Raw genomic sequence first — 548095 nt, forward strand, 5'->3', positions numbered from 1 at the left:
ATCAAATCCACGTGACTCTGCTGTGTGGTGGAGAGGGAGGCAGGGCACCTGAAAGCTCAGCACCTCGCACAGCAGGCAGGTGGAAAAGCCACCTACCGTGCTGTCCTCCAAGGGCGGTGGGATCCCCCTGAGATAACATGTGCAGGGGGCAGCATGTAGCTGAGGGAGGCAGCGGTAGGTTGGATGCCCATAGACTCAGGGAGATAAATGAGCACTCCATTAAGTCTTTTTCTGGGTCTTCTCTCCCTTAAGGGACTGATGGAGTAAAGCCTAGTGTGCTTTGGGAAAGGGACATGTTTGTCGTGTAATGAGGAGCTGGGTAGCCTGTAGGAGGAGTGAGGAGCACGTGGAACCAGAGATCCTTCAGGCAGCTTGCAGAGGGCTCCCAGCAGCTCACAGGGTATGATGGCAGCTTTCAGCCAGCCGCATGCATATGTCGTTGAGCAGAACATCAGTGCAAGCGATTGTGTGCTGGGATTAACTGATGATAAGTGCAATTATGAGGCGTTTTGAAATGTCAGTTGCACTGAACCAACACCAAAAAAAAGAAAAAGTATTCTTGGTCTGTCAGGCTGTATCTAGGTACCCTGGCTCTTTGCTGTCTCTTTGGGCTGGTTGAGAATATCTTGCTCAAAAAAAAATTATTTTCCAGTCTTCTAACTGAAGTGATTTCTTCTCTTGGGCAGAGAACCCTGAACTCAGTGAAAGCCAGTGAGAAAGGAGGTTCATCCCAGCAAACCCTGCAAGCTTGTGCTGTTGTAAGCACTGAAGTATTTCAGAGGCAGGTTCCTCTGAAAATGGGTGATATGCATGTTTTGACACTCCTGTTATTTCTCTTTTGGGGGTAATGTCATGCCTCTTTCTCAGAAGACATCAGCTTGGAGGTATATCTAATTGTTTTGACTGGTATAAAATGTGGAAGAGCTGCCCTGGAAAGCCAGTCTGACCATGCCTTGATGTGAAAGCTTGTAGAATTCACAAAATTTCTATATTAATCACAATAACTGGTTGCAGACTCTTAATTCCTCTTGGCACCTGTCTCTCGTTAGGAAAGGAGAAGCCCCTCCACTGGAGCTTTTCGATGCTCTGTCTATTGCTGATTGCTTCTCCACAGTGATACATACTTTCCTGATGCAGTGGCCACATCACATGTAACATGGGGTTAGCGTTGTTCCACATTTTGCTCTCTCTTCCTATGAGTTGCACATTGGCCCTGTTCCATTCTGCCTGCTATTGAAAAACTCAGTGTACTTGATTTACTGTGTGCAACACGCATGTTGGTAGTCTCTTTCCTTTCCTGCAGCAGCACGTGTACTTCAGCTTCACAATAAAGGGTCTGTACAACACACAGCGGGATAATGGGATGGATATTGGCAGGGCATCTCATCAGTGCCAAGCCAATTAAACCATTAAACCTGATACAGTAAGCTTGATTGCAACTGGCTGTCTGAGGTCCTCCCCAAATATGCTCCTGAGAAGGGGGATATGAACAGAATGTACAGAAGGGGACCCTGCAGGAGGAGCTGGGAATCTTTGACATCCATGCTTTTGAGTAATTACATTGGTTTGGACCATAATGCAGAAAAGATTTTGTTTTAGTGTGCACATTAGAAAACAACTCGAATTCTTTATGATATGAGATTAAATGATTTCATCCCAGATAAAACTTAAGACCAGCAAAAATCCTAATGCTTGATTGCGCTTGAGGTCATATTTCAAGACTTGAATCATTCTGTTTTAAAATACCTCAAGTTTACAATGATAAATCTACAAAGCACTAAAAATCCTACTCAATCAACTTTGGTTCTTGAAATGGCATCTGCCTTTGAGCTATAAAAATAACAGATGATTTTTTGATAGCTTATCAGTTAACAGACTGCTTAGTTAGGATAGCACATTTTTATGCTAATCTTAGGGCTGTGATGAGCGAGAGAGAAAGAAAACTATAGTATTATTTTGTATCTACTTTAAGTTCAGCCTAGCTTTTGGAAAAGATCTGTCCTCTTCTAGGAATTGCCAGCCACACGGGGGTTTCAACACTCATCTGAATGGAGGTGGAATTGATTTAAACGTGTTAAAGTGGTAATATATGTGGCTGTTTAATGGTGTCTCTTCTGCACCACAGAGCAGACACAAGGCAAGCGAAACAGGCGCTGAGCGCTTCCCAGCATGGCTGCCCCAGTGTCTCCCTCAGCCCCAGAGAGCAGGCAGCATCACGGCCTCACTGAGGTTTCAGGCGCCCTTGTCTCTGAGAGCTGGTGAGGCAGAGGGCAGAAGCAGAGGTTTGCCAAGCCCACGGTCCTGCTCTCTGCCCTGGCTCCTGCTCCTCTCTGTGTCCCCTGAGAGGAATGGGAGGAGGCATGCACTCTGCGCTGGTGGGATGCTTTTGGGGAAGGAAGCAGAGGGGATGGCACAGTGGGGAAGCACCTGGGCTTCTCTGTCTGATGCATCAGATGTGCATGCTGTGTCATGGGTTTGCAATGGAGAAAAAGTTCCTTCCATTTATCCACATTCTTGATTCCCTAAGACTGTGATTAGTTTGGCAACAAAATTACATTGTGACAAATTTGAGGCTGATTTGGCATTTTGCTGGCGTGGGATAGAAGTGATGGTGTTCTCAGTGGCCAGGCAGGGACAGGATTTGTATCCTCTTTTTGTTCACTCTGAGGAATTCTCACATTCTTCAAACAGAAGTGATACAAACTTGCCTTGGTATCCACTACCTGCTTCTCCAGGAGATGAAGGTCCAGCCTAAATGGACCTTGATTTGACCTACAGTGTCATTTTTACATTCTTGTGTCTTTGATCTCTCACTTTGGCCGTATTATTTTTCCAGTTTCTCCTTCATGAAAAGCTTGGGGTGTTTTGAATTCAAGGTAGGCAGGGGAAAGGTAATAGGTGGCTTGTATCTGGTGCTCCTTACTGAGATTGTTTCCTACCCGCTTCTGTATCTCTGGAGGGTAGAAGACTATTTTAACTGAAAATCAGTATGAGCAGTAAACAAATGTCCCATACAGTCAGATTTCCTTATGTCTGTTCTCTGCTATGCTGACTGTGACTTCTTTCTCTTTTGTCTCATGAAAAAGAATTTAAAAACTGTATAAAAGTGTCTCACGAAGCACAAGAGCTGCCCATGGAGGTAAAGCTGATTCCTTTTCTCTGACACAAACATGCTGGCACGATTCACAGAATCACAGAATGGTCAGGGTTGGAAGGGACTGCTGGAAATCATCTAGTCAATCTCATTGATCTCTCAGAAAAGGACAAGTAGAAGGTTAAGACTAAATGAGGTGGCATGTGAGATCTTTGTCTGCAGGTGATTCCGCCAGAGATTTGTACTTTAGAGCTGGGGCCATCAAAGTGGCGCTCAGATCTCAACTGGACAGGAGCAAGTTTGTTCTTAGTCAAGTTGTCCTGACAGATCCAGTGAGGAATTTTGTCACCTGTGTGCCAGAAATGGGTCCTTTTGCTCTGGATTTGATCTAAAGGCAAAACTGTAGAAGATACCTAGATATAAAAACTGAAACCTGAAGATATGCAAGGCTGTTAATTAGCAGGTATAGACCACAAAATTAGGGGTTTTTTCCCCCTTCAGGGTCAAAGCCAAAGAAATATACTTGGTCCCCTAAGCTAGAATGCATGCAGGAAGGAAAAAGGAGTGAGACTGGCTCTGCCTTCCCTGCCGTTTGGAGACTTCCCCAGGCTCTGAGCTCCCTGCCCAAGGGTGGCTCCCATTTTCCCTTCAGACATGGCACTCGGCTCTGAGCATGAGACAGAGGAGAGATGCTGCCTTGGTCTGCTGCAGATCTTTGTGCTGAGGAAATCAGCCATGGTGCATTTGTAGGGAAGCAAGCCAACCCATTCCTCCTTTACCCACCTGAGTAGGTTGGAGTTTGTACACACAGTGTCTGTAATACAGAATGACTTGAATTGTTGATTCAATGCAGCATCTTGAATCTTGAAAGAGAGCTTTCATGGGGCGGCCTCTCTTAAACTTGGGTGTTTCTTTGCGGGAAACTTTTGTTGAAGATTACCTTACACAGAAAGTGCCCTTATCAGTGACAAAGATTCAATGTAGCCAGATTCAATTCAACTGATTCAATTGAATCAATTAGCAAGATTCAATGTAGCCGAAATCGGCAAACAGTGCTGTGCTCCCACAGACCCCCAAAATCTGGGTAGGAACATAAAAAGAAAATATGCTTCCTGTGACTCTTCCAGATTTTTATACTCTTAGGCTAAGCCAAAAGCCTGGAGAGATCAACCTTTCAGTTGCCTGCATCTTCATCCAGACATACTTATCAGATAAAAATACTACTAAGGACAGGAAAGTTAAATGGCTTTTTCCCTGTATAAACAAAAGTTCTGATGAAGCTGGAGCTCATGGTTGGACAAGGCAGGGAAAAGGTTTCCTTGAGTAGTCTAGTCACCATGCTTGCTAACTTGCTAGTGGATTTCCATGCAGGTTAATCCTATTCCTCTGTTCTTCCGCACATTGCCTATTACTTGATGTAGCACTACAATGGCAGATTGGCTCATCTGTATGCTCCCATCCTCTCTACTTCCAGAGCAAGGTGCTGCTTTACTTATACACACAGAAATTTACTTAGCCCTCTCTACCAACAGGAGGACCTTGAGATGGGGTGAAATTTTAAAAAGAGCCTGCTCTTTAAAAGCATTTGCTGAATGGTGTGTGAAAAAGAGTAATAGAAAATCTTTGTTTAAAACTGTAAACTCTGAAAGTGTTCAAGTGAATAGAAACTGAAGACAGAGGAAGGAGTTTCTTCAGTTTTATTTCGGGAAGGAAGGAATTCACTCAGGTTTCAAAATGCCTATAATGAGTGAGTCTGTATGGCAGAGACAAGTGCTCTCATTAAAATGAATTTACTACAAGAGTGTACAGAACTTTATATAGATTTCATGAAATCTTGTGCTGAAAATTTATGATAGCAAATAACAAAGCTTTGATTAGACTGATGGGAATGAAAGGCCTTGCAGAGATTGGATTCAGATTAAATGCAAAGTAGCGGTACCTGCTAGAGAGACCTGAGATAAGTATCATGATTGAGGGCTTGTGGTGACTGTCACAGGTGGCTTGTTAGTTACTCGAGCTAGGTAATTTAAATGCATGCTGGCCTAAGCTGCCCTCACAAAGTTTCCTGGCATGGTTAGACCTAGATGTTTTAAGATTGCCGTACATCATTCTGGTTTATCATTTCCTTCTTTCTAATGTTTCTTTGACTTAAATTCCCTCCCTGGACTGTGCAATATTGTGCAAAAGAGGCTGTGTGGGCTTGGGTTTTGTCCATGTGTGAGTGAGAGGGAAGAGAGAAGCTTAACAGTGACCAATGTGGCTCCTACCTCTGCCGTGCACTAAGCTCTGATGTTTACGGACAAACTGGCTGCACTGGGGCCTTGGTTAGGGTTGTGATCTCCAGCTAGCTCAGCTTTTCAAGCAAGTTCATTTAATCAGGTGCAAATTCTCTGTGGAGGTGGGAGAGATGCGCAAATTAAATCAGCTTACAGGAGGCTATGGATGGGTGTGGACAAGAAGAGAACTACTCTCCTCTTCATTCTGTACTGAGTGTGTAAAAAATATCCCAGGGAAGGAAAGCAACTTGACCTCATTACCTGTTCTACGCTTTTCCGAGCATGCTCAGCTGAACTGTTGTGACTGATGGTGTTTTGGGAAGCATCAGTGGGCTGGAAGGAGGAGTGGTGGGAGGGTGCGGAGCTCACTCCTGACCAAAAACTCTCAGCACCTGGAAAACTGAGCTTTGTTTCCCTTCCCTTCTTTGCTGGCTGGGTGCACGCTCCCTCAGTGGATGGAGCAGATCCCCATCACCGTCACTGCTGTTCTGGAGGGTCTTGGGTGCTGTTTCTATTCAGTGCAGAGACTAGGCAATTCCTGTTCTTGTTTTGGCAAATACTTAATTCACTGACAAAAGATGTTTCAGAAGGACTGAAATTGTTCACAGATTTCACTTGAATTTCCTGACTGGATTCAATTTTGAGAAATGATGGGATAATGTTCACAGGATTGAACACAAAAATCAGTTCTCATTTCTACCTCCCTTGCCTGCCCCTTGTTTAGAGGACACCCCCCGGGGACATGCAACCTTCCCATTTATGCAAAGAAAATATGAATACTCAGGCCACTGCCCAAAGATGGTCATTCATATTGGCATGAATGGCTTTTAGTTTTTTCCTGTTTAAACCCTTCTGTTTTCTGTGGCTTAGATCTTAATGATGTCAGGCAGATTAATTTTAAATGTGCAAGACTTACATTATTAGAGCAGCATCCTCAGCCCCAGTCTCTTGCCTGCCTGGAAAGTGCTCCATGCTCTGTGGTACGGGACACCTAGAGTAGATGTTTCTGTCTTTCCCATGCTGAAATTATCCTCTTCATATGTAACACTTTCACCTCAAATAGTTTTCAAGGACAATGGTAAAGTTATTACTGGGTGATCTGTCATTCTCCTCTCTTTTGCTCCGATGAAGACTGAAATATTTTATAGAAAGCAGAACAATTCAAAAAGGATTGAGCACCAGCAGTATGTCTGGGATACCCATATCTTCTTCGTTAGGAAACATCCCTGGACTTCACATCTGTGTAGGGGGATGGACTCTGCTTGGACATCGCTCAGCCTCACAGCAATCCGGGAATCGGTACTTTAGAAAAATGAAAAAATTAGAAGTTTCCGGGGGCTTTTTTTGGCACAGTAAGTGAAGTTTAAGAAAATGACTTCCACATCAGTGTGAATCTTTTTTGCCTTTTTTTTTTCCTGGTGTTGTAAGTTGAACCACAGAACTAATAAATGTGTTATTTGTGTGGTGGTGTTCAAAGCCTTGTGATTTTGGGGCCAGGCCATGGCTGTGGTATTTAGCCTAGATGTCAAGGTGTGGATCGTACTGAGGTGATGGCCAAATGCTTTGCACTGAGACATTTTGAGAACAGCAACATTTCGCTCTGCAGAAAGGCAAAAAAACCAGCCATTTCCCTCTCCCCCTGCTGCAATGGTTTTTATTTTACACCACCAAGAGATGACATACAATTTGATGAATTTCATCCCTTTTTTTTTTATACCCACTTGAACTACTATATAAATATTAATAGCTAAACACATTGCAAACAGGTGGGACCCGTTCTGCCTCTGGAGAGCTGCCACCGCTAAGTGATATCTCAGATGGGGTGACAGAACTTTCCCATGTGGGCGCTGTCTCTCCCTGCCAGCCCCTCGGACACGCCTGGAGCTGAGAGCTCTTTGTTTTTTTGGGCTTTTTCTTTTTATGGTATCGCTATAACAGTTTTTCTTGGTCTTTTAACAGCTCATTCAGAAGGGGAAGGACAGGGAATTAAAAGGCATTTTTGCATTACCTTTTCTAGTTAGTGGGATATTTTAAAAGAGGGTTTGCTCCTGATGGCAACAACAGACCCCCCATTTTGTATCTGTGCCTGAGAGCAGCATCTCCAAAACCGTAATAAAGATCTGTAGGCTGTATGGTAAATTGAGTTTTCTACCACCTTGCCTCTTCCTCTGACCCACTTTGCAGTTACTGTAAAGGGAGTGTTTCTGTGGGTCTGCCCTGTGTGTGCAGCTGTGCAGGCTGTGTCTGCATCTGTGGTTTGTTCCAGGGCCCCTGTGAGCTGGGCTCTTCTGGGCAGGACTTTGGGCAGCAAAGGGAAAGGAGCAGTTACAAGAAGCTGCAGGTCTGGAAGGAAGCCTGAGAGGTAACAGGAGTAGCATGCTCATGGGGACTGCCCAGTTACACTTAATTATTCTGTGATTGTTTCCTCCACCCCTTCCTGATTATAGCATTCATCCCTCCTTCACTGTAAAATCTTCAAGAAGAAATAATGCATAGAGTTTCTGTCATGGACAGTGTTGGGGGTCAGCAGGCTGCGGTGGCTGCCTCCAGCCTGATGGTGTTGGAGCTGTTACTGCTGCCTCCCCAAGGCATGCAGAACTTGCTTGTTTTCACTGAGAAAGCAGTGGCCTTTTTCCTGAGCAAAATGACGTGCAGAGTTCAAAGGGGTTGTTTGGGTTTTGGGCTTTCGCTCAAAATGGTGTTTCCACAGAAGCCATTGCTGCATTTTGACTTTCAAACAATCACAAGTCCAAAACTGTTAGGTTGTTTAAAAAGCAAATTTCTTCCTAAAATATTTTTCAGTGAAAAATGTACTATGTTCCTCATGCCATTTACTTCCTTCTTTCCCATTAGAACTAGAGAGACGTAATGTAGCCCCAGCCAAATTTGGGCTTCTGGGAATCTGAGACTTGCAGAATACATTGTACGCAAAATAGTTTCAAGTGAGATATTTCAATAATTTTTAATTTCTCTTTTTTCAAGAATCCAGAACAGAAGAGAAGGTTATTTTGGTTGTTGGTGGGTGGGGTTTTTTGTTGTTGTTGTTGGTTTTTTTTCTTCCAAAAGCCCATACAAAAACTAAGGATTCAGATTTTCCCCAGGGGCAAGAATAGAAATATCAGTGATGTGCCACTTGCTTGGTGGCACCGTGGAGGGAACGGTACAGGCATGAAATCAGGGACTGCTGGCAGAGTCACTTTCCAATATGTGCAAATAAAAATGCAGACCACATTACATCTGGGGTCTGAAGATTTACCAAGTTGCCATAAGGCCATAAGTTTGGTTGTTTGCAGTTTTGGGTTTTTTGAACCATCTAAACAGGCTGCATGAAATGATGCCTCCATTTCTTTATTAATACATTTTTAGAACTGTTTCTAGCTGAGGAGACTCCAGCATTCCTATTTAATGTTCTTATTAATGAGTGTAAACAATGTTTTTAAGACATTTTTTACCTGTGTATAATCAAGCCATCTAGCCACCAGTAACTGCAAATGTCACAGATTTCAATGGTCTCTTTGGGACTTTTAATCTGTTTGCTTTTATAAAGGAGGTGATTTTATTTTTGCATTAAGGAAGCATTAACATCATTAAATGGGCTCCCACTTTATGATAACTGCAAATGTCACATTGATCCAGAAAGATAAGAAAATGTGCTCGTCTTTGGAACAATATCCAAGGCAAGAGCAGGCAACCCACACTATTTGCATTAAAAAACAAATTGTATAAATGCAGAAGATTGATGTGCCATCTGTTCATGTCCTTCATTTTTCTGGCTCTTCTGTGTTGAGATATTTTTATGGAATAGTTACGTTTATTATTTTGAAAATGAATCACAGGTTAAAAAAGTTTACGATGGGCAATATAAGTTGAAGACACTCATTTACAGTATCTCAGGTATAAAAACTGGCATTAAAATTAACTTCCATGCCCACAAACAAGCTACAGTATTCTGTAGTCTGTATACCTAGATCCTAGGATCAGAGAGAAAGACTTTACCAGCAACGCTAGCAGGTTATGAGGTGAATCCAAAATATCTAACATGTGCATCGTATTTCTCAAATAATGAAAAGGCACCCAAGTATCTAGAAAAAGCTACTGGCTAGGCTTTGCAACAGGAAGGTAAAATATGGGGTGGAACTTTTTTAAGATTGGGCTGTACACTTTTCTTGAAATACTGGTATTAGCCGGGGAGCGGGGGGATGTGATGAGCAGAGTGCTGAATTGTCAGAATTTTTGTCAGAATGCTAAGCCCAGATCCCAGGGAGTGACTGCTGATAAAACCTGCAAGCTCCAGAAAGATACACAAAGGAAACCTATGCATCTCACCCCGATACCTTGCTGTCGCTTTCCTACCCCTCTGCCTGCCACACCAAGCCTCCTGTTGTCAGGAGTGATGCCCATTGATGCAGTCCCCTGAAGTTCCAGTTTGGTTTGTTTTGTACCAAGCTCCATTTGGAAATGATCCTTATCCCTGAGTCCTCCCAAGCTGAGGACAAGACAGTGGAAGGGCAGGGGAAAGCAGGAGCATTGCTCCATCATCCAAAGGCTGCGAGCAGGAACACAGGTGCTGCACGTGGGATGGAGTTTGAGGATCCCAAAGGTGAGCGACAGCTGGGAGGGAGGGAGTGAAGGAGTGAAAGAATCTGGCTGCAGGGGCTGTTGGAGGCATCAGGTCTCCATATCTCCTGACAATGGTGCCCGTACAAACCTTCAGAAGAGCAGGCAGGAAATGGTGGCTGGGAGAAGGGGGCTGATACTCTTTATACAGGGTCAGAGAAACCACCAGCCCCACAAGGCCCTCTGCTTTTAGCAGGAGGAACTTTAGCAGAGAGGAGAGGATTTACTGTCATTAAATCCAGCCCATTGCACGTCTCCAAATGTGAACTTTCTGGCAAAACGTTTTGACATTCCTCATTATTCAAGTTTTCATTATTCTTCTTACTATTATTTTGCCAGTGCCCTGCTTCTTCTTGGGTCACTTCTAGTCTGATGCAAGTAGAGCCCCCAAGTGACTGCACAATATTGCAGTAGATGTTACAAATGTTCATGTGGGTCAAGAGAAGTCCTTGTTTATCTGCTTTAAATCACCAAACACAATTGAAAGAAGGGATTTCCACCCAAAAGTTGAGATGAACAATAATTAAAAGGTATCGCAACTCCTGTATCAGAATTTCCCAACATGCTTTTGTTACAGTAATGGATTCAGATACTGTTCTGTAAATCATGTGAATGACTTGCTGAAAGAGGGTAAAAACAACTACTTCAGATTTAGATACATTATTTTGTTCCAGACTGCTTTTGCGTGTCACCAAGGGACAACATGGATTTGATTTCCTGATGAGGATTGCTTTCCTTCCTGTCCCCTGTTCTTTTCCGACTACCTCAGAGAGGGAAAACTGTGTGTGGCGATCTGTACCCTTTGCAGAGATGAGACGGGGACTGTGCCAGACTCAGACCTGGCAAACCAAGACAAAAACCCCTGGGAATGCTTACACTGGGTTGCTGCTCACAATAGCGTTGGAAGAGGATAAAAATGGGGCAGGAGGATGTGATCCTGGCCCAGCCTCCAGCGCTGCATGGCTCAGAGGCTTCCTAAATAAGGAGGGTCTCGCAAGTCAACAGAATTGTCCGATCATTTTCTGAACCTGTTTAAATTTTAACTTCCACAGCATCCTGCAGTGAGGAGTTCCCAGGTTAGCTATGCTTTGTGTGCAGACATACTGTTGCTGCTTTGCCTGCTTCGACCCTGCCACCCATTTGGCTTGTTGGGTACTTTTTCCATCTCCAGTTCTTGCTTTGGAAGAAACAGCGAGCCACTGGTTTCCTTGAATGATTTATGTTATTCATGTTCCCATAGGTTAATCAATGGCTGATAATCTGTTAGTCATTAGTGGGAGCAGGCTTTGTATCAGAAAAACATGTTATGAGTTAGACTCCCATTTTTTAAACCCAAATGAAAATTTTGTCTTGGCATTGGTGGTGTGCTTGATAGCTCCAGCTGAAACGACGATGTTGTCCTACAGCACATGTTGGTGGAGCCTGGAGTTTCATGGTCTTTTCTGAGAGTCATGGAGGATGAAATTAAGAAGAGCAGATCTAGTTTTGAATGGCATAAATTCCTAATAAGCAAGCCTGCTTCTTCTCTACTGAACTTGTTCCAGTATTGGCTGATTGAAGTACTTGAAAATCCTTTCAGTGAAATACCAAGACATGGTAAAAGTATTTCAGCCCAGAGGCGTGCAGTCAAAACACGGCAAAGCAGGAAGCAGGAGCACAGGCAAAAGAAGTGATTGAATGTGTCCAGAAATAAAGAGAATAGCTAATGACCCATACTCAGCATGGGTTTATAACCTATGTTCAGAGCCTGACCCATCACGCCACCTAATCATACCCATGGGACAGGACTTGGTGAGTGCAAAGTTCTTCCTGCATTTTCAAGGTGTCTGCACTACCCTTTAAGCCAAACAGTTTTGCTGCTGCCTCAGAAAATGCTGCATTTCTACCTAGCAGTCCAGTCACATAGATCCCACGCTAGCTGTGGTTCTGGCTGTTATGTGATTGTTGTTTGAGTTTTTGTCTGTTTGTGTTAATTAGTGTAACTTCTGTCATGTAGCCACGCATAGATAGGACCATGGCTGGAGTCGCAGGGTGGCCACAGTCATATCTAAATGAGTACTGGATCCCCATTTTGGTTGTGACGTTTTTTGGTTCTATAATGGATCTTAAAGTCCTTATTCCTGAGTCTAATATTCCAGTCTGCCTCACTGGAGGCTACAGAAATTGAAGATGGGGCAAAAGAAACCATGCTAGTTCAAGAACAAAGTGAATTTTAGTTTTGCTGTTGGAATATCTTTCACCTTCTTTAAATCTTTTCTAGGAATGCCCATCTAAAAACTTGAGTAAATAAGATTGTGTCTTAAGGGAATATACAGCGCAGCTGGTACCTAGAAATGACACATGTTTTTCTTAAGTAGGTAAGCCCTGTCCTTAAAATTTGACATGTTGTCCTTTAATAAAGAAGGTCATTTTTAAACTGGAGAAGACAAAAGTCCATTTTCCTCTTTGGAGAATCTGATGATGCTGCTCTCAGGTCTACTGTCAGGAGGGTCACAAGTATTTTTCAGAGTGAAGGACCGTTTCAAATAACTTATGTGCCGCATAAGTTCACCTCAAAAAAGACCCAGCATTTACTTTTCACCTCGAGAGGGAGGCCAGCTTTGATGGAGTCTACATGTCTTAAACTTTTCAAACAATCTTTATCACATTGTTCCAGCTGACAATCTGCACAAAGTGAATCCTACCCTACAGATCAGTATGCTGTACAGCTAGCTACAAAGAAAATAACATTAAAAAGCTCCAGATGTTTCAACTGATGAAACGAAAGAGAACAGCTCAGCACTGTACACACCAGTCTTCACTTATAATTTTCTGTGCTCCCTCTTTCTGGGCTTGTTTTTATCTTTCACTGAAGATTTACATCATAAATGGTCCAAAGCAAGGACAAGCTGCTGTGATGTTTCCTGGTGCAGACACCAGTGGGTCTTGACTTGCAGACGAAGCTCTAGAGATGCTACTGCAGTTTAAACAAGAGCTATTAATTCCAGGTGCTCCAAAACCAGCCCTAGAATATCATGATAAAATGGGGAGCGTCCTGTTAAGGAAAGCTTTACTGTTGTTATCCATAATCTAAAATGCCACCACCATAACTCGAACCTTTCCTGGTTTGATGGAATGGATTACTCTGTTTTCATCTGAGTCTCCTGTAAACCTGGGAGTCACTGGTGCTAGCAAAACCAGAAGCCATGTATTTGTACAGAATGAAAGCAGTGACCTCGGTTCTGTACAAGTCCTTTCTCATCTGAGATGGACACTGCATGGGTGTAACAGAGTAGGACTGCCCACAGTCAGTGCCATTCAGCTGCCGTCACCGTGGGTAGCTGCAGGTGGCAAGTCTGATACCTTATGTGGCCAAGGCACTTGGGTACCTGCCTCCTCTTTGGTTTCAGTGGGGTTAGAACACCTGACTCCTTTTGTTTTGTGGATCGACGCTGACAAAAACCACACCAGGAAATCACAGAAAATTAACAAAAGCCCAGATAAATAACAGAAGCTATTGACTGTTTTGTAGGCTGTCCTCTGCAACCTTGTAAAATGCTCTGGGGTTGACTGTGCATCTTGCCAGATGTCAGATACAAAGTCTGTGACAAATTGCAGATAGTTTTACTCAAAGATTGTTAGTGTAATTTTTACACTTCTTCAGGAGTTTTGGGGGGAAGAAGCATATACTTCTGCACCTGTGGAAGTTGGAGAACAAGTTGTTGTACGGTGATTTGGGAGCCCGGTTTTACGCAAGGCTGAATTCCCAGGTTGGTTTGGTCAGCTCTCCTTTTTCTTCTCTGCCTTGGCTTCTGGGCCTGTAGAAAGGCTGTACTTACACTGTCTCAAGCTGTGAAATGCTTGGCCTTTTGTATCTTATATCCCTCTGACTGCTATTGTTATAACTGTTGTGGTTTAACCCCAGCCAGTGAGTAAGTACCATGCAGGCAGTGGCTTGCTCATGCCTCTCCACGCCCCCACCCCCCCCAACCCCACTCCCCCCTGCCCCATGGTGGGATGGGGAGGAGAATCAGAAAAAGGTAAAACCTGTTGGTTGAGGTAAGAACAGTTTGATAATTCAAATAAAGTATAATATATTACTACCAATAATAATTGTAATGAAAAGGGAGATAACAAAAAGAGAAAGAGAAGAAAAAGTCAAGGAAAAAAACCCCAAGTGATGCACAATACAATTGCCCACCACCCGCTGACCAATGCCCAGCCAGTCCCCAATCAGTGATTTCCCCCCAGTTCCCCTAGTTTAAATACTGATCATGACATCATATGGTATGGAATACCCCTTTGGCAAGTTCGGACTGGCTGCGTCCCCTCCCAGCTTCTTGTACCCCCCCAGCCCTCTCACTCGCAGGGCCTGAGAAGCTGAAAAGTCCTTGACTTAGTGTAAACATTACCTAGCAACAACTGAAACCAGCGGTGTGTTATCGGCATTGTTCTCATCCTAAATCTAAACCACAGCACCGCACCAGCTTCTGAGAAGAAAATTAACTCTATCCCAGCCAGACCAGGACAATAACTCATAGCTCAGTTGTGCATGTTTTGTTTCCTTTCGAAAACCTGCTTGCAAGTTATCCTCAGTATGTCCCTGGCAGAAGCGTCATGGCTGTATGGAATTGCATCCGAGCGTTTGTCGGTGTGATCTGCACATCCTTCTGCACATGTGCTCCTCATTGCTATCAAAGGTGTGACAGCGCAGCTCAGGACTAGGCAGGCAGGACTCGGGCCTTGCTGCTTTATGTGTAAGAAGATGCAGACAGAAATAGAGAGATTTATATCGCTGTAAGAATGGCTTGAATTGCCACTCAGCAGCTTTGGTAGATGACCTTCACACTAGAGAAGAGGCTGGTCTACGCTGGGTGCATTTTACTCCTGTTCATAGAAAAACCACATAACGTTTTAGCTGCTTTTTGTCACAAAAAATAGGTTCCAGAAAGAAAGAGGGCATTAAACTAACTGCCTTAGAGAGAGGGAAAGGGGAGAAATTCAGCACTGGTTATATATTTGTCTGTGGGAAACCTCTAGAGCTTTGCTTTTTGAGGTGGCCAGGGTGTGGTGGTACAGTGTTTTTTGTAATGGAAACCATTATTTGTGCGACACTTAGACCACAATGCTCATTTCACTCATTAACTCAGCAACATTAAGACTGCTCTCCAGACAATGGGAGTTAGATATTCAGTGTATTGTTATTGCCATTCCTATGCTGTTTATGCAATGGAAGATGTTTGCATATTACATTTGTCACAGACAAGTACGAGGTATCAGATGTAGTGGTATTATTTTAAAATAGAACTGTAAAATGCAACTAAATATGCTCAGCTACAGAATGCTTTGGATTTTCTAAACTGAAAATTCCCATAATCTTATAAGAATGTGGTGCAATGTGGAAGTTAATGGCTCAGGGGACTGGTGAAGGGAAACAAAGTTTCTTAACTCTTGATAAATAACACAAATCAAACCCAGCTTGATCATCTCTGAAAGTCACTATTATTCTCAGATTTATTTGTATTTTGTTTTGTTTTGGTTGTGGTTGGACTATAGGAATTTATGATCCAGTTTCCCAAATAAAAAGGTGACTCATTCTGATTTAAAAAAGGAATCAGAGTTGAAACTGAAGAGCAAACATTTTTTATGTACTAACAAAATGAGGACTTGCTTACTCCCCCTCTTGGAATGAATGCTCCTAAATGTATTGTGCCCGAGGGAAACCTTTCTGATCCCCAGGATGAAGTGCATGTGCTGGAAGTCAAGTCTGCACTCATTTGCAGCTTGCGTGTGTTCACAAAATGTTTACTGCACCTTTGGTATGAGAGGGAGCGTCGCTGACCTGTGGGGAATAGCTCAATGGGAACCTGGAGGGATGGGGAGCAGTGAGTCAATGATCCTGGGCTGCTCCACGTAGCAAAAACTGAGCTAGTTCAGCCTTGGGGCCACATTGTGCTTCGAGGAGGTAGATTTTGAGAAATTATATTTTATATGTCTTAACGAAGAGGATGGTGAATTAAAAAAACAACTGAGGAGGAGCAGTGGAAGGTTATCTAAAAATCCCCAAGTCTGGAAAAGGAGCAGGTAATGCTAAAAGGCAGTAAGGTTGAGGTAAAATATACTGCAATTTGGTTCTGCTATGTAAAATAAGCTTTTGATTTATGGAGTGTCAAAAATGTAGATCTCTACGCCTTTCATGATGATTTTTTTTGGCAAATTTTTGGATGAAAATGATTATGGGAAAAATGTTCAGAATATAATTATGGCTTTGCTGAAGAATTGAGGGCTTTTTAAAGATGTTTTCTGCTTGTATCTGCCTTGCTGCTGCCAGAGTGCCTTGCTGAACTACTGGGTGGCCCCAGCTGTTCCGTGTATTTTACCCCCACCCCTCCTCCAGGGAGTAAAAGCACAATTTGGCCCAATACTTGCTAGAAATGAATTGATTCCACTGCAGACTCCATGCAGTACATGCTGAGATGATTAAATAAGGACTGTAAACTGTTGTAATAAACTATCATGATTTGAAGAAGAGATAACCATCTTCGTTTTGTGGTAGGACAGCACCTATGGGGTCCTGGCCCATGACACCAATAAAAGTGATGATACAGAACATCCTTCATGCCCCTTTGCTTCTTTTGGGAGTCAAAGTCCATCTGAAAGCATTTTGAATGCTGGTTATTTGAATGAAAGTATTTTTATTTCCAGCTTCTGCAATTAGAACAGTGAAATTTGAGTGGGAACATCTTTCTACATCTTAGCCTACAATTTATTCTCAATTTATTTGGTTAGAAGAGCTGAACAACAAGATTTTGGGGGCATCCACGGGTTTGTAACCTCATGGTGAGCCATTTGTGGTGCATGTATTTTTTTAGCATTTGGCATCCCTCTTGGGGGGGTGTCTGTGGACCCCCTCAAAGGACTTGCTGTTGCCTCCTCTGCTTTGGACACCAAGGGAGGAGGAACCCCACCCTGCTCATGAAACTGGTGCCAGCCTCACCTGACAGCCTCATGCTGGTCCTTCCCCCTGAGGACCCAGATTTGGTATCGGTGTATCTCTGAGCACTAGGTGAATCCCTCCTCTTCAAATCTGACCTTGCTTACTACTTTGAGTATTGTGTACCCTTCATTATTAGCAATGGCCTGTTTAAAACAACCATTTCTCCATTGTCAGAAGTTTGTAGTTTTTACAGAGGCCAAGGATGAATTAATACAAGCCACAAATGCATTAAGTTCTGCATGCTTAACTCTTCCTGGAGAGTATTGTGAAAGCCAATCCCAGGCTGAACAGGAACCGTCACTATTGCCTCTGCGAGGTGTGGGAGTGGGCAATGGCTCTAACTGAGTTTGCATGCAGTGTCTGGAAAGATTTTATGTCCAGCAAGCCAATTACTCTTACCTTGCTGTAGTATGTAACAATTAAAGATATTAATTAATGCTTCCCTCAGCACTACGTAAGGTCTGCATTATGGCGTGCATCTACAGCATGGGCTTCTGAGGGAAAAGGCATTAGTGCCAGGATGCTCCTTGATAACCTACAGGGAGAGTACCTAGTCTTCATTCCTTGTCAGCCAGCACTTTATATAGCCTCTGCAGGTATGGGTCAGACCCTGATCTGGTAAAAATGCGTGCAGCATGATGCCAGTGAACCCATTCCAGCTTACAGAAGCCGAGGAGCTGGTCCTGTACGCTCTCTAGCTGCTCTGAGCTAATGCTGCTGGCTGTCTTCAGCACTGTATTCTCTTCCTGCCATTAGTGGTGCTATAATTAAGCCTCTGCCATCGTTTGCTGCCCTTTTCTACACACACAGCCTCCTACATCTTTTGGAGGAATGTTCCCTTAGCAAAACAGTTTGCATGTCAATTGCTGATACAACATTGTGTTCTCGATGCCATGAGGTTATATTAGCACTTATATTTGTGTTCACAAGGGTTGCTTGCATACATAAAGCCTGTGAGCATTTCGGAATTGGGGCCATAGTATGCAGTGTTACTGGGCAATAATCTCATGATGTAACCATAAACCTCGATTGTCTGTTTAATATCTCAGATGTTTTAATTTGCATTTCGTTAGAACTTGGCAAAAGGTTATCAGCTCAGATCCAAAATTCTCACAAAAAATTGTTCTAATATGTAAAGTAAGTTTTGATTTATGGAGTGACAAAAATGTAAATTTCTAAGCATTTCAGTTTATTTTTTTGCCAAACTTTAGACTAAAATGACTTTTTTAAAGTGAGATGATTCTGGATGTAGTTATTTTCATGATTGTGGAGTAAAAGCAGTTGAAGATGTTAATTTAACTGCATATACAAATAATTCTTATAAAGAGCGTTTCTTACCAGGAAGTGAATAAGGCATCTCTACTAAGCTTATTAAGAGGAAGATCCATAGACAGAATATGCTATTATTTTTGCAGGGAACCTGAGTTTAAAATAATCTAGAATTACACTTAATGTTGTTTAAAATACATATTCTTTTTGATCTCCTCATGAAAGCTGTTTACTTGCTTCAGAGGAGTTCTGCATTATAAACCAACAAATTATTGTTGCGCTACACTTGTAAAAGAGCACAGTAAAAATATGTAATATTTCAGAGGGGACTTGTTTTACTATAGGAATACCTTTGACCACTGAGGAAAAGATTCATTTCATGTTGTATTTACTGCTGGAATATCACTGAAATTAACACAGACTTCCAGTGTATATACATAGATTTTATAGAAGAAGTATGTAACAGCAGATTGCCTTTGATAGCATAAAATTTGAACATTGGGCTAGTCTCAGGTTTGTACTAGCAGTTTGGAGAAGGAAAGAATATCAGCAGCTCACATAAAGATCCTCAATTTAAATTCAATTCTCAGCTTTTCCTTTAAGATACACAGAAATACAATATTTCTTTCATAAATCCCTACTTTGTTGTTGTTTTATACGTGAAACAGGCAATGGGGTCTCTTGTGTTTAATGATTTTAATTGAAAGTGTGAATTTTGCCAGTTGCATCAGCTGGTCTACATTTTCTACGGAAGGATTTCTGCTGTGAAATTGGTTTTAAATCTGGTTACCTTTTAATATTTGAAATCCCTGAAAAGTGTTTGGATTCAAAGAGAAAAATATAACCATTAACTTTGTTTTTAATATTGGAAGGTTAATATTTAAATTTGATATTTTCCAACAAGTCTTCTAAAATACTCGTGGGGTGGGGTGTAAGGAAGCAAGCCTTACTCAGTGTACTTGTAGGCACAACTTCTCTAGATAAAGCTGGAAATATCTCATGCAAGAAATGTCAGCATTTCCAAATTATTTTCCCCCAGTGAAACACAAAAAATAAAAAAATAAAAAAAAAAAAATCAGAAAAGGAACATTTTCACACAGCAGGGAAAGGATTCTGAGGAGTTTTGAATGGGAAATGTCAAAACAGAAAGCGTAACTGTTTCAGTTTTCCATTTCTTTTCATTTTGATTTAAGATGAGATTTTTCATTTTGATTATCTCCATCACAGAATGAAAGGCCTTTGTCAAAACTGCCATTTTCACATGAAAAAGTTTCAAGTTCTAAAAATCACCTTTTTCCGGTGAGAAATCTTGTTGACTGAGGCAGCTGGACCAGCTCTAACGAGATGCTGGGCTGCAGCCAGCAGCTGCCCTGGCTCAGGCCAGGGCCCCCGGGGGTGGGGGGGTGGCTCCGCTCGGCTGGGGCAGCCTCCCACGGGAGGTCTAGTCGGAGCCCATCGGGTTGAAGAGACCAGCTGGCTTCGGGTAGGTGTCACGCAATGTTAGGTGGCAATGTGGCCCTGCCGCATTCTGGGGGAGGACACGGCCACGGAGAGGTGCGAGGCAAGGGAAGATGTGGCCCCGAGGTGGCCGCTTCATTGGGTCCTCCCAGAGGCGATGGGCGAGCAAGGCTTGATGTGCCAGATGTGCTCTCCATCCTGCATCCACAAGCCGTCTCATTTGAAGGGATCCAGGACTGAAGACTCCCTGGAGGCAGTCGATCAGAGAGTTTCTCACAGCCGTGTATGTCTGAAATGTCAGGCGCTCTGCTGACGTTTTTGGGTTTTGACGCTTTCATATATTTCAGCCACAGAGCAGTCAGGAATGAAGGACAAATCTGTGGGTTCCTCCCTCGCTCCCTCTGTCCCTCGCCTGCTTGCACCCACGTGGGCCGCAGGACTGTCTCCTCACTGTGTTGTATGGCATTTCTGGCAGAACCAGGGCAGGCAGAGAAGCCTTGGGACAGACCGTCACCTTCATCCCCAGTGGGAAGGCTGGCATCCCTGCATGTTCCCCAGCCCAGCTCTGCCCATCTTGTCCCCATCTGCCTGGGGAGGTCTCATGATGAGGGGCATCAGTCCTCTGTGTGGGGACAGCTGTGTGATGCTCCTTTGCAGATGCCGGCTGTATTTGGTGGTCTGAAGGGCTACTGTCATGGTGACAACAGGACACCCTGGGTTGCTTTTACCGAAAAGACTTGTTCCTTCTTCAAGGCTTTTAAAGTGCATGCATGCGTGAGGTGCATCTCCCTGAGAGAGGGAAGATATGTCATAAGGAAACCAGTTCCTGTGCTGTACAAGAACAGGATATAGGGTCTTATAAACTCCGAAGGCACAGAAGGTACTACAATAAATAAGGCATGTGGGCTCCTGATCCTTTAGTTATTGATGTTTTTAATGCCTCGTTGGTCTTATCAGGATGAGTGACATGATTTTAGTAAAATATGTGAGTGCAATTTGCAGGATGCTTTATAGAAGTGAAATTCAAGTTCTGGTGACAGAAACCACAGCTAAAATATATATATATATATATATATATATATGTATATATATATATATATATATTTTTTTTTTTGGTAGGCAAGAGAAAAAAAAATCACACTTAACCTCTCTCTGTCTCAAATTCCGTTCAATCTTTCCCCCATATAAATGGACCATTTTTAACTTTTCCTTATTGCTTTCCTGATACTGCAGGCAAACCTGTTACTGTATGTACTTTGTCACTGTGATCTGCTTAGGCAAGTAGTATATATTTTTAATATATATATTTTATGTCTGTATGTATATTATTTAAATTTGTATATACATATTTAAAAGTAAAAATCTGCTGTTTTTTTCAATTGCCTTTAGTTATGGCAGTGACAAAACAGAACTTTGATTTTTAAATGCTTATAAGCCGTGCTTTTAGATCTCACGTTAAAGCTTCTTTCTCGGTTGGAGTATACATGTCTGAAATGTAATGCTAGTTGCTAATTTTGCAGACTTTTCATCCTGAAAGAGTTCTAGTGTTTGGCAGGTCTCAGGAGTGTTCACCTAGGCTGTATTTACATGATTTTGAATATACCTAGGAAATCTCAGTCTAAATCATATCATCCTCATCGTTTAGCCCCCAAGCCTTTCCCTATTAACAATCTGTGAGCCTTGCCACCTCTTTAATATATTGATTACATTTGACAATGCTCCTACTTAGAACTGTCCAACCTGATAACCTCTGAGTAGACATCTTTGCATAATATTCAGCCATGCCTTTATCAGTCCCCTGCACGTGTGGCGCACCAAATTATTCTTTGCATTAGCATAAACAAAATACAGTTTAAGAAACGTCAGTACGTTTTCCCTATATTTGCATTAATTATAAGTACACCATACCCAAGTACTGATATAACTTTATTGTATAGAAGCCTTCAAGTAAAACAGTATTTATTGTGAAAGATGATTGCAGTTTCAATGACAACTCCTTCTTATTACTTAAAACCCATATATTTAGCCAGATACCATGAACACTAAGTTTAGATCACTTGGCAGCACTTTAACCAGCGCTTTTATAATCTTTGTATTTAAAATACCAAATAAGCCATAATTCACTGGCCGTGCTGAGTAGTGACTGTATGCACCCTATGTTTTAGAATAAAAGTATAAAATTACAGAGATATGATCAATTATTTAAAAAAATGTAAATGTAGTGAAATGGTGTAGAAGAGAACCACATTGGTCTTCATTATTCTGAAAACAGAAATTGCTGGGAAGCAGGGAAAAAAGCGATCTGAAAAGAAATGATTCCTGGGGGGAAACAGCTTTTCTACAAATGGAAGTGAGCGAATTCAAAAGAAAGTGGCTAACAAGACATTTCCTAATAACAAGCCAAGGGTGTTGCATACCTCTTCATCTTTAAAGTTACAAATGTAAAGTAAATGTGCTCTGTCTTATCACAGGATTACTCACTGGAGCCCATGTTTTTCTTTGGGACTGAGACTAGTGAATAGTATGTATGTTGTGTGAGAATCCCTCATTGCTGCAAGTGGCCATCTCTTCTGAATGACACAAGGGAACAACAGGCATCCGCTTGCATGAGAGATCTTCTTTCACCCTCATCTAAAATGTTCTCCTACAGCCAAGAGTTGGGAGGAGTTTGGGAAAACATGCAGCACACTTGTTAAATGCAACCTTGAATTTTTCGGTTTCTCTCTTCTTAAAGGAAGGAAAGGCCCTTTGAAGGAGCCCTTCTTCTTTGAGTCCACATAAAAAAGGGGATTTCACATGCTGTGCTTGCAGGGTGGCAGGATGGCTCATTGGATTCCAGTGGGATGTGGGACAGTCTGTCTTGTGCTGGCAGTGCCCCACTCATGCTGCTGGCCAGGGGCTGGTGAGAAGGGAGCAGAGCCAGGTCCTTTAAAGCATCTCTTCCAAGTTGTCCTGCTCAGTGAAATCCATTCTGGAGCAGAACAGAGAAAGGTCCTTCCTCCACTGCGGAGGGATAAACTCCCCTTGGTTAAACACTTAATAGGGTAGAGTCTCCCACAGAACATTTAATCTGGATTTGTATATCCTAACAACAGAGTGGATGAGTGAAAATTTTCAACTTACCTTGCTACAATTTTAAATCATTCATTCAGAAATGTGCCCATGTGGAATAAACCAAAGCTTTCCTTTAAAAGGAAATACTCTAACAACGGCCAAATGATAAGAGATGCGTGTGCAGTCACCTGGTAAACGTAGGGCTTCATAAAACCATAACATTTTGAAATGTTGGTTAACTTGGTGAGAATTAGGAACAATGTGAAAAATTGCAGGTGATCTTTTGAGGCTTGGATATAGGAATGAGCTAATATTTCAATAGTTTGGGTTTATGATGTGGTTTTTTTCCAGATTTCGAAGATTGACAACATAGAAATAACTAAAAAGAAGTGGCGCTACCTAGTGGGTAAGGAAACAAATGCGACCCTCTACTGGTCGCTGAAGTTGCAGGGTGTCTTCCACCTTTCTTCTTCAGCTTCGCACCTATACAGCAATATAAAATTGCTGACCTCCAAAAGAGCTGGGGACCTCTTAGAGGGAAGTGACCACTCAAGACAAAGGCATTTTGGAAACAGTGCCCCAGGGATGGTCTTCTAAATACATTTCCCCTGAAGCTTAGTTTTGACGGTTAGGGTTTTTTCGCATTGTTTTGGTTCTTCTGTTGGATGATTTGTTAAGGCTATGGGATTGCTTAGTAATGGTGCTTTGTGTATTTTTTAACACATTCAAAGGTGGTGGAAGCTGTTGGCTGTCCTCAACCAAGCTGATTGAAGCAGTAAAGGCCTCAAGATAATTAATTTCTGCAAGTTTCAGGAATATATGTAGTTGGTTAGAGCAGAAAGGCTCTAACTGTCAGTTTTGACAGATGGAAAGGATGTGTCATGAACATGTGTGTTACCAGGCATCAGGGGGTGCGTGTGCCTGGAGAAGCTGTGCTGTATGGCCCAGGTACCACAACACTCGACTAGCAGCTCACAGCCCAGGGCCTCTGCGAGCTCAGTATTTCTAGTGCTATTGGAAATACATGGTAATTTTACTCAGGTTGCACATTTGCTGTCACTTTTCTGTCAAAAATTCTAGTCCTACTGTTCATCCCAGTCCTCTCTTCCCGGTCCCACCGCAGTTATTTGTGACAGCACCAGTATGCCCACTGTGGAGCAGCCAAGTTACTTGCTCTGTCCAAAACTGGATGGTTTTTTGGCCAGATCAGTCTGTAGCTAGATGAGATCCTTGATCTAGTCCCTGAGTCAGTTGTGTCAGTGTTGGTGGTGGCACAAGGGATGAGCAGGAGCCTGTACGAGGGGTGGGGCTGCCCCTTTTCGTACCTTCAGCTGATCATGACACTGAACCCTGGGGCTCCCAGTGAGTTATTTGTTTGTTATGTGGTTGCCCTGGCTTGTTTTCTGCTCCCGTTTCAGGCAAACCATTGTGAGTTCTCAGGAAAGTTGCCCTGCATCTTTGTTGCAAGCCTTTTGGGTGAACAGCAGCAGCTTTGCACTTGTGAATTTTCTTCTGTTCCTCCTAACCGTATTCTAATTTGGAGTTTCTCATCTTTCTGTTTAACAGGAAAGATGCCTGCTCTAAAAATACAGAATATGGCTCCAGATCCCTGTTCTGAGAACAGCTGGTCACGTTCAAAATGAATGCCTAAAGAAAATAGCAAATTTGAAAAGAAATGTGAATTTCTGAATTCTGGCAAGTGAAAGGCTGGCCTGAGGTAAGCCAGCCAATTCCTGGATGACTCCAGCACCAGTGTGAGCGCCAGCACTTTTGCCTTCTCTCTTTCGCTGCAGAGCTGGTGCTAAGGTTTCAGTTTCATGTAAACCATTTCCCAAATGGTTAGTTCTGGAAATAACAGCCCAGTTCCAATGATGACACAGGTGACATTTTCAAAATCAAAAAGTGGGACAGTTCTGTAGTGACATTTTTAGGGTCTCAAAATATCCCTGCAAAAGACGAACGTATGCTTTAAAAAACATGCTGATGTCACTACTGCCAGTGTCTGCTTCAATAGTGATACATACATACTTCCCTGAGCAAAAGGTTTTTTCCAGTTGCTTTAGTTTGAAGTAAATTGTGTCATGAAACACTAAAAGTGCTGCTAACATTCATTCTGGCCCTGTCTGAATCATGAGGCTGAACCAATTTACCTTAAATTAGTTCAGTAAACCAGTGGGACAAGTATGTCGAGTCTCCTGGATTGTTTAAACTCATTATCTTTTAGCCCATACGTTTGATTGGTATATGATAGCTGGCCACAGCTTGGGTTTTAAATGTCATGTAGGCATTTGCGCGCAAGGCTGCCTGGGGTATGCAATCATACGACTGTACAAGCCTCCACAAGCAGGAGAGCGCCCACCTCGTGAGGGGCTGGGTGGGGGGCTGCACTCAGCAGGCTGCCCTGCCCGCCCCGGCTCCTGGCACAAGCTGCGCTCAAGTCTTTGCAAATGTGCAGTAACTTTTGCTCATTTCGGAGGAATATCTTGACCATGTGTTTTGCAGTTAGGAAGAAATCAAATATTTTTCAGTGTACATTGAAAGTGGGAAAACCTGTGCATGTCTGAGGTGCTGAAAGAAGCTCCTGGGTTGCTGAGACATCCTACAGGGTAAGGACAGTTTTGCTAAAATAAGTGTCAACCATCCTTTTATTTTAACAATTGGCGAGTTAAATAGTTTTTCACACAGTGTCACAAGTTCCACTGATTAGAAATAGAGCTTTCCTTTCTGTCATCAAAATGCAGTAAATTCTGGACATCCTGTGAGGTGTACCATGTTTGGGAAGACGTGTTGGAGATAACTCTGCTAATGAAGTGCAGAATGTGTTCCCCTCGGGGACTGCAAGGCACTCGATAATTGAATTGTTGTAACAGCTTTGTGAAAAATGTGGGTTTGCCCCAACTTTTAGATAACCTCTGAGCTCAAGATTCTTGCCCCATGTGGCATGAGGTGTGTGGCAGGGATGGGAGCCAGCCCCAGTGCCCTGCCAAAACCTCAGCCCTCCTTCTTTGGCAGGGCCGAGCACATGGGGGGACCAGGGAGTAAGCAGCCAAGCAAGACCCCACACCGCTCAGCAGTGTGCTGGGAGGAGCTGCGGGGCTCCCAGGCATCTGCAAATGTACCAAACTCACTTGTCCGGACCCCTTAGCTTAAGGACAACTGCTTTAAGTACTTTACAATGTCAAGTGTACACAGCAAAAGGTGACAGGTACACAGAAGTAAATTGTAAGCGTCTTAAACATACCAGCTCTACCCCCCACTACAAAATGGCTTTTCTGCTGATGGGTATTTCCTACAGTGTTTGTCAAACAGTAGGTTCATGGCTTAGTCAGGGACAAAGTTATTAAGGACATAAAATGCCATCTGGTTGATGCTAATAAACATAAAACCTAACCTTCAGATACACTGCTGCAGTGACCAGACTGCGCTAGACCAGATTACCCTTTGTGTTAAAATCTGAGCCCTGTACTAACCCTCTTGGCTGTTCAACCTCATAGATTTTCCTCTGAAAACCTAAAATGTGGTTATTCTAATGAGACAACCAAGTGACCTGTCCCTGACATCTTACTGGAACACTGTCTTAAAAGGGCTGATTTCCTAGTAGAGTTTCTTTTTCAGTTTCTAAACAGTTGGTGGTTGGTTTTAAACTTTTATTTAGGATTTCTGCTTCTCAGTTTAGTTGGCAGTTCATGTGGCAAGAAAAAAAAAATTAAAACCCTCTTGCAAGCTGAAAAAAACCAAACCTATCCTATAAATGCTTTTTGACTTGTTTATACAAGAAAATGATGGGATTTTCCATTCAAAATGTATTCTCTGCTGTAGGAATGACCTAGTTATCACTTTATCCCCGTTACCTCTCACAGAGTATATGGCTGTAAGTGAGAGAGAAGGCTACACAGGCCTAACCCTGAGCTATCTAGCATTAAAGGCTGGTTTTCCTCTGCGGGAAGGGTTTGGTTTTCTTTCTGTGACAGGACATGATTTGTCAAATGAATTTGTGTGTATCACTAGCACTTCCATTGAAAGCCAGTACTTGCTGACAAACATTACGTAGCCATTGTGGTTTATTTTTCTAAATACAACTGCTTTGCAGATAGCAGGTGGGAAGTGCTAGCAAAGGGCAGCCATTCCAGTTGCCCCCAACAGCGCTGGCCCCTACAAGGCCTGAAGATGAGGGCTGGCATTGGCTCTGCCTGAGCAGTGCCTTGCTCTGCACGGGCTTGCACTGGAACCAACAGCTCAGCTTGCAGTCAGGTACCATACACCCTGCACCAAGCCATCAGGATCTCACCCCTGTTGGCAGCAGTGTAAATAAATAACTGCCTCCTCACCCACCCAGGCTGAACTGAGCAGACCTGTAGACAAATGCAGCTTCATGTGTTATTCAGTGCTATGAGACTGCGAGGAAGATGCACACATTAAGGTGTCCAAATCTGATGCCAGAACTAGTCAGATGCTTCCCAAATGAGCATGCACATGTGTGAGAATGAAAATGTTACACTTAAAAAGGACAGAAAGTGAAGTTTGCTGTCTAATCAGAGGCTTCTCGATGCTGCCAGGCTAATTTGCAGCTTTGTGTATGGCATGTTAAAGTAGCCAAGACAATTGTCAGGTACCCATAAGCCTAGCCTAAGCTTCCAACACAACCCAGCAGCAGTGTGGTTAAATAGGTTTGCCACTGTCACTTGGTACTTGTCAAATAGTGTCATTTTTTGAGATAATAAATCATGAAATACTATGAGCCATGCCATGTAAGTTGCCGTGCAAACAGCAGCAGAGGCTTGACCACTTGGCAGCATCAGTACGTGCTTACAGGCCTGGGTGGTAAGCCTGGCATGGGGAAATTGCAGCTATAGCCACATGTATCTTCTTCTCCTGTCTCTATATAGACTCAATATTAGAAAAATGTTTTCTACAGGAGTGGAAGATATTTCTACTGTGCCTGCATGACTCATTGTAGGGATAGTTCTGGGAGCAGGAGCGTAAGCAGCTGACTCTCACTCTTCGAAATGGTGTCCATATTAATTATTCCTCTGCGCTATTACACCTCTGTCGTAATATGACCATCGTTTAATTCTCACTGTAGATGATACTTTTGTTCTGTGACTTTGAAAGTATTCCCTTCCTTTCCCCCCAAAGAATTCAGCCAGTAGAGGTCTGTTCTCTATCTGTCTCTTTGCTAGTAACACCGCTGAGATATGAGCACCTCTCATCTCCGTGGAGTAGATGGGCACAGATGAAGCTCTTGTGAGGCCTTGGTCATTTTTTTGGGTCTCACACAAATGCACAGGGAGGAGTTGCTGCCCCCAGCAGTGTCCAGTCTCAAAGGAAAGAAGAAGTGGGAGAGTTTTAAGCAGGCGCGGTGAGGGAAAGTTAGTGGTTTAGTGCAGGACATGGGTTTCCACCTGGGCATGTGTTCTTGGCTACCCTCCACCACCCAGCGCATGCCATGCAGCAGCTGGGGACTCTCCCAGGCAGTGACCCGTGCATAGGGAGATCTTGGTTTCTGCTCTCCAGACTTCTCTTCTCTGCCCCCTACACTCTGCATTTGGTATATGGGCTTTTTGCATATTTCTGGTCAGAGACACAGGTGTAAATAAAGTGAAAATGCTTGGTCAGTGGCGCATGCTCAACGGAACAAGTTTCTACTCATGAACTTTTAATACCAGTAAGACATTTGGTAAAAATCTTCATTTGTCTGAAGCCGTTATGGGTGTATGACACTCAAGCAAAAGTAGCATTTCTGGTTTTCATCTGATTTATACTGTGGCTGGAATCTTATGTTCCTTTTCAGGAATATATTGCCTCCAGTTGTCTCCATGCGTAGTGGATTTAGCTTCAGGAGGAAGAAAGTAGCAATTTTTGCAAACAAAAAAATTCATCCTTATGAAAATCAGTTGCAATTTAATAATTCATAGAGTAATATTCAGAACAAGAAACATCAGAATAGAACTGAACTAAATATTCACAGTTTGGGAATATCCATGTTTACTTGCTAACGCTTTTTGCAAAATATAAGCCCAAATATAGGAAATCTGTGCTATTATTCATTACAATTAAATGGGCTTTGGTTCTCAGAGACTCCTGCTAAAATCTGCACTCTGGTGAACAAGTCTGTGCTAGATTATTTAGTGTCTGCTATTAATAAATATTTCATTGTGGTGATGGAAAATATTTCTTTTGCTTTGTGATACAAGCCCATTTTTTGTATCCTGAAGAACATTTAAGGCCCTTTTCCCCCCTCTTTTTTTCTTTTTTCCCTGGGACAGCACTTTCATGCACAGGCAGTGGCTGATCTGATTTAGTGGCTTGTATTCGGGCTGGCTGGCTGGGTGCTTGAGACGATGTGGTAGGCTGGGGAAGGCAAATGGAAGAAGTGACAAGGAGCCCAAATGACCCTTGGGAAACTGTCCCCTCCTTCAGTGATACTGAGATGCTGCTGAATTCAGACAAGGCTCCTGACCTTAAACCAGGATTTCAAATGGAGAGGCATTTTCAGTCAATGGTCTTTTTGTCAATGGTCTTTTTAAGGCCAATGAAAAACAAGTGAGTTTTCCAAAAAACATTTTTTCAATGGAAATGTTCCTTTGCCAGACATACCATGAGTAATCACTTTCTGCCACCAGAATGGGACTCTTGTGTGTCAAAGTAGTAAGTTGAAGGAGGAAACCTGGCCAAAAAATTTTGTCTTTGTGTTTCACCGTACAGCCTTGGGAAGCCAAGGAAATTTCTGACAAAACCATCTTTTTTTTCCTCTTTTTTATCAAAACATACATAGGAAGATAAAGGGGCCAGAGGGAAGACTCTGGGAAAGAAGGGGCAGGCTGTGGTTTTCCTGACCAGGTCAGCTTCCTTGGCAAGAGAACCAGAAGGTCTGTCCCACGGGACTTGCTGACTTTCCCTTTTCTTGGTTGACAAATTCAGTGGGCCGCAGTGACCGTACAGACCCAGGTATTCTCTCTGTGCCACAAGCATTGACTTCCTCAGGTATTTATGCACAGTTTTTTCTGGTCTTGGCAAGGTAACTCCTTAGGAAGGTTTCTTTGACTGTGCAGCCCCCTCCACTGGTATCTTTATATAGGGGCTGTACACTGGCTAGCGTTACTTTAATGTGTGAGTCAGATTCATCCCTGGATGATAATCCAACACTCATTGAAACTGTTGGAAATTGTCTCTTCTCCTCAATAGGAACAAGAGCAAGCCCACCTCAGGTAGCTGGCTGACATTCCCACTCTCTTTGGCTGCCCTTAGAGTCATGAGTTTTCATGTTGAAATTGGTTGGTTGGGTTTTTTTAAAGATCACTGCTAGTCAAAGGAGCAGCTGCAAGGTAGCAGTGCTCAGAGCGCAGTGAAGGTGCACGTACAGGCTCTGCGCTTCACATGCCTGCTCGCGGGCTGGCTGTGAGTCAGGTCCTTGCTGCAAGCCCCGTGACCGGGCACTCTTACAGATCCAACAGAAGATATGGAGGAGGAAAGCACAGATGCAGAGAAACAAAATGCCTCCTCCTGCTTCTCACAGCAGAGCTGGCCAAAGCAGCATTGCCTCTTGCTTCCTGGTCCATTCTCCTTCTTGGGCTGTGTTGCTTCTTCAGTGTTGAAGTTTCCAGCATAGACTGAATCTCAGTATTTATCTGTGTACGATGCATGCTGTGTGTTTACGGTCTGTGTTGGGGGCCTATGGGCACTTTAGTTATTTCAGTATGGGGGTTTGTGGAAGAGATGGCAGTAGTTCGTACAATCTACCCCCTTGCTTTTTAGGCAGTAACATAATGTTTTTTCCAACATCCAAGTCTAATAGCCGCTTAGGAATCCAAAACATAAAGTTTGACGGTGTTTTCTAATTCCTCTGTCACTTCAGAAAATTGATGACATTTTCTAGCTGAAGAAGTTGGCTTTTTATGTTGAATGAACCATGTTCGAATGTCCTTTCATTATTTATGTTCGTTAATGAACCATCCCTCCTCCCACCCTACCACCTCCCATTTGCCCGTAATGTAGTAGCCATTATGTCCCTATACCAAAATCACACACCCTTAACTGTTTTTAATAATCTGCGTGTGGTCTGTCTGGCTGTTCATCTGTCTGGCACAAGTTTCCAAGGCTATTAAAAAGGGAAAATAGCATTGGCTCCTGTCAATGAGACTGGGGAAGATTTTCAAGGTCAAATCCTGCAGCAAACTGCTTTCTTTCACAAATGTGAGAGACTTGTAAGGACCCCATTCACGTGATAAATATTTATGATTCAGGAGGAGGAATTCAAGAGTAAGCGAAATCTTCTGACATTGACTATCGTGGGAATTTTGGGGAGAGAAGGACGGGAACAAAATTAAGGGGAAAACCTTCAGCAATTTTAATCACTTCAATTGCATTTTCTCAGCAATTTACTTTTCACTTGGGAAAAATCCTTCTCCATTGGATATAGTGAATGGGAGGGGAATTTTTTTTCCTTTCCAGCCTAAGTTCCTTATATTAAGCCTGTAACTCCTCAAGTGGGACTCTCAGTGTGTAACACTATTGCAGTAATGGATTTGTTGGCATCCCTCAAAGCTGAGGGACTACATGAATTTGCCAATGTATGGATCTGCTTTCCTTCATACCAAGTTTCTCAGCTGACTTGTAATTACATTACATGGAAGGCATATATGTTTTCTTGGGGTAAACTGAGATTTTTACCCAGGGGAGGAGTAAATTCCTCTTCTTTTTTCCTTTCTTCATGTAGAAGCCTAAAGACATGGAGACCACTCCCTTTAGACTCGAACATGTTTCTTTGCCAAGAGCATTATCTTGGTTTAAGGGATGAAGTGTGTTGAGTAAATATCCCTTACCCATTATCGGAGAGTCTGAACCCTAAGTATCCTAGAAGAGACTGGCCAGATGTTCTCATTAGTGGCTGGAGATTTCTAGGAAAGTCTGGAAGCACGAGACAGCATGATTCCTGTACAATCTGATTTATCTGTGGGATTCTGATTTCTTTTTTGCTTCCCCCATAAAAACTGTTCCAGCTCTCTTTAGTGGGTCCTTGTGTCACTTGGACTTTTCCTTAAGAAATGAAATTCAATTAAATTTTAAAATCTGAAGCTTTGAGTACAAAACATTGTCCCCCTAACAGAGACATTCCTTTGGGGATGCTGGAGCATCCACTCAGCCATGTCTGATGGAAACAGATGGGGAAACTTCATATTCCCAAATAGTAACGTTTTCATTCTAGCTGAGTTTGACTTTATGCTCTATTTGTGCATAATCCAAATATACTCCTGCATGGATTTAGGTTGTTAGTCTGGCTACATCCTCCAAGATGCACCTTTTGCAAAGTTTTCTGCGGGTTTTAGCAGTTCTCATAGTAAGCACAGGTGTTTGTGCTCCTGTGACAGATGAAACTTTCTTTGAGCTGATGAGGGAAACAAAAGAAAAAAAATAGTTTATACACAGAGATAAAAGCTTTAAAATATTTTTGTATGTAAAATTAAAAATATAACCCTGCTACCTTAGGAAATCTAGCCAGAAATTAATATATTAAAGTCCAGGTATTTCAGTTCTAGGTCAACATGTAAAAGGAAAACATTTTTGAACAGTTTGAGTAGCCCACCAACAAAATCATCATGTTCCTCTGGCAAGTCCAGAAGGACCCAGGGGACAGGGCATGCAGGACAACGTGCACCAGTACCAGCAGGCTCCACAGATCCCCTTCCTCTGCGCACCTCAGACCTCCACGCCTACCCCTCCTTTCTTTCATCTGCCTTCTCAAGCTGTGCTTCTTTTAAACCTTGTTCTTCGTCTTGCTGCCTTCCTGGCCTCCTCAAACACCCCTCCCTCATGCCTTGGGTTTTGGCCATGGTCTCCAGCACCTGGAGGACCTGCATCTTCTTCCAAAGACCTGAGAGCAGGGCCAATCAAAGAGACAGTAAAATCCCCAAGACAACAGAGCATTTGTATTCAGCCTCATCCCCTCCAGTTTTGTAGTATATTCATGCCAAACTATGGCAAATCTCTTGTGCTGAGACTCCAGAAGGTTCATCTGAGCATGATGTGTGGCATTTAGGAACCGCAGAGTACCACTGCTGACAACTTCTACCCAGGGGAAAACATAAAATACACGTTACTTGTGTATAAGCTTAAATAAATAAATAAATAAATCTATATAAAAATATTCAAGTCGCCAAAAATCTAAAGGAAAAATTATGTCTTCTACTTAATTTATTTAACAATTTGTAAACAAATGGACTGCTGTATTGAGAATCACAGCTTCAAATCTGAGAATCTTAGAATAAAGGATTTGAAATGGGACCTGCAGTCTATCCTAGTGACAAAGCTGCAGCCCCTCTCTTCTTGATGCTGACTGCAAGAAAGCTTTATAAGCCTTGGTGTGTTCCTCCTGAGTGGACGAGAGGTGTTTTATCAGTTACAAATAACGTTTGGCAACTCTAAGGTAAATGCAGTTCAACTTTGAGCAGAGATTTACACAGTGACAAGGTCAATGTTACTTTACATTGACATGTGCTTAATATCACTATTTACTCGATTACTGCTTGCCTGTGTATCCTGGGTAGAAGAAAAATGGTAAATACCTGCCAGTGATAGGTAAATGCTACATGAGTTGAGGAAAAGAGGGAGCGGTGTGCCGGTGCTGATGCACTGCCCTGCCGCTCTGCTCTGCTCCCCAGAGGGGCTGGCTTCAGATGCGTCACCTTCTCCTGGCTTCTTCAAACCTGCTGTGTGCAGCATTCTCTCTCTACATCATTGCTTTCTAAAGAAATATGGCAAGAAGCAGGGGAACAATTTGTGAATCAGATGGACCTTTTCAAATCATTTAATATTAAGTGGATTTTTAACTTCTCCATTTTTTTTTTTTTGAGATTTTCTTTCTTTTAGGCCTGAGGAAAAGTGAACTTGTAGATGGCAAAGATTTCTCATGCTTCCTATTGTAAAACAATTTAGTATATCTTGGGGAAATCATGGCTGTAAAACCAAGGTGCTGCAATTGCTCTTGGAATGGCTCTTCTTAGCCTCTTGTTCGATTCAGAAAAATAACTGAAATGGGTTAGTATTCCCTGCAAATGGCAGCTGTGCTCTGTGCCCAGCTGGATTCTTGCTCTGCTGGGCGATGGTCAGGCTGCGGGTGAAGTGGAGTCCTGCTCTCGCTGGGCACTGGGGGCTCCCCAGGCCAGGAGGCAGCTGGCGGAGGGTGCTGGAGCCCCCCTGAGCTGTGGCTTCGGGAGCTTCCTTGTGGAAGTGCCTCTGGTTGTGCACACAGGGCCCAGACCCAAGCAGGGGAAAGGCATGGGGACTGCGTGGCGGTACATAGCCCTGACTGCCTTCGGTGACTGTCAGCTTCCTTCTGCTCCCAGCACCTTCTCAGCTTTGCTCCTGTCTCCTCAGGGCACGTCCTGCCGCTGGCAGCAGGAGATGGTGGTACATCCCATCTGCATGTGGTGGCACCACACAGCATTGCACTTTGCACTGTGGGCTTTGTTTTTCAGTGCTTAGGGACCAGAGCACACACCCAGGCAATCTGGTGTCCACTTACTGTTTATCCTGAGACAGATGGAAAGCCTCTTTCAGTCCAGCTCTCCTAATGATTTTCCTCCACCTCTGTTTCTGCATGATGTAAGTCCTAGGGATGAAGCCTGCAACCTGAAGCTCTGCTTTTGGGTCAGCAGTGTTGCATGAGGGCGTTAGAGTCTCACCGCAGCCCAGCCATCCTGGTCTCACCTGACTTCAGGTCCATGGTTAGAAAAGCTGTGTCATTGGCTTTGTTGTTCACCATCCACGTTGTTTGGGTGATTGTTCACACGTGAAATGATTAACCTGACAGTACTGGTGGCTGCCTGACATCGAGCGAAACAAACACGTGGGCAGTTTATGATACTTGGGGTGCCAGCAGCCAGGTTCACAGTTTGCAGAAGTTAAAATATCTCACTTTGCAAATACTTTTTTCCATTAATTTGTGTATCACACTGAAATAAAAACAACCTTTTCTACTTTCTATTCCCTCTGAGGGAAACTGTGCTAATAATTAAGCTGTGTGCCAGGACATTTAAGGAAGAGCAGATACCGAGCTGAATTCTACACAAAAATGTAATGGAAAGAAAAACTGTGTTTTCTGTCTAATTTTCTCAGATGTTAGGGCCTATTTATGATCTCCCTCATGCCTCAGAAACCTCTCTGAAATCAACACATATGTGCTGTCATGCAACCTGGTTAAATTTAGCAGGGGATGAATTTTCATTTAGGACAACTGTTTGCTCAAAGCTGATATTGTTTCAGTTTGAGGAGGAGCTCTGGGTTTAGTCGTTACTAATCTGCCGCCTGGAGAGCTGCGTGATCATCCAGATAATGTGTTCTGTTCGTACGCACTGGCACAGAGGGTTTCTGCTGCCCCATAACCATGGCATCAGGGGCCGGATCCTCAGGTGGGGTGTCGAGACTGACCCCTCCCCAGGGCCAATATGGCTATGCCAGTTTGCACCCACTCGGGTATGATTCTGCCTGCAAACAGCACCAGCCAGTTAAACCAGGAAGTGACCGATTTTGTTTGAGTGGCCAAAACGTGGGGTGGGTGTAAGACAGCCAAAGCGCATCAGGGACAGGCTTTTCCTAACTTCACCACTACTGAGTGACTCCCTGTTTTCTAGAGAACAGAAGTTACATGGCCCGTCCTGCAAAGTCTGCAGGCTAAAGCAGCCTTAAAGCTGCCTCTTCAGCCTGCACATGAAGAGAGGGTTCAAAAGGAGCTGAAGCAAGTGTTGCAGAGCACTGACACACAGCTTTCACCTCTCGTGCTGGTTCTGTGGTGCTGGATCCATCCTCTGAGCTGACAGCTTTTCCTTGCTGTGAAATCCTCTGTTGCCTGCATTTAATCCTGAGAAAAAGGGGCTAATGAGCACAGCCAAAGGGGCAGACTTCCACCAGACGCGAGAGAGCAGCCTCACGCCTCCCGATGGTGCTGTGCTGGTGTACGTACCTAAGAGACTAGTCTGTTATTTTTCTAATTTTGCATTAGGCAGTACTGATTTCACAGCTTTCATTTATGTTGGAAAACAGTACTTAATAAGCTGGCTATTAGATGGGCAACCCTAACACTACTACCTTTTAATGAACATAGCTGTTTTGGTGTATGTGGATGTGTACGCACGAGAGAGAGCGCATATGAATAGTTGGTAACAGCTGGAATTTAATTTAATAAATGAATATAGAAAATGCAGGGCTGACTAGTGATGTGAATTATTGGCTTTTTCATCACTGAGATCATAAGCCACATCCAGTCCAGACCAGAGGAAAAAAACCCCAACCCTTTTGATTAAATGTAAGGAATCGTAAAGGAAATGTGAGCACGAGCAGGCCAGTTCTGTTTCACGGTTGCCACGCAGAGGCTGCGGGAGGTCCCAGCTCTGCTGCTAGCTGCTGGCAAAACATCAGGGACCTGTGGCAATAGACTAACACAGTCTGGACCCCACCTTTAAGGATGCTGTCTCAGTACACTGTAGCAGAAACCAGAATCCAAGAAAACTTTCTCAAGCTATTTCTCTTGCCCAGACTTACACAGCAGCAACTCCAGGAAACTGGGGGTGGGGGGAATTGTGGGGGTTTGGGGTTTGTTTTTTTTAAACCTAAAGTATCAGCAGACTCCTAACCAAGGGGATTGTTTTTTTGTAAGTTTGACATTAAACAGAGATGGCAGTTTGGACGTGCTAAGGAATTTTTTTTAAATAAGGACATTTTCATTGTTTGCCATCATTGCTTCCCCCTAAGAGAGGATGGTGGTACAATATGTGAGAATGACTTGGTCTAGAAAACTAGCATCTGTTTTATCTACTTGCTCTTGCTGTGAGCTAGTGTGTTTGATTAAAGTTTTTAAGCTGTATGCTTACTGTTGGAGCTTTTCTGTTTGAAGTGTTAGGAGTCTGAAAACTTCATTGGCTACTTCAAACCTTATGTACTTAAAACTTGCAAGGAAGTTATTTTTGTTGGCCATCTCTCAAGTACCAGCAACGTGCTCAGTGATGTGTGAAACACTAATATCAGGAAACTTTTCTTTCTTAAATAATTTACGCTAGAGAAGGAACAGATTCAGTGAGACAGGTTGAATCCCCTAGGCCCATTGTCATGAAGTCAATAGATGTTTTCCTCCTCCATAAGCCACGGTGCTTTTTTTATTTCATATTAAGGAATTTTGGAAGAAGTGATCTTCCAAAACATCAGGCTTGTACAGGGCATTGCGTGTATTTTAGTATCTCTGTGATGGAAGGGAGAGCAGCTAGCAGACAAGAGAGAGCCTGGCTCGGTGTGGTCTGGGGGCTCAGAAGACCAAAGCCTCGGTAGCCCCAGCTCTGTGTTGTCCTTGTGCTGCGTGGGAGCTGAGCACCGCCCCTGCAGCGAGGTACCATTTGCACTAACTCTGCAGTGGCGTCTGCAGCTACTCACGGCACAGATGACAGGTTAGATCTGCTTCAAGTGTCCCAGAAGTCCCGGACTTGTCATTTCTCCAAGTTTAAAGATATACTTGAGGACTCTAAAAATACTGTGTCTTCCCACAAAAAAGTAATAAATTGAAAACTGTTAAGATTCGTTAAGGGCACTCGCCCTGACCATGCCTAAAATCAAGAGAGTGTCCACTTAAGAGAGTACACATTCTTCCTATTTTAACCCACACAAATCGCACTTATAACTTCCCCTGACAGACACTGTCTCTATAAATAAGTCCCCGTCACCTCCCCCGGGTACAATAACACAGTATACTAGAGGTGTCAAACATACGGCCCATAGGCCAGATCAGCCCACATATGTACTCAGAACTGACAGAATCTAATCTTTCATCTGAAGAAAACGAAGTCTCTAGACCTCAGAATTTGAAAAAAAAAAAAAAAAAAAAAAAAAAAAGAAAGAAAAAGAAAAAAGTCTTCAGCAAGGAGTTGAAACTAAGGAGTTCAGTAACATCTGCTTGAATTCGTGGGCAGCCAGACATGGGGATGGAGGGCAGGAATTTGTTGTTGACTTCATCAGGATGTCAGTGCTCTGGGAGGATTATCAAGCCTCACATTTTTTCTCTGAGAGACCATAGTTCAATTTAACACCCTGAAGAAAACATCAATGTTCATTTATGGGTTAATTGCTTGTCATATATCTTTCGCCAACACGATTATTGAAAAGAATTTCCCTCTGGTGCTTATTCCTCCTTTTGCTTTTGTGCTGTCATGAATCTGCAGCCACCATCATGGTCCGCTTTTGGCTTCATTTTGCTGGGTTGAACTGGCCAAGATCCTCAGGATCTGTGCCTCCCTGCTCACCCTAATAGCCTTTCTCTCTACCCATTTCATCTTTCCTGAACGTGGGTGGTGACAAGAGTTTGCCACACTCCTGGTGAGGTCACCTGGCCTCAAACAGGGTTGTTAAATGCTGCCTTATCTCTGGGGGAATTACCTTGCCTCACCTGCCACAGCAGACTCCTGCTTTTCTCACACTGGGCTGTGCTGGTGACTCGCACTTGTCCTCTGACCAGCCAGTACCTCCAGGCCCCTCGCAGCCGCCAGGGCACAGCAGTGATGCTGCTTCAGCTCCTTACAGCTGGGCACATTGTGTTATTGAACCCTACCCCACTTCTGCTGCTCCAGTCACCCAGCTCTTCCAGTTTTCCTCCTCCAGACCAGAAATATCCCTCTTTTCTCCAGCTTTGTTGTGTTCATCTACACATCTAAACTATTAAGAAAATAAAAGCACGTGTTAAAAAAGAATGTTTAGGACTTTCTAATGTCAAATTTTTAAATATAGGGTTTTGATTAATTTATTTTTTTAAAAAACAAACAAACAAACAAACAAAACCCCCAAAACCCCCAACCCAATAGTGGACAGGGGGATTGTGTTCTCTTGCAAAGCTTTTTTGGGTTTGTTATTTTGAAGGATTGCCATTTTGACCTGGAAAAGTACAATATTGATAGTTCTTTGATAAAATGCAGTAGTTCCTCTGTTGTCTCAGCTAAGTGGAGAGAAATCCTTTTATTTGGGGACCGAGACACCGCTGACGTGCACTGCCCCAAAGCACATTCATCTTAAGTGGTAGCACTACCAAGAAGCCAGAGTATTAAGTTCTGTTCCTTGCCCCAATCAAGTCTTGGTTTTCCCTGACTTGTTCACAGAAAATTTGGGTCTAAAGAACACTGTTGGCCTCTGGTGATGCAGGGCTTTACCTGTAATTTTGTAAAAGCACTGAGATATTTGTGAGACTGTGGAAATCTGTAATTTTTTCTTGATCAGATCCCAAACCCGGTTAAAGAGACTCCTTCTGCCTTCTTCCTTTCATGTACCAAATGGTTTCAGCTGCTCAGTGCTCTCAGTTCCTTATTCAGGAATGAGGGAGTCATGCCATGCTCCATTAGCTATCTTGAGGGGGTTTTATGGCATTTAAGCACTGCTTCTGTTTATGTAAGTGGTACATTCCCAGGCCTGTCCATTTTGGGCCTGTATAAACTTTTCAGCCATAAACCAGGAGAATCCTACTGGGGTGAAACTGGAAACCATCACACCCACACTAGAAACACCATCATAAAGTTATTGACAGGAAAGTGAAGGTTGAGGGTCTCGCTGTTCATTCTCATTTAGGAGACAGAGGCATTCAGCATTGCCTCACTCAAAACTTTACTAGGGGAAAAATCATCAAGATAGATCTGTTTTCAACCACAATACTCAAGTTGGTTTTCATTTTTTAAGTCAGGTTATTTCTACAGTGAGACTTCCACATGAGGCGTAGAGCGCGGGCCAATATACCATATTCAATGGGGCTGGGAAAACCAAAACGACTTTATTTTTGACCTTTGAAAGTTTCTGATATCTCCATTTGGTTTGGATTTTCCCGATCTCCAACATGATGCTGTAGCCGAGTAGAGCATATGGTCCTAATAGATATTCAGTCCAGATGTTAGTTGTCTAATATGTATCCTGAACGGCTGTGCTGAGCAGCACATAAGAAAAGCTGGTGGAGCAGTTAAATAAGGAACATGCACATTCCCGTATTCTCACCAGTTTATGAAAGTTAAGAGTTCCAGATTGCGATACCTCCGGTTCTGTCACTTTGAATTTCTGGGAAATGTTAAGAGCATGAAGCTTGCAGTACATGCTAGGAGCAGGTGGGGAACAGGCCCACCTGAAACCCAAGCAGTGTGAGGCGGGATCCGCGGCGCCCGGGCTCATGCGGGCGGCGAGCGCTGCCCACGGCTCCACGCTAGGGGTGAGAAGTGCTCAGGCGTTCGTGGTGTCCTGGCGCAAGCGATGGTTGAACAGCAGCTTGCCATCCGGATGGTCTTGGAAAAGGGGGTAGTGTGAGAGAAAACTTCACGCTTAGTGAGGGAGGGGAAAATTTCCCCCTCCACCTTTTGAGCCTGGTCTGCTGGGCCGGTCTCTGCTAAGCTTGGGCAGCAGCTCTGAATGGTAAAGATTTTGATTCTGACAGACTGCACAGAACTGGTGATGGACAAAGAGAAAGAGCATTAATCCTGCTGCCAGGGGAAGGGCTGCTCTCCGAGCAGCAGCCTCAATGCCCCCCACCAGTGGGAAGAGCTTCAGTCAGAGCTTGCATACTGCTCAGCACAAGAAAATCCCACCACAAATTACAAAGCCAAGGAAGCCTTCATGTTTTCCCTGCTGCTCAGAGAGCTATTTATATTTTAGTGTTTGTCATAGCGTGTAAGCTGAGAACAGACCCGTTTTTCTTCTCCCATACTGCGTCCTCTTCTTGCTGAGGTGATACTGGGGCTTCTGGGGAGTCCCGCGCTGCTGGTTACTCGCATGAGTAAGAGGAGTTTTGTGATCAGGGCTTGTGCATGGCTGAATGCGTCCAAACTGGTTCACAGCAACTTGAAGTAGTCTGAGACATCTGGCATGTCCTTCATTCTCTTTTCTTTGGCTAGAGCTGAGGAATGATACATCTGTGTGATGCTTCTTCTTTAGCTCTCTGGGTTAGATTTTAATTCAAGAATAAGGACAGGACTACATCCACTGGGCTTCTTAACAGGAAAAAGAAAAAGAAAAAGAAGAAAAAGAAAAAGAAAAAGAAAAGGAAAAAGAAAAAGAAAAAGAAAAAGAAAAAGGTCACAACTCAAAACCTCCGCCTCTCTCATCCTTTCTGTTAGTCAAGAAGATTCACTCCCTGTAACAGCCCCCTGCAAACTGTGACCGGATGAAGGTCCTGACCTTACTCCCCGAGTCCTCTCAGTTCAAGCCTTGTTCTGATTTCTGTGGAAGCAGGACACTATGTCAGGAGATAAAGCAAAATGCTTTATAGTTTTAACCTGTGAGCGCAATTTAGCAGGGAAATTAGCAGCTTCAAACACATGCCACAGGTACACACAAACCCTCCTTACTCAAGGAAACCTGAAAGTAGTTTCAGAGCTACAAGTTTATTGACTGGGAAGTCAATAAAAAGGATTAGCTTTTAAGATTAACAGTAAAACTTGATTGCTGCTTTCAGCAGCTAACCTAATAATTTCAGGAACAGAGGCCCTGGGAGCTGCAGATCACATACAAAAACTTGGTGAACATCTTTGAAAAGGAATGGTTTTTACGCATGGATGGAAATAATTTAAGCCACATAAAGCAGTCTAGATATGCTCTGTTTTTTTTTCTCTCCTTGTCAAATAGAGAGAAGAAGACTTTGACCTTTTTAGAAACAAAAGAAGGTTTTCTTTATGAGAAGTACTCTTTAGTGATCAAGTGTCCCATCGTGTTAATTCTCAGGGTATATGCTTATTAATGTTCAGTTGTTGATTAAAGGCACTGTCTGCAATTAGCCTGTCACTGATGCTTACACCTGATATTTCATCAGAGAAGGTAATACTGTTAATAAATTGCAGTCCTGAGAAATAAGCAGAAGGGTAAGTGCCACACAGAGGCCATCAATCATATACGCATGCTATTGAGTACTAAGCTGGGCTCTTGCGTATCATCGCTGTGCTTGCTCAGAAGGGCTTCACCTGCTCTGCAGGTACTCAGGCTTTTGGATTAGCCCAGGGAGGTGATGGAAGGGATGCAAGGGGGAACATGACAACAGAGCCGACTGAGTCTCAATGGCAATCTTCTGGTGCTAGGACTCCTGGGGTGGGCACCTTGGGTGCCTGCGCTGAAAAACACGAGCAGCATTCTGAATCCTTTCCAGTGGCCTTTAGAAGACTGTATTTGACTTTTCTTCCAGGCTTTCACAACTCTGCCTCGCCACCTTTGAAAGACTTTTTAAGATATGTGATACTTTGGGGTAGTACTGTCCGTGTGCATGCTTGTGTTTCAGCCTGTAGCAGAGCTGTGCGTCTTTCCTGTACCGTGTTAACAACCCAACTGTGAGTCCCTGAATGCTGAAGGGAATTTGCACTTTTCAGCTCCCTCAGCCTCAAGCAAAATCATGGGTTTGAGGTGAAGCTCTCTAAAAACCTCCCATAAGAGTGATGAAAAAGAGGGTTTGAGTTCTCTCTTCTGAGCTGCCACTTGGCTGGATGAGATGCAAGAAACGTCTACTTTACCAACTGTCAAAGCAGTTAGAGTCAAAGGCAGAAAGTGCATATTCAGCAGAACAGAGACTTTTCTTCAACATTTCCTTGGAGGAAAAGTGTTTAAAAGAAAATAAAAAAGGCAAAAATAGAAAAGAAATTGTAACTGAGGGAAAATAATTCCCATGCCTATATCTTAAGTGCATGTATTGTATTTTTCTATTAGTTTGTTACTCAAGTCATACCTGAAACAAATCCTGACTTTAACAGAGCTAAGTAATTCCAGTGACCTGGCCCTAGTTCCCAGGCTTAAAATTATGCCTGGACTAATCCCTGGCAGTTCAGATAGGTCTGCCTGGTTCCCTGTCTGGGGATCAGGTCGTTCCCTTTTAAGGCTAAACTCCAGTACTGGTCCTATGTGGAGTACGGAGCTGATCAGAAACCTACAAAAGTAATGTGTTCTTCCCAAAGGAGGTTTGAGCTCTGCACAGCATTTGTAGGAAGAAGCAAAGCAGATCCCTCCTTTTAACTCTGGAATCCACTTTCACTTCTCTAAGTTCTGCAAACAAGTAATCATGCAAGAGTTAGTGGGCAAGGAGATCCCCCCAAACAACTGGAAAGGCCAAGGAGAACCAATGGTAAGTGTGACAGGAGAGAGAGCCTGGGCACAAGCTGAGCATTTGTTGCATTAGATGGAGCTGCTCCACTGTGAATTTTGGGTGGCCTTGCACGGGAGTAGTTAAAGGGGCTGAAGACAGAGCAAACCGCTAGTGGAACAGAACCTCTGTCCCTTTGAAGAACCTTCTCATCTACCTGCACAGGCTCTCTGTGGAGGAATCACTTCTCTCTGAGAAGACTTTAATATCCAAAGCTTGTGGCTGCCTGAAAGTAGACTTTGAAAGGTCCACTGCAAGGTGGAGCTCTCTCCCATGGTGGAAAAGGATCCTTGAAAAACAATACTGAAAGTATAGCGCTTTTTCAGTTAGTCCCCAATCCAGGTTCCCCAATAACGGTTGCTCTCACATCTCTGGGTCAGATTTTTCCAACCACAGATAAGTTTAAATGCTCCAGGATTTGAGTGTTTAGATAATGTTAGAATGTTGCAAGCTCTCCAGGACAACTTAGCCTGTACATATGGAAAGTTTGATGCCATACTTTCACCCAGAAAAATAAAAGGTTTCGGCCTCCTGCCACCCAAGTTGCCAACATAGCACTCTGCACAAAGCTATGGCCAGCTCTGTGCTGTTACAGGTGGGCTCCACAAAAGTTTTCTGCCTTCATTTTTAATAGGTTTGCAGGAGAAAGAAAGCAAATAGTTTCCAACAGCTTTCACTTTTGCTTCTCCAGAACTTACCACTCAGATTCCAATAAAAGGTACTTTTGAGAGTTACAAGTATTAAACCCTCATTTCTCACTGGGTGACAAATGGATGTTTCCATCCTCACATTGGTAGATCAGTCGTGCTCAATACAAACAGAGCTCTGCTTTCCGGGGCAACCCGTGCCAAAAGAAGTAGGACACCATCAGCCTCTTGTCTTTAGAAGTCTCGCCGTGTTTAGATATTCTTATGTATCAAGTTTGGCTTTGAGGTCACGCTTCCAGTGCCTCTGTTTTCTTTGATTTGACTCACCTCATTTGTGGTGTTCTGGACTCGGTCAGGTCTCTAGTTAACTGACCGGAAGGTGCTCTTTGGAGGCTTCATCCACAGCTCAGCTCAGTCAGTAATAGGGCCCTTGTTAACTTCAGTAGATGCTGGATGAGATCTTGAGTGTCTTTTGCTCCATTATCTTTGGCGTCTACTGCATAGGGAGCACAGCTTGCAGGCATTCCAGAGCTTCTGAATTTGCCCAGCATCTGCATTCCAGATAACCAAGATTCTTACTTCTTAAAAAAAAAAATAATAAAAAAATGGTGCCTATAAACCATCCTGGAAGTCTTACATCAAAGTTCAGAAGAATTCATAACCATTTCATTCTGCTTCCAGTCCTTTGTGCACAGTTCTAGGTTATCCCTTCTATTTTAGGAAAACCTTTAAACATTATTTGGGGTGACATAAAGCAACCTCGATGACAGTGTGACAAAGATAGTGCGCCCCTTCAGAAAAATCGTTGTGTCTATTTAAATATTAGGCTTCAGCTTGTTAGTGAAAAACGTGTCACACACAGTTTTTTGGGTTTGGGCTTTGTTTTGGGTTTGTTTTTTGGGGGTTTTTTTGGTGTGTGTGGGAAAATACAGTACAGATTTTGAAGTTTAAAAAAGTCTGGCAAATTACAAATTAGGATAATAATTCATGGGAGTAATAAAATATCAGACTTTTATTGCACTATTGAGAAGGGCATTAAAAAGCATCTGGTAACTTGAGGTTTGGAAAGTTGGGCTTTGAAAGACTTGGTGGGTTAAATATTAATGTAGAAAATATGGCATCTGTAAATGCCTGGAACTATGCTAATAGGGCTTGATTCAGTCAAGGATCAAGCATTCCTTTTGGGTGCTGAGTGCCTCCAGGAGCTCCTGCTGACAAATGGAGCTGAGGGACCGCAAACAATATCTCCTGAAAGCCTACAGTGCCTGGGAGTGCTCATAGTGAACATCCAGTGGCATTTGGTGTCAGCTGGCCAGCCGAGGAGGACATGGCAGTGAGTCACCCACACAGCTGCGGTGCCCCAGCGCAGCATCTCCCAGGCCAGCCTAGGCCCCAGGTGGCCAGGAGCAAGCAGCGGGGCCACCCCACGCAGCACCAGCTGGCACAGAGCTGTGGGGCAGGTTGCTCAGGAACCTGGGCTGAGGGAGGAAGCAAAGGCTGTGCATCTCCCAGCACCCATGTTCTGGCACCCTGCACCGCCAGGCTGGAGGCAATACCACCCCGTTACTGCCAGCAAGTTGCAGGAACACTGGCCAGAAAAGCTGCTGTCCCCCAGCATGGTGGGAGTATGAGATGTTTTCTTCTGGGGCCAGCAGCGCTGGAGAAGGAGACCCCCACATTCTCCCTATGTCCTCTAACTCTGGGTAGCAGCTACTGTTATCTTCCCATAAAGTCTCATTCTCTTTTTACCTTAATTCTAGTCATATTTTTTAGTCTATTTTTTGTTTAGATGCAATGGTCTCAGGGGAACTGAAGTCCTCACTCATCAGCCTTTTACTGTTTGTGCTGAGGAAACCAGACCTTGAGCAGTGGAAACCTCCAGAGGCATGTGCTTTTAGTGCTGTTTTTCAACATGGAGAACCAGTTTGTGTGTCTTACTGTCCTTTTGAAGATGCTGTGGGTGCGAGGCAGACTGGTGAACTGGGACAAGCAATCTTTCTGTATCAGCCACAACTTCCTACCTGCAATAGGCTGCCCTCACTTCTTGCCTCACTCCAGCAGCAGCAGGTTGCCCATCCAGCAACGAGGGCTGCACTCTGATCTTGAAGCACCTTGGGTTTATTTACATTGCTATTTTTAATATCTTTCTCCCCACACACACTCCAACACAGTCTTTCAGTTGCTGGAGGAGTTACGGTACCATGTGCTCATCACCTACATGCAGCAGCAGAGCTGTGATGGTGCACAGGGGTGATGGGTCCTCTGGCTCCGCTGGCCACCAAGGAGCTGCCAGGGAGTGCAGTGCCATCCAGGGGCACCAGCAGCCCTGCTGCAAGGTGCTGGGGAAGCCTTGGCAGTACCGTGGGTCTTTGTTAGCACTTGTCATGGAGTGGAGCTGCAAGGGGGCTGCTGATTGAGTTTCCTGAGACAACAAATACGTCTCAGCTTTCTGGCATTGATTTTTGACAAAGGATTCAAGAAACTGCAGCTGTGCTGGCTTCCTCATCCCCTCCCCCGCTTTATTACAATGCATGTTGTCCTGAAATACTCAATTCAGCTATAAACAATCTACTCTATCAACAACATGCTTTTGCACTTTTTGAAATGGTGCTTTGAGGCAGATAAATGAAAGTAAGTATGGCAGCTTGCCAGTAAAAATTCTGCAAACTGTATCATCACAGGGGCACTGACTAACACAGCACATTATTTTATTTACTGTGGAAACTGAAAATCCATTTCTGCCCATACAATAGCTGTTTATTTCATCTTTGCTTGATGTTTGTTCTAATCTTTCTTGACACTTCTAGATAGTAATGGTTCACAAGCTGTTCATATCAGCGCTCGCAGGGCTCCATCCCCCAGCACTTTCTGGTTTTAGAAGTCCAGCACCCTCTTCCCTGGCAGGTGCCCTCTGGACAACAGCAAGGGAACCTACCCAAGCCCTGGGCATGGACTAAATGCTGGAGAGGTTCTGCAGGTCCCTACGTACATCCCGTGCGTTAAATTAGCAATTCACCTCTGCCAGCCAAGTACATGGAAGCCCATATTGTGAATGTATTGCAGTGGGCTGACCCAGACAAAGGAGCTCCTCAGGTTTTGAGTTTTTCTTCCTTGATGCCCAGCCTGTCAGATGTTTACATTGTTAGCTGACTAAATTCTATCATGCATTCCACACTAGATAAAACTAATTTTGAAATGCAGAAATGTGAGGTGACAGGGTGTCCAGTGCATTCCTGCTAAGACCTGCTAGATTCATCCTGGCCCTGGTGATTTCTTAATCCAGGCAATGTGTCCTCTGACAGCACGATGGCCTGTTCCCCAGCTCCTGCTCTGGTGGAGCGGCTCCTCCGGCACCACTCATCACAATGGCTTGGAGACAGGAGAAAAGCAGGCTGCGGAAGAATGTTGAAACCATTTCAAAAACCTCTGGAGAGAAAATGAGTAATATTTTGTTTTCCTGAATAGTTTCACTGAAATTTAGGGAAAATAATTGCAGTTGAAAGATCTTGGGTTTTGTTCTTTCTTTATTCCTTGTTTTTGCATGCTTCTTTTTCAATATACTTCCTCCTACTCCTCTCCAGCCTCTCCTTTGTTACCCCTTATCCCATACCCCACCACAGAAAGGTGCAGAGATGGTGGAAGAGAAAAACAAACAAACAAACAAGAAAACATAAAGAACATTTCCAAATTTTGTTTTCCAGATCCAATGAAAACAGGGTTTTTTTTTAACTTTCAGATCTTAATGATGGTCTTTTATGACCAAAAATCAGTGGAAAATGATTCCAAGCAGCTGTGTTTAACTCATGTTTGGTTACCTAGCTATTTCTGGGGAATCCCGTTTTATCCTTTGACATAGCCAGAGGTTCTACCACATTCATTTTGCTTTGGGGAGTTCTCCACTCTGCTTATCCATTATAACCCATCATGCTGAATGGTCAGGAAACTCATGAAGAGTCTTTTGATACTGTTTCATTGCCCATCTTACGCTGAACTCACCCCTTTCACAAGCTTATCCAGAGTACAGTCCTATTCTTGACTTTGAGGGTGTTTGTTAAACTAGAACGGTGTTTCATGCATGAATATGTTCTTTTTGTCTACTGCATGATGCTGTATATTTTACATTTGTGGTTACGTAAGGAAAAAGATGCATCGGAGGTCAAAAAGCAGCCAAAGCATCTCTGTAAATTTGTCATACCTGGAAAATCTACTGAATAAACAAAATACTTTTAAAGCCACCATCCATGGCCCACAGATGGAACTTCCTTGACACTTAAAGTAGAGAAGGTGATTGCAGAAGACAGCCGAGATTCACAAGCAGAGAGGCTGGTAACAGTCCTGTTGTGCAAAGCACTGGCCCCTGGGGCAGCAGTCGTGAGTAATCGGCAGTGGCAAGGCAAAAAAGCTGTGTATGGCATGAGACTGGGTAGCGGGGCCAGTGAGAAGACAGCCTCTAGCAGAAGAGGGGTGGCTGAAGTTGAGTTAGTAAGAATTACACTGTTTGGAGGGAGGGGTTCCTTTAAATCTGTGGATTCAGCTCTGCTTTTACCTGTTTCTTCTAAGTACTGAACAAAAATTGCTAGTGCTATTTTCCGTTTGAGAATAACCTGCAAGCTGAACATGTAGGGTTGCTGGGCACTTTCAAATGGGTGTCAGGAAGATAGGTGGGCAGTGTTCTTCATTCTGCCAAATTCTGGATGTACCTGAGTACTTGCATTTTTGTCTGTTTTATCTTACTTTGACTCTATTCAAAATAAACTAAATCTGACAATTACACACATGCATTGTACATTTGAGACCCACAGGCAAACTTGCAAATCAGCCTAGGGGACCAAAGTGCATGTCTTTGATCAATTTTAGTGGTAAAGTGTCCAAATCCCTGATTCAGCCTTGCAGTGCTCACCTATAATTACCAGCCATACTCCACACTGATGGCCCTTCTCATTTCTATTTACACAGCATTTATTAATCTTTGTTCTCAGCTCATCGCGCTTCAGAGCTAAAAGAAATGGCCCTTCCTTTCTGCACAAACATTTTCCTGGAATATCCCTGGTGGCAAAAAGTATGTGCAATATTTTGGGTATACTTATTTCTGAAAAGTTGTGAATCACTGAAACATCCCCCAAGCAAACTCCAGGCACTGAAGGGCTGTGTTTCAGACTAGAGGGGCAGCTCTTGAGCTAATGCAGCGCAGTAGGCTGCACAGGAAAGTCTGGAGAGAGTCTGCCCATCTGGGGTGCTTGCTGGCGGGCGGTGGCAGCAAAGGAGTGCAAAAAATTTCAGCAAATGGGGGAGTTCACTTTTAATATCAGTTGGAACAAGAAACCCAGCAGAAAGGGGAGAAAGGAGGTTTTTTTGCATGATACAACACTTAACAATTCCCCTCTCATAACTGTAATGGGGGGGAAGAAGTGAAGCCAAACCGTGCTAGGAAGGCGCTGCCAGCAGCTGCCTTCGTGCCGTGGTGCTGCACTGTGCTGGGCGGCGGAGGCGGCCCCCAGCAGAGGCATAAAAAACTAAACTCCTAGAGGGTCTGCTTCCTCCTGTGCAGGAGACTGGGATATCAGCAAATTTACAGCAGACGAGATAGAGTGGGGTCTTCACAGTTTTAACGGAATGTGTAGTTTTAAATCAGTATATCCTTTGCAGATAAACACAGGCTTATCCCTTGGAAACCCATGCTGCTTGAAATGCAGCGTAGGCAGCATTACTGTCTTAAGACTTGCCCTAGTAGCCCAGGGCCTAGTCATTACATGAGTTTATTCTAAAATGACTGGTAGTGTTTTGACCACTGCAGAGCTGGGGTAAAGCTATTGTGTGCACACAACAGTTTTGACAGTAAATAGAAAATAATGGCTTGAAAGTGTCTTGGTGAGTACAGCTTCTTTCACTCCAGAAAGCAGTACAAGCTATGCCAGGCAAATAAATGCTTGGAAGGAGTTGTCATCCTTGGAGCAGCTCCCACCTAGACAAGGTTCATGCTTTTCTGGCATGGGAATGATTGTTTCCAACCTGTGTGACACACAGGTGGATTCAGAGCTGGGAGAAAGCAGACAGGAGGGGACAGCAAAAAAGTATTAAGGAAATGCCACTAAAAATACCCCTGGGCCAGGAATGCCTTTGCTTGTTTTCTTACTGAAAAGCAAATGTTTTAGAAGATGTTTCCTCTGGCCTCATATATCAGATATAACCACATTTGATCCTCCCAAGTACTGACAGGATTCCCAGCTCCTTCCAAAGGCTCAGAGAGCTTCCACAGCAATGTGATCCTTAAAGGGACACAGAAATAGCAAAAACGCAGTGGACATTGCAAGGTGTCAGTGTGAGCAGCAAATCAACATCACCTCTGCTCTTGCAGAGTATTCCATGTCCCTTTGGTTCAGGGCTGGTGAGCAGCTACTGCCCATTTTTCTCTGTTCAAATATGCTGCAAACCACTGTCAGAAATGCCCATCATGAAATGTCGGTTTGATCCTGCTCCCTTTCTTTTCTGTTTGCTTTCCATTTTCCTATTGTGTCTTGTCTGTAATGCTCAGTCCTTATTAAGCAGCATTAACCCTACCAAACGGTGTATCCTGCATCTCTCAATTCCTGCACCCTGTAAGAAGTGCTGTTGTGTTGCGTGTTTTGGCACAGCCATCCTGATGCAGGTGGAGGGACCCCTTTCACATCTCCCTTCAGCCCTTCACCTCTCAGGAGGGATTCAAGCCCCTGCTGGTACCAGTTCTGCCCTAAAACCTGTCAGTGCTGGTTTATGAGGGAGGTGAGGCCTCGGTGCAGGCAGGCAGGAGGGGCAGAGCATCATACGCAGTGTGCACTCCACCAGAGCCTCCCTCCTCGCAGCCAGCCCAAGGGAAGTGCAGGGGACTGACTGTCCTGGTCTAACCCCGGCCACAGCCAAGCCCCACGCAGCCGCTCGCTCATCCCCCCTTGGTGGGGCGGGGGAGAGGATCGGAGGGGTCAGAGCGAGGGAACTCCTGGGCTGAGATGAAGACAGTTTAACAGGTAAAGCGAAAGCCGCGCGCGCCAGCAAAGCAAAACGCGGAATTCGTTGCCCACTCCCCACGGGCAGGCAGGTGCTCAGCCATCCCCAGCACAGCAGGGCTCCGTCACGCCCGTGGCTTGGGAAGACAAACGCCGTCACTCCCCCCTTCCTCCTCCTTCCCCCAGCTCCTGTGCTGAGCATGGCGTTCTGTGGTCTGGAATATCCCTTTGGCCAGTTGGGGCCAGCTGTCCTGGCAGTGTCCGCCCACCCCCCGACTAACTCCCTGTGCCCCCCCACCCCCCCAACTAACTCCCTGTGCCCCCCAGCCCTCTCACTGGCAGGGCCTGAGAAGCTGAGGAGCCCTTGGCTTAGTGTAAACATCGCCCAGCAACAACTGAAACCAGCAGTGTGTTACCAGCATTCTCACACCAAATCCAAACGCAGCAGGGCAGCAGCTACTGAGAAGAAAGTTAACTCTATCCCAGCCAAAAGCAGGACAGGGACACTTCTGCCCTGACCCATGCCAGCAGTGCTCCCCTTCAGCACAGCCACCTGCACGTACCCAGGGGAGCGGGGCTCAAAGTGCTCCTGCTCCAGAGCACTCCCTCTCAGCCAGGAGGTGCCTGCTCACCCTGCCTGCTTGTAAGGTGAGACCTTCTCCCTGTACAAGAAGATGCATTTGGCCTTGCAGCAATCCGAGAGACTTGGGATGAGAGCTGCAGGTTCACTATGTGGGCATGCTCTTAGGAGACCTATCACCTACCAATGGGCTGACATAAGGGGTGTGCTCCAGGTGCCCTTGTACCTGAAAGAGTACATCTGACATCTGTTTGAGAGAATGCCAGTCAATCGTACTAGTTAATATTAATCAGGGGGCCAGGAAGAAATTTTCTTGGGGAAAACAAAGTAAATTTAACCCAGCTGGCCCCCATTCCTCCAAAGAGTGATAGCTTCCTCAGCCTGCAGTGGGAATTTGCTACTAAAAAAAAAGGAGTAGGATTTTCCGTGCAACGGATACAAAACGTAACTGCTAAGGGAGAAGGCAGGTGGAGAGATTAGACATGCCTGATGCTGACAGAAAGCATGTTTGTGCCTAATACATCAGAGAAAATGTTCAGGAACAATTCAGCCATGTGAAAACGCGACCCTTGTAATATTGCCAAGGTCAGAAAAACCAAAGGGAATCTGCTTAGTAAGTGCTGGGCCTGCAAGGAAAAGCCATCTCGAGGCAGCAGTTGTGTTGCTGAGGCAGTTTTCCAGCAGGGTCCCATAAGGGCAGAGGCAGGGGGCAGGGGAGTTCCTGCCGCTTTTGTCTTTTCTTGCTGCTCACATTGAAGACTCCCATATTGAGATCCAAACCTGCTCAAGCCCACGTGACTGTTGGCTCTTCAATCACTTCCAAGCCAAGTCTAAAAAATCACACTGCTCCGGAAAGGTTCACAAAACCTGTGAGAGGGAGTTGAGGCTCCTGTGGGTCCTCTTTCCATGCTGTCTTCTTTTCCTTTTGCTCTGTTCTGAACCATTAGTGAGGTTTAATAATCTGTTTCCTTTCTTCTCATCAGGGCCAGCTTGGGGAAGAGAGGGAACATGACTCTTCATGTGTCCCTGCCTGCAAAGTCCCTCTGCAGACCCGTAGGAGGTGCATGAACAGTTTGGGGCAATGCTGGAGCATACCAGGTGCAGGGAAGAGGACAGATGCTTTTACAGAAAAATGACAGATATGCAGGCAGGAATATTGCTCCTTGGAAGTCATCTCTTTCACTTCCCTAAAGGTTTGATATAAAAGACCAGGCTCATATCCACTAGAGTATTTGGGCTGAAGCAAAGTAATAGCCAGGTGCTCTTCCCAGGTAACTAAGAAACGCCGTGGGTTAGATCTCTGTCATGCCCTGGCCGTGTCAGCTGTGCACAGACAGGCAACTGGCCTCAGGCCTCCAGCAGGGAGGCATGAAAGAAGCAGATAGTTTTGGGGTGGTGCAGACAATTTTCACGGTGCCAGCTTGGCACTCCTTCACTCTCTTGGTAGCATCCGAGATGTTTGCAGGGAGAGCAGCTCTGGAGATTGTCTGAGGCTCTGTGAAGGAGGGGAAAAAAAGATGAACTGGCAAAAAGTTAATTAAAACTCTTCTGATTATGAGGTGGAATTTAATACTTTAAAAAATGCAGTGTGACACAGTGCAGCAATGCAGCTGAATTAATCATGAATGAGGATAGTAATTTTTAATTTTTGTGTGCTTGAGAAAAACACTCAACAGATTTGACAATTAGAGCAGGGTAACAGCATCGCATGGCACAAAGTGAAGTAGTTTTTCCCAGTGGTTTTTGAGAGGGAGCTAAACAGATGTGCTCAAATATTTACAAGTGCACAATATTCACATGCTTTTCAAATGCTGACCCTGCTGATTCGCAAAAGTCTGCTTCAATCTGGAGACCAGCTACTGTGGTGACACAGGCTATTTATCATAGGTAACACAGTAGCATTACTGCCAGCTCCTGGTGTACTTGTGTGCACAGGTATCTCCTACTCTACTGACAGTTTTACACCACCTCAGCAACTCACCTGTACCACCAATTTGTCCCACCACAGTCCTGGCAGCAAACTGGGCCCTGCTGGCTCAGCCCCAGCCTGTGGGGCAGGAGGGCTTCCCCTGCCACACCACACCAAAGAGAAACAGGTCTGATTTTAGCCACAGCAATAAAAATGAGAGCAGTTCAGCTGGGTAAAGCAGTCCTGTAGGGTCTAATATTATGCGTTCACACTGTGTACAGGGTGAGCCATCAATTATCTGCACCCAAGTGACCCCAGAGACCCAGTGTATTTGGCCTTGTTTGTCACTTAACTGTCCCCTGTCATGCTTCGATTAAGAGCTGAGAATGCCAGCTAACACTGTCCATATCACCAGCAGTGCAGGATGTTTCATTGCCTTGTTTTCCTCAAAAGGAGCCCAAAGAAAAGTCAGGTTTGTTCAGCACAAGCTGTAGCTGGGGAGGATTCAGGTAAGCCAGATGGCAGTGTCAGTGATGGATGGTGCAGGTACCGTGGGGCTATGCCTGAATATCCTAACTGGGAAAGCTGAGCTGCGCTGTACCTCACTGAAATATTGACTATTGCAGCAGTTGCTTTACACTGTTCAATTGACTGTGTAATTGCTTTCACAAATTAAACAAAAACAATGGTGAAAATATGTAAAATGTCACCTGGACTGAATTGTGGTTCAGATCCCCAGTGAAAATGAGTTTGGCAGGCTCCCTTCACTTCTTCTCTGCTTGATTTCAGTCTGAATGCCTCTCTGCTCACAAGCCCAGGTTGGTGTTGCAGGTCAGGCTTTAGATGTGGTTATGGGTGCTGGTGTGTGAGAAGCTCTGCTTACCTGGCTTAAGCCAGACTAATCAGCACCCCCTTTTTCCAAGCCATCTCACTCATTCCGTGCTTTGTATACTCTTTGCTTTGCTGTGCCTGCTTTCCTGGGTTTCCTCACTTTGAAGGGCAAACATGCAATGCTGCACTTCTCTCTTGAACTCACATTTGTTTTCCTTTAGCATTTAGCCCTGTAAATGTGATAGCTAATCATTCTGTGAAGACAACTGAGGGAATGAGAAGGGGCCAGATCATCCAATTGCAAGTTTACAAGTCAACAGATCCCGTCCATGCTGACCTCTCCTCTACAAACTCAGCTACAAACACAGTGGTGAATCAGACAAGGTGGACAGCATGACCAGTTCCTTCTCTTCCCTCTCCCTCGTGCTCCTCAGGCAGCAGATCAGGGGGATTAGCCAGCTGGGGTTCTCCTCATGCCAAGGGGTCTCAGGCAACCAAGCAAACCTGCATTTCAGTTTCTTTCCACTGCACATTATTGAGGACTGCACTTTGTCTCATTCTCTTTCATTTCTTTTCCAGCCTGATTTGTTACCGATGCAGTACCCTGCATTTAGGAGCAGTGTGGAGCTGCTGCATTCAAAGAAGTGCATCAAGAGACACTGCTGTGGACCTGCAGACACTAACTGCAACTGCTGTGATGCATCTTACAAGTTTTCAGGAACAGAGGTTAGTTCATTCCCTCTTGAGTGAGTAGACTGGTAAACTCTGCACTCCTGAGTCCCCTTGGAAATTATGATTATTCTCACATTTCCTTTACCAATGGGCATGAAGACCTCTAGCCAATGTTAACTGCTGCCTGGTTCTGGAGCCACGGAATGCCTTGGATTTCTCTTCTTCAAGCAGTTTATGTGGGAGAGCTTTTTTAAAGTATCAAATGAAAGATGGCTCTGTTTCAGCCACACTCTTGAAAGCCAACATGCTTTTAAATGCCAGTTACTGTGTATCCTGAAAAGGATGGGCAGTTGTGAGTTAGTTAGCTGTCTTGGTTTTGGTTGACAGTACCCCATCTAGAAAAGAAAATGAGATCTCTGCATTCAGCCTGAGGAGCTGAGTAACCCAGGTAGCAATAATACGACTGTATTATTCAACCTCAGTGAAACTTGGGAGGTTTCTGTACCAGTGAGAAGATGGATTGCCACAGCTGGAATCACCATCAGCCAGTCACAGAGATACAGTGTTTTCTATCAGGCAGGCTGGAGGAGCCCATGTTTCTCATCAGATAGATGTAGTAGTGCTTTTTAATACTTTTTAATAGTTTGCAAAATTATGATAAGCTCTGCAAGGCCATTTAAAATGGATAATCTTCAAGTGGTATTAAGGATTAAAATGGGTCTGCCTTGTATGCCTTAATGGGCCCCTCACAGGCTGTTCAACGTTATCAAAAGGTGATTTTAAGAGTTTGTAATAAATATGTTCCTTTGGGGAAGATTAGGAAACAGGGTGGGATTTTGCCATCCTTCTGCTACCTCCAAATTGCTGTGCATCAACTGAATTAATTACAGTGGATCTATCTTGAACTCCACAGTGCCAGCTCACTTCTGATCTATAAGAGGTTTGTCCTTAGTGGGAAATGTTTGCTCCAAGAGCCAGGGCTATTTAGTATTTGATTATCAGCCTAGGAGAAATTAGTCAAGACTCCAGCTTCTCGAACACTTACGTGCATGTTTAACCTTCCATTCCTGAAGAGTCCTTTAGATTTCAAAGTGCAATAAAATAAAGTGTGCCTGCAGAAATCTTATGGGGACCAGGGACTATGGGAGCTATTCATTCTCAAACCAGAAGTGAATGACTTCATTCAGAAAGTTTTCTTTAAGCAAGCTATGCTTACACTCTTGTAGTGTCCAGCTTCTTGTCTTTGTTGCTAGCCTGACCCTGTCCATGCCACTGTCAAGGGTGGGGCCTGAAATTACCCAGGCGATTTGAGTGCATGAGCAAAACTGGATAAAATTACTGAAAGTAGCATTAGTTTGTCATTTCACACATTTCCATATTGACAAAGTCCATGTCCCTTGGGCAACCAAGTTGTCAGAGTGGTACAAAACCCACAATAATAATCCTCTGTGAACCTTCTGAAGTTGCTCTTAATATATAAATTCCATTGTACGTCAGTTAAAGGCTTTAAAGTACAGTTATGAAATTTTCACATTTCATAAAATGTTGAAAGTTGAATGATTTCTTGTGGAGCCCAGCAGAAACCTACTGCCAGTGTCCTGCCATCAATGTGCTTACTGCTATTTTTGTCTGCCTAAAATCAACTTGAACACACTAGAATTTACTGATTTGTTGAAAATTAACAGTTTTGGAGGAGAATGTGGTTTCTTTTGGCTTGACCAAATCTGTTTGATCTTTACTGTTTCTGAAGCAGGCTTCTACCCCCTTGACTTCCCAGCCCCCTAAGCTTTGTTCTTTGGAGCCAGCATTTCCAGAGCTTTCATATTGACTGACTTTCAATTATTCTTCTTGGTGAGATACTGAGAACGCATTAGGACTGAGATGGTCCGTGTTTTCATGGAACTTGAGTGTGGTTTGGAGACCTCAGTTTAGGCAGAGAGCCTTCGAAAGTCACAATAATATTTGTACATCACCAAAGGACTTTGTATAACTGCAAGCTTCCTGCAGTGATATGTATTTGAACCCAGAAAACTCCACACTTAGCTCTAGCCATCTTTCTCAACTGACAGGTTGTTTCATAGTATTGTCACCCAAATAGATCTTGCGCACAGGATGTTCAGTTTCTTAATTTGCTTAACCATATTATTGTGAAATAACAAGATGTAAAACAAGAGCAGAGAACATTTATATAATAATTTGTATTAACCACATAATATGATGACATGAGTAATTGTCATCTGTCTATCCAGCTCACACTGATTTTGTCTAAAAAGTATCATTGCTAGAGGTCAGTGGCTAGAAAATGTGTTGAATTGGGCTGGTAATGATTAATTTCAAGGAATAACTGAGGGAGGGAGGCTGTTTATGGGGCTGCAGACTGGCTAGCCTCATGCTGTCAGTGTTCCCCGTTCATATGACAAGAGGAGCACATAGGCTGGGCAACACCCCTGCCCCAGCTATGGCTACATCGGCTCCTTTTATTGTGACTGCCTCCAGGTATGTAGTTCCAGTTTAACTCAGCCTGAAGATACACACTTCCTAAATTTCAGATTGTAGTTTTCAAGTCTGTGATTAGTGCTTAAACTCTGATTCTGGGGTTAAACTCTGACTCAAGACATTGAAGTGAGCAAATGGTCCTGTTGCCTTCTGCATTTCACACCCTTAATCCCATTTTTAGGCATCTTGGTGAATCAGCCTAACATCCTACTGATGAAAATGCTAAAGCAGATATTTACTTTGAGCACATGAATAATCCTTCACTGATATTTGAAGGCCGGCACCTTTGAGATCTGAAATAAACTGGAAAATAAACTCAAATGAGGTATGTCTTGCTTTTATTTTTACCCTACAGAACAGTAGTATTCATGTATTTTTGCTTGCAGGACCATGCTGGGCAACTGAAAGCATGTGTGGAATCTGGAACATTTGTGGTGCAAACATCATTTCAGCATTCTCCTACGCAAGAGATGATGAAACTTCCTAAGATGAGAGCCTATGTAAATATGTGTTATGCATCAGCTAGGCAAACAGATGAGGGAATGTTGTTTTTAGAAGCTCCAGATGATGGCCATGATCCTGTAATGTGATTATTGTGAGCAGAGACACACATCCATCTGCAGTCCAATTAATTCACCCTCTGCAGATCCACTGCAGGACCAGGGTCTAACTCTGTACAGCCACCAATGCCAGCTGTGATTCAGGAGAACTGAGCAAAGCGAAAAAGGCTGAACCTGTCACCTGGCAGAGGTGAAGAGGCATTGGAAGACCAGGCGCACTGCCATCCGTGCTGAGAAAATACTTGTTCAATTAAGCGTCTTCTGACTGCATGGCAATAGCCTGTATCTCAATGTGCAAAATCTGTGGCTCGCTGCTAGCCTCTGCACATAGCAGCTGCCTTAAAACCTCTCAGACTGAGAGGTGGCAGTTCCACTGGGGAGAGTAGGATCCCTCCCTCCTGACCACTGAAGGTCACTTCAGCAATCCTTTCGGAGTTTTCTTTGCAGAAGACAAGGAGAGCAGCGGGGCATTTGCCAATGCCAAGCGTGGTACCATGGTCACAGAAAAGGTAGTGCCCTACTCCTGCACGGTAAACCTTCCCCCTGGCCCAGGTGAAAAAAATTTTAAGGCTGCCACTCTCAGCTAGCTATCAACAAACTTGTTCTTTTGCAGAAGTAGTATGTGTATGTATATGTGTGTATATATATATTTAGATAAAAGAATAGAAAAAAGACTACCCTCCATTAATTGCGATTGCTGTATTCTTCTGTGTTCTTTTTAATGCTTAATTTAAACCTTGATGTCTTAACTCTTCTTAAGCCTTCCTGACTAGAGTAATTAATTTATAGTTTGTTCTAAAAGCATATCAGCAAATGGGCATCAATGCAGATAGCCATTCATTGATCCAGCAGTGAGGTTAAGCAGCTTGTGCTTTTAACTGCATGGGACAAAAGACACAAAACTGTTTGCTTGAGATATTAATCCAGAATGACCAGATATAATGTGACAGTAAAAGTGCTTTTCCCAAAGAGGAGAAATATGTCCTCTGCTCAGTACCTCCTGCTGACTCTCCGCACCGGGTGAATGAACACACAGCTGAATTCTCCCAGTCAGATGTGATCCAGGAACAAACTGGCAGCACACCTTTATGCCTGCTAATGTCAATCCTAACTCACAGAAGTGGCCCACTACCAGCTCTGCGGTCAAAATGCTTGCTCTGTTTTCTCAAGAATCAACACTGAATAGGCCAGAAGCACAGAAAAATCACCTGGTTTGAATCTCTAAAGAATGCAGAACTGTGGTTTGTACTGATATACAATGAAGTATCACATGCAAGAGTGGTGTTTCAGGACTCAGCCAGCAAGATGAAATGCAAGCAAAAAGGGAAATCTTGCATGAAGAAGACAATAAATAATCTTAAAGACAACTTACAAAGTCTAGTCTCTGCAGAAGCCTCATCTGTAGTGATCTGACTGGGAAGAGCCTATGTTGGAACACCTCATCTGAAATAATCTGCTCCTCAGAACATGGGAGCCACAATCCCTCAGCCTGCAGCTGCTCAGCTGTCCAGAAGATTGGCCAAGGAAATCGCATGCTGAGTTTGAACATTTGTCTTCTTGTTCTAGGTCCCAGGTTTAGCTCTGTGCCTTCATCTCTGCTCAGAAAGAACAGGAAACACAGCTAAACTCAGCTCAACAGTTCATTTTAGGCTGCCCCTAAGAGCATGTTAGCTCTTGACTGTAAAATGCGCACCCGGGTTTGAATAAGTCAGCCTTGTCTTGGTATGGTAATAAGGAAAAAGAGGGTTAACGAAAGATATGGTCATATACCTAAAGATAAGAGAAGCTGGGCGATAGGTACCACAGAATAGAGGAAGAATCAAGCAACCTCACGGTTAATTATTGTAATGGGATACTGATAGTTGCCATTGGCTGAGAAAGAATTCACACATTTGGGATCCTCTTATTCACTGTGATCCTTTAGATGTTAAGCTCTGGAGCAGTGCTGAGTTTGGCAAAGCAAGGACAAAACCCTATTCCTATTCTAAGCATGCTACTTTAGCTACTAGCTTTTCATTCAAGAAAGGGATTTGTTGACAGCAAAATTATTTTCTTAGAAAAACACTAAATGAGAAGATGACAAATGCTGTTGTGAATGTTCACACAACTCCAGGAGCAATCAACCATGATTATTCAGACAGGGCTCCTGCAGGAATGGATAGAGCTAAAATCTTGAAATTTGGCAAGAATAAGGTCCTCAGTCAGGAGTAGCACTTACAGTTGCTCTGGAGAAAATCTAGTTTCATTAGCCACATTCATGCTCATTTGGAATTGACCATGTGCAGTAGAACATCTTGTCTGTATGGATGCAATTAAGAGATGCACAGTGAATAGTTGCCCTGCAGTTAGCATAACATATGCTCCAGTACTTCCAGACGTAAGTACTGAAGTCGGTAGCAAAATCCTCATGTCTTCAACGAGGCCCCAATGTTAGTCATATAAAAAACGCTACGTGTGAAAGCAGCTGGGGATCTCTCCCTTCCCTGGAAAAATGTGAGAAAGAGAAGAGGAATCTATGCTGAGGAACTGACTGAAAGGCTGGAGAGGCCAGCAGGTAAAACCCTGGCTTGTAGTGTTCAGGAGACAGAATGGTACTGCTACCCAGTCTGTGACCTGCTGTTTGCCTTCTGGCTGATGCTTTAATACCGCTTACACTTTGTCTTGTGCATGTCAATAAGAAATCCTCAGTCCCACCCCTGCTAAAGAAATCAGAACGTTCCTCTTCTGCCTCCATAAGTATCAATGTAACGTGCTTAACATTTAAATCCTATGGCCATATGTACTGTACTCTTGAAGAAGAAGAAAGGCTCCATCCCTGCACTGGACCACTGTCACAGCATCTTGGTACTGAAGCCCATTTGGTGGCATCAAAGCCTGTTTAATATGGGACAGTATGAGGCTGCACACTGAGGAGATGGTGATGTGAGGAGAAGCAATCTTAGTCCCAGCAGCAGCGGTGGATCTGAAGGCTCCTTAGGTCTGTGGTGCCAAAATCCAGGGCTAAGCCCATGTGTTTCCCCAGTGACCTATCCTGAATGCTGGCTCCAAGCAACCCCCACTGGAACTGTGTATGGTTCCCCACTTGAACTGGCTGATGTGAGCCCATCTCTCATCATGACAAGCCCAGTGGGTGATGCAGAGGCTCATCTGGTGCTCTAGCTCGTGACCAACTCTAGCTCTGCAGACAGCAGGACTGTGCTGAAGTTTTAGACAGGGCAAACAATTTCAGGCAAGATAAGGACAGACTAGACCTTTACCCAACCAGAACTTTATTGTGTGAGGTTTCTAAAATTTTAGTAGTTTTTCCGCCACTTTTGTGTGCTTTACTGCTGTTTTCTGGATCAGGAGAGGAAGTAACAAATTAACACACGGGAAAGTGTTCTTGCAGCAACACCACGGTGGGAAAAAAGTCATGAACTGCTGGAAATCCACCCCAAAATATTTCTCTGATCTTCCAAGATTTTTTTAATCTCTGTTCCAGATCCCAGAGCTCTATAATACAAAAATTTTTGGATAGGCCTGCACAATTCTGATGCCAAACTTGAAATTGGATTTTTGATGCTCTCTCCTGACTAGTTTCCTTTTCACAAGTCCAGGGGCTGGAACGTTTCCCTCCTCACTCTGCACTTGGTGTCTCCTGCTTTTAGCAAACCCTCAGGAGCTGGGCTGTGGTGGGGACATTGGTTGGGCACCAGCCAGACACCGCACTCAGGAAAGCCATCCACTGCAGCGAGGAGCTCTGCGAACTGTAGAGGCTGCTGCCTCCACTCCCCAGGCTCCCCAAGCTCTTTCCCTTTGCTGCACGAATGTCATCCAAGACAGCAGGTCTGGCCACCGGCTCTTTAGCTCTGCCTTTAACTCCAGGACCAAATTGCCTGCTCTGGAGCCAGAGCTGGATTCTTGAGAGCTAATTTAAACATCTGCGTTTGAAAGACGCAAGTTACATTGTTTAAAAGCAGGTCAGGCCCTGTTCAACTACAATAGCCAGCAGGTAATTCAAATGTGAATCCACAGCCTAGGCCATGGATTTGTATGGATCACAAAAACTAATGTAAACACCCCCTCCTCCTCACCCCAAGGAAGGTTATGGAGAGCACTGACTGGCTTCTTTTCCACACAGCAGTTGTTAAAACATCGCTACAAGGTCATGGACAACATTCCAGCTCATCAAAACTGCAGATAAACAGACTTCCTTCCCAAAGAGCGTATGAAAACAGCTGTTTGGCATTATAGTGTCTTGCAAATGATTTCTTGTCTCTTCAAAGGCAGTTGTTCTTCAATATTCCAAAGGTAGTAGCCTGAGGAGCACCTATCACCTCCACTGGGCTGTGCTGGTTGGAGAGGAAGCTGGAGCAGAGGAAAGCAATGGTGTGGGTTTGCATCCCACATTTATTAATATGCTTTTGTGAATTAAGGGGAGGGACAAATCAAGTCTTTAATGACCAGACTTCTGAGACAGGCAGCGTGTCAAACATTTCTCCTATGGTCTTGCAGTAACACTCGTTTCACTTTCCTTGCTTCAAATGTGTAGGCAGGGCTAAGCCTCATGAGACTCAGGGCAACGCAGGTCCGTGCAGCAAGGCACCCCACGAGCTGGGGTGCAGGAAGGGTCTGTGGGGAGCACACCAGTAACGAGCAGGAACGGGAGCATCGCACGTGGAGGAAGTGACTCAGGGGTAGGCTCCCACACCATGGAAAACTAGACCTGCTTGCATGGAGACAGAGAATGGGCTAGGACCGAGGACTTGGCCTGGGCAGGCAAAGAGCTGGGGGCAGCCAGGGTCCCAGCTGGAGCACCAGAGGTGGGCTGCGAGGTGTGGGCGCTCCAATTGCTCTGAAGCAGCCTGGAAAGCTGACGGCTCTGCATTTCTCCTGTCTCGTGGTCAAAAACATACAGACAAGGCAATGCACACTGCGCACGCCTGCTGAGGAGGCAGCCCATCAGGTCCTGCAGGGCTCCCTGACAGGAGGTAGGAAAATATATAGGAAAAACTGTGTTCTAATACTGTCCTTGTGCTTTCTTTAGTTTTAAAGCTACCAAGGATAGTGCTTGTTGATCATTCTAGGCTTGCATGTGTGAATGGAGTGCTGACTCGCTGTTTAAAAGCCCCCGCTGTAGGCAAGCTTTCTAAGGCCAAATTAAAACCATTAGTTTGCAGCATGATCAGCTGGGACAACTGACAATTGATGAAAATGCTTTAGAACAGACAGAACCTTCAGAAATAAATAACTCGGTTCTTCCAAACTGAAGGCAGCCCTCCGTCCCCCAAAAACCATTTCTGTTAAGATACTGTTTACACAGATTTAATCAGTTGTGTCACAGCAATGTGACCTGCTGAGATTTAGCACCAGATTGCGATTTACAATCAAGGCACCAGGAGTCACTGAAGTGCGCAGCTTCTGCCCCAATTACTAATTAATCAGACCCAAAGAAGTGTCCATAAAAGGTTGTAGCCATCATCTGTGAGCCTATAAATTCAGAGGGCTTCTCTATCTTTTATGTAGGAAAGGTGACCTGGGAAGCTTTGCATACTGCGGTTAGGAGCTGGTTGCAGGAGAAAGCAAACTTGTTAAGTTTTTTTGATTTTTGTTGGGTTCCCCCCCCCCCCCCCCCCCTTAATAAGAATGCAGCTGGCTTGTTTGCAGTAAAGTTTTGTTAAAAAGGCAGTGTGAAATGCTGGGATGAAATGAGTTGGCTAACTCGCTTTCTTGAAAGTGTGTGAATAATCATATCCTTTTGGTTGGTTTGGTTATTTGTTTGTTTGTTTTTAAATTTGCTTAAAAGCATTAAAAAGTGGCAATAGCTGTATTGGTTTCTAGGGGGGAGATGGTAACACAGTGGCTCAGAGGGGGCAAACCGCAGCCCTGCGCGTCCCAGGTGCTGCAGGCAGCCAGGCCCTGGCACCGCGCTGGTGCGCAGGGCTTCACAGCCAGGCACGTGTCCCAGCCGCAGGTGCACGTGGCGGGACACCGCAGTGACCCGTCCCAGACGGAGGTGCCATGTGGCAGGACACCGCAGTGACCTGTGGGCCATGTGGGTGGCAGGTCCCAGCGGGTCTCGCTGGGACGTGTGTGCCGGGAGGAGGCCCTGCTGCTGGCACACGGGCACGGTGCTGGTGTCGCTGAGTTCAGGGGTGCTGCCGCAGCAAGGCCAGAGGGGATTTGGCTGAGAATGCCCAGCTAAATAAATGTGCTGGTTGGACCCTTGCTGGGTTTACAGGACCTGAGGCTTTAAAAGCCGCGCTGCGGGTACCCAGCTGGGCTGGAGGGGGACAGTGTGCTCCCCAGGGGCTGACGGAGGTGCCTCAGCACCCATTCCCCAGCAATCTCCAGCTCCTTTCTAGGGGTTAGAGAGTTTTCCACTGCCTTTGGCTCCACTGGACTGGTGTCTGTTGGTCTCAATAGACTCTGAAAAACATCTTCAAAGAGTACCTCAATCATTCCGCAACATATCTTTTCATTATTTCAAGGCAAGAGAGGTAGTTCTGACACTTATATTTCCTTCTCTATTTTTTAAAAACTATGAACTAGATCCTCCCATCTGATGTTTTTGCTCACTTTATTGCAAGTCGTCTCATCAGTTTTATGGTCAGGCTGATCCTTCCTGTTGCTGATAGTCCAAAATAGAAACCCAAAGTTTTCATATAAAAATAATACATGCTTTAAGATGAAACCACAAGATATTACGAAATCAGCAAGTCCAGTGTGTCATTAAAGTGGGTTATTTAAGTATAAATATTCTGTTTTCTTTCTTTTTTTTTTTTTTTTGAGAGGCCTGTCTGTATTTTAGGAGATGATATAAATTTATTTTTTGAATGCTAGAAATAACAAGGTATTATATAACATGCTGGTGGTATTTTTCTAGTCACTTTGTCAAATGTACGACTGTGCGTATTACATGGGGGAAAGAAAAAGCCTTCCCTCTTCTCACCCCTCGGCAACATAAGAGGGAACAGAACTGCACATCTGTAAATAAATGCATCATTAGATTCTCATCAATTTGTAAGCTTCACTTGATGTATGGCTAAAATAATCCCGCAAGGATAACTAAAGCAGTGTTTGCTTTCAAACACACACAACGCAGGCCAGCGGAAACACTATTTCAGTTGAGCAGGGTTGGTTTTTGGGTTTTTTTGGTTGTTGGCTATATTAATTTTTTTTCTTACAACAGTCCACATTGAAGAATTATTTTAGATGCATTGCTACCAATATATTTATTATCTGAGGATCTCTGGACATATTAAAAGAACACAGTAGAACAACTAATGATGCACTTGAGCAGTAACAGGTTGTCATTAGAGCAGCATCTGCTCTCATCAGAGTTAATTATTCAGTTGCTTTGTTTTCCAAGTAGGTGTCTGGTAGAATTTAGCAGAATCTTAATTAAAACACATTTTCAAACTCCATGGATGCTCATCTCATCTAAAGAAATCAAGACAATTTCCACCATAAACATCAAGCTTCAGTTGAGCCATCAAACAGCAGAAGGATCTCAGCCAAGTCAAGTTTTAGGCATTAACCATTACAGTGCCAGTGGGACACAGGTTGGTGTGAACTGGTGTCCCAATGAACTCTGCTGATAAACTGCCCTGTGCACATACCAGTAACCAAAATGGGCACATGGTAAGTAACAAGAACATTCATACTGTGTAATTACTTTCACTGTACAAACTTCCAGATGCTGCACGTTGACTCTGAGCTGCAGAGGGGCAGCGTGTGCTCCCCAAAACCATGAATCGCTCCATGTGCAGGTGCAGACCTGCCCTTCCGTCCATTTCTGCTGTTCTGAACACCACCCCCCTTGGCAGGTTCCCCGAGCTGACCTCGCAGCAGGTGCTGGTCATTTGGAAACTTTTTGTTTCCATGTACTCTTCCCCAGTGCTGGAAAAAAAGATGGTTTTCCTCTTTTAAAAACTTCCCCCCTGGAAAGCCAAATGGAAGTATTCTGTCTCGACATAAAAAGACTGATTACTGTGAGGCTGCACTGACTCTTAGAAACTTACTGCTAATCCAGTAGCCACAGACATGCCAGAGAACTTTTCCCATCGGATGTGGTAAACCCAGCATGCTCCCAGTGAGGATGCTTGCAGGGAGGGAGTAGGGAACTGGACAAATCCATGGCTGTGTGTTCCCACTCAGCTCAAAACTCTCTGTAAGGGACACAATCCTCTGAGGCAAACAAACTTAGGTTCAACCTGCTTCACTCAAATGCCATTACCTACGGTTTCTTTCCAGGGTCTCCTATTTATTAGATTCCAGCAAGTGCATACCAAAAAAGTTCAGTCTATGAGTAAAAACTTTATTTCCCAATGGCCAGCACAACATATGAGAACCTGAATCTTAAGCTTGGACTTGTCTGCTGCAGTGTATTGACTTACGCTTGGAGCTGGTCGGGAATGTTCTGTCGTAAAAATGCTGTTTCATGAAAATAGAGTATTATAAGCAGGCTGAGACAGCTGGATTCAGCCTTGTGGATGGGGATGGGAATGTTCTGATTTTTCACATTAAACTGTTTTTATAAAAACATTTTTGTTAGTAATCTTTTAAACAGTTTTTTGAAAGCTGTAGATGAAAGAAAAAAATCAAAATTGTCAGGACACATTTCAGGTTTACTACAATGCAGGATCTATTTCAATCCTGTTTTACAGTGCTTTTTAAAGCTTTTTGGGTTGGTGATGTTTGGGAACTGAGTTCCACCTGGAGAAGTTTACTTTTGTCTTTGCTTTTCTGATCCCTTTTAAAATAAAAGCTGTTCTAATAGAGAGTATCTGTCATGAAAGGGAAAAATTGAAATCTATAACTCAGTAATCATATTTTAATGGCTTGTACAAATTTTTTCAGTTTTTTTTGAGGAGCTGAGCAAGCAAACTCTCTGCAGAGCAGGAGTAGTGCCGGGCTCTGCAGTATCACAGGTCTTCTGACTTGGCTGATGGAAATGCCGTCTGGTTTGGGCTCCTTAAGGGAAAACACGCCTCTGAAGAACCCCACAGCTATTCTTCATATGTATTCTCTTCCTCCTCCTCCTTGCTGCTGCTTCTCACCTCAGAGCAGCTGTAAGAGGCTGCCCATCAAAGTCAAATTGGATTTGGAAAGAAGGTCCCCGGGTGTTGTTTCCCCACCACCATCTTCCCACCAGAAGTGACTCAGAATGAAACCACCAGCTTTTCTCTCCTGCCCGGGTGACTTGACAGATCTCATGCCCAACAAATGGTGCACTGCAGGGGCACAGTGGTCCTGGTAAGGGCAGATGCATATCTCCATGTGTCCTGAGGGGCTTGAAAGTATACATGTTCATTTTTCATCCCAGGTCTGAGCAGTTGGGCTCACTCCTTCCGGCACGCTGGCTCTAAGGGCAACAGTGCTCAAAACACAAATGAGCTGATAACCATAGCGCTACCACCACCTCCAACACCATGAGCTTTTCCCCAGAATAATCAGTTTTGCATTGGAATTGTTCTGAAAACTGGCTCAGGCTGAACACCTGATGGTCCACGTTTCTGTGAGCACACACGAGAGATGACCTGAATAACTCACTTGTGGCTTTATCCCTCAGGAACAATCCAGGCTGCCCAGACTCACACTTAGGAACTGCACCATGGGTGTTTGCACGCTGCTCTGCTGACTAACAGGTAAAGCAGGCAGGTGGATCAATAAAGCTGTGGGCTGGTTCGGGTGGTGTTTTCATGCCATGGCGCTGGTGGATGCCACGGAGCATTGCCATGTTTGAGCTGTGGGCTCTTGCTTCAGCGGGCATGGAGCAGCTGCTGGGGGGTGGCTGCTGCTGCGGTGACCGCCCATGTCCAGGGAGCTTTGCTGCTGTGCTTCCTTTTAAAGCTTCCGTTTGCATAGAAAAGGAACATATTTAGGGATCCCCTCAGTGTCGAAGGATGCTCGTGCGTGATCACTTACAGCTTTCAAATCCCTCAGAATGCTGGCATTTGTTGCTTGTAGGGAACAGATGGCGCCTGGGCTGTAGTCCCTGCTGTGGGACGTGGTGCCCTGTCCTGAGGGAAGGTGATGTTTTGGAAAGGAAAGGCTTGATGGTGGTCCTGCTGCTGTCACCAGAGCATTTATTATGCAGAGTGAAAATAAATAAATGAAAGCAGTACTTTGGTCTTCACAAAAGCATCTTTTGAAACCTTCTTGTTTCTCCTGAAGAGCAGCTGCTGCCCAGGAGAGGCAGGCACTGAAGCCTGCGAGCAGCACACACGCGTGATCTTCATGTGGCATCTTCTGATGAAAGGCAATCATGATGAGCCAGTGGCACCTGGGCCAGGGCAGAGGAGAGGGCCGCTGTTCGTGCCATTGTGGTGTAGTCACCATGACTGGGCCAGGCTGCAGGTCTTGCATGTGGCCCTCACGTTTGGGAGGAGTGTGCCACCAGCAGAAAGATCTACCTGGTGCTATCCAGTCTAATCAGAGCTGGGATCAAACAGTTGCTTAGCTGAATTTCACACGCACACCTCTGTAAGTAAGTGTCTACACACGAGCTTACATTTAAGCATGTGACTTGCAGCCGACATCTGTGTTGTGTGGAGCTCAGCACCCCGGGGCTCTGCCACTGAGCTGTGCAGGCTGGGCTGGGGCTGGCAAAGGACCAGAAGGGGCAAGTCGTGTCACCCCACTGGGACACCCCCCTTGCCCCATTCAAGCTGCAGGCGAGAGCTCTGCCTTTTTGCTTTGAAGACTTCTGTGCCTGCAGAAGTGCGTTTTTCCACCCTAAGCGAGATCAGATGGGTTGTAATAGTGGAGCAGGCAGAGAAGGGGGTGCGTAGCAAGCCCAAAACTGTAAGTGGGGAGCTACAGTGATGCAAATAGCTCATTCCCAGAACTCACACTTTCCGCTCAGCGATATGATCTGATCAAATTTGTCAAATTCTTTGACAGTTAAAAAAAAAAAAAAGAAAATGAGGACTTCATTTGGATAAATGGATTTTTATTAAAACCTTTATAGCATATTTTATTTCACTCAGAACTTAACTTGAATCAACATGCCAAAGACCGAGTTTCTGGTGAAACTGTTTCCTTTCCCTATTGCCCAGGCCTGACCACAGGATCAGGCACCAGCACTCACATCACCGCCGCGGTCCTGCCCAGTGGTTTCAGTGTGGCAGAGGACTAGCCAAGCACCTGGGGATCTTTACACACACAAACAGATGTACTGAGCAGATTTGATGTGCCTGCCCCAAGCTGGGCACCAGGTGCTCTGAGTTAACCTCTGAGTGAGCTTATTTTTTTGCATTGATTACAGCTGGGGCCCAGAGGAACAAGGCTGAGGCTGACAGTGGGGCTGACCTGCGGAGGAGATGCAGTGGTGAGGATTCATCCCTTCCACCCAGCCCTGGTGGGGAGATGTGCAGCAAAGGCTTCCTGGCTGTTTCCCTGCCAGTCTGGGGCCCCTGCAGCGGAGACCAGGCTCCGCCTGCCCCAGGCTCCCCGTTGCCCACCTGGCATCGCTGCAGAAGGAGCAGAAGTGCTGTGTGGAGGCTGTGGAGTGGTTTGGACTCTGCCACGTGTGTCTGTGGCTGGGCAGTTTGTTTTGTGGTGCTCTCGTGGGTTGTTACACCTGGCTTCCTGGCAGTGATGCAACTTGTTGCCTTTTGTGCCGTCTGAACCCAGCTCTGCTGGTTTTGCTGTGGTGGTGCCTGAGTGAAGTATTGCAGAGACTGCTTCTTGCTGGCCTCGTGAAAACAGGGATGAGAGCAAGTAGTTTAATGTTAATGGGAGGGAAAGGGGAAGCTACGCACTTGGGTGTAAAAATCCATTTTTAAAACCAAGATGCTCGCCGAGCTCTGAAGTGCGTTGTTGCTGCCAGGGTTTGACCTAGTTCTCTGTTCAGCTGGGCCGGCTGGTTCTGGGAAAATCTACCTACTTCCAATGCAAATATGACACCAGCTCAATTAATCAGGCTGCACACAGTAAAGGCATTGAAAGCCAAAAAGTCCTCTGTGACATTTATCTCTGTCTTCGTTCCTGGGGGCAAAAAACACAGGCACACAAACCCCTCCTAATGAAAATCAGACAGTGTGAGCAAGTGGCTCTGAAGCAAAGTTTTTTCTGCTCCTAAACTGTACTTCAAGTCATTACAAGCTTTGCTTGCCAACGTTACAGTAGCTGAAGCAGTATGTACAGCCTGTGATACGCAGACTGGAGTAAAACCTTCTTCGTGACATTTTGTTGTATGGGAAAGCTTGAGTTTTTGGAAGACGCTCTGATAACACAATATGGAAAGCATGCTATCTTAGCATTTCCTACGCCGACTTGGAATGCCTTCTGTTTGGAGAAGATCCACTGGCAAGTGAGGGAAGGTCTGAACAGTCAATTTAGATTTTTCTTTTAAATGTATTCTGTATGCATATACTGTGGTTATTTTGAGATTTTTGCCTTCTGGAATGATTACTGTCTGATACCAGATAGAAAAGTCATTATGCATAAAACATAGGTATACACGAGTTCAATAGCTTAGGGAAGCTGTGGATGGAACCAATTAAGTCTCATTAAGGGGTGTGGATCTTATTTGTCTTTAAACCCTATTCCACACCTGCAAAGCTGTTACTGTTAGATTAAAAGCAGTTGTAGAGGTAGCTTCTTTTTTTTTCTCTGAAGTATTGTTTTGCTAAGGACAACTAGACACCCTAAGAAAGGAGTGATGTGTAGCTGCTGTCCCTGGATCAAATGCATGATCTTGCTGTGTCTTGGTCTCTTCTGCGGTTATGCCCTTCCGTGCCCAGCTCAGATGGGCTTGACATAATTTTGGGGGGAAGCTGGAGTACTTAACCTTTTTGAGTTGGACTGGCATCGGTCCCCTCTAGGCTGCACCCCACACGTTTGGCATCACGACTTGCCCAGAGGGGAAGGGCAGTGCCTTCCATCCCTGTTTGAGCATGCAGGGCCAGCTTGTGCCCGGCAGTACAGATGCGTTGTGCAACAGAAGCATCCGTCTTTCTTTTCCTAAGACCTTACAACTTGCAGGGGAATGTAAGCGAGTGGGATGTTACTAGAATATGTAAAAGTGTTTTGTGTATTATATCTGTATTGCCTAAATGCCTTTGAGATGGCTGTGAGTGGTGGGAGGATTGGTGTAGTTGACTGGGACAGTTGGCTGGCTAGTCTGTGTTGCTGGAGAAGAGGGAAGGATCTGCAGGAGGAGTGGCAGCAGCTGTGTTGCGTGGCGTGGCACAGCAGAAAGGACAAAGATGGCTGTAAGGGAGATGCCACAGTGGCTGGGTAACCCTGCTCATCCGCAGCATTAGAGGAAACAGCTGTGGGGCAGGAAAGTGGAGGGTTCCCCCAGCTAAGGGTTCCTCATTGCCCTTGCGCTAGCCGTCTGTACAGGGCAAAGACAAAACAATAATGCTTTCTTCTTGTTCCCCTCTGAAGGAAACCCATCAGAGAGGACACTGTTACTGAACACGGCAGACAGTTCCCACTGCGTGCCCACAGCTTCTGCTTGTTGCCTTTGCTGCCCTGCTCGGAGCACAGCACAGCTCTGGGCTGGAGCATGACCTACTGAACAGCTGCCCACCCCCAGGACCTGCTGTTGGGGAGCATGGGGAGCTCCACAGGCTCTTTGCCCCCTTCATGTGATAAATGGGGCTTGGGTGACGTGCCTGGGTGCAGCAGGGTCAGAATGTGGCCTTATCCAAAACCTGGTCCAGTAAGCCCTGAAGCTGCTGAGCTGTAGTTCTAGCAGTCTGATCTAGCTCTCTGCGCATCTGGGCAACGCGTCAAAAACGTGGGATGCTCAGCTCTGTCACGGCTTTGTGGAGCCCTTAGTCACAGCATGCGTGGGAAAGGGAGGCAGTGAGCTGCTGGTGTGTGCTCCTTTCCCATGGGAGCACAGCTGGCACCAGCCTCTGGTTGCTCTTGTCCAGTGACTACTCTTCATCCCTAGCCAGAAAAGACATTTGCTTGCCACACTGCTGATACCTGCGCGTTGTCGCCCTGTTGAGGACATACCGGTTGCAGGCTGCCCATCAGTGCTGGGGAGTGCCCGTCACAGGTGGGGAAAGTGTCCAGGCCTCTTGCTGAGCTCCTGGTTCACACCTGGCTATTTGTAAGCAGCATAAGCTAAAATCTGAGGCTATGAGCTAGCAGGGACAGCAGCTCTTCCTCCTTTCCTCTCTCCTCTTGAAGGATGCAGCTGTGTGCAGTTGCCAAAGTATCTGCTGATGTCGGCTCAGCCCTGGGTTCTCATGGATGCTGTGCAGTATAAAACCAGTAACTTCTGTGCTGTGTGCAAGCAGCTAGAGAAAGGCAATCCATAAAGAGCACGTGAACAGAAGGCTAGAAAAAGAGCCACTTGATTATTCAGTTCTTAAGGGGGGGGGCGGGAAATATTGTTGCAAGAGCAGCAGAACCTAAGAATCCTGGTTTTTTTCTTTGGTGCGCTCTCCCGTTGGTTGATTATCTTATGTTCATCCTGATTAAAGTTATTCCTGTGGCTGGACTATTCATAGCATTGCTTTCCTGTGTAGGATCTCTGGTATCTAATAGCATGGGTAATTTCACATGGCAGTTTTGTTCTTCAGAGGGGACAGCAGTTCAAGTTTTTCTACGTATTTTCTTGAGACTCATAAGAATTGGGTATATCTGGGATCCCTCTGCGGCATTAAACTTGGCTGAAATCAGCCATCAGAGCGCAATAGTACCAGGAAGGGCTGGGAAGTAACAGTGCAGTTGCATAAATCTTGCCCCCTTAAGAAACCAGACTGGGGAAAGAAAAGTGTTAACAACATGCCACTGAATACCAGAGTCGCTTGTCTCCCACATCCCCGGGCAAAGGTGTATGGGGCTTGCTCGTGTGGTGCTTTGAGTGTACCTAGTTCTCTTATTAGGCTCTGATCCTACAAACGCTTAGTTTTTCTGCCTTAATCAGTGCCCTGGAAGCTGCAGAGCTCTTGCAGGACTGACTTGAGGCATATGCATGCAGCTTGTGAGGCCAGGACATTGGGCTGGTTCATGGTGAAGGGGAAACTGCTTACGCTCCTGAATCTGGCTGAGGCTTCCGAAAGCGCTGCTGTCGAGTGGCTGAATGTGTTGCAACACTGTTCCCAGGGGTGGAAGGATCTGCTGGCCCAGCCTGGGCAAAGGCTGCAGTGCAGGATTCCCTCCTGGCAGGTGGCACCATGTCCCTGTCCCTCATGGGTGGTGAGGGCAGGGTCCCTTACCAGACGGTGCTGGGGGTGCTGCTGGTGTTGGTGTCCTGGCTGTGGCACAAGCACTGGGGCTGGCAGGGGTCTCTGGCTCCTGGGCTGGGGCAGGGGGCTGTGTTTGTGCCAGGAAGAAAAATGTTTTTTGTGGAGCTGTGGCCTTTGGTGTGAGCTGATGTAGAAAACTAGGTGCTCATGGGAGGCATTGAATCCCAGCTTTGTTTGTGGAGGGAGGAACTCAAAGTTTAGCAAAACATTCCTAATCCCAGAAAAATACTTTGCTTCAAAATGCTTTTCCCAGCGGGATATGAGAGGCTTGACGCGCTTTTAGTGCTGACCTGGCTCAAGCTGCGAAATCCGACGTGAAGCCCGTTTCCCGAGCCTCTGTCGATCAGCGCCTTGGCGTGGGCATGGCCAAGTGCTGCTGGCAGTCACTCCACTCGGCTGCGCAGCGCTCGGCGCTGGCACCAGCCAGAAACAAACAGGCAAAGTGCCACGCCAAAGAAAAGGGAAACATCTTATTTAATCAATATCAACAGACGTATTAACAATCGCGTATCAACATGTGCAATTATTTGTAACCCACCAGTAAACATGCTCGTTAGGCCAAATCTGGTGGCCCCCTGCAGAGAGCAGAAGGCAGGAGTGTGTTTGGGAGCGCACTGTCTCCCCTGGGATGCGGGTGGGCTGGGTGCGGGGTGCCGCTGGCAGGGAGCTGCCTAGGAGGAGTGCTGGAATTCCAGGAGTGATGCACGTTCCTGGGCTGCTGTGTGTGGGTCTTGAGGGCAAAGCCACCTCCTCTGCCCTGTCCAAAACCAACTGTGGTGGGCTGACCCTGGCTGGATGCCAGGTGCCCGCTCTGTCACTGCCCTCATCAGGGGGAGACAAAACACAGTGAAAGGCTCATGGGTGAAGATGAGGATGAGGAGGTCACCCAGCAATTAGCATCACAGGCAAAGCAGACTCAGCTTGGTGAAATTGGCTTAATTTATTACCAATCAAATCGGAGTAGGATAATGACAAATAAACACTAGATTTTAAAACACCTTCCTCCCGTCTCCCCCTTCTTCCCAGGCTTCACTTTGCTCCCGATCTTCTCTACCTCCTCCCGCTGGGTGGCACAGGGGGATGGGGAACGGGGGCTGTGGTCAGCTCCTCACACGGTGTCTCAGTCGCTCCTTCCTCCTCAGTGGGAGGACTCCTCGCACTCTCCCCCGGCTCCAGCGTGGGATCCCTCCCACGGGACACAGTCCTCCACGAACTGCTCCGATGTGAGCCCTCCCCGTGGGCTACAGTTCTTCACTAACTGCTCCAGCGTGGGTCCCTTCCACGGGGCCACAGGCCCTGCCAGGAGCCGGCTCCAGCGACCTCCTTTGGGCATCCCCCTGCTCCGATGTGGGGTCCTCCACCGGCTGCGGGTGGGGATCTGCTCCACTGGTAACCTCCAGGTCACTGCCTGCAGCGACTACCATGCCCGCTCTGGGCTCCGTGTGTTGAACCTTGTGCAAACTTGGCACAAAAGCCTGGACCTCCTTCTTCGCGGCTGCCTGTGGTGGGCAATGCTACACCTACATGTTGTGGGCTAGACGAAAAGGCGGTGGCTAACAAGTAGAGCCAAGGTCCAGCCTCCAGCAGGGTGATGGTGGCCTCGGTGCTTGGGCCCTGCTGTGGCCTCTGGCAGTGGCAGGACAGCTTGCACCAGGGATAGTGTGAGCCAGTGGTTTGTAGCCTGCTGTGGAAGGGGAAGCACTCCTGCAGCGGGTCCAAGGGGTACCTGTAGGAAGGTTGATGGTGGCGAGTGAGCCAGAGCACAGCTGGGGCTTTGGGTCCTCCCCTGTGCAGAGCAGGGGAATGGTGCTGCTGTTAGGGCATCGGTTTGAGAATGCACTAAGCCTCAGTCCTCCTTATCCACGTGAATTGCATCTCTAGCAAGTGAAATGCAGAAAACGCCCAGTGCCTGCTGGACTACTCATTTCTTCCCTGGAACTAGTGAAGTTTTGAGAGTCCCACTGGCTGCAGTGAGGGTATGTCTGTAAAGAGAGGCAAAAATAGACTTCTGCTTTAATGTCAGGAATGCAAGTCTTTCTCTAGTGGTTAAAGCCCCCCGCAGGTGAACGTGCTGTTGATACAAGTGTGTGTGGGGAGGAGAGGCAGTGCAGCTGGTTTGGGTGGTGGGTTGGTGGGAGAGATGCAGCCTCCCCTCTCCTGGGGCCAAGGGGAAGCACGGCCACCCTGCACAGGGAACACCAAAGCTGGGGTGTGGGCTGCCTTTCCTGAGCCCTTTCTGGGCATCAGCTCAAAGACCATCAGCTCCCTGCAATATTTACAAATATATCTGCCTCTAAAATCTGCCCAAGTTTATCAATGAGATGGGGATAGCATTACAGAGCTGTGTGCACACATGTTATACATTCCCCCAGCAGTAATTCCTTCCTCCAGTTATGCTATGTATTTAGTGCATTCCTCCAGTATGATAATCATAAACATGCCTTAAAAAAAAAAAAAAAAAAAAAAGGCTAATGAGGTTGAAACAAAACATAGAAACCGGCCAGATAGTGGGAAGAGGCTGCTGCAGCCCCTGAGGCTGGGACTTCTGCAGCCTGACAGCCTCTGCCCTCTCGGAGGGCAGTGGAGCTGCTGCCCGCTGCAGGAGCGGTGTGCCGGGTGGGTCGGTGGCAGCAGCCAGCCCTGCTCGCCGCCTGCCAGGCACACGGCAGGCGCAGAGCGGAAAGGAAGGCTAAAACATAACAGAAGTAATAGGAAGCAGGTTGGAAACCTTTTCTCTATTTATGTATCGACCCACAGAGGTAGGGGGGAAGGCTTGTGGTGCGTTCAGCTGTTGTTAGCTGCCTGCCCTGTGCCAAGGGTGAGGGAGCTGCCATGGGGCCACAGCCAGGCCCGGGTCCCTTGGGCAAGGAGTGTGCCATTCCTTCCCAAAGCGGCTGCGTCGTTTTCAGGCTCAAAACCTGCTTTCCCACAGTTTGCATGTGAAGCAGTGAACTGTGCAAGGCTGTTAGCTGTGTCACAGGTTCTTGTTTGGTTGGTTTTAAAATTGATTTGAGGGTTCTGGGTCTGCTGATGCTCAGCTAATGATGAGACGTGCTCGGATTTCTGTGGCCAGTCTCTCCCCTTTGGCTTGTCCTGAGCAGAAAGCTGCTTCTCAGGTTTCCCCTGGCATGAAGCAGTCACTGCTCCTTTCTCTTCATTCTGCTTGTTCAGGGATGAGCACCCTGTGAGCACCAACTGCTCCTGAGCGGGTGAAGATGCAGGCAGCTGTTGGAGCTATTTCCTGCCCTTGCCGTCATCAGTCGGTGCCAGGTTTGGCCCCAGATTTGTCCTCTGTTGGCCCCTGCAGTACCCTGGCCTGCAACGTTGCTGGGAATGCTTTGGGCAGCATCTGGCTAAGGAAAGCCTTGGGAGGGCTGATGGATGGGGTCTTCTGGGGATGAGAAAGACAGAGAGGAGTTGCCTCTCTCTGTGGGGCACGCAAAGTTGTCAGCCTGGTGGTAGCCATTAGCCTGGGAGGTCTGGGCAGGAACTACCAGTTGGTGAAGTGCTTTTCCCCTGCACCCTGCTCCCTTGCTTTGTGGGAGCTGTTAGCTTTCCTGGTGAAGCAGGTGCTCGAGCATCCCCATGGCAGCACGCTCCCTTCAGCCAGAATACATTATCTGCTGGCCAGTAAGCAGGTGAAGAAGGGCTAACTGTGACTGGTGGTGGCATGTGCCAAAGATGGCCCTTACCAGAAGGGCTTGCCTGGCTTCAGGTATGGCACCAGCTGCCCAGTGCTCGCCACAGGCCTCCCCACACAGGGGTACCCCACTCCACCACTGCAGTCAACCTCCCCGTGGGGCCATGGGGCATGCAGGCATCTCAGGAGACAGCTGTGGGCATCCGAGGGACCTGGTGACAAACTGGGTGGTGTTTCTGGAGGGTTGGGGCAGCTGAGATGCTCCACCTATGCTGCCTCCCAGCCTGCCGCCGGGCTGTGTCAGCTCCGGCCCCTGCAGCCTCTGCCCCACTGATGGATGCTGTGTCCCACTGTGCTGCCAGGGTGAGGGCTGCTGGGTTTGGGGAAAGAACCTAGCCTTCCCAGGATGTGGCAGTGCTGAACACTTCCCCAGACTCCCCCCCACCCCACCAAAGGCGACAGAGATATGTTTGGGAAAGGCACAGCTCTCTGCTTTTACCTCTTTCTGGTACATGGGCACTGTTGTTCTTTTTCCTTATTTTCCATCCCCAGGACAATTTGATTGTAGTATTTCAGCTGGGCAGCCTATGTAAGCCCTGCTTCCCAGGGCTGCTGCAGCAAAGCAAACCTCCGCGGTGTCTGACGGTGAGAAGCACACCAAGTGGGGTCGCACAGGGGTCCAGGGGGGTGTGTGTGGAGGAGGCGGCTTGGGTTTAATGCCTGAAGTGCAAATACTTGGCTGGGAGCACACATTGAAGCACTACTGTGTGTGCCTCTCTGCCTGCGTTCGTCTTTCAGGCAACAAGCGGCAGCACATTATCGGGTGTGTGAATACATATTTACTATGGTAGGCCCAGAAGGGCTTTTCAACAACTTTCCCTGCATGTGTTGCTAACAAGTCACTCTACAGATTTACCAAGTGAGCAGAATCGCAAATGTTTCTCTTTACAATGAGAAGTAATCAGAGAAGGTCTAAATGGCAAACAGTGATCCAATATATACATTTGTCACAGATATAATGTAAAGTCAGCTCAGCCTCTTTGATGTCACATAAACATGTCATTTTGAAGCGACTCAGTTTTGCTGGCATTTCATCAGCGAGCGCACAACAAACAGTGCCAATTACGCTCCATTGCTGTTTAACATTTGCCTCCTTTAAAATGCCCATCCATTACCAGCAGAGTGGTTTGCAGTGTTTAGTCTCTGGTGGGGATGGTATTCCACAGCCCTCAGCCCCAAGGCAGATTCTCTCTTTTGCTGTTTAACCCGATGGTTTAATTACTGTGTGGGTTCAGAGGGGAAAAAAAAAAAAAGCTACCCCTAAAAAACTTTGAATTCTGTATTCCAAACCTATGTAATATTTAGACAGCCTCTGAAGAAAGAGACGCTGTGGAGAGATGCGCTGGGAGTAGGATTTCTGTTTGAGGAGGGAGGGAAGGACATGTTTGCATTTCCTCGATGTCCCTGTCATTTGTCTGGTTCCCTTCTGCCAAGGGGGAAGCCAGGCGTTTTGGGAGGGGGCATGGATCTCGTGGCTGGGACGTGCCAGCATGGCACAAGCGTAGCAGCCAGAGCACAACCCCGCTGGCTTGGCTGTGTTGGGTCCTGCTGCAACCAGGCTGGTGAGTGGAGAACCTCTGAATTCACAACTGAGCGTGTGAATCCCAGCGCGTGTGCTCTGAAATGGATTGCTGGTTAATTAAAGGAGGCTGTGGTGCAATCCATTGTGTATTAGCAAATGCACTGTTTGCAATGTACATCAACCCACACACATACATGTGTATGACGTAGTCATCAGATCCTCTGTTGGTGTTATTTCAAAGAGTTTGGGAGATGGGATACTATAAACGTGCTGCTTGAAATACTAATACTACCAGCTGCTGAACTCACCGAAAATAATGCAGTTATTCCATTTGCTTCCCTGTTAGTAGTTAGAAAGTAATGAGTCCTTTTATGCTTTCTTTACATAATAGGCTCCAGCCAGAAAACTGGATGTTTTCTTGTCAATAAAATAAAAAAGAAATTCCCAATATTATAGGAACAAAGATAAAATTGAGCAAGTCTTATGTTATTGTGGTTAACAGTCAATAAGGAAAACCAGAGTTTTGTTCTGCTGACTTAAAAAACCATCAAGCTGTAAATATCTAACTCCATTCTATTTTAGTGTTGTGTGTTTTGGGGTATTTTTTTCCTTTAATTCATTAAAAAATTCCCTCGTAAAGTTTTGGTGTTGGTTTGCTTCCCACCCTTCTCTTCTCAAAGCATCAACCAAATTACATACAAGGGCCTTGTCTTCCTAAAATCTACAAAGTTTCATGGAAGCAGATAATGAAAAAATAGATCTGGGAATGCTGCACAGTGGAAATGGGATTTCAGCATTCATGGAAACCCAGTCAAAGAACAGGGGTGAAATGCCTGAGGTTCGGGCTTGGGTGGGCCGTGGGGAGGGGTATGGCTGCAGGGAGGGTGGCGTGGCTGCAGCTTTCCTGGGCAGCCCTGGGGTTCAGATGTGGTGATGGGACAAATACTTCTGAGCACGCTGAAGGAACCTGAGCCACCATAAAATGTGGCCGCTCTCTGCTGACTTATTAGCAAGCAGTGTTTTTGAGGAGTTTTTTCATGTGTCCGAAGAATTTCTATGATAAATGCTCACCTTGGGCAGGAGACCCCAGGAATCCTTGCCTGGCACACAGGAACCCAGCTCCTCCACAATTTTACTTCTAGGCAAGGATAGGTCCAGGCGCACAAGCTGGAGCTACACGTCCAGCATGGCAGAGGTAAAATGTTAGGAAGAACAATATATCTGAGTAACTGCTAGCAGTTTACAGGCAAGCAAAGTTGGGCACGTGTGTAAACTGTCGAGTAAGTCTACAGGTCATGCAGCTGTACTGTAAAGTGTGTGCACACAAATCTGCTCTCTATATTTTAAATGCTCCCCAAAAGGCTTTGGTTGGAGTATTTGGAGGAGAAAAAGGTTGTCTTTCCCCTGAGCCCAAACTGTTTCCAATGAATAGTTTGTCCAGTTCTAATGTATTATTAACATCGGAAGGCAGAGGCTGCTCTCGCCTATAAACGTCACCATATTTCCGTATTCCTGTTCTGCAAGTCACCAGTTTTAAAAAGGACAGTGCCCACAGCCAGGAGCGAAGCAGGGCTGTGCCCTGGCAACAGCAGGTGCCACTGGTGGGAGCGAGGCCACCAGAGCCCCTCGCACCGTGGCCTTTCATTGTGATGGCCTGCCGGCCTGCCCTTCGCTGCCAACAGCCCCCTTCCAGGCTGGGCGTGCTTGCCTCAAAGGCATATTTAAAGGACAGGGCTTGCGGCATGCTGTGGGTTGTCACAGGTAGGAAAAACTGGGGGACTGCGCCGCTGCTGCGGACCTGCATCCCTGGCGTGGCCGTGGTGGGACTGACGTGAATGCAGCTGCCAATCCCTCCCTGCGCGCTGCTGATGGGGGTTAATTGCTGCCTGCTGAAAACTTCTCAAGGATTCATCCACAAAAACTATGGGCAAGTTTTAGATCATCTACAGAAACTGTTTGTTTTTGGGGTCAAACTGTGAGTTTAGCACTTCTTTTCCTCCTCTTTAATGTAGTTCGCTTAACAGTCCTAGGAACTTTCTTCCCTGACTTCCTGGGCTTTTACCATCTGCTAGCATTAATCACTCGATGCCAAACGGTGTCTATCATCCAGGAGAGGCACATTAGAGAGGCTCAGCCTTCTCTGAAGTGGGACCAGAGATGAGATGTGTGATGCTCTACCCAGCAGGGCAGTGGCTCGGCAGCTGCCAGCCAGCGTGGCTGTGTTGAGGTCCGTACAGCCGTTAACCAGAGGCGAGGCAGGGAAATCGCTGCTCTTGGGAGCAGACTCCTGTGCTCCAGACATCAGCCTGACGAGAGAGAAGGCACAGCGCTGTTCTGGGCCGAGGGAGGAGATGAGTAGTGTGAGCACAGGTAGCCAAGCCATGCCAGCACACCTAGTAGATGGGCTGTTACGAAGGAATTCACCTGTATCGCCCAGGGTCCCGTCGGCTGCTTCAGAAAAAGTCTTTTCGTTGCCTTTTGTCCTCAGAGTCATTTTAAGGAGGCAAGCGGCAGCACCCTCGCCGGCCGGAGCTTTGCATGGGGGAAGGGTGCAACAGCCGGGGGTTGCAGCACTGCTCTCCAGAGCGCGGCTGCGGCCCCAAGCCGTCATGCGTCTCTGCACGTGTGTGGGACGGAGGGGCCCGCCGGTGGTCCAGCCTGCATGCGCCCAAACTGCACCTCGCCTCCGTCCTCGTGCACCGCGAGGCTCTGGCTTGGCGCAGCTGTCGGCCGGGGCTGTGGGGTCTCTGTGCTGTGCTGCAGTAACTCTCCTTGCTCTGCAGCATGTAGCACATGGGAGCATATGGCTCTGTCTGGTTTGTTTGTTTGTTTTAGGTTTTTTGTTTCTTTCTATTTTGGTTTACTGTCACAAATAATTTAATTATCCCATGACTTGCCATTTCAGTTATGCATTGTCTCTGTTCCTGTTTGACTTGGGGGCAGCTGTTGAGCTCTCCAGATTTAGGGCTCAAATCTGCTTATCGTTATGTATGAGCACAACACAGCCCATCTTGTAAAATCGGCAACTTTGCACAAGGTAGGCATGTGTGAGGGCTGATGTGCTGGGATGCAGCTCACATCCTGCACTGGGAGTTGAGACCAGCCCTCAGCCCCAGCGAGTGCCCTGTGGGACCCTGAGAGGCCTGAGCACGTGGTGGCCGTTCGATAGCAGCCAACAAAAGACGACCCACCTGAAGCACTCATGGATTGTGCAGTAGGCTGCAAAAATCAGCTTGGATTTTTAATAATGTTGTTCTCAACGAATCCAGCAGTGAACCTTTCTTAATTTGGCCTTTTATGTCCAGAGCCTCAAGTTTACAGTCCCTCCTGTTCTTGAAGTTGTTCCTTACAGCTCTGATACCAAGTAGTTTAAAAGCAATCCCCCCTCATGCCACCTGTACAACTGGAGGGTCACTGAGTGAGCCAGAGATGTTCAAGGAATCCCTTGAATCCAGCAGCTTGGGGCTTGAAGAAAAATGCCTTGTGATAAAATGCCAAGAGTGGGCTGTAATTAGTGTTGTGCTGATGACTGATAAATTAGGTGTGGCAGCCCTTGCTCAGAAAATTGAATCGACTTGTGTGTTGGTCCATCACTTCTTATCAAACAATCAGTGTTCGTATTTACATCCCATAAATCCCAAAAAGTAGCTGTAAACACTCTGCTGGAGATGGATGGATGACTTGTGCCTACAAGCATGCACCCAGAGGGGAACATTTGTTTGGCTTTTACCTATGTTTTTCTCTCGTGCAGTGGATTTAGGAGGCATGTCCTGTGGGAAGATAGGGAAGCAAACAATTCAACAGTATCTCGCTGGAGCTCTGCAGACGTTTATAAGACATACAGCTGTTTCTCTTTTTAATTTGGAGGAATACAGGCCTCACAAACAGGGTGGTTGGTTGTTCCTACAAATAAAAGCCCACAGCTCAAAGGCAAAATATTTTGAAGACAATGTACAATAAGAGCCCTTTTTTTTAGCCATGTAAAAGCTGTTTTATGAAATTAAGCTGGAAATATCATAAGTGGGAAATGACCACAGAATAAATAGGAACCTTTTAGAAAGGCAGCAAACATGTGTTATTTATTTTCCTAGTAAATGGAAGTGGCAGATTCAATCAGCAAGAAACATCAGATAGTTATGACCATTTTAATCACATAAAAAAACCCCAGTTCCTAAGTTTTGTTTATGGTACATTTAACAACATTTTCAGTTTAGTATGGGGGGAAGCAAGTAACTCGTATTTATTAGTGAACTAGAGATAAGGTGGGACTATTTCTTCTAATATAGGCAGAAAGGGGGTGGGAGGTAGAACACTGAAGGGTCTGCACCGTTACCTTTTGCACTCCATGTACACATCTGGAAAACATTATGACCCGTTGCATCAGAAATACTTTACAACTATCAAACAGTTCCAAAGCATGCACTGTACCCCATGAAGAGAGACAGCCTTCATGCCTGCCATTTCAAAAGGCTTGTCCACATGCCAAGGAAACCTATTTTATATGGCTCTATCTCTGCTTATATTTGCTTGAAGGCTTTAAAGTCACGTTCAAAAATGTTAATGTTAGATGTTAATTTCGGAGATGGGACAAAGCGAGGGTTATAAAATAGCCAGCTGAGATTAAATCCTACATAATGACAAGCTGCTGATATGCCATCAGTAGCTGCAAGAGGAACATGAAAGGAGGGGCCAGGACGTGTGGCGTGTGTCTTGGCCCTGGGGTTGCGTGAGTGCCAATGCCGACCAAAGCCAACACAGCGTTTGTTCAGTCTGGAAGCCGTGCATCTCAAGTTGAAACCTGCTGCATGGGTTCGTGCGTTATAAAGAAAATAGTCACAAGCAGATGTGTTGAGAACTTGGTCTTCCAAGATCTTGATCTTCAAGGTGGTTTTGTACCTGACACATGTCACTTTGTCAACCTTTGCTTACCCCAGCGTGCTGTCCTCACTCAGTGCGTGTGTATGGTCTGGGAGAGCTGGACAACTCCAACTGCTCCACGAGAAATGTTGATTTTCTTCTTGGTAAATGTTCCATTGCAGTAAGAGGGGAAGGCTTGTATTTGAGGGACACAGAAGGAAAACATACAAGCAACATAAATAGAAGGGGGTGTTAACTGTGTGCAGAATAGGCTGATTTATAAGGAGACTATGCGCTTTTGTGGATGCCACATGTGGTATTAGTGTCATCTTGCTTTGGGTTGTAATATTGTAGTAGTCATACTATAGATTAAAATTGTATACTTAGGATGAAATGTGTGTACTGTAAGAGGTATCCCTGACATTATGTGCTAAATAAAAGCAAGCGATGCTACAAGTATGAGTGAAATTTCTACTTTCTTTCTGATACCTTTGCTTTCTGGTCAAACATGAGTGTTTTCCTTAGAGCCAGCAGTAGATACAGAGTAAGCTCATATTCTTGGGATATCAGCTGTATTGACTTCTACAGAGCAGTGAACCCAAAGAAGGTTAGCAGACAAAAGCTCCGGAAAGTCTTTATTTGGGGTAAGAGAGAGCAGTTAGCAGTGGGACAGCAGAGAAGAAAAAAAAACCCTAGGAAAGATATGGGTGGAAACATGCTCAGTCAAGGAGCAGTGACATTCCTTGAGCGCCTTAACTGTTTGGGCAGCACAGTTGCTGCCTCCCTGCTCTCCTTCATCTCAGTTGCTTTCAGCTGAAGAATAAAAAAAAAATGTTAGATTTGGTCTGAGAATCCAGGAACTGGCCAGCAGTACAAGAGATGACTGAGGCTTGATGATGCTGCATTGTGCCTGGTGCGCCCTGAGCTCTTGCTTCTGTTGCACAAGCAACTGGATGTCCTGGGAAACTGGCTGGAGGACATGGCATAGTGCTGCTCACCTCTTGTGATCTTGTGATCACCTCTTGTGATCACCTCCAGCAAGCGGAAGTGTGCAGCAGATATGTTAAAATAAGAGTCAATTGCTTCTAATGACGTGTCTTCACAACATAAAAATACCCTGTTGCTGAATTGCCCCATGTCTATCTATGCCATAGATAGACATGGAGTCAGTGTAATACACAGGGAGCAAGCGAAGACGCTGATTCAATGGCGACAATAAAACTTTCCCTTCATGGGGAGCTGTTGATGTGGCAAAGAGCCCGTCCAGGTGGAGGTGCCTCCACTCATCTGCTGAGATTTGTCTGTCCCATAGCTTTGTTTCTGATGTATGGGCCCCGTTTCAGCCCTGGTTAGCTTGAACAGCCTCTGGCCAGTGTTAAACGCATTCAGCTTTGCGCAGCGCTGGGTTAAGGCATGTTCCCAGGACGCCTGCCACCAGAACAGGAGGGGGGCTCAGGTTGGAGGTGAGGGCTAGGGTCGGGTGAGTGGTCTGCAGCATGGGCAGATATCATTGGCTCTATATGTGTATCCATACAGCAATCACAGAATCTGTAAAATGCTGGTGTATGCCATTAAAAAAGGGAAGGAAAAAAAGTAGGAGTTATTGTCATGGATCTTCTCAGATTCAGTCCCATCGTGAAACCCAAGTATCTTTGACAGAAATAAACATCTACATAACAGAAGTGGGTCAGCGCACTAATACTAAGGGCTGCCTGGATGAAGGGTAAATTCTAGCTGGTTTACAACCAATGTTCTAGCAGCCTTGTAGTGTGGCTTCAGGTACGTGTCAAGCAAGTTGATTTTAGGCAGAGACTTGGAGGGGGAATGGTTCTAAGGGAGACCTTGTGCTGTTGAGTTTGGTCCTAGGCTGAAGGCTGGATGATGTTCCCAGGGAGCAGGTGTGGGAGCGTGTCTTCACTGTTTATCCTGAAAAGAACTTCTGTAATCAAATGAAATGCAATTTCTTGCTTTCACTTTCTAGCTGAGCATGGGTGAAGGGGTTATAAGATCCTCTGGTGCTCAGATCCTGGGAAGACCTTGGGGATGGAAGGGGTAAAGGAATTTTCTCGTGGTTAAAGTCCCCAGACGCACAGCACTCAGTTCTACTTGTATGAGGGCAAGATAGAGCCATAAATTTTTCAAATAAACATACAACGTATGTTTTGGCCTTTAGAAATCTGTGCAACTTCATACCACTCCATTTGCCTTTGCTTTTAAATAGTGTCTGTGAACAAAGTCACAGAAGATGCTAACGACTGAGTAAAACTGCAAAACCTCTTTGTTTCGTTTGGGCTGCGTGTCCCTAAATGTGTATTTATAGCATGGAAAAAAGCTGCTGTCAAAAGCAGAGTAGCTGTGACTCAGGTTTGAGACTGTCGCTTAAGTTCTGACTGTCCCTTGATGAGGGTGTGTGTTTGCATTATCAAAGCTGACGGATGGGCTCTCTTGCAGACTGGTCGGAAGACGGCTGCTGGCCATTGGGGTTTTATTGGGTTTGTGTGTATCTGATACTGGTTTCGTGTATATGTGGTGCCATGTCAATGAGTGATGACAGCCACGTTGCATTAGGTGTGACACTCAGAAGGTAGATGTCTGGTTAGCAAGCAAAGAAACACGGGGGAGCAGTGGCTGCCATGTCCCTGGGCTCCACCACCAGTCTGCAGCATCAGCCTGCTCTGAGTGAAAGGGGTGCAAGGTCCTCTGCTTCACCTGTCACCTCGATTTCTCCTTGGTGGGAAAGCATAGATGTTCCTCTCTGGCCCCTTGGCAGGTTCAGTGCTACATCCATCAGAGATCTGGGGGTTTCTGGATCCCCAGAAGTCACTCTTGTTCATCAGCAAAAAGAATGTGGTACAGCTCTCCTGTCAGAGGAAACCTCGTGTCACCTAAGAAACGTGATGGGCACATCGCTGTATTTTCACAGAGCAAATACAGGCAACAGTGAAGTGACCACCGGGGTTCGGTGGCTTGGCTTTGCAGCAGGCATGTGAAGGAGCCCAGGAAGGCGCAAAACAGTTGAGAGAAACCAATTCTGCACAGGGCTTGGGGACTGAGCGCTCAGCGTGTCGCTGCCAGGGCTTGCCTCAGTCGGAGATTTCTTCCATGTCCTTCAAAGCATGAGGTCTGAGGAAGGAGATGGCTCCTTTCCCAAAGGGCTGGTTTTGGTGGACAGACTTTCTCAGAGGCTTGTGACTTCCACTGCTTTGGCAGGGACCCAGAGTCAGCCCCCCAGGAGGAGATGGAGAGAAAGCAGAGCAAGATTTTTTTATATTCTAGGAAAAAGCATGTTTCCACTCTGCTGAAACACTAAAACACGGGCACATCTCGGCCACTTCAGCCACAGCATCCTCAACGTTGGTGCTTAGGACAGGGCTGCTGACTCTCCCAGGTCTTTTACATGTTTGCATGCTCTATAGATATATATATGTACACATACATATATAGCTTAAAATAAACAATGCCACACAGCTGCTGAGTCAGAGACTGGGCTCCATCCAGGAGCCTGCAGCTTGGCATTACCTCTGTTCCCTCGGGGATTTCCAGCATAATTTAGCCTTGAGCTTGATTAAGACCTTGGGTTGCAGCAGCCAAATAAAGGCTTATAATAATCTAGAAGATTTAAAACAAAAAAGAAAAAAAAAAAAGCCATAGTGCTGTGTATGAGAAAAGCAAAAAACAAAGGTCATGTGGCAGAAGGAATAGCCACTGCTACATAGTGGTACAGCCTTGCACATGGCGCTGCAGCCCGTCCTGGGCACAGTGCTGCTGCTTCCAGTGCAATGAGCATGTAACAGCAAAGTCATGCAACAGATGATGCCCTTTTCCTCTGACCCTTGATGTTTTGTAGAAAAGAGGAGCGTCCATGACACAACAGGCATTATTAGTTCAAGTTATGCTGTGAAAACATTGCAGCACACCAATGAGCAACCTCAGGGCAGGGTATGTTGCCTGCCAGCTGCGCCTGGCTGGGGAGCGCAGTCCTGCCTGGCACGTGGAGCCCAGCCATGGGCTGGAGCTGGCCCTTGGAGGATGCTTTTTATGTTGACTTTTGGTCAGGAAAACAGCACGCTTAGCCCATAAGGAGATGAAAAATTGGCTACTCCTGACCCGCGTGCAGGCAGTGTTTCTGCATGAAAGCATGAGTGACACTGCTTGGCTCAGACGTGTCAGTGGCAAGGTGCAAGCGTGAGTGCACGCACAGGGGAAGAGCCCCCCAGTGAAGTTTGGTGACCAGTGCTGGACTTGGCAGTGCAGATTAATGTCTGTTCTACATTCGGGCTCGCCTCTCTCTGCCCCAAACACACACAACTGGGTAATTAAAGTCACCAAAATGTTCTAACGCAGGAAGGTAGTCTGTGTTTTGTCAGGAGGAAAAAAACCCAACTGCTGGCTGCTATGCAATGCTGCGGACAATAGCTGGAAGAAGCCGAGCTCTTTTCTCTTTCAGAAACAGATCTCCCTCACTAAAATAGACCTTGGCTGTTGCATTCTCCCTACAGGGTTAAGAGACATTTCTTTTTTTTTTTTTTTTTTTTTTAAATAATTATGTCCCAGGACACGATGCTAATTCTCCTTTGCCTCTTGGGGGTCATTTATCCCAGCTGCCCTGTGTCAGCAGCATCTTTGGGCTGTCATGGCAGGGGGACAGGTGTCATGCTGCAGGCTGTCCTCGTGGCAGCAAAGCGGGATGCTTTGCTGCCAGGCTGAGCTGGTGCTGGGTACAACATCCATGGCAGCAACCAAGCCTCTTCCCTTGTAAAACTAAGCCCTAACCCTTGTACATGTGATGAGTGGCAGAGGACTGGTTACCATCTGCGGGGAGCAGGAAGGCTAATGGCAACCCTCCACCATGTGGGAGTGATTAAAGAAAGAATTGCGCTGGATAGATCCCAGATGAGTTAACTTAATAAAGTTGTGGCCTAATTAAACCACATCCCTTGCATCTTATCTGTCTTCCTGCACATCCAGAGCAGTGCCCAAAGACTGCGCCACTACCCAGTGTTCACCTTGCACTGCGACCCAATAACTGCTACCTGCGCCCCAGTTGCTGGGCAGCACGCAAATGAAATTGCTGGGGAGGGGGGGAGATACAGTCTGCTTTCAAGTTCTCCCTACCTGGAGTCACTATGCGCTGGTCAAGCACGTGGCGGTTATCCTGCCCTATAAATAGGGAGGCAGATGCACGCAGCTCTTTCAAACGTGGCCATTTCTATGACTAACATCCAATTAACCTGGAGCGGTAGGGAGATCTGAGAGCTGGGAACAAAACTCGTATTGCAAAAGGCACGTGGAGCCTTCAGTAACGAAGTAAACCGCCTGTGGGTTTAGAGGCAGGGAAGCGGGGCAGCCGTGCCAGGAGCGGTGCTCTTGGCATGTCCGCTGCCGCCCGTGTGTGCTGGCCCTGGGAAGGGCTGCCTGCGCGCTACTGCTCAGCGTTGAGCTGCACCGGTCATCTGGAGGGACTGCTGGTGTACAGGTGTTGGGGGGGGGAAGAAAACCCTTTGCCCTACTGGTTTTTTAGGGAAACTAACTAACGGTGACCAGTGGAATGCTATCACCGACACACATGGAAATCCTCTCATGGGGATTCGTGACTGACCTGTAAGAAAACAAATAAAAGCTTCTCTGGAGCGGGAGCGCGGGAGGTGCCTGCAGCCGGGACCAGGCAGGTTGTTGCCTCTTGCTCAGCGCCACGGTCATGTCTGTGTTTCCAGCTCCTATCTCACTGCACAGCCAGAAAGCTGATCCCCAAAATGACATGCCACTGAATGGCTTGGAAGGAAAAAAAAGTATACTAGTGAATCCTAATAGGGAGGTTTATATTCTGCATATCTGGTCTACGTCTCGCTGCAGAAATAAACAGCCCTTAACTGAGAAGTCTCTGTGGACAGAAGCATAATTGATGAAGGAGAGATGGTTGTATCATTTTGCTCAGTTGGTCATTACATGGAATTATAACTGTATTATCAATAAGCCTCAATGTCATTACCTTGCTATACTTGGCAAATGCATGCATGCACTCAAACAAACATTCTCCGTTAGAAATACTGCAGCCCACGAGCCAACTCTAGCTGCCCGCAGCCCCGCTGGCAGCTCCCTGCTGCTCACCTGGCCCCTGTGCTGCTCCTGCAGCAGCGCCAGGGCCCCGCGCGGCCCTCCCCGCGTCACCCTCCCCGCATCGCTCGGGCAGGCTTCGCCAGGGCATGGGCACCAGCAGCCAGCCTTGCCATAACGTTCTGCTGAGTCTGGAAGTCCTTCTTCAAAGGAAAAGGTATTTTAGCGCTCACATACCCATACCAGCATCCACAGCCCGTGCAGTAAATCTCGTTGCGGGTTTCAGGATATTTATTTTTAAAGACAGAATTAATAATAATTGTTTCCTCCCTAATGAAGATGTGTCACGGGAGACTCGAGCTATCGTGTATTTCATGTATATGGTCTCAAATTCTTCTGTATCCCTCTGCAATTTATTTTCACTCAATTAATTTTATTTTATGATAAAGTAAATGGCCCACAGTGCTGATGGGCATTAGCTGTGGAGCTATCACATTATAATACAACCAGGTTAACTCCTAACACTATGAGTTAACATTCCCATCTGCTACACATGTCCCAAAAATTATTCTTTTTCTTGAAAAAATGCATCTCTAAGTCTGCTAGTAACCTGCAGCTGAGTTACGGTCACAGGCCGAAGGAGCATGACGCTGCCGGGGGGCTGCAGTGCGGGACCTGTATTGCCTCTGAAAAGCACCAGAGCAGGTCAGATTAGTTTGTTATTCTTCATGGGATTTTTTTGTTTGTTTTAATTGCACTGTTCTCAGTGTGTTATACTTCTGGTTTAGGCAGCAATAGGAAAAGCCGGGTTTCAAAATATCGCAGGCTTTCAAAACCAAAGCTGATACTGATACTTTCTAAAGTTGCCTTGAAAAAAACTGTAACAAACATTTCCAGGCAAGTAATGTGTTGGTTTTGAGGGAGGAAAATGTGAGATAATTCTTTTGCTGTAAATGCTGTGTAACATATCTATAGTCTGTAGAAACCCGGTTTTGTTTAGGAGGTCATGGGTGCCTGCCAGCCACCAGGGTGCTTTTCCCAGCCCCTCTGCCCAGTGCCCGTGTCACGGTGGTGCTGAGGGCATCCTCAGCGTGCAGGCAGGATGGGCAGGACTGCTTTGAGGCAGCGGGTGCTACAGGCGGGTTGGGGGGTGAAAAGATGCGTTTTGGTTTGGATGTGGTCAGTAGTGAGCACATCAAGGGTGATCAGACAGAGCTGAACACCATGAAGTCTTGCTGACTGGTGACGTAGGGAGGCATTTGTTTTATCGCCCCATACGTACCTGTAGACTGCAAGCCTTTCCTTGCACTCAGTACAACTGGAAGCTTTTTTTCCCTTAAAGTTGGCTATAATGCCCCAGCTCTGGGAGGTGAAGCTTGAGGGAATAATTCCTTAATGGTAGTGATAAAAATGATTTAGTCAATAATAACATACTCCCAGAGTCTGTGCCGCTGGTTTTTCCTCCCAGAGGAAACACTTGCAGCCTAGAGCAGTTTGCTGTGTAGAGAATGTGCAGCCTGCTGATTAAAAAAAAAATAATATCTAAAAATCTACTCAAATTTAAAATACTAAATTCACAGCAAAGGCTGGCTCTCTTTGGGCTTGCCTGCTCAGCATGGGACTTTCTGAGCAGCACCTCTCAGGTGGCTGGGAACAGAGCCTCGGGGCAGGCTTGTCCTGGGTGAGACTGGGTTTAGCCCAAGGGAGACCTTTTCCTGCGCTGCAGTGCCAGGGCAGCATCCCAGCCTCCCTCAGCATCCATGCCCGCAGCGCAGGCGGATGCTGCGGCCGCCCCGGAGGGGCATGGGCCTGCAGGGACCTGTGCAGGGGGCTTCAGGCTGGCTGAAACAGCAGTTTTACAGCTTACGTGCAAACAACTAAAACCGTTTTCTCAACAAGCACCCAATAAAACCGTATTATTACATCCTGTGAACAGCTCTGAAATCCTTAACTCGAGGATATCAGCAGCTCCTCTGTGAAACTAAGCTAATAAACAAGTAGGTAATTAACAAAGGCAAACATGAATCTCGGTACCAGTGACTTCATATTAAGAAACCTTCTGGTTTTAATATTTGTCATGTATGCATGAAATAATTTATTGCTGTTTCAAAGCAATTTCAACTGTTAAACATTCATTGGTTTGCTGAAGGAAATAGTAAAAAAAATTCTTTCATGTGAACATTAGTTCTTAATTTTAACATTTCCTTATTTTCTATAATGGGATTTGATGTGGCAATAAGCTTTAGGAACAGATCTAAGTGGAAAAATATTGTTAGCAGGTGAAGGTTTTCTTACCGGATCCCTTAGCTATCTGCTGAGGCAGGATGGTTTCGTCAGCGAGCACCGCTGAACTGCGATGGGTGGCGGGGAGGGTGGCCTGGGTGGCGGGGAGGGTGGCCTCCCTGCCGTGCCAGAGCTGAGGAGCAGCCCTCAGGACAGCCGAACAAACCCTCCAGGCAGAGGCACTCCGTGCTCCCTCTGCTGCTGCCACCCAGATTTTGGGAAGCAGCGATTTTCTGAAGGTGCGTGTGAATACAGTGCATCGTGGTGACTGTGCGAGCAGCCGGGGGACCTGCGCGTGGGCAAGTGCCGCTCAGCCACTGCCGTGGCTCTGCCAAAGCCTGGCAGCCGGTGAGCCCTGGCTCGCCTCCGGCACTGCAAGAATCGCTCCGCTTTTACCATGGCTGCTGCTAGTGGTAACTTTCAGGTTGTTGCAAATTGAGTAGAGTGTAGAAATCGGGCGTTCCTGCACACAAACTCTGTGCCCTGTTCTATCTGGTCTGCGTTTATGCACTGATTGAAGAAAGAAGATGTTTTGCTTGACAGCACTGCGCAGTTGAGAGAGAATATACAGAAACGCCTCCAAAATACTTCCAATCTATTTTTATTTTTAAGCAGTCCTGGATAATGTCATGGCACAGCACACCTTTAACTTTCTCTGGAAAAGAAAGCCTGTGCTGGGAGGACCCATTGCCCGCCCGGTACTGCGTGCCAGAGCGGCCTGGCGCTGCTCCTGCTCAGTGCCTGTGCTGGCACCGGCTGCGGCCACCGCAACGTACTGTGTGGCGGGGCGGTGGCTGCACTGGGGTTAGAGGAGCTTTGGCTGGGAGCAAAATCATTAGATTCCAGAATAATTCCTACACAGCTAATGCAATGACAGCCACAACTGGGATAGGGTGTGCTGTGCTCTCAGCTTACAAACGCCTTGCCAAGTCCCGCGCTCTGCTAAGCACCAGCCTGCGGCCGCCATCCCTTCTCATGCCGGGCACCCTGCAAGCAACGTGCGTGGCGGAGGCTCGCTGTCCTCACCACAGCTCTGTGCCGCCTGCATCAGGAAGGTTTTATTTAATGGAGGCATGGGAAAATGATGATACAGTTTTCTTTCCCAACCTTATTTTACTATTAGTGCTGTGGGATAGAGAGAGGTACGAATAGGCAGGAAAGCTGCGGCATCCATTTGAATAAGGAATCTAGCAATTTCTTTGTGGTGAATTTAACCTCCTGCATTTTTCCCAGCTTGGTTTTTCACTATTATTAGGCACAATTAAAAATTAGTAAAGCTGAGGTAAGAATTAAAGTTTGTAATTAAATTTTCTCTCCCTCCTGCGGTTAGCATGAGTTTGATGTCGATTTACAAGGAAGAGTCCTTTTTGCAGCAATTAGGTTTCAAAGAAGTAGGCAGTAATGGAAAGCATTTGCTAAATTAAAAAGACTATGGTAAACCATGGCTATTTACAGTTAAGGGGCACTTTCTGCTGGCTGTGGGGCCAGACTCCAACGTGCTCTGCTCCAGCTCTGGCCCAGTGGCCACCAGGCAGTGCCCTGCTCAGCATCCATCCCTGCACTTGGGTGCACGCCTGCAGGCAGCAGCAGCCAGGTCGTGGGGAGGAGCTGCCGAGCCCTGTGCGTTTATCCAGCGGCCTTTGCGTTGAAGTTGGAGGTGCTCTGGCTCTGCTTGCCGCTGCTCTTCCCCGCACCACGAAAGTGGGGAGGTAGGAGCTGCCCGCCTGCACGGCGGCTGCCCTACATAAAGCGAGTTCCCAGGCTTGCATCTCATTTCAGTGCAAAAGTCAAACTGAATGACTCATGCCAAATCTTTTTATCTTGTCGCTGCGACTGTCAGCGTAGCTGAACTCCAATATGACTATACTTATTGGAAGGGTTATTTTTAAGTACTGAGCATATATTTATATGTGTGGCAATACTTCATCATTTTCAGCTGATTTGATCTACCGGAGCAGAATAGTCCCTTTTTATAATAATCTCCAACATGTTAACTCATTCATCTGGGTAAGGCAAGAAGTTCAAGTGAGGCCTCCAATATGTTAATTATTCATGCACGAATCTTTTATTCCATCTAGGCTCATCCACACCAGACTGCCTTTTCTAGGAAAGCTCTCTGTTGAGAAGAAAGCAACAAATACTGTACGGTGATTTGAGGAGGGGGAAAAAAAAAATCAGCTGCATATTCCAAACTATAAATTGTCTAGTCTCAGCCTTTTTTCTCTACTGCCATCTATTGTGCAGCAAAAAATGCATAGTTCACCAGCACAAAATCGTGAGTTCTGGTTTAAATGAGGAGGTGATGGCTCCTGGGTGCTTCTGCTCATCAGAGAACCTATTAAGTTAATAAGGAGAAGTAAAAACAACCAGGAAGCAATAATTAGGAGGCCTTAGGAGCACCTAATAAGAATATAGACAGGATCTGGCATTGGAAAGTACAAAATGGGCTGCCGGGGCTTTTCTTGTAAAAATTCCTTGTAAAGGGGAAGCGGTCCCTGGCCCCCCGGACAGCCAGCACCTGGATGCTCCCCCCCTCGGTGCCTGTCTCCCGCCCCAGGGGAGCCAGGCAAGGGGTGGCACAGGGGCCCCTTGCCCCTACGTCTCTGGTCCCCCTCCGGCCGCTCAGCCGCAGCCCCTCTGAAGGGCAGTTGCAGCCAGCACCTGTGCAACAGCAGGCGGTGCTGGGGAGGGAGGTGGAGATGTTCTCCTCCACTTGCTGCCTCCTCTCTCTGGAGAGGCACTGTATTTCTGCAGAACAGGTCATGCCGCTCGTACAGAGAGCTAAGAGACACTGTTTGCCATCTGTAGTGACAGTAACTGGGCAAAAATGCCTTCAGAAAGGCACGTGCTATGGGCCAAGTGGGGTTTTTTGACCTGTAGGTTCAGTTCAGGTATATCCATAGGTGTCTTGTTTCCTGCTCGTACTGGTTTTACACTACTCACTGGAACAGGGTTACTCCTGGTTTGCACCGACACGGTGGGAGAGCTTGTGCTCAAGGCCATCCCCGGAGAGCCTGGGTTTTCAGAAATGTCAGCTGGCTTCAAAACTCGGACAATGTGAGTTTCCCCCACGGGTCTTGCTCCCGCTCCTGGTGGCCAAACAAGCAGGACCCATTGCAGCAGAAAGCAGCAGGCAGCCCTTGCCCTCCCTCCTGGTGCTGCTGATGGGGTGCTGTGCTCCTGGCCCAAGTGCTGCAGGTTACTGGTGACCACTGGTTTTTAGGGATACCTACTCCACATAGGCAACTATGAGTGGGAACTCAGGGCGAGCCCCTTGGTGGTGCACAGGGGATGCATGGCAGACGCTCTAGCAGCTGCCTGTCACACTGGAGGGACAAGATCCTCACCCCTAGATGAGTCTGTTTGCTTCTAATTTTGTCAACTGTTTCCTGGGCAGTAAAATAAATTGCCCGACAATAAAGATAAAGCCAGTCAAGCCCTCGCCCGCTTAGGCTGCCTCTCAGGACGTACCTGTGAAGACACAGTGTCTCCCATCATCAGTGGCACACAAAAGAGAATGATGTGGTCACGTCCCAGTCACCAATTTAAACGCACTTGTATGGCATCAAAAGCAGTAAATCCACAAACTAGAGGGGACTCAGCAGCAAAATCAAATGCAGGATGACAGCAGCAGTGATGATGCGTGCTTGCAAAAAAAAAATATCCTAAAAGGATATAATATTTTCAGGGGAAAGAAAGTTTAAAGTAATGAAAAATAGGATCAAAGTATCCTATGAAAATAAAGCACCATCCTTAATACATCTTGCATGGAAGACAGCTGAAAGGATGTATGACAGGGTATTGAATTGGTTTTGAGCATGTGAATGGTGTACTGCGCCGTGGCCCTAGGGCAGAAAGGAATACAGCTACCACACCAAGTGTTGCTCCTTCCGCTGAATGCCATGACAGTACCTGTTCTACAACTTTACAAATACTAAAAAGTCATCCATCTATATCTAAACCAAAATGACATTATGTATTTTCTCTGATTTATTAGTAAACTACTAAGTAGTAACATTAAGCTTTTAGGAAAAGATTAACAACACTGTGCAGTGGTAACCTGTCATCTTAATTTAAGGGAAAGCCACTGAAAATGCTCACTCTGTGAGGGAACATGCAAAATCCTTTGCCTAATGGATGTGGAAATGGTATTAGAGCCCTCTTGCATCAGGACATTAAAAGCATGTTATTTGTTCTTTATTTGTTTGGTTTTAAGTTTTGCTCCATTTTTATTTGGGTTTAGTTTTATGGTCAAGGAGAAACCATGGGGGTCCTTCCTTGCTGGGTGTGCATTCCCTGTCCCCTCCCCAGCCCCTTCGCCCACCCGGCTGGAACACGGCGTCCTGCTGCCGCCCCGTGCTGGGGCTGTTCTGCGGGTCCTGCACGCCATGGCCGTGCCAGGGCATCCCCTGGATCCCCTGTGCCTCAGCTGGCCCCTGCCCCGTGCTCCAGGGGCAATCCCAAACGTGGCTGACGGGCACCGCTGCCAGCCCACGTCTGGACTTCAGGTTGAATTTTGTGTCATTAAAGACTATTTTGGAGATGTTGGTAGAAGCCAAACCCTTCGAAGAAGTTAGAAGCACAGACGTGAACAACTACATGTACTTATCAATATTACAACAAACATTCATTTTTCCTCTTTGGCCAGGAGGGATAATATCAACAAATATTTTTGTCTTGTTTGCATCTCTCGAGCACGTTAAATGGGAGCCGCTGCAGTCTGGGTGCATGAAAGCCGTCCCAGCTCCTGGGACTGGGGTGATGCTGCGTGGCCCCGCCAAGCCCGCTTCTCGCGGCTATCTGCTGCTCTGCCGAAGCCAGCAGGTTTCGGTGACACGGGGGTTGTGCTGCGCACCTGTGCTAGCACACCTGCTGGGCTCTGCCCGGTGCCCGCCAGACCCCGGGGACACGGTGCCGGGAACGGCCCCGGCCAGCCCGGCGGTGCCTGCGGTGCCTGCAGTGCCTGCCCGCTGCCCGGCGGGAGCTGTGGGGCGAGGGCCGCCAGGCTCAGCTTCGCTTGGGCGGTGCCAGCTGAAACGTGATGACGGTGTTAAAAACGGTAAATCTGAACCGTAGCCCAGAATTAATTTGTATTAATGTAGGAGATTGAAATGCTGCTGTTGCAACCTCGTAGCGTTGTTTGTTGCTATGTGCTGGTGTGAACGAAATGGAAGATGCCAAACGAAGGCAAACCAAACCTGTACAATCTGTAAAAGCTTTTGAGTCCATTTGAACACAGAGACAGGCTAAAGAGAAGTTTATGTATTAAGGCTGGACAATTCCTGTTCCCTTCCCAGAGAAGCAATCATCAACATGTGCCGGTGAAACCGCATGTGCGCAGACAGTGTGTTTGGCACAAAACTCCAAGCCCACTCGTACCTGCAATTATTGCCCTAAAACCTCTTAGAAAACCAGGTGAGGGGAGAGAGTGTGCAAAAAAAAAAAAAAAAAAAAGTGTTGCTCATGATTCAACAATAAAACAGGTACTGAATCGATATTGCCTCCCAATCTGAAGCCCATTCGGGTCAAAGCAAAATTCCAATAGACTGGGATACAGATTGGATCAGCCCTTAATGAGGTGTCGCAAAAGAATTGCCAGTAAAATATACAGGCCAGCATATATTTTATGGGGAAGATAGTCTGAAGTCAACATTGCAATTTACTAATTCAGTAGAACAGCTGGAAAAATAAATTTGTTTAGCTAGAATAGCACATCTATTTATTGGGCCTCCTTCCAAAGCTGTGCACATATCAACAGTAGGATTGGTCTCTAAAACACGGGGGAGGAGAGGAGGGGGATGATGGTGAATTCAAATTGATGCGCTACTTATTCCACACTAGTAATTCAATTAATGATTTTATAGACCCTGTGCTGTCTCACATTCTCTGTCATTCTCAGGCAAATGAGATGGGGAAGCAAGCAATTAGCTGGGGTTGGCAATGCAGCGGGTTCAGCCTGAGCAAAATGCCACACAAAAGCCACCTCTTGCTGCCTGCTGGCGTGCGGGGTGGCAGGGAGCTCGCCTTCGGCTTTTGGAGAGGAGCCTGGGGTGGCTGCTTTCACACTCCTGCCAGCAGAAACTTTGGTCTGTTGATCTCACCACCAGCAACGAACTCGCCAGCGCTGATGCAAAACGCTTTCACCTCGTCACTCCTTTCCGTAACTTTTTTGGTGGGGAAAAAACCCGAACTGAGGTTTTCCATACTTGGTCTTTGCTGAGGGCTGATGACATAAGGAAATAGTTGTGTGTGATTTCTGAGCTATGATCAAACTTTTGGTCAAAGCTACAGCAAACCCCGTGCTGGAAACCTGAGCTGAATGTGAACTTGATCCAGGAAATTGTTTAGGTACCTGCCTAATTTTAAGCAGTGAAATAGTCCTACTGTATTCACCTGAATTACTAAAGTGCTTGAAGATAAACATTTGCTGACATCCGGCCCTGAGACCCCCTGATCTGTGCTTCTCCCGGACCTGGATGAAGCCGGAGCTGGGCAAACAAAGCAAGGGTCTCCCATAAATCATGCTTTGAGTACTTCATTTTGTCCGGGTGCTCCGTAGCAGTATTTGCTGAATGCATCAGCAGATACACCGAACTGCCATTGAGAAGGTATTTTTGTGTGCGTGTGTCTATGTACAGCGCAGGCACCAGTGGGCACCATGCCCCATAAGAGGCTGTCCCCTATCCTGCTGGCGTGGGTGGCTGGGCGTGTGGGTCCCTGACAAGCCGGTGCCCTGGCTTAGTCTGGGGTAACAGCCTCCCTGGAGAGGCAGCAGGCGCGTGGCATCGAGGCGCTCTTCTCTCGGCCTTTTTCTCCCACATTCATGCCATTAGACATTGCTTTGTTTGCAAATGAGCGTCTCTCCAAAGACTTCAAACTGCAGTTTTGCTGAGATCCCCATATCTTTTACCCCAAGGTAATCTCCAGGATCCTCGGCAGCTGGGTGACAGGCCGTGGGCAGGAATGCCAGCCAGCCGCGCCGCCAGCGATACCCTCGCTTGGGGCACACGGGGCATGGCCTCAGCGCTGACGCCGGCTGCTAAGGCACACTTGGTTATTTTCTTCCTATGCAGCAAAACTACCTTTTTTCAGGAGGCCAGCGGAGGTCTCTATGTTTTATTCACATAATCCAGACCTTCAGTGTCAGTGCCTGAAACGAATTACTGTTTATATTAGAAACTTAGTTTAATAAATTAAGTCTGGTCTATGAACTGTCAAAGTTCCTATAGTCTGCAATTCATATAGAACAGATGCCTTTTCCATGACTCTTAACTAGAAGTGGCCAACTTGATTGCTTCCTTTTTGCCATTACTACATTCTGTAGGTTTAGTTATCTACTGCCTACAGAGAATTCAAAACAATTTAAAAGGGCATCTGGTATAAAGCACTCTCCAGGAAGAAAAGAAAAAAAATCTTTCCATATACAATAACTTTCTGTTTAGGTCAGAGAATTATTCAATAATTGGCACTTGTTTAACTAGACCATTCAGAATCAGTTTGGTTTGGGTTTTCCAACTGTAGGTAGAGTTACAGGGTTTTTTTGCTTTCCAGACAAGCAGGTTTGTGAGTCCTAATTTCCAACATATTTGTGGCACTGCTGTGATTAAGACCTAACAACTAATTTTTGTACAAGTAACAAACACATATTTCAAAAGTGCCATAAATAATTCAGTGATTTTTTTTTTCCCAGATTGTTTATAAATTATAAATTTTCATTTACTCTGTCCTAGTTTTATATAATACTGATAAAAACGAATAGCTAAAAGCCATGGTTTAATTGAAGAACAGAAAACTAGGGAAGGATGGTCAGAACAGACCTCTGACTTGCGTTCCAGTTTCCTAGTCACCAGCATTTAAAAGGCTGGACCTGCTAATACAGGCTGTTAGAAGTCCTCGCTTCCAATATTTATGTTTTGTGAAGCACTTTTAATGCACAAACAGTTGTCACATGAAAAGTTAATAACAAAGCACATCTACGAGGATGAAAAGAGAGCGGGGCTGATGCTCGTGGTGTCAGGAGTTGCACGTCCAGGCGTTTCCAGGTAGTATTTTTTGCATGTTGTACATTAAAATGCTTCATTGCAGGACCTGGACCTGCTGGTGTGGACAGGGGGAGGCTGCAGGACTGGGACAAGTCCCTGCAATGCCCGCGGGGTGCAGCTGCCCAATTAAATTTTCATCGCGCTCCCTGCTAACATGTTAAGCTTTCGGGACGTGGTTGGAAGTGAGAAACATTTTTCCGTGTTCCTGTGTCTGTACAGCTTGTGAGATGAAACAGCCATGGGACAGCCTGAGCTGTGGCTGCCGCTGCTGTAGATGCGGTGTCCGTTTGGCAGAGGTTGTTTCTGTAACGGCAGGGGCTGCGGGCAGCGGGGACTGTGCAGCAGCTCTGCACCCCTCGCCCTGGCATGGCTGGGCTCTGCTCCACTGCTGGCTGGAATGTGCATCTGGAGGCAGGATTAGCTGCGTTGCAAATTGCTGTCCAGGGCAGGGAGGGCTATGGCCTGTGAGTTCCCCAGCTATACCCAGAGGATGTTTACTGGAAGTGGTTTGTGCTGCCTTCGGTGACGATTTTCACAGCTCAGGCTAGCTGCGCCCTGCCACTGAACACAGGTTGCTCTCGTCTAAAGTAGCACCCGTGCTGCTGTGCTGCCACGTGCACAGTCAGACGTCTGCATGGGGTGCCAGCCTGGGGAGAAGTTCATTGCTTTGCTGGTCTCCTCCTTTTGGGGCAGAAAATGAGAGTAAGGCTAGAGGAAGGGAGAAATCTCCAAGCTGGAGGGACCATCGGCCTGCCTGATCTCACAGCCTGCCCCCCCTGCCCCCACCCCCACCCCCCGCAAGCACAGCCTGATTTAGAGGGAAGTTTGTAATGCCAAGTTTGAAATAAAAGTTAGTGAAGCTTTGCAAACAAGCAGCTTTCCTGGATCCGGAGGCATGAGAGGGCCCTACCTGCAGAAATGCACTCTGCCTGCTGCAATTGTGAATGAACACTGTCTGTCCGGACTTGCAATTTTTTTTATAAATCCTCCTTTTTTTTTTTTTTTCCTCTTCCTACTGTGAAGGTTAATACTAGTAAATAAAACTCTTGTGGCAGTGGTGCCAGTTGTCAGGGAGGCTGACATAAGGAGGAACATGGAGACATCCCCCTCTGCAATATCTGTGTCAGCCAGCGAGCAAAACCAACCTGCAAGGCACCAAGTTTGCCTGCGATGTGGTAGGGATGCTGCTCCATCCCAGTTCAGCTGTGTCAGCTTACAACAGCCAAGGGTCAGGCCCACAAGCCCTAAAAAAAATGTACCGGTCACCCAGTAGGAGCACAGAGAAGGGAACATGTTGGTGGCAGATCACAGGGGACAAGAAGCTGTGCCCATCAGACGATGGGCAGCTCGTGGGCAGCCCTCCCTGCTCGGGGCTGCAGGGGTGTGGGGTGAGCTGGAAACACCACCCGCTCCCGCAGCCCCAGCGCCACCCCTGGCTCGCGGAGCCGGGCACAGTCATGGGCTCAAAAACGCTTCATCGTTCCTGCTGTGTAAGTGGTCGCCACGCCATGGATGATGAGTCGCTTGTTAGTCGTAAAAGTGGTTTCCTCTGTGGGAAACAGAACTGCACGATGATGGTTATACATACATCTATGTGTTTATAGTTAAGAATACCTATGAATTGTGTATGCGTGCGTAAGTAACACGTAGAAGCATAGTTCTGCTTGTGCAGGAGAGAAATGTCTCTGTTACCGTGTTTGTGTAGACCCAAACTCTTATGCAAACACATTTTGTTGGATATTTTATCACAAAAATAATATCAAGCAGAAATCGGGATTTCAGAACTGCAGTGTGAATGGCAGTCACGTCCCAGAGCTGCGGGCGAGCCCGCTGTGTACAGGAGCACAGTGAGGATGCAAGCTCTGCTTTTGTACAGGGGGACGAGCAACTCCGGAGCTGGGGAACACCGGGAGGGTGTCGTCACTGCACCAGTTTTAGCACGGCGTCTATTTTTTATAAGATAGATGCCTGCAGAACTCATCCCATTGTAGTTGCTGGCAAAATTCCTGTTGGCCTGGGTGTTTTACAACATACAGTCATCTCAGGTTTCCAGTAACGAGGGATGTGGTACTAGGCAGGGCTTGTAAGAGTGTAATTGTAGGGGTTGGTGGGTCTGCACCGTGCATGTGTTTGGGCGTGGATTCAAGCACCTGGCTGCACAGGGCTCAGGCTTGCTAACGGTGACTAAGGTGCTGCTGCTCCAGCCGAAGGTTTCTCAGTTTATGTAACTGATTTTTTTTATTACTTGGCTTGTCCTACTCCCAGTCAGGCCAAACGCCAAGGATCAACTCAAAATGTTACTTCCAAAAGTAGAGACTTTCTTCTCTCATGCTTCCTTGTTGATTTCTAACTTAAAACCACTCAGAAACCCTATGTAACTCCCCGCTGTGTCTTCTTGATGCTTTTAAATCCATTTATTAATCTCATTGGAGATTGGTCTTTTTTTACTTGTGCTTGTCCTTTTCCTCTTGTACAAATGACACGGCTCAAATCTGGTGGGTAAGCCCTTCTCCTTCAATTATTCTGTTCTGAAACTTTCTTCGTGCCTGTAATTCTTTTTTTATTGGTTTGCCTTTTTTTGTCTTCCACCCTTTATTTTGCTGTCTCTCCTCTCCACAATGCTCTAATTATCTTGACTTTCCACAGCCATTTTGCAAGCCACTAGCCAAGGCAATTTCAATATATTTGAGCTTGCCAAAGTATTCTTGGATGGACCTTGCAACAGAATTATATACTGTACTGAACCTAAATCCGACCCGCTGCTGCTCTGATTATAGCCCTGCCTGGTCTGCACTGAAAAACCCCAGCACATTTAAAGAGACAGGTTTCCTATTATCTTAAGAGGCAGCTGTCATTCTCCCGCATTCTTCCTTTTTCTAATTAGTTTAGTGAAATGGTGTCTGTCAAACCCACTCTCGACGGTGATCTTTGCACTCCGTTTCTTAAGCTGAAATGCCATTGTCCCATAAAACCTCAAGGTCCATTGCCATCAAGGGCTTGCTGCAAGCGATTCTGTTATGCAGTGCTATAAAATAAAACATCTTTTCAGGCGAATCTACATGTGACTGGTTCGTAGACCACTGGAATTAGAGGGATGCTTTCCACTGGCTTCAAGCTTTTGCATTCTACTGTATTTTCATTTGCCCTAAAAAGCGTAAGCTTTCGGCTAACGCCCCACGGCGTCGTCCTCCGAGCCACAGCTTTGCCTCTCACATCTTCCACTCCAAATAAAAAAAGCCTCTGTGCAGCCGCCAACCCTAGACGACCTCCTGGGGTTGTTCTCCGCTCCATTGCAGGGCGACTCCTACCTTTTTTTAGGGGTTTCGACCCAGCTGGACTCACACATGCAAGGGGCTCAACAGGAGAAACTCAGAGAAGCATTTTTATGTGACAAGCTAGAGGAAACAGGAAGCTTTCATGATGATGCCACGGACCCAAACGCAGCAGTTCCCATAGTTTATGTCTGTATCCATACGGATACCACGTGCCCCTTGCAGCCAGCACGGGCAGGCACCAGGAGCTGACCGAGGCAGGGCCCAGGGCCACTCTTGCAGATGCGGCAAGGCATCGCCCGTGCCAGCCGAGGCGGGGGCATGCCATGTGCTGCACCGTGTGCGGAGCTGTCAGCCAGCGCCCTGCAGCTCCGTGCCCTGCTCAGCATCCTTGTACGAGATCCATGTAACTGACAGAGCTCTGCTGAACTGCTGTTGCACTTCTTTTATTCCAAAAGTCATTTATTTCATGAAGAAAAAAAAAAATATCCCAAAATGCACTGAGCGAGGGAAATAAGCCTGCTCCCATCTTCATTTTATTTTTATTTTCTCTCACTTTACTTCGCCTTGCCTTCCTCTCAGCCTCGCTGTGCATATCAGCAAGCTCATCATCGTGTTTTGCAGCCATGTACTTGCCCCTTGAGGTTTTTCCAGTCTGCAGAGTTTGGTCCAAGGGCCAAATTTCACATAAGGGAAGATTAATCCAGCGATACCTGCTGAGGAGCTCTAGTTAGGTTTGAGTGACTCTGAATATCTGAGACGTACCTGAAAGCATTTGGCAATGAGCCGTGGGAGTCCCGAGGCTGGCGCAATGGTGCTGTTTAGTGCTGCCTAGTCAAATGCCCATCGAGGTCAGTGGGAATGAATTTAGGGTAAAATGAGCAGCTTTGAGAGCCCACAGCCTGGGTGTGCTAGAAATTACCTGTATGAGGTTGGAGATGGAGAGCTTTTGGCTTCAGAGCCTTGGAGAGCTTGGTGTAGGCACCCAGGCGTGCAGGCGTGCTGCGGGGCAGTGGAGGCAGGAGTAGCTTTGGTTGTCTTGCCTACATGATGGTCTCTGACAGTTCATCTGTTCAGAAACATCTCTGGGACAGCTTGTTGGGATGGCAAACCAGTACCAGGGTGATATTTAAACATCACCAACTAACTAGTCATAAAAAGCGGAATCATTTTAGCACTACCTATGCACATGCCCCTCCACTTTTAGGGATGCTATTTCCTTCAAACTTAGAAAGTCTGTCGGTTCCTTTTTGACACTCCCTCCTTCCTCTTGGGACAAACCCTTTTTTCCTGAAGCTCCCTCACCGACACCTCTTCTTTACTCTCTTTTTTTAGAGGCTCTGAGGATTAACCCTGAGCTTCCCAGCCATCTTCCTACAGGTTTACATTATGCAGACCCACCAGGAGCGTTTGGCTGGGGTTATCCAGTCTACCTGATGAGCTCTCTACAGCTTTGAAGCTGTCTTCCTCCCTCTGATGCCTCAGCTGCTCTCCTCCCTCTCGGCTGTGAGGATGGCAGGCAGCTGCTCTGTGCTACACATGGCTGCTGTCTGCCCTCCACCTATTTCGGCTTGTCCCCAGCTCCTTGCCGATAAGCCCAGGAGCCAAAGCCGTAGGGAAGCCCCTGGCCCCACTCCAGCCCCACAGGCTGGGAGGGACAGACCCCTCAGTCCCTCTCGATTATTTCCCACCTGCTGTGAAGCTTTTCCAGGCATTGTCTTGGTGATCAATGGTACCTCAGTGTTTTGCAAAAGGATTCTGCATCCCTCACTGGTGGTGTTGTGCTCTACATATTCACTTCAAGGTCTCCAGAGTCGGCAGAGCGGTGCCTTCAGCAGATTGCAGGTGGTTTGGGTCCTTGGGTCCCTTTCTTTATCCTTGGAAGCCTTGAAAGTTTTCCCTAGGTGAGAGGTGAAGGGTCTATTAATTTTGCTCTTCAAAATAATCTTTGCCCTCTCTTTCTCATTCTTAAATACAATTGTGTTATCCAGGGAGATGTTTTAGGGGCTTGGGAATAATGTGGGGCTTCTCCAGCTTTCTCATCCAGTGCAATGGAAACATAAGCATTGTGTTTATGTTTCCACTGACTCGAAGCACTTCTTGCCATTGACAAAAGCCGACCACAATGCCCCACAGGCTGCTGTCCCTCCAGCTCTGCTCTTGGAGGCGACCAGCCAGGCAAGCTGGCAGCAAATACCTAAGTGCAGTGCTGAGATAAATTGTTTTCCCCTGTGCTGCAGAGGGTAGGGGTGCAGAGTGCCTTGGCATGTTTCTGGTGACCTGCACTGCCAAACACCAGGAAAGCAGGAGGAAGGAGGCAGCCCCTGCCCACTGGGCACCGGTGCCCCACCAGGGGGGCCGAGCACCTGGGCACGAGCCTAGCCCGCTAGCATCTCTGCTCTTCGCCCCAACCCTTTTGTCCAGAGGGAAATGGATGGAGAGGGTAGGCAACCTGGGATTTACCTGCTGCTCTGGCCATTGGTCCTTGCTGCAGCATGGTGCCATCGGCACAGCTCTGTGCCTGCCCACAGCTCTGCACCACCGGCCCAGTGCCACCTCCACGCCGTGGTGGTCCTCTGGCACTTCTGTCCTCAGGTGCAGGAAGGACCTGGTTTTGCTCGGAGGCCCTGGTGATACAAAGAAATCAAAGCATATGAGCATTTGTAGCGTGCTGGTCTATGTCACCAGCCTAGTTAGATCTTCTCCTACAGATATGGTTGATTTTCAACCAGCTAAATCTCCTGCCCTCGGCTTGTCTCATACTGCAGGTCTTGTGCACAGCAACTGGAAAAAACCTGAACTCGCTGAGTTCCAGCACATATTTACTGGTGTGGATGGAATTTTTCCAAGTGAAACTTGAAATATTTTAAAATCAGAATTTTTCCACAGAAGTGTCCAAGAGGTGCTGTGGTGAAGTATCCACACGTGAACAAGAAATGAGGACAAAATGGCAGGCTGAGCTTTGCTGGAAAATGATGAGGTTGAGGAAGTGCTGGGCTAACGGACGTGTTTGTGCTGCTTGCGGTGCCCGGCACTGGTGGGGCACAATGGGCTGGTCCGGGGAGGGGGCTTGCAGCAGACTGGGGAAACAACAGGATGTTTTAATATTTTCCTGCGAAGCTTTGCACAGGAACTGGTGTTATGTTTGGCTGCGTAGAGGGGTCCTGTCTTAAAGCTGGTTTTCTTCTTGCCTGAGGGGGCAGGAATGATATCAACCAGATTTGTTGAATGCTAGCAGTTCTACATGTCGTTGGTATTGTAAACACTTTGGGTCATCAGATCTCTCCTCTTCTGAGGCCTTTGCCCGGGTCCCACCCGAGAAGCCCCTTGTCCCTGTTTCAGCCACAGATGCTGCCAAGACACTGCTAAAAAATCACAGCGGCATTTCTCATCTGCCCCAAAGTGCTTGCAGCTGTAAAGGCTCCCCTGGCCCCAGGAGCTGCTGCCATGCTGCCCTCAGCAGCACCCCTGGCTTTTGGGGCTAGCCCCTTCCCAATTCCTGCTCCCCCTGGTCACGGCCAGGTGCATCGCCAGCACGTTTTGGGGCAGGCATCTGCTGCACAGGCTGTCCCGTGCCCTCCTCGGTGGTGGCCGGTCCTTGTCCCCAGGCTGCGGCAGCCACGCAAGGGCGCGCGTCCCCACACAGACGCCCGTTTGCGGAGCAGACACCTCCTCCTGAACACTCGGGCAGATAAAAACCATGTGTGCTTTGGGATAGCTTTCCCCAGCTGTTTTGCAGCTCACATTTTCCCTCAAGCTGAAGGGGGGGATGTTGTTTATGCACTGCCCATGTTCCCTGGCACCGTCCCCCCTGTGATGCCCCAGTGCGTGCCACCTGTGCCCTGGGACAGTGGGTCTAGTCCCCAAGGGACTTCATAAAGCACCACAGACTCAAGCCTCCCAAACCACCCATCACTCCAGAAAGCTCTGGGTCCTGACACCCTACAGCACTGGCCATGCCCTCCCATCTCTCACACAGCGATGCAGGTGGGGCCACATCCAGCTGGTCCAGTGGGGTTTTGTCTTCAGCTCTGCCTTCATCTCACATTCCCCTGCTGCTCTGCACCCAAAACGCTTGGTCCATGGCCCCGCTGAGCCTGGTCTAGCAGCTGGATCCCCAGTTACCCCAGCACAGACCAAGCTGCACATGGCAGAACATGTTTTTGGGGTGGGCTGTGCCCAGTGGGCCAATCCAGCCATTCCCAGCTGTAGGAGCAGCCCATGTGCCATACAGGGAATTGCACGGGTCTAGTTACCAGCTTGGAAACTGATGATCCCCACATCAAAGGGAAGGAGACCATGGCGAGAGTGTGGGTTTTCAGAAACGCGCTGGCAGCAGGACTGACCTGACCTGCAGGCTCGCCTTCCAGCAGGAGCCACTTAGCAAGTCAGGTCGAGTCCCTGCCTTCAGACAGCAAAACCTTCCCACAAGCCAGTAACCTAGTTTGTATTTTGACTTTTAAAATGTTTATTTGCCTCTATCTTTGTGAGAGTTGCTTTTGCAAAATTAAGTGATGGAGCAAAGAAAGCACGGTACCTTCAATTTGGTATCTTTGGGTTTACCAATTAAATGAAGGCTGCAGTAGTTTGTAACATAGTGATTTGTGCTATGTGGTGGCAACTGCGTGAACTGGGGGACAGGTGACCCTTGCTGAAGAGCCCACCTGGATCCACGCTAGCTTTGTCGATGGGAGGTTAAGTGCTCTCCAGCGCTGACAATCATGGCGTGAGAGGCTCTCAGGAAGCGGCAGCCACGGCAGTGCCTGTGTGGGAGGGAGCGGAGCCGCCTTTCGTAAAACTGAGCACCAGAGGCAGCTGATTGTCTCTGCTTGGGAAGCAATTGCTCATACTTGTGTCCCTCGTCGTGCTTAGGGAGAGCCTCTTTCCTTCAGCCCAGGGGCCATGCTGCCCCAAAACCCTGCTCTGGTTGCAGGGAGAGTGGGAGCAAAGCCTCCCACGGGTGCAGGAATCCCTCCCCGGTTCCTGGCGTGCACAGGACCCGTGCTCGGGCAACACCAACGCATTGTTTATACCTTAACTCCATTAATTACAGAGCAAAAGTTTGAAATGCAGAGAGGAAAGCATACAACCAGGGAGGCAGCACTACTCTCCCAACAGCACCGAGGGCTACCTGCCCTCAATTCCTGCTTCAGCGTCCGAGCCCCTGGTCTCAGTTTCAGTGAGGAAAGGCCACCCCGTGCGGTGCACTGGTGTCAGGAGAGCCAAGGCTCATCGTCGAACAGGGCTTATTAACGCAAAACCTGCATGTTTAGTCTTCTCTTCCCCAGGGTTTGGAAAAAAAAAAAAAGTTTTCCAAATATTGTTGCGTGCCATAAGGTCTTTCCTCTACTGCCAGTCGCTTTTCTGGTGCTTGGATGGGAGTCACGAATTCGCTGGCAGGCTGTGCCGCAAACCGCCACTTCTGTCTCTTGCCACCCATCAGCTGGCCCCTATTAGAAAAGAAATGGCAAGTGGTTTATTTGCCACCCGTATGGCAGCCCTTATGGGGCAGGCAGCACCAGCCCCCCCGCCGACACCCCCTCCCCAGCAGAACCCTGCCTCTGCCGAGACCACCATTTCCCCCGCACCTCCCTGCTGCCCTCCCTTGTCTTTGGCATAAAAACGGGGACCTGGGGTAAATGCCATCAAAATCAAGATGTGCCCGGGTTCTACTCCCGACAGGTTTCCCCATCCGCAAAGCATTGCTGTTAACCTGCCACCGGCACGGTCCCTCCGTAACCCCCTTCTCCTGGCTTGTTTTCTTTGGAAAGGCCGCCACTCCTGCGGCTGCTGACAAAGTTTCTTTGTAAGTGTCCCGCGGGCTGTCAGTGCCTCCTTCCCTGGCCTGGCCAGCAAGGAAGGCTATCACTAATATGTGTCATTCATCAAAGCAAAATTACATGTGTCCCAAAAAAAGGACAGCACGCAGACAAATTACAGCATGCAGCAAATTGCTTACTTGCGGAGGGGAAAAAAATACAGCAGGCTGTTTTCCTCCCCTCCCAGAGGTAGGTGTTTAATTCAACATATTAAGACTGTGAAATCTGATTATAGCTGCAGGATGGGGGAAACCCAGTTGCAGTGAGGCACAGCTCTTGCCCCAGCCAGCGGGTGCAGTGTGGCCAAGCTGTGCCACATCCCAGCGGGGTCAGCCCAGGGCCCGTGCTGGGGTGGGGGGGGGGGGCTCCTGCGGCACCAGCCAGGCGAGCCCCATGTGCTGCACCAGGGAGCTAGCACGGGGGGCAGCCCCGACGCCGCTCTATGTTGCACCAAAGCACTGGCCACAGGGGAATGGAGATACCTGTGCCGAGGGCATGCTCAGGGAGATTTCTTTAAAATTTCTTTTTAAGGGTTAGAGGTTTAGATTGTGTTTTTTAAGCACAATCCTGCATTGAGGGACGCTTCATTTCTCTGTGGCCACAGCTGTGCTGCTCCGGTGTGAGCTGGGGCTGAGGATGGGGAGAAGAGCTGTTGGTGAGCAGCTGATGCTGGGGAAGGGGGGGGCTAGAAGGGGACCCCGTAGCCAGGCGTCAGGCACATGCCCCACAGTCAGAGGTCCCCTCGGGGCAGGGCATGAGCCTGGCAGGTCCCTGGCACAGCAGCCAGTGCGGCTCCTCCATCCGCAGAGGGATGGGCAAGAGTGGGCCCGGCCCCCAGCCTCCCTCGCTTCCCACCTGGCTGCCCCACCAAGAGCACCCTGGCAGAGCTCTGCTCCCCGGGGTTTATCTTTCAGCTTGCAAAAGTCCCTCTTACATAGTTAATTGATTTTCATTAATCACAGTCTTCTCATCTACTTGTTTATGTTCTTCGCGACTTCACAAATCTGATCTGACATCTGATTTACAGATTTCAGAAATTAACCTTCTCCAGTGTTTCGGTTTCAATGTATATTTATTTACGTTCCCATCAAGTGCCTTTCAATAGGAATGATTTCTGCTCTTGGCAAGCGGAGGAGCCTGTTGTTTTCCATGGAAATGTGCAGTTTTGCCAATGGGGCAGAACCAAGGGGACAGTTGCGGGCGAGCTGTGACGCCCCCTCCGCAGCGCAGCAGCACCAGGCTGTTGGGCACCCTGGCTGGGGGCTGCCCGCCGCCCCGCTGGCCCCGCCGCCACAGAGGCAGCTGGTGGCAGATCCCCCATGCGGGCTGGGGCTGGCCGGAGGTGGGCTGCCCTCCACACCGTCACAGCTCTCCGGCAAAGCTGCAGCCCCGCACTTTAATTTGGTTTGCCACAGCAACCTGTGTGCTCCCCGATCAAACTGAGAGCAGCTGCTCCCAGGAACAGAGATGCTGTATTTCTAAAGCAACAGTTAACCTGGCATTGACATTATTTTCTTATTTGCAGAGGATGGTGTGTGCATTATTACTGAAGCACTGCAGAAAGAAGCTCTTTGGCTCACTCCGCATTTGAGAGCTATTGTTTTTTATGAAGCATCATGTAAAGAGCAAGAGTAGCTTCTCCTCAGTGGCTGCAGTAGACCTTGCAAAGAAAATTAAAACAAACCGTGAACAATTCTTTATCAGAACAAAGAAGAAAACAAAGGAGGGTGGGGAGTGAGGGCACAACGTGCCAAGGATTAAAGATGATTTTGGAATGGCCCTGAAATAATTGCCCTGGAGATAGTGGTGCTGCAGGCAGGAGGGGAGAGCTAACGGGTGACACTGCACAAAGGCAGCGATCCCCACATCCGCGCTGGCAGCAGCGGCACACATGCTTAGCAGCGCTCAGCCTCCATGCTGGGCGGCAGAGGGCAAAACCACCATGCCTGAATAACGCAAACATGTTTTTTCAGAAATCATATTGAAGGGTAAATGGTAAATGGCATAAAATGAGGCATGGGTTTACCAAAGGTGGTTGGTATCATACCGATCCCATTTCCTCATTTAGTGAATGACTTCTCCAAAGCAATGTCATCCATTGCCTTTCATACAACGCCCTGTGGGAAACTGAGCTAAACAGGTGATGATGGAAACCCACGTGATAGCTGCCTGGTGGCGAGGGCAGTGAGCAGAGTGGAGACAACAGCTTCACACGCTTCAAGAGGATGTGTGTGTGAGAGGGCAGTTACTTCTCCAGTTTCTCAGGCATCCTTCCGGGGACCAGACCGCTTCTATACTTTAACTGTTTACCTCAATGTAAACAAGGTAATGTGCCATTGAAACTTGCTGGGGAGGGCAGAGCGGGATGTGGTACTGGGGCAGCTGGATGGCCACAGGTAGGGTGCTGCCTGGAAGGAAGAGCAGCAGTCATAGAATCACAGAATTATTTAGGTTAAAAAAGACCTTCAAGATCATCAAGTCCAACTGTTAACCCAGCGCTGCCCAGCCCACCACTAAACCATGGCCCTAAGCGCTGCACCTATGTGTTTTCTAAACCCCTCCAGGGATGGTGACTCCACCACCTCCATGGGCAGCCTGTTCCAGCGCTTGACCACTCTTTCAGTGAAGAAATTTTTCCAATATTCAGTTTAAACCTCCCCAGCACAGCTTGAGGCCTCTTCCCCTTGTCCTGTCGCTCGTTCCCTGGGAGAAGGGACCGACCCCCCCTGCCCACAGCCCCCGTCAGGCAGCTGCAAGGAGTGACCAGGGCCCCCTGAGCTGCCTCCTCTCCAGGCTGAACCCCCCCAGTGCCCCCAGCCCCACCATCAGCCTTGTGCCCCAGCCCCTTCCCCAGCTCTGTTGCCCTAAAGTCACACGCTTGGGAATTCATCATTACTTCTGTCATTAGCTGAGAGCGCAGCAGTTGGGAAGCTTGTAGGGGCTGAAAGACCTGGCTGAGTTAATGAAGCCCTGGGAAAACCATACGTCTCTGCTGGGAGGTGGCCATGGAAGCCATCAGCAAGGTGTATCACTCCAGGCAGCCCCAGCAGGAGCAGCCATTCAGTTTGATGTCAAGATGGTAGATAATTATCCACCTTCCCGGTGAAATTGTGGGTGGCTCCACCACCACCAATGAGCCTGACCCCGGAGAAACCTCGCAGCCCTTCTTCACCCTTGGCTGCTCTCACCCTCAGACCATGTTAGAGCCAAACGACAGAGGGGTGAAAAAGCCATAACCTGCAATAACCAACCTGAAATAGCCCAGGGGCCGCTTCCTGACCTCGCCAGCTTCCTGTGAGTGTCTCCCGCCTGACGTCCCGCGGGCAGCAGCCCGTGCCGACAGCCCTCTGTGTGACCTGTGCCGTGCCAGCAGGGCCGCGGAGAGCAGTGTGCCCGAAATGCCCGCTGTGCCGGGGTGCCGGGGGGCTGCCAGCCGAGCCCCTCTGCCCCCAAAGGCCAGGGCAGCACTTGGCTGCCTGTGGTTGCAGGCCCAGCCCGTGCCCTTCCTTCCATCTGCTGTCCGGCCTCGCGGTAACGCAGGGGTTTCTATTCTTGCTGTGCTGAGTCCACTGGCACTTACCCATCCTGTAAACAAAACCAGCCCTCTGGAAGCCAGCGGACACCAAGGATATAATTTAGTTTCTTAATAGCCTTGCTGAGGCTATTTCGGCATGCCCGCCGCAGTGGTGGCACAGCTCCCTGCCACCGCGGCCAGGGCGAGGGACAGTGCGCCCAGAGCCCAGCAGCACGAGCTGATGGCCAGACCTTCAGCTGCAGGAGCGCTGCTACTTTGTTAGCCTTGCTTGTTACACTGGTGTCACTCAGGTGGTCTTACTTCCCTTCGCCATTGCCGTGAGTTATCATCCCTGGTATTTTGTTTCCTTCTGAAACGCGAGGGCAGGAGGTAGAAAGCCCAGTGTCCCCCTCAGCCAGGTGGTCCCCCACAGCAGCGACTTGTCAACGCTTATCCTCCAGCCCAAGCCCTACATTTATTTTGACACTGGCTGTACTTTTGCCATGGCGTTACTACACAGCATGCCCTTAGCCTCAGTAATAGTGCACTGTAAATCACTACTTATAAATGTAAAATAAAGTGCATCCCATTTGAAGGCATTTGCATTAGCTTGATTTTGGTCTATAGAGTGATGCACGACTGTCGGAGCAGTCGGGCGGAAGAACATAATCAGAAATGTATCCTATCTGGGTACCTTTTAAAAGCAGCCAGGTGACTGCAAAGGGAATCTTTCCTCTTCATAAAATATTAGAGACAACAATTAATACCTTGTCGGAATTTTGGATTTCTGTTGCTCCCTCTTTTTTTTTTTTCCACCAACCACGAACTGCACAGCTTATTCACCCGCAGCCGCTGCGATTTCAGTGGTGCAGGCACCCTTCAGGAAAGCGTTCATTGCCATAAGGATTTCAAGCACTGGAACAGGCTGCCCAGGAAGGTGGCAGAGCCACCATCCCTGGAGCAGTTTAAAAAACACATAGATGCAGCGCTTAGGGCCATGGGTTAGCGGTGGGCTGGGCAGCGCTGGGTTAACAGTTGGACTTGATGATCTTAAAGGTCTTTTCCAACCTAACTGATTCTATGATTCCATGGTTCTATCAAACGGCTCTGACAAAGGGTTCCCGTAACCAGATGAAATGACATCGCCAGTGTCCCAGCCCCGGCGTGCGGCGCAGCCCGTGCCGAGCCAAGGCAGGTGAGCCGGAGGCTGGGCTTTGGCCAGGGCACAAGCAGCATGCCCCTCAGCTCTCCTCCCCTCACCGACATGCCACCTGCTGGCACCAGCCCGGCCACCAAAGGCACATGTGTTGAATCCCCCCCGAGCTGAGCATGGGCAGCCTGCACGAGCCCGCCGCCTCAAAAATCAGGTGAAAATTCACAGTCCTCGCAGCAAGGCTGCCCGGAGGAATTGTTGCCTGGGCGCTGGTGTTAGCTTTGCCTTTGAACGTGCAGCACGCTAAAGGTAAACAGCGTGTTTTGTCCACTGAGCCCTTGCCCCCTGGTTCCTCCCCCAGCCCGGCATCTGCAGGGATGACTGTCAAGGCGCGGCTGCTCCCCTGCAGTGACCTGGGTCTTGCCAGCAGCCAGGTACATCCATGCAGTTTGTTAAAACTTCAGCCCTCTGAAATGCTCCTTCGTTAGAAACAAAGCCATTTCCCTTGGCACTTGCAGCTCTCCATACATGTGCAAACTCATTCAAAACCCAAATTCCTTCTTTGAATTAAATTGTCAGCCTCCCACTCAGGCAGATACATTAGCACTGACTGTAACATCAGCTTGGCGCTCTGTATAACGTATGAATAAGCCTTTAAAATTGTACAGTCTGCCCTGCAGCGTTTATCTCATATTTTGATCCTGATTTTTCTCCGCCGAAATGCCTGCTGGTCTATTCAAGTGCCTTGATGGTTTGCGCGCTTCTCATTTAGGGTTCATTTGGGACTTGCCAGTTCTGTGCTCGTTCGGTAACAGTTTGCTCACTTACTAATACATTCTCAAGCCATGTATTATAATGGATTTCTGAAATTGTTACAGGCGGTGACAAAAGATTTTTTCACATTTCATCATGTGTAGATGTAGCAGCATATACTTCCGAAAGAGACCTTAATCACCATTTTCTTTCTGTTTTTAAAAGAAGATGATGTTATTTATCTTTAGAAATGAAGACAGGGTTCAGGGCTAATTTTGAGAGTAGGGTATAATCAGACACTTGAATTAATTAAAATAAAAAATCATATTGGCTAGAAAAATTTGTGTTGATACAATACTCCAAAATTAGCAGAGAATTGATGCCTGCCACAGGGCAGTAGGTTGAAACACGGTGGTTAAAAATAATGCCTCTTATTTTCAGTCAATCACCTAATATATTGCCTTCGCAAAATTCCTCGCAAGCAGTTTGAGCTCCCAGCGAACCTTAAAGGCCAAGAAATACCGTCTTGGAGGCCGGGAGGGGAAGGGAGCTCCACTAGCCCCGGGGCCCCGGCTGAGCCCCGGCCAGGAGGCTGCGGTGCTGGGCAGTGCTGCTGTGCGGGGCCACTGTGAACTGCGTGCCTCTACCCCGGAAAGGGGCAGATCCCACTAGATTAAAATAAATGGCAAACTTCCCATCGACTTTGAGCGAGAAAAATAATCCCATCTTTTCGTGTGCAGTGTGAGTAATAATTAAAAGAAACATATGGGTTTTCAGCTGATGTACAGCCACATGAAGATTATCGATGGCGTCTTTCTCCCTGTCCATGTCTCTGCCCTGTGCATTGATTTGCGTATCCCCAACGGCATCGAACCTCGGCAAAAACAAGGCGCCACACTTCTATTGTGTGCTTATGGCTGCGGCACTACCTTTTTCTTTTCTCAGAAAGAAAACGCAGACCGCCCTGCAATTAGCAGCGAAACCATGAATACTTTCTTCGTTAACCACAAATGGTTCTTTTCGCAATGAGCGGGCTCACATATGTTCTAAATATGTTCAGTTTCATTAGGCGGCGAAGCACTGTGGATCTGCTATTTTATTCAGGAAGGCAAACAAGAGCTGCATATGTGCAACATAAGTTGAGGAGAATGGGAAAACTTGAGGCACTTGCCGAGTGCCCGAGATGCTCGGACGTGCTGGTTGAATGCAGGGCAGCTCCCAGCTCATTTCCATCAGCCCTGGTGCTGGCAGAGATCGGTGTGCTCGGGCCGGTGACGCTCCAGCCCTCTGCCAGCCTGGAAGTCCTTCAGAAAGGTGGCTTTGGTGCTGCAGGAGGCCGGCTCTGACGGGGTGGCTGGCCGGGTTGCTGGGGTTTGTCTCCACTGCCCAGCAGCCACCCCTTGTGCCGGGATCCAGCTGATCCCCAAAACGCAGCGACTCTTTCTCTGCAACTTTTAGAAAGGGATGTGGCCCTGACTGCTGCTGCCCGTGGGCCAAGGGGTGCAGCCACCCTGAACCCAAGCCCCAGCACTGGGGGCAGCTGGACCTTGGGGTGCCGCGGCAGCCCACAGGCTGAGAGGGACGGCTGGGGACTCCCCCAGGATTTCTCCCGTTCAGAGAAATCTTGGAAAAATCTCTCCCAAGTTTTTTCATTTGTAGTTTTCAGGGATTTCTTGCTTATTGCTTCTGTGTTTCTCTGGTTAGCTGGTCAAAATGTCGCAAGTATTGGAAATGCAGACTTTTAAATATTATTTTAATAGTTTAAAAATATTATTTTATTTCATTTTTTTAACTCAGAAGCACAAAAATTCACTTTTTCTTATTTTCTTCAAACCATTTTGGACACCGGAGCCAAAGCGGCACGGCAGGCTGTGTGTGAGCAGCCCCCCAGCATCCGCCCCAGCACGCTGCCCACCGAATGGGTGCACAGCCCCTAAAACCAAACCTCTGATGTCAACACTTTTCCTCTTAAGGCTGGATCCACACCCCAACATCACCTAAACACCCACAGTTTGTTCTGGCATAGAAGCCGGTGGAAATCATTTCTCAGACTTTTTTTGTCTCTCCCCTGAAAGCATGACGGACTGTTTTTAATCCATGTAGCAAGTTTATGCAGCATAGAAAGTGAAGACTTGTGTAAATAACATTTTTAATGTAAACACGTATGGTGTTAAAAACAGTCACACCCCTAAGTGTTTCCCACCACATGAGTGCTCATGAGTGGACTATGAAATTTGTTGTCTGTATCTTCCACTTGGTCCTTCTGAGCGGCCTTCTCCCACCAGGGCACCCAGAGGAGGCTGGAGGTGCCCGCAGGCAGGGAAGCATTATGAGAAGGTTTTAGAAAGTGTGCTGTGCCCTTGATCCTTGCCAAGAGCTGGGGGTACCGTGTCAATGATGCCGTGTCACGGGACTTTGCATTCATCAAGGGAAAAGCCATCTCCTATGAAATTGCCACCCATGTGTCTCGGGTTGACCTGCAGAAGGCGATGCTGGGGGGGGGGGGCGCACCCAGTGCCTGCACACCCAGTGCCTGCAGCCAGGCAGTGCCCTTGCTTCCATTGCATGTGCAGAGTGACGTTCCTCAGAAATAAAGGCAACAAAATATAAACATAGAGTATTTCTCAGAGGGCCCCAGGAAAGGATTTGTAAGAAATTAATCTGTTATTGTTTGCTGATGGGATAAGAGGTATGTTCTAAATGCCTGATCTGTGGCAGAGAAGCAGTCGTGAAGCACCAAAACAAATAAACTAGGGAGAGCTGCCTAGGTAGGAGCAACCAGTGATCAGTATCATAGAATCATGGAACAGCCTGGGTTGGAAGGGACCTTAAAGATCACCTGGTTCCAGCCCCCCTGCCACAGGCCAGAACACCTTCCGCTCCACCAGGTTGCTCAAAGCCCCAGTATCTGCGCTGACTCAATTCATTTTTCTTCCCCCTAAACCCAGGCATTATATTAATAACGTCTTTAGCTGTGCATGGGTTGCTCCGTAATCTTTGTGCAGTGCTGCCGAGCGATCTTCACCTCAGCACACTGCGTGCCTGCTGCCAGGAGCTCAGGAAGCATGGAGTTAAATAAGTTTGCCTTTTCCTCCATCCGAACAATTGGAATCAGCAGTTTGCATTATTTTAAAAATGAATGCTCAGAATCAGCAATTTTCTTTTTCCCTTTTTTATTTTTTTTTTTAAGATCTTGAGGGGTTTTTTTATTTAAAGTGGAAAACTACATTAAGTGCAAGGCACTCAACAAAGAAACAGTCATAAAGCCTAAGTATTCTTAGAGTTATAAAATATGTCCGTGGTGGCAATTCTACTGCCAACAATGAAGTTTTAAGCATTAATATGCCTTCATTGCAGTTTTAATGCCTTAATATTGACTCTATAGCTCTTTTGGGTAATTTTGCTTTCTCTGGTACTTGAAAGGTGATGATGTCAGCGTTCTTCATACTGATTCATATGCAGGTTGATGAAGCTGAGTTATTTATTGAGTTCCATTATATTTTCTATAAACATTAGTTCTCAATAAACAGAGACATTTAGCCGAGGGTTTATTTATTAAATAGGTACTGTACAGATGGTTTTGCCACACATGATGTGCTGCAGAGGATATTACTCAGGAATAATCAGCTGTGTTATAGCTTGGCTAAATTAATAAGATGATAATGATGAAATTGATGCTTTTGAGCTAGGCTTGGTAAATGGTTTTTGCATAAACAAACTGATAAATTTGAGAAGCAATTACTTGCTTGTCAAAGATAAAAACACAACAGGGCCCATTTATAGTTAGGTCCTATTTATTTTTAAAGATTGTACCAGATTTTATGTTTAATACGCTGCAATTAAAAAATAATACTTAAATGAAGAATAATAAAAAACTAACTTTCTGAGCTCTCCTTCAAATTTGAAGATGCAGCATTGCTTGGTTAGACATCAAGTAAACTTTTTCAAGGCTTTCACTACATCTAGAAAAAAAATATAATTGTTTTATGAAAGATGCTGTCTGGAGTTGTGCAACGTGGGCTCTGGCAGCGCTTTCTGTAGCGGCGTTTGCTCTAAAATCAAGCTGGATTTCATATAGAGAAACACAGTCTCCAGTTCTCTGTTTAACATGGATTTTGCTGCAGTAATCACGCAAGCGAACAAAACACATGTGTACCCTCCACACACACCAACTTCATGTAACTCTGCAATAGAATAGTGAATTGCACATGTACAGATGTATACATGTGTACATTTAGATATACACAACAAAGACTATCCCTTGCCTTGTCTACTAATGAATGTGTGTGTGTTACGTGGTTTTATATACCGGCAAGAGTAGCTTACTTATATTTATTTAGAAAAAACAAACGGACAAGTGATGTGCGGCCCCCCAGGTGGCTCTGCTGGAGAGGACCTCACAAGCTTCTCTCTATCAGAGAATCATCAGAGAATTATTCCAGTTGGAAAAGACCTTTGAGATCATCAAGTCCAACCATTACCCCAGCACTGCCCAGCCCACCACTAAACCATGTTCTTAGAATGGCAGCAGTACTTTAGTGACTGGGTTGGTTGTTTCCATCTGAGGGTCTGAAGGCACCTCACAAACATACATTTAGCTTTGTGACATCCCTGAGAGGCAGGTGTTACCACACAGCTCACCACTGTCTCCTCAGCGTGAGCAGGCAGCTCCTGTTGGCACCAGGAGGGCAATGGTGCTCCTAATGGTTTGTTGTACTGATGCTGTTGTGCACTGAAGGGCTCAGGCCTTCAACTAATTCCTTCTTTCCCTGGAAACTGCCATATCCCAGGGGGGGCACCCATGTCTTCTAGACCTAAATACTCCTATGGGAGTGTCCTAAGTGGATTATACCTGAAAAGGGGTACCACATGGCCAAACATAGCAAGCTGCATAGGCACATCCTAATTCACAAGCATGTGTTTTCCACCCCGACACAAAAGGCTGTTACTTCGAGCCTTAAAGAGAGCTTTTGCTTTCCTCTGTCAGGACCTAAAGGCAGTGGCAGCGTGTGGGAGGTGTCCAGCCCAGGGCTGCAGCCCTGCAGCAGCTTGTGCCAACATGGCCGCGGGCAGGAGGTCCTGCTGATCCAGAAGGACTTCCCACCTGGAACTGGTGCGGCACTATCAGGGGGAGGGGGGTTGCAAAGGGAGCAGGCGAGGAGCCCTTCCCTTTGCTATTCAAAATGTCTCACGATAAGCAAGAACAGATTTCTAACAGTCCTTCTTGGCTGTAACTTTCAGGAAAGAAATCAGGTACTGAACTGCCACTGTATTGCATCCGATGCTGTCACAAGTTATGTTACTGAGTCCTTCGTAAGTTTTTCTTGCAGCTGTTCAAAAAGAATGTGAGGTCTTAGGCTGAGCTGAAACTCTCGGCAGAGACAAGCCATTCTCTGCGATGTAATGCCAACTGTGACTACGTAAAAGAAAAATCATAATGTGTTGCAACAGCAGCAATATATATAAAATACTCCACCGCAAGACATGGGTTTTGCTGTTAGTTCAGGTTGATTACCTAAATTATAACTATTAATTATAATGAAATGAAACAAGGTCATTGGATTTGCCTTAAATTGGATTTACCTTAAAAACCTGAAATGGAGTTGTCTACAGTGCCCGTGTCAAAGGTATGAAACTCACTGATGAGCTTTGCACTGGATTCAAGGCCATAGGGAGACGCAGAGAGAGCAGCTGTGGTTTTCTGCTGGTTTTGCCAGGAAGGCAGAGCTGTGAAGCCACCTCAGTACTTAGCGATCAGTTTTAGCGTGCAAATAACCCCCTTGACTCTCCATAGAAAAGACCCGCAGCCACCCAGCAACGCCCTGGCCCTGCCTGCAGCCAGCCCTGCCACGCAGCATGGGTCTCAGTGCTGGCCTGCTGGCAGCGCAGCCGTCACCTGCCGGGGTCGGCTGGGAACAGCACAGCTCCCTGCTGCAAAACCGACCGCGCAAACCAGCAAACCACGGTGGCAGCCGCAGCTGCAGCCTGGCCATGCCCGGTCCTGCCACCCCGCAGGGAGAGGGGCCCCTTTGGTGCCCAAACCCAAATGGCACGTCGCCCTTTTGCAGCCTCATCGTGCAAAAGGCTGCGCTTGCAGGATACAGAGGTGTAGCTCTGAATTCACAAAACTCCTACTTGTGTTGTTATACCAATTTATAGGCTTTCACAAATGTTTGTAAAATGTGCTCAGTGGTCCACGGGAGATTTGAAATGATGCGACTCTATGAAAATCCAGAAACACTGAGCAGATTTACCTGCTTAGCTGGCACAGGGACTTCCCTGCACTGCCTCTCCAGGAATGAATTTAAGGCAGACGTCAGTGTGAATTGACACCCCTGCTGCCAAACTGAAATGCTTTCAGCAAGGAGGTCTTGTGCAGGGAAAGGCAAAGCCATTTCCATGCTGTGGTGTCACGCTTACTTACCCAGGCTGGGGGTCAGTGTGGAATGGAGCTGATGCCTTTCAGTTGCAGGGCACGAGGTAGCTTAAACGTGGGTCTTGGCAAAAGATCTGGGCGACACCTTTCCTGGAGAAAAAGAAGTGTCTGTATTCTTTCAGGTATTGCCAAGTTTCTTGTGCTAAAGAAAAAGAATGAGAAGAGTCAAAGTCATTTCATTGCTTTCAAAATAAAATTACTCTTGAAATATTCCTGGGAGTTTTATGTAAAAAATTATAAGGTGGTTTGATTTTGTTTTTTTTTTAGAAAGTGCCACATTCAAAGAAAATATTTACTTTTAAGTAAAACAAGATTGCTGTCAGTGAAGATTTTCTCCTCCTGCACAGCTTTACAGTACCCAAAGATATTGTTGATCAACAAAATTTGAGACAGACTTTTCCTAAAACATTGTTAAAGATTTTTCTTGGTTTAGTAGAGAAGGTCAGTACTGAACTTTGGTTTCAGTAGAAGAGTCAGCCCTGAGCTGCCATTGCAAAAAAATTTACTCTGAATATAGAGAGATCTGGAGCTGCAGCTCCTCAGGATGCCCAGCCTTAGGGCTGCTGGCCACAAGCGCGCCGTGTTGTGCCGGCGCAGCGCTGTGCCTGGCCTCTGCCAGTGCAGCTGGTGCCCATCAGCAGCTGAACATCACTTTCTTGCATGTTTCTCAATCAAGCCACTTCAGCATCCTTTGATGTAAGTCTTAAAAGTCTGCCTTAAAAACAGCTTTTTAAAGCACCAGTACAGCAGTGCTGTAAAATAGAATCATTCATTATTAATTAGGTCACAACAAAAAAAATCCTATGGATGCATTCGTGACGCCAAATGAGCCAATCCCAAATAATGCGATTGTAATGAATTCCAAAGGAATAATGACTGGACCATTAGCATAAAGTGCCAGCCGCGCTCTGTGCTGCCCGCCGGCTCCCAGCCGCCTGGCACTGCTTCCAAACCCACCCTGCTGGTCACTGGCCCAGGTGCGGGGGTCCCTGGCCGCAGGCTGCCATAGGGGTGGCAGGGTCTGCCCTGCCATGGGGGGATGCTGCAGGGGGTCAGACTACTGCGGAGGCTGCCGCCATGGCTTGCAGTGCCATCACCCCCAGGATGGCCACCCCAAAGCCCCTTTGGAGGCGAGAAGCAGGGTAACCTGAAAGCATGTGGGAGGATATTTTTGCACCTCTTGCTCTAATATATAATTACAGCTTTTGTTCTGTGGCTTGCACAAGCAAATTAATTAGAAATTTATCTGACCAGAAGTTCCGTTCGGCATGCGTTTAAGGCAGAGGCCATCCCTGTGCACGTATTTGCTCTCTTCATCATGGAACAATTATCTGCCCATTTAGGAAACACAAAATTTGTTTCTATTTTAATAGATGCTCCTAACCATAAAAAAAACATCAGACTGCTGCTGATTGTAGCGAGCTTAAAAACCTCTAAGAGGAAAACATCATTTGTGACCCCCCTCCTCCTACCCAGAGCATCCAGTGGGGCAGGCAGCAGTGCCAGCCGGCACTGGCAGCGGCACAGACCAGCACAACTGCCCAGGTGAGCGCCGGGCTGAGGAGGCATGAAAATTAAACATGATGAGGCCGGAGGGAGGGAGGCATGGGAAGGGACGCAGTGGTGGTGGGGTCCTGGGAAGGCGAGTGGCTGCTCCCAAGCTGTGCAGCCGGTGCCAGGCCACAGCCGTGTGGCGAATGCTGCAGGCAAATAAAGAGGTAGGACAGGTAGTGAGGGATGGTGGTGGGACCTGTTTTGTCAGCGTCCCCTTCCCTCCCAGCAGCCGAGCAGACAGGCGCGTCAGGTGCCTGTGCCCCTCTTATGTCTGCTGTTAAAAAACCCAGCCAGGGAATGTCATTAGAAACAGCCACACCATCTGCCTTTTCCTCCCCTCCCCTTTAAATAAGGAAACACCTTGTCAAACACATCCCACTAAATATCCCTAACACCCTCCCGCGCGCTTCGCGCTCAGCGGTTCGCGGGATCGTGCACCATCTGGACCCTCGCGCTACGTCTCAGCGGCGAGGCCTGGCTTGGACCCACCGCGGCCACCAGCAGGGCTGTGATGGTCGGCGGCAGGTCCACGCTGCCTGTGCCTGTGCGTGGCAGCAGGAGGGCACAGGGGGAAGCAAAAGCAATGAGTTCACGGGGCAGGGAGTGGAAAAAGCCCAGTGATTCCACTTCATATTATTTTTAAATATGAAAAAGAAGAAATTAACCAAGGAGGACCTTAAACACAGACATTTATTAACATGTAAATGGTCTGAGTCAGCAATTAGTCAACAGTCAGCCTAATCGAGTAGAATATAGTATTAAGGTGCTATTTAATTATTCCTGTTTTGTTCAAGGTAAGTATTTACTGCAACCATAGGTTTTCCGTTGTCTTTCGCATGGAAAACCAGTATCTGTGTGAGGGTCTGTGTCAAAGTTTCTCAAGAACTTTAAGAAGACAGGCTGTGTCTTCCTGCCCTGGCGTGCCCCCGATGCTGCGGGGGAGCGCAGCTGAGGAGCATTGCCCGCTCTCCTGCGCCTGGGCCGAGCTCTGTGGGAGCCCATGGGCAGCACCTCCAGGCTCTGAGCCATGCGAGGTGGGATCTGCACGGGCTTGGGGCTGGCCCGGCTCAGCTGCCTCCCGCCTGCAGCCCCACAACCCAGGGGGTGTCTCCAGCGCGCGCGCGCACACACACACACACACACACACGCGCGCGCACACCCCCCACGCACACCCTGCTTGCTGCCCCTGCAGATGAGTCTTTGTTCTTGGTGATTACTGTGCAGACAACACACTCACCCGGCTGCATCGAGACACTGCGTACAAACCCAGCGATGTGCTGGTAAGTGAAATAGTGTCGAGAAGAGCCTTAGGAGATAGAAGAACATTATTTTAAATTATCTTGAACATAAAAAAACAAAGTAAGGATTTGGCAACCTTGGAGCAAAAACCTCAAAACCAGTTATTCCTTTTAAATAAAAACAAAAATGAGAAACAGTAACTATTAGAAATCCCACCTGGTGCTTTCTCTGTGTTAATGATGCTTCTTAAATTGCATGTGGGTAAATGGTAATTTTGTCTCACACCATTAAAAACTAATGGAACCCTTGATGATAAGAAATGCCATAGCTAGCTTGTTGGAAAACGTTTAATTAATAAAGTAATAAAATTATTGTAAACTAGTGCAGTTTCACAGAGGATTCAATGGGATATAAAACAGATAAAACATCCTTGAGAGTTGGTACAAGAAATAAATGCTCCTCTATAAAAAACCAGCACTATAAAGTTAAGCTGGTCTGTGTTACACTGAGTTAAGACAAGCCATGGTGATAGCGAAGGTACTCAGGCGAGCCTTTCGTGGGACGTGGTGGGAAAAACCTCACGAGTGCGGGTGGGTGTATTTTCAGAGGAGCAGAAAGACAGCACGCCTTCCCCTGTGCTGGCGTGGGGCCAAAGGTGGCTGCTGGTGGGTGCTGCAGCCCGGAGAGCCCACGGGAATATTTTGGCGGTGTTATTGCTGTTACTGTAGTGTCACTGCGTCATTTTTGTGAAACTAGTGGCTGGCAGAGAGCAGAGAAGAGGTGTCGGACACTTTGCCCCCACCAACCCTGGTGCCAGGGAGTGAGCCCCTGTGCTCCGTGCAGCCAGGTTGCAGCTCTGCACAGGTGGCCAGCTGGTGGCATGGGCAGTGGCACTGCTCCCATGGCGGTGAGGCATTTACATATGGGTAGCTGGGTACATGTGCACGATGGCATCCTATGTGCTCCATGAGTGAGAAAGGGCTGGAGAGGGCCAAGCATGGGGAAAAACATGCTGGCAGTGAAGGCTGGGTACCGCTCCTCACCCTGCTGCTGACCCCAGTCCGTGTGTCACGTCCTCCTGGGGATGTTTCCTTGCAGTGCTTTGGGGATGAGTCTCCTGTAATTGGGAGCTTTTGCATTGCATGAGCTGCACCAGGTGCCACTAGTTTGAGCACACACGCATGCACAGGAGCTCTTACAGCTCCTGTACAGTTGCATCTTAAATATTTGCAGATGTTTAGATTCAGGATGGGTGTAATCTGCCAGGTGCTCAAACTTTCGTTTAGTCCTAAGACCCAATCTGTGCATCCCACTGACAAGCACTGCCAGCTCGTTTTTTCAGGAGCACTCAGCCCCCGGTGAGGCTGGAGGAAGCCATGGTTGGGAGAAAAGCACACACAGGCACATCCCAGATTTTGGAGTGCTGTGACAGCCAGTTGCAGCCCCTGGCACTGGGCAGTCCCCATGCAGAGCCAGGGCAGCAATGCCAAGCGACACCAGCACTCTGTGATGAGCCACAGACAGACCTAAAAAGGTTTGGGGCTGACTTTGGCCAGTATTTTTCCAAACCTCCAACGACATTTTTTATAACAAGCTGGAAGTGTCTCTGTCACGGGGTGGCATGCTTTCTTTCCTCCCACATCAGCATAGTTGATGCTTATACTGGGAAATGAAGGATGCTCCACTGTGCTCCCCGTGTGGGTGGTTTCTTTAACCGGGGCTTTGTACAAACCCCATTACAGCTGTAGCCTCTGTCCTTCATCTAACTGAAAAAAATGATATTGCAGTATATACAACTTGTAGATTGTATATAGATTGTATATAGATTGTGTAGCACCACAAAGGTTAATGCTTGTTCATTAGCTTGATTGTAACAAGAGGATGGTCAGACCTTAGTCATAAAAAATCCGCTCTCCTCACCAAGTCACTGCAGACATTGCTGTGCCCGCTGATGCAGCAACGACGCCTGCTTACTGCTTGCAGCATCATCTACTTTTGAGTGCCTCTAGTTTCCTCTGCAGTCTCCACCTTGATCCTTGCTTAGAAGCCATCCTGCTAGATCTCTGGTTTTAAAATGAAGTGAGGTTTGTTGTTTTTTTAAAGCACGTGAGCATGAATAACTCTGCCAACAAGAACAGTGGCCCAGCTCCCCATACAGCCATCTCGTACAGATGTTTTTCTATTATCTGAACCATCATTTCTGGGTTGGACATAAGTTGTTGTTGCATCTGTCTTTGTAACTCTGAAAAGTTTGATGCGTTTAAGCCCAGGCTACTCAGGCACAGCTGCAGTGTTCAATGGCACACCAAGGGGCTCTGTACTTTGGCCTCGGGGCACGGACAGGCTGGCAGCATGAGACCTTTTCCCCACCCAAAGCACCAGCTGCCTCTGGGAAAATTCTGTGGTTTCATCTAGTAGGCAGATTTATTTTTGAGGTAGCCTCAAAAATGTGGGCATGGGGAGAAGGCTGCCACTCTTTACCGAGGCAATGTGAAAATGTTTATGGGGCTCCATATTTCAGCCCCACTGGCAATACCAGCAATGACTTCTTTTTTTTTATCTCATCGGCACGTGAGAAATGAAAGCATTGAGTGGGAGTTCAGTAAAGGTCTGGCATGGCCACATCTGGGGTATTTGTTCCCTGGCAAACTGTGGTTGCTCTTGATTTAGCCACAGTTTTCCCAGCTGATGTTTTGCAAACCCAGAAGAAGATTCAGCTCTCTAGGCTCTGGAAGGGAACGCAGGGCTGGAAGCCACCCCTGTGCTCACCAGCAGCGTCAGGCTGAGCCTCCTCCCTCCTAAAGATGTTGCTGGTCCCAGGACCGCGCGCCTGCGGGGGCAGTTCGGGGGTGGAGATTTAATCTTTTATTTTTCCCATATGCCACAAGTATGTCATAAGATGATGACACAGTAATAACAACTTGGTGGCTGCTTGAAACTTCTTTTTTTTTTAGCAGCTGTGTTTTTAGAATATTATAATTAACCATCCTTTTGCCTTAATCACTTTAAGATTTCTAAAATAACTAGGAGCTTACTGTACCTTCCACGACATGAAGCTTCCCCATGTGAGGACCATGACTTTCTTTTCAGGCAGGGAAGGCAGAGGAAGCAGGCAGGGCTGGGAACACACAGCCAGGTTTATCAGTGGAAATTACAGCATAAATTTCTGAAATTACGGTAATAATTTTAACTTGCAGCCATTGTACTACAAGCAGGAAAAGAGGTGACATTGTATTTAATCTGCACAATGACTGAGTCACTTCGCCTGGGCTCATTTTTGCAAAAATTTAAATGAAGTAAGCGCCGTATTTGTCAGAAAAAGAAAGGGTGAACTGTGAGTAAAGGGGAAAATATTTGTCAGCTTGCCAGGGAGAAGCGCGATTAAAAACTGACTGTTAATAAAGCATGTGGGTGACAGGGCTGTCTCACCACGCGGTGCCGGCGCCTGGCTCAGGTAAAAGCATAGGGCTTTAGCTCAACAACGCACTCCTGTCTGTCAATGTTAGATATTTTTTTTTTTAAATGACATGTTTTCTTTTGGCAGATGGGAACAAGCCTTGAAGAATAAATTTTTTGGAGGCAGACAAATTGGCTGCCTGGAAATATATGTATTTAGGAACCTGTCGGGTGGCTGTTGAGTGTCAGCACCACCCCAGCTGAGCTGGCCAGCACCACTCCGCATCTTGCCTGCTCCAATCTCCCGGCCGACCCCACAAATCCCCAGCCAGCCACTGCCGGGCTAGAGCAAAAATGACAACTCTGATATAAGATTTGCTCTGGATATTGCTGATATTGCTTTGTGCCTGCCTTATAAAACTTCCCCGTTGGCTATTTCTCCAGCCAGGGGATTTTACCCAGATGAATGCTCTTGCCTTCCTCTCACCGGCTGCCAAAATCCAACTTATCTGTAAGTGGAAATAATGCTGTGGCCCCCGGTCGATCGGAGCCGCAATGCTCTTTACGAGAGGAGGCGAAATAAAACCGTTCCCCATGTTAACAGCTGTGAAAGCTGCCGTGCTGAGAGGTTAAGTGATTTGCCGGGTGTAAGGAGGATGGCGCCTGGCTCTCAGGAGCGCCGTATATCCAGCAGTGGGGGCAGCATGGGGTGGGTGGCCAGCCCCATGGGGGGACCACAGACCCCAGGCATCGCCACCTGCCCCAGCCCCACAAGGGCAGCTGGTGCAGGGGATCACCTGCAGTGCACCTGCCCCCCAGACTGGGCGTAAGAAAAGTTTCACCAGCAAAAAAATACATTCTTTAAATATCCCCCAAAAACCATCAGGTACTGAAAGCGGGTGTTGGGTTTTGCAAGCCAGCATCAGAAATAGGCGGCAGCTGGAAAGATTTTTTAACATCTCAGCAGCGCCTAAATGTTGGAGGGAAGTGCAGGCAAAGGCAGGTTAAGCCAAAATCCAGATGCCTTGAAGCCCACACCAGTGCACATGGCCAGCACAGCCTCTTGTCTGCCTCAGGACATTTAGGCCTGTTTGCTTAACCAGCAGAAATGGGCAGCTTTTAAGAGCAGTTCAGGATGCCCAAATCAGAGGCTACGTATCTATCTAGTCCTTCAGTATAGGTGGTGCAGCATATGTTAATACAGCAGAACAGTTAATTTCTACAAATGTAATATTTATTGCTACTTTATTAGAGGAATGTGCTGGACATGAAGTGGCTGTATATATGCAGGTGGGCAATAAAAAAGGTACATAAAAGGCATGTTCAAAAATAGGCAGTGTTGTTCCCTGGTTTTGTAGGGTCGGTAAAACTGGTAGCAGCTCCCTAGCAGTGGCTTCATCTCCACACTCACAGTGTGTGTTCTTAACACCTTCCTTCACTGCAAAACTGAAGTATTTAACCCAAAACATACAAACAAATCTGTTATTCTCCTCCTTTATTAACCTTCCGAGCCCTCTGAAATCTCACATGAGGAGAAAGCTCTTCCCTTTTCCTTTGTCTAAGCGAAGAGGTTTAAACTTTATATACAAATAAACTCTCACGGACATGTAAAGATACCTGTGCCATTATATACATGCAGCACGCCCCTTGTCCTTCTCTATAAATATATATATGCATATGTATATCCACAGATTATACAGGCATGTGTGCGTATATGTGTGTACAAAGAGAGAGAAAAAGACTTAGAAAATGAAAGACAAATGTTAGAGAATTATATTCCCAAGCCCTCAAATCCCTAATCATGAGTTTGATGCAATATTTGCCCTAATGGGAAATGATAACTGGCACTATTCCAAAGCAAACCTCGAAGAAAGGAGCAATAAAAAAGGAAAATGCTAGCTTGGCAGTTAAAGAAAGAGGAGCCGAAGCGAGAACTGCTGTCGGAGATAATAAAGAATTAACCACAAACCCCTTTTCTATTAAGCACAAAAAGGGATATTAAAATAACATGCCCCCTCCCTAAATGTTTCAAGGCTTGTGTCATGCTTTTCTGCACAGCTTCCCCAGAATGTTCTGAGCCACAGGGCTGCAGCCCGGTGCAACCCGCCTCCCCTCTCGTGCGAGGAAGGCTGCTCCACTCCAACGCACTTACAATCACACTCCCTTTTTTTTTTTTTTTGTTTTAAACTTACTCAGTATGTTCCAAATCTTGCCCTTTCTAAGGAGAAGGAGTATGATTACAGTCCATGACCATGTTGACCTTCAGGAGCTGGCTGTGGTAGAGCCATTCTGATGGGCTCCCACTCCCCTTCGAAGCCTACATGTTGTGAAGCCAGCTGTATAATGTGGCTTTGCTATATTATCTATACAATCCATAGGCACAATGACATCCATTAATTATAGAGTGAGTCTTAGTGCTCCATTTCCTGGTTACAGTGGCAAAGATCAGTGCTTTTACCTTCATGTTCTTACTCTGATTTTTACATTTGGGACATTTTCGCACTTTAAAAATTACATGTGATAAATTGGACAGCACAGATCTAGGACAAAAAAACTGGTGCAAAAAATTTGAATCAACAGCTGCTAGATACTGGAAAGAAGAAAAGAGAAGAGAGGTTTATGAGTCAGGAGGCACTTGGACAAAATGTTACCAGGAAACAGAGACACTGCTATCTGCTGAGTTTTGTTTGACTGAGGTTCACAGGTGCTGCAGGAGAACTGGGCTGACTCCCAGCGCGTGTGTGCTTCAGCACTGGAGATGCCCTCATGAAGTGCTCCATGGCTGGGGGTGCACTGGAGGGCCCCAAATGAACACCATTTCTGTCTGGTGTCATTATGGGCATGGTTTCAGTAACCCATTTTGCCCATTTTGTGACTGCCCGAATCATTTTAACAGCAAGATCCAGCATGAACTTCCCTTGAAATTTCCACCTCAACTACATAGCAGATTTTACTATGGCAATTCTAAATTTGTAAAAGAAGTGGTACTTGGTGAACTACAGACCCAAGAGGCTGAACTTACCCCTTTATATCAATGGAACCCTCGATAACCTTATATTGCAAAGCCATTATGACCTAACTTTGGTTCATTAGCACATACGGAGGTATTAATCACACAGAGTAATGAAACATTACAACCCCTTTGGTACTTTCTTATTGTCTGGGTCTTTAATATGCAGTTTGACAAGAGCTAGACTGTGGCAGCTCTAACAGGATTTTGTAGAGACGGTGCTCGCTTGCACACTAGGAGTGCTCCAAACCCAAAACGACACAAGCCAAAAAGATGAAGATGCAGTGAAGAATTGCATAAATGTTAAATGAAGTACATCTTCCAGTAAGAGCTTATTTAAAAAAACAATGAGTATATTGCATTGATCTTAGCCACTAAGAGGGTAAGGCTTTAGAAGGAAAAAAAAAAAAATGCCAGCCTACCTGTACAAGACATTTTTTAAACCTAAACTTCTTGTTCTTTTAGACTTTTAAAACTCTACGTGAAGAAGCTATAATCCACAACTCAGGAAACTTCTAATGCAATCTATCTTTCAGAGCCAAAAATCAAAACTCCCTCCTGAGCTATGTTAGTGCAGAAAAGCAGAGTTAAACATCAGCTGCTTTTATCTGAGTGCCTAAATTTAAAAATACTTAACCAGAACTATACCAACTCGTATACAAAAGCTGCTCGTTTTTATGCCAGTACCAGTCTAGGTCAATTTCTAAGCTGAGTTTTAGAGAAAAAAACAAACAAAAACCAACAATAAAGGTGTAGGTGGAGAGGTTTAAAAAAATAACTACTGGAAATGGTGAGCCAAGAGCTTCAGAACAACTTGTCTCTGCCTGAGGTACAGGCAGGCTGGTTTTTAGATCAGTTACCTACAACTGTGGTGTCATGAAGTGGAAAAATACCACCGAGAGTCATTTTTAGCAAAGAACACCAACAGCTCCTCTCACATTCACATCCAGTGAAACTCCATTCGGGTTAGATTCATTGCCAGATTGTAAATTCTTATTTGATTTATCGATCACAATTTTGTATTGTTAATTCATATGTTCATTAGACAAATCTATCCCTCCAAGGTAATGACTTAAGGTACTGCTGGCATGCAAACATGCACAAATGGATAATTCTTAATGACCTTCCAAGCTGACATATTTTTGGCATTGGTTTCCTGTATCCTAATTTCAAGCTGCCTCTCTGGTGTTATCATAGGGCTGACTTCACTCAAGAAGGAGGACTTGCAATTGGAGGTTGCTGCTGAGATTGCTCCCATCAGATATCAGCAGAGCAACGCACAATTAAAGTTATCTGTCTCCTTGGATGAAACCCCTGTGTTTCCAGCTGGGGAGGTTGGTAAGGAGTCATCTATTTCAGCAGTCTTGGAGAAGAAAACATTCCCATCATACAATTTGACCAGTTTTGTGACTTTTTCAGTATTTCCATAGTAAATAATTCCTAGCTTGTGGAAGCTTGGTGATAAAAAAAGTAAAATTTGGTAAATACAGGTCAGCCAGGCTACTGTTCTGCCAGCTGGTCCACATGTTGCCCTCCCACGAGGTCAGGCCAATACCACAGATCTTCTACTGGAGGTGACTGTGGTGCAGGTGGGTCACAGCCTGATGTGCATATGGCACAGCCATCTATTCCAGATGTCCAACGGAGGAGCTCACGCTCCTTAGACCTGTAGATGGGTCCATCACTGGCTGTGGATGCCAGGTTTGCAGCATTACAGAGGGATTAGGCCAACCACTGGAAAATGCAGGAATTTTTTCCATCTTCTTAATTTGATAGATGGGATTTTCCCGGCTGAATGACCATTTTTCACAGTGATAGCCAGACTCCACGAGACCAGCTCTCTCCCAACAGGCGTTATCCCCTCTGGGGCTGCATCAGGTCTTCATCCCCAGCCTCACACCATTAACAGCCGCTCATCCAATGCCATGAGAAGGGGGGGTCAGGGGGAAAGGCAGTGTCTTAAACACAAGGTTTCCAGGGCTTCCAGTGTTTCCACTGTGCTTCCCAGAGCAGATCTGGGCAAGGGAAGAGTGATTTCTGGCATTTCCCAGAGGCTACAAGGGACAGGAGGAAGAATTGTGGGGGGAAAAGCCTGGGTAGACACAGTGCCGCCGTCCACTGAGGTTTGGCAATCGGCTTTTATGGGTTGGGAACCAGGTGGGGAAGGGGGTGGGAAAAGCGCCAGGAAAGAGCCTTTCCCCAGGTGGTGGCCCAGTACCTCGAGAGGGACCGCTGGGGTGAGAGGCAGCGGGTGGCAGAAGAAGCTGGCAGCGTGCAGCGTGCGGCCCCTGCGTGTGGCAGGCTTCAGGCAGCACCCAACTGCTTCCGAAAAGTGGAAGAAAAGAGTTTGCATCCCTTCCTCAAAAGCACAGCTCGGGTTGCAATTCCAAATGTATGGAAGAAATGTAAATGCATTGTGACAAGCTGTACGGAGAATCAAAACAAGGAACAAGGAGCGTATGTTTCTTTTAGAGAAATGTCCTTTATCTCACAGGCAGAGCGAAGCGTGTGGCATTCAAATGTTAAGATTTTTACACCACTTTCATGAAATACTAAAGAGAGACCCAAAAAAAACCAAACCCAAAAAGAAAAAAACCCAACAAGAAAATAACCCAAGTCCGTGTCACTTCTCAGCTAGTTTGGTTATTGCTGCTCCTGAGTACTGTAACATATGCACTTTCCCTTTTGAAAATGTATCAAAGTTGTTATTTTGGGGGTGGGATAAACTCTTACCCATGCATATCTTATGTTTCAAAGCCAAGAATGCTTAGGAACCTGCTCTGGATCCGCACATCAGATGCATAAGTGATTAGTGACAAGTGACACAGAAACAGAGAATGTGCTGTGTTACGATGAATAATAAACACGCACAATTTATGCAGGCAGAGTGAGTGGGGAGATGGCATCCTGCACTTTTTCCATATAAATAATGTGAATCTCTCAGCAATGGAGCCAGGCCGGCCAGGGAGTTTCTCCAGCCCACCAGCCGCACAAGCCAACAGGGAGCAAAGCGGGGACAGGCAAGGAGGGGTCACCCATGCACAGGGCTGCTTCTGGTTTCCTATGGGTCATTACTGAATGAACTGATGGCAATTAATTGTCTCCGAACTAGAATCAACAGAGGAAAAAGATCCGCAGTGGGCAAAATTTTTCACTTTCTGGGAGAAAAGAGCTTTTAGATAAATGAAAAATCACTGAAATGTCACATTTTCTGCTTCCTGGGTTTATGGAGAGCATCACCACAGTGTCCAGTGTGAAAAAATTGCCCTGCAATAGGATTGGTAGTGCCTATCTGAAATAAAAACCCCACAATTTTTGAATGAAAAAACCCAGGTTTTAGATTAAGTTTCTGCAGGAAAGGTGAGCACAGACCCCAGGTGGCTGGCAGGGTTGCGGAGAGCTGGCAGCAGGGTTTCCCCAAGGGCCATGGTGTACCTGGCAGGCGCCTTGCCACTCTTGCATTTTCCGTTAGTAAAACCACACATAATCCCTAAAAAACAAACAACCAGCAAATGCAGGCAGACATTCACCTTAACCCAGCTCTTGCACTTTTCGTCCTCTGTGCATGTGTCACCCCACGCACAACCAGAGCTGTGGGGTGATACACACATGTCCCCCTTGGCCCTGCATCCCTCAGCCTCGTGCTCAGCTGGGGGGACAGTCCTGGGCTGGACATGGGGGCTCCCACAATGTCCCCGTTTTGCTGCTTGCTTCCCTCTGTCCATTAGTGCCTTCCCACAAATGAGCCCTCCTCTGGGGAAAAGAGAAAGATATATTTTTTTTAATTAAAAAAATATCCCAAAGGCACCTGCTACTTAACTCTGCACATTTTTTCCTGGTTGCCCTGGCCTGCCAACTCTGAGCAAGCTTCTCTCTCTCATTTTTACACTCTCTCTACACTTCCAGAAATGTACGCACTTGGATAAAAGTAGAACTGAGAGGGGAAAATGCATATTCTGTTAAATAAAAAAAATAATTAAAAAAAAAGTTGTCTAAAAGATGGTTGCGTAAAGAAATCATACCCATACTTTAACTGTGGGTTTGAGTTATATAAACTGAACTGTGGTAATTACCAACCTTCTCCAGATTAATAAACAATTACCATAGTAACTACACCATCATATGAAACCTATGCTCATGAATTTTTAAAACATAAATGGAAATACATGCCGGTTGAAAAAGTCTTCTATTTATTTTGTTCCTGGAAGACAAGGGAGACAGATCCATTAAAGGATCTCATCACGTTATGTCTTCCTCCACTGGTTCCTGCAGCCACACTTCGGACAAGTGCCATATATTATGTACTAACTAGGAAAGTCCATTACATGGCATGGGGCCGTGGGCTGGTGAGGGGCAGGGCTGGCCTTGCACCCCGCTCCCCCAGTGGCCCCAGGCTCCCACACCTCATTTCCCCAGAGGGCTTTAGGTAACATGATGCACCTCTTTATTTGCCAAAATGTAAGGGGTTAGTGGGCACAGCAAGTTGTCCCCATTTGCCCAATGGGCTCTTTTTATTTTTTTTATGGATAACGTGTGAGAGAAGATTTCAGGTTACTGTTGCATGACCACAGACAGGAAAGGTCCCTTCATCAAATATTTGGCAAGCAGACTACCGTGAGACAATGTACACATCCAAGTCTAGCCTTCCATTGCATGACGTGATTAAGCCTTATTTCCAGCACATCCACCCACATCCCACTGGGCTGACCCTACTGCAGGGCACATCACAGCCTATTTTCCACAAGTGGAAAAAATCCAGCATGAGCTAGACTCACACCTTGCACCTGGGGCCATGCTGGGCATGTGCATTTAGCCACCAGGAAAGAGCTTTGGTGCAGCCCCTGTGCCTTCGCGTGGTCTGACCCCGCTGCGACAGAGGCGGCAAGGCTGGGCAAATGCTCCGGGCAGAGCAGCACCAGACCAGGTGTGGACTCCTCTAATGTGCGAGCCCGCAACATGGACTGCCCTGCAACCCGGCAGGAGGGGTGTCTCAGCTTAGCGCTGCCTTTCCCCCCTGGGAGCCTGGGCAGAGCAGCCCCTTGGCACTGCCCCACGCTCCTCCTGCTTCTGAGCCATTCCTGCCAAAACCTGCCTCACTTGCTCACAGGAGGCATCAATGATTCAACGCAGTCTATGAGATATGCCCGAGGTCAAGAAAAAAATAAAAGGCTTTCTCCTCCATCAATGTCAACTCTTCTATTTTACTATTCTAGGCAAAAATCTGGTTTGAAAGCATGCACCCTTATTTTGAAGCTTTAACACAGCTGAGCCTGGCTTTACGGTGCTTTGCGGTTTGTAACGTAAAAAGGAACTTCTCAAAATGCCAAATAACAAGATTATATATCAACCTGTTGATAATTCCGACAGGAAAGCTGAAAAGCAACACTGAGTTAAAAAATAGTATTCAGGACTTGCACTAATAGTCTAAAATGTGAGGTTAGACCTCCATGCTTCAAGTTTGAGCTTACTTTTGATAATTTTGATGAGCTGAAATAATATTCCCCTTTTGCAAGACTGTATTTCTTCAGACACTCTGAGAGTTAGGAAAGCCATTAAATCCTTGTGGACTGAAGGTAGAAAAATAAATTGTATGTATTTTAGACTTTGAATCATCTTCCTATAGCAATTTTCGGGAAAAAAACCTATGAAGAATTCGGCAATTTTAATCTCCTCAGTAGCTTCCCATTACTAAACAAGCAGAATGCCACAGTACAAATGTGGATGTTACATGTCATCTTGATCTGCTGCTTTTTTCTTTCATTAAAGCTTTAATGCAGCAATTATGGCTACGTTGCCCTATAAAAAAAGGAAAAGGCAGTTTACTTTAAAAAGTGAAATTGCATAGCCTACTATTTAATTATACACAAATGTAAATGGCCTATTTTTCCATAACTGGTTATTACAGCACTGTTTTACTTTCTGAGTTTTCACAATTTCTAAAACCTACAACGCTTCCTGCTATATAATTGTTTTGCTACATTATTGTTTTCATCTTATTTTTTCTTTTAATGTGAGTGCAGCGGGATAAATCTTGGTTTTAAGCCAGCCAGTACTTCATCTACTTAAGCTTTTATAGATGAAGATTGCTGTAATTATCAGAATACCCGCTTATTTCTGAAGTATTATCTTGGCAACCTGCTGGCATTTACAACCAATTAACAAGCTTTGCCCATTAGTTGCATAAGGGGTATCACAGAGTAAAGCCATTGTGTGCTAATTTTCTATTTTAGATAATCAGTTTGGCCATCCAAAATGGAAAGGGGAAGAAAAGAAAGGTTTGACACCCAGTGGCAGACATGTAAAAATGACTACATGCCTCCCAGAGACAAAGGTATCCAGCAACTGCATGATTGCTTCACTGTCGTCACCACTGGGTTTTAAGTATTTATTCCCTTTGTCTCTTTTGGAAGAGAAAATAGAAAGTACGGCTTTAGCAAAGTAATCATGTCCTCTTTTTATTTTTTAAACAGACTGGCTTCTCTCTCTGTCCTCTCAGGCTTGTAATTTCACCAAATTGTACAAGTGTTAAACACAATTTCCCGCCCCCCCCCCCCCCCCAAAAAAAAAAAGAAAAAAAAAGGGGGAAGAAGAAGAAGAAGAAGAAGAAGAAGAAGAGAAAGCGAGCAACAGAAGGAAACCTGACCGCCTCTGAAAACCACAGCTTTCCTCCCCTAATCGGGGGGCCGAGCAGAGCCCTCACACGGAAGGCAGCCCCTCTCACTTGCCTTGCCAGCACTGTGCTTGGTTAAAGCCATGTACCAGCTGGGGGTTTTAACCAGGCACCATTAGCAAATGGGCTCCTGGCCACCCTTCAGCAGCTGAGCCGTGTGCCAGCCCCGGTTGTCTCCTCCTTGCCCTGGAGGGTTTGGGGCATGGGGACCACCGGCACGATGCTGGCTCAGGCAGTGATGCTGGGCACCACTTCCCTCTGGGGAGAAGGAAGTAAAAAGCTGTGAGTTTGGGGGACTTTTTTTAAGCATTAACCTTTGGATAAGGCACAGTGTGCTTTCCCTGTTGCCTGGTGCAGAGCAGGGAAGATGCACAGCCATGTGGGTGCCCTGGGCAGGAGAGTGCTCCTGCTTGTGGCCACACTGCTGCATCCTCACGGCATCCCCTGAAGTGCTCGGCCCCACCAGACCCATCTCCAGAGCTGCCTCACAAGCACCCCAGCCCCACATTGCTGCCCTGTCCATACAGCCTTCAGGCGGGTCCTGCCTCGAGCACAGGCACCATTCCCCAGCGCCGGCACAACAGGGACATGGGCACAGCCTGCTCCGGCATCCCAAATCAGCACTTCTCTGCCCCTGCCCACCCACCAACTCCGCACCACACCAGCCGCTGCCTCCACCTTCCCACCATCCCTGCTAACCAGCTGGCGTAAGGCTTGGCCTTCCCCGATCTCCCACTGACTCCGGGCCATGAGCTTGGGTTTCTCTGCATCTCCGTCCCATCCTGCCCATGGCAGCCAGGACCCTAAGGGCCGCCTCCGCACCAAGGCTTGTGCTGCACTGGGTGGCAATGGGCAAAACGGGGCTCTGAGCCTGCCCGGGCAGCCACAAGGTAAATAACAGCAATGAAATGGTTATGCTGGAGGCAGCAGGGCTTGCCCGTTTAATTGTATATAAAATTAGATGTTAGACCTGGTATAGATGCCTGCATTTTGTAATAAGGATATAAACTAATCAGCTTAAAGATGAGCGCAGTCCTTAAAGCATGGTTAGATCCCATTTACTCCATTGAACAGAACGGGTGGATGGTTCATGTTGTAAAATGGTTTTATAAAATGTAGCAAACTGTACAATGACGTGTTTTATTTGCCTCCTGTGGTTTAGATCCATATTTTGCTTTAGCATAAGTTAAGCAAAATTAAGACTATGATTATGCTAAGAGGATGCAGCCAGTAAAGTAAAGATAGAAAACACTGAACTCCTCAAAGTCATAAAGAATTATCAACTGTGCAATTAGTAAAGACTGAACATATACACTGAAGTCTATTAAGTCATAAATGAATGAGAAAAATATTGTGCTTGGCAATTTGATGTGTATATTTATCTTAATTATTTTAAATTAATTGCTATTGGCTACAATCATTAGAAAATATAAGATTTAAGTAAGGTATGCCATAAAACCCCTCCTATAAAATGATTCTAGTTATATAGCCAAACCCTTCTTTTAATTATTTAGGCTACTGTAAAGGAAGAAGTAAGACGGGTCAATGAGCAGAGTGCTGGGGATGGCTCTGAGCCTCTCGCAGCCTGCCTCCGGCGATGCTGCCCCAGGCTTGAGCACCCTGAAGCCCCTCCACTGCCGCCACAGACCCTCCAGGCAGCCCTCTCTCCCACCAGCTCCAGCAGCATGAGACCTCACATGTCGCCTTTCTGGGCACCTCTGGACACTTTCCCCCTAGACCTCGCCTGGCCACAGGGCTGCTCGCAGCCCCCGCAGTGGGGCAGCATGCCATCAGCAGAAGGCTCTTAACAACTCTACTCTGCAAGGTCAAAGAATATTATTGTTGAAATAAGTGTTAAAAATAATACAAAAGTTGATTTCTCCAGCCCTTCACTCCTGAAGGACCCTTGAGAGCTGAAGCTTATCCCAAGCTAAAGGAAAACGTTTTTGTGAATAGCCCTTCTATGATATAGGTACCATACCAGTGCAGCAGTTTACCCAGAGGCGACCAAGGCGTGCCGCATGTCCAGCCTCTGTGGGTGGCAGGGAGCAATGCCCCGCAGAGGTGCCCCCCCATCCCACTGGAGGAGCCCTCCCTGGATGCCCGGCAGGCACCACGGCACAGCTCCTGGCACCAAAGGGCCAGCGGGCACTGCAGCAGGGTGGTCTCAAGATGCTACATCTAGCCAAGGGTAGGAACTGAATGAAGCAACAGGTATTGTCCAAAACCAAGCACTTCAGAAAAGCCACAAAAAGTGTGGTGGGTTTTTTCTGATACTTTGTAAATTAGAAGTTTCTGTTTCCTGTTCTGAAATGTGACTTGGAGAATGCTTGAAGTGACATTTAATTTCCTTTTCAGAATTAGGATGGCTGAAATGGTAAGACAGTATGCCCTCTTCCCCAGTTTTCCATTTTGCTAACAAGAAAAAAAGGAAATCTGTATTTTATGGGAGTTTTTTTCAAAGCCTCAGGTGAAAAAGCAGTTATTTGCCCGGTTCTATTTAAGCCTTTCCTGGTCAAGATTAGTGTGTCCTGATAACCTTACCGAGATGATGACAGGGACAACTGGAAAACTGATGAGCTCACCAGGGAAATAAAACAAACAAAAAGCTCCACTGTATGTTCTGCATCTGCGAAGAAGGAGACACGCTCCTCCAGGACTCTAATCTCCATCACTAATATTATTATTAAATATTTACATACCACCCCAAGTTTGCATGACACTTTATAGAGATAAAAGATGCTCTCTTTGCACTGAAGATCTTAAGCTACGTCAGACAAAGCAAGCAAAGTGCGCAGAAAGAAGACATGAAGATTAAGAAATAGATCTAACACTGGTGACCCAAAAGCATTTTTTAATTGTAAAGAGCATGGGACTAGGGCTGAAGGAAGCTAGCACCCATTTCGCTTTTAGTAGCCAGCCAACCACCTCTCATACTCACAGTGGTTGTGTGGATCTATTTCCCCACAGCTTTGACCCAAACAAACAAAACAAATGGCAGCTTCTAACCCCTAGAAAAATACTTTTTTTTATCATCTGACTTGTCTAAGGAAAAGAGCAGTCGGGCTGCAACAGTTCAGCAGAGCATTCTCCCAGGCTGCACAACTGGGAGAAAGGTTGGTACACTGTGCCCCTGGGCTGAACACAGAAATAAGAGGTGCTCAGTCCTTCAGCTTGGGCTTCCTGCATTTTGCTTCGTTCCCTCACTTAATTTCATTTCTGACAGTGCAACTAGAGAGCCACAATGAAGTCAGCCTTCCCTGTCAGACACACAGCTGGCAACTCTGGCCTCCAGCTGTGGAGTGAAGTACCACAGCAGCAGGAAAACAAAGCAGTGAAGGTGGAGAAATGGAGATACCCAGCACAACTCTACCTGCTCAGGGTGTGGGGCAGTCTCCTCTCTGGCACAGTACAGGCAATATACCTCTGCAGGGTTGATGTTAAAAGGATAGCACCCTTTCTATAAAGGCTGTAAAGTAATTTAACATATTTTAATGTGGAAGTTGTTAACATCTTGGCTAGCCAAGCCAAACCCAACGTTAAGCTGCTGTAGGAGAATGCCCCACGCCGGCAGCCCCAGGGGAAGCCAACCTGCTCTACAGCTCTCCCCCCTGCAGTGCCGCCTCCAAAATCCCCTGGGATGGGGAGACTGTGGAGGCAGCAGCAGCAACGGCTAGGCCACCAGGCTTGGAGACAGCACGAGGGGGACAAAGAGGGGAGCCTGGGCACCCCAGCTCAGGGAACAGAGTCCCCTTCTGGATCCTCACCACCCACCTGTTATTTTCCTTCACAAACCGGTGATCAAGAAAAGAACATTTCTGCTTTTTAAAAGTAACCCTTGCCTAATCAATGATGATGAGAGAATTCCCCAGGTTTCCTAGAAGAAATACATTTTTAGAAGGACCTGAGGCGTCATGCAGAAAGAAGCAGCAGCACTCATTGTATCACCTGAGACAACAATGGGCAGGACATGAAGGGCAGATGCATGGTAGTCTAAGGCATATAGCAATGCATAGATCTGCAAACACGTGTGCACATGTGCGTGCACACACACACACATACATACACACATACACATGCTCCTAGCAATTCAGTTAGATTAATTTGCTTTGGCTATTCCATTCTTTTACTGTAGTCCTTGTATAGTACTTAAAGAATCAGGTTAAGAATTCTGCATTAGATACACAAACAATGCTTCTTTACCTCCACATGGGTGTTGTGAGACTTTAATTAATGTTTGTAAAGTGCTTTCAGATCCCCAGAAGAAAGGCACTATAGAAGTGCGAAGTCTGATTATTTCACAGCATACAAAAGTAGAGGTGAAAAGAAATATTCTCTTCCTTACACATAAAACTACTGATCTCAACTCCTGCATTTAAAAAAACAAGATGTTAAGAAAGAAAAGAATTCTGACCATGAACCTACTTCAGGCTTCCCCTTTGCCTTTTTCATCTGATTTCTGGTTGAGTGAAATAATAAACTATTGTATTGCTGTAAACTCTTTGTAAGTAGATTTGACTAAGACAACAGAGTTCAGTGCCAGCAGCTACTCTGATCATTCTTTTAAATGGAAATTTACCGTCTGCTGCATCACATGGAAAAAATATAGAACTATTTTTCACAGCTTGTTCACTGAACAGATTATTGGAGGGAAGAAAAAATAAAAAGGCTTCATTTTCTACAGATCCCAAATCTCAGCATAGAAAGTCTTGGCAATTTCCTTTTGAGAGGAGACAGATTTCACTTTCACATTGATTTAACAATGAGAAGTGCGTCCAAAATGAGGGCCTGATTCTGAACATTTAAATGGTTAGCCATGGTTGATTCAATAGCTTATCTATGGGAGCAAAATTACTCACATCCATAAGTCGATGTAGGATCTGCTCCTAATATAGAAACAGTTCTTGATGTCATAAAATCTTTTTTAACAGCATCTTGTGTTACATTTAATTTATTTCACATGGCCTCATAAAATAAGATAAAAGCTTGTAAGTCTAAAAGTCATATAAAGAGGATGGAAAAAAAAAAAGTCCTACCATGTATTCGTGTTTATTAAGTATTATCTTCATGCAACTTATAGAGTTTTAACTCCAGAATTTCTGATTTTTTTTCTAATCCTGATAGCAGTCAGCAAGAGCTGCCAGTGCATAACATAAACACATTACAACACGCACAGTTTTTGGAGAAGAAAGTCCCTCTCTCCCAGGCAGGTCCTCCCTTTTAGCTCGTGCTAGCAGCACAGAGCCTTACAAAGGCCCAGTATCAGCTTGCCTCTCACCTGGGCAGGGCACAGGCAGCAATATCCCTGCCCTGCCTGGCATCTGGCAGTACAGCCCTGTGGGCTAACCTCCAAAGTTAGCTCAGGAAGCTCCAGCGTGAAAGGTGCAAGAAACACCACTTGCATCAAACAGGGTTTAATCTGATGGAGGCCTAAAGAGCACACAAGCAACTCTCCAGTTCACCTATTCTTAAATACAGAGAAAGGCTACAAACAGAAAAATCCACAGCAGAAAAAACATCCTCACAGCAAAAGGCAGCCTCACCCTTCTTTAAACGGAGGCTATGGAGTGCCTCCCCTCCGCCAGTGAAAACATGCTTTCTTCCCAGGAGGGGAAGGAAAGGACTGCAGCCATGTAGTCCAGGATTTAGGGTGAGCTCACCACCAGCCAGGGGCACAGGGCCAGGAGGTCCCAGGAGGCATGCATGGTCACGTCTGGGGTATGAGAAGGAAAGCAGATCTATGGGTATACCTTGGCTCCTTTTCTGATCTTTGAGGGATGACATTTCTGGGTGCTGGAAAGTAAGCGGATTCAGGGATGCAAGTCAGGAGGCAAATCCTGTACTGTCCTTAGGGCATCCAGAGGTGTGTCGGCATCTGAATGGTGGGGTGCTCCTCCAAGGTTGGGGCAACCAAATGCCAAATAGGACAACTTTCTATTCATAGTGTGGGTCCTTTACTTGTGCAAGTGCATAATAGAAATCATTATAAAAGTGCCTTGAAATCACTGACATGCTCTGACATGCCAGAGGGCTACTGGTATGAGCACTTGTTTGCCAAGAAAAAAACCCTAAACCAAACCTCCAAAGAAACATGAAAAACCCAGCGCCTTGGTTCTGATGCCCGGGAAGTGGGCATCATAACAAGCTAAGGGAAAGTCACATCAAAAAAAACCCCAAACAAACAAAAAAAGAAAACAGTTGCCCTTTTTTTTTTTAGCTAACATTTCCTTAGTTTACCAATAATAACCATTACCATAGGAAAATGAGGTCTTACCTGCTGCTGCTACTACTAAAATGTTTTTACTACTAGAAAGCCATCACAGACTGCCACTGTTTAAGGAACCAGCAGCAGACCCATCCCCTTTCCTCCAAGAATTTCAAGCCAGAGGCAAACCCAGGGCTAATATGGTAAGCAAACACTGTGCGTCCAAACTAAGACATGGAAAAGAAAAGTTACTTTTGGTGAAGTAAAAGGATTCCTGAGGACAATTTTCAGTAACGATAAACTTTAACCACAATCTGACTTGACAGTCAATAAATAGCTTCAAGATAATCACACATACCTCTTTCGTACACAGTGGTCTAACCCAGGCAGAGATGCTTTTAGAACATGGCTGTTCTCACCAGCCCTTGGTATTTTTCTTGTGATCCAGGCAACATCCACATCGAAAAACCTACGCCACAGCTGTCAGGGCTCCTCTCCAGCAGATAATTAAATTCCAACTCTATTGCCATTGTGACAAGTGAGCTCAAGTTTAGTGATGCCAACCCTGCCAACCGAACAAGAATGAGAGCCATCAGCTGCATAGTTGTTAATCACTTTGCTCAAAGAAGAGGTGCCTGCAGTACTTACCAGCATCCTCCCAGGGTAGGTGTTCAGCCTCCAGGAGATATCTGACAATAACAGGAGTACATCTCAAGGAATGAACGCATTTGGATCAGCGTGCTTACACAGGAAAGCCTGGCAAAAGAGGAGAAAAGTCAACAAGTTTAAAGGACTTTCAAGATCTCTTCCAAACAAGAGAAAGGCAGGGTTTAGCTTGCACAGCCGCATGGTAAGGTTTTGCTAAACACAAACTATGAAGCCATTGGCGTTTTCGCCTATGGATTGCCCTCTCAAGTTGCTCTTTTAGGTAAACAGTTTATTTTTTTTCTCTCCATTTGACTACAACACACACATCCCGTATTTTTGCAGATAGTTCTAGTTTCCTTAGAATATAGCTTTTAAACTGAGCCTATCCATCAAAAATCAGACTGCACATTAGCTAGGATCTGTTTAACTCCCTAATAACTACTTTTTCATAGCTATTTTGCTTCATATGTAAATCTGTTAATTCTAGCCCAACTATTGAACTATCCAATTTTAAGTACAGCTAAAGGAAAACTGCATGTTTTTTCTCACAAGATAAGAACACTGCTTCACTGCTAGCATCCCGGAGTGACTCCCCAGTTAATAAAGAGTGACCAGGTCTCACATTTGAGAACCACACGAGCCATATCTGTTCCCTTGCTTTGCCCACTGCTTGAGGGTTTAAAGCTAGCATTCCTGCTGCAGTAGCTCCACAGAGGCCACCATGGAGATCGCAGAGGCATACGTCTGCCTCTGATCTGACGTGCCAGCCAAAGAACAGCTCAGACCCCACACAGCCTCCAAGCTCTCACCCGGTACACAGGAGGAGGTATATGTGGCCACCAGGGAAGCAATCCAGGAGCCTACTGCTAAGCCAACGGCCAGAAAATGCAGCACATTTGAGCAGGAAATTAAACCTGACTCTCCCATTGCCTCAACAAATGGCTCAACCAGCCTGCTATAAAGTCAGCTTCTTGGAAGTCTCTCCATCTCCTCTTAAAACCGAACACTAGCAGACACTTTCTGAATCAAACTCTGCTGCCCCAGTCCATGGGACGTCAGCATCGGCAGCTGGGTGGGGAGGTCTGAAGCTTGACAGCACCTAAATGCTGGGTGTAGAGACTTAAAATTGTGACTAAATAGGTTGGCCCCTTTCTAGATCTCATCTTAGGCTCCCAAAGGCTGAGTTTATTCATCACCCTGTGTGCTTTGCTTGCAGCATTGGCTTCCCTGCTTGTCAACACGCCGATTTCTGAATTCTCAGTGCAAAGGAAGCCTTTCATGGTTTGGCATCCTCTTATATGTTTATGCTTCTCAAGATATATTCTCTAGCCAAGTCTTTAAGTTCTTACATTAGTCCCCAAGCCCAGACATCAATCTGTTGCTGATCAGGTCTTTTCACATCATGCTGCTTTTATCTGGAACGCTGTTTTTGATGCTTCCAGGGAAGCTCTGGCTGATGTTTTAAAGAATGTGGTTAATTATTTTTTTTCCTTTTTGTTTAAAATGACACTTGAGCACAACTATTTCTTTTAACCTTTTGCTTTTACTGTAAGACTTTAGCAAGACATTTGCCTTATAAATGCTTTTATACTGGGGAGGTCCTGATTTGCATCTTTGTCCTTGGATAGTGTAGAGGCAGCACAGGGGTCCACAGAGAGAGATTGATTATTTCATTCCCCCCCCCGCCCCCTTTTATAGTCTACAATAAAAAGTTTCTTTAAAGGGGAAGAAAAGAGAGGCACATGCTTAATATTGAAGAAAAGCCTGCTTGTGCTTGATACATGGGAGAAACAGTTCAAGAACACTTCATCCTCCTGCAACTATTTCCCGCACTTCTGCCAAGGTTAGGGAAACCTTGGGTTAGCTGCTGTCTGAATACCGCAGGCTGGTATCGGTCTGAACAAGTTCAGCTGACTGCTTAGATTTCCATCTTTATTCTTCCTCCTGTTGTCTCCCCACTTTGGCAAATAGAAAATGCCTTCATCTTTGGGGGAGGCCTCAGCCTGAAAGCACCCAACAAAGAGAATTCCCCGAGAGATGCTGGCTGGGGGGTCAAGGTCCTTCCATTGAGTCCCCCAACTCGGCTATGCTGGTGATCAGCCAGCTGTCATGAAAACTGAGACTCTGCAGATGAGTGTGATCTGGGACCAGGAGGGTCAGAAAACACAACAGCATAGTCTGAGAAATGACTGAAAAATTAGACCAACAAAAACAAAAAATGCAAGAAAGACCCACACACCCCCATCCCCCCGTATGTAAACTCCCATTTTTTCACACCAGTGAAGGAAAGAAATAAAGTGGCAGAAAGCAAAAGCATCAGGCAAGTATGACAAACTTAACGTCATTTTTCATTTGACCTTAAATGAAAACCACTGCTGATCAAAACAATCCTTGGATGCCAATTGACTTTGCGCACAGCTCCTCTGACGTACAAACCAGAAGAAGAGTAGCACTGGGATGGAGGGCAGATGACCGAGGGATCCCTGCTCTGAACAGCTGTGGGACACCCAGGCCAGCACGACTACAAAGGGAGGATGCAGCCCTACTCCCCATGCTTGCTTCACGTTGCCCCTTACACTGGGAACCAGCCTGTACATTGTCCTCTTGCACTGCTTTAGGTCTAAGGTCTAGATCAACCAAGGAGCTGAAAACAGTATTTTGTGCCTAATGCACTGGATGATTAACCAGAGCCAAAACCTGAAGCGTTAGCTTAAATTTATTATTTAAAAAAAAAAAAAAACTAACAAATATGTCTGGAACACCTCATGCAGAAATGGCTTGGGTCAAATCATTACATCATGGAGTATAAGCTCGTATGGGCTTTGACAGAGTTACAACTGTTCTTATCACCATGGAGCTGCCCCAGCATTGTGCGGGGACAATAATACTCTCCTGAACTCATTCTGTGAATCTTACAGTGAGAGCCACCTGGGTAAATGTCATCTGCTGGTTCATGGAAAATAAGACAAAAATACAGCAAATTCCTCCTCTAATGGCTGTCATCTTTGTAGCAAGGATCACACTAATCACTGCATTCTCTCACAGGACCATGGTTGGGGCCTAATTGTAAGAGCTACAGTCATTTAGAAATGGGAAATGGAGAACATGGGGATGGGGAAGAGCTTGAGTGCTTCAGCAAATAGAGGAGAGCAACTCCTTCTGTAGGCTCCCTTGGGGAAACTGCTGAAGACACATTACCATGGCTACCTACTTCAGCAGACAACTCTTTCCCACTCCTCCGCCCCCCCCCCCCCCCCAGTATTTTGTGGCAGCAGAAGGGACCCCAGTGAAGGTTTTCTCCTCCTCTCTTCCACAAGGAGATGCCAGCAGCAAGGGAGAGCTCAGGGGTGGGAAACAGTGGGAGAAGGACTAGGGGGAACAGGGGAAGAGCATGGGTTTACTGGGGATGAGGCATGCAGAGGGAACAGAGTGCACTTCATGATTGTCAAACTATTTTATGATACCTCTTTTTTTTTTTCCTTTCTGAACAACTGTGGTTAGAAATATACTAATTGGCAGTAATGCAGTTAATGATTAGTAACTGGCAACTATGCAGGCAGCTGGCCAGGCCTGTGAGGGGCAGAAGCAGTCGAGGAGACATGGTGGTGCCCCTCACCCTGCCTGCTGCAGGGTGCACCCCATGCTGCGCAGTGGGTGGCTTTGCCCAAACACCCTTTTTGCTGGGCAGCAGCAGGGCCCAAACAGGGACTAGCCACCAACAGTTTCAGTCACCCACAGCCCCGTCCCAGAGCTCCTAACCCCTCCCTGCGTCGATGCGGGAGGAGAGCCCCACTGCACACCTCCGCCAGTGGGTCCGCCAGCAGCCCCAGCCTTGCCATGCTCACACTTCACCCCACCAGCCAAAAGACTTCATCAAACACATCCTCATTTAAGGACTACTCTGACGTTGCTCATTTATAGGTCAATTACTGGCTTGAATCATGTTCAAGTTTAACATAAAGATGCTACTGTATCACCTGTACATATATTAAGATAATTATAAGGTTACAAATTGTTTTAAAATACAGGGGGAAAAGTAGCTACTACTGGAAAATAAAGGCTCACAGACTGCTCTGAAGCCCATGCAAAGAAATGCGAAGATTCCCGTCACCTTTGTCTCAGCTTCCTACAGAATAATCAATTTAGATTATTAAACACACCTACAAATTCACTACTCTCTTGTTAAAATCTCTGTATCCCAAAGATGTTTTGTCTAACCTTATCAGAGAGGAAAGGGGTGGGGGGTAGAGGGTGAGCAGAAAAAGGAAAGGCATCATATCATAAGCAGCTTGTAAAGCTACAAATAACATGAGAATAATCTGGGGGGGAAAAAAAAAAGGCACTGCTAACTTTTTCACATTTTAGCAAACTTTTCAATTAGGATTTCTTCCTGACTATTTAAATATGCTTAAAGTAATGATTTTCTGTAATTTGTCTTTTTCCTTTGGAAACATACCGTGCTATTGTCAGCTTTAAAAAAGAAGCAATTTTCTGACTTTTGAGATTGAGCAGGTCATGGGAAAATTACTACTGTGAGAACCTATAATTAAATAGAAAATGCAGCTGCACTTTTATAAAAAACTAAAATTAAGTTTATTCTATTAATACTTGATTCTAGAATTGTATTTGACTCTTCAGACACAGGTCTTAGCTGAAACTGTACCTTACCTGCAGAACATCACTAGCTGCACAGCATCTTGCAAAAGCAGACATGATATAATACATACAAACATATTGTCAATTATTTGCCGTTCATCTGCACTAGATTCAGTATAGCATGATAATCACTTGCACACGTATCCCTTTCTTTCCTCTTTTCCTAGTATTGGCACTATGTCTTTGGGTGTTTTGTTTGTTTTTTTTTTTTTAAGGAACTGAATTAAAATAAATCAACATAAAATCAGTAATGTTTATTATAAAATTAATTAGAAAAAAGAAGTACAGAAAAGGATTTTTGAACAAAATTATGTAGCACTTCTGAACTGAATAGAGGTGTCTTCTCAGCATCTGACTAGTCATGAAATGGAGACAAGATTCTACACAATACCGTGATACAAAACCAGGCTTTGTGTATATATAAAGAAAATTTATCATAGTTCCTGACTGAATGTTTACACACTACCAAATACAGGCTTTGAATTAAATTCTAAATGAAAATATTAAAAAAATAATAATATTTGGTGACCAACAATAGATTTTGAAACACCTAAAATGTATATACAAGATTAACAAAATTCTCAACGAGAAAATAAGCTACAGACAGGTTGACCAACAATTCATGATACTTATTTCTGATGTCTGATGATAAAAAATACTCGCACAAACATCTTAAAAAAAATCAGAAGAAGGCCAAAGCAGTCTAAAGTAACAGTATTAATTTTATTTAATAATTCTAATTAAAATAGCATTTTTAAAATAATTGTGTTTAGGATTTCATGATTTTCTAGAGTTATAGTAAGTGAGATTCTACAACCTGTCCTTATTGCAGGATGCTATACAAATTACTAAATACATATGTTCTTTTATATACTATGCAATAATTTGTAAAACTGTATTTCCTTTAAACCTCCACTAATTCACTAAGTTTGAGGGTTGGGTTTTTTTTGTAATAAATAGGAAGGAAATTTTCCATCTTCTTTTCATCAATCATTTTCACATATCCAGCTTTCTGTGCTATTATAAAGAATGTAACTAAACCCATACTGTTTATATAAATGCCTATACCCTATTTATTACATATAAGAAGCTGAAATCCTTTCTTCTCGTGCAAACTCAGCTTCACTATTTTTAATACATTTACATATTATACCTAATATAGTTATCCACAACTGCTGTGAAAATGAAACCAGCATAGCAGAAATGGTTAAAAACCCAAAAGATTTGTGAAGAAACATATACAACCCGGGGAAGATCCCCCCCACTCCTTTCAGAAACGACTTGTGAGCGGCACTGTTGTCGCCCACAAAACCTGTATCATTGCACGCACTGCTTGATTAAGACACCCAGAAGTGATCCTAAGAACCAGTAGTATAATTATTTCGATTTCACATCCACGGCTTGCTTTCTCTCAGCTGCCTGTTTGGTCAGTGGCATGGCTTTTTTTTTTTTCACTTCATGCCGTGGAGCTGGATTTCTATTTTCCAGCTGCATATATTCCATGGAGGAAAGGAAAACTGATCCATGAAGTTCCTATTTGCATAAAGTGCAGAAACATCTGTCACAAGATTCCTGTTGGTGGATTGAAGCATCAGGAGATACTGCTGCTGATCATCTGCCCTTAATAACATTGAATTCTTTTTCTGTCAATAGGAGCTCTGAGTGAGGGTATTTAAGGAGGCACAGAAAAGAGAGAATTTGATCAGAGAAGACACGTTCTGTTAATTGAAATGAGTGCTCTGTTACATAATGTTGTCTCACACAAATGCTCAGAAATGAGCTCTGCCCCAGGATCAGCAAATGCCCTGTTCCATCTGATATCAGTTCTTTGCAAATACAGATCTTATAAAGGTATATGATGATTTAATCGGTGTCCTGCAGTTGCCTACAATGCACAGCAGCTTTTTCTGTTAAACTTTACGCAATGCCTGATCCGTGGTAGCAGGGCTAACATTAGAAAGTGCTCAATCTGCAGTGCTGTTTTGAGTTTTGATTTCAGTTTAGGGAATCAAACAAAAAATCTTGAGGAAGACTTATTTGTGTCTCAGATCCAGAACATTTTCATTCCTTTTCTGTATGTATATATAATGCACGTCTACAATCAAAAATATCAGGTGCAGCAGCCAATTCCTTCATACAGAATACATAAATAGAATAGAAACTTGGTGAAATATAATAGCAACTATTTTAAAAAAAACAGAATGATGATGTTAGGTCAAGTATTATTTCTAAAATCACTAGAAGTACTTTTGGTAATATACAACATTCATATTTCTGCATTACATTTTGCTCTTTTTCATTACAGACTTTTTAAAATCTGCTAGCTCTGTTGATGTAACTGTACAAACAGATTTTAGGTTGGCCTCCTCACACCACTGAGAGTCAAAAATCAGTCCAACCTACGGTATGCAGTGCAAAGTGCCCTTCTCAGCTCATGTGTTTTGAGGAGTTTAACAGCTAAACTGTGAGGAAAATAAAGTTTCTTCACATTTACTGTCTACTTGTGTCAGAAGTAGCACAAAGGTGATCGATACAGCACTCAGTTTTCTGCCAACAGCTCCAAGACAGCCGACTTCTTAAACTAGGTCAGCAGAGATTAGTATCACATTAGTAACATCTCATTCATCATTGTCATTGTAAAACAAAAAGGCTTTAAACATTTCTTATTCATAGCTGATCTCTAACTTGTATGCATGCCTCACCCCCCCCCCACCCCCTTCACACATTCACAGATACCTCGATTCAACTGTAAATGTCTGGGTGCAGGAAATACCTGCTCGGGAGAGCAGCACAACAGGGTCACGGCATATTGTGAAACAATTGTAAAAATAATATCCAAAAAAAACCTGCAGCGGGAGTGATCTTTGCTCCCATGCACATATTTGTATAAAAAGTTTCTCTGGCAGTGGTTCATCAGCAGGCAGTAATCAGCTAAGATACTTCTTTGTAATTTTTCTGTTTCATAAATAATACAGGAGTTTACTAACAGGAAGTTTGTGGGAAGCAACAGTAAACAGTCTAGCAATCCATCTGTTATTGTGGAATGCAAGAAAGCTGAATCAGACTCTCTGCAAGTGGACTATTTTCGTTGTTTGTGCTAGGAAAGATGTGTGGGAAATGGGCATTTAGAGTCATTATTAGCGTGAACTCTAGCAGACCTCCTTTCTCCCTCGCCCTGTAGAAGGGCATGCATGGCTGGGTGCGATTTCAGCAAGAAGCTCGAGTTCTTCAGTGGCTACAAGGCAGCTTGTAATAAACCAGACCAAAAAAGACCAGGCAGTTGTATCAGATGTGAAATAGTCAGGTGACAGTTACAAAGAGACTTTCGATTCCCTGAATCAATCTCAGAAAGAATGACTTCTAAATTAAAACGCACACAAACTCCTGTTAGCACCTTCCTCAGCGTCAAGATATTTATCAGGAAGAAGTTGAAGGGTTGGAGGGAGCTGGAGTAGGAGGAAACGAAACAAGGAAAAATAAGGTAACGATGGAGGTTGTACTGACAGGCTTTCTGTGCCAGCGCAAGAAGAGAGTCAAAGAAGGGTGAAAAAAAAGCTAGTATCTTTCCCGAAGACAGGCTGTTCTGCTGGCATTCGTCCACCCTTGATACGTTGCTTATGAATAGAAGGCTAGAAAGAGAGCGGGGGCAGGCGTGTAAATTAGTCACTACTACTACAAAACTAAGGTTTCTTTGCCAGCGGCAATGCGGTGTCTCACCTCAAAGATTAATTTGTAGCACTGAAGGTGTGTGTCCAAGATAAAAAGTTGTGGTGCCAAATAAAAGAGAGTCAGAAGCCTAAATATAGGATTATATCCTGTGCTAACTAGGAATCATTTCATTTTAACGTGCTAACAAATTCTGCTTATTCACAATATGTCTGAATGTTACACACAGTGCTTGGTTTAGAAGAGAATAAATACACAGAAAACCTTTGTCCAAAACAAAACCTACTAAAAAGATGTAGGAAGTCATCAAGAAACAAAATGTTAAATTACTGAGCACGGTATCAGCCGATTGTTATGCATTTAATAAACTAGGGACAATAGTGTGAAACTGCCCTGCCATAAGGAGTTTTCAGTGGGATCCGCTCAACGTCAGAGTTTTAATCTTCACAAAGTCTTTACAGCGGCAGTATAACCTGTCTGCAGCCGGCCGAAACCGTGCACGTTGGCAGCCTGATAGCGATGCTGGCCCGCCTAGGGCCACCAAGGTGAGGCGGTGGCTGAGGCCGGCGGGGTCCCGTGCCCAAGCGGGAGGGCCCGCGGGAGAGCCGCTGCAGCCCGCTCCCTGCTCGCCCCGGGCCCGCTCCCGGCCCGCCCCGGGCCCGCTCCCGCTCCCTGCCCCAGACGCGGCTGCCATCTTGTGGCTCCCCTCTCCACACCCGCTCCCCCGGGAGGGAAGCGGGCTCTCCGCAGCTGCCTGGCAGGGGGCCGTGGGCAGGTGGGGGTCGGTCCCTTCGCCCAGGTAACAAGCGGAAGGACAAGAGGAAACGGCCTCAAGTTGCGCCAGAGAGGTTTAAATTGGATATCAGGGAAAATTTCTTCACAAAAAGGGTGCTGAAGCGCTAGAACAGGCAGCCCAGAGAGGCGGCGGAGTCACCACCTCTGGAGGCGCTCAACAACCGCCTGGCTGTGGCACCGAGGGGCATGGCTCAGCCGCGGGCTGGGCAGTGCTGGGGGGCAACGGCTGGGCCCGATGATTTTAAAGGTTTTTCCGAGTATAAACGACCCTCTGATTCTAAGGCCTCACACTAGGAAAGCCGCCATTCCCTGTGGGACAGTGGGCCACGGCCGGTTCCAGGGGCGGGGAGGGTCCGGCGCGGTGCAGAGCCCGCCGCGGCCTGCCGGACCCCGGGAAATGGAGGCGCAGCCATTCACGTACCTGTCCTCTGGCCGCCCCCAGCCCTCGGCCGCAGCGCTGCCGCGTCCTGGTCGGCAAAGCCCCGCCACAAACACTTCCCCGGGTAAGGGTCTCGCTAGCACAACAGCAACGCTTTTTCCCTCGGAGGAAGGAGGGCCGCGGCGGCTGCCTGGCCTGCCCTGCCCGGAGGGCGAGGGGCACCGCCGGCCCTGGGCTGAGGGGGCTGCCCCCGCCCGCACAGTGTGGGCAGCCGAGGCTGGGGCCGGAGTTCGTGGGAGCCGTGGGGCGCACAGGACAGCAGCCGGGGGTCCCGAGGGCTGAGGCGGTACCGGAGCGGCTCGCACCCCCGCGCCCGGCCCGCCGCGCTCCTGAAGGGCTTTGCTGCCCCCTGCCGGCCCGCCGTGCGCACTGCGGCCTGCCGCGCCGCCGCCACCCGCGCTGCGGAGACCGGTACCCGCGCTGCGGAGGCCGCTCAGGGGAACCTGATACCCACTCTGTGGAGGCTGTTACCTGCTCTGTGGAGGCTGTCTCCCATGCTGTGGAGGCCGATACCTGCTCTGTGGAGGCTGTCTCCCATGCTGTGGAGGCTGATACCCGCGCTGTGGAGGCCGATACCCACTCTGGGGAAGGTGATACCCACGCTGTGGAGGCCAATACCCGCCCTGTAGAAGCCGATACCCGCTCTGTGGAGGCTGTACTGGCTCCTCAGCCTGCAGGGCTGGGAGAGGCCTGCTTCCCACTGCTGCCTCAGTGTGAGGGACGGCCCGTGCTGGGCAGCATGATTTTCCAACAAAACCATGAACTACCTGAATGCCTACAGCCACCTGATGAGCCACTGACACACAACACAGAGAACCTCCACAGAGTGGCCCTCACATGCAAGCTGTTCCATCTCACCAGATTTACCTCAGTCTGGATAAGAAAAATTAGGAGTGTAAGTGACGTTTTCAAAGCTTCACTGTGCATAAATCTACTGGAGCACTCACATTAACAAACATATTTTTACAGGACAACATTGCACCTTTGCAACTGCAGCAGATACTGACAATTTCATTATTATTCCTTGAAATAGTGTAAGATGTTACCAAATAACTATGCGGTATAGTTGAAAACATCAGCATCATCTATGCCAATTACACCTGGACAACAGGCAGAGCTGCCAAAAATAAAAGACTAGGTTCCTGATTATTTTCATTCAAACTGAAAAGCCTGGAAATCCTTCTTTTGAAACACCAGTACCTGAATCTATAATGTCAATGATTGCACAGGACCCATCCTTTCGTCATATAAACCTGCCAGAAGTGAATCACACCACACTGCCCCTCTGCTGCGGGTTTCCTGTATGGCTGCACAATGGGCTTGCACCACTGACACAGGCAGTAGAAATGAAATGGTCAAAATGTGGTTTAGTAAAGCTGTGGCATTACTTTATATGACTGTCTTCAGCTGTAGCCCAGCACTGGAAACATCAAATGTTTCTAAATATTTTTTAAATTTTTTTTTTAATATGGTAAAACTTGCTACTGCTTCTAAGTAGGCTAATGCCTACTCCTACGCTGTGAGCATTCACCTCCAAGTGACAAAGCACAGCTGTATGATTTTATTGCTTTAAAGCCTAGAAGGACACCTTATATCTTAGCTTCTAAACCTCATCCACTTCTGCACAGTTCAAGAGACATACCATGGAGACAGGTCTACGCCAAGAAAACGTCGCACAGTAAGAATTGGTGCTGGGTTTTTTACAACTTTTTTGTCCTGGCTATATTTCACTCATTTGGTTAGAGTAGAGCTTGAGGGCGTTCTGTTTATTTTTGCATCATGATGGGGTTGATTTCAACACTAACCAGTGTACCAGCAGAGTCCAGGTACTAAGAGTGAGATAGTGATGATGGTCTGGGGCTCCACCTAGGCACACACAGCCTCTCTACAGCAGCAGCTCACTTGAGCATGGCATGCACTGATGCATAGTTGGGGGGGGGGGGGCGGTATCCCTGATTTCACCTGAGATAGAGTTAATTTTCTTCTCAGTCGCTGGTGCAGTGCTGCGTTTTGGATTTGGTGTGAGAATGCTGGTAACACACTGCTGGTTTCAGTTGTTGCTGGGTGATATTTACACTAAGCCAAGGGCTCCTCAGCTTCTCAGGCCCTGCCAGCGAGAGGGCTGGGGGGGGTACAAGAAACTGGGAGAGAACACAGCCAGGACAGCTGACCCAAACTAATTAAAGGGTAATTCATACCATAGAACTTCATGCTCCATGTATAAGCTGGGGGAAGAAGGAGAAGGAGGAGGAAGGGGGGATGTTTGGAGTGATGGTGCTTGTCTTCCCAAGCCACGGGCGTGACGGAGCCCTGCTGTGCTGGGGATGGCTGAGCACCTGCCTGCCCGTGGGGAGTGGGCAACGAATTCCGCGTTTTGCTTTGCTGGCGCGCGCGGCTTTCGCTTTACCTGTTAAACTGTCTTCATCTCAGCCCAGGAGTTCCCTCGCTCTGACCCCTCCGATCCTCTCCCGCGCCCCACCAAGGGGGGATGAGCGAGCGGCTGCGTGGGGCTTGGCTGTGGCCAGAGTTAAGCTGTTTCTGTAATCAAAATGAGTCACAGCAAGCTAAGGAATCTCTGTCGCAGCAAACTGCCATGGTGAAAGGTCCTGACAGTACTTCTGGGTATCCACTAATACGTATGCTTCTGCAACTCTTGCTTTTCTGCTCCGGGTACCCAGCAAAAACTCATCAAGTGAGTGTTTGATGTTATGGATATTTGTGCGCCACAGGAATTATAAACGTACACTAATTGCAGGCTGGCAAAATGGTCCCAACACTGACCAGTCTGGACGCAAAGCCCTCCGTTCTGGGAAGAGCAAGACAAATGAACTTGTTATGTATGCATGGAATAAAATCCCTTCCACTGGGAGCCTGAGTCACTTTAACACTTTGTCAGTTTACCGTTTAGCACATCAACAAATTAGGTGCAAGACTCCACCTAGCTTTACTGCTACAACCTAGTACAGATCAAACACCTCAACACAAACTCTCTGAGCTGTGATCCTTGCCATGCGTGTGAGGTACTGCCAGTGTCTCCCTGAGCAACTTGCCATCACTGAAGGCATCTAAACTGTTAATGGCCTCTCCACGGATTGCAGTTTGGAGTCAGGCTCTTTCAACTCACTTCCAACCAGCCTTGCCAGACACCTTGGCTCCAGTCTGCTGACAGGAGTCTAGCATTGGGTGCAACCTGTGCAACCTGGATTTCCTGGTAGAGGGCTACTAGAAGTACTCTCCAATGCATCCAATGGATCCAACAGATCCAGTAGGTCTCTCTTTTCCAAGGCTCTAAGGGAGAAAGTGACATCTCCACAAGCATGCTCACCCTTCGTCTCCAAAATGCTGAGCCCTTGGTTCGCACTGGCTGCAATGAGGTGTTACACACCAAAGAATCATGTCACATTAGGAAGGGGGGGTTTCCTCAAACCCTTTATATTTGATCAGCCTATCAGTTTTCCAAGAAAAACAAGACCCTTGTGTCTGACCAGCACATCCGCTACCTGTGTTTTAACAGCCTACTGTATTGGAGGGTGATTTGACTAACCTATTCAGGGACCTCCGCTGACAGCATCACTGAGTTAAAGCCCTTATAACAACTACTCAAATCTCTGTAGGGTTGTACAAAATGAACTTCAGATGAAGTTTTTTATTATACAAAATACAAGTTCATGACAGAGTAAGGTTTGAGGATTGCCATTGATAATACACTGACTGCAAAACAAGCTTAAAACACACCTAATAACAGCTAGCATGAGTTAATCGTAACGTTCTTACCTGATAGGCATCCCTATGGGGGAGAAGACAGGTTCAGCCCATCAGCTGATCCCAGAAGTTTTTCACTAACTACATGTGCTCTCCAAGTCCTTTTTCAGGGGTGGGGGGTGTGGGGGGTAGGGGGGGGTGGGGTGCTGTTTGAATTGGAGGTCATGATCTCCCGCTACCACAATTACCTTTGTCCTACTTTCAACTATCTTTCTGTGGATTTTAACACCTTATCAGCTTGTCTTCTCTTGCAGCCAGAACTTCATCACTTGGAGGCTTCTTTCTGTGTAACTTTAGATAACAGTGTTCTTTTCACCATCCCTTGCTTCCCGTCCTGCCCAAGGCTGACTCCCTTGATTAGAAGTCCCTTCATTCATAACAGCTTTAGAGAAACACTGAGTCAGTGTGTGATAATTCAGGAGTTCAGACAACAATTCCCCCCTACACCCTTTGGACTTATTCCAGTCCAGGACTAGTCCTTTAGGTGAAGCTTGAGTGACTCTAGTCATACATATTTTTGTTACTGATTGGTATCATGTGCCCAGTGAGGCATAGTAGTACCTTGGAGGCAGGTAACTTTGGGGTGGAGGTGTGTGTTAGTATTATAATGAGATTATTTCATCTGAGGAAAGTAATTTCACCACAATGGTTGGCTCAGCAGTGGACATCTTCTCATATATTTTTCATGTGACAACTGCTATGCAGCTTATCAGCTGTGTGGTACCATCAAGTTCCCATTCCTGCAGGGAGTACAACAGAGCCTGGCCGTGGGGTTTCCACTCCCCTCCCCTCTCCATTACTCCTATCAGCAGTGCTGAGATGGCAGGGTGTGTGCCTAAGGGAGCTGTGGTAGATTCCGTGCATGCCAGCCACCCTGAAAGTGATAACTGTATTTTACCCTAAAAAGCTTTCTAGAATACTATGCTTCTGTTAGGTCCCAGTTTTCTCTAATTCCCCCTCAGAGTAATTTTCCCACAACTCACAGTGTAGTAATTGGTAGGCAACTCCGATTCTGACGACTTTTGGGGAGCCTGCCTTAACCACCCTGTTGGGTCTTTCCCTAGGCCTCATCTCCAGGTAGCAACAAAGAGACTACTTCCTATTCTCCTTTTACATGCTAATCCTCTCTTTCAGACACGTTGGCTCAAGGTGCCATTCCCCGTGAAAGTCTCTGCTCAGATACAGGTTTATGTTCCTGTGGTGAGCTCTCGGGATGCCTCCTGTCTGTCTGCCTCTCACACCTTCCACTGCAGTCAGTGCTCCTCTCAGCTGCAATTCCTGCAGTACCTGAAAGCAAGGACTTCCCACAGGGGCCAGAAGCTGTATTCAGAGCTTTGATGGAGCCTGTGAGAGCCGGGTATCTCTCCTTAGGCATTCAGAAGACACAAATGGAGCAGATTTGATTCCCTGAGGCAGGGTTAGTCTGTCATCATAATTATGGAAATAAACGGTCAAACTCCTCCTTGCCAGAATTTCTCCATCTAATGGAGCTGCACTACAGGAGACATCTTTTCCTACAGAGATAAAGTCTTTGATTTCAAAGTCCAGTTGCCCCTTTTGGATGAATCAATCTGTATTTTATTCCCCTGCTGTTCCTGCTATTTCTCTTGTGTTTGGAAGTGAACTCATGCTGAAGACCACCAGCACCATTATGTTAGCCCATCAATTAACATTCATATAGACAGGGACCTTAGAAATTGATCCCACACTGGAACTTTTGCCCAGATTTATTGAGTAATGATGGAAATTTATGTCCTCTTCACCAGGGGAAATCCTGTCTCTATAGTTACCTTTTCTCTTCACTCCAGTTTTGTGCCCATCTCAGTTACCTTATTCTTTCTGTTTTCTCTTCTCTTTTTCATGGTGATACTTTATCTGTGGAATAGTAGATCATATTAATATAAGAATTACTTACTTTATAAAAGAGAGGGAAAACCAAAAAAGTAAATATATACAGTGAAAAACGAGAAAGAATTTGAAAAACAGAGGATGTTAATTAAATTCTTACAAACAGTTAACAAAACATGGCTTTGGGAGAAGGAACAGACATCATAAATATGCTAAGCTGGGGCACAGCAAGATAACCTGGAGGAGAACCAAGTGGTTAATGAGACTAAACAGAAAATTACTGAACTATGTGTGAATTATCCTAATGAGCATACTAAAAGATCCACCTCGAGCGAAGAGAGCCTGCTACTAACAAAGCCCCCTTCCCACAGAACATGCACAGTGGAAAAAAAAGAACACTGTACCTTTAAATGGAGACAGACTTGTAAGAACCAGTAAGAATTAAGCACGACTAAGCGTAATTGTAAACAATCGTTCAAAGTGTATAGAAAGTTCTGATATGCATTGAGGGGTGCTAGCTTTGTGCACAGACATGCAATAAACAAATATCTTGATCCATCTATGTGTGGATCAGCTCTTGAACACCGTGTGAAGAGCCCAGATCTGGGATAACATTATGGTTTTAAAGCTAGTGAGACTGATTTAAAACACACATGCATGCGTCCTTACACGTGCCTGTGCACACACACACACGTGCACACACATAATTACAATTCAGTCTGGGAATAAAACTCTGTAAACAGGAAAACACAAGTGTTGCCCATTGCCAGGAATCATGACAGCAGGTAGCAAAGCAAAGCCTTGCCATAAATAGCCAGAAAAACAGATGTTGAGAGGGGTGAGCCAGAGACTGGGAATCACACAGCTCTCCTTTACCTTAAACAACATAATTCCAGCCAACCCTGGGCAAAACTGGCCATAGAAAGTTACAACATGGGGAGAAGCAGAAAAATCTACTATGGTCTACCAGACAGACTGCAGGCCCAGTGAGAACTCCTCCCAGGAGGGAGTTTCTCCCATGGTAATGGAAATCTGAATTAATGTCAAGTGAATCATAAAAGGAAGATCGTCTCCCTGGTCATGTCCATGGAACAAATGCAGTAGCTCTTGTTGTCACGTGCCCTTGAAAAACACATGCTGCTTTGCTGGGGGAGAAACTGAGGGATCACATACTGTCTTCAAATGAGGACTTGTCTGGGGTCTGAGCCCCAACATTTCTGACAACCTGAAAATCTCAGAGATGCCAATAGAATTCAAAGGTGTTCAGCATATTATTAGAGGTGCACAGAACCCCACAGCACCAGGTTAGAAGACAACTGTTCATTGCTTGACATCAGCACTGATCAGAGAACGAGTAAAATACAGAAACAGAAGTGCTTTTGTGCCTACAAAGGAAGATCTGGAGAACAGCATTAGTGGCTTGCAGGGTTAGGAGTGGAAAATTCTTGGTGAACTGTTAAGGACCTTGGACCCTTGCATGACACTCCCACTTCAAGGTGCCCCATGGAGTGAAGCCACGCTCTGGAGCCTTACCAACTCCAAAAGGCTGTCCAAATCTGCCTACATTCAGAACACTCTGAAAGCCACATTAGCACCACGCAGCCTGAATGAACCCACCACGTACTTGCTGGAGCACAGCCCTTCTGTTCTCTTTTGTCCCCTGAGAGAAAGCCAGGCCATTTAGATTCTCTGTCTGGTAATCTGTCCTCTTGGGTAAAACATGAACTGAAAGAACAGAAATGCTTAAAACCAACCAACCAAACAAATGTAAAAAAGTTAGTTAAATAGCTTAAATTCAAGATAAGTATCTGAAGATCTAGTATACAGTAGCAAACAGCAGAGACCAGCAAAATAGATTTTCCCAAACATTGATCATTCTTGATTCTTAAAGGCACCAGGAAATGTTTGATGCCTCTGTGTCCCTTGTAAAATTAAGATCAGTACTGATTTAGACAGTCCTAACATAGCCAGACCTTAATCCCACCGACCAGCCCTCCAGCTCTTGAGAACTTCCTGCCATCCCATGCCAAGGAGTATTAGCCCAAAGCACTTCTTTGGCAGGCAGCTTTTGGGAAGAGGTTCACCAAAGCAGAGGCCCTGTGGCCTAGAGATCAGCTCTTCCTTGTTCAGCTTGCTGTCCATCCTCTCTGAGGTCAGCTCTTCCCTGCCAGCTCTGCCCAAATTTCTTTGCTAGAGATCTAAAATAATTGGAAATTTTTAAGACATCCAAGACAAACAGTCACAGAAAAAGGCAAACTGTTGGCATACTTGCTGGCAGAAATGACATTTTCTTCAGAATAAGAAATATATTGCTTCCAGTTTGGTTACTCACACAATGTGCTGCTGGGAATACCAAAAAAAATGCATACCTACATATTCTTTACTATCAAATAATGACAAATATGACTAGCACTAGAGATGCTGAGCACACATCATGGTAGTATCACATGCTAGCAACACAAAGATGCTGAGACGTGTGTTTTCTCCTGCTGGTGGTATAGCTCTAAAACAGGAAAAATAATGGTGAAAATCCAAGACATCTACATAGGGCGTAGTGCTTACAGACTGTGTTTTATTAGTGACAAACAAATAGGCACACTCCTAAAGAACAAATTTAGATCATCAATGTAGTATCTCTACGTGTGGTCTTAATAATGCCGTTAACACAGGACAGGGTTAAGGACCTACAATGCGCATGCCTGGAATGTGCAATATCTGCCTACAGTCTTCATGAAATATAGTCACCAAAAAACTGTGTGTTCTGAAACAAAGAAATAATCAATCATCTGGAAAACTGAAACACAGTAGCAATAGTTTTAAATGTTAATCTAAGCAATGTTTAAAATTAATTTTGTTTTAAAGTGTTCTGACGTTCCCAATATGATAGTTCCATACAGAGCCTCAGAGTTAAAAAAAAAAATAAATTTCTGCCAGATCTTCCCAGCTCTGAATTCTATCAAAGGCCATCAACGAGGTCAGTCTTTGTGGCGTTCTCCCAGGAGATTTTTGTCTGCCCTAGCTCTCTGGGTATATTTTTCTGTCTTTGGTCAGTTTGTCTTCCCAGCCCTTCTCATTATATGCAGTAATACATCTTCTGTTTCAGTTCGGGGCTGCTGGGTAATGTTTTCCAAGTCACATCTAGGAACTAGAGTGCTCAGTTTTCTTCTTATGCTCTTTTTTTTTTTCTTTCTCCAGCTTTTTTTTCTCTTCAATGCATCTCCCCTTGCCTGCAGTTGCAGACATGTTTACCACTAGTGCTGTTCTTTCTCTTTCTTGAAATATTTCTGTTTTCCATCCATTTCGCATCTCCTCTGTGTACACGGTAGCGGCAACACCTGAGTGCTGCCCCTCTGCAGCCGCCTTTGGCACGTTCTCAGATCTTACTTCTGCTGCCCGCCGACTCTGCGAGCTGCGAGGCGCCTGCCCTGCGGTAACGCTGGGTGCCTTCGCGGCACCGAGCGCGGCGGTGGGAGCACCCGTGCCCATCCGGGAAGCGCAGCCAACCCTCCCGCACGTGTCCGGGGAGCCGCCGGGCTCCCCCGCTCCTGTCTCGCCGAGACGCGAGCGGCGCCCCCGAGCCCCCTGCAGGGCGCAGCTGGGTTCCCCCCCGCGCCGCAGGACCCGGCAGCACGGCCGCCTGCCCGCCCGGCCGGGGCCCCCACCGCGGCACCGGCGCATGGAGCGCCGGCCGCGGGCTCCCCGGCCTGGCCGCTGCGCCGCCCGGCGCCGCCAGGGGGCAGCCGAGGCCAGCGCCGCGCCCCGCCGCACGGTACCGCCTTCGGCCGGGGCTGCCGAGCGCAGTCGCGCGGAGAAGGGGCGCGAGTGCCAGTGCGGGGCGTCCGCCGCAGAACGGGCGCTGTAGGGTGTCCGGGGGGAAACGAGCCCATAAACCCGGGTGGAGAAGCAGGTGTGCTTCAGCTAAATAAGAGGAAAGATGCACGTCATGGTGAGCCAAAGCTCTGCGGCGGCACCTGTAGCGTGCCTCTTGCAGGACCCAGCAGCAGGGCTGGGGTGTACTCTGCGGAACACAAAGGTAGCATCCAGCACGAGTGAAGCCGAAATGACCACACCTCAACTCTGTATTCCGGGATTTCAACCGACATGCAAATGCAACAAGATGGCATTCTTCACGTTGTTCCTACACAGTCCTTGAAAATTCCTGAACTGCAAGATTTCTTTTAAGAGAGGGCTGCAAGTTTTAAACAAGTCAGCATCATTACTTGCAATCCAAAAAGCTCCTTTTTATTATATATGTGGAATCTGAGTATATATTTTCTCATTGCTTCAACATAAAAGGATGCACAGGACAATTGTTACTGATTCTGACATTAAAGCTTTATTCATTCATGGACTCAGCAACAATCTATAAACCTCAAGTCAATAGCTGTGAGCCACACAATTTTCTCACAGTACATTTAATTAAGCTCTCAAAAAGTTTCAATTTTAAAAGACTTTTAAAAAATTTTATATTCTTCTGTTTCTTTCATAATATATATAACAAGAGTTCTTTGCATGGTCTGATGGAAATATCTTCCAGAAAGCATTAGAAATGGCATTTCCAGATACTTTCCTTTCCCATCTCAGTTACCAAAATCCATTTGGATTTCCTTCATTGGTGCTCAACCAGCCGCAAACCCTGAGAAGTATCTAACTGCATTTTCAGCATGAAAATTGTCATCTGTATGCGTAAGAATGTTCATTGATAATTTGAGGCAACTTAGACAAGGAAAACTAGACAAGAAAGAATTCAGCAGCTCGTCAAGCTTCCCAACCATCTCACTAACTGTTCCCAAGGCTCAGGCTACTGGGAACAGAGGAAACCAGTATACACGGCATATAATGGTACCCACCCAACTCTGTTTAGTCCTGTAATCAGTCAGATAATCAGACCATGGTTACACCAATTTTTGATGAGCAGCACATTTTCCTTCCCCAGGGAGCTCCTCAGCAGAGGGGACTGAAGCTGCCCATGCTCCCTCATTAGAGTCTCCAGGTCCCAGGCTGTAGACAGGGCGAGTGAGACAACCCCACTACAAGGTGTAACACAAGCACAACGTTCCTCATTGGGAAACTGCTCCAGTCAGGAGATTTCAAAACAGCTACAAACATCCACTACTTTCTTTAGGCTAGATTTTCCCAAGGTCATCATAACTGGTGATTGGCATATTAGGTTGAAATTTCCTTGAGAAAATATATATTTTGCAAAAGGCAAAGTTAGCTGTTATTGTTACAGTGATACAGAGTGTCATTTCCAAGCTCTAATTATTTTGGAATATTTTTTCTGTCAGTGAAAAGCAGCCAGAATGCATGGAATTAGGCTCCACTGATAAAAGTAGCGAACATTTTTTGTTTGCTTTACGTTCCACTTTTGCAGGGGGTGGGGGAAACAAACTCATTTTGAAAAGGTCAGCATTTACAGGGGGAAAAGGTAGGCTTAAATCCCCAAAATGCAGCAGGCTTACCTCTGTCCCTTTTAACCACCTGGTCTGTAGCAGCTTGGCTGATGCCAAATTAAGGAAAACTGAAAACAGATGGTGTAGTTACAAAAGTTTTCTATACTGATTTTTAAAGCAGCACTGACACCTGAAGAGCTGGTAAAGCGTAGTTATGTAAAGAAAGCACCAACATACTGCAGCCTCTAAGCGAGAAGTTTCAAAGCATTGAGATCTTTGATGGCCGCATAACAACAGTAACTGGCAAACACAATGCACAGTGAAAATACATTCCTTTCTCCATTAAATTATCCCTGGACTTTTTCACTCTCTTCCCCTTTCCACCAGCAGGAGTCCCACAGGCATTAGGGCACAGTAAGAACTGAAAAAAGAAATACACGGTAGGTTGTTTTTCATTTTCTAATCAGAGTTAATGAAAAGTCTTCCACTGCAAGACATCAGAAAGCTATTTCAGAGATATTCCTCTATCAATAGCAAGTTGGCTCTATTTAATGGAAGCTTGGAAAGTACACTGTCAAATTTGTACCAACATAAAAAAAACAGATTATAAACCCGTAAAACTAGTAGGAATGTTTAGGCAATTTAAAAACATTCCAGCAAGGACTGTAGCTATTAAACAAATCAGCATGTCCCAGAGTGTCTGAAGCCCAAACACAGAAACATTAAGTACCCAGGAATATAATTTTCCTTCTAACGCTTTTTTTAAAAAAGATGTTCTTCATTGTCAACAAAAGTTCCACTAAAAAAAAAGGTAGGGTTAAAGCAGTCTCAGGGGTGAGTACTGAGCGTGGTACAGACAGAGGGTTACAGGTTTGCAGGGCTAGATCCTAAGCAGGAGTGGTGCTGGTTGTCATGTCAACTGAGGACTGTGATTATGATTTATAAATTTGCAGTAGCCCTTTGAAGAGCACTTTAGGCCTTCAGAATACGGATCTGGTGAAGAACCGTGACTCCAGAGGAGTCAATAGCAAAAATTCTTCAGTGCACACAAAGCAACCCTGCTGCTTTTGTTTCAGAGACTGCCAGTACTCATATGCAAAGACTCTACTAAATTGCTTGCATAGTACAGCCAAAATGTGTTCTAATAGGTGATGAATTCACCTTTTTTTGGCAAAGCCCCTTTTGGGGAGCATGGCAACTCAAAACTGGCATGTGTCAGCTCACAGCCAGTGCATCCCCTTTCTGAATGACACCACTATGTATCCCTTAGCTGCAGGCCACAAAATCCCTCAATATAGGGCTGAAGATGAGGCACTGCTTTGAAAAGTGTCTCTCATGCAGTGTCCCTTTCTTCCTAGTGAAGGCAGCAGGAAGGCTTCCTTCCTAATGGTCAGCCCACTGGAGCCTGGAAGTCAAACCATATCTTTTTTTCAGCCCTACTGCAGAATTAGCCATTTTACAAGGAAAATGTGATACCAGTTCCGTTAATGATACACTAGTAGGAAGAGAATACACCTCAGCTTCTCCTAGTGCTGTTATTAGATTTATGAACTAGGGCCTTTAAAAACTTGATTATCTGTGTTGCCACTTTAGTCAGCAACCGCGCCTCAACGTACATCAGAATGTTGAGAAAGACAACGACAGTGCCATCTTTAGAAGGACTTTTATTATCTATCTTAATCATAATCTGCACAGCAAAAATTTTCTTTACCATCTTTCCCATCACAGTGCAGTCCAGAAGGCAGAGAATCATTTCTGCATCCATTTCTGTTATCAGCTCACATCAATGTAGTTACCTGACGTAATGATCTGTTTTCTGGCTCTTCACAGCTGTGTTCTTCAGGGGACAGGGCTTCCATCCAGCTGAATTCGATAAACACATGTGTAGTATGGATGACTCTCAGGTTTAGGTGTGGAAAATTCTTTCCATTTGCCTCCTGAGAAAAAGGAGGATGAAAACATGAAAAAGACAATTAATTTATTGTCTAAGGATACTCTTCACTGAGTTCCCTTCACTCCCCTTTCTCTGAGTCCAGGAGTGGACATGTTTGTGCTGAAGAAAGCATCATATAGGAGCTCCTTGTCTTTCTGTCCCTGTGTGCCCTGTTAAACTGCCCCTCCTGTTCCATACTCCACACCACATATAGGAAGAACATCAGCACAAATGTGAATGTGCCCTGTAGTAATTTACAATTACAAGTGCCGGTGTATGTTAAATAATAAATGCTATGTATTGGTTAGATTAACGCATGCTTGTCATATTAATTTATTTTCCTAAAGGCCTGTGTGGGGCTCACGCAGGGCCACAGTACTTCCTCCTGATCCCTTGTGGATACTTCAGAGTAGCTCCAGAGGAGCTAGCATTTGGAGAGTGTACTTGGGATTGGGTGCACAGGCCACAGGAGTGTACCTAATTCTAAAACCATGGCAGAGATTGCAAACACCATGAATGTAGCACACAAAACAAAATGTTCTCCTCCCCAAGGGAATTCCAGAGCATACCTCCAACCTGAAAGTCTGCATGGGGGACCCATCCTGGTTGTACGTGAATCTTCCCAAGCAGTAAATTCTTTCCTTTGGAATAATCTTTCATATCCTTATAAAATAAAAGTGGGAAAGGATGACATTTCCACCATTCCAGAGAGAAAAACAACAGCCCCAATGGCTGTTGCAGCCCCAGACATAAGTTTCGGGACTGTGACTGGGCATGCAAGCAAAAGGAACCAGCAGTCTAACTAAAGAGGACCAAAAAAGGAGCCTTTCAAAGTGACTCACTCCAAAGGATAAAAAAAGGAACTTGCATACATAGCTAAGTTCTTTGGAGCACTCATGATCTCCTCCGTCTGCAACTTTTCTTTGAAAATGTGAGCCAGGATCACAGCATGTGGGCAGATGACTCTAAATGGCTTTCTCATGACATATCCCTGCAATCCATCCATGGCTCAGCAGTTTCCTTGGTCATTATCCCACTGAAAGAAGACACAATGGGGGACATTGAACCATGCTCCAGATAACAAGATCCAGACTGTATGCAAACTGATCTTGTGGCATAGAAATCCCAGATCCAAGGCCACCAACAAAACAGGGGAAAGACAGACTGATTTTTTGGCAAGCAGATCTTGTCCGGTTTTTGATATGGAAGATAAAAATCAGATTAAACATGTTTCCTTGCTGTTTAAGACAGTTATGGAACAGTACTAGGCATGCTGCTCAATGTCCACATAAGAACCTCCACAATGGCTGTATTTGACAGCAGATTAGCAACATGGGGATTTTTTCAACAGTTTTGCTCCTTAGCGGAGAGAGAGCCCAATAGGATGCATACAGGTCTTTAACATTCCACACAGATCGTTTCAGATCTCCCACACATCTGGTGAGCATAGCAGCTTCTGCCTTTCTTACATGGGATCTCCAGGTGGAAGCACAGCCACGTATAGCCCACAGCCTTGCAGGTATGAATGGAGACAAAGTAGTTATTACAATTCCAGACTCGAGTTAGCTTGAGTCTTCACTCAAGCTTGCTCCATCTGCCTTTGCAACAAAGATGCATGCATTTGTAGGTAACTCAAGCACACACACGATGTGCAGGTGTGCAATGTGAATGAAATCAAACAGGCCTGTACGAGAGCTAATATTAGCTGAGTCTCAACTACTCAATACTTTAATAATAAACCATTTAAAAAGCAGTGTTTTCATTTAAACATGCAACATAAATAAAACATCAGCTAATGTTACTAAAAGACAAAAATGTGATTTCTGCAACTTCAAAAATCTCAAGCACTTAAAAGCTATAAAATGCATGTCTAAAGACAACAACTCTCACAAAACCCACATTTTAAAAAAGCTATTAAAAGCACATATTTCATCACAACAGTAATGGTATTTGCACACATTTTTATCAAAACTCAACACTACATACTTTCTTTGCTGTGGAACACAAGCAAACTTTCTCAAGAAGCAGCAATTATTAGCACTTCCTAAAAAATAATTGGTCAGAGGATATCACATCTCTAAAAGCAACTTGTTAAATCCACTGATCAGAACTGAAATTGTAAGTCAACAGTAAGGATCTTATGTCTGAAGGATATGTTTAAGCTGCATGAAGTTAGAAGTCTTGCACTTAATCTCCCATGTTTGTTTTCTGTAAGTGACATAATAGGGACCACCAGCACTTCAGCAGCTCTAATTGTTTGTTTTGGAATTATTAACCTACCACAACTTTGTTCCAGTTCAAAGCTGTTCTGGAATTTGTTTCAGCTTTCCTTTTTGTCCCCCAAAGGAGGGACATTTCCTCTTTGCACCTAGCTGCCAAGATCCAAATCTGTAGTTTCTGTGTTTCCCTGGTAACAGCTGGTGATGTCATAAATTTACTAAGTGGTAGAGGGGGACACTATGCTCTGTGCAGCAGTGAAAGTCTGGAAGAGAACAGCTAACTGGCACTCCTCCCCAGCTGCCAACACCATTCACCTTCTCTGTCTGCCCAGCTCTGTATCTAGATCAATTCAGAGAGTTTCCCACAAGGCTTGAATCCTTCTTGGCAGTGGGAGTGGAAGGTATAGAAACTATTTCTACTGTCTCAACCTTGAGTGTTTTGTGAGCTCAGAATGCTGAGAATTGTTTTTTTTGGAAGGTTCGTATCTAAAATGACAGAGTTTTTTGTCACCAGTATTGCTGTCAACCTGCTTAGAACTGGCAGCAAGCTCTGCTTCCACACACATCACTGCTGCTAACAGAGACTGCTGAGCTCCTCTGAAGGTCCATGCCCATAGAAGTGTTTTGAAACTGGTTCCTGATCAGTCTGGGTTACTCTGACCAGTGCTATGTCATACAGGAATATGTTGGGGAATGGGGGAACAAAGAGAGCAGGTATAACACCCTGATTTCTTACCTGGAGATACGATGACATCTAGAAAATATGCATATTCCCATCTGAATCCAAACATACACAAGTGTGCTACTGCACTGGAAGCTTCACTCTATTTCACAACAGTCACCTGCAAACATAGCATATGCATGAGGAAAAAAAACCTTCTCCATCATTAAATTCTAGGAGATAAAAGGATTAATCACAGAATTAGATGCATACAAATTCTATTGTTTGTGTGCTGCAGTCATTTCTTAGTGTATACAGGCAATGGAACTGGTGTTCCAGTCCTGAGATACAGCCCACAATTACTCTGAAAAGAATCAGGCCTGCGTATTATTCTTCCAGATAAAGCAAAAAGCTATATATCCTGATTCAGGGCATTTGCCTTTGAGGAAGAGGCCAAGGGAAGAGAAAGAGGTATCAGAGCTGTCAGCGGGATTTGAATCTGATTTATCTAATGATTTCAAAGCAAGATTCTTCTTGACACAGACCCTTGTCATGCTTCAACTGGATACTTCAAAGAAGATAGAAAGGAAGGGAATTCTGTACATCATGAACTCAGGAGGCAGTTGGACGAATGTATTTCCCCAGAACTGAGAGACAAGAGAGTTTTTATGGTGTTCAAGGTCTGTACTCCTGGTAGGTTAAAAGCAAGTCTACCACAAGCAGATACAGAATTTCTGCAGAAGTTTCATCAGCACTCTACAGAGATAACTTGCCTCTCTAGTTTTATGCCTGCTTTGTATTTCTGATATATCTAGAATGAGGAAACACCTGTGCACTACACTGCAGTGCCATGTGGCTCAGATACCATAAGCTAACCCAGCTCAGGTGTCTGTGCATAGCTGTGTGACCTTTAAGTTATCCCTGTCATCCGGGGCTTTACTATGGGAGATCGTCATTTGGATATTTGTCCCTGACGTCATTTTCAGAGTCAATGCAATTAACAACACAGAACCCATTGCCCATCTCCAGACCTTGGACAGGAGTTTCACTGATGACCCCAGCTCAGCCAGACCACAAGAATCAAAGGAAAAAGAAAGAGATGTAGATGAGCAGCAAGATAATGAGAGCTTTTCCCTTTCCATTTCATCGTTCAGAGGCAGTTTTGACAACTGATGGCAGACTAGTTTCTCACAGACTCCTGTCATAGGGGACATCTCAAGACAAATCAAAGAACTGCACCTACTGAGAAATACTGTTCTTGTCTACATGGCTATTCCTTTAAGTTTGGTCTAAAGCTTTTTGGAAAGGCACTCCAACTGACAGCTGGTGCCCCTCTACCTCTTTCTTCTTCCCCTCAACTGATCAAATAAAGGGTTTGCTTGGGATTCCATCAGCACCAAAAATTAATAAAGTAAAATTACATTGAGAAATAAGACGCCTGTAGTTTCCTTTTTTTTTTTTTATATGACTTTAGCCTAGAGCTAAGGTCTTGCATGAACCAAAAGAAAAACAAAACAAACCAAAAAAACCCTCACAAAACCCAAAGTCCCTAGACAAATAAGAGAAATTCAGAGCACAGCAATGAACTCTACAGCACTCCCTAGAAAAGATGCCTAGGAAGAATATTACTGCTAGAAAAGCAATCAACTTCACTACTGGTGCACAGTGAGGAAAAGAAAGCCCTAGGCTGAAATTGGTATCAGGCTTGTTTTATTAATTTCTGTTACTAAATCATAAAACCTTTGAAATCATTAAGAGGCCAAACTGGGCAGCTGAGACCAATTATACAGGAAAACTTACTATGGGAGAGAAGACCTCTCCTGAATATTAGCAAGAAACATGGGGAACTGCCCAGCTTCAGTCTCACTGGGGATATGGAAGCATGGTTGGTATTTTAGCATTTTCATCAATAATGGCTAATGGACATCTCTAAATAGAAAGCAATTAAGGTTTTAAGGGCCCACCAAAACGTTTTGTTAGTTTCTATAACAAACATCAGAGTACCTGGACCTTAGACCCAAGAGTCAAATAAATATATAATGATTTCATTTACTATAAGAAGGGGTGAATTGTATCGGCTAATAGAGCATTAAGAGCAACAAACCATGAAGTGCATCACCATGTTAGGCTTAGAACTAGGTAATAGTATATTTTAACATCAAGTGTCCTTACAAGAGGTTAATGAAGTTAGGTTCTGTTTTTCAAAATAACTGTCAAGTTGATCTTTAACAGTCTGACAGAGGTGACATTGGAATGCAAGAATAAGGGGTCACAGAACATTAAATAGCTGACTAAGGCCTATTAGTTGTAGGATAAGATGAATAAACAATGCATAAAATCTACAAACACGTATGTGTATTTTATGTTTTAAAGATGGTGCTGGCATGCCTAAAGGTTTACAGGGAAGACAAGCTAATTTGCAACCAGTTTATCTTCCTGCTGCCACCAACCTCAGGAGTTTTTAATTATAAGACAGTTAAGAGTGTTATCATTCAGAAGATGATGCAGAATACTTCCATGATGTTAATATAAACTGAAACCCGTGGCTTTTCTTGTGCAAACAACAAGATTTCCAATAATAATTGTAATTGATGTCTTGTGGCTTTTTAGAAGGACAAGTCCATCTGAAAACACCATCTGAAAACTGTGCTCTCTTCCCCTTTACATAACAGGGCTAGATAGGGCTGAAAAAACGTAGTCTATCTTCCTCATCAGCTGCAGTATTTGCAGAATATGCAGAACACAGATATGTTCCCAAATGGCCAAAGAGCTGCCAATAATATTTTTACCTTGGTAACCACTTATTTTTTACTGTTCTGAATGAGGGAGATTTTAAAGCTTCTTTGGTACTCAACAAAAAGGAGAACATTCTTGTGTCTCAAATAATGGTGAGAAACGGACGAAAGCCCACTGAAAAACACAATCTTGGAGATGTTCTGAATGAATCTTTTGAGGTTTCTGAAGCTGAGAGATGCTTCAGATACACTAAACCGAAGTGTAAGTGCCAGATGTACTTAAAGTTTGAGTTTCCTTTTTTTTTTTTTCTTTCTTTAAAAAGCAGTGCCTCTGTCTTTGTAATCCAGAGCTTAACTCTTTGCTTTGCTAGCATAAATTGATTTCCTTTATACATTGTGCCTGGTATGAAGACTGATACCAGCACAACATATTCTGCTCTCCAGAATCAGCTATTCCATACAAAAAGGTGCCATTGGCAGAGCCAAATGCTAGGATATGAATGGAAATCTGCTCCTGAAGAGGTAGTGGTGGAAGTGACACTATCCCTGTTGTGAGCCTCATATCATCACAAGATCTTTACTCAAAAGAGACTTTGTTGTCACTCTCTTATGGGATTGTCTCCATTTTTCCTCTCTCCCATCTTTCATTTCTGTCATGTATCACAATTCTTGACACTTCGAGACTGTTCTGTCAGGCTTAAAATTACCCCCTTGTCTATGGGCATGCACGTGCATTTGACCGCTTAAAGAATTACAAAGCACTTGCCTTACCTTGCAAGGAACCCCAGGTCCTGCTGCTATGTCGATCGATAGCCAAGTTCACACAGGCAGGGTGAGGCTCTCCATTCTTCAGTGATCTACAAAGAAGAAAGGACCTTTGCTGTAGGTCCCATTCATACCCTCTCTCTCTTAAAATGGCTTTAGCCATTTAGCCAGAGGGGCAACTCTAAGTGCCTTGTAATGTTTTGACTCACTGCTGCAATGCCAATCCACTCATGAGCTCGTGCAGTGATGGAGCAAGTTCTAGTTCATGAGGTAGTTAGAAAGAGATGCTGACTAAAGACAGCATAATTCCTAACACAAATATTTCTTCTTTATTGTGCTCCCAGCAATGGTATCCACATCCAGCAGAGAAACTTCGAGAGCATTTGACAGCTGGATCTCTGAATAAGCAAATTTCTCACTTCTGTCCAATTCTCATTTCAGTATGATCACATTGTATAAACTCTGCTGGGATTTGAGATCAACACTGTAAACCCCTCAAAATGAAACTAAGCCAACCACATTAAAAAACACATCTCGTTTCATATACACCTGTCAATGAAAGCCACGCAACTGCAGGTACCTGTGCTCCAAAGCGGTAGATACACACCAAAGAGGGCCAGGGGCTCTAGAGTCACTGGCACCAGAGAGCAGATTCAGTTGCTTTCCGTGCTGCATCGCACAAGCTAACCTTGAAGAACATCTGATACTTGTAATGAAGAGATTAGTCAGGAAAATTTTTAAACAACCCAAAATCAAAATGCAGTTAAGCCCCACTAATTCCCATTTGTGTCTGGGAAACTTAGTTTTGTTAATTAGCAAATAACATCTGAGTTGTGACGGGAGCCTGTACTGTGTACTAATAAATGATTTTTATAAGGTCATATTACATCTTCCTGTATCATCAGCATTCACAGGTACCAGAATATTAATAAAAGATGAGTTTGTGTTATATATGTATATATTTTTCTATGTGTATGTGTGTGTATTGATATACACACTAACATACATACAGTTCTTTAGAACTCTGTGCTCTTAGCTTAGAAAAGCTTCACTCTGAAACTCAGGAGTTGAAGAGGAAAAGATTTTTGCACAGAGTAGAAGACACTAGCAGTTGTCTGCTGTAGTGTCATTCAGACACTTGACAAACCCAAACAGGTAAATGTCAGTAAAGACAAAGTAAAGCAGGCCATCGTCGCTGCTTGGGGAAACAGTGGCTTTCACAACCATTTGTCACTAAGTTCCAGTCTTAAGTCTCCTCAAGCAGGAACCAACTCTCAACTATTTAATTTTTAAGTGTTGGTATACATTTTCTCTGGGGTTGTTGGCCAGGGTTCTTGTCCTTCTCTCATGTCTGCCACCATGAAAGTGGATTTACTCCACCTCAAGCAAAACCAGGGAGAAGAAACACAGGCCTTCCATTTGTTTTTCATGAAGAACATTTGCAGTGACTCTACCCTTCTGTGATGACAAAGCAATTTCAGAATTTAACTTCATCAGCTCCTTCACCTTCTTCACATAGTGACATTTGACATGATTACCATAAGGAAGTTTAATCAAGACCAACAGCAGCAAAAACAACCATATTCTGAACTTGCCTCTTCTGATCAGGACAATGTCCTGTAGCTGTCAATGGCTAAGAGTATCCTGTAGATTTAACAGTTCTCTTAACTGGAGACCTGAAAAGGCCACATACACAACAAAATTATTCACAGACACTTCTGGTAGCCAGGGGCTAGCACCACTACTCTTGAGTGCAACAAAATAACCCTGAGGAGCCAACAGCGGTATTATGCATCAAGAACATGACTGTGCTGAACGAGATGCAGTCAAGATCACAAGGCTATTTTGAAGTAGACATGGTTTTGTAGAAACAGCAATGTTATTCAGTTCTGTTTTCCATTTAATCTTAAACATTATATTACTTTTCTCACAACAATCAAATATTACTGTGATAAAGCTCTAATACTGGCTAAATGCAATAAATAGATCATATATTCATTGTTGACCCTTGCATAACAACTTGCTTTATTTTTAGGTTGCTGGTACTACTGTACCAAGAGCTTATTTAAAATAAGAAATAAAACTTCTGAGCAACAACGTATTGGGACTGTAATGGGAAAAAAAACATAGAAAAGCAAAAGATTGCAAAGTGATAGCTTTGATCAGATCGCCAGCAATTTGACACGAATATATTCTTAACTATAATATAAAAACCCTTATCAAACACACCACAAAACATCTTACAAGACACATGTCTTTTTTTAACGGCATGCAGTGTCTGACAGAGGCAAATTTCGTCCTCACCTTTCACATACAATGAGGATGAGGAGTAAAAGCAAGACAAAAGAAGAAAAGCAGCAGATACATTTAGTGTTCCCTTTACCAAAATAAAGCTTAGCTTATTTGTTGCTTTTGGCTTTCAGCCTTTCCTGCTAAGCTGATGATTGAATTCTTCAGGAAATGATGCATGAGGGGGGGGCAGTTTCCAGCCAGTTCTGTTGAGGAACTGAAGATTCCCAGGAGAGTGATGATAAGATGAAATGATGGGTATGATAGGAGGTATTGCAGATATAGATAGGACGAACAAACCAGCTTCAGCTAAATGCATCCAAAATGCACAAGCCTGAAAGCACATTTAGAAACTATCAGCCTGGAAAGATGCCTGCTTCAGCAGAAATGTCTCGTCAGGGGCAAGCAGCCACTTTAGGACTTCTTAATCAGTATTTCCCAACTGCTGCACTGTAGGCATTCCTCCTGGCAGCACTATTCACTTGGCTGCCCATATGCCTGATCGTAACGGTTGTCTCTTGGCCATATTACTTATTACTTTTACAAGGCAGCAGCCTTCCAGCTGCATGACATATGGAGCCCACAGGCATATTCTTTTAACATATGCTGCATCTTGTCCTTTACACTGTTCCTATTAAGCCAACACAAAACTAAGATATTGGGGCTTCTCTGTCCTGTAAGTAGTCAGTACGTCCAGGAGCAAAAACGGAAAAGCTCCCAGCGTGGGAAGCCTGGCCTGCAGGATTAGTAACAGTAAGGATTAAACACTGCCACGTGTCTAACCAGGCTCTCATGCTGAGTGTTCTTGCCTTGACTTTTCCTTGTAAATTACCTTTCTTTTAACCTACCTTCTCCTTTCAAATAGAGAAGTGCTCTAGAGTACTCTTGTAAAACTTATTCTGAATAAATACTCAATGACAGTTTAAATTAGATCACATCACTGTTGAGCCCATGAGACCTACCAGAAGGCAAAGCACAGATGTAAGATTTACATGAGATATTCCTGATTTATACCCATTTATGTGACAATTGAATCGAAGCAGCATTTTTACCACAGACCGGGACCAAAGACCTGGGTGTTTTACCTGGCTAGCTAAAGAAATTTTATCATCCCCTTGGTCATTCATAGTCTGTTTTGAATTTGCAGTTCAGCTAGGAGACTTGCATTCTTCTGGGTACCAGAAATAAGCATTTGGTTGCACAAAACCTCTTTGTCACTTCCCCAATGGGCTGTGTAGAAAGCTCCCAATTCCACCATCCAGTATTTACTGCATTCTTAGCGTCAGGTAAAGCAACTATAAAGATGTCTAGTTTGTAGACAAGAGACGTGGAAGTAGTTAGATAGTCAACCCTAGCTTTTTCTCACTGATATATACACCACGTATGTACCCACACAACAGAATCTGCTACATTCAAAACACAGATGACCCAGTGAGTCATAATCATGTACTGAAAGTTTTAATATAGAATTATCCTTTCCTGAAACAGCAGGTCATGAAGCATTCCTTTGTGTTAGGCATTAAGTGGGACCTGAGCAACCTGCCTTTCACGCTATGTGTTTTAAAACAGTTTGGGCTCATGGAGTTGGTGGTTCTCTATGCATAGTCTGCACATGGAAGGAAGCAATATATAGAAAGGAAAATCAGAGATGACAGACTGCTCTAAAAAAGCTTTAAAAGAAAATTAGTTGCTCCCCTATCTCTCCAACTGTCTTCCCCAGAAAGGTGTATGCTGTGATTCTCCATTTCATGATAAGCTGCAGTTTCATTCCTGATAGAGCAGTGTACCTAGGCTCAGCATTGCTTACAAGAGTCTGTCTTGGCAAAAGGGGAGAAAACCCCCAGGCTTTCAATAACTGGCATTTTTTTAGCAACTTCAGAAGTGCTGGGAACAAAAGATCCTGCCTGGCCATGCAATTGTAAAACTGGAAAGCAGTTTATGAAATTCTGCTCTCATCAGGAGGTCAAATCTCCTCTTGAAGAGCTAAAGACCTCTAAGTGCTGGTGGCAAGCAGCTCTTTTTCTTTTTCCAATGTCTCTTGGCACTCTTTGCTTCCTATTTGAACCTGGGATTAATGCCAGGCTGTTCCTGAAGCTTTCAGACCTGCAGACCATTTTTCAAACCTCTAAACTAGACTATGGCCACAGTGCAGAGAAGCAGGGTAAATTTAGCCCATGCTGAGTCCCATGGCTAGATTCCTCTGTGATGTCCAACACACTTCACTTAAAATTGACTGAGGAACTTCTTTACTCCACTGCAACACAGACACGCTCCACAGGCTTTGTACCCAAGACATGATGCCTATTTAAAAAGGGAGTCTTATGCTCTTGGTGAAAAATCATTAAGCAGGAATCAGAAAAGTCCTCTGTGTTCCCCTTTAGCCTAAGGCTTGTGGATTAATCTTTCCTAGCAGCTGAAATGCTGAAAGGGGTCTTACAGTGGACTGGACACCGCATGTGTCAGGGCACTGCGCCAGGAGCTGCGGGGGACCCCCCCGGGGCTGGCAGGGCATTACAGCCAGGGCCTGTCCTACCACCCCAGCCAGGGCCCAGGGAAGCCTGGGGGCAGCCCCGGCCATCAGGCAACTCCCTGGGCATGGTAGTGCCCTATGGCAATAGACAGCATGGAAGTAACACCGTGTGCTCCTGGGGCTGTCACAGAGGAAGGACCATGTAGCTGCCTGACACTAGACTGTATCCATGTTTGAAAGTTTTAAAACACAATGAAGAAAAAACTATATATAACTTTCCAGCAGGAAATGAAGAGGCATTTTGTTTGGTTTTTTTGCATGTGGCAGGCAGAGGGCATGCTCAGCCTAGACCTAAATATAGCCTTCTGCCTGCTTAGGGCCTGTTTATTTTTTCTGTCTCCTGACAGAGGTACACACAAAATTTATTTAACATTAAGCAGATGCAGTACTCGTACGAAACCATACAATCTGTTCTGGAGAAATCTGCAGTAATTTTAAGAAGCCATCAGTTTGCTGGGGGCAGAGGACCACCCACCTCAGCAACACCATGACGGTCATCCATTTCCCAGCAAGGAACCACCATTCTCCCCCCAAACACCTGAAACTGGTACTGGGAGTTGGGAAATAAGATGGTCGGATCCAATTGAGGCAATGCTAGGGCATGACTGATCAAGAGTTTTCCACCTGACTGATTTTTCCAATAAAAAGTCACAGACTGTGCTTCCTTCCGAAGTCAGGGTTTTTTTTCTGTCAGCAAAGTCAGACCCACAGTGCTCTGCCCAGCAGCCTTTAAAGCTTTTCCAGTTTCATTTCTGCCTCCAGGAAAATGGCCTTTTTTGGATCCCTGCATGTATAATAACCTCATGGGAAAATTAGCAGCAGTGAAAGTTTCAATGCAAAAGCACTATTTTCCATACACAGAGACTCTGCTGTCAGTGATTACATTAGCAGTCTTAATCTCAGCTCACATCGTCATCGAAAGAGTTTCATTATATATTAAATACTGCAGTGCATATATCCTTGCCTAATTCAATAACGGTTCATCTGATGGAAACATGACAGATCTTTAACTATTAGAACTGAACTATTTCACATAGAAGATTTTTGTCCATTTGCTGGCAAAACTTGTTACTGAATGCAGTGAGTCAATTGAAATATATACTGTATGAGGCACACAGAAACATTCTTCAACTCAGTATTTACTAATATCCCTTTTTTTCTTTGCAATATCAAGTTTTTTCTATAAAAAGATACACTGTGAAAAATGAGCTGCACAAATCCAGGGGTGGAACGGGTGCCCCCAGATGACTGGGTCCCTGGGCTGTGCACAGGTCGGTGGGTCTCTTAGACACCTGGTTCCCTGTGGGTTCATGGGTGCCCCAGATGGTGGGGTCCCTGGCATTCCCAAATGCCTCCGTCCTGGGAGTCTCCATGAGTCAGCAGTACCCCAGTTGCCCGGGTCCTCAGCCTTTCTAGACACTAGGGTCCTTGACTCTAGGACGGGGTGGTGATATGGAGGTGCTGACCCAGCTGTGACTGCACTCACTGCTGTGGGTGATGAGCCCAGCCTCAATATCACCTTTGCATGGCTGAGAGTGGCACAGGGACTTGGTGGGATTGGGGGACCCGGGTGATGCTGCAGCAGTGGCTAGAGCATGTCAGGAAGAAGTAGTAGGCAGGATGCAGGAAGGACTGGGACAGATGGGAGAGAGGGTGTCATGGGAAGACACTGGGGACATGGGGAGGAAGGGACAGTGACACAGGGACACATGGTATCTGTAGGACCCCTGAGTGCTTTGGTCCTTCCCAAAGCATCCCAACCCTAAAAAGTAGTGTTCCAGGATAGGTGAGGAGTGAGTGCCCAGAAGTTTCAAGGGCCTGCCAAATATCCATGGTAATGGAAGAGGAAAAGAAAGATCAGCACGAGCACAGCTGCAGGAGAGTGTCCCAGGGACAACTTGTTTCTCTAACAGAAAATTGTCTTTTGTAATGCTTGGTGCCAAAGGAGGCACCATTCCAAGTTAAAACAGAGAAATCTGCCAGGCTCACTGACACCAGTGGCCAGGGCTCAGGGCCAACACCCTCCAAAGCAAGGAGCCATCATGGGCACTAGGCACGTCTCAGAGGTGAAATGGTACCCACTCACTGAAAGAACAAATCTCAGCAAAGCCTTGAGGGTAGGCTTTCCAGACCAAGTGCCCCCAACTTTAAAGGCTGTACTGGGAAGCTGGAGACAGTCTATTAAAAAAAGCCTACCAGCCGCCACAGGATGTTCCTGCCAGTTCCTCACTGCTCATCCACAGGAGTCCAGAGATGGAAAAGGCACAGCTGTCATGACATGAAGTTGTACTTCTTTAGAAAAAAACCTGCAGAGAAGATAGACATATAAACCTGAAGCTTGAAGTGGTAACAAGAGTTTGGGCAACTCAGAATTACACAACCTGTTTATCAAGCTAACATCTAAAAATCCCAACACAGCAGGGGTAAACCTCACTGTCACTGAAGACTGGGAGCCCATTGTTGATTTTAGCAAAGCCAGGATCTCTCACAAGGCGTCAAACACCATTGAAAGAAAATAAAAAGGCTACTGAAAATCCTATGGAGATTTTTTTCTTCTGTGAAGAGCAAAATCTCCATAGGATTTTCAGCAGTCTTTTTAATTTATGTTTCATTTAATGCTTGGGAAGATAAAACCACCAAAGCCTTAACCTCTCATTTTAAAGAATATGAATGTGAGCCTAATTCTCATGAAACACCTATATGAATAACTTCCTCTGTATAAACCTGTGTTTCCTGCAGAGATTCAGAGCACAGATCCAATTCAGAGCACAAAGAGAATAGGCAAGGCAGGTACTTTGACAAAAAATTAGACAAAGAAATGTGAATGCATATTGTGGAGAAAACAGTAAAACTCTTAAACTCTTAGCACATCAATACACCTGTTAAGAAAAGAATCATGGCTATTCACTCGAGCACTTGTTCAATGCCTGAAAACATATCTAAAGATGCACAGGTCTCACTCTCAGAGAAAATTTTTTTATTCTAAGAAAATCAGCTATAAACATGGTTACAAAAGAGCACTAAGCACTGAAAAACGCAGTGCTACTGGGAAAACTGTAGTAATGTATACACCTCTGATGGTCTAGCCAGCTGGATAAACCTCCTTGCAGTCAGGTTTACAAGCAATTCTTCAAGACCCCTACTACCTATGCTATCCCTCAGGTGTCTGCCTTTTGCCAGCCAAGAAATAAAATTCCCAGCTATCTACTTGCCCCATCAGCACTTGAATCTGGAGATGGTTTGGAAAGTGCACATGCACTTCTCTTCCACCCAAGTTTCAAGATGATCCTCTTCCAGGAAAAAAGTTCTGTCCCTCTGAACAGAATTATGAATAAGCAGAGGAAATTCAGATGCGCTGTTTCATTTTACATATTTGTGCTCTCCATTTCAGCTGCAGCACACGCTGAGTCTGATTCCAGGTGTTTGACCGGAGCCTGCTCCCAGCACAGTACTGTCACGGAAGGGCTGTGCACGTTGCTGCTGAGCAGCAGGTCCGCTGAGCCCTGATTCCTGAGCTGTGTTCACCGCCAGCTGGCACTCACAAAGCATGTTCAGCCAGTCCTTCTTTGCTGTTTGTCCATGTTCTTTCCGTCCATGCAGCAGACAAGTCTGGACTTCACGTTGCTGGGTCTGGGTCTAACTGGCTACAGCAGTCTGAAGCGACTGCTGTCTAAACGCACAGACTGCGCCATGGCATGTGCCTTCTCATCCACTTCCCCTTCCATTCAAGATCACAACACATATCCATGGCAACTGCAGCTACTGCTTACAAGAAAACAGAGACATTAGGAAACATCTAGAATCTCCTTCCACAGTTTGGCATCAAAACATAGGATGCAGATCTAATGCCTCTCAGTTCCCTGGGAGCCATGACCATCTCCTTCCATGGTCTCCTCCAGAGATCCCAGGCCACTAGAGCATCATAGTTACCCTAAACACACAGCAGCAATCAAGAACAGCACTTGGCTTAAAGATAGCCATTTCCGCTTGGATCACAGCAGCGCAGAAAAGATGTGACAGTAGAAGAAAGACAGCGTAGGAAGAGAATTAGTTCATTATACAGGAGCAAGATATGAAATAGCAAGCAGCTTGCATTTCATATGGGCAGAAAGGTGAGGTCTAGGAGAAAAAAAAATTGACGTGATGGAACAGTCTGTTCCAGCAAAGCTCAAAGCTAAATGTGGTACAGAGACACGCTATTCACCCACAAATTCTAAACCTACAGAGGAAGCATAACGCCTGTCAACGTTTTGAATTACAATAGAATTAGCTTAACATTACAGCAAAACCAAAAAAGGCTTAAAAAGAGGACCCTGAAATGGAAGAGAAAAATGAATGTAATGAAAGGGCTTGTTATACTCTGTTGATTCTGGCTGACAGGCAATGAGAACAAAGAGGTTAGAGGGGCTGTATATTGCAAGAGAGTCTGCCACTCCCCGATATTTGTGTACATTTACAAACCCAACTGATCCTTTGGGGTGACAGCAGAGTGAGACTAGAATGACACATACCTGGCAAGACAGACTCTTTTGGATTTGTTGTTTGACTAGCCATCAAAGTATGCACTGTACCTTTTACATGCACTGTACCTTTTTTCTTTTTTTAACTGTTGCTCAGACACTTCATCAATGACTATTTTGTAAATGAAGGTCAGGCTTTTTCATTCCCAGGGATACTGCATATAAACAAAGGAACAGGAAATTCTAGTTCTGGAAAGAAATGCAAGAAGGGATGTTCCAAGACATCCTTCTGGAACATGTGTCTTGTTCTGTAAGGTTGCGGTGATTATAGTCAAGACAGGTTTTGGAGAAGTTACACCTCTCATTAAACCAGCTGATATAACGGGGAAGAAACAGAATTTTCTCAGCCTTCCTGTGTACTTGAAAGCCCCTGTTTTCTTTTTCCCAAGACTATGCAATTTTGTCTTTTTATTACATCTCTTTACAAAGCTAACTAGATCATGCTAGTTATAAGGATGCTACTAAATCATTGCAAATTCTCTGTGAAAAGACACCACAGGCATTAAAATAAAGAAAAAGTTTTCAAAAAATATTTTATCACTTTGTGCTGATTTTGAATCAAGCTGTAAGGACTCTGCACAGATGCTGTAAGTTCAGCTGAGAAGATGGAGTCAACAACAAAAATGTAATCCTTACGTGTGTGAGTTCAGGTAGGAGACAAAAAAAATACAATTAGATCCCACACAGCTATAAAATAGCTATAAAATCATGATGTGTGTCCCCCCCGCCCTGCGCCCCCCCCCCCGCCCCGCCCCCCCCCCCCCCCCCCCCCCAGTTGGAATATTTAGCTTGGTATCATCACTCTTGTCAGATCTTAGCCTCACACTTCTGTCTGACAAGATTGAACAACACATATAGCCCATGATCTGGCAAGCTTCAAATTGCACTCTCCACGCTGCTGGGAGTTAGTCGTTACAAAAGGTCTTGTTATCTTGGGCACAAGTAGAAGTTAGACGTTCAGCAGTTACTGGCATTCAACATATGTTGCATGTGCATAACCATCAAAAAAGCAATTTATGAATACATTTCTGTTGATTGTAACCCATTCATCTACATTATCACTATTGCATTGGCTATCATAACAGTTATCTCTATTTCATATTGCGTATGAAATACCGACTGGGTGTGCTTTTCACAGCTGCTGAAATCTTTTGCCTTCACTGAACATGAAAGTGGTATGTTCTGCTTGGTGGTGGCTCTAAAACTTTTTGCTGATGGGGAGTAAAAACTGCTGTACAAGGGAGTTAAAACTTCAGTGTTATGTCACTACTGCATCTTGCTATTCAGAGGGAATAATAAAGGGAACAACAAACTATCAGCAAGGCTTGTGGAGTCTTGATGGGGATGAACTCCACTTTAGCCCAATTAAGTAAGGCAGACCCCCAAGTATTCATCACCAGAAGCATGCAAAATACCAAAACAACTCTTGCATTGTACTTTCCCATCATGGCTTCACATTTCAAGACAGTGAGCAATGCACTTTCTTGGAGTCTGCAACAAGAGGGTCTCTGGTGTCTGTTTTCAAACAACACGGTAGCAGGTTAGGACTTATGCTCATACAGAATCTAGAAGCAAAGCCAGACAATCACACCACAACAAACACATTTAAAACCTTTTGTTTAACTGTGACTTCCAGTAAGAACATTTATGGCTATTGCAGTGGCATCCTTGGGTCTAGGATCCCTTTATGTTTAGTGAGGCATAAGCAGAACTAAAGACCATTCCTGCTTGAAAGTGCTTGCAATTTCAGTGTAAGTAAGAGACAACAGGTGGATGGAGACAAATGGGCAAGCAGAAAAAAACGTGTGCCTACAGAAACAGGGCAATGCTACGGAGAGCGGATCATACTAGCTCCCAGTGCACTAGCTAAGGTGCCCAAACAAGGGCAGTCACTTGGTGTGATCAGCCCCCAGCTACAGCTTCTAATGCTTGAGCTGCTCTCCTCAGAGCTATCCTGGACATCTCCCTCACGTCCTGCAGGCAAAGCCAAGAAGTATTAGATAGTGTGATGGGTAATACTGGTCAGCACTGCTTGTCTAATCATTGTCAGGCTTATCTGAGCTACAACACTCTTCCCTGCTCTTCCACCACGTTTAGCAGCCAAACTTATTATGATACAGCAGGCCAGGCCCAGGAGGGACCTGTGCCAGGGGCTTTAATTTTTTAATCTACAATGGGGTGGGCAGAGCTAAAAAATACAGAAGTAATACAGTTTTAGTAATTAAACAGTTGTTCTGTGTCACAGAAAACCTTGCACTGTTGATATTAGAGAGACAGAGATGAAACACTGTATGGAACGGACTGTAAGTGTGTGTGTGTACATCTGTCTTTCTCAATCTGTTGTTGGGCAGTGGGTGTGAGGAGAAAAAGATGTTCTTCCTGCTTCCTGATTTTAAAATATGCATAGAAAATACTTACAGAAGTCACATATACGGACTTACCTAGAGACAACTGATCTTGAACATCACATTTCCAAATGAGCAGATCAAAGATGCACAGCAACAAATTCCCTTGAGGAAGGCAAAGCGAATAGTCTTCAGTTTTCTGGTAAAAAAATCTCCACGAAAGACATAATAGAGTCATTGGCCAGTTGTGCAGGGTGTTTACACTTACATTCACTACCAGGAGTTCAGTGTGTCCAGCTGGTCACAGACTGACATTGTCATATCATAATAAAGTGGGCTTCACCACCTTGGCCCAGCTGGTGACTCCCTGAGCTGTTTGTCACACAGCACAGGTAGCCACAGGTGGGCCACACCGGTGCCCGCTGGCCAACAGGGCTCTCTTGCCCAGCTGAACTGAAAGGCTTGCAGAGCCGAACCATCCCGCTGTCACACCTGCAGCCCCGCACACCACACAGGTCTGTCCCTGCCTCAGCCAAACGCCAGCTCACTTTTACTTGGGAGCATGCAAATATTTACTGCACTGAGAACTAGTTCCTGGGCAAACTCCTTATAAGGTGTGGAGACGTTTATCTCAGGCTGATAAAAAGAAAGCAAGAATGCCTCCTAAAGCAAATTTTGAGAATATTTACATCATTAAACAGGGCTTTCTATCAAGGCTTCCCCTTCCATAGAGATGCATTGCCATGTCGCAGCTCAGCTTTATCTCCAACCATGTGATTCTTTATTATGAAGCCAGTAATAACCGGGCAATAGCTGGCATAGAACAGCAATTGTATCATGCATAGGAATCAAGTATTTCTGCTAAGCTTTAAGGGAAGTGCAGAGCATAAACCCTTGGTATTAACCTTTAGATTGTGATTAAAGACCTTGTCATGTGATTTTACTTATAATTCACTTCACGGAAATGAGAAACAGCAGGTAAGGGAGGCCCAGACATGGCTGCTTTTCCAAGTGCTATATCACTTCTGGAAGATTAAGAAAAAAACTTCTGTTCAAGAAAAATGTATTACAGAACAAATCAGAAAAGCATCTGGGATCATTCCTTCTCTAAAATTAGATGTCTAGTGTTTATTAGATTGGCATGAAAGGTTGTTTGGAATAAGCTGAAAGAAGAGCCAAGGACCAGGAGTAGGAGGCCAAACACAAAGCAGGACACACAAGGCCTCCCAGCAGCAGACTGCAAGAGCAAGCGGAGAAGAGGGAAGGAAAATAAGGAATGCTTGAAAGGTACTGAAGGGTTTTTCCGCAGCGCCATATTGGCACAAGCTGTTTGCAATGAGCAGTTCCCAGCTGCAGTGCTGCTATCGCCAAGCCATCGTTTCCAGCCCTGTTTTTCATTACCAAGCAGAGAAGCAGGACTCAGAAGAGCTCAGTGAGACTCAGCTATCCCAATCCCAAATGGAAAAGTGAGCAACATTCTCTTTCCCACCTCCTCTCATTCTTTGGTATCTCTTTCTGTCTCTCTGAAAAATTTTATATTTAATGAAGGTGAACATTTTCTAGTTTTTGCAGGGGACATTAAAAAATTGGAATCAGTGTGTAGTAAAGTACCACCACTGAGGTGCACCAGGAGAATTTCCAGTGATCTTTCTGTTCCTCAGGAGACTGGGGCCTTGATTTTCAGACCAGAAATGGGAAGGAAAGAGCAAGAAATGGCAACTACTTTCCAGGTTTTATAGACCTTCTGCTCCTGTTGAGTGCTGAGACATGATTTTGCCCTTCACACGTCCTGCTCTAACCAGTTCAGAGCCCAATGGGAATTTGTTGAAGAGTCTCTGTTTAACTTGGAATTCCTTCAAGTTAGTCTGGCTTTTTACCAGCTACATTTGCCCATCAGACCTCCTCTCTGGGTGTGCCCTAACACTGTGAAAGCACTATACAGCTGCTTTACAGCTAGCTTTTTTTAGGCTTAAAGAAAAGAGGAAGAGTGGAGGATCTGAGCAATGAAAATGTAACTGTTACATCAAGTTCTGAGAAAGCAAGAAACTAGAGTGCACATATATAAGCTATCATACATGAAAAAATAACAGAAGGTGAGACTATAGTTTTCCTCTCTTGTTTTCCAGACATAACAGAACTCTTTCAAGTGCCTGGTGAAACCAAACCTGTTTTCTTAGAAAGGACCTACAGCCCACCTGTATTTACATCAGGAGTGCAGGGAAGGTGAGCAGTGTGAACCCCTGTGGGAAGTTCCAAATAGATACACACGCACACACATGCACACACACACACTGCCTGTACAAAGGCTGCAAGCATGGTGGGAAAACACTGCAGGACTACAAAGATTATGCAGGAGCAACAGCCTGTGCATGGCTCCATTTCAAACCAAACAGGGACAGTATTTTTTGTTCTTAGCTAGTTTCTTAGCACTCAGGAAACCAAATGCCACATTGTTCTTCCCTTTATGCTTGGAATAGGACCCTAGTGGTCATCAGAGTGCTATCTGTTAGGAAATTTTAGGGGGGTTTCTTTTCTTAACAAATTTTATCTTTTCCAAGAAATAATTTCAATAATTTAGAATCAGTTGTTGTAAAAGTGTATCTGCTTGATAAAAAATTTGCAAAGTTGACTAGACCCTGGAAAGCTGACAAGCCCATGGAAGCCTTTACACTGGTTACAGTGGGAACAAGCTCTGATCCTACGCAGACTGCCAGATTTCACACAAGACAGCTAAGACTGGATTGAAAAACAGAAGTAAAAGAAAAAACCTTTCAATGAAAATAATCGGCTGTTCGTAACATACAGATGAAAATTGTTTTTACCCCTGATCTGCCCTTGCCCCTTTAAACTCTTAAATCACAACTAAAATTACTGTTGTCTTCCTGTAACCCTTCCATATGTCATTCAGGTCCATTGACTCTGCTCTATTTATTTAAGCCTACTTTGGCATGTCCATTCCTCTGACACCATTTTTACTGAGTGAGCCCAGCACAGTGGGAATTTTGATCTCCTCCTGCCACTTACACAACTCCTCCCCCTCTAATGAGAATCTGGGGCACAAACACACACTGCCACAGATCCACCTCATGAAGCAGCAGCTTGATTCCCTATAGAATGGTGAAAAAACCCCCAGTCTTATTGAAGTTAAAACATGCAGATAGTTCTATTCTTCTAAGAATACTTGGCTGGCATATTTAAAGCCCCATTATTTCACAACATGTGATTAAAATAGACTGTTCAGAGGGGAGCAGGTTTCTTTCCTACCCACTCCCTTTCATGACCTCTACTGAGTTGTGGTTAGACTTGCCTCACAAAATTTTATCTAGAGAATTTGCACAAATCTTTGAGATAGAGCTAAGAAAAGATGTTGCCTCTGAAGAACCAGCCTCATACTCAAATTCCAGTGGCCTAAAAACTCAAACTCCTCAGCCCTGCACTGAGTGGGGAGGCAGGTATATGTCCTTTGCAAATGTGGAGTGATGCCTTGTATGTATGCTCTGGGATGAAAAGCAATCTCAAGAGCATATTTGAGCTCACCAAGCCTTAGAGCCTGCCTGATTTCTGCCCACACCAATGGCTAGTAGCCCAGCTCTGCTGCGGCTGTGAAGGCACACCCCATTTAGCAAGAGCTGAGCTGAGAATACTTACTAGCAGATGGGGCTGCCCAGGTCACATCTCTGCCCAGCCACAGACAAAAGCAAACCTGGATGAGGTCAAATACACTTAGGCCTCCAGACAGGTCTAGACACCTGGGCAAGACCTCTTTACTCTGGAAAGGCAGTGAGCAAACCTGCCTGAGAGAGCAGGCTTAGACATCGCAGTGACCCAACTGACAGCAGGACAATGCCTAATGACAAACGTGAAGACTTTACAGATCATTGTAGTTGAAACAGGTTCATTTTTAGGCACCTCATTCCAATATCCCTTTAGAAACTGTGACAACCCAAAGACCTCAGCTTTTGGGGCTAGGTCATACCTCAAGGTCACCAACACCTTGCCCCAGTCTTCTGGGAAACAAGCACTGAGCAGAGATTCTGAAACAGCACTACAGTCTGTACTCATGTGATGGACAACCAGCTGCCAGGGGCACAGAGTGCTCAGAAAAACCTTGTTTCTGACTCAGTGAGTCAGGAGGAATATTGTAAGTAATTATGTCCAAAAAATACCTTTGATCCAAATTCTTGTCCCTTTTTTTTGTTGCAGAAGACAGATTATTGTTACAATCTGCATTTGAATACATCTTGGGGCATAAAACATCGTGTACAAAGGGTGCATTTAACATCAGTGCTGAGCCTTGCACACCCGGTCACACAAACCTTTCTACTCACCAGATAATCCCTTTGAACTTTGTGGGATCCTCCACGAGACAGAACCACCACATCTTTGTGCACGAAGGCAGCACAACTTACGTTACTGCTCAGAGTATGGCCCAATCTTTTATTAAAGATATTTCAGTGAGGCTCCTGTGGAATTTCTGCAAAGCAGGCTTTTGCCATATAGCTTGAACATGATGGCCGATGGGATCTGGCAGCAAGTTCAGAGGAAGCGAAGCATCCAAGTTCTGTTCCAGTTTGCCTGCAAAACATGATACATTAAATGTTTGTTTGTGATGATCTGCTTTATTTGGCAGGCAAGACAAAAGGATTCAGTCGTCCAGTAAAGCTTTCAAGCAGGAATAGCCAGGAAATCAATGCAAGAAGAAACAAACAAGCAAAAAAAACCCCAGGATCCTCCAACCCTAAAGCAAGGCAGAATTTATGCTTAAAATGCAACTTTTTTTCGCAAATAATATCTTTACAAGAAGAAATGGAAATTCAGAAGCACCTTTGGCTTCACTCAGATGATTTCCATCGAGGCCACCATAATCTTCCTTTGTATACTTGGTTACTGATGATGTGTTAATATGAGACATACTCATCTTGTTTGCTTTCTGAACTGTTTCTGGCAGAACCAGACACTGTGCATACTCATTCAGCCAGGGTAACGGTACCACAGACAGCTGTGCCAGGCCATATCCATAAGCACCATGAGGTGGGGGCAATGAAGATACCGCAGGCATGAATAACTGTGCAACCTGCAAAGGCAAGGTCACCACCAGTTTCCCAAAACAAGCCCTCGAGAAGCCGGTGCTCAGCCTGCCCCAGCGGCTCGCCTAGTGCTTATGGTGAGCCAAGTGAATAGGCAGCTCCTCTGGCACAGTGGCATAAGAAAGCAGTGAAAAATTCAGTGTCTGCTTCAGACGCAGATGCACACAGACTTTCACGTGTTCAGACTGGTTTTCCCCTTAGGACTGGGGCTGTGCTGGCCGCCTGTGCTCCTTGCTGCTGCCCTGCAGCTTATTTCAGAATACTCTGGGAGAAGAAACACAGATATATCTCTAGAAACTACGCAGTGATCGGTACAGCTGGAACATCCTTCACCCAGCCAGCAGAGTTGCTGGCTTCAGCCACTGCAGTTTTATTTCAGCTCCAGCAACACTGTTCAGCAGAGCTGTAACAGTATTAAACCTGTCACTCCCCACCCTGGTGCTGCTAGAGCAGCCGGTGCACCGGGTGCCAGACGGGCTGCTTGAGCCGCTGGCTGCTTCCGCCGGGTACCAGGTTGATTGCGCTGGAGGGGATGTGCACCGTGCAGCTGTTACGACGATGAATGCATGCAAGGCTCCAGTTCTGGGGGAAACAGATCCACACCTGGGTTATCTCAAAGCTGTTATCTGTTTGATCTATTTTCTCGAGTCATCATGGGGAGAAAGTAGTAACGTTTTTTTTAGTATTTCATAGTTATAATCCCAATGGCTCAGAAGTGCTGCTGGGAGAGTTTTGAGGCCTAAAACTCATCCATCAGCCACAAGACAGGCTGCAATCTTCCAAAGCAGTAAGAGCCTGAAATTCAGAGGTAGTGTCATTGGCACACGGCTGAATGACCTTGGCCCACAATCCGATGTACTGAAGAGTAATCTGATGACAGAAGCCGTTTTTATATGAACTAGTTTTGTACCTTCCACATCCTGCATTTCAATTTTTATAGCTATCCTTCAGTCGGAGCAAAAAGGCTCCAAACAAGATCAGGATCCTGTGGTGGCTGGACATCGAACATACAGTATTGCCACTGCCAGGAACTGTTTTGGACCCGAACAGCCTAGCCTCGCTGTATCAGTCACACTGTAAAGAGGTAAAGAAGGATTAGGCACTTTCCCAAAACAGGATGTCTCAAACTCAGCTTTAGGCTTCAGAGGGCCAAGCCAGTGCCCTTGCTACAGGCAATTCTTCCTCTTCTGAATGACAGAGGCAGGTTTTACAAAATTGCAGCAAAATTTTCTTTGGGTTCTGACTGATTGGTAAGATTGCCTGCTAGTGGACGCTCAGTAGGAAAGCAAATGCTCCAAGTGGGCTGTTCTCCATCCCTTCACATCTTTTAACATTTTAGTAGTGGTGTCAGTAGGGAGCACGAAACCTCAGAACTATTGAAAATAAAACCCCTGCAGTTCCTTTATTGCAATACACAACTCTCCATCATCAGCAGAGTTTGCTCTCAGCTCTGAGTTTTCCCATTAAAATAAGTCCACTGAAGCCAGCTGTGACCAGGTCTTTGTCCTGCACCTGATTTACCCTGTCAAAGCATCTCTTCCATCTGAGACTCAGCAGGGAAAATAGAATCATCTGTCTGTGATTCTACCTCTAGTCAAATCCCTTGTGCCCTAATGAAGGTGACAAAGGTAGTATTTTCTGTAACATCCAACAGTTTACTGGTACGGCACATTAGGGGTATCACTTAGTTCATAATCTCCTCCCTGTATTCCAGTTTAGGTGGAAGCAGGACAGGTTTTATCTTGCAGTGTTTAAGAAACTGTTCAGATACACTCCCTTCTCTGTACTTTTTAAAGTTCTCTGCTGTTCTGTTCATTTTTGCCATAGAAAGACACAACTTTTCCTCTAAATGTCTGCAAACATGGGAGGAAAATACAGGTTCCTCAAGTACCTCTGTCTTCATCTCATCAAATGTAGTCTCTCAGTTTGGAGTGGATGTGTTGCTATTTCTACTGCACTTCAAAAGAACGAAGCTTCTCTTTTGTCAGAAATTCTTCTTAGGAAAGCGTAAAGCAAAATTAATATTTTGCATACTGCATTCCCAGCAGCCAAGCCTTTGAACAGTAAAAATTCTAAGTTTTCTGAATAGTCCAACTGCTCAAATGACTTCTATTAATAATTTGTCAGAAGGATTTAGGACAAGTTTCTTGAAGGCATATTGATCATTTTGAATCAACGTACAGGATAATAACTCTGGAACAGCATGTACAAAGCTGCCAAGTAAAAGTCATCCTTTCAGATAATCATATTCATGAGGTCAGCAGAGGACACTAACTCTCAGCACTTTGCTAAGTTTCCACATGACCTCTTCCCCCTGGGGTGTGAGATTAGATGGGCAGAAAAACTAGTTACCGCATCTCCCAGCCAGTCATCGGCACTGAATCTCTCAGTACTGCTACTGAGTCAGCTACGGATCGCAGCAATCTAAAGTCACGGCCAGGGCACAGAGGGAAGGAAATGAAAGGACTGGCTGTGGTGACGTCCCTTACCTCTTCTTTGTCCACCTGCCTCTCTCCTACACATCCCACCCAGGTGAGCAGGGGTTTGCGGCACTGTTCATAGGCACTGGCATTCTCACTGCTCTGGCCATTGTACCCAAGGAGGACCAGGGTCCCTGGCAGCTTGAAGGTGGAAGGTGGATTGAGATTTAGGGGCAGAGATCTGGGAAGGGCCAGCTGGATCATCGCATCCCGTCGTGCCATGGGGCTACTTCGAGATTCAGTATCCTCCACTGCTGTGCACAGATCAGTGGGACTTACTGGGAGCCTGAAGCACAACATAATGGCTCAGCCATCCGTCCCAGGACGGGAGTACGCAGTTGGACAGCCTGCTCATACGGCGGGGAGCAAAGTAGGCTGGTGCATTTGGGATGATGCAGCTGGCTCAGCCAGCCAAACTACAGAGGGAGGCCTTTCACACAGGGAGAGAAAAGCAGAGGTAGAGATAAGGCTCTGTTATCTCTATGGCAACTGCCAGGGAGCTGCACCATGCTCGCCAGGGGAGAAGGGAAGAAGGGAGGAAAGGCAGAGGGGAGAATAAAACCCAGAAAGTATGGCCAAGAAAACACTTAGCAGGGAGAAACCCACAACAAAGGGAAAAAACAGAGGTGGGAGAGGAGCAGCACAGCCCACTGCTGCTGAAGGGGAAAAGCAAAGGGCTCATGACTGGCATCCAAGGAGGAGGCTCTTGAGCTGCCAACATGGGGGCAGCTCCGCCACCCTCCCCGTCTGCACCCTGCAGCACACAGTCCGCTGCAGCCAGGCACCTCTCTCAGGCAGGGCAGTGAAACTTCTGTCATTTTCTAGGAGACACCAAAAAATGTGTGAGACTCAAATAACTGCGCAAAGGTCTTTAAGCCCGAAATGCCAGCAGTACTGCAGTGCATACATAATTTAAGGTCTGAAATATTCATTTTACTCAAGCCACAGATGAATATTAAGCTCAGATGAAGATGCCAGATGGGTGGTGAATATATTATATCCACTGAAATCCATCTGAAACAATGCAAAACAAATATTGAAAAACAGCAGGCCAAGGATCATGCCAAAGCTGTACAACTTGTTTCGTGTTTGCATCAGGGTACAACGAAAAAGCAGCTTTGACTCAAAGTAGCCACATTTGTTCAGCTTTCCCTCATCCATTCTGTCCAATCTGGAAGTCAAGGTGAAAAACTCACTCCTTTCTTTCCACACAGCCACAGCACAAGAAGTTATTCCCCCCTGCCAAGTGGAAGTGTAGTGTGCTTCTCCAGGCCTCCAGGAGACTTCTGTCCCTACTCATCTCCCCTCAGTTAGTCAGCAGTCATTCATATGCCCGAATGATTTCAGAGGAAGGGTGGAAGATGATTCCTAGGGACTTCCCTTTACATAGATAATAGAAAGTGGTTTGCACCACTGACCTCTGGGACTCAGAAGAAAACACGAGTGCAGAAGCCTTGCCAAGCAGAGGAATTAACAGCACAGCCCCTTCCAGGCTGGGAGGACATTCACTTAGCACAGAAAATCTCTCAGCTGCTCATGCAAGCAGAGGACAGGCTGCCAGCTCAGCAGCAGGTCAGAGACTTACTCCAGGCTGAGCATCACATGAAACCTAGAAACACCAGGCTGAATGACACGCTTCCTCACAAAACCTAGAGTGAGGCTTCCCAGGCTGAAGTGCATCTACACTACCCCCAACTTCTCTCCAAGGCAAAGGCACGAAAAGCTTTTCCCCAGTGGCAATGGGAAGCAGCCAGGTTCATCTGACATAGGTATGGGAGATATTGCCCTCGCCTTGGCGCCAAGGAGACGGAGGGACCAAGGTAGTCACATCCCTCAACACGACCATGGGCTGGCTCAGATCCCCAAGCTATGTCCTTGCTGCTACAACCTCCTCAGTAGCTGCCTTTTTGCGAGGGAGAGATGCTGCCCTTCGATGAGGGCCAGGTTTGGGCAGGGTGTCCTCAGCTCCTCCAGGGGACGGGAGTAGGGAAGGTGGTGAACGCTGAGAGAACCTCAACCACCAGGCAGTACCTCTGAGCTCCTCTCTTCCTTTTGGCAAGACAAGAGCAATGAAAGCACGGTACCACATGGACTGCTGAGGAGTAACTGTGCAGTAATCTGCTGCAGCTCACATTGCCATCCAATTTATCAATGCACCAGCCAATTTACAAGTGGGAGATTGGCATCACCTGTGCCCCAGGGATGAGCTGTGAAAGGGACTACCGCCATATGGCTCATACAGAGCACGAGGGATTATAATGACAAAGCATGGCCTCACAGACTGCGGTTCCTTTACTTCAGAGCCTTTTGGTTACCTGCCCTGTTCTCTCACCTTGCTGCCAGTTTTTGATCACTGAGCAGCAGCCATGAATCAACCCGCTGGGAGCTGCCCCGTATCCACAGGTAGTTCTTCAGTTCAGTGCTTGTCAAACAAGAAGTTTAGGCTCCATTAGTTAAAGGTATGAATTTAAGGCAAGTCTTTTGAACTGCATCAAACACTGTTGGGGATACTCACATTCATAACTACTTTAGCCTTAATTAGGTAGATCTTAATTAACTTTCAAATCCAGGCCATTTTAACTGTCCACATATGTTTAACACCATTCAATCACTGGGAGAATGAACTCGGGTTTTTTTCTTGGGGTACAGACGGACAACCAAGTTACAACGTACCAGCTGAGTCACAGCATTTGCTTGCGCTCGCACTGTAACCCTTCACAAACGTGACATCTGACACATCAACACAAACGTCTCCTTGAGGTTTAAACGAAAGCTTTGCCTCACGGCTGCTGCAGGACAGGAGAACCTGCAGCATTACCTCAGCTCTTGGAAGCAGGAGAATTGATCAAGCCTGTAGGATGAAGAGAGAAATGGCCCCAGTAAATGCCTGTGGGATAAAATGATGCGTGTGCTCTGTGGAAAGGACACTCTTGCCTCGGCCAGGTCAGCTGGGGATCACTTTATGTACACTGAAACAAACCTCTTTTCCACAAAGCAAGTGTCTACACAGCACCAGGCTTTAGCTCTCCTCCTCTCCCTGGGAAGGGGGACACGATGACGAAGGCTGCTCTGCACTGTCCCCACAGGCTCACACACGGGACCTCTCACACGTGTATCACATGGAGACAGCCTCAGCTGTGGCAGCTTGTAATTGGTCTTCCCCCCACACACACTTAGGGGTGCCCAAGGCATTAGCGAAAAGCCTCCTTATCTTCTCAGGCACGCTGGCCCTGCCTGCCAGGGCAGGCGCAGCCTCTCTATCCTCTTCTCATGCCGTGCAGCCCAAAGGAGCACTTTTAGCACAAACTTGCATGAAAAGGACAGACCAGCAAAGCAAAAGGCTTCGAGGCAATTATCTTCTAAACAATTCAGTTGTCCTGCTGCAGCACCTGAAGTTGTTACAGAAAAGCCTTTGTTTTCCACTTCATACAGCATTTTAAAGGATTTTTAACCCCATGACAAGGTGCAGTGCAGTGCCTGTAGTTAATGGTGATACAGAAGAGACTTAAAGTGCCTTTGGCTCTCCAAGCCAAAGCACAAGCAGGGATGGAGAAGCCCTCTGAAGAGACCTGACATGCTCATTGGAAACCTTCCCGTGATGACTTCCCTCAGCATTTGCTGATGTCCTGGGCCCCACCAGGAGTACACAGCTCAGTGGGAACCTTTCACCAGCAGAAAGCCAGAGATACGGTAGAGGACTGTGGCACAGCAGCAATAACAAGCATGAGGCTCCTCGGGGAGGCCAAAACAAACAGCTGAGGACAAGCCTGCACCAACATGGCCAAAAAAGGTGTGTTTGCTCAAAAACCATTGCAAACCATGAGCTGGAAGAAGGTGGATAAACAAAACCAGCAGAGATGGTGAGATGCAGCCTCACAGCAAGGACTGTGCTGTGTATCTTGCAGCTGGGCACGCAGCACAGAGACCTCTCAACCTGTGTCAGGGTGCGAATGCAGCTGGTGTAGCCCAGCTCGCAGTGCACTGCTGCCGATGCAGAACCCTTCGTATGGATGTCCTGCCTGTAGTGGGAGATGGAAACCCTGGGGTTTCGGTTGCAGGAAACCTGGGATTTTCTGTGCTCCCTTTCAGTACAAAACTCTCACCGTCAGGGTGATACATGGGTAGTTTCACTGAAGCAAAGGGGATTGCTCGGCCGCCATAGATTTTGCTGAATTGTAGCCTGTGCTCATGTTATTCAGATCAGGGTTTCCAGGTAGAACAATCTCCGGGGAAAAAAAAAGTACCCATGATCTCTTGTCCTAAATGGTGAGTTCAGATACCATAATATGAAGGGACCAGTAAAATTCTGTAACTGAAGTATTTTGGGCAACTGTTCATACCAGCATCAGCACAGAACAAGAGAAGATGTCTTTGTGGCTTCCTCTAAGGGGACAGCATAGGCTCCTTTAAATGCTGGAAGCAGTTCAGGTGCTGGAAACCCTTTCACATGACAAGTGAAAGCCCTGAACTCTCTTGTATAACCTATATATTTTTTTTCTTTTTACAAGAAGATTCATTGACCTGAAAGGAGGATTACTGACTAAAAGACACGAGATTCAGGCTACCAGGCAGAAATCCTTACTAATCTTTGCTAATCTTATGCCTGCTTAAACTCTGCTTTCAAAAATATCTGTGCAATCACTTACAAAACAACCTAAAGGCAGACCAATGCCATTAATTACCTTTATCCCTCAGCATATCTCTCTCATCTGCCTCAAAAGAAAAGCTTAACCTCCCAGTTAAAAGTTTTCCTTGGACTTAGAGGTTCATGGAGGACAGGGAGCTGTGGGCTGCGTGGGGAAGGCAAGGTCTGCATTGCATTCCCGGGGAGAAGTTTGGCTCCTGCTCTGCCACAGACCTTGGGTCCCCATTAGCCGATCCCCTGCGCTTTCTGTCTCCACGTCCCTCACGCATCCAGTGAGGGCACGCCACCTTGGCAGACGGATGCAGGAAGCAGAAATACTGCATAGCGCAATAGCATTAAAATAATGACAGTCCCAGCCATGGGAGTCCGGAAGACTCATGGGAGCCCTTCCAGGAAAAGAGGACAAACCTCTCCATTCCTTGAATAGGTGTCACAAAAAAATGGTGATTTCTTCACCTGTTTCCCTGCCACCTGGCACAAACCAACCACTTGGCAGGGACCTCACAGGAATGAGGTGCCTTCTCCAAGAGGAAGACACTCACTTGCTAAAATACAGCATGAGACCAGAGGCTGCACGCCTTCCTCCCTGCCACCCTGTGTCCTTGCAGCCCTCCCGCGCCTGTGCCCCATCCCGCAGTGCCGAGCAGGGCACGCGTCAGGCCCCACTTGCCCGCTCGCCCACGCACAAGGGCTGACCCTCTGCCACGGCAGGAGGCAGAAGCGCAGCTGTGCTTCGCACCGAGTCTCTCTGGCAGACACAACCACACAGGCAACAGTACTAAATCCCTGCCTGACGTCTCAGCCACCCTGGATGCCGTTAGAGGCAATTTTCTGTCCAGCTGCCCGTTTTAATGGGATGTGCAGTTAAACAGATTCATCCTTTCAGCTTTGCTCTGCAGAGCCTTCACTCTCCAGCCACTGCTGCTCCCATCCCAGGGAATGACACAGTGCTCTCCGTGTCTCTCTCTTGCAGGCAGGCACATTGCTCAGAGAAGTAGCTCTTGCCAAGTATACAACCTAGAAAGCCACCTGCTCCACTTTTGTTCTTTGAACTCCCTGCAATCAATTTGGCTTTCCCAGGAGAAGGTGCAACTGTTTTCAGTGCAGGAGGAAACAGAGGATTCACGATGTGCTATAAAAGCACAGCCAGTCCCAGGGAAAAGGTTCATTTGCCTCACTGAGGGGGCTGAAACCGTTTATGTGGGAGCAGCAGACACACCCTAGGATCCCTGATGCTGACCTTCCAAACTTCATGACACTGTCCTTGGGCCTGCTTCAGTCTCCTGAAGATTATCTTCATGTTCCCATCAGGCCAGGTTGCAATGTTAGTACCATACAAAAGAAGATGTGGCACATTACCTTCCTGATAGGTCTCCGTTTCCTCCCTGTGGCTTTGCTCCTGCCAGAAATGCCGCTCTGCTCGGGACTGCGGTGTCTGGCATTTGCTACAGGGAACTCTCGGCTGCCCACCCCACGGCAGGGCCACAGTCCACCTCAGGCCACAATGCACAAGGCAGCGAGCACACAGTCCGTGGAGCTGAGAGCCACCCTTTCTCCTTGTTTTGCAGATGTGAGGGTTCAAACCGTTTAGTACCACAAAACCGCTCTTAGTGAACAACAGCAGCATCTGCCCCGATGCCTTTACAGGGTAACCTGGATCCCCACAACCCCACCACCATCTTTATTGGGCTCTCTTGGCCAAAGTATGAAATGACTGAAGAGATATATCACTTGGCCTTGTACAAGTGCGCACCTTGTGACGAGCTGTATTTTATGCAGATAAGGGCTTTGTTTCTCTCCAAGGGTTTCTACTACAAATACTTTTAAGGTATGGCATGAAGGAGGCACTGTTAGGATAAACCTGATCCTCTCCTAAAGGATACAGTTAAAACAGGTGGGACAAACCACGACCCAAAAATACCTGATTCAGCACTGATAGTAAGGTTTAGCTGCCCAGGAAAACCTCCCTGGCACAGGATGGCTGGCAGCCCCATGCACAGGGCTGCTGCCACAGGCAGTGACCGCCACCGCTGACCCCAGGAGCCCACCCCAGTCTCCCCGTTGGGCTGAGATGCTGCAATTGTGCGGCTTCTCTCAGCAGGAGCCCCTTGGCCCTGGCTTGGGGAGCTCCCAGGGGCGGGAGGGTACTGCGCAGGGATCACCAAGCCTCTTGCAGCACCGAGCCTTTCCAGGATATGGCTCAGCGTACCTTCTGCGTCCTGCGTAACTTCTAGGAAAAGCCAGGTCTTACAGCTTCCTGCTTCTTTGGGTACCAGGGGCACATAGGCTGTTTTTTCTTGCTGGATAGCTGGGATCCATAGGCCCCAGCACGCAAGGCTATCCAATAAAAATTCCTCACCAGGCCTAGGGATGTTTCCCATGTACATCATTACTAAATAGTATTTAGTCAGTTTTCACATCCCATTCATATAAATAATTGGAAAAATCAAAACTGGTGCCATTCTATCTTCATTAATGCTGTCGTCGTCTGACTCTACCTCAGAGACTTTCAGCTGTCCTTAATTTGATGCCTGGTAGAAACATTTTTCCTGTGGACATTCATGTTCATTTGATGTTAATTATGACCTTTAAGCAGTAACAAAAAAAAAAATAATCCCCTGGCAACAGCCTCTATGCACAAAGAGAGTACGTCAGACCACAGTGTCAGTTTTCACATAACATCTCTCCTCAAGACCTGGGAGAGACAATTCTAACTGAATCACAGATACAGGTTTATTGCAATCACCTTGCTAGGAAATATCAAGTTAGAATCAATTAAAAAAAATAATTGTATTCTATCAACTGACACACCCCAGCACAAGCAGAAGTGCTTCGTAGTATCGTTCAATGGCATTAATTCTCAGTACTCATTGTAGGTCTTCTAACACATCCCATGATAGGAGAACATTGCCGAAATAAAAAGTCGCAATGTGTTTAAAGCGCCCAGTGGCAGGGGCCAAGCAGGCCATGACGAGCAATGCAAGTATCAAAAGACAAACAATCTAGGCGCAAGTCCATGTGTGGTTTTCTGTATCTCAGCAAAGAGGTCAGCTGTGCCAACAGCCGTGTCTTGCTCACCGACAAATAGCTCGAGGTAACACCTCCGTCCCAGCACGCTGGCTGGCAGACGGAGCAGTGCCGGCGAGACGCAAAGGCTGCTCCCGGAGGGCTCTCCCCAGTCAGCCCTGCCAGGCTGCCCCAGGGGCTGAGCTCTGCAGACAGCCTCCACCCAGGGAAAAGCTTTCCTTTGCAAAATGGTTGATATGGCACAGGACTGAAACACCAGAGAGGAGCAGGCCACGGCAACGCTGGAAGTTTTCACGACTCCTGACCCACAGGTACACCTGGGTTTGCTGATCCCCCCAGCCTGCTGGATTGCAGGCGGTTACTCGCACACATCCTGCCTCCACTCAGACCCTAAACAGCACAGCAGAAACATGGGATCAGCTCCCGCTTGCCTTGCAGCAAGTCCTAGCCAACCTCAAACACAGTTTGCAAACCTGAGCCAATCTCATGGAGCTGGTGTTTTGGGTTTACTCAGATGACAGCTCTTCAGCTCTGCGCTCACTCACTTCCAAAACGTTTTGGCTGATCTGACAAGGGGCTATCCAACCACCTCATCCGCTGCCCATTGCCGTATACCTCTATAAACTGTTTTCTTTGCCAGCGCATCAAATACCTCAGAATAATTCTGTTTCCAAAGCACAGTCTAATGGCAGTCCTGAGGCTGGGACAGGCCTCAGCAGAAATTAATGGACCAGTCTGTGTGGGCGCCCAGCTACTTACAGACAAGATCCTGGTGAAATGTAGTCACAGCATTAGCACGCGAAGTTACAGTTTGGCTCTGGTGGGAGCCGAGCCCACTCATGCTGCAGTTGGTCTGAGCCTCCTAAAACCGGCACTGCCAGGTGGTCTCTGAGTGAGCAGCCCCACAGCAGCTGCCGCCGGCCAGGGGCAGCCCCACACATCCCAGAGACGGCTCCCTGTGGCCTTGGGCCAGGTGCCCACCAGTCCTGCACAAATTATTTCCTTCTTACTGCTCGGACTGCGTAAAACCTAGAGACAACGGAGGAACACAAAGGAAAGGAGTGAATCAGATGTCTGCTGGTGCCGAGGGGGAGCCGGTGACGCAGCTCAGCCGTAGCCGTGCTGCCCTGGCTTCGGGAACACCTTGCGCAGGAAGGCTGCTGCAAACCAGCAAAGCAGGGCTGAGCTGCGGCCCCTGAATCCCAAAGGCAAAGGTAGGAAGGACAGTACATCACCAGCAAGCAATGGACTTGCCAGTATCAGTACGTTCTTCAGTACTTTGTTTCAGCCTCTCTGGCACAGTCTATTTCTTAATTTTTCATTTTGGGAGACCCCAGCAGCAACCAATACTTTGGTCTATTTGCTTTGCACAGGAGGGAGCCGCAGCACCACTCGCCCTCTCCCCTGCACATGGCACACATGCTGCAATTGCAAAGCTGCAAAACCCCTGCCGTGCTTTGCTGCCAGTACTCTTTTCCATCCATCAGCATCACAAATAATCATAGCAGCTCCTGCTGTCTGAATCATAATTTGTATCTCCTTTCTAATTGTATTATGTGCAGCTGGTCCACCAGACCCTATCTGAGGAAGCATACAAGTAATTTATCTGTATTCCTCTGTTCTCCCCATATGTGTTTCCAGACAAGTCAGATTAATACTGGTCTTTGCATACTTCTAATCTCATCTCCATCTTGTATACCTAGCGTCTTATTTAGCTGCATTTTCAGCTGCCATCCGAAATTAATGCTTCATCTGCCATATTCAATCTCTTCCCGTATTCTAAACTCTTGATTAAATATACCTCAGAGACTGAGGATGAACTATAGGCATTCAGTCAGGTTGACTTTGAGGACTAATACTTTTGGGTCAAAAAAGTCTATCGGTTTTGTCTTAAAAAGACCCACAACCTGATACATTACAGCAAGCAGCGATATCTACGATGCTCTTGGTGGCACATATATCACTGAAGCAAAGCAATTTTGTGATTTTGCATGCCAAAGTCAAATGAGGTAATTTAATGAGATGTCACTTAAACTGATTGACACCTGCAGCCAGAAACCAGGCTGAACAGTGCTCCTACCCACCTGGCCACAGCGACGAGCTGCTCACCCCGCGCCATCAGCACTGCAGCCCCCACCACCGTGAACCTGCCCAGCTCCAGGAGGACTCTGCTGGTGGGAATGCTGCTGGGTCGCGGGGCCACGGCCATAGACTCTCCCATCCACTGAGGGTTTCTCCCACAGCCACCCCGTTACCACACTAATCATGGGTCAAGGATAAGGCCAATCGCCACCGTGCCCCCAGCTCTCATGGAGGTCTGTGCAAACTTCTGCTGGTGGAAACCAACCCCACCGGTCACCAAGCGCTCCCTGCCCAAACAGCCCTTCACTGCCACTGCAGGGAGGCTGACGGCTTCTGCTGGGGGCTCTTGGGCAGCACTCACTCACACAGGCCCCCCCCCCAACCCAGTATCCCTCCCCACATGTGACATGTTGAAAGGCCACCTCTGCTCCATGCTGATTTACTTTTGGCCTCAAGTATCACTTTTGCTTCCCAACCCTACAATACTCATATCTTAATAAATTAATGAGTCCCTGCTGTGCAGTTAAACAGGAAAAATACTTCTAACACCACCAATAACTCAAACTTGCCTTTGGAATCATTCATTTTTCTTCCAGTTTCCAGAGCAGGGTGGTGTGGACTGTGGACAGCAAACAGCTGTCAAATGTAACACTGCATTCTGCTCATGCGCTGTCTGCTGAGATGTTGATTTCTGCGCTTTTTCTTGAAATTACTCCATGAGTATTTTCTGCAAAAGCAATTTATTCATAAACTGTTTCAAACAATCAGAGCAGAAAATCCGCATTTAAAACATGACCCACTTGATCAGGGACATGTTCACACAGTACTCTGTTGCAGACAAACAGCTGGTGGGACGGCACTTGCATCACACTTCTGGCCCGGTCGTTCACATTTTGATTACTGAACTCACATATTCCTCAACATTACCTTAAAAAGGAAACATATTTTTAGGCACCTGCTGTGGAAAGTGAATGCAAGACTGCTCAGCCCGAGTCTGTGCACAGGCAACCCGAAAGGACCATGCCTGAAGAGTCTCGAACAGCAGTCATGCTTCAGACCGGGAAACGCTCCCTGGCCGTCCTCACCAGTGCCCGGGGAGACATGCCACCTCGGGTGCGGCGTGGCAATTTGTAGACAATTTTACAGGTACCATATTATGGGAACCTTTGGATTTTCACGCCTGCCCAGGGAGGTGAGAGGGGCTGCCAAGGGAGGGCATTCGGGTGCTGGTGGTCGCTCTGTTCCCAAGCACACGTTCACTGCGCCCAGACGCTTTCAGCCTTCACAGTCACCTTCCTCCTGCTAAGCACCGCACTTTACAAGAAAAGCTCAGATTTATTGAACACGTACATCGTCATCTACTGCTCCTGCAACATGATCCGGGGGCCACCACACCCAGCCCCACAGCAAGCGGTGGCAGCAAGAAGAGATTGCTCCTGTGACCCCCTCACCTTCTTTCCTGAAGCTTCCCCTGTGTGAGGCTGCTATTGCTATAGCAGGGGGACAGAGGCCAAGGAGGCTACGACCTGATGTTTTAGTCTGAACAGACAGGGGAGATGGATTGTTATACAGGAAAGCTGTTTCTTGTGCATGCCATTAGCTGATAACAATGTACTTTGGGAGGTGAATCTCAGGAGGAGGAACATGGAAAACTCTCACCTTGTTTGCACTGGGAAGCTGCATTATCCCTTTAAAAATGGGGAATAAAAGGCATGAAAAATTATACAGAAAGCAGCAGAACAGCATAGTGCTTGAACTCGTGCTGGGCTCAGGAAAGGGAGGGGGAAGGGGTCGCTCCTGCCAGTCGTACCAGCACATGAAATTTGGTAAAAACTATTCCTGCTGATTTAAGATTAACCAGGTCTGTGAACAGCCGGACTAATTCAGCTTCTCCCCATGCCTCACGACTGGATTCCTTCATGTACATAAGAAGCAAAATTCAAGTGAAACCTCTGCATCCAGCTTTCTCCCTGGCCCCAGAGCCCCACACACAGCTAGGGGTCACGCTGCAGCCTCCTGCCCCAGGGCAGCCGCTGCTGGGGTCTCTCTGAGCCACCTGCCCTGTCCTTGCTTGGGAAACGTGCAGGAACTCGACACCTCTGCGGTGGCTGCCCCTCTGCCACACTTGGCTGAAGGTGCAGCTTGGTAGGGGCCAGACACACAAGCAGGTGGCCAAGGGACCCCTGGGCACTGGAGGCACCGGTGCCCTCAGGAGAGGGCAGCAGGTCGCGGCTCAGCGCTCCTTGCACACACTGGCTCACCTGCACTCACTGGCGGCAGGGCTCGGCAGGCACTGGTGTTACTGGACAGCCCAAACACCGTGCCTGGGTGTTCTCCCAGAGCACCAGCACGCTCAGAGGGGTTTCCAAAACGCGTAACCTAATCTGGCCATGGGAAGTAAAACAAAATCGTATAATCACTTAGGTTGGAAAAGACCTTGGAGATCATAAGTCTAACCATCAACCAGCGCTGCCCAGCCCACCACTCGGCCATGTCCCCAAGCACCGCATTTATGTGTTTTTTAAATACCTCTAAGGATGGTGACTCCACGTCCCTGGGCAGCCTGTTCCAGTGCTGGACAACTGTCTCAGTGAAGAAATTTTCCCTAACATCCAACCTAAACCTCCCCTGGTGCAACCTGAAGCTCTTTCCTCTTGTCCTGTCGCTTGTTACCTGGGAGAAGAGACCGACACACACCCACCCCCCCCCCGCAGCCCCCGTCAGGCAGCTGTAGAGAGCGAGAAGGTCCCCCCTGAGCTTCCTCCTCTCCAGGCTGAACCCCCCAGCTCCCTCAGGCGCTCCTCACAGGATTTGTGCTCCAGCCCCCCCAGTGGCTTGGCTGCCCGTCTCTGGACACGTTCCAGCCTCTCAACATCCCTCTTGCAGTGAGGGGCCCGAAACTGAACCCAGGATTTGAGGTGCAGCCTCACCAGTGCCGAGTACAGGGGGACAATCACTTATCATCATCAGTCTTATCTATAGATAAGAGAGCGATACAGGGACAATGAATGCTGTGAAGATGCAGGACACTGGCAGAGCTGGAATGAGAACCCAGGCAGATTCACTCCTGTACTCCTGGCAGCCACCACCACACGCCAGTCCCCAAGAGCTTCTCTGATTTCCAGTTGTTAAAACACACTGTAAACAACTGCAAATACCCGTGACACTTTCCAGACATCACTTCCCCAGAAGCGATACAGATAATATCCACCCATTCAGGTGCAACATCAGGCAAATCGTACCAGCACGGGGCCCACAGAAGGTTCCTGTGCCGCTGCAAGAAGCCAGGCACACCATGGGACACTTCCCCGAAGGCCGGGCCGTCAGCCCCCCCTGTGTTGCTGCTGTTGATGCTACGTAAGTTTTTTCCATGTGTTCTCCTTCAAGGCTAAGTTTTTATCACACCAATTGCCGCTTTAACATGCGCTTCCACTCCCAGTGACTTCAAAGGGGCATGGAGGAAGGTGAGACGAGCTTTTGCTGCCAGCCCTCCCCGTGCCCGAGGGAAGGTGGAGCTGCTCCTTCAGCCGCGGGGCACCAGTGCCAGGAGTGGCCCTGGCTGCTCCAGGCAATCCGGAGTGCCCGAGGTTTTCTGCTCCCTGTATTTTGGCACAGAAAGCCACGCAGCACGACCCTGGCCCAGGTAAACATGGCATGAAAGGTGTGTGCGTGCATGCTGTGGGATTTCTGTCCGGCCACGATCTTCTGGGTCTGCAAATAGCTACAGCGCGAGAGCTATGTGGTACCCCCTTCCATGTGAGCACAGAAAGCGAGCCCTTCGCCATGCAACTTTATGTTCACTTGTTTACAACACCGGGGAAGGAAGGAGGACTAGAAGGTGTTTTGCCAGCGGTTCCTGTACAGACATTAGGGTAGCCTTTTAAATGGAGAAAATCAAGCTGTTTCTAGTTTAAATGAAGCAAGAGATAAAGCATTCACCCTTCCTGAAGTACCTCCCCCTTCCAAGAAAGGTGCTTTCTGAAGGCTGGTCCTTCACAACCGGTGCTGCTAGCTGAACCGCTTCCATCCTCCCTGACTGTACATACTGAAGGCCAAGTGCTGTTTTTCCTATAAACACAAGCCGTGATGCAACCAGGAAGGTAACCCAGGAGGGCAAAAGGTGAACATGCACATTAGACGATTGATCTGGGCTTCATGCCTTGCCTGAAACCCCAAACCCACCCCTCTCCAGACCTTAGCTGAATACACACTCGTAATCTAATGGAGAGATTAAGGACTGAGGGCTGGATCTTAACCAGTATGGCAAGTTTTATGGAAATAGTATTTAAAGCACCTGAGTCATAACCTTTACAATAATACACTTCTTACCGAGCAGAACCTTCTCTCAAGCAACTTACCCACTCTAACCCACCTGTACCCAGGTCTCACCGGTTACCTTCTGTGTTAAATCACTTTAAAAACATGGGTCAAAGTTGTTTCATAGCTTTACTCTCTCAGTAATGTGCAACATGAACATAATAGTGTTATTAAGAAGTCAAAAATAACTTAACACAATAGCTATATAAGATTCTCCAATGGTCAAACTTTCAGCAATTACCTTTTGTTAAGTTCAGAAAATTAGCATATTTGTTAATCAAATTAATTTAAAAAGTAGCTTTTCAAAATAAAAGCAATGCTTTAAATAAATATAGTCTTTTTTATAACCATAAAACACTTAGTCCTGTTAAAGGTAACACAAATACTACACTCAAGCACAGTACTTAAACGATTGAAATGTTGTGAGCATACATGAGCTGGACACTGGGAGGGACGAGGATGCGTTGCTTTGTGACATTCTCCGTCTCCTTCCTACAGCGGCATGAAGAGGCATCCAATTCTCAGAACTGCCCTGAACATACGACACATGTCAGGGTATTTGTAACTGCTGCACAAAAATGCTGGCACCCTGGTTTTCCCCCAAGCTGTGTCTCTACCCTACATGTGCAGCAGTTCCACTGCCTTGCTTCAAATTTCTAGCAGAGCATGATTCTTAACCACAGCGACGTCAAGGTCAGATCCTGCTTGCCTCATCCTACTGACTTCAACACGCAGGCAGAAGGCGGCAAGGCAGTTTGGCCTCTCACACCTCTCGCGCTAGAGCTCACAGCTTGTGAAATCCGTAACACCTGCCTCCCAATAATGCACCACTGAGCAATCCAGAGCAGCCTGAAGCTCACCTTCGGGGTTCACGAAGGATATTCACAGCTCTCCTCGTAACTACGGGGCTGACTAGCTATGCTGGTCACTAGACGGGTTAATGCCTACCAGCAAAGGCTGCTGCTGTCCTGTGGATCTACAAGGGGGCAATGATTTACTGGAATGAAATAAATGAGCCAGTTTTCCTGTTAGTACGTGCTATATGGGTGTACCCTGAAGAGCGGTTTGCTAAAATTCAGTGAAATACACACCTCGGATCTAATCATGATCTATCCAGCAACGCTGACCATTAAATATCTCGTTTACGTGGTTTGAATTGTTTGTTAAGAATCACGTTCAGGGTCTGCGTGAACCACTGGTTTTGCCCTCGCAGAAACAGCTGTTGGTGGCATTTATTGTTGTGTTTTGTTTAAACAGTGTAACAGTAATGCAACCTATAAGTTAAATGATAAAAGCTGGAAAGCAAAATAAAGCACAAAACTGATACAAGTACTCTATTTGTTCTGATCTTCAGAATGAACAGGCCTACTCAAAGATGACAAAGGAATAAATTAGCAAACGGCTAATGTAATGCATGAAAGGGCATCTACGGGATTTGCATGTGTGCGCACACACGCACTTGCGTACAGACAGCTTGGCTTCATTAGAAATTTCACTACCAGAGTTTAACTTAGATAAATTAACTGCATTAAAATACTGACATTGTGAGGATTTTAATACTATCAACACCCTGTAGAGGGCATTCCTGTGTGAATTTTTAAATGCTTTAAAAAAATAGTTTAGAGTTATTGAAATCTGTGACAAATGCGACAGCTCTGCCTCCCCTCACAGCCTCCCGTTCTCATCTCCGGTATCCTTCTCCTGTATCGCCTCCAGACACCGTTTTGACTTGGCGTCTGCATGTCCGCTTCCAGTTTTGCTCAGTCCGCATGACAGGCACGCCAGTTGGATCTGCTTCATGTTCTCCAGGGCTTCGTTCTTGGCGTTCTTCAGGAGATCTCCTTGGCCCTGAGGATGTACAGACACACATGCAGGAGAGAGTCAGGGGTCGCACACATCGCTCGGGACAAGAGCGGCAATGCTGCTCTCGTGCCTCTGCCACACTGTTCAGCGCTGTGGGACAGCTCTCAGGTCCTGCCTCAAATCCCCTCTGCCCCCCACGGACGCCAGCCCCCGGGGCAGGGGCTGAAGCCCCTCCGGCAGCCTGGCACCCAGCCCGGTGAGGAAGGCAGCAGCCAGCACAGCGGGCAGGGTGAGCAGGCCAGGCACCCACCTGCCCCCACTTTGGGTCCCCCCCGGGAGGTGATTCGGGCCTGGCTTTACGGAGCCCGCAGGGGGAAGGCGTCCCCTCCCCCACAGCCAGCAGCAAGGATCTGCCAGGGACAGGGCAGTGATGGCACGTGGTACCCCTCTCCCCGTGCCACTGCTCTGTCCTCGCGCCCTGGCGTCAGATCCCACACGGTGACGGCTGCGTGTCCCCGGTGAGCTGCCAGACCCCCGCTACCCAGCCCTCCTTGCACTCGGGTTTGCTACCCGGCCTCGGGCTCTCCTTCAGCGCGGGCGGGCCGAGCTGCATGTCTTCATGAAACAACAGCTGAACCATTCCTTTGGGACCTTTGAGCAGATGAATGGGGATGAGAGAGTTCCTGAGCAAAGGCCTGCTTCCGCAGCTTCTCAAAGCACGTAAAGGTGTCGTGACTAACAGGGGGTCAGCCCCATTTGTCACTACCAGGAGAAACGTGTTACAGGAAATTTGTATTATGGAGCTGGTGTTCAGAAATGCCAAGATGGATATTTATGCAATATTGATATCTCGAGTGCTGTGAAGTGACAAGATTTTGGTCCTAGCAAATACAAATAAATAAAAGCCAGGAGATGCATCTGGTTATTACATTTCAGTATCCCTAAGAACTTGAGCTGTTCACCCCACACCACCCAAAGCACAGCCTGAAGTACACCACCCGCTGCAGCTGGTTATACACGCGTTCAGAAGGAATACCTCCACTGAGTGAAACGTCACACGCGCATCCCTGCAACCCAGCCTGATCTCCTGCGAACCACAGATGCTCCGCGGGCTCTCGGAGGAAACAACAGATATTACAGCAGGACCTGTGGCACACTGGGGGGGTGACTGATCACCAACCCCCCTTCAGTTTTCCAAACAAACCAGATGTGTTGGATGAGTCGCAGCACACCACCTTCCAGCTGTGGGAGCATCTCTCTGCTCTCCCTTTCCCCAGAGCTAAGAGGAAGGGTTTATCTCACACCGATGAGTGCAGCTCCCTTTTCACCAGTGCCTGGCACTGGGCTTGCACCACCTCAGCCCCTGTAAACAACGTTCACAACCCAAGAAACAATGGTGGCTTGCAAGTCCCGCTGCCCTGGTAAACACCACGTGGGAAACCACGTCAGCCAGGGCCAGCGGCCCGCACCCGAGAACGGGATTGCCTCATCTCCTGGTGGCATGAGTTTGTCCCTGCTGAACAATGCAAATCACCACCCAGACGCTGGGAACCCAACTCAATGCGAGAATTAACAAAAACCACTGGGACCACGCGAGTGGCTCTGTACTGTTTGGTAGGAAGCTCTTTTGAAGAGATCGGTATCTCGGCAGCATGACAGTTATGGGAATACAGAGACAAATAACTTGGGATCCAGTGAGCAGACATGGCTTGAAAAAACAAAACAAGAATAATTTACATAGCACATATTTCACATAGCTGTGATCTTGCTTTCAGGACAAAGGTTGAGCTTATGGTTAAAGGCAGCAGGCAGGACTCCAAGAGCCCCGTAGCTGCCCTGAGCACCCGGCACGCCCCGGTCTCCCTCCCTGTCTGCAAGTGGCACAGGAACCGTGTTGGTGCTGCAGTGACAAGGACACCCACTGCAGCATAAGCAAAGAGATCCAACAGCAGTATCGTTAACGACATGGCAATGGTATAAAAAGGGGTGGTAGGCTCCTCAGTATACAGGAGCAGTTTTAAATAGTTTGGTTTTAGGGTGAAATAGACCTGGCTGCAGCAGGGCTGCTGCTTTTTCTTGTCATGGACCCAGCACTGAAGACACCAAAGGCTGCACCAACGAGCAGACAAAATTGGTGTGATGATGCTTTGCGGCCTTAGACTTCTCTAAGTCAAAACCTGGTGCTATGTATTGATGTGCAAGAACAGAAAACCCCTCTTAGCACAAGGAGCGGCTCCAAGTAACCATTCCTGCAGCACCAAGACCAGCTAAGCCCAAAACCTGGGAGAGCCAGTGCAACAGAGGTAAAGTGAGGATGATGAAGGCCCGCTGCCCCGAAGCGCCCGCTGCCCCTCGGCTGGGGTGCCTGCAGGAAGGCTGCTAGAAGCCAGCCCCCTGCTGCGGCACGGCTGGCGTGTCCCCGCGGCGGGAGCGCTTGCCCACACCGTGCACGGAGGAGTGCCCGTCATGCAGCAGCACAAGGTGGTACAGCTCGTTAAGCTGGCACAAAAAGAGCTTCAGCTGAATCCGCGTCGCCACCTTCACATCTCTTCCTCCTCAGGGTGAGGGCAAAGCATGGAAATCTTCTCCCGAGGGTGGCCCACCAGCTGTGTCTTCGCCGAGGGACTCTAAGACGCTCCTTTAAGGGAGCTGCCTGGGATGTGGTACACCCCCGCCTGGAGGATGACAGCCCAAGTCCGCCCTGCCAAGACTCGTCTCAAGTCCGCGGAAGCCAAGGGACTTCACACCCCGCGTGAGGGTGCCGAGCCACCCGCTCCCCCTTATGCATATTCTGATTTCACATTTCAGTATCCAGGCAATTCAGATTACAGATTTCGTCTGAGGCAATGCACAACATGTCTTTGGGTTCCAGGAAGAGAAACATTCCTCCTCAGCATACTTCAAATACTTTATGAAGGCATTCTTATTTTACAGTGATCTAAAACCAGAAATGGACTTATCAAAATACTGCAATTCCATTCATGTACAGGCCAACTGATTTATGTCTTAAGTCTCCTTGTATTTTTTATTTCTAAACAGCTGGTTCATTTGAACATGCTGAAGGAGCAAAAATGATTTTGAATCATCTGTCACAAGAAAATTAATGAGAAACCAGCCCCCTCTGACAGAGCTGTCATAATTCTAGAGGCACCGTAAAAAAAATAAAAAAAATAAATCTGTGGGCATGCTCTGTTTGAAAAGCCATCTGTTTGCTTTGAAAAACTGGCTGTGAGCATAATCCACTTAAGAAAAATGTCAGCAAAATTGTGTCAACACCTTAATGAACTAAATACTGGATAGAAGCTGGAGAAAACTTTAGAATTATGATTGCATTGAAACACCCTTCATAAATCAGTCATTGTGATCACCTCTGCGCACGGCCCAGCCCCCTCTGCCCTTACAAACAAAGCATCCCTCTTCCAGACAGAGAGATCACGACGGTCCGCTTCAGCATCTATCCATCTATCTCCCTTCTGCTATTGATATTATCAGCCTTCCTGAAAATAAACGCTTGTGAGAAAGGTTAAACTCAGCGTTTGGCAGGACACTAAATTAAGCCAGAAGAGATTAATTGAGTGTTCTACTTGAAAAACCGATCAAGGGGCCTGCTTTTATTTAGAGCTAGGGAACATTACATGTCAGGTTTCATACACCTAACCACAACTAACTGCGGAGCCTCAGCACAAATTAACATTACAGAACGAATAATGCAGATTGTCAAGCAACTGTAAGATTATAAGCCTTTACCTTGACAGGTTAATAATACTTAGAAAATGGGGATAATCTGACATGGCTTTAAATATTGCTCCGTTTCAGCGACAATGCATGAAAGGCTTCAAAGAGCCCAAGTTGTTCTAGACAGACACTGGCAATGGCCACAGATGGGATGGATTCTGTAGGTTGTTTCTTATTATTTACTTTTTTTGCCAAATCAAACTCCTAAGTTTTTTATGGGCCAAGATGACAGCTCATTTTGTCCAACAACAACCCAGTCCCTGAGGTTGGGGAAATGAAAGGAGAAGGTGGGTGAGGTAAGCGGCACCATTTTGTGTTCAACTCTGCAATATATGTATTTTTTTAATACACTGCATGCATATTTCTACAGAGATATAAATATATGGGCATGGGTTTGTATATTAATAATTACTATTTCTATTCCTTTGCTTTCTAGAAAAGTCTGTGACATGCAGGTCACGAAGCAGCGCCAGTTCTGGGCACCCACCCACACGGGGGACCCCGGCTGCCACCCAGGCGGGACCCACACCAGCAGCAGGGGCTGTGGGAGGACCCTGAAGGCCACCACGTGGCCCGTGCAGAAGCGAACGGCGCCCACAGGCTGCCCCGCACCAGCACCGTGCTCTGCTACCAGCCAAGCTGAAAACCCCGCGCTGAGCAATGGGGCCTGCCCCGCACCGGAGACCGGCTGTGTGCTCAGGCAGGCTGCAGCAGGGGCCGCGAGGGACATTTGGTGACCTGCTGCTCACCAAAGCATCGCCATCGCCACCGCTTGGCTCCTGGCAGTCGCCTTCTCCGGCAGCGCGTTGCCGGAGCTTTCCTCTCCGCTCCTTCAGGGCTGAGTAAACAAAAAATAAATAACAGAGGTCTTACCGCCCATGCCACACCACGCTCATAGTATTACTGTTATTTTTAAACTTTTTCTCAAAGAAATAGGCTCTTACATTATTATTTAATCACAAAATAAAATCTCCAGAGGCTGCCAGCGGTTGGCTGAAAAAGCCAGACATGGCCAAACAAAACCACAAGCACTGCGTCGCTCCACGTTTCAGAGGTAACACGGGTAAGGTAATGGCACCGGTACGCTCCGCCACGGGACCTGGGAAGCAGAAATGCTGGAGAGCTGCTGTGATACTGGGATACCCTGCGTGGAGGCGGCACTTACCGCAAGGGGTGCATTTTCAAAGTGCACTTTTTCATAGTGGGACTTTAACTGTGTTTAATATTAATAAGGAGGCACACAATTAAATGATCACACGTGACTTTGAAAATGTAACCCTGAAGAGGAAATCATTAATGAAACGATTAGACAGCTGTGTTAAAATTATTAGAAAAAGCAGATATTTTTCTATGCCTCCTTCCAACTTAAATATGGAAACAAATGACATGAATTTGATTATGATACACCCACTCTTCAGAACAGAGTACTCAGAAAACATACCGAGTATTGCTGTACCAGTGCAGCCTTTAAAAACCCACCCTCTTCATTATTACTGCGTATAGTTTGTCAAGAGCTTTGCTTTACTCTCTGCGCTAGAGATCATAATGCGCACATTGGCATGAAAAATTACTGTACACAAGGATTATACACAAAGCGTATAATCACTTCTCGCACACTGAAGAACAAAGGACTGCAAAAATGAGTTACCCCACAGGAAAGGCAGGGGCCAAGCACTACTTGCCAAGTTACTTTAAACCCTCGCATAGCAGAATTTTTCTTCCTGTCAGGAAAATAAAAAGGCCACTGATATAAAAGATGGCACTGAAATGGCACTCCACTGAAATGGCGTACCATCTAAGGTCTGGGGGTTGGGGTTTTACCCAATTCTGAACCAAAGCAAGAACTTCTTTCTACCTGGCTGAAACCAGCAACAGCTTTGCCCCTGAGTAAATTGGGCGATCTGACAAAGTCCTCGCTGAGGTCGGTCACCGTGTTCCTCAGTGTTCGCTAGTAATTTCAGACATCAAAATGAGCATCTCCTTTTGGTGTATCAGCATGTTACTGACAGTCAGAGACCTCCTCTCCCATTTCCCAAACCAGGGTCTAGCAAAAATTTGCAAGAAGGAAACACAGCTGAGAATCAATTACATCACATAGAGAACAGATCTGAGATGTATGAAGAAGAACATACCCACCCAGGGAAAGGCAGCCACCACTATATAAAGTGTTAAATCTCTGTAAGCAAGAGCAGGAAAAAGAAACTGTTGTGGAAACAGACTGCCGTGTGCAGCTGTGACACAAGGTTCTGTGACAAAACCCAAGGTGAATACGAGTGTTTTGATGAGCGTTAAAGGTGAATCAAAGGTTGTGCCAAGCAATGAGGTCAGAAGCTCTAGGGCTGATTGCTCAATGTATTGTAGCCAGCAGCTGGGACACCTGACAGCAAGGATGAGGAAGATGACGGAGAGGAGGAGGAATAGTTAACAGGAACAACTCCTAGTACTTCTGCTTCTAAACCAAATTGCTCCTCACTTCATCCTTTCTCCATTTATTTCATGGACCAGCCATAGGGATGCTGGCTCCACACTTTCCTGCCTGTCTCTTGCTACACAGGGTTCTTGTTACACAGACTGAGCAGGCTCAGAAAGCAGAAAGAAACTCAAGCTCATCTCCAAGAAAAGCACTGGGAGCGCAGAACCGGCCTTGGTTGCACTGTATTTCCCAACTGTTTTACTACTTAACGCAGGGGAAAAAAGTCCTGTTCACACCTGATATTTATGCACGTCTCAGAAGTGAACCCACATGTGCAAGCAACACGGGCAGCCCCGAAGGCACTCACCAGCTGGCCAAGCCACGCAGCCTTGAGGTGGTACGTCGCAGCCAGCAGCCTCCTGCGCAGGAGCACCGAACTGAAGGACAACTGCTGGGTGAAGAGCTAAGGAGTAACCATCTCTGCGATTACCATTTACAAAGAACGGTCACTTTTCCAGTGCAGCAGTTTTAAGAGTGAGAGAACCACGCCAGCATCTCTCCAGGTGGTTGGTAAAAATCACGTGGCGACCCCAAAGCAACCTGGATCACAGCTGCCCACAGAGCCTGTTCGGCCCTGGCCTGCCCTGAGCACCCAGCAGGTCCTGTACACTGGTCCAGCACTCTCCGAGGCACAGACCTCTGCAAGCGTAGCAGGTGATCAGATACCATAGCGAAGGGCCACAGAAGAGATTAATACAAACAATTACATGAATGACAATAAATACATCATGAAAGTAGCATTCAGAATGGCCCTAACTTGTAATACAGATCAAATCTTAACCTCACGCGTGGCTCCAGTGTGACTACTCACATCGCAGCCACGGGCTGGACTACTCTGATAACACGCTTGATGGTGGTGTGATTGCAGACAGGTACTCCGACCCGGGGATGGAGCCTGATGCTAAAATTGTATGTGTGCTGTGTTAAGAACAATATCCAGGTTACCTGAAAACCAGTTCCATCTGATTTTAACTACTCATATTTAAACTCCAAAACTAGCTCAGTCTGCCAGTTGTTCATCATTAGGCTGTCCCACACAAACCCCAAAACTTTAAACTGATTTTATTTGCCATTTGGGTCTGCGTTGGAGAGGATGATTAAACAGGGATCGACAGAGGTGTTCTGCACAAGCCTGGTTACTTCTCTAGGAGGCTAGTGACCGTGCATTGCACAGCCGAGCCATCGGTCCCAGAGCACAAGGCAGTGACACGAGCCGCTGCCTCTGCTGCTGTGGCACTCCCTTGAAAAACACCCGTGGCATTTTCTGCCTTCTTTTCTAGCTCTTGCAAAGGCGTAGTTAGAATCTAAATGGCCATGCTGGATACTGGAGTCAGCCCCCTCGGCACCGCACCAGGCAAGGCTCCCCGGTTACTACAAAACTGCCAGCCCACCGCTTGTATATTCCCAAATCACGTGACACAGCCAAAGGCAGACCTGGAGGGCAGCCTGGGAGGTGGAAATGAACGAAACGCTTCCGTTGTAGAAGGAGAACCTCACAGACGGTCATGCAATCAACCAAGAAGCAAATACTTAGAAATAACTTCTGATTCTGGCTGCTGGCCTTGCCAGCAAGAGTACTGCTGCCTCGTGCAGCCATGGCAACTTCAGAAAGGGGGTCTGTGCTTATAATTCTCTTACAGGATTTGCCTAACGCAATAAAGGCGAAGGACACAGACAGCCAGCTTGCTCTCTGAAACATGGTCAAGTGCCCTCCCAAACCGTACTGGCCCTGGACCAAAGCCTGAGAAGGAATTAACGTCAAGCGTTTGCTTGAATAGCTAAGCGGCAAAAGCACTCTTGCTGTAGCGTTCTCTATTGATCTTTAAACAGAGCCCTCCACTGAAATCCATGGGCTCTTGCAAATCAATTGCACTGTACGGCTACTAATCTATTCCTTTCAAGCAGGCATTTTATGTATAAAAAGAGTGGGCTTTTATTTTCATTTTTTTCTAAAAATGCCTCTTGCTTCTCTCTCATCTAGGCGTTTAAATTAAATTACCTTATATCAGGCTGTCAAAAGCAATGAATGTGAACATCGACTGTCTGTTAACTGTGTTGCAGCAGGAATGTGCTTTCAGAAATAATGCTTATTAATTTGATGTTAGCCATGTGCTGAGCAGCTCAGCTGCTTGCGTGTCTCTCAGGCACTACATCTAGCAGACAGTTTGCAAGCACAGCCACAAATGTATGGATGCTCGCAGTCAACCCCTCCATGCTAGGTGCCTGCCTCTCTTCTGGTGACAGGTTTGAAATCAAAGGTTTGGCGGGGAGCCCAGGAGTGTACAATCAATACTAAGAAAACCCCACATCATTGAAGAAAGTGGGGCACTATTTATTTTTGATACATAGCCATCAGATGGAAATCAAAGCTATGTGTCCAGGCATTTATTTCTTAGCCCTCCTTTGGTCACAAAACCCAGTTCCCCACGTGTACCAGCACCAGCCGGTCACTCCAGTAAAGTCCATAGAGTCCCAGAAAAACAAAGCAAGGGCAAGAACAACGAAGGAGAAAGTACACAATTTTCTTGCATTTCATTTTTCTGAGTAAAAGAACCAGCTGCGGGCAAAGATACATTTTGCAGCTAACAAAACAGCCGTGCAAAGCAACCCCTGAGCAACGCTCCTGGCTGGGAATAGCTGGCACCCCCCCCACCCTTGTGCCCTCTGCCCTGACTCACAGCCGCCCAGGCTGCGAGGCAGAGGGTTAACACCAAATTCATGTCCTTTGTCGCAAGTATTGACAACAAAACATCCCTTAAGTTCGTCAGAACCGGGAAAGGGTTTGCTGACCAGCTCCGGGCTGATCCTGTTTTGGCACCTGCGGTGGTCTGGGGTTATTTTTGCAGGGGGTGGGGGGAGTGTTACAGGAGATGCAGCACAAACACTCACTGCTCTCCTTAGACTACTGCTTAGGGCAGTAGCTAAAAAAAAACCCCCAACACTTGCAGCTTGTGCTTAATGCTAACTGAAATAACGTAATTAAGATGAAATTAAATGATGCCAGTCAGAGTGCGGTGTTTCTGGACAGGTAACAGAGCATACTCACGCAGTGCTCGCTCCTGTGTAACAGCTCCTTACTCTCCTTGTCGCTGAGTAACTGCCTGGCACTAACACCTATTCTTGGCACCGATGTGGTCTGCAATCCCTCCTGCTGCAGCGGCGGCTGGTGAACGCTGGCAGCTGGTTGGGCCGCGGGAAGCTGCAGAACTACCTGCGCTCCCCACTGTTGCTCCCCCGCGGGGACCTGACGCCCCACTGCCCCCGCTGCTCTCCTCCCTTCACACGAGGTGCCAGCAGTCAGTTTCTAACCTGTTCACAAGCAGCACAGACCACAAACAACTTCATGCTAAAGCAGAAAGCTTTTAAGCCAAGTCCCAAAAACTCCAAATCACATAAAAGGTTAAGTGAAGAAAGAAAAAAATAAAACAAAACGCTGTCTAACGGCTAGGAGGGAACAGGTTTTTAGAAGACCCCTCAGCAAATGCTCTGATCCAGTTCATCCCTGTTAGCTGGGACGTTGGAGACAAAAAGCAAACCAAGTGAGCCAAGCAGAAAAATAAGCGGTGCAGGACAAGGACTGTAGTACTCATTTACCCATTCATTATCCCAAAATGTCAACATAATTTCCAACCCCTTACAGTGCCATGCTGCGGAAAATAAAGAGACCTTTTGGCAAAATTGAACTCAATTTTTAAGCCTGATACAGAGGGCTGTAGTAATACCTCCACAGTTACTGGTGTGGGTCAGAGAGGACGAATTTAGACAGCCCAGCTTCAGATCACCAGGCCACCTTCTCAAGGAAACAGTCCTGAGGCTGCCGGCAGCCTCCAGCCTCAGCTCATCCACCCCAAGCTGCAACATTAGGCCCCTCTGGCTGACCTCTGCAACTCCCACCACCTTTGTCACTGCTTGAAAATGTAAAAAAAACCTTCGGGTGCTTTGCAGTGCCTTCACGAGGCTCCCCAGCTGCCTGCCGCTAGGTGCCCCGGCACTGCCAGGTCACTGGTGCAACAGGGCAGGAGCCCGGGTGACACCGGGTGAGAACACGCAGAGCACTTACCTGCAGCTATCGTCACTCCCTGCTCCGACAGCTCAGAGCAGTCAGTAAGGCTCCTCCTGCCGATACGGGACCTGTGTCTGGTCTGTAACACAGAGGACGCTGGAGAAGACGACCTACCATACGGGCCTTTTCAACCCACTGCTCTGCCTGCTGCGTCCTTTTAGCCGCTCTCTCACATACATAGCCCGTCTTTCTCTTCTTGTGATCTAAGAATAAACAGCAGCTGCCACAGCAATGGGATTACTGGTTTTGTCTCAGCTTTGCTCCCCAAATGGATCCCACCTGTACCTGGGGAAATGCCCCCTAGGAGAGGTCCCCTCCGCTCCCGCAGGGTGCGTCCCCATGCATTTATTTCACCTGACCCCGTAAGAGATGGCTGCAGCTGCCGGCGGTACGAGCTTCCCAGCCTGCTGCTCCCACAGCAAAGCTCGCTTCCACCCACGGGCGCCCGCGCCTCCCTGTTCCCTAGCTCCTGCGCGAGTGTTAGGGAGCGCCTGCCATGCAGGGCTCACCGGGCCCACGCGGGCTGCTGGGGAAGAGTCACTGCAAGGCGAAGTTAAAAAAAAAGTTAAAAAAAAAGGTCTGACCGGCACCTACAGCGTTCACTGAACGCAGCGGTGGCATTTGACTCGCTGCCCAAGCCCTCCCCGCGGATCCATACCGCGCACAATCACACACGTTCACGCAGAGGGCTTTACTCCGCGGCCCTCTGCTGCCACTGGCTCCATTCTACAAACCCGGATCGATACTGCCACTGAGTTAAGCACATTTTACTTTAGCTGCAGCCCCTGGAAGGTGTCAGCGGCACGGAGGAACGTTTTCTCTTTTCAGCGTTGGGGGCAGCAACGAAAGCCGGAGCGGTAAAAGGGAACGGGGAAGGTCACACCAGCAGATTGCTGCCCGCTGGGTTCCGAGTTGGGCTCCCCCGAGTCCTGTACTCACACAAGTGCAGACAAGCCAACGGTCCAGGCTGGCAAGGGTATTTTCTGTGCGCCCCAGCACGTGGAGAGAGGATTGCTACCTATGCTGGGGAGGGACAGGGGGAGCACTCGGCATACAAGGAGTCACACGGATCAGACGAGGCACGACAGGTACGAGTTACTGCCAGGGAAATTCTGACCGAGAGAAAAGGAAAGTTTTCACAATAAGAACAATCTCCCCAGGGACGTGGTGCATTCCCTGACATCGTGAACTTTTAAGATTCAACAGGACAGGGTGCTGGGCATCTTGTCAAGACCGTGCCTTCGCCAGGAAAGGCTGGACCAGATGATCCTTGAGGTCCCACCAACCTGGTATCGTGTGATTCACAGAGACAGGCTCGCCCCTCGCTTCAGAGAGCACAAGGGCCAGGTATCGCTGGGTTATAAAGTGCAGTACTGGATCTGGCCGAGGCCACCGACAGTGCCAGGGAAAACGCACCCGCCACCTCACAGCCACAGAGGAGGAAGTTTCAAGGGAGCAACCAGCAGCTTTCACTCCTCCCGAGCTCCCCCAGGGAATTAGCTTAAATTAGACACCCAATTCCCCCCAAGGGAGCGGGATTTTGTAGACGCTGGCATGAGCTCACATAACAAAAGGGCAGTCAACTTCTCATCATTTAAGTGCTGGGAAACTGTCTGTGATCTGCTGACAGTAGCTGTAACGAGCTCAAAACGTATCACAAAGGTAATTTTTAGAAGACGTTAAACCTCTTGGCAGACACCAAAGCTTACATCCAGATGTAACCATTTCAGGCTAGCACCAGCTTATGGCTCCCAGAGAGCGGCGCAACTCAGACCTAACAGGCAGCAAACGCTGGAGAGAAAACAACATACAAGTGAATCCTCTCGGTGTTCCCACCACGCACAAACCAGTCCCCCGGCCTCCCCTGGCCCTGAACGGCCCTACACGAACTCCGGAAAAATGCCCGTGGGTGGAGGCTTCAGGCAGCAAATCCCCCTTGCTCTGTCCTGCCACCGGCCACCTAGAAACGGAGCTCCTCTGGCACGCACGCTCCCTCGTACAACAGCAGTGCGTGGGCTGCTGGAAGGACAAGCTCCTTGGGGCCACAGAGACCCGTGTCCAAATGAACCTGGGAATTCAGCACAACTGCTTTGGGTAAAAACCCTCCCAGCGCCTGTGGGTTACCCCGACGGGCAGGGTGCTGAGCTGACCCCCAGGAGCTCTACGTTCGGACGAAAACAAAGGGAGTTTTCTCCCCCTGTATCCTGTTAGCCCTGAAGCAACCACAGCTCCGCCAGATCCTTACCAGGACACAAGGACACAGACGCTGATTCACAATGGCACCCGACCATTTAAAACACAAGGAAGACAAAACACCCTGGCAGGCACCATCAGTATCACTGCTACGCAGGCCAGACGTGGCAACACGCGCTAGCTGGGGAGGGACGAGATCAACAGCAAAGGCAGATTCCAGGTTGTAAAGCGAGTTTGCTAAATAATGGAGATCAAAATACAACTGAAATTATTTAAAAATGTAACGTGTCTTCAATAACATGTAACCATGCAACTGAATCTCTTTTCTCATATATTGTTTAAGGGACAATTTAAGGAATCGTTCAAGTTGCATAAAGAGGTAACTGAAGTTTTCTAAGCAATAATCCATCCCTGAGTCCAAGAAAAAACCATCCATTTCGCTGAAGTGATGGCCCTGAAGCAACATCAATAGTGAATGTAAGGCAGCAAAGATGACCACCGAGGTCTTTGGAGTCATGAACGACCATCCAGGGCAGGCACCACCGGGCTGCCAACCCAGGGCAGAAGAGGTCCCTCCGAGCCCCTCACCGGTGGCAGGCGTCGGGGCAGGCGCACTGCCCGGGACGCACAGCCGGTGCCACCCCACGGGCCGCGAAAGGACACGGAGGGAAGGCTCCTGCCCCTCCGGCACGCTGCCTCGCTGCTTGAGCTGCGTGTGGCGGGGCTGGCGCCTTGCCTTGGGTTACAACACAACCTCTAACACCTCACGGAGACAGCTGCTAATTTTCTTTCTTTGTTTGATATTACAGCCATCGACAGATAAAAGCAAGAAATGTGTGGATTCCTGCTGAAACCTACACTTTGATTACAGCCCTTTTAATTCCTCTGAATGAGGTCATGTTGTCAGATGGGCACAAACAAGATTCGCAACTTCCATGTCTTCCAGGCTGTGTTAATTAACTCCACGGCCAGGTATGGCAGTCTTTGAGCTCCACGTCTCCAATGAAAATGTCACTGTTGCAGGGGAGGGGACGGTGGCAGAAGTTGCCAAAGCTCCTACGCCACTTGCCGTTTCTGCTTTCGCTGGGATGGGAGACGACACCGACCCAGCTTTTCCACTCAAGAAATCCTCCTTTAGTGGGGAACCATCTACAAACAGATTCCACTCAGTCATCGTTGCGCCTGCCTCCCCTCCCGGCCCCCCAGTACTACCCATTTTCCAGCTCAGTTCTCTCGCACACACGTATGTGCAGGAGTAACTCCTTCTCCTCAAAAGATGAGTACTTTCAAGGAACTTGTAATCCTCCCTGCTGATTTTTCAAATAACCCCCTTATAGGCGATAAACTTGTTATTGCTCAGAACAGCATTTGGGGAACAAACTCTCTTTGTATTCACACCCCATCACCTGAACGTTGCTAATCACTTTTCCAGTTGCACAGTCCGGACCGGCTGACACACGCCCTCGCAAGAAGCTGGCCTGCGCACCCAGGCGCCAACAGCCCTGCCGGGCTGGCAGAGACGAGAGGACAGCAGTCAGCTGGGGCTCAGGCTGCGACGGGGCCGCCCCACCAGCGCCACATCCCACACAGCCACCCCAGGGTGAAGCTGGCACAAATGCGGAACGATGAACTCACGCGAACCGCATGGCAGGTGGGGACAGCTTTGGAGTCACGAGAAGTTTAGTCCAGATCAAGGATGGAGGAGAGTCAGACACGTGAGTAAGACAGAGCATGGTGGTTCTCCCACTGCTCTGACATGATTCAGGTGATACGCGCCCTTGGGGCGATGCGCAGGGAAGGGGGATATTTGAGGCTGGGGAGAAGAGACAGGAAAGACCAAGATAATGGTGAGGCACGGAGGGGTAACAGGACAGCTGGCCGAGCAGGGGCCTCCACCGAACCTGTAGATGTCTAACCTGAGGAGCCAGGTACCTGTTTTTGGAGACTAGCACTATCTGAGCATCTTGACAAGCCTCCATTTGTGAGGTGACGCTAAAATTTGTTTTCCACACACAGCACCACAGTGTGCCAGCCCTCCACGGGGCTCAAAGCCCGGGTTGCTGAGGTGGCCTTGGCACAAGGGGCACCAGCCACAGCGACATGCCCCTGGCCCTGGCTCCCACCACCATCGCTGCACTGTGATGCACCTCGCCCTGTGGGCGCAGCCAGCAGCCTGGCGTCAGAGCCATGCCTTTGGGCAATCTGGCACATCACTCAAAAGAAAAGGCACATCACAAGATTGCTTGCCATCCATCTCTGGCTTATTTTGGCCAAACACAAGGAAAATGGGCTAAGCAAGATACCGCTTGAGGCTTTTCATACTATCTTTCACTTCTCTAATCTGTTCTTTTTGTCCCAAAGTTACTGTTGCTCTGCATATATATTTGATGGCCTGCCTCACCTCCTGTATACATACATGCATGTGTGTCTGCACACATACAGTGGAACAGAAGGAATAATATTTACATCTGAAATGCAGAACTCTGGATTGCAGTAAAATAAACAAACAAACAAACGGTTTACATCACAGGAAGGCAGCTCACAGTACTTTCACCCCGTTTTCTGGATGAACTTTGGTGACCCTCCATTTTTGGTCTGTCCTGCGCTTGGGTCCCACGCTGACTGTAAGGGAATCTTGCCCCCAGACCCACTGTCACGGAACACCTGCGGGAGCAGAGCCCTGGCACTGGAGGAGCAGGAAGGAAGTGAGAGAAATGACAGAGACCCACATTTCTGCTCAGATGACTCTGGCCATCAGCTCTTTCCCCAAGTGCCAAGTGACTCAGGATCCCTGGGCACGGGGTGTCACCCTGGAGAACACCACAGCCTCATACCAAGCAGCTTCTATGCCAAGTATTTGCACAGGGCTTAGATCCACAGCAGCTAAATATTCATTTTGATCCTGCAGCGGGGCAGCAGGAGGAGCAACGTAGCCTCTCAAAGGCCCTTCCGATCCTATTTTCTATGCACCAAATAGCTGTTTAAAAGCTGCAGAAACAGCAGAAAATGGGGTGTGCTCCCTGAATGAACAGAAACTATTAACTGGGCTTGGTTCTGCGGGGGACACGGGGTAGGACGGTGAGTGCTGCTCAGCACAAGCACCAGCACTGCAGGCAGGCGGACAGGCGCCCGTGCAGCCCGGTGCCCGCTCAGTTAACCACCGACTCTTCCCGAGCCGCGTGTCCAGACAACTGCTGCTTACCAGTCAGTGAAACACTCCTGTTGTGACATTAATGGACAAACCCTCAGGAATAACTGACTAATACGGGACAAATCTCTTTGTAAAGCCAAGCTGGGACTCCATGCCCTAACACTTCTCCAGAAACTCACAGTATCATGAAGAAGCAAGAGCTGTGAACCCTGGTGATGGTTGCTCTCCTTCCCCCACTAGTCCCTGCTGCTGCCAGCATTTGGTACTTGCAGATTTCAGATTGCCTGGGTGGCCTTCATTTATATTTTAAACACCCATGAATATTTGATTTGCTCTAAATCCAATTCATGTCTTGAAATTTTCCTTGGCCAGGAAAACAGAGACCTTGTCAGAAACACCATTAGGGCTTCAGAAACTTGCAGGGAGCAGCCAGGTACCCGGAGAGGCCGTGCTGCACTCGTTTGAGATGCTCACTGCATCCTCCCCAGATGCGTCGCTCCAGCAGCGTGGCTGGTGGCCAGGAACAACAGGATATTCCAGCTGATTAACTAGCGCTGCTGAGAGACTGGGAGAACGCTCTTTCGCCCCCATCCACACTGCTGAGGTAACTTGAGAATTTCCACGGCCAGATACAAACGACAAAATCCACCAAGACTAAGTGCCCTTCAGAGAGTGCTGGTTCCTGCCTCTGGGCTCGGGCAAGAAAGGCAAAGGCCAGTGCCGTGAGTGGTACGCGGGCAGCTCCAGGAGGCATTTAGCACCCCAGCCAGCGCAGAACACGCTCCGATGCCTACAAGGAGGATCCACCTACCTAATTATTATGCCATTTGGTTCTGTCTGTTTACAAAACACAGCTTTGCATGTGAACCACATACTTTCACCTCCTTATCTTGTACCTCAGTATCATTTAAAGGACTCTAAATCCCCCTATCTCAGAAAAATCTTGGAACACCTCCCCATAGATGGCTTGAGGGCCAGGAGCTCAGGCTCTGCCCTCGGAGGGAGCTGGGAAGCTGGGAGCCTCCACCACACTCACCGCTGCGGTCAGGGCACACGAAAGGCCTGGGAGGTAGCTGTGCTCTGTGCTGCTCCTCCAGACTCTTCACACGCTCAGTAAGAAACAACCTCGAACAACCTCCATCCCCACCTTTCCCCCTACTTTTAAATAAACTGTTTCAAGCAAAGCAGGTCAGTAATTACAAAACTAAACACATGTTGACCTTGCTGGACCTTTTCACCTTCTCTTCAGCACCTCCCAGAAAGCCAGCTGTTTCACGTTTTTTTTTTCTTTTTTGTCCTTCAGCTCATGTGTAAGAAACCAACCTGATCTAGTAACTATGTGAATCGGATCAGTTTGTATTTCCTCATACCTTTTTAAAAGCTGTCACTCAATCACAGACCGATCAGCTCAGCCAGCCTCGGCTGAGCTGGTCTTGGAGTAAGGCAGCAGATCCATCAAAAGTAGTCAGGGCACACAGTCTGGAGAGGTTTAAAAGGTTAGAAACACCACCCTGAACTGCACCAACAAAGGAAATGCAAACAATGTGGCGACTAGATAGCTGGAGAGACATTGAGCCTCTCTGGAAAAAGAGCCTTTGGGGTAACCACATTCAAAACACATTTATCTAGTGAGATCTGGAGACAAGCAGGCATGGAGTAATACAATGAGCCCTGCATTTAAAGGCAAGCATGAAGTCTCCACGCCACGCAAACCACTCCTGCCTACTGCTCTTGCTGAACTATCACTGTCACAAGATGACAGCAAATCACAAGAATTTATGGCTAAGACACTATGGCTTATATTTAATCTATTTTTGCAGTTTCACAAATTGAGCACTGATGTGCTTCCGTCCACAGAGACGTGATGGCAAAAGGAGGGACATAAGATATGAGGAATTTTTCATAGGGAAGGCTAACTGACATTTACAGGGAAAGAAATAGATGGTACATGGAACACAGCAGCTTTATGGGGGCTCCCAAATTCACCATGCTCTGACTTAAGATCTCGATAGCGGAAATTGTCGTGCAAATCCTTTGGCAGCAATTCTATGCCACGCAGTGGAATAGCACGTTACCGTTGTACTTAATTACATGAAACGTCTCTAAGATTCTGCCATGCTGCTCTGTTGTCCACTTTGTAGCATGCCAAGGAGTGAAGCCATGGCTCTTGCCTAACTTCAGGAAAAGGAACTGATGTGAAAAGACCCAAATAAATCTTTCTTACAAGACAGTTTTTGTGTACTGCAGAATATCCATTAAAAAACACTCCCATAGTGCACTATAATAAGCCTTGAATTAAGGCTGTGATGGACCTAGTTCTTCCAAACACCAGCAGAAACTCTGTGTGGCACCGTTGTGCATAAGGTGCTTTAGAATAACAGCTGCTGTCTGATACAGAACCATAGAATATCTCAGGTTGGAAGGGACTCGTAAGGATCATTGAGATACGTTGCGTTTCTTCCTAAAGAAAACTGTTACCTTGCAGCGACGATAAATTCATCTCAGTTTAGGTGAAGCCAGACAGTCTGTACATACATCTTCCAGAAATCTGGCTTTTATCCCTCTAAGTAGCCTCAGCGTGAGCCTTTGAGGCTCTGCCACCCAAGTGAGAAGTCTGGATGCTGCAGGTCTCCCAGGAAACTGAAGGCTGACTGTCAAAAATGACTGTGATGAAGAAACGGGTCATTTGTGAACACCCTCCTCCAAAAGTGCTATTTGTGCGCAGTTTTGCTGCGTAAATCCACTTACACCAGAGCTAACATCGATCACAACTACATTATAAAATTGTGGATTTCTCCCCCGAAGAGTGAACTGCATTAGCAATTTGATAATTGTATGCCTTCCGCATTCAGCAACCTCTCTCTTTACACATCTAATCAGTGTTAATTTAAAAGCAGGATAATTAGCAGACACACTTGTGGATGGGTGCTGAAATCATCCCTGAAAATTTAACCACTTGGTGTCCTGTGGTATGCACTAACAGTTGGAGTCCTAGTAAGACAGACCGCACTTAGGGCAGCAGAGGTGAAATCTTGGCACTGGCAACAAAAAAGACTGAAGAGAACACGAATGCATTTTGGAGCAGACTAGATTCAAACACGTGGGTGTTTCCCCCTTCTGTGTAAGACCAAAATAGTAAATGCCACTTTATCTTTGTCTCCCCGTGTTTCGTCTGTAAGTCAGTCAGTATGTCGGGACATTAACTACCTAGATACTTACCAGCAGCATGCAGGCAAGTACCTGGGAGTGCTGTCCCTAGCCCCGGTATGCACTGGCCACCAAAGCGTGGTAGCCCAGGAAAACATGTCTGCAGGCACACGAAGCACGTCCACGTGAGAGCAATAGATCCGAACCACAGCTGACACACTTGAACTTTGCATGTCTTACCTGCCAGGCTCCTGGGACTCGGGCAGATCCCAACTTCTTTGCCCGAGTAACCACTGCCTGGTCTTGCCTCAGTAAGGAGAGCAGTCTTGCAGGATACAATTTTTTTTTTCCCCAAACACCCAGACACTTCTAAAGCAGTCATTAAATCAGCGGTTCGCACCAGTGGCGGATGCTGAGGGTGCCTCGGCTACTGGCGAGTGCTGAGCGCAGACCCCGCAGGAGGGCAGATGGCCCCGGGGAGGCATGGCCGGCGCTGCCCCGTGCCAAGGGCTGGCGGCACACCCGAGCTGGCCTGTGGGCACGGCGCTCGTGCATCCCTGAGCGTACCTGACCCAGAGCCACCTTGTTAGTTCAAGGCCAGAACTGCCCTAATGAGGGTTCTCAGCTTCTGCCTTACAGAGCCCGGTGCCCCCCGCCCCGAGCACAGGCAGGAGGAGCTTGTGCCCACCTGCCCAGTTGGCCACACGTGCTGGAGGAGATGGCCTCACCGGGGGACGGCGGGAGGAACACCAGCATCGGGGGAGAAACAAGCATGAGCCCACGCACCCGGGTGAAACCCTCCACTCAGTGAAACGGGTAGTCATCTATTTTAAAACCAAGAAACATCTCATGAAAATTAATAGTGAGTTTTTCAGCAAAAGAGGAGGTCAGACCAGAATGGTTACCTCAGCCGAGGCGAGCGGCTTTGCATGCCTGTTAGGGTGCAACAAAGGGTCCCTAGCACTGTGGTCCCCATAAGGTGGCAAACGCAAAACTTCTTTTGCTACTTTTGCATTTCACCAGCACGTAACCAAATACAGGAAGGAAAGCAGAGGCAACGAGACGGTGCTGCATGGAAATAAAAACAAAAGCGAGACTGAATCTAGGATCATCGCCATTCCTGTAATGCTGCTGTGAGAACGTGGTTCTTCAGCCCAGCGTGCTTACACAATATGGCTCTCAGCATTACTGACTGTGAGCCTGACGGCATTCTGCATGACACGGGACCAAACAGGAAGACATGACATTTTAAAAATATGCATCAATGTCAAGGTGACAGTCTGGCAAGTCAACTAAGTTATAACGTCCATGCCCTTACTAACATGTTTATGTTCTGGCACCGTTTGCCCTTACAGTGGATATTACTAATACATAATTAAGTTTATATAAACTAAGGAAGAAAATTACATATTATTTTGATTCATTCTCACCAAGTTCCTCTTAAAAGTACCTCAGGGAATTTTTAAACATGAAGAATGCCCACAATTAAGATTTTTGTAAAATATACTTTAATCTTGTGCTCTGTAACCATGTAATGGTTTTGCCAGTAGCAATTTCTTATTGCCACCCCTCTTTGTATTCAAAGCTTGCCTATTGCAATGAGTCTTTATAAAGAAATACATTAATTAAATACGCCTTGACTTCACTAGCCAAGGAAAAGACAATTAATCATCTCGCAGGCACAAGCACAACATAATACCTGCTATTGCTCATGGGCACCTCACACAGACTCACCACTGCTGCGTGATGTCATTGCCTCCGAGCACACAAAGAGGCTCTCTCCCGTCAGCACCGTGCCACTCACTCACCTCACCCAGTGTAAAGCAGCTGATGTATGGGCGAGATGTTATGGGCTACATTTTTTTTCTTTTCTTACACCACTACACCGACATCTAGTTAAATCTGTTTGCAGTGGCCACCCTGACACTAGATGTACGGAGGGCACCGATGGCTTGAGTGGGGCAGGGCTGTCGGTCTCTCCTCACCAAATCCTCCTGGGGAGCTCTTGCCAGCACAGAGGGGAGAGTCCGTGCCAACCCTGAGATGCAGCTCTAACCAGCAAATAGGTTTGTTATGGGCAGGGTCACTGAAGCACCGTATTCTTTAAGGAAAAAAAAAAAAAAAAGTTGAAAAATGAGAACAATGGCTGATGGCCTCAATCAGACACCTGAGTTACCACCACATTCCCAGTTATCTAATGTCAATGCTGAGCCGGTCTTCACTCAGAATGAAAAGGTATTTCATGGGCATTTATACCCATGGGTAGTTGCTATAAACTCTGCTAATATTTTATTCTGTGAGAAAGGTGAAAAAGAAGTTGTGACTTAGAAATGAAACATGTAAAATATTCCTTGACCTTGGCCAGATGTTTGAAGTGCTCTTCAATATGTTGACAGTATGTACTAGGCAGCAATTATTTTTGGTGGAAAAATGTTTCTCTGATACCCTACTTATACCTTCATTAATCACAGGTCAGCCTTGGAGGTGTGAACTCCTTGTTTGACAAACATCTAAAAATGGAAAAGTTTAGAGTAAACCTAACTGTGTTTAGAGTGACTCTGCGCACAAGGCATTTATTTTACCTCACACAGCTAAAGGTATTCAGATTAATGAATTCAAATTAAAGAACTGCCTAGTGCTTTTTGTCCCGTCCCCGTGTCCCCCCCCCGATATGTAGCTCCTTGCCTCAGCTATGCTGTGTGGAACGGGTCAAGTCCCTTCCATCAAGTTTGAACTGGCTGCCTTTCCTCCTCCGAGGGGCTGGGAACTGAGCCCACGCTGCCTCCGTTACTCACCTTCCCTCTCTCACGGTGAATCCAGGCATGCGAGGAACCACAGGTAACCCCCAGGTCTTCTCGAACCCTTCCCTATTACCAGCAGCCTCTCCCACCCATCCCATTTCTCCCCCTCAGTCTCTCTGTTCTCAACCTCTTTTTCCCTCTCCTGCTCAAGACGTGTTAGTGCTCTTTCCAGCTCCATGACACTGACACATGAACCTCCTGCTGCTCTTGCATGTTACCTTTAGGTGCCTGTTTGATGAAGTACATGGTAAAAATTTCTTCTCATCAGCTGGCTTGCCCTGGGATGCTAGCGGAAGGAAAGGCACTGGGGGTCACAGGGAGACTCTATCAGAGAGAGCAACCTGCTTCATGGGAGCTGGAGGGAGGGAACAGCAGGGAGAGAGCGAGGGGAAGTCAAAGTGTGATCTGTCAGAGCAAGGGAAACGAGGCTGTGAAAGACAGTGCGAGCTGAATGCTAACAGCCTCAATGTTTGGCTCAGGTCCTCTCCTTGCTGTCTGCTATGGCTGCACCGGACCCTCTCTTTCCATCTTCAGCTGTCCTCGAGTAACTTCCCCCAGGCTCAGACAGCCAGCTACCACGATAAACTGTGGCTGGTTGGTGCTGAACCAGTAGCTACAGCCTGCGGAGTAATATGACCACTGTGCAGTGTGTCACTCCGCAACCAGGACAGAGGGATGAAAACCCCTTTTGCAGCTGTTGGGATAGCACTCAGCTTTTGAAACGTTTCTACAGGATCTACAATATTACTCATGTTTTTTCATGATAGCCCCCACCTCTTCCCAAAGAGGTGCTCTAGTTCTCATTTTACAAAACTAGTATCTGAGACATGATGATAGCGAACAAGTCACACCCAGGCTGCGTGGGGCAGAACAGACAACCAAAACCAGGCTCTTGGGCATACAAACCATAAGCCATCTTTCCCCTTTTGTTCAGGCTTAAGATAAATTCCCTTCCACAGCTTCCAAACCAGACAAGTAATTAGATACAGTTGATAAATCTCAATAATTGGGGGTAATTTATACATCCCATAAAAAAAATGCTGCTCCGGTATTAGTAAGACAGTACAAATAGATTTGCTGAAAGAGTAAAGGTTTGCTTATAAAGTTAATAGGAGACACGAGGTAGTGCTTTCTGTGCTTACCTTCAGCACTGTGATATTCCATGCAAAACTCTCAATGGCTTTGCTTAATTTTCTTCCTTTCAAACCTTCCTTTGTCCCGAGGTTATGAAGCTCTTCATGGAATTCCATTCCTAAAAATACAGATTGCTACATCACCCAGTGCACAATTGATTTTCCATATAAAATGCTCAGTAAGCATTTTCAGTCTCGCAGCAGGTACTTCCTGCAACTTTTTTTGTTTCCCCCACTTCCCTGGTATGACTCCACCCTGGAAAGCATCTTCCAGAATAAAAGGGGCACGTGCAATTTTGTGGTTGTGCTTCCACTTTGTACGTAACTGTCCTTTCCAGTGCTGGTGTCCCCCGCAGGCACGTGCCTGGTCCCTGCACAAACACCCCTCCCAGCACCCCTGCCTGCAGCTTGCGTTGCTGGCAGCACTGCACCAAAAGGCAATCGCTTGTCGCTTTGCTTGAATACATGATTTTGTACCTTGGAAGGCAGTCTGACAGATGTGGAAGATACCTGGTTCAGCACAGCAAATACAGGCTCAAACGCACAGCTCCTCATTAATCTTAATCAGCCATACAGAAAGCTCTTGTACTTCACAATGATAAATCATGTCAGAAACACATACCACTAATCACAGGATTGCTATTCCTGCAGCCTGGAGAACTGAGACTTCCAACCCCAGCCCTGGGAATTGTTAAATTTCATTGCCAGTTTCTGCGGCAAGTGTCTGCAAATCTGTTGCTGGATATAAGAATTCAGGAAATCTGGAAGCAGATTAAAAACCTTAACAATTACAATTAGCCCACCGATTCCACAAGATTTGCACAGTGTATGCCAACATGCCTCTGAGCCCGGTGTGGATTAAGAGACAAAACAGAGACAGAGCTGTTTGTGCTCCCTTAATCTGTACCTTGCAAAGGCCAAATGGGCACCAAATCCCTCCAGAGCATCTGAAGCCCATCCCGGTTGAACAAACCAAGTTCTGTTACCAGTTGTTTCATAGCTCTCCCTCCCCTAATGTTTTAAGGCAAACGTCACTTGCAGATTTGAGCTTCACTGAACCTGCATCAAAGAAATGCCCCTGGAGAGAACACCTGCCGCGCAGGCGCGGAGGGCAGCTCCGTGGGCTCCTGGAGGAGTCAGGCCCTCGATGGCCCAAGGCAGGTGCGTGCTCGGCACAGCTGGCCCAAAGCACTCCTGGAAGACTAACAATAGGTTTCTTCTTGCCTTGCACCGACTCCAGGAGCTCGATAACACTGAGGCAGTATCAACCCCACATAATGCAAGTTTTCTCTACTGTTTATTTTCCAAAACCTCACCCACTGACAGGTTTTGCCTCTCAAGGGTCACAGAGCTCCTGCAGCACCTCCTTTGGAAAACAGTCTAAACAACTGCACCCCAAGCAAGATTCCCCTGCAGGCGTGCCTCGTGCCAGCTGACTTATAAATCAGTGCAGTAAGTTAAAGAAAACCTTCAAATGACTCCCTTAGTCCTGCAAAAAAAATGAAGGCTAATGGTTCTCAGCTCCACGTGGACAGCCCCACCTTTACGCAGCGTCCTAGTTATTTTTCCCTTTGGACCTCACTTCCCCAGCAGTAGCTTGGAGACAGCGCTGCCCCGCAGAGAGGGAGCCACCAACATCTGCTAGGCTGCAGTAGGAGTACCAATGAAAAATAGCATTTCAGTCCTCCAAGCTGCTGCTGACCACTGTGCACTGGGCGGAGACTGCAGGTGGAAAACCCCAACAAAACCAGCCCCCTACGAAGCCACCTCGGGGCGCAGGCAGGAGCTGGGCACAGGCAGCCCGGACTGAAACAGGCACGATGTGAGGCAGAGGCCCGGTGGGAAACATCTTCAAAGGGAGCAGGACCAGGGCGAGGCGAAGGACAATGTCACAGGCAGTTAGTTGTACCTCTGACACCTCTTCATTTTGAGGGCTTCATCTTGGCACATGGTAAATGTTATTTCACAATTTGTCTGGGTAACATTTGCAACAAACTAACTTGCAATTGAGCGTGGTGAGGGGTTCTCTCCTGCCCTTTCATCTGTCTAACTCCTGAGGCTTCAAAGAGCACTTCATATCTCTCCAGCCTTTTTCCCAATCAGAAACTATATTTTAAGGCAAAACAAATGAAAATACAAGCAGATACAGCAACAAAGAGAACAAACTTGAGAAATTAATCTTTTTGCTAGGGGAAGAAAAGAGAGGGAAAATGCATGGAACTCCAGACATGGGCATGGTGGCACAGTCCCGCATTGTGTTCTCTGCAGCATCTCCAGCCCTCTGTTCACGAAGATACCAGAGCCCAGGCAAGTGTCATGAGTTATTCTCTCTGTGCACAGCGCAGGGTGGGCAGAAAGTGCTGGTGCTGCTGAAGGGCTGCATAATTCAGTGCAAAGTATTGCTCTTAGATTATACAACCTAGAAAGCCCTCTACTGCTGCATTTTCCCCTCACTGTCCCACTCCTAAACCCTCTGCGCCTGATGAAGGCTTTGGGCTGAGGATGTTTATGCTGCTTATGCAGATGCACAGAAGCCAAGGCATGACACAAGATGAGGCCCATGAAACCCGGCAGGACAGAGCTCCTTGCCTCTCTTCCCTTTGCTACCCCAGCGCCAGCACGGCTCTGGAGCTCTGCATTTCAAAGAGCAAGGACTAGGTTCCACCCTGCTCTTGCACCACATAAAAATCAGTTAAATGCCGTTGTTGAAACAGCTTCCAGATTTCCTCTAATTAAAAAGATGAATTAAAGGATTTACTACAAAATACCAGTTTCATTCATTATTTACATTTAATTGAAGCAAATGGCAGTAGCCTGCATCACTTGCCAAATCCAAAAATGCCTATCAGAAACAATAGTTTGATGGTCGTGGTCCCAGAAGACTATGGCCAACAACACAAATTATATGCGGTAGCAAATGTTTGCATGACTGACCTTCAAGGCTTGCTGCAGGTTAGGAAAGGTGCAGCTGTACACCTAAATGAACTCACAATAGATTTAATTTCTGCAGTGTAAACCTCTAACAGAAATGCATTGCAAATACTTATTTGGCACGGTTTCCGATACATGAAAGCTGATGGATTTAGTTGTAGAGGATTGCCACTGCCAAACGTGGCCTCCTATCTCACTAGCAGGGCTTATTCTTCTGTATCAGTGGAAACTACAGGAGACGTCCCAGTTCCAGCTCTAGCCCACTAGCCTGAACAAGTGACGAGGAGGGGGCTGCATGACTAAACTGAATGGTGAATCACAGACTCTGGTGATTCCTACCACCCTGAAAAAGAAATGTGAGGCTGTGGCAGAGCAGACAGCAGGCGGCCACTTCCGAAACCACCTCTTCCCTTTCTGCTGGTGCACACGAGACAGAGCCCTAGTCCAGACAAAGACATCCAGTACAACACACCAGCAACGTACGACCTGCTTTAAGCCTGCTTACAGCGGTTTGTGCCCGTACACCTGGCATACATAACGCACAGCCACGCAGATTTGCTGTGATACAATGGAATTCTATTGGCCTAAGTTTCCAAGGTCTACAACAAACCTAAACAGCAAAAGTAAGTAAAGGTAGGCAGCGGAGCTTGCTCCTGGGGGTTTCAAAACCTCTTGCCCACCCTGTGTTTAAGGGAACGATTTTGGCAGGGAATGGAGCTCAGTAAAGGCAGCAGGCTTTCTTACTCTCTCTTTTTAATGGAATGCCTTTCTTGTCATTTGACTAATTTAAATGCTGTCAGACATTTCAGTTGTAGAGCAGATGGAGAAATAGCTTTAAAGTTGAAAGAGGACTCTTCCCTGATCCCATGCCTGCACTGCTACTGGAGGATGAAGCTTCAGGAGGGTGGAGGCTGCCAGGGAAAGGCCAGGATGCTCACTTCAATACTGGGTGAAAGATGCTGCATTAGTCACAAACTGTAAGTAAATTATGGCACATCCTTTCCCATTTCCCATCCAGAACCATGCAATAAAGAAGGATTACCTGCTTTCTGGCACTGAACAATCTTGTCGTGAGTGATGTCTGCCGTCTCAATGAGAACCCTGCTCTCTTGAATCATCTGTCAGAAAATAAGTGAAAAAACCCCAGCGTTACTAGAGTTTCCTGCCACATCTATTCCACAGAAAAGTACAAAGGTTCAAACTGAAAAAGAGGTCTGCTCTGCAAGCAACACTGTAACGATTGGATCATTCCCTCCTATCGGGGCTCCCAGATCTGTATCAAGCTAAGTGACAGTTGCTCAGAAAACATTTTGCTCTGGAAGGTAAAAGAACAGCTGTTTTCCACCAGCAAGACACCATTGCAAATAACATGAGGGAAACACAAGTGATTTCAGAAGAAAGCAGAGTTAGCAGACAAACAAAGTTCATTCTGTGTGAAACTGAGCCCCTTCTAATTAGTAGTTTTCCTGAAACAAAAGGAGAAGTAAGTATAGTCCTTGACATAAAGGGTTATCAAAAATGTCACCAAGTCATGAACAGTGCTGATTTCAAGGGGTGCTTCAGCCTGTGCTGAACTTTATGCACTACAGTGGTTCAGACAGCGACAGTATTTCTTGAGTTTCTCTTCGGAAAAATTCAGACCAAAACCCTACCCTATCCTCAATATTTCTGTTGAAGTTTAAAAAGAAAAAACCCCACCAAAACTCAAAAGAGGCAGGCAGTTTCAACAAGCCTACTCACAGGTTTCAAGAGATACTCATATTTACGCGTCTTCCTAGGGTAGCCCACTAACAGCCAACAGATGAAGGGCCCATTGCGTGCCAAGCTCCCCGAGCCTCCCTCCTTGCAAATGCTATTCTCCTTTGATGGCAACAAACTTCCAAAACCTTTCAGAAGCCCGGGCAAGCAAGTGAATTGTTCCAATGCTATAATCTGCAGAACTGCAAAAGGTGGCACATACATCTGTTACAGAAGGCAAGAACATGCTGTATAACAAACTACGCCTGAGAATAATCTCGCTCTCCCGGGATGTACACCACCAACCCCAATCAAATCCAAGCAGCATGAGAGCGGTGCCAATTAGAAATGAAGCAAACCGAACGCTGCCTAATGTTACATCCTGAAATTACAGAAGCCACCATCTGAAAGCTTTGCCAAAGTGCTACAACTGCTAAAAGCCTTCCTACTTTCAAACACACTAAATATGAAAACACAGCCAGTAGTTTCCATGATTTTACTGAAAGACACAGTATAACAGTATTACATTAACACTTGCCAATTAGCATGCCTCATTGTTTTAATTAGATACAAGGGAGCAGAGATGCTTCTACACCTGAACTTCCAAATTCTGGAGAAATTCAGATCCAAATTTTGCTGCTCATGCCATCTTCATTTCTAATTCAACCTATGAAGATAGGCTGCATTTAATAAAAATACCTATGCCTTTTCTTTGATATAAACAAGATTATGAGAAAAACAAAATCTATCACCAGCTTCATGGGCAGAGAGAAAAAGGCCTGATACATATATAGAGTGCAAACCCGTTTTTTAACAGACCATGCCCAGTGGATACACCTGAAATTGAAATTACTTTCAGTGGTATCCTTCCCATTTCATTCTTGCTACTTGCTTGTTCATGCATCATGTTGATTTTTTTCCTCTTTGGTATCTTCACTTGTCATCTAGAAAGAAATGACAATTTCTATCCACCGTCTGGCTTTTCTGTACCACAGCACACAGTTATTTCATGCTGAAGGAACCGTTCAGCCACCAGCTAGAAAGTGCTGAAGTTGGTCTGAGCAGAAAAGAGAGTGAGAATCTCAAAAACTTGCAAGTTGCTGCAGAGGCAGCCAGCGACCAAAGGTACGCCTCTTGCACACGGGGGCATGAGCTAGTGCCTGTACCGCTCTGTCCAGCCAGGTGCTGCCAGCGTCCGTGCACCCCATGCACCCATCACCGTGGGCTCGTGCCCCCCCTCCCCTCCCCGGCTCTGTGCCTGCACTCCCTGCCCAGCAGCACGGTTGTGCCCAGGGAGGTCAATGCGGCTCAGCTGGGACAGTATAGCCAAAGTGTCCCACTCTCCGGTGCTCAGATATCTAAAACAGAACTTGACTTGTGAGAGGGTTTTTTTAAATATATATACATACATATATTTAGATGTAGCTATACATTATATATAGATATGTGTATGGCCACAGGAAATTGTCCTACCACGCACAGAAAAGCAAGCTTGAGAACCGTGCAGTTTGGTAATCTAAGTCTGAGCGTACCTTCCTCCAGCTACTGGACCCACTCCCAGGAGTTTCTGGCATGCTTGTTTTAGGATTCTCACACACAAAGGTATTACGTTCTTTTTTTTAAGAGAAAAGCGGCAATAGGATGTCAATTTTCCCTTACTGCAGAGTAGGTAGAGCAGCCCTCCATTCCTTTGATGCTGACACCAAAGTCTGACAGCTCTCAGCTCAGCAAGAACAAACAATTTAAACCAGATCATATAGCAGTATTTAACCTGTTCCTGCCTTCCTGCCTGGCAGTAATCTTGGCAAAAATTATTTTTTATGGCAGCTTTATCCCATGACAAATCTGAGAATGGATTCAGAGCTCCTCAACTCCGTGGCTGGGTTAGGGGATGCCCTTAGTGCCCCAGCTGGCACTCGCCCGCACAGACCCCCTAGGAAACAACACGCTAGGCAGAAATAACACACCCTGGGCCAACTGGGAGAGACGGGTTTGGCTAACTGGGTGTCCGCCGCCTGCGATAGCGCAGCATGCAGGACTGGCATCTCTGTGTGACAGGCCAGACTGCTCCCAACAAGAACTGCACACGCCATCTCGGCGGGCACAAGATCCTGCTTCCCAATGCTGTGGTGAAGGACCCTAACAGTGGGACAGTGCGAGGGAGAGGCCTGGGTCTTCACCGTGGAGAAGCAGAGACTGATTCATACCGACAGGAGCACAACAGGCAAGGAACTGCTACCCAGGAACAGCAGGCTTGTGTTTGGTTTGGCTTTTTATTTCGGCTTTTTTTCTTTTTTTTTTTTTAATCACATCACAGTTGATACTCTTCAAAGGATTCTGTGCGAATCCTGGCAACAGAACTGCTAAAACCCTCAAAAAATAACCAAATTAATTTGAAAACTTACTTTAATGCCCACCTGCCCCCCCCTCCCCCCCCCCCCCAGGTTTTTACATATACCCAAGGTAGCAGCTTCAGGGATACTTACTCCGTAAACATTGTAAATGTCACCTAAAAAGCTAAGTTACTAGTAACTGTTTAGTGGAATTGATATTAACAATTTGTCCGTGTTCAATCTAATGTAGGTAAAAGCAGGGGAGAGACTCAGCTAGAAGCTAGTGCCCCATCCATGCTTTCCTGCTGGACACAGGACAGTGGTAGCAGTTCTGGCAGGGTTCCTGGCCACAGCAGACGATGCTGGCCAGGGCTGCAACATGTTGGCCACAGATGCCCTTGCTTGGTCCCATCCAACAGCCCCAGGGAAGACTTTGCTACTGTGGTTCTGCTCATCTATAGCTCCTGCTCACAGTCCTGTGTCACAGCATCTAGCTACGCTTTTTCTTTTTTGGCTGAAATGGTTCTGAAATGAGTCCACGGTCTCCCCGTCTGCATGGTCCTCTGCTTTTCCACCTGGCATCACATCTGAAGCCCTGCTTGGGGATGTCACCTTCTTCTTGTGGTGCCAAGACAAGAACCAGAAGCCCTGAACACAACATGGAAGGCTGTGAGATTTTCTGCTGGGAAGCTGAACCCATAAATCACACTATGGCCTGAGATTTTCAAGTCCAGCTTTGCCAGCAACGTTTTGAAATCCACCAACCCGTCCCAACTGTGAAGAGCGAGCTTTCTGATGTTGGCAGCACAGATTTCCATGCACCATTACTCTGCTCAGACCTGTGCTGAGCAGCGCTCTTGAGAAGTTGGGTAAGTCCCGGTCACCTGCCGGCAGCCCAGCCGGCTGCTGCGTATGTCGGCTCCCAAACGGCAGCTGGCTCCGGTGAGCGACTCGCAAAGAGCACGGCACGTCCCGCTCCCTCAGGAGACGGATGCTCCGCCAGTGTTAGCTCCTGAACGCTGAGCTTCCAGGGATTAACCTCCAAGCAACACATACTGAAAAGCAACCTTTAGAGGACAGAGGCTGGTAACTGGGTCCACTTGGAGTCAGTGAGGAAATTTTTAGCAGCTGCTGAAGCTGGCAGGATTGCTCAGCGTGCATTTCCCACGTCAGAAAGATGGTGATCAGACTTTACTGAGTGATCTGTTTAACGTAACTACAGGGGGGAAATGGATAAAAGCAGGAGTAAAGCATGTGAAACCTGATTCTGATACAGGGAATTAAAAAGCTACCCTAGCAAATCCTCCCATTGGGACCCCTGCCACCTTTCCGTGGGAGCAGGGACACAAGGGTTTGTCTGAGTCCCGGAGGTGCTAACCCTCCTGGAGAGGCTGCAGCGCCAGAAATGCTCTCACAACAAGTGAATAAGGGGCTTGTTCAGATTGACAAAAGATGCACATGGCACAAGTCCCAGAAGTACACGTCACGTTTAATTAACTAATGAGAATGAGGAATACAAAGCCTTATCTGCATAGGTTAGGTTTTTCTGCAAAATAGCCCATTTAATCTAGATATTCTTACGTAATGCTGAAAGCAAGAAGCCTAAACTTGATCAGTTTACCTGAAGCACCCTGTTAGAATCATGCCAGCTTCTCACAACGGCATGGGAAGCAAGAGCTGGCACAAACCTGGGAGCTCTCTCTTGTCCGGTACAGCGACCACGAAAGCAGAACAGACCATGGGCTGAAACTATAACTGACCTGTCTCATTAAGCCTCTAAATATAGGATGCAATATAAAATCTGAAATCCCATTGCTTCGTGGCAAGAATGATGCTTGATTTTGTCACTTCTGCTAAGTGCTATTTACAAACAAAAATACATTTTAAGTGAAATTTAAAATCTCTTAAGACTGAGGGCATCGTATTTTTACTCACAAAAAATTAACAGGCTTATTTATTGTCTGTACCAAAGACATTTTAACCACAGGACCAGTACAAACGGAGCAGAAAATGTTATTTCTTTTTACTTTTATGAACTCCTGTGCTAGAGACCAGTTTCTTCTTTTTGTTACAAACTATTCGACAAACTGAAAAGGGGAGAGGAAATTAACACAGCAGAGTCTCACCAAAAAAGACCAAAAAAAAGACATGAAAAACTCCTGGTGGCAAGTTAATGCACTGTCCTGCTGGGAAGATAAATGATACAAAAGGGATAGTTCAAAGAATCCTCTCATAAATATTCCAAAGTTTAGAACAGAGACTGACAACATCAAATGGAAAAGCAGCTTTCTCTCAGGTGTCTCCTCAGGGCTGTTGTCCCAATCTCCTACGCCTCTCGTGGGGAAGGAGTACCTTGTCGTGCCTCCATTGCTAAAAACAAAAACCACGAACAAACAAAAAACTACCAAAAAACCCCCCCAACTACCAAAAAAAACCCCAAGACCACCCAAACCCACCACCAAACAAACCCCAAAAAGGCTACAAAAATACAACCAATTTGAAAAAACAGGTGAAGCGCACACTGGGCTCATGAAAACTGGAACAGCATTCCCTCCTAAGCACGGAGCGTTCCTCGCAGGCCAGGCCATCAACTGTGTGCCAGCAAGCCTTGCGACAATGGAAGGATGTGTGCATGGTGCCAGGATGTGGGAAGGAGTGCTGGCCACCAGTCCACCTTGTCTCTGTCCCAGTATGCTCCAAGCCAGGCTTCTGTATCTGAGCCTTCCCCTGCAACAGCCCAGAAAGGAACATTTATCATGGATGATTACATCAACTGGGAACACCTGAAATACCTTATTGACACAAACTCCAGAAGGAACTGAGTAAAATTCACCTTCAATTCAAATTTAATGTTTCTACTTACAAATGTTTCTGGGGAAATATGGTGTCAGAGTGTTGCTGGATGTGATGTGGTGCATGAGGACTGGTGCCCTAGAAAACAAGAGGAGCACAGGAGAAACACGGGGAGGGGTCAGCTTCCAAAACCCTTATGCTAAACCAGAGTAACTAAGGTACCCAACTAGAACTTCATTCTTTAAGAAAAGTTCTGATCTGACCGTTTTCAGGTTCTGTTTTAGAAGGGACTATGGGACATGGGCTATCAGAGAGAGACACAGTGAGAGTGGCAGCTAAATAATAGAGAGAATTATAATTAATGGAGAAAGAACCAGGATTACTGCTTTCCCAGTCTGTCAAAATTTGGACAGAAAGCTCTTTAAAACAGATACGAATTCAAGATGTTGTCCATGTACTGGACTGTGTTTGACATCAGTGTGTTATGACACTTCCTTGGCAGTGGACTCTGCTCTGCAATATCCCTTGTCTTTTGCTGCTCAGAGAACTGTGAAAAATGTTCCTTTGGGGATGAGCCTATCCCAGCTGAAATATGAATTTCAGTGGAAAAGCTCACAAAAATCTATTTAGTCATTTTGCATTGACATAAACTTGGAAAATGGACTTTCTCCTTGGGAATAAAAAGCCATCATGCCTGCATCAAGACGAAGAGACCCCAAACGACTGAATTGGAAAGAAAAGTAGGCAAAGCAACAAAGAGTAGTCCTTCTCCACAGATACCTCAACAGAATTCTGCTAGCATGCATGGACCAGCGCCTGTGTCAACAAAAACACTGCCGTTAAACACACTGACTTGCTCCCCAGCAACATCACAGGTATTAATTCTCTACTCAAAAATCCCCAATCCATCTCTGTGCTGCCTGAAACATTCTTAACTAACTTTCCATCTCTCAACTACCTACAGACACCTTGCCCTTCCTTACCTGTCTGCTCCAAAGCAACAAGATCAGCTCCAGTAAAGAAGTTTGAATTCAGAGAAAAACATCAATATCAACAGGAGTTAAAAAATAGCTTCTCTGTTCAACCCTTTTTACACTTTTTGTTGTTTACAATTCATGTAAAAAACATGTAAAAATACTTGGGAGCTTCTTTTCTTTTTCTAGAGAAATTTCTGTATGCACAGGAGATCCGGTAAAACCAAGAACATTTATTATCACTTGTTTATTGCTTTTGATTTGCAAACGATTCAATCATTGGATCTTGGAGGAAAAGTAATGCTGAACCAATAAATGAAAAGCAAAGCGCAGAAGCGTGCCTGAGTTCATGCACGCTTGCAGCAGCACATAGATACACTGTGCAGAGAAACCACAATCTGTTTCTGAGCAATTCTCAACCAAAAAAAAATAATAATCCTAACTTCACAAGATAACTGTTTGCAATGAATAATTCAACCATCTGCCAGGTCCAGCTGGGCCCCGTCCCCTTTCTTCACGTTGAGCATCCTCTTTTTTTAGGTGTGATCAAAGAACACTGGCATCAGTTTGACAGGTTGTAAGGCACGCCGCACGTGCTGCCCACCTGAGCGAGCATCCTCCCATGGCCAGCCACCAGCAAGGGGGAGCACACAGGGAGGGGGGGAGGGGGGGAGCCAGAGTCCTTCCTCGTAGGAAGGGAAAGGTCTGAAAAACAGCTCCAAGTGACATGCCACACCGTCCCAGGATGTAAGGGTGGGAATCAATGACAACATGAACAGAATCCGTTCATCATACTCTATGTATGGTAGCAACAAAAGCTGTAAGTTGAAATAAGCTATTTTAAACTGTATTTTTGGCAGCTGGCATACTTTCAAAAATGTTTTCTGTGTATTATCAACGGTCCACCTTATTTTCTCAGTTTTGGTAAATACCATTCCCTGCTCTCCTTTGCAGAAACTCCATACAACCCAGTATCACCAGTGAAGCCGCTCCTTCACAAGGCACAGCAGCACTTGAGTTCCACTAAACCACTGCAATGTGACCATTTGAAAAAAAAAAAAAAAAAAAAGTCTTGAAAAATCATTCTGGTTCCTTAAACAAAGCACATTAGATTTTATTCTAATAAGGCCTCTCTCAAAAGAAAATATTTAATGCAGAACACAACGGTAAAATTAATTGCCCAGGAAAAAAACCAAACAAACTGCACAAAGCGGTCTTTGTCGATCATGCCTGCTGACAAAGGCCAAGCAGGAGGGAACAGACAGTTAATTGTTTCCCAGAGCACTGTGGCAGGTCTCTGAGCTTTTGCACCTCCATTTGCCTGGACCAGCAGCCCCGATACGCCCCATTAAACAGGCAGGGAGAGGTTATACTTTCCGTGGAGCGGGGGAAGGTACGTTCTATTGGCAATTTCCTGTAAGAGGAAAAAATTCTAGCACATTAGGGCTGTTTTTATCAGAGATTATTTTCTAAGCAGACTTTTTAAAGAATGTGAAATAGGTGGTGTTTTCGGAGGTGCGAGGATGGGGTGGCCCAGCAATCTTGCTGCCTGTGCAGTGGAGCCCCTGAGTGAGGCAGACCTACAGTCACAGTTCCCGCTACAAGGCTTAGGGTCTTTAAAAGGAATTAAGAAATACAGCCCGTTCATACAAGAGAGAGGCCAACAACAGCTTCTATTTTATGCATTTAAAATTGCTCTCAGGCCTGTTCACCCAAAAAGTGCTTTGAAGTAAAGACATTTCTGGAGAATTAAAGACATGCAGCACATGCTTGTGGATCCAATTCCTTGAAGCCATATTTATCAACAACTTAAAAAGCTGCACTGCAGTGTATCTTGAATAAAAACAAACAAATAAAAAGCTACAATGTTTTAGATTGCTTCCACCAACATCTGCTCGTGCTTCAATTTGCACCAAAAAAAGGAAGGGGGGGGGAATTATTATTATTTAATAGAAATAGACCTGGGATTATACCAAGTTATTACAAACACCATAGCAAGGAAGAGCCCTTTCACAACATTAAAACTGCAAACCCCTCCCCACAATGCATTTTCAAATCTCAAGATTGATAGAGACAGTTCTTTTTTTTTTTAAACACAGAAACGGCTGAATAGATTTCAATATTCTGGTGCTGGCATTGCCTCAAAAGGCAAAAATCCAAAATGTAGCAAAAACACTTATTAAATCTGGCTTTGGCTTTTCCAGCAGTAAATAGTTTTAGCAAAGTAAGAGGCAGTCCCAGCCAGGCAAAGGTTAAAAATAATTTCAAGTATCATGTTCTCATTAACTAGAATTACATCTCAAATCAACCCTTACATAGGCACAGAAGAATTCCCTTCTTCCCCTCAGATTTTAAGCTCCTTGTACTGTCTCTTGACATCCAAGGTACATCTTCCTCCATCAGAGACAAATGTGTGAGCAAACATTATTTAAAACAGTTACACAAGTGGTTTTGTCTGCATCTGAAAGAGGCCTTTCACCTACTGAAATTGAAAAACTGTTTCCAAAGCACAAGGAGGCCTTGAAACGTCCCATGTGTACTCTTCAGTATATAGTTACAAAGATAAGAGGTGACACTTTCATTTTGGTAAAACTCCATTAAGCAGGCCTCCAAAGACAGAAAAATCTCTTATTTATGTGGTATTTGCTCCTTCAGACCAGCATCACACCATGTAACAGATCTATCAAAAAAACCCCTCCAGTCTAAAATATGGCAATCAACTGGATCTGCAAATCCTCATTCTGGTATCATTACAGCTGGTATTTTATTTCCACAACCTAATCACCTTCAAGTAATATAAACCACTCTGAAAGAAACCCAAGGGTTATTTCAGAGTATTTTTAGTATTTCTCTTTTAATCAACATCAGTGTCTCCCTCTTCCCACCAAGCTGATTTTCTCCCGAAAAGCGTGTTGTAACAGGCAAAAAAACGAGAGGGAAAGGAGGTGAGCATTTGGCACATTGAATAGCTTGTCAAAGCTGCTATCATTCTTTGCAACACTTCAGGGTCTCAGGAAGCAATTCAATAGCCCCGAAGTTATTCACTGTTTTATTTCTTATGAACATAAGCTGCAGAAATAGCTGCTGTGCACTGAACATGCATCGTGATTTAGCCTGGTTGCCACAGCGTAATATTTAAATCAGGGTTTGCAAAACCACGCGGCTTGCTCTCGATTGCTGCAGACCGTTCAGTAAGGCTGGGGAAGCGACGGGGCAGCCTCACAGCCCAAGAGGCGCATGTGACAGCAACTTCTGCTGCTGGAAGTCACGCACAGCTGTTGCTCAGTCACCCACAGCAGCAACATATGTCAAGGCTGAGCAGCAGTGCTCACCTGGAATGACTTCAGTTCACCTCTATACCTTGCTGCCTGTACCACATTGACCTCTCCTTCCCCGTGCAAAAAAAATGGATGTTTTTAAACTTCCCTTCCAACTTTGCCATGTCCCCCCCAAGGGCAGCACTGACTTGGTCTGGCAGGGACTAGGGCACTACTTAGCAGCGCTGCTGAAAGGCTTGGGAAGGGGATGGCTCAGCTTGCCCAGGAACTCCCATGCTGCAGCTCTCTGCCTAATGGCCTTGCCCTCTGCTGTAGGGAGGCAAGTGAGGGGCAGTGCACAAATCTTGCTGCTTCCCAAGGACAATGACTAACAGCTGCCAGTACAAGCTGAATTGCTGCTATTCTTGTAAACAAAGTCCTCTTCAAGCGCCCACCTGTGCTAGCCACAACCGTGTTCAAAAAAAAAAAAAAAAGAAAAAAAAGAAAAAAACCCAAACAACAAAAAGCCCAGTGTGGCGCTTTGGTGATTAAAGGACAATTGTGCACAGCCAAAGTCATTTGAAGAGCCTCATTTAATCAACCAAAACGTTTGCGCCCGCGAAAGCCAGCCAGCATAGCCTGCCACCTTCACAACGGTGGGGAAAGGCAGAGGTAGCCATGGTAAGTGCCTACCAGGTCATATGCCGCCAGGACCTTTTTCTGCACATCGGGCATGGTCCCCAGAGGCTCCAGGTAAGGAAACGTGTCCTTCATGCAGAGGGTAACGGAGGGTGTGTTGTCGCTGCTCACGAGCCGCGAGGACAGGGTCAGGATGCACTGCTTCAGGCTCGCCATGGGCGGCAGCCCACACAGCTCCTTGACGGACACCATGGCGTTCTGGGGGAAGGAAAAGAAATACTTGAGCACATGTTGCCACTTGCCACTCAGTCCCTGCTGCTTGCCAGTACCTTGTCAGTGCCTGCCCGCTCCCCCCCTGTGATGTAGGGCAGTGCTACCCCCGCTGTCCCTGGGCTCCCCACGGACCCCGGGGTGCTGGCGCCCATGGAATTCCTATTCCCAGCTCCCCATGCCCGCTGCCAGCCCCAGCTTTCCCCCAGGCCCAGGTATTGAAGCTACCAGCTCTGCAGCTACTTTGCATGGCGAATCCAGCCCCGAGAGGGACAAGTTCTGGTCCCCAGCATATTAAACCATCAGCCTGAAATGCTATTTCTCTTCCCAACTGCTCAGATTCCAATTGCTTTTGATGCTGTAATAGCCTCATTCTCCTGTCATTATCATCCTCCAGCAAGAACAAGTTCGACAGAGCTTGTATTTCCCATGGGAAAGGCAAGCAGGAAAAAACCACTTTGTTTTCAGCCTTGCATTACCACATGATAAAGAAACACAAACACTCTTTCCCCTTCATAGGTCACATGTAAGAAAATCAATACTGGCTATACAGGTCAAACCAAGCTAACATGCCAGATTTATTTATTTATCAAGTCAGTGGCTATATGGCTGCCATGCCCTTAGCATTTAGCTTCCTGAGTCACACAACGAGTGACCACGATGCACCAAATCTGTGTAAGTAAGCATTGTAACAGCCCTTGTAAATGTACCTTGTAAATGTTCTCCTGCACATCTTGCTGGAAAAAGTAATCAGAAAATGCCCAGCTAATTAACAGAGGCTTTTCCCATTAATCAAATACATCAGCATGCAGTTAAATCTAATGACTGTGTTTTTACAAAGCATTCCCCAGAACAAGACCTTGTACTGAAATTTCACTTAGAAGGCACATTAATGCTGTTTCTGAGCCAGATTGAGAGTATTTTCTGATCTGATTCTTACATAGAACTTCCAGTGTGCATATAGTGCCTGGCCTGTACGGAAGGTGGAGTCAGCAGTCTGAACTAGTTACTTTCAAGGCCTGCAGGAAAGGAAAGGCTGGGAAGAGTTTCCCATTCTTAAAAATATGCTTAGACTATTCCCTTGGGAGTGATTTAAAACTTAAGTCATCTTGCAAACTTTTCCAGCTGCCAACATTTCATTTGCTTTAGACTCCGGCCAGCAGAGCGGGGTCAATGAAGTACCATGTGTTTTTCTCCAGTTTACAAGAAAGAAAAATGAATTGTTTCTGTGTCTTTACCAAGGAGATAGTTATGGCTGATTTCAGCTATTTATTGAAGAAAACTCATTGTTTAACGCTACTCAGTTTTGTTTCTAGGCAGCACCTGGGCCCCTGAGTTGAGCTGCCCCTTCAGCAAGTGGCAGTGCCCTGCCGTGCAGGGAGCACGGGAAGGCTGGCTCCTCTTGGGCCTCGCTGCCACTTCACCTCCCAGCGGCACGAAGGTCAAACCGGGCAGCTGTGCCGGGGCTGTGTGCCCGGCCCTGCCACGGCCAGCCGCAGCGGGCTCCGGCGGCGCTCAGGGCGGCACGGGTAGGCAGACATGGAGCCAGGAGCCCCCCGAGCCCAGGCAGGCTCAGGGCACCCGAGCCTGAGCTCAGCCAGCCGACACAACGCGGCTCCTTAGCAGGGAGGAAACCACAAGGCGAGCGGCACTGGGTGCCAGCGTGGACACCTGCAGCCCTTGGGCAAACGGCAGCAACGGGCACTCGGGGAAACGTGCTGCTCTTTGCACACTGGGATCTTCTGGTGTAGACAAGACCTTAATGACACATCCCCTGACTGTTTCTCAAGCTCATCAAAACAAAAAAATTTAAAAGCCTAACCCTCACTCGGTTAGCAGAACTAAGGCTTGCTGACATTCTCCAGCACCAGCGATGAAATTAAGTTTTTTGAAACCAGAGGCCTGGGCAAACAAACACTCAGTTCTGCCTTCTCAGACAAAAACAACCAGCAGAGCATGCATTTGGAGAGGGCCTATTGGTTTTTTAAAACATTTCTGCCTAACCCCACATTTGCTTTTTAGTTAGCACCTGTAACTATGAGCCTTCCGACACCCCATTAAAGGCTGACAACAGTGGTGGGTCCAAAGCCTCACCCGCTTCCACCAGCTTCAGCACGTTTGCCCAACCAGCAGCTTGCACCAGGACCTTCAATTCCACGTTCAGGACACACCAACACACGCGACAAAAGTGTCATACCTGCATATTCTCTCTCATGTCCGTAGCCTCTCGTAGCGGATGCACTGCCAGCTTAAAGATGTCATCGATAGTCTTGAGCCCGGTGTTCCTCAGCATGGTGTACTCCCTTGCTTTCTTCCCTATCCTCACCGAGAGGCTGCGCTTTTGGGCCTTCCCGCCTCCGCTTCGGTTGGTTATTGCAATGTGAACAAAGAGGGTAACGTGCTCCATGATATCGCCAACAAAGGACCGCAGTGGTATGTGCCTGTAGCCAGGCTGTAAGCACTCCAGCGGGATGGTGTACTGCCCTATGAACTCATCCCCAATGTAGTCATCATCCAAAACAACAAAACGGATTATGGCCAGCTCCGGCAGGTTGATCTGGAACTCAAAGCTTTCATCAAAAATGGGGTTATCACTGTTTTGCTGAACAGTTTTAGTTCTTTGTTCGGTGCAGTCTGCAGGAATCCCATGTATTTCTATGCAGACATAGGGGTCTATGACATCCCCTTTTGCACATGCACCCTTGGGCTTTGGAAAGTTCTGACCACTGATTATTTTGACATGCAGGACCTGGGGAGAGACCCCTGGAACAATGCCCTTGGTATTTGCACTGAAGTAAGATACCTCATCACGCATCACTGAAGGCCTGAGAACGTACCCGCATCCCCCGTTCTGTAGAAACCAGCCGGTGTGTAGGTCCATCATGGGCCCCGGGGTCTGATAGTTCATTGCCACTATCTGGCAACCACAATTCCAAAAATCCTGAGGATTTAAGTTGCTGGAGTCTATCCTCATAGCACTTGGGTACACCCTGGACAGAAACTTTTTGTTGTAGTTGACAAAATCTTCGGGATATTCATTTGCAATCCGACTGGCTTCTGCCTCACTGAAGGAGCACATTTCCCAATAATTTTGAGCTTTCATGGATGTCTCAAAGTCTTTGTATTGGACAGATTTGCATAGGGACACCAAGTCTGACAATTCCCTGCAGAGCCAGATCAGCTTCGGTTCCCTCGAGAAGTCCTCCGACAGTCTCCGGGATATCTCAGCCTCTTCATCTTCATCTGTGACTTCTCCTTCTAATATGTCCTGGTCACAAGGCAGCTTCTTCCCCTTCACAATGATCTTCATTTTCAGTTTCTCAGGTGATGGGAGGTAGACTTCAGAGGATAAAGGTGCCTCTGTGTACAGTTTGTTTCCGAAGATGCTTTTCATGTGTTGTACCACTACCTTCTGCTGCTGTACTGAGCAGTGGTTCCCCAGGCAGAGAATAAGGGGGTATTCTGAAGCAAAGAAGGCCAATTTGTTTATTACCTCAATAACATTTCGAAAGGCAAGTGGTGATGTCATGTTGTTACGGTTACAAATAATGGGTTCATTATCTGGGCCATCACAAACGTCTAGCTCAATACTCCGACAACTCATCTTTAAAGCTCTGACATAACCGTTGATATCAGCTGGCCCTCTGATCTGGTCTTCTATGAGATATGTATTGTGGGATGCATTGATGTAGTAATGTGACAAAGGCTGTGTCATGTCCTGGACAATTTTTTTGTGCTCTGGGTCAAAAATATCACATTCCGGGGACAACAAGTATTGCGTAAATCCATCAATTGCAAGAAAACCTTTCAACCGCCCTTCTTGAGAAAGCTCATACCTGCGTATGATATCTAGACACATTTCTTCTGTTATGTGGGTCACTCCTTGCTCAGCTTCTAAAAACAGCATGAGGTCATTGGCATCTAGATACTCTTTGTTTTTAGATATCTGCACAAGTAAGAAATAAACTTCAGGCCTTGTGCAAAGTTCACTGAACGCTTCACAAAATTCCTCTTTTGTTACTCGTGTTGTCAGTTTCTCTTTGCTTTTCTGGATTTCCTTAAATTTTAATCTAATCTTTGATTCCTTTAAGGTGGGATTAAGCTTTTTTATTAGCTCCACAGATGTATCTTCTAACATTATGCCATTACCATCAACATCTGCTGCTTCAAATACAGCTTTTAGCCAGGTAAACCGTGGGGTGTTATGGCTGCCTTCCATCAAATCCAGGGGTTGTTTGCTACGAGAAACCAAGTACCTTAATCCTGACACCCAAATATTGGCCACATCAGCTGAATTGGCAACCAAGTCAAGGGACTCATAGTTCTCACCATGAATTACCGACAGCGCACAGTCCTCAGAAATCTGGTCTGCAAGTCCATTGTTCCTGAACGTTTCGGTGTTCTTCCCTAGTCTGATCTCTTTTATAGCAGAAATGTCAAGCTTGGCTTTCTCAAGGTCCTTCTTGGACGGCTCCCAACGAAGAGCCTGCAGGTCAGGATCCAGAGTAAAAAAACGGTTATAAATCCGGGAATTTGGGCGAACTTTCTTCAATTCACACCCAGCTTGCATAAAGCTGATACAGTCACTGGCACTGCTTATTTTCTTCTCTGATGGCATGCTGCTGAAGGACACTGTTTTCTTTCTTCCACATTTTTGGTTTGAAGGATCCTGTGGAATAATTACATTAAAAAAAAAGAAGACAAAACAAAACAGTAAGTTTTATTTGGCCATTCCACAAGTACATAAATAATAAAGAAGATATGTTTATCTCAAGATAATTCCTGTTCTTCTGAACCTCAAAACACAACATGTTACCCCTTCCCACAATTCAGTTCCCTACTGAGCTATAAAATATACTGAGCTATACAGCGACTTGATTGACTGCAGCATTAGAGACACCAAGTTTTCATGAATGACATTTGCAGCTATTAAACTGCCTTCCAGATCTCAACAATATGCTACAGCTGTGAGGAGGTCGTATCTGCTTGTGCCACATACATTTTCAAAATAGACATACATGGAAAGAGAGGGTTCATCGGAACCTCCAGCACCCGTTTAAGGCCTGCATAACTAGAAGTGGGGTGGATCTCACTAGGATTTATGAGATATCGTGAATAAAGGAGGAACGCTGGGATAAAAAGGCATGAGAAAAAGAGTCTCAGCCTATGTGGGAGGAGAAGGGGAAGAAGTCTCCGAAGCAGTGCTGGGAGGAGAGCCTGGGACGGGTCAGAACGCCTGTAGGGCACTCATGACAGCTTGGTGCTCAGCAGATGAGCGTCCTGTTTCAATTCCGTATCTTTTCTGCAACCTTGGGGCACCTCAAGCAAGATTAAACCAAAACCCAGCAACAGTCATGAGTCAGGCACACCCAGGAGAGTCTGGGCTTTCTTATTTGTGTATTTTAGTCTCCTTTAGCAAAGGATGCTCTCGCTAGGCTGAGAAGCCCATCTCTGCTGCACGTACAACTGCATGGCTCTCACGGGAGTCTTGCGTACCCTTCTGCTCAGCCCTAACCTACTTCACACTCTTGACTCCCCAGCTGCTTTGAGAAGTAGCTATTCTGGTCATTTCTGTGTACTGGGACCACAAAGCGCTGTGGGAAAATGGACAGCCAGGCAAGAAACCCAAAGCCTTTGTCTTTAGGGCGTATGTTCTAACTGCTCTTGAGAAGACACTTCGCCAGACACATGTGACTGTCTTTTCAGTATCAACTACCTACTTGCTTCCGGGATGTAAACCCAGCTGCCTGCAAAGCTTTCTGTAATTTCAGTGCAGCAACTAAGTTTAAATCTTTTCCCACATATTATCAATTCAAAACATTTCACAATAATTATAAATTGCTAATCATTCTTTTTTGTCTGCGTTATTTCAGTCTACTCCATTAGAACACAAACTATCCAACTGCTACCAAAAATATTTTAAAACATCATTCAAGGCTGTAATTAATAGCAAAACACTCGCTAAAATTGCTTTCCCTCCTGTTTCCCTAGCCACCAGCAACATTTTCCCAGTTCTCTGCCTTCTGCTGTTGAAGGGACTTTTGCTGCCTGGATTGGATTTTGAGAAGAGTCCCAAGGTGAGGAAATGTCGATGCCTGGTACAGGACTACCTACAGGACAACCTGGAGTACCCTTCCCTCCCCCAGGAGCTGGTTCCCCGCAGCTCCTGTCTATCTGCCATGTCATTCACCCTTCCTCAAGTCACACTCCCCTGCAAATCCTGACCGTGACCCCTGGTCTAGCAGTGCCCTCCACCCCCCCGCCTGTCCTGCCTGGCCGTGCCTGAGCAGGACCCTGCGCAGCTCTCCCAGCCACAGAGCATCACTCTTGGTGCTCATAGGAACATCTCCACTCACGACTTGCCTGTTTGTATGGACACTTTTGGCAAATTAGTCAGTATAGCTGTTTCTGTTTCTAATTGCTATTGTCATTCACTCACTTCACTCAATGACATACAAAATATTTCCAAAACCCCAGTGGCCCTCCCCACCCCAAACTGGCTTTCAAGGCATGGGATCTGCTGGGAACAAAATCAAAACCTCTAAACACCTTATGCTAAAGCTTTCTCATTAAACTGATACAGCAGCTTCTACTGACAAGAATAGTTACTCTAGCCATTCATTGTAGTACTTATTATGAGAATTAGTCTTAAAAAAATGGGAAGGAAGTCAATGAAGTGAGTGCCTCAGCTCAGCTATTTTTTTAATTACAGTTTTCTGCTAAAATATTCTGATCCTGCATTAACATACTGTGTTTTAATACACAGCTATGGCCAATGAAAATCTTCAAGCAATGGATCCTAATAAATACAAAGGCAGATGATTACCCTGCGGGTCCAAGAAGAGCCTCTTCTTTCTTACGCCTTTAGGTTTACAGGAGCAATGTTTAGATTTAAGATTGATGATTAATTAAGATAATTTTTCTCATATAGGAAGATGTATTAATGGCCTTTGACTCTGCAGTGATTCATTCCTTGACAGACTGGGGTTGCTCGGGGCCAGATGTGGAGAACTCATCAGAGCAGCGTAACTGATTTAGCTGCAGGTCTGCCATTTTGTCTTTGCTAGAGAGGCGGGAATTGTTACATGACTAATATTTTTTTCTGTGGAAAAATAAAAGCCATTTATTTTTAGTTCTAAAATACTTGTGCTTTTTGATGAAAATAAGACATATAAGGAATTAATCAGCTATTTTTCAATTATTAAGGTGGGGAAAAAACCTAACTAGCCTCGTGGAGAATCAACAAAAGTTGACTTTTAACATTCATGTTTAACCTTTCAGGGATTTTGGAGGGAATCAGATTATACTCTGTGTACTCTTTCCCTGCTTTAATTTTTGATGGCTACATCTGGTTTCGGACTTGGTGCTACGTAAGGAACATCAGAATTGTACAACAGCAGTTGTTCATCTCAGAGTAGGATTTCCCCATACCTTTTAACCAACTGAATAGGATTCAAGTCTAATCCACAGGCTAATTGCCTAAAATTAATGAGATTTTAGTATTATTGACATTGGTAGGCTTATTTTAACCGATACTAACAATCTCCCAATCTACTATAAGACACACACAAACCCTGCAAAACTGTAATTGCTGAGCTTATTAATGCATCAGCTATCCCCCTCTTGCTCTCTACAGAATATGAACACACTCAGTCTTTCAATGTGAGAGCTGCTAGATTTAATGTGACAGTTTCCATTCATAATTATCAAGACGTTATTTATTCTAGTGTTGCAAAAACTCAAAATGCGTTTATGTAAGCTCAAATGCTGTCTTCTCAGCCTGACAAGCCAGGCGCTCGCTTTTGTTCTACCACGTTCACATTGCTTAAACACGCGGCTCCAGATCCTGACACCACGCTTTAGCCAGGCCACACACCTCCAGGTCTGAGGGATCACCCCAGTGAGCAGAGGAGCATTTCCTTCCAGAAGCATCCTCCCTTCACTGGGATCCACTCACATCAGAGCCTGGAGAAGATGATTTAAACACACCTTGCCTCCCCTCTGAGCTTAGTTCAACTAAGCCTACAGGCTGAGGTTGCTAGTTTTAGTTTAGCTTTTGCCTTTCTTCAAGTCTCTGCCTTAATCCAATTTTGACACGTTGCTCTTCTAAGACAAGACATCCAGCTAAGGACACTTCTGTGCTGCAGTGTCTCCACTGGCTAAATTCCTGCTGTGTTTTACCTTTCACTGGCTACCAAGAACAGGAATGAGTACAGCCCCCTGGCAAACTAAAAGCTGCCAACATCTTATGCAAATTAAACAGCAAACCTACCCTCTTGTGCTACCTGCAGATGCACAATGCCAATTAGCAAAAAACCAGTGTGTGTTCTCCCACACGAGAGCACTTGCTCCCCACCATTAACCGAAGGAACCAGAAAGCACAGTTGGATTTACCCCTGAATCTTGGAGGTGAAAAAAATCTATCTTTCTGCATGATGCCAAGTCCATCAAAACTGATCTTACCACACAGCAACTGGCCCAGGGCTGCCCTTACCCTCAGTCACTTATACTGATGACACTGAATTTATTGTGGCAATGAAAGAAGGAAAGGGTGATGCTTGCCAGAGAGTCTACATCAGTGTGAAAACAAACAACTAACTTACAGATTTTCTACCCTAAGGCCTTCTCGACCGAGCTCTATACAAAACACTGTTACTGGAAACAAACACAGCCAGTTTGCATGCAACGTACACACACAAAAGCACGTACAAAAAATCCCTACTTACAGGGGAAACCTCGTGCTTTCCAAGGCAGGACACTTCTTTCAAAGTGACTCAGACTATGGTTTCCTTCAGTTCTTTGGACACCCCCTACAAGGCGACCTAGCCAGCTGGCTCCGTCTCCTGCTCCTGAGCCTGCATAACACCATTATGCAAAACACCTCAAGACCACCTTCAACACGTGCTTAGCTTTCAACATACACACAGCTGCTCTGAAATCAGTTACCACTGAGGAGATGTATCTGAGTGCTGACCTGACCGCATCCTAACATTTTCTAAACGTTTCCAAAGGAGGGATTCAGAACTCCAACCTAAGCATGCTCCCAAAATAGGAGAAGCTCTCCTGTCGAACACATCATCCTCGTCAGAGGGACTGGATATATAAACACTGGGATCAGCAAGCCATCAGCAGTTGTGGGAAAACTCCACCCCATCCACCCTGACCTTTGACCACACAGTCTTCTGCTGTTTAAATCAAAAAGCGAACAGAAATAAATACAAGGGATTAAAAAAAAAATGACTAAACATGCTCTCCACCTCATCGCACCCCGTTTGTCAAAACTGTAAGACATGAATTGATCTGAATTTAAGGAACAGGGCAGTAATAAGAGCTGTATAGCAACCCTGCACACAGAGGTCAAGCTCATGAATTATTATTTGTCTGAAATTAAGTTACCTGAAGGGCCTCTAAAGCACTGACAGCCTTCCAGGATCCTGCTAAGGAGGACAGGAGGGCAAAAAGCATCACTTAGCTGAAGACATCAAAAGGCCTTTAAGAGCTGCAGGGCTTCTGTGAAAGGATGCGAAATTCAGTAATGATGCTGAGCTAAACTTGTTAATTGTGGTTAAGAGCAATTTCCCCCAAAACCAATATACATTTTCACCGGTGAGTATCACTGTTGTTGGAAGAGAGGCTTTATTCCGATCTTTGCCGTTTCCTGAGAACCTACTACTAAGAAATCAATAACAGACAACTTAACCTGTCCTCACAAATAGCTTGTGATAAATGGTGTATCCTAAAAAACTATTTGCTCTGGAAACTCCACATAATCGACTTAATTGGCCAACTGATTACCTGTTTTATTTTTTTTCCAGGAGAAACTAATTAGCTCTACAGGGTGAGGTTTTTTGGGGATGCTTCTAGATATTTCACTTATACACAGACAGAAGCCCAGCCCCTGAACATCTTAAAGTCTTACAGTACTTCTGGTGGCAAAATCTACCTTTAAACTTTAAATAAGTCAGTGAGTCACTGGTGGCACTCGAAGCACCATGTAGCAGGCTGACAAATAATGGTGCAATTTTTCTGTAATGAAGTCAGTCAGAGCAGGGAAGGTTTATATAAACTATCCAAGAGAACGCAGAAAGGCAATGTTGGGGTCGGGGCTGCAACCGGATCCCATGCACATGTGGGGCTTAGTCCACCTGATCAGAGATGCGACTCAAAGCTTGAACCTACAGTACTGGTACGTGATTACTACAGGTAGTAATGATCATTGGAAACTGGCATCCATTATTGGCACACAAAGCTTTCTTCTGTGACTCTCTGCCATGTTCTGGCCATCCTCAGCGAGCATCCCAGGACTGCTCATTTCGCCGGTTTTATTGGCTCTCCTCAGAGCCTCTGCTATCACAACAGATCAGTGAGCTGAACTCCCTCTAATCTTTCTTGTCTAGGCCTGTAGGATGCAAGTATCAGATATCCACTGTGACAACTCACAGGACAGCAAAGAAAAGGTTACCTACTCAAAATTCATCCAGGCTGACAAATCGTGGCACAAAGCAGCTACCTCCGCATGAACAAGCAAACAACCTCATCACTGGCACAGGCAGCCACGGGGATGTTGCCGCTCACCCTTGGGCTAACTGCACGGCTCAACAGATAGCGAAAGCAGATGTTAACACTGTGGGACCAACCTCAGTAGCCTCTTCAAGGCAAAATTCCTGCTAATTCAGGGATTTATGCACATGTGGAATAAAGACTGGATCCAAAGTTTAACACATATGCTCTTAAAAGCTGAGATACAGACGTAATGGAATAAACAGAAAATTTAAGGCAGACCAAAAATACAACATGGACAGATACGTGAGAAATAGCTTCAGAACACAGTGTCCAACGATTTTCCAAATACTAAAATAGTCCCGCCGGCACGTCTGCAAATCCAGCTAGTTATCACTAACTAGCAGTTTAACTCAAGCTTAAGTTCTATGTAGAAGCCTAAGCTTTCTCACCATTTCTCACCATTCATGAGAAAGCAACAACTAAGGGAACTTAGACACAGGAGAAACTGTGACACACTGTCATGGGGAACAGTAATATCAGCGTTTACAGGCTTTTCTCCACTCCCCAGGATTACCTCGACATCGGGCATGGGCAGTGGACTGTCACCAAGACCTGTAATAATGACTTTACAGTCAGCTTCTCATCAAAAGGGGAGGAAACGTCACCCCACATAACGGGCACCCCACAGGCAGGAAAACAGTGAGGACCACAGGGATGCTGAATAGTCCCCACTGGAGAAGTTCCACAGGAGGCAAGATTATAACGGCTTGTCTGCTTTCCTCTTATCCTCCATTACTAAAAATCACTTTCAAATACTGGAGTGTAAGGCTGGAGGGGGATACAGAAGGATGTCTGGAGGAGATCTTCGAAAAGAACACCTGAACCAAAATGATTTCCTGTTCAAGGAATGCTTTGTTGTGTGTTTTCTTTTCTTCTTGCTTTTTAAAATCACTAACACTGCCAAATTTATTCAATTTTACCTTGAAGAGAATTTACCTCTGCTGTTTAAATGACAAATAAGAGCAAAAGAAAAAAAGCAGCAGCACACAAAGACTCCATCTGGAAACACTTTTTGGAAATGGAAACTACGCAATTCAAGAAGGTTTTTTTTTTTTTCTGGCATGGTACAACACTGAAGTTACTACTTCTGCTTGGTTTTATAATTAGGACTGTGAAGCCAAAGTCAAGAAGCTTCCAAAAGCACAAGACCAGGAGTGTCTCTAATGAGGCTACCACTTCATGGCTCCTTCTGCATTGTTCCTGAATTTTTCTGTTTATGCTTTCTCAACCAACTGCCTCCTACAAGGACAGTCCTTAAATAACGGTGCAAGTACCTATCCCTTCATGTGTTAAGCATCATCTGCAGTGAGAAACAAATGCCTGTATGACTCTTCAATACATACACAAGACAACTCCATATAACCCTATGGAGGGCCCCAACCGATGCAGAAGATTTTTATGGTTCCTCTTTGTTCTCCCTGTGGAACAAAACTTTCACTTCTGACACCCCAAGTGCCAGATCTACTTCCAGTTGATCTCCATTTGGAAGGAGGCTTTTAGTTTGGAAGGGACTGACACAGCCCCCTGGATGTAATGAATGCCTTCAACCACTGCCGCTCCCAAACATTCCCTTCATTTCCAAGCACTTGGTTGCTCACAGGCTGTAATGCTTATGAGTCTCTGAGGGCACCTGGGACATAGATTGAATTTATCCCTGTGCTCTAAGGGAATGTAAACCTGAGAAAGACAGAAAGACACTTGGTCTTCAAGCAGAAACAGTAGCAGCAAGCACTGTGAAAATGAGATCTCGGCTGCAGCATCCCCAGGAGAGCTCCACTGTACAAACTCTTGTTCTTGTACAGATTCTCTTTTGAATGCACCTGGGGCAAAACTTAAAAGAAGTGTCTGCTTAATGCAGCTACCCCTACAGCAACCACAGACCTGCCTTACACAGCTCCTGCCTCCAAGCAAAGCAGTCCACAGCTCCTGTCAGCCTCCATCTGCAGGTAGGTAAGCTGTACCGAGCAGTCTACGCCAGAGTCCACAGATAGTGCTGCCTCAGACCAGAGAGGAGAGGTCAGCAACCAAACCAGGGGTCCTTATTAATTACCTGTTTTAAGTATTTGAGCTGATCACCACTCTTAGTAGGTGGCACAGCAAAAGAGTCTCTCAGGTTGGAGAAGGTCCCAAGTTGCTTAGATGCAATAAATCAAATGCATGCCCTTAAATCCCATCTGGAGACAAGCCAGCACCAAGAGTAACTTGAACTCTCATTTATACCTGCTTAAAACTTCTGCATTGATTTCAGGTTTACAAACGCGACTGCAGTGATGGGGCCTTGTGCTGTCCAAAGCGTGGATGACAGCAGAAAAAGCTGCATCTGGAGAAAACAGCCCAGTGCCCCCCAGAAGGAACAGACTGGAGCTGTGCTCCACCCACTCTTCACACAGAGCTGGAGCAGAGGCATTACAAGAGCACAGGGCATATAACCAGCCTGAACCTGCAGCAGAAAAATAAATGAAGATCTAAGGTCAGGAGCTGGGAAACACCAAAGATCCAGTGTCTCAGCATCCTCCCAACAGCCCTGAGCACCACGGCCAGGAGGACTCTAAAATACCGCTATCGAACACTGCGCAAGCTCACTGAGAGTTACATACAGCCTGACCCTGACACGAGGGCTGCCGTGGCTCCAGGGAACAGGGAAACGAGCACTGCAGGATCTGTACATCTCAGCACAGCATTCATCTCTCTCGCTAGTCAGAGACATGACAGCTCCACAGTAAGTGCAGAGGGCACTGCCACAATGTCCTTCCTAAACACAGAGACCACAGCAACTTCCCACTGTCACTAGCTGAAACAAGATTTAGAAGCTGCTCTGTACATTTGCACAGGCGTGGGTGCAGTCACACCTACACCTGCAAGCCGACGCCGAGACACCCGACCCAGCTTCCAGGTCCTCACCCACGGTCCTGCCAGCAGGGAAGCCCCAGCTGGCTGTGCGTACTGCCGCAGCAACCCTCTGCATAGTATCCAAGTCTCGGTGTGATGGCACAGGCTGCAGAATAAGCCGTGGCAGTAACCCCAGCCACCCACAGGGCTCAGAGAGTGCGAGCATTCAAACCAGAAAGAACCTACTGGGCTTGGAAGCCTTTGGAACGATAGAAGATGGGCTTTTTATTTCCACATCACCTGGGCGCCTGGGAGAACAGCATCATGCATAGCATCCTGCAATGCTGCAAAAATTGAAACATGAACACAACACACTATGCACACACCCTTCCGTGGGCTCTTAGCTGCAATGATTTTGTTCATTTCTGCATCTTGTCCAAAAAAACCCCATGCGCTTTAAGCATTATAAGAAATTAGTTATTCAGATACAGACATTAAACCAGAGCAAGATCTTCTTTGCATCCCTTGTCTAGAGAAAAAAACACAGCAAAACCACAACTAAAACTAAGGACTTGAACTGAGACAGAATTGCAAGAATCTGACCTGCCTCAATTAAAAAAAACATTACTATTTTTTTAATATTAAAGAGACCTCCCATTACATCTGTGGGAAGTCCTCCTTAAAACCTGACAGAAGAGGATGATCTGTAGGTAAATCATCTAAACTTTCTTCAATGAATCCATGGAAAACGCTATCCAAACCAGACAAGCCACAAAGAAGCTTATGCTAGTTAAAAACATTCTCTCTCAATCAGGAAAGAAAACCAGCTATAACAAAGCAATACATTACAAACTGAAAATAAGAGAAGTTGTTGGAGTGGGTTACAAAGTAAAGAGAATTAAGAAATTAGTAAAGGAGGAAAATAAACAAAGGAGTCTATTTTCAGCATCTGGTGGAGCTGATACATGCAGGACAAGGCTTTGGTGGCAGGTGGAAGTTGCAGCAGAGAAGGTCCAGACAGTTCAACTGAAAATACTAGGAAAAGGCTGAATCCCACCAGCAGTCCGTCACTGCGTGGGAACACTGGTGGTGTTAATAGTACAAAAGAGCATTTATTCACTACACGACAGCAAAAGAATTCCAGTAGTAACTCAGGAGGAAAAGCCAAATGAGTTTAGAAAGACCTGGCTAAGGAAAAGCTTGCCCCACTGGTACTCCCCTTCATGAGACCTCTGAATGTTGGATCTGCAGCTGATCTGTGCGTGTGTATTTTTCATTGTCAAAATAATGGAAAAGCTGAAAAAAGATTTGATTAAGTAAGACTAAAAGATAATTAGCACTAACTATTTCCAACATTACAGAAAACAGATCTTGTCAGACTAACCTGATATTTCTTCTTTCATGAGATTAAAAGTTTGGTTGATACACACAAAGTCATCACAATATACTTAGACTCTGTAATGTATTATGGTTTCTGCAATGCACTGGACTTGGTACTGAATGACATTTTGATTAAGAAGGTAGAGTAATAAACTCAGAAGACATTAAATGGATCTAACACAAGATACATTACATGTCTGTCATGGTTTAACCCCGGCCGGCCACCAAGTACCACCAGCTGCTCGCTCGCTTCCTCTCACCCAGAGGGGTGGGGAGAAGAATCGGAAAGGAATGTAAAACTTGAGGGTTCAGATAAGAACAATTTAAACAGAATTAAAAGGAAATAATTATAATGGAAAAGGTGGTGGAAAGGATAAAATCCAAAGGGAAAGGGAGAAAGGAAAACAAGTGATGCACAGTACATGTGCTCACCACCTGCTGACCTGGTGCCCAGCCAGGCCCCGAGCCCCAGCTCACCCCCCAGTTTATATACTCAGCATGACGTCCCATGGTATGGAATACCCCTTTGGCTGGTTCAGGCCAGCTGTCCTGGCTGTGCCCCCTCCCAATTTCCCGTGCCCCCCCAGCCCTCTCGCTGGCAGGGCCCAAGAAGCTGGAAAGTCCTTGACTTAGTAAAACATCGCCCAGCAAGAACTGAAACCAGCAGTGTGTTACCAGCATTGTTCCCACATCGGAGCCAGAACACAGCACTGTGCTAGCTACTAAGGAGAAAATGAACTCCATCCCAGCCAAAACCAGGACATGTCTCAAATGCAACAGTAGACTGGAACACTCGTCATGTAGATATGCTTCAAATGGGATCCTGCAGGAACCCATTCTCAGCGCAGTGCTATTTAGCATTTTTAGAGTGACCTGGAAGAAAGCATAAAATCAATATACATGGAGTCTAGAGATGATAGAAAGCCAAGATTTGAACAGAAACGAAAAACAAAGAATACGAGTCAGTGACCAAAAGCCAAAAGACTGCTTGACAAGCAATGCATGGGGAAAAAAAACCAAACAAAAGCCCGTTCCCAGAAGACCAATATATGAGGTCATAAATCTGGAAACACAAAGGGCAGGGATTATTTACAGGACTCTGATCCAGGAAACAGTAATTTTGGGAAAAAAACCCTACTTTGTCATCACAGATGATCAGCCCATGATGTAACAAAAAGATCATCATGATGGTATACTTAGTTGTACAGACATAGTATCTACTTTAGATAGTAAAGTTCTAATATCTTTGTATTTGTCCATCACGTGGTACCCTCCATTTAGAAAGGACTGGAGAGAGCTCACAAGAGCAACAAGAATCAAGAATATTTTGGAAAACACATTCAAGAAAGAGATTCCAGATTCTTCTAATTCAATACACACATTGCCCATACGCAATTGCATAAGTCCAAATTTATGTAAGGAATAACTTTAAAGGACACTTCTTACGCCCTGGCAAAGGTGTATCCGGGCGGTTTTATTCAGAATGTAATGGTTTCCATTGCATCAATGTATTTTAAGAAGCCCTTCAAATTACATTTCCTTAAGGACCACGTAGAAATTCAAGATGTAGACTGACATCATCACAGACTATAAACGATTATATAAAGCACCATAACCAAAGCAAAGACAACCCGCAGCGAGGAAAGCTGACGATGGTCACAGCCTCCCAAGGGTGGCTGAAGAGAGTCTCCATCACCTAAAAGGTATTTATCAGCACCTCATTCCTTCCGAAAGGGTGGGCCGTGAGGTCAGATGGGATTTCATTCAAGCCCCGCATAACGGAGAATGGACCAGATTTCAGTGGTATCTTCTGGCCTGATTATTTAGGAATTGGCTCAAAAATTTGATCCTGTGTTTTTCCAGAGAAACCTGTTCAACATGACTATGCCTTCTGGTCTGGTATCATGGCACTGGAGATTACCAGGCACTGAGGGCCCAAAATAGGATGACCAATTTACTTTCATTCTAAATCTTACAACAATCCTCCAGGAATAAAATGTGTAATCCAATAAGCCACCCAAATCTCCATAGTCTAATCACTTTATTTTAAGCCCTTTTTAATCAACTTAAATTATTTCTTCATTAATCACATTTATGCTGATTCAGATCAACTCTAATCCTTACATTTAGCAAGGAAGTTACAAAAAAAAAAATCAATAAAATAAGGTAATGAAACTGGTTTAATGGGAATATATTTTAAGAATTCTGACTGTCATTAATAATTGAATTATTAAATAAGTTGAGACAGAATACATAAAGCCAAATATGAACTATGGGGGCAAGACAGCAGCATTGTTTTAGCTGGTCTATAATGCACTTGGGGGTGAAATTTTGCCCCCAGCGTGCTGCCTGAAGGCCCCAGCTTTCTGTGAGAGAAAAAAGCCTCTTTCAGCATACCTGACAAATGCATTAGCTCCTCCAAGGAAACTGTTTACCAATGTAGGAAAGCGTCCTTGAGGTGTAGGAGTTTGTACAGCTGGTGTCAGGCTCTCCGTGGGGGTACCGGCACCACCTCCACAGCAGCCCACGAGACAGATCCCTGCGGCAGCCCCAGCGCGGCCCAGTCGCCCGGCGTGGGTGGGAGTGCGCTCCATCCCCCTGCGCGCGTGGCTGCCCGGCTCCTCTCTCTGCGGCACTACCCCTTGTCAACAAGCTTCATCACAACACCAGATTAGGGGAAAATTTCTGATCGCTCCTCTACAAAGTGTACACAGGGGTACCGAGGCGTGTCTGTATGTATACGCGTACCCAAAAAAATTCTGAAGTATTTTACTACCATCTACAGTTTTTTAGCTTTGCAGCTATGGACACAGTGCATACAACACACCCACCTTGGACATCCTGAGGCTGACAAGCTAGGCTGGAGGTATGAATTATGCCTGCTGATGTAACAGCAGACTGCGCCAAGCCATGAAACATGCTGCTGCACTGATGAAGGAGTTGACAGGGCTAAGACCAACATACAAGTGGAACAATGATTTCAACGGTCTACTTAGCAACAGTACAACAAATTAAACATCTCCCTTAAAAGCAAAACACAGATTTCCCCATTAATACAAAGGAAATAAGTACCCAAGAGACAGCTGCGGTAGCCTCATTAAATCATATTATGTGAATCTAATAAGCAGGCACATTCCAAATTTTTACCAGTGCAGATGCTGAATGTTTGCATTACTCATCAAAATCGGGAGTAAATTATGCAGGTTACAAGTGCTTCGATAAGCTGCAAACTGCAGCATCATAAACATCCAATTTATTTAAAGAATAACTGATCTGCTATGGTGATGTGCTACAGTTTTTATCACGTTTCTTTAAAACTATCCACATTGAAGGGAAGAGCTCTCCCACTTCCCAGAGCTCAAGTCTTAGGGAGAGAAAAAAACTGGTCATTTGTGGTCTTTCTTAAAAAATACAGAACTGCAATTGTAATGTAATTTTATTCTGGTCATACATTTTGCTAAATAATGATAATTCCTCTGTCTCACAAGTAAATCAGCTGCATGCCTGAATATTACGGTCCCTTGGGTTTCACACAGCACATGCATTTTTACAGTTTAAGTATATCACCAACCTGGCGTAATTGCTTCCATCCAGCTAATATTTAAACATTATGAATTAGTGGCAATAAGGGTACTTAAAAAACAAAACAAAATGAAGCACACACACACACACCCAAACTAACCACACAATTATACTGTAACTGCAACGTAACTTAGTACTTTATGAGAATAACACCACAAATCTCCAATAGTTTTGTATACTTGCAAAGTTTAGAAAATGTCAAGCAAGAAGAATAATGTTGGGTCTACAACCAGAAAAGTGAGAAGCCCCTGACTTCTAGTTCTGCTCATGACCCTGGGAAGGCCCCTCAGGAAACACTGTCTGCTCTGGATTTGGACTCATGATTTCTGTAAGACTCAGAAATGTTTCTGGAGCACAAACGTCAGTACCTTCAGAAAGAAGGCAGTTCATGCCGGGGTCTCCATCCCTCCCCTCACCTGGGGGTGAGATGCATGGCAGAAGAATTATGCTGCAGAGAATTAAGCAAAAGCCGTGCCTGCCAAGCAAACATGACGCTTTCTACATTACTTCAGCATCACGACAAGGATGGAAGCTATTTACAAAAAGCATAAAATACCCAAAGGAAAGATATTCACAGGAAGATGCTGCTAACCACTAGGAACCACTTCTATTTCCATGGACAGAATCCAGCTCAGAACTCACAGCCCATCAAATGGGCCCTTTAAAATAGATGATGCTTCGCAACAACTGTGTGATTTAGCAGTTGCTCATTTTAAGCTTCAGTCTTAGAACACTTACACACACACTCAGTCACCATGATCACCCCTGTTCATTTGTTAATATCCTATTCAGCGTAAAAGAAATGCGCCTGTGCATTTGTTCATCCAGCGTCTCCTCACGTCCCTTTTAATCATCAGTGCTCTGGCTTTTCATACGGCCGATCCCTCTCACCAGGGTATCATAGATTCTAAGTTTGTTGGTGTTGTTTTTACATAAGCAGATATGGTGAAAAGAGAAATTTTAAGGAAAAGCCTTTTTCTTGCTCTGGAAGCATTAGTTCCCTGTTTTTTGTCTTTCTTCTTATTAATGCTCAGTTCCTTTAGGTGGGCTTACGAGCAATAACCGCTCCCCAACACATTGCTCCAAGGTAAAGAAAAGGTAAAAGAATACACCTCCCTGCAGCTGCAGGACTTGCTAGCTCTTGGAAAAAGCGGCCAGAGGTGGGCAAGCAGGCAGCCCGGCAGGCAGCCGGCAACAGGGCTTGCCCCGTGCCCTGGGGCACGCTCGGCCTGGGGCTGCTCTGCTCCAAACCCGCACACCTGGGAGAAGCCAACTTCTGAGCGCCGTTCTGCAATGACACTGCTTTTTTTTTTTTTTTTCCTAGCGGTGGCTGCAGGAAAGTCATATTGCTGCAAATATGCTAGTTAGCTATTTTTTTAATATGCCTGTCTTTTAATGAGAGACTAAAAAGAACAATAATTAAAAAATGACAGTTTTCCAAAAATTATAGAATTCATTTGCTTTGCCTGTCAGCTTTCAATTTCAAAGCTCTTAACGGATTTTCCAGCCTTAACCCTAAAGCAAAGCTTTATGCTATGAAGGGCAGACATGTTTTATATCTGTTTAATTATAATAATGAAGACTTTGGTAATGCATTTAAAAGAACTACAGTATAATCAGGGCCGTATCCAGAGAACTGCTTTGTCGTACCCAGGAGAATTTGTCTGTCTTAATTAAGTCTCCTCTCCCAGACACAGAACATAGTGGCTCTTTCATCTGAACTACCTTATGCAACTGCACAACAGCTCTACTTATTGCATATGGCACACACTGTTTTTTCAGTGCAATTTCTAACACTATTGTCATGCTTCTTAAAGCAAGAATACAGAAAACATAGAAAACAGTCTGGGCAATGTCTTTGTGTATACTGAATGGTATGCACACGCTTCAGTCTCGTACTTCAGCAAGGGGGTCCGCAGTAAAATATGAATGCCCTAATGCTATTATTAATCTGGATCAGATTAAATTCTCTTAGTTCACACAACGCACACTTTGCTTACCTGGATGTAAAGAAAGCAGAATCTAGCCCCTAGGAGCAATGTATGAGGTTCATGCCATTCTTAATTTTACCATATTTTCTGGCTACATATTTTAAGGTGTATTTGGTGTCAGGAGAACAGTACAAAAACACTGTACCAGCACCAGATAATTTACAGGTAGATTTAAAAAAATTAAAATCTATCAGAACTACCACAGCCGGTAAACTCCATAGCTCATTAATTTCAGTGGCTTCTGCCTCTGCTGTTTTCCAATTTTGAATCAATATTGAAGCTTACAGAAAATATTTTCCTCCTTCTGCCTATACACGAACAAAATGAATTACAATTTTTTTCCAAACAATGTTTTCAGATGGGATCATTATAAACTGAGAGAAGAAAAATGATCAATTCTTTGTATGCAGTAAAGTGGTAAACATTTTGTAACTATGTACTTTGGAAAATAATACATTTCTAACTCATTTTCCAAAGCCAATTAAACTATCTGTCAATGAGTTCTTCAGCACCTACGTAAATTGAGGCATGTCAGATAATCTGTAATTGCTGAATGTTCTCTATTGATCAAAGTACAATGTTGTAGCTCAGCAAACTGAAATGGCATTATTGCCCTCATGAAAAATGAATGCTTCATCCTGCAACCATTTGCCAGTACCTGAAAATGCAAACACTGGTCTAAGTGCTCCCAGTGAAGTGCAGTCATTCAGCAAGCGCTGTGCACCACCACACCGACACAGAGAGACTGCAGCTGTGCTGCTTCTGTGCTAAAAGGCTGGCACAATCCAACCTCAACCATTGATTCCTTCCTAAACCCTGACAGAAAACTTAATTTTCTCCTATCAATATATCTCAGAATAAACTCACATGCAACATTTTAGAAAAGTGTGTGAAACTACGAAAAACACACCATCCAGAAATTAGCTCAAATACTAAATTAAAGGATAAATTCAGAAGGGGTCTAAATACATCCTTTCATTTCAGGGTCAACATGGCTATCCGAAGTGGTAGTAGGGAAGTAACTAAACCTGTGAAGAGCTGAAGGGTAGAACATTTTTAGAGTATTCATTGAGCTGGGCTGTTACCTTCCAGGGTTTATAGCTTACTTTTGGTGGCACACTCATTCTGGACACCTTAACGCTAAACTTGGAGAGTTTTCTTTTTCTCTGCTGCCTGAAAACACAGGGTTTGAAATAAAATTTGGAAATCCAAGTAGCAGAACATACAAGACCGAGCATAAAGCAGGTTTTTCTTGCATCCCATTTCTGAAAAGCTCAAGTACAGATGTCACACATCATTGTATACAGTTAAGAGGTGCTTCTATATCGACCACTGAAGCAACAGATCTGACTCCAGAGTAACATCCACTCAAGCAGAAGCTCAGTTACCTCGCTTTGCACAAAGCACGCAGCTGATGATACATCCCCAGCTCTTGCTGAAGTCAATGAAAAGTTTAAACCCAGATCTGCTGTATTCAGTGAAACGTAAAAGATAAGCATTGCTGATCTCGGAGACCCACCCACAGTCGTGCGGGAAGCAGAGGACAGCGGGGCCATGGACACTGCTGACACGCTGTGACGCTGAGCCAGAAAGCCACCCCTCTGTCTTCAGAGACTGCCCTAGATCTGCATCAGACCTACAGGTTTTGTGAATCGCATTTTCATGGTAGGAACATAGCATGCAGTAAAAATAAGTCAAACAGTTGTCTTCGTAAAATAAGGCATTTCTTTGCAAGTGCAGAAAAGACACTGCACATCATTCCTGAATGTGAATGTTTTTTCAACTGGTTTGCTTGGGATACCTTTACAATAACCCAGACTACATATCTGAAAGATAATCTGTTTTATTTCTGATCAAAAAATATGATCTGCAGGGCAGGTAGGAGAAATGGGCTAGAAACCTCCTAACCTAAACCATATCCCTTTGACCATGAGTAATTAACGAGATGTAATAAATGGTTCAGTTTGGATAAAAGCAAATGTTGTTTTCTTAGTTAAAAAGTTTCAGTGTAATTGTTTTTCCTTTTTGTATTTGAGCCTTCTTGTTCCTGCAATACCAGAAAAGATACACAGAAGCACCCCATTACCTCTCCATTTCCTTTTTATACACTTTAGCAGTGATGACACAAAAAAATGTTTATTTCAGCAGCTTTGTGCAGAGCTGGTCCAATGCAAAACCAAAAGCAGGTTCACAAGCAGTCTATAAGCACATCCTCGCTAAGAAAATGACACAGTGTCTACAGTTCAACAAGAATTTTCAGACAGAAAATGTCTCTTAAGCCTGTGAGGTTCAAGGGTTTATGCTACAGGGAAGAATGGGACTAAAAGGCCTGGAAAATTGTCTCTTGTTTTCCTGCTCAAGCCTGTGCAGAGACATACGATGTTTGGCAAATAAATGTATTTTAAATACACATCCTGGACATGTTTATACTCCATTTGCAAAGAACATAGGCAATTGGAATAAAGCTGCATGAATTGGAATAAAGCTGCATAAAGGGGCTCGAGACAGGACACGCGGGTAGGAGCACCGAGGCACAAGCGGAGTGTGCAGCTGGGCAAGCACACACGCACTGACGCACACCTAAGGCAGAGCTGGGAAGGGACCTCACCACCCCCTTTCCAAGTGAAACCTGGAAAATTATAAAAATCTTGGTACATTCTGAGCCATTTCAAGAGCAAACATTTTTCTCCCCCACAAATACCTCGCTGAAGCCCAGAGAGCAGTCATGTCTTGCTGTGATGATTACGCAGCATCTAGAAGGGGAATGAGAGGCAGGAAGAACTCCAGCAGAGAGTAACTGGGAAAACCAGCATAAAACTTCTCTCCTTATTATTGCCTTGGTGGAACAATGGCAGAGTTATACAAAAGGAGCAGCTAGAGCCCCTTCCAGCATACATTCTGGATTAATCACACAGAGCTGTTCTTGAAACTGATACATAAATTGACATTAGTTCAGTCTGCATGTATAATTTCAACTCACTCTCATTTTTCACAGAAAACGATGTCAGGTTTTAATTAAAATCTTTTAACTGAAAATTAAAATGTCAGCGGTGATGCACAGATGCTGCTGAACAGATTTATATTCCCCCTAACGTAAATTAAAAAAAAAAAAAGAAAAGAAAAGAGGAAATACCTAAGAGTGAGACTTTCGAGCAATACTCTGCTCAGCAAGTGTCTGGGACTGAGCACCACTGAATTAAGTCCTAGGGTTGTATTTTCTGTCTAAACCTATGTCTTGCTGCCAGTTACATGCTTGCAGGATCAGGGACTACCCAGCTGAACTCTAGCATTCAGATAGCAGGGGAATATAAAAGCAAACAGCTGCTCAACACAGTGTATCAGTGTGGGGTGTGCCTAACGCAAGTCTTGGGAAACTCCAAACAGCTTTTTCGCTCATCAGACAAGAGATGGCCCTGAAGCAAAACCAAAGCCTTGAACTCCAGCACTGGTACATCACCCCACGCAGACACAGGCAGGTGCGTGCTCATCTGCCTCGGCTTCCCCGCAGCCAAGGCACTGCAGACCTGCACGGGGTGAGACTCCAATGCAATGGCTGAACACTACCTTCTGCCTCGCAAAAAATACTTGACCGTGAGTTTCGCTGGGAGAGGTGATAATGGCAGAGCCACAGAGTGCGACATCCATTTCCCAGGGCTGCTGCTCTAATGAAGCCTAATATGGCTTAGTGGTGGAGTTGGCCATCCTGGGCTAACAGTTGGATCTGATGATCTTAAAGGTCTTTTCCAACCTAAATCGTTCTATGATTCTTCTGACTGCTAGTTGCTTCGAACAAGCTAACATGGTCTGACACACCAGCACTGACGCACCAACAGCTCCCAAGGGGCGCTCCCCGAGGTCCCTTTTGGCCCTGCTACAACCACCGAACTCACAACTATTTCAATCAACAGAATGTTCCATCTATATCCAAAGTCCATGGGATCGCTGGCATGAAGTGAGATGTGCAGCTCTTTTCTCCAAAGCTGCTTCTTCCGATGCTTTCAGAGGTTCTTCTGTGTGGTTCAGTGGACTCAGAGTTACAAACTTTGCTCATCTGCCTCAAACCACCAGCTTCAGCTTGAATGTCTAAGTTCACACACGGTTTGGCTCAGCCCAGCACCTCACACAACCATGCTCCACTGCTGCTGCTGACCATTTGCAGAAACACTTTCTCTGATTCCCCAAATAAAGCCCATTCCATGGCTTAACTTCATTTTCTGGCTACAAATTAAATAAGAGAGACAATAAAATGTTGCATATTGCAATGTACTCTTACAGTGAATGGAAAGCCCTTAAGCAGAATGCAAACATGAACAAAATTAAGGCATGAGTCACAGAGAGCAAGTCAAAGGAAAAAAAAAAAAAGGAAAAAAATACTAATATATGAAGGAGGTGAAGAAATTTTAAATACAAGAGAAAAGTCATAAACAGTGGCCCATGTAGAAGTGGCTCTCAGGCATGGGCAGCACACTTCAGAAGTGGACAAGCTGAAGAGCTTCTGACACCTCGCTCAGTTCAACTCTCCATCCTCATTAAAAGAGCACCTGAAAAAGGAAATCTCTGTTCTTGGGGGAGCACATTTAATTCTCAACAAACATTACGGAGAGCTGCACTGATGACATTGATAAAAGGAGGGCAGTTTAATCACCAGAGCTGGTTTTGGGTTCCTACCGACTCGATGAGGATCTGCTGCTCAAGCTACTAATACTTGCAGCCTGATTTTCTGACAATTTGTTTCTGTGTTCTCAGTGACTGCATCTATCACCCCTTCCTTGCTGCTGAAGTATCTAATGTCACTGTACCTGTCAGGTGCTGGGAACTGAAAATTATTTCCCTGCAGTATTAAAAAGGCTGAAAAAAGAAAATGGGTATTACTAGCGGGCAGCTCCAGCGCTGCTGTTCGTACAGGATACAGCAGTTCCACTGGGCTGAATGACATTACATATTTGCACATGGCAATTTGCGCTGTGCAGGAAATCTTCTCTTTAACTGAGCGTCGCTGTTAAAAAAACAACAACAGATCAGCCAGGAAAAAAAGAAAAAAAGGAAAGAATAGAGGTGGGAATGGAAGAAAAGCCAACCTGCTCTTTTCAGCTGCCTGCAGAGCACGGGCACGTCCCCGCTAACCCCTGGGTGCACGCAGCACGCAGCTGTGCCCAGCAAAGGCGGAAGATGCAGAAGGCAATCAGCAGTTCTCATTCTTGAGACCAAAGGCCAGAATGAACCAACCCTTCTGGCAGTGGCAGAGGCACGTGGCCCTGGCGGACCTCCCCCCGCAAGAGACCCACCAGCAGCACAGTGACACCCAGCATCCCACCACTTCACCAGCGATGGCTCTGCCCTAGGCTGTCAGACCCAAACTGCTTCGGAGGCCGGCTCTACTGCTCGTCCCCTGCAGTCCCAGGGGGGCTGGCCAGCCGGGGGGAGCCCAGCGGCCAGCACAGAGGCAGCGGGCACAGCCTGGCTGGCCCGCCCTAGACAGCCAGGACACCCTGCACTCAGGCATGCACACGGTGATTCACAGCATTCATTTCAGTGGCCAAAACCATTTAATAAACCAGTAGTAGACTTCAGGCTTGAAATTTCACAGGGATGTTTAGACTGAGAGCTCATACAGTGACAAACTTCTGGCTTAGAAAAAGACTGCTAAAACCTATCTTTGGTCGTTTACACATCCTCTCTTTTAGTGTGAGACCTGCCATCTGCCTACTGCAATTTGCCAGTTACGCTGCGGTACACCAGCCATCGTGCTGCTGCCGCCACGCTGCTATAACACAGACAAAACCCTCTCTTCTTGTTTTCACCCACATGCTGCTTTTGGGCTGTTGCCTGAGAAGGAGCAAGTGGCTTAGAGCAGGAGGGCTCAGTCATTTATATCCCAGGCGTTGCCGTACAGGTAGGCTCTTCCTCTCTGGAAGAGGCAAAGGAGCACCACCACCACCAAAGTCCAAGCAGGGAATCCCAACGAGCTGACAGACATCTCTCTGCTAGCATTGCAGATACTGCCTGGCACCAGCCCCTCTGTCATGACTGCATCCACCTCGGCATCTCCTCTGCCCTGCTTTTTGGACACTGAGCAAGACCCCTGAAAGCTAATAAAAATATCAGCCCTCCCACTGACCCCTCACCTGACCCTAAGCACAGTCAAATTCTGCCTCTTTGCATCAGTTCATCACCTGCAAGGCCAAAATCACTCACGCAATTTCCATCCCTGCCTCGCCCCGCAGAAGCAGAGCTGGGGGAGCAGCACATGAAACAGCAGTGGCTGCGTGTTCAACCGGGGGCTGTGTGTGCAAACAGCCAGCTAATACGCCAGGCACGCAGTAAGTTCATGTCCCTGCTCCTTCCTCACCTGCCTGAACCCAAATGTGTACAGCAGACTGTTTAAAAACAGAGGTAATTTGAATGAAATAGTAGTCCTAACACATTCTGCAAGCATTCCTGAAAACTAAGCATTTGCATTAATTTTATTCAAAAGCCTGTGAACAAACACCAGCTCTGCTGTACCACTGCTGCTCTCACCTCAGTAATTCAGTTCCCACTGTGGGGGGCTATCTATTTCATTCCCCTTGCAACATAAAAGCCATTTCTCCAGTCAAACCTCTACATTATAGATGGTTATTTTCTCCTTTATCATAAGCCCACTAATAGTCTATTTCATATGGAGGCAAAGCACACAGCTGAACGATGACGGCGGTGGCAGAAAAGCAATCCTGCTCACACAAGGGACCTCTCCCAGGATTTTAAGTTGTTTGTGGAGGCCTGACTCCAGTGCCATGCTGGCTGTACATCACTGTGATTACCCTGACTAGGTTATTCTGATTTACCGGAGAGAGAGACGGAGAGGCAGGAAATTGGCCCCGCACTGATGTACTAATGTATACTCCTCTCCAGAAGCTCAGTGCCTCTAAATATGAAAATGTTAAAACCATGTTTTTGATAAGCATGACAAATCGCATAAAGTCATTACAGTTTTATTAGAGGAAACATTTTCAAATGCATTGATTAAATTAGGAATAATGACTTGGACCTAAATTTATGAACCTCTAATCTCATCAGCACTAATGACCTCCTGAAACATAAGAGAGGAAGTCAGCATCCTCAGGGCCGAGACAAAGACAGCACAGCGCACATCAGCCCTTCGTCTGCCACGCTGCAATGGATAAAACTAGGCGAGAAGACAAAGATCGTGGAGAGGCCATATCACAATCCACAAGTTAAATAGTTTCGGCTGTGATTTTAACCACTGTTTAAAATTGCTTAGCTCTTGAGCCCCAAGAAACGTCGAGACACTTACTGTAATCAAAAAGCAGCCTATGTAAAAGCAGTAAGTGTTGTTCTGCGCATATCCACAACAAAGCATACGAAAAAATTAGGGTGTTCAACCTGTAATTGCCTTCCCAATGCAAATGGGTTCTGGCGTACACCTTCCAGTGTACATTCGCATGCAGACATCCCACAGACCAAACTGCTAAGTCCAAACAAAGAACATGCAGCAAGGAGCCAGGCGTCGGGTGGCATTCACCTTCCCACTCTGCCCTAACACCACTGCTCTCCCCTCATAAAAAGTCCCACTGCCCCCTAACACAGACACTGACCCACAGGCCTACTGAGAGGAGGAAGACAAAGGAAGGTGTAGACCTTTCACTGCACACAGAGCTTAAGGATCGATCCAATTGACCCTCACCTCCCCAATGCTGACTGACAAAGAAAAAACACCACTGCTGAGTGGGCCTAACCTGTAACCTGTTATTTCAAGGTGCCATTGTCAAGATTAGGGAGAACTGGGCTTGATAAAGAGCAAGCGAGCAAACGTTGACTGTGCATCATCTTAAATTCCTTCTGGGTCCTGGAGGTGGCCAAGTCTTGTTCTCATCCCAGCCATGGTTGAGACAATCTCAGGGACGCGCGTAACCTAAACTCATCTCCGAATGTCTGCATGCACTCAGCAGACCAGGTGGAAAGCGGCGCACAGTCCTCCTGCTTCCCAGGCCCCGAGGACTGGCACGTTAACCGCTGCCTTCTCCCTGCAAAACCTGAGAAGTACTGGAGATACCTCCTCATGGAAACCATCAACTAAAACCAAATTGCTCGTGCAACAGTATGCACCTAATCAGGGCTTTTTATACTGAATCCTTCTTTTATTCCCCCCCAACAGCAAACATTATAAAGGATGTTTTACCCCATTTTCTTTTTTCCCCTCTTGCTCTGTGAAAATCCTAAGCAAGAAGGAACAGTGAAATGAATGTACAGCGCATCTGTCAAAACATAGACAATACACTAGGAGAAAGTAAACTGTTTACCCCTAAACTCAAAAATTATGATTATCTTACATGTCTTCCGAAACACCAGCAAACATAAGAAACTGCTAATGGAAGAAGAATTTTTTTAACAAAGGATATTTCTTTAAATTTAACATTACTAGGGAAGAATAAAATAGCAAAGAGCGCACCGCTGGAAAACCAGCAGAATAATCCGAGTGCTTTCCCTCACCTTCCCTCTTTCATGCAGTTTATAGATTTATGTACTTCTCTTTCTTGTAAGGACTACATCACAGGATAATGCATGATTAATACATTAGTTCACTAAACTCCACCAGTGTAGCTTCATCTGTCAGGTGAATGGGAAACACGTACTGACGATATACAGCCATGCATTAAGGCTATTTCTGCCGGTCTCACCACGAGCTCAAATCCAGAAAACAAACCTCACCTCAAACAGGGAACAATGTCACTTAACCTCCAAGACCCAAATCTCATGCAACACCCTGGGCCCCACAGCAGGGTACCCCGTATGGTGAAAAACTGAGTTTCAGAGCTTCAGCTCTGAACCTCTGGGACACCAGAGAAGCCAGGAGCTTGCTGGCTACAGATGCCTTCCTGCATGCTAGAAGCCAGAAAGATGCTCTTCTGTGCAGCCCCGTCACTTCCAGGTACGCGATACAGAAATAATCTCACATGTGTATCTAGGAACAACAGAAAATTACTCACCTTTCACATTTTATGCAAATTTAGATAAAAGTCCAAACAACTAATTACTTGAAGTGGATTGCTATTACAGGTTGGTTTTTTTTCTTAAACTGTAGTTACAGATTCAAGGTATGAGTTTGGTTGCTTTTTCTTCCCTTTATTACAGGAAAAAAACTCTATTTTTACTCTGTATCTGTCATTAAATTTGTAGTGTGTGCAAACACTGATGGGTGTTTTGGCTCTGTCAACCTCTGTTTTGTTGTAACAACTGGGAACTACATCTTCTGCTGAATCACACATATGAAATACTTCGAACAAACAAAAAGAGAACACTGGCTACCCACATACATTAGATATCTGATAGTAAAACTAAAATGATACATGTGGTAATAATACAGCTGCACAACATTATGGTAATTGAGTCTGTCTTCCACCTCTCAAGCCACTGCGTTTCGGCTTTTTTCAGTATTCTTGAGTTCTCTTTTTTTTTTTTTTTCTTTCTAAAGAGACCTCATTTCCAAGCTCTTCCCATCTTTATTCTTTCCCTTGAACTCACCTCTGAGAGACTTAATGAGGACAGAAAATGATCAGTCAGTACATTTTATGCCTTATTTGAAAGCACATAATGTTCCTCACAAGTCCCCTTTGTAGGGAAGATGTTTCTGGCAAGTCCTTCTCTTCTATAAAAATACTAAGAAAAAAGATGAAAGAGTGAGACACGGCAGCCCAGGACTCAGGCACAGGCCTGTGCCATTCCCCTTTCACAGGCAGGTTCCCTCCGGGTCTACAGGTACAGGGTTGGGCAAACCACCGCAATGTAACGCCGCTGTAGTGGCCGCTGCTAGAAACCACGGTTGATCTGCTCCCCTCCGGGGACCGCAGCAGGACTGCTGCTGCCTCACAGGCACTTTTTGCCAGAGCGCTCACAGTTAACAGTGTGTTGGCAATCAACAGGTCACCACTGGAAAGGTCGGCGCTCACACCTGGGCTTCCAGGGCCAACCACAGAACCCCTCTGCAACCTTCGTGATACACATTATCTCGGCAGTAAGGAAAACCCACCTACCAAAGCAACTCCCTAATCAGCGGTACCGGCACATGAACACCCTCTTTGCATTGTGTAAGTCAAGCTGATGCTGAACAGGTCCCATGCAAATCTCACCTTTATGTTTCTGAGGCCTCTAAGGATTTTGGGGGGGTGCTGTATGGGGATGGAGTATTCTGTTTTTAATGAGCCCTTGGCTCCTACAAAAATTTGACAGTAATACAAAATGGATTTCAATGTGTGACTTCACTGCTCCATGCAGAAAGGGGAAGGGAAGCATCGCAGAAATGGCATATGCCAGATTCCAGCCAGGGGTGAGCCCCAGCGCTGCATGCTAACCTGCCTGCCAGCGTCTTGGTGCAAAAGCTGACAAAACCACACCAGTCCCTCACGTGAGCGCACAGCTCAGCACACTGGTGTGAGGATGGACCGGCAAACCCTTGATATGAAAAAAACGCATGACTTGGTTAGCACAGATGTGCTCTTAAGACACCAAGATCGCACATCCCCCAGCTGCGCACTGCCAGCCCTCCCCAGTGGCAGCCCAGCAGGTTTTAGGGCTAATCTGAGAGATTTTGCTTCCTCAGGTTGGGAACCTCCTGTGTCCCAAGTAACCCACCTGTGCTGAAACTTGTCTCCTTTTCAGAGGCATGACGCTCAACCCTGTTCTGTTTTGGTTTTATTAAATTAAAAACAAAACTGCAAACAAATACTTGTCAATGTTCAAACCCCAAATCTTCACCCATCTATGGACCACTGTTTACACGTGGGGTTTTTGTCTGCTAGAGCTGTCCAATTCAAAATGAATTTATAGCCCTGCCTTCAGAAACATAACATTAAGCACAGAGTGACAAGACATCAGCATGGGAGAAACAAACAACCTCTGGCAGAACACACTGGTGTGCAAGCTAGCTAACATGCAGCTACAGGAGCAGCAGGAAACAAAAACAGCTAGTTACCCTTACAAATGCCAACTGAGTCTGCTTAAAATTTTCTTTCCTATTGCTTACTGCTTTAATTAGTGGTTAGTAAATACTTGTGTGATGGCAGCATCCATATCACAACGAGATGTTGGACAGCACTGGGTAGGTACCGTATGAATAAAAAGTGGCAACAGTTGGCCTAAAGGGTTAACTGTGAATATTGCTTGCATTATTCCTGTTGGGGGTGTGGGGATGTGTGTGTGTGTGAATCTCACTGAGAAGGAAAATTTAAAAGGTACTAAGAAAACACATTAGCTCATCAGTTAGGCTATCAACACAGAGTAACTGTGTTAATAATAATTAAAAATAAATACTGCATTAATAATAAATACAAATTACTTAGAGCAGTAACAATAAATTACATACTTTGAGAAAAAGCCTAATCATAGCGGTAGTTTCCTTGTCCACATTACCACACGTGCACTCTTTGTTGAACGGGGTGGAGGGTTTAAGACATTTCCCATGTTATCTGGGAGTAATTTTTAAATTGAACTGGAAAACAATTTGTGAAAAATGAAAGTATATTTAATTGCAAAATGAACTCAAGATGTGCACTAAATCAACTAATCTTATCAGGCTCGATTCATCTGTAATTCTCACCAGCAACAAAAATGGAAAGTGGGTGGGAAGCAGTTTCAAGTGCCTTTAAGCTTCCCACTGATGTACTCTAAACAAAGGGTTCAAGGTTTCTGCGGGAAGAGTCACAAACCCACCAGGAGTTGACGAAGGGTGCGTGTCCTCAGCTTTCCCAGGGACGCCGCCCCGCGCTCAGTGCTGTGGCTGTGGGAGCGAGGTCCCCTGCCATACAGCTGCGCAGCTCAGGCCCTCGCGCTGCGGGCGGCTCATCCCAGCAGGAGGGTGTTTAACGTGACCGTTCACAGCAGTCTCCCTAGATGCTGTTCATGCTAAATTTAACATTTGTACTAGGTTGTTCAGTATCTCCTTTTAAACTGATTGCTACATGCAAATTTTTGTATTCATTTGCAAGATACAAAATGCAAAGGATTAAATCACGAATTTGGCTATGATCATTGACCCATAATTGATTTTCCATTAGGCCATTTTAATCTTTTTGTGCACCACCTGTTCTATTACAAACTAAACCTCAGTATCTTCAGCACGCTGAGTGCGCCCACAGCCAGTCTCTTTGGTGGACAGAAGGCCTTTACCCAGCCACACGTGGAGATCAAGAGGTACAGCTTAGGCACACGCTGCAAATAAGGGCTTACGGTCAAGGACAACAAGGTGAATATTTTAAGAAAGGACATCCAAGCCTCTTCCCATGCCTTGAAGAGACAAGGGAAGGAGTAGGGAGCCTGTCAGCCCAGTGGGGCTAAGGCAGGGATGGAGACCTCGGCACCTAGTGGTGCCGCAGCAGGAACACCCCGCCAGAGTGACGGCCAGCCCAGCCCGAGGGCTGCAGCTCAGCGGCGATGAGGGAGCAATTGCAGGGAGAGCACGGGAGGCGGAAGGCAGACAAGCATGCGCATCCCTCTCCATGGGGGACTAAACGCAGCCCACATGCAAAGCGGAGTTTCACCAGGCGTACCGCCAGTGTGCGACGAGGGGAAGGCAGCGCTCGGCCCCCAGGATTGCACCTCCGGGAAACGCGGGCATCGCTCCCACCCATCTGCTGTGGAGTGCACAGGGCCTTCAAAGACCAGCAGGAGAAGCAGGAGCCTGACCGTGCCGGCGTGCAGCTCTCAGGTAACAGCTGCTGCCAGGCTTCCCAGGGCTGCATCCAGCTGCACGCACCGAGACACCCTGCTCTTGGTTCTGCTCACGGGGAGATGTGCCAAGGGGAAGGCAGCTGGCAAAAGCCAGTATATCCTTCAGCCCAAGCTAGCAGAGATCCTGCTGGGCCCCCTGCCAGCCCTGACGGTGGGTCAGATGAAGAGCTCTGCACTCCAGGTAGTGCAGAAAGAGAGATTAAAGCAACACAGTCAGTGAGACAGTTTCCTTCTACTTGCCCACTCAGGCAGAACAATTTCCCCTCTGGATTAATTTCTGCCTTCCTCCGCTCAGTGGAGAAGGCTGTAAATTGGTCCTGATGGGGAGGCCATGGAGCCCAGGCGGGAGGCATGGGAAGGCCACAGCCAGAATGGAGAAGGGCACAGCCAGGGTCGCCCTGTGCTCCCCCCCTGCCCCCCCACTCCCATCCTCCCAGCACCCGACCATTCCTACAGGGTAAGTGTGCTTCCTGCTGCGGCAGGGACACAGACACAAACTGCAATGCAAATGTAAATGAGTGATTATAAAAATAAAGCATTTAGTTGTCACACAACTAAACAGTCATTCCCATGCCATTTAGAGACTCCACCCAGACTGACTGCGGAGGTCCATCAGACTGGGAGATGTCCTCTGCTCCTTGCAAACACCGCTTTGAGGGACAAGGGAGCACAAGACAAGCAGTAGCGACAGGCCCTGTTACACTTTGTCAATAATGCAACGAAGAAGCCAGAAGACACAGCTGAAAAGTGAGAACAGATGGAGACTCTGCCACAATAATAATGCTGCCTTCCTCCAAGGACAGCCATGACCCACCCAAGCTTCAGGGATGGTCATCTGTCATGTCAGCATCCCCATCTTCCCCAAGAAGGGATTACAGGAACCTCTTCAAAAACTTTCAGTTTGTTTTTCCAAGCTGAATAGATGATAGCTTAACACCTCGAAGGCACTGAAAATATTTGCTGCGTAGTCCCAAAGAACCCCTTCTCCCTTTAGCGCAGTCTGAGGTTTCTGTTACTGTACCAAGAGTCTCAAGAGAACCGCAAGATAAAGCAGCTACATACTCCTATCTACAGCATCTCCATTGTAACTGCTGCTTACTATACCCCTGCACAGTGCCCCAGTATATTTACACCTGGTTTTGCATTTACTGCTAAGTTCTTTACAGATTGTAATTCTGAATTTTGTTCTCTGTAAAGCAACTTTAATCTCTCAATCTGATTCAGGCTTCTACCACACAACAGTTAAGTACAACATCTGGGCCCTGAGGTCAGATTATTAAAGTTTATTTCAAAACAATGCATAACAGAAAGCATCAGCTTCCAGCAGGAGTCTACACAAACAATTAAAAATACAACAGAGGAGCCTTTCTCAACTGTCAAGTAGCCATTTGAGTTTTATTTTGTCTGTTAATTTCAAACCAGCAGAAGTATGCTTAAGATTAACAGAGTCTGCGGGCAAACACTTATAAAAGTAACTCCTGCTGAGCTGCACACGTGGGGCCCAATGGATTTGGCCTCACCCCACAATAACCAAGAGCTGGTGTACCCTAGCCTCTGCCTAACACCATCGCCTGCTTTGGCATGCACCTCATCTTCAGCTGCACCTTCTGGGAAGAACCACAGTGTTATTAATATTCTTATTATAGTTAATATATTTCAGATTCGCTGAAACCAGCCACAGCAACTCCTGAATCATGCATCTTTCAGCACTCCATTCCTGCGAGAGCCAAAAGCAGAGGCTTCCCTCTAAGCTGTTTCTGGCCCGTGCTGATCTGGAGCTGCTGCAGTGCTACCACAGCCACAAAACATTCCATGAACAAGAAGGTCGATTTAATTAGCAGATGACACAGAGATGGTTTTGGAAGCGTAAAAGTCTTCCTCTCTCATTTTCTGTTTCACAGCCCGTCCCCAAGTCTCTAATTATATATATTCACACCTCCACATAGAATTTAATGGGAGCGGAAAGAGATTGTTCATCTGCAGGCAACACATCATTTTTCTCTAAAATGTGGAAAGTTGTTAGAGCAAAATGTCACTAGGAAAGAAATTCCAGGGGACTTCAGATTATTTAACTATCCACACAAAGTCTTTGCATACACCTTGAAATGAAAGGTTCCTTTCCTTTAAAAAAAAGTACATATAATTTTGAGAGTTTGCAATTAAAAATGCATTGAGAAAATGTTGTCTCTAAGCTGCTGCAACTCTTCATAGATCTGACCAGCATACAACACAAATACTTTGAAGTGGAAAAAAAGTCAGTTAAAAACATGTTTTCAAGTCCTTTATTTCATAGTTTGCATGAAAATTACTCTGTTCACACTTAACTCTCAGGAGTTTTGCTAAAAAAAAACACACCCTAAGATGCAAGGGCAGCAGCAGCCTCAGAAAGCCCATGACAGTCAAAATTATTTGTTTTCTTCTAGCATAATAAAATCCACCACTCGCATTCCTCTAACAAATAATTCCTGCCAGGTGACTTACTATTATTTTTACAACTTTCTACAAATTTTTTTTTTTTTGTTTAGGAACATTTCAGGGAAGGGGCACTCAAATATCTCAATGAACTATACACCCATTTCTTGATAATTTGCTAAAGAGGTAATCCCTACCAGTTACAGAAACCTAAAGTCCACTCTCTGAATGCTGTTCAAACTGGCCAGTTTCTTGTACCTCTGACCAGCACGGAGGGAACAGGAGAGCTGGGAAGACAGCATCAACCAAAACAGCAAACTGGTTGTCTTTACCGCAAACTACTTTCTGGCACACACTGTTAAAAAAGAAAGAGCCACACAGGAGGAAAACGTCCCTGACAAATTTCATTAGGGTTGCACTGGAAGAGGGCCTGCCCAAGGAGCCAACATCAAAAAGAGCCTGCTACCTCAGCCCCCCCGGGGCCAGGGGCAGGGAGGCCTGAGGGCACTCTGTGAGCTGGGGCTCCGGGCAGGAGCACTGCCCAGCACGCTTCTGTAGCGCTGGCCGCTGGACAGGAGCCACCAGCACTCCACCAGGGACCCTGCAGCTTCACATGGGCCTTCCTCCACCCTGCCAAAGGGTCTGCTTTGGTTAGCACAGCCGTGACCTTCTTCCCCACGCAGATGCTCTGGGATGCGTCTCCCTTACTGCTGCGGTCCCCTTAGTTCAAAACACAGCAGGGACCTTCAGCGCTCACAGGGCACATCTGCAAACTCTGCTGAGACACGGCTGATGCTATCTATAAATGCAGTTTTGACCACACAGGGCAGGGCCAGCACCGTGGAGGCAGCACATCTTCTCAAGGACCTTACTCTAGTTCCTCATTTTGCAAAGGAACAAGACATAAAGTCATAAATTGTTTAGGCTGGAAAATACCTTTAAGACCTCCACCCCAGGGCCCTTCCTTGGGAAGGACACTACAGCCTTGTGAGAAGGGTGCTCTCGGCCCAGGAGTGGGAGCTACAGGTCCTGGACACCTGCACACAGGCTAGAGGAGGATGCAAACCTGACATCTGTCCCCAACCCCTCCCACATCAGGGCACTCGGGTTTGAAGTGTAAACTTTGCAAGTCATGGTTTGCTGGGTTTTTTTGGTCAGGTTTTTTGTTGTTGTAAGAGATTATATAGGCCCAGCTTCCCTCAAAAACCCTTCTCAAAAGAACATGTCTGCTGGAAGCTGAAAAATGACAGCTACTACTACAGCTTGGGCTACTCAAGTGACTCTATATTATAGATGGGTCATCCTGAACTCTATTAAGCCAGAAATAAATTTCCAGTGCTTTTACTTTATTCAGAAAAGGTCAACTGCAGCTCTGTAAACAGAGCCTACCTCCAGCACCAAGGGTCTAGAGTCACAAAATGAGCTGGAATATGCATCTCCTAACTGCAAATCCCTTAGTAATCAAACAGGAAATGAAACAGAAGCCCACAAATGGTCAAAACGCTGGACATTTCTTCCCAGAACCTCTGACCTTCACTCAATATCTCATGGAAAATAAAGATTCAAGGCATTTCTGCTTAGGATCACGTTTTCCCCTCCTATGCATATCTTCAGCCCTTATGTCAAAGAAACCTTCTTTGGAGCCAGAAAGAAGAAACTGCAGTTCCCTCCAGAGCTCAGCTCGCTCACGTTGCTCCTCTAGCTACCTGGAAGGAGGCCCCTTCTCCCACCCTCTCATCTGGGCTCCTGCCCTCGAGGGCTTCCACCTGGGCAGGCGGCTGCTGCTCCCCTTCCTCTCCTTATGCTGCTGCAGCAGGATGAAAGCAGAAGTCCCTCAGTCTGAATCTTCTACCACGTGTGTCCTTCTACTCCACATCCACATGGCGGACAACAGAGATACCACATGAATCAGGGCTTTCTCCTTCCAAGCAGCATAAGTTTTAAAATTATTTTAGCCAATTCTTGCCAATAGCTACACTGCTTGATGTCATTGTACTACCCTTAAACTATCTATTCATAGGATCATTTTCCAGATGTTTAGTTACTAAAGTGAACTTGCTCTGCTAGCCTCCTTCTCAAGGGCAGAATATGAAGTATTAAAGTAGTCTTGAACCCAAAACTTAAGAAATTGAAAATTAATTTGGGGGGGAACACTTCACTTAAATATAGTTTGGGTTTCTTCCCCCCTGCTCCCGTGGCATATTCTCCCTCCATTTTTATTCTTACAGAAACCAACAACCTAGTGTTTTCTCTAGGCTACAGCAGTCTCCTTGGGTGCTACCATGGTTGCAGGTTCCTCTTGTTCACTGCAAGTGCCCTCCAGGATGCATTTGTAGAAGAAAGAAAGAAAAGCTTTTCTTTATGTTAACGGGGTTGGCATCCATTCCTTGAGTCTCCATTTGCTCAGAACTACACTTCACAGATTCATCTCCCTTGCTCTTTTATTCCTTCTCACCGCTGCCGTCTCTGAGAACACATTCACCTACTTAAATTCTGCTTGAGCTCAAGTTGTGAGGCATTAAAATGGTTTTAATTTCCAAGGAAAGGAAGATTTATAGAAAGACTGTTCTCACTTTTCAAGGCACACACACACACACACAGAGCTTCCTGTGGTTAGTACGCCATTAGTATTTCTTTCCAAGAATTTCATTGCTTGCAAATACATGATTTCTGGGGAAGTGTGCTTGGTGTAAAATCTTGCATGGAGGTGTTGGTTAGCTAAACGCCGCTCATTTTGTATGTGGGGTTTTTTTTGTTTTTTTTTTTCTAGTTTAGATCTGTAGGAACTTCCTGAGAGGTTAACGGATGAGTAAGAAAAGTTTGTGTAAATTTAGCCAAGTGTCTGCTATGAAAGACAGACAAAGGGTCATAAGCACCAGCCACCACAGAGGGCTTAGTTGCAGGCAAACCCAGACGTGGCAGCGCACAGAATAAATACAAGGTAAGTGCAGCTCTCAGCACATTAACAGGTGTCTTGTCTTCAGGGTCACCAGCATCCAGCCAGCTGTGCTCTCAGATAGGCAGCTGCCAGCACCAGGCTCTGCACCAGGGCTGGGATGGATGAGACCTCCCAGACAGCTACAACTTGTATCTTGAGCAGATGAGGAAAATGATCTGTTTATTGGGCTGCTACTAAAACAGATAAACACACACACTGAGGAAAAAAGGAAGACTAGAAAAAGCTTCTTCTCCCATGCTCATTCATGCGACCTCCTGGCAGGAAATTAGTCTTTTGACCCCATCCGTTTAGAAATAGAAAGGAACAAAACCCCTGTTTCAGTTAACAAGGAACACCACGACTACAAATACTTGCCTAACTCAGCTTCTGGAGAACTTACATGTAGGTAAACCAGGCAGTCCATTACATAGCATACTGCAGCTTTGGGGAAAGGAAAAACCAACAGAACAACAAAAAAAAAACCCACCAAAATTAGTTTTAGGTGAGGTTTGCTTTGTTTTTACACAAATGTGGAAAAAGATTTAAGATGGACATGTTCACATCTGGAAAGCCAAAGCCATGCATCTTAGTTTATATTATAAGCCCATATTGAAACCACAGTCCACAGCTGGAGCTGCAAATACTGAGAGGCTTAAGAAATCAGGTCCCTTATTCACAGAGCCAAATTTTCACATTTTCATATTCTAAAACTCCTTTTTAAGTGGTTTACCAAGGTTGTACAACACTTCAGAACTTGTTTAAAAAAAACTGGTTCAGCTAACATTAGATTTGACTTCAGACTCTGCTCACATACTTAAGACTACAGAACAATTCAAAATTTGTCCATCCTATGGTCAACATGTTCAGAAGCATGAGATAATTACACTCTGGCATAAAGCATTTCTTCTAATTTATAAGCCGTATCTGAGGTAGCATGGTGATTGATGCCCAAGTAAAGAATTTCTTCCAAATTTCATTTGAGGTTAAGTATCTGATTTTCAGCATATGCAAAAGAAAAAAAAACACCACACATTCTAGTTGTAACATGAAGCTGACATTTCTGAAATGCCAGTGGACTGGTTTCTAATTTTTGCCATAGGGAAGACTGCCAGTATTTCTTTGCTTCTTTCAGCATTCCTAAATTTTCCCTGACATTGTTTTGAAATAATGAGAGTCATCCCTCACAGCACAGCAACCTCCAAGCCTCTCCGATACCAAAACTGATTGCTGCACAGCAGAAGCCATGAAAACTGGTTCCCCTCTGGTTGAAAGCAGAGCACAGATATCTTAAAAGAGGACGAAAACCTTGAGAGATTTAGAAGTGTTTTGAGGCTCTAGAAAAAACAGACCTTTGACAACAGCCAAGAAACACCACAGTTCAGACACGCTGAATGTGTAAGTGACTCTGAAAGTTGAATGTAACCTAGAAATTCTCTGAAAACAAATGGTGACTGTGCTTTGTACTCACAGCCAGCGGCAGCAAGACCCCCCTGAAATAAACCTGGCTGCAGAGACAGACACAATTTGGTGTCACAGGTTTTGCTCCATATTCACTGTCCTCCCAGCTTATTGTTACATGGTCACCTTAAACTACAGAAACATCTCTGTTCCTCCGCGCAGCTACCCACACAAATCGTCACCTATTAGGGCCTCACAGAGGCTTTATCTATAGAAGCTTTAATACCTTTGGCTAAAGGAGAGCTCCATAAGGCAAAAAAGGGGAGGTTAATACTGCTGATGTCCTTTGTCTCCTGCACACCACAAGAAAGGTATCATGCTGCAGCAACCTCTCCACCCTCAAGATGTGCTATCATGTTTCCCCTCTCCCTCCCTCAGTTGAAGCCTTTCAAACCACTTTTAATAACCCATTAAAGCCATGCATCTGCCTAAGAACCAACATAGCACCTCACCTATTCCTGCTAAGGAGGCTCCTTTGGGTATCACACTCCCAAGAGCAACCTGCAAAGCCAGTTCTTACTTGAACAGCCCGAAGATAATTCATACCTGCAGCCCTAACCAGCCACCAAGGCTGAGAGCCTCTGCTCAGGCAGCTGCTGGAAGGAAACAAAAGCCCATGTCAACAGAGAGGAATGATTTAAAACATGTTTGCTTTTTATAGCAATGCTCTCTATGGTACCACTTGGTAAACAAAAATTTGTTTTGCTATTAAATAGCTACCAGTAAGCAATTCTGCAGTTGACAGGTACCTGATGCTTTCTTCTGGCCTAAAGAAAAAGACTTCAGGCAAATAAGCTGGAAACATAGCAATTATCTGAATCTACAGAGCTCAGTTCTGATCCAGCCACCCTCTGCAACCACAGCAAAGGCAGGAATGGTGACAAACAGCTAAGACTGAACCTTGTCTTTAAAGATGACTCACAAATCGCACACCTGATTATGGTAGAAATTTCCATTAGCACTGAGGTGTGGCTCTGACCTCACTGAAACCCATGGGAGATTCGCAGTGGATTTCAGGACATCCTTGAGGTATGTCTTCCTCAGTAGGACCTGTGAAGCAGCAGTGGTGACACTAACTTTATTTCTGATGTGGTCTCTTGAAAAGGTGAATTCTCATTATCTGCACCTCTTCTAAACCCCTCTGTTTTCACTTACTAAGTATCACTGAGTTTTCATTACCAGAGGCATAATGAGGCTCCTGTTCACTGACTATCGCCTCCCCCTCCTAAAAAACCCACAAAAATTTAGAATAAATAATGACAGTATTACCCTTGAAGGCCCATTACACCATCAGGCTCCTGAGCAATGCTGATTAAATGAGCCCCCCTCGCCACGGTGAGCGAGTGGCAACAGAAGGGATGGCCATACTTTTTTATGGTGCTGTATTAGACGTTTCACAAGTACAGTATCAGACCTTTTAGAACGTATTCTGTAAAAAACAACAGGAAATGAATATACATTACTAATTCTGGGTACATTGGTGTTGAAATTGCTACAGGAAAATGCTTAGCAATATGAAAGTACCAAGGTTATACCTGAAGTGTGACCCCTGTGTTTAGCAGCCATTGCCTGCAATGTTCCTATTACTCTTCAGCAGAAATAAAGCCATGCAACCTCCCCTTCCTTCCTTCCACCACTCTGAATCAGGAAAAAGAAAGGGTGTGAAATTGCAATAAAGCCACTCTTTGCTGGTCCACCTCCTTTTGCTGTCAGCAACCTTTATTTTTATTTGATACACATGAAAAATTACAGATGCCAAACACAGAAAGGACCAATCTCTTCCCCAATCAACCTGCAACACCCTGATGTCAGCAGCTCTGCACTGAAAGCAAGCCGTGCCCCGGCAGAGCTACGGCACTGCTTCAGCAATCAAGTCTCAAAGCTCATTTTGGCCAAACTGTGGCTGACTTGGGTCTCAGCAGTGAAGATCACAAAGGACAAAGGCCACTCATGCCCATGCAGCCCGGCAGACATCAGGCAGGCATCAGGGACACAGCAGCCAGAGGGATGCAAACTGGGGGACCGCAGCCCTCTGCTCTCCCTGCTGTTCCTGGTGCAGCAGGGAAGTTGGCACATTATGGTTAAGCACTGCCGCATAGACAACACAGTTTGCAATCAAGTTCTCTGTGACACAGAAATCACCTTCCTGATGGCAGAAGTGGCACAGGGATGGCTCTTGCTCTGGTGGATGACAGTGGTGCAGAGACAGAAGCACCGAGGAGGCATGTGAGCAGAGGTAGGACAGAATGAAGTTGCACACACCTTCGCAAACCAGGACAAGTTTGATGCTGTACTGAAAGGCCAGGGAAGCCCTCGCTGGAGTGCAGAGGGTCGATGTGATCTATGTTTTCAGTTTACCCAGCTGACAAGCAGTAAGAGCAATCTGTTCGTCTCTTGCAGAAATGAAGCGAAATTGCAGTGTTCAAAAGCATTTGAGTTGGATTAAGAGTAACGGAATGAAGCTGGCTGATTAAGAGTAAGTTGCATTAGGCACCGAGGTGTTTAAACAAAGATTAAGAAAAAGCACACGTTTCAGTTGGGAGAACCAAAATAATTCAACATCACTAGTCCCATCACATGGCACAGCAGACAACAGTACTGGAACATCAGACCACAAACAAAGACTGTATGAAGACTAACCTGTACAAAACACCACAGAGTTACGTTCTGGTCAACACAATGTAGCTCAGTTTTTTCCGGAAAAAAAAAAAGATTAACAGATACTGTACACGGGTGAAAAGAAATTAATCTTCAGGGCACTTTCTTCAGTGTTTCTCCCCACACATTGGGTGATGTTAACACAGAGCCTCGACAGGTTCCCTTGAGTCATGAAATCCCACTCCCTGCTACAGCCCATAAGCACATCAGGTATCTAACCCTACACCTCCACCCTCCCACGTCCACCTCAGCAGTGCCCAGGTCCCACAGTGGTGGGAGGGAAGCAAAGGAGCAGCAGTCAGAGAAGGCAGAACTGGAAAAGTGGAAGGAGAATTGCAGTGTTGCTAGAGGACAAAGCTGGCTACCAAAGGGCTGCAGCGAGTGAGCCAGGGGAAAGGACAACCAGCCACTAACTGGGTTAAACTACACAAGAATCTGCCTGGTACAAAAAAAAAAAAAACACCCCAAAATCACAGGCGAAGGGACAGTGCTGTGGAGGTCCCTCCCATAGCTCCTTCTGGGGGTGTCATCTGGGGAAGCCTGACACCTCCCCTCTGGCTCAGGGGCATGAAAAACACCAGGGGGTTGGAAGACAGCAATTTATTCTTCAGGAAATCTCAACATTTAAGGGATTTCCATTAATTTGCCTCAGAAAAATTTCTCCTTTAGTTCCAGCTCCAATATGGAAGACAGGGAAAGACCGAATACGGAAAGAAAGGAAGATTTTTAACAAAAATATGGGAGACAACTTCCTTAAATTGAACTTAAATGGAAAGGAGCTAAATTTGTGGAAAACAATAGGAAGGGGTCTTCCCTATGACCTAAAGCACATCCCCAAAAGATCTCTCCTGCAGGCATGGTGAGGCAACAGCCAACAGCATTTTTTTTAGCATGGCAGCAGAGCAGATGCCAAGTCTGTTCTGATACTGTAATCACTCTGTTAACCACAAATCCCCACAATAGTGCTTAGCTACGCAACTTTTTTTTTAAGAAGCTTTAGAAATAAAGACCTTTTCCATTTGGTCTACATGGTATTTTAGTTCAGCTGATGAGCCTGGTATTGCATTTCCTCCACTCATTAATGCAGCCTACATTCAAATCCAAAACCTGCTCTAGAAGCCATGGTTCTCGTATACCTAGAAGCTGCACTTACCACAAGAATGCTGGAAATAAGAATAAATTTAAACCTTTCTGTGTTCATTAAAACACCTAATGAGAAAATTGCTGCCTAGAGCAGTAAATGGTAACTTGTTATTGCTGATGAAGACAGCACAGCTCCTTCTAAATACAATAAATGCTATTTCAGCTACTGCGGCCCTGAATCAAAGAACAAGCATGTTGTTCAGTCATAAAGAAAAGTGATAGGATTTGTACAGTCCGCAAGTGCCTAAATGTTGTATTTATCCCACTGACGTACAAAGCTGTACAGAACAGCATCCCCTTCCCACTGAGGTCGGGATGGCTTTTGACTCAAATGGAAGCAAATTAAACTGCTACCTCTAAGCTGGTAGACCAGCCAAGAGGACTTCACATGTCCAGAGCTTAGGAGCAAAAATAAACCTGGCTTGAAAAAACGCAAGTGAAGCGCTATGTTGTATAATAGCTGTGTGTCTCTTCAGAAAGGAGACATGCCACCGTGGTTGGAAAGCACAGCTATTCGTATTCAGTCAGGCTTACACCCTGGCACTCCACTGCTTGAGACAACCAAACCTCAAAGAGGCAACATGAAAGCCATGCAGATTTCAATCACAGTTATTTCTGGAACTGCCAAAATCAGCAGGGAATAGCCTCTCCCACACATTTTTAATCAGCTTAGAAACAAAACACAGGAGTATTTTCTCACCGTCTTGCATCGCTGAACAAACAGTAACACCTTCATTGCAAACCAAATGATGCCACAGGAAACCCTTTGGTCGCCAGGGCCAGAGGAGGCCATGCTCGCCAAGCTGCCCCGCAGGCGGTCAGCAGAGCCCGTAGCCTCACCTTTGGGCTCCACCACCCCAGTGCCCCACGCACAGACACCCCGCATACACCTGGCACTATGCCAGCGCACACTCCTAGACAAACCATTCCACGCTGCATGATGGTCCTTTGCCATTTATGCATGCCGACACATCTGTTGCCATTACTGACATTCAGACCACTACAGGCAGGAGCTGGAACCACCGAGCCCTAACCGGGACTTTGATCTGCTATTCCTTTTGTACCAACATCTACTATAACCACTATGGTACAAACCAGCAGATGACAGCAGAGCAAGTTCTGAGGAAGATTCATATGAACGTCAACTAAAACAACGACGTTGATTTCACCATGCTGAGTTTAATATGTTGCCTTTCACCTATGAAATTAAGCAAGGGCAAGGCACTTTCCCATAGTCATAGCAGTGGCTTTACATTATGCATTCACAGCTAATTATCTGAGATGCTATTTGAACTCTGTCATTATACATGTCAAATAAGGAGAATGCAAAATGTAGCTCCCAGGCAAGTAAGACAGACACAGGGTGGGCATGACAGACACAAACTTCCCCTAAAGGACTGCAATGCCCGAGACACCAGCCGTCCACCTCCAGCACCTGGACAACACTCTGCTGTTTGGCAAGGACAATGCAATGCTGATGGTTTTGGTCACCCAGCTGGGGCTGAGGTGTGTTGGGAGATGTGGATGCCTGTCCTCTCCAGTTCCAGGTGCTCTCAACATAAGCATGACTGATCAGCCATCTTGCAAGGTAGCATGATGGGCAGTTAATTTTTTCTCCTCTGGTTTTCCTCATTACACATGCCTTCTGTAGTCCAGAGGAAACACAAAGTTTTCAAAGCCACAGAAAACAAGAAGCCCCAAACTTGCAGAGGGACTTACTCCGGCACATACTAGGAAAACAACCAACAGTGACAAGTTTGGTTCCCAGCCACCCTCCTGCTCCCCTTGACAGCAGAAGCATCCCCACAAGCTCCAGAGGTGGCACGAGGAGCCTAGCTGGCAGAGCCGCAGAGTGCTTTGCTGGGGGAAGCAGGCAAGGAGGAAAAGTGTTCTCTCCTAGCACAAATACAGCTGTTTCCACAGACGCACACCTGCTAAAAATGTGGCTTTTGTTTCAAGCAGGAGCGTGAAAACCGAGTGGTCCTCCACACACTGCCACTGCTTTTGGTAACCATGGCCAGAAATCCTGAGAAAAGAGCAATTCTTTTACAACCTGGAAATTTGTCAAGAAAGGATGGCAAAATCGGGCTTCACCTGTACTTACCAGTCATGACTGGCAAAGACTAAATGATAATGACGAAACTCAGGAAAGCCCCCATGACTGGCTGGGGATGTGGAAGTGTGGGACCACCCCATCAACATTGCTGGGGAATCCCTATTCCCCAGGGATATAAATTTCTGGCAGGTGACATTGCTGTGGCTCCTGCTGACTGTTGCTCCTGTCAGGCTCCCTGCTGCTTCATCCAAAGCCTCCCCAGCCAGCTCGTAGCCAGTGCGCTCCTCCCTTTACCGAAGAAGGGTAGGCAGGTCCCTCGGCATGGTGAGCCTGTGCCCCCCCAGCGGTGCAGCCAAGCTTTCAGGCCTCCACAAGTTTTCTTGCTGCTCTCGGCCAGCACCCAAGCACATCCTCCTTGTGCAGCCAGCATGCTCCTACAGCCACAGCCATGGCAAGCACCCTGCAGCTCACGTGTCCTGCTGCAGGCTTCTTCAAAACGCTTCCCTGGAGGCTTGCCCTACTTGAATGAAGCCACTGCAGTTCCCCGTATTTACGCCAGGACTGACACCAGGCTACCAATGGAGACAAGCTTCAGGATAACAATAAATAAATGGTGACCTTCAGGGGGATGCAGCTGAACTCCAAAAAACTCATTTCATCCAAGATCCATGCAGTGATTAATAACCGTCCAAAAGGATGTTGCACCTCCAAAAATATGCCTTTTTAAGTCATATAAAACTGCTGAAAATGTCTGCTGCTTTGTCACAGTGAATACGTACTCAATTAAAAAGCTGACCAACCAGCAGGCCACCAGAATTGTTTGCTCTGTCCTGGTTTGTGCTGTGGGTCCAAATGGCTACAGACAGTGTGATTATAGATGGTCCACAGGATAACAGGCACTGCGCAGAAGTAGAACTGCCAAGCAGCAAAAGTAGCCAAGTTCCATTAATCACTGACAAAGCATCCCGATGCTAAACGCTTCACATTCGCCCTTTCCTGAGCTTTTCACTTTGCAGTTTATTACAAACAGAGCTTGGCTCCAGAACCTCAGTAAACCCCTACACAAAGCCACATTTTTCAAACTGTCACCCCTAGCAGTCCTGTACTCTCCTGATCATCCACAAACGTTCCTCCATATTTACATTATGTACGTTAAGAACATTCTAAATTATTCTTCCAGCCCAACAAACGAGCATTCACAATAATTCAGATGCTGGCACTGTCTATCTGCGGCAGGCAGACGCTACCGTGCTCAGTAGAAGAGTGAGCTATTTTTACTTTAGCATGTAGGTGGGAAAAGCTTTTCAGAACAAGTAGTCACTACAGAAATTGCTGCTCCTTTTTGTGCTGCTCCCTGCCCCTTGCTCCTTGGGGGAACTGCACTGCCTCTGTTCATGGCAGGGAGCCCACCCAGGGAGATGCAATGCCAAAGGACAGCTGCCTTCAAATGGTCCCCACACGTTTATATGAGAAGTACATATTCCTCGTTACTGTTGGAAGGCTGGCCACACTGTGCGAGTTGTACATTTCAGTGTACTGGAAAGCAGCATTTTTAAAGGATACCAGAATCCTTTTCTTATATTAAAATGCTAGCCATCCTGTGGATCAACTGCAATTATCTTATGACTCACCCTCCAGTGACGGTGTGAATTTTGAACAACTACATATTTTAACTAAGTAAGAAGATAAGAAACCTTTGGTTTTCCACAGCGCGGTACCATTTCAACAAAGGCTTGAGAGGTTTTTTTATCTCCCCTTGCCTCCCCATCACATTGTTGGTACCACCCTTTTCCTTAGATCTTACACATATTCGGAAATAACTCACCAGCAAGCACTTAACTCTCTTTGTTCCTCTCTGCACCCCACTTGATACTCCTCTGACTTTTCCACATCCACTGGCCCACAGTTACACAGCCTGGCTCTCCCCATTTTCCATGGAAGTGACTGCAGTTTAACATACAAAATCTCCTGTGGGCCCTTTTTAACCTCAACTCATGAATGCTCAAGACCATTCCCCTCACCTGCTTTAGCTTTTCATGTCTGCAAAATGCTCAGCATTGCTTACGTGCAAAAGCACTGCACAGAAGAACATTTCACAGAGTTTTAACCTGCCACCACAGTGAGAGAGGGGCTGGAATGACCCATGAACACTATACAAACACCTTGCAGCCGAGATCCCTGAGGCAGATACAGGATGAGTTCAGCAGCTGCTCCTTAAAGGGTATGAAGACAACCTGACTGGTTTATACAATAAAAGTCCCTGTAACTACAGCACTGCTCTATCAGCTGAGCCATGCAGAGATGGTTCTTCAAAAGCCACTCGGGTTCCCCATCACCATGCCACCCCTCAGCTCCACACGCAAGTTTTTCCAGCATTACTGTCACTGAACTAACTAGCAGAGCCCAACAATAGCCAAAGATGGTAGATACCTGGGCTGCCAGGTAAAGGTGGAGCAGCAGCCCAGATGTATCTCTGTTCACTGGAAGTACCTGCACCATTCGCGACAGATACACGTGGCCGAAATGGTCCCTGTCAGGAAAAACTTCCTGTTACTATCAGAGAGATTAGGCCAGATTCTTCTCCTTCGGTTAACTCTGATCTGCAATATAGAATTGAAAGAGAGATTCTTACTATCATCAAGTTGTCAGCATTTTTAGCTACACTACTGCTTATACTCTTTGCAGGACTTCAGCTCCCTGGTGGTGAAGAAGGCCATGACAGCTGGGAGAACATCAAGTGCCTTATAACACATCTGTCTATACATTTTCCTGGTGAGAAAGGCTTAAATGTTGGCAGTAATGTCATAAAAATTACTGTGGACTCAGCAGAGGGCAGTGCAAAAGACAAGACATTTCCTTGCCAGTGTTCAGAGATTGATAGGATGCTGAAAGCTCTCGCAATTTTCTTGCCATTCAGGCAGAAGCCTCAGCTTTGCAAATTCATAATCACCAGGCTGCAGCAACTGTAGGTAAGAGAGCCAACGTACCTTGGTTTCCAAGTCAGGGCTATTTAAGCCCCAACTCAGTAAAGTACTTGTGCATTCATCATCTTGTGATTCAGTGGGCTGCCTGCTCTTCTAAAAGTTAATGCTTCCCCAGAAACAGCCTTTAACTTCCAGAGTGAAGCGGGAGCAAATCTGCCGCTTGCTCAGCTCTATAGAGACTGAAAACTTCCTGGTTTTACCAGGGAAAGATTCTCCAATAAAGACATTAAATCAGGCAACAAAACTTCCCTTTTGAGGACTTCTCATCCCCTGGTACAGAAGTCATCACCCTGGCAGAACAGCCCACTGCGAGGCATGCGCAAGTCCACGAGGACATGGGTGGTTCTAGTTCAGAGTGGCTTCTCCAATCAGCCCAGAATCAGCAAAGCACAAAACCCTCTTAAAATAATCAGTACATCTTTATAACTCTTCTTCCAGACTAAAATTCAACGTAAGGCCTTTTAGTTGCTCTCAGAACAAACACCACAGGGCACAGTCCAACGGTCCTCTGCTAAAACTCCAACTTGCAGACCACAGGCATCTCGCATCAGTGACAACTGAACCATTCTGTTGGGCTCTGAAGAGACACTTCACACACTAAATGCCTGTGCATTCACAATGCTAAGTATTTATCCAGGCTGGAGCTTCAATACATGTAGTAACAAGCTGTAAAAACATGTCAGCAGAATTTGAGCTGAAGTTGCCAAGTGTCAAAATAGGACAGCATTTAAACATTTGCATATTTTGCTTATGATACAGCAGCACAAGGCAAATACACCACCACCATTAGCATTTCTAAAATAGTTTCTGAATGAAAGGAAGCTTTAAAAATAACTTTGCTTTCTCCTGGCATCCCTATGCTAATAGATTCTACTTTTAATTAAAAAAAAGCCTCTCATATGCAGGCACAAAGCATCACCATCTCTTTATGCAATTTAAATTCCTCCAGCAAAGCAAATCTGACTGTGGTCCACCTCTCACTTCCCCTCAACAAACCTGGGAGGCTTTGTGCACAGGTTGATGTCTAATGCTGCTCCAGATGTCCACATTCCACTCACAGGTGACAGCAAGCTCGTGGCAATCCCTCCAAGAGAGCCCTTTCAAGTAAACTGCATCACATTACTGAGAAACACAATTAACTTCTCTTACAGATAAATTAACTGAGCCAGAGAGAAACAAATTTGTTTATCCAAAGTCATCAGATTACTGCTTGTACCATCATTACTATCACAGCAGACAGTAAAGTATTAAAGCAACAGGAATCAACATAAAACTATAAGGTAGGAAAAAGAAAAAGCAAGATTCCAACCGGAAATTAAAAAAAAAAGAGAGTGTAACTATGGAATGGATGACAATACCACACTGTGTAACTGCAGAGGTGGTGAATTGTAGTTACACAGGCCCTCATTACCCACAGGATGCTTTGCTGTGCAGCGCCAACATTTTTCCAGCCCATTTTATGCATGTGTTGCAAAATACATGGAGCTGTTTAATCCACCTTTCAGTACATTGGGTTTTTTTCTTTTCCCCTCATTATCTTCTCAGGTATCCAACCCAGGTCTGTGGTTTATAAACACTGCTAACTAATTCAAGAATTATCTACCCAGAAATCTCATTAGCTAGCATAGAGAAAGCATTGCTAAAATAGATAAAGCTGATTCATTTTATTTCTATTAGCTGAAAGGACACAACAAACAGCTGAGAAGATGTAAATTACATACTTAATATGAAGCAACACTACATCCGAGTGCAGCACTGAAACAAAAACCCGGAGAAGGAAGAATTCAGCAACTAAGGTCCTCTAGAAAGCAAGTTATGAACATGACTTGTAATCTGTTTGGCCCATTACAGCTTCAGTGGTAAACACACGCTGTCACTGTTTTCATTCAGGATTTCTATAGACTTCATCACTCATTTTCCCTACCACCTACTTGCTATAGTTTAAAAGATTCCATCTTACTATATAGCCTTTTACTTCCCAGCTCAAGACAGACAGACAGAAGCACTGTATTGGGCCACTGGTAATGAAGAGACTGCAAAGTTTTGAAGTATTTTGTAGCTGGTAATTTTACAGGATTTCTATGTAGAGAGGTCAGTTAGTGTGGTGGTGCTAACAACAGTGCCATGAGGAAGCAATTAGAAGAACTTCAATAATTCTATCCATGTTCATATCGTGATAGGCCAAGTGCTGTAACAGTGCTTAGCACCTCCAGGTCACTCTGCAAGCTCCAGGCAGCTCCAAGACCTAATTCCCACCCAAAGGAGGCATACCTCAAGCTTGATCTCAAATCCATCAGACTGGCATCAGGTAGGAGAAGGAGGTATTTCCCCCCGCACACACTATCTGAAGAAAGTAAGGTGACCAGCAGAAAAGGAAGGAGACTGTACTGTCAAACCAGAATTAAGATGTGTGCTGGAGACAAGACACGGCCCTTCCGCCCTACCATTCAACAATTAGCGCTACAGAACATGGTGCCTACTTTTAGCTTTAAGGCTTCTCATTACAATCTATTTATGCACATGCTTACGCGTTTTAAGAAGTGGGGCCAAATTAATATAAACCAATTAGTTTCCTTAACTTCAAAAGTGACGGGCAAGTTTGGGCTTTTTAGGACACCTTCCCTGCCACCCCCCAGAGGGGCCTGATTTTCATGAAGTACCCGCCACTCGTGCTCTCCCCAGGAGACCCCTTCCTGCTGCAGCTCCCCCAGCCAGCCAGAACCGCGGGTCATGCTGGAGAGCACAGGCTGCACTACGCCAAACACCCCGTGTAGCCAGCGCTCATCTTCAAATCCCGACCAACTCGTTTCCTTCCCAGCTGCGTGTTTCTGAGCATGGAAGCTGGCTCCCTGTACCACATGACATGCCTACCTTTCCTCCAGCTTGTGGCATCCAGAGAGCTCTCCTCCTCTTTCTGCTGGAGCACAAACACTACGTCCTCAGTATTTACAAGACAACAGCCAGTTTGCAGGCTGCAGCCTTCCATAGAGTAGACTGGGTAGGAACACTATGGACATAGCATGTCCAGGTCCCCAAGCCCAAAGGGCACCCACCTTTGCCAAGAGCGTAAGCTGCATTTCTCACCACTGCTAAAGGAATTGGCTGTACAGATCTGAAACCCTGAGGTTTTATACTACAACACCTGCCTACAAAAAAAATCCTAGAAAAAAAACCCCAAAAATAAAAAACAGCCCTAAGAAATGCAAGCAGGAAAACCTGGATTTTAGTCAAATCACGTGGGCAGACTGCACAGACACAGAGCAAGGAACACTGATACTCTGTGCACACTAGGGAAATACCTCTAGGCAGGGGCACCACTGAAGCAGTGCTGGCTGGAGATCCAGTGTACAGCTTCAAACAAGTAGTGTGGCACACATCGGTTCAGGTAATGAAAAAAGCTAGGCCAGAAACAAAACAATTTTATTTTTTCTTTGAAAGTATAACTCCATTCCAGCTAAAAAAAATATTTTGGGGGACAATTTTGAACTCAAAGTGTCAAAAGTAAAAAGAAAACAATCATATATGCAACTTAGAGCTGCAATAGGGCAAATTTAATACAGCAAGGGTTTGCACATCTGCATCTGGTACAACCAGACTCATATAATTAAAATCTTGTAAGAAATACATCAGCACGTACTGCTAGTTTTCTGTTTAGCTCATAACCCTGGAAAGCATGAAGTCATTTCAGAGGCCTGTGTTGCTCTTCAGCTCAGAGCTTCCCCAGGTATCCGAGGCTCTGAAATGTTGCAGAGAGGAAGGGAAAGGCTTTATTCTCCCCAGCCTCTCAACAGCTGGCGCTGCCCCACAGGGGTGGTCACACCATAGAGGCAGAGGGTGCAGTTCCATGGGTGGCTTAAACTGGACCCAAGCCCAAACTTCCCCCGCACAGGGTGTTCCCATGCTCATGTGCTCCCAGCCTCAAACCAAACCCTTCCACATGCACTTTTAGTATGTGATAAAATACACATAAATTACTGATGGTGCAAACTTGCATGTAAGAGTCAGCAACATCCCTGAAGGAGTATCAGGGGACACTTTACCCCACAGAACTTCTCTAGGAGTTTCATGAATTGTTCATCTGTATTTAACATATCTTCCTACTTACTAATACTCACAAAACACATCGCCAGTATTTATCAACAGATTAGATGACAGTCCTTCCCTAAATCTGTCAAACACTGTTATTCTCATCTTTCAAGAATTAGTACCGAGGAACATAAAAGAAAATCTGCCTGCATAGCGCTCTGTGGCCCTCATTTCAGCAGAGCCAGTCAGCAAAATGCATGAGGAAGGATTTAAGAGCGTTACATAGAACATGTGCAATGCTATACAGTGTTTATGCCACGCTGCACAACTAAACATGGCTTAGATAATTATAAATGTTGTTATAAAGTGTTACATAGAAATTGTGAACTGGTACCCTCAACCACGTCTCACCACAGGCTAGAGAAGGCAGCAGCAAGGACATCAGAGAGGATTTCTATGGAAAATACCATCCATAAAGGGAGAGCCTACTCCGAATTAAATGTAAGACCGACCTTCCCCCTCTCTCCTGCCCAGGCCCTGGCCTTGCTGGTCAGGTCTACCACCATGCGCCCGACCAGACACACAGCCAGCTGACGAGAAGCCCTGGAGGCTGCAGCTCTGAGCCCTGGGGGTGTTTGGAGAGACCCGTTGTCTTTAGCCACAGACCCCAGGCACCGTGCCCGGGGCACTGGCCAAGGCAGAGGGCTGCAGTCCTGGTTGGTGCCTTGCGCGTCAGCTTGCCCTGTGCTCGGGAGGACACAAAGGGCCTCTACCCCTCCCCACCACCGCCGCCTCTCCTCTGGATGGGTGTCCGGCACAACCCACCACCCCTAAGCCCCCGGCCAACCCGCCCAACAGAAGACAAGCTCCCTCCCTCCGACAGCAGGAGGGGAAGGGGGACTCCGGGACCCGCAGCCCTCTTTGCACAGTGGTGGACGTGCCGCGCTGGGAGAGACGGCGCGGTACAACAGATGGGATTCCACGTGAGGATTACGGCGCTGCTTTCATGTCTGGCCTCTAAAGGTCCCCAGACAACGCCCATACCAGTGCTGAACTGAGCCTCATAAATGTAGCCACTGAATGCATTTTATGGGCATAATTCCCAGGGTCTTTGACAACAATGCATTCTGTCAAAATAACGTCCAAACAGAACCGGCTCTTTAACCACCCAACAAAGCCCTGTTTGATGTGCCACATTCCAGGAAGAACAGTTCAGTATGATTTTATCTGTGTGTTGTCAGGCCCTTTGTGCCTTTTGTTGAAAAACTAATACAGCTCCACAACAGGGGAGAAAATATTCCTCTCAAAGTATGCAGCCAGGAGACAAAAAAAGAGGGGAAAAAAAAAGTCAGTATTAAAAAAAGAACCGCCACACCAAGTTTCTCTGGTGTCATGCTTTCTGTTTTCCTTCTTCAATGATCTAAATGCTCACCTCCTAGAATTAGGGTCTTTTTTCAGGCCCCTGTAGTTAACCAAAATATTTGTACTAACCCTGCTGTTAGGGGAAAAACCAGAATGTGTTTTGCGCAGATGCATCCCTTTCAAGCTCCAGCATCTGTGCATCACCTAGTTTGATCGCAATGACGATCATCTCACTGAAGTCAGTGGGAGAACTCACAAGAGAGAAGGATGCTCCCTTTCTCCTGAGGGCAGGATGCTTACACCTTGGATTAAATTTCATTTTTCATGTCCATGAGGCCCACACAAGCAAATGGAGTACAATCTTCTCTAATGACAGTGCACATCCAGGAGAGAAGTATCAATACCAAAAAAATAGAAGTTCCACTTAAGCTTCCCAAGCACCCAGAAATCTCACAACACAGTGGCCAATGTAGGTTACACAAAAGGTCCATCTCCCTGCTATGCTTTTCTTTGACAGCTGCTATCGTGGGAGACTTATAGGAGAGCGTTAGGTGACGCCCTCCTGCCACAGGCTCTCCAGACAAGTTCTGGATATCTATGACTCTGAGACTTCCCGGCCAACAACAGCATTTTTGTGTTTAATTGCTCCCAATCAATTTTTATATCATGATTTTGCTTTTTTTGGAACAAGCTCTGATTTTGACATTCTTATCAAAATATATTTAGCAATATATTTAGGCTTAAGTAGTCTGTGTACGAGAAATGTATACCCTTTGGTCCTGAAACTGCCACCTGGCAGTGTCATTTGAGGTACCTGAGCTTTATTATGGGCAAAAATAAGCAGTTGTTTCCAATCTTTTTTGTTCATGATGCTCACAGTTTGTAGAGCTCGGCATCTCCTTTCTGTATTCTCTTTGCTGGCACGAAAAAACTTCATCTTGGAAGTCTGTAGCTGTTTAGAAGTCATCCTGTACCTGGGACCATTCCTGTCACCCTGCACTGTGCACCTCTAGTACCACTAAGACCAGTCCAACCTGGCTGAGATGAGATGGCCAGCTACGGTCACAGGCTGAATCCCTGCTTAGGAAGATTTTAAAGCACAGTGAGAGCTGACAACTTCACACCCCTCAGAGCAACATTAACAAATGCCTTGTGGCCATTACTAATAGTTGGAAGCAATCAGTGCCCACCTGCACCTGAGGGCCACTTCCTCTACCAATCTAAAGTTCCAGCTGACTTAATAAAATTACACCCATGACAGTCTGGCTTGTTCTGTTTAACAATTTCTTAGAAGTCTATTGACTAAACCTTCACTCCTGCAAAGAGCATGCAGAGGCACAGCGTTTGCACATCTTAGTACTTCAGGGCCCAATGTGGCTGTCATGACAGGGTGGAATTACCACTTCGTTCTTCTCTCTCTCTCTTTTTTAATTTTGACATCAGTGCTGAGCCATGGAATGGAAGATTTTATTTCCCAACCAGGCACCCACCGAGCTGCAAGTGCATCCATGGCTGCCTAGCAGCATGCTGGGCTCCTCGCTCTGTTAAATCGGCTTCCCACAACTGAAAGCCCATTGCTGTCCATACAGCTGCCAAACCAGGCAGGCGGGATGGGAAGAGCCTGCCAAACATCTCCCCGCTGCCCTGCTAACTGGTACACAGAGCTACTCTGGAGCAGACACTAATACACACTCATCATGGATGTCCCCAGCCAACAAAGCCAGGAGATTTACTAAAAAAATAAAAAATATTGAACCCAAGAAAGTAAGAGAGTTGTTGAAAGTAAGAAAGACAATTTTGCTCCAGGACAGCAAGCAGAAATTCCCTCACATAAGAAGTCAGAGAGGAAATGGGGGAAGAGGGAAGTGCTTAATTAAAGGTGGCACAAAAGGATGCTGCCCTTCCAAGAAGGTGAGGGCTGCTAGCAGGGCTTAAGAAATGGCCATTGAAATGACAACCTGTTTTCTAAACACCTTCTCCAGAATTTGTGCAATGAGAAGCATTTCAACCCATGGAAGCTGAGTCTGTTGAGCTAAAGAACAATGTACTTTGCACTCCCTCACAGCTGTTTTGTTCACAAAACATGCACCCGTGTTGGTCAGCATGCCTTCGGAGCCACAGTGGGGAACTGAAGCAATCTTGACCTCCTCAATCACTACCATGCTGCCAACCATTAGCTTCTGTGCACTGTGAGACCACGCTGCCTGTGCTGCTATGCTCTTTGCAGTTCAGTTGCTGCTCTCAGGAAGGGGTATAAAATTGAACCACTTGCACATTAGGATTGACTTGTGCATTTCCATATGGTACAGATGTGATTCCTTTTCTACCTCAGCACCTCTCTCCCTCTGTTTTGGTTTGTGCTTCTGGCTTCACTTGCTGGATTGCTTGGAGCAGATTTTTTATAATAGCTCAAGCTAGACCTAAAACCTGCTTGGTGAATATCAATAACAGTTACAGAACTTCTTACCTAATTTATGTAAGCGGGGCTCTTAGTTCCTTGTTACATTACCTTCATTTTGGCTGAATGGAAACAAAAGTCATTTACATAGTTCTGTAAGCTGGCATCCTCATTACTTGCTCGCACTTCTGTAGGCAAACCCTACCAGCAAACCCCTGCACTATCAACAATAGGTATGGGAAGACAGGAATGGGTCTCCTTGTTCATGTGTACATGTTAAAAAATTCGTTTCAAAATCTCATGTTTTAAATCCACTTCACAGGTTATTTCAATACAATGTGAGTTTTCTGGATTTTGATTTTAATCAAAAATATTACTTAGTTCAAATGATTTAGAGAAATCCAAGCATATTATAAATTGCTATTATTTTTTATCATGAAAGCATATAACCCTATCAGAAGAAAAACAAGTTGACAAATCTACCAGTGGTTAAACCATACTAAGTAGGAATTATATTTTTAGCCTTTAATACCCCACCAGCCTGTAGCTAACATCAAATCAACCTGACCTGCTCACTAGGGTTATGCTTTCTGGCCCTTTTTAAACACCAGAAGGGCCCAAGAGTCCCGCAAGCCTTCAGAATCTCCCCAGTTTTCCAACACTTGTTAAAAACCAACATTACTGTGTTTCAGAGAGTGCTGCAGCCAGCTTCCTGAGCTCTCCTGGGCATCACTTCTGAGCACCAGAGGATTTCAAACCACCTGAGCAGACACTGCCCCCCCCCTCTGCTCCGTGTGAAACCACCTTCCCTTTCCATGCATCCCACCACACAAGGGGAGACATCCTGCCCTTCAGCTCAAGTGCCCAAGAGAAATAACCCCTGAGCATCTTCGCTGCTTCTGTATCATTATTATTATTACCTAACTATACCAAGCATCGCCCCTTACATGTTAATTAGCACTCCAGAAAGTGCCATTGAGCCTGTTCTCTCCTGAGACAGAGTGGCCTATAACAAACCCTCATCTCCATCTTGTGTCTACTCACATATACAGAAGACAAAATAGTTTTCAGTATGTAATTTTTATAAATACTACCTCACAGATACAGCTACTTGTGTACTGGCACATTATCCTCTCGTGTAGGCACATAAATCTGTGAGTGTATATACAGTCCTGTGCATATATGAACAGGCAATTGTGGCTTCTCACATACGGATATGCAAGAGAGATTAACCCCAGGCTCGTTAAATAAGAGACTGCTTTGAAGTACTTCACAAACATACTTAACATAATGCTGTTTGAATCCTGAGTGGGGCTTCCAGACACTAGCAGAATATAAATAAATTATAAAGATAATGTTTCTAGAAATAATCTCAAGGCTCATGTTTTCTGTTTTACGCAGCACCAGCATTTTGACTCAGTGGTCTGGCATCTATTTTTTCCAAAACGTGACATTTAATTAACATCCCATGCACCACCACTTCTTGCTATCACATCAGAAAGCTGCTCTTTGCACAAGATAGCTTTAATCTCTAAGCACGCACATGTGTGTGTGTACACAAACATCCTGCAGAACAATTTGCACAGCTTATCAGGTAACTTGATAAAGGACATGAAGCCACTGCACTGCGATCACGGCAATGGCTGCACCTTTGCCAGGTCTGTTTGTGCTGCCTCACCGGGTACTTGGTGGGGTGTCACCAAGCAGAGCAGACCCAGTGCAGGGCTGGGGACTGATCTCCTGTAGGTGACGGGGCACCTTGACCAGCCAAGTGTGAGCTGCCCACTCACCTGTTTTGAGTGGAGTGTGCCCCCTCCCCTGGGTACGGCTGCACTAGCTACTGCTGTATACACTCCCAGATGTTGCCTGAAGCCTTCATTGGTCATTTGTGGTCTAAAAAAAGTTTTACAGGAAGCTAAAAGGGGTGACAGACACCTTTCTGCTAGTTTTAGAGGCATAGGAATAAACAGCAAATCATGTATCACATTTCAGACCCATCTTTTGTATTATGTAAGCAACAATACTCCTTTCTTGTTCCAGAAAACTTCCAGTCTCTCTTCCATGCTCCAAAATAGCAAGAAGTACACAATTAAATGTGAAGAGCTGCAGCACAAACTTTCTAAATCTTTGCTCTCGCCGACAAACTTAGGGATATTGGTATCTGTCATTTCCAAGATGGCAAGCAACCTGCACCCACTGCTATCATTACCTAAATCTGTGCCATCTGATACTTCTCACATTCCACCCTCGTCTATTATTTTCCTTCCTCTCACTTGGAGGAGCACACTCAAACTCCATGATGTGTTGGAGAAAAGCTGAAAATCAGGCAATATTTAGTAAGCAAAACTCTGCCAGTTTTACTTATTTAGGCAGTTTCTCTGAACTCACTGATCATATTTGCATGAGCACTCCTCATCTGGACGGTACAGAAAAAGACCCTCATAAATAATTGGTATTTCATGAAAAACATACACTTTGGGAGCTATTCTGCTCCTCGAGACCTTTCTTGTTTCCATTCTCTTCTTTATTACTAAGGACATTTGTAGACAACAGGATCATTGCTTCTTAAGTGAGCATCTGCTATTAAAAGCTAGCTCCCAAGCGAGCCAAATCTTGCTTGCCTTGGTCACACAAATAGTTTTATTGACTTCAATAGAACTATTTGTGCGAAGCAGACAGGCCTTGACCTCTGCCAGTAACTACGTGCCATGTCCCTGCAGGTTGCTCTTGACACTTTGGTGATCCCACACCCTGAAGTTTTAAAGTACAGTAGTTTAAACAGAAACACACTACGGAAAACAAGTTCCTGCTAGCATATGCAACTCTAAAGACAACAGTCACAAGAGAATAGCAGACAATAAAGCGTAAGACCTTTTTCTTTCCAAAATTTGTCTGTCACATTTCAATGCCTGTTTTGCATAGATAAATTTCTCCTAATACTGTTTTTCTTCCCAGTGCTTAAAATAGGCAAATGTTACAAACTCACCCCTCTCACGTGGGGTTCCCAATACCAGTCTGAGGCTGGTGAACAGCAGTCATTGCTGTGCTGTGCTGGGACGTGGGGTGGGAAGTTACCCCAAAAGGGAAACTGTAAGGCGAGCCCAATCACATCAGCTGGGAAATCTGCGGTCTCTTAAGGGGTATTTCAAAAACCAGGTTTTACACCAAACCCTCATGCCATTGTGTCTTGCACAGATGCATGACTTCAAACATAGAAGTAACACCTGCCAGCTTTTCAAATATCTTAGTTCAAAACCACATATATGCAACATATTTCTCCTGCCAGCTAGGCTGCCACAATGGATACACCTGAGTAATAATATTCTTACTGCTTCCCTTGCATTTGTACAACTCCTAAGTGACAAATCTAATGCTTACAAACAAAGAGATTAAGACCACAGCAGGCAGTGCAGAACTCCTCCATTCAGCCATAAACCACAGCAGTCCTACACTGACAACTCAGCCGTAACGCCACAGCCCATCGGAGCTGGACTCCCTCTCTACATGTACTTCAGTCCAGGCCTGCTTTTTTGTTCAGGCAGATATTGGAAATCAGCCCACTGCTGCACAGATGGGTATGTACAACACGGGTATACTTCACCTCTTAAAGTGCTGTCCTTGCATGGCTGATTCATTCAGAAATTATCCAAGGATTCAAATGTGCTCCAGTCACAACAAGAGCTGGCTAATTCCTCAGAAAGTGACAGCAAATCCACTAGACAGGACAGTCTCCCTGCTCAGCTTTCCTGGGAAGGAGTGAATTTCCTTTTAATCCTTTTAAGACTGTCCACCATGTGTCAGCTATTAAAGGATCAGTGCCATAACAATAAAAAAAGTTGTCATCTGCAAAACATTAGTCACTTCTGATGGTAATAGCTGTTTTCATACACTTGACACATAAAATAGACTTTAATTTATCTAAGCTTTTAAACAGTTCAGTGTTTTATTTTAACTACAGAAGATTTACTCTAGAGGCTTTTTTCTAGTAGTTAAATCACTTGCAATTTAATTTCCTTAATTTATGAACTGTGTCAGAAATAGTTATTTAGGACACATGCTTTATGTTCGGACCTTCATTTGGTTGTGTTCTTCCTGAGGGCTACTGCACTGCTACTACCTAGATGACACTGCAGCACAGACTTTACCTGCTCTCACGTGTTCCCAGCACCTGTGCACGCCCTGAGCACGCTGCCTGCAGCCCAGCGGCAGAGGCAGTAACGGAGGCACCTAGCGAGGGGGAGGATAGCGAACAAGGGGTTGGGAGGCAGGCTGAGAGATGGAGGCAATGGTGTATTTGCAGGAGTCTGTTCCTATTATCTTGCAGAGTCAGTTGACTACATCTGTCCCAGCTCCTTTTATGGTATTCTACTGTCCAACTGGTACCAAAACCAGAAAATTAAATGGATGTAACTGGAACACAAGATATGATGCAACTAGTGGGAAAGTACCAACTCCCTGACTTGAATTCCTTGTACATCTTTAAGGGGATTACTGATAGTTCTTCTAAAGTCTAAAAGAACTGACAGGCATTTGGCTTAGAAAACACGCTTCCTTGGTGGAAAAAAATATTATTTATCACCTTCTCATTATCCATCCACCTTCTTTTTTCCATGTTAGTAAGGCAGGGAGGAAACACAGCTGTCTGACAAGTCATTTGCTCCAGTTTATTGATTTCTCATATGAAGCCATGTTCCCCAGCTGGTGATGTCATTTATTTCCATAGCAACTGTATAACATCAGAGGACTATATCTAAGCAGGTGGAGGAAAACCTTTAGGGAACAAGAATATCCTATGTTCCTGCAAATCTGCCTGCACCAGAAAAAGGCTTTTAGAAGATGTCTGAAAGCTGGCTCTGAACAGTCTTATTTTTCATTGGCAGTGATCAAATTGAATTCAGATGTGCAAAAATTATTCCTCTCTGCTCTGCAGGGCACTACTCCGTATATGCCACATTCAGAGATGTGGCAGAGAGACACGGCTTTTCACCAGCCCTCTCCAACCACCAAAGTCCTCCCTCCTCCCCCAAAAAGCAGTGCTCACCAAGTTATCAAGAAACAAGGGTGGTTACCAGAATTTCAGAAGCAAGATTTACCCTTCCAGATCAATACTTAAGACCGAGGTCATCCTGTCAGTGCCAGCCATCCCCATCCTATGCAGGATGAACTTGTGCAGCAGCTGGCTCCAGTCACACAGCAGGCTCTGAAGTTTCTCATTCTGCAGAAGAGATGGCACAGAAGCGATCCAGGCAGGGACAGAATTATTTGATTGCATAAATTACTAATTACACTCATTACCTCACTCAGAAGGTAATCTGTATACAAAGCAGCAAAGGTTGAGGTCATCAAAACCTCCACAGCTCAACAAAGTCCTAGATGTGATACTGGCTCCTCTTCAGCAGCCACAGTACTTGCGCAGAATCTGGCTTTTTCCCCCACCTACCTGGCCCATTGCCTTTTCTCCCCAAAAGGCACAGCAGCCTCACTCACAACCACAAGAGAAGAACCCTGACAGAGCCCTTTTCTCACAAGGTACTGAAGTGTGCTGGTGTCAAGGAGAGGGACGTGTCCCAAGGTCAGCCCCCAGGGGCAGGCGGGCAGGCTGACTCAGCCCCAAAGCACTTGCCCCTGACTCACTGCCTCTTATGCTCATGTGAGTTAGCAGCAGATGAAGGGAAAATGGACACAAAGGTGCTCGGAGATAACCAGCAGCTGACAGCAGCTGCATAATGCAGAGCTTCCTTAGCATCGTGGGGCTGGGTACAGACCTGCTCCCTTCCACTTCTCCCGTAGGCATACGCAGTATTTATTATACCCATGAAGATGACCAGATGCCATCAGCTCTTCCTACCATCAGTAAATATAAAGTAAGCCACTCTACTTCCATCACTATAAAACATTTCTGTAATCTATACTGATCAGGTATTCGAGGTTGATTTCTGCTTTGTATAAAAAGAGAAAAGGTGAAGTAAGCCTCTTTACATGGCAACTAAAAACAAAATAAAAAATATTTGTTGTTACATCTTTTTTTCTTCTGTAGAAGTCAAGAGATAAATGCCTTAAATGAGATTCAGCTAATGAACCTCTTGTACAACAAAAGCACTAGATGGTAAATGGTTGCCTCTTCAGCAGGTTGCTAAATCCATTACCATGAATTCCTGATCTAGTTCGTCATACCAAAGCATAAACTGAGGCTTTTGCTTTGAAAAACTTTAAATTGCAACAAGAAAGTCATCTTTGCTTTTCCTATTAGCAAAGTATATAAACTGAGAAGGGATGCTTTGGCTAAATTCAAGACTTTAATTATTCATTAGCTTGACTAATTAATCTGCAGTTCAATAGAGGTAATATTTTCTTTAAAGTAGCCTCAGAACTCATGGAGATACAGAGCAACAACTGACAGTGCAAATATATTTTTATTTTTTCCTATTACCAGCACATTAGGCTGTGCATAAAACTTTCTTTCGACATGTAAGTACTTTCCCATTGAGGTTACACAGTATGGGTTCAGATTATTGCTGCCAGTAACCAATATTTTCCATTTTTATGATCTCTGTATCCTTCAGAGGCCTCCCTCTACTTTGTAATTCCATTGCTCATCCATTCTCAGTTCTCTCCCGCATTTGCAACCTGTTGCCAACCATGATTTGTATTACTTTGCCAGTAACGCTCCTTCTTGTGCCCTTCAGTCTGTGCTTAAACATAAATTATATTGACAGCTAGAGAGACATGACTGACAGCTCCCTGTGTTTCCCTTGCTAAGTTTAGCCTGTAAATGTTGAGTACAGTCTCATGCAGGCACATAGCTGAGGAGCTGACACCACTGAAGACGCCTCTGTGGCAGGCAGCCTCCCTGAAATACCCTGCATGTATTCCCACACTCTCAGGTGCGCCCCAAAGACAATGTGTGTGTCATTCAGCGGATGTTCCCTGCACGGTGGCACTGGAGAACACATAACAAATACAAATAGACCAATAACTACCCATACTATAAAAATGCAGAACAGTTTTTTGTTCTTCCTTCAGAAGAGGATGTAATTCTCCAGATAACCCCCTGGTCAGTTTAGGTAAGTTCACTAACAGTTTTCTACAATAACTCATTGTTATTCAAAATGTACCGGACATCCTACACACTCCGGTGTTCAGCCTGTGCTGCATTGCCCTATTCCTATTATACAGCTACTGCTAAAAGGTCCCTCCCTCGACAGAAAAGCCTGCAGGGCTGCCTCCCTTTCCTTTCCCAGGTACCCCAAGAAGTGACTGTTCAGCTGGGAGCACAGACCAAGAGCAAGAACATTTTCCTCTTCTGGCTGAGGAAGAGCTGTTACGGGAAGACACAGAGAGCTGTTGCTCCCACACCTGCAGCTGCAGAAAAGATACTGCAGAGTTCCGTGTCGGATAACCAGGGCAGGCACAGTGAGGGGAATTTCTTCTCACCTTCCAGAGAAGGCCCAGCGTGTGGACATGATGCCTGGGGACCAAGGCAAAGGCTCAGCACCTGACTGCAGGGTCACCGCACGGTGAGACGCACTGGGGCTGGCCAAGAAGTATGTTCTGAGGGGTAAGAGTTCCCCTCCACCGGGAGCACATCTGCAGTGGGATCACTGAAGATGTCTGCAGTGCTGATATTCAGATGCACCTGAAGACTGTGGTGTTCTTAAACAGAAACACACACCTAGACAAGGAGTTATTTATCTGCTCAGATTTTCAAACTCAGTTTTCATTAGCCCTACTGACTTGAAGCTTAATCCTGCAAAGTCTTTGCTCCTCCAGCGGTCACCCAGCACAGATCCTGCCTGTGAGCACAGGTGAGCACCGCAGCACCTCCCCGATCACCACAGAGCAACAGGGGTGCCTGCCCACCGATCGCCTGGATCCCCCGCTCCACCTGGCCTTCACTGAGAGCCATGGGGTGAAAAATCTTGGTCCATGTTAACAAGTCATTACTGAAGAGATTATTCCATATGAAATATCAGAAAACAACCTCAACTAATTCTTACTTTTAATTCAATTCAAATTTAATTAAATATAATTAATTTGGAATGCAAGAACATACTACCTTTTGCCAGCTACTCACTCTCACGCATCACATAAAAATCAAAATAAACTGGAACCTCATTCTAACCCGACTGACATTGCTGTACATCACTATTACTTCTATCACTGTAATACAGCCTGCCCACGTTTTCCAAGAGCATAATAAATTTTGCAGTCTTTAAGGTCATGCTGATATTACCTACAATGGGAAAGTGGAGATTTTGAGAAGTATTTTCAGTTCTCCATTTAAACTTAACATGTGGAAAACTATTTTCGTTTGTGCAATTAGCTACAACCCTAAGAATATTTTCCTACTGTATTATTCACTGAGCAACAGCGAGAGCTCAGCCAAAACAGGAGCGAAACCAAAGCAAGCTGAAGCAAGCCCATTTATGTCTAGTTCTGTTGCTTCTTCTTTGTGACAGAAGGACCACATATGACAGACAACTATCAGACTCTTGAAATGAAATCTGTTTTTTTCAAAGAACATTTGTACTTTGTAAACCACATGAATAGGACAAGCATGAATAGGCTTTTGTTTTATTCAAATTAAGATATTTTGGATTTGTGAAGATGCAAATAGATATGACAAAAAAAGGTAACAAGGGTACAATAGAAAATTATGGAGCAGGGAGAAATTTAATTACATGCCTGTTTGGTTGAAAGTTCAAGATTCTTTTTATATTGCTTCAAATTTAAAAATTCACAGATCCCTTCCCTCTGTTTTTCCAAATATGTTCAGGAAAATAAGCTGGTTGAATCTGTCCTTCCATGGCTTTTTATTTCAGTTGCATGCTATTTGGATGCTTTTATTGCTATGGAAATACATGACCAGTTCCAAGTTGTGAACTATCAGACTTCCTTTTAATGAAGACTGGACCAAAATCTGCAGCCCTCCTGCAACAGAAAAATCCTGCAGAATTTAACAGTGCATGATAACCCTTCTAAGAGAAGTTTTAAAGAAAATCTAAGCCAGCCAGCCGAGCTCTACAACACTGTACTCAACAGCTGGAAGAGCAACACTCTCCATCAAACACTGGAAGTTTTTAAAGCAGTTTTTTAGAATACTATTTCATTCACAGAAATTAATCCTTCTACTAGATTTAAAACAGAAAGTCCTACTGACACAAGCAGTGGGTTCTTCTCACAGCCCCACCTGCAGCCTGACCCTGTGGAGCTGGCCAACTTCATCTCTATCACCTCCTCAGGGCAGTGCCCCAGTCTCCTTCAGCACCACCCACTAATTCCCATTCAGCTGAATTCACTGGGATTTTCTTGGATTAAATAAAAAAAGATAAAAATACTGAGAGGCCAATTTACAAAAGCATATACATAACAAAAGCCTTCATTTCAGAAATGGTATTCAGGACAAGGAGAGTGGTCCAGATAGGCAGCGTTCTGCTGTATGAGTCTGGAACGAGGACTTCACTCACCTGGGCCTAATCGTATTTCCATGAAAATCAATAGGAATTTTGCCAGTTTTACCAGGAGCCACATGATGTGTGTAACATGGCTGGGGGGGACAAGACACCTATGGCAAAAGGCACTGACCCAGGTCTTTCTCAGCTTCTAGTGAGAACTCACTACAACGAAATGCACGTGGACACTGCCGAGTGCACGTGAGAACAAGCACTGGGAATGTGACTCCAGGTACTAACCTAGTGTCACAAAACACAGAAATCTGCTCCTTCCTTTCACCAAAGAAAACCAGACCTCGGCCTTTAGGAATATCTGTTTTCACTCTGGCATACTTTTAAAGGCAATCCGCTGGCCTTTGTAGTCGCAGCCGTATAGACAAGCTGAGTGATGAGCTGAAGGGATCTGCACAAGTGGTAGCTCTATCCCTGAAGGTAAACAGCCAAAATAGACAGCTTGGGCTGCGTAAGAGGTAAGGAACTATAGGCCCCGTCCAGCCTCTGATGTTTTCCCATCTCCTGTCTGTTACGGGACACAGGCCAAAGAAGCTAACAGTGCAACGCACCAAGTATCTCCTGTAAATTAACTCCCTGCGTTGTCAGTCCTAAAAGAGGACACAGCCAGTACAGGCCGCTGTCGCTGGAAGGACACCCACATAGGTCTTCACACATTCTTTAACCTCCCCACGTGATAGAAAGAAACTGAACCAACAATGACTTACAGCAACAAAAGCAAGCCAACTGCAAAAATTATTGGTCATGTACTGGGACAGGCTGCCCAGGGAGGTGGTGGAGTCACCACACCTGGAAGTGTTCCAAAAACACACAGACATGGCACTTAGGGACATGGTTTAGCGGTGGGCTTGGCAGTGCTGGGTTAATGGTTGGACTTGATTATCTTAAAGGTCTTCTCCCACCTAAACAATTCTATGCTGAGTATACCTAGATGAACTTAATGCACATTTCAGCTTTCTCCACGAGACTGGCCCCATGGCTGCTCCTTCTACTTTGGCCCTGGCAGCTCAGGCCCGGTGCCACCCCTTGGAGCACCTTGTCTGTGTCTAACGGGGCCAGCTGCAACACAGGCAGCTGTTCACCACTGCCAGCCACTGCCACCTGCCATACTGATGGCACAGGTCTGCAAGGGCTGGCCAAAGCTCTATTACTGCTGAAAATGGCCAAGCCAGCAGAAAACAAGAAAGAAAAAAGGGCGAGGATGATGACATGGAACTGGCCTGACAGGCTGCTGCAGAGGTTGCAGGTGACCTGTCCGTACAATGCATTTGAATCAAGCTGGCAGCGAGGACACGGTCCTAGTATGCTGCTGTGTCACTTGTACAGAGCCAGTTTCCAGAGAGGCGCTGCCCTTGAAATAAACTAAACCCAGTGCTCTTGCTTTTCCTTCGGAAGTTATCTAGCCCATTGGCCTGCACAACACAGTAGCTTTATAATAGCTCTTGCAGGGTAATAATCGTGCTGCAATTAATGCCAACGAACCCTGGGGTATAATAAAGCACATCTGGAGCAAATTAAAGCCGGTGGTACCCATAAAGGAGGAAAGGTTCTGGTTTTAGACATAAAATTTAAACAACAGCTGAGGATTTGGCCCAGCAAGCATAAAGAAAACCCAACCAAATCCATCAGCTCGAGCTTCCCAACAGATGTTTGTGGGGTGGAACAACTGCAGTTCTTAGTTTTCCTTTGAAACTTCCACTGGATAAAACAGCTTTAACAGTTATAATGGGGACAGATTCAAGGTTGTGATGAAGTGTCATGCCAGAAAAACTGCAGCTGGCCAAGGAAACTATTTAGAAACTACTGAGTGTGCAGTTCGCTATTACAGGGCCTGTGGATGGCTGTGGTCAGAGCAGATTCAAGCATGAGACACCAAGGTCCTTGAATAAGCTCCTTTGATTCCCCCAAACCACCTGAGCTACACTTGCATTACACTTACTTATCCCAGCAGAAAACGTTCACATGGCAATGTGCAAGACACAGGGCTACCATCAATACTTCTATGACAGCATCCAGAATCAAAATGTTAGTCTTGTCACCTTCCTCTAGGCACTGACGCTGACAAATAACTGTCATTTAAAAACAAAAATTAAATCATGCCCTCCATAGCAAAGAGGAACCATTTAAAGTGTACATTTCTCTAGGGTTTTGTGTTAGTTGTTGCTTCTAAATAAAAGGACACACTAGGAAGACAGGCCACTGCTTGGTATGGTCATGCAGTGTGAATGTAACCTTGCCACCGGTTTATTTTCTCTTTTAATAGCTGGGTTACATAAGGCTATTACTTATCTTTCAAAATAATGCTTTCCTATTCAAATTAAAAATATTCAGAGTGGCATAAAAATAATTCTTTTACACTTCAGTTACTTGATGGCATGCTAACACTGTTAAATCATGTATACATCGAGTAACATACATGTCCAATTTAGGCAACTATTTGAACAGTTTCCTGCTTGTACAAAGGAGGGAAAACCTGAATTTAAGAATTGCATAGAAGTACTTTTAAATTCTGTCTCAAAAGGGGCAATGCTAACAAACTCGCCCCTCCTTTATTCAGGTTTGGTGTTTGCAGGCTTTGGGCCTTAATGTCTGATGATCATTTTAGGGGCATGCTTGGCACATGAGGGAGTAGCTGTGGAAGCTCGGTGCTCTGCACCGTGCATCCTCTGCAGACCTCACGGACTACTTCTTGTGAGTCCACAAGAGGTTACTAAGAAAACACCTGATGCAGGAAGCTCACCATCGCTACCCACATCTGCCTCTCCACTGCAGAGCTGTTACAGGTCTGCAAACTAAAAAGGATTGAAAACCTGTTCCATGTTTTACCATGTCTGCATGAAATTACCCAGAGCTGAGACCACATAATATTGCTAAGTAGTCACCTGCATTATCAGGGAAAAAGTAGGTACTGCAGCACGTAAGAGAAAATCGCACAAAAAAACCCCTCCATTACAGTTACACCTATTGGTAACAGAGACTTTCTGCACAGAAAACACGTAAGCATTACTATCTTCCAACCAGTACAACTTCTGATTTACAAGCACTGTTCCTTCCTTTCCTACTTCCTACATTTCCCTGCAGAAATTTCCAAATACTTCTCCAACAGCCGCAGGGTGAAATCTTGCTTCCAGCAGTACTGGTGGGAAATCTGCCACTGACTCTGATCATTATTTCATCCTGTCTTGGGAGGGATCTTTGCCTGAGTGAGTGCTGCAGGACTTGGTCCAGGAAGAACTTGTCAGCAGCACAACTCCTCCCCTTACACAATTTCCATAATAACTCGGAGACAGCAAGACTTCTTTTTTTCCCCTATTAATTCTAGCTATGATAGATGCTCTATGGAAGCTGAACATTATCTCTGCAAAATGATCTCTGCATTAATTGCAGAATTTAATGTCCTTATGTTCCCCAAACAGGCTGTGTATGCAGGCAGTGCTGCCTGCCCAGAATCTGACAATAGTTCTTTAAAGTTGCTAGTATTATGCTTCTGTGGATATAAATTCCAGTTCTCTTCACTCTTCCCAGTTAAAACCTTCTCTTTGGATTAAGGAGCAGGTCATCAAAAAGGGCAGTTCTAGTCAACAGTCTTATTAATAATGACAACCCAAATAACACAGTCACTTCCACATGCTTTCCATCTCAGTGACTTCCCACACATTCACTCAATCAACATTCTTATACCTGGGTAGTCAGAAAAATATTGATTATCTTCTCTATTTCATTTGCTCTTTCATAAGCTAGGAAGCATCGGTGAAATTACATGAGTTGCTTTGCAACAAAGCAGAGACCAGAACTTAAATATATTCACCTTCCAAATTGCTCAGGCCCCTACCACTTTCTAGTTGCACACACAGCTGCTTTCTCATTTAAGCCATCTTTTAATTTAGTTTAAAATGAGACCATATTTTAGGAAGAATATAATTCAGGAACACCTACAATAAGCATTTTCATCATTAGTGACACCAAACGAAGGCCATTTATAAAGCAACTTTGCAAGGACATTTGCAACTCTAAGAGAACTTCAGTCTTTCAAATGGTTTACTTGTTCATTATTTCCCTCCTAAATTTATTAGGAAAACTTTAATCACTGTTGGTTGTCAAATTCAAACAGACAATTAAAGTCAGATCTTCTGCACCAGATCCAGTAGACAGTTCAAACTTATCACACAAGTAATTCTGATACCTGTGGCATTTTATAGCCATTCCCATTTTTAAATGGATGCAACTCTCTTTCTACAGCCTCCAACATGCTTCTCTTTTAAGCATCTAGATGTGATGGTCAGATATGCCAATACCCTGCCTTACTTCTCTTAAACAGAAATTACTCTGGCACCATAAATTTCAAAATCAACAACCCTCATTAAAAACAAAACCAAAATATGCACACAGGAGGAAAGCAGAATATCACCAGGAGGATATCACACTCTACCAGCTTTACAAGACAAACCCACATATATAACACTTAAGCCACTCTGTGGAGGAGGACGCACAATGGAGAGCTACAACACAGAAAGAAGCATCGATTCATACCACGCTGCATTTCAATGTGATCCCAAAATCCTAGGCTGGTTTAATATGAGAAGAAATGCTACTGCACACTTCATAAAACAAAAGGACTTTCTTTCCAAAGCTTCCTTTTCAAAAGCTCTGTCTGCTAATTTCTGTTTTGGAGACTAACGATGAGCAAAAACCAGTTAGAGCTTCTCTGGAATTAACAGGTAGGCTTTGTAGAAGGTGTTGCAGAAGCCCGGAGGTACTGTGTGTGTAGAGATAAATACCCAACACCTTCCACCAGAGAAATCTGAAGCCTCTTTGAGAAGGCACCTACCACCTGTAACTATCTTCCCCACATCACCTCACACTAACCTGCAAGACCTGCTGAATGAACAGCAGATGTCCATTAGCCATCAGTGCTTCAGAAGGTGCCAGAGGGGTGTGAAGTGTCCTGCCAGAGTTTACTCTGCCCAGTCCCCAACGGTGAAATCCAGCATCATCTTAGAAAAAAAGTTTTTCTGCCCTGCCTGTGACCAGAGCAGACAGTCTTTTGGCTCCTTCACCTCCCATGAGACAAAAATTGAGACATGTCAACCAAAAATACCATTAAATAAGATCTGCATTCAAGAGGATAAAATTGATTGCTTCTTCAATGGAAGATGCAAAGTAATCCAACTCATCTCTCTACAGCCATAATCCAATTTGTTGTACTAACACACATACATACCCACCTTCCCTTCTCTGCTGTTGCTCTACAGACTAACCAGAATATACAAAAAAGACCACATGCTGCACATAAACCTTTGGCACTACCTGTGCGCTCTGCAGGGACACATGAACTTTCAGCTCTGCAGCCGGAGTCACCAGAAAGCCCAAGGCTTCACGCATTTTGTGAAGATAAGTTGTGATGTTTTTTCTGCATTTTCAGCCAGCACTTGCCTATCCCTTAACAATGAAGATGCCAAAAAGCATGACTCAGCCAGAGGAAAAACTGCCATCATTCTTAGCAGTTTTCCAATCCAGCACATAGATTTTGTTACTTTATAAAAAAAAAAAAAAAAGTGCCAAAGGCTCTGTAGAGACAAAGCCCCTCTTACTGTGCACCGTATATCATGCTGTACGACAGGAATGCTGAAAGACCGTTTTACATGCCTTTACTTCATTACAGAGCAGACTGAGGTCTTGAATATTACAAAATTACATTGTGCAAGAGAAAGAAAACTGTTGTTCTAGCAACGTCAAGATGAAACGTGCTGTTACTCTCTGTAGAAAAATGACATGAGAATGCAAAGGCATGTGCACAGGCAGGTTTCACTATGGCTTAGTACAACTCCGGTTTCTCACCATCCAAAGATTTAGGAACAGCTCACTGAGCATCCTGCGGAAGCGTGGGTATTGCAGCCAAATTTAACGCTGGAGCGGAAACATCCCCAAAACTGGGGAAGACGACTGGAGCTCCCAGCTCATCAGACTGGTACGGGAATTTTGAAAGACTTGCCAAACTTTACACATTTCTAGTACTTTAAGGTGAATTCCTTAGTAGCAAATCAATATGATTTTTTCAGAAAAACTGGAAAAGGAGACTAGTTGACAGAAGGAAACTTTCTGAAGGACACAGGGGAAAGTCTGTTTTTTCCTCTTCTGAAACCCTCCAGCGCATGAGGGATATTGTCCTCTGATTTGTAGATGTTAAAGAAACTCAAGTCATAGTCGATGGTGGTCATGTGCTACCTCCGGGAAGTAAGATACCACATACACACAAATATCCTATCTACACCAACAGAGCACAAATTATTGTACAGTACTGCTGCAAAAATCCGCTGCATTAAAAAAAAAGATGAGTAATATTTTCAGCACTAGCCTAAAAGTAGTCCACAGTATTTCACCTCAACACATTCATTAAAGCTCCAAGGTGGTTTTAAGCTTTCATAAAAGCAAAATTAATAGATGTTTTTAAGCTTTCATAAAAGCAAAATTAATGGATATTGCTGAAACAATAGTTGAATTCGATCTTTAAAATAATAACTAAAAAGCCTTGTAAAGCACAAGAGCAAGCAGCAATGAGGCTGGAAACTAGAAAGCATCAGGCTTCCTATTACACTCAATTAAATTGTTAATCATGTCACGTACTCACTTCTTAATCTCTTTAAACCAATCCAGCAGTACGATAAGTAATAAATTTGTTTTTATGAGAAAGCTTCTGATGTATCCTTGGTTGCCAGGAATGAAAACTGTTTATGAAAAAGTAATTTACAGCAAAACTTTATATGAATTACAGAGCTTCAAGGATACCAAGCCATATGAATAACAATTCAGGACAGACAGAAACATAAATATGCTAAAGTTTAATATTAATTCTTTATATTTCTGAGACCTTTAATCTACAGTTTGTTCTATTTACATTACAGTTTCTACTGTTTCATAGTAGTTTATATCTCTTCACTTCTCCCAAGAATGGTGAAATCCTGTTCATACTGTGCAGTGAACACAATGCACTTGGTAGGTTTTAAAAATTGAGACTTCCATCATGGACTCTGTTGCCTTTCCATTAATTAGATGAAGCAAAACCTGCAACAGAATTAATCATTACCTACATGCTTTTGACAACAAAAAGGTTTTTCCTAATCCTGCAGCCTGTGGCTGACTTCACTCACAAAGTTTAGCGCAACTCTTCTTCCCAATTCAACCTCTGTCCTAAAGCTGAGAACCACAGATTTAGCAAGAAACACAAAATCTCACTCTTGTGTTTTCAAAACTTAACCTTAACAAACCCTACCTCCAGCCTTAAGGCACTCAGATCACCAGCAGCTGTGTTGAAGGTCAGGTGGCACATTCAGCCCAGCGCCAGCCCTCATCCCACACCGCTGGTTCCTTAAAGAATATATAGGAATATAGGAAGAAAGGGACCTCTGCTCTTTCCTCTCCCTTTCCCCACCACCACTGCCTCAATTCAATGCTCACACATACAACAAACCTAAATACCCTGTTGCAGGGGTCCTCAAACTACGGCCCCCCAGGGTCCTCAATCCGGCCCCCCGTATTTACAGACCCCCCCCCGCCCGGGGTTGTGGGGGGAAACCAAGCAGCCGCAGATGACTGCCTGCCACTGCATCCGCGCCGGCCCCCTGGTTAAAGGTTTGAGGACCCCTGCCCTATATTCTCTCCTGCCAAACTAGTTGCTGTGCCACAGACTGCTTGGGGGGGGGGGGGGGGGGGGGGGGGGGCGGGATTCAGCAAAAAATCGACTGTTCTCTTCTCAAGGGGAGAAAAGGTGGAAGCTCTGACACCAGCCTAGAAGGAAAAAGGAGGCCAGAGAAAGAAAACACGGACTCTGATGAATTTGTCATTACTTCAGACCTAAATCAGGGAGCAACTGTCAGAGCCTGCCGTGTTGGCTGTTCAGAAGCTATGGTAATTCTCTGTGCACTTCCACACACGCCCGGGTCTCGGGCAGGATGATTAATAGCCCTCTCTCCCAGCTCTGTACAAATGGGAAGACAACGACAGTGACAGATCACTGCGGCTGAGACTCTCTTAGTTGCCACTGGCCTTTGGAAAGTTATAAACACTGTGATTTCTTTAACCCCCAGGTGAGGCATGTCAGCATCCCTGGCTCTAGTTAGAACCCACAATTACAGCTTCATGCAAGTAGCTCTCAGCTGAGCAAAGATCTTAGAACCCACAATTACAGCTTCATGCAAGTAGCTCTCAGCTGAGCAAAGATCCTTTAACAGTTTGGCAAAGCACTGATCAGGGTGAGAGAGCTAGAAGGTCAATCACCAACTAAGTCATAAGTGTTTCATTTAAATAATAATAAAAAATAAATAATTGTTAAAAAAATTATTTTGGTTTGGTTTGGGGTTTTTTCTTTTTTGAACTCTGATTACATAGGACAGATCTGCCTTTTCAGAAAGGGCCAAGACTGTTGCTCTATCCCTGGAACGTCCCCCTCCTGATCCTAAAGAGCTCTGAACTCTGCTCAATCTGAATTCCTAGAGTCTTCCTGATAACTAATAAAGGCAAGTCATTCATGCTATCCTCTAGAAAATCAAGGCCTGCTTTCAGATTTCTTCCCTGCTCTGAAATCCTTGCAAATTCGTTTTACATGCTTAATTAGCATCTCTGCCCTCATGCCGCACTGTTTACAAGAAGCAGTCCTCATTACGTGGTTATGCATCTATATTTCCTCTGCTTCTGAGCACACATTGTGCATTTTAATTCTTGAATCTGTTTCACTTGTTGGTCTGGGTGTGAGACACACACATCAACACTTTGAAGAACTAGCCTACCACCTTCGTATCTGTTTTGCTCAGTTATATTTATGATCCAGCTCTTGAAATTCCGTTTCATAAGGCTTTTCTGAACTACCCCAAATCCACCATAGCTTCACCTGTGCAACTGTGAAAAGCTTTTTGATCTTAGAAGGAGAAACTACCCTGGAAGCTCATGAAAACTTGAAAGGTAACACATCGAGGGATGGAGGGCAGGGAAGCTGAAATCCAAGAGCTGTATCAAAAGAGTATTTTTTTAAAAAAAAAATGAATATTTGTGCCTGTTTTCTACCTTTCCTATTTGGCCATGTATTCAGAGTGCCTGTCTACCTGAGGCTCTGCTCAGCCTCCAGTGCCCTTTCTTACATGCACACGGTTCAGTTGTGCAAGGGAAATGCCACCTTGCAGATGAGGAATGGGGCAGATGCCCACAAAAGCTCTAGAAGAATTAAAGATATCACACAAGTAACGCAGCAATGTATTGCGAGAGGCTATTAAGAGTACCATCAATGTATTCTCCCAGGTATATATTAGTTGGCTATTTGTGTCCGTAATGGATCAGCAAAAGTTGTTTGGGAAACAAATTTAACACCATGTGCAAATAGCCCAGATGCTGTGCAATGCTGCTGCTGAAATAGCACCAGAAAAGTTTGTGTAGCAAACTAAGAACTCTATCCCTTTTATATCCTAAACTTAATACCTAACAATTTTATTTGCCTTTTCCTCATTTGCTTACTCTTTGCATCTTCCTCACACGACAGATTTTCGCTTGGACATGTCTGTACACAAGCCAGCACCGTGGCATGCCAAGGAACACCATGTTTATCTGGTGACTGAAACACAAGTGCAAAGAGGCTGCAAAAGCTCTTGGGTGTTTTCCTTGAGGCACTACTCATGACTCATTATGGATGCCTCCACAGTGGGTCGTCAGAGGGCCTCAAACTTTTCAGTTTTGTGACAAAATACCACCTCTGAACCTCTCCAAACCTACAGGAAAGGCAGGCCCAGAACATCATTTCATGCCTCATTGCAGCCTCTCTCCTACAGCTGCTGCTCTTCCTTTTACCCTGGCTTGAAAACCCAGTGTGACCAGGTGCATTTTTTACTGTTGTGTGTAAATACTGACCTGTAACTACCTACATTGATAGCCTACTATTTGTTTTTACATAAGGTGCATTTTAAATTTTCTTGTTTGATTTATTATTTGTTGTGATGGATGCTTGACCACTTTGATATTCTTTGGCCACTAATAGGAAATTGTATCATTTTAAGACTGGGCACAGCAGGTTCAGGTTCTATCACTGTACAGTTTCTGGGTGATAAAAGCTTTGGAAAAAATGTGCTAAACTGCATTAAAAAATATTCATTCTCCATCTTCCAATAAGAAAAGCCACAATGTATTGTTGTTTGTGAACTGGAGTGCAAGGTGTCTGTTGCTACAGTAAGGGTGAGCTCAATCAGAAGCGATCAGCCTCTGAACTCCTTGGTGATCAAGCTGAAGTTGTGGAACTGTTTGATAAATAGTACAGTACAACACACGGCATGCACTGAACACACTGTAATCATTAAAAGAGTGATGTCCTATGGAGGCAGGAGGTTTTCTGGCATTTTCCTCGCCCAGGAGGGACACAAGCTCTAATGGGGTTGCTCTGACAATGTGAGACAGCACAAGGGCAACAACTGGGTCAGACTCAACACCCATCCAGCCCAGATACGGGACAATCAGCAGCACACATCTTGGTCTGAGTACAGACTGAACCCTTATCTAGTGTGCAACTTCAGATTTTAGAAAACCAGTGATTACAGGCTCCCACACATATTGGGGAAAATGCATCTTCGCAGATACTTAAAAGAATTTTGCCCTATTATTGATGCTCTTGGTCCCCTAGCAATCAACAAAATGTCCCTCACAAGTAGCAGCACCTTCTAGACAAATGAAAGGCATGGTCCCTGCCCCAAACACTTCACAGTGGAATGAGAAAATGTGGTAAAAGGCAGGAAAGTAGAACAAAAGAATTGATACAGCATAATGTCAGGAGGGCACCTGCTTTCATGGACCAAGCATCCTGCTATTTTCACCTTTTAAAACACTGGCACAAGCCTTCAGGACCATGCCTGCCCTACTATCACTTACGTGCCAGCATAGCAAGCCTAACTTCCACATGAACAATTCCTTTCGCTAAATCCCTCTCTTCCTTTGCTTGCAATGCTATTGTTTCTGTAAGATCTCATTACATATTAATAACCATACACCCATTCATTCTGATCCCAGATGGGAAATACCAGCTATACAGGGACTAACAGAATGAGATTGTATTCACAGGTCTTAACATTTCACTAACAACTCAAACTTTACCATGTTTTTTGAAGCAAGTAGAAAAGAAAGAGCCTGGCACCCAGCCATGCTAACAGTCTACTTGACTTTTTCCAGGACTGCAATCTAATTCTGTGCCTGCTTGGATTAAAGAAGAGTTTGACTCTTCAACTGTCACCTCATCCCTCTGCTAGCTATGTTTGCCAGCCAGCTATGCTTTCATGCCGTTCCATCTCCTCCCGTTTCAAGCTGGAGAGCTATTCACAACCAGTGCAGTGGGCTTAATCACAATGCAGCCTCCTGTGATTAACAGTCATAAAGCTCAAATAAGGGTACCGATGATAAGCATGTTAACCACCATTTGAGAATTTTAATCATTTCACAGCCTTCTGCACCGCAGCTCTGCTTGGCATCTCTGAGTAAAATGTAACGGCCACATATACAGCAGCTTTACAGCCCTCTTCACTTCATCTGCTTACACCAAATACAAACATACATCGCTGCAATTCCACATAAGATCTTACTCTTTCTTCCTCTTTTCCTGCCACCATCCTGCATCATGACCCTGGGGTAGACACTCAATGAAAACAAACAGTATTTAGAGTTCAAACTCTTTGACCTGAGCCTTTTATTACCTGCTTGTAGAGCCCCATACTGGCCAATTTCTCTGCTCTTCCTACTGTTCTCTCTTTGAGAATGGATCAATAATACATTTCAACAACATGAAAGGTAAGTCTGTGGAAAAACAAATATCCATCTCCATATCACAAGGCAATTATGTCAATTTAGTGTCTCAGGTCCCTAGGCAAATTTATTACCTGATAATAAGAAACACTAATTACTAGCCACAGTCTGAGCACATTTACACCTTAGCTGTGCAAAACAATCATTCTGAATCAAGATGCTCTATTAAAACAACCCATCCTTTTAAACTTGAAAAAAGTAGTTACTGTGACAAAAGGCTTATTTATGTAGCAAATCACATCTTCAATATTTTTTTCAAATTGTATGTTGCTGTGAGTTATAACACATGAAGGGGTACATGCGAATAGACTGTACTTATTGGTATGTGAGATGCACATGTGGAAACACACACATAATAAAAAGAAGATTCACTTACAGATAGAAATATTTTCCATAAATAATTCATTTTTATTAGCATGTCTTAAAATTAAAGCTTGAATACAATGAACTTTCTTGCACATCTTTGTAAGTAAATGTGAGTACATCCCTTACAACTGGTTTTCCGTCCTTCGGTGGCCTGCAAGATTTATTTTATAGTTCATAATTAAGGCTACATCATTCTCACAGGCACTGAACCCACACAGTTCTTTTCCAGAGCTGGGGCTGATCACTTGCTTCTTGCATGCTCTACCTTCAGTCCCACCAAATTTACCGATCATTCCCGATTTATTAAGGGGCTGACCAACTTCTTCAACTTGATAACCAAAGACATTGAACCCCTTGGAAACCTGTGGGACCGATTCCATTCCTTCTAGGAGTCATCATGCATTCAGAGCTTCCCTTTCTGTGTTCAAAGCACTCAATTAACTGCCCACACATAGCACACTATGCTACCTCCTCTGTTGATTTTTCAGGAAGTCTTTTCATTGTCCTCACTCCAAACCAGACTGCTTTTCTGCAGCCAGAAGGTGAAAATCTCTCTTACCATTGTTTCCAGTTTACTTGGTGTATACCTCTGTCTTGAACTAGAAGAATGAGAGAATACTGTAGGTGCTATAAGAAACCAAGGCACCTACATGTTCATATGTGTGTAGAACAACTTGACAATAACCAAAAACATCTCCAGAGGATATCAGTACTTGCAGTTCTAAAGAAATTATTTTCTATATTTAGACACCTCTAGATGATGCTTTCATGCTTCAGTTCATGAAGACACCCAGAAAGACAAGACTGCAATGTTGTCTTTAAGTTACTGACAGGTGATTTCAATTACAGTAACTTTCACTGTCAAGCATCAGTTTGCAATTAAATTGTAAATATATCCCACACTGGAAAACACACAAAGTGGCCTACAAAGAAAGGGCACGTGTTCAAAAAAGTTCCCCTTGAAAAGAAGCATTCCTTAAGCATGAAAAAAACCCACTTTCTCAATTACCTATGCCTGGGAAGCTTCCTTTAGCAAGCCTGTATTTTGTTGTTTATTTCTGCAGCGTTTAAACTCTCTCTGCAAAAAGTTAGTAACTTTGGTAGGTAAAAGACAAGCAATTCTGTCTGGATTCTTCTAGAGACTGCTGGCCCAGTCCTGCCTGTTACCTTGTCAATAGAGTAAAATTGGGGTGTGCACAATTCAGATCCAGCAGGATTCAGCAACACTGGGGAGGGACACGACACCCAGAAATAAAGAAAAAACACATCAACTTCAACCCGTGGCTTGTGAGAACACCGACCAGTAGGTGAGGGCAGACATAGGAAACACTGCAAAAGAAGCAGCAGGCCCACTGAAGCTGGCACTGCTGTCAGGAGGGCGAGAAGGAAAGGACCTCTGCTTTGCGCCCTCTAACAGCATATTCCCACCCCCTGCACTCTTCCAGCACAAGCATTCACGGAACTGTACAGTGAGCTAGAAATAACCCAAATACACAATAAATGACTATGGATAGAGTCTCCAAGGTCAAATAGTAAAAGCAGAGAAAAGGGGGATCATTTCCTCCTCCTCTCCAGTAGCTGAAGGACGAAGTTAAAAGTGCCTAAATTGCAACCTCAGGGCGTCCACACTTTCCTAACACACGCCATTCCTCCCTGTAGCTGCAACTCCACAGCATCCTAACCGCTATCATGCAATGACAGGTAACTCATTAACCATAAGAATTGGTTAATTGCCAAAAATATTGACTAGCCCTTTACATGTAAAGGTTCAGAGCCCATCTCTAGTACTTTACATGCAAACATACTGCTTTCAGCTAAGTTTTCAGTCAAGACATATCTAAACAGTAACTGCATTTTAAATGCAGCTTTAAGCAACTGCAGATGAAGATGCCTCCCTCTCCCCCTGCAACAGCTGAGTAGTTGTCACCAATGGAAACAAGAAAGTGAAAAATAAAAGTGTAATAACATATGTTGATGTGAGGTGAGCTCTTTAACCTCTTTTTGACCAGCCTATCCATCCTGACATTTAGCAGACAGCCAAAGCTTATAATGCAGGATTAGTGGAGAACTGCTTTTCAGTGGGTACTGACCGCCAGGGTTCTGGTACATTGACTTTTGTCACTTGCTCACCAGACAGACAGGCAGGTTTTATAGCCAATAGTACTTCATATCATCTGTTCAAACACTTCTCAGTGTAAAAAGTAACAGAGGTGATTTGTATCTGCTAGTCTCAACAGCAGCTTCAAGATTTCCCTTTAAATCTTATTTCCTACTCTACCAGCATTTGCTTTTCTCCCCAATATGTTCTGCTTTTCAGAAACTCAAGTTCAGCCATTTACAAGCTTCTACTAAAAATCTGCTTTAAGACTAAAATCCACTTTATCTGCTAAAAAAATAATAATCCAGCTTTAGTGACGTGTGCCCAGTCTTCTGTATACTCAAGACAACTTAAAAAGCTATTTAATACTTAGGTCCATTGGGACTTGTATACAAATAAATGCATCAGAAAGCATCATCCTTCTTTTCCTTCTTCCTTATGGTAGGCCATCTGTGCAACCCACTGCACAGCTGGGGGTGGAGGGACACACCAAACCAGAAAGGAGATGCTCTAACATTAAAGGAAAACAGTTATTTGAGAGAACAGCATTTTTTTGCTGATGGTTGCAATTTCAGTAGACAACACTTGAATTGAAGGAGAACGTAACATTTACTTCAAGGGAGGCTTGCCTTTATCCACATCCTGATGGAAACCTCCAGCACACACAATCATAGCTCCAAAGTGTTTCCACCACATTTGGCTCTTAACCACACTAATGGATGTTTAGACCATCACCTTGTTTAGAGAGATTACACCATGGCCTTGCACATTCGCAGGGACAGAAATCAGTGAATTCTTTCAACCGGTCTCATCTTTGTCTTTACTGCTCATAACCATACTATCCGGAGAAAAAAAGAAAAAAAAATGAGGATGTTTTTAAGGCCTTTAATTTTGTTTCATGGTCTTAATAGCAGAACATGAGCACTCGCTCCTCACCTTAAAACACGAGGTGGGGGAGAAGAATCATCCCTATTCCAAATGGCAGTTTTGATAACTGAAATTCAGCCTTATACTGAGTGCCTTTTTGAACGACAGCCAGATCCTGCAGCAACAGCAGGTATCCCAACAGTCCTCATGTGCCCAACAGCAGCAACATCTACACGTAAACACCATCAACTAGACAGAAATCCAGCTTCAGCGTTCATAAGATTGCCAGATTTTGAAGGATGCATTGGGACTAGTCAAAGCCTAAAACAGCACGGTTTTACTCACCAGTCAATTTAGTGATACCTTTTGCACCATCTGTACTGAGACTGATGAATATGTTCACACCACTAATTTATTACTCTTCCTTCTACCTTCCATTTCCTATTTCTCTGGTTTGACAGATGTACCAACCTACCCAAAAGAGAGCATGTTTCAGAAGAGTTTTCCTAGTAGGTCAACCAATGTTACAGAATTATGAATTCAGGAAGCTTCACTGCACATCTACAAATGTTTAAGTCATGTTTTTTCCCCCACTATAATACAATTTTTTACTAAAACAATGTTGAGTCCAGTTCGAGGGGTTTTGTTTTCCCTGAAACAACCTTTTAAAAACTTTCATTTTAATCAGCCATCTACTCCCTTCCCCCCCCCCCCAGTTTCTTTGAAACAACAATTCATTTTTCATATATTTTTTTATAAATCATCTCAAGGACTGCATCACAGTAGGGACAACCCAGCAAGCCATCCCCATTTACACTGCTCCCTCAAAGGAGCACTAGTTGCACAGCACCTTCTCTGCACACAGAGGGTTGTCTCCTACAGAGCGCAAGATTTCTCCACCCAACTCACCACTACAAATCAGCTCCCCATTACTCATCAGTCTCAGCGGAAAACACAGTGAACTACAGACCAACTTCTCTCCCTCTGTTAATACTAAATCCAGCTGTCAAGAGACAGCACAGAGCATTAGGCTTTAAAATGGCTAGTGAGTCATTTCTGCAAAGGCAGTTTGGGTCCCTCTTCCTCAAATACTTTTTCTGGATAATTCTGTTTCAGAAGGAAAATAGCACTGTTTAAAATGTTAGCAAATGCACTACAGGAGACAGCCTGGCTGCACCACCTCAGACCAGCACAAGACAGACTTTTGCTCCTAGATGCACACCCCTGCTTCCAAGGATTAAAACTGGCATGAATCTGTCCCTCGCCCTTACCTTAGCAGTGAAGGCAGCCTGCCCTCCAGCACTCTCTCCCTTCAGCTCCGCAGCCTGGCCGTGGGAGAGGCACACGAGGAGCCCAAGCTCCCAAGCCCTGCCTGTTTCCCAGGGAGAGATGGGGTGCAGGAAGAGCAAGACCCGCTCCCCCGAGGCCTCTAGCCACGGCTGACAAAAGCGCTCCCCAAAGACGTGATGCCTCATGGCAGGGGGGTACACAACAAACTGCCACATCACCAGATTGGTACTCGCTTGTTTCTCTCTGCTTGTTACATATGGAAACAACATAAATACAGTGGAAGCCTTATAAGAAATCTTAATGGATTAGACTCCAAATTCTTAACAAGTGCCTGTTACATCTATGTTGTGCCTAAATCCCTGCATGTGATACTACAAATAAATTAAATGTAAAAGTAATACAAAGAAGATGGTCTAGCAGTTTAAGACCCTGCTTCCGCTTGCAAGCAAAACTGTTACTCTTTATCTAGACAGCAGTCTTGCAGGAATATAAATTGCCACTGCAGAAGCAGTGAATATTTTTTCCACATAAAACAAACCAACTTTATTATATATGTAAAATATTCCAAGTTTCCACATCATGTCACATTTATGAAAGCTTCCACCGAACAGATCTTCATTTCAGTTTTAAAGCCACAGAAAATTTGGAAAGTGTTTTACTTTATTCAAAAAACAGAAATAAGGATGTTTCTTTAGTCTGAAGTGAAATTGTTTTCCATTGCTGTCATCATATGAAGTTCCAGGTTTTACTGGAGTTAACCTCTACCTTATTGGCCTATTTCAGCTATTTTGGGTATAATAAACATCAATTTCAATTTCCCCATGGCCTAGTCTAACAGACTGTGGATCCTGCCCTACTAATACAAGGCAATGGACAGACAAGCTAAAGTGTGTAAGAGAGGGGACCTAAGGTGATGCAAAGTCTGCTTGTCAATCTTTATAACCTTTTCATTACAGTGAGGTCACTGCTATTTCTATGTTGTCTCCTTCTTACACAGGAGACTCCTGGAGTAGGAGATGGGCAGCGTCACAGCCTAAAAATGGCCACAAGTCCTCCACATGCTCTGCTGTGATCCAGCCCTAAAACAGGTCAAATTGACATTATACAGGCTAAGGGCCGATTTGCTGGAAGGCAGCTCTGCAGAGAAGGACCTGGGAGTCCTGGTGCACAGAAAGTTGCCCATGGGCCAGCAGTGTGCTCTTGTGGCCAAAAAGGCCGGTGGGATGCTGGGGTGCATGAGAAGCGTGGCCAGCAGGTCAAAGAAGGTGATCGCCCCACTCTGCTTTGCCCTGATGAGGCCACATCTGCAGTGCTGTGTCCAGCGCTGGTCTCCTCAGTTCAAGAGACAGGGATCTACTGGAGAGGGGCCAGCAGAGGCTGCAAAGATGAGGAGGAGGCTGGAGCACCTCCCTTGTGAGGAAAGGCTGAGAGAACTGGGCCTGTTTAGCCTGGAGAAGACTGAGAGGGGATTTTACCGATGTCTACAAAGGAGGTTGCAGACAGGTGGTGGTTGGTCTCTTCTCCCAGATAACAAGAGATAGGACAAGAGAAGATGGCCTCAAGTTGCACCAGGGGAGATTTAGTTTGGGTATTAGGAAAGATTTCTTCACCAGAAGGGTTACCAAGTGTTGGAACAGGCTGCCCAGGGAGGTGGTAGAGTCACCACCCCTGGAGGTATTAAAAAGAGGTGTAGCTGTGGTGCTCAGGGACATGGCTGAGCGGTGGGCTGGGCAGTGCTGGGTTTACTGTTGGACTTGATCTTAAAGGTCTTCTCCAGCCTAAACGATTCTATAATTCTACAAAATACCTTAAGAGCAAGTGTCAAGAGGACTGGGCCAGGCTCTTTTCAGTGGTGCTCAGTGACAGGACAACAAGCAACAGGCACAAACTGCAACACAAGAAGTTCCATCTGAACGTGAGGCAGAACTTCTTTATGTTGAGGGTGGCAGAGCCCTGGCACAGGCTGCCCAAAGAGGCTGTGGGGTTTCCTCTGGAGACATTCACAACCCGCCTGGACATGACACTGTGCAACCTGCTCTTGGTGACCCTGCTTTAGCAGGAGGTTGGAGTAGATTATCTCCAGAGGCCCCTTCCTACCCTGACCAGTCTGTGTGAATCTGTGACATGCAGCCCAACAGGGGAGTCACCTGCACAGATCTGCAGGCTGTGTTTGCTGACTCTCCTCAGCCTCTGTTTGCTACTGTGCTTTGTTTTCTCCCTTACTGCTTGTCAGTTCGGAAGGGCATCTCGAGTTTCATACTATATGCGTATTATGAGCAATTATTATGGGACCTGCAATCCAGAAGCATTTGATATGGCTTGCACTACCTACAGCAAGATGAATATCTGAAGGATCCCACAAGGTGACCTGAATCCAGCCCTCCCACTAATGTGATAAATGAATCCTGTAAATCAAGGTTATGGTGGCAAACATTTTTGCCTATATGAAGGTCTGGCATGACTGTATTCTTTCTATCTACTGCAGTCTCCTTTATTGTAAAAGAAAACTGAAAATAAGTTTTAAAACCTGCTTTTAAGAGTTAAATGCCATAGAAATGTGCTAGATGGTTCCACATTTCAACTCTAAATTAAAGCCCAAAGCAAAGCAGACATTTTAAGACCACTACTCTATGTAACAGTGTGCCAAGGGTCCAGACCTTCACTCTTGCCCGGGGAAGGCAAGTTCATATATTTAACTCCACGCTCATGCCTAGATATGGCTGGACATCTACTAGACCTACCATGCATCCACTGCTGAGTAGCAAATTTCAAATAATCTGAAAATGAAGCTTTTATGCTGAATGCTTGTTTGGCACAATCACTCAGATTTTCATGGATAAAGTTTTTCAGTCCTTGATGACCCAATGCTGAACAGTCTGGTTCTTGGGCTATGGAAAACAAAGTGTTCAAATTTTCATCTCTTAAATAAACTTGGGGGGGGCTGCCCAAGAAACATTTCCCATATTTTGTCACAGAGGGGAACAGTCTCCCAAGAACATCTACTCAGGCAGAAAATTACTTTTCTCCTAAAGATGCTCACCCAAATACTGCCACCCATCTTCCCAACACCATAACCCAGAAGGCAGCTTTGCAGCTCCTCAGTTTTAGGTAACAGTGGTTTACTGAGTCAAACCAGTTGTCCATTGAGCTTGAAATGCTTTTTAGAAAGATATGTTTGGGGTTTGCATCATAAGTTTTTTAGTTTCATTGTATCCTCTGCCTAATTAGCTTCTCATTTACTATACTCTATTATCCCAAACTCTTTCAGTAAATACCCAGCAGCCACACCTAGGAATACTCCACGCGGGAGGACTGGAACATTTACTGACTACCCTATAATTATTCTCTGAAGTCAAATGGGTTTCTTAATGCAGGCTCACCAGCCATGATCACCCTCTACAAAAACAGCCTGCTTTCAATATCTGGTTCACACTTCTCAGTACCACTCCAAAAATAAACAAAACAACAACAACAACAAAATCCCAACCAAACAAAAAAAAAATACAATGTATAAACAACATGCACCATTTTGCAATTTTGATTCTAAATAACAATTTGTTTCAGGCATTCGAAAAACAAGCACTCTCCTCTGTATAGTAAGACGGAAAAAGGAGCAGCAGAGACTTATGCTTTGGCCCATATTATTTTTCAAACTGCTTTTCAAAACAAGCCAACCATATGGATGTCATTTATAAAAACTTGAGTCATACTGTCACACACTATTCAGCATGACCTACCATTACAAATGAAAATCACTTTCAAATGAACATAAATTAGCTCTTTTGTACCAAGAAGTGAGAGACAAGAAATTGTTCTTAAAATGACATTACCTCAATATCCTCTGTATTGAAATACAGCTATTCCCACATCTCATCACTACCTAGTAATGCAACCAAATTATGAAGTCATTTTAATTCAAATCTAAACACATCAGGAACAGTAAATAGTAAATAAAAATATCACATCTGAATAAATACATGAAATATATAGATTGTACAATTATTTCAGCAATTGCAGACTGAACACTGAATGAACATTTGTGCTTTTATATAGCCTGCCAACCCAGGAGGACCTACAGGCTCAAGTGAATCTACCAAACAAGGACTGTCAACCTTGGAATCTTAAAAATGAATTTAAAACAGCATCAAATGTGATGAGACTTGTGTTTGACTTTCAGGAACACAGTTCTCCACTCAAGTTGGTGCTACATTCATTCCCTGGTCTGTGGGAATATATCAACTGGATACTCATGAGCAGCCACATTCTCATGAATAAGCTTTCATAAAATGACTTCCCACAAATCCATCACAGTCGCTCCCTCCACAAACACCCGATTTCAAAGCTGTGAGCAGCTAACCACTCAGCGGCATCTGTGGGATTAACACGCATGTAAAATCTTTACGACCATTAACCAGGTTCTGCAACCCTTCCACTGAAATTTATTGCATGTCCTTAACTACACTAATACTGCATTTGTCTGTCTGGACACTTCTTTTCCCTTAATTCTATTCGTGGCAAGAAGGTAGAGGTTCATGCATATCCTGATAAGATGGGCTTCAAACATGAATAATAGAGTCTTGTTTTCTGGGTTTTTTTTTAAAAAAAGCCCCCGTGTCCCCATCAGCTGTACTACTGGCTAGAATATCTCAGTCCTGAGGTATCTGAGAGGTAAAAACACATGGTGGAAATGGTCTGCCTCTACATCAATACAAGATCCAAAGGACAGAAATACAGCAAAGCTATATCAGCTTTTATCAGGACATATCTGAGGCATTGCAGTATTTTTGTATAGTAGGAGCAAAATAATCATGATATGCCAGACTTTGTAGTGTACTCTCTGCTGACATAGTAAACATGGCCTTTTCAGACAGTCTGAGGTTATTCAGTCCATTTTACTATTAACGCTGGATTGCTCTTGACAGGTTTTTTTCTAGTACTTCATCCAGTTTTGTTTCAGATGCCCCTACACAGAACGTGATTATTTTGCCTGAGAGATAAACCCCAAACTGAAGGGGTCTCAGTGTCTAAGAAGAAATTAAGCCCCATGAACCCCAAGAGAAATTCAGTCTGACTTTCTGCTTTTTTTTTTAATTTCACCTAATCAGTCTTAGTCAGAGCCCCTTGTAAGTATAAACTGATTGTGCCCAATGCTTTCATGATAAAGCCTGTAATCCATTAGAAAATCATCTGTGACCACAAAACGCAATTTACGTATGACCTTTTAAGCCATCCGATCAAAATTATTCCAAGTCACTTTGGTTAATGTCAGATCTGACCTGCAGACCAAGGAAGCTTATTAAGTGACATACTCAACTGTACATGTTGATGTTTCTCCCTGAAGAGAAAGTATATTTCTCAGGGGTTCCTCTTCCATTCCCATGTGAATCATAGGCTATGTCATACGTTTTATCTGCAGCTGTCATCTGCTTTTGAATTACAGCATCAGGAGAGACAGTCAAGTATACTGCCACGGATGCATTAAAACATTCCTGTAAGCCAATTTGTGGAAAGATCCAACTCCTCTGTGATAACTAGCACTTCACGGCTTATTGTGAAAAGTAAGAGAGTAACACAAGCACAGGGGTATTGCAAACCAAGCAAGGCACTAGAAACACCCAAAGAATTCACCAGACAAGTTTCTTATCATTGCTGTAAAATGATACGCCACTCTAGTTAGTATCCTGATTACTGAACTTTCCATAAAGTACATCAGACCAATCAATTACTAACAGTGTTTCTAAATCAGTCTCCTGAAAGATGTAACTGATTTCAGAGAGCTGTGGCTCACAACATACTGATTTGTACTTCATTTTTCCTCAGAGAAGAGTCCAAAGCAAGCTGCCCATGTTCAGCCCAATTACATAACTGCCTAAAATGTCATTATAAAGTTAAGTGTTTATATGGGCCATAGGATTCATAACGCAAAAACTATATGCTCTGTGAGTTGGTCACTGTATAGCCTGGAAAGAGTTATTGTCATTCTGCTTCATTTGCTAAGAAGAGCCCTTCTGCTTGGCTAAACCCTGAACGAACTCGATTTAACTGTCTAGGCAGTTTCTTATCTCGTTCAGCCACATCCAAGGGACTTCATAATTTCCCAAAGCAAAAAAGGACAGCCAATTAACTACTGTGAGGGACACCAAAATATCTTCCCAATCAAAGTAAGGATTAAGAAATTCCCAAGAGAAGGGTTTGCATCTGAAAAAAACCCCACAGCTGGGTTGGAAGCCTAGAAGGGAGCCAAGGCTCCCCAGAACCAGATGATCTTCTGCAAACACACCACTTGAATGAAAATAAAGAAGATAAAAGCCTCCAACCAGGAAGCCCTGAACATGTTGTGAGAAGAGAGGAGCCCATGGAGTTAACCCAAATAGACAGAAAGGTAGATAACAGGATTACTGTGCAGACTTTTTAATCTCTGTTTATCCCTGCCTTTGTGAAAGTGTTCACATTACACTTCATAAATAAGTATCTGTATTTCCTCCTAGCTACTCTGAGGTACAGTTGATATCTGCTTGCTGCCAAAGCCTGCTGGGCAAGGCAGCTATTGAAACTGAAATAGGGTCTGAGTTCCCAGAGCACCCAAGCTCTTCTCTGAAGCGCTGCGCACATCCTCAACTGAGCCGCGCTTGCCCGCGTGGGACACACTGGCTCCTGGTCTGTACTGAAAAGGTCTCGGATAAGCTGTGTTGGCTGGGCATGCTGCTGGGTAACAGCACAGAAAGGAGTGCTTGCATCCAGAGCAGTCAGACAGTTCGTAACATGCAAACTGGAATAGCAAACTGGTCATATAACTCGAAAGTTCCAAGCCATGCAGCAAGAGCACAAGAGCAAAAGCCTAGACTGAGCACCACAGAAAAATGCTTATTAGGAGAGTTTGCCACACCTGAAATGAAACACTGCAATCACACATAGCTGCTAAAGTCTTCTTGACAACTAAGAGCCTCACAAAGTAATAGCAAAACACAAAGCCAGCTGGCTGGACTGGACTTTGCAGACTCACATTAAACATAAAAGGAGTTTGCACCATATTCACAGTTTTCAAAGATCTGTGAGTGTTAAAACACAATGGAGCACTGACTTGTAGCTTGTAAAAAAAAAAACAAAACCAAAAACAAACAAACAAAAAACCCCAAACAAAACCAACAAAAAAACTCACAACAAACACTTATATGCAAACTATTCATACCCCATCCTGAGACAGAAATATGGTAGGCTTGAAGCCTGCTAAAAGGTTAGGTGTCAATGCACATGAAGATGCTTTTGAGGCTCCCCAGTGTTTGCAGCATCCCTTTCCTGCAGCCCTGCTGTAACAGTCTCCTTGCCATTTATAACTACCTCTGCCTATTTTCACATCCAAGGACGTGAAGAGGAGATACCCAGGCCCATTGCCCTCCCTGAGACCAGCACCGCAACTAGTGTAAGGCAGCTGCTTCTCAAGCAGCAGCTTTTCCTCCCAGTCTCCCTGCTCCATGCTGCTCTGTGCAGCAATCTCCTACCTCCTCCGGTCACAGGAGGAGACAACCTGTCTCCAAAGCCAGAGCCAGCCCACAAGCTTCCAGCTGAGCCACCCTGAAACAGCTATTGCAGCCCAAGCTGCAATAAAGGTCACTTACTCCTCTGTGTCCCCAGGCAGCTGAGGCCAACTCCAGGAAACGAAAGCCAGGAAGAAATTGGTGTTTCCAAGTGATTGCCACAGCACAGCAGTGCAGATTAACAGTAACCAGCTAACATGTAATAGAGCCACACAAAATGAAAACAGGAGAATGAGGGACATGTAAAAGTCAGAGACAGAAAGCAACTAGAAGACAGAGGACAGGAGGTGCATTTACTTAATTAGCAAAACAGGCAGAAAAGCAAGGCTATGGAAAGTCTAATAACAGCCCTTCAAAATGGGAATGATCCCTCTCCGACCTGTCTGGGAAGCACCTCCCCTCACACTGCAGCATTCGCAGCACTAATTTCTTTTATCTAATTACCACCAACAGGCATCTGCTGTTGTTTGCATCCTCGCTCTAATGAGCAAAAGCAGCAGCTAGATCTGGCTGAAGCTAGGGACGAGGAACATGACCACAGAGATTATTTTTACTGAAGTTCATCAGAAACACCTGCTCCTCAAGGAGATCCAGAACTGTCCCAAAAATGAGAAGAGAGAGGGGTGGGGAACTGCATCAACAAGATTAAAGTAAGAAGAGTTTTAAAAGGAGGCCGTTAAAGAGAAAGTGCAACAGGGACAGGTACCTCCAGGGCTAAATGCTAACCTCCACTGCTCGGCCGGAGGGAGCTGTTTTGGTAGGGACCAAAAGCAACTGCTACCTGCCAAATTCAGCCATGGGTAAATTCACACACCACACAGTCTGAAGTTGTCTTTTTTAGTACTCCACAAGGGAGCTGTTTCCCATTTCCGATGTAAACATGGGACATGGTGCTCCAATTAAAGGTGTCTTGAGCCCATACTGTAACTAGTAAGTGACATTTCTGGTTTACCAGCTTTAACTAGGTCTATTTAAGAAAGCCTGACAATGCACAAGGTGCTCTGGGAATAATCTCTCTCAGCACAGAAGCAAAGAAAAGATGGTTAGAGTCAATCATTCAAAAAATCAGGTTTTAACTTCTTTTCAAAGACAGAACTAGGAAAAAAACTAAACTTGCCTTTTTAAAAAATGTAGCAATTACTCCATAATTCTGTTCAAAATGTACAATGGCACATGTATTAATGTGTTACTTACCTTGCAGGGAAAACATAGCCCTCAAACAAGTAAATACTTAGGAAAAGCTATTACTGACCCTGACAAAAAGGCACAGATGGTGAATTCAGTTCCAATGTATCTGATAAAATGCTGCGCAGAGTCAATAGATGGAATTATTCTTTTTCCATTTCATGTCATTTAGACCGTCAGCTCTAGACAACAGATGTAAAACATCTGCCTCAAAAGACAATCACTTGTAATACATGCTAGTAGGAAAACACAGGCTGAAGTTTTAGAATAAAAGAGAAGTATGGGATTTTCTCTTTTGTTTTATTAGGAGAACAAACATGAATAACCTGAGGTATTTCCACCATCTTATGAGAAGCTCCTCCAGGCCTTGCCTTAGCAGGAGTTTAACTGGAGTCATCCACTTACGTTGGGTAGGATTATTCTGCTGCTTATGGGAATTGTCTGTCTCCCTTTCAATATTATAAACATTTTCCATGTAGTACTTACAAGTTCATCATCATTAATCTCTTTGCAGAAGAGCCTTGCAGAACTAAGCCTGACCACAAGTACCAAACTGAAATGCTTTACCTGTATTTATCCCCTTCTTCTAATCACATGATCTAGTGGCACTAGGGTCCACTCCCTATGCCAGGGAAAAGCCTTTTTAGCACCCAGGCAGACACCAGGGATCTTCACTCTGCAAGTATAAAACATGAGGAGCTGCAGGGCTCTAACAACAGAGGTGTCACTCCAAAACCAGTACATGCCAAGCACACAAGTGCCAAACGAGACCTCTGGATGTCCCATACTCTGATAATCACAAACCCTTTTCTCTATTAAGTTCAAGATCGTCTATCAAACACGCTGCAGCAGTACCTGCAGTGGAGGTATGATCCAGTTCCACAGTTACATGTATCCGCAACTTCACTACCAGAAGTAAAGTTGCAACGTATTTCCAGCATCAGCACAGCGGCTGGCAAAACGACTCTTCATCAACAGTTTAAGGCAACTTCCTTCTTCTCAACAGCAAGTACAAAGCAAAAACAGTTGAAACACTCCCTCAGAACACAGCAACCCCTACCCTACTGTACTACAGAGCTGTCGGTTGTGGTTTTTTAAACTTAGATGACTCCTGATGCTGGTAATAGACTTTCCTGTCCTTTCTCCTCAAGTCATGTTTAGCACCCAAAAAAAAAGAGAAAAGACTTTTGTTTATTGCCATGTCTAAAAATCTAGCTTGAAGATGCTTTATACCTGGACTTGAACGTTTGCATAATGTTTCTCTAAAAATGCTCTCAGACTGCATGCACACTCATAAAAGCTGTTGGTACATGATAAAACTGTTTTAAGTGAAGTGACAATCCAAGAAAATGCAAAGATTATCTTGCTTGGTCTGAACCATTTTATTTCCAAGAGTAGATCAGGGGCAGAAGCCAGGTTCTTTCCTATGAAAAAGCAACAGGGGAAAAAGAAAAGATAAGAGAAGGAAAAAAAAGAGCGGGGGGTGGGGGGTGGGGGGGGTGGCAACAACAAACATCGATTATCTCTCCCTCTGTATTCCCAAACGAGTATGCTTACCAGAGCTGTCTCTGTGAGGTTATACCCAGCAGTGGCATTCCTCAACCTGCACGTGGAAGACCCTGCACTCTCCCAGCAGAAAGAGCAGCAGGCAGCTACAGGTGCAGATACTTGCTTTTGGGCTGCTGAACAGAAGCCCTCATCACTACCAAATTCAAACTTGAAACAAATCATACAAGTATGTTGGGAAGGAAATCCACTGCACTGGGAATCCCCCCAGATACTAACAAAATTATGAATGAAGTACAGATACTTGCTGTTCTATGATGATGTGACCTGCTTCATAAACTTAACTAGAATTTGGGGGACCGCTGAGGCAAGACACTTTAGCACAGAGATGCTGGGAGAACACCAGCACCCCTGCCTCCTGCTGCTAAGTGCCTGATCCTTGGAAATGCACATGCACCAGTTGCTTAACACTGGGTAGTAAAATTACTTACATACCGAGGTGGTCGTTAGAAGGCTGGGTTCACTAAAATAATCCTTCCTTGAACTGTGAATGTATTCTCTGCTTCCCAATGGCAACAGTTGTGATTGCTGAATATAAGAAACATTTGCAATTACAGCTGGATTGCAGCCATGCCCTTTGGATATATTCTTCTACTGTGGAGGACAAATCTGCTAATTAGAATTGCTACAGCTCTAAAATAAAAAAAGTCTTTCAAGGAGAAGCTTCTGATGTTTTTAACTTGTTCATGCTCTTATTTTAATGCCCGTTTCACACTAACCACATAGTACCCAATTTGGATATGAAACCGCCAGTATCCACCAGTATCAAAAGAAATGAGATCTATTTTAAAAATAAAAACTTAGGAAGTGTTCTTTACTTAGTTTGCATATGGATCAGTATCTGAACTTCAAAGACCATACCCACAAAGCTCCTCAGACATACTGACTTTACTTAAGCATGCTAAGATTTGACTGGCATGCGCCAATCACAGTACCAGAGTTGCCTTAAGACCTCCGTATTTTCAGTTGCCTCAGTTAACCTAGTTTTAGGGCAAAAGCCAACTCTTCTATTCCTGAAGCTTAATTTTCACATATTTTCATGTGTCTTTCCATAATATGTCCTTACAAAGTGTTTTTACTGTGCAGAAGTACTTGGGCAAGGCAAACTAATGTCACACATCCACATACGAGCCAACCTGAAGGCCACAGCAAGAAGCTTCCGCAAGACTGTCCCTTCATTACAATGCAGTTTCATCCTTTCCTAGATAGAGCAAGCACTTCATCACCTACTTGTGTAATTTGATCTAAAGTTCTGATCAAATCTACCTGTCTGAATTTGTCTTTTATAAACTGATGCTGTTTATTGCTCCTTGATGTTCTCCAGACCTCCCCCCCCAGCTCAGAGCCAAGAAACAGTCTCACTGCTACACAGCTATACATTGTTTCATGACTCTGAGGCCTGTTGATTTTATTGCCCACACACCCACCCCCCCACCCCCCCACCCCCGGTATCCTCCCTTCTGAGCACCTCTTCCTTTTTTTCCACCCAATTCTCATCTGGCTCTATATTTTAACAGTGGTTTAACACTCATTTCTGAGATGTGGCTGCATAAGGCAATTTTTTTACTTCAAATTCTTCAAAGCAGAAGTTCTCCAGTGTGTTAATGTTACTGGGTGACAGATTGTTCAAAGACCTGTTAACAGCTCTCTTGAAGCTCCTGCATTTAAGGGACAAAATTGCCCCTTGGTCTGTGTGAAGAAGGGACATGATAAGGTCCCCCCTAGCTCACCGTTCTAGACCATGCCCTGCCCCAGGACTGCCCTTCAGCCCCAGCCCGGCAGCAGGAAAGGGGGGCTCGTGGAAGGTGCCTGCGCGCACACTCCACTCCCTGCAGGGTGCAGGGGGGGGGCACCCCCCAGCAATGCCCCAAGCTCTGCCTCCCCCCCACATCCCTGTCCCTCCAGGAGGGCACCGCCGGGGGCAGCTGCTGGCTCGCATGCAAGCGGATGCTTTTTCCTCGGTATTTTTCTACAGGTAGGCCAAATTCCCGTGGAGTCGCTGGTGAAACAGCTCCGAGTACTTCTTCCCAGACAGTACGCATTGTTTGAAAACTGGCTCATACACTGTTGGGAAAAGGCGATTTTCTGGTACAGAGAGAGTTTTTCTCTGAAATCAGTTCAGGGTCTAACTACATTTAGAGACAGTGATAACTTTTACTACCTTCCACTCCCCCAGGGACTTTTTTAATTATGTGTGGGAAAGACTCTAAAATGTAAACTTTTACACTCTACAAAGTCTGTTCTCACTGCACATAAATCCTTCTGATGACAATGATATTGTTCACATATTTCAAGGAAAAGCGACCATGTTTAGAGTATTAAAAGATCTCTTAAAAAAAAATAAGCACACAGCCAACAGAGAAATTCCAAATGCTGCAAAGGACAATGCCAGGAGTAATGTCACAAAATATTCATACAACTTTAGTGCTAATTAAGTGTGTCTCATTCTGAGTGCCAGGTTACTACGGTACCTATGTCACAATTTTTATCTTTCCTGATTAGCAAGGTTACGAAAGACTGGTCAATGCCAGTAAGGCTTTGTGTTAACGGCAGGGAGCACCACTCCATCCTTCCCTTGCTGGTCGTGGCTCTGCTGAATGCAAGAACCATGTGCATGTGTCTGAGCTCAGCCCTGAACGTCTCTCCTCTTGCCAAGACTCATTTATCAGTTTAAGTAAATGATAATATAATTTCAAACAAAACTTTTTTGAACTAGTAGCTGGAATATTTCAACAAATAGTTGGACTGTTTTCCATGGTTATCTCGTAGCACCTTTCAAGACCAAATTTAGTACGGAACATGTACTTTCCTCACAAAACACTCATCTTCAGGGAGCTCTGTTATGTTTCTGAAAATGTTACTGGCCACCTACTCAAGTCAGAAAGTTGGCATATGCCCAGTAAAAACCAGCGGAGCTATACAGCTTTACTCCAGCTGAAATTCCAACACTACCTGTGCTATGTATTTTACTGGTTAGCATGCATTGCTTTGGATTAATTACACCAAAACATGATGAAGAAATGCATTATCACTATCAAAAAGAATGACGTCCCAAACATCTCAATCCTCTCGCACAGCTCTATTGATCAGATAGCTTTCTCAGAGTTAGCTCACAGCATCTGTTATGGTCATTTTCTTCTAAAAATCTATGAAAACTACCTGTGTTGTCTTATGCTACAGAGTGAAGTGGATGACGTGAAATGTTGCAATTTCCATATAAATACAGTTGTTCCATCTTTTCCTTGGAACATTAACCTCTTCTACTCCACACTTACCTGAATCACATCATTCAAGCTAACAACATATGCCTGCTGATAGCAGTTACTTGGAAAGGAATTATTTCAGCAAAGCCAGTATAATTACTAATGATCTTATGACTAGTTACTCTCTTCAGATGCTAGTAACTATGCATAAATTCATTCCACCTACTATGTATCTTGTCAGGCAAGCTTACTGACAGGGAGTAAGAATGACTTTTAAAAGGATGGAACCAAGCCAAGTAGACCCGCATTTGCCCTCAGGAATAAATGCAACTATTGAGGCAAGCCCCTCAAAAAATTCTCTAGTCCAACGGTTGCTGTAAATGCCTGCACCAACATTAAACGTAGCTCCAAGTAAGAGCACAGCCACATGCAAAGTCCACATGCAAGTACCTTAGGTCAGGGGGCTCAGATTTTGGTGTGTCTTTTTTTGCAAACGTGACTCTTTCCCTGCACTTATACCTCTGAGCCACTCCTTGCCCTGTGCAACACTTCTTCCTTTTCCCTGGGTCAGAATAGCTGACAGCAGCTCAGTTCCTCCAGAGCAAAGAACTAGAAGTCACCTGCAATTACAAGCTGCGAGTGCAGCTACTCCCCAGCTCCTACCAGACATAGTGGATGAAGCCAACTCACAACAATCTGCTCTTTCCTGACCCATTTAAACACTTTGTGAACTCCTTTAAACTTTCCCACAGCTCTGCTACAGCATAAACTCCACTTTGACGAATGCGAGCCTGAGGCAGCGTTTCTGTCTGTTCACAAAGGCAGCTGAAACACACAGCACTGCAAGGCAGCAGAGCAAACCCCACTCTTCTTCAGCAATCATTTGCTTGCACGTTCTGCCCTTCTGTCTTGCTCCAGAAACACTCAGTGCCGCTGCTTTTACAAACACAAGCTGATATATGATCTAAATTCATTTCATAGAAGTACCCAGGTTCTGGTAGGGAACAGAAGCTCTTGAACAAGTGAAGCGTGTTGTTGCAGTTACGCTGGTTGAAGATGGGGAAGATACAATTTCATCACCTCAAAAGCAAATCCATGGCAATCAAGTTTGTTTTTAAACAGATTTAAGTCTTATCTTTTATATACTCTCTTCAGTGGAGCTACAACCACCACATTTCCAATTACTCTACACTCCTGCAGGTTGCTTGAGTTTTACAGCTATCAAAAGCCCCCTTAATCTTGTTTGGATTCCATATTCATTTGTGTTTATTTCTTAATAATTCACAGGAAAGTTCTGTGCGGTTGTTTTTTTTTGTGGGGTGTTTGTTTTTTGTTGGGTTTTTTTTAAATAACCAATGGTCTTGCTCCAGGATTTAGTCACAATGGACTGCTCATTTTTGGCATGTCTTCCAAGTATTTCGCAGCACATTCTCAATGGCATAACGCAATCATTTCATCAGTTTCAACTGTTTCACTTGGCAGTAAGATGCATTATAAAATGTTGTCATCTCTTGGAAAAACATGAAAGTCAGAAGCGGTGACAGTTTCAGGGGTACATAAGCCCTAAAATCACAGCCACTTGGAATTAAAAAATCCCCATTTGTATACCCCTCTTACCAATAAAGCACATCATCATATCACATACAGAGCTACAGAGCTGCTCCCACCACCACCCCACCCTCACCCCCCAAAAAAGGGAACATTTTGGACTTATTTTTTGAGAACCTTTCAGACTACCAAAGGTGAACTCATATCCAGTTCAGCACGCAAGGCAAAGCAATGATGTACAGCATACTCCTCTGTGCTCTTCCCTATTGCAGCATGATGTGATATGCATGACATGAGTCACCACAAGGTGACAAAACGTAAGTTATCACCACCTTGCCACCTGAGAGCCCTACTGAGAAATAAAGGCCTAATTAGATCTTCCAGATACATGAACACCGGTAGCCTTTCACAGAGGACACACATCATGTTCTTCCCTTAAGTCACCCAGTGGCTCCTGGAAAGCCCAATGTTCCCACAGCAAACAAGAACTAGCATGGAAATTTTGCTGACAGAAAGAGCTCTTTCTTGAGCATAGGGTCTTCTTCTCCTCCATCTCCCACTGTATGCTAGGTGGGATCCTCTCCTCAAGGACTGGGGAACAGTGGCAAACCTTTTTAATTTTGAAGTTTGCAGTTCTCGTATCCCAGACTGCCTCTAGCACCTTGACAAACCTCCTTTCTGAAAGACCACATAGCCAAAATAGCCTGTGCATTGAACTGCAGCTTGTGAGGAAACAACTTTGCCTCTAATTTCAGTATGGCCTAAAAAAAGTCAGTTATCTACATACTGCTCAACTCCCACTTTGCAATACAGAGCCATGTCCACAATTGTAAAATGATTTAAAGGGAGTCACAAAGTTTGTATTTCTTAATAAGGGTAGCAGAGTATAGCTTGGACCACACAGTCAAATGGTAACTAACCAGTCAACATACACAATATGAACATCAAACCAAATTCTACCAAGAAGCAGTTAGTGGGATATGGTTGTGTGTATCCTTCGCTTTCCCTGCTCCTCCACTAAGAGGGCCACTTGCCTGTTACCCTGGGGTAGATACTACACAATCTAGGAGTCCAACCTGTATGCCATTCTGGGAAAATTTCTGATCACACAAACAATCTCAATGAAAGTGGTCCCCTGTTTCCCAGCTAATTCTTGGGTAGCTTTTCATCAACTTACTAACCCCTCACCACAATAGTCATTGACATATCAGCACAACATGCCAGCATCCCAGCCTGATGTCTTCTTACTTTGGATGCTGCTGTTTCATGCCTCCAGATGCCAGCTCCATGCACATCTGGGCGGAATCAGAGAGCCAGTCTGACTCTGCAGAAGCCTGCATTTTGCAACCTGCAGTTCTGGGGTGCTCCAAATTATAAACTGAGATGTGGAAAATTTCATTTTATCCATGTCTAGTTATCTTAAGATCACCTGCCACATCCAAGCCACTGCTGATGAGCAAGAGAGATGGAAACAGACATGTAGGCCCTATTATCTCTAGACAACTAAGATTAAACCAGTAACAGAGTAGAACCTCCATCACACACTGACCCCAAAACAATCCAATAATACTGCTGTTCTTACAAAACAGGCTGCTCTGAGCAGTTGGATCTTTTCCCAGCTCTAAAGCAGCTGGCATTGCAGTCTGGGAATCACATTGCTTCTGTCAGCATCAGGGCTTGTCATTAGCTGTTAGCGCACCAGAGGGGATAGGGTAATCTTCACAGGAGGGAAGGAAAAAAGAAAGAGCCACGTGGGTGGGGGAAAACCTCTCACCCCCAGTTCAGCCTTTCCAACACAGCTTGCCAGAATGTGGCAAGTAGAGGATGAGGAAAAATCCTATTGTCAGGGAAACAGCCACAAACCAACAGACCCCAGAAATGCATTGTGCTTTGTGATACAGCAAAGCATGCAATTTTCTAAGCAAGGAACAATTAGAACAATGCACAATACCCAGTGGAGCAAAGAATTGCTGACAAAAGCTATTTCACCAGTATTTGTCTGAAAATATTGACATATACCTATAGAAGTCTCCGTAAATTCCTGTCAGAATGAAATATGCCATAAAGAAGAATTCACATTTTTAAACAATGTCACTGAAATGAAATACCATACATCAAGTGGATAAGTAATTATTCAGGGAGTCTACAATTAAATTTGTAGGGTAAAGGCAAAGCAACCAAAATCAATGCCTCATTTTTGTATCTAGAAGAAACTATTGTTCTTTTTTCAATGGCTGCATTCCATTTTTAAAACCTGTTAGACTTGAAGAAGAAATGATCCTGAAAGCTTTTAAAAATAAAACTGAGCTAATATTTGTACTTTACCTCTAAGCCAAGCTCTACAAGCATTAGCATAAGTATTCTATTTCAGTTTCACACATAAATCAAAACCCCTGGGAGCGCAGAGAATAAATGAACAAGTATCTGCGAGGACCACAAATCGGCAAGTAACAAAAATGTAAACAGGCTCTGTTTCAAATGCACCTTTAAATACTATCAATATGAAAACAAAATTTGAAAAGAAAACGAGACTATATGAAAAACTAAGAGAAGATGTGGGAGTTATTGTGGAACTACAACAGCATTCTTTTTTCCTTTTTTAAAACACAGAAATAGGATGGATGAACAGACTATGCTTACAGTATCTATGACCATACAAGTCACTGTCAAATCTGCTATAGCAATACATGCAGTGCACATATGCTGATAGGGATTTTCTTCTTCAAACTTTATCATTTTGACTTCAGGGCGTTTCAATTCAAACACTGTTCAGAAAACCACTACTCAGGTAAGCATTTTTCCCTGTGTTTTATATAATAAATGCTCAAAGGAGAGCAAAGTAAGCTCTTGACCAGGAATAGCCAAGTACTTTCACATGCTCGGAGAACCTCAGCAAGAACCATGACTTTGTGCTGCTAGGAGGAATTTCAGTGAGAGCTGCTATTGCATTAACCCATGCTTTGCTAGGTTAGAGATACTCACAGGGTAGGCCTATGGGGGATGCCCAAACTAAGACTCAAGTCAGATAGCATGAATTTAGCGCTGCACCATGTGGGCTATCGCTTTGAGCTGGTCATCTTGGAATCCAGTTCTCTGTGATGGGCCTCCCAGAAAGGCCATAGCCAGCTGGGATGCTGGCAGAGCCCTCTCCTTGCAGGAAGAGGAGGCAACTGTCAGAAACAGGAGCAAGGGGATGACATGGGGTAAGGCAGAATTCTATAGGGGAAGGAGAAGATCCCAAAATACTTCTGAGACCTTGTTTCTCAGGGCTTTCTGTTCTAGGAGTCATCTAAATGGAGCCACCAGACACTTCTCTGCACCCACAGCTTTGATAAGCTCTCACAGTCCGGTAGCTTCAACAAAGCAACGAAACAAAGAGTGAGCTCGCTTTTATGATGACACTGTGTGGTAGGCCATAAATAACTGCTTAGAAAAAATAACTAGACAAACACTTCAAACCATATTTGTCACATAAACTGGGTAGAATACATTTAGTGATCACATCAGCCTTGCTATTGTATCTATCAATTTGCTTTTTAATCCAGCAAGCAATAGCACTGACAGCAGGTCTCTTGGTCATTAATGAAGTCTAATTGTTCTTTTTACTCCTCATCCTCCAGAGGCCCAACTGAAAAGAATGGGACATTAGAGAGAGGAAGGCTTGCTAACACTACTAAATCCATGGAACACAGCCCAGCCAGTGGGACACACAGTGCTTTGGGAGACCCACTCTTGACCTCTGGGCTAGCCGCACACTTGGGTTTTCAGCAGATGCCTACATCAGGCATAGTATAGCGAGGAGGAGATGCCTCAACTCAACGCTCTGCAACTCCTCTGCAGTCACCATGAGGCAATGCTGGGGGCTGCATGGACAGTGACCACCAGAAGACTTGAATCCATTTGTAATTTAAGCCCTGTACAGGATTTGCCGCATAACAAAAGCAACAGCTTAGCTTCCACAAACTTCCACAAACAGAACTACTTGGATGTAGTTGCTTAGCTGTTTAAAATGATCTGAAAATGTGCAGAAAAAGACTTTTCAATAATCAGGTCTGCATGGCTATGAGTTTATGGGGAAAATCCTATGAACAAGACAGTTGTAAACAAACCTGAAGCTTCTTAAAACTGTTTGCACTACAGGCAGCATCACAGTAGTTCTGTGTTTCAGCATGAAATTAATTCAGTATACATCTGTTTTAAATATTCTTTAGCTTTCTGAAAAGCACATTTATAACTTATGCCTTTTTGTTCAAGAAAGCTAAAAGTATGCTCCACCACTTTCTAGCAGAAACCTTTGTGTACCTACCATACCCCACCTCTGTTTGGCTGCTCTGCTGGAGAAGGGGGAGAGAAAAAAGGAAAGTATTCTTCCTAAAATCTGATCCGGTACCCTCTATTTTTAAGAACAGACATTCTTGGAAATGTGAAGGACTATTATTAATAACATTCAACCTTTTCCCCACGCATCCTATCAACTTTCTTCGTTCCAAAGGAAAAACATAAGCCAATTCACCTGTTTCTGAGGTCTCATCTCTGATGGATCTCAGCAATACCTCCTTCCTTTTGGTAGGCTTCCATTTTTCACTCACTTGTATCTTACAATGAAAACAACGCACAGATTGATTGTTGTCAGTCAGCAACATTACTTCGTACGATACCTCCTATTGTTCACATGTCACTTGGAAAGCATGATAACCAGCTCCTCTCTCTTGTTGCTTTTCCATAATACTCCCTGGGTGCTTTAGATCCCTAAACTTAAAAGGGCTCAAAAGTGATCTGACAAATTCATGGAAGAAGTATTTATCAAGAGATATCAGACATGATGAGGAAGACACAATGTTTAGCTTAAAGAATCACAATACAGAAACATGTCCCATCTTATACTTTCTTAATCTATAAGAGCTGTTACTCTTCCCAATTTCCACTATCTTCTGGGTAGCACATACTTTGTTTTTGTTTACATACTAGTTGAGTTGCCACATAAGAGGACTGTGCCCTCAGCAAAACAAATCTTCTAGTACCAATTTTAAGCTATGAGACAAATATGCTGTGTCTGTCTGGGAATTTCTACAATAGAGTCAAGAGCAGTATTAAATACGAGGGTGAAAGGAGGCTGCTTTTTTTTTTTTTTTTGACACCAGTATTTATGTTAAAGTAAACACAGATTCGAGTGACTTATTTAAATGCAGAAGTTGTGACCTGATTTAAAGCCTCAGTGTTGTTAATTATTTTTTTATTGGCATACCCTAACACTTTGAAATGTGCCAGAGCAAATTGCAATAGAAACTGTCAAATGCTTTCTCAAACCAATGCAGCTAGGGAAAAATTGTTTCATTGCCATGCATTAGTCTCTTTCATGCTAATTTTAGGGGTGAAAAATGAGATAACATATCAACTTCTAGGCTGAAACTAATTCAGACCCTCTGCCAGCCTTGCCTCAACTGGATTTTCTCTGCCTAAGAGCAGGGAGCACCCAGAGGCTGAGCAGCTGTAGCTGTGTCAGCCCCCCGACGCTCCTGCATGCAGCACTGCAGCTCCCCTGCGCAATGTCAGCCACAGAACTGCAGCTCTCACATGGCTTCAGCTGCACCTTTTTCCTCTTCGAAGCATCTGCTCAGTCGCTGTGCAATACTCGTGGCCTGGCTAGCTTGGAGCTCCAAGCCAGGCTAGAATAATTAAGCCCCTTGCTACAAAGCTGAGATTTCTCTAAGACAGAGAAATTAATTTTAACGATGGTATTAAAGTAACATGTATTCATAGAATTGCCTTGAATGAGAAGGGACTTCCTGTTGCTGAGTTACAGCTGAGGGAGTAAAGACTCCTATGCAGTTTTCAACTAGAGTAACTATTTACTTAGCACCAATACTTTATGTGATTGAAGTCATTCATGTTTCCTTCTGAAACAATAACTTTATATTTCATAGCCATCTTGTGGACGGAGCTATCTGACCATGTTCTAAGCTCTACCGCTTGGAACAGAGGTACTACCCCCTGTATAGCCTTCCTCAAGGCTCAGCCAAAGAAAAGCATCTCTGTAAACCATCCCTGAGACATAAATTTCCATCACTTCAGTCTTTTTAAAGGCTCATCAATGGTAATGAGCATCTTAATTACATTTTCTAGCAGTAACTGAAGCAATGGCTTGCAGTTGACTAATTATATGTTCACCTAGAAAGTAACAGTTAAGGGTTTTTTTAATAATGTATCACTATTAATTTCTCAGTAGCATGATGACGGTAACTTGAATATTACACTAAAAAAAGTGATATGCATTGTAAGGGAAGAACTGCCAGTATAAAAACTTCCGGTGACATCTTTCTTTTAAAGGGACTCAAAAGAAATCACATGCACCCCTATGAATTACAACTGAAAAATTTTACTGCTTCAGGAAAAAAGAAAGAAAACAAGAAACAAAAACTCACTCATGAAGTTAAACAGCCATCGTTTCTGCTTGACATTTTCAAAACAACAGATAAATGAGGTAACAGCTCCTGCCTTCAGGCCACTTAGCTCTGACTCGATACCACTAATTAAAACAAACCTACATCAGAAGAAACATCTCAGCAATAAGCATAATTTGAATTATTCAAACTCAAAATGTGAACTAACAAATTTCCTTTACTAAACAATAACAATGTGCTAAAAAATTATCTTTTCCAACCTGGCACTGCAAGCAGGAGATTTTCTGTGATTCTTAATGCTAACAGACTTAGCTGAAGGATGGGAAGGGCTAATCCTTGAGCAAGCCTTGGAGTTGTTCTGACTGTCTCCAGCAGCTCCAGAGCATTTAGAAGCGTTTAGCCACAGTGAACAGCCCTGACAATGTGCAACATACTTGGATCCTGCATATACTATGGCAAATGTGTTCTTATTAGAGAGGTTTTTTCTTCTGACTTTTGAGGAGTCTGCACCCTCATACGAAAGGATCTGGACTGTGGGATCCCCCTGTATAAATGCAGAGCAGTGGGTGTGCTACACTGCATGTGGCCTCCTTCAACACTGTTTGCAGAGATCCCCAGTCCAGCAGATTCCTTCAGCATACACATAATCTTAAAACTCTACAACAGTTTTTAAACTATGCACATGTTTAGTTTATTGGATCAAGGCATGAGTATCTATGCCTATTCCTCTATACACAAACGGAATATTTTCTTTGGGACTTGCTTTGGGCAAAATTCCTAAGCTTTTGCATCGAAGATTTTTTCCTGCACTGTCCAATAACAGTAAAAGCGACTGTAAAATTGAGTACATAAACCATTCCTTCCTCCATCCCCTCAATCACCTTGCAAATCCAAAAAAGGTCTAAACACAGTCTATTCCAAGAGGCACAAGCCTTTTTTTTTTTTTTTCATTGCAAATATTTGTTTAGGCAGCCAATCCAGATTTGGTATAATTTTCATGGGATACAATCCTGTTCACTTCTGGTCTCTGCCAACATTATCTTCTTTTGCTGTTTTGCTTCCACTGAAGAAAGTATTTAAATGAAAAGCACACTAATCTTTTTATGCTCTGAAATACACACAACTGTTATAAATACCTAACCTTTCTGGGACAAGCACCCTCCAAATACACATTTCACCCACTCCAACATACCTAGATTCCTCTTTGGCAATACACAGCAAACCAGACTGAACAAAGCTGATCCTAACATAGGAAGTTACAGTAAACAAAAATGTTCAAGATCTTGAGTTTATTCTTGGCAGTTTCATCAGTCTGAACTTTTTACACCCACTAAACAAGTTAGAGCTTGCCAAATAGCAACACAAATTTGGAAGTCTCGGCAGAGACTTTCGGGGCAAAACAACGTCCTGAGGTCACGTAACTGCTCCGTTTTTGAGGAATGTGAAGAAATGTATGAACAAACAGCAGGAGTACCTCCTGTATAGGACACATATGCTACTTATCTAAAAAATAAAAAAACGGAGGGGAAGAAAAAAACCAACCCATAACAATGGTAACTAGCAACATAAACTCTTTTAACCCATGCCATTAATGATAGATCATTTACCAGCATAAATGATATGCAGTTCTGCAAGCTCCCTATTGTTGAATCCCTATGTAGGTAATCATTACTGCAACTGTTATGTCAAAATAAGCAAAGAAAACTAAAGAATTATTAGCTCTGGAGATCAGAAAAACAAACCTTCAGAAAAGGTCAAGTGACTTTTCCTCTATGCCTAAAGGGCAAGTAGAGCTCCAGTGAACTCTGGAGGACTGGATCCACACATTACGTTACAGCCAAGGGTAGTGTTCGTTTACAAGCCATGAGGACCTGATCCAACCTAACTCAGAACTCCTGGCTCTAATGTGAATCACTAGATGGTGGCAACAAATACCACATTCTTAAAATTTTGCCAGTCTTTCCACAAATACGCTGAGGTGTTTGGGATTTACAGCAGCTGTGTCCCCATATCCTCAAGGTGCCCTTCCCCTCACTCTTATCCTGTCACTCACTATACTCATCACAGACACAGAAGACATCCATGGTGGTTTCCCACCAAACACCCTCCAGATCCAAGACACACAGAACTGTCCTCAGTGGTTAATGGCATTTAAAAAAAAATGTAGTGTATTCAGGGCAGCCCCACTTTGCTGACCGGAAGAGGACACATTTTAGGTCATGACATTCACTGAGAAGCCTTTCTAGAAGGGTGGGTGTTGAGGCACCATCAGTTTTCAAGATCCCATTCACACTGTCCCCCAATTAATCCCAAAAGCACTGTTACCCTAGGATGTATTTTCGGTGGTATAGGTCAGGTTCCCACAAGACTAGAATAACCACCATCTCCTTCATACCCTCAGCAAACAGACAAGTGACTGATCAAAGTCAGTAACTCTACTCCTTCATCCACCCAAACAAGTACCCAGGGAAGTCCAGGTAGTGGTGGATTGCATTACTCTTAGTTGAACTGGTAAACATACAGTATTAAGGCTCGTTTCTATATATATATCTGACAGCAGGTACATACAGAATCTCGGGCTGTACAGCCAAGTACTCAGTGTAGGTGTTCAGATTCATACAGTGCTTCTCTCTGTTTTTCCAAAATGCTTCTTAGTTTTCCTCCATTTCCCTTTGTTGATGCCAACAGTGCAGGGGCTGGGGTGGGCAGACAGGTATTGCAATATTGCAGTATTGCTCCAAAACAGTCAGCCTTGTCCGCCCTGGGCAGGAAAACACATTTTAAGCCCCGCTTTCACCAGCTCCATTCCAACCTAAGACCACAGCTGTGCTAAAAGACATTTTTCAGTCACACAGGCAGTTAATAATTCTGACCTCAACTGCAGGCAAAAGGTGAGTTGCAAGTTCTCTGAGCTTCGCATATCCTTCTGCGGAGCACAGCAGGGATCACTGGAGTCTACAGGTAAGGCAGCATTACTCAAGCCCTGCACACTATTACCAGACCAAAGATTACTGCACAGGTTTTGTTTCTCTTTATGATCAAATTGTAAGTAAGAGCACAGTGGCACCAGCCACGCATGCGATAAACCACCACAGGCTATCTGAAGATCATGCAGGACATCTTGCTTCCTCTTTCTCCTACGGAAGCTGTGGGTGTCTTGGCCACGTGGGTATAACCTCACGGCCCTGCCAGCCCCAGGCAGTGCAGGAAGGAGGCATGACGTGACTGTACGCCAGCTCGATGAAAGGCAGGCATCCACAGGCAGTCTTCGGAAGCAGCTGGCTGCTGGCTGGGTGAGCGCAGGCAGAACCCTGCAGGATTCCCCAGGCGCGGCACAGGGAGCCCTTGGCTCTACCCTGCATAGGCTTCAGTGCAGCCAACACACGTCTTTTAAGCTGGCAGAAAAGATTGTTTGCTCTGGAGTTGGATTTTTAATGTCTTTGTTTTGTTAGGAAACAAGTAAAAGTCTTACTACTGGCAAACTTCATACAAAACAGAGAAAACCTCTTGGACTGCCTCAAGACTCACAGTCTCCACAGCAGAAAGAGTTTTAACATCAAGATTACTTACATTGCTAGTTTCAGTCAAGATTTACTGCAACGTAGTACTTTTAAAAAGCAGATTTAAATCACTGTGCTATTTTATCAAGACTGCTTCTTTCCCTAATTACTTTCCTAAGGAAAAGCCCATTCAATCTGTGGGAGCACAGCTCATTCCAGTAATGAAATGACAGCTCTGTACATTCAATCTAGCTCTGTCCACTTCCCGGTGTATACAAAAAATAAAACCAAAAAAACCCACCCTCCAAAAAAGCAAAAACACCCCCAAGTAATGTTTCATATAGTACCATAGGCTGTATCTGCAAATGTCTCCATGCTGATGAGTAAAAGAAAGGCTACACTCCATCTCCTGCATTTCCCAGTTGTACTCTTTTTATTTATGTTCTTTTTTTTAATCCTCATGCCCTCCACATGACTCTTCTCAATATTTGGTAGTTTATCATGCTTCCTCTAGCCTAATTCTAAGCTAACCCATTTTTAAGCCGTGGAATTACTCTCATTTCACTCTCTAGCAGCTGGTATCCCCTGAGCTTTGCACCCTTGTTAGCCTTTATGATTGTCCATGCTCTTGCTTCACGTAGGCACTGCTCCTGGAGTCTGACCTGTTTAGGCAGAGCCCTGCAGACCCATGCCTACCAAGCTTCGTCATACCCAATGGCCCAAAGAATCTGCTCACACATACCCAGCAACAATGCTGTATTCCCCTCCTTGCTATTACTCTCAAAGGGGTGTAGATTTATAGCTTTCCAAACCTATATCTGTGCTTGCTTCTTTCTTCAGACTCCTCTCCAGCACTTTAATTATTTATTGCTCTTTTATATAAAACTCCTTCCAGTTAGTCTATGTCATTCTGAACTGAAAAAACACAGAAATAAAATAGCATTTTAAATGCAGGAACCACAGCTTTACAAAGCAGGTCTATAACCTACAGGCAGACTGTTGTTTAACTTCCACCTAAGCCTCCTTTGCCATTATTGCTTGCCAAGTGTCTTGCCCCAATTAAATGTCTGCTTTGGTTTACTTCTAGCAAATACACTTGATTATATATGAGGCTGAATTATTTTTTTTCCTTATTCATGTTCCTCATATTTTGGTATTTTCTCCATCTTTGAACATGTTTGGAATTCCTGGCAGTAAAGCTATGGTCTGCAAGTCATTTCATTCCTAACACAGCAGCCTGGAAGACAGGTCTCCATGCTTGCTTGAGACTTCACAAGAAACCTCAGCCAGACTGAGGACCTGGAGAAGGTACATGACAGCTTCCTCCCACTCTAGAGTTCTGAATTTCCTTTCAACACAGATCAAGCATCACATGCAGAGGCTGGCAGTTGTTCCCAGCTTGGAAAGTTTCTGTTGCTGTCCCCAACAGCAGGTCACCTCCACTCCAGACTGACTTTTGAAGCAAAAGTCCTGTACAGCAGTAACACCTCCTCAATGATGTCTCTACGCTATAAGCCAAGGGACAGTGGTATTTCAACAATTTGGATTCCCCTGCCCATTCCGTGAGGCACACGTCACATTACTACAGTGAACTCTGCCTACATGAGAGCAGATGAATTCTTCACTGTTACCCAGAAAACATTAAATACCGCACAGTCATTTTGCTGTGCTTTTCCAGTCTTCTTCATTCACCAGTGTTGTGAATCTCAGCTGACATCAGCAGCACCAGTCACTGTGTAGCTCCGCCAGCACAAGCGAGCAACAGGGAAAACACGATGCCTGGGTTTCACTGCTGCTCAGCACACAGCTGTGGTCACTCGGACCTCCAGGGAGAGAGCCCCCATCTGCTCCCTGCAAAAGCACAGGACACAAAGGTCTCCACAGCCTGTGTTGAGCACCTCCTGCTGAACGTTATCTTGCGTCTGCCACCATCACTATTCGCACTTCTTTTAGCAGGGACAGAAATCCCAGCCAGACTCTTCCATGCTCTAGGTAATTACAACTCCAGTGAACCAAGCAGCTGAGGATCAGCCCCTCAAAACGGTAATACTTTGTCAACAAAATTTATTAGTCCAGCCCAGCAGCACAGGCACCTGAGACTCGGGTTAAAGCAGAGTGCTGTCTGCAGCCATACCTCTCGTATTATATCCATAAATCCTTAGTAATCCATGTGTCACACAATACAGCTTGCATTACCTTTTCTCCCTCTTTTCTACAGTCACTCCTTACTGCAGTAGCTGAGTATCTTGTAAAAATCAATGCTAGGGAAGTCCCTGACGCATTAGTGGAAGCCTCTGGCACATCTTTTTTTGTGAATAATTACTTACCAATGTAGGTTGCAAAGCCTTTATATTTTAATAATAGTGATTTCTTGTATCTTGGCTACATTTTATGTAGTCGGGTTTTTTGCTTCTCTTCTCCACAACATACTTTCTTAATAAACTTAATGACAATACTGTCTGTGATTTTAATTTCAGTTAGAATATATCTGAACCACTAAATCTACTCTGAAGACCTAATGATTTATGGTCATCTTTTAACGAGTTGCTATTGGTTTTATTAAAGCACCTCTGGGTGATATTGCAGTGGAGCTATTTGCAATTGCAAATAAGCAATGAGGCAGATTTTCTAAGAAAAAAAATAATCCAGAAGGCTATGGAAAATACACACAAGAGAAACAGCTTCACCTACATGACTGCATATAATTCAGTGAAATGCCAAATTGCTGCATACTGTGTTTATACGAGACTACACCAGCTCTTAGGAAGAAATGTGGGATTTTTGATTGCTTCCATAGACAAATCTGGACAAACACGTCAGAGATTCAGAGATGCATTTTTCAGAAATTGTATAGCAGAATCATAATACAAGAATATTTTAAGCCTTTAAGATACTTTTAAACAAAAAAGGGTTTTACATCAGCCTGTGAAATGAAATCAGCACTGCCAGGCAGACCTCCAAAAAACCAAAAGCCTGTACACTAACAAAGGGACGGCTGGTACTGAGTTTGCGTAGTGTACCACAAGTGCTGGCCACACTGTATTTACAACTACCTTGGCAACAGCTCAGAGGAGGCTATTAAATAGACCTCTGTCAAAATTGGATCCTTCCCATCCTAGCATCTTCTGTCAAACCACAAGGAGAAAATAATAAAGGAAAAAGGAAATAAGCCTAGAAAAAACTAGCAAAGAAAAACCACACCATGGATTAATTAAACCTATTGTGTACTCCAGGGCTTTTGTTTTTGCTTCCTTTTTGTCATGATTAATGCTTCTGCAGACACTCTGTTGCATATTATGGTACAATGGGGATTTTAGAGTAGAAGACAAACTGTTGTTACAACCAAGTAAACATAGAATGGGATCATTTCAGTTTACTGTATTTTGAAACTGCAAGATCAAGACAACCAAACTGGCAAGATGCTGAGGAAGTCAGACAAATAAAGAGAAACCAAAAGCTGCAAGCCGTACTATAAACTAACCACCTAAATTAATTTTGATCTTTCTCTGAAAAGGCTCTTCTCCACCCACCCCGGCCCCTGGGAGAAAAAAAAAAAAACCAAACAAAAACCAAAAACACACACAACAACAAAAAAAAAAAACCAAACAAAAAAAACCCACAAGAAACAAAAAAAAACCCACAACACAAAAGACAAAACTGCTCATCATCTATAGATGCTTTTGGCTCTTCTGTTACAGTGCAGAAAAGGCACTAAGGGAAATTCAGTTTCACCCTGGGATTCAGTAAGATTATTTAGGATGAAGAGAGGATATTTCTAAAACTTAAGGTAGTATCCTAGGCAAACAACCTGTTTCTCGGGAACTCTGCACACTTGGAGCTCCTGGGCGATCACCACATGCCAGCACAAGGAGCCAGGCACTGCCTCCGATGTGACCAGCAGTGCCAGGACCTGCCTCAGGAGGATCAGGGCAGGGCTCTGAACGCAGCCATGTTCTGACTGCAGTTCACCTGCTGCTTCCTGATGTGAATAAAGGTAGTTTGTGAATAATTACGACTTCTAGCAAAACTGGAATCTCGAAAGGCATGGAATGTGGGAGGGGGAAGACTATCAGGAATTAAAGTTCAGGCCTCTTCTCAACATTTACTGTAGCATTTGAATGACCTCTCGTGCTCTGCAGGGAAGCAAAGGCACTGCCAGCAGCCACAACCACATCCACAATCCAGTCATTCTTAGCCTGTGGAACAAGTTTATGTTTGACACAGGTGTTCAAAAACATCTTAAATGCTAAATTAAGCAGCATGGAAATTAAGTCTAAATATGAGCTATCACATTGCTTAGAGCATAAACCAGATGCCTAGGGAGGAGGAAGAGAGCAAGCACATCATTAGAAACAGAAATGCTGAGTCAGATTGATCTTTTATTCCCGTGAAGCAAAACCTGATTGCATCTTGGCATGTGCCCCACTCAGCCCATTGGCAAGAGGAACAGATTTATTCAGATGACAAGAGGGAGCATGCAGAAATGGCACATCCACTCCTCTCCCACAGGCACGTCTAAGCAGAAAAGGGAACTTTCTGGATACTGATAGGAAGCATCAGGCAAAACAGCTGTGTATAAACTGTGTTTTTCAAAAAAATTTTTAATAATGTCTAGACTCCTGTGCTTTTTTTCTAGAGGCAATGTCAAGTGCTCTGAAGTATATTTAAGTCTGACAAGAAAACTTGCTTTTCCTTTCAACAGATCCTTTCAAAATAGCACATGGACTGTCTGTGGTCCACATGCTACCATGGCTGAAATCGGGTCTTCAACCTAAGCAACTCGCCCACCTACAGCAGCAAAGAGAAGCAGGGAGAAGGCGGTCTGTTCCTCGCCCCGCTTCTGTTCTGTCCTTCTGGGAAAGCTGATGGTAGTTCCTGGGCTGTCTTCCCAACTCCCTGCCCTGCTCAGCTCTGATCACTGCCAGCCCCTCAGCCCCCTCGTCCCACAGGGCTACTTGCCATCACAACTTGCAGCCCAGGCTACTCTGGAAGCGGTGAAGCCAGGAAGACTTGCTTTTTAAATAGTTTACCCTAAATGGATGCTGCTTTGACTGTTTCTTTATTGAAATAAGTTTACAATGTTTTTAAACGGTCAAGGCCAACAAGCACTCACTCCTCACAGCAGTTTCAGGCCATTCGCTCCTGATTCCCACCAGACCCTGCTCTAGCCCTTCTTGCCACAGCAGGCAAGACAACCATTGCTTATGGCAAAATAAAATAACAGCTCAGTGATAAGAAGGTAAGTTTGAACAGTCTGTTTCCATCTCCATCTAACGCATGTGTGCTCTTCTCACTCTGGGACAACAGTTAGAAACCTGTTCTATATAGCCCTCATGAGTTACACAGCCCTGGGTGTACTGCATCACAGACTTGACCCGTTTGGACTCCTCCAAATTCACAGCATCTCACCATGCATGACAAATGCTGACAGTAATACCCCATCTCCTTGTTGTGGAGGCAGAACATTACATAAAAGGCTTTCAATTTTATTATGGCTTTCATAGAAAGGCTTTGGATAATCATTGCCTACTAATCTCTCTAATCTTTAATTTTTGTTTCATGGAAGACTGACTGTTTCATGATTACTGGCAGAAGTGGAAAAAGGGTGAATAGGAACAGGGAGTAACTCAAAATCAAACTGGAAAAGGGATATACCACCAAATCATACTCTTTCAACATTGCAGAAGTATTTAAACAGTAACAGAGCTTCCCTTACAGAAAGTGCAACAATGTTGTCAGCTGACAAGAAAATAAAGTGAAAGAATATAATAAGGTTGTTAATTTAAGAAACCCTGTAAGGAAGGGAATGGTTGTTTCTCCCTTTGACCTCAGTGCTTTGTGCTAAAGCCAGATGAAACCATAGGAAATCTTCCTTGAATGCAGATCAGACCCAACACTGTACCCTTCTTATAGATTGAGAGATACTCAGACTATTACTCATTTAGTGCTCGATCTAGTCTTTATCAAGCATGGGGCAGGCAACTGAGGAGCCCCACAGAAGTACAATGTATACATTGGACTCCTCATCGATCTGTCTGCCCCATCACCATCAGCAGTATTTCTTAAAAGTCAAGCTGGCTGGTCGCTATCACAACCACCACACAGCACCTCTGAATGCTTCCTAGTCCATTTCTATTGCAGGTGTTACAAGATGTGGCTTAGTATTAACACCTCTTTCATGTCTCAGACTAAGTATAATTTTTTGAATGATCTTAAGTATTTTATGGACAGCAAAATTATTAGCTCCATTTAGAAGATCACATAATCCAAGCATAGACCACAATGTCTTCAGTTTTACCAGTTAAAATGCACAAGTTCCATCTAACATGACCATCTGAAGTCTGTGCAGCATCACATAACCCTATCTACCCAATTTTATCCTAAGAAAAGACAGCTTTGCAGTAAAACATTAAGTGTGTCTAATTCCGGCTCACAGTGTTGATTGCATGAAGTCCTGAAAAGACAAAGATGCAACAACAGCAACAGCCAGAAGCAGCATCTTCTTTACTACAAACTCACTCCAGAACACCCCTGGAAACACAGACTTTTGGTGCTTTTTTTCCTGTTTTCAGGCAGTCCAGGTTCTGATTGCACAAGAAACCACATTTAGGGGACAGAACTCTTCACTCTACTAAAGGTTATTCAGTTCCAGGCACTGAGCTGAATTGGGGCATGCATGTTTTTGAAAATTAGATGATCCATTTCTAACCAAAAATAACAATGTAATCTGGATATACAAGATGTTCCAGAGATGTAAAGCCAAAGCAAGACATGCAGATTTCTCCTCCCTCTCCCAGACTAGATGTATGCTAGGTTATGGCTCAACATTCATAAGCAAATTCACACAAGCCTCAAAACCCTGGGAAAGACTTAAGATACGCAGGACTCCAAAGCCTGAGCATAATAGTGATTACATGAGAATAAACAATCTATGCACCTTGATTTATGATGAAAAGAAGTCAATTTTTTCTTACTTCATATTGGTTTTTTATACATCAAGCTCCAAGCAGCAGATACTCTATTCTGTAAATGCAAAACAAAAGTTAGGTTTATTTTGGAGTGCTCCTGTGCCTATTTGCTTTTGTAACGTTATCTTAACTTTGAGCCAACTGTCATTTCTAGGATACAGGTATAGAGCTGATGCTCCAGCAAAGCACTGCAGACATTTCCTCTATTGCTCCTAAGAGAGAAGCCCAAACAAGCCCTTATACCCAGTGGGAATCCTGGTCTGACAAGCAGGGATAAGTATAAAAATCATGCAGTGCTTGAGGTTATAAGCACTGTGTGCAACTGCTGCTTGCAAAGCTTCAGATACACAGGACACTGACCATTATCACTGTGCTTTATTTCCCCCATATGCCATCTGTGAAGCAAGATAAAACAGTACCAGGCAAAAAGAGGTGTGATGTCTTCAAGGACAGGTTAAATCAAACCGTGCCATGAAAATGCTGTTTTCACAAATGTATTTTTAGTATAATCCCAAGGATATAATTTTATCTTGCTCCCACATAGTGCTGCCTTATCAAGTCCTGCAGCCTGTGTTATAATTCAGGGCAAATAGCCCTGACTGTTGCATTCTGCTGTCAAAAAGAAAAGCCAGTACTATTTACTGGCTTTTAAACACCACATAACAAAGTGAACTGCATTGCTTGTATGAAAAATGTCACCAAAAAATATTCTTAGACCATTTCACTTTTATTCCAAATAGGAGAGAAATCACTTCAAAGAACTATAAATTGAGAGTAGGAGGACCAAATCTAAGCACAGCTCATTAAGTGTGATGTGATGACTTAAAAAAAATAAATTCCGTTTTTAGTTATAAAAATGCTGTTATAGCCCTCAAACTGGCAAATTTAGAAGTGTGACCTACATGTAATCCCAACAGCAATATCCGCTCAAGTCCACAGCAAGTCCAAAATGGTCTCAAGTAGAGTGAAGGGCACTATGCGTTTGCATCTGTCAGTATTTCTTTGAGCCAGTAGTCTGGGTGACAGTGGAGGAGTCTCACAAAACATTAGCCTCTCGAGAATTTTACTGGGTTGGAGGGCAGCTCAGTTTCCTTCTCCAGATGGGCTGATTTCTACAACATATACTTAGTGTTTGGATTGAAACAATAATTAGATTTCACTTTGGTGGTCTGGTTTCTAGAACTGTTCATAAAATTGGGTCTTTGTGCTAAACTGTGTAAATCCTTTTACATGGCAAACATTTCAGAATTACACTGCAAGTGTGGCTTATGGCAGATCCAGGAAACAAATCATTGTAGCAGAGGGCATGAGTAACAACTTCCCCACACACACTTCTTTTTAACGCTGCATGGGGGGGAATCTGGGCATTTCCATAGTTCTCATGTCCTACTGTGGGGAAAGTCCTTGCCACAGACAAAATAAATACAAATTGTAGTATTTTACAATGAGGTACTGTAATGTACAATCTTAAGGTTAAAACCTTGGAGAAGGAACCAGATGTAAGCTGAGGATTCACTGTTAACAAGTGACAGCTACAGGGCCAGAATTCTCTAGGAAAAACCTGAAGCTCATTGCCTTATTACCCGAGTAAGTTCTATTGCTCCCGAGTGAATCTATGGGATCACAGCACTTTTATTGCCAATTGAAAGTAAAACTGTGTCCCCTCTTAAAACATTAAATACAAAAGCAATTAATAATTGCATGCACAGGAACAGAAATGACTGGTACATCTGGAGATCAAAGAAGAAAGCAACAGCAATGTAACTTCAAAGTGTTTTTTAACTGCTTAAGTTTTTTTCAAGGACATTTCCTTTCTCTTCTAATCCTTGATTAAATGTGTGCCAAATGGTCTGGCAGAAACTCCATCACCGAACATGGAAAAACCATTTGATGCAGGTCTCTGTATATACAAGTGAGTGCACACATACTTCTGAGAAATTTCTCAGTTTTATCTTCTCCCAGAACCAGCAGGGCCAGTCTTATACCAGACAAGTTTGCAGATAAAGTGCAGCAGTAGGGTTACTTGCAACATTTCCAATCTGTCTACAGCCCTCATCTAGACGTGGTTTATACTTGTTTCAAAGTGCTAGGCTGATGTCAGTGTGGTGTGCACCTTCACCAGAAGACATAGCTCATGGGACCAGACAGCTGTAGCTGCAAAAGCAAGGCCTTCATCCTGCAAAGTAGACTCAACCGACTCGGTCTCCACTTAGTTCTTTTCAAACATAAAGGAATACTTAGAAATAATACCTTCCTAATATGATTTTTTGCTAAGATAGACTTATCTAAGGGATGCTGATGGGTTATCTTCCTAAATGAAACAAGAGTCTTAGTAATCCACTGGTACTGAGAAATACAAAGCAAAAGCATCCAAGGGCTTACTGATCTTCAAAAATTTTTCCTTCTCCACAGGAAAGTTTGCTTTTACTGTCAGTGCTCCATCTGCAAGGCCAATGCAGTCCCTTGGTTTTCTCTAAAATATGCATGCAGTTTGGCAAATCTGCCATCCCAAGCCTGCTCTCAAACACATGGCAAGGAGTTTCACCAACCAACCAGAGCCCTGGTTCAATGGCTCTATTACATGAACACCTAGAGATTAAAATCTAGCACATGGAAAATCAGTCTGAGTAATAACCAGGCCTTTTCTTGATGGGTGGTTAAGGTCTGAATGCTGTAGTCTCCTGTACTGCTGGGTACTGCTGAAAGTTTTCGCATCAGAACTGGAAGAAAACCAAGTATTTCTTTCAGTTGACTCTCCCTGCCTGTTATTTTAACTGCTAACCAGAAGATAAACAGCCACTTTCTGCCACCTCTCAATATATTCTTTACCTCCTTTATACCTCCTCAATATACCTTTACCTCTTTACCACAAATCTTTCTGTAAAACTGTTCAAAAAAAAAAAAAAGGTATCAGCATGACTACCACACATACAAAAAAAAAGTCATGCCTGGGAAAAAAACTAAAAGCATCATGCATAGACACAGTACTCAGCCAATTAACCTGAAGAGGGAGGCCCTTAAAAGGAGGGTTCATATTCAGACTTCACTTGAGAAATACTTGTAAAATTAATCTGCAGGCTGCAAAGTAGAGCAGTGCCTCTGGGAAGGCAAAAACCACCTTCAATCATAGTTAAAATACCATTTTTGCTACTGTACCAAGGCAAGAAATGGGTGAACATGACCCCAGTTTGAGGTTCTCATTCTCCTCCAGCTGCTGGGCTTTCCCTGGACTGGTAACCAAGACACACTTCTACAGCAGTGCGAATCGTTCAAAATACTGCCCCAGTCTCATTTCCAAGGCAATACACTCCAAGTAAACAGAGAAGCAAAGTGTTTGGTGCCCCAGCCATCCTCAGCGCTCTCTTGCATGCCTGGGAATCCTGCTGGAAGCCTAAGCTTTAGCCATATGAAAGCATTAACTATCCAGTTTACCATACGGTAAAACAGCCTTTCAAACTGGGTCTAATTTGAACTTTCAACCCAGAGATAAGACACCCACTTCTGAGCCACATTGTCCCTGGGGTTTTACTCTTACAAATAATTCAGTCACGCATATCTAAGTGGATCATGAAAAGCACAATAAATATAAATGTCATTTAACAGTGTATTTAAACCAGAAGAACAAGCAGATGTAGTTATTTTTTATACCTTGCCCAAGCAAGGAATTACCAACCTGTTGCTGCCTTCTGTTATATGACCCAACAAAAGACAACTATCAGTTACATTTATTAAGCACTTTCAGAGAATCTGAGGGCTATGAATATTTTCTCTCACTCTCAGATTCATGGTAGCACATTAACATTTGAATAGCAGTATTATGAAAAGAATGAGTAGCTGACAATTTTTATATTTTCAAGGGCATACGATCAAACAGCTCTATAGTTGATCCACGTTTACCCCTAAATAGCTTCTACTTTCATTTTCATGCTAAGATGATGTTCTGAGAGAAGTCATCTAAATAGCTACATTCAAATACATCTGAATCCAGATTTCACTGGAGGTAGAAGGGGGAGCAAAACAGGGAAAAAAACCCCTCTAATATGCTAACCAAAAATTTATCAAGCTCAGTATTCATTCAAAGCATGTCATAAAGAAATACAACGAACAGACATTCTGGAGTATAGCCTGGTTACATTCCTACAAAGATGCTTTTTATAACAATCAGTCAAGGACCAAACTATGTGCCACTGGGATTTCTGGTCCTACAGTAACTGTTGCTCTTCAGGGTTTTCGGAGCTTATTAGCACTAACATCCAGGATATGCACAGGGTACCAGCCAACTACATTTCACAGCTGAGAGGAATATGCAAGAGGCACAGGGTGTTTTTTTCTCAAAGTAACTTTGCTAGTTCTAAAACTTTTTTCCCTCTCATAAATGAAAAAAAGATTATTTGACTTCATGAAAAAATGGAAACCATCTAATCCTTTCTCCCAGATTATTAACAATAAATACTATCCTCAGGGGTAAAGGGGCAACACAGCAACTGGAACTCCCTGGTTAAATGCTTTCAGGGAGACGTCACTGCAACAACCTGGGTATCGCAGTACAGCGGGCTCTGGGCTTTGCTGTGGAAGAGGAACTGACCGCTGCTCTTCACTGACAGCAAAGATATGTTCTCCTGCAAAGAGATGTCTGTGGAGACGAGACATATTAGTTTTATTTTAAGGTAAACTAAGCAAGGAGTGTTCAGGACTAACTTAGTAGCTACCTCCAATAGTGATATAAGTGGTTTGCCTTTAATTGCAATTTCACAGTGAGGTGCCTATTACTACATTTCTTACCTTGTTAGAGAAACCTCCCCCACCATTTTAAAGAAAATCAACTTTTCCCAGCTGTTACAGATCAGAACCCAAAAGGGGTTATAAATTCACAGAAGAAGGACTCACTTTGTAGAATACCCCTCCAGGCATTCCCATCATCGTAGAAGTGTCCTGGGATAGCTGGAAGGATCTTTCTCATGGAGCAATCTGCAGCTGTTACCTCTCTTGTGCATTCTCACAAGACCGAGCTATTTTAGTTGGGACTTCCATTAAAATCTTTTCTTAAACATCTTTGGCCTGAACTGTGAGCCCAGCAAGAAGAAGTTGAGCTGAAAAGGTTAATGTCCAGGAAAAGAAAGAAAGAAAAAAACCCAACTGTGTGTACGTATACACACACACACACACACAGAGAGAACTAAAGCACAAGGAAGCAGTGAATTTTCAGACAAACTTACCTCTTAGTTTAGCCAGCTTTGCCTGCCTTTGTACAGTGAACTGACTACTCATACAAAACCAAGTTTAAATCACTGTATCTGTAACACGACCAGCTGCCCCTTGCACTAGTATGAAGTTATGACACAAGCCAGTACTGGCAGCTTTGAGTGTGCAGGTTCAGCTCAAGTGACCCCACTCCACATGCTGACTTCAAACACCTGCTTTGTCTGTTCCCCTTGACTGCAAGCTCTTGGGAGTAAAGACAATTCTCTGCTATATATAGGTACATGGTTTAAACTTATGTTGAGGTCTTTGGGCTATAATTAAAATGTCAAACCAAAATAGTTACCAAGGAACACTGCAGGAACATTTTTTTTAACTTCCAACTTTTTTTGGGGGGGTGGGGGTTGGGGTTTTGGGGTTTTTAGCGGAAATGTAGTACCATGTGCCTTAAAAAAGGAGGCATAGCTTTAGAACAGGCAAATAAACAACAGCTTTAAACAGTCTTAACCTTTATTAATCTAAAACTTGATTAAAATCTCCCTATGAAGACAAAAGTCTGTTTTTTGTTATGAGACCTATCATCTGTACAAGTTTCCTGCCAAGAAGAATGCTTATGATACTGCATATCAACATAATCTACTTTCTCTTCCTGTTGTCAAAAAATTAAATAATTATTATTTTATAAAGATTAGTATCATCACTATGACAACAAACCCATGACCTGGAGAATACCATAAAATAATGTAGCAAGAAAAAGCAATAAAAGAAAACAAAGAATGAAGAAGAATTCTGGAAGCATTCCTCTCTGAAAGTATTCCTTGTTCATTTCAGGAAATCTGTTGGTCCCTTAACACAGAAACAAAGATCAAGTGACTTCATTAAAGATTATGGAGAGACTCCAAGTACAGACCAAGATTTCACTGCAGACCAGGCTCGCACTTCTCAACCATGCAAACAAAACCTCTGAAAGGGCAGCTCTAATTCTGCTGAATTCTCTGCTGAGAAGTAAGGTGGGAAGCCACATAGGCAGATGAGCCAAAGCAAGCTCACGCTGAAGCTGCTTTGCTTTGCTGCTCTGAACACGGGATCCATCAGGTAGGACAAATCAGGTAATCGGGATGTCCCCTTCCTCTAAAATGGGGAAGGCTCCCTGGAGCTTACAAAGAGCAACATTTCTGGCATGCTGTGGGTGCTGAAATTACAATAAGAAGGTTAAATACTATTATTCTGCCCTTAATGTTCCTTCTTGCTTTTATCTTTTCTTATAGCCTAAGGCATTTATGCTTGTACAACTGATGTACTGGGATTATTTTGCACACAAGAATAATGAAGGACACACAAGTAACTCAGCTTAACATTTCTTAAATACTTTTAAGTCCTCTTTCAGCAGCCCATTAGTGGTAGCAACCATCTGAGTCACTGTTAAGCATACAACAAAATAGTATCACTCACTAGGCAGCCTACCGTATAATAACAGCAACACAAATAACCAGCACTTTTGACGGCATATTGCAGCATCCAGTGTTGGGATGGGTGGGAGCTCTGATCCGCTTGAGGATAGTGAAGGCTCTCCAGAGGGATCTGGACAGGCTGGACTGATGGAGTCACCATCCCTGGAGGTATTTAAAAGATGTGTAGATGTGGCACTTGGGTACACGGTGTAGTGGTGGACTTGATAGCGCTGGGTTAATGGATGGACTTGATCTTGAAAGGTCTTCTCCAACCTAAATGATTCTATGCCTTTAAAGCAGTCAAGGAACCAAAAACTCACCTCTAAGTCATTTTGGTCCCTCAGTTAAGACATTTTTAATGTGTGCCACAGTAAAACAAGGCCTGCACATTGCACATGAGCATTTTCAATCTCACAGCAACAATGCCTTAAAGATATGTGACATTTAGAATGAAATCTAATGCCTTTTCATTCAGAATGGGCTTTGAATCCTTTTATGCAAAGGCAGAGAATAATCTGTCCCTACTTCACACTCTTAAACCCCAATTAACTACACATTCAACCCTCTTTTACTTTTCATAACCTTTTTTTTTTTTTTAAGTATGAAAAAGTTTTAAGTGGCAGACGTTTCCTAAGGCTATCCAGATGCAATAAAGCACCTTTATCATCTGGAGCAATTCCGCTTATTAAATACTAAACCAATGTCTAATTAATATTTATGAAAGAAGTGGACTTCCATGAGCATTTCACAGGTAACACTATAAATGTCATTCCCACTCCGTATTTCTAACTCTTCGGTCTCAACTACTTTGTGAATGATAATCATTTCACTACTGTTACTGCTCAATGACTACTGTGCTGTGGATACTACAATCAAGGAAATGCAATGGAGATGAAAAGGTTTTTTATATTATCCCAAAGCTTTATGCTAACAGTCTTATTTTTAATTCAGGTAACCACTGAATTAATTTATAAAATGCATAACCAGTAGAAAATACAGTTGGCATTTGTCTATAAGATGAAAACCAGAATTAGTATTTTCAGCTTCTTTTTTTTTTCCCTAAACAATTCATTTTATCAGGACTGGTACTTCAGGGTAACCAAAACAACAGGTAGATGCAGGTGAATTTTGCCAAACACTTTGGCTGCAATGAAAGAGAAAATGTTTTTGAACTGTTTTGAAACTTACTTGGTTCAGGTTCAACAAAACATTGCTAAAAAAAAAAAAAATCTTGTATTGGGTCTGGCGAGCCCCATAGTAGCCCTCAGTACTGTGCTTGTATTGGTAGCTAAAAAGGTGGTGGTAACACACCAGTGTTTTGGCTGCTGCTGAGCAGGGCTCACACTGCATCAGCAACGCCTCTCCAACCTTCCCCCCGGTCTCACCAGCAGGCTGGGGCTGGGCAAGATCTTGGGAGCAGACATAGCCAGGACAGCTGACCCAAAGTGATTAATGGGATATTCTACACCACATGATGTCTGCTCAGATAGAAAAACCTAAGGGAAATGAGGAGGAAGGGCGGGGGCCATTTGTGATTTACAGTATTTGTCTTCCAGAGGAACTGCTATGTGTACTGAAGCCCTGCTTCCCAGGAAGTAGCCGAACATCACCCACTGATGGGAAGTCAAGAAAAACATATTTTTTTTTCCCTTCACTTTCATGCATGACTTTTGCTACTGCTTCATTAAACTGCCTTTATCTTGACCCCCAGGTTTTTTTCATCTTATTTTCTCCTCCCCTGTTCTGCTGAGACGGGGAGTAATAGAGCCATTTGGTGGGCACCTGGCATCCAACCAAGGTTAACCCACCACATCTCGTAACAGTTTATCCCAGCAGTTCCAGAGTAAACTACACACATTTCCTCAATCTCTTGTAATAAACACCTGCCCACCCCCTAATTAATGCTAGATTTTCAAAGCACTGTTCCCTTTTACCAAACAACCCTGACCCCTCCCTGGCTGTGGAAGATCCACATTGTCCTGTCACACTACTCTCATCCCCCACGATAAGTCTTGGAAATCCCGATTTAAATTCCTGCTCTGAACCAAGTAACGGTCGGTGGCTACCTTCTGAGCACCAGCAGCTAGCTTCACAGCCTCTCCAACAGGAATGAAAACCCTGTGCATGCCTCAGCTCAAGCTAACTCAGCCCTTGCACAAAGGGGAACATAGCTCCTGGCCCTGTTATGTGAAATTCACTTTCCCTTGGAAAGAGAAACCAACACATTTTTGCAAATGTCAACTCAATTAGCTTCAGATATATCAGAATAAAGTATTTTGACACATCAGAAATACTGCATTTGACCCAAAATGAAAAATTCGGTTTCCCTTCATTTCAGTAAGAAACCAGCTTTGATTATTGATCAGACTAGCCCCGCCTCACTTTTTTTTTTCCTTCCCTTATCTCACCACTTTGATTAACTGATTCAAAATAAAGAGTAAAGTCCAAGAGGAAGACTAGTAGTTAAAAAATTAACAAGGAAAACAAAAGAATGCTAGCGCCTTTCATGTTCAATGTTCTACAACTAAAAAGGAAAAAAAATCCTCTTTTTCATTTGCATTAAGATAACACTTTGATGACAAATCTAAGATGAGCTTTCCATTGTGCTCAGTAAAAGATACCATCCCAACTACATAAACAACAAGGGCAAAGAGCAGGAGAGGAAATAAAAGCACAAAGATATTAAGCAACTTACCCCATGTCACCTGAACTTATTGGAAGCACCCAAGATGAAGCCTACGTGTTACGCTTCCCACGCACTAGCCCATGCTGAGCCTAAACACCTTCCCTGGGAGGCTGCTCCTGAAGAAATATGCCAGATGCGAAAACTGCATCCAAAAAATTTAGAGAAAAAGATGTCAACTGTCCCTTTCCACTGGCCCTGCTACATTCAGCTTCCAACGAGGGGGAACGGTGCAGAGAACCAACCGCTTGGCTGCCTTACAAAGCTCAGAAGAACAATTACAGCCAAGGGCAGTCTCTGTACCTACAAGCAGCTTCCTGTACAGTCTCAAACCCATCATAATACTCAAGTCCTAGAGATTGTTAAATCTTGCTTAAACTCTTAAATAAAAAAAAGATGATCTCTCTGTCTAGTTTTCAGACTGCCTGTAATATAAACCCTGTCCTTCCAAGCTAAACCAAGCAGATGAGTCTGGAGACACTACTTTTGACTGGGATAAGAATGTGTGTTGAAAAGCTAAACGAAATGCAGACACAATATTGTCTTCACCATGGCACCCTGCACAAACTTGTACTTTTTAGGTAGTTTCAGTTAAACAAGACGCAGTGTCCTTTGGACAGCAATCAGTTTGTTTATTGAAATGATAGCTTTGAAAAATCATCTCAAAACAGGTATGATTTCACTCATTTTGTGTTGCACAATCAAAGACTAATCCTTAGGTGAATAATATTTTTGTGAATAAAATATAGAATCTACAAGTAGTAAATCTACAGTGTAAGGTACATGAAAGAAACTAACGTGCAATTGCATGGGCTGAGAAAGCACAGAGCAGAGTGTCTGTCTTCACTACAGATCAGCAAAACACTTGGGAGCATTTGACTTAAAAGCAGTTTTCCCTCTTACTGAACTTTTTAATGCTCAATTTCAATAAGCCGTGATAAAGATGAGTAAAACGCTAAAACAAAACTAAATTCACTTAGAAATACTGAAACAATACAGAAATTTCAGGTTCTCTTTCAGCTCTGTTTATCTAGCTTTAATTTTGTGAAATGTTTATGGCAATTTCTCAAAGTTACGTTGATTTTACAAGTAAACAATACTGCCTACTTACAAATACATTTCTGACTAAAGCAGCATTAACTTGATATTTAACAGGGATCAACCAATTTTCTCCTCAGCCAGTAAATTGTTCTACAGCCATTAACTTCTTATATAAATATACATTGATGTTGCAATTAATCATTAAATACAGCTTCTAACACAATCAAACATTAGTCATTAATGACATTAATTGCCAGTTTGTCACAGCCTTAGTAGTCTCTGAAGTGAGCAAAAGCCTCATTTATTATAGATTCTAGGCACTGATTCCCTGGATGACAAATACATTGTTCCCCTGTTACACTAGTGAAAGCATTATCAAGATCTTCACTGACAACTGTTTTCTCTGAAGATTATAAACCAAATGTATCTTTCACTTTTCCCTCTGAAAAGAAAATTATTTAGTGTGATGTGCGTTCATTCATGCTCTTCCTTACATGTCAATTTGGCTCTGGATTTCCATCTTGCAAAACTTTTCGAACTTAAAGGGACATGAGGTAAAAATTATGTGAATCAGTAAATCCAACTTACTCATTTTGTAATGCCTTCCTTCTCCCCCTACACAATGGATCTCCAAGAGCCCTCACGCCTGCTGCTCTATCTCCCATCTCAGCGCCATCTCTTCAGACTAGGCTTCTTGCCTAGTATTTCTGAATTTTTTTCTGCATACCCCTGACAGAGTTTTCTCTTTTCTTCAGACAGCAGCAGCTAAAGTTATTTTCTGAGATATTTGCCATTTTACCTTCGTACTTTCTCCAAAGCTCCTCTATCACATTGGCTCCATATTGCAAGTAGTTTCCCCCTTCCAGCACCTGGCTAGACACCTACATATTCCAGATGACAGGACGCCTACAGTAAGACACTGAGCTCTCCACCCTCACCAAAACCTGAACACGCCACTCTGATGGGGCTTCTCACTACATTAACGAAACAAACATTTGGTCAGTTTTCCCCCATTCCCCTGCTTTTCCCACACCCTCTCACCTCTTCTTTTTCTTGCCTGCTCTTCTGAGAAATAAAACCAACGTGAAACATACGGGTGCTTAAAATCCGAGAGGACAGTTTCCTTCTGCCCACACAGCCTGCCTGGGTGGGTGACAGCAGCAGAGCAAAACACACCATCTATCCTCACTGCTCTCCCACACTGGAAATACAACACACCGTACAGGAGTCTCAGGAATGCCAGGCTTCTGCACCACAGTGTGTATCTTCTGTGATTCAAGTATTTGAGACTAAACTAAAAGGGAACCAGTGCAAAAACAAGGCAGCAAAATCAGTCTGGCCAGGTATATACATTAATAAAAACACGAGCAACTGGACTTTTGAGCTTACCTCTATGCAACATCATCAAACCCTAACAGCAATGAATGGTAACAAATGGTTTAGCTACATGCTTTTGGTTCACTTGACTGGGGGCACAACACATTAAGAAACTCTGAGGTATGTTAATGCTTATCAAAAAAATAACAAAACAGTCTGCAGCTCCACTGCATAAGTATTAACTTGGAAGAGAAAAAATATTTTTTTAAAAACAGAACAGCTAGAAATACAAGAGGGTGCTTGCAACAAGACCAACTGCTAACCGACAGTTATCTGGGAGCCCATTATTCAGTATAGCAGAGCATCCTTCCCATTTACCAATAGAGGACATGCCAAAAAAAAAGAAAAAAATACCTAGCTTAAGCTGCAGTGGAAACCAAGGGTCTCTACTTAATTCATAGGGCTCCTATTTAAATCAGAAAACCAGTCAGAGCAGTTAGTGACCTGAATACTAACAGGCAGAGAGGATGTAAAGGAAGTGGGAGACTGTGATCTCGGCCTACAGCAGTGGTGTGCCCCCTGGCCCTGGCCCCCAAAGGGACAGAAGCTGTGGGGAGCTTGGCAGGGGGGAAGCAAGGCCAGGCTGGGGTGCATGGCAGGCGTGGGGAGCAGCTCCTGCTCCCTCACACAGCCCCCCAGCCAGCCCTGCTGCCTCTCTCCCATGCCCAGGCCAGGCATTTCTGAAAGGATGTCTTGGGAGAAGGACAAAGCACAGACATCTGTGCGTGGTTTGTTTTAGCATTGTAACCTCCACCTGTACTGCAAAGATACCCAAGTACTCTATCAACAGCATCACAAGTAATAAAAAGGTAAATTTGGCAAGTGAGAAAAATAGCTGCCTTGTTAAAGGTTACTTTTTCCCCTCTTTATACAACAAAATATCAGATGAGGTCTGAAGAAGTATTTTTCCCCATATAGTTACCCGATCAGGCTTCAATTTAAAAAGCTTCCGTACTCAGAATAGAAAAGGACATGCTAAAGTTCAAACAGGGGATTAACTCCGGTTCTCATGGGGTTTAACACTAGGAAAATATTAAAAGGCTTGTCTTGAATAACAATATCCTTAAGACCAATATTTAACTGCTTTCTTGAACTGGGGCCATAAGGGTACCGTAACCCTGAGGGCTGGGCAGGCAGGGTGGGGACTTCAGAAAAAAACATTCATAAACTACCATTAAGATCAGTGGCTGCAGGAGTGTATTAGTGTATTTTGTTTCATTTTGGTACTTGTATTTGCAAATCTTGCATCTTTTGTGGTCACCAAGAAGAGATGTACACATGCAAATGAGTGACTTCATGAAAAGTTTTAATCCTGCCTGATAAGATACACTGTGCAGTGAGTGGCAGTGAGCAGCACTATAAAGAAAGGCACCAAACTGGGGTCTCCCAAATGCTTCACAGCAAGGTGCCTGTGACTTCGGAAGCATCAATCTTACCAAAGGTTCAGTACCTTAAAAAGTCAGTGATTCAGTGAGAGGTCTCCCAAGTGTAAAGGCAGAGGAGTACCTCAGCTTCTCAGGCAGCTCCTCAGGCAGAGGAGGTGGTTTGACATCCCACAAGCATCCTTAGAAAGGGTGGGGAAACACAACCCTTGGCAACACAGCAGCAGCCTTCCAGCTCCCAGGTCACTGCATGCCAAAAGCAGACAGACTGAAGGCAGAGGCGATTCAAACCCAGTGATTTCCCTGTTTTCCTCACAACTAAGTCTTCCAGTCCTCTCAAGAACCTCTTTTTCAACCACTTTCAATCAATCCCCTTCTTTGTTTAAGAGTGCTGTACAGAACTTGAATATGGTGCTCTGGTGAGGTTTTATCAATACTACACACAGACCTACATCTAAATCTTACATACATAGCTCCTGCTAATACATCAAACAGAATTTTCCTGAAGTTCCACTAGCATTGTGCAGTTAACTCATTCATGATCTCTTAAAATCCCTGGATTCTAATATTCAATATACCTATCAGACCAGGGAACCTACATTTTGCACATATTTTGGTTTTCTTTCTTTGGGTTTCCTTGTCAAGGTCAGCAAGGCTTTTGCAACACTGAATAGAAATGCCACTTAGAGAGCACAAAATGCTTAGAGGAAATGCAACACAAAGTCATACTTTAATGTACCCATATCTCACCCTCTCACAGCACTTCAGAAATAAATTGTTGTGTTAAAGAATCATGTATTTGCAGTAAATGCGATGTTTTGCTGACTTAGAAATCTATAGGTTGGCAATTCATGTCTTTCTTGCTTTCTGCCATGTGAAATAGCTGGCATGTGACTGTGTCCCAGTAACAGTTTTCCTTACACCAATTTCAGTGTCCTCTACTCAAAGCTGTCACAAAGGTACCCACGAAGGAAGGGGCAGAATAGGAGAACAACAAATCTAAATTCATGGTTGCTAAAAAAACTAATAGGAGAACAACAAATCTAAATTCATGGTTGTTAAAAAAACTAACTAATAAATACTGTTTTGAATTTACTATTTAAACCCCACCTGCTGGAGGGCTGCTTAAATAATTTTTGGAAAGAAAATTTAAAAGCTTCAACAGGACACCCATCTTCCAAAGTTAGATGAAACTGACTCCAGACAAAGCCATCACTCTGACCAACTACCAGAAGGACAAAGCCAGTTCTCAGCAGCAGCAGCGCCTGCCCCTGTACATGCTTGCTATGCTGCTGTCTCGGACAAAAACCGAACACCACAGAAACACACTCCTTCACCAGGAACTGCATCTCTGCCACTACCCATACAATGCTGCTTTTTTGTCCTAGGATCCATAGGCAAAATAGCTTTGGAGCCCAAAACAAGATACTTCTTCAGATGTCCATCAGGTCCAGCCTTGCCACTGACAATGAAACAAGATATATCCAGTTCACACTTGGTTTAATCTATTTCTTAAATAATGGAGGGACCACAGCAGAGTACAGTGTATGGAAGAAGCACCACTCCCTTTCCCATTGCTTCAGCTCAGATGGACATTTTTATTTTAGAGTCTCTTTTCTTTGAATTTTGTACTTTCTCTCAACATTAGTGGTCTTTTCAATTTATTTCTTTTTCTGTATTCATTGCTTAAAAAGGAATAAAAAGAACAAATGTCGATGAGTTACAAAAACTGGCACCGCATAAACAGATGCTTAGTACACATCCAACACAGTTGCAGACGTACAGGTGTTGTGAAATCTTGACAAGATACAAATCAAGGATATAAGAAAGGAAACTGGTGGAACAAAACATACGCTTCATTTATTTTGCCCTGCAAACGGCCTTCCTTACCTGCTGAATCTACATGAAAGACTAGTATGTTAATACATACCAAAAAAAGTCATTCTTTGTATCACTGCAATAAACATCTCTCAATTTATTCACAAGGACACATGCTAATACAGTCACACCACGTCCACTGGCCTTCACAACATGGTTCACAGAAGAGAGCCATGATTTATGTTTCTGCACTGGATGGGTATTACATTGTAGTCAGAAAGCGTTCACAACCAGGCAAGCTAGATCACTCTGGTCACAGCCCTCCTTACACTAAAGCCCTTTACATTCTTCTGGCAGCAAAAAGAAAATATAAAGCAACTGTAAATCTACCTGGTCCCCATTTAACTGCTTTATTTCCATATGCAAACATCCATTTTCACACTGTCACAATCACAAGGCTGGACTGAGACACTCTATCCCCCACAGAATCCTTCTGCCCTTTAATTATTATTTTTTTTTTATTTTGTAAGAAAAAAAAGACCAGTCAAAAGTAATTATTACCATTTAACTTTAGGTCCCAGGAAAATACCGCAAAAATGCTAAGGTTGGTTGACCGAAGTGTTAGTACAAGATCACATGGAACATGACAGTAGTACGATTCCTCCTGCGATGCGGTTCAGAGGAATACCAGGCCATGGTGCCATCCTGCATCACACTCTGGGACTCCCAGGCTGCCTGAGAGGTGCCCTGGGCACCCACTCCCACACCATGGGCTAGCCAGCCTTGTCTGGTGCCATGCATCCAAAAAACCCCAGGAGCTCCAGCAAATGATGTTCAGAGGAGGGAAAGGTGGGAAGCATCCTGATGCCACCTCTTAGACTTCACTGCTGCAAGGATTGTGATTCTGGCCTGGGTTGGTGTGGAGGAGGCAGCAACCATCTTCTCCCATCGCCGCAAGTGAGCACACAGAACATCACTAGTTCACAGTGGAAAAGCAGCAGAGAAAAAGCAAACATCTTCCTGACAAAATAAAGACTTAATAGTTGGTGAGACTGATAACTTCTGAAGTTACTTAACACTTCCCACTTTGTGACCTTGTTTAAACTCAAGGTCTTCTTTCACCCACTGAATTTCAAATCAGACAGGTCTGCAATCCACAAGAATAACAGAGGGGGAGGGAAAACCCAGCCCTTCTTCCTTGGCTTCATGTGTAAGAAAAATGTGATGACCCTTTCTCTGATCCTTTCCTGAAGATATGTAACACTAAGAACTCTTCAAAATAAAAGGGCTTTTAAATCAGGCATTCAAAGTAACACTTTTTTTCTCCATGTCTTAGTTACTCTGTCCATAAAATTAAAGATAAGCGCTCGGTTTGCAGGTGAGAAAGGCAAAGTAATTATTGCCTGAGCAATGCTAAGCTATTATACTAATGAGAAACAAGGGAAAGCTCATGAGTTGGTTAATAACCCTATCCTGAAAGCATCACTTCAACAGCATGTGGTAAATATAGCCTGGGGTACACATCCAACAATGACAAAACCAAAATACTGAAGAGCTGATCGTTAGGTAATGAGTCCCTCCTGTGTGCTGGACAAACAGCAGTCTCAGAGAAAACATTGTACATGGCCAATGTGACCATAAAGGCGAGCATCAAAATGTATGCACGCGGTAATCCATAGTATGACTGACTAACTGGGCAACCTTAAATCTGCTATTTTCTCCTTTCTGGGAGATGACTTCACCACCTCATTGATGGCCTTTGACTATAGGGAAAGCTGTATGTTTATGGGAGAGAAAAGAAAAATATAACCATCCTCAATTCTTTAGGCGAGTTTTAAAGGAAAAAAAACAAACCCAAAACAAAACAACAACAACAACAAAAAAAAAACCAGACACGGCAAAATGCTCCACATCCAAGCCTTCCACAAGGCTGGGAACTGCCTCCCTGAACAAATCGTAACGACCATTATGTTTGCTCTGCAGCCGCAGCCCAGCCCTGGAGTGCCCTGCCCAGCACATTCCCCCAGCCAGGCCAAGGAGTGGATTTGCTCACCGGGTGGATGAAGCAGCAGCACTTCTTTCCTGGCTCTCGTGAAGCAAATGGACATTACATGATAACGGTAAGGGGAGAAACATCCAGCTCGTTCTTCCACCTCACAAGGGAGGGAGATGAGCCAGAGAGGGTGCACTGTGTTGAGAGCTGTAAAGAAAGATGTGAAACAGTTCTGGCACAAGCTTCCAGCACTGCAAGACAATGCTCCCAGCACAGGTAAACAGAAAAATACCTTGATATTATATCATAGGATATTGGGGCACAGCATCAGACAGCTCTAGTAAATACCTCAAATACTGCTTTTCCTTAATTAGTGTAACAGGAATGATGGCATAAAATCAACAACCGGAACATGTTTTGCAAGATTTAACAGCATACAATACAGTACAGAGTCATTTTTTCAGTGGATTAACCCTCACCTCTAGAGAAGGGGCAGACAAAGCTTAGGCAATAAATGAAATTAATTTGAGCATCTGGCAATCCTCACCAGGCAAAAGCAAGCCCTAAGCAGCAGTATTAACTTTACTTTTAGCTTTCCCAAAACATCGCTTTTAATTCCTTTTGTTAAAAGCTTCAAGGAAAGTTGTTTAAAGCATGTATAAAAGCCAAGAAAATAATCCATGTTTACCTGTTCCTTTCTGAGAATCAAAATTACTTAATTATAGATACCCATAACTTATATTAATTAGTGGTTACAGTACATATGTGGCTGAGGCAAATCAGATTCTGATAAAACCACATCCAAAGAAAAGCGATGCGCACGTTGTAATAGAAATCTAGAGTGAAATAACTTGGAAGAAGGAATTAATTCAGAATCCAGCCTTAATTAAAGAAGGTTCTTCTAACTGACTTAAATGGACTTTGGGTCCAGTACTTACTAGCTGTGCTCTTTGAAGCCAGCAGTAAACATCAAATAACAAATGGGGTTTGATTTAGAGGACTTTCATTTTCAGTATACTGTTCAGCTCCATTGCACTGTTCCCCCACGAGTACTTACAACCAATTTTACACTTGAACTCGCCAGCAATCACTGCTTTCCCACTTAGACAATTTCAAACCCAAGTCTTAAAGCAAGTTAAATATTTTAAATCCTAGAGGGGAAAAAAATAAATGAAAAAATTAAAAAACACAAGTCATTGGGAAGCATGCTTATTCAAACAGTCTCTCCAATTTTGAGGAGCAAACAAAGCAACTACAAAAGGATTCTCTGTTTCCCATCCATCTCCCTCACCACCAAGAATGGTCCAGGTCAGTTCCTGCTGACTGCCTCCACAGTAATTTATAAGCAATACAGGTTTTATATTGTCCTTTGCACGTATGGGGTAAAGTCACAAGGACTGCAGAGCTGAGAGTGCCATGCTATTTCTTTCTTATCCATAGATTGTAATGAAACAAACAAATGTTTACAAACCCTACTTCCTTTACCCAAGATGGAAACAAAAAACCCCAAACGAAAAGCTTTCTTTGTCCTTCACAGTTGAAGTTAAATTGCAGAAAGAAACAGCACCTGATGAGGTATAGAGTGATTACTTGGTTTGCTAGGAATATATGCATGACAGCTGCAGATGCTGCTTCTTTAGAGGAGATTTTATCACAAGAGTTTAAGAGATATTTTCATTAAACAACTTGAAAATGACCACGCAAGCTTGCACAGTGTGCACATCAGTACCATACTGTGGATCTTCATTTGGCAGTGCTTCTGCATATCCAAATGCCGTGATGCTTCCGCCATCAGCCCAGATAGAAAATTTCCATTCAAAGATTAATCTTTGTGCTAGAGCAGGGGTCTTCAAACTACGGCCCATGGGCCGGATACGGCCCCCCAGGGTCCTCAATCCGGCCCCCCGTATTTACAGAACCCTCCCACCCACCCCCCGCCGGGGGTTGGGGGGGGGGGGGGGGGGGTGGAACCAAGCAGCCACAGATGACTGCCTGCCACTTCATCTGCGCCGACCCCCAGGTTAAAAAGTTTGAGGACCCCTGTGCTGGAGCCACTATGGAGCCAGGAGTCCATAGTCAGGTAGGCAGAGGCACAGAAGAAGCCAGGATCTCACAACAGCCTAGCTTCCCAAGCCCAGTGGCTCCAAGGGACTTCCATAAATATCAACCATTTGGTCAATATATCTCTGCTGCCAAATGATCCAAGGAAGATGACAGCAATCTCAGGGAAGGACTGGTCATCACTCATCTTTGCTGTCTGTTGCCTTCAAGGAAGGAAGAAAAGCTAGAACTGAAAGGGAACAGAACTGATTTCACAAAAGAGCTGGAAACATTTTCTATGGATCTTTGACTGGGTCTAACCATGGTCTTACCTCAGATATCCTGAACAGAGCCACAAAAAAATATTAAGAATAGTTATTGCAGTCAGGTTTGGAGTCAGTCCTAAACCACCACACATTAATATACATGCTCCTTCTGTGATACTGCAAACAAACAAAAGACTAAAATTTCAGCCTCTGCAGCTAAGAAGAAACCAGAAAATCAAACCACAGCAGGTGTGCTGCTCTTCTGGGAGGCTCTCACCAGGGCCAGAAAGCTGGCAGAGCTGGGGCAGGGCAAAGGAACACATTTGCACAGTGCTGTGGTGGCCCGTCCACAACTCCACTTTGCTGGGAGGACGGAGCAAAGATCCCTTTGCTCCTTTTAGCTAGATGAAGAATCTCTTTCCACCCTGGAAAGGGAAAACATCAAAAGAAACTAAACCAAACCATTCTCTGAATTCTGAATACATAATGTTTTAGATCCCTGGTCTATGCCCAGCCTACTAACGACAACCAAATCCTTGCATAGAAATGGGGACATTCTTCTTACAAGAAAGAAAATAGCAAATCATGTAGGAAGAGTTGAACTCTGCTGTTCACAGGGGAAAGCAGCCTCACTTCCCAAGTAAATTCTCCCAGGCCATGCTGCATCCTACCGACCTTGTAATATCTGAGGTGGGTGATGAAGGAATAAGAAAGTAAGAAACAGAGTGCTAGCACAGCAGTGATAGGAGACAATGCTGTAACGGCTTTAAACTCCTGCCTCTTTTGGGAAACCTCTCATTGCTGTTATCACAGGTTTTCTTCCAATATTACCGTCAAAGAATGATTAGGCAGGTGGAAGTCTTAAATTTTCAGTTTGTTTACATTCTACGTTTGACAACAGATTGTTCATAGCCAGAACTACTCCCCTGAGAAGCATTAATCAATTTCCTTTGCTGTATATGGATTTTTCACACAGCTTGCAGGCAGAAAAAAATATTTTCAAATGAGATAAAGCCATTGCAAGAAAACCCACAAAAATCAGAGAAAGTAACTCAGATATTTTACTTTTACTTTTTTTATATGGCCTGGCATGAGGAAAGAAGCCGCTGACAATACATATCTATATACCAATTTACTTCTGTCCCAGCGCTTTTAAAGGATAAGAAAACAGTAAGACAGGGCAAGAATAATAGAAGTAAATAGGTCTCTTAAAGTCTTTCCCCCCCCCCATCAAGAACACTCAGAAAGGACTCAACTAAACAGCTTTGTTGCCTGTGTGTACACAATACAATTAACTCAGCAGAATGAACATTACCAAAAAACAGACTTTATACCACATTAGGGTTAACCCAGTGTAACAAATTTTTATTTACGTTCTACTGTGATTGTGAAGCACTGCAGAATAAATAAAAATATGTAATAAACCACCTGATACTCTTGCCAATAGAGTTAGCTACTTCCCCCCTTACACAGACGAAAATCAAGTTCTCTTCATTTACATTTTTGGGATGGTTTTGTTCAATTCACCATCTATCTCTTTTCTCCTCCTTTGGCAGATGGGCTCAAGATACATGCAGGAGGTAAGTTTCCCTGACACTGAAAATATATTCCTTATGCATCACAAAATAATTGCAGCCACCACATCAATCTCCTTATCAGTTAGCTAGTCGCTACCCAAGAAACAGTCTGAAGACTTGTGCAGGGGATGTGTGCAGGTGGGAGTACAACTAGGTTTTAAAAGAGCAAGCAGCAGAAGACTAGATTTTTTAATTTTTTCCCCCATCTTATGAGGAAAGAAAAGGCCAGGGGAGAAGGGACGTATGTAGGCAAGGCAACACTGTGATACTCAGCTCCTCTTTCTGTCTTCAAGGCTCGTTGGGGTGGGCAGAGTTACACGCAGCCTACAACAAGGCAGGCTCTCAGTGCTCCCAGTTACCCTGCAAGGCACAGCACAGGAGCAGGATTTATGGTGAAGCAGTGTCTCAGCAGCTGCTTTGACAGACCCAGCTGCCCAGCCTCAGCTTCAGCAAGACAGCCTGATACCAACACAACTGACCATGCAAGATCCTACTGTATCTCAGCAGAGATGGTGGCGTGTATTTCCTCAGAGCTCCTGCAGTAAGGATAGTAAACAACATTACACTTTTGATGTGGAATTGCTCATAGTCAAACTAAGCTCACCCAGTTGCTCCAATTCAGACCCTGATAACTGCCCAGGACCCAGAGACTAGGTCCCAAACCAGGAAAGTCCAACACTTGATTATCCTTTCCCTACTGACCTTAGGCACGGAGTGAAGCTCTCAGCATATTGGCTTTACTGGTTTTGCTTCTTTTCAAGACACTACCACACAACAGCCATATCCTGCAAAGCACTGAAATCCCCAAGGTTCCCTGAACTTTGTATGCATGGTTTGTCTAAGAGCTCCTCAAACAATACTCCAACCCAGGATAGTTTTGTTGTCTGTGTTAGCAGCCCAATAACAGCCTAATTAGTTGCATTAAGCCAAAGAGAGCAAGCAAAATACTAATAAACACCATTTATTATATATATATAAACAGAATTTTGCACAACTTGGGCTTCTTAATAAAACTTGTACATAACTGAAGAAATAGCTACATCATATTCAAGTGACTAAGTTTGAAAAATGAGCTGTTCACTAGCACTGTGGCAAAATTACCTCAGAATTTTATTACTACTGCAAAGTACGGTTTCATTTTTTTAAAATACCAGTGATTATTACAAAGCACCCATGCTGAAAAATAAAAATAGCTTCTTGCAAATAATTATGCACACAAGATAAAAAAGTTACCATAAACACCCTTTGAAGATTTTGCTTTATGTATTATACTACACCAGTCTCCTCTCGGTTCCACCCTTTCAACATGCAAACACAAGCTGCCTGCAAATCAGCAATGCAGCATGGCCCAACTGGAACAGGTTTGCAGAGCAAAACAGCGGGTGTCGAGCCCCTGGTCCCCTACCCCACCTACACACATCAAGGGCTTTGCGGACTAGCTCTAACCTAGCCCCAGGCTGGATACTCGATAGAAAGCAGAGCATCCTCATGTCCCCCTACCCTCCCAGGGCACAGCCATGCTCCCCAAAACCCCTCTGCAGCCAGATCCAAGGCTTAGTAACAGGGAACAGTCAGGGGGCTCAATTCAAGAGCATGCTCGCTGTCACTCTTAGCTGAAATGCTAAAATTGACAGGGCCACAGGAAGCTGTTAATTGCTTCCCACAAGTGCAACAAGCTATGCACAAAGTTTTATCTATGTGAAGAAACATTGAGCAGTTGTGGGGATTTTTTTTAACCAAACCATTAGGGCTTTGAGAAGGGGAAAAAGTGAATGCATTCTCATTTTTTAATCACAGTGTGGTCAGGGTTGGAAGGGACCTCTGGAGATCATCCAGTCCAGCCCCCTGCTAAAGCAGGGTCACCTAGAACATGTTGCAGAGTCACATCCAAGCAGGTTTGAATGTCTCCAGAGAAGGAGACTCCACAGCCTCCCTGGGCAGCCTGTTCCAGTGATCTGTCATCCTCAATGTAAATAAGTCCTTCCTCATATTCAGATGGAACTTCACATGTTTCAGTTTGTGCGTGTTGCTGGCCATCACCAAAAAAAGCCTGGCCCTGTCCTCTTGACACTTGCCCTTAAGATATTTGTAGGCATTGATAAGATCCCCTCTTAAGTCTTTTCTTCTCCAGGCTGAACAGGCTTAAATTTGTAAAAAGGTGTTAGTGCTAAGCAGATGGATTGTCTCCATGTGCATTATCTTTGCTATCGATTCTGAAAATTCTGTAAGAAATTTACAATTCCTCTATTTCACCTAAACAATATATGGTTGTGAAAAAACATTACCCTTGAGGTATGCTGAGTGGGTAGTAACAAGGTACTGTATAGAAGTCTTATTTTTGCTTCCAAACCATTAAAAATAAACAGCTCTATCCTTAATGGGAAGACAGCTCCATTTACAGGGTGACATTCTCTGTTGTGAACAAAGAATTGAGCTGTGCCTACGTATCCTCTTGATTCTCAGTACACTGCCACCAAAGCCACCTAGCCCGTCCTGCAGATGCTACTACCTACCTTTGAGGGCCTATATTCATTTGTCCCAGTAACCAAAAACCTTGTTGGTGACAGAGCCATGGTTCCCAGAAAAGGTCTGTAAGACCAAGACAACTTCACGAGCTTGACCCTTCTTTGCATTTTTCACACTGAGAAGTTTTCTCCAGTTTGCTGCCTATAGAATAGGAATCAAAGAGCAAAGTCATGTATACATGCAAGAAGTTACTACCCTGTTCACCCCTAAAGCTTCTTTAGAAAACAGAATTTTTCCGAGACAACAGGACCGAACAGAGCCACAAATACTGTCCTAATGCTGAGATGACAAAGAGGCTTTGCGCAGTTGGGTTTAGATGCTTTTTATTTCATATTCTTTTCATCATCTAAAAGCTTTATAATGTTAATGCAAATACATTACTCATGAAAGTGAGAATCCAAGAGTATGAGCCTGACCCACACAGGCTGTGAGCAAACTGAAAGAGAAAACAAATGGATGCTGACTTTCTTGAGACTGATCAAGGTTATTTTCAGCAGATTAGACTGCTGCTAGGTAAATGCTGACTAAATATAGAGTGTTGAGAAAATGTTTTTAGATCTCTTTCAACTATATGTTCAGAAGTCATGCATGTTGAAGGCCAAGCAGATGAAACCATCTATCACTAATTTTACTCATTAGCAAGAGCTTGCCTTTTTTCAGTTGCTTATAATACTTGCCAGCTTTCAACTCTTTGAGATTAAATGTTTCATATCAGGTGCCTGCCTTTAAAGAAGAAAAAAAATTTCTTAAGTATCAAAATACTTCAGCAGTTCCAAGAAGAAAGCTAGGAAAAAAAGTAAGTTGCCTTGCCAACATTTGAAGAGAGGTCAGGAGAATGTTTAAAAGACATAATTGCACAGAAGGACCTATACTTCAAGTGCCTCACTTTGCGACCTTACCCAAAGTCCATCTGAAAGAGCTTTTTGTGTGTAACGTACTATTACACGGGCAGTCATGTATCAGTTAAGCTCACCTTAACTTGTAGTTTAAATGTGAAAAGTATATGCTGCTGTTCTTGCCAGTTGTCTTTTCCCATATAAGTGGACAGCCACTTGCAGAAAGCTTGTAAGAATCAGGCCCTGAAGCATTTGTCTTTTCTTTCTGGAAACTGTTCGTATTGAAAAAAATTTATTACGCATATAGCCAAGAGCTAAAGAACTCCCTAGCTATTCAAGTTACACAGCTGATACCTGCCCGCAACCAGAAAATGCAAAGGGGAGAGTCTATCTCTGGTGTCTGCCCCTCCCTGTGGCTTTCCAAGATCATCAACATGAAATGATAACTCTTGTCAAGCATGAACAGCATAGTTTTCCAAGATCATCAACATGAAATGATACTCTTGTCAAGCATGAGCACCAACGCAAGGGACGAGAAGAATCAGCTCTCCCAATCTTTGTGCTGTAGCAAAAACGCAGCAGACACAGAGTATGTCAAGAAACAGAATGAGTAAGCAATAAGTGGGTGGTTCAATATGTTAATTTTCCTCCACTATTTCCATTTCAAGTGTCAGCTTCCCAAAATGTATTTAATTTGTACTATAAATTTTGATTCCAAAACTCTTTCCATGCTGTTCAACGAAACAGTCTGCACATGCAAAAAGAAATATTGCACAAAACCCTAATGACAGCAAGGGCCCTTGTATGTAATCTGTTGCAGCTATGTTTGCTTCCAGATCTGAAATAAAATGGTAGAAGGTTTTTTGTCTGGTTAGATCTAATAACAAATGAGAAGTAATCCCCCTACCATTTTTCCTTCACTACACAGTCTGCACCAAGCTTTCATCCAGCAACAGCAGCAGCCTGCTGACAGCATTACCAAAGAGGTTTCTGTGGGCTCTTAATCACGGTTGTGACCACTATTATAATAATAGCCTTCTGACTCCTCAATTAAAACTCAGTGTAACATTGGAATAACCATATTCCACCACTCCTGTTGTTTATTCTTCAGTATCTCATGTAAACGCAATAGAATTATGAAAATGCTTTTCTGGAGATAGCATCCACTGTAACATGCAGAACTCAAAGAAAGGTTCCTTGTTGTAGAAGCCAGATGAAAATCACCTCCCATAGCCGCAAAAGGAACGAGAGCAGCTGTAAAAGCTCTCCTCTCTGTCCCCTGCCACGGCAGGGTCTCACCAGCCCCACTGCTGGTTACACTGGCAGTATGCCTCAGCTAGTTTAATCAAAGAAAAAGGACTCAAGTGTGGAAAAGTGTCTGCAACCTGGGCAAGCAGAAAAGCAAAATGGAAGGCAAAACATGGCATCCCTTACCGAGTAAAAGAATACAGCAGAAGACTTTGCCACACAGTACCCCTGCACACATCATGCCTACCTCAGCACACCTCCCACAAGGGCAGACAGCACTGCAGTCAGTCCCCTCTGCAGTCAAGGGTGCCTGCTGCAATCTGGTCCTACAGCTGCAAACCATAAATACCCACCTACAGGAATAGATGCACACCCGCTGCAGCAGGATCTCTGTAAAAATCCAATACATTAAGCATTTTCTTCAGCCAAAGCTTCAAGAAGTTCAGGCTGGCATGGCAGTCACTGAACTCTTCCTTTCAACTAATTGTAGGTAAGAATACAGTTTCCTAATAAATCAGGCTGAAGCACTAAGCAGATTGTCCATGGCTGTGCACCACTTGTACTGACTGACTCAGAGGCTGTAACTCTGAACTGGTTGCTATGCCCATGATAGCAAAAAGCATCTCTAAAATCAGACAAGGGAAATAAAGCCTTTCCAACTGGAAATTAATAACACAATACAAAGGGGCTGTGACTCCTGTAATTAATGCCATAAAAAAGCAGGCTCTTGTAAGTAAGAATCGTAGGAATGGTAAAGCAACATTTAGTGAAACTTACTGATGCAAGCTCAGAACATACCCCTATAGTGAGAGTAAAAGGGGGGAAAAAAATCCCTAATGATATATTTTACACCCATCAAACCCCATCACCCACTCTAGCTGAGTGGGAGAGTAGAATTTTCCAAGCTTGTCAGAGCAGGATTTACTGTGTCAGTGTTAATTTTAATTGTCACTTTGCTCTGGAAATGTGATAAAAATGGCAAATAAATATTAAATAATGGGTTGCAGACTTCAAGCTGTTATAATGGCAAAAATGTTAAACTCCTTGTATTTATGTTGTTCAAAACATAGTCTCTCTTTAAGCCCATCCTGCAGAAATTGATTACTTGAAAATGTGCATGAAGTTGGCAGCCTGAAACTAATACCTATTATCAATACTACAGTCACTCCTTCAGGTCTTATTCCAGATCAAGTATGTACTGTGGCAGAAAGTGTGTATGCAGAACATCTCCCTGCATTAGGAGAGCAGCAAGCTAATATCCTGAGCTGATAAGTCCGGCAAAAAGGGGGGGGGGGGGGGGGGGGGGGGGCAGGAGCGATGCTGAAACAGTGTGAGCAAAGCCAGAGATATTTCTCAAATTCAGACACGGCTCTCTGAGCAGTCTTCAGCCCCACTGCCTTTTCTCTTTTGGAGCATTACAGCCTAAGCTGGAGTGCAACAGAAAGTAAAGCCACCATTTTTCTCCCTGGGGTACGACACAGCTTGTTCTCCTCCCTGCCCATCAAGAGACAAGCATGATTTGCTTCCCCGCTGATAAGGCTGGAGTACAGCCTGAGGAACAGAATTATTAGGATTAACTGGGAGTTAATGTTTGCAACATACATAAAACCTTGAGCTCTCCTGAGAGCTACTAGTAGTTTCTAGCAGGTCTTCCCTGCTAACAGTACGATAAGGTTTCTACTGAACCACGAGTCTTGCATACAAACCAGTTTATTTTTACAATGCCCACAAATGGGGAGAAATCTACAAATCCTGTTTGCCAGCAGCTGCTGCTAAACTCTAGTAAACAATTAACCCATTACTATACCTCATCATTAATTTAATCAATCATTAATATTGATGAAAATTATCTTCTCTAAGTATTTGCAACATCCTTATCAGCAGTACATCAGCTATGGTGGTTCACCATTTCGGTTTCCATATCTATGCTCGTTGGTGACTTCAACAATGTTGCAGGTTACATATCAGCTGAAGCACACACCCAGGTACAACTCCTGTATGTGACCAACCCCCTGATTTAAGACTGAAAAAAAATTCTACTTTGTGAAAACATTGCCATCTGCCTAGTACTCCATTTTCAGATGAGCTGCAAAACTGTCCCTCTTGCAGTACTTAACCCTTCTTATCCCATTTGTATAAAAATTGGACAATGACATATAATAGCAATTAATATGGAGATGAACCAAATAGTTCAGTCCTCAAATAGATTTTGCTTTAATTCAAACTCTAACCTGCTGCTTATTCCTAAAAGCTATGCCACTTCCTCACAAAATCAAGTTACTGTCCACAGAGCCACAAAAATTACACTGCTTTACCACAACTGACCTTGAATTTTTCAAAAGCAACACTAAGTTGTGAGCTTAAAAGCTGTCTGCAACTCCATAGTGTGCAGGCAAACCAATTAAGATTTTTTTTTTTTTAAAGAGCAAAGTAACTTTTCATGAGCCTGAATTTACTTACCAAACTGATTCCACACTTTAAGACCACTCACAGTCAGTGGAAAACAGCTAAGACTGAAGCAATCGTTCAGTTTCTTTTTATTTGTAAAGAAAAAGTTTCTTCTCTTATGTCTCTTGCCTGTTGCAGAAGCTCATTAAAAGTTTAAAGATAACACACTTGCCTATAGAAATGCCACCCCAAATAACACTGAATGTCTTTTGCTCATCTTTTTGTTCAGCAGAAGAGCAAGAAGAGCAAGTGTACCTTGGGATCTGGGCCATAGGTACTTATGCAGTCCATGTGTCCAGGGGGCCAATAATTTCCGTATTGCTCATCAAATCTGTACTCATTTATTTAGTCTTACACTGAGCCATTTGACTTTGGACACGTAAAGAATCATAAGCAGATGATCTGCTACAAATGGGCTCGCAACGCAGAGGCTCCAAGCAAAGTCCTGACCCAACTGATGTCAAAGACACTTAGATCATACAACATTTCACATTTCTATTTTCCATTAAATCACTTGTTTGTGTTTATATCAGAAAAGGGCTAAATAAATGCAGCTGCTCTTTTTAGATCTAAATATATTGGGTTTTAATTGAATGCTTGTGTAAGGCAGATCAGTCTCGCACCCTTTCTTTAATCTCAATTATCACACATGAAGAACAGCTTCACTGCTGAATGTGTGCTATATGTATCTAAACTCACACAAAATGGTGTGGTTTTGATCCTGAGAGTATTAACTCACTCCAGTCACATGGAACACTCCTATGGGTCAGCAACAAACCAGCTTTACTGAATCCATAGCATCTGTTGCTGATGGCATACATCAGACCTGACTTTACTAGCTTCTAACAACGGCAAGTGACAGAAGAGTTTACAAAGGTGACATATCTAAAGCAGCATCTTTGCACACCTTAACAGAAGATCCACTGCACAAGGATGAGATCTGTCTGCAAACAACGTTGAAGGTGCAGACTGCAGCAAAGACAAACCTTCTTTTTCAAACATTCACCAGGGCACAGAAAAGACCCTCCTTTTAATGTGAACCATCATGACACAAGAACCACAAGAACTTTGCCAAATGTTTCTAATCCAACATTAGAATTGATCAGTAAAACCACCCAAAGACAGTTGAGATTATATTAGCCTAAAGATGGTATAAAGTGTCCACATGGGCAAACTACTTCAATGCCCTATCACACTCTTATTTTACAAACTGCCTCCATTAATATCCATGAAGCCCCACACACAAGTCTGCAATGGGTAAAGAAAGGCAGTATCTGACTCAGTCTACTTTCATAGGGATTTACATCACAAATTCAGTGGGAGGTTGCCTGGTTGACACTAAGGGCAAAGAACAGACCCATGCATACAGAAGTGGTGCTTTAAAAGTCCATTGCCACGATTAGAATGAATAATCCAAGGGATAAGCCTCTCATTTCTCAAAGTACTCGAGCCCATATTGTATCACTCCATAGCAGAACATACTACACTTCTGCTTGCATTACATGAATTGCTTGGGTAGGAATAAAAAAATTTATGAGCTATTTTCGCATTTACAGGCTAACACCTCTGTGTCTCAATGACAGTGTTTTCTTTGCATATCCCTGATGCACAGCTGTGACAAACCAACATTCTTTCAGCTGATAAGTGTCATTTGGGAGAGAATTGTATCACCTTCTTTTTATAACATAGTTGCCTCCCCAGAAAGGTTCATCTAATCCAAATTTATCCTTGAATTTGACTTTTATAGAAACTTATGTAATAGCAACACAATTTAATATCCCAAGCTTAGCTTTCTTTCCAAGGCTAGACACTGCTACTACAGTAGGACTACAATCGTCTGCCAATGCAGTGAGGTCTTTGCTACCTTTTATGATTTCGTTGCACACATTTTTAAAAACCATTATCTTTATTATTATTGAGAGGGTGATGGGGAGAGTAAAAGTCAATCCAAAGCATATTACAATGAGTGGATCCAGCAGTTTCTTCCATAGCTAGTTATCCTGAGGTTGCTTCAGCACAGTAGCAGTTATCCTTTACTGATGCCAGAAAAACTCCTCCTCTAAATCCAATCTCTAATTCACCTTGATAGAAGTCCATAAACATTTTGTTAAAGTACTCTCAGAAGGCTCAACTAATAATTTAAATAACTTTCCTAGATTAACAGCCTAAACCCAAGGTTTTGCTAAATAAGAGTATTTTAATGCAAACAGCATTCATGGAAAGCCTGAAGGATTCCATTTGCAACCAAGCGTACAGTTACCTCTACTTTCACAACAAAATTGACAAAATGAAGACAGGAAGAGGAAATAATAATTCATCCATCAGCTTTAAGACCTCTTTAGACCTTGGAAGAATCACTGAGACAGTACTTAGATGAAGGTCCCACCCAGCCCGAGAAAAGCTGGCCTCTTCAACCCCTCTAATAACAGAACTAAAGGAAAACATCAGTTTCCACTGATATTTACAAGATAAACTGAGAAATAAACCCTTTTCTTTCTGCTTTCAGTTAATTGGATTTTTTTAATATCGTAATATGAAATAGTAAGCTAAAATTCATCTTACCCAAACTGTGTAAGAGAACTATTAATTGAATCTAAACTTAATTTGAACCAATGGTTTCTACCGCACAGGAAAGGAGTTACCAGCAAAGTAACCCAAGGGAGGCTGTTTGTTCTAAACCATCATACTCTTAAATTAATGGTCATGCTAGTCAAGAAAGCAGTGCATTGCTTTATAATACTGTTTTGCAGTAGGAAGGACATTTAACATGTGAAGTTTTGTAGCTCCCAGGGAAAAAGGGAAAGCATGTTAGCTTTCTTTATTTGGAACTGGAAGACTGTCATAAAGTGTTCTGCAGTAATAAGTTGCTTAACAAAGATGCAATAAAAATATTTACACATTCAACTATTCCAAGGCTTGGATCATCAGAAAACAGCTATCATAAAACAAGGCATCTGGAGGAAGAGTGAGCAAAAGGACACTTCAGTACATAAACTCTGTGGTGAGACCAAACAGCCACTCTGCAGTGAGAAGAAAAACACGGAAACAACGATGCTCATTATAAGCCACTGTAAAATAAATTAGCATGAGAAAGATAAGGAATGACACTTTTGAATAAACATCTTTGAAAATGAGAGGTGGAAGTCACTTAAGTCATTGTGCGGATCAAAAAGCTTTGGGGAATGAACAAAACTTGAGTGTCCTCTATGACTTGCCCCACATCCCCACAGCTCTACAGCAGTATCTTCAGCCTCCCTGTCCTTCTCTTACCACTGCAAGTGCCTACCCCTGAGTGCCTGAAGCTGCTCCTCAAATACCCTCAACGCCTTGCCACATCCCCTCACGCTCAGCAGGGCTGACCATCCTGCCACAGGAGGGAGAGCACCGACACGCAGCTCCCTAGACAGCCTCCCCACCCAAGTGCAGAGCCACAGAGACTCTTGCCAGAAGTAACGAACTCTGCAGCATCCACCTCTCTGTCAGCATCAGCAGTGAGTTCAAAAGGACAGTCACAAACAGTGTTAGCAACTGGACCTTGGCAAGAAAATTCTGCTTAGAACACAACACAATATGCATCTTACACAGCTTTTCCTTATGTGATCCAAGTACAGTAATTAGAAATGAGGAAACAGTTCCCAAAAGGAAAACTTCCAGAAAATATGTCCCCTTGACTACCTGAATTGTTCCAATAGCCACTTAAAAATAATTAAAAAAAAAAAATTAAACCCCCCAAGATTAGTAACTAGGAATTGCAGATAGGACTTGAGAATTTCTTGGCCTTAAGTAATCTGTTGGCGGGAGAAATTAGTAATAGGTAGTTAGTTATGAATACCTCTTCTTCATAAGAAGTACCACAGTTACCGCTCTGCCACTCAAAGCCACTCAAAGTAGCAGTTAAAACTTTTTTTAATATGCTTTAAGCTCATACCTACACCATTTGCTTCTTCAGAAGGAAAAAAAGACTGAGAAATCTACTTGTCTTTTTACTAGTTACATGTCATTACTGGAATAGCCTTGGGGGGAGGGGGGGGAGGGGAGGGAGGGGAGGGAGTTTGTTTAGCTGATATTTCTTCACTCCTTAAGAAAAGAAATGAGAGCTTTTACATGCAAAAACACTCAGAAGAACAAGTGTCAGGAAGGAAATAAACCAGGCTCAATTGCAGAATTTTCAGTTCTCACTACTACTCACGCTAAACTATAGCCTCCCAACATGAGTTTTATGTAGACAAAGAAAAAACCCATGTTGCAAATGCATGTAGGCTTAAAGATCTCAGATCTGTGTGCTGGCCTACTGTGTATGTACAGAGGATGACTTGCTACTGAAGGCCATCTATACCTGCAATAAACCTGCAAAGCAGGATGATGAATACAGAGAAGTTGTTACAGTAGAAATGTTTCAGCACTTGGTTCTACAGAACCTGGTCGACACCTCTGTCAAGGTCTGCTCCAAACAAGCCCGGAGATGAGAAAATAAGAGGAAGGCACTGTGTGTGACCCTTCATTCCCCTTCAGTATATCTCGGCAGCTGCAGGCAGAGTAGCTGGACTGTGCACTTCTCCCATATATGCTGTGGGAAGTGGTGATACAAGGGAAAACATAGTACTGAATCCTTCCTCTCTCCAGGAGGCCCAGGCAGAATCTGGCGCACAGCAATGTTCAACCACAATCCTGCAATTAGTTACATGTACACTTAACTTGACATTATTAAAGGTCTTGCTGATACATGGCAGGAAAACAATGGGCTCGTAGGATCAAAGCATTAACAGGTCGGAAGAAAGATTACAACTGAGAAAGAATACAACTTACAGTTTTTTCTTTCACCAAGAAGTGCTATGGAAGTGTCATTTCGATGCTCAAACCCCATCAAAACCTGGACTACACTAATTCAGAGTCTCCCCGGTGCTTTTCACAACCTTGTAATTACACCTTGTATGAGATTATTTTTCAAGAAGATCTTATTTCTATTTGACAATTCACTAAAATAAAGGTTTTTCTGTAGACCAGACCCTCTCATAGATAAAATAATCTCTGAAAAATAAAACAGGTTAATATATCGATTTATATCCAATAAGTAATATGCAATACCCAGAATAACAGCTGTTTAGTGCCCACCACCAAGGACATTTCTCTTGATGGTCTCTCCTGTGGGAAAAGGAGGTTTCACCACCCTGAAAGTCTCAAGAGTTTTGAGAAAGTAATCCACTTTTTCCATAGAAACACATATGTCAAGGTTTTTTGCAAAAGCAGTGTGAATAGCTATTTCATAGACATCAGATTCCCGTTCCCATGGTTGTAACCTTATAAAACAAGAAATAATTGAAAAATAAAACAGAACGACACTGATTTTAACTAGAATAATAACTTGCTGACTTTTGGTAACAGTAGCCTCTAAGGAATTGTATTTTTGCTTGGCTGCAGAAGTGATCATTCTGAAATCCCTTTCAATTTGTATCCAAAGTACACATCTTAGGAAAGTATATTTCTGCTCCTAAAAAGTGCAGGTTGAGGGGTTTTTTTAGCACTTGTCAAACACATTATTCAAATAATTCATTACATTGTTCAATCACTGCAGCTCTTGCCATTATTTTCTATAAAACAAATTAGCACAATACTACCTGTATCCTTCAATTATTTTCCTCATCCATTTAAGTATGGATAATTTAAATCCGAATATATTTTTGGCCTAGTATTTATAGTCAGAAATTATAATTTATAGGACCCATAAAATTTAACACTATTTGGAGGCTTCTTTCCAAAATAGTTAAGTATTAACAATGTTGGCGAATTCCAAAGGGAGTGTAGGAAGACAACTAAGTTCATCTTTGAAACAACTCTACAAGGCAGAGGAGGAAAGAGTGAAACGACAGGCAGTTCTGATTCCTTATATAGTGGCAGGAGATCTCGATTTCAGGAACTGGCAATCAAGAGTGTGTCTGAGAAATGTCTTTTCCCCTCAGTTCCATCCCTTTCTTGGGTGGTTTTCAGCACATCTGCAGAAGCCCTCTTCCTCACAGGCAGAGGGGTTTTACATTGGCACCATAATACTTCAAAAACAAAAAAAGTAAGGGGGGGAAGCTTCCTTTAAAAGCAACCAACTGACTCGCTGAGACTTGAGAAATAGAATTAAAACTATGGGGCAGGAAGAGAATTGGTTCTCAGAGTCAAGGATTCCCAAAAAGCAAAGAAATTTACGATTCTAGCAAAGCCTCTTTCAAGAGTTATTTATGACCTGCCTGGATTGTCACACTGCCACGCTGTATATAGCAGCTCCAGGAGGGGAGGGGAGGGGAAGTCCAAAGGGAAGGTATCCAACCTGGTGAGAACATACAGATTCCATCAGAGCTGACCAAGTCCCAAGGTGAAATCACTTCAGCCTTGCCAAAAAAAAAAAGTATTTCCAGTAAAATAGCAGAAAACAATGAAGCTAAGAAAGTGTCATCATTCCACTGAAAAAGGGAAGTTCTGGGACTGAAATAATTCTATCGGTCTGGAAAAATAAGAAATGTAAACAGCTTCAGGACACAGTCCAGTAATATGTGAATACTGAATACTAACCAGGATTGTAACCAAGACTCTTCACCTTTTCACATTAGTTGGGAGTGTGATGTATATATAATCTCCATTCTTCTGTGCAAAAAGGAAGAATCAGTTGCAGAAAGATAACAAGACATAAACATACTAAGATTTTAAAACCAACTGTTGCTATGAGTAACTAATGACTTGTTGCACAAGCAATATTTGTCATATTTACGACAAAGGTGTTAACATCAGTTTTGGTAAGAACTGTTCCAAAGGGAGCAATGCTTTACCCCCTGCGGTCACGCAGACTGGACAGCCGTTGCCAGCAGGGAGACTGGCTACCCAGGTTGGGCTGCAGCCAAGCAGCCCCAGCACAAGAGACATTGCATCCTCTTTAACCTCACTGTTAGCAAACACAAGACAGAAAAAAATCTGACATCCTCAAAGCTAGGATGGAGAAGGAAAAAAAAATTCTGTTCTAATACAGAGGTTTAAAAGTCTTATCCTTCTAGAAAGTGATGCTTCTTCATTGCAAAGACTCCTTTCTCATTCAATAAAAGAATCTTTACTGTCTTTTCTTGCCTTCTCATTTCTTTCTCCAAGCTTCTATTTTTAATCAGTGTTGTAACCATACTGCTTTTGGGGAAGAAGTTTATTAAAAAGAAAAACAGAACTTTTATTGTGCTGCATAATGTCCTTGTAAATGTTAAAATTAGAGAGTGTCTGCCTGTCTTTCTCTTACCATTAATCTTAAAGTTAAATGCACATGAAGCATTTTATATTCTTTGTCCAACACCTTGTGTTCCTTCCCAAAAAGGCAAAGCATGGGGTTTTCACCTCTGAAATTATCACTACACGCTTGATCTGAAGACTCACCACTACATTATTATGGCAACAAAACCAATATAGCTTTAAACAGTACCATGGTGGTAAAAGAAATAAAAACACTGTAACTCCTACATAAGCCCGTTAACTTTGAAGCAGAAACTATCATTCCATATTCTGAAGTCTTGAGACACTGTAGAGCGTGCTACAGAAAGAGTAATCACAGCTCCATTACTTTTGTCAAATACAAGTTTTAAAATGCATGATTAAAAAGAATAGCTAAACCACACTATTACTCAATAAGTCTGTTGACAACATGATATTGTCGCTCTAAGTAGTCCAGTATTAGCACCACAGTGAATCGCTCCCATCAGTTTTGGCAAACCCTGATACTGTAACAGAGGTGCAAGGTAACCTCAGGCAGCACCCCAAAAGCACTGAAAGAACTGGTTTGATACTTTGCTTTGAACTGCTTAGGGGCAGCACAGAAATAAAAGACTTAGTGGCTGAATGCATGAAGTCAAAATGTACGTTACTGAGAGCTGAACGTGCACTAGCAGGGAATCACAATGACAGTAAAGTAAAAGCACTATTTTCTCCTGACAGTCATCAAATCGGATTTAGTTTGGGCTTTTACGTATGTTTTGACATCTTCAGTCAATTCACCTTCCATTTCCTGAGAATTTCCCAGTGTAGGCAAGGCCACAGATCAAATTCAAGGAGCAGATTCTGAGTTGAGAGTAAGAAGGTTATGGTGGATAGCAAGTAAAAAAAGAAAAAAAAAATCAGAGTCAAAATTCACAAGTTGATCAAGTCCACTGTGGCCTGACCAGCCATTTGGAACACTGCGAGCACATTCCCAATAGTTTCAAAGCAGCATAGATTTAATTCCAATACAGGGCAAAAACACTTTACTATGTAGACAAAAAGGTTGCAGATATATGTTTTTTAACTTGACAATGGAATTAACGATCTTCACTATTAACTGGTGACCATTTGCTTTGCAATAAAATAAAAAGTGCTATTTTTAAGTGCCAAGATAAGATTGAAAAAATAGGAAAGAGTATTTGGCTATAAAATGAGGTAAAGCAGCTATTTAAAAATGGCTGCCAGACTGGCAAAGGTTAGAAATACGTAGTCAAGGCCTCATTGAGTCACACTGCAAACTCCCTCCACTGCTCCCCTCCTCAACACATCCAGCCTATTCGCCCAAGGCAGACACATTCAAGGATGTGCCTCCTCTGTTCCCAACTTTTAACATCAGACACTGGCTTCACAGAACAGACAAAGTACAGCTAAACAGGATGAATCTTGCACACACAAATTACCCTTGCATACAGAAAAAAATAATCACAGGAGAAATGTTATTCAAAAATTTGAACTGCAGTTTGAACTGGATTCATGACACATTTCCCCCTTCCCTGGAGTATTCTGTAGGTCCACCACAACCTTTGTAGTCTATATTAAGATACCAAGCCATTCTGTACTTCCCTGCATTTTGGCTTCAAGCATACAGTACAGTAATGAACTCAAGCAGCATCTTCTCCAGCAGAATATTTATACACTATTACGTAGGACAGGTCACTGCAGTTAACTCTCCATAAGCTCTGCTTTCTCTTCTAGCCAGCCAGTCCCTCTCCCCTACCAAGCACACAATCACACAATGCACAACATACTTTAAAGTGACGAGGAGCAGGGAATCATTTCCTAGGCTGTTCTCCTCCAACTCTTTGAAGGCTTCTAGGGGCAGTTAAACTTTTCTTCTTGTTTTTCACACCTATCAGAACAAAGTACAGCGGTGTCCTCAGGGAAGAAGGCACTCAGACAGATCTGTAAAACCAAATACAAATCCATCATCATAACGAGTCAATTAATTAAGCATGGCTGGTAGTGACCTGCTGTGAGAGACAGTGGTAAACTTCTCATATAGTATACAAACTACGAAGAAGAAAAAAAAATAGCGCAGTCTGCAGCAAAGAAAGCATTAATCATTATTATCACTGGAAACACCACGAAGCTTATCTTAAACAACCACTTGAGAAGAGCAGCAATTCTCCCTAGTGCATTGCCTGGGTTATTTTACTGCTATTGATCACTAAATCATCACAGAAAGAGAGAAAAGCTTGGCATTCTTTGGTTATTAGTGGCTCATCTGACACCATTAGAAGCTTATTTAACAACTCTGTAATGTGTCTAGCCGTTGCAGGTCCCTCCAGAAGGATGTTTAATGTCTGGAGTCTTAGACGCTCATCAAGTTTGTTTCTGTAGCCTTTTCCAGAAGGGGTTTAAAATTATAACTGCAGCAGAACTGCCACTATCTATACAGCTGAGTGTGGCAGGTACCCCAAACACTTTCTTGACATAGTAAAATCTTCTATACAGCAAGTAAAGCATGCATTATAAATGCAGTGGCAAAACACACACGCAAAACCCCACCCAAAACCCAAACAAAAGAAACAAACAAACCCCACAGTATTTTCAAAAACATGGGAGAGGAAATCTTCCAAGTTTTGCAACAGAGCAAAATCTGCTGTACAGATTAATGAGTACCTAAGACCCCTATCTGAGAACTGGTTATATCAAGTTATACAAACACTCAGCATGTTTACACCTTTTCTACAATATTATTCTTTCAGATCATTTACCTCTGTATTTGCATTCATCCAATCATTACTTTACTGGAGCATAATAAAACCCAAAGGGGTAATGCAATATTATACCCAAACACTGCCCATGGATTCAGATATAAACCCATAACTGGAAACGTACAAAGTTCCTGAAAAGAAAATGCCTACGAACTATGAACAGCCACTAAAAATATAGATAGACATGACAACCAGCCACTAACAAAAAAAAACCCCAAAAAAACCCCCCACACACCAAAAAAAACCACTACCAAAACAAACCCCAAAAAAACCCACCAAACCAAAACCCCCAGATTCATGTACTGTTTTATTAATTCAACAGTATAGTTGAGTATAGCTGGCATTCGATATACACAGTCAAGAAGATTAAAAAATTCCCACTGTCCAAACTGCAAGTAACTCGTGTTTTTCCACAGGGGACATTCATGGTCTTATCCTGAAAGATGCCATTCATTTACAACTGCCAATACTAAGCACTTACGAAGATAACCTTCACTTCCAATACCCAGAACTTTGCCAAATACTCCTGAATAGTCTCTTCTACCTAAATATGATATGAATCAAATACTTCTTTAACACAACAGGCCTAAATAAGAATAAACAAAATCTCAGGCCTGCAACACCTCAGTGCAAGCAATTCTGTTGGCCTAACAGAGTGCTCCGGATTGCAGTTCGCCTCAGCAGCACAAAATAGTCTGTACCCCTCTTTGCCAGAGAGAAAAACAGACAGCAGCTTCCTGCAGAAACTGCCAGCTCAGGACCAGTTTTCCAGCAAATCCACCATCCTTCCCCCCCCCTCTCTTTTGCATTCTCTGGTCATTCTGACACCCTTCATCATCTCCAACTTCCAAGAAAAGGGCCATTGGCCTTGCAACATATGCGAATTATTTGACAGCGCAAACCATACTTTGCCTTCTTACATATCTACTGTAATGCTGAATTAAAATAGTCTTTCTTTTCCTTTTGAAAATAAGTTGTATTTTGTAATAATTACCAAGTTTAACTCTTGGGTTCATTACAGGAAACAACATTACCATTTCCCACTGCTAAAATTGTATAATAATGCAAAATTTAGCCTAAAAAAAGTCAATTTAACATGTTCTGTGAATTTCTATTGTCATGCAAAGTGTGCGTGAAACACACATAGGTAGGTGGATGGGAAGATAATAAACTGAGCAAGTGGAACTATGTTCTTTAGAACATACATCTATCCAGACACGTAAACACTTCAGTGTTTTCCTTGAATGGTATTTGGAGAACTGTGCAATATGTGCTCCTGGCTGCAATATGCCACAACACAAGTTAGAGACATTTTGTGATCCCTGAGTAGGTGTTCAGATAGGTAAACAAAGTAAATGGCATTTCAAATGAAATAAAAAGTTCTGGATTATACCACATCTACACCACAAAAACAGTACATCTGAGCAGGGTCATGTATTTTGCCTCACAACTATTCAAACAAGACAGAAAATGTTGTAGCCTTTTTATGTTAGAAAGCTGATCTTTCCTCACTGTGCCCACACTGTTCCTTTCAAATCCTCAAATTTCTAAAAACAAAGCCAAACACACTTGCAGTAGGATATAGCTCCATTTATTCAAGCTGACAGATGAGTATCTTTGGAGAAGTTAGAAGCTGATCTGAAGGAAATACACAGTTCCTTCTTCGGAGAGAAGAGATACGCGAAAGCCAGACACCAACTGTATGTCAATTTTATGCCCATTAAGAAACCTAATAAAAATGTATGGTCCTCTCCTATTTGGAAGGCAAAGTATTGTTACAGGATCAGAGTGTGCTCTTAAGCTTTGGGATTTTTACTTCACATTACATAAATCATGATTCTTTGAAAAGCAACAAAATTGGTCTCTTCTCCAGGCACCACAGGCACTGCCACAAGTGGGCACCAGCAAGGCGCTGCTTCCCAGCACCTCTGCACTCCTAATGTGCGCTCTGTTCCTCCTTCAGTTTCATCTCTTCTTGGTAAACAGGATGCTCCATCTGGCATCAGCTCGCATCTAAACGTGAATCTGGGCATTAGCCCTCAGAAAGGTGAGCTCTTTGGGCAACGGGAATTCTTAATGACTCTCCAACAGCCACAAGATTTCATCACAAGTGCTTGTATGTCAGCATTTCACAGCTCATGGGATGTGGTTACAGTGAAAAGATACTTAGTCTTTCCATCGATCAAAGCAAATTATCAATTTCATGTCATTAAATTAACCTTTTTTCCTAGCACTTAAGCTTCACCTGGGCCCCACACCCTCCCAGCAAGGCTACCGAGCCGAGGCAAAGCAAGCTGCTTAGCACAGTCGCATTTCACGCTCCCAAGCCAAAAAATGTGGTTATCCCCCCACCTCTACTGTTGCAACCCAGCTTCTCTGCAGAAAGACACCACAGTCCTTGGAGTGATCTATGTAATCTATGCCCAGGATTATTTAAGTAATTATAATAGTTTTAAAAAAGCGAGTCCTCAAATTTGGGAGGTACTGCTGCAGGGAACGCTCCGCGGCGACTAAAGATATCAGGAGAATTTTCTGAAGTCTGAACAGTCTCTGATTTGGTCTCAATGAGATCTGTATCAGTTCATTGAAACGAACTACTTCTAAGCACTATTCCTGTCCATCAGACTTGTGTACCTCACCACTACGTATGAAAGTGCCTCCTTCTCATCCATAAAGATGAGGAAAAAAAAAAAAAAAGTACTGAGTATGAACAGAATTGTTAATGTGCATTCAGCAAACAAACCCTGCCTCCAGCAGCACTGCCAAGCAAATAACTCACAGCAAGTACATTTGTTTATTAAGTCATCTCTCTCTTTGCATCTCAGTTTTAACAGCAACTCACTTTTTGTGTGTGTTTCTAATAAGAGCAACTGTTATCTGGAAACAACCCCCTAAAATTCATTCTTCACCAGTAATGTTTGGGTTTAAAGTGATACAGGTATGACAAACAACCTCACCTAGTTCAAGTAGGATCAGCATAATAAAATTAACAGCATTTTAAGTCTTTAAAAGCCTGAAAAAGATGGTTTCAACGTAAAATAACAGGGTTCAGTGATTAGGTATTTAAGTTCAACCCATTCCTTCCTTCACTGATAGCAATGGGAAAATTGCCAGTGATTTCAGAGACCGCAGAAACTACTTTTATACTCAAAATCTGCACTGCTTTAGGGAGCAACTGCCACTGTGAATCATAACACTGAGAAAGAAATTCACAAGCTATATATACTATGACATGCATTTCCAAATCATACATAAGCACAACCAATTTTACGTAACGCTAGAAGATGAGACCTCCTTCAGGATACATCCATACATATTTCCCAGAACAATCTGTCTTCACTCCAGCGCCAAGACTTCGGTGTTCCCCGCAGAGCATGGCCAGCCCCAGAAGACCGCACGCACAGCGTGCCCACTGAGAGCTGTGCAGCTTGCAGGCAGTGTCCAGGACTGGGCTCCATCTACTGCAGAACACAAAACATTTGCAGAAAGTCTTTTTTCGTATGTTTAATGAATTCCAACATCTATTTTTTTTTAGCCTGCACTCACAGAATTTTTTATTACAGTATTTATATGAGGTAGCCTGGAGGTGTGTCATACTTCAATGGAATATAATTCTTTTATTAAACGATTACATTTGTTAAATTAATTTAATAAGCTCCTACATAATCTCATTTGGAAAAAGAAAGGAGAACTTACAGTAATTCATTCATAGTGCTCTCTCCTGATAGCTCTGGCTTGAAGAGATCAGCATTCACTTTAGCTGGGCAAAATGCAACTTCTAATCAGATATTTATGAAAATTGTTCTAAAATTAAATTTAAAAGGAAAAAAGTTACATCACATGAGTCTTCCAAACAAAAGTACAGCTTATAAAAAAATCAACGCAAGAATCCAGAACTCATTTACATTTACAATGAGAGTTGCCTATGCTGTATTTTGTGTCTTAAGAGAAAAATCTAGTGTTAAGGAAAACATGTTTTTTATTGTTCCATGCAAATAGCAACAGTAGGCTAAACCTGACAGAATCCACCAAGAATATCTCTTCTCTCAAAAAATTATCCTGACAAAAATAAAATAAAAACACCGTTGTGATGATAACTTAGAACAGTAAAACTTGCCTAAACACCATGGGGATGTGGAAAGCTTAATAGGAGATGCCCAAATGGCTTTGGAGTTGCCCCAGAATGTTTGATGAGCTTCACTCAGGAAGAGAGGGATGCAAGGAATCAGATTCAACCACCGAGCTGGCAAGAGCAGGACCAGGGCAGCCCTCGCTCATCCTCCTCTTGTTGCCTCCACCAGAGCTGCCATAAGTGCTCATGGCAAAAAAAGGACCCTCTGGCCTCCTGGAAACTGCCTTGTGCCCTCTCTTACAGGCCCCCACTCTACCCAAAACTGTACATCATGCAGCCATGACTCCCCTTAAATACCTACACACCTCTAGCTCTGTACATGTCCAAGAGACTGCTATACCAAAGCAATTCAGCTCAGGACACAAGCTGTTATTTTTCTGCCCTGCAGGACTCTTTCCCCGCCAGGGAGCTCAGCGCTGCAGTCTTAGTCACTGCCCTTCACCATGTCCCTACCCTGCTTGCGCACTTTTGGCTGACTCCTAACTCCACTGCCCAAGCTCCCAGTCAGGCTTCCCAGTTTTATTTCAGCCTTGCCTGCTCCCCATGGCAGCCGCCCCTCCCAGCAGTGTTTGGATTATGTATAATCCAATTTTCTGAACATCACTTGAGCTTCTAGACATGCTCTCACTCTGTTCTGCCCCATGGCTTTGCCAGTTATTTGAGCACTAGCATCTGATTCCTGATCGAGGAGTTTTACTTCCTATTCACTTCCTGCTTTTTTCTTGCATACATGGTGTAGCCAACGTTCTCACACGGTCACTACAGAACACATACTCCTCAAAATGTATTGACAGTGCAGTAGGATGCAATGTTACAGAATGTCTTAAATTCATCGCATCTTTTTTATCAATAGCCCTGGCAGAAGTTTTTGTTTGGCCTGTTGTTCTTTTGGTTTTGGTTTGTTTCTTTTTAAGCAGATACGCTTTCTAGGAGATACATCAACACAAAACACAGAGAAAGGTACAGCAATACACACAAAAGCAAGGTGGATATAGCCATGTTTGCATAAGCAGCAGGCCTTTCCTAAATCACAAATGCACCCTGCATTTTATTTAAGCAACTCCCTTTTTTGTTGTGTTTTCTCCACAAACTTATCTGAAAGAGCTAAATAAAATTTTGTAGCTTACAATCAAAACAGAACAGCAATCCATCAAAACTGTCTAACAAATTAAAAACATGCTATGCCTACCTGTAATACAATATAGATAATTAGATCCAAATTAAGGTGGGAGGATCACTGCTCCACATAGCTTGACAGACTTTGGGTCCATAAAATAAGAAGACACGAGCTTTATGCTTTATCTGATTGCAGGATTATTTGAAAGGTATGTAATTAAGTAGCCAGCTTCATACTGAATAGATATCAAAGAGAGATTCTTACTGCCCATTCAGAAGTTGTATCCAAGTTATCAAAAGAAACTTCCAGTGAAGAATGATGATTTTGGAGTCCTAATTACCCACCACCCTGCTTCTGCTGTAGGCATTTACACTCCCGCAAATCAATACATGTCAACTTTGCAGTACTCAAACTAATTTCCACTTTGTATGAGTCTCTGAACAAGGTACCAGGCAGCACGCTCCTTCTGCCCCTCAAAGAAGTACCAAAGCAGCACAACATGGGTCAGCCGGGAGGGATGAGATCTAGCAGGATGGAGAACCTCTGGGGGATAATCAGTGTGAATACAATAAATGTTTTCTGTAGCTGTTTTTGCTAGAATTATCCAAGACACAGTGTGAGTGTTAACACTCCCCTGAGCATGCAACTCAGGAGGAGAATTACACCTTCATGCTAACATTTACAGCTAAAATATCCTTTTTAAATCCTCGCAGTACAGTTGCAAAGTAGCAATACTTTGGTGTCAGTTACCTTTCATACTTTGATGCACCTTTAAATAGACATATCGCAGTAACATTACCTGACGCATGCTGCCCAAAATAGTCCCAAGACTAATTTTGTTGATGTAAGTGGCTCTGCAAGAGGAATATTTCATCTCTGTTTGATTCCAGTTATTATTTCAATTAGGGCCTGTACACAGTCTTAATGGTCAGAGACTTTCAACTTAAAAAATACACGTGTTAACAATAAATCACAACTAAATGAACATAGAATCATTTAGGTCGGAAAAGACCCTTAAGATCATCAAGTCCAACAGTAAACCCAACACTGTCAAGTCCACCACTAAACCATGTGCCCAAGTGCCACATGTACATGTCCCTTAAATATCTCCAGGTATGGTGACTCCACCACCTCCCTGAGCAGCCTGTTGCAATGCTTGACAACCCTTTTGGTGAAGACATTTTTCCTAATAACTAATTTAAACCATTACAATAATCTCAGTAATTTAAACACATTTCAGGAAGGGGCTCAATAACCACTAAAACTGCAAAACTTTGGCATAAAAAGATTCCCCCAGAAGACAGTATTCTACATAAGTAGGCTTCAAAACCAAAACTGTTCATGATACGGAAAGAGTTAAGAATAAGGCTTTGACTGTAAATATACTTCTATGCCAATACATACAAAGATCTCAGTCTTCAGAACTTGTTAGTATTTGGTAAAAGCATTTAGCCTTCTTTTTGCAGAACTTAACTTTTGAATCAAGTCTGAGTAGTTCCTAAATGTGACATGCATGTCAAAACTTCCAAGTCATATTGTCCAAAAGAAAAAAACCCAACAACCTAGAATACATGTGTAATAAAATGTTATATTAATCATCATACCCCATTTTTTACAAAAATCACCAGGGTGTTTCCAAACTTTACACCTACCAGGTACATCCTTGAAAGAAATGCTGATTTTTATGAGCATGATCAGCTACATGGTTCACCACAGAGGATGCATTATTTGCTCTACAGTAACTGCCTGCATTTTCACATGTACTGCTGGGAAGGCCAGAAAAAAAAAAATATACCATTAACTCAAATAAAACATTTTTGTTACAGATGGAGTTGATCTCAGTGGAACTACCAAATGAATAAAACATTATCATAAGAAACAGGATTTGCGTCTCTGCACAGATCTGAAAACTTAGTTCTATTAACAGCTGCTTAACATATTTGGAAAACAGTAGAAAGCATTCCTTCACCACTGCTCTACCCACCAGCACCATTACTCCAACAGAACTTTATTTTTAATCATAATTTATGTACTTCTGCACAATAGTCTTTATGCACATCACATACTTTAAAAAGAAATCAACCAGTATCACCAACTTCATCTCTTATTCCTGACCACAACAGCTCCTACCTCTTACTTAGAAAACCTATCAAATGACTTCCTGTAAAGACCTGCCAGAACTTGTGTTTGCAGATCACCAGACTTGCTAGTATCCTACAGTAAGGATACTGTCTCACCAGTTTGAAAAAAGGAAGTTAATTCAGTGCAAGGCATTCAAATTATCTCAACTTTTATGATCCTGTATGGAAAGATACCACAAACACAATGCTATTACCCATCTCTACCCACATGTTTAATGAGATCACTACTTGTGTTATGTTTTGTGCTATATGGAACCAACTGACAAGAAAAATACTCCAGTTAGCAGGCTGCATGACAGACAAATCTGCATAATAAAAGCAGTTTAGCCTGGATGTAGGCTGTTGGGGTTTGGTTTCTTTTGAAAGTACTAACTAAAGTTTACACAAGTCAGTGTCAAGGTTCACATTTAAGTCTTTTAGCCAGGCACCAAGCTCTTCTTGAGCAGAAGTTAAATAACCTTTCACTTTAGTACAGAGATGGCTGGAAATCAGAATTATTTTATTTTGTGGCAAATCCAACCATCAGAAACAGAAAGTCTAAATTAAACATGAAAAATTCCAAGAAATTGAATGGAAAGAAATCTTCACTTACTATTCATAGACTGACTCGGGCACAAGGTACATATTAAAATGCTCAGCAGCAAGTATAAGTGCCTCTGGTCATGCACAATAAAAAAAAAAATAAATCCCTGTAGAATGTTTTTCTGGCAAAACTTAGTTCCTTGAAAGGCGTAAGAAGCTAGGTAAGCCTTCTGGACAGCTCCATCAGACCCATATGCCCAAATTCTGCATCTGAATCCCATTTCATACACTTAGGTCTTCAGTGGAATGTGGTCTGCATTGCTTCAGATTATTAAAAATACCTTGCACAAAAAACTGTAACACCTAAATCCTTCTCACTACAATGTTATCATCACAAGCACAGCCATACTGGACCTACCAACACTGTTTTGTTTTCTGGGAAGAGGCAGGGGTTAAACCTCAGTCTGAAATGCCTACTGCCCTCCATGAAAAAGTATCTTAGTGACAAATGCAACACTTCAATAGAAAAACCGCCCAGCTTCAGGGATAACAACTACTGGATATCATTCATTTGACAAAAGCAGGTCTACAACCAGTACAGTTTCTGTTCAAACCTGTCTTAAGTAGATGCTTATGAAAGTGGTGTATGGAATACAGGCACAGTGTTATGAAAATAGTATAAAGACTACAGCTATGCTGCAGCAATCCAAAAAATATCTCCAAAATGCTTCTCTTCTGTAAAGCTGGCAAAAAATATAATTAATTCCAAATAACTAATTAACAGAGAAGATTAATCTTACTTCTACAGTGTTTTTACATTACCAACAATGGAAAAGAGTCTTCTCTATCTCTTAACAGTCTATTTAAGTTTTTCTTAACAAATAGATACCAGGTTAGATAAAGGTCAGTCTAGGCTGGTATCCCAGCTACAGGACGACATGCATGGGGAGACACATAAGAAGCAGGAAAGTGCAGAGCTATCAATGCCCTGCTGTAGCCTCGCAATGTTCAGCCACTTGTAGTTTAGGGACTGTGTAAGTCAGATGCCTTTGGTGCATTGTGAAGCTCTCTTCCATCAATTTGTCATTTTAAATCTGCTGGAACCCATTTACATTTCTGACTGCCACAGCTTTCTGTGGCTGTTAAGTGCATGATTTAACCACATGCTGCATCAGAAAATACTTTCATTTATTTTAAACCTGCTGCTATACAACTATCACTGGCTTTCCCCTACTTCTTTACATTCTGTGAAAGACAGCGAATAGCAGTTCCATGTTTCTCTCTCCACAATGTTTAGAAATTTACATACATTAAAATATCACCTACCAGTTACCTTTTTCCAGACCAATCTGATGAATTTCCTGTTTTGTGGCAGTCTTTCCATGGCTAGGCATGTCATTCTTGCCCTTCTCTACACCTTTTTAGGCTGCACTCTGTACTTTAATGTATTCTCTATTAATATTTTCCTCTTTTTCTAGAGTACTTAAGAATATACTAAAGAATGCAATTATGATAAAATCACCATTGGGCTGTTGCCTAATTAATCAGCTTTAATGAATCCTACATAGTCATAGTTTTAGATCATTAAGTAGCAAGTATCTAAACGCAAGCTTACATAGCAAAACCCTAAGTAAGAGTTACCAGTCCTGAAAAACTCTTGTCTTGTGAAAAAGTCTTAAACAGTCATGTTGCATAGACAGATGTATCCTGTATTTAAAACACTTAAATTTTCTCGCCACACTTCACAATGCAAACTGGAAGAAACTAAGCCTCATTCCTTTTCATTGCATGTTCGTTTTTTTAAAAGCTAAAAATGCCACTAGGAAAAATACAATTTCTTGAAACAAGATAGCTGGCTATCTTGATATACTTTCACTAATTAATTCAATTGCAAAACCCTATTCCTTACAGTCATCAGACTACTAGTATATCACAAGGACAGCTAAACAGGCTTTTAAAGGAGTTAAAAAAAAAAAAAGCAAGTGTGCATGAAACAGAAGCAAATAGTCTTTGGAAGAACTTCAGTGAAAGGCCTCATAGCTCTACTGTGACTGAAGTCTGACTCTGCAGTTCCTACTTCAAGTTCAGTTCACGGGCATAGTCTGCTGTTAACATAATACAGAGCTGCCTTATCTGCTACAGTATCTTGACACAAAGATCTAGGAAGAAAAAAAAAAACAACAGGTAGTCCCAAAATTTTGTCTTGCATGCAACCAAAACAGAGAGTGAAGTTTCATAAGAACCGACTGGGAAATAATTTGGTAAAAAGTTACCAAATATTTCAGTAGGTATTACATAACAAATGACATAGCCTTCCTACCCATTTATTAAAATGCTTGTACATGGCACTGTCAGAAGGAACATGCCAGAAGGAAAACAGCATCAGTCGGCTCTGTTTAAAACTCCACACAGGAAGGCTTGTAAAGTGTTACATGTAAAAGAGAAGAAACCCAGTTCTTCAAGCACTGTCTTAGACAGTCTCCTGACCTAAAAGTGGTTGCCATTAACATTTTATTTGCAAACAATTGGCCCTGGATTATTCACACAAGAAAACAAGAAATGGAAACATCTGGCAAATAATTTAGCCAATGCATGGTCCATCTTTAAGCTTCTTCAAAAGTGGGTCAACTTCTGTGTTCTCTTGCCCTTTCTCTAATTTTGCCTCCCAACCATTATATTCTGCGGACTTCAGACTTCCCATGGCAAAAAATCTTTCTTGCTCCAGTTCTGTAGTAAGACCATTTACCTCTTCCTTGCATTAAAAATGAAACAAAACCAAACAAAAAACTAATACACATGTATTACAAAAACTCCCTAAAGCACAAGAGCATTTACAACTATTTCTGATTAATGCTATTTCAAATTTACCTCAATCTACAAAGCTGTGAACATTAGCAAAGCAAAATGGGAATAAAAATATTCTCGCTACATTTTCTTCTTTTTATATAAATGAGTTCTCTTGTTTCTAAAGCCAAATATAGAACACATGAATGCACTGAAGATTATCAAGAAGGGTTCATATTTTACTTGCATTATATGCCAAATGTAATTTGCTGCAGGAAAGGTTTTTAAAGCAAGTCCCTGTTGAGTCCTTCATAGCTCACAGTTACACTGTGGATGCCAAAACACTCCAACGTAAGTCAGGCTTCCACTGGAAATGCACGCTCAGATGCTAAGCTTGAAACTTACGAAGTTCTAGGAGGAGACAGCTGAGAAAAAAAAAATGCTGTTAGAAGTATACTTTGATCATCGAGATCTACAGAATTTTAACTTCTTGCTTAATTCAGTGAGACCACTCATGCTTAAAGTATACCTTTAAATAATTGGGAGAGAAATGGGAAAACAAGGCAAGAGCATTCAACTCCTGCAGAATAAAAGCTTGTCCTTAAAGTACAACTTCCTTTCCTTTCTTAAACTCCCCTTTTTCAGCTGGCAAGATTAGCCAAAAGCAAGCAATGAAATACCATTCTGACTATAGATTTATATGAACATCTAGACTTTTTAGAGTAAAATAAATATAACAAAATATTGTAAAAATAATTCCCCTGCAAAACATACAATGCTGCACGTTAAAGTCCTGAAAAAACAGAAAAGGTAAAATAAATTGGGGGTGGGGTATCTTAATTCCACCTAGAATTTGTATTCAACACCTGAAGAACATTTCCTAGTGCAGCAGATGTTCCTGAAAGATGCAGACAATTAAATTATTTAATTCCTATCCCAAGTTAAAAGTATTTCCTATTCACTAGTGTAATGCCAAAGGAAAACTGTGATTCAAAACACTTCCATACACCACTGAGACAACTTAGTGGGAAAATGAATGTAATGCTCTGTATGGGATCCCAACAGTACGCCTCAGAGATGCATAGCCTGCAAATTCTCAAGTTCAGATACCTGCTATCAGAACACAACCATGTTATTAATTTAATTCATCAGCTGAACAGCCAAATTGAAGATGAATTATGGTATTCTTCTATTCCATTCCTATCATAAGACCCCATTCCAGACACTTACAGTGACTGGAGTAACTTTCTAGTTTCCAGACTGGATCTGTGCATGGGCATCCTTTGCTCTAAAGGCAATGCTGTCCTAGAAATCAAGTTTTCCCTCACGCAGTATTCTATCAATTGACCCTACCAACCCATCCTCACTATCCTTCTTTGCACCTGCTCTAGTTTGAATGCACCATTCCTAAGAGCACAGGAAACTTAAGTTTACTCAGTTTTTCAGATGATGCCTTACCAGTTCCTTACATAACAACATTAATACATATCTACCCCAGAACTGGTATAGTCTATAAAAATATTATTTCATTTAAATCCAAGATATTTTTTTTTATTTTTTAAACCTTCACACAATTCCAAAAGAATATACCATTCCAACAGAACATTTAGAGAACTTTGGTCCTGATTTAGTAAAGCATTTACACATTTATGTAACTTCAGATTGGAACTGTTCCCATCACATTCTGTGGATCCCTTTAGAAGACTGAAGCCACGCTTCAATGCTTTGCTAGACTTTACGGGTTAATATTTCAAGATGGAACTTTGAAACGATCCTCAAGGATCTTTTGCACTCAACTACCTCGGTCTCCTCTGACTATTAAAGCTTTAAAATGCAAAACCCAAATATTTTATCTATTCCTCCTTTGAAAGAATATACCAAGCTCTAAGAACTAAACCTGTGTTCTTCGCTTCCTGCCTTGAGCTAGAGCTCTGCCCAGCGCCTTCACACATTTACAGAAGTTAAGTCTCACTTCACTGTTCTCTCAATGCCTTCCAAGTGCAAATCACTACAAGAGGACCACGTGCGACCATATGGTGAATTAAGTTTGCCCAGGAGACTTCATTCATGGTCTCCCCAGAAACTAGCAATTAGCTACGTACTTGTAAGAAGATTCCATTTAATTCGAAACCACACAGTGTATTCTTAAAAATTAAATGGGGGAGGGACAACGGCAACAGATAAAGATAATCATAAGGTCATTTTCCTTAACAGATTATAACAAAGGCTGAAGCTTTTAAGATCACACCCGACCTGCTAACTCCGCATAAAGGGTGTGAAACACACGGTACTGCTCTGTAGCCATCTGTACCACATTAAGTCTCCAAACACGCCTTCTGTTAATTTGTGACACTGCATATTTTGCTACTCGAGAGCAAAGAAAACCATCGCTGTATAAGCTATTCATTCTGCCTCCGGGTGCTTCATAAATATTAAATAAGAACAGATACGAGCCGCTAGACAAAAACTTCACAACTCGGCGGGAAGCTGCCCCGCTACGAATTTCGCGGGGCACGCACGAGTGCGGGCGGGACCCCAACACCTCGGCGGCGGCGCCAGGAGCAGGACCCCCCCACAGAGCAGCTCGCCCGGGATCGGCCGCCCCCCCGCCGAGGGCAACCCCTCCCTCAGCCACTTGGGCCGAGGGCGCACAGGGGGCTCGGGGGAGGCAGCGACGCGGCCCCGTCGCCCTTGTTGGGTGCTGGCCGGGCAGCGGCTGCTTCGCCTGCGCGGAGGGAGCGCGCAGCCCTTCGCCGGCGAGCTCCCACGGCGCCGCTGTCCTGCCCCGCTTCCTCCCCTGCCGCCCCGCGGGCGGGGGCGCGCCGGCAGGCGGCTGCAGCTCGGGACCGGCGGAAACTCCGCGGCGGGGGCAGCCCGCCCCTACCTTGATGATGCTGCTCCTCCGCGGCGTGGCCTTAGCCGCCTCCAGCAGGCAGGTGTCGGGGTCAGCTGCTGCCGCCGGCCCCAGGCTGCCGCCGGGGAAGCGCTCTGCAGCGCCGACGGCCGAGACGCCGCTGCGGCGCTCCCGCCTCCTGCCCGCGGCCGCCGCCGGGGCGTCCAGCGAAGCCGGCTCGGGCTCCTCCTCGGCACGGTGCGCGGCGTCGGGAGGGGCACGGCCCGCCGCCGGCTGCTCTCGGTTGCCGGCAGCCTCTGCCATCGTGCCGCCGAGCACCGTCAACTTCTCCGGGGCGCCGAGAGGGCGGAGGGGGCAGACACGGACGGGCGGACGGACAGCGTCCCGCGGCGCTCCCCTCACGGCACGGCGGCGACGGCGCCAACTTTCCCCGGAGGAGCCATGCCCGTCCGCCGCAGCCGGGGGTGCCCGGGCAGCACTCGGCGGCCCCCGCGGTGCCGGAGGCGCGGGGAGCGCGGCGGGCGGGGACGGCGGGCAGCGCCGTGCGCGCAGGAAGTGCCGCCGCAGCACCGCTCTGTTGTGACAGGAGCCGGGCGTGTTTTGACAGGCGGCGTTGACAGACGGGGCGCCGGGCCACTCAGCGCTGCGGCAGCCCCTCCGGCAGCCAATAGGCTTGGCGAGGGGCGTGCCGCGGAACACGGGGCTGGGCGGGCTGGGCGGTGCGCGCCCAGGGGCAGGTAGGGCTGTGAGGGAGCGCGGAGCCGCCGGACCCGATCGCCGTCGCTGCGGCTCCGAGCTGGAGGGTGCGGACGGCACCGTCCCGTCCCGCCCGTGGGAAGCACGCTTGTGTGCCGGGGCAGCCGTACGAACGCCTCCCCGCGAGTGTTTTGGGACAGTTTAAGATGCGCCCGTGTTAAAGTAAAAAAAAGAAAAGTGTGAGGAAAAGGGGGTTGGGTTATCTCCCCTTCAAGCCCGCGTAGCCGCGGCGTTCGGGCGGAGGCACGCGTGGGGAGGCAGGGGCGCTGCCGGGACGGCGGATCGCGAGGGAGCGCGGGCGTCGTGAGGGGAGCACCGGCTGCTGCGAGCGGCCCGGCGGCGCGGGTGCGAGGCGTGAGGGGGCGTCTGGCGAAATAACGCCAAAGACTCACCTGGCGACCCTCCGTCGCTAGGGAATGAGCCCGAGACACGGCAGCCCCTGCGGCGCCGCGGTTTCCCGCCTCTTCCCCTCAGCTCGCCCCCCTCACGGCCGCCGGGCCGGGGCGGGGACCCGCGCCCCTCACAGCCGCGCGCCCTCGGGGCCGCCCGCGCGCGGCGCGCGCCGTTGCAGGGCCAACACCGCCCCCTGGCGGCGGCGCGCGGCGGCCGTTCCCGCGCGGTCCCGGGAGGGGCTGTCCCCGGCAAGCCGCGGGGAGCCGGTGCAATTCCGGTGCTGCCCCTCGCAGTGCTTCGGGTGGATCTGTGGTGCAATGGGATTGTCTGCACGGAGGCCTCAGGAGAGGTGCGGTAGAGGGTGGCGCAGCATGGGTAAAAGCACAGGGAAGAGGACAGGCAGCTGAGGAAGGGGTTACATTGCAAGATGAAATTCAGAGGGGTAGGGCCGGGCAAGCTGACAGTCGCTGGAGTCGCAGGACTATTCAAAATTGCAACTGTCTGCTTTAAAGGCTCCGTGGAAAATTTCCTGTCCCTCTGGTCTCTGAAGTAATTCCCTAATGAATGTGTTGGGCACCTGTTGGCAGCCAGTGATTAAGCAGGACAGAGTAAGAGGTAAGCTCCTTACACCTGCTTACATTGGCTGCTAACAAATGGACTTAATTGCTGCTTAAAGGGGATGACTTTTTTCTATATGTATATATACACAATATATAATATTTATAATTCCACATTAAAAAAACCCAGAACTTTGTCAAGGTGTTTATGTTCAACACAATGAAACGCTAATTGAGGGACAGACCTGAATACCACTGAACATCTTTTCATGAGCTTCCATCTAAATTTGATGTAAAAATGTCGTAAGACATGTATACAACAGTCGTTTTCTTTCTTTTTCACTGGGAGAGGCCACAAAATAAGTAACCCCAGAAGAAGGTACAAAATATTTACATTGAAGAAACAACTTTAAAAAAAAAAAAATCAATGCAGGCTCACCGCCAGCCTACATTGTACATGAGAGAGAACATGATAACAAGCCATTGCAGCAAAGGGGAAAAATAAGAATTAACAAAAGCTTATGGCTACACATCCACATCCTGTTACACAGACTGACCCAAGAAGACCAATCTAAAGACAATGGAAAAGGTAATTACCATGCAGTATGTTATTACGGGGAATCATTACTTCATGTAAAAATATGCTGCAGCTTTTTCATATTTTTTGTGAAATCATATGAAGTTTATTTGCTGGTTTAACAGCAAAGTACTCTTCTAGCTGGAATCTGCTGCAGCTACCAGAAGCTGTCTACAGCCTGTTGCACAGACAGATGTATATAATAAAGAACTTCATCCTTTCTAGAATGTCTTACACATTTCAGATTAGAGAGATACCTGTTGTCAAATGCATTTGTCTTCTGGTATCAAAAGTTTAAAGTAATTTAATTCTCCCCTTAAATTACAACCTTTGACACCTGAAGCCTTTAACCAAAAAGGGTCTACAGGGAACCTACAGGTTTTAAGTTTCCTAATCATCAGGCCTACTGGGAACACAAAACAAATCATATTTGTTTTGTCCACAAGACGTAGAGGTTTTAGAATTATGTATGGTACAGCTAGGGGAGAGTTTAGTTAAACTTCTCTCCAGAAGATAATATAATGTTGCATGTTTTTTAGTATTGTATTTCTGACTACTCGTCTCTGGATGCTTCTGAGGCATCTCTATCTATCTGCTTCTGTTTGTAAAAGTGAAGAGCCATGAATCATAAAGGAAAAAAGCAGTTGGTTTCGATAGTTTTTTAATATCTAATTTTTTTTTTTAAAGAGAATAATCAAAAAGGAAGCTTTACACGAAAAGTGTTTGCATAGAAAGTAAAAAAAAAAATCAAGATTGCTTGGTGATAAGTGTGTTTAACAGGTTTCCATATTAAGTTTTAAGAGGATCTGATGCATCCCACTGTACAAAGACACTGCAGTGTTGTCTACAATTACTTGAGATAGGGACAGATTTTTCAAGAACAGTCAAGGAATCCACTCAAGCCAAGAAAGGCAAGATAACAGATTAAAGAAAAATTCTGTTGTGTTTGCCTGAACGCATGAGTCAGCAGATGCCTGCAGTGTCTACTTTAATGGGGGGTTTGTACACTCAACTTACTCCATCCTCAAGGCATACAGTTGTTTCTTAGTGGACGTATTTTGTATGATAAAACAGCTGAAAATCCAGTTGTCTTGGAGCTGTGCTGGAGTGAGTACAGTTTACATAAACCAGTAGTTTGCACCTAGACAGTGCATTTTGGGAAGCTCTTAAAATTAAGTGTTCTGCTGGGTGCTGGAAGTGGTGCTCCTGTGCCAATTGACCATGGCTGATGAAGTGTGAAAACTGGCATCTTTTCCTGACACAGGAATATCTAATTTGCAAGACCAGAAAAGAGCAATAGGGAACAAGTTGTAATTTCTTCAAGTAAGCATTCACAATGATAGCAAATCATAATTAATTTTAGAATTGATGAGACTTATTCAAAGCTATTAATGATAAAATGTTTTGCTAGGTAATCAATAGTGATTTTTTTAAGTCTCAATGGTTAGTGTGACTGTGCTGTTATATCTTAAATATGAACTTATAAAACAAAAAAGCCATATATTAATAATATAATTTATTTATACAAAGATGTACTTGTTCACTTAAGTTTTGGCAATACAACGTCAAGTCACATTTTGCCTATAAAACTATTCCTAAGTTTTCAGGCTTGGGCGAGGGGGAAAGCAAATTTGAGTCAGTATGAAGCAAACACAGTCAAAAGGTCATGATCTTTAATTTAAAATATACTGTGTATGTTTTCAGTTTTTGTTAAATTAAAAAAAATACACCACTCAATTTAATGCCTCTTTAATTCTTGTTTTATCTTGCATCCTATTTTATTGAAAAAGCCTCACTAATACATTTTACTTTTTTTTTTTTCTCGGTAGAATAAATGTTATGTCTTCTCTAACTTAGTAAGTACTTTTGCGATATACCTCTATCTCAATGATGTTATTGTTCCAGCTGAAGTCACTGATGAATTCTTTTCACTCTCTGATAGCACTTTCAGGCTAATCTGGTGTTTTTAATATTTAAAATACCACAGTAATGGAAGATTCCTGTCAATTCTTAGCTCCAAGGAATAATCTTTTATTTCAGCAGTATTGTTTGCCCAAACAGATACACCAATTAAATATGAAAAAGGGCAAAATCAGGACCTCAGGTCATGTTTAATGCTATTTTACAGCCACTGCTTACTATATAGACACAAGCTCAAGCCCTTGGAATGGAATATATTGATTCCTATATGGAGATCAGTGCTTATGAAGAAATCATTAGCACTGCAGAGAGCCACCCAAAAATTAGCAAACACCAGAATTAAGGTTAGTGGTCCCAGTGCGGTTTGATATGCTTTGGTGCAAACACTGCAGTCATGTAAAAAGCTATAGGACTGTGGCTCCTCTCACTGCACGGGATAATCCCTGTGAACAAGACTGCTTTCCTCACCTTGAGCGCTATCCCAATTCTCACCTTCCTCCAGACAGGACATTTTACTGTCACCCACCTCCTTGTCCTACAAGCTGTAACAAGGTGTTCTGGCACTCAGCATCTCTTCTTCTTCCTCCTTCCCCTACCTGGATCCTCGCTCACCAGCTGACATGGACCACGCAGCACAGGGGACCCCAGAGAACTACTGGACACCCTTGCCAGAATGGCAGCATTCTTTGCCACTGTTGGGGATGCTTCTTCCATTGCTCCTGCTATGGACATGCTTCACCCATTTGCTGCCTCTCCTGCAGGCTCAGCGCTTACCACTGTGCATTGGACTGGCATAGCTTCCTTCACCCCCAACCCAGGCATAGTGATAGGTCACTGCAAGCAGGAAGGAGAACTTCATTGCTCGTGGCTCTTCTGGTTGACTTTGACCATGATACAGCACACCTGCTCCACAGCTGCAGAACAGACTGAGTGGAGCCCAGGTTAGGTAATGGCTAGCATGAACAGGAGAGCAAAATCTGAGATACAGGTATGCTGCAAAGAAGTTTTTCAGAGGCATAGCAGGTAGCAACATTTGAACCAAATTTTGTAGACAGGAAAGAACATATCCTGATAAGGAAGTGGTTCTTTGACCAAATTTACCATCAGTTGTAAAAGAAGATGACATTAGAATTTTTCTAAGGAAGGATGGTATAATGTCACATGTTGGGGTTTTTTTGTAAATATTTAAACCCCTTTTTTTTCCTATTCTGATTTTCAAGGGTAGATGTTTGATGGGAATAATTTTCCTTATATAAACAAAGAATCACAACATGAGTCGTACACCCATCTTCAGATAAAAATAAGGTTAAAAATAAGGTTTTTAATGGGCAGAATCAGAAGATCCCAGAAGTGGTGCTACAACCTAGGCAAAACATAGAGTTTATTCATTCATACAATTCGTAAAGCTTTCTCAAGTTTCCCATGTTTAGTTGCTAAATTTTGTGGGAGGGAAGAGAATGCATGTTGTATACATTTTAACAGAAATTGTCTTAAGGATTTGGAGGAGTCTTAAAGATGAATTCTGATTCAAGTCTAATGATACTTAATAATAATGGCTCTTGTTTAAGGTAGGTGGTAATTCCACTTAATAAGAACATTTACCAATGACTGTCTTTTTCACAGAGCTCTTTTTAACTCCTCTGATTATCGCTTTTAGCATTTCTTTGGCTGTGACACACACATAGAAACCTAATTGTAGTTGTTGCTACCTTTCAGGCTATGTGAATTTACTCGTTAACTGCTATGAACAGTATGATCCAATAGGTGTATGCCATTCCCCCCTTTCTTTGGTAATTATCTATTAACAGGTACAATTTCATGCCAGCATACTATGTCACAGCCTTTCACATCACTGCTCGATCAATGGATATATTTTGTTAGAAATATACATTAGCACCATGGTTCCCATGCACTTACAGGCAATTCTGGGGGAACATTTGGATAATCATGAACTGTGCAGCTGCTGGGGAAGCAGCATTAGTGTAAAATGATACCTATTAGCCAGGAATTCTTCTTACTGAGGACAGAAAGCATTCTGGTAATATCCCAATTAAAAAAGCCTTTGTTATGATCTCTAATCTTGCCACCTCAGAAGAAAATTGCTAGCAACATCAGCAGTAGCCATATTCATATCAACTTTGCAGGTAAAGACTTTGGAGGGAATTTGGTCAGCATACCAGGCACAGAATATAGGCTATTCTGCCTGTTAATCAGACACACAACCTTCCTCTTAATGTGTAGTCCCTGAAAGATTTTGCATTACTCAGTAAGGTTTGGTCATAAACGAGTTAATCATGTGCAGCCTGGCCCACTGAGGGGATATGCACTAGCCTGACCATTACAGTACAGTAGCAGCCCTCCTAGGGCACATCTCTCTTAGTTTCAATGGAGAAATCATCAGTTTGCAGACTCCGAAACTGCTCTGTGATGTGAACCAAGCAGATAAATTAGGATGATCAGATTTGCTTCAGAATTTCACTCTCGATCCAAACAAAAATGCTAAAGCAGATGCACCCAAAGTCCATCAGTGTTAGAAGTACACTGCTATGTTTAGATGGCCTGTGCCTGACTGGCTACCCAAGGGAAGGGCGTAAAGAGCTATACCCACATCTGCCTCATTTCAAAGAAAGCTGATTTCCTATGAAAAAACTCAAAGCAGTGTTTCCCGGCAATATTTTTTGACAGCTTCTACACTGGCTTAAAGTGGTAGTAGATGAGAGCAGAGAAGGGTACCCTGTAAAGTCTATCCTTTTTGTACTGGAACTAAAATTACAGGCAGGCTTTGGCCTAGTCCTTGATACCACTTCCAAATACAAGCTTAAATGAAGCTAGATAGATGGATTTGAAAACTTGCTAAGAACATTGATGTCTGGTTGTGCCTTGTTCACGCAAATTTGGCCCATCTCTCTTAATTCATTAGAAAAAGTCATCTCAAAGAAAAAAAAATGCTATATAATTATGATCAAAATATAATCCTCAAAATAACTTAAATTCCTCTCATACAAATCGAACAGGATTTTAAGAAGATTCAAAATAGTTTCCATCGAGGATGAAATATATTTAATCTTTAATTGCAACATCTCTTGTTCCTTAATGGCAGGTTAAAAGGTATTCTAAGGACATGGAAAAAAAAAAGCTAATGACTGATCTAGATAAGCTTATTTTCCTAAAATTTTGCACTTTAGTTTGTGGGAATACTAACATGCATAAATTGAAAGCATTGTTAACCAGTTTATCTACTTTCTGAGTGGGGTTAAATACACTGGTAGTTAAAATCCATAGTCTACAGCACTAACTCCCACTGTACCTTCCAGCAGGGTTAACACAAGTGAAACATTCTGCAGGTAAATGGCCAGGAGAGTTTTACTCCCAAATGGAGAGATTTACAGACAAATTCACAATAAAAGTGGAAAATTATACCTGTGTTGGGCAAACTTCAAAAGACACCTCTCTACACTGTGGTTTGGAAGAATCCTCTTAAATGTAACTAGTTACCCTCTCTTCATTTAATCTCAGATGTACGGTCAGACTTGGTAGCAAGATCTGGGGACATTAAAAACTGAAGCGTAACTCTTCAGGCTATGCTGCTGTCAAAAGACAGCTGGACTTTTCCCGCATATACTCTGCAAGTGCGATGTCCAAGATGCCAAGAAGTATTTTTATGAGTAGATATTATACTCGGTGAGGCTCAGTGTACCATACCTGAACACAGCATTTCTCAAAGGTTTATGATTTTGGGGAGGATAGGAAAAGCAAAAAGAAGAATTATGTTTCTTGTTTTGTAAATCCCTGAGTCCATAGTGTGGATCAAAATTTACACTGTATTATTTCCTGTGAGCCACTACAAGTAAAACAAATTGAATTTAAACTACTTATTGGTCCAAATACTTAGAAAACCTTGATCTGAATGGAAGGCAAAAGGTTAAAAACATTTCAGAGCTCACAAGTGCTCTGAGATTGTATTCCAGAAAATGAAGAAAAAAAGAGTGAATTACAAATGTAGCAAAATAAAAAAGAAACAAATAAAAAAATCATAATCACTGACACAGGCAAGATAAGTGATCTTACAAAGCTTGATTCTAACTGAAACATTAATATGGAAAAATATCTTCATGTTACATAAAAACAACTCAAATCTAGTGCTGTCAAGATTAGCCACTCTTTTTAAAAATCACTGCCTTGAGTTCTTGTTCTTCCCACGTGCCTAGTGATACTTTAAAAATAATAGAAGTTTTCAGAGGAAGGGGCTCCCTTTGTATAATTATTTGAAATCTCCAGATAAAATACTCTGTTTCATTATACAAACAGAATATGATGAAGTGTTGCCCATTAAAGGTTACCAGGCTTATTTCTCTAGAATTGATAAATAAATGTCAGAAACTAAATATTTAAAAAAGGATATCAAAGTCTGAGGTTGTAAAATGCACTACTTTCATTCATCTCTGCAACTGGTATTTTGCAGTTGCAATTCTCCTTTCACCATTAAATTCCATATTCACTTCAATCAAGTGACACGCAAAGTAAATCAAACCATAATGCATAGAATGAGACCAAGCATCAACTTCCTGTACTCCGCTGCCTTCATCCCATTTCAGTTCTCTTTTGACTCCTATTTAGGTACTTAACTCATGTGAAGGAGGAAGGAAAACACTGGAAAAGACAACACTTCTTGGTGTGTTTGATGCCTTCATAACCATCCTGAACTGATGCCAGCTGGAGCTGCAGCTGCAGAAACTCTTCATTCACAGCAGAAAGGTAGATGGTAGGTTGCTATATATTCCATTCACTACAGTTCTGTACAGTACATTGTGGGAAAGAACAAGACAAAGTAAAGCAAATGTTGATTATTTTACTGTAGTGTTCAACTATTCGGAATAGTGTTTCTAAGCAAAAGAAAAAATCAACCCCAAAACTGCTAAAACCAAAGCAGCTGTCTTACCTGAATTGGGAAAACTGCATATATGGTGTAAATTGCCACATGCACAAAAAAGAAACCAAAAAAATGGTAATGGGCAATAATAAAATGTCTTGGCTCCTTTACTGTATGTCTGTGTGCTGTTCTACTTCAAATTGCTGAAGTCAATAGAGAGAAAAGCTGATGGCCTTTTGGAGTATTGGATATAAAACACAATGAAGAAAATTACAACATGACTCATAAAAATGTCCCAAATTATCTGGAATAGATTAGCTACATCCTATCTACAGTGAGATTCTTCTTTACTTCCTTTTATATTTGGAATTTGGAAACATATAATGACATTTGAAGAATCAAGTCGTAAAAGGTAGGATCAAAACCCAGAGCCATTTTCTCGGATGGCAGTCAAATGAATTGTGAAAGGAAGAGAACCTGTTTACCTTATAAGATCATGGCAGCATATAGGTGTTATTAAATTGCACTTATATCCATGTAGCTTTACACTTCCACAGCAAGCAAAGCCTGTTACTTTACCTTTCTTGCAAGTATTTTTTCCCACCTGTTTCATAATACATGTCAATTGTTTATAGTCTTTTTTACTGATTTATTCCTGTATGCAGAACTTTATATTCAGTTCAGTGAAGTATGTACAATATAATATTATGATGTCATGGTTTAACCCTAGCCAGAAACTAAGTACTATGCAGCCACTTGCTCACTCCCCCTGCCAAAGGGATGGTGAGAAGACTCGGAAAGGAATGTAGAACTCAAGAGTTGAGATAAGAACAATTTAAAAATTAAAATAAAATAGAATAGGATAGAAAAAATCCAAAATGATGATGATGATGATGATATCCCTTTGGTGTAAAATATCCCTTTGGCTAGTTCGGGTCAGCTGTCCTGGCTGTGTCCCCTCCCAGTTTCTTGTGCCCCTCCAGCTCGCAGGGCCTGAGAAGCTGAGGAGTCCTTGACTTAGGATAAACATTATCTAGCAACAACTAAAAACGTGTTATCAACACTGTTCTCACATCAAATCCAAAACAGCACTGCACCAGCTACTAAGAAGAAAATTAATTCTATCCCAGCTGAAACCAGGGCATATGACTAATGCAAAAGAATATTAAAACCCTAAAATTTATCAAGCTCAGGATAAGCACTAAATTTTTGCTTGACTAAAGGGAACATAGTAGGAAAAATGAGATGAAAAGCCAATCAAAGCTGTCACATTAAGTTAATGAGGACTGATAATTTTCACTCAACTAACTGGAGATCTATTAATATTTCCACGTGACACGTATCTATGGTGTTTTGTTGGAAGACTATGCTTTTGTATGTAAAGAAATCAGATTTCTCAGTAGACCTATTTAGTATTTCCTATTAATAACCACATTATTAGATTTAGCAAAGGATTGTAATATAATTCTTCCATTTGCTAGGGACATTTATTAAAGTACTGGTAAACTTTACAGTTTTACTCAGATGCTACTACATTTTTAAGTACTTTTCCACATCTGGCAATTTTAACAGTATCTTTCATATTTTAATTTTGACAAGTTCCATCAGAAATGGAACTTTTATGCAGCAGTTTCCAGTAAGTTTTTCCTCCTTGAGGACATGTAAAATAAAATGCACACAAATGCCTTTATAAATAAAGCCTATATATGCTCTGAAGCAAGACAGAAAACAAACCAGTCTTACACAGTGACTTAGTTCCAATCTATGTCATGCTGACCATTGCTTTTGGCAAGTAAGGTATTTTTCAACTAAGCTATAAAATGTAATTGTGTCTTCAAATCTGGAAGAAATCACTTATTGCCCTCATATATTTTGAACTAGAAATCATCCATAGTAATGTTAATATTCTGCAACAACAGTCAGAATGGGAATGCTTTTGTTATGTAGTAATAATCTACTACCCTGGGAAAATACTACCAGGAGAGTAGTCCAATGATTTAAGTCTCTTGTTCCTCTGGATCACCCACTGCTTGCAGGTGGGGAAAATGTGAAACAGGAAGCAAATGAGCAACTCAGATAGGAGTAGAGCAGCTCAGCTTGATGGAGCCATAGGACACAGTGTGTGAATCCCCCTCACCCACCCCAGCCCTCAGAACCCCCCAGAGACCAACAGAGCCCCCAAGTACCCTGCAGTGCTCCTCACAGACCCCTGAGCAACCCGGTACATGCCCAGTGAACCTAGTACCCCCTAAAGCCCCCATATAACTCTCCCAGTGCCTCTGACAGCCCTCTGAATACTATTCTAGAGTCCTGCAGTACCCTGCCAGGGCCCCCAGTATCCACGCTGTAATGACTGCAGGGGTAAGGGGTAATGGATGCCAGTGCAGCCACTATGAGGAGGAATGGAGGACTGAGACAAGAGGAAACAAGCAAGGGCAACCAGAAACAAAGTAGGATGTAGAGACAAAGCCCAGAGAGAATGGTGGAAATTGGGATGGGGTGAGGAGTCATGGCTCATCTAGAAGGGTGATGTGCCCAGCTAACCCAAGAATGGTGTAAGAAAAGGGCCTGTAAGATGGAAATGTTGTATCAGAGAAATACATACACCATTTGAATAAATGGAAAACTTCCCAGAAAAGACACGTTTCCTTCTGCATTTTTCACGTGGCACTGGCCGTAAATTTTTTTACTCAGTGGCACTCCGTAGGTGACCACCACAATATGCTTCAAAGCACTGTTAACTCTGTCAGAAGGCCTCCTCAAAGTCCTTGAATACAGAAGAGATCTTGGCTTTTTGATTGTTCTGGCTAAAGCTCAAGGTGTAGAGAATCCATTCACAAGCTCCTAAGTGAAATCACTGAGTACCTCTTAATAAATTACAGATTTATTTTTTCTTTTTAATACAGTGGTAGTCTATGCAACAGAGACAGAAATCAGTATTTTAGTAACATCCTGAGAGACATTTTTATGAAATTGAGTGCAGGAAGTAAGTAATCTTTCATCAGGCACAGTCTGGCTGTCCCTGCCTGAAAACAATATATTAATGCTCATATTTCCATGAAAGGATCTTAAGATGCTGGTAGGAAAGCTAGCATTATTATCTACAGATAACTAATAGAGGCAAAAAGAGGTAGCATGTCTTTTCCAAGATCAGGTGAAATAGTCTGTTGGCAGGCCCATGTATTACTCATAAAATCATCCTTGTCTTTTTGTGCCTGGAGAATTCCTTTCCTCCTTTCTCCTCCCAAATATTTTTTTCTCTCTACTTTTCTCTCTTCTTTTTCAGTTTATTCTTCCTCACTTAACCTCTGACTTTCTCTGATGCTATTAAAAAAGGACAAAAGGCAAGAGCCTACAGGAACCAGAAGCCAGACTCTTGTCTTTGTCCAGCATTGCCTTTTAATTTGTGGGAGAAAACAGTAGGAGAGATGGTTTCATGCTGTGGATATTGCTGACATGTGGAGTCAGGAAAAACAGATGCACTCCTGACTTCCTTTGAGAGTGACTCCCTGAGCCGGGATACTATTCCCTTAATGAAGCAGCCACACAGTGCTAGGGCAGCCCAGCAACTTCTGTTGGAATATTTAAGTCCTGTACACATGGCAACATTTTCTGCCAGCGCTACTAGTAATCTTTTTAAATTTATAGATGTGTTGGATTTACAAATTTTAAATTATCAGAATCAAAAATAGCTCAGTCTTTCTCATTTATTTGCAAAAGTCCTATTTTTGTCACAGCTGCCTTACTTTAAATGTACATGTCCCAGATTTAGGTTTTTTAACTTGAGGAGGAGGTGTAATGTACGGAGATGCAATTAAAACTATGTAAAATTCACTTTCACTATATTCTTTCAGTTGTTCTGGCTTTAAATTCCCCAAATCAAGATACAAAGCACATGAAAGGCTTGGCCTATTCTGCCTTTCACGTCATTAAAATGTAGTGCTGTTCTTAGAATAAGCTTTGTTGCTGTCTTATAAATATTCATAAAAGTCAATGAATGCAATTCAGCGGAGTTCTGTAGTCTCCCAAAGTATTTATAAAAAGTCTCATCAGCTCCGCTGCAATTGCGTTTACTTTTATTCAGTTTTCTCAGCTAGCTAAAAAACTCACTGCTGAGAGTAAAGCATTACGTTGTTATATATCACAGACACAGAATTATTAGAAACTCTTTTAGTTTGGTTTTTTTTTATTCCCTGTGGTAACAATAATGTTGCAGAAGCTGGTGGATGTTGAAGCAACGCCAGAAAAAGCAAGGAGCAGTGTAGGGTGCTGTAAGGATTGCAGGTCAGTGCCCTGCCTACACTCAGTGAGAGTTAAATGATGTAATTTATATGGAAAATGCTGTTCAGTTTAGGTTAGATCAGTATGAATTGCCTAAAGTAAACTTAAGCAAGACACAAGGATTTGAATTCTACTAGAATATAATTTAATGTTGTTATCAAGATAATCTTCCTTGAAGTTTTTAAAGCGTCCAAAAAAGTAAAACGGGAGATAAATCGACCCTACAGTGATCCTGACATCGTACCTCAGGGTTGAGCTGCTGTGCCTTAGCCTGTGAAGGTTCTATCACTTTGAAAAACAGCTTTCTCACTAGGGTGGCTCTCCCAGCACGCATTTGTCTGCATTCCAGCTCTCGCCATCATCAAACGAGGGATTTTTGTTGGGCTGCACGTTGTAACTACACTGATTATGAGTTTGAAATTTGCATCACTCCACCCTCTCTGACCTGTTCAGCAGCAGAGCCATTTTCAGGGCAATCTGCATGTGTGAACAGGGTGAAATTACAGAACATGGGAACAGGTTGTAGTGCTGCTCATGAAGTGACCACAGAGGTGCATCTGACATGAGTGTTGCTGCCAGTGCTTCTCCTCCAGTTCAGTAAGGGCTGAAAAAATAGAGCTGGAATATTGTTAGGAGCGGTGATGAAGGCGTTATTTTGCAGTCCTCCCTGCTAGCAGACCCCAGATTACATCCCAGGGCACCCCAGGCCTGCCACTGGAGAGGATTTTCAGGGCACCTGCCTATGCGGCAGCGGGTACCAGAGGAAGCCTCTGGCTGAGTAAGGGCTCCTCGGCGCTGCCCTGCGAGGCCTGAGCTGTTTTCGCTGCCGTCGAGGCCCACTGGCTCGGCCCCGGGGCACTGCCCTGCCGGCCACTTTTGCCTCCCTCGAGGCCAGGGGACGGGCAACAGGCAGGACCCCGTTTCACACACTGGGGTTTGCCTCGCCGTTCCACTCCCTAGCTGAGGGGGGTAAAAGCTCAAGTGGGCTTTGCCGCCGACCTCCCCGGGCATGGCGGCGGGAGGCTCCTTCGCTGCCGCCGCGCCCCGCAGCGCCGTTCCTAGGCGTGGCACGGCAGGCGCCGCCGGGGCTGGCCGGGGGCACGGTGCCTGCGGGGAGGGCCGCACCGCAACGGGGAGAGGCGGCAGCCCCCTGAGTTGGGGCGGGACGTGAGTGACGGCGGCCGCCGGGGCGGGGGAAGAGGCGCCGCGGGGCGCCCGTGAGGGGAGGAGAGGCGAGGCCCCTGCGGCGCCGGGGAGCGGGCGTGCGCCTGTGAAGGGGCCGCTTCCCTGGCGGAAGGAGCGCGGAGGGGCGGCGGGAAGGGCCTGCTGCGTCCCTCTCCGGCCCCCCTGCCGGCCCCGCGGCCCCCCGCCTCCCGCCGCAGCCTCTCTGCCGTCGCCCGGGCACGAGGCAGAGCTGAGGAGCGCGACGCGTGCCGGCAACGTGCCGGGGCTGAGGCGGCGGCGGCGGACAGATGGAGCCCGAAGGCGCGGTGAGGGGCCCGGCGGGGCAGGGGGCCCGTCTCCCGGCGCCGGGGAGCGGCGGCGACGCGCCCTTCCCGCCGAAACCCCCTGCGGGTGCCGCCATTTGCCCGGCGGCGCGGCGGCCTCGGGCTCTGGTAACCGCCGCCCTCGCCTGGGGGCCGGGCGTGCTGCGGGCCGTGAGGTGGGGGGCGCCTCTGAGGGACGGAGGTGGCGTTGGTCACCCCGCCGCGGGGAGTCTGTCAGCTCTGGTGCAAAGAGGTTGTCAAACATGCCAAATAACCCGTAAAAATACTGTGGAACAAATACATCCGTACTGTTTGAAGAAAAAAATTGATAAAATTAATTTTAAAACCTGTAGAAACGGGAATGGCTAGGCAGGTGGTGCGCTGTTAGCGCACAGATGATCTTTTTAACGCTGTTTTCTTGCTACTGCGCTGACATTGAAGAGAGGATGTTTGAAGTGGTGATCAGCATACAGATTTTAACACCTAAAATTAATTGGGGTTTATTGGGGGTTCACAAGTGATGTGTTTAATTCCTCATTTCTTTGTTTTGGGGATTGGGGGGTTGTGGTTTTTTTTTCAATAAGACAACTTTTAAAACTTGTATAGAGAAAATGAAACTTGAGGCCTTTGAGGTAAGGAATACGTTTTGGCTGTACTGTCAACTGTTAACTGTTCCTGTATAATGAAATTCAGGTATTTTAGTGCTGTACACAATTGCCAGATAATTACACAGTTGCCAGATGATTACACAAGTAGAATACTGTATTTGGTGTGAGAGATGAAGAAAATAACCTATCTCATCATCAAATGTTGTTCTGCAGCAGAAAATGTTTTTCCTGAGGCCTTTGGGACTATAGCGGTTATGGTTGTTCCTTGCCTGCAAGTGTGATTTTGTTTTGTGGGATGTTTTTTGTTTTTTCTTTCTTCAGGTTAGGTGCTGCTCTAAGGTAGTATGCCCAGCAGGAGGAATGCATACTTTCTCCTGAATACATCAGGTTAAAGACTTAAGTTTTTCCTCTGCCCCAAATGTGTGTGTGGGGTGTTAGTACATTTGGAAAGGATTTTTGTCTTTCCCAAATCTAAAAAGGCATGGACTAGCTGAATTTATTGTCTTTAAGGTATATAGAACAATAGCAATAACCTGTTACTTGGAGCTAATAGGAATAATTTGCAGGTAGCTAAGGAAATATCAAATAATCCTGGAAGGGCTCGTGGGGCAAACAGAAAGACAACTTTTTTCCTAACATTCTTCATTACCGATCTTCCCTTCTCACTGCACTTTAACTGTCAGCCTTCTTTTTTTGCATGTTCTCCCAATAATTCATTTGGTTTTATCAGGGAATGCTTAAAGGTAGAGGTAAAAAAAATGCTGGTCTGTGAATGAGGTGCACAAAATCAGGAAGTAAAACAGTATAAATGAAAGGGGCGTTCTGTGACAAGAACTGTTGGAGAGCCCTTCATTTTCTGCTCTGATTTTTGAGAGACTAAAGATACGGATACCACAAGAAGCAAAAGAGCTTTGTACTAGATGCGGTAGCTTTCTATCTTTAAAATATCCTTGTATGTGTTTTGTTGGTCCTCACTACAAATTTTAAGGGTTGCACAATAGTACGAAAAAATACATGTCTCTTGAAAGGATTTAAAGTTGAGACCACTAGATTCCTACTTGTAGTTTTCACTACTCAGCTTACTATTAGTCTTGTTACCTGCAGTCTGTGGCAGCTGTTTATCTTTCACTTTGGGCTCCTTCCTTAGTGATACTGCCAGGGCACTATAGCCCAGGATTGGTTTTAGTCAACTTGTGGGGTGGGGAGCAGCACAACACCACAGCAAAAATGGTCTTGAAGCTTCTACTGCAATCTGTCTTCAAGAAGTTAGTGACAGTAGTCTGTGGCTGCTCTACATCTATCATCTCACAGTTAGGCTTGACTATGTAAGGCAGTATTAGTTTGTTCTGAGAAGGTTTTCCAGTGAAATGCAAGCCTATATGGTTTCACAGTTCACAGGTGTAAGCATGGTGGAAGTTAAAACATCAGGCAGACAACTAAATAATGGTTTCCATGAAGCTCCCACCATACTGCGTCCCTTTCCTTTACTGGGGCAGGAGCAGTCTGGTTCTTTTGCAGAGAGAATTTCTGTTCAGATCGTTCTGCACAGTGTTTGTAGGCCAAGAGAGTGTTGAATTAAAAGATTCGTCTTCAAGGGCTGTTCTTACCAGTTGTAATGAGCTTGTCGATGTTAATGTGGTGGAATTATGGGTTCTTGGCACTTGGAAAATGAAGCTGAAGCTGTTGTAGAGAGTAGAGTTTTGTAGATGTGTGTGAGCACAGATTTAGTTGAAAGCATCCTTTCTATATAGACTTAAACTAAGGGGCTTCTAACAGCTATAAATTAATCTCTGAAATGGAATTAATAACTTCAGATTCATACAGCAGGGTGCTGTGCAAACAGAAAAACTGAGATTGGGGGATTATGCCCTAAATGTCTTAATTCAGAAAGGTATTAAAATAAAAGTAAAACTTCAGACTGCAGTGTATTCACTAAGTTACTCAAACATAAGATTAGTTTTAAGCAATTAACATTAACCGTATATTCTTATCCAGAATGCAGCTCAGCGAAGTATTTAAGTTATTCAGCATTTTCTGTGCCTCCCCACAAAATCTGTGTGTATCTTCTGTTGCATTTTTATTTAATATTTTATTACATGTAAGATATTGAAAATATTTGAAAATATTTTATTTCAATCAGCAGACCACAAATCGGATGCAAACAGAATCTTTATCTTCATGTCCCAATGCTGTATCTCCGGTGCCATTAGATAATCTGACCGGTGGTCCAAGTTTTGGAACAGTTACTCCAAATCGGGTCTTTGTGGGAGGAATTGATTTTAAGGTATTTTTTTCCCCTATTTTTACTATTAAATGGTAATTTATAATCTATAAAAATCAATAGGAAAAAATATGAGACATAATATACCTGTGTCTGTTTTAGGTGGTAAGTGTGCTTCACTAACATTCAAATCAACAGGAGAGAATAAAGCTTTAAGCCTTGATTTAAGTAACTGTAGTACAAAGTTGACTCTTTGTACATAAGCTCCTGTCATACTGATTCTTCAGAATTTTCTTTCCAAACAAGATGGCTTTTGTCATCAGCAGAGCTGATGGTAGAAAACTGTGTAAAAGGGTTTTTTTAAGTATGTGTAACAGTGTAATTTAATAAACTGTAAACGCTGTGTTATAGGTTGCAAAGAGAGCAAATGTCAGTAGCATTAGTTCCTCTAGCACTTTTCTTCCAGTTCATACAAAGAAGGGGCAACAGTATATGCACTGTATTCCTCAGTATTACCATAGTAATTTTCTTAAAAGCAAGTGTTTGTTTTAAAATAAATGCTAAGGCTTCTCTGGGTGATTTGCAGTACTGATCTTAGAATGCTTGTGCCTTTGCCCTAAAAACCTCAAATAGCAGTGCATTTTGAGCCATTTATACGTTATTCAGTTGCTGTCAACATCTGTGAGGAGATGTGAGCCAGACCCTTGTACCAGCTACTCTCATTTTTTTCTTACCACTTTTTAGATGAGTGAAGTAATTGACTTTTGCAAAACATTCTTGGTCTGCTTAGCTGTGTCTTTGTTCCCACCAAGAGTGTCTTCTCTGCCCTTAATCCTCCTAGGCTGAGGACCTTTTGAGCACTGACTTAGATGAAGAATGATAATTCACTCAAACTAATTTGCATAATTAATACAAGAAATTCCAGGACCTTTTGGCTCATTTGGCAGAGATACCTCAAATAGAGGCGTTCATAATTTAAGGTCTTCAGTATATTTCGGCTTTAGCAAAGAAGCGCAGTAGCTTTCTGCATTAATAGTAAGCAAATTACTAGAGCTGTAAAAACACCTGTTTCACTCTGTTATTTCTTCACTGTAATTTCAAAGGTTAAAACACTTTTCTGCATAACATATCAATATTTCTCTTAATTGTCATATTTATTGTTCATTTGGAAGAATCTGTTGACTTCTTGGTTCAGTTGCTGATGCATCAGAATCTATTACAAATCTTAATTTCGACAGTAGAGGATTTCGAGTGTTTTTGTAAGCATAAAGAAGATGGATTTTGTTGGGAGAGGACATAGAAGGGATGAAACCTCTGTAGACATTTTAGCTACTCTTCCATTTACTGTGATTCTTGATAGCAAGTAAAGTCTTATATTTCTGTACCAGTCATAAGATGTATATGTCAGTCTTGAGTTGTTTTCTGTTGGACATCTTATGGCAAAAAGCATTGTGGTCTGTTGGCTTTTTACCTCAAAGGTCTTGTTAAAGTCAGATGGTGGGGTGGTGGTGGGTGTAAAGAAGCTATTTATTATTTTTGTGAAAAAGGGAGACACTTAACAAAAAACTACTTGCTTTCCTGCAAGCTCTTGTATAATTTCACCAGGCATTTCCATTTGGTCTGTCACCATAGAAGCGATTCCTGCTTGTAAGAGGAAGTGTCTCGCCTCTTAAATTCAGAGAGAAAATTCAGTAAGAGAAGTTACAGCTGGCTACATGTTCATCTTGGTCACTCTTCAGTGGTGTATGCCCTTGTATCTTTGACATAGGTGAAGGCTTAATGTTAGCCTTTCTTAAAATATGGCAAGTGCTGTTGTCTGTCATAAGCAGGAAAAAGCAAGTCCTCAACAGGTTTCTGGCAAGCTTCTACATACCAGGTTTGTCCAGAGACTTGCAAATTTCACTGTGAATCTTAGAACAGTGTTTCTTTCTTACTCCCCTTTTATATCTGCAGAGCAGTGTATTAACCTTTGGCTTTCCAAGTTTATAGTCTTGTGTAGCCATCACTCATGTCCTTGAGGCACTGAATGACACTTTCAGCACTAATCAATTTTAAGGGCTCTTTGATTGTTTCTTGGCGTATTTTAGCCTCCCACTATTTTGTCATAGGTTCTTTTTCTCAGCTTTGTGAAGCAGCTGAGCTACATGTAACATAGGGAGCTCAAATGAAACAATCTCCCAGAAATGGGAAATTTTGTCTATAGGCCTTTCATTTCTAAGTAGGTAAGTTTTGGTGTTCATTGGAGAAAAAAATTAAGGGGAAGGAAAATCTCCACTATGAGTCTTTTGTACTATGTACATGCTTTTTGTTACTCAAGAATGTGTGAACCCTTCAGCATATGATATAAAATTGTTTTATATAGGCAGTCAGTTGTTTGGCTGAATCTATTTTCCTATGTACATAGGCTTTCACACTTATGTTTAGGTACAAAATGTGGTTATCTATTCAAGAGAGTGGTTCTGGTCTCCAGAATTCGTTTAACCTGGGTTAATGGTGGGTAGTTTCTCAAGAATAGGTGCAGGCAGCTTCCAAGAAGACACAATTACTGAGCTTTAACAAAACATTGAAGTGTTTCCTGTCTGTTCAGTGCACTTACATCTGTTGTTACTCCTCATGTGAGTATTTTCTAATGTTTTAATGCTTGGATTAGTGAGGGAGATAAAGCAGTCTTCTACCATCATTGCTCTGTGCTGGACATAGAGGTTGTAGCAAGCAAGCTGCATTATTTCTTTCTGTGAAATGTGTCTTGAGGATAGAATTATTCAAAAAGAGCATTAACTTGACGTTCTTTCCACTCATGAAAGTTGTTTAAATTTTGTTTCTTAAGTTCTTTTTGCTTCTCAAACTTGGATGAGGGAGGTAAGCCTTTGATATGTAGGAGAGGATTTACTACATTGTATACATAGAGTTAAAAACAGTAAAAGTCATTCAGTTAGAGGTAAATTAGTACTTCTGATACACTTCCTTAAAATAATGAGAAGTATAGATGAATGTGGAAATTGCTTGAAGCATACAGAGATCTGTACATATAGGCATACTTCTTCCAGCATTAGGTATAGTATTAACCAAGGACCATGTAGAACAAAATTTTTAAAATGTGAAATGTGGTGTGTAGGGCACCATGTTTGATATATGCTTATATTGTAAAAGGAAATGGTTCATAGAAGGTGGACAAGCATTTACATAGCTTAGGTGCACCTTTACATCAGGAAAATGTCTTACTCCATGCATGTTCAAAGGGAACAGTTTTCCTTCAAGCAGCCTTAGACTATTCACCATTAAAAGGACCTTTTCTTATTTAATTTATAATGGGGAGTTCCTATGGTGTGCCTATATAATACTCTGCAAAATATGTATTAAATGTACTGTAGAAAGAGGGGTCGTGGTGCATTAGATGGATTTGACCATTAAGTCACTGGTTTAGTGGTGACTTTTCATATGTGACCTATCCATATCATTTATGGAAGCCTACATACTCTGCTGTTTTACAGTTTGAAAACATTGCAGTGATGTTTTGTATTTCAAACAGCACTCTAGTACATAATTTACAGAAACTAAAATTCAGCTCTAGTAAACCTACTTCAATGGTCTTGGCTGTAAAAGGACAGTTTTAAAATACAGTAAAAGAGGAGTTTTAATATTTTAGTGGCTTTCCAGCATTACTGCTGAATGTGAAAATGCAGTGATTACACCGTAGGTGTGAGGCTCATACATGCTTATTCTTCTCTACCTGTCCAGGGTTATAATTAGTTTGTAGCAAACTTTATCCAAAGTATATCCATTTAAAGTCTTACAGTAAATGTTCATCAATAACTATGCAAACCAACTTTTCTTTTTTTCCCCCCCCCTTTCTTGATTTACTGTACTAGACTAATGAAAATGAGCTGAGGAAGTTTTTTGCTCAGTATGGCAGTGTGAAAGAAGTGAAGATAGTAAATGACAGAGCTGGAATATCAAAGGGGTTGGTATAGTAGAATAAGGATGTTGTGGGAATTGAAAATGTGACAGAAAGCTGACTAACTATAGCAAATTTGATTATGATTTTCATAGCTTGGAATATTATTGTGTCATTGATGTTCCCAGTTATTCCATGTATGCAAAAATATGTTCTTGCCCTTTAACATATATGTGTAAATGTCTTTGTAATTCACGTAACTGTAAAGCTCGATAGTCATGTTGTTTTAAGATGAAGCTGTGTGCAAGTAGGACAAAATCATTAGTCCTGTCTGATTTTTTTATAACAATAATAATTTCAGTAGATAATCTTTAAAAAGTAGTTTAGTTACCAAACATACGTATATATTTTTACTACTGAAAAAGCCGGTGTGGAAAGGAGCCTAAGAATGGAGGAAGAGGTGTGGTACACACCTAAGTGTGCTGGAGCGAATGACAGTAATTGAGGTCTTGGTGAAGATTTTTGGAACAAGAACATAGGGGACAAATTTGACAATGAATCACGACTGCAGGAAAAGGTGCTATGACTGGAAGTCTGCAATAAGAGAAATGCCAAAGAGTAAATCTGGAGAAAGAATAAGACCAGGTAGTAAAGTTATTGCTAGAACCCAACAGATGGTGAAGGAAATAAGGTGGGGAACTGTACTGCCACAGAGTGGTGGGAGGGGTGGGGTGAAGCAAGAGGGGAATGTGCATGAGAATTTGTGACTGGAAAGTTCACTTTGGTCAGAAGCTCTCTTCTGAGCAGCAAGCCTGTGGTGTCTGAATTTCTTAATTTTAATGCTGTCAGCACTTATATCAGCAAATTACGCACTGAGCTGCAGGTCTTAGCATAGAGTATACACGTGCATGGCATGTTGGACTTGGTCCTAGTCCCAGATCCATCCCATCACCAAGCCTCTTACCCTTTTACTAAATTCCAAGAAGTATCTGGGACTTGCAATACATGTGCCGGTATAATACAATAACCTGAGAATATCTGATTATTAAGCAGTTGTGATTCCCAACATATGTCTTACAGTAAATATGTTGGAAAGTAATTACTTACAGTGGTGTTGGGATTTCTGTTGAAATCCAAGCACAGCTTTGTTGCCTGTTGGCAGGTGGTTAAAGAAACTTAACCAGGTAACACGTGGAATGAAAAGCCTGTGTAGCTAAGGTCGCAAGCTAGGAAAACAGTTTGTGTTCTTTGAACTTGGAAATGTTTCAAAATTTGTTTAGAGAAGGCAATGCAGGAAAAGCCCAGAGATTTAAAAGTATAGCTGGTTGGAGACTTCCTGGACCTCTACTCAAATGCTCACAAAGAATGGTATGTTGTAGTGGAAAATTTGATCTGCTGGCTGGAATTGTATTGGTATCTTCTGAAATCTGACCCTGAGAAATAAGTCATAAACTTAATAAATTATGTATGCAAAACTAAAAGAATTAAAAAAAAAAACCTTGTTGAAATTCAGAAAGTTGAAGTTAAGGGGGGGGAATCCATTTTGTTTGTACATATGTGTTGTGGTACAGACTTCAATTACAAGATCAGATACTTGCACACGCAGTGCCACATCCAGTGGCCTAAATTTCTCTGGGAATGAATTTGAGGCGTTTTGGTACAGCAGGAGTTCTGGGCAGAGAGGCTGTTTGATTTGTTGTAGCAGTTAGAAGAGGTGTGGCAGAAGGCATACTGTGTCACAAAGTATGAGAATACTTCATCCTTAGTCACCACAGACCTCTTGTTTAACGCTAGGCATGTCAATAATGACGAGAATAATTCACAGATAAACACTGTCTCTGCATTGCTGCTTTTTCTGAGAACTCAATTTAATATAGCCGATAGTGCTTGTGGAAGTGTGGAGCATTCACAGCTGTCACTGAAGTAAGTGGGAGCTGTGCTGTGAAGTGCAGTACAATAAAAAATAACATGCCAAGTGTCTTATCTTGGGCATGTAACAGGCGAGAGCAAAAGATCAAAATCTCTTTGTTAATAGAAGTGAAGGAACTAAAGAAGTACGCTGAGGAACGAGGACAGTACAGAGAGTTGTGCATAGCTGTGTGGGCTACTCATTCACTGCATAGGAACTAATACATTACCACTTACTTAAATATATTAGTAAGTAGACTATAACAAGATTGTTAAAATTAAGATTACAGTTGTTACTGCACTCTTTATTTCTACTATTGTTTTTTTTTCCCCATTAGGTTAGCTTTTAATGTCACTTGTACCATATACCAAGTAATAATGTGCAATGTATGTAAATATGAACTTCAGAGCCTTAGTTTCTGTAATTTTTATTTAGGTATGGCTTCATTACTTTTGAAACCCAAGAAGATGCACAGAAGATTTTACAAGAGGTAAGTGATAGTCTCCATTATGAAGTATTTCGTTTAAGGGATAATCATATTAGACATGAAGTAGCCCTGATTGTCGTGTCCTCTTATGTGTGCCAGCTTGCATTTGAAGACCTGTTAAGTTTGGTCTCCATAGTTAAGAAGATGGTTTAGAGGGTTCTGTGATTTATACAGAGGTCTTCTGGAACTAGTGAAGAGGGTTTCCTATTCATAGTACAGCTCTTGACTTTTGACATACGGTCTTTAGTTTCTTGGTCTATATGTGGTCAGCAGTATGTACAGAGATACCAAGACACTCCTTCACGACTGCTTTCACTTGCTTTACTAGAACATCCATTGCTCTCAAGATTTCATGGGAAGTTGAGACGATAACTGCTGTCGTTTGTTCTGACATGTGGTTGCCAAAGCTGATGTAATTCTTTTCAGGAATAATTAAATTTATTTGAAGTCTTAAGCAATGAAGCTCCTTTTATGTCCTGTAATTTTTGCTTCTCCTCTTAGCTACATTACTAGAACCTCCCATGAGACATGGTTAGCTCTTTGTCTTTTTTAAATGTGTGCTCCATCTTCTGGTTGGAATGTATTGGAGAGATCTGTCAGTCAGGATGTATTCATACACATGAAGTTATCTGGGTGCAGGCAAAACCCCTCCAGAAAATAGTGTTCAAGGCTTGCAAATTACCTTCTCCCAAATATAAAGCTGGTTAAAATATTTAAATAATGAAGCTCTTTGGGGAATTGTACTAAAGTTCAAAATAACAAAGTTTTTTGAAAACACTCTTACGTGGAGCCAAAAGAGTATACAGACAGGATCTTCTAGAGTCAGCTACTTATCTTCTAGGTTTTTTTATTGTTTTGTTTCTATAAACTAGAAGAATACCAACAGTACTGAGTAGCATTGTGAAAATGGGTTAGGATATTTGCTTCTGTTGTAACTGAAAGACTGCTCCATGTGAAGTCTTACTGGTGTCTCATTCACTGATATTTTTTTGTCTATAGAAGTGCTTTAATTTACATGTCATACAATTCTGGCACATTTTTCATCTTTGTGTGATACTGCTATCTCATATTCATCTTAAGATCAGTTAGCATCTAGGTCTTTCTCAGACATCTTAAGCTGAGAGTTTCTAGGCTTTAATAATTAATGTACAAAATTAATGATTTTTTTAATGTCTTCTCGATGATCATCCTTTGCAGTGATTTTTTTTTTATCCTACTTTTCCATCATGAGTAACATCTCCAGAAATCTTTTTCTATGTTGTAGTCTTTGAAAGTATTAAATTGCGTTAGTATCGAGAACAGACCTTGAGGGGTTTCACCAAGATCCTTGTTCTGGGCATAGGTTATTACTACTAATGCTTTCTCTTCCCATCTTCCTGAAGTAATTTTTTGATTCACCACAGCTTTTCCTTTTAGTCTTCACTTTCTGTAGCATCATGTAATTTTTCATGCAGTGCTGTATTAAATGCTTTGAAGAAGTACTTGCAGATTGGCTACTTCACATAACTGTGAAAGTTGTGTATAAAAAAAGTCTAGCTTCCAATGGATCACATCAATGAGATACATTACATTGGGAAGAATCATCTTCCTATTGTCTGTGTTGCAATGCAGTTGGACTGAAATGTGCATCTTTTCTAGGAGTTGTTCTGTGTTTAATAGGCTATGTGGGTATGTTTGCCACAATTAATACTTGCTTATGAAGCCCCAGTTTCAACAGAATAGTTCAGTCTCTTCCTAACTTTAAATCTGATTGGTGGGACTTTGCTTTATGTACAGATGTCCAATTCTTTTACTAAATCAGGCTCAAATGAAGAAAATGTATTGATTGCCTAGCTGTTGTCCTTCTGTTGAACGTGATTTAGAACATATATATTTCATTCTATATTCCTCATTAAGAAGTAATCATCTCCTTACTGGAGAAGTTAACAGCCCTGAAAACTGAAGCTTCATGGCATAACGTGGTAATGTTTTAATGCACATTCTCCCTTATGTACCTGTTGAGGGAAACAGGCCTTCAGAACCCTTTTAGGTTTTGCAAAGCAATATTAAAGAGATGCTACCAAATGAAAAATGTGATCGATTTACTCTATTCCTTTCCATTATATTAAGAAGTAGTGAGTTCACTCTCAATTTAAAAACAAAGGCAAGGCTTTAATTTACCTGATGTACTTGATGCTCACTTGCTGTTGTGAAACAGTTGGAAGAGAATTTAGCTTTACTTATCTGTACCTAGCACTTTCTTATTTAAAAATTCTGCAATAGTTTAGCCTTAGTAGGATATCTGTTTTAGTGCATGTTGGTTTGTTGGCCTGGATGTAAGGAAGTTTCAAGGCAGTCCTGAGGGAATACGGGGATTTTTTAAAATTCAGACCTTATAATCTGACCATGTGCATAGACTTATTTGTTCCTGTCATCTTTTGTAACCTAAAGTTGTGATCATGAAAAAGATAAAACCTGACAATTTCAAGTATAAAGATTAATTTTGTACACATATTTTTATAAAAGCTTACTACATGAGGTAAAACAAAAAAAAGTGCTGACAATTACAGGTATCAGTTGCTAGTCAAAGGGCTCCATGATTACTTACAAGTAGATAATAATAGTATAATTATTTTAATATTACGCATAAATAGGTATAAATACATGTATTACATAATATATTTATTTATTTATACAATAATTGGTAATTTGTGTATGTGAAGTTTAAGGTTAGGATAGAAAAGGAATTAGTATAACATTTGGGTTTTCTTTTGAGATGCACTGCAAATAAAAAGCAGGGGAGGGTGAAACCTGCTAAGTGCCTTACCTACTTCTGATTTTTGGTTTTTGGATGCCTAGATATGTATAGAAAATAACATCTTCTTCCTTTAACTCTAGGCTAAAAAACTTAATTATAAGGATAAGAAACTGAATATTGGTCCAGCAATAAGAAAACAACAGTTACGGAGTCCTCGTATGTATTTTTACTTGCATTTGGGTATTACGTGTCATTATGAGTGTAAGCTTTTAACCAAGATGTGCCTGGGCTTGCACCGCATTAATGCGATGTGTGGAATATGCTCAGAATGGTTTGCAGTGGGAGTAAATGCATGCCAGTGGAAATGTCCAGATGAACAGATTGATGATCTTTTGATTCTTGTATCTTTTCTAATATGTTGTTTACTTCCTTTCTTGGAAAAGGTTATCTGTCTAGGAACAAACCAAATGGAAATTTCTTTCAGTTGCCAGGCAGAACCTCAAATCTGAACATTTAGCCTGTCCTCACAGTCGGTTCTACAGAACAAAGCAGGCTCTGCTGGTTGGTTGGGTTGTTAATTATTCATTCATTTATATTGGCAAAATGCATCAGGACTAAGTCTTGTTTTCTTTGGTAGAAACCATCAGGAATGGGTGGTTGCCATGACCATTCAGTTCTTAAAAGTTCTTTGCTGTGACAGAATGGAATGGATGCTGCTGTGACAAAGAACTACATAGACTGAACACTTACACAGGAGTAGTGATAAGTTTTCTTTGTCAGATGACTACTTTATCTTGAGCAAATATGCTCTTAAGACGGTCTGTTGAGGGGGAGACAGAAGACAGGTTTTCTTCTAGAGAAAACTCTGCTGCCAGGGGCTGTTTTATTTCTGTAATACACTACTGAAAATGCAGGGTATAAATCACCAACTTTTAAGACAAGATCCATCCATAGCAGCAGCATTGCTGACATTAAATACCAGTTTTCACTTTTGTCAGGCTATATGCCATCATAAAAACAGTCTTTGTGTGCTGAGAAACCAGACTGCACCTTGTAATGAAATAAATCTGTAGGTTTTAGTGCTTGTATGCTGTTTCAGCTAAATATGAATTTGTGGAGGTTACCAATGGAAATTCCCTACAATGTGAAGTTACCTTTGGACATTTGAAGACTAAATATATATATATTTGCTGGTAACTGCAGTTATCTGTGTTTAGTAATTTATATGCATGTCATCTTCTGCACCCCTTCCTATCTACCTATGGAAACATCCTGTGACTATGTGCTTTGATGATTTTGTGTTTGAGAGGGAATTTAGATTGCACTAGCTGCACTGCTCTGTGTTCTTTTGAGTGTTTTGCTTCTCAGAAGATCAGAAATTCTTTTCTTTTATGACCTACACATGTGGAAAAAAAATTTGCTGTCAAGTAAATATGAAAATATGAATTCCAGGTTCTACTGTAATTCCCGAAGCTGGTACAATGTACTTAACCACTTCAAGTGGATATCCGTACATTTACCATAATGGAGTGGCTTATTTTCATATGGCTGAAGTTGCTTCGCTTCCTCAGCCATGGCCAGTAAGTAATTTATTTTTGCATATGCATGCTTTTCTGTGGACCGGGATGAGTGCAGTGTTTTTAGGTCCTTCCTGATTCCAGTTTCCTCAACTTTACCTGATGTTTGATGTTTAAATGGCTTCCTTTATGTTAGTCTGTTTATTCTGTGAGTTTAAAATATTACTTAAGTTTATTGTTCTTTTGCAGGGGACTCTTGCTTTGATGTAACCTATTGGAGAGGGTAATTCAGAATCAGTGAGGGCTGCCCCTCGCTGCAGCAGAAGTTTTGTTTTACTAAGGAGTTGATGGTGCTTATGACCCTTGGTTGGCTCCATTTATTATTTCCTCATGAGTGAGGTGTTCTTGGCTGCAGACTTATGCTGACGATGCAAAGAGAAATAATACTAGATCAACAAAGCAAAAGAGAAATTGGTTAATTTTATAGTCATTCACATACTCTTCCCCTGCTGTGCTTTCCTTCCCCCACCCCCACCCCCACCCCCAAGAATACTGTTCAATTTAGAAGGAAGATGATTCCGTAGATTAATTGTTTGTCTTTAGTATCCTTGGGGAACTTGGACGTAATTACTTGGGAGGTAAAGGAAAAAGTTGTCAATCACTTCAGGTTTTTTACAGGGGGGAAGGATTGCAAGACTGATGGGGTCTGCATAAAGCACAGGACTTACATAAGGGATGCATCCTTGGCAGTTTCTGTAAAAGCAGCATTCACAGAGGCTGTACACACCATCTCTGTAAATGAGTGGGAAACCCTTCACATATTGGGGGAAAAACTCAGTAAAAGAAATAACAAATAAATAAACCCAAACTTCCCTAAAACAGAGATGAGAACAGTAATAGATTCTTTTATGTTTATTTTGGCCCTGTAGAATCTTTTTCTCAGTATTTAGCCTCTGTTTATACCACTGCTCTTAACTTCATAGATGTTTGCTTTTCTAACGGAGACATGATGTTGTGCCTTATGGTGCCTTCTCAGCTTTAGAGGATAAGCATAAACACCTGATCACATATTTTAGAAAGCCTTTTTGAACTTCATGCTCTATATTTCTGGAGAACTTAATCAAATCCTACCTGTTAGTCACAAAAAATATTGAACTTTGATTCTTGTGCTTTGACTCAGATCTACTGTGTTTCAAACAAATAGCACTCAGTCTTTCAAATTACAAATAGTGCTGCCTCTTTTGGCTTCAGTTATTTGCATATTCTTATCTTTCATTGTTAGAAAAGTACCTACATAAGAAGTTAAGGGAAGAAAATATAAATTTGATATTATGGAAAATATTAATCAAATTAAAGATAGTAATACTTTTCTGTGTGTGTTGTGCATGTGTTACAGTGCAGAATGGGTCTCATTTTTTTCATTTTGCCTTATGCATTTTAATATAGTGTAGAAGTAATTATAGTAGTTTTGGAGCTGTTCCTTCCTAAATATTTGCAGGAATGAGGGAATTTCATGACATGGTAGTTGCACACACTAGCTAATGAGAGTTCCACAGGACTGTGTTGTCCTCTACCATGGCTGTATTTCAGCCCCTCTTCCTTTTACTGGTGTTTCTAAACTGGGTCCCCACATAACCCAAGGAGGTTTCTAGCTGGTTTAGCTCCCTAAACTGGCTCACTGTCAAATCAGACGAATGCTGGGGCTGGTGTGAAGTAGGGAATGGAAAAGGGAAGATTGGGTTTGGGTTGTGGTGGTGGTAGAAATCAATCATTGACAGCTTAGATTGATTGCCCCGAGTGTTCACAGAAACGTACGTATGGTAGTGGATGGCCTTAGCATGCTTTCTGGAAAGAGCTAAGTAAATATGACAAAGATTTTTGTTTCGTCTTGAATGTGGGCCCTTAGTAACAGTGGTTTTGAAGACTCTTCTTGTAGGTTAAAACTTGGTAAATGCGTTTTCAGATGGGAGGGGAGGTGGTTCAACATTACAGCATACCAGAATTGTTCTTAATAGGAATGACCATTTATGAAATTACTGCATTAAGACTTGTGTAACTTTTTTTCTTTTTTAAGTCTCGCTCTGTTTCCAGTCCACCTGTGATGGTAGCTCAACCGGTTTATCAGTCTCCTACATACCATTATCAGGTATCTGTTTGAAAACGGGTTTCAGAACATCAGTATTCCTTTCAGCCATGCTGTTTCATTTGCAGCACTGTCTCGGGTCTGTTTATTCTTAGGAAATAAAAAGGCTGTTCAAAACAGTCACATAAAACAGATATTAATTGCATCAAAGGCTTTCTTTTCAGTAGAATACAATTTATTCTGCCTTTGTAGCTACATGGAAATGTAATAAATAAAAATTTTCTTTGATGTTGCTAGACAACTGGCTTAGCATCTTTAACTTTTACCATCTAAGCCAAACTCCTGCTCAAAGCAGAGCTGGTTAGATCAGGTTTCTCGGGAACTTGTGCAGTTGAATTTAAAATATCCCCAGTGATGGAGATTCCATGACCTTTCTGGACAGCCTATTCCGATACTTGACTAGTTAAATATAACTAGTTAAAATTTTCAGTGTTCCAACCTGTCTCCATTGACTTTTGTGTTCTGAACACCTCTGGTGAGAGTCTAGCTCAGTCATATTTATCCCACCCCACCCCTCAGTTAAGTAGTTGTAGCCAGCAATAATTATCCCCTCCCACCTTGATCCTTCTCAGGGCTGAACAAACCAAATTCTCTCAGCATCTATGTCTGTGCCCCAGTACCCTAACCATCGTGGTGGGTCCATTACTGGATTTATGCAGTATGCCTGTGGTTTTAATGTATATTGGGAAGTTAACTGCATTTTGTATCTTCGTTTTTGCAAATTAGGCATGCCGCTTAGATGCTTCAGTATTTTAGAAAGTTTTGAAATGGCCAAGTCAGAGGCTGAGTGGAAGTAGACAAAACTATATTCCTGAATTATTTGGGGGCTTAATTAAAAGCATACTTTTTTAAATTAAAAATTGATTATAGATTTGAGATGGTTTTGTTTCTGGTATGTTGAGAATTCTAGTGTGTGCATGTATATATTCTTAATCACTTAAGTAATGTTTTTTTATTTGAATTTAGGCACCCACACAGTGTCTTCCAAGTCAGTGGCAGTGGTCTGTTCCACAGGTAAATACAGTTGATAGCTGCAGCATTTTAATGTTAATTTACATCTAGTTTAAAGGTATGGAGTGCTTATTTAACAGTGAAATTTCCCACTATTTACAACACTGTTGAAATAAGTCTTAATTGCTGTATTTTAGCAATGCATTTGCAACACTTGCTGATAATAATAGGAGGCATAAAATAGCATTTATTGAAACATCCAATACACATCTTATGTAAAGAAAGCATCTTTCCCTCCCCTTTCCCTTGGACACAAAGTTTGTATTAAATTATGTAGTAGCTTCTCAGGAGCAGGTAAAAACTGCCGTATTTTGCCAGATAGGAGAAATGAGCATTAACTGATGCTAACTCTGACATTTCATTGGAGTATTGCTAGCAGAAGGATGTAGACACACAAGTGTGGTGAAATTAGACCCAGACCCTTGAAACGGGGAAGAACTTGAAATTGCTAACTTGGTGATTTTGGGAGGAGACTGTGTCGAGGTTTTGATCCCTGTAGCAAAGGAGCTTAATATGGAGATCTTGGCACTCAAGGAACTTGAGTTTGAAGCTGAAAGGAGGACCAAGTACCTTAAGCTTGTACTGTTACAGTCAGTCCTCTTTACTTTAGTAACAGCCAGCCTTCTTCAGTTATGGTCATATCCACTCTATTAATAGATTTCAGTCTGCTGCTTTGAAATCTGAGTGTTTACGGAATACTGCAGAATTACAGAAATACTTTGGGTTTTATTTTAAAACAAAAATACTTGCATTTTTTATGTAACACTTTTGCAAGGGAAAATTGTAGTGTGTTTCTGTGATCTTGAGAGTAAGTGTCAATTTTATAAATTTTAGGATTTCTCTAACAGTGCTCTCCAAAATATAAGTAAAATCTGGAAAATACATAGAAGTGGTCAGATGACATGTTTGTTTTATCCTACTACCTGACCTTTCTACCCACTTCCCCCTCACTTTCTTTAGGTTGTCAAAGATGAATTCAACACTTTCTTTTAAAGCTTTATCTTCATTTATATGTAGCAAAGACAACTGTAAAACAAGCTTTGGTATTTACAGTGTATAAATTATGTAATTTATGAAAATATGTATTTTTCAGTCTCCTGCCTCTCCACCTTCATTGTTGTATTTGCAACCATCTGAAGTCATTTATCAGCCCGTAGGGATTACCCAGGAAAGTGGATGTATACCTGCACCTCTCCTAGTGGAAGCTGCAGTTCCTGAGGTACTTTTTATAAAAAATTTTACTTGAAGTACTTATCTATAACTGAAAAACGTAACTTTTTAGTTTAAGCACAGACGGTTCAGAGCACTTACCTGTACTTACTCCCACACCCATGCTGCTGCTCTTAAATCATTTCAGTTGTCCTCAACTGAGAGTATCTCTTCCATTCTTCTGGAAGGATGCTTTGATTCTGAAATAGTTTTAGAGAGGTAGAAGTGTATGACAGACATAGACTCAATTAGTGTTGTTTGAAAATAAGTTTAAATAAAACAGAAAACTGTTACAGCCTGGGTAGACTAACCTAGCATTCTGAAGAGCCTGACTCCTGAAGTAATTATTTTTCTGTGCGAGTAGAAGCTCATCTCTAAATATTCTGAAGATCAGAATTAATTAAGAGTAGTTGAATAACTAAATAATTGTTTTCTTTGTTTACAGTTTTTTTTGCTTCTGTATCAGTAGCATTTCTAAGGTATCTTAGGAGATTTTTAATGTGCAGTAAGGCCATTTCTTTACTGTATTTTTTAATATCCAATTAGACACGGCTACAGAAAAACTTACTATAAAATGGAAAATGTATTATCATTAATCAGTACTTTTCCTGCTTGATAATTCATTCCTCATTATCAGGGATGCCAAAATAAATAATAAATTAGGACAGGAATCAAGTATTGTGACAGAATTTGAAGTGTTTTATTGCTACAAGAGAGGTTCCAAAACTGGCATTTGAGTCATCTTAAGTAGGAAATCCTGACATAACGAAGTAATTTAATTTCCCTACAAAGGTATTGAATAATGCAAGACTTTGGTTATTGTTTGTTTCTACTTGTTTTTAAAAAATGCATGAATCTCAATATTTATTGCATAATCATAAATCTTATTATCCATGTTGTTATTTTACCTTTTGTATTTCATGAATCGGATATCAGCTTGTACTGAGAAATTTTAAATCTGTGAGCACTAAGGAAATTAGTTAAGGATTATTTGGGCGTAACATGCTCTCAGTTCACAGGTACATAATTTGTTGATGTTAAAGGAAGCAGTATGTGGAAATTCAGAAGATGATGTAAAATTCAAAGGAAAGCCTATGTGTTATTTGTATGTAAATATCTTTAAGTGTGATAATGCTGGGAACTACATTTCAATTTGCTATTCTACACATTTAGACACTGTTCCAATGAGAGCTGAGAAAAATGGATTTGTAGTAGAAGTGTACTACTTCTGTCAAGTGTTTTTTATACTGATCTAGATAAACTAAATCTAACAAACTTTGATACAATGGGGAAAACATAGATTTAGTACTGAAATTTTAGTTTTTAAAAAATCAGTAGTTTATATTAACACAGTGCACAATTTGTAGTTTTAAGGAATCGAAATTCATGTGAAAGGTTTCCAAAAACATAAAATTGTGAAACAAGCTTTTCTGGTTATTTATTTAGTTATTTATTTTTAATACCAGCTGTATTCTGATCATGGAGTTCAAGCACCACATCACCAGCCTTATGCCCAGAGTACCATAGCCATACCTGCACCTGTGAGTATCAAACTAAGACAGTTAAAGCAAGCATGGTAGTATTACTGTCCCCGTTACTGAAGGGGGAAGCAGTAGGAGAAGAGGGGCAGGGATGAGAAAATCTTCTATTCATGAATTAATAAATAAGGAAAATGTTGCAGAGAAACTGAGATTTTTCTTCACTTAAGGCTTTGTTACGGAGGACATGAGTGTTACTTATTTTGGAACTATTTGAGGAAACTTAAAAAAAAAAATACCCAAAACATAACTAGTTATTTTTAAAACTTGAGATAAAAAGAAAACCGCAAATGAAAAATGCATTTTGAGAGAAAACAGTGAACCTCGTTCAGTTTTTTGAAATTATGGTTACAAATCCTTGTCTCTATGTGTCTGGATCTTGAAGTTGAATTCATTACTTGCAGCCTTAGGTAGATAAGCACGTCATGTTGTGGAGAGATGGGATTTTGAAACACAGGGTGTGAAGAACTGTCCCAGTTGGCCACCTATGCATGTTCTTATGTGCAGTTCTGATTCCAAATGGGCATTCTAAAATGTGATTCTTCTGTGTCACCTGACGCAAGTAGCTGGGCTCTTCTGGGTCCCCCTTTTGCTGAAATTACTAAGCTGCTTAACACATAATGTCTAAACTACATATAGCCTAGATTTGCCTGATAACAAAGAACTAAAGGTATCAGTAGTTTTACTTGATATTACAGCACTTACTCTTCTGTGAAAAATGCTTACTCACGTACAGATGGCAGGCTAAATATGAATGAATCAGCGCCATGGAAAAGGCTGTCTTTTTTTTAATGTATTTTTTATTTATTTTACCTTTCTATTAAGAGAAGAATCTTTTTCCAGACTATTGTGTAACGATATCTACTAAATATTTCCAGTAGAGGGGGCTGTAACATCAAGTGTTGTCTTGGAATGAAAGGCAAGTACTGCAATTTTTTTTTTAAAAAAAAAAAAAGCTGAATATGAATTTGAGAATTCTAATCCTAAGTGATTCATATTTTTAAGAAGTACTTAAAAGGGGGTTGGTGTAACACAGTGATCATAATATCCAGTTTATATTTTATCGTGTTGTTTCATGCTATGTTCTCTTTACAATCTCCTGTTTTCTAATTTTTCTCATTATGGGTTAGTGGGGTTGTTTTGTTTGCTTTCTCTGATCTGTATGTTCTCTCTGTTTACTTGACAGACACTGTGGAGCATTCACTATTAAGCGAGTTGGGCAGATCTAATCTACTTGCACTGATTTTCTTGTCCTGTCCTTCCTGTGTGGCTGAGATCCATCATCAACATAGCTAGCAGCTGCCTGTTGTGAAACTTGGGGTCAGTTGTTTCATTGTAATGCTTCCTATTTAGAAATTGGAAAATAATAAAATGTGCTCAGATAGAATTTAGCATAGTCTTCAACATTATTTAGCTGTTTCCTGCATGTTTGTAAATGTCCTAACAATTCTCGTATGTAAAACAAGCTTTATAATCTCATTCATTCCTGGGATGATGATGTACGTAATAATTTCATTGTTATTTTCTTTCTAGTTCAACCGCCCAAGTTCTGTGTGTTTTGGTTATTTTCCTTCAGTGGGAAGGGAAGCTTTCAGTATTCAATGTGTGATTATTTTTGTTTGTTTGTTTCTGAAAACTGTTTTAAATCCTTTATTGGCAAGTCAACTCTCTCCCCTTTTCTCCCTATTTCATGTGATGTACAGTAGTTTCTGTTAATAGAGTTAAACTTTGGCAGGTGCTCAACCATGCTTTTATTGTGAAAAAGGTTCTGCTTTTAGTTGCTTACACTTCTTTAAAAATTAGGATTTTAATAAAATGAGGTTAGGGAAGAATGTTTTGCACGTTAAAATTTGTGTCCATTTCTTATTTGATAGCCTTTAAATAGACCAGTGATTTGTAGCAAGGGCTAGGTATTTCTGAAGTTGTGATTTCTTTCTGGTCTGAATACGTACCTCAGTGATTTATCCCCAGATGTGGCTTTTAAAAAAATCTTAGAAGTCCGCCAGTATAAAACTGAGCATAGTTCTTTTCAGTTGGGAACAGGCAGTACAGAAGAGAAAATGTGTTTGTCTCCTCCCTATTAGAATAGGAGTCAAAACTATTCTCAGGAAGAGTAGGAGAAATAGGTTGCAACTGAAGTCCTGTAAGGGTGATGTAAGGATGTAATGAAAGCTGAAGTGGACAGGGAGACTGCCACTAGAGAACCTGGAGATTTAGGAATGCAGTGCACAACACGGTGTGGAGCTAACAGGTAACGGAAAGAAACTGACATCTGGAGATTAAAGTGGGTTGAATACCGTGATACAGATGTAGGAACTAGAGCTAGTTGTATTAAGAAGAGCCAGAAGGGAGGGTATAAAGATTGAGTAAGTTTAATAAACCAAAAAAAAAGTTAGTACTGAAAAGACCTGAGGTAAGAAGACAAGGTTAGAAAGCAAAGATAGTTTGAAGCTGTCATATGGCCTAGTAGGCATGGGAAGAAAGGACTCGGGCTGGTCAAGTAAGGGGAATAAAACAGATGGGAGTTCCACATATGGGATACAGAGCAGCTGAGAAACAAAGGAAGACTGTACGAGAACTTGATCTTGGGAAGAATAAAGAGAAGAGTACAAGTATTCTAAAAACTATTCTTGCCAGTACCTAAAATTGATAGCCCTGTTTTCTGGATCTTGCTGTCCTGTTAGCAGCTAGTGGTGTCCACTGACAAATTAGTTAATCACAGCTCCTTGCCTACTTGTTAGTTTACAAATAGAAAAGCTCTCAGTTATTCAGCTCAAGTTTTGTAAATTGGAGTTTTAGCTAATAAAAAAAAAGTAAGCATTATCATAAATTCCCATAGTAACGCATTGCTTTAATCTACATTACAGAGAATGCAAAAGTAAAAAAAAATTGTTAGTTTTGCACTGTAACATAAAAATACATTTTCCCTCTCCAATTACAAAGAGGATACAGTTGCATTAATAACATGACATACCTTACTATAGCTGTATGATCAATGAACCAAACTTGATAAATCATTTTAAGATTCCATACTTGTAAATAAAAGGAAAATACTTCTTGCCACTGTTGACTTCACCTGTGTACATAATGGAGATCTGTTTTTCCTTTTTGAGCTAAGTGTATCTAGCTAATGCAATATCCAAGTAGACTGTAACTTTTAATTGAAGCATTATTAATGCAGTAAATGGGACACATTTTGAAATAGAAGAAACAACACAACATTTTCCCATGTCTTTAGGAATCAAGGTCGCATTCTGTGAAAAGAGATTTTTCACATCTAACATCTGTGAGTCTGAAACCTTGAGATAACATGAAGTCCCCATTTTCATCCTAGAAAAGATTACAGAATGGAATAAAAAACTCTTACACTACTTCTACAGGTTCTGTAAACCAGACTTTTAGCTACCTACTTTGCTAACATACCTATCACGTGGAGGATGTATTCTTCCTAACTTTTAACATTTGCCTGAAAATGACCAAGTTCAAATAGCCCTCCTTTTTGTAAAGTAATAAAATACTTTGTGGTTTCAAGTGTTTTTACTTGTCCAAACTACAATTTTTTTCCTGCATTTCCTTTCTTAATAGAAATACTGTTACAGCACAAAATGGTGATTTCTGATACACGGCGTACTGTATAAACTTTGGTTACTAAGATGCATTGGAAACCAGCATACTTTTATTAAAGGGAAAATTTAACATTTAATTTCTGGATTACATCAATTTTAAAGATATATTAGTTACAAAGGAAAAGCCATTTTCCCACATGCTGACAGCATTTATATGCTGTGTATTAAAAACTGGTTATTGAAGTCTGTACATTTTGTTTCAGTTCCAAAATAGATTGTCTACTTTTTATTGGTTTGCAGTTGGTATTTTCTATTGTTACAAGGTATTTTACTTATATGTCATTTTAGTGCTTGGGAATAGTAACTTTTTCAAATAAAATTTGTACCACTAGTTTAATAATTATCCTTATATGAGGCTGACATTTTGCTTGCATATGGTAAGCAATAAATTTGGTTTTATGGTGTTTTTAACTGTAGAAAAAGGGAAGAATTGACTTCTTTCTATTATAGGACCATTGAAAACGTGTTGTTTCTTAAACTTTTTCTGTGTTTGTGCAAAACTTCGGAACTGTGGCAGTATCACAAGTTGGGATGAAATACTGCTTTCTTCTCAACCACAGGGAGATAATTTTCTTTCTTTTCCTTGCTTCTCCTCTCACCCCCCTAGGATTCCTTCCATGTTTTATAAAAATCAGTTCCTCAAAGGTTAAAATACAGCCATTGTAGTTAATAGGGAGTGCAAGCCATGGTTTATTGCTTATGTAGCACAAAGGTCTTTATTTTAAGTATGTAAAATATCCTTGAGCTTCTCAATTATTTTTTTAATCTGCTCTGTAGTAATTTGGGGGTTTTCTTTTTGTGTTTGTTGTTGTTTTTTTATTTTAATTGTTCAGGGATCTTATAGTGTGGACATTTTGTATTCAGTAAATAGTCTATGTGTAATATGTGGATAGATGTAAAGATGATTCTAGAGTCAATAGCATTCTTTCCTACTGTGCAGGAGGAGAGATGGAGTCTGGTTCTGTTCTTAACGCTGTTTTGAAATGGTTTTGAAGTTGTTGTGAACGGAGATGCCATGTGCTGTCTTGTTTGCAAGTTTCTTCAAGTGACTTTCCACCTGTTGCTAGGTAGAAAAATCTATAAAAATACAATTTAAGAGGTTCTTTTCTAAAAAAAAAAAAAAAATTGTTACCACAGCAGCTGTGGGAGATTGTTTTGCCAATACGTATCAAAAAAGAGCATACCATTTGTTACGTGCATGGGGATGTCAGCCTATTTTTGAGGGGGGGAATACTCATCTGCTGTGCATTGTCATGTTTCTGAGCCAGTCTGTACCACTGAAGCATCTGTCCAGTTGTTCTTCTGTTTGATTTTCAGACTTTAGAATTCATCAGTATAAATATATTACAGAAATCTTGGCACATTGTAATAATAATTCATTTCCACAGAAGAACTTTTACATAGTAAGTTGTTGGGTTTTTAAATGACATGCTGTCTCAAGATGCCACAGAAAGGTGGTGTGTTCTGTTAGAGTCTTATTCTTGTATCGTGGTACAAACACATTTGACCCAGGATTCAGAAGATTTAGTCCCAAGTCCTTATTTTTGGAATTCACAATTTGTTTACCAAAAAGAACTTCCCTGGTTTTAAAATGCTTAGAGATCCAAGAAGTAAATTTAACAGATAGTACTATCTTTAAAAATAGGAAGTGCTTACAGAGAAGTCTTGACTTAATTGCTTGAAAGTGTACAAATACTGTACAGTCACTTACATGTTACCGGATTGTGGCTATAGTCCAGATACTGGGAAATGTAGTTTATTTTTCATTAATTGGTACAGATGTTAAATTGTTGATAAAGAGTTGATCCCACGCCCTTTGCTTCAAAGTACATTTACTTTGTTTTTACTTGCCTGTGAACTTGATCATTTGGAAGGATGTTCAGTGTTAGGCACAGGAAGTATACCTGCAGTGTTCTGTGGGGCCTATAAAATCAGTCCGGAGGTGCTCTTGGTTAGGATTGTATCACCAGGTGCTAACCATGCTTCATTCTGATTTGAGACCTAGAGGAGACCAAGATGAAGCTGTGAATGTTGGATTTCCTCCGGGAATCACAGATCACTGTTGAAATACTGAGGGCTCTCTGGTCATATGCTAGTCTCTCTTCAGAATGCTTGCTAAGCATGATGGTGTAACATCGATCAGCAGTAACTAAACCTTTAACCTGCCAATGGCTGAATTCTGTAGAAACAATTAAGGCGCAATGACTGACTCCTGTAATTCCGTTACAGAGTTACACAGATGATACGCGCTGAGAAAGAGCTACATCATTTCCTCAGGTAGTGCATACAATTGCATTGCCTTGATATTCTAGCATTCATGATACTGTTAAATTCTCTTGTACTACACAGTATTATTCTCCCGCCACTTAAAACTTCTGTAATACGGAGATCCCTGTGCTTTCATACAGAAGTCATTTAGTTAACTGCAGATGTTAAGATCCTGATCCCTCACTGATTTTGAGGTTGGGAGGGGGTTCTCTTTGGTCTTCCAGTTTTCCATTGATACTTGTAAGGCTTTACATACATGCTAGGAGGGAAAACATCAGATTGGGTCTGTGCCCTATGGACATTGGGTAACTGATAGCAAATAATAATTTTGTCTTTGCATTGTCACTTATTAGCAGACTGAATTAATTTTCTGGTTTCTACCACCTAGAATTTAGAAACCCTGCTGGTATCTTTTGTTTTCTGTTGAGCTAGCTCTTGCAGTATTTCTAGCAACTGTTGTATATTTAATGTTTTATTTCCATGGCAAAATGTTAATTCAACGTTCTCTATTAGTTAACACTGGATAAAAACCTTTAGACTGGCAGAAAAGTTACTGAAGTTATCTTTCTCCTGTATTTTTGTGTATTTGATCAAGGACCATTTCTCTTGCATTAAGCAGAATTCTCTAATTCACTAATGTTTTTGATTCCTGCTACTTCTAATCTTAAGCATCTGAGGTCCATTCATCATCCCTGTAAAACTGTTGACATTTTTCATATTAAATTTGCAATTCTTTGTGTTCCGAAATTCATTTTCCAAAGTAGCTAATATTAAGTCAGTGAGTAAGCTGCATTCCGATAGTAACTGAGCAGAAACTAGCAGAAACTAGCAGAACACATGGCTTTCTTGAAATGTTTTCCTCCATTTAACATAGCTGTAAAATGGGAGAAGTTGTATGGTTGTAAATTTTTTTTTTTTACAGTAAAATAGGTTTGTGGCTTTGTAATGTTGAAGTACTATTGTAGTTTTAGTTCACTTGATACAAAAGTTTCTTACGTTTCTGTTTAATTAAAAAAATGCACAGTTTAAAGCAATAGTTTAAGGATCCAAAATAAAATGCCAATGTCTTGATACATATGCGCAATCCTGTAAGCAAATCCTTATAAGCTGTTATGTCAGAAAGCCAAGTAGAAATACAGAAAGCAGAACAGTAATATGTAGCTTTCATTTTAGCAGTGTTTATTAATGTAGCTTAGATGTAATGGGAAAGCGTCCCTCTTGTAAGGCCGCCTTGGACTGAGTCATGAGTAATTGAAACAGCATTGAAACAAACTTTGAGGGCCTTACATAGTTATATTGTATAGCTTGTCAGTGGGCTTGCAGTCTGTGTAAGTGTGTACATTAAATGTAAACAGGATATTGTTCGTAGTATTTCCAGTTGGTTTTAATTTGATAAACTAGAACATCCAGTTTCATTCTAGAATGCGTAATGTCAGTTAATCACATGGTTGTGTTACTTGATACTGTACTGCAGATAGAGATGTTCTAGTTACTGCAGCCTTGGTAAATGAGGTGCTGTGGAGGATATGCACAGATAAGAGCTTAATGATTTTGTAGACCTTACTTTAGAGAACTATACGGAGTTTTATAAATCAAAACCTCTTTGTGTTGGAAATACTTGTGATACAGCAATAATAAACAAGTTGTTGTAGTTTGTAACTTCTAGTAAAGTTCTGGGTTGGTAACTAAAAGTATAGTTCAGATTGGTGCCTGTCTACTGTTTTGATTGTAACTTCTGCTTAACTGTAACATCAATGAGTAGTTTAAATATGGGTTTAGAAAAATACGAAAAATGGAGCTGATTAACTTTTATCATTAAACGATGCTTTTGCGTCATTAAACTATTGTCATGTCTCTGTGTTAGTTATTTTTAGAACGCTAAGTTAAATACTACTGCAGAAAAGCTGACTTTTCTGCTCTGTCAAGTTAAACATGTTAACAAGACTGTGTTCCTGTTACATTCACAAACGTACTCCTTCAAAAGAAAAAAAACACCAAACAATTTGGGTGAAGAAAAAAAAAGTTTCCAAATTAAGGAGCCTTCAGAATGGAACACTGCTACTTTCTAAACATCTTAAAATAAATTATGGACAAAACAGTTTTAATAAAATTCTGCAGAAGAAAGAACTAAACATCAGTATTTTGTTTTAGTTACGATAATAGTTCTTGGGGTGGGGATGTAAAAAATACTTGGCAATTGAATTACAGAATTTTTTTTTGCTTTTTCTGTCATTATCCTATCCCAAGTAAAAGCTTTACGTTTGCTGTGAGTCATAAAACAAAGGAAGTGCGCCTAAAAAGTTCAGGGAGGAACAGTAAAGGTCAAATGTGTTGCAATTTGAGATTATTAGTATTTGGGGTTTTTTAGTGTGTTAATTTTGAGTCCTGTAGTTGTTTAGATAGCCTCAGGTTCTGGAGGAATCTCATTGATGTAAGGTGTTTGTAATTTGCTCCCTTGCATCTTATGTGTCTGTCCTTTGTTAAAAACATTCTGTGTCAGTGATGACTGATCTATAGCTCATTAAAAAAAAAACAAACAAAAAAAAACCCAAACACATTATTAAGTGAAGTGGTGCTCTTACATGCCTTTGTAAGCTGCAGACATGGGTGGTTATGACCCCAAGCAGGGAACATGTTTGATTCAAATATTTCACATTTTGACTTCATCAGAGGAACTAAGAGTTATGTCTTCTGTTTCTTGCTTGTTGAGTCAGTTTTCATCGTAGTAAAATCTTTATAAATAGCAATAATTTATTGTTTAGGTAATTGGTGCAGTTCTAAGGTATTTGTATTTCTGATGCTCGCTACTCCAACCTCAAGAATAAGAACGGATCTGTAAAGGCTGTGCAGCTTGTATTACTGAGTTTATTCCAGGTAAGCTCATCAGTTGAAATGTTTTGGGTGAATAACTTCCTCACAGATGTACCAGCAGTGATGGTTTTGTCCCAGTGGTGGCCTAATAGGCTGGGAAGTGTGAAATGTTTTACTTTCAGAATCTTCAGCCAGTTCTAAATTGTGATTGAGCAGGGCTCATTTGTCATGACTGTGATACTGCTTAAAAATTCTCTAGCCCTTCTTACAAGTCCTTGATACATATTTTATAATTTAAAATAAAGTACTACTACTTTTGAAGCTTTTTGAAGTTAACATAGTGTTAAAGCAGTATGATTCCTTTTGCCTTTAACATACTAGCATGTGTCCTAATCGGAAAGAGAGGTGTCTTTAAGGAAATGTTTGCTATGGAGCCTGGTATAGCTAACTGACCGAATTGCAGATTCAGTAGCTTACGATCTTTCTTGAGTGTTGGTATACATTAAAACTTAAATCCTTATAAGTCAATTTCCCTGAACGTTTATTATTTTTAACTTTTATTTTGACATTGTGCAACACAGACAAGGAAAACCTGTGTACCTCCATTGTTTTTGTAATTTTCCTGAAGTTTTAGGATTTTAATCAACGGAAAGCTCAGATGACTTGGAGAAAAGAACACAGTACTGTCAAGTACTATCTCCCATTTTTGATCTTTTAAGATACTGGGGAGAGACAAAGTTGAAACTGTATTTTATTGAATGGTTTATGCAGGTCATATTTAGTTTTGGAGAAGAGAAGGCATTCTTGTAAATAGGCTTTGTATTTGAGTCTGTTTATCACAGATGTTCCAAAACCGAAGTGTCATCTTTTTAATTCTAGCTAGAGAGATTTCGGCAAAAAGGAGGTGGCCAACGCCACTTCTATTTGGCACCGACACCGCAGACGGAGAGCCTGCCTTGGATGTCAGTAACAGTAATAATGAGCAGCTCAGCATGGAGTCAGGAACAGAGGAACATCTATTTCAAAATACCATCTTCAAGCATCAGATGATGTCCTTATATTCAGTAAGTTTAGTAATGTACAAGAAAAACAACAGTGCCTCCCACAAAAATGTTTTCAGACTTGCCATGACACTGACAACAGGGAGCAGAGTATGTCATAAGTAAGGGACAGGAGCAGCCCTGAGGCGTGGGTAGGCAGCAGGGCTTGTTTGTTGTCTGGCGTTCTGGTCATAACTGCTGTGCAGAACTGCAGCTGCCTCTCCTGCGCTGCTGGAAGGCAGTCGGTGGTCCAGTGCTGGATTTGTGCTCCTGTTGCTGTGCTGCTCTTCTGCTGACTTGCTGTCATTTTTCCATTTTCATCAGAATAAAAAAAGTAGGGGGATCCTGGAAGCCTTCCACAGAAGCGTAGTTTCTTTGGATTAATTGGTCCATTGTTTGGCTATCTTGCCTTTATAAAAGTCTAAAAATATCAAGCTTCAGTGAATGAGTCACGTGCTCCTTCAGTGGGGGTTGCTGTGGCTACCACACCCCAGTGAATCACAGTGTTGTTCTACGGATCTGCTCTTTGATGCCAGTTCCCAGAACCTTGCATTGTGGGTCACTGGAAATGGACTGTTCTCTAGTTCATACCCACTTTGCAAAGGATACTATAGCTGCTCAGGCTGCTCCTTAAGCAGCTCTTGAATCCAGGAATCTTAAGGTCCTGTTTCTCTCCTGAGTCACTGAGGTGCTTTGATGCTGTTTCGAGCTCCTGTGAGGGATGCCACAAGTTCATGGTTGGGTTTGTTTTCCTTTGTTTTCTTTATTCTGACAGGTGGGATCTTTGGTTTCATCAGTTCAGTCTAGTGACTTCCGAGTCAAGTCTGGAATGACAGCTGTTGACTGACTTCCAACTTGGAAGCTTGTAACTGCTTGACTGATCTAGGGTTACCCAAAATAAGGACCATGGGTTTTATCCACAGCAGTGTTTCTGTGCTGATGTCGTAAGAGTTTGTTTGTACTGTGAAAAATCCTGTCTTGGTGGGAGGATTGAAATATGGTTTAAGCCTTGTCACAAAGACTTCAGAATACAATATGCTGGTCTCATTTAAAATGTAGCTGTCTTTAGTTAAATAAATTAATGGAAAAAAAGCAACAAGCCGGCAACTGGACTAGTGCTGCAAAAAGTTTGTTTTACTTGCAGCTGTCTTAGTCATGCCGTGGCTTTATGCAAGCAGTTACAGTGGATCTTTAGGACTGTGTGGAATGAAGCAGCAGGGTTCTCAAGGCTGAGTGGACAGTGCACATGAATGTCTGGTATAGCAAAAATTCAGAGATGACCTTCATTGGGGGGGAGGGAACAACCTTGGAGCAATTTCTGTGTAAGCAGACATGCAGGAAGCTGAAGAATTCTGCTTGTTTAGTATGTTTTCCTAGGTTTTAATCAAGAAGACAATACTGAGGGATTTCCTCGGTTTCAGCACCTGGGAGCTTGTTTTAAAGACTGTATGTAATAATTACAACTTCAGTCTTAGGCTCTACACTCAGTGATTTTTAAATCCTTCTAGAATTAAGCAACTTTACGTGGATTTCAAAGGCGGTATAGTCTGTAGACCTACTGTTCCTGGTGAACTACTTAAATAAAAGTTAGATCACTTTGCGTGCAGTAGAACAGGAGGAAAACCACAAATGGTTAACACCAGGCTTACAGTGATTGATTATAGAAAATGAGGGCATTTTTAATACGATTAGTATTCTTCATTGAAAAGAAAGTGAAAAGCTTAATAAATTCAGCTGTGCAGTTCCTTTCATCAAAAATGGTATTCTAAATCTATTGTTTTCTCTGGATGACTCTTAATTGCTCTAGGTACAGTCTAAAAATAAAAAGGTAAATTTTCTGACCACCCATCCTGGCAGTAATGGGGCCTTAGAAAATGAACTGCTGTTCCTGTTTTTTCCCAGGCATTACCATGGTCTGCATCAGGCGTAGTACAGTTACAAATGACTTGCAGTAGGTAATGGAAGAGTAATTAGAGCCTTTGAAATGATACTAAATTTTAGGGATTTAAAAGAAAAATGTATTTAGGAAGCAGTGTCGAAAGTCTGTGGCTGTACCAGCTGAGGTCAGCCTGACAGAGAAGATTGTGGTTGTTAATGCGCATGAAAAATGGGGAACAAAGTCTTGTAACTATATTCATATATGAACATTGAAAAAGTCTTTCTGATTTGAAATGAGGAATATTTCAGTGTCATTTTTGGTGTTTATCAAAACCAGGTGCCTAAGTTGATCTTAGTGATGTAGATTCTTACTGATTTTCTTGACAAATTTCTTTACTACCTATTTTTACATTATTACAGTATATTACACTGTGTTCATGTGTGGTTTTTCTCTGGAAGAAAGTTCCTGTGGAAAGGAAATAGGAACCAAACTTTGAAATCTAAAATAAGGACTAAACTGCTTTTCATTTACTTTTCTACCCTTTGAGATGCCAGAAGCAATTTCCTCTTGAAGCTGACTTCCTTTCTGGAAATGATTTTCGTCTCCAACCATGTTGAGGCTCTTTTCGTGTTCTTTCATTCTGATTAACTTGTTTTTTTCCCCTCTGACTTCCCACTGCAGTTGAGAACTTCTGGAGGTAAGTAATTGCAGACCAGTTTCTCTCTAACTTTCTTTTTCAGTTCTTCTCCCCCCTATAGCCCCCCCTCGCCCAGTCAGTCTAGAAGGACAAACAAAGCACTATTGGTGTCCTCTGCAAGAGAGCACTGATAGGGGGCTGGCTGTAAATTGACGTGGCATGGAAAATCTCTGCTAGTTTGTAGCAGCTCTAAGGCTGCAGAATCAAGCCTACTCTTGCCAAGTTTGTAGCTTGAAATCATCGCGGGCTTACCATTTCTATATAAAAAATGAATGGAAAGTACCTTTGCTTTTTGATTTGGGAACCGGACTTTTTCTCTCTTTGGATTTACAGCTAATAGAAAGCAAAGTCAAAGGGAATTATTTGATTGCTTTTTTTTTTATCCTGTAGCGAGAGCGACAGATCTTGCTGCTCCCCCCACCTTTTCCTGCGATTTAATCATTTGCAGATCTTGCCATGGGGTGCGGACTGAGAAAGCTGGAAGACCCAGATGATAGCAGCCCTGGAAAAATCTTTTCTACATTGAAGAGACCGCAAGTTGAAACAAAGACAGATTCTGCTTATGAATACGTATTGCTGGATTTTACGTTGGAAGGTATCATTTTATGTTGTATTTTTACTATTCTGAGACAGCAAGGAATAGGATTTAACTTAGTTCTGTCTTGTTTGACTTACAGTAAATCCTAGATACTTTTACAAAGCTAGCCAAAATGTAAGACTTTTATTTTGAAATACAAATCATGACGAAGGTCCTCACTTATATAAAATTACAGTGGAAACTACTGAAGTATTTTTAACAACCAAACCCCCCAAATTACACAACTGTCCCTGTTAAGGAAGCTGGCTAAACTGTTAGAAATTTTCCTAGTTTCCTGTGAGTCAGATACTGCTATCCATACTCACTTTGAATAATGGGTGTCCGAATTCAGTGTGACGGTTCAGAAAATACACTGTGCTTGAGCCTTAATTGAATAACAAGTTTTAAAAATGCACTCAACTTCCGAAAACAGGCTGTCATTGTCCGTGTTACTTTATGCAGAAGTAAGTCTGTTTCTTAGTTGTATACCAAGAGTAGCCTCCCCCCCAGCCTCTTGGTAGATACTTTAGAGTCTTACAGTTTCATCAGTATTTTCTTCCAAATGCTTTACTTCTCGTTGTTGAATAGTCTTTTGAAATCGTGACCAAAATGAAACAAAATTTGTATGCGTAGCTGGAGGCAGACAGTACTCTGTGGGATACTTCCTTCCCGAGGGTGTCCCGTCTCTTAACAGAGCAACTCCCTGTTCCACAAAGTTGAAAACATAAACAAGCCCAGATGGCTGCCCTCTGAGAACAGACAGCTCAGTTTTACCCTCACTTTGTAGTAACTTGCATTTTATAACAACCCAGTCCGCTGGAAATGCTTAATAACGAGGATTTGAAGTAAATGCAATTGCTAGAAGGGTTTGATAGAGAGAAAGTGTAAGTGCATGTCTTGTTAACGTTTTCAGGAACTTTTTCATGAACAAAACTTGGCCTCTGCTTACTTTTAACTCTAAATTAGAGGACTGTATTTTTTTTTAAAAAATACATCAATCTGTTCATTGAAAAACTGCAAGATACTAATATAAGCCAGTTTTTGACATCCAACTGTATTTGTTCTGTTTATTTACACAAATAAAAGAGTTTCTCACTGGCTTGTTCTTTGTGAAGAAATAAGACTTTGTGTTGAGTAGTAGTGGGAACATAGTGGAAATAAAACTAGGCTGCCTAGTGCATAAATGAATTAGCTACTCACCTACTGATAATAGGGTAATAAAACTTTTTTCTGAGACTGAGGAGCATTTAGTGCTTTTAAATAATATGTTTTCTGGATAGTGTTGTGTTTTACAGTAACAAGTTTCTGGAAGGATTTGTTGTGAAGGTGGTTGTGACTTTTAAGAAAAAGCACTTCAAACAAGTGCAGGTAAAGGTGCACACCTGTATTTTAATAACCTATTGGTACAGCAGTAAAGATTAATTTTCTCCTATTTAGTCTCATATTCAAAAGTGCTTAGCTTTAGTGACTTTATGTGGAATTATGAGTGCTAAATAACAGTGAGATCAGTTTCAGATAGTTACCTAACTTACAGGTTTCTGACTGTAAGCAAGTAGATTTGTAGGCAGAGGTATCTTTCTGCTGAATGGTTCTAGCTGTGTGCATATTTGAACTGACAATATTTTTTTGTTTAGAGTCTCTACTTTTTAGAGCTAAGATAGTGAATACAGGAAAAAAATGGTGTACATACTGTCTTGGAGGCATTTCTGAGTTCTGTCTGCTTATGAAGTGTGGAGACTGGCTAAAGTACTGTGGGGAATATGCTGGGGTGTTGGGTGGGTTTTTTTTCTTTTCTCTACCCTAATCAACTCACTGACATACTTGTTGCCACTTGAATATCCTTTGGCTAAATGAATCCTAAGAAAGAGCCTTTCATCACTTCAGACCAAAGTTAGTTTTCACTCTGCTGTCAAGTTGTGTTGTCTTCATGGCACTCTGTGTTTGCTGATTTCCAGAGGAAAATCTTCCCCAACATCTGAGATTTCTGTTTGCCTGAGTGACTTGTTACCACTGGATCTTGCAGCAAGTAAAACAGAAAATCTGCACTTAGTATCCTTTATAAAATCCTACAGTAAGCCATGCCCTGCATTAAGAGAAAAGCATAGCAAGCATAAATTTGTTATTTCAATTTAATATACCTTGTTGTCTGCTTCATCAGATTCATGCTATGTGAAGTTGAAGTGAGCCTGCTGGGGAGACTTTCAGGAGTCCCTGATAACTCCCAAGCCACGATGCAGATTAGGTCAACCATGCTGTAGTCTAAATTTGCTGGCTGGAGACCTTGTGCATCTTAACTAGTTATCAGCAGTGTATTGTACTTTAGCTTCTCCCCTCCTTGTCCCTGAAATATTCCATCCCTACTGTAAAAATCACTTTGAGTTGCGTGGAGGTGGTTCTGCATCAGGAGAATCCCAGACAAGAAAATGACAGCCAATGTTTTATTTTGGTGGGATTTAATAGTACAGAAGAAAGGGAGCAGTGGACTCTGAAGTGTAGTTTTAAATGCCTGTCAAGGATTGTAAATTCTACAGTCTCAATCATGAGGTATATCTCAGTTACAAAAAACAGTTGATATTTTTTGAGGTCAGTTTAAACCATAGAGTAGGGATACTTCTACTCAAGCAGGATGGTTACACTTTTTCCACAACCCTCCTATTAGGGAAGAGAAAGAGTATTCATGCAGCCCACTAAGATGACATGCTGTGAAGTTCTTGTCGCTCTGACTAATAGTATGAATATGTATGAAGTCACTGTTTTGTTGTCATCTTCAATATCATGTATCTGAAGTTTATTACACAGCTAGCAAGTTAGCTGTAGTTCTGTTATTTTTAAGTGTTTTGGCTACCTGTTGACAGCAGATCAGGAAGGGAATTTTCTTAATGAAAAATGGTTAAAAGATATTTGCAGAATCAGTGAACTGGTGATCACGTTGCATATGTTCCTGCTTTTTTGGCTTGTGGACTATATAAGGTTATTTCTTCAATAAATATTTAATGTCTCCTACATTTACTGTGAGTGGAATCATGGGATGGAGGTGTTACTAAGTGCCAGATACCATCCATGTGTGAAAGGGAGGGCTGTGATGTAGTGTCTGCTAAAAAAAAAAGGGGGGGGGGGGGCAAGGAAGTGTGAGAACATGCAACAGCCCAGTCCCTGTGACCGAGAATGGCACAGTTGACATTAATAGGTCGAGTTTCCTAGTTCTCAGCAATAAACCCTCAATATGTATGTTAGTGGTACATATTATTCTGGTTTCTCTTGGTAGCTTTTCTGAGCTGTTAAGGCTTTTATAGCAACAAGCAAAGTAGGCCTCCATTCCTGTTTCCCTTTAGTAGAAGTTGGTATTTAAAAGCATTTGAGTGTTGCAGAACGTTAGCTTCTGGTGTTTTGTTGGTTGGTTCATTTAAAAACTCCTCCATAATGTATATGGATCAGTATTATCCCTATTTTACAGTGGGAAAACAGTATAGAGATTGATGTTTTGCAGAACATCACTCATGAACCAGCAGAATTCTAATTCAGTTTATTAAAATAAAAGATTTAGGCAAACTGAAGATTTATAATTCCGGTTGATGATACTTTAAACCACTAGGATAGGTAGACTTTGTGACTTGCGGTGTCTTTGATAAAGTCTTTAAATTCCTTGCTGTTGCCCACCTACAGCATAGGGCAGGTAGATAAGAGGATGTAAGAACATGAAATAAACTCTTAAAGAGCACATTTACAGTGTGGTGAGTGAGATTTATGTCATTGCATTTATCTGTTCTTTTTTCTTTTTTATAATATTTTTTAAATTACAGAATCAAAGTAGAATTAGTGTATTTAATTTTCAGGTTTTTGTATTGTTTGAAAGGGAATGTTTAGAGTAGCGTGTTAAAATGTTTGTAGCTCAGAAAAAGTTTTGTGAGCTCACTTAATTCCAAATGAGGCACCCTTTAATACAGTTGAACACTGGTCTTAATGCACTTAAAGTCTTGCAAAGAGAAGGACCCATCAGAACACAAAAAAGTATGTCACTTGCAGCAAGGGTTGCTGATGGAGACCATAAAATTCCAAGCCAAGCAGTCTTTGTTCTAAGAGTTCATATCTGCAAACGATGAAAATTTTGATGATGGCAAATATATGCTGGCATAATTACTCTCCAGTTACTGTCTGTATATGAGTATTAAATTCCTGATTTTTGAGAGCATCTGCAATACAGCTAGAGTTCAGGGGAACAGGAAATACTGGCCATCAGACTGACTGCAGCACAGTACATCATTGATTAACTGTGGGCTCTTCCTTTTCTCTGGGCAATAGCTGTGGATCAAAAAAGATTCCCCCGAAAGTTTTCCCTTGATTTGTGTCGTTTCCCCCAGTAACTATGTAGTACCTAGCTGCTGCCTGTTGACTGAGATTTTAACATAGTCCAGTAGGCCTTAGTACATGGGCCTAAGTAAGCTCTGTGATGCCATCTTGATTTCTAAGGAGGATCCCTCAGAGTGTGTATGAGCATTTCCAACCCAGAATCCACAGATCACTTCTAAGGGATACAATTTTTTTTTTTTTAAAGAAAAACAAACCAGTTGTTCTAGGCTTGAATTCATTGTCCAGAAATTTACCCTACAACTGGGATTGAAGGATACTGCTTCAGTACGTTTAAGGCTTTGGCTAGACAAAATAGTTGCGTAGTTAAGTTCAGACCCATTATGTGTTTAGATGTCGACGCAGCTCCTAAATTAGCTTGGCAAAGCTTAGGTCCAACAGAAAGTGTTGCCAAATAGATTAAAAATAGATCATATTAACTTGTAAAAATTTGTCCTTCAGCTACTTGGGTACTGTTGAATTAGCTGTGAATCTGCTTTTTCTTGTATAAATAGAACTGTAGGTTTTTTATTAAATGCCTTGGTTAGATTTTGTGTGGGTTATATAAAAGGAACTCGCCCCAAAAGTATGTGGCTATACACAGTATCATATGCTTCTCTGCTGCTTTTAATGTGTTTTAGCTTCCTCAAATCCAGAAGTTATCAAGATCAGTTCTGTGTTGGATATAGCATCTAAGGTGGAAGAATATTACAGCAAAGGATATGTCGTAGGAGCTGTTCATCCTATTCTACTGCCAGTTGGATGTAGAAGGAATTTCCCTGCAAGTCACATGTATCGAGTGGTACTTTCACGATTAAAATTAAGGTAACAGTGAAACAATTTGAATACATTGATCCATTACTTAAGCCATTTCTAAATGGGTGGTTCCACATGCATAATTTATTATCAGCTCAAAATGGGCACCTCAGAGAATGAAATACCTTTTTAAAGAAGGAACTGTTAAGCAAGTTAGTAATGTTTTATTAATTGAAGCTAAGCACGCAGTAGGGGAATGTTTACTTTGCTTTGGTAAATGCTCAAAAAAACCTCCAAACTTGCTTATTATAATTTGTGGGAAGATAAATTGTTCGGTTACCTTTCTATTTTTAATACATTTTTATAATGAAGTATCATCTTGGAACCTGCAGCAAATCTACGATTAAACAAAACACTAGGAGAGTAATAAGCTGCTTTAAATTATCTCGGTTTTGTTTTTTCTTCATTTTTCAAACTTTCATGTTTTCACTTTTCCCGTAAGAGCATTATTCAGAGAAAATGACCTATAAAGTGTGAATTAGTCTGTCAGAGATAGTTTATTTTTCCTTCTTAGTAAGAAGGAAATAATTGCTCTGTGATTGGAGGTCATACAAAAGCTTGGTTTTGACACTGGGGGAGAGTCAAGAGTTTGTGTTTATGTTCCAGCACCACAGTCTTTGTTTATTACTCCTGTTTTCACTGCGTTGTAATCACCATGTGATCATAAAGAAAATGTACAAAGAAATTTTGCTGTTAGTTCTTTGAATGCGAAGGTGGTAACTTGTTCTTACTTTGAATTAACTCAAAGTGGATCTCTTACTGTGTTAAGAGCTGTCAACGCTTCCCCTGCTCTCCTGAGTCCTAGTGCAATGTGCAAAGGTTCTCATTTTCTTCTGGAAGTGCCCCTGCCACTCCAGTCATGCTTCTGTGAAACATGGCACGTTTGAGGGAGCTTCTCAAACACTTTGCTTAAACAAGCATTGTCCATGGTATTTGCTGTTCATACAACTTACTTTATACGTTCATCTGCAAACAAAGTGAGTGTCGGCCATGTGGGCAAATGCAGGAGTAAGAAAAGCAGAATACTTGCTCTTTGCAGCTGAGGCTTCGAAGAATTTGAGTGTCTCTGATGTTTCATTCGGAAGCAAAAGATTGTGTGAAGAAGTATCGAATGAAATTCCATTCTACTGCTGATATACACCAAATGTTGTTGTCAGAGTAATAACTGAACTGGCTTTAGATAAAACATGATGAATACTGTTCTTTAAATGGAAGGTAAAGCTTGTCAGATTCTCAGATCTGAGTGATTTAAACATTTCTGAACCCAAAGTAAAATTGTTAGTGCATTGTATTTCTAGTATTTGCCTACGCTGTATTTCATACAGTAGCTGCAACTCTGCTTTAGCTTAAAAAACTCAACAGCAGCATGTTAACAGTGTAAAAGTACCATTTCTATTCCTGGTGTGTTTCCTACAAAACTAAACCTCTTTTGTGCTTGCTGTTTATAGCTTAAACTTGTAATTTTTGCATTGTTGGAGATTTTGGGGTTTATTTATTACAAAAGCAGGGCTGTTTGTCAATAAAGCTCGGTTTCCAAAAGATGTCTATTAACAGTCTTCAGATTAAATTCCTGCTAAATATTCATATTCTTCTCCTGACATTGTAATACACAGTACCTGCCACTTTGTGTGAGAATCACAACAAAACACCAAAACCCACTGAGTTCTAAGTAAAAGTATGAAGAGGCATTGCCAGGATTTCATTCATAACTATTCCAAAAGAATTCTATATGCAAGCATTTGCCCAAGTTAGTGGCAAACTACTGACAAAGACCGCTTTCTTTCTGTGTTCTAGCCAGAAGCATGCAGCACCCAGAGGACAAAGGCACCCCAGGCTGGTGATTGAGGAATGTCCTTTAATGTATGAAACACTGACAAATGAGGTAGTGAAAGAACTGTTAGAAAAGGTAATGGAGGGTTTTATTAAACTTCTCTTCCAATTTTAATTTTTACTGTACACGTAAGTTATATTTAGTGGTTGAAGGGGGTTTTTAGTTTTGAGTTTTAACACTGGTTTATTTCAGAGAAGCTACAAAGTCTCTTCTTGCTGTGAAAGGAGTTATTTTTTCTGCACTAGTTGCTTTTTCTAATGTAAGACTTGGTACTGAACCCTGTAAAGCTTTGGGAGACTGGGCGTTCACACCACTGAAAGCAGAATCAGGCCCAAACTCTCAGTCAGTCTTTATAAAATACTGGTGTGATAGCTTTTTTTGGAATTAATATTTTTTTAAAAATCCAAAGTTTTATGTTGTTCTGGGTTAAGTAAGATATTCCTGATGAATATGAATATATTCAATTTCTAAAAAAGACTTTCTTCGTTCTTTAACAAATACAAAAAACACAGTAACTGTACTAAATGTTTACTTGGCACAGCCTTTAAAAAAAATATCTTATAGTTAAAGAAAACTAAACTTCCACTGGAATGCAAGCTCCAGTTCTCATTCTTTTTGTGTTTAACTTCCTCTGCAAAATTGAAGACTTGCCGAAACAGGAAACTATTGTTATTACAAGAGTTAGTGATATCTTTTACATTAGTTGCCAGGGAAAGAAGTAGAGGAAAAAAGCATATTGGAGATCTTTAATAATGTTTGAAATTATCAGAGTTGTTCAAAACTTCTAAATGGCTTGTTTAAAAATTTTCAGGTATTTTGAATTTAAAAAGGGATTCCATTACCGTTACACTATCTGCATATTGCCAGGCTGGTTGTACAGCATGCCCAACACAAACATTTAAAGGAAAAATACACTTGAAATTAGCAGTGATTCAGTCTTGCAAGCAAATCTGGTGCATAAGTAGTATGTGAAAATAATTTGATTTTAGAATGCTCCCAGTGTTTTAAAAAGACTCAGCCAGTAATCCAGTAAAAAAAAAAATAAAATTGTTGTTTTTTAAGATCTGAAATAAGACTTCTTGGCACTACAGGAAAAAGGTTGTCATATTACCTCATTTTCTGCATGTTGCTTGTCACATTTAAATTTATTTTGGTTGCCTTAGAAGCAGCAGCTCTGTATCATCACAGTGATTACATACTGTATCATTGCTGTGGTGATACAGTCGTTGATGGTAAGACTTCAGTCTGTTGTGGTACTAAAAAGGGCTTGTAGTACCATCAGCTATGAGTGTTACTCACTCTGTTGATTAATAGTTTATGTGAGTATAACAGGGTAGAGAACCTTCCCTCTACTGCCTGCAGTACTACCCAGGCAATTTCTTCTTTCTGGGCTGGTGTTCCTGTGTTTTCCCAGAAAGACTTGATTGCACAGGGGAGCTTGTAGCACAAGATGTCAGTGGGATCACCTTGCAATGTAGCAGCGCTCCTTATGCCAGCAAAAAAAGCCCTCTCTCCAAAAACAGACGCATCCCAGATGTGGCACATACTCTACAGCTGTATTTTGAGACTTCAGTGCAGATAGAAGACCTACTGCTGGATGAAAGCAGAGTTGAGAGGGTTTTAATTTGCCTCTAGCTCCCTCCTTTCTCTGCTCCTGCACTATTCTCAAGTAATAGTGAAGCTGAGCATCCTCTAAGGGAACCAGGGGATAATGAATCATGGCACATGACAAATATTTCTGTAGTATTAGCAGTCAGTAAGTTTAGTATGACCGGTATCACATGTTCAGAGAAACAATAGTATTTATTGCACTGGTGTGCTGCTTATCACTACAATGCAGCAAGTAAAACACTTTTGATTTGTTGTAAATGGAAGGACTTTCTGTACACTTAAGTCAGTAAAGGGGTTGGCCACCTTTCTTGGCCTGGGTCAGAAGACAAGCTGGAGGACTTCCATTTGCTCTGAAACATGGGCAGTGTGCAAAGACAAGCCACCCTTGTGCAGTGCAGAGCTGTGTCTTCGTTTCCTTCGGAATCAGCTGTTTAGTTAAACAGAACATAAATATACAAGTTGTCTTTTTTAAAAAAAAAATAAATAAATAGTCATGTGAGATTCCAGAATCACACTGCAGATAAAATGGGATAGAGGTTGCTAGGGGCAGGGGGCAGGCCGGGCCCAGGGCCCGAGGCCACCGTGTGAGGGTCCCCAGGGCTCAGCGCCGGGCCCTGCCCGCGGGTCACCCCAGCCCCAGGCAGCGCCGCAGGCCGGGGCACAGCGGCTGGGCAGGGCCGGGGGGAAAGGGCCCGGGGGGGCGGCTGGGGCCGGCTGGGCACCAGCCCCCGGCCTGCCCGGGTGGCCGAGGCGGCCGGCAGCGCCCTGGCTGGTGTCCGGAGCGGCGTGGCCGGCAGGGCCGGGGCAGGGAGCGTGCCCTGCGCTGGGCACCGGCGCGGCCGCCCCTCGGGCCCCGGGGCAGCTTCGGGCCCCTCACGTCAGGGGGGACGCGGAGGGGCTGGAGCGTCTCCGGAGCGAGGGGGGGGTCGGTCCCTTCTCCCCGGGAACGAGCGGCAGGACAAGGGGAAACGGCGTCGAGTTGCGCCAGGGGAGGGTTAGGCCGGGCGTGAGGGAGCCGGGAACAGGCCGCCCAGGGAGGCGGCGGAGCCCCCACCCCGGAGGGGTTCACAAGACGTGCCGCTGCGGTGCTTGGGGACATGGCTGAGCGGTGGGCTGGGCACTGCTGGGGTAACGGGTGGGCTCCGTCATCTCAGAGGTCTTCCAACCTGAGCGATTCTGTGATTTTATGATATATTTCTTTTGTAATACAGGTTAACGAAGCTGCTAAAAGAGGAAAGAAGTTTGTGGGATTTCTAACCCAACATTTTCCTCAACCTAAAGCCTGTAATGGAACAAGCACAGATGGAAATGCAGAGCTGGAATCCACACTGGGCAGAAGAAATAGGGAACACGGAAGAAAAAATTCTGATGAAAACTATAGAAACTGGAATGAAGGGACCTTGAGTGGTCAGTCATCTGAGAGTGGGATAGAGGAAGAACTGCAAGGCGAAAGCAGTCTGTTACAAGATGCAGATTTCCAGTTTGGAAAAGAAGTCAGCCCTGTTAAACCACGAAAAGGAGACGGTAATAATGCGGATTGTTTATTGCAGAAATAAGGCATTTTATTGAGCTGTTATTTTAAAAAGGGGTTGGAAAAAAACAGAGCAGCATGTTCTGTTGTATCAGATACTGATTTGGAACGTGCATCTTCCTTGAATGCATATGTATTTCCTAAAAAGTTGCCAGTTGAAGAAACAAGAAATGTTTACCTTCTGCTCTGTGTATGCGTGAACTGTGGTAATATTTTAAAATGACATTTCATTTTTCATACAGAATATTACAAATGTACTGTTAAAAATATAATTTTGTATTATATATGTGCAAATATATATAATAAAATAACAATAATGTAAATAACTATAAATATTAATAACTATATAATTTATTTAAATGTACATAACTAAAAGTAATACAGTAATAATTAATAATGTAAATAACTAATAATATAAAAATACTGTTAAAATTGTAATTTAAAGATAAAGTAAAAAAAACAAATAAACCCCCCCAAAATCACCCACAGTCTAATTCTGATTTCAGATGTTGTGCAAGCAGGTAGACGTTTTTGCTTGATACGTGCATAACAAATATGTGACAGTAAAAATCTTTTCAAAGGATGCAATTGTTTTAAAATCTTTTCCTAAATACATACAGCTTTCACTTACTCCTAATATTAAATCATAAACATGTAATGGATTTCCAAGAATATGTTATGATTCTAGTTCTGCCTGTTTCAAAACTGACAACAAAGAGAGACCCTTCCAGCTAGAGCTGGAATTTTACGTGCTTCTGGCCAATTCACATAATGTACAGCAACCAAATCCGTACATAATGGATTCTTTCTGGTTAACATGCCTTCAAGAAGCATCCTGAAAGAGATCACGTAAATTAATGCATTGACCGTGAAATCAAAGAGGATAATTGTTACAAAACGAATTTACACTAGAGAAAATTAAGCATTAAAAGGATGTATAGGAAGGAAAAGTATCATTGAAAAATGTTGGTGCTGTGGTAAGTACTTGGTTGTAGAAGAATCTGAGATACTTAGGGTAGTCTGTGTGAGAGACTGCCTGAAACAGTGACTTCTGATACCGAAGCACCAAGGCCTCCTGGCTTGCTAGGGAGGAAGGGTGAAAAAGAGGTAGTAATCCAAAGCATGAGAGCTAACACAAGATAGTATTGTGTAGGAAGCAGGCAGCATGGAACTTTTCATGTCACATTGCGTTTTGACGTAATAGGTTCTTCCCTGATGGACGCGTTTTAATTGCTCTCAGAAGCAACATTTTCACTTTCCAATTAAGAGTTAAGCACTCTCTCTGGTTTGTAGACTGTCAGGATAATGACTCTAAGCAGTGAGATAATTAATGTCCCTCTTACTTTCAACACTTGAATTAAAGCAGTTCTAGTACAAGTAACTCTTTATAGCATCATCTGTTAAAGCTTAACTCTTTCCTTACAGCTTGAAATAGTGGGTTTGCTATTTGTAGCAGAATAGAAATCTTGTAAGTAAAAAGTGGAAGACACTTGGTTCTGTTATGGAGCTTTGTTCATGCAGACTGGTGTGACCAGGTCAGTTAGTAACCAGTGTATCCTCTACATGCAGTGTTCTTGGGAAATTCTTCAAAAAGCTTTGGCAAGGATATGCCAGGCTTCTCTGTACTGGTCAGATAGTAAAGTTATTTGAGTTCATACAACAAAACTTCTGAGAACTTAACCACCTTTCTTTATAAGTGTTGTATGTAACCATCATTTTAAAAAATACTGATGGAGTTTTCAAATGCCTTAGGTGCATGTAGGTATGCCACTTCAATATGCCATTTCTATTTGGGTCTGGTCAAAGGATGCAAAACTGTGTCAGAGTTCTAGATTTTGGGGATCATAACCTGTGAATTTTGATTGTTTATAAAATACACCACTTGCAGAGGCAAATTTCTGATACACATGAGCAATTGAATAATTGCAGCAGCAAATTATTTTTTTTCTGAAGAACAAATATAAAAGTGATCTCACTTTACTATATGGGAAAGGAAATGAAGGTTTATCAGGATAAACACGTTTATGCTAATACAACCACCTGTGGAGGTGATAAAAGTAAAACTGTATAGAAAGGGGCGAGTCATTTCTTAGTGACAGAGATCAAAGTTTTGTCCTGAATTTACCTTATTCTAGGCACCTGATGTCACTTGCAGTGGGTGTGGTAACACCTCTCAAAACAATCCCAGAGATTGATTCAGACCACTTACAGTCCACATCCTACTTGGGAAATTTAAATCTTGCTCTGTTTCTGGAGCTTAGAGAGCTAGAATCTTAAGTGGGGTCATCTAAACCAAGATCCTTTGTTTTGACAATGTGATTACTTCAGCTTTCTAGAGGTTGGTTTTTGTTGGTTTAGGCTGCTCAGATGTTGAAGTATTAGACAATCTGAGAGCATTTTTTGGCAACTGCTTTGTGTTACTTTTCCACAGTAATAACATACACGTGACTGTATTTGTACAATATTTTTGTATAGCTAGGACTTCACAACTTCTCACCAGTAGCTTCATAAAATGCTGTGTATTTGTGATTTTTAATTTCTGATGAATGCTTGTTAATGACTGTTTTTGTAACAGCACTGTATTAACGCCTAGATACAAAAATCATTTGAGGATATGCAGATGTCATACGTGTAACTTGCATATTCATTAGTTACTGTGTGGGAAACCCCACGAATTACACCAGTACTTAAGTAATCATCAGAAAATAATGGGTAAAATCAATACCGTACTAGGCATTCCTAATATTTAACAATTTAGAAAAATATCTTTCATCTTCAGCTGTGGTAATCCCAGATATTTGTAGTCAGAAGTTCCATGAGTAGCAGAAATTAAGCCTGTTTCTGCTGGGTTTTTCTTAGCTCTAGTGTATTTTCTGTATGCAAAGCCACCTACCTAAAAGGTCCAGTGACAACCTGACTGTAATATGTTCAAATTTTTCTCATATCCCAGAGCATACCCACCTCACACCTTGACCTGAATGTGTTTAGGGCTCCAGCTGATACAGTCACATCAGGAAACAATCCTTAAAAATTTTTTAGAATTAGAAAACCGTGTTGAAGTAAGAGATTAGTAATATTTTTATTTTGGTGCACTGTCTTCCAGAGGTTCATTCTTCTTCCTTTTTCTTTCCTTAGACAAGCTGTATACAGTCTTCAATGTTTTTGATGATGATTCTACCTGCTGGAACTATCATGAAGGTGTTTTGTCTGTGAAAGTAACAAGAAAGGGGCCAGTTATTAGTACACTGGAAGCAGACTGGCTAGAATTAACCACATTTTACTACAAACAAGGATTGTCCTTAATTGAGTCTTTTGTACACTGGGAAACTTCTAAAGGTGAGTACTGTCCTGGAGTGTCATGTTTTTACTTGTTTATAGTGAATTACATAATTGGCAAGAAATAGCTCATGTTTGGCTCCTTGGTGTGAAGGGCAACGTGTAAACACATTTGGGTAGTCCTTGTAAATTCATAGAAACTGATACCTTGAAATGGAATAACTTGTTTTCTGGGAAGTTACAGCTCTGGATAATTGAAATTTCTGCGTTGTTTCATCGAATTGAGGATTCCCAAAGCAGGAAGGTAGTGTAGTGTTACGATGAAATAACCCTTTTGTGTTAGTTTGTTTTTCTTTGGTTTGTTTTTGTTAAAGGAAAAGATAATGACGGAAAAAAGTCATTAGATACATGGTCCCCTGATGGTCATGTTCTGCTGCTCCCTGTAGATGCTGTGCTGCACTCTGTTGAATATTTCTAATGAGATGAAAGAACACCTTGAGTTGTTAGGTTTAATGGTAAAGTAAGCACAAGTCAGACTTTCCAAGCTTCCTGCTTTCTCTGGCTCTTCCCTGGGCTTAAAAATTCTTTCCAGAATGCCAAATTGCACTAAAATTCAGCTGTTGATCCTGAAGTTTCAGGATGTTTCTGCAGGTTGTTCTGGTCAGATGTGGACATAGGCAGAACAGAGAAATCTGTTTTTGTTCTTGCCTTCAGGTGTAGGCAGATCCTCCGGGACCTTTTCACACAGCTGGAAGAGGGGTCTTCCCTGGTCCCTCCTGCTTCCCATGCTCTTCTGCAGGCATCTGCCAGCTCAGTGAATACTCACATTGTTAACGGTGGTAGAGCTTCAGGCCACACGATTTCCAAATTTTCTTCTTCGTTCTGCCAGTTTCAGTTCATTCTCAGTTTTTGTTCTGGAGAGATCCTACTAGTTCTCTCAGAGTTCCTAGCCTTCACCCTCCTGATGAGGGGACACAAGCCAGTTGTCAGCAGTGCTGCTCCTAGCCCGGGCCCATTGCTGCCCACCCCACTGAGCCCAAAGCCTGCGCTTCGGCGAAGCTGCGAGGCAGAGCTGTACAACTGCTGACAGCAGGAGCAGCTCTTTATTGACTGAAGTATTTTGAACTTGGAATCTCCGTCGCTGGTAAAATGCGTAATTAAGAGATTCATTTGCATTTGAACTGATTTTGCCTGAAAGCCAGAAAATCAGAAGTGTTGCAAAAAATACTATGTAGCTACTGTTGTGCAGTTATTTGACAGTAATGCAAAGAATATGGTAGTACTCTAGTGTCGGGGGAACACACCGAGAGTCCGATATAGTTAATAGTTTCAAATTTTAGGAATTATTATAGTAAGTGTTGTTTGATAGCAAACTTGAAATTCATACTTCGCTGATGTGATACTTTGTGCTTGGATGCATTCATGTCTTGCTTGTTCTAAGTTGGTGTTCCTTTAGAATTGTCTCTGGCAGTTCAGTGAAAGCAAACAAAACACAGGGTTGTAGTGGAGAGAAGTCTTGTAGAAAGTTAGTTGAAAAAGGTTTCAGAGACCTTAATTTTTACAGTACTAAGGCTGATTATAGAGTGCAGTAGTTTACTTAAAGTGGATTTCATAAGTCATTTCACGTCTGCTGCTTAAGTGAATTACACAAGGGCAGAATTATTGGGGGTTTGAGTAGGTTTTATATTTATTGTGTGTCTTATTTAATGCTTTTTTTCTGGTATTCTGATTTAAATTAACATGCATTCAGCATCCCCTTTGCAAGGCTTGGATTAGTAAAGGGCTTAAATAAAAAAAAAGTCTAAAACAAAATCTTTGGATGTTAGATGATGCAGGTTCTTCAAAAATCAAACCCTTAGAATAAGAACTCTTCAGTATTCATTATTCTATGTAGTTCAGTTCTGAGTGTGAATCACTGTTTCTGTAGCTCTGCAATAGTCAAGTCGGTGATTGTCAGAGGAACACAAGCGCATCAGCATCAGTCTGAGGTAAACATAGTGAATTTGGCAGTTAGCCCCTCTCAAACTGCGTATTTTGTGCACAAACTGCATATTTTGTGCACATAAACAGTAATGGAGCAGTTTGTTTTGGTCATCTTTTTTGCTTTTAAATTATAATTCCTTTCTATTGAAGTCAGTGGAAGAGCAAAGTTTCCTTCGGGGGAGGAGAGGTGAGAAATCAGACTCCTAGTTTTCAATACAGATTTTTTTAGAGCTGGAAAATAACTCTCTGGAGATCCGTTACGATTCACTGAGGGTGTTTTTGGCAGCTGTTGAAATTAATCTTTGCAGCTGTTGTCCAACAATAGCTTTACAGTATTCCCATTCCCCTGTAGTGGTCTGCTCTCCTCTATGTGAATAACTATCCCGTCTTTTTAATACCCAGGTTGTGACTGACTTAGGGATTTCGTGCTGCCTCTTGGCAGCGGTTGGTGCTTCTGCTTCAGCCCCGTTTGGCTGGTATGTGTGTTTCCATTAGACTTACGGGTGGGACGCTGCTGAATTAAACAGGGTATGTTCAAAGGCACAGCTCACTAGGTGGATGGAATTCTAGCTGATCAAGTGTCTGTAACCACAGTAAGAAATCAATTTAGCTACTGAGTTCTTAAGCTAAAATGTTCCTGAGGTGAACACTGAAGAGCTTCATAACAAACAGAAGTTTAGCATCCAACAGAGGGAAATATAAAGTGCTTTTTTGGGGAGAAAAAGTATTTAAGCACTTGCGCTTGTTCCTAAAATTACTTCTCTATGTCTGCATGTGCATGTAATTGTCATCTTCCTCACTTTTGATTGTATGCTTTTAGACTGTGAGGTGTCTTTAGGAGTAGTTGTCCTTCTATATACCTTTAGTGAAATGAGCAAATTTTAGCTGTTGCTTTAATAAAAATAAAACTACTGGATACAAGTCAGGCAGCTGCAGAAATCCACCTCTGGTTTGGACTCTACAGATGTTCTGCAGAGCCTGCAGAATTCTGTTGCCACCGGGATCACAATACAATGCCCAGTTTAAGGTAGGAGGAAGTGGTAACATAAAATGAAAAAAAAAAATAATAATTGTCAATTCCTAATAATTACCAACTTCTGTGTTCTTCTGGCGAAAGAGGATGCAGTCATAAAATCAGCCCAGGAAAGTTCTCTTTAAGCAGCCATTTGGATCGTTGTAGTGTTTCCTCTATTTGTAGCTGCCTTGGAAGCTCTCATGACCACAGAAGTACATGAGATTACAAGAAGCGCTTTGGCAATGTTTTTGCTGTTTTGCTTTTTCTGATTTGTGCTACCTGTCGTGCAGCAGTTTTGGTGGGCTTTTTTTGTTTATTTGAGGGGTTATTTTTCCCCCTGCTTGGTTTTGGGGTTTTTGCTTTTTTTTTGGTTGGATGGTTGGTGTGGGGTCGTTTTTGTTTGGTGGTTTTGTTTTTTTGTTTTGTTTGTTTTGGTCTGTGTTTGATTACTGCTATTAACAAAGATAAACTTTTCTAATTGATAGAACAGGCATGTGAGCTGGTTAGCCACATGTTTCTTTTTCAATAGAGGTGATTTTTGGCATGGTACACTATGAATTATCAAAATACTGTTGATTGGAGGTCTCTTGAGTCGATAACTGTTCAAAATTTAGAGTTCTTCTATCATGTTTGAAAAAGGATAGAAAAATAAATACTCTAATGTGGTAGGTGGCCTGTCCATTTTAAGTGTCTTGCCTGAACACTGAGAACAGGTCAAAGTCCATGATTTTATAAGATTAGATATTTATTAATCATCAGGAGCTGTGCAGATAGTCATATGTTTGTGCCTTAAGCCATATATTTGGTTCTATGTACAATCATATTGTATTTATGTGTAGTTAAAAAGAACGTGTCTGATATCTCTGCAGATGTGTGGAAGAGATATATATACTTGCAAGTATCTAAATAATTATAACTCAAACTACATAAATCTGCTACGTGCAATAGAGTAAAAGATAGTATGAATAAAAAGTTGGTATTTTATGGTGCATGAACAAGCATGCTCAAAGAAGTGGGAATTCCTGGTTTATGTAGCACAACTTCAGTGCCAATCCCGTCATTTTTTAAAACCAGACCAGTTGTGTTCCCTGAGTTTCCTTTGTTTGCTAAGTGTGTTTTTTTTTCTTTAAGTTTATCTGCCTTCCTTGAAGCTGTGGCAAAAATAACCATCTCTGTGCAATATTGGAGAGGATTTAAATCTGATGTTCTGAGGTTTACGTAGTTTCACAGTTCAAATTTAGTTTGAGGTGGTCAGCTGCCGAGGTACATCTGCACAAAAGGCTTCCCAATGACTCTTAAGAGAAGCAAAACTGGCAAATGAACCAACATTTGATGCACAGCTTTAGTGTGGGCCAACCGGATACCGTCGGGCTTCAACGAGTGAGTCAGGGAGTTGTGCTCTGAAACTTCCTTCCCATCAGGAATCTTCCTATAATTACTTCTGTTTCAGGCTTTTCCTGTGGCCCTTTATGTATTTATTTAAGTAACAGTAGCTAGGCTTTGCACTTCGTGCTTCATTTAACTTTATGCTCTCTCCCGCCACACCAAAAGCCACGCTTATTGTCAGGAGTACAGTGTGGAGGTGGAGTGAGGAGGGTTTGTGCCCATCTGCTACAGGGGCTGTGCTGAATACAGGAAATCGGAATGCAGATACAAGCATGGAAGCGGCTAATGATTTTGAGAAAATGAAAGGGTTGATAGTTCAATTTGTATGGAAAAGAGGGGTTTGCATAGTAAGTTGACTTGCATACTTCATCCAGTTGTAACTAGATGCAGAAATAACCAGAAAATTGAGTTATTTGCTGTCTCAGCTCATTTTGTCTTAGAGTAGTGTTAATGAGAAAAAAGCATCCCATGTGTACATCTCGGTAAAATATCAACCTAAAATTTTGTGTTTGAGTTTATATTTATCTTTATGTTCACAGGGGACTATTTGCCCAAATCTTTAGAAGGATTATTTATCTATGAAGAAGAAGGTGCTGGGGTTCCAGGTTCTAACAGGAAAGGAAATGATGCCATAGTTGTTGAACAATGGACAGTCATTGAGGTAAATTGGTGATTATTTAGCAATGCTATTTCCTATGTACACTTTTCTTTGGTTTTTTTTTCCTTAGTATGCTTGTAGCAGTGCTTGATAAACAGTTAGGATGGTTCCTTGAAGCCTTCTGCATAAGCTTAACTAAAGTCTTGACTGATAAAAACTAAGTTAGGCCTGTGGCCTTTAGTCAATGTGCATAAAAGAAATATGCCACAGGGATTCTGCCCTGATGTTTACAAATGTTCATATCAACAAACACAACCACCAGAGAGAAAAATGTTTTTAAAAATATATGTGCTTCAGATCAATTTAGACAAAATTTCAGCAAGTGCAGCTCTACTGACAAAGTGCTGAAGAATTTTTAAGGAAAAGGGGAAAGAAAATAGCAAAATCTAGCAACAGAACAAGAAAAAAATTGATAATGAATCGAGTATGGTTTTCAGATGTGTACTCTTAGTAAAATTTTTATTGCTAAATACGGAAGACTTAATTTTTCCTAATAAATTTACATGTACTATCTTAGCATGGTACTGCAGTAAAATTACAAGATTATTGGTATGAATTCGTAATATCTGAAAGTAATTGTTTTTGGAGGATGCTAAGGACTGACTTTGGAAATATTCAGTGGTAAGTACATTTACCAATAGTGAAAAGAAACAGTGTAAAACTAAAACCTCTTATATTAAAAAAAAAAAAAAAACCAAACAAAAAAAACGCCCCAAAAAACCCCAAAAACCAACCAAAACCAGAACAATTGAATGACCAAACCCCAAAAACTTAAGTGTATAGCTAGGTGAGATGCTTTTTTATTCAGGTGTGAATCAAAAACCTAAATAGTTCAATTGAGACACCTTTTACGGTGTTCAAAAAGTTTTAGGTTTTTGTTTAGCAACATGACAAGTGTAACGAGTGAGATGTGCTTTGAATGTCTTGCTGAATCAGGGCTCATACCTAAAGTTAGTCTGTTCTGTCTGTGCTCCTAGTCTTTTGTGCTCTTGAACTTTTCAAATTGTTTTCAGTTTGAAATGGTGAATCTTTACCAAACAATAGAGTTTGATGTCATCTCAAAGGATTATTTAGTTATAAATGAGGAGAGTCATTGTAATTTGTGTAGAAATGCAAATAAAACCTGTACAGAGTCTCTTTACTACTTTTTATAATTATTAATGTAGGGGTGTGAAATTAAAACAGATTATGGACCTTTATTGCACACGCTGGCTGAGTTTGGATGGCTTCTCACCTGTGTCCTGCCTACACCTATCATACGACATGACAGGTACCCAAACAATAGATTACAGTAGTTTTGATATGCATCTGAGAATTATCAAGTAATTACTTGCGTACTTAAATGTAAAAGGGAGAAAAAAGCTAGTAATGTTGACTGCATATAAAACTTGAGATGTAAATAGCATGACAGTGGAATCTTTTTTTACCACACTGTTTTAGAACTACTGACTTAAGTGAGTTTCAAACTAGACCAATAGTCCTAAATGTAAAATACTTTGTTTGTATTTAAACATTAGAAATTTTATTTAGGAAACTTTTTACTACATACCCAGTCCCCAGTGTTTAAATAAATTAGTAACATGTTTCAACATTTAAGACCTTGATGACGAGTTTAGACTGTAAGAAGTCATGTTGTCACAAGATAGTCATGCAATATTTTGCAAATTAGGGAGGAGACTGTGCTAATCCAGCAAATTATTGGGCTGTTCCTCCTCTTCTTTAATGTAGATACTACGTTTCATTTCAAATATAGTACCAAAGTACTGGATCTCAGTTCTCTTACTGTAAAATGTATTTAGATGACTCAGGGGGGCTTTATATATATTAAAGAAAAACTAAATAACAGATCTAGATCCGCTAAAATGTTCCAGGTTTTCTTTTTTCTTTTCCTTTTTTTTTTTTAACCATAATTAAGTACTGTGGTTTTCTTTATGGCAGACTAAAAAACAGCGAATGAAACACTGGATTAAACATACACCTCTCTTTTTTTCTTTCTTTTCTTTTTTTTAAATTCTCCTCCCATTACATTAGGATTGCCAAGGTTTGAAACCAAACATATACTGAGGCATAGCTTAGAGTTCTATAAGGACAGTGGAAAGAGTGGGTGACTTGAGTAATCTTTGGATCCAGACCTCACTGTATTAAATCAAGACAGCCTGAAAAATGGTGTGAATGAAAAGTTCTAAGAGAACGGCTCCAAGAGTAGAATTTTGTTCAAATAACTTGACATAATTAAATCAACTCGCCCAGGTGAGAAGGAAGTTTTTCTGCTCAGGAAATAGGTGTTAAGGGATTTTTTGGCTGTTTATTTTTATGGGTGGGGGGTTTTAGAGTTGATTTTAACCAGCTGCTTAAAAATTGTGGTAAAACAATATTGCACATTCTGCTATTTTTTGAAGGGTCTCTGCATGTTTTGTTTTCTTCTGAAATTTATGAAATTCTGACCTTGTAAAGCTCCTGCTCCAGAGAGAAGCAGTTTTCAGAATCTGAAACCAAATGGTTATCCTTTAATTCTTCAAACAAAATTTCATAGTCTAAATGTATTGTCATTGAACGTGGTGGCTTGTAAGGGTATGTGAACCACTTGTTTTCATAAACAGCCAAAGTTTTTGGCCAAATCTTAAAGCTTCGGAGTAAGCCTTCAGGATTTGGATCTACTTCTGGAAAGACGCGAGTGGACAAGGAGAGGGAAAGACTTTAACAGTTGTGATGCACTGTGGGTCGTAGGATGAGAGAGGGCTTTTAACTCCAAACCTCTTCGATCGCAGAAGCAGTGTGGTTGTACCCGTCCCTGTAGGGTTTGGACAGCAGGGTCACGGTGATCCCAAGCAGCTGCTGGTCAACATGCTGAGTATCAGCTGGTGCTTGCAGCAGGGAAAACGGTCCTGTGTTGTACCCCACAGGTGGCAGAGCAACGGCAGGGCCATTTTAAAAGAAGTCAGGTGCTATAAAGGGAAAAAAAAAAAAAAGGGCTGTAGGAAGTGCTGACAGGTTAATTAGCCTGGACCTGTTCCTTGATTAGTAAGAAGGTGGTACACCAGCAAGATACTTAAGTTGCACTAGATGTCTGGAGTAGCCTTGCTTCCCAGATGTGGAACAACCAGCCTGTTCATAGCTGTGATCGTGCAAAATGGGGTTGTATCCTGGCCAAATCTGAAGTTGGATTCATTTTGTATCAACACTCAAATAATTCATACTAATAAAAAGCATTTGTTTTCTGGCCTAACTGGCTGGATAGATGTCTTCATGAATTGTCTGGTATTTGTTGTCCTGCTGTGGCTTGTGAGATACTTTTGGAAGAAATAGGACAAATCATGTTCTGTGTGCCTGTGGTGTATCTCATACACAGCTATTCAATTTTCTTAAAAAAAAAAAAAAAAGAAAAGAAAAGAAAAAGCAAAAAAAAAAAGCCCATGAACAAAAATTCCTAACTAGGAATCAAGAATTCTTCAGACTGCAAAAAAAAAAAAAAAGTCTTTCTGTCCTGATAGGCTAAGTAGTGATTGATAAATGCTATTTTTAGGCATTGATGTTGGTATTTAAAGAAGAGATGAAATTCTTGGATGGTTACTATGTGTCTGATAGGAAAGATGCCATTACTGTGGTGGTGGATTATCCTAGGAATGCAAGTTAAATGTCTCAATAAAGAAGGACACTTTATGCTGCTGAACAGCTGGTCTTTTCTCAGACTTGAAACTCTGACCTCAAAACCCAGTCTGAATATTAACGGACTTCAGAAGCACAGAAAAAAAAAAAAAAAAAGAAAAAAGAAAAGAAAAGAACCAAATGAGCAACATTTGGGGAAGATCTCACAAATTCACATTAAAAAAAAAATAAAAGAATTTGTATGAAGTATATAAAGAAAAACCTGTTTAAGGGTAAAACGTTAGCAGGGCAGCCTGCTTCCCATTTTTATTCACCATAATATTTTGCTTTGTTCTCTGTCTTCCTCCTGATTTATTGCAGAACTTTCCCTCTCAGATCTTCTGTGATCTGTTCTTAGCCGTTACAGCCACTGCTTGTCTACAGATGAAGAGTGTGACCAACAGGGTAACACAGGTTCTGGAGTGTGACAGGACTGTCATGCGCTGATGTGTTCCTTGTTTGGTTTTCACATGGCTAGGATTTGAAGCAGTTTCAGAAACAGCAGGCTGTCACGTCTGTTCCTGTGTGGGTTTATTGTTTGAAGTTTTTCTTTTAACAGATGTTGCTCTCCATAAAATAAAATGTCCTGTTGCATGGAGTGTCACGCCACATGATAGCTGAACGTCAAGGGTCACTGTCCGGTCTCAGGCAGGGCAGCACTCTGTATGCCTGTTTAGTCCTTTAACTCGATCTCAGTAGCTAAATTGTGTTGGATGCAGGAAACATTTCCTTGAGCAATGCTATCTTTGCTGTTACAAATAGAGCAATGGTAAATGCTGTATACTTGAAACATGCAGAGTTGCTATTTTATGCAATGTTGTTTGAAAAATACATGCTGTGGGGTTTTTTGTGGTCAGGACACTGTAAAACCCACAGAAGTTCCCCTCTTCTGTCAGTGATTCCATTTTTCCAGGAATATGAGAGAAGTGCTTATGGTGCAATGTTTGTTGTGTCCATCCGTATCTTGGATTTAAATTTTGTCAGCAGTCAATAAAAAAAAAATGACCAAAAAAGCAGACTAAAAAAGAACAGAAGACAGACCCACACTAATATTAATGACCTAAAGAGGCTCCTGCATTATAGACAACTCTTACTTACCAGGTAAATGTCTTCAGGACAAGAATTTGACAGTAATTAGGCCAAATTCAGAAGCTATCTAGCAAGGATTAATAGGCCTTCTAAGAATTAAATCTAGTGAGTGGAAAAAAAATGTTAGAAGATACTTTGCTAGTAACTTAGTGCTACTGCAGTTACTAATACGATATTATCATGAGTTTGTAGCATTTCATATGTTTGTGGTCTAAAATTAGTACTTCTAAGGTTTTAAATTTTCCATCAAACACATCCTTTAAGCCAGGAGACTTATTACTATCCCAGGCTGGTATCTGTCTCATAACTGAAAGTCTAGATGATGTGCAATTCCAAAGGAGCACAGAACTTCATTTGGGGAAATGCAAAACACCATTTTTTGGGGGGGTTTAATGAAATGGGTTAAAATAATTTATTACCTTGCTCCTTTTATTTGTATTTCAGAAAATTTTGTCTGACCTTAGTTCTGAGTGCTTAGTATATAAAATGTTCATGCATAAAATAAAAAAAAAAAATCTGTAAAAATCAGAGCCGTTGGCAGTGCTTCTTAGCTTCCAGCCTGATGATTGTTTTGGGGGACTTATTAAATATATACGTGTAAGAGGACAAATATATTGCCCGTGCAGCATAAGCAGACAAGCAAATCACTGGTGTTTTAACAAAAGAGTCTCTGTTGCTCTTCATCCCTCTTAAAAGAAGAGACAGGAAAAAGGCTTCGGCAGCCTTTACTCTGCAGTGACCTTTATTTCCCCTCTCTGATGACTGTAGTCCCTGAAAATGGATGGGCAAGGCAGACTTGTCACAAGCGCTGCAAAGCAGGCAGTGCAAAAATACTGACTTGGTGGTTATTAATTTATCAGACAAACCACTCCAACTAAGTTTTCAAAATGCCCTGACTTTACAAGGCAAATAGAGTATGTGGAAATGTGAGGGAAGGTATGGAGGGGCTTGCCCTAAGCACTTTTCTCATTTAAATTCTGTGGAAATCTCACTGTCATTGAGCTCTTTGTGAATTAAGCTCATAGCCACTTTGTCGTGTGCGGCATTTTAATAAGGTCAGACTTAGAAAATTGTTAATTTACTTATTGTCTACTCACCGTTGTGTCCTTTCTCTCTTCTAGTAGAATTTGTACAAGCTGTAGCTTAATGTTTGGGTTTTTTTCTGTGCTCTCAAGGAATGCAGACACTGTTACAAAATAAGCAGCAGGCTCTTGCCCATGCCAGGGACTGTGCTCAGCTGTGTCCCTTGGAAGAGAGATTTCCTGGTTGGTACCATCAAAACAGACATACTGAGGCAGGGAGGGGTACCTAGCCAAGTGAAGTAAGGTTGCAGGTTTGCCAGTTTCCTTCTCATGACATAAAATTGTAACATGTTTTCTTTTAATGAATGCAGATTGTGAGGTGGGACTCTCAGAGTAGGAAGCCTTGTTAGTTTAAGGGATCACGAGTTTGTTCTCATGCCTCCTTGCTTTCGCCACAAGCTGGAGTTTAAGCTAGTTCTCCATTATCATCCAAGGAAGACATGCAAAATATGCCATGACCCAGGTTCAGCTGGACTGAGAAGATTGTGAGGAGCCAAACACCATCGCAGAACCACCGTCACTGACTGTAGATCAGGTGTAGCTCAGTATGCTGGGAACAGCCTTGCTTTGTGTACTTTCTCAGAGCTTACTTCTGGAAGCTCTACTGGGACAGGCTGTTCATAGGCTCTTCCTGATCTCATAGGAACAGTTTTAATCCCTGATTTTTCATGGTGCCAGTCCCTGATGTTAAATATAAATTAATTCTATCAGTCCTAGCCCTGGCGTGAAATGTGAATGTTACCTCAACTTCATGTGTGTGGTTGTTCGGATGGTGACATACCCATACTGAAGCACAAGCTTACATTATTTTAGTAGTTCTTTCTGTAATGTTATGCACAATAGTACTGTTTTATGATTGATAGATTAGGTGGAATCATAAATACCTCAAATGAGCTCACTACATGTCTCTCTTGTGTTTCTGTGTTTCTGCTTTTCTTTCTACTGAAGTATTTCAGTGTCCATCCTTAAAGTCCATAAAGATCTCATTGAATGCTACCCAGAAGTAGAAGTTGGGGAGAGAAGAAGAGTTTATCAAAATGTAGTATCTGATACTTGGAAGAGCACAGAAGTTTTTTAAACCCTCCCATCTTAGAGCTCTGGTCTTCAAATTCTTGGACACTTTCAGTGCCACATAGTCAAGCTTTGTAGTATATACACAATCAAGGTGCAGACTTTGTATTTCTGATGGAAAGGTGATGAAAATAAATCCGTAAAAACTTCAGAGGATGTATCACTGGTACTAAAAGAGTTTAAAACTTTTGAAACATCATATTGGTAACATCTAGTTTGGTCTTGAGGAATAACTTTGCCTTTTCACATTTATTTTTCTATGAGTATTTCCTTTTGAAAAAACTCTAACTGTACTGCTTTAAATTCTGTCTACCACAACAGTATCAACATCTGTAAAGTCCCAGGACTAAAAACTAAAGTTCCTCTTATTTTATATTTTTTTTTCCCTCCTCTATTATCTTACTGCTATCTTATCTTGTCCTTCCTATGCAGGTACCTCCCACATACGAAACAGCCAGTGTCATTTATCTCATTGTGACTGTAGAGCTTACAAAAACTGAGCTGAGCCCTTTTATGTATAGGCAGTCTGACAGCAAGCTTACCCTGCTGTGTCAGTTAGATGTGATGTTACAATCAGAAAACACCTTTTAGTTAGCAGTAAGGAACGTTACTTTGCAAGTTTCATACCACAAAGTGTTGAGATATTTGTTGAAGCTGTGTATCTGTTGAGATTGGGCCTCTTTGTTGTGGCATTAGTAAGCAGTAGTATGTTGCTGTATATTTGTCGGTGAATGGGATGTGGCAGAAAGACTCTTCGAGGCTTACTTCAGGCGTAAAGGTGCAGACTTTGATTGAAAGTAGGATCTCAGGTACTTAAACTGTCAAGAGCAGACATGTAAAATAACTCTAATCATAGTAATACAATTATTTTTTTCTATGCATATTTTCATGTATAATACCTTAACCCAGCTTTATGCTTCTATATTTAATTTTTTTAAAATGTGATTACAAAACTGTTCAGGAATTAATAAACCAGTTAACACTTGGTAGTCTGTCCTCACTCATGGACTGAAGTATGTGCAACTTAGAGTTGACTCTGAAAGGTATGGGTGTGCTACAGTGACTATTACTGCCTATAAAGTATTGACATTATTTTCTTTAACTTTTAGTGAAGGAAATCTGGCCACAAAGCAAGTAGTTTTTCTTCAGAGACCTGTTATGTGCAGTTCTGCCGTCCAGACACCAGAGGTAAGTAACATGTCTATGCTATTACAAATTTGTACTTCATATAGTGGTTAGGTACAGAAATGAATTCAAAATTAATGGGGAAAAATGGCAGAAGAGTGTTTCACTTGAAACAGGTTTAAGTTTGTGGAGGGCTTTTGTGGCTGGACTCATCTTATTATTTTGTCAGCCATAGACCTCTTAAATTAAGCCATAGAGAAAATCATAAGCATGCTAGAAACCTATTCTGTGCTGAGAAGTTACTATATCTCAGGTGGGTAAGGTTGGCTGTGCTGTGAGTATTTCTTTAGAAGTCTTCAGGAAGTCTTAAATGTTCTGATTCAAATCCTGGATCTCTTGCACAGAAGGAAACATTTTATTTCACATTTGTAGAATACAAGCGCGAAGCTGTGCAAGGAGTACTGTAATCTGGAGGTTAATGGGGTGAAGGGCTGTTAGCTGGTGCTGCATGAAAGTGAGTGACAGAGAAATCAAAATTCCTGCAGCTGGACCTCTATGGCTCCTTGTTCCTTTTGAATAAGGCTCCCATAATAGTGTTGTATAAAAATGCTTTGAGCATTAATTAAGTGGCAGTCATCGTGTTCTGCTCAGTGAAAATCACAGCAGTCATTGCACCTGTATAGTGCTATAGTACATCCTGCTGTGGCCAGAGAAGGATGAACTACTGGTGGGCTTTTCTTTGCCAAGTCTTTCAACATCCCGTGATGAGTCTTAAGCTTTGTTCTTTCTGGTTTTCAATGGCCATTCAGCCTTTCTGTAATCAACATGGCTTTCCTGTGATAGTCTTAACCAGCTATGAAAACTGGACGTTCTCAGCCACGTTCAGCACCAGAGTAGTAATTTTACAAACTGTGTCATTCGTGGTGTTATATACTATTACAAGGTAACAAAACCTGGTCTCTTCTTTGTCCATCTGTATAAATAGTTCCACGAGTCTCTAAATTTCTTGCATTGGTACTTGATCTTTCTCTGTTCTTTTTACCTTCTACCCAGTCTGTTACCGTCATTTGTGTTTTCTGTTCAGAATTTTCTCTACTTAAGTGTTCCTAAAACATACTTTCCCATTTTTTTTGTTCTTCTCCAGTCTTTTGCTTATCTCCAGCCTAACTTCCTTCTCACTGTGTCCCCTGATAATTACTACTTCCATGCCTGGAAGAACTCCATTCAACATGCACAATTAAAGTCCTGTTTAATTTTTTTGTCTCTGCTGCCATCTCAATTCCCAGTTAGTTCTCATACACTATCTGTAGTTTGTTTCCTCACTTACAAATTCGGAGCTTATGCTTTTTTCTCTTCAGTGTTCTGTGTAGTCTCCCTTGCCAGTTTCATAATCTGCTTTTCCATTCATACCCTTTTCTGAATCCTGCCAGTTCCTCATAGAATGGCTTTGCCTGGCTTTGTAGTCTTTGCATTCGTTCCTAATACATTTCTGACAGCTTGTTTTGGAACATAATTTTGGTATCAGTATTGTAAATATGTAAAACCTCATTATGTCAGTCACTATCAAATGAAGTCGTGCTTTTCCTGATGCTTCCCAACTGTTTTTTAATACTCTGTGTAAGGGCATAGACTCCCAATATAAATACTCTTTCCTTGGTAAGGCATAGTATCTCTAATTATAAGCATCTCTTAAAAAGGCAACATGACTACATCTCAAAATTTAGAATGGTTGAGACTGGATTCTGCCAAGAGAAGTAATACAAACCAGTACTGTAAAAACATTCAGTCTGAGGAACTGATGAATCTTTGAGATGGGGATTAAATTAAAAATAGGAAGCATTATGCTCACATTTTAAACTCCCTCACCCAGTTGTGATGTGATCAGCAGCTTTGGTTTATGCAAATAAAATGGTGTGTTTTGTAGTTGTTGTTTTACTTTGTTGTAATGGGAAACCTTTGACTAAAGCATTAACATACTGGAAGTGGACAAGAAATAGCTGATTCGTGGCCATTTACATCAGGATTACTGTGTTTAAAATCTGAGCAATCTTAATATCTAAATGTGCTCTTTAAGTACCAGTGGATGTTTTACTTCACCACCAGGAAATTTCAGTACGCTGAGATCATTTTAGCTTGGGATAAGTAGGTAATTCAGGCTGAAGCTGAAACGTTTAGCAGAGTAACATTTTTTTCCTTCTGTTTTTCTAATTATGTTGTTTTCCCCCTACATTTTAATCCTTCTACTTCATTACTTTTTTTACCAAAAAGTCCAAATAGGCGAACAGCGTATTACCAACACTACAGTTTGAATTCATAGAATTGTTAGTAATACCTAGCTGGTATAGAATGTCATGCTAGCTTTGAAGTGCAAAAGTGCTAGCTTTTGGGTGCAAAACAAGCTACTGAAACTTGAAAGCATTAACTTTTGCTTCAGAAACTTTTAATATGTTTATTTACAATGTCCCCTGGACATTGAGGATACAGCTGTACAAACCTTTATCAAACACTTGCAATCATTTTAGTAAAAAAGTTTAATTCCTGTCATTCTGTATTGTTGGGCATGGCGTCTTCATTTTCATTGGTACTGCATATCTTTCCATTGGTGTTCAAATTACATTAAAGCTGCTGTTCAAAAAAATTTTCACATCCACTACTTAGGATGTTTTTGAAACACAGAAATATTTAAGATATCTGAAATGTTTTAGGTTAAAAAAAAAAAAAGGTTGCATCACAAGTAATGTTTATTTAAGCATACCTTTAGCAGGTTTGCAACTTGGATGCCTTGAGAAGAATGCTAACTATGAGAGAGTCAGAATATGAACCCACCAAGGCTCTTCAATTACTGAAATAAGAAAGCAGCCTGCTACAGGCCTTCTCAGACATGTAATTATCAAGCCCGCAGAGCCCCGATCCCATCACTTTCCAGCTCTCCCAGTGCAGCGGGGTCTGACTGTGGCAGGAGCTTTGCCCCACAGGCAGGTCCAGCCGTTGGACCTCTGTGTCTTGCGTTCTGCAGAATGGCAGCACGGGGTGTGGGTTGCTTTGTGTACTCAGGATTATGTTGGTTTTAATTGTTGGGTCGAAGTTAGCACTGTCGTCTCTAAAGGAAGTTTTGCTTCAGCAAGAATTGAGGGGAAAACTCCCATTACCTGGTCTTTTATTCCCTCGGGGTCTCTTTTCTGAGGAGGGTGTATTTTGTGTTGTCACAGTTCATCTCTGCCTTCTGTATTCATGGGATAGCACATTATGACCTGGTTTATGATTTACATAATGGGTCAAAGGCCACTTGGATTAGAAGGGCCGTACTGTGTCCGTGGGCTGTTTATCACATACCATTTGCTTTTCTAAGAAAACAGTTCAGAGGAGGAGATAACAGAATTGAACCGCACAGTACTCGAGCGTGTTCTGTTTGGTTTTTTTCTTCTCTCTTTTTACCTTTATTTCCCTTAAGCAGACTTCGCCATCCTCTTACTGTGGCATCCAAAGGTTATTTCCTTCTGTTTCTCCTGAGGCAACACTGTTTTCCCGTAGCGTAATTTCCCAATGTCTCCTGTAACAGCTTCCCTAAATACATTTCCTTTAACCACAAGGGCCATTGTTTTGGGGTATTTTCACTGTTTCAAAAGGATTTGAGAAAAAACTTAACAATGTACAGAAGGGGGACACACAAATTGCCAGAGCATGGCAGAAACAGTTGTGGGGTGTTCTTGTTTTCAAAGTGTTTGCATTTGTGCAAATCCCCCTGCAAGAATGCTTGCGTCCTTCACCACCAAAACACAGCGCTCTGCTGAGGCTGGATTCTTCACTAGCTAGATGTCCTTCTCCTGTGGACAGTGCTGTGTCCCCTGGCAAAGCTTTTCCTGGTTCGGTAGTGCTTGTGCTGACAGCAGGGCTCTGGGCAGCCAGCCCCGGCACTCCTGCCTTCCTGGCCCTGCCTCTGTTGTGGCTCGAGGCACTGACCTCTTGCCTCTGGGGGTGCTGCATCGTGACAGAGCCGAGTACCTTGGGTAGCTCCTGGTGCTACAATGAAATAAACCTTTTTATTTATTTGTAATGCCTCAGAGGACCCTTAGCATAGCCTGATAGGTTGGTTGTTTGCATAAATCACAGTCTGCTTACTTTTATTTTTGACATTGGTAGCCATCGCTGCAACCAGAAGCATGTCAGAAGATCAAGGCTAATGTCAGACTCTCTACTCACTTCTTCATGTGCAAGGTCCTTTAGATCCCCCCGCACATTGCGGTACAGGATAGCTGCTGACTTCTGTCTGCATAGATCCACCATGTGGATTAAATGCAATCCTCAAACTCACCGTTATCTGAGGAGGCCTTGGCAGGTCTTCATGGGCAGAACTGGAAAGATAAGAAAGCACAGCAGTCTTGCCATGAGATGGGTCAGTGGGAAGCCTTCAGTCCTATGACGCAGTTAGATCACGCTCCTGAAGAGCTCAGTGCTGACGGAGTTTGACATCTTCATCAAAAATTGCACTCTTTGTTGAAGCTTCTAGACAGAGCTATGTTTGGGGGCACTGATCAACATGCACTGACTTTCAGAGCAGCTTGCAGACGAGGGCACTAGCCAGATGTTGGACGTGGTGGTCTGTAGGGATGCAAGTAAAGGAGAGCGAATGTCTGCCTGCAGTGGCAGCTGGAGGTGGTGGAGCTGTGCCAGCTGCCTGTCACCACTGCCTGGCCCTCCACCCCTCCAGGCAGGAGGGACTTCTGCAGCTGAGAGGAATCTGACAGCAGGAGCTCTGCTTCCCTGGAGCTTTCATCCCTGCAGAGCACAAGAAAAGGGCAGCATGTGCACATACATACAGCAGAAAGCATCAGAGGCAGGGGTACCATAGATGTGTATGTTAGGCACAGAAATCATGCTTTCTCAAACAGCTGATTGGAGCGCGGATTAAGACTTGTAAATAATCCTGGATCTGCCGAGTACTACATAAGAATCAAGCACTGTTGAAGTACTTTTTCTTAGCATTCATTTTTGCTTTCTTGAGTCTCGTCTACATCTTGTCGTCTTTGTCTCTCTCAAAATGTATTTATAGAGAACAAAACCCTTATCTGTCAGAGGCTTTTTCTCCAGAAAAGTTCATAGTTTAAACCAGAGTGTTAAATGCTGCCCTGTGTTAAAATGCAGCTCACGTTAAATTAATGCATGACTCACTGCAAAGTGTTTGGCTTCCCTCCTGCCCCCCTCCCCAAACAAGCTAATGTTCAAACATCCTCTTGTATTTCAGAGGAAATCCTTAAGACAAGTTACTGGGGAGGAAAAAAGCAAAGTCTGCAGCAGAAGTGTTGGATTAGACACAGCTACCTCTTGCCCTGTAGAAACTGGACAACCATCTGATGAGTTTCACCTCGCTCCTTCTAAACAATGTTGGATCAAGGAGGGATCCTCCCAGTATGGAGGCTTTCCAGGATTCAGTAGCAGTGATGGAGTATTAAGGGAACTGGATGATGGACAATTTGATCAGGAAGATGGAGTCACTCAGGTCACATGTATGTGATAACGTAAGTAACTGTATCAGATGGACATGTACATAATTCACTTTAAAAAAATCAAAAACAACAAAAAAATCCCAACCCAACATACTACTTCAAATGCATTGGTATAATCCTATTACTTTTCCCAGACTCCTTTTGGGTTTTTGTCTGTTTCTTTGTTGTGTTAATCCTACTGTAGTAATAATACTACTGCAAAATAATTTGGTTTTCTGTCTCTCTTTAATAGAGTAACTACATGACTGGGTGCTCTGCTAACTTGTTAATGCTTTTGACAAGCAAGGAAGCAAATGCTGCAAAACAGTGACAGTTTGAATTGTGTGAGAGAGAAAAGAAAGAGGATGTGTTTAGTATATTCCACAAGCTGGAGGAGTGTTGTATTTGTTTTTTTAAGGGTGTTGTAAATACTGGTGGGGAAAATGAACTGTCTGGTTGTTGTTAAGTTTTAATGTATCTTTCACTTTACTTGCCTTGCATGAGTTCAAAAGCCTAAAGAAATTAAGTCTTACGCTAGAGTGTTTAGGCTGCGTTCAGACTTGGCACATACAGAAAACCTTGGAGGCTGTAGGCAGACACTTACTCCTGTAATATAACTTCACGTATGCAGGTTTTACCGGCGTTCCTTGTACATCTAAGCCAAAAGCTATCTGAGCATATAGCTTGTCTAATGATGTATTCATAATTTACTTACAAGTGGAAATTAAGAACCACCCACCCCCTGAAAGATAACTTGCAGTTTCTGAAAAAGTAGTTTGAGAAGCTCACTAAAGCAGCATTGACAGCAGCGTGCACAGTGATGCTGATAATGCAGAGGAGGAGGAAGGAGGCTAAACTTACTAGGCAATATTAGATCATAGACTATACACAAATATGCTGATATATATATAAAAAATTTATCAGCTGAATGTATGTCACACTGGGTGAGGTGTATTCACATGCATCAAACACCAGAAGGAATGTTCAGAGGACGAAGTTGCTGTGTTTCCATCCTCACCGTGGGGAGGAGCTCCTTGCGTTAAGGGAGGTAGACACTGGCGGGGCTCTGTGGGCAGAGGCATGAACAGGAATTATTTTTACGCTGCTGTCTTGAAATTGCATTTTACAGAGGAGTTGAATAAAAATGCATCTCCAGAAGGTAAATGTGATGATAACTAAAAACTCCATCTTTCAGTTAGTTTTGGAAGCAAAAGATGGAAAATAGTTTGGTCAAAATGAGCAGTCGGAACAGAACTGAGCAGATGTATTCACAACACTTCTCTCGGTGTTTGCAGTACAGCACGTGCATCACCCAGGGATTTTGGTGCCTGTGTGTGTGAGCTTTACATTTACCCCACTCCCCTGGTGGGGTATCCCACCAGATGCCGTGGGAGCCTCCTTGTCCACAGTGGCAGCTGCTGGCAATAAAGGCAGTGGGCAAATTAGTGCAGTGACAGGAATGCCGGTAACGTGACTGCAAACAAGCACCCCAGGAGATGACCAGGACAGTGGAAGTCAGACTGTGATCTTGGTGGCAGGGAGCTGTGCAGAAAGAAGGCTGGCAAAAGCTGCTTATTTCAGTAGCCAAAAAGTAACTTATGAAAGGAAAAAAAGAGTTACACTTGCTAGGATAAGCAAAAGTAGTACAAAGCCTTAGTGGTATTTCAGTTTATTTTTACAAGGCAGGGGAAACCCTTTCTACTTGCATGGGTGTCATAGTGGGAGCTTGAAACGATTATTGCTTTGGAGCTGCATCCCAGTTTCATTATGAAATTGTAGGCAGGCTTGTTTGTTTTTTTCACTTTGGAAGAGCAACTCTAACAACTGTTTGTGGCAGGTTTGGAGTTGCTTTTTTTAAAAAAAATCATCTATAGCCCTGGAGCTGGAAACATTCTTTCGGCTTGGTTTTCCTATTGCACATTTTGAAAAGGGCAGCTTCCATTTTCTCATTTGAATTTCTTAAGAAAAATGCTGGCAGCCTGGCAGGATGGTTCTGCATTGTGACTGTTCTAAGAGCCAAGTACAGCCAGTAGGGCAGGAGGAGGACCGTGCACACTGCGGGGAGCGATGAGGGCGCAGGAGTACCTGGGATAGCACGCACGGTAAGAAATCCACTCTTGACAAAGGCTTCTCTCCCTGCTTTCCCACCAGCATCTCAAGGTCACGGATGTGGGGCACAAACCTCGCGTTCATTCCTTATCTGGGGGGGCATCACACGGAGGAGGATCGCCCCACTAATGGGGAGGGTGCTGGACCGGGTGGTGCCTCACACAGCAGTCTCCTCCATGGAAAAAATATGAAGATACACATGACATGTGTCTCTGGCAGAAAGCCAAGTAACTCTAGCAGATTAAAAATGGGGTAACAGCTGGTCTTGTGCAACTTGGAATATGTTGCTCTACTTGAAGTATTTGTCATGACTTATCCAGAACTCGTGCGTGTGTGTGTGTGTGTAATTTTAACTACTGGTGATCCTCCATACAACTCAAACTTGTAAAACCAGCAAAAATTGGTCAAAACCCCCTAGCAATTCTAAATATTCCAAGTTAAAGCTCTTAAAGTACAACAAAGAAATGACCTTTTGTAAAGAAGTATCCCTGCGTAAGATGGTTAACAGTAGAGAATCCTAAACCAAAAGTGTACTACAACTGTTTAAATAAGGTACAATGTATAAATTAATAAATTGAATGCAGTTAATCTTTCTAGAATACATTTATTGAATAAAAAGCATCATTTAACTTTTAACTGAGATATTTTTATATCAGCTGTTGAGAATACAGAAAATTCAAATAAATCAGTACCTTTTCTTAAAAGAACTTTTCCCCTTACAGTTAGTGGGATGTACACAAGGGAGATTCTGATTTGAAACAAGGGTAGAAACTGAGCGTGCTTTGGTTCATTTGGTACATTCTGGAATATGCCCAGTTTTAGCAAAAAAGGCTTTTCTTCTTGAAGTGAAATATTCCTTTTCAGTAGCCCAGTTTTAACTGTGCTTCAGTCCTTCCTCAAATCTCACAGGTATTGACTGTGCTGCAAACCTCTGAATTTCTTCCTGCTCTCTTTAATTCAGTGTAAATATGCTAAACTGTTTGTTCTGAACCTGCTCAGTGATTCCTGTGTAGTTAAGGGCAGCTGGTTTTTTTTAATGCCATTTGTTTCACAGTATGTACAGTTACCTCTGCTGTAGAAACTTTAACCTTAGATTGTCTTCCTAGCTCTCTGTTGTCTTTCACCTCACAGGGCTACATTTAGGCTCTGTATTGGAAAAAACCAAACAAAATATAATTCTTCACCTGGGAAAAAAGGTCAACCTGCTGGGAGCCAAGATAGAGATCTGTAAAGCCAGTGGCACGGAGAGGGTAGCAAAGGAATAAATTCCTTAGCATTTGATAGAGGAACTCGAGGGAATCATGGCAGCAGCGAGCAGCAGGTTTGAAATGAGGCACGGCAGCTGTTTGGCTAATTGTAGAACTCCTTGCTGCAGGGTGCTGTGTATAAAACTACATGCATTTAAAAGATGACTGAAAAATTCCCAAAAGGAAAAAAAGCATTGCCCTATTCTCTCTGAAAGCCACTGAACCGGGAACTGCTGTTGGAGACTGGGAAAGCTGGTCTGACTGACTGTGTGCTTGTCCTGTTCTTGAGGTTACACTAAGCACCAGTGCTTCATCCCTGGTGGGCAGGTAGCTCAGAGCGTTCCCTGCTGCAAGGCTTTCTTTCCAAAATCGGGGAGAGTAAGTTGCTTGCTCAGCCTGTGTGAAGAGTGTGCAGGAATTGCCTGACTTCATGCACTAGTTGAACACAGAATAAGCCACCCATCTTCCTGGGGCTTGAGTGCTGAAACAGAAATAATTGAAAATGGTTCTGAAATAATGGGAAAATCTTATATTTTGGTTTTTGTAGTTAAAAATTCTGAAAGCCAACTTTTTCTTCCTTGGAAAAGTGAAAAAGGGGAGGGTGCATCTTCGGTATAGGGGATTCTCATTCAAGCTACTTGTTTCATCACCTGGTCTTACACAAACGATAGCATTCAGCTACGCCTTCAGTAGTGTTGTGACCAGCACCATCCATCAATTAAACTAAGTTTGTAAATCAGAAGAGGTGTCAGAAAGTTACTCTGGCAAGACTTCTTTGTATGCTCCTATTACATATGTGTACATATATACACATACTGTTCAGTTTTTATTTTACCAGAACATATTTTACATACTCATCTTTTTATTAAAAGAATTGCAAGTCAGACTTAAGCATGGATGCATTCCCTGACCAAAAAAAGTACACTTATTTATTCAATCACAGGGCTTCAGTGAGGAGCCTGTGGTCTGAAATGTAATGGCAAAGTCCCTTACCTGTACGTGACTGCAACTCTTAAAAAGAGCAGAGAGCAACCAGTGCTGGTTGTGAACGTCTGCAAGACTGTTTATGCTTTCTGATGCTTTAATTGTGTGGAGAGGAATTACTTTTCTAGTGTTTACAAGCAGGAAGAAAAAAATCAGCTGTAAAAACACTGTTGTGCCTTGCTTGGAATTGTCAGAACAGTTTATTTACATACCTGGTCCACTGCAATAAACTGCTGCTTAGCTTCTGCGTTTCTGGCTGGTAAAATACTATTTTCTTTCTGTAAAGCCAAGATCTTTTCTACAGTTCTGGTAGGAGGCTTCTCGCCATTAAAAGTACTTACCAAATCAGCTACCAGTTTCTTTATTACGTTTGTCTCACACTGGCATTACATGCGTTAGACCAATGTGTACCTTTCCTTCAGCTAGAGTTACTTTTCTGCAGTGTTGTCTGTACGTCCATACACTCGGGAGGGAAAGCTTCTTAAGGCTTACAGCCACCTACGAGAAGCTGATTAGGTTTTCCTTGTTCTTAGTATGTTAACCTTCTGAAGGTAAAAAGGGCAGGCTCCTGTCTTGACAATTCCCTATGGCTTAATTTAGAGAACAGCATTAGTTAGGATTCAGGGATTTTTTTTTTTTCAAAGCCCAATTCCTGTATTAGAATTTAGATGACTGGAATGAATTAAAGCATATTCCTGACCTCCAGTAAGCATAACCTGAAAGAGACAAAGTGGTTCAGAGAAACTGGTCTGCTGAAATGTTCTGATCTGCTTAAGCAGATAAACTGACAACATGTGAGAGAACTGAAATCCTGAAACTAGCAAAATCACTGTGGCTGACTTGCTGCAAGACAATGCGAAGCCAAACATCAGGAAAAACCTCAGTGACTAAGGAAAAAGCCATTTGAAAGTTACTCTTTGCTTACAATACAGCCTTGCATCTGTGATGTGCTGTCATAATGTGCTTATTTGGGTACCTGGAGCGTCCTCTTCCAGCTCTCCCTTACTACTTCTCTTAATTGTAGAACCAGCATTTTGTGATTCGAGAGATGTATAAATTCGAAGTCTGACTTCAAGACACTAATGAGTATTCTACTTTTGAAAGAAAAAATACAACTTCTTCAGCACACCTTGTAGCAGAGATGGGAGAGCTCTGAACGTTCTGTTGGAAGTACACAGTTGCCTGCATTCTTGGACAAGATGAAAAATGAGAATAACTTGCCAAAATATAGCGGTATGGATAAAGAAACAGTTTAATTTTATCCTTTTTTTTTTTTTTTTTTTACAATATAGTTCAAAGACAGTCTCAGTTTCCCTATTATGTAGAGTCTAAATTAAACCTGTTAATATTTATTAGACAAATCAATGGTTTGCTTAGGCTAACTGAAGTTTTATGGTACCATTCAGGCACATGTGTGTACACAGTACTCATGTAAACAACAGCAAGGGAAAATACAAGCAGTGTTTCACTTAGGCCTTATATAATCAGCTTAGTATATAGCAAGTCAGCTTTACAGTGCAAATCTGAATGAGAATAAACAGGATCAAAACTTCCCGAGTTTTGTTTTGAAGTGAAACTCTTAAAGCATAAGAGGAAGAAAAGAGGTTTAAAATTTTAATGCAGTCCTGAGCACCACATCACTTTCTTCAGTTTTGTAGAGGAAATGTAATTAGCAACACCAGTTACATGGGTTTGCCTGTCTCAGCCAGTCACCGTGGCCATACGAGCATGCAGAGTGACTGTACAGAACCACACCTGGGATGGCTCTACAGCCGACTGGAACAAAACTAAATACATTTTACTACCTCCTGAATACAGTCCTCCTACCTGCAGTACAAACTTCGAGACACCTATCAAAATCAAGTAATCTGGTCTATACAAGGCAAGTTACAGCTAAGTGTATAGACAGTGACTAAAGCTACTTTCACTTGGACAACATCTCGTGCAATTACCCTGCTGACAATTAAATACAGTGATAAACAGGAGACAAAAGGGGCTGCTGAAGAATACAGCTGTTGAAGTACTTAAGCTTAGTCTATTTTCTCATTGTTTAAATTCCCTTTACATCCAGGTGGTACAGTTGCTTGAGGTGTGCTTGATTCGTATAAAGAAAAATAGAATTTAAGGCATGTTCAGTATATTATGACAAAAGACTTATTAAAAATAGGTGGACTCCCTCCTTCTTTCCAAGTAAGTATAACAGAAAACAAAGTGTAGATTACCAAAAGCAGCTGAGTTAGCCCATTCTGACCTGCTTAAAGAAATAAAGAGGGCCCCTGGCAACCTCGGAGAGAAACAACCAGCTAATTCTCAAACAGCTAGGCAAAAGTCATTTAGCATAAGAACCCTGCTAGTGCTTTCAGACCCTGCATTCATGTATGCTTAGCTGTACGTCTGCTATATTAATCTCCAAAACATTTAATTCTATCATTCCAGACATAACACAATTAAGCAGCACTCATGGAAATTGTCAGTTATTGCAAATCTGCAAACACAACTTGACCTAAACATTTGATAGGGAACAGAAGCATGAATCCACATCTGTCAAAGAATGTAATTCAGGTGGACCAGGAAAAACAAATGAAGGTATGCTGAAAACAGTTAACTCTTGCAATTTCAGGTACTCAGAAGGCTGTTACTATGAATACAAGCAAAGACCATGCTAGTGTGTTATGTAGTGTAACATGAATATTTATGAGGTATAATCTGTAAGCAGTTGCTATAAATATGCACAGGTATAAGCCATTGACTTTTCTGCCACAGTTGTTGTTTAGAGAAGTTGCAGACTGGAGAACAGCAGAAGACAGTGCAGAACCTGGCCCCTGCTGTACACAAACCTCCACTGTTAACAAAAAAAAAAAAAAAGTCCAGAAAGTATGTTAGATGTATATCAAGAATATATATGTCCAATAGCATACTGAAATTGTCCTTTCGGTATTACTAATACTATAGATCCTATTAGTGTTTGGATATACGCATACAGGAATGTGCACATCCAAAAGTAAATCTTCAAAGCCATCTTAAAAAAATAAAAGCTAAATTAGGAATAAGCTACACTGCAAGAAGATTCCTGAAGAATTATATATTTAAGGTGATAATCTTTGAACTAAGACTTAATATAGCTACTGCATTAAAAAATGGCTTGCTGTGCAATCTTAATCTCACTTTTTTCCCCACCCAATCAGACACCTCTTCAGGATTGTGATTCAATGATTGTTTAGCAGCAATTTTAGAGAACTGTAAATTCTTTTATTAACAGGCATTATAAACAGATACTACTACTTTTATTTAAAAACCATGAGTGCCACATTGATGAATATACAGCTCATGAATAACTTAAAAGTATTTCCCATATTAAAAGGCAATGCACACAGCATACAAAAAGTATACTAAACAAAGCTATGAGGATACGTGATTGAAGTGTCTAAAATGGTATATACAGTACATAATTAATGTTTAGATTCAGTACAGACTTCTGTACTGCCATTCCCATCATGCCTCGCTCTCCCCTGACACTGAATTTTGCACTTCTTCCTCCAAAATTGGTACAATCAGGTTATCCTTGGACATCAGATTATACTTCATCACAAACTTAGTGAACCGGTGACACAAGAAAGTTTCATTCTGGAGATGAAAAAAGGGGAAAAAATAATATATGCAGAAGGAATATTTCAGACAATTGAGGAGAACACACTAAAAAACCACCTGCTTTTATGTAATTGCCTCCTTAGATTTACAAGCCTTAGAAGTAGTAACACTTAAATAGTAAATTTATATTACTACCTTTATATCGTTACTGCTTGCTAATAGTTTACTGTAATTAACAAAAAACCCTGCTGACTTTCAGGCTTAAGTCACAGCTCAATTCAGCAGCACTTAGACAAGAGTATGTTCAAGTAGCAGTGCAGTCCTGATCCAGCCTCCCAAAGACAGGTTTAAGGTGTGTGAACCTCCTCCTACACACACCACCCCCAGCAGCACGGGGCACAGCCATCCCGCAGCTGTTCCAGCAGCCTTCACTGGGAATCGGCAAAGGTTTCCTCTTACATCCAGCTCTAGCCCCTGTCTCCTTTCAATCTAGTACTTTCTACTTTTCCATTAAAAAAAAGTTGGAAGTTACTGGAGGCACACAAGCTGCCACCAGTTACTCTCTCTGTTTGTGGCTTTACTGTTATAATTCCTTAGCTGTTGTGTAACACATGCAAACAGGAAATCATATGTGTAAGCTGTACAAACTGCACCAAGCGCATGAATGCATTCAGGAATCTGTAGAACAAGACGAATTTGAGCTGTCTGCACAAGATCTCTCAAATTCTGGCCTTTTATCCAAATAGAAGGGAAACCTTAGCTGGGTAAACTTTATATAATAATTTTCATTTACATATATGTATAAGTAATGCACCACAGCATTTCAGTTATTATAAAACTAATTACTATAATCAATACTTTTGTTTGAATGCGGATCTTCTGGCAGGACTAAAAGAAAACGTGTAATACGACTGTGTCACAGCTATAACGTCCGTAAACGCCCTTCTTTCAAGATGTAATTTGAAACTACTTACTTCGTATTCATCAAATATCTGCCGGTGATGAAAGTAAGCGTGTGAAAATATTCTGTAAATCCTTCGGCACACGGATCCTAATTTGGCTACAGAGGATTCCTTTATGCTAACCCTGTAAGCACCAGGAGGAAGGTTACAAAACAGGTCTACTGGAATGACTACTGAGATACATGCTGGTATGAATTCTCATTTTTACATTATATAACCGCACACAAAATTTAGACTTAAGTGTTGCGGATACCTATGTCTGCATTTGCTTATTTTTGGAAGGAAAATAAAAACGTTGGTGCACACTCCACATTTTACAGTCGTACTCTGGCTGCAAAAAAAATTGTGCCTGTAGTTAAACATCATCAGTTATTCTGGTAATGGCTGGATTTCTGGTTTCTAGCATTGACGGGCAAAGGGAGAAAGACTTCCAGTTGTACCTCCTCGCCAACACTGGCTTCCTAGAGAAGGACAATTTTGACTTCTCCAATCAAAAACAGGTTTCCGTGACCCAATATGTGGGCTGCCCATTAAGTACACTCAGTCTTCTGTGGTCACTGATGTCCCACAGTAGACTGGTGTTGGCTTCTGGAGGCTTTCGGTGCCATACTGGTTTAAGTCCTTCGAGTCACTGCATCCCTCTGAAAGCCAATCTGTTATTTAGGTTGATACTACTCCAACGGAAGCCCCATAACACACACAGATATTAGTAAAACAGTTTCCACCTAAAAAGCACCCGTCAGCTCCAGTAAATGGCAAACTATTCGAACAGGTAGGAATTCTTCCTTAGCTTAGAAGTGACAGTAGGTCTACCAACAAGTGACACATGCAGGATTGCTGGTATTTTCAGCCGCAGTCCATGAAAAACGCATTTATGCCTTTTAGTGTGCTTTGTAAGTGTTTAGGTGCCACTTATTCCCTCCTCCCAAGTGAATGCGTTTTTACCTGCTAGGGAAATATTTATTGCTATTCAGAAGACATGCAGCTCCATCAAGTGTGTGTCTGGTGTAGTCTATAGCAGGACACTACAAAAATAAGACAGTTAGCACACGTTACGAGTGCATGCATGCATAAACATAGTCATAAAACTTGTTTCAAGAGAAACATTTTAATTATGTTTCCTGGTGCTTTTAACCTCACTGATCATTTTTATTCCCAGAAGTTTCACATAGCTTCTCTGAAGGTCTAACTACGTTTCCTCCTTAAGTGAGCCGTTTCTTTTCCCTGTTTCACAACCCATGTAAATTGTTTCAAGAAAAAAGTTACTATGGAAATGTGATTATGCATGAGTAGTGAATTCTATGCATCATCTCCTTAAGTAAAGCTGTATTACAAGCATACATACTGCAAGTACACTGAAAGACAATCACTACCTCATCGTTCATTTGTTTCCCACACAGTCCAGTCACCAGACATTTTCTTTCACAGCCTAAACTGGTAACACATTATCAAAAAAAATGTAACCAAAACAAAAAAAAAGCCCCAAACCTGAGCATATCAGTGTTTTTTTTACCTTGGCAAAGAAAACCAGAATCATTAGCATAGCTAAATGTATGGCAAGCTAAGTCCTGGCTCTAGGATCAAGTACAGAGAGAGGAGAAGGAAAAAAGTAAGGGTGAGCCAAGACGGACTGAGAGAACAGGAGCGTCTGTCCCTTTTCCGTTCCCCAGTTTCAGGAAGATGACTTCTCAGTTGTACGTTTTTATCAGCAGTCCAAGGTTGCATCACCCCCTATCTGGCAGATAGCTATTATCGACGTGGAAAACAGCAGCTGAATGATGTGTGCTCAGAGATGAAAAGCAGCCTGCAATTCTCCGGTTAGCTGGGTAAATAGACTTACTACATGCCAAGATACCGAGTGGGGATGAGGGTTAAAGGAGGGAGTGGGAAAAAAAGTTGGCCTGCAGAGGTAAATCAAGGCATCTCAGAAATTTGGAAAAAAAAAAAAAAAAAAGCTTACAGAAAACCTTACAGGACAAAAAAAGCAGGGTTAAGGAGAACCAATACCTTTTTCTAGAAGGCGAAATACAAAAATATGACAGACTGCACTACTGCCATAACCAATAGCAACAGAGAAAGACCTTCTGAAGGCAATAAAAAAAAAAAAAGTATTATCAAGTGGTTCAACAGGAGATCTGAACAAAGTTTGAAGTAATTGGACGCTCAGAGAGACAAGCTACGGCCATGCTGATAACCTGCTCAACGTAAAGTACTTTTATGACTCCGCTGCCTTTTAGGAGTAACTGCCCTAAGAGTGCGCACATGCAGGCGCCTTCAGACTGTCAGGCTTACACGCCTAGTGCTATGGATCAAGGCCAGAGTTTGAAAAGGACAGCCTATTCTCAGCATGCACTCTTCTTTCAATTAAACAAAGACCTTTTTCCATTGAGTTTCAGGCTGTCTCAACACAAATTAAGAGAGAAAGAGCGGGGAATGTGCGAAGTCTCTAACAGTGCGGTAAGAAGCAGTTCCTTCATACCTCATCCCATTCTTCTGCAAACTACTACAGAACAGGAAAGAAGGAAACCTCAAGTGACACTCCTAACCCACGTAAGCGCTCAGTTTGAGTAAGCCGCCAGATCTAGTGGTCTCCCCATGCACATACAAACTGTGAAAGAAAATCCTCCATCAGTGGGGTCAGTTTTCCAAAATGCATCCGTACCTCTTTGGGAGTTTTATGAGCGGCACAAAGAAAAATCCATTGTTCAGTTGCTGTCATCTGAGTACATGTGTCTGGGTGGCATTCACTCTGTTAAAACAATTGTTCAGTTATGAAAACCACCCAACAGCAAAAATGAGCTGAGCTTTTCAAAGCACTTTCTTGCCATGTCCCCCACCAAAAAAGTTTATTTGCCAGAAGTCTTTAAAACCCCAGAAAGCTCTTACTGCAAACCACTGCTTAAGTCTATGTGTATAAATTTAGAGGAAAGCTCCGTAAAGTTTGCATCTTACAATACAAAAGCCCCCTCCTTGATACAATATAAAAATATCAAGAAAATAATTACCTGAAGCTTGACAGCTAGTCCATTGAGCTCAAGGCAGAATTGTCTGAAAAATTTTCAACAGCAGCATCAAAATCAACATTTTGTTTTCCCAGTGGAAACATCTAATGAACAACGTCATACATTCTAATCTTCTTCACAGATCTCTTAATGTTTTTGGAAATTATTCTTGTAAAGTGGAAAAAATACATCAGAACATGAAACAAATTGTACTTCAAAGAATGCCATCGAATAATTTTCAGCTGATGTCACACGTGAAAAGGCAACAGGCTAGGAATTAACACGCTATAAAAGGGCTACAAATTGAGAGAAACAGAATTCACACGAGCATGTTTTTTCCTACTCGGCAAAACAATTATGAATTAATTCTTACCTGACAGTAGAGGCTGAGCTTAACAAATAATTTTGTGGAAGCATTTAAGACACTGAATTTGTTATGGAAGAAAGTGCTAGTTCACAAATAAAGATTAAAAAAAAAAATAATCAAGTTTTAAATTCATACAGCTGGATCATTCCATCCTTCCAAGATACAATTCCTCCAGATCAACTGAGTGGCTGAAGTCCCACCACAGATCATTAACAGAATGGGGCTTCTAGAAATACTGCTTTCACCAGAATATACCTGAAAGTGCATTCTTTAACTTAGGAGAATTCACCCCTCTGTCCTGTAAGAAAATCTGAATAATTTTTCCAAAAAATGACAAGTATTTAGTGACAAGTCATTTCGGTGAATCTACAGCGATTTTCGGTGTGTGAAAGGACAGGGGAAATTCTTAAAATGTGTCCTTTGTAACTGTAGGTATACACTTCTTCCTTTTCTGAGGACTCCCTATGTCTTACTTGAACTATTCCAGGCCAGAGGAGAGAAAAAGAAAACATGAGGCAAGAAGTCAAGCTATATAAATCTAGGAGTAACTTAGAACCATTCTTATTCCTGAAAGTGTATTTGATAAAGTTAGAAGACACCTTAAAAGGAAAAAAAAAAACCCAATAATCAGGACACAAGGATACTAAAGTAATACCAGGAAAAAAGGATTACTACATATGTATTAACAGGGTGTAAAGCTACACTACAACTGAAGGAGACTTTCAGGCACAAACTGCCTAGCCAAAATGTATTTATTTTACCACATAAAACAAACGGAGAAGGAGAAAAAAGGTTTGAGTTTCCTTACAACCAGAAAAGGAACTGCAAGACACAGGTACTCTTGCTTTCCCAGCTAAAGCCTACTTTCTTGCAAGTTTCAGAAAAAGCACTGGGAGCATCTGGGAATCACATTCCCAATTAACAGAGAGGAAGAACTGATGATACTAGGAGAAAGTGCTATGGAAACTCACGACCGTATTTTCATATTCAAAGCATGCTAGTACAGCTTTTGAAGTGAGGTACATTTTCTTAAAAAACATCCAGAACACTAGATCAGAGTGTATCATAATGCTTTAGAAAGAGCAAGGAATTCTGAAAATAATGAATACCTAAGTATAAAAATATTCAATAGTAGAAATATCAAGTTCTATTTAAGTTACTTCTGATCTGTCGTATTCAGAAGACTCACTACCACTGTCGATGAACAACACATAGAATCAGGACACTACGCTGACAAAACATGGATTCTTACCTTAAATGTTCGTACTTCCATACACCTTCATCCTGGCCTTCAGGAGGTTCAAGGATCTTATCGATGTTGGAACAGTCTGCCCTTATGTTTTGCTGAATGTACTAGGAGAGGGGGAAGAAGTTAAATCTAGATCTTCTTGTTAATTATTGTAAGAGTATATTTAGGACATGAGATCTTTGAGGGACTTACTTTTTCTCTTTACTTAAGAAGTTATTGACAGACTAAAACGTTAGAGTAGATGGGCAGGGTAAAAAAAAAAATGGTATAAAAAGTGCCAGATCTGCAAAAAGCCTTTCCTTAAATAGAAAAGGTGAAAGAATAGGTAAATTTTACAGCTTTTGTACAACATCCATCTCCAAACAAAAGAACCCCAACAGGAACCCCCACCATTTTCTTAAATCTAATTTGCTTAAACCAGACATGGGAATTCTAGCTATTTCTGCATACACAATTAATAATTATGTGCTTATGAAATGTACTCCTGTGCAGCAACATTCTGAGCAGATCAATAGCATGTTGTGTTGCCCGTTTTTTCACCACAATACATAACTGAGAAACTGAACTTATTAACAGGATTTCACATAAGGAAGAATACCTGCTGAACAGCCAGCGTACTATCCATTTCTTCAAAGGATTCATCAGGCCAATTGTAGAAATCCTGTTAAATAAAGTTTAAAACCAATTTAACAAAAATAGAGGGGGAGGAAGAAAAGCGAGCAGTCTACAATAAGCTTGAACACACAGGAAAATAGATGTGGTTTATACAATTCCAGGAAGCTACATCTTAACAGAAGCAGCACACAATCTTGGCAAGAGCAGGGTGAAACGGGACTGACGTGCCTAATGTTACAATCCTATCTTAAAAGTTCTGTGTGACTACACAATAAACGTCTCTTCCCTACATCTTGCTGTAACACCTATGTAGCCTGTGGGTTTTAAATGAAGTATTTGCATACAGTGCCCATTTCACATGTTAGACCATGTAAGAATGGGGAAGAAAAGAGGTCTGTAGAGTGTAGTATTATGCAACAGTTACAAAGCCAAAAATCCCAGTATATCCCAGTAGGTGTATACGCACCACTGGAAAAGTCTTCTCTAAACTGAGACAAGCTAGGCAGTGCTGGCCTGACTTGGCGCTACGTTCCCTCTCATAACTGGGTGGCTGGTGGCTCTGCTAACCCACGGTGTTCAATACTGTTAACGCTAACACCCTCCTGAAGCTTCACCTCAGATCCAGCTGTACTTCAGCGTTCTGCAGCAGTTTGCATCTGCTGCAATTACAATGGTCCCAGACACACGCGTTTTCTTACTCTGCATTTTTCACACCTAGAACTCGGTGCTACTCCCTCTTATTATCCGGCAGTGCTGCGCACCAGCCTCCCACAGCCATCCTAGTAGAGGCAATGACTCAATGAACACATTCCAGCTGCGCAGCTTTGCAATCTGTTCTTGGGAGAACACAGTCATCGCTCAGAAAGTATCCAGAGTGCACATCCAGTGCTGAGGTATCAGTAAGTAATTGTATTCACATACTGGGTAGCTATACCAGTGTCATCCAAAATTAAAAGTTAAATACAGCCACGAGAGAAATGGTATGATTGCGAAAGGCTTCAGCCTAGATAAACTTTATAATTTAACTACATCTAGGTGTGTGTCCAGCTTGCAGTTTTTCAGAATACCCCAACTATGTCAGAGGCGGACAGCATTCTATTTCCTTCACACATCCTCCGCGACAGAAGGAGCCGGGGCTGTGCGGGACCCTCGCCCCGTGCGCGGCCAGGGGAGCAGCGCCGTGCCCCGCAGGGGAGCCCGGCCCGCACGACCGCTCGCAGACGGCCGTCCCCCGGGGTCCCCCGAGGCACCGGGCCCCCGGCGAGGCGGCGGGGCCCGGCACTGCCTCCCCGTGCAGACCGGGGGCTGCCGCTGCCGAGCCCCCAGCCGGGGCCCGCCCGTGCGGCCCCGCCCGCCCCTCCCCGGCCATCACAGCCGCGACCCCAGCGACAGGCCGCGAGCGGCGGCCCCGCCGGCGGCCAGGCCCGGCTGCCCTCGGCCCCTCCGCCCCCGCGTCCCGGCCGGGCCCCTCAGCGCCCCGCGGGGAGAGCGGGCGGCCGGGCCCGGCCTCGCCCCGCCCCGGGGAACAAAGCCGTACCCCGCCGGGCCCGGCCCGCCGCCGCCGGGCAGCGCTGGGCCCCGCCAGGCCCGGCCAGGCCCGCGGGGAGACCCAGACGGGCACCCAGGCCCGGAGCCTGGGCGGCGGCGCTGCCCGTCCCCCCACCACAGCCGACCACGGCCCGCGGCGCCTCGCCGCCTCACCTGGGCCTTGGTGCCCGGCCTGTTCCGCCTCAGCACTGCCGTCCCCTCCGCCATGACCATAGTGACAGCGGCGCCAGGACCCGGATGCGGCAGCGCCGGGCGGGGCCGGAGCGGGGGGCGGGGCGGCCGCGGCGGCGCCTCTCGCGAGAGCAGCCGGCGGCACTGGCGGACGGGGCCTTCCCGCCCCGCCCCGGCACGAGGCGGCCCCCTGACCCCGGCCCCGCCCCTCGCCCCGGCACGTGCTGGTCCTTCTTCTGGCCGCGGGGGGTGCGCGGGAAACCCTGCCCGTGCGGCCGCCTCCTTCCCGCTCTCCCCCTCTGAGGCAGCTGCCTCCCTCCGTCCCCCTCTCTAGGGCAGCCGCCTCTCTGTGTCCCAGCTCCCCCCGAGCTGCTTCCAGGGCTTCCCTGCGAGCCTCGAGGGACAGCACCCACAGGTGCCCCCGGCAGGCGGGGACGGCTTTCATGGTGGCCGTTTGCCCAGGTTGCTCGGTCCCCGCCGGGATGCGTGAGCTGCACGGTGCGGGCGGTGTCATGGCGCCGGGGCTGGAGCAGTGCGTGGTGGCTGGGTTTGTGAGGTGAAGCCTCCAGAGAAGGAGCTGGCTGGCTGGCTGGCTGCTGAGGAAAATACATGCTTCAGACTGCACCCCGTTCCATCGGTGCCCCTCTGTCAGCACCTGGCTGCGTGTGCTCTCCTCCACGGTCAGTCCTCGCTCTGTGCCAGTCTCTGTACAATGCAACCCAGTCAATATTTTGTACAATACGCTATTCTGTACAAAACAATTCTTTTGTATGGTATAAACCATAAGGGTGTGATTTTAAACAAATATTTGAAGTCCTATATTAATGATACATAGTTGTTACTGCTGAGAATGATGAATAAAAAACCCCAAACAACAGTGACTCGGGGCAAAATGCTTCAAAGTCGACATGAAGCCTTTCTAGGTCCTCGGGGGCAGGACAGACAGGCTTGCACAGAGGTCACGGACTGCTCTGCTAATGGAAAACAGTTCACTTGGGTTTTAAGGTTTACCAAGTTGGGTGTTACATGTGTTGGCTGTATTTGGCAAGAAAACATTAAAAAGGCACCTTTAGCTTATAGCTGGCTGGTAAATAGGTCCCTGTTACAAGCAAGTAGACATTTTGGAAGACTGGAGCGGCTCATGTTATTTCTGTAGGATTAGGAAGAAGAAAATTATTTGGGAGCTGCCCTGTTTCCAGGCACTAGATGGTCACAAGGAGTACAGAGTAAGGGTGAATTGCTTCGGTCTGTAAGCAAGAACGATAGAGCAACAAGGCAGAGCCAAGATGCCTCCTTGTATACAGTCAATCAATAAATGGCTGCAGTTGTGTGTTGTTTCCTGAGAAGTGGAGACAGCTGGTACCTGATGCTGCCCCTACCCCCACTGCATTACAGAGTGAATGCTACGTGTGGTGTCCCTGCCCCTGACTCAGTTCATTTCAATTGTCACTCAAGACAATACCATGCGCTTCTCCATATTAAAACCTCTTCCATCTACCCAATGAGTTTAGAGTACCTGAAACATTTCCGGATCAAAAACATTGAAAAGTCTCTAATCGGGTTTTCCCATCCAAAGGCAAAGTGCATTTTGAATACTTATTTTGCCTGGCCAGTGCTATGACCAGGATCCTGCCTTGTTCTGGAGGCAGGTTAGAGCTGAAAGCTGGACAAAGTGTGAGTAACAGGGTCATCATCTGCCCCAGCACACGCACCCAGCTAACCAGCAGTTTATATTGACAGAGGCAGCTCTGTTCTCGTTAGGCTGTAACACAGGGGTGGCATTCCTAACTTCAGGCACCTGAGTTCAGTTTGCATTAGTTACTTTTTTACTCCCGGTCAGCATTCCTGCCCCAGAGATGTTAGCTATTCGAGTCATGTGGCAAAACTCAGCACTTCTTGGCAGTTTGCGTAAGAAACCCTGAAAAGGTTAATAACACTGGGCAAAAATGGTGCATTAGAATGAAGGGTACAAATCTCCTAGTACCTCATTAGATCAGCTGTAATCCAACATTAGTTTTTTATGAGATTGATACTGTAACTAGCCAGTCCCAAGGTAAAAGAAATTGTAGCTGTTTAAGTCCTTGAAAATTCAGCAGCTTGTTTGGGGTTTGTTGTTTTTTCTTTTTTTATCATCATATTCAAGGTTTAGCTGGTATCTAAGGCACAGAAGAGTCAGGGATTTGATATTTACATTTGTCCCTGACTTTTGTTTCATGGACATCTTGCTTCTCAAATGAAAATAAATCTGGCTGTGAAGAAATACCTCTCGGAGAGAGCTATGTTAGTTCAGTCTGCAACTGCCTCATGGATTTGTAGAAAAAGGAAAGAAATCTGCAGTGTTTCTGTAGACTCTCCTGTTGCCCCTGATAATTAACCCTGTATTCTCAGAAGCCACTCATTTTTTTTTGTTTTCTTGGATATTGAGTTGTTTTTAAACAAAATCTGATCAACAGTAATTTCATTTTTTGGTTTTCACCTGGTCCTCATTGTCTTATGGCTTTCAAGAGTGAAAAATGGAATATTTGGCCAAAATCTTACTGACTGTTCTTGTGCTGTGTGGGGCCTGGCCTTCCTTTCTTCTCTACTAGTGTGTAAAAAGCTTCATCCTTTTCTTGCTACAGCAGGATGACATAACCAGGACAATAAAGGTTTTCTTAAAGCAGTATAGCTGCTGCTAGCGGACACTGTTCTGAAATGTTAAGAAAGGAAAGTAGCAAAATTACGTGGAGTTCATCTTGTTTCCTCATGATTCAGACAGCCTGAGGAAAGGCTGGGAAGGACTGTATCTCCCCCCGCCCAAAAAAGCAGGGAGGGCAATATGTAACATTTTTGCCAAAGTTGAAGCTTTGGAATAGTCAAGAAAACCGTGGAATAAAGAAATCTAAATTCCTATAGGAATGACACAGCAAAGAAAGAGCATTTGTGATTGATTCAGTCCTTCTCTATAGAACCTGAGGGGTATGGAATTTGGCATGCTACCGTGGGCTAAGGAACAGCCACAGCAGATGGATCGCCTTGGCTATGTAAGAGTTATCTTGTCCTTGCTTGCAGCGATAGCCTCATGGTGCAAGAAAAAAATGCAATCGATCCAGCAGGCAGATGTTCAAGCATGTCCTTCATTTGATTAGGGCTAGGAACGTGGGCATTTTTTCTCCATATCCGTAAATAACTTACTTCCATGAAAGTTCTTAGGAAAATGTAACTTTCGTTTCTAATCAGTTATGTAAACACTAGTCGATAAAGCCGTGCTAAATATTTTATTAAATAATTAAATATGATATCAAGCTGCTGAAAATCTGCTGGGGCTGAGAACATGGGATGAAGGCTGAGTTGCGGGGAGCAGGCTTGTGCGGCACGTGTTTGTGGCAGTGCTGGTGGGGAGCAGACTGGCACAGCCCTGCTGCCTCGGCCGAGGAGCGCGGCGCCTGGGGCTGAAGGCAAGTTGTGCAGGTATGAGGGGGTACCTGCTGCCCCTGGGTCACCCGCCCTCAGATCGCACCCCGCCGACTGTAGCGGCTCCTCATAACCAAGAACTGCAAACGTCCTGAAATTCTTTGTGAAGTGGGGACCCGATGTAACTGATGCCTCTAAAAGACATCGAGAAGGAAATGCTGACACGTTAGGCCCAAGCATTTCTCTGTTGGGAGTCGACTCCTACTGCATCCATTTCTCACTGAGATGGGGTCTAGTTCCCACAAGTAGTTTGTAGATATGTTAAATACCTTCCTTTGGTATGTGCCTGCCCCAGAATAGCTACCTTATCAGGGAAGGCACAGGGTCCTTGCTCTAGCGGGAGATAATGCTTCTCAGCGAGTTTGTGTTTCATTACACAATCTATTGTCTTTCAAGATACTCGTAAGGTGGTAACCTTAAGTTTCAGCCACGAAGTGCACTGCTGTAACTACCAAGGTAAAACTGCGCTAGGGCAGATTTCATGAAGTAGGCCTTTTCTAGTAAAAACTTTTTTTTTAATTTGGCACATGGTTCGGTGGGACTTTAAAGCACCTGCACGGCGGTGACTTTTGCCAGCTTTGCCTACCGCTCCAAAGCAGGCGGGCGGTGAGCGGGCGGTGAGCAGCACGCCCCGCAGCCTCGGGGAGCAGACCTTACAGCCAAGACTGCAGAATGCAGCTCCCGGCGGAGTAGCTGGGTGGCAACTGGCATCTAGGTAGCACCTCTGTGCTGAAGTTCAGCTGCTGTGGGGAGGGACCCAGCAGTGCCCTGGCAGAAAGCAGTGTGTTTCACAGTACCTCAGAGCTGAAGTCCCCCCACTGCAGCTACTGGAGTTCTAAAAAATGTTTTCCAGTAGACTTTTTTTGTTATCTCCAGCATAAGACTTACAGTGGATCTAGCAACGTTGATTTTGTAACAGCTTGAATGGAATGAGAAAGAAGTACCATTTAACGACTGCCATTAAAAGTTTCATTAGCAGCAAGTACATACAGGTTCGTTTCACCTAAGACTACATCAAAACATTTTGAGGCAGCTTATGTTCTCAGACTGCACCAGATCAACGCATGCATACCAACTCCGACAGCGCTAGGCGCAGTCTATAAAGGGCAGTTTTGTGTACCCGTGGTGTGAACCACCTCGAACCCTTTTCCAAGGCAAGATAGGGGTGGTTGGAAATGGGCAAATTTGGTCGCTTCAGCATCACCCAAGTGAGTATCTTGCCATTTAAGAACGTTGCATTAATGATAAAGGAAGTAAAATTTATCAAATCTGCTCTCTACTGAGTTATGGTGCAGCTGGAGATCTGCCCTAAGATAGCGTAGTAACCAGTAAAGAAATTAGCTTTAAGATCAGCATCAGCCCCAGTTCTGCCCAACTAACTGCTGGTGTGGAAGTTACTTGTTTTGGCAAAATCCAGTGAGGGATATATCAGAACAAGTTAATTGTCATCTGCTTCATCTGTGAACTGGACAATTTTGTTCTCACACGGGTATGGCAAGTACCAAGCTCCTTTTAGACTGCTGTGGGACAGGCTGTTTGTTAGTGTTCTGCCAAGGCAGAAGTTAAAAAACCCCATTGTGTTACCTTAAAAGTCCAGAGTGCAAGGGAGCTAGCCGACGGTCCTGCTCATCCCTGCATCTGAGTGATTACCATTTTAAACTCATCTTCCAGCTTAATACAAGTTCAGGGAAAATTATTACCGCAACTGCATCATTTCAGAGAGGTTAGTTCATGGCACAATTGAGACTCAGTTTCACTGAGCAATAGCAGAAACTGAGACGGAGGCGGAATAGTTTTAGAAGTTTATTGTAAAGACCTTTACAACCTCAGTACAGAGATAAGGATATAAAATGGTGTGTTGTTTGGAATAATTAAGGCTGGGTGGTGGTCATCTGAATTTCACTGTTCAATGGAACTGAAGCAAGAGCAATTGTTTTCTGACTGTACATATTTTTATTTGCGTTCCATCATTACAGTGAGATCACCAGTTATTTCAGAGACTCAATGCCTGCTTATTATAAAATAAAAGACATTATTTACATGATGAAAGAAAATTTTCAGCATTTTAGTGGAATGGATGACTGATACTGCAACAGGTTTAGTCCACGTATTTCCCAAGAATGTCACCATCTCTAAACAAGTAGTAGTCCTGCAAAAGGAAGAAAAAAGCCATACATCACTACCTGTCGTATCAGTTATTCTTTTCAGTTGTTTTGCAAATACTGCCTTGTTCTGAAGTCAGGGCTCCCGCTGTCAGAAGTGAGCTAACCAAGACCAGCTCTACATGTTGACTTCTTGAGAAGTCCCAAGACACCCTTTGGGAAAGCTACCACATGACTATTCTTAGTAGTAGGCAGTGCAGGAACTGTTACCAGACAGTTCTGCAGGCTCTCCCTGTCAAAAGCAGGGAGACCCCCAGTAACTGCAGCGCCTTGTGGGTTCCCTCTTAACATACGCTTGGCCTATGGAACCGCTTTGTCCGCCCAGCACAGGTCAGGCCAGAGGTTACCGTGGTTCCTTCCTTTTAAGCAGGGGTGGAAGCACCAAGTACTACAGGTGCCAGAAGCCGGCTGGATTCAGCTGCTCCCATCCGAATACCAGCAGCTGTGTTTCCTGGGTGCTGCTAACAGTATGACCTAGCTACAGTATTTAGCACCAGCAGTACGACACTGTGGGAACCCACTTCGTTTGCACCCACAGAGCTGGGAAACCTACCTTATCATCTAGTACAATCTTAGTGCCACCGTACTCCGGCAGCAAAACCTTTTCACCAACTTTTACGCTCACGGGCTGAATCTCGCCGTTCTGAAAGAAAAAAGAAATCCTTAGTTTTCCACAATATAGACAGATGTAACGCAATTCCTCCAAACTACCATCATCCACCCACATACAAAACATCCAGGAAATCACAATGACTCTGTACTTTCACCATGCAGTGAAACTAGAACATACAGGCTTACTAGGAAGAGAGAAGCACAGCAGCCAATTCTCAAGCATGGGAGTCCTGCGACATTTAGGCAGTAGAACTACACTGATTTTCTAAATATAATTCATTTTGTTTAGTTTCAAGTGTACGTACAACAATGAGGTCTTTGCTTGATGTACCAAATAGGACTTCACATAAAGAAAAAATACACCCAAGAAACCTGAGAAATTGAGTGAAAGACCATGAAACCCCCACGAGAAATGAAGGGAGCAAGCCCATTTCCACGTTCTGCAGCCAAGGCTAACTTCCCCAGGTGCCAGCTGGCAGCATCTTCCCACCTGTTATTCTGATCAACTTGGCACTGTTGCTGGCAAATCAGTTGTTTGGCAACACCTGATAAAGTTTAATTATATTTTTGCATTACAAATAGAATATTAACATGTTAGTCAAATATTAGCACCACTTCACAATATAAAGCTTTAACTATCAGATGCTGATGCGAAACAGCACGGTATGTATGGAGCAACTTATGGTAAAGAGACAGCCCAAGTCAGCAGACCCAAGTTGAAGTTTAACCTGTTTTCCAATACCACTACTAACTGAACACTGCTGTGGTGGGGGAAAAAACCCTTCTGATGCCAAAAATCCCACAGCCGCTGGCACTTTTGTGAAAACTGTTATTTTTTTTATGATTCCAGGTACATAGTCAACATGCAAAATTAACAAAAAAGTACTTAACACTTATTTCTTTTGATTCCTGATTTTCTTTCCAGTAAGCCCTAATCCTTACAGACAGTATTTTGCACAGCACAAGGCAGTGACTGCCACATGCTGGGATTCCACCCTGCTCACAAGGCACAGAAAGTCAGGCACGTAATAGTTTTAACAAAGGCGGCTGCCAGGCCTTCACGTTTCTGGCTGAGAACCAATGAACCAAGATCTCCCCCAAAACAGCAGAGCCAGTCTGGCGAACCCGAGGTTTCTCCCTCCTCTTTCGCCATCATCCATTTTTCTGAGCGGTCTCTACAGTTAGTTACACCTGCAGCCATCCCCTCCCTGTGGCATGCTCCAGCTACTGCCCTGTAACTAATCCAACCCCAATGGAATGCTGCAGGGCATTTACCTTTCCTCTGGCGCCCGAGCCAACCGCTACCACTGTCGCTTGTAGCACCTTCCCTTGCGCTTTTTCTGGAATCATGATGCCTCCTTTGGTTACCGCCTCAGCTGCACATCTTTCAACCAGAACGCGATCAAAGAGGGGAAGAAATTTCCTGAATGCCTTTCCTGCCTGTGGAAGCAATCGTACATTGTAATGAGAGCAACGTTTCAAGGAAATTGCAATTAAAGAGTCAAAAACAACAACCAAAGAGACTTCTCTTTTGAAAGAAATTCATAGTTTGAGACAACTGCTGAGCATGTATTTTTAATAATAGCAAAGACATGCTACCTTTAATTGCATCAGAAATTGCTAAAGACAAGCAGATGCGGGGCTCCGCTGACAGCACAGCCGCAGGAAGATGAGCTCCAGCTGGGGACAATCCCCCAGCCAGGGCAGCCCCCTCCACCGACTGCCAATCCCCAGCCCTCAGTCACTCCAGCCCGGCGAGCACAACCGCTGATTACAGGAACTGGACGTACTCATTCAGAGCCAGCCTTTCCATGACGATTAAGGGCCTCTTGGAACAGCGACGGTTTTATTCGTGGAGTGTTTTACAGTCACGCAGCAAAACGCTACCCGGGTGCCCAGCGCCAGGGGCCCTGCGCTCCCGGGCCGCGCCGCCACCTGCGCCGGCTCCCGCGGGCGGCTGCGGCCTCGCCAGGAACGCCCCGGGCACGGGCCGCTAGGCGCGCTCCCGCGGCTGCGGCCTCCGCTGCCACGCCAGGGCGGGGGCGGCTGGTTCGGCCAGGCACCGGCGCCGCCACGGCCCGTTCCCCGCGCCCAGCGGGGGCCGGGCAGCAGCGCGCCTCGGCCGGGAGCCAGGGGCACGGCGGGGCCGCAGGGAGCCCCCGCCTGGCACCCACCGCCAGCCGCGGGGCCGCGCCGCTCCCGCCACGGCGAGCGAGGCACACCACGGGGCTGCGGCCGCCGGGAAGCCCCAGGCGGCCCCTACGCTGCCCCGGTCCCGCCGCCCGCGTGACCTTGCGGCGGCACCGCGCACCCCGCGGGGCGGCCCCCGCTAACGCCGCGGGGCTGGTGGCATCTCGCGGGGCGGCCGTAGGCGGAGGCGAACCAGGGCCGGCATCCTGACTGCCCGCCCGCCTCCCCACCGTCCCCGTCCCGTCCCGCCGAAGCTGGGGCGAGCCCGTTCACGGCGGCCCGGCCCGCGGGCACTCACCATGCTGCCGCCGCTCCCCGCCGCCGAGTGACCGGCCGCCGCGCACACGTGAGGAAGGTCACGGGCTGCGCATGCGCGCCCCGCCCCCGAGAGGCGCCCGCCGCCCCGCCCCCCCCGCGGCCCGCTCACGCTCGCTCGCGCCCGCCGCCGAATTTTCCGCTGCCGAGGGGCCGGACGCCGCCCGCCAGGCGCGGGAACCTCTGCGGGGCCGCAGGCCGCACCGCACCGCGCCACGCCGCGCCGCCGCCGGCCCCTCGCCCGGAAGTGAGGTCGGCTCAACTTTGACCTTCAGCGAGCATGAGCGTTCCAGAAGGTTCTGGAATTGACGGGCCCCGGAACCTGAGTGGCTTATGCCGGGGCCGGGCGCGCATGCGCGTACCGGTGCGCGGCGGGGGCGCGGGGCGGGGCGGCGGCGGGTATGCTGGTTCCCGGGCCGGGCGGCGCGGGGCCCCGCATGGCCGGGGGCGGGGCGGAGGCGGTGGGTGCCGAGCGCTCGCCCGTCCCCGCGCGCAGACCTGCCCGCTCAGCGCTGAGGCCGGACGGCGGCGCCGGCTGCTGCTGCCCGCAGGTGAGCGGGGGCCCGGCCCGGCGGGGGCTGCCCCGATCCCCCTCCTGGCTCCAGCCCGCTTCCCCCGTGGCGGCGGCTGCGGGCTGCGCGGGGGCAGGGGGCCGGCCGGGCCCCGGGGCGAGGGCTGCAGCCGGGCCCTGGGCGGGGGGCGAGGCGGCGCGGCGGGCCTCGGCCCCGGCCCCGGCGGTGCAGCGCGGCCGGGCTGGCGGCAGGGGGCGAGCGGCGCTTGACCTTGGCCCGCGGAAGGGGCCATGTGGCCGCAGGTCCCCGCCCGCCCGGGGGGCCCGGGGCGCCCGGGGCCGCTTCCCGCCGCCGCGGGTGGGCCGGCGGCGCCTCGCCTGGCCGGGCCGCGCCTGCGGGGCTCCTGTGGGGCTGGGGCCGGGGCTGGGCTGGGCTGGGCCGGCCCCGCGCTCGGCCGCTGCCGGGGGATCCTCGTGGCCGCAGGGGCCCAGGCCCGGCCGGGCGCAGCCGCCTTCCCCGCACGGTTCCCCGCAGCTGCGGGCGTGTCTGTTCCAGCCGTCGAGAAACTAGAAGCTCAGGGTCACTTGCTTGGTTTTCTGAAAGCTTTTTATTCTTTCTTGTTCTAGAAGTATCTGTGCAAAGCCGTAATGCTTATGTTTTCCTTCGGTTTTTTTTTTAATCTTTCAGACATGCTCCGTTTATCTACAGTGCTCGGTCAGATGAGGCCGGTGTCCAGGGCACTCGCCCCCCATCTAACACGAGCGTATGCAAAAGATGTGAAGTTCGGGGCAGATGCTAGAGCTCTTATGCTCCAAGGCGTGGATCTTCTAGCAGATGCTGTAGCTGTCACCATGGGGCCGAAGGTAATGAAGATTTTGCATTTGTTGTATGTAACTGTCTGGAGGCGCCCCAGCAGCGAAGGGCGGTGAGCTTTCCTGGGGCAGCGCTGCGGGAGTGCCCGCCGCAGGGCCGTGACCCGCAGCTGCAGGGCCATGCACAGCCTGCTGCAAGCCGCCATGTTCCCGTTCGCGTCACTGGAGCGTGACAGTAGCGTGCGTGCTTTTCGTAGGAGCAAAGTGAAATGAATGGGATGGCTGTGAAAGGCGCAGTGTATTTGTTCAGGCGGTTTGAAGGTTAAGGAGATGTGCATGATAGGTTACTGCGGCTCCGCTGTTGGCCCATACCAATGCAGTAGGTAATGTGACTATATCGTGATGTGGGTTAACTAGCATGTGGGGGTTTTTAAAATTTTCTTCTGATTGTAAATGATGGTTTTGTATCACTCTGCCGTTTAGTATTCACAATGCAAAAGGAATGTTGAAAGCATCTGGTTGAGTTCTCAATTGGCTGCTAAATGTTACCAGCTTAAGTGGAACCCTGTGGCAGTGGCATAACTTCATGTTGCCAGTGGGATGGAAGGTAGTGTCCGTTTCCCTGCAAGTCCTCCATCTTTTGGAAGACCGTCTACTGCATTCTGCATAGTCATGCAATGTGCAGTAAGGCTTGAAACGAGGCTCCTTTTTAGGGAAGAGACACTGACTTTCTCTGTGCTCACAGGAATATCTGTTCCCTGTTGAAGGAGAAACTCACACAGGTGCGGGTACCACTGGGCTTGCTTCAGTCACATCTCGGAGCCAGGCCACCACCCCAGTGAGTGGCAGAGAACCAAGTGATACAGCACAGCTTACATACACTTATCAAACCATTAGTCAGCGTCTGAAGTTTTTAGGAGTTTCCTTTGGTCCTGTCAGTTCTGCGAATCCATCACCTGACTGTCCAGTTGATGCATCTCCTCGGTTCCAGGCTCCTCCTCAGATTGTGATCTTTCTGCCTGCTTTAACTCACCTGCTCCTTCAAGCACGCTTAGTCTTTGAACAAGCACTTCCTATTCACATATACTAATTTCTTTTCTAGAAACACCTGTGTTTCTGAGAGCACCTGGTACAGAAATTGATCATTTCTTGCTTTTCTGTTCTCCCACTGATTAACTTGACTGGGTTTTAAACCAGCCTTGGATTAGGCCTGTACGAGGGCCGGGGCCTGGTTATGCCAGTTAGCAGCTTCAGCACTTTAAATGTGTGGCTGTTCTCAAGGCTGCTTGTCCTCTGCAACATCAGCTTGTGTATTTCTTGCACATTTTTTGTGCTGCTATCTTGATTTAAAGGCAAAAATGCCATAAGCTGAGCAGATGAAGGTTAAAGAACGGAGATGTCTGCAAGCTGTAGCTGTTTTACATAAAGGAGCAAAGTTTAAGTGTAGCCAGTTAATATAACTCCGGGGTTTTGGGATCAAGCTGCTGTGTGAATGCCTTGAGTGTGGTTCTAGTGCGCTGGCTAAAGGGCGCTTCCTGATGCAACTTGCTGTAACCTTGCGGGGGTTTTGTTCCAGCGTTCTCACTTCATCTGCTGTTGTGCGTGTATCTGTAGACTTGTAGGGGTTGTACTGCAATGACCTGACTGCTTCCAGCGTTGTAAGGAATGTCGTGCTGGTGGGGAAACTTGCCTTTGGCGCTGTTCTGTCTTTAAAGAAACGTGGTTTGCAGTTTCACGCAATCTTTTGTTGCTGCTACCGACACAGTGATTACTTTGTCAGGAGTAGTTTGTGTGTGCTTGGATTCTCGATGTGCAGGACCATTCAAAATGGGCGTGCGTTCCCAGGCGGCGTGCCTTTTCTCAGAAACACAGACCACATGTTTGAATGTAAGTGATTAATGTGATCAGAGACAAGTAGATCTTGCTGTGCCTGTCCCCTCATAGCTACCAAACACCCACTTGAAATGAGACTGTCAAAACATAGAACAAAAATGAGGAGAGACTACACAAACCCAAGGATGGAGTACATAAAGAACGTAGCAGTAGCAGGATCTTCCAGGGTTGTCCGTAGCCTTGAACAACTTTTAGGATTAGGGAAAGCGCAGGTCAAATAAAACAGCAGTTAAGAAGCCAGACGACACGTTGTTTTGGTGTGATTGTTTTATAGCACAGTTAGAATTACGTGAGCACTTTCACAAGTTCAGCACCAGTAATTGAAGCTTAATGCTGCTTCTGCAGCTGCTAGGGGTGGGGGTGCTTCAGAAGCAGCGTAGCCTGGTGCGTGGCAGGAGGCCGGAGGCAGATGAGGCAGATGTGAGCGGGCTCTGCGCACGCGAGGAACACGCTGTGCGGTGCCATAGCGGCAGCATGCTGTCTGGGAGCGCTGAGCTGGCTTGGCACGTGGTGCGTGACCCGGGCTCGGATTGGCGCTGAGGCCGCGCTGGTGTGTTGCTGGTGTGGTGTTGCTGCAGCCGTGCCCGGCGGCCGCTGGCGTGCTGGGCTCAGCGGGGCCTGAGGGCTCTTGTGCGGGGTCAGCGGGGGTGCCCGCAGGGGAGTGGGGCACCTGCTCCCCCTGCCGCTCTCGCACCAGCTCCCGCTGCCAGGATGGCTGAGGGCTTCCAGGGCGGCAGGGCTGGACCTCCTAGCAGTTCTGCTGCTTCCAGCTCAAGCTGGAGCGTGACCGATGGGGGCAGCTACTAAAGCTGCTGAATTCATCTGGGAAGGAGCAGTCCGTTGTGCAAGCGCAGCTGCCCTGCATGGCCCGTGGTTTCCCACGTTCACCGGGTCTGGATACGCTGCAGGGGAGAGTCCAGCTGCTGAGATGGAGGCAAGTGCAGGCAAAGAAAGGCCTGTTAACTTGCGATGTTTGGGAAGTTATTGCAACACATTAACACAGATTGCTTAAGTATTCTCAGTTTTTTCGGTTCTCTTTGCTAATCATTAATAAGGTTTGCAAGTCTCGGCTTTTTTCCAGAACGTGCAACAGGCGGAGCTTTGTATGGCTGGTTTTTAGATTTTGCAAATTCAGTTTGTTGCTGTAGTGTAGTTTTAGGGGAAAATACCAGTGTTAGAGGGAATCTCTATATTTTTCTCTGGGAGGTCAGACTTACTTAATTGTAGACTTTTGAGTCTGTGGTGTTCAGCATTATGGCTGGGGAGCGAAGCCTCCTTCTGTGAAAGTATAAAACCTTTGAGCCATTTCTTCCAGTCGTGCAGAACCTTGGTAATGTGTGTGCTCGAAAAAAAGTCCCAGCTGGAAGTTCTGTGCCAGGCGGTGTTTCTGTTCTGCCGTGGCTGTTCAAAGGGGTCTTCATCTTCAGTTGAGTTCTTAGAGTAACACGCTGTGGGTTGTGTGGCTCTGATTTAACGTCTGTTCTTTGGCACCCTAGGGAAGAACCGTTATCATCGAACAAAGCTGGGGAAGTCCCAAAGTGACAAAAGATGGCGTGACAGTAGCAAAGGCAATTGACTTAAAAGACAAATACAAAAATATTGGAGCCAGATTAGTTCAAGATGTTGCCAACAATACAAATGAAGAAGCTGGAGACGGTACCACTACTGCGACGGTGCTTGCGCGTGCCATTGCCAAGGAAGGCTTTGAGAAGATCAGCAAAGGAGCTAATCCAGTAGAAATCAGGAGGGGTAAATCTTTTTCCCGTGTTTTTAAGGTTTAATCCCTGTCTGTATTTCACATATCCCAGGTTTGACCAGCTTCCTGAGTAAGCTGCCCTCTTTTTGAAGAGCCGCATGAAGCTTCATTGGAAGAGCAATGAGTAAAGAACCCACTTGCTTCTGTTACGTTACTTGCTCTGAAAAATTCTTCATTTTTCTAATAATTTTATGATTTTATATGCAGTGAACTTGTTTAATTTGTCGTAAGTAAATTCCATTTAAATCCATTTCTGCATTTAATTAATTTTTGATAAGTACATAAATTTACGGGTGCCGTGTAAATAAATTTGCCATAAACTTCAATTGTGACAGAAAGAATGTCGTGCCAGTTCCAAAGATCACTAGGTGTACGGATGGCAGCGGGGAACTAGAACTGCCCGTTGCTGGTTCTGGAGCTTGCAGGCTCGGCGCGTTTGGCCATGTGGACTCTGTTTGAAACTTGAACTGTTTGGGGCTGGTTTTTCTGTTCTGTGTGCCTCGCTGCGTTTGCTCACTAGTATTCCGTTCATCTTTAGGGGTGATGCTTGCAGTTGATGCTGTCATAGCTGAACTGAAGAAGCTGTCTAAACCTGTTACAACTCCGGAAGAAATTGCACAGGTTAGGAAAAAAAGTTATTAAACCAAGTTTACATAACTGTTCATCCCTCAAAAATATTTTGTCATCAGATTTAATGGAGTTGGGTTGTGCATGTATGACACCTGAGTATTTTTCTTCATCTACCAAGATTCAGAGTGTGATTCCTTGAATAATCTTCATGGTTATGCTTTGATTTTCTTGAGTTACTTAAAATTAGCAATATTCTGCCTTCAGTTACTGCTAGCAGATAGTTCAGAAGTAGGTAGTTTTTCTCATCTTTGAGTTTCGTTCCAAAAATCTGGTCCTGAATTTGTGTACTGGGGAAGAGTTGATGAGAGCAGAGATGTGTTTGTGGGTGGAAGGTGACGGCAGACTCCTGGGGGCATGGTGGGCCTGCTGTGGGAGGCTCGGGTAGAGGTGGGTGCCCAGCTGGGTCTGGGGCACTGGGCATGCTGGCCTGCGTGTGCTGCCTGGCTGCGCTGGAGCTGCGAGCCCTGCCGGTGGGGCTCTCGGGTCCTGGCGCGGCTGTGCGATGGCTGGCTGCCCTGTCTCGTCAGGAAAGACAGGAGAACCAAAAATGGTTGTTCTGATTTTCTGCATAGTGAGGAAATACCGCTTGTGTTGTGACATGCAGTTACATGAGGTTACTGTTCCAGGTCGCCACGATATCGGCAAACGGAGATCAGGAAGTCGGCAATATAATCTCCAATGCAATGAAGAAAGTTGGACGGAAGGGTGTGATCACTGTCAAGGTAAGAACTGCCCAATGTATGGACTTCATGCAAAGCCACTGTCAGCTTTTGTGGCACGTGATGTAGCTGCTGCCGCTCACATGCGGTATCCCACCGTAATTCCCTCCTCCCCAGCTCAGTTAGATAGGGCTCTGGTTGCTGTTCCCTCTTAACAATCCTTTATTTTGAAGGGAGGCACATAAAGCCGATGTGTGGTACGGAGCCTAACTCTGCGTGTGCTTATGGTGGTAAATAAGGGAGCTTTAATGTAGAATTTCTTGCATCTAAACAGGATGGAAAAACTCTGAACGATGAATTGGAAATCATTGAGGGTATGAAATTTGACAGAGGCTACATCTCTCCGTATTTTATTAACACAACCAAAGGTGAGTTAACAATAACATGTGTCAGATACCTTATAGGGGCTCTTCGAAGTTACTGTCTGTGGTACCTGCTATAAAGACTTTACAGTCTGTTACGCTGTGTTCCACAGCAAATAGGGCAGGGGGGTCCTTCCACGTCAGAAACTTCTAACTCCTGGTAAAAGCTTGGAGTCTTGGGGCTTTGGTTTTTTCCCTTCTCTGCCAAGCATGGACTGTGTCTGTGCGAACATCAAGCTGGCCCTGCAGCACTCCAGAACAGTGCAGAATTGAAGGTGGAGTCTTGGAGACAACAATTTGTGTCTTAACGCCACTGAAAAGAGCGGCAGTTGCTCCGAAGTAGCTGCTTCAGTGTAAGAGAATGCCCGATACGTTCTTACAACCGGGTTGTTCAGATAACGCCTGTTGTTTCTGCAGGGCAGAAATGCGAGTTCCAGGATGCTTACGTTCTAATCAGCGAAAAGAAAATTTCTAGTGTGCAGTCCATAGTTCCAGCTCTTGAAATTGCCAATGCCAACCGCAAACCTTTGGTCATTATCGCTGAAGACGTTGATGGAGAAGCCCTCAGCACTCTGGTCTTGAACAGGTGAGGCTTAAAGTCCGTGCTTGCAGACAGGTACTGCTTTTGTGTGCGCCTGTGTGTATTCCTCCTTTTAAAGGGATACATACAAAAGCGTGTATTTGCATTTGCTTACCAGAGAAGCAGCCCCTTTTGTGTGTAGCTACACTGCATCGCTTCAGACAGAACTTCAGTTGTTCCTAACTACCTTTTTGAGCAAAACCAGCTTTCGGCTCATGAAGGGCTCTTCATTTGCTTGTTAGAGCTGTACTGAAATAATTGGCTTTAGTAACTAAGACTCATCCTCTGAACACATGTGGAGTGTTGCTCTCTGAATTCTTCTCTCCAGACTGAAGGTTGGCCTTCAGGTTGTTGCTGTAAAAGCACCGGGTTTTGGTGACAACAGGAAAAACCAGCTTAAGGACATGGCAATTGCTACTGGCGGTGCGGTAAGTTAACGATGGTTTAACTGGCTTTTTGCTCCAAGAAATGCTAATGGTGCCTAAGGAGGAAAAGAATGTGTCTTTCTAGGTTCATGGCTGTGTTGCAGGCTGTGTCCTGTTCTTTCAAAAACCAATACTATACTTTGCATTTTTTAAAAAAAAATACGGATATTGGTAACGGCTCTGTAATACAGCCCATGCCAACCATGAGTAGTATGTCCTTTTAACTGACTGAAGCTACGCACCACTTCCTTGTAGCATTTAGGTTGTTAAGGGCAAGAAGGAACTTCAAGGACATTCCTTTGAAACAGCAAAGCTTTCTGGCTGCCTTGTAAAACTGATTGTCTGCCTCAGCAGCTGCCTCAGCTCCAGTGTGGCAGATCTAATTATTTTAAATGTTTGGAACAGACTGGATAATTTTCTTCTGTACTTAAATAGTTGATGTGCTGATTAGTGTCCCTTTATGCTGCCTTTTTTTTGGTATGTGCTTCAAAACTGTAGCGTGGTACTGGGATCCGAAGGGGGTTATTGAAATAAAACTTCATGTTTAAGCTGATTGGAGTATGAAGTAACAAAGCAGCAAACCCTGCTCTAAAGTCACTTTAGTGCCTATAGTTGTAACCTCTGGAAACAGGAGTAGGGCTCTGTGCACCCGGGGGAGGGGGGGGCAGGACGTGGTGTGTTGAGCTGGGCTGCTGCAGTGCGATTGTTTTGCGCCGTTAGCCTGTTCCATGTGTTTGTGTGTCTACAAATAACAAACTTACATCAGGAGGAGTGGTGAATTGCAGCTTTTCACATAATTTGTTTCAGGTGTTTGGAGAAGAGGGTTTGAGCCTAAATGTGGAGGATATCCAGCCCCATGACTTCGGTAAAGTCGGAGAGGTCATCGTGACAAAGGATGACACCATGCTTCTAAAGGGGAAGGGCGAAAAGGCTCAAATTGAAAAACGTATTCAAGAAATCATCGAACAGCTAGAAGTTACCACAAGTGAATACGAAAAAGAGAAACTGAATGAGCGATTGGCCAAACTCTCTGATGGAGTAGCAGTATTGAAGGTGAGAAGTTAAACCCCTTCGGAAAGGGGCGCAGCATCGGTCCTTTATTGCCAGTCTTAAGCTACTGCTGTCTGCTTGTCCCATGATTCGGGTAAGGAATTTGGCTTCTTACAGTGCTGTGCTTTGGTATTAAGAACTTGATGAAATAATCAACTGAAACTGTGTGTTCAGGTTTCTTGAGCGCTGAGGTACACAAGAACACTGCTGGCAGGGGAGGGCACCGGGTTAGTTTTCTGGCACTTTGCCGTGAACGGCTCCAGCTGGCGATTTAATCTCGCAGCAGCAGTGCTCTTCCTGCCGGGCTCCTGGAGTGGGCCTTGACATGTGGCTTGCTTGCTGTAGGTTGGTGGCACAAGCGATGTGGAAGTGAATGAGAAGAAGGACCGAGTTACTGATGCCCTGAACGCCACCCGTGCTGCCGTAGAGGAAGGCATCGTTCCAGGCGGGGGCTGTGCGTTGCTTCGCTGCATTCCAGCATTAGATGCCTTAGCTCCAGCCAATGAAGATCAGAAAATTGGTAAGTAAATGGCTTGAATGCGTGTGTGGAAGCGTTAAGAATAGACCTTCTTCTGTCCTGAGCCTTTGTAACATTAAATACAGATTGCTTTTGGTGAGCTTTTTGTTAATTCATCTCTAGACCCTCATACTCCCTTGTTACAGCAGTCTCTGCTTTACAGTGGGAAGAAGCTTTCATTGCAGCCCCGACCTGGCTGTGAAAGAGCCAGTTAACAGTAAAGCAGCAGCAGTACCCCCTGCAAGGGGTTGCAGACCATTAAAGGAAGAATTGAGTTGATCGTTAAGCCATTGTAGACGGACATAAAATCCAGGAATGCCTGAGAGATGGTGTGGCATATCAAATGGAAAAAGGCTTTGTGCGATGTTACAGTAATAATACTCCTGACTGCCTTTTGCAGAAGTAAAACGAAAATGGGTCTGAATGTCTTGCAAGGGCTTCATCTGTTGGCAAACGTCAAGTAGCAGAGAACCTTTTCCCCTGAAGCTGATAAAAGTAAACTAGCGTATGTCCTTGCTCAGAGGGTTTTCTTTGTATCGATCTCCAGCACGTGAGTGTGTGCCCTTGCAGCTGGAGCAGCGTATGCAATAGGTAATTCTAAACACCCGTTTTCTTACAGGCATTGAAATAATAAAGAGAACGCTGAAAATCCCAGCAATGACGATTGCGAAGAATGCAGGTGTTGAAGGATCACTAATAGTTGAGAAAATCCTGCAGAGTCCGTCAGACATTGGCTATGATGCAATGCTTGGGGACTTTGTAAATATGGTAGAGAAAGGAATCATCGACCCGACAAAGGTAGCCTAAAATAGTCCGAACTCTCAGCTTTCCTCCCCCCTCACGTGACAGTCAGCAGGTATTGAGTTATTTCTTTCCTATTTTTAGGTTGTGAGAACTGCTCTGATGGACGCTGCAGGTGTCGCATCTCTCCTGTCAACAGCAGAAGCAGTGGTGACCGAAATTCCTAAAGAAGAAAAGGAGCCGGCAATGGGAGGAATGGGAGGGATGGGTGGAGGAATGGGAGGTGGCATGTTCTGATTGCGGCGGTAGGGATGCATCACGGGCTGGGCTGTTTAAGACTGACAGGTCTGACTTAAAAACTTCAGATGTCAGTGCAAGAGGGTGGATAGTGACTGAAGTGAGGCTGGTGTTCAAAAGAATCACTGTAACCATCAGTTACTGGATTTCATTTAACACACGTGTAATTGTTTACAGTCATTGTCCATGCCTACAGATAATTTATTTTGTATTTTTTGAATAAAGACATTTGTACATTCCTGATAACTGGGTTGCAAGATCCATCTACCAAGGTCCTGATTCGAAGTTAATTAAGGCACTTGATATTCTGTTCCAGAATTTGTTGGTGCTTGCCAGTACTAAGAACTCGGAAGCCACTGTGCGTGAGACTAGACAGTTGTGTACAAAGTAGGCAAATATACAGTTCTGTGACCTTTATGTAATAAAACAGACTGCTCGAAAGTTACAAAATGTATCACCTTATTCATCTGCACCCAAAGCCATAGTCAGGGGAGAGCCCTGACAGCCTGCTGCTTCTAAGACTGACTAGAAATCCCATACTTAGGCTTGGAAGTAGAGGGGTGGGAGGTGTCCCCTCCAGGAAACAGTCTGTTGTCTAGGATGTTTCTCAGAAAGACAAGTGACTGATTTTGGTAAGAAATGCAGAAGCTGAACTGACGGAACAGTTCTTTAAACTATTAAACAATGCTATGAAAATGAGGCACATGCGCTGGCTTTATTTTGCCCTGTCTGCTGCTTGTTTCACCTGTCGGAACAGGGAACAGGCTGAGCGCCTTGCCCTACACCGAGGGAGGGAGTGTGCCCTGGGGGTGTGAAGCAGGTAAGTCGCCTTTGCTAAGAAAGGGTTGCGGTTTTTGTAAGTAAGTATGTGGTTACCTCACCTTGAGCCTCCCTGTCTTGTCTTCTAGCTTTCTGGTAATGGGCTCCAGGATTTAGTTGAACTTGCTGTTGATGCTGGGTGCTGCTTTTCCCTTAAAAAAGACAGTTTGCCTTGCCCCTGAGTGCTCTGGCCTGACGTGGCATTGGTGTGTGGTCGTCTGCTTTCCAAACTTGAGTACCTCTCATTGTCTTGGCAAACAGTGTGGCTTTACAACTTCTTGCTGCTGCAAAATTGACCTCTTATTCCAGCTGTCACTTCCCCCAGCTTCCTACCTCCAATAAGAACTGTCCTTCACAGATGGGACATGTGACATTTCAGTTGCTCTTTCAGGAGAAGTAAGTGGTCTGACGCTGCCTCAGGGCTGTCCCTGTCCCAAAGCATACCTTCTAGTCTTACTTAATACACCTAATTTCAGTATGGAAATTGGGTAATGCAAGGCAACGTACAGACAGGATTTAAAACCTGTTCAAACCTATTCGCTAATACTTCTTCAGGGAGTGGAAACAATATTGGTGTCAGGAACAGAACTACTGAAAACTAACCCAGTCAAGACAGCTGGTACCGTTGTAATGGACTAATAAGTAAATGGTGGCGTGGTGCTGGAAACCCTTATGAACTAAGGGTTAGCGCTGCACGCTGTGTTCTTCACGAGGGCCGGCCTTGGGTGTGCTTGTCTGCAGGAAGTGGAGGACTCCCCGCTCACTCCTTCCTGGGAGGCCGGCACTGTGGTGCGGCGTGCTGTGCATCCATGCCCTGGCTCTTGGAGAGGTAATGCTGATCTACTTGGTTTAAAGTTGGGTTGGAACTGGAAACTGTTCACGTTAGATGAGACGTGCCTGCTGTAACCTAAGGGCAGCGTGTAACAGTGAGAGTGCGGCAGGTAGGTGAGTTCAGCCTGCTGCACCGCCTGCAGATCGATGGGTGGCTGAGGCCCGCCGGCTGACTGCGCCGAGTTACAGCCCTCCTGCTCTTAGGTGGACCCTTGCACTTCTGAAGCCTTGGCGAGTTTTTCTATAGCAGTTGCCCAGAGTTCAGCAGCAGCTGCAGACTCCTGACTTACCCCTGTCATGGCTTTGAATTGAAAGCACCTGCTGCTGGGTGCTTCACAGGCAGTTTCCCTTTGCTGGGCCAGAGCTGGCTGAGGTGATGCTGTTAAGTTACATTCACACTACTAACAACTTAAACTTGAGTTAGTGTTACAACGCTGAAAAAAAACATAAGCTTGAATAAGGTAGAACTTGCACTGTGATTATACAAACTGTTCGGCAAGTTAATAGTCAGCAGCCCAAGATAGCTCGTGTTGCAGTAGCTGCTAATTGTCTCTTACCAATAAAGCTTTAAGTTGCACCTGATTGCAGCTTGCACATTCTATATACATCTGGCTGAACAGGTGTTTTGTACAGTATAAAGTCACACACAAAGCTGAGATATGAAACATGCCCCAAAGGAGGAGCGTGGCACCTCTTGTACAGATGAAGTGTACAAACCAGTTTATAAATGGAGGTTATTATGTTTTTCCCTTTTATGTCTGATGAACTTCATGAAGCATTAGCTCCCGAGGTATGCTTGTTTCTGGGCCATGGAGCTTGGATGCTCTTCTTTCAAAGGCAGCTACCATCTGCTTTACCACTTCATCAAAAAATAGTGTAGCAAGTTTTGAGTGTAGAAGCGAACGAAATTCAAAAGAAACCTGTTTAAGAAAATAGAGAAGAATTGTTTTTCCCGAGTCTACCATTGTGGTAAAATGCTGTTACAAATAAGACAACTCTCTTACAGAATCTCCAGTTGGTCTGTGAGTAAGCTGTGGGAGAAAGAACAGTTAAAATGGAGCTATAGGCGAATCAGTCTGAAGAAAAGCCTTACCCCTCGGTCAGAGGACTGTCTCCCTGTGCTTTTCAATTAGAAGAATCCTTTTGTTCAATCCTCTGAAGTAATCATTTCCATTTATCTAAGCTGTATTTAACTCAATAAACATTGAGTCACAAAACATAAGTAAAAGATTGGGGATAATGACAAACAATAACTCATTTACTTTGTTCACAGAATTCACTTGGGAACAAAAGTTGTCTGAGGAAAATCCTGCATGGCAAGACAGCAGACTTACCCATAAAGTGAAGCAATCCCAAGAGGCATTTAAAAGCAGATCAAAAGTTCCCTATTAAATACCAACATTTGAAATTGGTCTTTCCATCTTGGCAACTGTAGTTACAGTATATTCAAACGGGCAGTTTACTGACTAAAGCTACAGCTTTGTGTGCCGTATCTCCCACCTGAACACCTCCCACTCGTGTCCTTCACTGTCCTGGCTTGGGCAGTCACTGTCAGAGTACAGATGCACTGGTTAAGTCCTCTGTACCTTGCCCTCAGGCGCTCCTGCTGCAGCGCTCAGAACTCCATTTTCTTTTAGCTACTGAATCCTGCAGTTAAACTGAAGCTACTGTAGCAGTTGACATTTACAGCAGGGGAGCAGGGAGTTGGCTTTCTCCACCCTCAAAAGAGAAGGTGATTTTTATGTCAAATAGCCTTTGATTATGCTTTTGTGCTGTGCTGGCCTTCTATCTAGTTAAATAACATTCCTCTAAGGCTATGGAATCACATTGTTTTGGAATATGTGGCTTCCCAAAGTGATTGTTATTTTCAGGAAAAGAAACAGGTTGCTCTTCTGCAATTTTCTCATCACTTCTTGCTATAGTGTGTCTTTCAGATTGAGATTTCAGTATTTTTGTCATCCCTGAGAAATCAGCAGATTAAATACCAAATGGAGCAAATATAGCTTTGCTCCAGTTGCTTAGGAGTAAAGCATGTTAACTGCGAAACAGCAGTGCAGAAGTAATTGCTTTCCTCATGGACTTAGTATTTAGATTATACATTTTAAACAATTCCTTAATTCAGGTCTTGTCAACTGATTTATGTCTTGGGTTAAAAGCTAGCTTCTGTACTGATCAGCAGGAACTGGCACTCATTTGCCCACAGAAATTCAAACACTGAGCAACTAACATGCAAACATCCTTGGCAAATCCCATGAGAAACATATTTTTCTGAGTGCCTATAGATTCATGTTTACTGTTCAACTGTTTGGAGTGCAACATAGTAGTAAACCGAAAGCTGTTAACCCAAGGAGATTCATGCGTTAGTTTACAAATACTCCAAAAGCTCTTTTTTCCTATTTACAGAAGGCATCTTTTAAAGCAGGGTATCCCAGTAGATGGCAGCAGGATCAACCCATTTCTCTGTACTTCTGTACCCTGCTCTGACCAGCCCCCTCAGCTTAGTTACGCCCTCAGTGCAACACCTACCTGTAATGCTACAAAATGTAAGAAAAAAATGCCAGACTATATGGGCAAAATAGAAAAGCAGTAACTTCAGTGGAAGAGAACTTGTCTGGGAGTTACAGGCTAAATCAAATACTAGATTTAAAGAGCAATACTTTTAAGCTGCAGTGATACCCCATCATAGAGTAGAAAAACAGCAAAAATCTATTGTACCTGCATTATGGAAGGAAGGATTAAGACTTAAAATGCATGAAAGAGTAACACTGGAGGCCAGAAAATTAAATTGACCAAACTGCAAGCCAAACGGAACAGACAGAGTACCTACTTTCTGATAGGTACCAAGAGCATTTAGGTTGTAGAGCAATTAAAGGAAATAGCGAAGTATATTTAGTACTTCTCCCTCTCTATTTGACAATCTAAAAACCTGAGCATGTTTAGGATTGTACAGTGAGAGACACCAATCCCTACACTGCTTCATGATATGCAGACGCCGCACAGAAGACTGCTGTCTCTGAAAGACACTGTAGCAGTTTCCACATGGTAAAGTTTACAAAATTTTTTTTATAGTAGTGACTAAAGCTAACTTGTTTTCTGCGTGTATGTAATTGGAAAAAAACCCACAAAAGTACCAGGCATTAAAAAAAGAAAAAGCACAGTTAAAGATAGTATTTCTATGCCGTTCTTAGCATGTGGTAGTCTTAATTACAATACTTACTGAAAAATCCAATGTACATGTCCTTGGATAGCCAGGAATACCTGGGCTGAAACGCCACACTGTTTCCAAGTGATTAAACAGTTTTCCATCTGTGCAGGATGCCTAAAATAAAGTTTACAAAGTCAAGCTAAAGTTAGGCTTTTACAGATGCGACGAACCGGTATTACTGACGCTCGCGTTAGTATATTGTTAGACAGTGAAGGGTGCAGTATTGTTAAAATTATTCTTCTAGTGCAGATCCCATTTGCGCTGCGTCATTTATGGCAAAATAATTGAATTCCTTTTAAGGGAGAGGAAAAATTTTTTGTGGTGAGAGTTATAAAACAGATGTCTATCATGAGACATAGAACACCAAAATAATGCTAATGGTCACTGCTTTAAGCAGAGGATGTGGGTATTTACTGGGTTTGTAGATTATTATTTTTTTCCTTATATTATAGAATGGTTTATATACTGAGATATAGACTGGTAGTCTTGGACTACAGGGAACTCAGCATCAAAACAAACCTGATTGAAAGTAAACCCCAAACATCTTCCATCACAAGATCAAGAGCTACCATGTGGTCAGTAAGACGATATGCTTAAGTTCATAATCAGGTTACATGCTGGCTTTTAGTTTCCAGCAAGCGATATTTAACATTTCAGGAGCACTTGCATACAATTCTCCTTTAAAACAATAAAGTTTAGGCAGTTGTTGGCTTCACAGTTTTCATGACAATAGGGTCCTTATTTCCATTCATTTTGGTTTTAGCAAATAGAGCTAGTTTGGTGTGCCTATATTTATAATAGAAAAAGATTGAAAGACAAATACTTCAAAATAATCCAAATACATAATCTCAATTGGCTTGGAATTTCTAGAGGGAATTTCTCTAATTTCTTGTTTCAGCTCTGCTCCAACAAGACTACTTATGCTGAATAGACATTGTTTGTGGTTTGAAAGCCATAGTAAAGTAAGCCATCTCAAAGACTAAGCAGGAGCATAGAAATTTTTCTGCCCTGGAATGAGATGCAGTGCCTTACTACTTCTACAACAGAAAGGGGAGGAGTAGAGGCAAGATTAGACACAAAGAGCTGAGCAGCTTGCTTTTCCTGCTGCTCCCAAACGGGCAGCAAGAATGGAAAAATTGCCACCGTGTCCCCCTTGCTCCCAACCTTAAAAGTAGTAAACTTGTTCTGTGCCTTCCTCTGCGGCAAGAGCTGCTGTTACCAGTCTGATTTTTTCCATTGCTCAAGCACTGCTGCCATAAGCAACAAATCCGTGCTCCTTTTGTCCCTGCCAGTAGCCCGCTATGCTAGACCACCATGCAAGCTGCCTTTGCCCAGAGTTTCTGAGGACAGCGAGGTAGTCCAAACACACGACTGCTTCTCTAGAAATGTTCTGCAGTTGTATGAACAGAATGTAAACTTCTAGGAAAAGACATCCCAGCAGAGAAAAGGCTAGTTAAGTCTAGGAAGAGGAAATCTAAAGAAACTGTTTTCCTCACCACTTTTCTCACGTCTTTCCCGGGACGAGAAGGCTGCCTCTGATGAGTGAATTAGAGGGAAAAAGAGTTGGTAAGCTGATCTGATAGCTATGTGAAAGAAAAAGACCAGTCTTACCAGGGAAGAGTAGAAAGGGAAAGAAGTCAGCATGTAAAATGCAGATTTCCCATTGTAGTTGTTCAACTTTAAGAAAGTGAGAGATTTTTTTTCTTTCTTTCCAGAATCATTAAGTACCTTGAATAAAGGCACTTTGCATTTTCCTTTTCCAATTTATGTCTCCCCTGCACTTAAGAAACCCATTTTCTGTTGTGAGCAGTGTTTCTTAACAGGAAGCCTAGAAAAGAATAATGAAATAGAATATCCAAACAATTATCTTGAACAGCAGTCAGCTATTATAATTCCAGTAGTTATTCCAAAAAATAATCAAGATCTGCCACATGAAGGGAGAGGCAGTTTTGCTGAAAGAAACCTGTTCTGAGCTCTCCCTTACCAAAACAGACTTAAACATACAAGGCAAAGTAGATAGAAGATCCAGACGTCATTTAAAATTTCTCCCTTGACATTTCTCTTTTAATTACTACTCTTGAAAAGCTGAAAGGAGGAGAAATACAACTGCTTCTTTCCCAAACAAATCAGTTCTAAAAAACTGACTTCAAATCCACTCTATCTTCTCATCAATACACTGAATAACAGTCTCTTCAGCTGATCCTATGCTTAAGTTTAAGACCTCCCATATTAACTAGTTAAAATTGTCAGAAGAAAAGTAATGACATACCAATTTTGCTAAGGCATCAGAAGCTACAGTTGTCAAAGATAACTTTTAAGTCAGTATTCATTTTGCATTTAGAGAGGCTTGGACAAAATTATAACAAAACCAACAAAACTGGTATATTTTCATCAATGGCTGCTAGTTTCTCCAGCAAAAGCAAATTAAAAAGAAATCTTCCCTCAGCCTGACATTTGGCAGGTTGCGTTTTAAAAGCACGTTCAAATTCTCCCCGGTTAATCTAAAGTCTTGAAAGAAAAGCAACACAAGTTTTGAGCCATGCAAAGCACTTCCAGCGTTGTTCTGAAGCAAGACCTTCCTGGAATATTAGAATTTCAACAGAGATTATGGAAAGTTACAGCTAAGAAAAAAACAAAGAAAAAGCTAAGAAAAAACAAAGATTACCTTAACTAAATGTGGTCTCACTAGGGTAACAACCGATGTGTACCTCTCTACTACAGGAGGGAATCCTATTTCTAGCTGTGCTTTGCAGTATCCAGAGCGCTTTGATAATATATCTGACTTTTTACACCAAGGAACAAATAGTTTGTAATTCTCCACAACAGCAACAACTTCATACATTTCCTGCATAGAATACCTGGAAACAGAGATATGAATGTCACAGTTACAAAGTATTTAACTTCTAATTCAGTATTAACAAGTTTCAAAAATGGTATAAATGGCATAGGCAGTTTGGAAGGTGAACTTACAGTCACCTGAAAATGCTATCAATGTTTAAGGAAATAAAAAATGCAGCTTTGCTAATTAAGAAGAAAAAAGGTATAAACTGCTAAAAGCCTTTGCATAAAAAAGCAAAACACTACATGACATCCAGCAGTAAAATTATTGAACAGTGAACCTGTGCCTTCTACTTTCTGCAATACCAGGTAAATATGCATACATTTCAAATGGAAAAAATAATGTTTCCAGCACAGCTATGTTTCCATTTAGGTAGATCTTAGACACGTCGTGTAAAGAATCCACACTTCATGGCTACCAGGAAAAGATGTATCAAAACTAAAGTTCTATATTCCACAAGGCTTAAATAGAGGAACACTGCTCAAATAAAAAAGCTTAATTAAAAAACACATGCAATGGAAAATCCTCACAGCATAACAGAATGGCTGAGGTTGGAAAGGACCTCTGGAGGTCATCTTGTACAGCCCACCTGCTCAAGCAGGATATTGAAATCAAATGAAAGAATATGATGGCAGCATTTTGGTTCATTGTACTGTAACACAGCAAAGCATTACAAAGCTATGTTTTTTAATTTTTAGTTCTGACTCAGAAAAGAACTGAAGTACATGCTGCATTCCATCTGTGTTTAAAATGAAGCGTTATGTTCAAAAGTACTTAACAGTGAGCATTATTGGACAAAGGCTCTTTTTTAGTGCCTGAACAAACTCTGTTGAAGTTCAAGAACTATCACATAAATGAATGTTAAGCATAGTAAAAACCCCTATGCTAATAAACAAATAGTTCATACTATTGTGGACCAGAGACTTGGGGGCAGGATTCCAGTCTCATTAAATGAACTGAAATTTTCCCACTAGCTTTAAGGCAAACAAGATTTCAAAATAGTTTCCTATGTGCCTAAGTTTCTTCATCACACAACTACTTATTTTCCTTCTTTTAAAGAAAGAAAAAAGTCTTGAGAAGTGAGAACTACAACATAATGCAAGTGCAAACATTAGCATGCATATGGGACAGAAAGGAACAGAGTTTTCACACCTGTTGGTTTGTTCCCATTTCACCAGATGAAATTAATACTATAGTCTTCCCTTTCAAGGCTGGTTTTGTTTTATCATGGAATAGAAGGGTTATTTCTGCTGTTTCTTTCTATGGGGCAAAGGGTTTAGGTTCCTACATTTTTTACACTCAATTTCAGAAGACTGGAAAAGCCTGATCTCTGTAAATTCTGAATGTCAAAACCCCTTTCTAGCCTCCAGCTGGGCAGAGTCATAGGGGCATGTGTCCTCAGGGGTGCTCAGCCTTTGAACTTCTAGTGATTTGGATTAATCACAGCAAACACAAAACCAATAAGCATACAAAGTATCTTTCCACACTTCTGTACAGACCCTATAATTCTTCTTTCAGAATATTCTTTTCTTTTGTTTACTAGTGGTGCAGCAATGTTGAAGAAAGTTCTTGAGAAGGTGTGGCTTGCTACAGGTACTTGCAAAGGAGAAATTCTGGTCATCAGAATACCACAAGAAGCCAAGTGCCTGAAACAGTGAAAATGCTTTTAGATGTCTTTCGTATCAACAAAATAAATAACAATACATTCAGGAAAGACAAACAATCTGTTGTATAACATTCCAGAAAATGTCAGAGTCAGATGGAAAAACAAAGGCTCCCAACAGTACACAAACTGTTAAAAACACAAGGGGGACTTCCCCCACCTCCCCCCCCTTTCCTTCAGAGAAACTAAAAATAGCCCCCAGTCAGGAGAAATGTAACTGGCAAAGTACAAAGGGCCTCATTAAACATTGGCTTGGTGGCAGCATGAGTTCATGTACAAACCTCACATGCACTTAATTTGCAGAACAGGCTTTTTAACAGCAAAATCAAGGCATAGTCTGCAGTACTTTACCCTTTTGGAATACACAAAAAAGAGGAGCTTCTACTTGCTATAATCCCTCTGCTGACATCCTTCTCTTAAAAGGACAGTTTCATTTTGAAAGTCCTTTCAGAAAGTGCACTTGTTATCGAGCTTTCAATATTTCCTTCAGGAAATTTAACACAAAACCTTGGACACAGTATTTTCATAAATAAAACCTAACAAACGACCTTTAAAAATGCTAGTGATTCTTGGATTGCACCTGAGTGTTCTCTGTTTGTGAACATCTACACTAAAATCTAACATTCATTGTGATTAATAGGTCTGTTCTGCTAAACTATTGATTTTGCCTAGATCAAGTCAGTTAAGACGCAAAATGCTACATCAAACAGTCTGAGTTTTGGCAACAGGAAGTTAAAAATGCCACTGTTTGCTGTCAGTGATTCTACAAACATGAGCTAAAGAGCAACCTTGGTCTTTTACTGTTCTTTCTCTAATTAAACAATCAGGACTGTACTTCTGGATTTGCATAGTCAAAAATGGGACCAACCTTCCCCACTTAGCGTTAGGCTTGTTGCTTGTTTTGGTGGGGGTTTTTAGCACAATGAACAGATGAATGCATTTTTTTACTAACCACCAAAGTAGTCTAGCAAATTACAGTTACCAATTTTAAACAATTAAACTTATTATTAACAGCATAACTTTGAATTCTAAAGAAACACAGTAATAACCTGGGACAGACTACATTAGCTTATATGGTCATTATTAGAAGGCAGGCAAACAATAAATAGGTATTTAGAGGAAAATAACTATCAGCAACATCTGATTAGAAACAGTATGTACAGACTTTTAAAAAAAGAAACAAGTGATTGTGATATGAAGCAACACAGGTCACAATCACGGCAGCTGAAAAGGAATTACTTAAGATGGGACAGAGGCATGGTGTCAAAATTAAGGAAGAATAGATGGACTTCACAAGTCTGCAGACCACGAACTTGGTAAATGTTCGCAATTGTAACTCAAGGGATGTGGACATGGTCTGTTCTTTTTCCATGCAGATTGGACAAGACTGTTAAGGAAAAGCACTGCTTTGACAGTAATGCTGGAAGGATGCCAGTAACATTGTGGCTGCCTCAACGGGATTCATAGAAAGTGTTCAAATGTTTGGACCAGACCTCACATTCTGGAGAGCTAATTTAAATTACTTTCTGCATCTGGGGTTATGTACAATACACAGTCCAAACTAGTTGCCAGGTTTCTTCTCTTGGTTTGTTTTTTTTACTCTAATGCTATGTTAGTATATTGTTTCACACAGTTTTATCTAGACTTGTTTCAGCCGCAAAGCTGAAAAACAACGCCTACAAATAATCTTTTAGCTGCTGTAAGACAATGTCCTTTTCACAACTACATTGCCATTCAAGGAAGGTGAGGTTAAGAGAGGTTATAACCCTAATAAACACAGCAAGACTTCATCTCTCTCCCGATTTTATCAGAAGAAAAACAGACACTATGAGAACGTGCTGGGCTTGGTCCTAGTCCAGGAAAGCATACCTCCCCAAGAAATCACAGAAGCATAGATTTCAACAGACCGTCACACCTGTTTTTGTGAACCTGATCAAGACTACAGAAGAAAAGCCAGGTCCACACTCTAATTCAGGCACAGCTACCACCTCTGTACTAACCCTCTGCCAGTAATACAACCATATCCGCTCACACTGCTCTACTGCCATCACTCGCTGCTTTCTCTCTAAACACTTGGGTACTGATCACAGTATCACCTGACTTCCACCGCCTGAAAAGGAAGCATTTACTGGTGTATGGTATGCATACATAAGTGATCTAGAATCAGTGATTGAAAGCTACAAAATTTTCTAAGCCTACAGATTAACATGTTTTTGAAAAAAGGGACCTTGAACTCCTGACTGCAAAGACTGAAATTAGTGGTAAGAGCATGTCGGGGCAATTGTGTTTACTGTTATCCCGAATGTTACTTCCATACGGTTAGTGATATCTGATGGCCATTTTATGGTCTGCAGGCATGAGTTGATCTCATTCAAATTCTTTGTAAACAGCTGTTTGCATCCTATAAAATGAGCTTTGCTAACAAGTGCCCCTATTAGCATCTCAATCTTAATAAGCACAAGAGGCTAATTTACTACCTGAGCCCTTGAAGTCTGCTACTCAGCACAGTAAGGGGTCCACCAAGTCGACAACAGGTACAGAATGTACATCAATGACAACTGCAAGATGTGAAAGCAGACCCAGCTTCAAGGCTACAAATACAGCACCAGTTTGGATTCAGCTTGCACTTGCCGAAAACCATCTGCCAAGATTCTTGCGGCTTACACTAGAAACATTTTCCAACTTAGTTTGCAACCCGTTACCTTATACTGAACACCCTTCCCAGTAATTGATTCTGCCCTCAAGACTAATAAATTACTTTTAAAAATAGCCATGTTGCTTACCAGGATTGAACTACTTTAATATTGCAAATGCATCCTAAAGATTAAAAACACAAAGGATATACAGTAAGAAATGCAGTCCAAGTAAGATGACATTATACCACTGCACAGTAACAACTATGTCATATGACTGCTTGAAATCTGACATGGTGACCCAAGCCCTATGCCACTTTTTTGCTGTTTTTATGAGGGTGATAGTAAGACTTTGAATTTAACAAAGAAACAGCAGTACTGCCGTAACAGTTGGGACAGGGAACCTATTTTTTTTCCCTAAGATTTTCAAATTGCACTCTTTCTCTCGCCTGCTTGTTCATTTTCTTCCAGTTACAAGAACAACTCCTCTCCCAGAGTGCGTTTGGTTTTGCAGGTTGTTCCAGCCACCCTCACATGTGACCAGGGGAGAAGGAACTTGTTCCACTATCTGAGGAGGAAAAACATCTGGGCGCTTTACTCAGTTTTTAATTTCTTTTATGGATCGCTCAAAGTTACCCAACCGGCTCTAGCAAAGAAGAAGCAAATCAAATAATCTAAACCGACACGGGCCAGGCCGCCTCAGGCGCCCCTGAGAAGGGCTGGGGCTGCCGCCCCCTGCCTTCCCCCGCGGCATCCCCCGGGGCCGCCGGCCGCCCGGCACAGCTCACCCTGGGGCGGGCCGAGGCACCGCGGGCCCGAGGCGGCCCGGCCCGCCCCCGGCCCGCCGCCCCCCGGGGCGACCGCGGAGGGGCCGTGAGGCGGCGGGGCCCCGGGACGGCGCGGGGCCCGCCTCGGGGGGCTGTCACCTCACCCCCGCGGTCACTGCGCCTCGCCTCACCCCAAGTACCTGACGGCGAGCCCGCCGGCCAGCGCCCTGCCGAGGGCCCGGCCGCTCCGCGCCATCTCGGGGCACCGCTCCGCGCCGGCCGCCCCGCCGCCTCAGGGCCCAGCCGCGCCGCGCCCCCGCCGCCTCAGGGCCGCCCGCGGGCCGCCGTCAAGCGCTGCTGGCCAGCCCCGCCGCGGCGGTCACCGGGCGGCCGGGGCGGGAGGGGGAGAGGCGCCCCGCCTGATTGGCCCAGCGGCGCGCGAGCCCCGCGCGCGGCTATACTTGGGCTTGTGCGCGCCACGGGCCCGCCCTTTCCCCGCCTCTCTGGGGCGGTGGCCGCAGGCGGGGCGGCCGGAGCGGCGGGCGGAGAGGGGGGGGGGGCGGGGGTCGCTGCCCGCGGAACCGGCGGCGGAACCCCTGTGGAGGCGACAGCTGGCGGAGCGGCCGGTAAGACATACACACGCACACCCACCCACCCCCCCCCACACACACCCCACACCCACACACACACCCCCCACACACGCACACACACACACCCGCACACCCCCCCACACACCCCCACCCACACACACCCCCACACACCCACACACCCCACACACCCACACACACACCCGCACACCCACCCCCAAACACCCATCCACACCCACCCCCCACACCCACCCCCCACACACACAACCACACCCCCCCCACACCCCACACCCACACACGCACACACCCACACCCCCACACACACACCCACACCCCCACACACACACCCACACCCCCACACACACCCCCACAACCCCCCCCCCACACACACCCACACACACCCCCACACACCCACACCCACCCCCCACACACACCCCCCCACACACCCACACACCCACACACACACCCACACCCACCCCCCCAAACACACCGCCCACACCCCCCCGACCCCCCCCACACACACCCCCACACACCCCCACACACACCCACTCACACACCCACAAACCCACACCCCCACACCCACACACACCCAGAAACACCCACACACACACCCGCACACTCCCCCACACACACCCACACACCCACACCCCCACACCCCCCACACACACAGCCCCGAACACACACACCGACACACACCCCCACACACCCACCCACACACCCCCACACACCCACCCACACCCCCCCACACCCATATACCCACACACCCCCCCCACACACACACCCCCACACACACCCCCCCACACCCACACCCCCACACACACACCCCCACACACACACCCACACACACACACCCACACCCCCCACACGCACCCACACCCCAACACACACCCACACACATCCCCACACACCCCCCCACACACCCACACCCCCACCCCCACAAACCCTCACACCCACACACCCACCCCCCCCACACACACCCCCACACACACCCACACACGCACACACACACCCACACATCCTCACACCCACCCACACACCCACACCCCCACACACCAACACACACCCACACCCCCACCCACACCCCCCCTCACACCCACACACCACCCCCCCCACACACACCCCCACACACCCCCACACACCCACACCCCCCCACACACACACCCCCACACCCACCCCCCACACCCCCCCCACACACACACCCCCCACACACACCCACCCCCACTCCACACAGCCCCCACACACCCACACACACACCCCCACACACCCCCACACCCCCCACACACACACACCCCACACACCCACACCCACACACACACATCCCCACACACCCCCCACACACACCCACACCCCCACCCACACCCACCCTCACACCCACACACCCACCCCCCCACACACACCCCCCCCACACACCCCCACACCCCCACACGCACAGACACACACACCCCCACACACCCCCCCACACCCCCCCTCACCCCCCCCCACACCCACACCCACACCCACCCACCCCCCCCACACACACCCCCCCCACACACCCCCCCACACCTCCACACCCCCACACACACCCACACACATCCCCACACACCCCCACACACACCCACATCCCCACCCACACCCACCCTCACACCCACACACCCACCCCCCCCACACACACCCCCCACACACACCCCCACCCACCCACACACCCCCACCCACACACCCCCACACACCCACAGACCCCCCCCCCACACGCACCCACACACACTCCACACACACCCACACACACACACCCGCACACCCCGCCCACACACACCCCCCACACACACCCCCCCACACCCCCCCCACACACAAACCCACACCCACACCCACCCCCCCCCACCCCCACACACCCCCCCCACACACACCCCCACACACCCCCACACACCCCCCCACACACCCCCACACACCCGCACCCCCCCCACACACACACCCCCCCACACCCCCCCACGCCCCCACCCACAGGCCCCACACCCACCCCACACACCCACACCCACACCCACCCACACACACCCACACACCCACACCCCCACACACACCCACACACATCCCCACACACCCCCACACACACCCACACCCCCACCCCCACCCCCCCCCCACACACCCACACACACCCACACACGCACAGACACACACACCCCCCCACACCCCCCCACACCCCCCCACACCCCCCCACACCCCCACCCCCACACCCCCACACCCCCACACACCCCCACACACACCCCCACACACCCTCACACCCCCCCCCCACACCCCCCCCACACCCACACCCCCCCACCCACAACATCCCCACACACCCCCCCCCCCCACACACCCCCACACACCCCCCCCCACAGGCCCCACACCCACCCCACACACCCACACCCACACCCACCCACACCCACCCCACACACCCACACCCACACCCACCCACACCCACACCCCCACACACCCACACCCCCACACACACCCACACACATCCCCACACACCCCCACACACCCCCACACCCCCACCCCCCACCCACCCAGAAACACCCACACACCCACCCCCCCCACACACACCCACACAAACCCACACGCGCACAGACACACACACCCTCCCACACCCACACACCCACACACACACCCTCACACCCACCCACCCACACCCCCACACCCCCACACACACCCCCACACACCCACACACACCCACACACGCACACACACGCACACATCCTCACACCCACCCACACACCCACACCCACACACACCCCCACACACACCCCCACCCCCACCCACACCCACCCTCACACCCACACACCACCCCCCCCACACCCCCCCCACACCCCCCCCCCCCACACCCCCACACACCCCCACCCACAGGCCCGACACCCACCCCACACACCCACACCCCCACACCCCCCCACACTCACACACACACACCCACACCCCCACCCACATCCACCCTCACACCCACACACACCCCCCACACACACACCCCCCCACACCCCACCCCACACACCCACACCCACCCACCCACACATCCCCACACACCCACCCACACACCCACACCCCCACACACACCCCCACACACACCCCCACACACACCCCCACACCCACACCCCCCACACCCACACCCCCACACATCCCCACACATCCACACCCACCCTCACACCCACACACCCACCCCCCCCACACACCCCCACACACCCCCACACCCCCACACCCACACCCACACCCCCCCCCACACACACCCCCCCACACACCCCCGCACAGCCCCCCCACACACACCCCCACACACCCCCACTCACAGCCCCCCACACCCACCCCACACACCCCCCACACCCCCCACCCACAGGCCCCACACCCACCCCACACACCCACACCCCACACCCACCCACACACACCCACACACCCACACCCACACACACACCCACACACACCCACCCCCACACACACCCCCCCCCACCCCCCCCCCCACACACCCACACGCACACACACTGCCACACACACCCACACACACCCCCCACACCCCCACACACCCACACCCACCCCCCACACACACACCCAACACCCACACCCACACCCACCCACCCACACACAAACACCCTCACACCCTCACACCCCCACCCACACACCCCACACCCCCCACACAAACCCCCACACACCCCCCCCACAAACCCCCACACACACCCACACACACCCCACACACACACCCACACACACCCCACACACGCACAAACACCCCCCACACACCCCCCACACACACCCCCCCCACACACCTCCACACACCCGCACACACCCCCCCACACACACCCTCACCCCCCCCACACCCCCCCCCACCCACAGCCCCCCACACCCACTCCACACACCTACACCCACACCCACACACCCCCCCCACGCACCACCCCACACACACACCCACCCACCCACACACCCACCCACACACCCACACCCACACACACCCCCCCACACACACACCCACACACACCCACACCCCACACCCCCACACCCACACCCCCCCCACACACACCCACACCCCCACACCCCCCCACACCCCCCCCACACCCCCCCCCACACCCACACCCACATACCCACACCCACATACCCACACCACACCCACACCCCCCAAACACACCCACCACCCCACACTCACACCCCACACCCCCCCCACACACACCCCCCCACCCCCCCACACACCACCCAACACCCACACCCCCACACACACCCACACACACCCCCACACACCCCCCCCCACACCCCCCCACACACCCCCACACACCCCCACACACACCCCCACCCCCCACACCCACACACCCCCACACACCCACCCCCACCCCCCCCACACACCCCCCCCCACAGCCACATACCCACACATACACACACACCCCCCCCACCCCCCCCACACACACCCCCCACACACACCCACACACCCCACACCCACCCCCCCACACACACCCACACACACACCCACACACCCACACACCCACACCCACATCCCCCCCACACACACTCACACGCACACACACCCCCACACACCCCCACACACACACCCACACCCCCACACCCACACCCACCCCCCACACACACACCCAACACCCACACCCACACCCACCCACACACACACCCTCACACCCCCCCACACCCCCCCCACCCCCACCCACACCCCCCCACACACCCGCCACACACCCCCACACACCCCCACACACCCCCCACACACCCCCCCACACACCCACACACACACCTCCACACACCCGCACACCCCCACACACACACCCTCACCCCCCCACACAACCCCCACACACAGCCCCCCACACTCACTCCACACACCCTCACAACACACCCACACACCCACACCCACACCCCCCCCACACACACTCACACGCACACACACCCCCACACACCCCCACACACACCCCCACACCCCCACACCCCCCACACCCACACCCACCCCCCACACACACACCCAACACCCACACCCACACCCACCCCCACACACACACCCTCACACCCACCCACACACACACACCCTCACCACCCACCCCACACACCCCCCCCCCACACACACTCACACCCCCCACACACCCCCACACACCCCCACACACCCCCCACACACACACCCAACACCCACACCCACCCCCCACACACACACCCTCACACCCACACCCCCCACCCACACCCCCACCCACACCCCCCACCCACACCCCCCACACACCCCCACACACACCCACACACGCACAAACACCCCCACACACACCCCCACACACACCTCCACACACCCGCACACCCCCCCCACACACACACCCTCACCCCCCCACACACCCCCACCCACAGCCCCCCACACCCACTCCACACACCCCCCACACACACCCCACCCACACACCCCACACACACACCCACCCACACACCCACACACACCCACACACACACCCACACCCACACACCCACACACCCACACCCACACCCCCCCCCACACACCCCCAACCCCACCCCCACCCCCACACACCCCCATACACCCCCACACCCCCCCCACACACCCCCACACACCCCCCACACACCCACACACACCCACACACCCACACACACACACCCCACCCCCCACACATACACACACCCCCACACCTACACCCACCCCACATACCCCCACACACCCCACACGCACACCCACACACCGACACCCACACACACCCACACACACCCCCCCCCACACACACACCCCCACACACACCCCCACACCCACACACACATCCCCCCACCCACACACACCCCCACCCCCCCCACACACACCCCCACCTCACCCCCCCCCCACACCCCCCCACACACATCCCCCCACACCCCCCTCCCACCCACCCACCCACCCACACCCCCACCCCCCACACCCACCCACCCCACACACACCCCCACACACACACACATCCCCACACACACACCCCCCACCCCCCCCACACCCACACCCGCACCTACACACACCCCCCCACCCACCCCCACCCCCACACACCCACCCCCCCCCACCCCCCCCCCACCCCCACCCACACACACCCCCACACCTACACCCACACCCCACACCCCCCCCCCCACACCCCCCACCTACACCCCCACCTACACACACCCCCCCACACCCACCCCCCCCCCCCGCCCACGGCGGCAGCCAGCCCAGCCCAGCCCAGCCCAGCCCAGCCCAGCCCAGCCCAGCCCAGCCCAGCCGTGCGGCGGGGACCTTGCCGTGCCTCGCTTCCGCTCAGCTCCTGCTCAGCAGGTGTGTGCGGTCCGGTGCGCAGCTCGGTGCAGGTGAAAAGTGTACAATTATCAACGGCATTAAAGCTTACCGGTGCCTCCCCAGGCCTAGCTGTAATCACAGAGCATCGATTTACTACGAATCGCAACAAAAAACTCACGTTGCTACTGGTGCTTTCTCGTAATCCACTTTTCAAATGCAGCCTCCCTCAGCAACGGCGGGGTTTGCAACTCCGGCAATGGAAGAACTACTGCCTAAATAGAGCTAGTTTTATCGTACGCTTCATATTGTGTAATATCGTGTGCTACACAAGTTGCTTAAAAGTAAGTCTGAAAAATCTATTTCCACAAAATAGTTTTGGTTTTGTTGGATTTTTTTTTAATTTAGTACACGGTGGGGCATTCAACTCTTGACTGGGAATCTTGAACTGAAAGGTAATAGTCACACTTCATAGCACTTACACGTTCTTAACTTGCACAGGTGTCTGGGCCGTATCATGCTAGAAAAACAGCTTGGATACATCGTCAACAATGTCTCTTCAACTATGTGATGAACTCATCCCCACTCAATTAAATGTAACTGGAATTTTACCTGCAATGTACCTTAAGCTATTTTAGTTAAATCAGTTGCATGCTGAACACATGGGATGGGAGAAGCTTTCTGGACAAAACAGTTCAGCTTTGTAAGGCCACATATACAGCCTCTTCAGAAAAGTCCTCCTTATAATTAGGTGTCCTTGCCGTTAGCAAACCCACTCATTACTAAACACCATCACCACCAGTTTGGGTAACGGAAACTAACTGGAGTGGCTCCTACCTCATCTTACATCAGGGTATGGTGTTTTTCAGACAGGCTGTCCTGCAGCATGTTCTTATGTTGATCTTGATGAAAAAACAGAAACATGTTAAAAACCTGTGTTCTCCGATGCAGGTGAAAAACAAAACAGCAAAGCCAGAAACACACAAAAAGCCCTAATCCTAACCTCCCTCCCCACCTCCAATTTACTAACCTTATGTGTGTGTTGTGCAACTTCCATCAGGGCTGCTCTTACTTGCTAGATGCTGTGTTTGCCATGGGGTTGTGTTCTGTATCTGTTGTCGTAGCTTGCCTCTGTGGATCAGGAATTGCATCTTAGGCTGATGTCTTTTAGCATTTAGAACAGCTGACGGTTCAAGTGATGAGAAGTAAAAGATAATGGATATCTGAGGGTTGTTTTCTTTTTATTTTTTTCTCCCCTTGGTAGGCTCAATTACAGTTCTTGCTATCTGCTGTTGGCAAAGAGATGTGCATTTACTAACTTTGACAGGAAGAGTGGCCCAAGTTAATACTTAACACCAGAGAGGTAAAAGACATTTCTGATACACCAGTAAGAGCTTTACTGTATGACCACAAAGAATATTTTCTTTCTAAATGCTATTTATGTAATAATACCGTGATGAGAAAAGGTTCAGTCTAAACTGATTATGAAGTTTATACTGTTTAAAACATATCTAAGAATTTAAGGACCTTTTTAAGTGGACAAAGAGACAGAGCCAATCTTAGGTGAGGCAAGCATATCCCTGTTTAAAATCAGGCTGTTTTTTACACAACACATTCAGCTCTATTCCTACAGACAACTGAACACGGCAGCTAGTTTAATATGTTCCTTTGGCAGCCAAAGAAATGCTGAGTAAAGCAATAATATAGCCAACGTATTCCTATTTATAAATTAGTTTTGAATAGTACTTGCCTTTGAAATATCTCAAAATCTGTCACAATCATATGTTTTAGGCTGGGAAAGATGATCTATAAGCATGGGTGATGATTAAGTGGCTAGTTATGTGATCTGCAAATGATGCAGCTAGGAATTAAGGACAGATTTACTATTTCACACTTTAAGTGGGGTTAATTGGGAGGTACAATATAAAATAAAGATAATTTTCTTATATTTCAGATAGCACCAGTGAACTGGGTGTTTCTGGCATAGCAATAATTAAAAGTATTTGGCTGTAATCCTCTTGTGCAAAGGATTAGACTTGTTATACCTTCGTAAGAATTTGGTGGGCCTGTAAATCCAAAAGGGGTTGAAACCGCCAGGCGTACTCGCTTACAGGCAGTTTTAAAAAGAGCTACTCTGTTTGTACCCCATCCCACTTTCACAACCATACAGGCTGTATTTACTTCGCGGCTAAGGAAGAACGTGATCAGCACTAAACCACCAAGGCCCCATCCTCAGCCTCTCGCAGGGTGGGGAGGAGTGCTGCCAGAGGAAGGCTGTCTTTTGCTTCTTCATGGGGCTGATGCAGCCTTTACCCAACTGCCCTCCCTCTGCCAGCGCTGGGCTGCTGTGCCAGCTGTGACATAGGCCTCCTGTGGGCCTGAAGCCTGGTTCCTCTTGAGATAAAATCTACAAAAGGATCCTCAAAGTTCCCCAGGGGAGGCCGCAGTGCTGTAGGAGCACGGCTGACTGCCACATCCACTCCTTTGTTTATGTTCCTCAGCCTGTCCTTACCAGCAGTGACAGACAAAGCAGGAGTAGTTTGTGTTCAGGTTACCCACACGTCTGCTGTGCTGCGAAACACAAAGCAGCGGCAGCCCTTGTTCAAACCCCTCCAAAAAAGTTTATCATCCAAAGTATTGGCGCTTTTTTTTTAATTCATTGGCTTTTCAGTGAGAAAAAGGATCCTTTGTAACTTACTGCTTCTTGATGTCAGAAGCAAAAAGGGGACTGGAAGAGATTGTGTTTCATGCTATTTTTTTCTTGCTTGTGTTGTGAGAGAAACTTTAGTTAACTTTCTATGGAGCTGAAGCATAGCTGCTGCTGTTAACGTATTTCCTCTGAGTTAAGAATTTTTGCCCTTATCTTTAATAGACACATAAATGTCAGTAAATTTAGCACATGAAGCTAAGCACAGGGCTGGGGGTTTAGACCAGGTTTGTGGCTTTTTGCATAATGTCAGCTCCTTGTCCAATTCTTCATAGCATAGGGTGTGGGGAAAAAATGAATGCAAATAAAAAGTTCCTTTTGGAAAAATCAGCAGGAGGGTGTAGTCAGAAGCATGGCTCCCTTGAGTAAACCAGTGCCAGAAACTTCTACTGGCACTATAGATGGTGTCAATCAAGGACAGGCAAAGTGGCCGGATACTTCTTTCAGCAGCAGTGCCAGCTAGTGATCGCTTAAGCTGGCCATGAAATCGGACCTGAAACTGTTACATAAAGCAGGACCTCACAGATCTGTAACTTAGGTACCGGTTCCAGATCTGCAGAGCTTATGGGCTCTTAAATCCAGTCTGTTTCCAATCCATACAGGAATCTCTATAAAGTATATGTACATGTGTATGCAGAGGAAAGGGATGGGAACTTGGGCAGGCAAAACAGGACTGGTAAACTACTAAGTTACTACCCTGTCCATATCCTGTGGAAGCTTTGCAGTAGAGATACTGTTCAGGGGGCAAAAGGATGCATTCAGGGCTTTGACAGGCAGACACAAAGAACCTGGTGCAGCAAACACAATTTGATGGGGACGGACACATACACACACAAGCAGAAAGCAGTTTTCTCATTGCTTCATCACAGCACAATTCTGTTTGCTCTCACAACACTGAACTCCCTTTTATGTGGAAAAGGGCATATTCCAAAACAACTTTGTTAAAGTGTTCCTTGGGATCACAACCCCTGAGCTCAGTTGTTTAATAACAGAGGAAATGCAATATTGCAACCGTTCTGTGGACTGTAAGCTGGAAGTCAGGCTGAAGAAACAAGAGAAAGTTACTGCAAATTGATCTTCATAGTGAACCCAAGCATGTGACATTTACTTAAAATAGTTACATGCATTAAATTCTTGGAGTAGGGAATTACTGTCTGCCTCGACCTTACCCTCACATGTCCCTGGGCAGCTCAGTAAATATCTCCTTTTGTGGCCTATGAGTATGCCCAAGTGCATCTTTCTGCAAATGCAGAACCTGAGCTTAGCAACACTAGGAGAAGAACCAGAAGACCCTCTGCACGTTGAAATGACAGTCCCACTTAGGAACATTTGAATACCTGTAGTTATGTAAAATATTTCAAGCGGAACTGATAGCAAACTTATGCAAGCTAAGCAATACAAAGCAAAGACCAACAGATGTATTGATGAACAGATCAATCTTGCTTTATTTTCTTTAAAACAACACTCAAAAAGCTGTAATGTGAACTACCAGCTTTCATAATGGGAATGATTAGTGGGTAGTGAAAATGAGGGTTTTTTTTCATGCATTTATTGCCCTTTCTGCAAATAATCTATACATTTTACCTTATCAGAAGTTTTCAACTTGACTCAATTTTGCTTGTTGCAAAGGCTTCTGAGATTAGAAATGTATCAGTTTTTTACTGTCATGCACTTTTATTGTACAAGTTATATAAATTACATATTACACTGTTACGAAATGCCATTAATAGAATCATAGAATCATTTAGGTTGGAAAAGACCTCTAAGATCAGCAAGTCCAACTGTGAACCCAGAACTGC

At 44.2% G+C, this 548095-nt stretch overlaps 6 protein-coding genes and 3 long non-coding RNA genes across 22 annotated transcripts; 4 read left to right on the forward strand and 5 right to left on the reverse strand.

Moving 5' to 3' along the window:
* Positions 1-102898: 102898 nt before the first annotated feature.
* On the reverse strand, positions 102899-152881 carry LOC130154255 (uncharacterized). Of its 2 annotated transcripts, XR_008823656.1 has the most exons (8): positions 152404-152881; positions 142866-142973; positions 142576-142782; positions 120132-120285; positions 110537-110695; positions 107133-107918; positions 104932-105095; positions 102899-104368 (listed from the first exon to the last, which is right to left on the reverse strand). It is a non-coding gene; the product is annotated as an uncharacterized LOC130154255 (long non-coding RNA). The 2 variants fall into 2 exon arrangements; XR_008823655.1 differs by lacking the exon at positions 110537-110695 and having other exon boundaries at positions 152404-152878.
* Positions 152882-162440: 9559 nt separating this feature from the next.
* Positions 162441-172596, reverse strand: LOC130154471 (uncharacterized). Of its 3 annotated transcripts, none has more exons than XR_008823754.1 (5): positions 171744-172596; positions 168313-168418; positions 165927-166020; positions 165221-165361; positions 162441-163845 (listed from the first exon to the last, which is right to left on the reverse strand). It is a non-coding gene; the product is annotated as an uncharacterized LOC130154471 (long non-coding RNA). The 3 variants fall into 3 exon arrangements; XR_008823753.1 differs by adding an exon at positions 166230-166393 and having other exon boundaries at positions 162441-165361; XR_008823752.1 differs by having other exon boundaries at positions 162441-165361.
* Positions 172597-181859: 9263 nt separating this feature from the next.
* Positions 181860-410819, reverse strand: PLCL1 (phospholipase C like 1 (inactive)). Of its 4 annotated transcripts, none has more exons than XM_056349481.1 (6): positions 410264-410819; positions 246690-249161; positions 244277-244480; positions 233532-233607; positions 229568-229677; positions 181860-187996 (listed from the first exon to the last, which is right to left on the reverse strand). In XM_056349481.1, the coding sequence occupies exons 1-6, from the start codon at positions 410534-410536 to the stop codon at positions 187958-187960; spliced, it is 3174 nt and encodes a 1057-aa protein (XP_056205456.1). In that variant the 5' UTR covers positions 410537-410819; the 3' UTR covers positions 181860-187957. The 4 variants fall into 4 exon arrangements, with proteins under 4 accessions (XP_056205456.1, XP_056205455.1, XP_056205457.1 ...); XM_056349480.1 differs by lacking the exon at positions 181860-187996 and adding an exon at positions 205170-206907 and having other exon boundaries at positions 410264-410816; XM_056349482.1 differs by lacking the exons at positions 181860-187996; positions 410264-410819 and adding exons at positions 205170-206907; positions 278375-278602.
* Positions 410820-424922: 14103 nt separating this feature from the next.
* Positions 424923-452254, forward strand: BOLL (boule homolog, RNA binding protein). Of its 2 annotated transcripts, XM_056350366.1 has the most exons (11): positions 424923-425077; positions 427826-427966; positions 431773-431864; positions 434143-434197; positions 437072-437147; positions 438384-438511; positions 440523-440594; positions 441558-441605; positions 442696-442821; positions 444278-444352; positions 445536-452254. In XM_056350366.1, exons 1-11 carry the CDS (start codon positions 425060-425062, stop codon positions 445557-445559), a joined length of 855 nt encoding a protein of 284 aa, XP_056206341.1. In that variant the 5' UTR covers positions 424923-425059; the 3' UTR covers positions 445560-452254. The 2 variants fall into 2 exon arrangements, with proteins under 2 accessions (XP_056206341.1, XP_056206342.1); XM_056350367.1 differs by lacking the exon at positions 441558-441605.
* Positions 452255-456518: 4264 nt separating this feature from the next.
* On the forward strand, positions 456519-493881 carry RFTN2 (raftlin family member 2). 2 transcript variants are annotated; one of them, XM_056349689.1, is made up of 10 exons: positions 456519-456670; positions 457061-457265; positions 462233-462416; positions 464202-464313; positions 467061-467373; positions 470516-470716; positions 475580-475701; positions 476865-476968; positions 483695-483773; positions 488953-493881. In XM_056349689.1, exons 2-10 carry the CDS (start codon positions 457127-457129, stop codon positions 489220-489222), a joined length of 1524 nt encoding a protein of 507 aa, XP_056205664.1. In that variant the 5' UTR covers positions 456519-456670; positions 457061-457126; the 3' UTR covers positions 489223-493881. The 2 variants fall into 2 exon arrangements, with proteins under 2 accessions (XP_056205664.1, XP_056205666.1); XM_056349691.1 differs by having other exon boundaries at positions 456525-456670; positions 457119-457265.
* A 2879-nt stretch (positions 493882-496760) lies between these two features.
* On the reverse strand, positions 496761-513880 carry LOC130154047 (MOB-like protein phocein). 3 transcript variants are annotated; one of them, XM_056349694.1, is made up of 9 exons: positions 513751-513879; positions 512538-512702; positions 503300-503362; positions 502705-502805; positions 501089-501131; positions 500746-500832; positions 499029-499108; positions 498096-498207; positions 496761-497157 (listed from the first exon to the last, which is right to left on the reverse strand). In XM_056349694.1, exons 1-9 carry the CDS (start codon positions 513751-513753, stop codon positions 497026-497028), a joined length of 786 nt encoding a protein of 261 aa, XP_056205669.1. In that variant the 5' UTR covers positions 513754-513879; the 3' UTR covers positions 496761-497025. The 3 variants fall into 3 exon arrangements, with proteins under 3 accessions (XP_056205669.1, XP_056205667.1, XP_056205668.1); XM_056349692.1 differs by lacking the exons at positions 512538-512702; positions 513751-513879 and adding an exon at positions 505018-505160; XM_056349693.1 differs by lacking the exons at positions 496761-497157; positions 498096-498207; positions 499029-499108; ... (2 more) ...; positions 502705-502805; positions 503300-503362 and adding exons at positions 510279-510637; positions 511204-511293 and having other exon boundaries at positions 513751-513880.
* LOC130154049 (uncharacterized) lies at positions 497385-498393 on the forward strand. Its single transcript, XR_008823591.1, has 2 exons — positions 497385-497473; positions 498008-498393. It is a non-coding gene; the product is annotated as an uncharacterized LOC130154049 (long non-coding RNA).
* Positions 513881-513998: 118 nt separating the features above from the next.
* Positions 513999-524511, forward strand: HSPD1 (heat shock protein family D (Hsp60) member 1). 2 transcript variants are annotated; one of them, XM_056349688.1, is made up of 12 exons: positions 513999-514019; positions 514967-515142; positions 518481-518733; positions 519279-519361; positions 519997-520092; positions 520364-520457; positions 520869-521037; positions 521360-521459; positions 522264-522509; positions 522852-523026; positions 523643-523821; positions 523909-524511. In XM_056349688.1, the coding sequence occupies exons 2-12, from the start codon at positions 514969-514971 to the stop codon at positions 524059-524061; spliced, it is 1722 nt and encodes a 573-aa protein (XP_056205663.1). In that variant the 5' UTR covers positions 513999-514019; positions 514967-514968; the 3' UTR covers positions 524062-524511. The 2 variants fall into 2 exon arrangements, with proteins under 2 accessions (XP_056205663.1, XP_056205662.1); XM_056349687.1 differs by lacking the exon at positions 513999-514019 and adding an exon at positions 514162-514318.
* A 1657-nt stretch (positions 524512-526168) lies between these two features.
* On the reverse strand, positions 526169-537195 carry COQ10B (coenzyme Q10B). Of its 3 annotated transcripts, none has more exons than XM_056349695.1 (5): positions 537010-537195; positions 533255-533401; positions 531582-531774; positions 528929-529030; positions 526169-526631 (listed from the first exon to the last, which is right to left on the reverse strand). In XM_056349695.1, exons 1-5 carry the CDS (start codon positions 537072-537074, stop codon positions 526464-526466), a joined length of 675 nt encoding a protein of 224 aa, XP_056205670.1. In that variant the 5' UTR covers positions 537075-537195; the 3' UTR covers positions 526169-526463. The 3 variants fall into 3 exon arrangements, with proteins under 3 accessions (XP_056205670.1, XP_056205671.1, XP_056205672.1); XM_056349696.1 differs by having other exon boundaries at positions 537019-537191; XM_056349697.1 differs by lacking the exon at positions 537010-537195 and adding an exon at positions 535896-535917.
* Between the last annotated feature and the right edge of the window lie 10900 nt (positions 537196-548095).

Source organism: Falco biarmicus, chromosome 8, assembly GCF_023638135.1.
Source record: "Falco biarmicus isolate bFalBia1 chromosome 8, bFalBia1.pri, whole genome shotgun sequence".
Lineage (NCBI taxonomy): Eukaryota > Metazoa > Chordata > Aves > Falconiformes > Falconidae > Falco > Falco biarmicus.

What these genes read in the sequence shown, in the direction of transcription:
- PLCL1 (XM_056349480.1), bottom strand. Translation starts at nt 410,536, where the DNA reads ATGGCAGAGGCTGCCGGCAACCGAGAGCAGCCGGCGGCGGGCCGTGCC. An exon ending in TCCTGGCGGCATATGACCTG is followed by an intron (nt 233,608 to 244,276) that starts GTAGGCACTTAC and finishes ATTTTCTGACAG; the next exon opens with ATGATTCAAGAGAGCAGGGT. An exon ending in GGAATATCACAGTGCTGAAG is followed by an intron (nt 206,908 to 229,567) that starts GTAAGCACAGAA and finishes GTACATCCTCAG; the next exon opens with GGCCAAGGAGATCTCCTGAA.
- BOLL (XM_056350366.1), top strand. An exon ending in CACAGAAGATTTTACAAGAG is followed by an intron (nt 434,198 to 437,071) that starts GTAAGTGATAGT and finishes CTTTAACTCTAG; the next exon opens with GCTAAAAAACTTAATTATAA. An exon ending in CGCTTCCTCAGCCATGGCCA is followed by an intron (nt 438,512 to 440,522) that starts GTAAGTAATTTA and finishes TTCTTTTTTAAG; the next exon opens with TCTCGCTCTGTTTCCAGTCC.
- RFTN2 (XM_056349689.1), top strand. Translation starts at nt 457,127, where the DNA reads ATGGGGTGCGGACTGAGAAAGCTGGAAGACCCAGATGATAGCAGCCCT. An exon ending in ACACTGGGAAACTTCTAAAG is followed by an intron (nt 470,717 to 475,579) that starts GTGAGTACTGTC and finishes TTATGTTCACAG; the next exon opens with GGGACTATTTGCCCAAATCT. An exon ending in AACAATGGACAGTCATTGAG is followed by an intron (nt 475,702 to 476,864) that starts GTAAATTGGTGA and finishes TTATTAATGTAG; the next exon opens with GGGTGTGAAATTAAAACAGA.
- LOC130154047 (XM_056349694.1), bottom strand. An exon ending in GCTCGGGCGCCAGAGGAAAG is followed by an intron (nt 503,363 to 512,537) that starts GTAAATGCCCTG and finishes TTTATTTAACAG; the next exon opens with GATTTCTACAATTGGCCTGA. An exon ending in GACTAGCTGTCAAGCTTCAG is followed by an intron (nt 500,833 to 501,088) that starts GTAATTATTTTC and finishes TTGTTTTAACAG; the next exon opens with AGTGAATGCCACCCAGACAC.
- HSPD1 (XM_056349688.1), top strand. Translation starts at nt 514,969, where the DNA reads ATGCTCCGTTTATCTACAGTGCTCGGTCAGATGAGGCCGGTGTCCAGG. An exon ending in AGCACTCTGGTCTTGAACAG is followed by an intron (nt 521,038 to 521,359) that starts GTGAGGCTTAAA and finishes TCTTCTCTCCAG; the next exon opens with ACTGAAGGTTGGCCTTCAGG. An exon ending in CAATGAAGATCAGAAAATTG is followed by an intron (nt 523,027 to 523,642) that starts GTAAGTAAATGG and finishes GTTTTCTTACAG; the next exon opens with GCATTGAAATAATAAAGAGA.
- COQ10B (XM_056349695.1), bottom strand. Translation starts at nt 537,074, where the DNA reads ATGGCGCGGAGCGGCCGGGCCCTCGGCAGGGCGCTGGCCGGCGGGCTC. An exon ending in TGAGACCACATTTAGTTAAG is followed by an intron (nt 529,031 to 531,581) that starts GTAATCTTTGTT and finishes ACTTTATTTTAG; the next exon opens with GCATCCTGCACAGATGGAAA. An exon ending in CATGTACATTGGATTTTTCA is followed by an intron (nt 526,632 to 528,928) that starts GTAAGTATTGTA and finishes TTTCTTAAACAG; the next exon opens with GTTTCTTTTGAATTTCGTTC.